Source organism: Furipterus horrens, unplaced genomic scaffold, assembly GCF_987537825.1.
Source record: "Furipterus horrens unplaced genomic scaffold, mFurHor1.1.pri manual_scaffold_9, whole genome shotgun sequence".
NCBI lineage: Eukaryota > Metazoa > Chordata > Mammalia > Chiroptera > Furipteridae > Furipterus > Furipterus horrens.
Genome location: NW_028327179.1, coordinates 101,300,885 through 101,867,305, shown reverse-complemented (window position 1 = coordinate 101,867,305; position 566,421 = coordinate 101,300,885). Strand labels below are relative to the sequence as shown.

Below are 566,421 nucleotides of genomic sequence, written 5' to 3'. Positions count from 1 at the left end.
AGGAGGAGAGAAATAATCAAGGGGGGGTCCTCGGGCTTCCCAAAGCCCACCCAAACTTTAAACCTTAAACCCGGAAAAGAGCACAGCTTGAGAGGCGGCACTGTCTGAACGGCCAGGATCTGGGCTCTGGGCTCCGGTTATTCTGGCCCATGCAGCACAAAGCGGGTTGCTCCGGGGTAGAGGGGCAATTCTGTCTTACGCCGAAATCTCAGGCTGTTTCCAGAAGCTTGTAAAATGTGCTAGAGGCCCACTGGCCTCTTGCAGGATGGAATCTGGTTCACCGCCCTGGCTGCGCTTTCTCGGGCGGCGGGGAAGCCTCCAAGTCTCTGCTCCTGGACCGGGGATGCAGCCCCAGTCTCCGAGGCCCTGCGCCCAGCCAGTCGCGCTGACCTGCCCTCCCACCCAGCCCGCCTCGGTCCGCCGGCAGGGTCGGTCTCTCTATGCGACCAAGCAAGCCACCCCCGGACATGTGTGTCTCCCCAACACCCAGCGAGGCCCTGGGTGGGGAAACCCATCCCTTCTCCTCTGGCGGGGTTCCGAGGTCGCGTGCTGAGAAAGGTCTTGTGTGCTCCCCGGGGTCTGTACCAACGAGGCCTCCCAGAGAGAGGCTTCTAGATGGGAGGGGGGCGTTTATAACACCCACGTGGGTGCCACAAGTAACGTCTCACAGCTGCGGGTGGCAGGGTGCTCCCGGAGACTGGGGGTGCCTGGCTGCGGATCCAGCCTCCCCGTTTTTCTTAAAACGAAGCTGGCGGAGGGTGACTTTTCCAGCTGCTCCGCTGTCCCCTCACTTCCCACACTCCTCTAGATGGGTGTGGGGACACCAAGAGAGAAAATGAACGCGATGACAGTGGCATTCACTTGCGGGGACATTGGCCTTGGGTTGGTAGAGACGCCCACCCTACCGGAGAGCGAGATCTCGGCCCCTACAGAAGCGCGGAGGGAGCCCCGTGGCGCTGGCTGGGCCCTGGGCTGGGAGCCGGCAGGGAATTTGGGGCTGAGCGGGAGAACCCCCTCAGGCCTGCGGAGAGCCACCTCAGTCCCTTGTGAAGCTTGTAGACAAGGGCCCGAATAAGGGGCACGGGGTGGGCGGCAAGCCAGCTTGGTCTGTGCTCTCCTGGGAGCCAGGCCAGGCCTGCAGCCTTGAGGGCCAGGGGCGGGACACTGCTTCCGAGGAGCTTGGGAAGGGAGGAAGGGGTTAAACGCAGCGGGGGCAGCCCGGAAAGCGGGGTGGGGGCGCTGGTCCTTGTGCTCCGGTCCTGGGCCTGTCTCCACCCCAGGGCGGCCCAGGGGGCCAGCTCCCCAGACGCAGGGGAAGCCTGGCTGAGGGGGTGGCGGGCATCAGCATGTCCATCTGGGCCCTGCCCCAAGGTCTGGAGCAGGACTGGCGCGTGCTCCACCAAAGCGCCCCGGGTGCTGGGGGCTCGGAGTGCGAGAGGCACCCACGGGACACTGGGGCCGCCTCCCGAGCAGGCCACAGGGAAAGGACCCACGTTAGCCGGCCTGGGCCAGGGACAGCCAGCAGCGCGGGAGCACACGTCTCGGGAGCCGCAGACCGCGACGCGGGCCCTCCTGCAAGCTGGTCTCTCCGGCAAACGGAGGCTTGTAAGGGGGGTTCCCAGAGCAGCTCCACCTGCACCTGTGCACCCCCAAATTCCCTCTTCTCTTTAGTGCCAGGGCCCACCCTCCCCAGATGCTTCTCCAAGGCTGGGGTCGCTTGCCTCGGCCATCCTGACTGTCCTGGGGAACCACCTGGTGTCCTGGGAACGCCTGTCTTGGACTCTCCCTCCCCCTGTTCTACGGCTGAGCTTAACCCCATGAAATGGGACCCCTCTGGGAGCCGGCCCGCTGCACTCGAGGTCCACCGCAGCGCCTTCCCTGGAGAGACCCCGGCTGTGGGGTCTGCTGGCTGGGGCCGTGCCTGACCGGCTTGTGGGGCGTCCTGGGTGGCAGTCCCACCATCTGACACCTCTGCTGGAAGGGAAATGTCCCCTCAGAATGGCAGGGGACATTGGCATTGGGTTGACAGGGACCCAAACAAACGCAGCACATTCTAAATAACGCAGAGGCGAAGGGTGACGCCGGTCTGGGGAAGGAGCCGGAAGAGCAATGTGTATGGACTGTGGGGGCCAAGAACAAAAACCTGTAACGGGGGGCGGGGTGAGTCTAGAGAAAGCTCCCCCCTCTCCCCACCTCACTGTCACGTACAAGCAAGGCCAGAAACCCTAGCATCTCCTCACTGGCTTCCTTTTGACCTTTGGAAGGAAAACAGGATCTTCCAACGAAGCGCCTGCAACACCTGCTTCCCCTCACAGGGCGTGAGTTCTCTTCTTTCTCTCCCTGGAAGGCCGAGCTCATCCCAGAGGCAAATGCACCAGAAACTCATATACGCCCACTTTCCAGTGTTGTTAGACATAGGGTGTCAGGGGCTGGGGTGTTCCAGAATGTCAGACAAGTTCAGGAAAGAGATACCTAACCCATGACACCACCCCCCCCTTAGCCACTGAGTACTGCTTCCCGGGGGGACTCCTGTGTTCAGTACTGGGTAGGTTGGGTGAGGGGGCATAGATCTTTTTTAAAAACAACCTACATTTAAGTTATTCACAGAATTGATTTACTTTTTCCTGTATCAGCTAGAAACATATTAAGCTGCACAGGGTACTCTAACGCATGACACCACGTTGTGAATTACATGTAGACACCCCTGTGCTGGATGAATGGATGGATCGATTCCACTGAAGCCGGTCCTTTCTTTAGCAGGAGAATCTAGGTTGTGGACGTTCTTAGAAGCACACTTTAGGGGAGCGGGCTATGTCCTAATGCGGCCATTCTGGGGCAAGTGTAGAAGGCTGGGGGACCCGGCTGGCCTTTCAGGAGCTTCAGGCTCAGCCAGAAACTCCTTGGGTGCACGCACCAGTATATCCACCCGCCTGGGGATGGGGGCTGCCCTATTTTCTGATCGAGGTCGCTTCCCAGGGCCCATATGGGGTCCGCTCTAGGAGGGCCTGGTTTCCCTCTCAGTACCTCCCCTCTGCAACTCCAGGTCCGCCACAGCCTCACCCACTTCAGGAAAAGCCCAGCAAAGCAGGATTTCAAAGTTAGGGCCCAGAGTAGAAAAGCTCTGTCTCCTTCGAGACCATCTCTCCCGTCCCAATCAGTCTGAAAAACAACCAAACAAAAAAACCCATTTCTCTGCAGACAGCCTCTCCCTGTTGTACGGCATGTGAGGGGTCTCAGATTTTCATGTGTCTCCTATCCATTTAGCTCCTAAGACACAACAGCCTCTGGGTGCCCGCAAAGTTCAGAAACTCGATACCGTCTGAGTCTTAGCGCCGGCCAGCCGGGAGGAACGGGATAGGCACGAGGATTTCCCACGTAGGTAGCTAATGCCTGAAATTCCTCGGGATTTACACCTCCGGGTCGACTGGGAGCCGGAAAGGCGAGCTGGGCTAATTAAGCGCCTACTGGAGCTCTCTGCTCCCACTGCCGGGCCAACTTTGGCGGAGGTGCAGCCTCGTGGAGGGTGGGGGGTTTACTGATGTTGGGGGAAGGGGTACCTCGCCTGGGAGGGGGCACTGAAGCCGCCGGATGGGGTCCGAAGTTTTGGTGCCAAGACTTGGCAGCGCCTAGAGGGCAAAGGGCAGGTTTCCCAAACAAATGACACACTTTGGCGACACTTAGGCTTTCTGTCTTATTTGCAGATAAAACTGCAACAGCTCCTCGTGCAAAAGCAGCCACGAAAAGCTCAGCCTTGAAACTCGGATGTGAAACCCAGTCTCGGTCGGTTGGAAACCTCGCTCCGCAGTCGGCGGCGGGAGGCCAGAATGGCTTTGGAATTAAGATCGCCAAAGAGGCAGCCTGTGCCCGGTCGAGACTGGGCCGAATGCAGGCCTCAGCCTTTCTGCCCGCGCGGGAACCTCCTTGCCGCCGTGGAAAACTCAAAAACACTAACTCGAGCGAAAAGAAGCCGGTGGCGCCCGCCTGCGCCGGGGCTCGAGGACAACTCCCTCCCCGGGAACCGAGGCGCCTGGCCCTCTCCGGCTCCTGGGCTGGAGGGGGCGGGGTGGGTCTTGTTCGGGGCTTGGGGGGAGGTAGGCACATTCGCGAGCACCCTCGGGTCCTGTCCGCCCTGCGGGGAGGGGACCCAGCTCTCCCCGCGTCAGCCAGGAGTGGCCTGGAGGTGCCTGTGGCCCGCGCTGGAGGCGATGGGGGAGCCCCACACTGGATTGAGCCTGGTGCGCGGGCCTGGCCGAGCGCGCGCGCGGGCGGGAGCGGGCTGCGTGCAGGTGGGGCGAGTGGGGGCACCGGCCTTTGCTCGCTGGGGTGTGACCTTCTCTTTCTTCCAGAACTGGCAGCCTCAGTCGGGGCGCGGCTCCTCTGTCCCTCCCCGAACTCTCCTCCCACGTGGTGGCCGCAGCGGGTCCGGTGAGGGCATCCCTCGGGGGAGCTTCGAGTGGGAGACCCCCAGGTGGCCCGCGGCAGGGTCTCTGTCTGCCCTGCACACACCCGAGTTGGCGTGGTTTTAGGGGGATGCCTCGTGACCTGCCGGGTGCCCCGCGGCGCCCCCAGAGAGTTAGGGGGAGCTGGGCAGGCGGGGAGGGTCTACACTCGCGCCCCCTCGCTGGGAGCAGGTCGCTGGGAGCAGGTCGCTGGGGCCGTGCCCAGGCTGCGCTGCCCTCTTCTATGGGGAGGGCACCTCGGCCCAGTCGGGACTCTTGCGTCAACAGCCAGGACCAGGGTAGCGCAGCCTGGATCCACAGAGATGACTTCTGGGGGGGCGGACTTTCCTTGCGGGGTGAGAGCCTGCGCCCCCACTCCTGAGCGCCCGCGGGAGGCGCAGCCCCGAGGAGCGCCGGCCCGCAGGGCGCGCTGTCAACGAGCCGCTGATCTCTTCGCGGCTCACAGATCAGAGGCCGCCCCGCCGGCCGCCGGGGTCCACTGAGCCGCGGCGGTGGGCGCTCAGCTACAAAGCGGGGGCACGGCCGGGGACGCGGGTCCGCGCGGCGCGGGCGGGAACCCCAGAGGGGGCCGATCCCAACAGTGACTTCAAAGCCGCTCCTCTGGGTTCAGTGAAAGGGTGGCCCTGCCTGGGCGAGGGGCACGATGTGAAACCGCGTTCCCGCCCCCTCCCCGCCGGCACGCCCCCCGGAGGGCCTCTCCTCGGTGACCCCGAGCTTCCGGCCGCCTCGACCCCAGCGCGCGTGCTTGGCGTCCCTGATAGCCCAGGGCGTCCCTGCGTGGGTTTCCAAGGCTAAGCAGCTGTGTTGGTCCCAAAGCTCTCCCTCTGCCCCTTTTAGAATCAAAGTCTTCCGTCACCCCCCTCCTGTTCCCGGAGTGTGGGGAGCAGGCCCCCACGTGCGCGCCAGGGGAAGAAGCACCTGCCCCAAGCCCCGGACAGAGCAGGTCCCGGAGGAATCGTCAGCAAGGCCCGCCCCCGACCCCCACAGGAAGTCCCCCACTGCGTTCCTGAAGCGCGCACCTTGAAGAGGTTTCCATGGGTCCCCTAAGCCTCCCCGTCCGCACTTTGAATGCCTGCGCTATTTTTCTGTTGAGCGGGGAAGGGGGTGGGGAGGCTGGGGGCGCTGTGGGGGTGGAGAACTCGCTTAAAGGGATGGAGAGAGAGGTCAGAGGTTAGGAGGGATTAGGCTGGGCTCGGTGACCCCTCTCATCCTCAGGGGCCCAGGGCGGGAATCACTGAAGCAAGGTGTGGGGCATCTTTAATGAAACCTGGATTTGGGGGGAGAGCGTGGGTCCGCTGTCCATGATGTCAAGGACTGAAATGGAAGAGGGAGCAGGGACAGGATCTGGGGGCTGGAGGCCAGGGGGGCGGAGGGGCCGAGTTCCATCTCCGATGACCGCCTCCCGCGGTGACAAGGCCACCCCCAGCTGTTGGCACCGTTGCCCAGGCCCCGCGGGGGCACCAGCCCTGCTACCCACCAGCATTTTCGCAGATGGGTGCCAATGTCTGGGCAGTGACCGAGGTCAGTAAGGACTCCTCGAAGCTACAAAAGCGGTAGCAAGTGGACCCTCTGAAAGGGTCTCAGGGACCCCCAGGATCTGCAGGCCCTGTTCAGAGAACAGCTGCAGTGAACAGCGTTTCACGAATAAGTGAACGGACGGATGGATGCACTTCCCCGCAGTCTCCTGAGGGGGACCCTGGGGGCTGCGTCCCTCAGCTCCTAATGTGTTCCAGAGCCTCCTTGACTTTGGAAAGGTGGCTCCGTGTGCCTACCGGGCACGACCCGGCCCAGTGGGTGCTGAGCGTGTGGAATCAGGCACATGAATGTTTCCACAGTGACAGCATGCGGACGTCACCTCCGTGCTTCAGATCAGGCTTTGCCAACACATGAGATTCGAAAGCCACTTTCAGTTTTGAAAGTATTTGGATTTTGGGATGCTCGCTCTCTAGCAGCGGGAGGCCACAGCCGGGGTCCGGGCACTGCCCCCAAGGCCTCTCCAGCTATGGGTGCCCCCCCCCCACATTCTGCCTGCAGGGCACAGGCCATCAGACTCCTGAATGCACCCGGCATTCTCCAGCCTCCAGACCCCCCCCCCCCCAGTATCACCCATGAGAACCCAAGTCCCACCGGGGCTTTGAAGAAAGGTCAATTCCGAGATTGAAAAGGAAATGTTGCCTTTTGGCAAATTGAGCTCTGGGCGTGTGATATTGCTTGGAAGATGGTTCTTCTCTTCAAAATGGTCAGAAGTATACATTTTTATCTAATCTAGTGCCAGGAAAAAACATTAAATAGGGAACATCATTGCGTGCATCTGGCCCCGAAGGTTTGATTTCATGTACTATTGAAATGAGGTTAATTTTGTTTATTATGAAAAAATAGAGAATGTATCATCTTGATCATTTTAAAGCAACAGTTCCGTGTCAGGAATTACAACCACCTTGTTGGGCAAACACCACCCCCTTCACCTCCAGGAACTTATGTTCCCAAACTAAAACCTTGTCCCCTCTCTCCACCCCCCACCCCACGCCCGCCGGCTCCTGGCACCACCAGCGTGCTCTGTCCTCATACAAACGTAAGCTCACGGTATTCATCCCTTTGCGCCCGGCTTATTTCACTCAGCACCACAGCCTCAAGGCCCATCCACTCTGCAGCCCGCGGCCGCGTTTCCTTCCATTTTAAGACCGAGTACTAGTCGGCGGTGAGCGCATCCTGCAGTTGGTTCACCCGCTCATCCATTAACGAGCGCCGGTGTTATTTCATCACCTCTTGTCTGTTGTGAGTAATGCCGCCATGAGCCTGGGCATGCAATTATTTCTCGGAGACCCTGTCCTCAGTTCTCCTGGATCTATGCCCAGAGGTGAGCTGGCTGGATCATTTTGTGATTCTATTGAAATTTTTCTGAAGAACTGCCACGCTCTTTTCCTCAGTACGCTGGGCCATTCTGCATTCCCACTGGCAGGGTATTGGGCGTCCAGCTTCTCTGCGTCCTTGACAACACTTACTGTTTTCTGTTCCTTTTTTTGATTTTCCTATAGTAGCCATCCTAGTGGGTACAAAGTGATACCAGCTTCCAGACTTGAAAAATGTTCCTTTCTGCCCTGGCCGGGTGGCTCAGCAGGTTGGAGCGCATCCCATACACCAAAAGGTTGCGTGTTCAATCCCAAGTCAGGGTGTGTTGCGAGGCAGCCGATAGATGCTTTCTCTCTCTCTCTCTCCCTCCCCCCTTCCTCGTTCTCTAAAAATCAATAAAAACATTCCTGGAGTGAGTTTAAAGGTAAAAAGTGTCCCTTCCATCTAGAACACCCCCCACGCCTACCTGCCTGAGGGACTCAGCACCCTCCTGGCCTGGCTCCAGGCCCCCCGTCGGTGTCTGTCCCACTGACCCCCTCACAGAGTTCCCTGCACCCCCTCCTGTGCTTCCGAAGCTCCTTGTACGGCATACTGTGTCCTCAGGGCGCCAGCTGGATCCTCGGGGTGCCCGCTGGGTGAGGCCAGAGCGGAGCGGGGCAGCCCACAGCCCTGCCTCTGCGCCCTCAGCCTGTCCCACTGGCTTCCTTCCAGGACGGGCTGGTGGGAGGAGGGGGTGGGGACAGCGTTGGGGACGGTGACACTTGAGGCACGTGTGGGACTGCACTCTCCCAGCCACGTGGCACCGAGCCCTTGGCATTTGGCGAGGATGACCAGAGCATCCCATTTTTAACTTTCGTGAACTGGAAGGTCAATTTAAAAACATGACATCCAGCTCAGCTCTTCAGACAGGCCCCCAGACGTCGGGAACAACGCGGGTACGTGAACACGTGCCACGTGCAAACACTATTCACGGGACCTGTACCGCGGGGGTTCCCTGCGAAAACTTAGACGCGCGTTCGCGTCAGCTGTGCGAGCGTGAGATTTGCTGTTGAGGTGACGTGTACGCCGGAAGTTAAAGACTCAGGCCCACCCCCCCACACACAAAAGGAAAAATATCCTCTTGGTGAGTATGCTGATCACACATTATAATAATATTTGGGTGTATCAGGCTAACCAATACAATATCATGATAAATTTTACCTTTCTTTTCCATTTTCTTCCTGTGACTATGAGTAAACTTGCAGTGAACACCCTGGGGCCAAGGAGAGCGTGCCTGAGTCCATCAGGGAAGGGAAAGACGGGGAGGAAAATATTAACACCAAACCCCAGGCAACAGCAGAGCGGGGAGGCCTGCAGGGAGACCCTAGGGTGACCGCTAAGTGGTCAGTGAGAGCTGGTTTGTTTACTTGCTTCTTGAGGTGCAGGGAGGTCACGTCAGTGTCCCATGGCTGCTGGCACAAGGTCCCTCAACCTGGGGACTTAAAACAACAGAAATTTATTCTCTCCAAGGGGATCCTTCCTGCCTCTTCCGGCTCCTGGTGTCCCCTGCAGGCCTCAGCATCCCTTGGCTTGTGGCCACATCTTTCGGTCTCTGCCTCTAGTGCCCATGCCATTTTCCTCATGTCTCTGTCTCTTCCTCTTCTTATAAGGACGGTCACATTGGAAGGTGTCAGTGTTCACATTTGGGGCTCATGGCCTCAGCCTGTCCAGTGCCTGCACCCCCAAACCCTGCCCCCAACCTCCATGCTCCCTGACCATGGCCCACCTGCCCTGTGACTGACTCAGCTCCCTTCTGATCTAAGAAGTAAGTCCGCACATGCTCAGGCCACAGCAGCGACACATTCGCAGGCGCCGGGCTCTGGAACGTGGAGATCTTCCTGACCGACAGGGCAGGCCTGCTGGTGTGAGAGCTGTGCGCTTCACCGCCGGGTACAGGGACCAGACCGCACCGGGAGCCAGTATCCACGTCTCCGCCGCTAGACGTCAGCCTGAGCTCTCTCTAGGCCGCGGTCCCTCACGTTGCAGGAATCGCTTGGGCAGTTGTCTAAAGAGCCCGACCTTGGCCGCACCAAGACCCAGCAAGGAGACGCCCCTCGGCCGGCCCCGGGAGTGACAGGCCGTCTGCACTTTTAACAAGCCCCACGGAGCATTTTCACGCACATGAAGTTGACCAGCAAACTAGGAACTGGCCAAGCTGAGGCTCCCGGGCACCCCGGATGTTGGCTCCCCGGGCGCCAGAGAGGACCCCGTTCTCCTCACCCCACCACGTGTGTGCGCTCTTTGTCTCCGGCCAGATTGTGTCTCCAGGAGCGGGGTTGGGGGGAGGTGTCTTTCCCACTCTGCCCGCGGTTGTGGCACCTGGCAGGTGCTTGGTGAGGCTCACGCTGCCCCTGGGCTCCACCCTGCCATGTTGGCCAGTCTGGGGCACTCACGACACCCCACTGGCGAGAGGAGATCCAGAGGCAAAACTGACCCTCGTTAGTATTCAGGACCTTCTCCTGATGGGACTGCAGAGGAGAAACCTGCCCGTGGTTTCAGGCTGGTGAGAAATGTTCTGTGTCGGAGCCCTTCACAGTCAGCCTCCTTGGGCACAGGAGGTGCGCGGGGCGGGGCCCGACGGGGCTCTCGTTCTGGCCGCGGCGAGTCCCTGCTCCTCTGGGGCTCCCAGGAAGCAGCTTTGGGAAGAGTCCCCTCTGCCACCGCCGGGAACGCTCCCTTCCACAGGTGGCAGTGGAGGGGGTATTTTCTAGGCTAATTGAGACTTGCCCCCAATTCTACCCTCTCCGAGAAAAGGCTCTTGATTATCCACGGATGAGAACAGGGCTTTAAATAGCACCTCAATTTGCTTCCTCACCCATCCAGCCGGGTCTCTGTGGAGAAGCCGGAGCCCCCCGGGGACCTTCCCCAGTCACATCCGAGAAGAGTCTGGCAGTGGGAGCTGTCCCCACCCCCAGCCCCACCAGGGAGGGGACCTGCTTCCATCTCATTTCCAGGTGGTGGTGAGTCTAATGCGATGACAATTAAAAAGACAGAAACCATTTGCATTTTTCCTGGGTGTTAATGACCTTCCAAACCAATGTTCAATTGTCTAGTTTAAAGCGGGGGAGCCACGTGGCATGAATAATTCAGCTGCCACGGAGCTCCCCCCGCGCAGGGCAGCCGCCTCCTGTCTGACCTAGTTCCTGAAGTTGGATCCGCACGTGTCCCCTCCGTACGCTGGCTTCCATTTGTGGGGTGTGTGTTCTGTTACTCGGAGATGCCGCGTGGCAAGTAAACTTCGGGTGGAGGTTTGGGGCGGTCACTGGGTGCACCCCGCCCCTGACTTGTGTCTCAGCACCTGCGGCTCTACGTTTAATTAACTCTCCGTCCGGCGCGCGGAGGCGCCTGCTGGCTGGCTGTGATGCGGCTCGGGGAGGCGTTGGAGGTACACAGACAAAAGGAGGCGCAGGGAGACGCGCTGCGCGTGTTCCAGACGCACTGGGGCGTCCCGCCCCGCCCCGCCCGGGGCAGCTGCCGGGGGACAGGCTTGTGGGTGGCAGGGGCGGGATCGGAACCGAGAGGGTTGTGGGCTAGAACGCTCATAACTACTCTCCTGTTGTTCTCAGTCTATAGACGAAGAAATTGTCAGTGACTTGACTTCGTTACCCAGCCAGGGCGTGAACGGCAACCGAGGTCCTTGCTCCTGGCTCACAGCTAAGGACCCCGGGGGCCGCGTTGTCCCTGTCACCTGACTCCAAGCTGCTTGAAGTTTCAGCACGAGCACTGATTTTCTCGTCCCCACGGGAAACTTTAGTCTGCAGCTCTCACTGTCCGCGTGGGACGCCCACCCCGGTCCTGGCAGAGGAGACCCTAGACTCCGCGTGTGCGCGGGGCAGGCGCGATGGAGAGCCAGGGTCGGGGAGCCTCATCGGGGGTATCTTCCTTTGTCCTTCAGGCTGCTCCCACAGAACCCCGCAAACTGGGGCTCAAAACCGACAGAGGTTTAGTTCTCAGAGGCTGGGGCTGGGGGTCCCAGAGGAGGGTCCCGCTGGGCCGCTTCCCATGGGGGCTGCAGATGGCCATCTTCGCCCATGTCCTCGCGCGGTGGAAGGGGCAGGGAGCGCTCTAGGGTCCCTGTATAAGGGCACAAGTTCCATTTGTGGGTACCCTATGCTCAGAGCCTTGTCACCTCATCAAGGCCCCCCCTCCTAACACCGTCACCTTGGGGTGAGGACTCAACATAGAACACTGCGGGGTGCAGGTGGGAGTGTATGGGCAGGTGGGATCTGGGGGTGTGGGCAAAGAGGTACCAAGAAAACCATGATTTCAACCTGAGAGGAGGGGCCGGCAGGGCCGCTGGCAGAGGCTGAGAGCTGGGGGACAGCGCGGTGGCCGCCCCTGGCCGAGGGCTGCAGGGACCCGGGGGGCCGGAGGGCAGACCTGCCGGGCGTGGTAATGAGGTGCACCCCGGGAAGCTCTGCGTGAGCCATGACATCACCGTTGTTGCTAAGAGGGGGTGGCAGCTGGAGATGGGGCAGTGGAGGGGTGCAGGGCCGGAGGCCACGGGGAAGCACGCCTCTCTCCACCTTCGAGGCCCCGACCCTCCGAGTTTGGGGTCCTGGAGTCAGGACACACGCTGGTCTCACCTGAGGCAGGGCGGAGGGGCGGGGCGCCCACGCGCACAGCTGTGTCTCCGAGGAGCGGGCCGGGCGGCAGGTGCATCAGAGAGCAAGCGTGGGCCTCGCGTGTCTGCGCTAACAAGAGGACTCTCCATCCCTCCCCGGGGATTCCTTTCTCAAGCCCCCCTCCGCCAGGCTTCCTGCCACGGGGCCGCAGCCTGGGCTGCTAATGCGCCCAAGCCTCTGCGCGTCTTCTCCCGGCTCCCAGGGCTCCCCGCCGGCCCGGGAGCTGAGCGGCGCAGCTTTGACGAGTCTATCAGCTCGGACTCAGGCCGCTGCCGGGTCAGTGACCGGTCCGTGCTCAAATCCTTACCACGGCCCGTGGATCTAAGGGGAAGCCCTGGTGTTTGTTAAACTGGAAGGCTTGCAGGGAAAAGGTAGCTTCTTTTAAATGCAATGAGTCCTTTCAGAGCATCCCCTGAGCTCATTTGCTGAGCTGCTGACCCAGGCAGGCGCCCCGGGCGGTAAGTCCCAGCTCCCCACGGCCTCCGGCCTCCCTGCGGCTGAACAGGTTTAACTGCTGCGAGAACTCGGGCGTCTAAATGTGCCTTCCGTTTTCTGTTGGGTCACTGCGCTTGTTTGGGGCTTGGAGCTTCATGATGTGTGTGCACGCGTGGGCATGTGTGTGTGAGTTGTTACATGTGTGTGCAGGGTGCATTGTGTATGTGCATGCATGTGCATGAAGGGTGCATTGTGTATGTGTGTGCACGTGTGGGCATGCGTGTGAAGGGTGCATTGTGTATATGTGTGCACATGTGGGTATGCATGTGCGACTTACATGTGTGTGTGAAGGGTGTATTGTGTATGTGCGTGCATGTGCGTGAAGGGTGCATATGTGCACGTGTGCGCATGGTTCATTGTGTATGTGTGTGCATGTGTGGGTGTGCATGTGTGAGTTGTTACGTTTGTGAAGGGTGTATTGTGCATATACATGCACATGTGGCATGTGTGCGTGAAGGGTGCATTATGTATATGTGTGCATGTGTGAGCATGTGTTGTGAGTTGTTGCATGTGTCTATGAAGGGTGCATTGTGTATGTGTGCGCACACATGGACATGCTTGTGAGTTGCATGCATGTGAAGGGTGCATAGTGTGTGTACAGCACACATGGGTGTGCAGTGTGAGTCACATGTGTGAAAGGTGCTTTGTGTATGTACGTGCACATGTGGACATGTGTGTGACAGGTGTATTGTGTGTGCATGCGGGTGTACTGTATGGGTTGTTACATGTGTGTACAGGGTGCATTGTGTATGTGGGTGCACATACGGGCACATATTGTGAGTTGTTACATGAGTGTATGTGGGTACATTGTGATTTGCATGTGTGTGTGACTTACTGTGTGTGTGTGCAGCATCAGCCCAAAGACTTGCTCTCTGGAGGGGGAGAGCATTCACAAAATGGCCTGGGGCCAGCAGAGGCCTCCTAGGTGAGCCGGGTAAGGAGATGTCCCACCAGCCTGTTCCCGGGAGGGCCTGCTGCCGGGATGCAGGAGGACAGCCAGCAGACACCTACACCTGCCACCTCTCCACCATCACCTCCTCCATGCTGACCTCAGCAGCACACCTTTCCCAAGGGGGCTGCGGCCAGTGACTGGTTGGGTCAGGGTCAAAGGCCCACCCCATTAGCACCTCTAGCAGGCAGCTCTGGCCCAGAGCCTGCTGGGGCAACCAGGTCTGGTCCGGCTGCGCCTCCGCTGGGCGCCTCCCCGCCATCCCTGCTCCCAGCCCTGTCCTCAGGCCCCTCAGTCTCTAGTAAGTGTTTTGTGCTGCAATGGCCACGGGCCAGGGCGCCGCTGTAATGCAGAGGCTGGACTGAGAAGGTCAAACTTGGGGGGAGGGCGCTTTGCAGAAAAGAGCAGAGAGAGGCGGGGAAAGCCCAGGAGTGGGGCCTGGGCTGCCAGGGAGCCGCTTCTAAGCAGAACCGTCCCCATGTGTGTGCACACGTTGCCACAAAGCTTCAGGCTCCAGACAAGCAGGGTGGGTGGGTGCGGGGAGGGGAGGGAGGGACCAGAGGCAGCAGGAACTGTGGTCGTTCTTGCTCCCTGGCTGCCTAGGCGGGGCCTGCTGCTGGGCAGGAACCTCTGACTCTTGCCTCTGGGACACCTGTCAATAGCGTTAACAGATGGGCACCACCTGTTGAGCCAACATTGATTCCTGGAAGAAGGCTAGGCCCCATCGGCAGAGAGCAGAGTCCTGAGCAGGGGCTGCAGGAAGGCCACCAGAGACCTTTTCTCTTCTGAGCAGGCACTTTAGTATATTAATGAGCCTTTACATATAAAGAGCACCTATAAATCAATAAAAGGAAAACCAGTAGGGAAATCTGAGGAAAGGATATGCACAGGTAATTTCACGAGAGGAACCTGGATCACAGCCAATACCTCCCGCCCAGCCCCCAAATAATCACAGACAAACAATGAGGAGATGCCATTTTCCACCTGATTGACTAATAATCGATAAGAAGAGCCATACTGCATTGCCGATATGGGGGAATTAATGTTACTTTACAGACAGTGGTTACGTTGCTAAAGTCTTTTTCTATTAGAAATGCACAAGGACATATGTGGGGGAAATGCCTGAATGTCTGAGATTTGTTCTAAATATATTCCAATGAAAAAATGGCAGATAGGTGGGATACCATTAATGCGATGTCAATGATGCCAGAAGCCAGCGGCTCACTGTTCTAGTCTTGGACTGTTGTGTGTGTTGGAGATTTCCCTTAAGAGTTTAAAAAGGACCCCTCACGTGGCTGGTGAGCATGCAGGATGGGGTTCTCCCCTATGCCGGGGCATGTGCCTCATGGTTTCAGGGAGGTGATTTTGCCCTTTTAACAAGACACATAAAAACGCATGTATCCCACTGTAGGTAAGTTACCCTGCAGAGGCAGAGGCGTGGGCACCTGGGGACATGCAGGAGGTCCGTGGGTGACAGACTGCTGCACACACAGGGGCCGGTCTGAAGGCCCACCCTCGGGAGGCCACGTCAGGAGGCCGTGACACGGTGGGTGGGTGTGGGTCTGGAGGGACATATGGTGTGCAGCTCCGTCACCTCTGACCTGGGGCTGGATCTGCGCTCCTCCTGGCCATGAAGCACTGAGTTTCCTTTCCCTCTGGCATGGATGCCACGGTGTGTTCCCAGCCCCGTCCCCCAGAGGCCCCAGGCAGAGGAGGGCTGAGCACCATGCCTGCCCAGGAAGAGTGAGGAGGCCAGGGGCAGACACGCACCTGTCGCTTCACGTGGTACCAGGCTTCCCTCCTCGTTCATGCACAGGAACGAGACACTGACTTTTCATGACAAAATCCGCCCAGCACAGAGCTTCTGAGATCATTTTATGAGACTAAAGACCCAGATGCAATACAGAGGCAGCACGTGCTGAACGCGGAAACCAGCATTTTGCAATGCAGGGTACGTCAGTGATTTGAAAAGCACAAACCTTCCAGGTGGGGGAGAAGGAGGGCGAGCATGTCACATGCGCATTCATTTCTGAGCGTTTACATCCAGTCTGAGACCCAGCGTCACCCATGATCGGCTGGGTATTCTCCGGAGTTAACGAGGCAGCTAATTTGGTGTCGTTTTTTAAAAATTTCTGCGTCCAGCATAGATTCCACCTGTGGCTGCTGTGCAAAGAAGCAAGAGCGCGCTGGTTATTGTCACCCACGTCATCACGGAGGTCAAGCCCCAGGCGGACTTTTTCTCTGTGCCCAGGATCGAGGAGGTTTTCAAGACACGTGTGTCGTAGGAACGAATGATTGGATCCCAGACACATGAGCAAGACTGAGGGGAGAGAATGCCGGGCTGTGTGTCAGGGCGCCATCCGGCCGGCGAGAGGAGACCGCGCCCCGGCACCGGGCACGGGGCTGCCAGGGGTCGTCACTCGCGCACATTTGCAGAGTGAACGCACGTCATAAATGGGTCACGATCCCTGACCTCAGCTGGCTCCTGCCTGCTGGGCACCCCCAGCACCCTGAAGAAGGTACAGTCACACCAGGGACCCCACTTGGGGTTTCCTCCCTAGGTGAGGGTGAGGCTGCTTGGGGAGGCAGACCGGCTCCCGGGCGTGTTTCCTCCCACCTCCTGGACTTGACTTCGCATGGGGACCAGACGCTGTCTCACTTGCCCCAACTTGACTCAAGTGCCCCCTTGGTGGCTCCCCTGTGCCCGCACTCCAGCGGCACGGGGGGCGGGGCGCACCTGCCACACCTTCTTTCCTGCGTTATGCATCCACACCAGGGTCTGTCTCGGGGTGTGAGGGTCCCCACACACCAGCCCTGCCTTCACCTTCCTCCTCTGCAGACGGGGAATGCTCCAGGGACAAGGTGCGACAGAGTGAAGCCGGGATTGGATCTGTCACGTGGAGACCTGGCTGGGGGGTCTCTGGGGTCTGCACGAGTGGAGGTAGTCAGCAGCACAGTGCCCCCCAAGATGTCCACAGCCAGATCCCCAGGCCCTGGGGCCATGTTGCCTGGGACTTTGCAGATATGATCAGGGACTGTGAATGGGAGTGTCTGGGGAGGCCCAGGGTCCCCCCTCTGGTCACCGGGGCCCCAGGAAGTGCATAACCTTTCCCAGCTATAGTCAGAGGGGACATGACCAAGGACTAAGGTCAAGGTCAGAGGAGGGGCCACCAGCCAAAGAGCGAGGGTGCCCCTGGAAGCTGGGAGAGGCCAGGGACTGATTCTTCCCTGGAGCCTCCTGAGGGTCTCAGCCTGGCCTGCACTTGACTTTGGTCCAATGAGCTCATGTTTGACTTCTGGTCTGCAGAACTGGAGATTAAAAAAAAAAAAATCGCAGTGTTTCAAGCCAGGAATGTGTTACAGCAGGAGCTAGAAACCAATATGATATAGAGCTGGTTCCTCTGCACCGCTCCAGAGAGGGAGGCTGCAGGAGACTTTCACCTCCCCCAAGGCTTGGTGGCTTAAACGGACCCCTGCTTTCCTCCGGAAGCGGGGCACTGGGGGGTGGGTCACCGGGTGCCAGGCTTGGGTTCAAGGGGAGATGTTATCTGAGCAATTTCCTCTGCCTGAGGCCCCACTGGGCTCAGTCACTCACCTGCCGGGCTGGGTCGGGGGCGGGGGGCTTAGCACCCTGGGACTGGCGTTCTCTCTGGGCCTCTAGGGGGGGAACCGCCCTCCACGTGCAGCCCTGGGGTCCCCAGTAGAGGGGAGTTTGCATGCCGGGGCCCTGGCTGTCTCTGGGGACACTTCTGCATCTAGACAGGACTGACAAGACGCAGGTGAGGGGTTTTTGAAAGTGTGGCCAAATCAATAAACCGCCTGTGCTTCTGTGCTTCATGCAGGCCCAGGGCTTAGAGAGATTTGGGCCGGAGCTCAGCAGAGCAGGGCCACGCTGCGCCCACGGAGCCGCCGGGAGCCGCGCTTGGGACTGCCCGGGGGACGGGGATCCTCATTAGAGGAGGCTGTTCCCGAGACAAGGACCCACCCCTCACATGCATACACACACATGCACACACACCTGTCACACCCACAGGCGTATGCGCGCGCACACACACTCTCGCCCGCCCATCCGAAACCATCTCAAACCATTGAGCCCCCAGGACCTTCACTCAGGAGCTGTGACCAAGGTCTTCACTGCAGAGGCCACTGCCTGGGACTTTTTCTTGGTCTTCTTTTTTTTTTAAGATTTTTTATTTATTTACTTTTAGAGAGAGGGGAAGGGAGGGAGAGAGAGGGAGAAATAGCAATGAGCGAGAGCTACAGGGATCAGTTGCCTCTTTCATGGCCCCTACTGGGGACCTGGCCCACAACCCAGGCCTGTGCCCCGACTGGGAACTGAACCGGCGACCTTTTGGTTCACAGGCTGGTGCTCAGTCCAGTGAGCCACGCCAGCCAGGGCTCATTCTTGATCTTTTCAAATGAAGCACCTGCATTTTTGGGAATCTGATTTCTCATTCAGCTCCTGGTGCCCTGGGGTGGGACGCTTGACCTCTGTTAGCGAGGAATGAGGTGACGCAGTGACCTGAGCGAAGGCTGAGCACGCTCCTTGGTGACTCCGGCACATGCGTCCGCTCCCTGCCGTGGTCACAGCGCGCTGCTTCCCGCCCTCAGCAGGTCTCCCTGCCTTTGCAGTCAGTGACCACCCAGTACCACCCAGACACTGGCTCTGGGCGTTCTGCAGGGGCCGAGAGCAGGCAGGTGGGGGACCCTCTCCTCCCAGGTGACGTCCTACCACGGGGCTCATTCCTTCGGGAAGAGCTTTCCTTCTCCTGAGAGGCTGAGCAGATCAAGACCGCCTGCCCAAAGGTGCCCGCAGGCGCCCCCAGCTCCGCGGCCCTGTGTCTGTGCGGGGGCGCTGGGTGGGGCTGAAGGGGCAGCGGGGTACGGAGACCCGGGGCAACCTCTCCCACTCTGGACCGACCCCCGCCCCTCCCCGCACAGCGCCCACCTGAGCTGTCCACATGGGAGACTGGGCGGGGTCTCTCCATAAAAGCCACGCCCTCTTCCTTGCTCCCAGTGCGAGGGGCGGTGAGGGGACTCGCTGGTCACCGGCCTGCCTGGATGCATCCAGAACTGTCTTCTCACCGGGCTCTGCTGTGAAGCGTCTTGGTGCCTCTCCTGGGCGCCCCAGGAATGATGGGGACACCCCTCCCCATTGGTCAGGACCAGCAGCCTGCAGGGCCCCCACCTTGCGTCCGGGCCCGTGGCCTCCCACCAGCCCCCCCACCCCCACCGGCCTGCCTTGCGGGACTCCTGCTCCGGGACCTCCGACGCCGTGTGAAGTTCTGTGCTTCCGGAGTGACAGCAGCCTCGGGCTCAGCCTGTGATCTGCCGTCTGCGGTGGCTTCAGAGCAGACCCGTTTCCCACCTTCCGCCCCCCACACGGTTCTGTCGCTCTCCTGCAGGCACCCGCTCTGGTGGCAGGCGTCCGGACAGAACCAGGGCGCAGACCCCCAGGGCCACCTTGGTCCCCACCTGCCCCTCCCTGGATCCTAGTGACACAGGCTCTGGAAGGCGGAGAGAGTGCATGAGCAGGCCAGGGGCTTTGGGGACCCACGTGGACAAGCCTTCAGGGGCAGCCTCTGGGGCGTGTGGTGGCCAAAGAGGGACGATCTGGCCTCTTCCGTGTCCCTGAGAGCAGAAGGAATGGCAAGGGCGGGCGTCTGCTGTCTGCCGTCTCCTGTAGAGCCGCAGGACCGTCTCTGCTGTGTGTGGGGGCGGTGATGAGGAGGACAGACGCGTGGGGACAGATGGGGGCGGCTGTCTTCTGTGTCCTCCTGTGGTCGTCCCTCTGTGTGTGTCTGAGTCCGAAACTCCGCCTCCTCTTGTGTTTTTTTGAAGATTTTATTTATTTATTTTTTAGAGAGAGGGGAAGGGAGGGAGAAAGAGAGGGAGGGGAACATCACTGTGTGGCTGCCTCTCATGTGCCCCCAACTAGGGACCTGGCTCGTGATGCAGGCCTGTGCCCTGACTGGGAATCGAACCGGTGACCCTTTGGTTCGCAGGCGGGTCACCAGCCAGGGCTTCTCTTCTTTTTTTAAGCCTCAGATGATGACATGTTTTATTGATCTGAGAGAGAGAGAGAGAGAGAGAGAGAGAGAGAGAGAGAGAGAGAGAGAGAGAGAGAACATCAATGTGTTGCCCCACTTACTGAGGCATCATTTGCTGCTTCTTGCATGTGCCCTGACCGGGGATCGAACCCACAACCTTGGCGTATCGGGACGGTGCTCTAACCAAGCTAACCTGGATTTTTATTACCTCTCTTAAATTCAGTTGCACCCACCTCTTCAATGAATTGTCTGCTTTGGTGTGAATCCTGTGCTAACCACACGCTGGAGGACCTTCGGGGTGGTCACTTCCAGCCAGGAGCAGCGACATGCTTGGCTGGTGGGCGGCGGCACGGGCAGTGAGGCCGCGCAGGGGTGGCCCAGCCCCACCGGGGCCCGTTGGTAGGTGAATCTGGTCCCCAGAGCGGCGCTGGCTCCTCCCGCAGTCGCGGGGCCCATGAGGCCGGCTGTGGCCTCCGCCGTGACGCGGAGGGTGCTGAACGCGGCGGCCGCTCCCAGCTGGATTACCGACCTGCCTTCTCGCCAGCCGGGCATCCGACGGAAACGCCACCAAGAGGCGCCGGGCGGCGATTCTGAGCCGCAGACGCGGAAAACTGATTTCTGCAGCTCCCGCAGGGGTGCCTCCGGCGCTGTCAGGGATGCGCGTGTGGCTTGCCGCTTTGCCACAGCAATGGTGTGGGAGGTCAGTCAGCGTCAGGCCCCGGGTGACCAGGGGCCGAGGGGCCACTACAGGGGCTGGGGTTTTGAGGAGAGTGTGACCAACTCCCGACAGCCTCCGCTCGTGTCCAGGGGGCCGGGATCTCTGCCGTCTCACCAGGAAATGGTGTTTGTGCTGGTTCTCAAGGTCAGTTTGAGGGGCCCCACGTGCCCTACTGTGGCCTCGGCCCAGGTTCAAATCCTGGCTCCAGGAGGAGCAGGTTGCGTGACCAGAACAGACAGATTGCTCCGCTGTAAGAATTATCTAGAAAATGGCCTGCTCTCGGGGCCTCCGTGGGGCGAGTGAGCACCCAGCAAAGGACGGGGAGACACCGGCATGGTGGCTGTCACCAGGGAGGTGATCGGTGAGCAGGAGCTGCTGGTGGGAGGGATTCTAATGAAGCAGGAGACGTGTCTCGGCAGCGTGGCGTCCCCGACAGGGGCCGGATGGTGCCCCACTCTGCCTTCAGCTCTGCACCCCCCCACGAGGCCGACCTCACCTTCCAGAGGGTGACATTTTGTGCCTCACAGTCTGTGGCTGGGTCTCATTGTCCCCCGGTATCCGTCCCCCCATCTTCCTTTGAGTAACAGAACCCCACCCACAACAACGGTGAGTAGGACCCTTGACCAGAGAGAAGCCATGGCTGGGGTGACCAGGGGCCAGTGGGGAGAGCAGATGCCTGTCACCCCCCAGTGCAGGTCCCCGGGGAGGTCCTCAGGTCCTGTTAACCCTGCCTCCCACGCCCCGTGTGCTGAGCCTCGCCCTCTGACATTGTAGAGACCCCAGCAGCCTCGGTCCCTCACGGAAGGCAGGACCCTGAGTGCTGGGCGGGGACTGCGGGGTGGCAGGCCACCCTCGCCCACAGGGGGTGTCATGCGCATATGTTAGTGAAATTGGAAGATCTAGGCTCTACGCCTTTTATTTGGCAATATTTTCCAGGAGATTCCATGCTGTGAGAGCTTATAGTTAATGATTTTCCACTCAGGCAAATGCAATCGGGGACGGTGCTCCCGCAGGTCTGGGGAAGTGGCTTAGTCCCTGTGCTCATTAGACACCCCTGACCCCCGACCCCCGACCCCCGTCCTGGGTGTGCCCGGCAGAGTCGAGATCTGACCTGGGCGCGCGGCTGAGCGGGGCCTCTCTGTCCACCCACCTTGGTACCTCTGTCTATGCCCCTGTCCCCACGCAGGTCACCTGCAGAGGGAGTATCGCAGGAAGCAGTAAAACGCGGCGGGGGGGGCCTGGGCAGCTGGGTTTCCCAGGCACAGTTCAGAGGGTGTGCCGCTCTGGGGGGCTGATGGGGTGAAAGGTGCCGAGGTCCTGCGTGCGCCCCTCTATTTGACATCTGTCACCTTCACTTTGACTGCCCCCCCCGCCCCCCCGCCGACCGATGAAGATGGAGGGAGCTGGGTGCCCCTGGGCTCTTCCAGGACAGGCAGAGGTGCTGTGTGGGTCGGCCCCCCGCACGCCTGCGTGAGCACCTCCTGTCAGAGCGGTGGCGGCGCCAATGGCAAAGACCACGCGGGAAGACGTGGGTGGACAGCCCCTCCGCAGGCCCCTGCTCCTGGGCCGTGGCTCTGAGCCAGTCACCGAGGACCCGTTTGGGGGGAAGTTCACTCTCACGGCCGGTAGGTGGCCCCCAGGACTCCCCTCTGTTTGCATGGTGGGGCCCAGGCCTGCTCAGGCAACAGGTGACAGGTGACCGGACTTCCCCTCACAGGGCTGGTCCCCCAGCCTTTGGGCTGAGTCAGCCCCGTGAGCCCCGCCCCCCGCCTGCCCTTGCCCACCTGCTCCCACCCACTGGGAGGAATTCCTCGGACTTGACCAATGGGCTCCCTTGACCTTGGGCTGCAGTGGGCTGGTCATTGGGAGGACCAGCAGGAGTCGGAGGGGAGGGCAGTGGGGGCACGTCCTTGCTCTGGCCTGTAGGGTCCCTAAGGACCCGGGTTCTTGTCCACATGACCCTCAGACCATGGGACGGTGAGCCTCCCTGATGTGACCAGCCCAGGAGTCCCCATTTCCCTGGGATTCCTGCACGGAGCCCACACCTGGGCAATGCCTCCCATTGCCAATGTCCGAGGCCCATCTCTCTGCCCTTGGGGACCGGCCCCCAGTCCCACTAGCCTCCCACCAGATGGATTTCCTTCAGGTGCCGCTTTCCGACCCGAGGAGGCTGAGGGGAGCTGCTGGGAGGAGGCCCAAGGAGAAGGTGGCAGGACCAGACAGACGCTGCAGCCACAAGCCGAGGGATGTCAGGGGTTGCCAAGGGTCCCTGGCTGCTGCGGAAGCTTGGGGGGTCGGGGCTGGGAAGGCCCTGCCCACCACTGCTCTCAGACCTCCAGCCCCCAGCACTGTGAGCAAACCAATCTGCTGCCTTAGGTCACCCAGTCGGGGGGCACTTTGGAATGGCAGCCCCAGGAAAGGGAGAGCAGTGGGTCGTGACCATTGCAGGGCTGGGTTTGGCTCAGGGAATCTGGGGACGACTGTCCACCTCCAGTAGCCCCACAGCTTGTGAGGAGGCCACCCAGGAAGACGGAGGAGGGGTCACTGAGAGCTGAGCTAGTTAGCCCGCACCCCGCTAGGCCAAGAGGCCACACAGCCCAGAGAGGGGACAGGACAGCTGGGGACCGGGCCAGAGCACACACTGGGGGTCCCTCCTGGGAGGCAGGGTGGGGTGCCTTGTGTCCCTGGGCGCCCCAGCCCTGATTGGTGACTGGGACACAGAAGACGGTCAGAACAATTCGGTGGCTGTTTGGGGTCCCTAGGCTGGATGCACCCGTGTAGTGCCCCACCCCGGCCCGAGAGACTGAGAACAGCGGGAGGCGCCTCCCCAGAGCGACCAGCTTCTCAGTGGGAGGGAGGGAGGCCCTGGCCCTGTGGGTGGGGAAGGGGGCAGAGGACACGTGTGTTATTTCCATGAGGCCTGACAGCGCACGTGCCCAGCTGGCCGGGGGGCACAGGGAGCCCCCACCGGGCCCGGCTGCCTCTGCAGGTCCAGCCTGAAGGGCCCTCGTGGATTGCACTTGCAGAAATAATGTTGTTTTAACTTCGCTTCACTTGGTCATTTCTTTCTTCACCCCCGCCCCCAGGTAAGGTCATTTTCTATGTGGCCCAGCTCCTGCACAGGCGAGCTCCCCAGGTCCCTGGGGACATGCAGGGACTTCACCAAGGTCAGTGGAGCTGGCCTGGCCTGAGCCCACCCTCAGGGTGTGGGTGGGCCTCGCTACAGTACACTTGTTCCCACTGAGGACCCAGCTTCTTTACAGATGAAGCCACCGAGGCCTGAAATGCTGAGGGGACTTGCTCAGGGTCACACTCAAGGTCACAGGGCAGTTATGACACTGTGGCATCAGTGGTGAGTCTGTGCCTCCCTCCTGCCCCTCCCGCTACTTCACAGCCCCCCGCCCCCTGCACCGTGTTCCATGGGCCACCCTCCCAGCAGCTGCCGGCTCCAGCTCTGGGGACCTCCACCCCTGGGGGCACCGTGGGAACTCCAGGGATGGAAAACAGGCCCCCGGCGCTGCCCCTGGCGCCGGACACCTGCGTGCCCCTCTCCTGCCCGCCCTGGCACTGCGGCTGCAGGGCGTGGGGGCTGCGTGCTCAGCCAGGGCCTCTTCCTCCCGCTCCCCACCACGGAAACGCAGTCCCAGGGCGGAGGATGGCTGAGGCCGTTCCTGCCTCCTTGCTGCCCAGAACTCTGTGCTCTGAGGCCTGCTGCCCCGCCCGGCCCTGCCTGCTGCCTGTGCTCCTGCTCCCCAAAGGCACGTGGCCCAGGCCTGGAAGGTGCTGGCTGTGGGTGCCCCCGCCCCCCCACTCCCGGTCCAGGCCAGCATGGCCGACTCAGAGCCCGTGGGAGTCACCTGCTGCCCCTCACACACACACACGCACACACACACGCACACACGCACACTCGCAAACACACACACGCACACACGCACACTCGCAAACACACACACACTGGCACACGCTCACGGGACCACAGGGGCTGAGCCCTGGGAGATGCAGAGGGAGGGTCTGCAGCCCCTTGGAGGCAGGGGTCGCCCAGAGCAGGGCCACAGCCATTTCCATTTACGCAAAGGAGCCCCAGGGACCGGCCCAGCTAAAGACCCTGATGAGGCAGCAGCCTGGGGCCTGGGGAGGGCGCAGAAATGGGGGTGTCCTGGGAGACGGGGGTGGTAGGAATGTCAGAATGAGGCCAGCAGGGAGGGGTGGGAGGGTGCTGGGGGGCAGGCTGGGACCCTTGCACCTCCCCCCAGCCCCCGTCCCATGGGGTATCCCAGCACTGTGTCCCCGGCTTTGCCCAGAGCCCCTCGGAGGCGGAAGATGGAGGTTGGCTTTTGTCTGACCCGGTCAGACGGAGCCGTTTGGTGGCATAAAGGCTTAACGCTGGGTGCACACACAGAAAAAGCTCTGCGCTGGCCCTCTGACAGTCCCATTGTCTGGGGCCTGAGCCCGGCGGTTGGGTTTGAAAGCGCCAAGTTCATGACATTTCAAAGAGAAATGATAGTGGGGGGGGGGGGGCGGAAGGGGAGGGGAGCGTGGGCAGGAGGAAGAAAACCCGAAAACACCGAGATAATATTTGACTCCTTCACCAGGGCGCCCCTCAGCTCCTCCTGCGCTCCCATTCAGACCGAGTTCCTCTCTGGGACAGATCTGGCTGCGGGAGTCAGGCTGGCAAAGTCAGGCACGCCAGGGGCTGCCATCTGCAAGGTGGAGGTGTGAAGAGGTGTCCCCACGAGCCACGGGGAGCTTCCAGGACTATCAGCGGAGCAGGAGCATCCAGGAGCACAAATGTCCTTTGTCTGCCCTGCCCTGCCCTGCAAGACGCGAATTTGCCAGAAGGGCTTTCGGTGCCAGAATGAGTTCCCTTACAGGGCTAGAGTGTCACTGTTGTGTTGCATCCGTGGTATTGTCATGCCCACATCCTTAAAACAAAACCCGGCTTCTGATCCGGGGAGCGAAGGGGATTCCATTTTTAGGGTTTAATGTGTTTCACGGCCTCTGCCAAAGCAAATAATTCCAGGAAAGAACGCAGAGGCGTCAGGAAATTGTGTTTTGTCTCCAGCCAAGTCTCCCTGAGGGGTTTCATCTGCTCTCTGTCTCCCGAGCAGGCTGTGAGCTGGGACCCCCGGCTCCCCACCCCAGACGCGGGCCTCTGCGCCCTCAGCCCAGTGGCCACAAGCGGGTCCTCCGGAGGAACAAAACGGGGCCTTGCAGAGTCGTTCTAATGCGAGGAGAAAATAGGATTAGGCCCGAGTATCAGCAAGGTAAGGCGGATTACCGGCAAGGTTCAGTACCTTTTGGCAGCCTGACGGGGCTTTTAATTGTACAAAGGTAGACGTTTCCCTTCCCTGGTTTTATGTAAAGACGCTGTTTGTTTGTGCCCGAGAGGTGAACGGTGAGCGGCAGGCTGTGTGTGGAACTGGATACAGATAACCTTGCAAAATGACATTTCGCCTTGTACCCTGGGACACGCACGGGCAGACACCCGCCGTGCGGCGCCGCTCTTTGTTAATGCCTCTTGCCCCCTGGCGTCGCTTTGATGGAAGGACACCCCACGCCGCTGCAGAGGGGGCTGGCGGCGGCTGCTGCCCCCGGCAACAGGGAGCTGGCTGCAAGTCGACTCATTTTTAAATACCCAGAGCCGGCGTTTAAAAACTTAAGAACGGGGCCCGTAGATCATTCAACAAAGGAGGGACATTTGCTGGCAAACACTGGTGGTTTACACCACGAGAAGATATGTATTGCGTTTTGCCACATGCAAATGTGGTCTAGATGGGTTCACTAGGCCGGTATGTGCCGTAACCCAGTTTCTTTGGGGGCGAGGCAAGGGAGAATATATCATTGTTTATAATCACTTGGCAATGAACTTGGGGGGGCAGAGCTGCAGCTCCCTGGGCGGCCCCGTCGGGAAATCACTGAATCTGATTGTCCACCGTGTTCATGACGGGCCTTTCCAGGACGAACTGCAGGCAGGAAGCCAGGCGGACAGACTCAGTTCCCAAGGGTTCTGAGGTTCACCTGAGAGGGAAGCATTTGCAGAAACTCGGGGCCAAAGGGGAGTTGCGCTGGATCCAAGGGCTCCTGTGGGGACGGCTGGGGGAGGCCGGAGGGGGCATTTCGGCTTCCCTGGCTTTGGAACCTCCTTTTGCGTAGATAGAGGCAGGTACCCACAGCAGAACAGTGCAGGGCAGGGCTCTGGGAAGGCTGGGGTGTGTCTGTCTGTCTGTCTGCCGGGGTCCTGTCAGCCCTCGGGGCCACGCTGCCTTCTGTCGCAGGAACAGAGAGAGAAGCTGGCTCCGCCCGCCCACCCTGCCGCCCGGCTGCAGGTGCCTTCCTAGAGCAGCCCCTGCGGAGGACTTAGGCTGGCTCCCGGCTGAAGGAGAGGCAGGGTTTGGTTTATTTTGAAATTCTCTCCCTGTCTTCCGGGTTTACGATAAATGGGGGTGTAGACCTCGCTGGTGCCACCTCTTCAGCGGCTTGGTTTGCAAATTCATGCCCCAGCGCTTCTTCACGGAATGATCAATAGCAGAGTCCACAGCTAAGGCTGCAGAGCCTGGAACCTGGGATTTTTCTCTTGGGGGGTGTGGGTGGGTCTCAACTGTTCTGGGTACTGGGCACAGTTCACCTCGTCCTACGGGCCTGGGGGATCTGACCTCTCTGCCTCTCTGCTCCCCATCTTTAGGGCTTTTCCTGGACTTCAGAGCATATCCATTCCTGGGGGTCTTCATTTTCCCAGGGGTCCCCCCATGCCTGAGACTGGGGCACAGATGTGTGTGGCAGCAGAGAGTGGACCCAGCACACCGCGTTCCGCCCCACCTGCACCCCAGGGCCTTCCTCCTCGGGCTCATTTTGCTGGAACCCCAAGCTTAATGTGTCCGCAGGCGTGGGCACAGTGACCGAAGCCCCCACGGAGGGCCGGCCTGGGGAAGGGGAATTCTAGAGCGGCTGAGAGTTGACCAAATGCGGAGAAAACAGCTACATGCGCGCTCGTTTGGGCCTGGGGAGTGTATCCCTCCGCGGTCCCCCGCCGGCGCGTCCTCGCCAGCAGATGTATTTATTAAACGGAGCCTGTCCTTATGCCTGTTAGTAGCATTGTTCGTATAGTTAGAACTTAAAAGTAGAGGAGAGCCATCCTCTGAGCGGAGAGAGGATCCATGGCAACTCTCTAAACGGAGGCGGAGGAGGCGCAACTCTCCCCTCACATGTATCCTGAACAGCACGCAGCGGGAGGAAGGGGTTTTCCTTAGGGACGCGGAGGAGAGACCCAGAGGCCAGGCCTTTTCCTAAGGCCCTCGGGTCTGCACCCCCGCCCCCACCGTCTCTAACCCGCGGACACCACCGATAATGATCACGGGCACCTCAGAGGCCCTGTGTCCGCACCTGCTGGTGTGGGCCCGTGCGCGCGCTCCGTTCCGAAGATCGGGCCGAGCCTGGACGCTGGGCCGCCGCCCGCCTCACCGCGGCGCCGGGGAAGCGCGAGGTGCTTCTGGGCGCTGGGCGCGCACTGATTACCGAGGGGTCTGGGGGTCCCAGGCGGTGGAGCAGCCCTTGTCTGCAAAGGCCCTCACCCTGCGTCAGGCCCTACGGTTAAGATTTAGTTTTTGTTGGGAGAGGGGGCTCGGGGATGGGGAAGTGCGCTGGCGAGTGTAGGGGAAATATTAGGGGACGCGTGGGAAGAATTCAGCCCCAGAGCCCAGGAGGCCGGCTAAGCTGGGTTGTAAGGAAGCCCAGCCAGGTGCGTCCCTGAGCGGGAACGGAAGTCATGCTGGGTCTGCGGGTGGACCCTTGAGGTGGCCCCACACGAGAGACCGCCTTCCTTTGCCAGCGCCGAGGATGGGCGCGAAGCACGGGCGAGGCTCAGGCACCTCCATGCCTGGTTCCCGCCACCAGCCTGGTTAGGGGACATGCGGAACATCCGTGACAGTCGCAAGCCCCTCTATCCAGGGGGGACCTCCCCAATGGAAGGGGGATGGGAGGCTTTGGAAACCCACCACATTGGTGAGCAGAGACAAGGAAGGGTGAGCCAGACCAGCAGACTTCTGTAGAAGTAGCTTTGAAGAAAACAGAGCAATACTGTTGAGGTTGTAAGTTTACCTATTTATTTAATATGTGTCTTCTCTAAATATCGCTTCATTCTAGGTCTCAACTGAGCAAAGTGCAAAAGTTGTCTTTGGCCAAATTCATGCCTGGCAACTCCTTCCTGGGCCCCCCTTCCCCCGGTTTGATTCAGAGGTACATTGGAATCCTGGAAAGGCAGCGAGGACCTGTGTGACTCATTGAGTATTCATTACAGAAGCCCCCGGCCCCCGTCCAATGCCAGCCCTTGTTCCAAATTGGGAGGTTAAATATTTGTTTTTAATTTTCTGGCTCAAAAATGTTAACTAGCAGACATAAATCTTTCTGCTCTAACGTGCTTCTCCAACTGGGGATGCGATTAGACCCTTTCTCTGGCCCAGCACTGCTTCCTGCCCAGACACAGCACTGGAAAACCCCATCCCTAGAAGAAATTGTAACTTGTATGAATAAAAAGCGGGTACGTGACCTCAGCACGGTTTGGTACAGAGAGGCTCGGAGGGGGCAGGGCAACGAGCTTGTGATTCTTCTTATTATCCGAGTGGCTTGGTTACAGACAGCTTTCAATAAAAGGATGTGTTTTGGCGACAAATCGCAAAAGAGGTTGCTTTATGGAAAATGCCGGCACCAAAGGCCCCGCAAACGGTTGTCCTTTTCCATGTAATAATCGAAGATTGAATAAATAACTTAAAATTCAGAATCGTGTAAAGAAGTTCAAGGCTCACTTTGCCCAATATTTCTCCCGTGGTGCATCATTTTGCTTTAGCCATTGATACAGCCACTTTCTTAAATTAAGCAAATTGTTTCACTGCCTTCACCGAATGCCGCTGAACGAGAGCACAGGAGGAGGCGGGGAAGGAACCTCGCGTTCACCCTGCACGCCTCGAGGAATGGAACCACAGAAAACCCTGCCTTTCCGGGTAAATCAAATTGCAAACAGTCTAGAACCCCATGCTCAAAGCAGGACTCGCGTAGGATGGTGAAAAGACATCCTCCAACTGTAAACCACGATGTGACCCATGATAAAGAACTGCTATTTCAACAGTCATCACGTGTGACTTTTTTGACAGGCATGTTTGGTGGAGGAGATACGCCTAAAACTTGGGCAGATAAGAATCGCCCAGCTACAGCAACCAAGGGCTCACGGCCCTCCCCAGAGACCGTCCCCAGCCTCTCCGCCTTGCCCTCTAATACGGACGGGAAGCCAAGCGGCCTCCTACCCGCGCTGGGGTCTCCGACAGTCACCAGCACAAGACCACAAGAAAGCTGTCTCGTGTGACGCCCCCCCAACAAGGACTCTCTCTTCCCCTGAACTTGGCCTTCGCTCCCCAAAGCCAATGTCCACTGTCCCTCCGCAAGTGACTAGAACTGCTTACATCACTTCTCAGACCAGCAGGGTGTGTGTGAAGTCTGCCCTTAGCGCAGCCACGGGTCTGCAGGGGACCAGTGTCTGGAAGGCGGTCACGTGTAGCCAGAGCCTCACAGGTGGTAGTGGGTCCCCTGGCAGCTGGACTCCAGGACGCCCCTCGGCCTCCTCCCCGTTGTGGGAACCCTGCGAAGGAAAGAACAGAGAGTCAAGGCTGTGCTTTCAGGCTCTGAGGTTGGCAGGGATGGAGGGGCTTCTCAAGGGCAGGTCACTTCCTGTCAGCGAGCTCAGGGACCAAGCAGGTCACCAGGTAATTCGTTCGACCGTGTCATCTATAGCCACCGCCTCTTGTAATTTACCAGGAGAAGTTTCCACCTCCTGGAAGCCCTGCCCGCCCACCACACAGCGGAGGCCGCGTCCCTCTCTGGGCAGCAGCTTGTAGGGCCGTTTTGAATCTCCTTCCCCTACCTCAGGCCTCTGTGCTGGAGACAGCAGGGCCTGCGCCCCCCACTCCTGTCCCTCCTTGTCCCGGCGGAGTTGGAGACAGACGCATGGGGCCGGGCCCGGCGGGAAGGGTTAAGGATATTTCCCTTTCATTTGTTCTTGATGCTTTTTCTTTAAAACAGTGGGGAGGGTAGGCAGCGAACTGAGGAAGAAGACCCCTGTGAGCCGCCCTCCGCGGTACTGTTTGAAACGCTGCCTTGAGATTTGGCTGAATGAGCTGCCTTTGCTGCCAGCACGTGGATCCCGGGCGTGGGTGTGTCCCCTGTCCGCAGGGGCGCGAGGTGCGTGTCTGAACCAGACCCGTCTCCCCATGGGGGAGCAGGGGAACCGGTCAAGGGACCCTAGAAGGACAGCTAGGACTTCCGCGCACCGGCACGTTCCCACCTTCCCTAAGTGACCTTTGCGCCCTCCGTGGCGAGGGCGTAAACAACATGATTAGGCTCCTCCTTGGGTTCCACGCGCCGCGCGCGGCTGTGCGGAATGAGGAACGCACCGTGTGGACGCTACTGCCTGAGCGCGCTGGCGGCCTCTCCCCAGTCACGGGTCCCCGCGTAATGAATTCGTCCGTTCGGAAACATTACAGGGAATATTGGAGATTGACTGCCGGAGGAAGTGACACTTGACCCTTGTATCCTGCACCCCGGAGGGGAGAGCCTCCCGGTTTCAAAATAGCAGTCCCGGAGCAGCGCCACGAGGCGGTGATCCGCCGCGCCCTCCCCAGCCTCCGGGCTCCCCTTCTCAAGCCGGTTCTTCTTCCCTCTCCCAGTCCCCTTCCCTCCGAGGCCCCTTCCTCGCCGCTCCCGCCCTGCACGCCGCGTTTCCTGCTCGACACCTTGTCGCAGTCGCGTTTCAATCAAACTCACTGGGATGGCACCGAGCAGGCGCCAGGGACAAGGAACACGGCGCGGGCGACAATGCGCGAACAAGCCCAGCCGCGCGCTCCAGCGCCCCCATCCACATGCGCCTTGCTCACGGGGACCCCTGCGGCCCGCGCTGATGGCAGAAGGAGCTGGGGCCCTCAGGGTCGCCCCGGGACACAGGGTCGCCCTGGCTCCTGCGCCCCTCGCTTCAGTCTGGGCGGCTCTGGAAAAACCCGTCTGGGAAGCTTCTCCTTGGGGCGCCGCGGTCTGGGAAGGGGGTCAGGAAAGGAGAAAAAGGGACGTCGCCCCCTAAGTGCCGCGCTCCCTAGTTTGCTCCCACGGGAACCCGCACGAATAAAGGACCGAGAGGCAGAGCGGTGGAGAGAGGGGAAAAGAGAGGAGAGGGAGGGAGGGGAGAAGGGCCTCAGCGAGCGTCCCAGGCGCGGACGGGGAGTCTCGGTGACAGCGGAGCGCGGATTTGGGGCACGAGGGACATTCACATCACAAGCGGGTGCCAAACTGGGCTTTTTAATTTCGAAGTCGGGGGGCCGGCGGGTGCGGCCGGGGCTCACCGAGCCCGAGACTCGGGTGGGTTCGCTCTGACCTCCCGCGCGCTGTGCGACCCTGCAGGGCCTCTAGGCCAGGATGTCCGGCTGTGCCCTTTGTTCTGGCCAGTGGCCGTAATTTAACATCAAATGCTTATTAGAGTTACTGCTGCTGTAACATGAGTTTCTCCTTGTTTTGCTACCAAGTAACAGGATTAGCCAACAAGGGCGAGATTTCAAATTAACCATAAAAATTACAAATTGCAATTCATTTAGCTGCCCATTTACTACATTAAAAAACGTAAATAAATGAGTCTGGGTGTTCCGAGGGCTGAAACGCCCGCGAGGAAGCGTGCGCAGTGGATCGCAGGCCTCAGACCCAGGGCCAGGGCCTGGCGCCGGGGGCGCGCGCCGCGGACGCGCAGCGTCCTCCGAGGGACCCCGAAGAGGCCCTTTGGGCCCGGGGGCAGTTCGGGGGCTCCACGAGGCAGGAGGCCGGTGAACTGGAGCATTTTTAGCACCCAAGGTCTTCCCTAGACGGGGGAAGGGGCTGTGTTGGGGGAGGAGGAAGGGGTCATCTAACCCAAACCAACCTCTTCAGAAGGAAAGTCAGGAAAACCCGCAAATGTGACCTAGAATTCCGGACTGGGGGCGGTTCTCGGGGGGAGGGTGCCTCCGCAGTAGGCGTGAGAGGCTGGCGCATTTTGAACGGCACCGGAAATGGACCTGCCCGGGCCGCATAGCACACGGTGACCCCAGGCCTTTCTTAGGGAGCAGCGCCCTGTGGCCCCGAGGGCGGACGTGTGCAGCCCAGGTGGCTTTTGCTGTTACCGAGCTATTATTGAGGGTTTTCCGCGGGTCACATGCCCAGAATGACAAAGTTCGGTCTGAGAAGTACTCAGGGGGAGGCCTGGTTATTAGGGCGCAAGATGGCTCGGCCTGCGGGCACAGAGGGCCCTCGCTTTGCTGGGAGAGGCGCCCGGGCAGGCCGAACTTTACTCAGAGGACCACTGACCGTGCTCCGCTCCCACCAGGCTGGTGTTTTGTTTACTCCGGGAGATTTCGTTCCCCAACCAGATGGTCTTTGGTAACGCACGCGCTTCCCTACTCTCTGCAGCGGGGACTAGGCCTCACCAGCGGAGGTTGCGTAGCCCCAGCCCCACCCCCACCCCCGTGCGATCGGCAGGGGGCGCGCTGGGGTGCCCTCGCCATGCCCACCCCCGCCCGCCCCAGGGTGCAATGGGTGGGGAGCCTTGAGCTTCTCTACCCACGGAGAAGGGACCCCGTAAGTCGGTCTGCACCCCGGTGGGGGCGGGGCTTTATTTAACCTCGAGGACCTGCTCCGCGCAGCAAATCCCCAGGTTGCCAGAGCGCGCCCCAGGAGGAGGGTGGGCCAGGGAGTTGCGGGCTGGACGGGGCCGGGGGCGGGGCTGGGCGTTGGGGCCCCAGCTGGCGGGGTGCGCAGTGTGGTCGCCGCTCTGGTGCCCGTGCTTTCTCAGGATCAGAAGAAAGACCGCTAGGTTCCCCTGGTCACCCCTAAGACGTGCACTCTAGTTCCTTCCTGGCGCACATTCTTGCCCACTCTCTCACCGTCGCCGCCACTCCTGCCCTAAACTCCAGGCCAAGTGCAGAGACGGACGTGCCTTCTCCCTGAAATGTTCTCGAATAAAATCGGAACAAGTAGTCAGCTGCTGCCCGCGCCCAGGCCTCCAAGGGTCGCGCGGGCGCTAGGGAGGCCGGGAGAGGAACAGAGGCCAGGCGCCCTCCCGAACCTGCTCCTGGGATGGATAGGCCCACAGGGAGGGGGCCGCCAGCTCGGCGAGGCCGGGACTCAGGGGTCTAGGCTTGCCCAGAAACACGGCGGAGACGTGGGGCAGTTGTTGGCATCAGGGCGGGCGGCGAGGCCTCGGCGCCTTTGATGGCTCCCTGGAAAAGGGTGGGCGGGCGCCGCAGGTCCCCAGCTGCACCCCGGCTCTCCCTACCCCGACCCCCGCCCCGCCCCGACCTCCAAGCCCCAGGGGAGAGGGCGCGCCCAGCGGATCCCCGCGCAGTGCTGCGCGCTGCCCTGGTAAAGCGGGCCAGCAAGCTGTTTTCCGTTCTCCTGGCTCGCGTCCTCGTCCCTGTACCCGGAGCCAGAAGACACAAAGGGGGTTGGTCCTTTAACTCCTCGCCAACAATCGTGGCTCCGATTGTTTCATTTCCTCTCCTTCGCCTGGCCCGCTGTGATCCAGGTCCCGGCGGGCGCGGGGAGCGGGGAGCCGCCTTTGTTCCGCTGACAAAGACCGGAAAGCTCGCCAGCCAGGGTCGTCGCAGCCTGGAGTGGGGTCCCCGCGTCCCTCTGCGGGTTTCGGGGCCGCTGGGCTGAACCCTCGCGGGTGGGATGGGGGCACCTCCTCCAGTCCTCATGCTGTTTCCCTGAGCCTGCCGCAATCCTCGGAGAATCCTAGCAAAACCACTTCGCCCGTGCAAAACGGGGCCTTCAGCTGGGGCCGAGGGGTCTGGGAAAAATTCCTGTGGCCTTGGGAGGAGTCCGCTTCCCAGCCCCCAGGCGGGGTGGGCAGTGCGGGAAAGATGGAACCCCGTCTGTCTGTGACAAGACCCGGGGAGTCCATCAGCAGGGGCAGCCCAGGAGGCTTTTCTGCGTCCTGGCCTAGCCCCTCAGTGAGGCAGGCCCCTTTATTATCCCCATTGTGGCCACGGGGAGACTGAGGCACAAAGAGGTCAAATAATTGTCCCAGGGATGCCCGGTCAGTAAGAGGCTAGAGATGGATCAAGATCTGACCTTAGCACTGCTACGGTCTGCGGCCCACCCTGCAGAGCCCCACACGGGGCCTCCTCTACACTCAGGTTCCCCAACATGATGCAGGTGACCAGCCTCTCCCTGGCCAGGTGGCTCCCCCAGATGGGGCGTCATCCCGGACCCAGAAAGGTTTTGGTTTCTATCTCCGGTTGGGGCGCGTACGGGAGGCAACCAGTCAGTGTCTCTCCCACATCCACGGTTCTCTCTCTCTCCTCTCTCAAATCAATAAACACATCCTGGGTGAGGAGGAAAATAAGAAATAAAACAGAAGGTGGCCGGCCTGCTTGGCCGTGGAGTGAAGCCCAGACCAAAGGGGCCTGATGAGAGAATGCTCTGGAACGTGTAAACATCTCAACGTACATGGTTTGCTCACGGTGAGATCAAACGGGATATGTTTTGCTTCCCGGCCGCTGCTCAGCCTGATGTCCAAGGGCGTGTTGGGCTCCTTCCCGCCTCGGCCCTGGCCCTGCCCCTCTGAGCAAGGGGGTGCTCTGCACTTTGATGAGCGTAAGCTGTTGGCATGATCAAAGAGTGTGGGCGGGACTCCATGCTTAGCCCCCACGTCAGGGGCTGAGATGGCTGGAATGTAGGTTCCTGGGGGTCCCCATGGCCAGTTTTGTTCAGCGCCTGCTATGGGCCGATGCTCCCTTAGGTCCCCTGGGGTGTGCACAGGTGTCGGCTCAGGTGCCGGCCCTGCAGCGCCCCCACCTAAGCTCGCTCCAGTGTCTGGATTTTGCTCGGAGAAGGTGCCCATGAGCACAGCCTCCAACTCACAGCTTAAGTAAATGGGGCTCCAACAGGCCTGTCTAGAACCTTCCACACCTCATCTCATTGCCCTCCTGACAAGCAGTACCCACCTGGGGAAAAGCGGGTGCTTGTGGGCAGGGCCACACCTGCTGGCGTCAGCGTTCTCCGCCTGGGTGAGGGAATGACGGGTGAGGGGGTGGCCTCCTGGGGGTGAATATGGATGTTAGCACACAGGGCATTCGGAACATTCCGAGGAAGACTGACCCTTTCCGTAACTCCAGGGGTCTGAGTGTGGCGCTGCCTGGTGCTGCCTCGCTGGGTCGCAGAGGGGACTTACCTGCACCCCCCCCATCTGCTCCACCTGACCCCTCGGGGCCACATGCATGGACCCACTGTCTCTGTTCCGGGGAAACGAAGACCTCCCCGCCGCCCGCCGCCCCAGGGGCAGCATCTATGGGCGGCGGTCGTGGAGAAATGAGTGATAGTAGCGGAGGCAGTGCTCTCCCGGGTCCTTGCTGGCGGTCAGAAGCTGCCTGTCCTCGTGCGTCCGCTTCACAGATCGGAAAACGAGCCCCGAGGAAGCCTGCATGGTGGACTATCCGCGCGGCCAACTGCGGGCCTGGGAGAGCGGAGCCCTGTCTGCTGGCCGTGGCGATGCCTCGCCTTGACCCGCGTGTCCTGTGCGCCCTTTGTGAACACAGCCCCCCACTGAGCCCAAGGACAGGTTCTTCAAGTCCACGCTTCCCAGTTTACGGGTGAGAAAACCGAGGCGCCATGAGGCCGGGTGACTTGCCCAAGGCCACGCTCGCTGCCTGGTAAGTGGTGGAGCCTTGAAAGGTCGCCAGCCGGGCTGGCCTTGCACGGGGCTCCTGTCACAGAGCTGTGGCCGGCCCAAGGAGGAGCCCTGCCCTCCGACCCGGAAAGACGAGGACAGACAGGGGGCCACGGAAGGTCCAGCCACCCCCTGGCCGCCGTGACCCGGCCTTAATCCCCGTCCCTGAGGCTGGACTTGATGAAGGACACCTCGGGTCTTCCCAGATGAAAGGCCGCAGCTGGCTCCACCTGCCGGGCCCCTCACCCCTGCAGGCAGACGCCCCAGGAGCTGACCCCGGCTCCACCCCCCCTGGCCCTCAGCTTTGATCTGAGGAGTCCTAATCCCCGCTGGCGACCTGGGCTGTGTCCATCTAGGTCCATCTGTTTCCGGCCGCTCCCCAGGCAACCCTACAGGCCTCTTTGGGATTCTTTGGCCTCAACACCTGTCCCCGACAGTGGCTCTTGTTCCTGAGATGCCCGTCTTCCCCCAGGGTGGCAGAGACACAGCTGGAGGGAGGCTCCCACTGACCCTAGGCCGTGGTCCCCCACCCATCAGGAAAGGCCGAGCATGGGCCAGCCTGCAGAGAAACGTCAGGTGCAGGTAAGAGCCCACGAGAGACTCCTCCTAAGTGGGTGAGCGACTCGCGGAGTAGAGATGCTTCCCTACCAGACGTCTAGAGAAACTCGCTCCCCAAGAAACAAAGGCTTTGCTATCGTTCACCCCGAGACTTTGCAACTCAGACGACCACCAGCAGAGACAGCCGCCGGGCGACGGTGGCTCTGAGCACGGCCTGCCCCCCGCCCGAGTCTGGTCTGCAGCCCAGTCCTCCCACGCGCTGGCTGGGCGGCCTCTCTAAGCTCTGTGCTCCTGCCTCTGAGCGGGGCCGTGGTGGCTGTGACGACCCGTGAGCCACCTGTGACTGCTGCTGTCCCCGGCCCCTCACACCCCAGTTGCCTATAAAATGAAACTGCATCACAAGACATCTTTTAAAAAGATTTTATTTATTTTTAGAGAGGGGAAGGGAGGGAGAAAGAGAGGGAGAAAAACATCGATTGGTTGCCTCTCGTGCGCCCCCAACTGGGGACCTGGCCTGCAACCCAGGCCTGTGCCCTGAATGGGAATTGAACATGAGACCCTTTGGTTCGCAGGTCGGTGCTCAGTCCATTGAGCCACACCAGCCAGGGCTAAAAATTTTTTTTAAATTTATTGATTTTAGAGAGAGAGGGAAAGAGAGAGAGAGAGAGAGAAACATTGGTTTGTTATTGCACTTACTCATGCATCATTGGTTGATTCCTGCACGTGCCCTGACTGGGGATCGAACCCACAACCTTGGTGCGTCTGGACGACGCTCTCACCCACTGAGCCACCTGCCAGGGTGAAACTACAGGTCAAGTTTCAGAGCTTCAGAGGCACAGGGAAATCACCTGCTTCCCCCGGCTCCTCCTTCACCCACAGCCGCGTGGGTGGCTGGGTTCTCCCTCTTTCTGCCTTTGGATCCTGTGGGCTTCACTATCATCTAAAGGCAATGAAAGCCCGTGGGTGTCTCCCGCCTTCCTGCTTCTGGGGTCACCTGCTGCACCCTCCCACGACCTTTCCTGGAGGCCGCCCTCTGCACATGGCCTCGACCCGGAGCAGGGAAATCCCGGTGAAGTGAAGAGGTCCGGGCTCTCCCTGGGAGGGCAAGGCTCTTGCAGGGTTGGTTTGGGTGCCACGCACCCCGTCACCGTGTACCCCATCACTGTGCAGGTGGCAGATGGGTTTTCATTCAGCAACAACGGAACCCCTGTGAGGGTGCCCCGTGGGGAGGAGCTGGAGCAGGGCCGGAATTGGGTGTGCTGCGTGGTGTCTGGCTGAGGCACTTAGGGGTGTTGGTCCACCCGCCAGCCTGAGCTCAGGAGGCGGCCCTCTCCTCCAGTCCCCCCTCCAGGAGCGCCCCACAACCGAAGGCCTGGGGGACATGTTGCTGCAGGGGCTTGCTGACCCCGCCCTGGGGCTGCTGAAGCCCACACGTGGTCCGTAAGTGCGGGCTGTTACTTGCAGTCCCCAGCGCTGCCGGAGGGGTCTCCAGGGCCGCCGGAGGACAGGCCCGCTGCATCCATGAGGCGTGGGTTGGAGAAGCAGCCGCGGCCCTGGGGGAAGTGCTGCTGATGTCTGTCACCTGTGCCATGCACGTGGGGACACCCCAGCTGGGCTCCATCGGGATGGGCACCCACAGTCTGACCTGGGGACTCAGCGTATCTGCACCTCGGGGTCTGGAGCGTCCAGAAGGGGTACAGGATGGCGGGGGTCTGCAGGGCCTCCGGGTTCACGTGTGTGCGTGTGCAGGCTTTGATTGACAGCCTCCAGCCGATGGACGTGAGGCGGCCCCGCCCAGGAACGTGGAGGGAAGCAGCAGGTGGAGCGAGTGAGCTGAGCAGAGACTAAGGAAGGGGGAGGGTGGGAAGGAGGGGTTGCTTCCTGCTTCCCCTCTTTCCTGATGCCCGCTGATTCTGTCCTGGTGTGCGGACGCCAGGCATCTCCACCCTGGTGTCCCGGGGCGAGTTCTAGCGCCTGGAGTTGGGGAGCGTGCCGGGGGGTCGGGGCCCCCGCCTCTCCTCACCTGTCCGCTCACTCGTGATCCAGCCACAGCTGCGTCCAGCAAACGCTCGCTGCTCACCGCCGCCTGCGTCCGGAGACGAGGAACACAGCGACGGTGAGTGGGCGCAGGGGAGCGGGCAGGCGCTCCGGCTGCAGGAGGGGACCGGCCCCAGTGGCTTGTGGGCGTCCGGCCACAGCGAGCCCCGGAGCGGGAAACCGTGGGCAGGGACCTGGGGGAACCCAGATCGTCACCGGCCTCGCCCCCCTCTTTCTGTTTTCCAGGCGAGGCCCACAGGAGCGCCCCCCAGACTCGTGCGCGTCGGCCGCTCTCTCTGGCTTGGAAGGACGCGGCCTTGCGCTGAGGCCCGCCTTCGGGTTTCTAACTTGTGCGTCGCCCAGGCGGGGCCGACGGGGCTGCTTGAGCAGACACGCTTACACAGGGGTGACTGACAGCCCCAATGACGTCCTTCCGGGGCCTCGGAGAGTGACCTTGTTCGGAAATGGGGTCTTTGCAGATGTCGTTAGTTGGGTTAAGAAGAGGTCATACTGGCTTAGGATGGGCTCAGAATACACCGACTGGTGTCCTTATCAGGAGAGGACACAGAGTCGCCCAGAGAAAAAGGTCCTGTGACAGCGAGGCGGAGACTGGGGGGCCATGCGTCCACCGGCCGAGGCCCCCGAGGACAGCCCGCCAGCCCCGGAGCCGGCAGAGGCCGGAGGAGCCTCTCACGCGGGGTCCAGCGGACGCGTGCCTGCCCGCCCTTGGCCTCCCTCGGCCTTCAGCCTCCAGACGGGAGGAGAATCCGTGTCCGCTGTCTGTGCCGCCCCGGTGTGAACCTCTGTCACGGCCACGAGGGAGCCACGCGCCGTGAGCTGCAGGAGGTGGCCGAGGTGCTGGCTAGCCAGGCCCGGTGCTCCTGCTCCTTCCCTGGCGTGACGTCCCTGTGGTCTCTGCGATGCTCATGTGTCCCCCCGATGAAGGTGAGTGCAAGGCTGCGGAGGCCGCGGGTGTGAGGACCCCGGACGCGCTCTCTGCCTTCTCCCTCCCGCAGCGCCCAGCCCCCACCCGAAGACCGACCTGCCGGTGCTCAGGTCCTCCTAGTGGGGCGTGGGGTGTGGGGTGGTGCTGCCCACGGGAGGAGCGGGAAGGAGGCATGGATGGAAGGCGTTCCTTATACCCACAGGGTGTGGGGGGGGGGTGTCACCGCACACCTCACTGGGGAGACACAGGGGCGTCGGGAGGAAGGCCGGGGCCCCAGGGAGACGGTGAGCGTTTAGGACTGGCCAGCTGAAAAATCCCAGTGGACTGGAAGCCACGTGGCCAGGGGCTTGGCGGGGGTTCATTCAGGCAGAGGACTGTCGCCTCCTGGGGTTCCCTGGCCAGATGAGGGGGGCCTGGCTCTGGAGTGTTGGTTCGCTGAGCCCAGGGCCCTTCGCTGTCTCTGAGAAGCGGCTCCCTGGCCAGGAAGGTTGTAACTTGTAAGCTGTCAAATGTCATCATTTCAGAACACACATACGCACACACACACATACACACAGTTCTTGAGCATCTGTGATGCCTGTGGCCAGGACCTGCGTGTGAACAACACTGAGTCGCCTGCCAGCATCCGTGTCCCCTGCGTGGCAGCCTGTGCCCCGCGGAGCCGTGTCTCCCACGGGGAGGGCTTGTGCGGCCCCCAGAGCTGGCCCCCAGGGGCTGCACGACCAGAATGAGGAGTGAGAGGCGGCGGGGAAGGTGCCGTGTGTTGGTGGCGTTTGCAGTGTTTGTAAAGCTCTGCCCGTGGACACATGCTACAGCTTCACGGGAGCACTCCGGTCCCATAGCTCAGTGACCATGGGGGTCCCCGTGTGTCACCCAGGCGCCCAAGGGCATGACATTGCCACCCAGCTGCCACTGCCTGCTGCCTGGCCCACTCCCAGCATTCCGCAGGAGGGTGCCCAGAGCCTGCGACCTTGAAAGGGGGTCACAGCCTTGCGGGGCACCTCCAGGCTCCTTTCTAGGGGACCTGCGGGGGCGGCTGCACGGCTGCCCTGAAGTAGGGGGGGCAGGGGCTGCTGCGTGTGCACCAGCAGCACAGCAGGCAGGGGGCCGTGCCTCCCGGGTCTCCAGGCCTGGTCCCTCTACAGCCGGACTGCTGCGGGGACAGGAGGCCACGGGGTGGGGAGCACAGTGGGGTGAGCTGGTGCCGGGGAGCACAGGGGTGCAGGATGGCCCCCTGCGCCCGCCTCTCCCACCCCTCCCCTCCTGCCCCTCTTGCCTCGCTTCCAGGCTGAGGCACATGTGACCAGGCGTGGTGCTTGCTCGTCTTTCGTGGGTCCCGGGGTCTGTGGCACCTTCGCAAAGGTGACTGAGCCTGTCATGCGGAGCCCTGTGTCCAACGACCGAGAAGGGAGGCCAGGGAATGTTCCGCTCGGCCCGAACCTTGGCACCGGTGTGTCCCCAACGCTGGTCCCCAGCACCGCAGTCTCTCTAGCCAAGAGCGTCGTATATTACACAGAAGAAAGGGCAGGTTCCGTGGAAGGAGGTGTCAGGGCCCCCAGCTGCGGCTCCTCCTGGAGGTCACGGTGCCCGTGTGATCAGGTTAAAGGCTCTGATAAGTCCTGCATCAATAAGCCCGTGTGGTTTATTTAACCAGGCGGTTTTCCTGGCATATTATTCCCATGTTGCCCCTGACGCTTCAGCAGCTGGGGGTCTGGGCTCTCTGGGAGAACCCTGTCTTACAGTGTTGAGAGGCAGTGGTCTGGGAGCAAACCCCCAGGGCCTGTGGCTTCCATTTTTGTGACCGCAGGTGGCCTCCTGGGGAAAAGGATGAAGGAGAGATGGTTTGTCTTCAGCGCCTGTGGCCCTGCCTTTTGCCCGCCTCTTCCCTTCCGTGTTCCCACCCCTCGACCCACCAGATACATGATGTCCTGGCCTGTCCCCCGCCTTTCCTCTCCTTGAAATGATCCTTTAGGACTAGAATGGGAAGCTTGTTTATACTAATGTGTAAATGACTAGCCAGCTGATATCACTTAAATTTGGTGTGGGCAGGACGTGCAGTGCACACTGCCCACCTGCCCTGGGATGCTTGCCTTTCTGTCCTGCCCCAGTGTCCTGGAAGGCAGCAGGATGCAAGGAGAAGCATCACGAGTGCGCACATGCATGTGTGCATGTGCACACACGTGTGTGAGCATGTGTGCCCTTCCCATGCCAAAAGAGAGACTCTGTTTAATTCAACAAGAGAACCACTCCACTTAGTGGCCTGTGTCACCTCGCAGGTGGGCCGGGGGTATCAGTTTACACAAACAGAGCTGGGGGTGGTGGCGGGGAGGGGCGGGGCCAGGCCAAGAGGGACAGGGGTCAGTGACCAGAAGCGGGGTAGTTGTGACCAGTCCTCCTTGCGCTGAGTGGTGGGATGATCTGAGAGATTCACGCTTCCCTGTGCTCGTTCTTCATTATGTGGCTCTTTAAGAGCACCGTCCTCCAAGGGCCATCTTCATATTTAACTGGATCATCTCAATTAAGCTCTAATAAAAGTGGGGATTGCCTTTCACATTAGATGCACGCCGCGTGGCCCGAGGGGAGGGATTTCCGGGGGGTTCTGAGTGCTCCCCTGTGGGGGTTGCCTCTGCCCGTCCCATCCCACTGCCCCACCCCATTTCTGTCCCACCAGCCCAGGTCACCTGGGCCGTGTCCCTGCCCTGGAGAGGTCTACACCCAATTCCAAGGGTGGGGGTCCTGCTTCCAGGGCTGCTGCCTTTACTGTGTCCCCTGTCGCTGCTGATGACATCACATTTACCAGATGGTTAGATCAGGACAAGGGTTGCATGCAGCTGTCCCCGTCCCTGGGTTTCACTGCCAGGTCAGCCAAGCAGGAGCATGGCAGGGATCCCCGCGGTGGGGGGCGGTGGGAGAGAGCCCCCATCCAGCTCCTGGTCATTCCAAAGGTGAGCGCTCAGGTGCACAGTGGACATCTTCCCAACATCTCTGGGCAAGACTACATTGCTCTGGGGAAAATCATTTTTGTTTTCTTCTTTCCTTTTGATATTTTTTATTGATTGATTTTACAGACAGAGAGAGAGAAACATCACTTTGTTGTTCCACTCGTGGATGCATCATTGGTTGAGTCTTGTAGGTGCCCTGGCCGGGAATCGAACCCACAACCGTGGTGTATGGGGATGATGCTCTAACCAGCGGAGCTAGCCAGCCAGGGCCGGGAGAAAGTCATTTCTGCAGCAGCATCTTTCAGAGACAGAGTCTGCATTTGAGTCTGAACGCAGCGCCTCCCGTTTCCTTCCAGCAGGCCGTGGGCCCGCGGGGTAACTGCGGCGGTGTTTTGGTGGCAGGGTCTTTCCATGTTGGTGCTTTGAAACTGTTAAAAGTGTTGAAATGATGGCTGAGACCAGCCCCCCAGGGCCCCGGGGAGCCCCAGCCTAAGGTCCGGAGGAGGGAGGACGGAGGCGGTGCGGCCGCGCCTGCTCTGCCTGCTGCCTGGACCCTGGATGGAGACGCAGCGGGGCCGGGGCCTTGCTGCCGTGTTGGAAGTCTCAGCACAGCTGTTCAGGTTAAAATAAAAAGCCGTGCTCCGCCGCCCCAAAGCAGAGTGACCCCTTCTTCTCCCAGGGTTAGCCCCCTTCCCCCCTCGGACAGTAGAGGGTCCCCTGTAAAAGGCGCTCCCCATGGTTCAGGGTGATGACACCCAGGGGCTCACTGGGAGTCTGCCTGTGCGGTCAGCTCACCCCATCGGGTCCCTGTCCCTGCAGCGGGCAGGGCACGCAGGCTGAAGCCACCGCCCTGGAAATGCCCATGCCACCCTGCCGGAACCACGGTATCCCAGGTGCAGCCCAGGTGTTCCAGAAAGTTCTAAAAGGAAGAAAGAAAGGTTTACGGGGCAAGGCAAGGTCTCCGCCCCAGCCACCGAGGTGCCCGGCCGGCACTTACACTGCGTGGAGCAGACACAGGGGGACATTTGTCCAGCAGTGGCCTCTGAAGGGACGTCTCTGCCGCCAGCCACGCTGCAGCATTGAGCTCTCAGGGACCACGAGTCCTGGAGTCTGGAGGACAGGTCCTCAGACAGGTCACCCCAGGTCTCCCTCCTCCATCTGGGGCACCGACTCCCTCATGCCTGGTCTTCCGGGGACCGGGGTCTCTCCCAGGGAGGGGTCTGACGGCCTCTCCTTACCCATCATGTTCCTCTGGAGGCCCCAGCTATGCCCTGGGTGATGTGGCGTTTGGAGACCTGAGGTGGCCTTGGTGCCCGCAGAGTCTGGGGGCAGTGTTTGGGGGCCCTGCCCTTTTTCTCTGAGAGCTCACGTCCTGTCCTCCGCCCCTTCTGCAGCCCCCAAATGGCTAAGCGTGTCAGGCTCAGCAGGCTCTGTGGCTGTCCCCAGACCCCGGACCTGTCCTTGGCTGCAGAGGGCAGATCTGCGGAGTGACAGTGTGGGGACAGAGAGGGATGCCAATGTGTCAGAGGGCTGGAACCAGCATCGCCACCCCCCACGCCCCAGCGCCAGGGCCCCTTCCCCGCCAGCCATACCTGCAGGAAGAATTCCCAGGCTTTCTCTGTTTTCCTCACTAATAGGATTTCCAGCTGCTCGTCCAATGAATTTTTTTAAAAAAAGTATTTTTCTTCATTAATGCGCCCGCTACCAAGTGACTCATTTGCAATGCACGTGGCCTGGGCGGCAGCATCTGTCCGCATTGTTACCTGGGCCCCACGGGCAGAGGCTCCTACCTGGCCGGTTTCAGGTGATTGCGCAGAAGCACGTCCTCTCCCTCCCAGGTCAGACAGGTTGGCAGCCGACACCCCTGAGGGCAGGTGTGCACCCCTGGGACCCCTGCCCCTGCACCGGAGCCCTGACAAGGCCCCCACATTGGCTCCTGCGGGCGGAGCCCTTCAACACAGCAAGAACCTGCTTTCCTCCTGCAGCCGGGGTCCCGAGCGGGAGGGAGTCCCAGGAAACCCACGGAAGGGGGCGCGGCTGCCTGTGACCACTCAGTCACAGGTGTGAGCGGCTCGTTCCAAAAACCCAACAGACGGGAAGGTGGCTGGGGACGGGGCTGGTGGCCGGGCGGCTATTTCCCGTGCGCTGTTCCCCTGACCTTCCATGGTTTACGTTTTGGCTACTCCTGGGTGATTTCTTAGACGCTCGTCTTCAGCAGTCCGGACTGTGAATACATGGCCCAAACCTCCGTCCCGTTTCCGCTCAGCCGAAGAGAGAGGCTGAATCGCATGTGTTTCCAGCGCGCAAACCCGCATTGAGATTGGCCTTAGAAAAATGCCCCTAGACCCCAGTTCACATTTCTCCAGCGAGGGGGGCCTGGGGGGGATGCAGGTGCGGCCGCGGCCACCAGGGGGTGCAGGCGCCATTCAGGGAAAAGCACAAACCACCTCGTGGGGACGGGCGCCGGGCAGGTGTCCCTGTAGATTGGGGGGCTGGCAGGGGCCGGAGGGACGGAGAGAGATTCCTGGACCCGAGCTCCCTTCTCCTCAAATACAGCCACGTTGTGTGCCAGGACACCCCCACCACGGGGACCCCTGATGGCCCTGGCGGCGTTTCAGAGACCAGTCCGGGTCCTTGTCTGATGGGAGAAGTGTTTTCAGGCATGTGCTGCCCAGTGGGGGGGTCCTGACTCATGAAGGACCCACCTTGCTTGTTCCCAGGCGACAGGAGGGCTCAGCCACGTTTTTCCCTGGGGGCGTCTTTGGGCCTTTTGGGTGGGGGGAGTGGGGGACAGGTACAGGGCCTGGGACAGGGATTTGGCTGCCACACCTGGGGTCCGGGAGGGAGGGCGGGCGGCTTGGCCTGAGGCGTCTGGGTTTTGTTTGTCTTCTTCTCTGCAGCCGTTGCCCTCAGGGTCAGCTACAGATTAACCGGAGATTAACTGCTGGGCAGTGTTGAAACCCTACCTGGTGAGAGCTGATTTTAACCTGAGCCCAGGACAATGACGCAAGGACCGGCAGGCTTTTCCGTGTTGACTTAGCGGCGTTGGGCTTAGTTCCCCGTGTGTGCAATGTGCAGGTGGCACTTTCCCACCCTCTCCTGGGATCCAGAGTGATACGCCGCCTTTTCTCCTGCCCAGACGCAGAGCAGGACCCCCCCCCCCCCATGAGAATGTTCCAAATAACAGAAGTCCAAAGCAATGAATTCCAGAGCAAACCCTGACTGACCTTGTCAGCTATCGGTAATCTGGCACGGCTGTCCTGCCTCAGGACACCCCAGAAAACTTGGGTTAGGTTTAAATGCCCTTGAGTAGGACAAGAAAGAAGCGTAGGCCCTGACTGGCGTGGCTCAGGGGGTTGGGCGTCGTTCCGCAAAGTGAAAGGTCACCAGCTCGATTCCCCGGCCGGGCATATGCCTGGCTTGCAGGTTCGGTTCCCGGCCAGGATGTGTAGAGGCTATCAACCAATGTTTCTCACATGGATGTTCCTCTCCTCTCTTATTCCCTCTCTTCCCCTCTCTCTAAAAATAAATGAATAAAATCTTTAAAAGAAAAAAGGAGAAGAAAGGAGTGTGGGCCCTGCTGGGAAAACTCCGGAAGTCCAGAGGGCAAGGGCCGGTACAGAGGGCTTCTGGAGCCACGACTATGCTCCCGGAGAAGCAGAATCGCCATCGTAGGAAACAGGTGTGTCCCAGGCCTGGCTCGTCCTCGGTCTTCACACTCCTCACTTCGCACGTCTGCATCCGTCCACAGTGCCTTCTGCAAGGACCCCAGTCCTGTTGAATCACGGCCACCCAGAGACCTCATCTTCACCCGGTTCCGTCTGCAAAGACCTGGTTTCCAAATAAGGTCACGTACAGAGGTGCTGGGGTGAGGGCTCCCACATACTGTCTTTGGGGGGGGAGCACAATTCGGCCCATGGCACTGAGGGTACAGAACAGCGAACCCCGGAGAAGCAGCTGCATGCGGAAGGAGCCTTCAGTTATGAATGACAGGCAACACTATTTGGGAAAAGGAGGCTTTTCCCTACTTTTCTTCCTTCAGGGTCCCTAGGTGGCGATTGCCTGAATGCTCTTCACTGACAACTAAGGGCCAAGTTCAGGTGCTAGATTTCAACCCCTGGGCCGTTCTAAGTTACAAATTGGTTTCATAATGCCTGACACCTGACTGCCTCCCTGCCTCCCTCCTTCCCTCCTTTCCTTCCTCCTGTCCTCTGAATAGCTATTATGGACAGGGATTGGGGCTACTCAGAGGACACAGACCGGTGGCCCCCAAAGGGCTATGTCTTCCAGGTAGCTCTGGTCGCTGACATCAGGGAAGGAGTTAGTTTGTCCCGGGGCACACGAGTCATTTCTGGCCCCCAGGGTCTTTGGTAACATTTTTTTCCTAATGTTTTTACATGACCAGTTGTACCAGGGTGCGTGCCTGACCGTCTACAGATCTCAGGAAACACAAGTTCACTGATGAGAAACCCCCAGGCAGGGCTGGGCGCCCCGATTTCTAAAACCCCTGGAGGCTTGCTTCTAACCCTGGGAGGTGTGACCCGGGCTGGGCGCTGCCCCCTCTGACACGAGAACCGTCTCGGAAACAATGTGTTGGCGCGCGGACCTTTCTCCGAGGCGGTGGTGGACGGGAGGTGTGAGTGGTGATGCTGGGGGGACAGGCAGGGACCCCCAGAGCCGGTCCGTGATTGGTCCCCTGGAGGGCTGTGGGCTAGACGCCTCTCTGGGGCACCGGGGCTCAGGAAGCCGTGAGTGCTCGTGCTGACTTGGGGGACCCTGTGGCATCTCTCCTCCCCTGGGAATGGTCTGTCCCCACTCGCCCGGCCTAGGTGGGTCTCTGTGACTGACATGATTGCCGTGAAAGTGGGGGAAGGCGATGCCGGCTTCCCTGACAGGCGTGTCGGAGGCCGGGCGTGAAAGGCTCACGTGGTCGGAAAGCAGTCAGCACGCGCCCAAGGTCAGAGAACGCAGCGGTCTGCCTCGGAAAGACGGCCCCTGGGGCGGAACTGCGCCCCTGAGGCCGGGCACACAGGCAGGGCTGCAGCGGGGCGCTAATGCCACACGCCGCTGGGCTGGCCGCTCTGGGGCACCAGGGCAGGGGCGTGTGGAAGGCCTGGTCAGCCCAGCCCACTCCTGGGAAGGTCACCCGAGTGCTGACCAGAGGCCTTGCACGAGACCGTGTAAGGGGCCTCTCGGTCACCCAGGCCAAGACCCTCCTCTTGGGTGGGATGTGACCTTGGGGTGCACACCAAGGTCAGGGAACCCCGCAGCACGGACCCACAGCTGCTGTGCTCCGAGGGGCCTCCCGGGGGCGCTGCTGGGGTGTTTCCTGGGCCCCTACAACCCGCCAGGGTCTCGTGCGCTGCAGACCAGGACAGCGCGTCGGGGGACTCAGAAGGTGGCCGATCCCATCTCTCTTACCACCGAGAGGGAGTGTTGGTAACTTAAGCAGGGGACACAGGCATCCTGTGGTGTGGTCATATCTGATTCACGTCTTTGCCAGAAATGGGCCCCACGTAACACGGCAGGTGACTTTGAAAACTGGCTAAACCAACACCACGCCCTGGGTCCCGAGTTCCTGCTTCCTGGGCCTTTACGCCCGGAGACGGGAGACCAGGAGCTCCTTTGTGAACGGCTCACTTTCCCTTCGGAGGGGGGAGGCCACTCGCTCACTCGCTTGGGGACCAGAGCAATTCCAGGCTGCATTCCACTCCCCGACGAGGGGGCGGACGAGCAATGGGCAGGCACTGCTGTTAAGAGGCGCACGCAGCAGGTCGACCCCAGGCCGTCCTCCCAGCCCCCCGTGACGAGGGGACGTGCCCTGCCCTTCCCCCAGCGGGGATCAGTTCGAGTTTTGGGTGAATCGCAGGAGGACCCCTTGGCTGTGAAATGTACTGGGTTGCTGAGAATAAGGGAAACCTCTCTGCTGCCATCGAAAAGGCCACGTCACAGCTTTACGTGTTTCACAGAACCTGTGGGACGCAGCTGAGGGTGGGGGGAGCCCTCACCACATTTTCGGTTCTGTGGGGCCACAGGGCCGCTTTCTGGGAAAACTGCTCCCCGGGAAGTATCCACAGATGAGCGGGCCCCAGCCCCACATGGGCCAGGTCCTGCTAAGCCTCCTGCCACCCTGCCCCAGACCCGGGTGGGGGATTCCTAAGTGTTTCCTGGAGCCATCCCAGGGGAGCCCCGTTCTGCGAGGGTGGGTCCGGCCCACCACCAGACCCCTGCACAGAAGTGAGGAGCTCTAGGTCCTGCAGCCGGGCCTCCAGGGCTGTGTGAGGCAGCACATTACAGTGACAGCTGTTACCGCCCTCTGTGCTGGCACCAGCAGGTGCCACGTGCCTGAGCCCCGGAGGAAGGGCTGCTGAGGCCAGCCTGGACTCTTGTCCAGGACCCTGGACCCGGCTTCCTGCAGAGCAGGCTCTAGCAGACCTGACTTAGGAGGGCTAGCCGACGCCTCTGGTCACCTGGGGCTACGGTCCGGCAGGCGAGCAGGTGAGCGCGCTGCGCTGGCCGACAGTGACCCATCTGGACGCTCGGCCCCTCTCCTGGACCCCAAAAGCCCCCGGACACCCACCTAGACCAGAGAAGAGGCCTCTCACTCTAAGCCGGAGGAAAGCACTCCTGGGCGAGGACAGTCAGTGGGAGGGGACAGGAGGGAAGGGACACATGGCCACACTTTCCCGGGGAACACATTTTCCCAAGAGGCCGCGTGGAGCCTGACTGAGGTGGGAGGAGTGGCCAGTGTGGCCACCCCCATCCACCCACACCCCGGCCTTTTAAAGAACAACTCATCAGCACAATGGGTGGTTTTGAACCTTTAATAGAAATTTAAAAAAAAAAAGAATGCAAAAAGAGCACGCTGAAGACCTAGAATGAACGTGACTCCCGGGAGCTCCCTCGGGGGCGGGGCAACGTGTGACCCCCCTTTCCATCCTCACCCTCCCATCACTTTGGTTCATCAACCTGCGGTCAAGTCTTGGCAAAGAAAGGGTTCGGATTCGCGTTTTTTTGGCTGCATTGTTTCGAACAGATTCACCTCCAGCTGAAGAGGAGAAAGTACTTGTCTGTGTGTCAGGTGCATTTGAGGACTTGTCAGACACTTCCAACTGATCGTTTCTGGTTCTTTGCTGGCGCTGCCATGGGAAATCTTTGCCCCTTCTAATCCCTCACTTTCTGAAAGTGTCTAGGGGTCACTGCCAAGTTCAGAACGACCCCATTTTCCCTTCAACAAAATTCCCCTAAAACAAACTGGCTGGGATACCGTAAAATTCCCGTAAGAGATTTCCCCCCAAACGACAAAACCTCTGCCCCCAGGAGTGGCCCGGGAGCCCAGGGTCACCCACGACCACAGATGGCCTGTCCAGTCCGGACCAGCCCGCCATCTGCCGGCTTCCGCCCAAGGAGTCTGCTCATCAAGCCGCTCTCACAGAATTTAAACCAAAACATTTCAAAATACAAAAAAGACCTTGTAAGTAAAAATGACACGTTTCCCGACACCCACAGAGCTGGAGCATCTCAGAGGGTGGGGGCACGGGGGGCGCGGCAAAGGGGCTTCACCCCGGAAGGAGTTATTGCTGCCTCTGCCTCCACGCAGGGCTGAAATGGATGGAGAAGCCTCTCGAACATCTCACGCGTTCTAACAATAAATATGGAAGCGGATACAAGGCTCAGATTGGTTTCCGTACACATTGCACTTGAAGTTAACGACCCGATACTTGCACCTCGGGTCCGACGTGGCTGCACCGTGTGGGGTGCCCCCCGGCAGCCGCGCCCCCTCATCTGCAGGGCGAGCACAGGTCGCAGTCCCGTTCGTCGGGCTGTGGGGAAGCAGTCACTCGCCGCTGGAGCGTGGACAGGCGGGCAGCCCGGCTCACGAAGGCTGACACACGGGCACGGCGCGTGGACGTGACCTCCGCGGGGTGCCGCGGCAGCGCAGCCGGCTCCGGGGTGCGTGTGCGGCTCTGTGTCCACCCCTGCTGCCCTTATTTTTTTAATACAACCCGATTAAAAGGTCTGGTATCACTTCTACCTTTTCACACTCACTCTGTCCAGCGCCGGCAGGCTCTCCTGTGGGCGTGACCGAGCTGGGACTTGGGCTTTTAGTTCAAGGCCTTGAAACATGGCAACTGGCATCTTATGACATCAATGGCACCGACACGCGGAAGCTCCCTCCGCCGCCCACGAGGGCCGCTGTGCGGCGGTCCCAGGGAGCCCTCCTGCTAGTCTGCGGGGCTTCCCGGAGTCACGTGTCGGTCAGGGAGGCCCGTCAGAGCAGGCCATGGAGGAGAGATGTGTCCATCACAGTCTGGAGCTTGGGTGGCCGTCCCACATCTGGCTGTCCCTTCAGAAGCGGCAGGCGCGAGCCTCAGTCGCTGTGTGGCTTTTCAGGGACACCCTGTGAGGGGAGGAAAAGGGCGAGAAATGAGCCCGCGGGGTACACACCGACTGCCAAGGGGCAGACCCTGGAAGGGGAAGGGGAGAGAAGTCCCCTGGCCCGGGCGAGGTGATGGAGGCCAGAGACGTGGGGACAGGAGCAGAGGACAGGCCCTGAGGACATGCAGCCGGCCCGGTTCCTGCGTCCACTGCGTCAGCGCAGCGGGTGTGGCGGGCGGCCCCCTCCTGAGACACGAACCCACTCCCTGGGTTGAAGGCAGGAAACGAGGGCTCACAGTGAGCAGAGCAGCCCGCTTCTCAGAGTAAGGCCGCAAGGAAGCTGTTCCTTGTCCCCTTGCTCTGAAGAAAGGACGTACTGGGGATGTGGACTCACGTAGCCTCCTTCCCTCAGGAGAAAACGTGTCCTTGCTCTTTCTAAAGAGGCTGCTGCCTGTGACAGATGACGGGAGCCAGGTGCCACTGCACGTCACCGCTGGGATGGCGAGAGGACGGCATGTCCGAGGCTGAGCGCCCTGGGGACACACGCGCATGCCCAGGGCAGAGGCACGGGCCCGATCTGCTGGGGGGAGGAGAGCGACCACCTCCTGCTGCGGTTTGTGGGGGGCGGGGGTGAAGCCCCCCAAACAAAAGTGCACGAGAAACTATGGCGAGGCAGGGACCTCCAAGGCTACAGGAGCCGCTGCGCTCTAAGACAACCCCCGTTATAAGGTGCTGGTAGTCCTTCCCCCCCGCGGGACCTGCAGCAGGGGTCGTTCCCTACACTGCACTTCCGTCCTGAACTCCAGAAAGGCTGTGGTTTGGAAAACAAGAGATAAGGCTCTCTGTGGACCCAGGAAATGGCAAGACTCTCAGCATAAGCACCCTTCCTTCAGGCTGAAGTGGATGGAGGACTTCCTGGAGGAGAAAGGCCACTGAGTGGGAGAGGGAGCTGGGGACTGCGACCGTCCCATGAGGCGTGGCTTTCAGGAGATGTTCACGGACATTTTGGGGATGAAAGAGAAATGAAAAGGCAGGAGCCCAGCCAGCACAGAAGATGCCGTTTTAGAAACACCGTGTGAGGAGCGAGAGCAGCTTTCTGAGAAAGCCCCAGTGGCCACCTGAGCGCAGTGGTCCTTCCAACATGAGCTGCCGCCGCTCTCAGCTCCTTTTACTTACGCTCTCAGGTCAAAACCAACTCAAACTGAAACATCTGCACTGAATTTCCTCTTTGTAACGTATTCAGATGCCTCTTTTAACTGCCAAGAACTGCTCCCGGGATGCAACTTCACTCCCTGCTGGCTCTCAGGGTGCGCTGGGCCGGGGCGGGGGGTGGGGTGGGGTGCGGCTTCTTTCTCTTTCTGGAAGGACGGGCTGTACCCGGCCTGGCCGTCTGCCCAGCGCTGACCCACGCCCGACCTGGCACCCTCAGGGTCAGCAGCCTGGGGCTCTGTGTGCCTCGGCCGCACTGCCCCCTGGTCACCTGCCCCCGTGGGAGGCAGGACACGCACAAGCACCCCCCGCCACAGCCCCGGTGTCCCCAGTGTGGCGACAGCAGGGGCTGAGGTATGAAGGGCGCCATGCGGGATGCCCCGCTTGGCAGCTCCTGTCTACAACTAACTGTGGGTCACTGTCTCGGCGTCTCTGTGACGAGGCAAAACAAGGTACGCTTTTCTCAGTACCCGTTGCTGCTCAGCCCTAACCAGACGTCTGTCAGCACGAAGGGAAACGTGGTTCGCAGACGTGGTCCTCCCAGGCTGAGGGGCCCCAGGGTCGGCAGGGAGGGCGGCGCGTCCCGTACCATGGCCAGCTGGCGTCCGATGTTCCCCACGGTCACGCCTCCTGAGAAGAAGATGCAGGGCAGCCAGGAGCGGATGTATAGGAAGTCTGGGGACGTGTACCTGCAGGGACAGAGGACAGGCGAGGGCTGAGCGGCCCCCGCGGGAGCCCTTCCCTGGGACATACGGTGCCCGCTCACCAGGAAACGTCACAGGACATGACACTGGAACGCGGTTTTCTCGTTCCCGCTCAGCTCCCCAACCTTTCTGGCACCAGGGACCAGTCTTGGGGAAGACAACTTTTCCCCGGATGGGGCTGGGGGTGCGGGGCAGGAGGTGGAGTTCCGGCGGCAATGCAGCTCGCTCATCCGCGCTCACCTCCTGCCGGGCGGCCTGGTTCCCAACAAGCTCCGGACTGGAACTGGTCTGTGGCCCGGGGGCTGGGGACCCGGCTTTACATGACATCATGGGGATGCGTTTCCATGGGAGTCAGCACTAAGCTGTGCCCCCCCGCCCCCAGGCTAGGCGGGTGCTCTGGGCCCCAGGGCAGCCCCAGGCCGGCCGCGGGCGCGGGCTTACTGGTAGACCCCGTTGTACACCAGCAGCTGCGTGATCAGGGTGGCAAGGAAGGCGATGGTGATCCCCAGCCCGAGGCCGCTTCTCGACCGGTCAAACGTCCACCAGAGGCCCAGGGACAGGGCCGCTAACGTCAAGGACAGCTGCACGTTATTGGCAAAATCCAGTTTCTGGTGGCGCAGAAGTTAAGGAAAAGTTGGCGATTCCTAACGAGGCTGAGACACAGAGAACCCCAGAACCCACATGTGCGCGTCAGTCTCTGCCCACAGAAGCCGCCCAGTGAGAGTCCGCGGTCCAGGCGCTGCTCTGGGGCCCCTGGGTAAGCCTCGGGCTAGCGAGCCGGCCTCTGAAGGGCGCCTGGGAAATCCTGCCGGCACCCCAACCACAGGCCCGCCTGCTTTGCTAGTGGGCTGTCCACAGCCTGCAGGTGGGGGCCCTCTCCCCACGCCCGCGTGAGACCCTCCTCGGTGGTGCGCACCGTCGCACCCCGAGTCTGTGCAGACTCCCCGCGGGCTCCCATCGCCGCGCAGCCTGGGCGCAGCCAGGACAGCCTGTGATGCCCTCCTGTGACGCCCTCGTTACTGAGGTGGGGGTCGGGCCAGCTACGAGTCAGTAACTCTGAGAATCTCTCTCTCTAGGGTTTGAGGGGACAATCTAATCGTGCTGACGGGGCTGCCCAGCTCCTTAGGCCTGGGATCCTGTGGCCCTTCCTCCACAAACGCACTTACGTTCCGTGTGATGCGCCCCCACCCGGGGACGTCGGAGGTCGGGGACCTGGTGCTAAGAACCTGTTCCAGAGACGGCGCCCGGGCCAGCCTGCCACCCTCAGGTCAAAACGTAAAGGGAATTTACAGAACAGACTCCGAGGAAGCAAGGCACTGCCTGACAGAGGCCAGAAAACAGCCACCCGGCCTCAGTAACGGAGCGCCAGGCCTAGAAATAAAACACCCGTAAGAGCGCCGTCCCCCCGCCCGGCAGACGGCAGCCACGCCTTCAGAGCACGCACTAAACCGCTCCCACTCGTAGCTCAGGAAACGCCCTGGGCGCGGGGCGCCCACGAAAGGATACAGCGCTGGCATGGTTGATGCCCACGAACACCGCCACGCAGCGCATCACGCTGGCCCACTCCCTCTTGAACTTGTGGGGCTCCCCCAGGTGGCTGTCGATGCAGGGGTACAGCAGGCCGACGACCGCTGTCAGATCAGAAGAGGCAACAGGGTCAGGACACCAGGAACAACGTGCCGCGAGGGTTAGTAACAGCTGAAGACGACACGCGTGCCGTGCGGTGACGGACACGGTCCGCAACCCAGTCCCCTCCCCGGGTGTGTCTGCGGCGCCCGAAGCCTGCGGTTCCGGCGGATCTGGGGTTTTGTGCTCCCGGGCTACAGCAAAACCACCAGCTCTGAGAAACGCAAAGCGAACCGCGCTCTGGTTCAGCTGGACACGGACTAACTGGGCAGAGGCTGAGCCCAGGGCCCGAGGGCGCCCCCGACGGCTCGCGGAAGCTCCGCTTCACCCCCAGACTTCCATGCTACAGCAGGGGGGCACTTCCTCGAGTCCCGGCACCGGACTCACGGGTGAGGGGTGACGGCACGGAGCCTAGGGGACCCCGCGTGCTGTGCTGCAACAGGACAGGCGTGTCCCTCTGTCCCCGGGAGCCTGGGCCCCGAGGGCGGGGCGCATGGGCCCGGCAGAGCACCAGCCCCTCTCCCCCGCCTGCTGACAGGCCTGCTCCCGCGCAGGGTCCTCCCATGTAAAGGGCGGGCTACGTGATGCAGAGAGACAGGAGCGCACTGTGATCTGAACAGCGGGGGATTCTCCGCGGACACCGAACTGGACGGCACGTGGGGGCAGCAAGGGACTCAGGCGGGGGAGGCCGACAGGAAGGGACCCCGTGGCCATGGGGTGCAGCGGGGGGCCCCACCGTGGGACGCAGGCTCAGACCACGATGCCTGAGAGCCAGGCGGAGGCTCCGCCGTCCGCCCTTGGGGGCGCGTAACCATTTTCGGTTCTGGAACAGAGAACCAAGAAACGCAGCTCCAGCCAAACACTCAAGTGAGAGGCCTTCAGTTTCAAGTTCACGCCGTCTTTCATCAAGTTCTGGTCCGGAGCTCCGAAGCACAGCCCCACGCTGGGACCCCTGCCCTGGAAGTGAGCCTCACCTCCGAAAGTTCCGGGCTGAGGGGCTGAGAAAGGGCCCTGGAATGTTGCCCTCAAGCTCTTGGCGGATGGTCAAAAAGAAAAGCTCGGTATGAGGAATTGTTTCAAGTATTCCTGGAATTTCCTCCTGTTTTCATTACAAAGAAACTTAAACTAACCCTCTTAAAGTCAAGTTTTTGATTCGAAGGGCGACTCCACTGCCCCGACTGTGCGCGGATGCAGAACCGGCACCTACGGCCCCGGCCCTCGGACAGCACCGCGGGCAGAGCGGCCTCCGTGGACGGGGCTTCGGAAAACGGAGCAGGACCCTCCCTGCCTTCGGGACCGAGAGGAAACCGCCGGCCTGCCGGGGACCGCAGCTGAGCGTGGGGCGCGCCCCCGCGGGGCAGGGACACGGGACGCAGAGCGCGGCCGAGGCTGGACTCAGTGGGCCCGTCTGCCAAGGCGCGCGGGGGCCGGGCCGGCTGTAAGGGGTCGGCCACGAGCCCCCGGGCCCCAGGGAAGCCGCTCAGGCGGCAGCCCCTCTGGGCCCCCCACTCCTCTGCGGCCTCGGGGCAGGGCTGGGCCCTCGGCGGGCGCCCTGAGTGGTCTGGACGGGAAGGGCTGCCCGCCCCGTCCACCAGCCACGAGCGGACCCCCGGCGCGCCGAGGGGGTGGCCCGGCAGCGGAGACCCGCGCTGTCCCGGCAGGTGCCCGACACCCGCGCCCTGGGCGCACGGGCACCCACCCCTAGTCCGGCCCGGCCACGCGGCCCGCCCCCGCCCCGCCCCCCGGCCGCGCCTCTGCCCACGTGACCGTTTGTTTTCGGTCGCCCAGCCGGTAGCGTGTTGGCGGCGACAGCCAATGGCGGCCCCGCGCCGCCGCTCACCAGTTCCGCGGGCGGCCAATGGGGGGCGGCGGCCCGGTGACAGCCTGGCTCCCGCGCCGGGTGCCCCTGCCGCCAGCGGATGGCCGCCCGCTCGGCCCGACCGGCCCCCTCGGCCCCCAGGCTCGGGGCGCGTGCCCCCCAACCCGCCCCAGCCGCCGCCCCGGTCGCTCCCGTTGCCAGGCCCGCCCTTTCCCGGGCCCGGAACACGCGGGCCCCGAGCAGACCTCTCCCCGTGTCTGTCCACGCCCCCCCCGGACCCCTACTCACCGGCCGCCGTGCCGCAGCAGGGGGGCACCCACCAGGCCGAGGAGAAGACGGTGGCCGCCACCTCGTCGGGGAACAGGGTGACGTTGCGCTGCACCTGCAGCAGGTTGAGCACCAGGGCGAGCACGACCCCCACGGAGAAGAGCACCAGGCCCCGCTGCAGCAGGTGGGGGTGCCCGCTGGCGGCGGGGCCCCCCGCGCCGGAGCCCCCCGGCCGGCGAGCGGGCGCGGGCCTCGGGTCCCCGCCGGCCGCCACGGAGGCGGCGACCATCTCCCCGACCTTGGCCGCCAGCGCGGCGGCGCGGGCTGTCGGACGGCCTCGCTGCCCGGCGCCTCGAGCACAGGGGCCACCCCAGCAGCGGTCGTCCAGCCTGGGCATCAGGCGGCGGCGCGGCAGGCTTCCCTGGAAGGAGCAGCGGGGCGGGAAGGCGCGGTCGGGCCCGGTCCTCTCCCACCCGCGGGCCCGGGGCAACGCCGCCCCTCCCCGGGGCCCCGGGGCCAGGGCGCACGGAGGACGGCCAGGGTTGCGGGCCCGGGCTGCGGACCCGGCTCCGTTCCCGCCCGCACGCGCCCCGTGCGGCCCCAAAGTTTCCCGGGCGCCCGGCACAGGGCGCTGGCGTCCTCCCGGGCGGGGGCGATCAGGGGCCGCGCCCACGGGGGTCAGGGCTGCAGCCCCCCGGGCCGGGGTCAGTGAGAGGCCGGCGGCCCGCTCCCGGGACCCCTCCGCGCCACGCCTACCTGGCCGGGGGGCGCGCGCCCGCGGGCTGGCCGACGGAGGAGCGCTCGGAGGAGGCGACGCGGGACGCAGGAGGGTCCCAGCCCGACCGCCTGGAGTTGGGCCCGCGGCGCCCGGCGCGCTGCACGGGACTTATAAGGAGGGCAGCGGGGCCCCGGGTCACGTGACCCCCGCGCGGCCGCCGTCCGCTCGCGTGCCTGGGGGCGTGGCCTCCACGCGCCCCGCCCGGCCCCGCGCGCCCGAGCGCTCGCGGTCTGGTGAGGGGGCCGCGGCCAATCGGAGGCGGGCGGCCCATCTGACGTCAGCACACGCCACCGCCGGCCGCCGGCTCGGGAGCGCGGACGGGCCGCACACGGGCTGGGGCGCCGCGCGCGCCGCTGGGGGGCGCAGACGGGCGCGGCGCGGGGCACCGAGGCTCCGGCGGAGCGCGGGCGCCGCGGGCCTCCCTCGTCCGGCCCCCGCGCAGCCGCGCCTCTCGCCCGCGGCGGGGGGCGGCGCCGCGCAGGTTCCAGGGCGGGCGGGAAAGCTGTTTGGGGCAGCGCGCCGACGCCGGGCCCCTGGGGTCGGCCCGGAACGCGGCCCGTGACCGTGACCCGCACTTGGCCCTTGGACAGGCCTCCTCTGACCGTGTGCCCTGCACTCTGTCGTAGGCGGGTCAGCGCCCCTGCGGGGTCGGCTGGTGCGGCCGCGCCCTGGTCTGCGCCCGCCCGGCTGCTGGAGGGCGGCGGCGGCCGTGCCGGGTGCGCGGGGCGTGCGAGCGCTCCGTTTGCCGGCCCCGCAGCCTTCGGGGCTCTCGGGTCCTTTATGAAAGTGCAGATGGGAAGCCCCTCAGTCCCGCGGTGATTTCCTCCGCTTTCCACGGGCCGCCCCCACGTTGGGAACGCGAGCCGTCAAAAGCGCCCAGGGAGGACCGAAAGGTGCCGCTGGATCTCGTCGGGGCGCCATGTGCCTGGAGCCCGTTTGCCACGTGGTCCCACCGGCTCCGTGGGAAGGCCGGCCCCTGCCCGTGGAAAACCCAGCTCCTGTCCAGCGAGGTTAAGGTGTCTCCCCGCAGCGAAGAGTGTGTGGCCGTCCGCGCTGTCCCGGGCGAGCAGACGTGGGGAGGTCGGCCTCGCCAAGACAGCCAGCTCTGTGGCTAAGGGTTAGAAAGCAAAAATAAAAGAGGGCGCCCTGGCCGGATGATTCCGTTGGTTGCAGCATCACCCCATGGGTAGGAAGGGCGCCGGTTGGATTCCAGGGCCAGGCACACACCCAGGTTGCAGGTTCGATCCCCAGTCAGGGTGCGCACGGGAGGCAACCAGTCGATATTTCTCCCTTACATCCATGTTTACCTCTCTCCCTCCCTTCTTCTCTAAAATCAATAAATATATCCTTGAGTGAGGCTTAAAAAACAAAACAAATACAAAGTGTCTTCCTGATACATGGAGTTTTCTCCAAGTTCATTTATGTGGGGCATGGGGTTCATGGGGATTTGTAACGATAATGCAGCGGACTTCAGGGAAAAGGAAAGCTCCCGGGGCTGGGTCCCCGGTCGTGACAGTCAGGAAGGGCAGGAGCGCTTGAGAAGCCCCGTGTAAAGACGTTTGCAACCCAGTATCTCATCACTGGGGCCCAGCATCAGCCCTGCTTTTTCTTCCCTGCCACCTCCAACTCCCAGGCCAGACACCGTCTGTCTGTGCTGTGTGTGTGTGTGTGTGTGTCTGACACCCCGTCCACGGTGCCACGCGGGTGTGAGCCTAACCTGATCTTTTCCACTTCTTAGAGAATATCGTTTTTGTTTTTGTTTTGTTTTTTTAATATTTTATTTCTCTGTTTTTTAGAGAGAGGGGAAAGGAAGGAGAAAGAGAGAGAAACCTCAGTGCGTGGTTGCCTCGTGTGTGCCCCCAACTGGAGACCCAGCCTGCAACCCAGGCCTGTGCCCTGACCGGGAATCGAACCGGCGACCCGTTGGTATGCAGGCCGGCGCTTGATCCGCTGAGCCACACCAGCCGGGGTTCGCATCGGTTTTAAATGCGTGGTCACTGTAGATGACAACTGAAAACTGCTCTTGAACCCTTACTGAGGGGAAGGCACTGTGTTTCTAAGAATTTCTTGAGCACAAGCCAGACTGCGGGAGTGGCTGGAACGGAGGGCTTCCACCCTCGCCTGCCCGGGAGGCTCAGGCAGAATCCGGCCTCTCCCTCTGTCCCTCTCTAGGCCCTGGTCACCCTTAGAGTCTCTGCTCCCAAAGTTCAGAGCAGTTCTGACTTCAGGGAACGTTGTGCCCCAGGCCTTGGTCAGTCTCTCTACCGCGCCCTGCCTAAGTGCGTGAGTACGTGTCGATAGGCCCATCTGTGTCTGTCTGTCTGTCTGCCTACCGTCACGGTCACATCGGAGCTTGAATGAACAGAGGCTGCCTGCCTGCCGACTGATGGGGAAATGGTTAGAGAAAGAATGGCAGGTCAATACAATGGAACACCTTGTACCCGAGAGTCGTTTCTTTTTTGACCCTCAGAAGGCTCTGCCGGGACTCCCCGTCCCCCGAACACACACACGGGTGGAGAAGCACTGATATAGGTCAAGCCGTGAACTTCACGGAGATGTGTCGGGGGACCAGGCCCTCAGAGATCCTGACCATCCTTTCAGGTCCATCAGTGTGGATGATGTCATCCCTTTGTACAGTTTCATGGAGATACCGTTCACCCACCATGCAGTTCACCCGCTGGAAGTGTGCAACTCAGTGGCCTTCTGTCTGTTCACAGAGTTGTCTCCATCGCCAGGCAGTTTCAGAACATTGTCGTCAACTCCACAAGACCCTCCCTGGGCTTTGGCTGTCCCCTCCTCTCCCAGCCCCAGCCTCCCAGCCCAGCCCCGGGCAACACCAGTCCACTTCCGATCTCCATGGGTCTCCGGTTCTGGAGTTTCATAGGAGCCGGCTTGTGTAACATGCGGGCTTTGCGTCCCCCTCCTTCCACTCGGCATAGTGTGTCAGAGGTCCCCCAGGGCACAGCCCATGTCTCCATCCAGCCTTTGTATGGACGAAGAATGTGCCGCCACAAGGAAATACCACGTTGTGTTTATCCCCTTGCCTTGGCGGAGCGCCTTGGCTTTGCAGCTGGGCTGATTGGTGATGTGAACCTTCATAGGAGTCTCTGCGCAGATGGATGTTTTCACTTCTTGGGGTGGGCTGCTAGGAGGACGCTTGCTGGCCACATGGTGGCTCAGCCCTTAACGTCGTCGTCTTCTCAAAAATTTTATTTATTTAATTTTTAAATTTTTATTTATTTATTTTTAGAGAGAGGGAAAGGGAGTGAGAAAGAGAGAAAGAGAAACATCCATGTGTGGCTGCCTTTCACATCCCCCTAACCAGGGACCTGGCCCGCGATCCAGGCACGTGCCCTGACTGGGACTCGAACTGGCGACGTTTTGGTTCACAGGCTGGCGCTCAACCCACTGAGCCACTCCAGCGACGGCTCAGTCCTTAACCTTCTGCAGGCGGCTGGCTGTCGTCCAGAGCAGCTGCCCTGTTTACGTTCCCACCGGCAGAGGAAGAGGTTCCGACTTCACCTCCTCACCTACACGTGCTGTTCTTTGACTGTTTATTCCAGCTGTGCTGGGGTGTGGAGAGGTGAGCTCATTGTTTTGCTGGCAGGATACGATTCCCATACGCTGGGGAGTGTCTTAGCTCACTCACTTATTGGTGCCACCCTACAAGGGCCAAGGGGAGCGGTGAGGAGGGAAAAGCTGACTCCAGGCCGAGCTTGGGGAGCTGCTGCGGCTGCCCACGGAGACGCCTCCAGGGGCCCAGTGACACGGACCGCCTCCCGGACAGGGAGCAAGGTGCCTGTCGCTCTCTGCCTCTGTTCCCAGCCTCCCGGCCCTCACTCCTCTGCTGTCCTGGCTCTGCAGAGGTCACCGGATGCAGAGGTCACAGGACGTCTGTGCAGCCGGCCAGCAGCGGGCCTACGTCAGAACCTGGAGCGGGAGGAGCCCGGGGCTGCTCTGCAGGTCCCGCTGGGTCACGCGGTCCATTGCTATGTCAGTCGGTCACGTGGAAAGGTGGAGGAGAGCCATGATGAGAGCTGACCCCCGTGCTGTGGGAGATTGTACCTGGGTGACTTTGTAGCTCAGTGACAGAGACCACTGCCAGTGGTGACCAGAGCCAAGGCAGGGACGGCCAAGGCAAGGTCGAGGGTGACTGGTCAGAGAGCCTCCGACAGCCTGGGGTGGGGGACACCACATGGAAGGTCCAAGGGACTGGAAGATGGTACAGGTCGCGCCACCTGGAGATATGAGTCCCCAAAGGGGAGGTGGCAGCAGCAAACAGGACCGTGAGGGCCGTGGGCCATGGTACCCTGGGGACTGGAAGCAGCAGGGCTTCCGCAGCCTATGAGACGTGGACGCCAAAAGGGGACAGAAACAGGACACGGGGGGAGAATGTGACGTGGAGGGAGTTTCCATTGTTCATACAATGGGAGGGACGGGGACAAGTTAAACGCTGAGAAGGGACAATCCAGGGCCGGCGTCTGGGACCCAAGGTGCTGTCTGACGCCCCGGGGGCGGTGTGGTGCCTCTGCCCAGGACAGGAGGGCGTGGGCTCAAAGCGTTGACCTCATCGAGTTTCAGTTTCCGCTGGAGGAGGGGGTGTGGCCACAGTTGAGAGGACGAGATGTGACTCAGTGTTGAGGGCCCAGGTGAGGTTGACGACGAGACTCCACAGGGTCTGCAGGGTGGGTGGCTGTCCATGATGCCCACGTTCGGGGGCCTCGAGAACCAGGTTTCCCAGGTGGACGGGGAGGGGAGCGGGGCAGTGATTGGGGCCCCAGGGCACCCTGCAGAGGGAGGGACTAAGGCCGTAGGAGGAGGGTCCCACCTCAGCCGGGCACGGCCCAGGGCCACTGGGAGCCAGGATTCACTGGGCAGGCGGTGCGGGGGCATGTGGGGAGGAGGGGGGACGCTGGGCCAATTGGCCATCAGCAGTGGCATTTCTAGGGGCGGGCAGTCGGGTGGGGAAGTGGGGAGGAGGCACAGACCGGGGCACCTCCCAGCCCTGTTTTCCTTGGTTATCCTGCAAAATGGAAACACCCAATGGCCCTGAGCGATAGCCGTCAGCTGCTCTCCAGCAAGCGCAGACGTTGCGTCCCGAGTCGAGAGGTCTCTCAACGCTGTTGCACAGGGCAGGCGGGGGCAGGAGTTCCCCGTGGGGTCTGGCTGGGCCTCGGGCCGCGGCCCGCCAGCCCTCCTGCCCGCCCACTGGCCCCTCGCTCTCATGCCACAAACGCCCCGGGAGCTTGGGTGGTGAACACACAATACGATATACAGGTGATGGGTCGGGGAGTTGCACACCTGACCCCTCTATCATTGTGTTAACCAATGTCACCCCCGTACATTTAGTAATAAAGTAAAAAGCAAACAAACAAAAAAGCACAAACACTCAGTGAGCGTCTGCTGGACACGCAGAGGCGGCGTCAGCTGGCAGAGAGGACGTTGTGCCCCAGCTGAGTGCACAGAGGAGTGTCCACCCACCTTGCTCACACCCACGGTCATTGCGATTCTCTGACGAGGCTGCTCCCAATGGGGAAGCCAGCCACCCTGCCGATTGCCCTGTGACCTCACCGAAAACGCAGATGACCTCTACTCTAAGGGACACTGGACTGTCTCCAGAGTGACCTGTGGCTGTGCCTGGGGTCAGTGTCCACTCACCTGCCCCACCCATTCAGCAGCTGAAAACAGGAAAACCTCGTGTGACCAAAATGACCGCCACTAGCCTACCTGCGAGTTTTCTCTCGACCCGAGGGCCCCGGGGCAGCCGCCCCCGTTGGCTGTGTCCCGTGTTGCCGCACGTATGTTGAAGCTCTGTTATTAGGTGCAAACACATGTAGTGCTGTTAGCACTTTGTGATAGGTGATCCTCATTGTTATGGACTGTCCCTCTCTATTTCTGGTAATATTCTTGGTCTTTGGGGTCCTTGCTCTCATGTAAACGTGGCGGCTCGGGCCTCCGTACCCTGGGCGTGAGTTTTCCACCCCTTTGTTTTCAGCTTCTCTGTGTATTTATGTCGAAAGTGCCTCTCCTGCCAACAGCATGTCACGGGGTCTTGCTTTTGAGAATCCACTCTGCCTCTTCTCTGGAGAGTCGAACCCTCGATATTCATGGTAACCATCTATCCACTTCCGCTCTTTGTCTCCTGTTTTTTTTTTTTTGTTTTCTTTCTTCGTCTCTTCTCTTCTTCTCTGCTCTTTGGAGCGGGTTGATGTTTAAAAATCCGTTTTCATGGATCCGTTGTCCTTTGAAGCGATAGCCTTTTTTGGTCTTTTGTTTTTAGTGGGCTCAATATAGACCCTTTCCTTGGCCCTGTCGTTAATATTGTATCGTTTTGCGGGAATGTGAAAATTTCGCAACTGTAACAAAATAAAGTCCACTTCACGCCCCTCCTCCTTATGCTAGTCACCGTATGTGTCACATGACACAGATATCAGCCCCCAACAGGTGGTCGCGATTTTTATCTTTATTTATTTATTTATTTATTCATTTCTTTATTTATTTTTGGAGAGGGGCGAAGGGTGGGAGGAAAAGAGGGAGAGAAACATCTGTTTGTTGCCTCTCACACGCCCCCAACTGGGGACCTGGCCCACAACCCAGGCCTGTGCCCTGACTGGGAATTGAATCGGCGACCTCTCCGTTCACAGGCCGGCGCTCAGTCCACTGAGCCTCACCCGCCAGGGCCAGGTTGCTGTGTTTTTAGTCACACAACCACGTGTGTCGTGGACAAGAGGCAGTGCACAGTCCTTCTCTGGGCTCTGCCGGTGCCTTGTGGGGTGGCTTCTCGCCCTGTCATCGTTAGGTGGCTCCCGCACTTTGTCACTGCTGTCCTGGAGACTGGTGCATCTTCCGGAACCCAGGGTGACTGCCTGCCACCCGCCCTCCCTCCCCCCACCTCAGGGAGCCTCTGGGAAGGCTCGTCTCTGAAAGTGACGTGGTTGATCCGACTGCTTCTGAAGCCATGCGCCCCGAGAAAAGCACCCAACATGGAATGTTATCTATGAGGCTGGGTACGGGTTTCCGATCCGCTCAGTCAATGCATTTTATTTTTAACCCAGAGACCTCGAGCCTTTGATTTGCCAGCCAGGTGCAGGGTGTGCGGCGCGTGCCCTCGGAGTAGTCACATCAAAAAACAAAACGCAGCCTCCTGCGAGCAAATGGAAAGATGAGACTCTTAGAGGCATCGGGGGCTCGGCCCGCCCCCAGGACAGCCATGAATAATAGAACAGACGGGCCGGGGCATTTTTCTCACTAAAGAGAATATTTCAGCTGCATTTACTGTGAAGTCGGTTATAGCCGGCCCGGCAGCGGAGGCCGGGCTCCTCAGCGGGGCTGCTCTGGGTGCTTCCGACAAAACCCGTGGGTGTGTATCCCTGCAAAGCTGCTTTCTCAGCTCTGCCGTCTGTAGGGGCCGCAGGGCGGAGAGGGACCCACAGGCACCTGCTCTCGGCCGGCCCAGCCCCCACTTCTGCGCGACACTCCACCCAGCCTACCCACCGCCGCCCCTCGGGGTCGGCTGATCTAACCACGGTACTCGCTTTCGTTTCCTGGGCGCGTCACCTCGCCCTGCACTTGACCAAATGGAGGCCCTGTGACCCACGGGGGTGGCCCCATGTCTACCACTTCCCTCCTTGGCTCGTCCCGGGTCCCTCCCACCTGTGTGCCGGGGCCTGGGAGCAGCCCTCACCTCTCCCAAGACGCCAGGATCTTCCTTCAGCTTCGTTCTTGAAGAGACTTTTTCAAATCTCCTTCCTGTGCGTGACCAGGGGGCCATTTGTTTTTTGTTGTTGTTTTTTAAATTTAATTGTTTGTTTGTTTTAGATTTTAGTTATTTATTTTTAGAGCGAGTGGAAGGGAGAGAGAAAGGGAGGGAGAGAAACATCATGTGTGGTTGCCTCTCGCACGCCCACAACTGGGGACCCGGCCCGCAGCCCAGGCCTGTGCCCTGATTGGGAATCGAACCAGCGAGGCCAGTCGTCGTTTTAATGTGCGTCAGTCTCTCTAAGAAGGACAGTGAATCCCTCCTTTCGCGAAGAAGCCCACTCCCACGCCACACAGGCAGCCCGAACAACTGCTCGGGACTGGGCCCGAGGGTGGCGGAGTGCCCCTCACAGCTGTCGGTTTTTCCTGTAAAAATGTAGATTCTGATGCCTCGGTGCCGGGGGAGGGGCCGGGGTGCTGCCCCTCTGGCAAGCCCCCAGGTGAGCGCGCCCCTGTGTGTGTGCCTGGACGTGTTTAACGGAGGGACGGTACCCCACGCTCCGGTTCCTGGCACCGCGAAACACTCCCCGTTTGCTTGGGACCCAAAAATCCAGTGTGTTGTTTTTTTGTTTGTTTCTGTTTTTTTCAATTTCTAGAGCCTGAATTTTTGCTCTTGGTGTGGAGGGAGGCCACATCCCATCACTCACTGTATCTGTTAAAGACATGATTGCTTTTTCACACGCTGCCGAGGATGAGCCATGTGGGCACAACATGATTTCAGCTTCATTTTGTTGCTAATGATTCAATCAGGGACATGCAAAACCATGATCTTAACCAGAGAGAAATGTGTGGATCTTTGGGGAGGAAAGGGTGGGGACAGACTCCCTGAACAGGGTGCCGTCAGACCGTGGATGGGGGACAGGTGTCCCGCAGGAGCGACATTTAGCTGAGGCGGGCCGCACACTCAGAGCAGAAACCTGGCTTCCCTCGGGCCACAGGTGTGCAGACTTGAGCTGCAGGGGAACTCCTGGGGAGGGGGTGGCTGCCCCTCTGCCCTACCGCTCACCTGGGGGCCCACTTTGAGAACCACAGGCCTGGGCATTCTCTCAGGTGTGCTGTCCCCTAGGCCACCTCCTGTCCTCTTCTACCCATCAGCTCTGTGTGGTGTCTTGGATAGTGAACACGGTACTATAGCTTGTCAGTTTCTTAAGTAGATTCCTATTTTCATAGCATTTCTCTGAAAGCTCTAAACATTTTTATTAATAAGTTTCAGACATGAACTTCCTGCAGAGAAAATAGAATCATAATTAATTTAGAAAACTCCTCCCTCCTCCCTCTTAACAGAGCAGAAAACAAGGAAATGAGACTTGTTCCTACTCAGGTGCTCCCTTGAGTGTGTCCAAGGGTCAGTGAGGGTGTTATTCTTTGTTTTTTCTTCTAATATGTTTTTTAGAACTTGTTTATTTATTTTTAGAGAGAGGGGGAGGGAGGAAGAAAGAGAGGGAGAGAAACATCAGTGTGTGGTTGCCTCTCATGTGCCCCCAACTGGGGACCTGACATGCAACCTAGTCATGTGACCTGACTGGGAATCGAACCGGCGACCCTTTGGTTCACAGGCCAGTGCTCAGTCCACTGAGCCACAGCAGCCAGGGCTGTTATTCTTTCTTGCTAGAACATTCTCCGTGTCCATAACTAAAGTGTGTGCGTGTCTGATCTTCAAAGCAGTGTGCTGTGGAGCGGAGCTGCCCGGGAGCCGTAGGCGCCGAGTTCCGGTTCTGACGCAGCAAGTCCTTTGGGTTTCTGTTCCTCAGACATCAGGAGGTCCCAAGAATCTCCTTCTCTTACTCCTCATTCTTGGCTTTGAGGGTTCTAAGCATTTTTACATAGATGTAGATATGGATCGATAGACTTATGTATTTAAATGAAAAAAAAAAACTTCAGTCAGAGCTACGTTCTGACCCTGTGCTTGAGCCGTCAACGTCCCGTCAGTCTGCACGTGCTGAACTTGACGACTAACAGCCGACTCCTCGGCCGCGTTACCTGCCCCCTACTCTGAGCGTGGGAGTGTTGACCCCGTATTATACGCACACGGTGCCAGCGCAGGTGCACACTCACCTGTGGGCCAGCAAGTGCATCGGGAGTCCTCAGGGAACTCGCGTGTGTCTCAGAGCGGTTTGGGCCCGGGAGGGGTTGTGCAGAATGGGGAGACAGCCCGGGGAGCCCTGGTGCAACAAGCTCGGTGCCCCCCAACGCCCCCACCTTCTCCCCCTCTGCAGCCCCACCCACGCTGCCTTCTCTCAAAGTGAGATGCGGCTGCAGAAGTAACGGCGCCGCTGACCCCGAGAGCAGCTGAGCTCCGCGACATGCTGTGGCTTCCCAGGCACCTGCCGGTTCCCAGGGAAGCTGGAGGGCGCGTGCGTGTGTGTGTCCGGCAGGTGTGACCTTTCCTGCCCTCTGTCTGGTCGTGACCTGCGGCCCCTGCGTCAGAGGGTTTGTTTGCTTTGGCATTACTGACTGAGCTGCGCTGCGTCTTCCCTGAGCTGGGAGAGAGAGCTTCGGGCAAAGACGCCTGCGAGGAACGTGGCCGAGGAACGTGGCCACGGAATCCTCTTCTCGGCGACGCCAGGCGCTGCTGGAAGGAGTCTGCACCATCGCCTTTTGACTGCTGGCGGCAGGTGTGGCGTTGGGGGTAGACGCGGATATCTGTCCTTCCCACAGCTTCTCAATCCTTTCTGTAGAGACCAGGCGGCAGATCTGGACGGTAAAGCTCTTTAAAGCAGTGCTGTTCGAACTTGCAAGTTCCTCCATGTCACCTTGTCACCCTGCAGGGTCTCCTCCAGCAGGTTGGGGGCCCAGGGTCTGCATTCCAGCAGGTTCCGAGGCTCCCAGAACCACACTTTGAGTTGAATGGACGCAAAGGGGCCAAGTGCTGAACCCTGACATACTCGGGGGAGCCTGCATGGTGACCTCACAAACTCAGAGGCCAGAGCGACCCCATGGGATGCTGAAGTGACCCTTTCTAACTGGAAGGTCATGGCGGGAATCTTCCCTGACAAAGGCCAACTTCACCTTCACTGGGCCTGCCTGCTGCCTTTTTGCATCTACAGTGACACCCCTTTGGGATGCAGGGTAACTTCCCCTTTGCCAGCCCCCTGGGGCACAGTCCCCCCCAGAGAGGGACCACAACTCCCCTCATTGCCGTGGCTGCAGTGACTGGTGGCTGTAACTGCCCCGGGCCCACCTGCCTAAGAGACGCATGTGTCGATCATTTGGCTTTTTATCCAATCCCAGGGCTTCCCAGCTGCGCTTCCTCCCGCCTCCTCCGTCCATCACCCACGGACTTCATGGCCCCCTTTGACCGTAATGTATAAAATAAGGTGCAAAACTGCCGTTTGAGGACATTTTCTCCGTCCATTGAGATTTTACTTCCTGGGAGTTGTCAGTCTGGCTCAAAGGAAGTCACACAAATCCTCGCAGGCGTGGGCATTGCTGACTCGTCAGCAGCAAAACTGCAGGAGGGGCCTCGGCGTCACCCTTTGCCTTCGCCCACGGTGCCGGTAAGCATGGACTCTCCCACGAAGACCCTCATCCCCGAGCCACACTGAGGCTGTCTTCCCTCCGCCTCGCGGCCCTTGGCCCGGCCTCTGTCCCCAGACCTTGGGAAACAGGCTGGGAGAGGATCGAAGGATCCTCACCGGTGATGTATCTCCCTGCGAACCAGGAACATCACGGCTTAGGCATTTCTTAATCAGCCACAGTGGGCAAGGGGTGCTTCCCTGTTAAACTCTAAGCCCTTTGACAGCAGGGCTCACGTGTTCGCCCACGGTACCTGGACAGAGCCGTGCTCAGGAGCCCCGGCGGATGCGGGCCGTATACTCGGGGGTGTGGAGCCTGCGTGGGTCTGAGACAAGGTTGGGGGGACCAGCTCGACTGCAGAAGGGGCGAGACTTTCCCACCACCTGCTCCCTGGGGTCTGCGGGCCCCGGGCGGAAGATCCAGGGAGTGTGAATAGACAGACACCCCAGAATTCAGTGCCTCCCGGGGGAGAGGCCTTTGACACAGGTGGCAGGTCACCAATGGGCAGGGCTGGCGTCTGGGGAGGGATGTGTGTGGGGCTGCTGGGCTGAGCTTTGACATAAGTGGCAGAGTTGCGACACTGATGTCACTGACATTCTACTCTTCCTTGTCTTAATTTAGAAAAACTCACCGTTGGGAGGGTGCCCGGAGCGTTGACTGTTTAACAGCACACAGGGTCCCCGGCTGGCTCAGGGTCACATCAACGTCAGGAACCTCAGTCCTATTGGGACGGCCACAGAGTTGAAAGCCAGTTTTCACTTAGAAGAGGGGAGAGGAAACCAGAGTGGGGAACCCCCGCTGTTACACTTGGAATGGTCTGCGTGGATGGTGCGGGGAAAGGCCTGGGATCAGCCCCAGGAACCAGGGAGGGCCGGGGGTCCCTGGGCGAGCGGAGGACATGTTGGGAGTGAGGCTCCAGGAAGAGACGAGGGCACAGGATGCCCTTCAGGCCCCCACCGGGTGGAGGTGGCCCAGCCCCACATTGCCAGCCAGGTGCTGGGCCCGTGAAGCTGAGCCTGTGCAGTCGGGAGGGTCGCGGCCGCGCCCATTTGGGGGAAGAGGGTGGGACTTGTCCGGGTGCCACAGCTGGATAATTCTGTGCGCACACAGCGGCTGGAGGCCTCAGCCCGTTCCGCCAGCAGTACCCCTGCCCCGTGGCCCGACGGTCCATCCACGGCTCACGGACTTGGCAGCCCTCCCGCTTGCCTTCAGATCAGAGTTTGTCCGTTCCCCGGGAGAGCTATTGCACAATTATAATATTTTCCTCTCCCAAGCTTACTTTTGTCTACTCTGCTCAAATCGGCTTATGCCTGCCTCCTCTAGAGTTTCAGAGGCGGTTTTAAATCTCGCTGGGGTGTTACGGGGAGCCTGGATCGACTCAATTGTACTCTTGTTGCAGAGCATCAGGGCTACGTTTTCCGACTCCGGTGCCAGTGAAAACAGGAGACTGCAGGTTAGGCCCACCCGACAGTGCGCTCCGATCAATCCCAGGCTCCTGCTCTCCACTCAGGGGCTTTTTCCTATTCTTTGACCTTGACAGCCATTTCTAATTATTTTGGTTAATCATTTCTTCTATTTCTGTGCACCGAGAGCGTGGGGGGTCCCTCAATGTGGCCTGCCCTGGTCGGTAGGAGCCGCTGGTATGATGGCCGAGGATGGTAATTGGAAGCGCTTTCTAAATTCTCCGGCTTTCCTTTCTACACGTCCCCACCCGGACCTTGAGGAAGTTGGGGACTTTTTTGTCACTAAGGTCAAAACTGAGCAATTAAGTTTTTAATGGTCTCAGGGCCAGGGCGTCTTTATTTTTTTTCCTTTAAGTCTGTTGTTTTTCTTATCAGTAGGAATGGGCAGCAGCCAAGGACGTGGAGAACGGATTGGGGTGTGGCCCAGGGCCAACTTGAAATAGTGGGTGAAGGTCAAGTCCCCTTAGATTGAGAATGAGCCTTGTCTGGGGACACAGTTCCCGCGTGTGTTGGTAGACAGCCTTTCAGCAGCAACATCGAACCTTCTCGGTTGTCAATAGGAGGGGGTTAGAGCAGTAGGCTCCTCCTGCCTGATCCCCAAATAATCCCACTTCCATCTGGATTCCTTAGTCCTTGTTTCCTTCTAGGCACTGGCAGGTCGGTGGCCGGTCCCGTGATCCCCAGCCACACATGGCTCTTCCCATTTCCATTCATTCCAATGGAATGAAATGGACGATTCAGTCCTGAGTCACCCAGACACGTTTCAGGGACCTGGTACAACACTCCCATCATGGCAGAAGGCTCCACTGGACAGGCTACCCCCCGGGGTCTCGGCCGCCGTCTGCACCCAGGACCCACGCACGAATCCTCCCCAGCACCCGACCCAGCGTCCAGCCAGCGTCCACGACGGGCCTGGCCTGCCCGCTGGAGGCTCTCCCAGGGCCATTTTGGTCCCCCTCTGCTCCCCATGGCCACTGGGCCCTTGGCCGGAACCACTGAGGCTGGCAGCCAGAGGACACATGGATCTAGGCTGATGGTGGCTGCGCTGTGGCCTGGGATGTCCTGCTCGCAGCCCATGGTTGGCCCAGGAAGCAGGGGGGTGAAGAGGGAGCCCGGAGCCGGCAGGAATCTGCCTCATCTGGGGTTTTTGGAACTGCCTGAGGGCAGCCCGCCAGAGTCTTGAATACCTGGAGCTCATCCTTCCCCTGAAACGCCTGTAGAGCTTGCTGTCCTCATTATTGTCCCAATAATGGTGCTATTTCAAGCGTTTTGAACATTGTTTTGGGGGAAATACAGAGTCTCCTGCTCATTTAGCTGAATCAAGTCATTTCTTTGTCTCTTTCCTTTGACTTCGCAGGTGGCATTTCCATTCAGTGACTTTATCCGTAGCTGCCTGTGTTTAGCAACTGTGACATATTAATCATGCAAATTAGGATATCCTTAACGGAGGGAAAATTAATTCCGCGACTGCTCTGGGTTCGCCGTGACAGCTACGTTCATGCCTGCTCCTCGTTCATGCCGCCTGGCCACGCAGATGACATTTGGGGTAAAGGTGGGGGCCCAAGCGCACAGCCGCTTCCCTCCACAGAGTGGGTGTCGCAAGCGTGCATTGCCACATCCCCTTTTCCTGTGACCTGGTTATCAGTTTGCGGTCGGAGGGAATCCGCCCCACCAATCAGGGTCTCCCCCTGAAGCCAGCCCCCACAGTGTGCCCTTCTAGGGTTTCTGAGTCCCTGCCTCCTGCTTCCCAGGGGCTGTTTGCAGAGCAAACACAGTCAGTCTTTTGTCCCCTGCAGGGCCCCCTCCCCTCCGGGCCCTGCTCCAGAAGCAGGAGCGGGGTGCAGCCGTTCCTGCAGCTGTGGGGGTTTGTCCCCCCCACGCTAGCGACCGCAGCTGCTCTTCCACGGGCCCATTTCCTGGCACGGCCCCCGCTGAGAGCCGCTGACCCTGGGTCCCTCTCGGCTTTTCCTTGTGTCAGGTCCATGCTCTGCAGAGGGTGGAAACAGGGTGTTTTGGGAAGTTGGCTCTCGCCCTGTGCCACGCAGGAGCGAACACCCCCTTGGAAGGTTGTGCCATTCTGGAAAGCCGACTGAGTCACCCACCGTCTGTCTGTCATGGGACTTGGCTGACCCTGTGTTCTCCCGGCCCCACGACCTCAGAGCGCTGGGGGCGGCGGCCCCAGGAGGCCCGTGGGTACCGCGCCCGCTGGCCAGGCCGTCCGGCGGGTGTTTGCCAGCGGGTGGGGTCTCTGCTCCTCTGAGCACTAACAGCCTCGCGTTTAAAGTTTCCGGAAGAGCGCCGCCCGAGGCCCTTTAAGCAGGATTCCGGTGGCCAAGACACCAAGTTTGCTTAATAAATTAATGCATTTTCTTGACACTCATGATCAAGATTGGCTTTTACGTTTTCCAAGCGCAGAAGGGCTCTGAGGCTGGCAGATTTCTTCTCCGTCGCGTGAGAAAGGTGTGCCTGCTGAGAAGCGCCCGGCGCCTCTGGGGCCGCCTGGGACCTCCCGAGTGAGAACAGGGCAGCCATGGAGCGCGGTCACCGGCCCTCACCCCGCCTCGCTCCGTGTGTCCGAGGCCGCTGCGGGCTTTCCGGGAGGCCCCCTGGGCACCTCCTGTGAGGCCTGGCCCTGCAGGGGGCAGTGATGAGTGTGTTTTGGGGAGCGAGACTGGGCGAGCTGGGGGCGGGAGCCCCTCAAGCTCTCGGGACCAGCGATGCTTTCAGAAGTTCAGGAGCTGACCTGACAGAGGAGGGCCCTGCAGGCGGGAGGCAGAGCAGGGCCAGGGCTGGCGGAGGGCAGCGGGGAGCAGGCTGGAGCCGCCGCACGGAGCGCAGGTGACCGTGTGACTCCTACACTGAAGACGGCGGGCAGGGCCGGCCGGGGACCAGCTGAGGGGCTCTCGTGCGGGCTGAGTGAGGAGGGATAGGAGCTATGCCGTGGATGGAGGGCACGCGGGGCAGCTCCCGGGTGGGGACCTGGGGGTGAGCGGGTGAGCCCGAGACAACTGGTCCCTGGCCTGGGCAAGCGGGAGCACGTGGGGCTGCCCAGTGAGGTCAGAAACATAGGCCAGAAGCAAGTCTGCAGCGGAGGAGATGAATTCAGATTTGTTTTTTAATTGTAGTAAAATACACACAATATGAAACGTACCCACATGACCCCTTTTAGGTGCACAGTTTAGTGGCATTGAGGACACTGACTTCACTGCGCCACGCCCACCACCACGGTGTCGCTGTCCCTGTTAAACACCGAGTCCCCTCCCCTGCACCCCAGCCTCTGGCTCCCACCTCCTGCTCTCCGTCTCACCGCGCTTGGCTTCCGTGCCCATGGGTACCTCACGGTCTACAGTGGCTGCCAGAGCACCGGCCGTTAGGTTTACGTCCCAGCTAGGAGGGAGACAGGGCAAGGAAGGTTTTAATGCGAAGAGCTTCCTGGAAGTTTTGCAAGCCGGTTCTACTTTCATCTCATCGTCCTGAACTTGGACGGAGCCAGTCACAGCTCCCTGCACGAGAGGCCAGGAGAGGGAGCTTTGTCCTGGGGGCTACCGAGACAGCGACCAGTCAGGTCCTTCTTGTGGAGGGAGCCCGGCAGAATGGATGGTAGAGGCAGTTGCCAAAGAGAGAGACTGGAGGAACGGAATGTCTGAGTGAGTGACAGAAGGTGACTAAAATTTGCTGCGGCCTCAAACGCTTTTTAAAAACAGGGTGATGATAAAAATGGCAGCAATGGACTTTGACGCATAAAAGAATTAGCCTGCCCGAGCCAACGCATGCCCCGGAAGACAGCTCCCGTGCAGGGGAAAGCGGGTGGCACTCTCAGGTCTGGTCTTTGCGATCTTGTCCGCAGCCGGCCGGGAACCCCCTCGGGGTGTTCATGACGGGCACAGTCCGGATTCTGATGCCCTTGCCAGCCCCATTCCTCGGGTGACGCTCTGAAGGATGTCTCCCGGGCTGGCCTGCCACAGCCAGCTCATGACAGGCCCTTGGAAGCTGTGGTCCCAGCTCAGATACGAGTCGTGTCCCTTTTGCTCTGCCAAGAGTCCTCTGTGAACAATGACCGGCTGCACCAGAAGGGTGGGGCGTGCCGCTGGCCACGTAGATTTCTGGCTTCCGTCACAGAGGTCACAGAGGCAGAGGTCAGGAATGCTGCCTTTTTTTTTTTTTTTAAATAATTTATTTATTTATTTGTTTGTTTATTTTTAGAGAGGGAGAAAGGAGAAAGAGAGGGAGAGAAACATCACTGTGTGGTTGCCTCTCACTCGGGCCCCCAACTGGGGACCTGACATGCAACCTAGTCATGTGCCCTGACTGGGAATCGAACCAGCGACCCTTGGCTCACAGGCCGACGCTCAATCCACTGAGCCACAGCAGCCAGGGTTAGGAATGCTGCCTTTTAAGCAGACAGGCACTGAAGTCTGAGAACCAGTGTGCCGCCGGTAGACAGACAAAACTAGAGGTCGTGCATATTTTTAAAGTGAAGTCTGAGTTAAGGGCCAGAACTCACGTCTCCTGCATTTTATTCTAGAGTTTTCTCCTTCCAGCTATGTGGCTGGAGAGATTTAGGCTTGAGCCAGTGGGAGCTGTGACCGGTGACCTCAGGTGGAGCTAAAGAGGCCCCCGCTCAGCGGCCTCGTGGGTCACGGTAAAGGGCAGATGAGGTACCAACTTCGAATGTACTCTGCCACGTGCAAGGCTGTGCGGGCAGGGTGCGTGCTCCGTGGTGATCCTTTCGGGCTTTTTGAGGGAGGCTGTGTTTTTGCACATTTAATAGTTTCTGAAACGATCTAATATCGACAAGGAAGGGACTTAGGCAGGCTGGTGGGTGTGTAGTGGTGTGGCCTTTGGTCTCCTGTGCATTTCTCTGATGAGTAAGAGGTGGAGCACCTGGGGCAGGTAGGGGCCCCTAACTGCAGGCTGAGTGACGGCCGGCCGAGAGGTCCCCGAGGCTGAGAAACCAGTCTGCCCAACACCTGCCTCTGCTGGCCTCCTGACTGGGTTGGGCCTCCCTCTAATTACCCGTGTAATTACATTTGTAACTCTGCCCTGTCCTTCCAGGAGCCCCTCCTGACCCATATCCCGCCTCTTGGAGGCTGCAGCGGGCTCTCGTTTGGTCCTGGGTTTGGGGCTCTGTCTGCGGGCCCGAAACCGGCCCTGAGTCCCGGCCAAGAGGACTCCTTGCTAACATCTCCCACGTTCCTTGGTTGTGGAAAGAGCATAAATATTATTGAGGATTCAGTCCCCAAGTGCGTAGTCAGCGGTGACGTTCCTGGGCAGTGTCCTTGGCGGAAGCCGACAAGCGCGGACGTGTCCAGCGGGAAGTCGGGAGCCACAGGAGGAAAGCTCTCTCTCCCCCGCTTGCTGAGTGGCCAGCGAAGCGTTTGCGTGGCCGGCTAGAAAACTCAGTCGGGAACCACTTGCCTCTGGGTTCCACATCTGGGCGGTTTCAATGACAGGGTCTCTTTGTGATAGTTGAGGACCCCGTGGATGGGAAACTGACTTGATCACTTTTGCGCACCTAACCGTTGCCAGGCACGCATCTGAATTATCCATGGACAAAGGGCATTCAAGTCCTTTAAAAGTGACAGAACCGAGTGTCGCTTGGTCCCTCGGGGCTGTTGGCTCACTTGCCAGCTGGGGGGCCAGTCACTTCGAAGGCGGCATTGTCACAGCTGAACTTAAGGCCTGTAATAAGTGTTTACAACCTCGGCTCCAGGCCCCGCCCCCTGCCCTTTGAAATTCCCCTTGTCAGCTCTGGGGATTCGCAGGAGGGCACTCATTACTCATGGCTGCCATCAGCAGCAGTGATGGCGTTATTGCGCCAAGTTAATATAAACCCTGTAGGAAACTAGTCGGTGGCCTCACTGGGCGGAGTTGGCAGGGCTGGTCCTCCTGGCCTTTTCCGGTGCCCAGAGGCCCCTGCATTCCTCGGCTTGGGGCCCCTTCCATCTTCAAAGCCAGCGGCGTCTGCTGGAGTCCTCTGTCATCACGTGTTTCTATGACTCCTGCCTCCCTCTTCCACTCCTCCGGCCCCTTGTGATTGGGCCCATGCAAGGTCATCCAACCGTCACCTTAATTCACTCTGTGTCATTAACTGCCTTTGCCCAGGAACCCCAAGATTCCATTTCTGGTGCCAGGACGTGGAGGCCATTGTTCTGCTGACTGCAGGGAGCGGCCTTTGGTGAGCTGATTGGGTTTCTGCTGCTCAGGACAGACATGCCAGGTAGCGAGGCTGACGCGCTGCGAAACGGAGGAACCCCGGAGCCCAGTCGGTGTGCGTCTGCGCTTATTGCGGCCTCTGCTTCTCCTGGCATGACGTCGACTCAGGGTGCGGTGACGGATCCCTGAACCTCGGGCTGAGGTTAACATGGAACCGGTTTAAGAAACAAGGGCGGCCCTGGCCGGGCAGTGCAGTGGGTTGGAGCATCGCCCTGCGCACCTAGAGGTTGTGGGTTCAATTCCCCGTCAGGGCGCACACGGGAGGCAACTGACCCCGTTTCTCTCTCCCGTCAGCGTCTCTCTCTCTCTTTAAAATCAACAAACTCGCCCTCGGGTGCGGGTTAAAAGAAGAAGAAGGAACAAGGGCGTGTGGTAATCCATGGTGCTGCAAACAAGGGACCCTCGTTGCAGTTTGGACAGTGAGGGTCTGGGGTGGAACGAGCTACTCGTGGACCCCCGAGGGGGGGACCCCACTCACGAAGTCCCTTCTCTTATGCAAATAGCTTTCCAGGGTCTACGTGGTTTCTTTGTTTGGAGACACTGTTTTTTTCTAACCTGTTTTGCTGAAGATTCATGGGTGTTCCCATGTCAAGAAAAGCCTGTCCTCAGCCCCAGTTCTAACGGCCACGTAGTTGACCCAAACCTCCTCCTCTGGTTGGGGCTTCGGGTAAAACCGACGCTCTTCCGACCCAGAGAGGCTCTACACACGCGAAGGGGCCGCTGAGCCGGCGCCACGTTCCGTCTGGCCCTGAGGAAATGTCTGAGACCGACGTTTAGGGTACAGTACAGAACAATGTCGGGGTGGCCGATGACGTGGACCCCACCAAGTCTCCCTCTACAAGTGCAGGACAGACGGACAGCGTGTGGGTGTGGGTGTGGGTGGGGTGCGGGGCTGCTGTTATTCTGACAGCTTTTGGTTGGCGGGCAAGCCCACGTCTGAATCCAGGTGGATCTGGTCGAACCGTGAACTCGGGGACACGCCCCCATGGCTCATGCTTTGGGGGCAGGATGGGAACACTTCTGCAAAGGGCCAGATGGCCAATAGTTTAGGCTTTTCTCTGCTTTTTCATGAAGGAGAAACTCAGGGACCCTCGGCCCTGCAGTCCAGGCCCGCTTCACCTCCCAGGGACAACCGGGAGCCCACCTGGTGGCTGATGGCCTCTGTGCCTTTATTATTACTATTCACTTAATTTTTAACTGGAGGTATCATCACATTGTATTCGTTTTAGCTGTTCAACTTAATGATTCGCTATTGGCCTAGTTTGTGGAAAGACCACCACAGTAAATCGACTTAACATCTGCCACCCACGTCGTTACAGGTTTTCTTGTGATGAGAGCTTGTAAGATCGACTCTCTTAACGGCTTTTGAATACAGTGACCCCTCCCTTATCACGGGTATTATGTTCTAGACCCCCCGCAATAGGTGAAAATCCACGACGTAGGAACCTTACATTTATTTTAGTGTTTATATATATTTTAAGGCTTTATAAGCCCTTCCCACGCACTTATAACTGTTCCCAGTCCCTTATTAACCTTTCCCACTCCCTTATTAACCTTTCCCACACTTCTATAAACACTACCTATGTTCTTAAACATATTCTATGCTCTTAAACCTACATAACTTTAACAACATACATACACAGGACTGCAACATCCCACGATATAGCAAAAAACCCGCAATAAATAATTAAATATAATATTTCTAAAATCCCGCGATACAGTGAGGCCGCGATCAGTGACCCGCGATGCAGAGAGGGACGGCTGTGAACCACTCAGCACGGGTATTAGGGCACTCTGTACACACATTCCAGGACTTCTTTGTCTTATAACTGGAAGTGTGTACCTTTGACCCCTTCCCTGTCCCCCACCCGTGTCCCCGAGGTCCCCACTTGCTGGCTGGGAGCCGCCGTGAACAGCGTGACCTGGTGGATGGTTCCAGAGCCCAGCGGGGGGCCTGTGTTAGGCCCCTGAAGGTGGAGGCGTGTGAGAGTGTTTTACAGTCGATTTCCAGAAAAAACCCCAACTCCCCCTCCCGAGAGCCCAGGCTCGTCTCTGAGCTTCCACTGCGCAGGGAGCCCGGCGACCGCGTCCCCACTCCCCTCACCTGTGCTCCGTCGCCGGCGCTGGTTCCTGTGCCCCAGGTGGTTGGTTCCGCAATTCCGGCTCCGGGTTGAATGCAGGACCTTGGGTCGGCAGGAGCTGACACTGCCCAGCCCCCTGAGCAGGCAGCATCGGGGATGAGGAAGGGACTGGAGGAGCTGGGGCGGGGGCATGTCTCACGTGCGGATGGGCCTGGGCCAGGGAAGCCCCAGAACGCACAGCGAACCCCCTCCCTGCCCCAGCCTCCCGCTCTGGCTGAGTTTTTCCTGCCTGTCTCTCTGTCTCTGTCTCTGTCTCCGACTCCCTGCCCTGACTCTCCCAGTCTCTGTCTGTCTGCCTCTCTGTCTGTCTGTCTCTGCTCCCTCCTGCACCTTTGTTTGGCTTCCTTGGTGCTCTGCAGACCTGCTCCCTCTGCTGGGCTGCCGCAGGCCACAGGGTGGCTTCCCGGGACCCGCCGTCAGAGCCTGCCCCTGTCCCCTCCCGCGGGACCTGGGCAGCGCCCCACCGGCACAAGTGCCCACGCCGGGCCGGGCCAGCCGGCCTGCCGGGCGCAGCTCCCAGCACCTACTCAGGGGCCAGCTAAGGGGCCTGTTTGTCACCCTCGACGACAGTCCAAGAGCCCCGTTCCCACGAAGCGTTCAGTGAGAAGCACCCCGCTCGGAGGCCCCGCACCTTCTTCCTCTGACAGCCTCAGGGCTTGAGGGGTGCTCAGCAGCTCCTGTGTCAGCCCGCGGGGTCCCCCCCAGGGTCCCTCCCAGCCCCTGCCCCCGCAGCCAGGACGGGTCCTCCTCCCCACTCAGAAGGTGGCTTCGAGGGGTGGGGGGTACACTCGCTCGAAACTCTCCGTGCCCCCCCACCCCGTGGAGGTTCAGTGGGGAGATTCTGTCAGCTCTGTGTCACGGCCTGTGAATACAATGGGTCCTTCTGCGCTGGGAACTCTTAAAGGGAGAAAGGAAATGCATAACATGTCTTTATTTTTTTAAAAAAGCCGCCACCAAATACAGGGTGGGGCTTGGCTTTCTTGCTGCAGGAAGCAGCAGGTTGGCGCGTCTCAGTGGTTCGGATGGAAGTGAGGGTTCACGGGACGCAGGAGGCATTTTCTGTGGGGAGACTGTGCACCCAGATGGCCTGCGAGGCCCCCAGCCAGCCGTCCTCCCCGCCCTCCCAGGGGCACTCGGCTCTGATTTCTGGAACATTCTTCCAGAGGTGGCACGAGGTCTTGCTAACATTTTTCAGGTGATGTTTACTCATGGGCATCTTCCAGGCTTATTTCCGCCAGCCTTCAAGGCTTGTTAGGAAGTCTGGAAGTCAGCGTGGCCCAGAGCCCGGGTCCCACTGCTTAATTACCTTCACTAATCTGCCGACACCAGGCGGGTAAAAATAGCCTCCAGGGCAGGAGCAAGCCAGGCCCCCAGCCGGGGTTGCAGGGAGCAGGGCTGATGTCTCCCGGCTCCTCACGGCAGCCTGAAATCATCGCTCTAATTAAATAAACCCACCTTGACTGCTGTTCCGCGCAAACATTTTGACACCAGCAGAAAGAAAATGGGAAGAAACTTCCTGAAAAAATTTCAAGTTACTTTCCTAAGAGCTCTGTTCCCACAATGGAAGGCCCCTTCTCGCCTGCCTCTCCCAATTCTCTCTCTGTCCCTCTGCCCTGTTTCTCTGTGTGTTCTCTTTAAACTAAACTTCTAAAGGAGACTTCTGATTTTGACTACAGGCTAGGGCCTTCTCCTCGCTTTGGAATGTTCTCCTGGTCACCAATCCATGTCCCTGTAAAACCTGGCTTGAGACTCACCGCCTACAGGAAGGCTTCCAGGACTACTCTCATATCCTTGCGCTGAATCTGTCATCCTTTCCTTCCGCCCCTGTGCAGTCAGACAGGAGCACGTTCTTCTGCACTCACAGGCAAATCCCTTTCTAACTCACGTTAGTCGCTTCATAGGCAAACATTTCAGCTTTCCCAAGAGATTGTGTTTTATCGGGTCTGAAACGATGTCTTTGGTTTCTTTCCTATTTCCCCAAATGGAGCTCAGGCCACCTGCCAAATGGGCGCCTTCCCCAGTAAGCTTGGTGCCAGGTCCATGATGCTGTTGTCTGCCAGCCCCCCAGGCTAGAAACACGCCCCTCTGGGAGCCCCGCTACCCCTCACTAGGCTAGCTGGTCTTCTCCGTCCCTGAGGTCGAGAGACTCCAGGTCAGCAGTCCCTGCTCCAGCACCTGGCCTTGCTCCAAGTTCCTGAGCACAGCAGCCTCTGCCCCGGGCCCTGGGCTGGCCCACGATGGTCATTGAGAAGTGCCACTCCAATGATGCCCTCCTCTTCACCGGGCATGGGGCCGCCCTCTGAGAACCTCAGCAGATGCTCCCCACCTCCGAGAGCCAGCGAGCTGAGCGTTTTCCCTGTTCCGAGGTGACTTGGGGGCTCTTCTCAGCCCACGGGGGTTTGCGAATATTTTTTACAGTTTTCACCTGAGGACTTTTTTTTTTCTGTTGTTTTTAGAGAGAGAGGAAGGGTTAAGGGAAGAGAGAGAACATATGTCAGTTGCCCCTCGTAGGCTCCCCAACAGGGGATCGAACCCACAACAGTTTGGTGCCCGGGACAAGGCTCCAATCAGCGGGGCCAGGGCAGTGACGCCTCTGAGCGCTCCACCATGCTCTGCCCGGGCCGCCCCACGGAGGCCCAGCAGATCCTTGCCCCCCATCCTGTGAGCTTCTCAGCTCCCAGTGTCCGAGGTCCTGGCAGGGTCTTGCGTGGGCAGCTGACTGAGCTATGGGCCTGAGCAGTCCCCAGGATGCAAGGGACACAGAAGCCCAGCAGATGGAGCAGCAACCCTTCCCAAGGACGTGAGGGAATGCCTCCACGTGTCCGAGCTACTGGGGAGAAGGACTTCGTCTGAGCAGGGACAGACTTGGTACCGCTGTCCCTCACAGCTTGTCGGAAACAGGGACGAACAGGACATGAGGAACAACGTGTCACACCAGAGGAGGCCGAGCCAGCAGGCCACCTCCCCCCCTCGCCCCATGACCAAGGGGTCTGAGCCACGCACCTGGACCACACACCTCTCCCTGCAGACGCAAAACAGCTCGCAGGCCTTGGACCTTGAACTTGACTTGTTGGCGTGTTTGCCCTGTGGTCGTTGGGCAGCGATGCCGAAGGATTTCCTGTGTGTCGCAGGGCCGGGCAAACCGGAACATGGATGGGAGCTGCTGGGAGCCGGGGCTCCCACCCTTGGGGAGAGGGGATACCCCGCTGGGATTTCCGTTCTTCTCATGGCAGCACACTAGCGGGTTGGTCTGGGGTCTGTCTGCGTGGGGCCTGCGGCCAGGCTCAGGCTGGGAGGCTCAGTAATCTGGAGAACTTGCTACAGGGGAGAGGAGCTCAAACCAAACTCATCTCGGCCGTGACCCTGAGGTGTCCAGAGGCATCTTTGGCTTTGGGCGTGGCTGTGCCCGTGGCCAGATCACCGGGCAGCCGGATGGGTGGCGTGTGCAGGGCCTCCTGAGGGCCACGCCAGACAGAACAGGGTCACGGCCACATTCTGTCGGCCGAGGCAAAGCGCGGGAGCAGCCCAGGTCCACGGTGCAGGGCAGGAGCCCCGGGATGGAGGAGCCGGGACGTCCACAGCACGGGCCGGGGCCGAGGGCAGGGCGGCGGGGCCTCCCAGGTGGGGCCCTGCGGGGACTCTGGAAAGCCTCGCCTCCTCCATAAAGCTCTCTCTCCTAACCGGTGGGGGCGCTGACACCCGACCGCCACCTTCACACCCAGGAGGGGTTCCTCGTTCTCAGGGGCTGCTCCCACTGACCAGCTCACCCTGAGAGTAAGCGGGTCATCTGCACAAAGGACAGGCGAGAGGACAGGATGCCGGAGAACAGATGGCCTCGTCCGCGAGGAGACCCGCCACTCTGACTGCTCCCTAAGCAAAATCGTGGGATTAGGCCGAGGGTCGAAACCGAGCGAGACCTCGCGGTATTTCTCACACCGAGGGCCTCAGAGGGTAACTGCATTTAAAGACGGGCCTTTACAGAGGTCACTGAGGTCAGATGGGGTCATACGGGTGCGTCCCGATCCAGTGGGACTGGTGTCCTTGTAAGAAGAGAGGACAAGGACAAAGAGACACACAGAGGGACGGCAGTGTGAGGACACAGGGAGAGGCCTAGGAGAGAGGCCCCGGGGGAGCCAGCCCCCAGAATCGTGAGGGAGCCGATGTCCTGTGAAGCTGCCCTCCCTGCGGTGTTTGCTGCAGCAGCCTGGGCTGACTGCACACACGCACATGCCCTGACACACTCACGCACACACCCCCGCTCCGTACACCCCGTCTGAGCGCCACCGAGCGGATCACCAGAGACCGCGGTGAAGACGCACGTGCAGCTGGAGAGAGCGTGGCGAGGGAGCGTCAGCACCCAGCGGCCTGGCCCGTGAGAGGGCTGCGGCCGGGACTCTGGAGCCAGACGGCCTGGACCGGACCCCGACTCTGCCCTTGCCCAGCTGTGTGACCACGGGCAAGTGTCTCAACCTCTCTGTGCACCCTCCAGCTACGGGGGTGGTGCCGTGTTGAACTCACGCATTAGAAAAGGACCCGGTGAGCTCGTGTTGCAAAGGCTTACAACGATGTCTGGCAGATGGGAAGCAAGGTGTTTGCTGTTCTCTCCCTCACCTGAGAGGCCCCGTGACGGGAAGACAGGACACTGGTCCGCTGGAGGGGCCGCAGAGCGAGGCTCCTGGGCCTGGGATGCAAACGCTCGGTCCTGGCACCCTTGCTACACCCCGACATTAGTGAGGACCGTAGAGCACTTGCCTGGACTGTAGTTACCGTAGGAGAAATTACTAATGAGAAATTTACTATATCAGAAAATAAAAACAAACGTATTTAAAGATATTTATTAAAAATAATGATAATCACTGTGGCCAGGTAGCTCAGTGGGTTAGAGCATCAGCCCGATGCACCAGGGTTGCGGGTTCAATCCCTGGTCAGGGCACATGCAAGAATCAACCAATGATGCATCAGTAAGTGGAACAACACATCAACGTTTCTCCCTCTCTCTCCCTTCTTCTCTCTCTAAAATCAATAGATTAAGACTTGATGTTTAAAAAATGACAAGAATGAACCATTTATATTTTAACATAAGTATTTTATGACAAACAGCCCCACTGACACGTTTTTGAATCTCTTCACTGTCAGGCGGCAGCAGGGATTTGACTGAGGTCAACCTCACTCCAAATGTGGGCCAGCGGGGTGGCCGGCGCAGCCCCTACCCGGGCCCCGAGCCCCTGACCCCGTGGTGCATGCGGGGCTGGTGCTGGGTGGGCCCCCTGTACCCTGCCCCTGTACACACACACGGTGACCGCGGCTGAAGGCCCAATGCTGTGCAAGCTGCCCGGCTACGTCAGTCCCCTGACAACTGTCCAGCCATCCGAGAACCGCGGCTCAGGCAGGCCAGTCCTTTGGTGGCCAGGAGATGTCACTGTCGTCTTCGGCAGAGGCAGGTCCAGGCTTCGCGCCACCTGCTGAGAGCTTAGGCCAGGGAGTGCAGACCGGCTCACCTGGGGCCGTGCGCTGTCCTGGCATCAGCCGGGCGCTACAAAGAAGCATAATGAGGGGAGGTACAGGTGTATTTCCGTGCCTTGTCAGGAGCAGGCTCACTAAGCCCCGTGACCTGCCTGCCGTCTGCGAGCTGAAGGCCTGGGGGAGCGGTGGGGCGGGGACCAAGGTCCAGTCCAGTGCAGGGCACGGTGGGGTCCCGCTCGCAGACAGCCAGGCCCGGAGCGGCTTCCCATCACCTGCTTCTGTTCCACTCAGACCCCCGGGCGTCTGATGAGGCCCATGTCCCTGGGGAGGGCACCTGCTTGGACCCTGTCTACAGATTCAAACGCTGATCTCATCCGGAAACACCCTCCCAGACACACCCTCATAAAGTCAGACCGACCATCGGGGTGCCCGCAGCCCAGCCCAGCCCAGCAGACACGGAAAACGAACCGCCAGCTGCTGGGAGGCTGCCCCGGCCGCCGCCTGCTGGGTTTGCAGTGCACTTGGCACGGCGCTGAGGGGTCGCTGCCCCGCGGGGGCCGGGCCTGGCCCTCAGGGTCTGTGGACAGAGGGCTTGGGCTGGCGGCCTTTCAGCCCTCCTGTTTCTGCCCCCGCCCACATTGGCCCCCCTCGAAGGCTCCTTCGGGCTGAGAGCGTTGCCAGAACCTCCCCGCTTCCTCCAGCAGCCCCCCTTCCACACAGGAACCTTGGTCCTCATCTCCTTGAGCCTATTTAAAGGTCATCTAACTATTTTCATAGCTTTCCCCAGAAATTTGCTTCTAAACAGTGCTGACTGAAGTCAGTGCAAACTTCACATTTTTTTAAAAAATTCTCATCCGAGGACATATTTATTGATTCTAGAGAGACAGAAGAGAAAGAGAGAGAGAGAGAGAGAGTGGCAATGGTCAGTTGCCTCCATTTGTGCCCTGACCAGGGACTGAATGAACCTGCAACCTTTTGGTGCAGGCGATGATGCTCCATCCAACCCATTGAGCCACCCAGCCAGGGCTAAACTTTTTTTGAGTCCATCCAAATGCCCAAACCTTCTTACTTTACAGGTCTTACCATTCACCAGTCTGAGGCAACCGGCCATGCTCTCCTTTTCACTGTGAACAATGGGACTGTCACATGTCGGGGATGAAGGGGCCTTGGAACCACATAGGACCGTAAGGCCCAGGACACTAAGCAATGGAGCTGTGAGGACACTGTCCCAGCCGGCGGGCCTGGGAATCTTCCCCCGCCCCACACCCAGCCCGTCTCTGCCAGGCCCTCGCTGCAACGTGAAGGAAGAACCAGCGCCAAGCAGTTGCCCAGGGGCGAGCTAAGCGGGAAGCTTTGTTGATGTAAAAGGTGAACATGGATGGAACTTAAAAACCAGCTCAGTATTGACCTCCAGGACAGTGCAGCCCCACACTGGCATGCGTGTGCTTAGCGACGGCACACATTCACCAGGTCTGCATGCGGCGGGCCTGGCGGTGCCAGTGACGTTCTTACTCTGGCAGACGTGTGACATTATATTTCTAGACGCACCCAAATCAAATCCTGGCCAGAAGGTCCATATCCCCAGGAGAGAGGGTGAGCGGAAACCGTAAGGGTCAGGATCTGAAAGCTGCGTCCCCGGCGCAGAATGAACCAGAAGACCCGCTGCGTTTCTTGGCCATGGGCTCACCTAGGAGAGCCTGGTATTCCAACCGGAAATGCACCAAGTACCTGCCTGTTGGCTTGGTCTTGGCAATGAGCACTGGCTGTGTGTGTGTGTGTGTGTGTGTGTGTGTGTTCAGTGCCTGGTCGCAGACGTCAGTGCGTGCTGTCCCAGCGCCCCGAAGACCAGGGCACGGCTGTGCTGGGCCACCCGCCCCCCAGCCTCCTCCGCCCGCCGGGCACCAGCCCCATGCAGGGGAAGCCATGGTGTTGTTGCTTAGGCAGAGGGGAGCAGGTCTCTGGAGGCTGAGGAAAGGGTCATCAGGGAGGAGAAGCCAGAATTAAAGCTGGGCTAGTAGATCCAGGGGTCAGGAAAAGGTTCACATGAGTCAGTGTTGAGGGGACGGCCCCTGCCCATTGCCCAGCCGCCCTGGGAGTCAGCTGCCGCCCTCTCCGTGCCTGCCCTGCGGGGGCAGGTGGACGCTGAGGCCCAGGGAGCTGCCCCCGGGTCACAGATGCTTCCCTGCTCTGAGCATATTGTAGCTCTACCAGAGCCATTCCCCTGGGTCAGCCGGAGACGATCAAAAACAGCTCAAATGTCAGCCGATTGACTCTTTTTTAAATGAACTTCTGATGGTAAGATGGCCAAGACTTGCTCACGGACCAGAGGACTGGACTCAGACAGATGTGGGGACAAGAGGGACGGTCCCCTGAACCCACCTTGCCCATCCCCCTTGTCCAGGGCTAAGCCCTCACTGCAAAGGGGGGCATGTGCAGGAGGGGCCTGCCCCACCCCCCGCCCCGAGGTGACGTCTAACTGCTCCAAGCGCAGCATCACCATAGCAACCTCGTCGCCATGGTAACTGGAGCTGGGTCTGATGAGTCCTGGTTGCGGTACTGCAGACCCCAGAGGCCACCAGGTGCCAGTTCAGGGGGCAGCAGAGGCCAGCAGTAATCCCCTCACTGGCCGTGGCCAGCAAAGCTCCGGGGTGCCCATGGGGCTGGCCCTGCCTGAGCCCTCAGAGCTGAGCAGGATTGGGGCCAGCGCTGGTCTTCACCCCTCTCCCAGCACCCGTGGGCCCCTCTCTCTCGACTCCCGAACAGAAGCCCAAGGAGGGGCTGAGGCTGGAAAACGATATAATTCGATTTACAGTTTTTAAAACCATTGTGCAGGGCTGGGGGCACCATGGGAAGCCGGGGACAAGAGTGGGGGCAGAGAGGGCACTTAGAAAGCTCCCGTGACAGACCAGGCTAGAGGTGTGGGCACCGGGGCGGGGGGCTGCCCGTGGGGGCGGGAGGATGCACTGGCTTGGAAATTTTGGAAATCAGCACCCGAGGACTCGCTCTGCACTAGGCGTGGGATGTCGCGGACCGAGGGGAGGCGAAATGCGGAGGTCTGAGGCCGGCCCGTTGGTTGGGCGGAGGCGCTTTCCTAACCAGGCCTGTGCATGCTTCTCGTTTCACGTGTGTGGTCTAGTGTGCAGGGGAGACACATGTGTATAGGACGGTCGTAGAACAAGGGCATGGGCATTTCAAATGGAAAGCTCTGGCTGAGCTGGGGTCCCGGGTTTAATAGCCCCTCCAAGTTCAAGTCTGCCCTGACCCTCTTTGCCGGGTCTTTGCAGATGTCAAGTTAAAATGAGGTCACTCTGGACTAGAGAGGGCCCTAACCCAGTGACTGGTGTCCTTATGAGGTGACAGAGACAGAGACAGACGCACAGGGGGCAGAGGCCACGGACCGGCAGGGATGGGAGCCATCAGAGCTGGCAGAGGTTGGAGGATCCCTTCCCGAACCCCACCACAGCACACCTTGGCCTTGGCCTCCTGGCCTCCAGAACAGGGAGAGGGTCCATGCGGGTGTCTTACAGCCCGGGGTTGCCACATGGACCTGCTTCACCAGCTCCCGGAGGCCGACACTGTTGCCTTGGCCGAAGCTGCTCCTAATCATCCCACTAACTTCCCTGCCAATACCCGTCTTCTCGAGGTCTGCTCATTTAATTTGCATTCACTGCTCATTCATGAGGCTGAGCGGCTTTATCCGTATTTACTGGGCGAAGGTTTTATTATTTATTATTATTATGTTTTAAATCCTCCCCCGAGGACACGTTCATTGGTTCCAGAAAGAGAGAAAAGGGAGAGAGAGACACCCACCCGTCGCCCCCCATACGCGCCCTGACAGGGGATTGAACCTGCAACCTCTCAGTGCCCAGGACGATTCTGCAGCCAGCAGGCCCGCCTGGCCAGGGCCAAAGGTTTCATCATCTTCTTCCGGTTACCCTTCTGCCCATTTTCCTTTTGGGTTGTTTCTGTATTAATTTGTAGGCACTTATACATTCATCCTCACTCCAAGATTATACTATACGTCCCTCTATAGGATTTGAGCCTTTGTAGTTTCTATTTTACGTTTTGCTTTCATCCATCTGGAAGCGACCTGGGGGCACAGTGGGAAGTCGTTATGTGTTTCCTTTTCCAAACGGAGACCAGCGTTTTCTACACTGTGGACGGACATGGTCTGTCGTCACCCCGTGGGGCGGCTGTCCGCAAAGAGCCGCGGCCACCCGCGCATCGAGTTCTTCTGGACCAGTCAACTCAGCGGAGAGCAGGCCGTGCCCTCCCTGGGGCCGCTCCGTGCCCCCCGCCGTCCGGTCTGGCGGGAGGAGGAAGCAGGGCTGACGTGGCAGCTGCTGTCTGTAAGCCCGTGCGTTGCCGGGGCCGCAGACCCAGAGAGTGGGGGATGCCACGGCGGTCTCGCCGAGAGGCAGGCCAGGTAAAACGGTCCCGCCCCCTCCCACGCCCAGGCCATCAGCTGGGAGGCCGGCGTGAGTCCAAGTCCTGCACCCGGCACCGGGGACATAAGGACAGAGCAGGAATGGCGCGGCAGCTGCGCTCCTGGGGTTGCCCGTTCTGCGCGTGTGGGCAGCACGCGCACGGCACCCGGGTCATTTGTTGTTTTGTGTCCTTCAACTGTCTCATTTCTTGGTTGATTAGGAACTAACCAGCTGTTTGAGTTGCTCATAATTCCAGTCGTATCCTATTTTAATACATTTTTCTTTTATCTTCATTGCTTTTTCCCTGCTTTACTTCAGTTTATTCTAATCCTGTTCCAACTTTCTGAGCAAGATAATCAAGTAATTTAATTTTTTACTGAGGGGAATATTTAAGTGTGTGAGCACGCTTTCTCCCGCGAGTCCTCGCGGGCATTTTCATTCTTACCGTTTCCCAGAAATGCTATCCTTTCATTCCAGACCTTGACCTTGCAGCTCCCTCTGACTCAAAAGTTCAGTAGTAGGGAAGGGTGGGATTTTCAGGTGAAGGCCTTTCTGCTTTTATTACACTGTGATTCGAAAGCATTTCCTACATTATTTCTCTTTTTGAAATTAGAGTTCTCCTGTGGTCTGTAGAGGGGCTGGATTTTGTAAATGAAGAGAGAGCAACAGAAATGGTAGGTCCCGGGTAAATAGAACAGACTCTTTTCCCCAAGTTTATTGTACAAAGGGCAGGGGCAAAGCGGGAGACGGTCAAATATAAACTCTAACAGACGGAAAGGTCAGGCAAGTATCCTGCAGGGCCCAGAGGAACTGCCGATGAAATAATACAAACAGCTGCAGCCCCAGAGGCAATAGCTCATTTATGAAATATTAAAAATTATATTCACCTCACTCAAAGAAGGCAAGCGAAGAGGAGCAGAGGAGCCAGACTAGAGAGACCAGCAAATCTCTTATGAATCACCGGTCTGTCTACTTTCCTAGTACCTCCAGTAATGTTTGCCTTTTGAAAGTTTCTCTTATACTTAGTGTGTAAATATTCCCAACAGTTATGCAGTTATTGTAAGTTCCAATGCAAATGGGTTCAAAGTGCCTTTCTTTTTCTTTTTGAAAAGCTTCCCCAGAGGATACGTGTATTGATTTTAGAGAGAGAGGGAGAGAGAGAAACATTGATCGGCTGCCTCCTGTATGCGCCCTGACGGGGGATCGAACCCGCAACCTTTTGGTGTACGGAACGACGCTCCAACCAACGGAGCCACCCAGCCAAGGCCAAAGGGCTTTTGATCTCATTTCATGTTTTTTTTTTGGCTGAAAAAGCACTGTGTCTCGTATTTAAGATGAGACCCCACCTTTTCTTGAATGCCTTTGTCTCTACTTGGATTTTTAAGCCGTTCAAACAACTTGTTGGGTGACCCTTAACCGGCACCAGAGGGACGGCCTTGCTTCCCGACCACTCAGCCCCCACCGCTGGCCCTGGGGTCCTCTCCTCTGTCTTCACCCCCACCCCGCGTGGGCCCCGCCCTCACCCACCGGAGCGGGTATGGGCACCAGATCACCCTCCATGTATGGGCGAGCCTGGTCTAAGCAGTTGAGGGAGTCAGGGGGGAAGACTGAGGTCCCTGACGAAGAAGGATTCCACCTGCAGAGGGCCTCCAGCCCGGAGCTGCAGGGCCAGCCAGCCCTTCCCTGGGCCCCCGCCTGCCGGCCGCCCCGCAGGTCACAGACGTGCAGTCCCCACGACCACAGGGGCCGGTTCCTTAAGATAAGCACACCCCCTCCCACGGTGGGCCCCCTCCTGCAGCAGCACAGCCTGGTGCCTTTTGTGGGCCTGCACTGAGGTTCATGCGTCACCCCAGGGTTTAACCCCCCGCCTGAGGATCAAGCCCCTCTGCCCCCTATTTTCTCCCGAAGCACCAAGAGAAGGCCCTTCGCATCCCTGGCTTCGTGGGCTTCCGGCTGCTGCAGCGTCTTCCAAATTGGGTGCGTGTTTCCTCGTTCCAGCATCTCAGGGCTGAGCTGAACCTCCAGCCCCTGAAGGGAAATGGAGCGCGCTGCCGCAGCCATGACGGTGCATTTCAGGGGAGATAACTGCGGGAGCAGCAGAGGGAAAATAGCGTGGGCTGCCTTCGTCAGTCACGCTGAGGAGAACGCTGTGAAGAATTCTCTGCAGCCTCGCCAGCTGGGGCGGGGGGCCGGGGGCTGGCTCCTGGGACCTCCGGGCTGCGTGGGGGCTTGCCCCCCAGAGGCTGCTCCTTGGAGGGCAGGGCCCTGCCTGGGACCGAATTCTTCTAGAAACCAGGACGAGCATGGTCATCGGTTGACTACCCATGAACATTTTGGGGTGACAGGGTAGGGACGTGTGGAGCAGGAGTGTGGGGAAAGTAGGGTTACTGTGTGTGTTCTCTTCGGTTCCGGTTCATAAATCACTGTCATGACCGTGGTCGATGTCATCAAGCATACCTTGACCCAGCCACCCGCTTCTAGTGATCTCCTGAGCACTTAAGCTCCCCAAAGGCAGAAAGGGGCCTTCTTACTGGTAAAGCCCCACCAAGTGTCCTGTGCAAAGGAGGCGAGAGGAAAAAAATCACCCCAAACTTGGGACAAAGCAATGGCTTAGTTTATCTACTTGCTTAACTTTGGCTGCCCGGGTAATGTTTTCTTAAGAAGCTCCTTGAACAAACACAGTACCTGCTGTTCCTTGATCAGCTGTCACCCCACCCCAGGGGAGTGTGGCTTTGTCACCGTGTCTATGTGATGAAACATCTGCCACCACGGAAGGACCGAGAGCGTATGGCCCTGTAAGGTCAGGTTAACGTTCAAGGTGACTTGTCATGGCTAGAAGTGGACCCCCAGGCGGTCTCCAGGCACTTCTTTCCCAGGCGACTAGGAACTGCTCTTCCTTACGGGCTAGTTCCTGCTAATTCTCTCTTTACAGAGTAAACAGTGGTTCCCTCTTTAAAAAATCGTTATTTGTTTATTGGTTTTACAGAGAGAGAGACAGAGAGGGAAAAAGAGAGAGACAGAAAGAGGAAGGCATCAATTTGTTGTTCCACTTATCAATACAGTCACTGGTTGATTCTTGGGATCGAACCTGACACCTTGGCTTATTAGATCAACACTCCAACCCACTGAGCACCCCGGCCAGGGCTCACTTTGTTCTCACCCAAACTTTTCAGTCTACTTGAGAATGCGGAATTCATAACATTCCCTCACTGCGTATTTGTCAGGTGGATGACTAAAGCTTGAACAAATATGCTATTTCTGGCCGGTGCAGCCGTCACTAGCCCCCCAGGGTCGAGGAAAGACTCAAACAGAGACATGAGCTTCTGCGTCCAGCTCGCGTCAGTATGAGTCACCATCACGGGGAACTCTCTGCTGCAGTCAAAGGAAAAAAGGAAAGAAAAGAAAGAAAACAAACTCTGGTGGTGGTCTCTTGGTGGGGTCCCTCAAGACAAGGTGCAGCTGCTACGGTCCTGGGGGCTCCAGGCCCCCGTGGGAGCCACGCCCCATGGTCAGCTGGGTCCCGGACACCCATCTCCCCTTGAGGGGCTGAGAGGGGAGGGCAGGTGTCACAAGGTGGAGACCCGTCACAAGGGGCCATGAGCCCAGAGAGTCCTCTCGACCCCTCGCTCCCCTGGCTCAGCCCTGAGGCCACACCTGTCTTCACGGAAAGGGGGGGCTTGGGCACCCCATGCTGTTTTCAGGATTTTAGTGTTTCCTGCAGGCGAGGCTTTGCCCACATGTGCCCAGGGCTGAGCCAGGCTCCCAGTGGGGCCTGAGGGTCCCGCGTCTGTGGCTCTTTCCTACTTGTGCCCCGCCTGCAGGTCTGGGTCAGAGAGGGAGCACCTGGCCCCCTTTGTCCGTCTCAGACACCAGGGTGCCATGCCGCTCACCCAGCCAGACCCAGACTCGGCCGGAGAGTCCTCTTCTAGCTTGGCAGCCCCGCCAGCTGAGGGGTGTCGTTCGGGGGCTGAAGTCTGGGGGTCTGCCCTGAGCCAATGACCACTGAGGTTCTGTTAGAGTGACCATGTCGTCCTGAGGCTGCTGTGGCGACGTCCTACAAACTAGGTGGCTTCGAACAGCAGACACTGACTCTCTCCCAGTTCTGGGGGCCGGGAGACCGAAACCCAGGCTCCTTTTGGAGGCTCTGCAGGGAGCCTGTCTGTTCCCGGCCTCTTTCCTGGTTCCGGGGGCGGCCCGCTGTCCTCGGGTCCGTGGGCCTGTAGACACATCACTCTGACCTCTGTCTGCGTTGTCACGGCGCTCTGCTATCTTCCTTCTGTCGTTTCCAAGGACACTTGTCATTGGACCCGGGCCCGCCCTCATCCAGGATGACCTCATGTCGAGATCCTTAACCTAATTGCAAAGCAAAGACCCCTTTTCCAAGTGAGGTCACGTGTGCAGATTCTGTGCAGACGTATCTTATGGGGACACGGTTCGCCTTACAAACTGGGTTCCCACAACGCTTTAGAGAGTGGTACGTCCCTGCCCCGCGACCAGCAATGGCCACCACCGTCCTTCACTGTGGAGCTGTGACCTGAGGCCGGGGACCTGCTTGGGGGACGGGGTGTGGGGGGGACCGGCGGGTGGGCCTGGCTCCCAGCTCTGCGTTGGCTCTTTCTGGGGCACGTTCTCTGGGGCCCATGGTTGGAGCACAAGAGGGGAAGACAAAAACCTCAAGGTCATCTGAGCATCTGATTTGCCGGGACCTTCACATTCCACAAGCCGAGGAAAGCCACCTGGCTGAACCCAGCCAGCCTCGGGGGCGGGTGCTGCGGGGAGGCCGGGCAGACCACAGGGAGCAGGGTGCAGACATGGGATCCGGCTGTGGAGGCGGCACAAGGGGCCAACCAGCCAGCCTACTGGACTGTCACTGCCGGCCGCAGTGGGAGCAGACCTGGCCTCACACAGTCACACCAGACGCGCCCCAGAGTGACGGCCCCGCCCCACCTCCACCCGCCGCGGGGGGGCCCTGTGTCCTCACGGGGATGCGGACACGTGCCGTTCCCCAGCCTCCAGAGGCGGCCCGTCGCGTGAGTGTGAACTGCTCCGCCACCTTTCTGCTTGGGGCTGCCTTCCAGTGTGCGTGTGCATGTGTGTGTGTGTGTGTGTGTGTGCGTGCGCGCCTTGTGGCTTTTGACTTGGGTGCTTTGTTTAAGAAGTCTCTCTCTCCCCTCGAGTTCACAGAGCTCTTCTCCTGAATCTTCAGCCTGAACCGTGTACTTCATGGTTCACAAACACGCCTCTCATTCACCGACGTCCGCCTTCCCCGGACCGGACTAGGTGGGGGCTCCGGGGTTAATTTTTTCGGAGAGACTCCATTTCAGGTCACGTTCATTTCTCAATTGGTTCCTGGGGAGACAGTTTTCTTCCCATCCACGCCGCCTCATTTTTCTCCGGGACGGTTTTTGCAGAAAGCCAGAGCACTCATCGCTGGTGGCTGCAATTTCCTCTGAAAACACAGTGTCTGGGAGTGACCCGGCTGTGGCACAATAAATGAGTTTTAAAAATTGATTTCTAGCTTAGCAGTTGGAGGGACCATTAGGCTTGACATTTTGTTCTGTTTGAAGCGAGAGCCGTGATAACAACTAAAAAAAGCGTCCCATTTACTCTCCGCGCTGTGTCCTAGAAGTGTGATTTCATCTCAATACAAAACATAATGAGAGCGAGGCTTTCCTGGGTCTGATCACAGAAACTTAATTTCATCACAAGAACCGCTGGGATGCAGACGCCCTCCTCTTTCCTTTTGTGTTGCAGCCCCTCTCAGCAAAGGTCCCGCTTTTCCTTTCTCCCTCTCTCTGTTTTTTTCTCGTGGCTTCACACTCCAGCCTCCCCCCTTCTCTCTCCTAATTTGTAGATAATGGGAGAAAATGGAGAAGTTTGAGTGAGCAGGTATCTGAGGGAGGACTTCTCCCCTTTCGTTCCGCCAAATTTAATGAAAGTCAGGACAGTGCTGACAGAAAAACGCCCACGTCCTAAGTTCCCGGCTCAGTGAATTTCCAGAGGGAGCCCAGCAGGTAACCGGCTCCCAAGTTAAGAAGCAGAAATGGCTGAGGGCTCAACAGCTGCCCCGGCCCCTTGCAGTAACTGCCCCGCCCCCAGGGGGCACCGTCCTGACTCTGAGCAGGTGGCTCAGGGTAGGCGGGTCTGGGGTTTTGTTTTTTAACAAGATGGGTTATTGAGTATGCACCTCAGTGGGCTGGGGTCTTGGAGTCAGAGGCCCGCTGGATGTTTTAACTTCGTTTAAGGAGAGCCAGAGAAGGTGCGTCTCTTTGCATTTGGGCCCTTTTGCTGACTACGTGTGTGGAACTCGCCCATGTTGCCTTGTAGGTCAGGGTTTCAGGGAGCATTCTTGGGTGTGCGTGCACATATGTGTGTGCATGCATGTGCGTGTGTGCACCTCTCCAGAAACAGGTAGATTTCACTACATTTGTAGGCAGATTTCATGAGGTTCTCACAAAGGTCTGAGACACCCCGTAGGTTAACAAACACCGGTGTATACAGACACCCTGAACCACCCTGCCTAAGTATTTGTAGGGCGACGTGCTGATGCTGTCAGGGCTCGAATGAGCTCTTCTCCTTCCTTTTGTTTTTTTCATTAAAAATGGTTTTCTCTGTCAGTTTCACTTGACATTTAATATTATTTTATATTAGTTGCTGTTGGCCAGCATGACGATTAGACATGTACAGAACATACAAAGTGACTCTCCTGAGAAGTCCCAGCCCCACCGGCCCCACCTGTCATCACGACAGTATTACTGACTGTATCCCCTGTGCTGGACTGCACAGCCCCGTGACTACTTTATACTTATTTACTCCTAATGTGAGGAAATGTTTACTGACTTCTAGAAAGAGAGGACAGGAGAGGGACAGGAAGGGAGGGAGAGAAGCGTCGCTCGGTTGCCTCCTGTACGTGCCTGGACCAGGGGTCGAACCCGCCACCCTTCGGTGCATGGGGCGATGCCCAACGAGCCGAGCCACCCAGCCAGGGCCCTGTGACCACCTGTAGTCACCGCTTTGTATGTCCCCTTCGGTACCCAGTCCATGAAAACAGAGATGGGTGCTATGGAGGTGGCTGGTGTTGGGACGGTCCTCGCTGTCCAGTGACACAGCCTGGACTGAGTGCTCCGTGTGCCCACACGCCTCCTACGGGAGCTCCTAACTGGAAAGACCCAGGACGCTTCGTCCCCACACACCCAGAGCAGCCAGCAGTGACAGCAGGTGAGCGGACCCTGCAGTGACCGGGGAGAGCGGCCCAAGCAGACCGCCAGCGCCTGCAGACTCCGAGGCCAGGGCTGGGGTGGCCGGACCGGCCAGGGTCAGGACGGAGCCGCCTGGACAGGCCAGGCTGCGTGAGCACGTACGGGGACGCGAGGCCAGAGGGCTTCCCCAGGCCTCTCCATCTGCTTCCTTCCCACGCAGCCGTGGTGACTGCATCTGAGGCCCCCGCAGCGTCCACTCCGAGGGCAGGGCCACCCGCGGCCGGTTCCCCCCGTTTATCCTCTTGGCCTCCGTCCGAGGTAGAGCTGCCGCGGCTGCTAATGCCGTACAGAGTCTTACGGGGAAGAAGTCACCGGCTCAAGGTGACCCAGAGGGCGCGGGCAAGCGCAGGGCTGGCGCGGGCCTGCCGGAGCCTTGCCAGGGAGGGCGGGAAGGCCCCGGGCCCCGGGGGGGCGCTCGTCGTCAGCCCGGAACCCCTGGGGTCTGCTTCTATTTTTCATTTTTCCATCTGTCGGCTCCAGCAGCTTTGGCCATATGGTGACGTCAAGTCCTGTGCAGGTTCATTTTCTTCTCAGGAAGGGGTGCTCCTACGCCGGGAGCGGCGGTCACAGAGGCAGGCGCCCGGGGCGGCTCGGGGAAAGGGCGCGTCACGGGGTTGCCCTGGACACGTGGTGAGTGGCAGGGAAGGAGAGGGGGCCTGGCCGGGTGGCTCCGTTGGTTGTGGCGTTGCCCCCGGACAGGCTGCGGGTTCGATTCCTCGTCAGGGCACATACCTAGGTGGAGGGTTCGATCCCCGGTCGGAGTGTATGTACAGCAGGCAACCAGCTGATATTTCTCTCTCTCTCTTCCTCTCCTTCTAAAAAATAAACAACCGTGAGAACATATCCTTGGGGGAGGATTTAAAAAAGAAGAAAAGAATTAGAGCAAGTCCCCGTCAGCGCAGAGACAACTAGGAGCGTGTGACTAAGGAGGGCGGTGGCAGAATTAGCGTTCCGGACCCCGACGCTCAGCTTGTCCACGTTCCTCCCACGGGACAGCGACGTGGTCGGCCACAGCGAGCCCAGGCGCCAGGCCTGCAGAGGCAGCGAGCGGCGCGCCAGCCCCACCCTTGACTGGGAAACCAGTCCAGCCTACAGCCTAGTGCACGTCCCCGCTCGGTGCCATTTGCCTTGGGGCCCTCAGGAGGCTCTTGCCACGGCCAGGCGGCAGCCGCAGAACAAGCAGCGTCACCTGGGGCTGACGGGGGGACAGGCCTGAGCGGGGAGGGGGCTGTCTAAGTGTCAGCCTGGGGGGCACTGCTCTGCCCATGTGGACAGTATCTACACCTGAGCGTCAGGGAGACACGCGGGTCCCCTGCCAAGGGATGTGGCTGAAGGTGGACGGTGCCTCTTTCCTGACCTTGCCTTCTCCGCTCCTGGGTGGGAGCAGGTCCATGTCCTCGCGGACAGCACGCGCCCCAGTTCAGAGAGACGCAGTCTAGGTGACATTGTCATTCCTTGGTCCTGCTCCTGCCTGAGTCCCCCTCACCCTCGGGTGGGCTTGCTGCACAGACGGGGACGTTGGCCACCGGAAGGAACAAGCCTACATCCTCTGCCTTGGAACCCGCAGGTGGTCAGCTGTGCCAAAACCCTGAGGAAGACAGGTGCTCACTGCCGCAGGGCTCCCCGGCGGGAGGGGGTCTCTCAGGCCCTTGGGCTGCTCACAGGGACAGAGGCCTGTGTCCCGCACGAGGAGAGTCTGCTCCGGAACCCACCGCAGGGCCACGGCAGCTCCCAGGTGTCGTGATTCTGTGCCACTTGCTTGTGTTGCCTGTAACTGGCAATTTCTTGTACTTTTTTTCTTCCTTTGAAAACCGTTCAATGGACCACCTAGTGACTTGAGACTAGCTGGCTGAATTAAGCCAGATGTACCCCAAGAGAGAAAAACAAATGTAGCCATAGCATCACATGGCCTGAGAGCTGAAGAAATGTTTGGGAGATTTTTGTAAAATGTACGATAACCAGGGAGCTGCTGTTTCACTGAGCACAAAGCCCTCGTGGCTCTGTGGTTCTGGGAAGGGACAATCTTGGGGACAGGCCTGCTGGACAGCTTGGTCTAAAACCACGGTGACTGCTATCCACAGACGGGTCCACGGGTCCAGTCTTCCCACCGAACGTGGGTAGGAATTCGGCCAACAGCCGTCATTTTCTGCAGAAGCGATCCTAGAAGAGAAACAGTGTGGAGTTTTAGGTCCGTATGCACTGAAGGAAACTGTATCTGCAGATCCCGAGCCGTTGTAAAAACCGCCATAAATCTAGATAAAACCTAATGAGACGTTCTGCTCTGTTACTGTCTCTCAAATTCATGTGGTTAACGGTGATGATTATCTTTGCAAACTCATCATCTCAGCCTTGGGAAAACAAGCTGGTAAGTCCTTGAATCATTTAAAGACTTAAAGCCCACGTCGTCTGAATAATCAAGAAGAATGGGTCAGGTGGGGACCATTTGGAAGGTGTGCTCAGCGTTCACCGGAGAGTAACTGGGTATTTCCCGCGTACGTTTCCTCGGTACCGCAGGCTGTGACCCCTCAGTTATGTGGGGCCCCCTGCCTCTCTTGGAGTCCTTGGTGTTAATCATTAGCACCATGAGCAGAGCAGATGCATCTTAAATCTCCTGAGTTTGACTTCTGAGTGAAGACGTGCGTGTGCGCGTGTGTGTGACCGTTGTAAGAAGTCAGGACAGGTAAGGGTCAGGGAGTGTTATTCTCACAGAAAATCTCTACATTCTTTCTGATGTTTCTGCTCTGAAGCGAGACGGCTCTCCGCTGAGCTGGAGCGTGTGAGACAGGAAGGAACATCTCGAGGCCCCGTGCCGGTCAAGTCAGCTCACGCGGGGGCTTCTGCTCCTCCGGCCGAGACCAAGGCGTGAGCCGCCAGGGACCTTGCCTCCCTCCGTGACTATAGAGCCTGCCTTCCCACCTGGGGACAAGCTGGGCGTGCAGCTTCTCAGCGAGGGATGTGTTTCGGGTCAGGGATGCGAGTCCAGGTGTCGTCATGGGTTGTAACAAGGAGACGAGGGGTGAACTGAGCAGCGTGGATGGAACGTGGAGCTGCGTTCCGGGTCGGCTCCCCCGATGTTCCCGGCTCTCTCTGGACCCCTGGGATGCATTCTGACCGATGGAGAGGAGTCTGTGCAGACTCAGCTTGTTCAGCCTTGGCCTGGGCAGCCCTGATGGGTCCCCCTCGAGTGCATTTACACAGAAACGCAGGTGTTCGCCCTGGCCACGTAGCTCAGTTGGTTAGAGTGTCGTTCTGATATCCCAAGGTTGTGGGTTCGATCCCTGGCCGGGGCACCTACAAGAATCAACCAATGAATGCGTAGGAAGATATGCAGGTGTTCATTCCAGCATCTTATGGGGTAGTAATTAGTTTTTCCCATGGAAAAGGGGCGTTTAAAACTCCAGACCAACAGGGACTACGATACATGAGCCGGTTTCTTGGGGAAAGCCCAACCCCTTTGTACCAGCGTCAGGTCTCAGGTGCGTGTGGATGGCCACATAAACTTCATCCTTGGCCAGGCTGCCGTGGCTCCGTCGGCTGGAGCATCGTCCTGCACCCCTAAAGGCTGTGGTGCAATTCCCGGTCAGGGCACGGGCCTGGGCTGTGGATCTGATCCCCAGCTGGGGCACATGTGGGAGGCAGCTGACCAATGGTTTTCTCTCTCTCTGTTTCTCCCTTCCCCTCTCTCTAAAAATCATTGAATGAATCTTGAAAGGAAAACCTTAAAAAATTCATTCTTGAAATCGAAACTGTTTGCCACCCAACAACTCTTTCCTCGTATTCTCTTTTCTCGGCTTTATCGAGATCTAATTAATGAAACTGTGATCGATTTAAAGTGTACAGTGTGAGCACGTGATACACGGACCCAACGGGAAGGGTTCCCTCCACCAAGCTAATCAGCAGCCTCTGCACCTCTCACACCCTCATGTGCCTGAGTGTTTAGCGTGACCACGGAGGTCCTACTCTCCTAGCACGTTTTAGTTTGACAGAACAGGGTTGCCAGCCTCCGTCACCTGTTCTGCATTCAAGCCTTAGACCCCGCCCACGTTACAACTGAAAGTTGGTTCCTCTGCCAGCCTCTCCCCCCTCCCCACCCCCAGCCTCTGGAAACTGCTGTTCTCCTCTGTGTTTCCCAGTTCAATTTTTTTTATATGTCCACATCTAAGCGATACCGTGTAGTATTCGTGTCCATACTGCCCAAAGCAGCTTACAGATTCAACGCAATCCTTATAAAAATTCCAAGGGCGTTTTTCATAGAAAAAGAAAAAGCAACCCTAAAATTGTGGGGACCCACAAAGTTATCTCAAGAAAGAGGAAAGCGGGGGCATCTCACTTCTTGCTTTCAAGCTGCACTACACGGCTGTAGTGACCAAACAGCCCGGTATCGGCCCGAAAGCCGACACGCATGTCAGTGGAACAGCATAGAGAGCCCGGAAATAAAACTACACGTACGTGGTCAATTAGTTTCCAACAAGGGCGCCTGCAGTGTAGAGTGGGCAAGACACCTTCTTCGGTACCGGGTGTCGGGGAACCCAGACGGGCACATGTGAGGAATAAGACTGGGCCCTATCTTACAGCGTACAAAAAAAAAAAAAATCAACTCAAAGTGGCTTAAAAGGTCTTCAGAAATCGCTCAGATAGCCGCTTCAGGTTGTAAAATCCTTTGAAATCCAGCGTCCTAAGGAGTCTGCAACATGCCTCGTCCTGCCCGGCGTGGGCGGCTCAGGAGCTCGGCGAGGGCTCGGCTGAATGCTGCTGACCGGGGGCCACTTGTGAGGTTCGCTCGGGCGCCCGGCCAGGTTGCAGTTGTCTGCAGAGCGGGGCTGGGGCCCGGCTTCCATGGTGCCCACTCCCGCGTGTGCGCAGTGGCTGGTGCGCGGGGGCGGGGGCCGCCGTTCCTCCCTGCGTGATGTCTCCATGGGGCACGTGACAGCGTGGCTCCTGGCGTCCCCCGGAGCCACAACCCAAGGCAGAGCCAGGCAGGGCTGCGCTCTCTTTTAGGACCTGGTCTCAGGAGTCCCCCCGTCACTGCTACCACACTCTGTCAGTTAGAAGGGAGCCACCCCGCCTGCCCTGCCGTCGGGGGAGGGCAGCTAGCGTCCGCCTTTCAGAGGGAGGCGTGTGAGGAGTTCACAGAGGTATTTCCAAGCACAGTGCGCACATGGGTGGGCAGCCACAAAGCAGTTCAGTGGGATTTGCCCCTCCCACCCTATTCCAGGATGGATTCCAGATGAATTCAAAGCCGAAATGCAAAGGTAAACCCTTAAACACTAAACAAATCAGTGGGAGAGTCCTTTTCGAGGCTGGGGCTGCCAAGGCCTTAGTGCATACAACTCAGAAGCCATCATGTTAAAGATTAATAAGTCCTACTGCGCAGGCGCTTTTGCCAGCAGACACCTGCTTCTTTATACAGAGTTAAGAGATAGAAGCGAAAACGCCCGCTGGTGACAACATCCCACGCAAGGGACTGGTTTTCCTATCGTATGAAAAGAGACCACAAGTTGACGGAGATAAAGACCCAGGACTCAACAGAAAAATGAGAAAAGGCACTTGAAATAGGAAAAGATAGAGGCCAGCAACACTTATGAAGTTCCATGCTATCGTCTTTGACCTGAGAATGCTACTTCTAGGGTTCACAGGTTATTGTTTTTGTACTATAAACACCCACCAACAGAATCAATAATCTTACAGAATAGAATACCACACACACACACACACACACACACACACGCACACGCACACGCACACACAACTGGAGTTTCTTAGGTGCTTATGTCGACAGAGCACCACAATATATAAAGAAAAAGGAGCCCTGGCTGCTGTGGCTCAGTGGATTGAGCGTCGGCCTGTGAACCAAAGGGTCGCCGGTTCGATTCCCAGTCAGGACACAGGCCTCAGTTGCAGGTCAGGTCCCCAGTGGGGGGCATGTGAGAGGCAACCACATATTAATATTTCTCTCCTGCTCTTTCTCCCTCCCTTCCCCTCTCTCTAAAACAATAAATATATATATATATATATTTTTAAATGCATTCATATTTATTTCTGAATTTCACTGGTGTATTTTTAAAAGAAAATAGAAAATGCCTACATCCCCAATACCCAAAGATAATCACTATTAACATTTTGCTCTATGTTCTTCTAATTATTTTTCTATGGTATGTACGTATGTTTCTTAAAACTTTAAAAATTTTTCCATTACAGTTGACTTTCAATATTACATCCATGGCAGGTGTGCAGCACAGCGGTTAGACGCTCATATACTTTACAAGGCGATCCCTGATATTCCCAGTACCCGCCGGGCACCCCCCACCCCCGTGTTACGGTGTCATTGACTGCGCTCCCCACACGACTCTACAGCCGCGTGTGTCTCTGGGTTTTAGCTGTGACCATGCTGCCAGGTGCCACGGGCTCCGGTGAAACCAGGTAGATGATGTTCACGAGGACCGGGACAGAGCAAGCCACACCCCTGCCCCGGTTCCCCTGGCAGGGCCGGCGGGCCCACCGTCACGGGACCCAGGTAACGCTCTCTCCGCCGAGGCTCTGGGCTCGCACTCAGACCTGCCGTTAACGGTGGGCAGGAGGCATGACATCTCCGGATCTGCCGCGGGAGTCTGATGCTGGCGAGGGCGTCAGACGTTGGCTTCGGGCCCTTCTTTCTGCTCTCCTGCTCTGATGGGCATGTCAATGCATAGGAAGACCCGCTAGTCAACAGAAAGTGGGCAAAAAAGAAGGAAGACCCACAGGCAGGCGAATCATCGGGGCCCTCACGCCGGCTCTGGCCCCGGGATCTAATCTGTGCTCACACGTGAGCTGCCACCAGGCACGGCCCGCAGCCCCGACGGCCCCCTTCCGTGCACGCCCCCGATAAGCAGGCTCCTCCCAGTATTTCCCCTTCCAGGTCGGCACGGCTGGTGGCTCTCCCAGCCCAGGCTGGTGGAGGCGCATGGCATGTAGGTCAGTGGCGCATGGGTGTGAGGACCCCGGGGGGGCCACCCACCATGGCCTGGACCGTGGCTTTTCTGCAGCCCGGCAGCCTCAGCCTGGTAGTCGCTTTTCGGTGGGTCTCTGCATGGAACCAGAGCCCCTGTGTGCCCCCCGCTCCCACCCGGCGCCCACCCCACCTGACGGCTGCCTGCCCCGCCTGTGCTCAGGAGGGCGGTCCACTCCTTGTCCACAGCTCAGACCAGACCACAGGCGGGGGTCCTCGGGTGACCGCACAGCCCCCAGGGGGTGTCCGGCTGGTGCACAGGCCCGGACAGAGGCGGGAGGCAGCCCAGATGCAGCCGACCCGTGGACGGACAGCAGAGCCGCCTCCCTGATGCTTTGGAGTTTCCGAAGATGCCTGGTGTTGAAACCAAGAAAATAATTGACAATAAACAAATGATATGAATAAAGTAGTAGCAGAACAAGCATCCCCACACAAGGGAGCCAGGCCTCTGAGGCCGGAGCCGTCTCAGCGAGGGCTGTGGAGCTGCACCTGCCCTGGCCGCCTGCGCAGAGCAGAGCTGGAGGCCCGCGGTCTCCTCCGAAGAGGGCGGCCCGTCTGTCACGTTGTCTCCCCAGCACCAGGCAGATGCCCCTCTGGAGTTGTAATTGCTCCCTCAGGAATGAGCAGCAGCTCCCAGAAATGTCACCGAGGCCTGAACGGCCAAGGGACTAACCGGTATTGTCAATCTACCTTCCAGCAGCGAATGACGCCCTTTGTTCTTCAGGGGAGAGCAAAAATAGCCTCTGGGTTCGCAGGGGAAGGGAGCCCGCGATGGGCTGTCCCTCAGCGCACCCGGCGCTGCGTTAGAGCTCGGGACGTGGGCCCCGCACACTAGCTTCTGCTTCAGTACGAGGCAGGCGGGGCAGGCGGGCCGGGCTGCACACCTGCTTCCTGGGGTCTGCCCTCCACCCATGGACATAAAGTAACCGCTACCTGAACAGAGGTTACAGTCTAAGGTAACTGGGGTGCAGGGGCACCTACCTGGCCGCCCGCCCCCGCTCCCTTTGCAGGGTGGAACCTGCTTTGCACAGATGGGGACCCTGCTCTCTGCCTGATCCTCGCGCCTCAGCCGAACTAGCCACCCTTGGATTAACAAACCCTGAGGCTTCACAGCCCTGTCCCAGGCTCCCTCCCAAAGCAGGGAGAGGGCGAGGCTGTGGGCCAGCGGCTGCCACGCCCGCCCCAGCAGGCCCGCGGGGACGGGCACCTGCGAGAGAACCGTGATGGGATTTGCAACTAGAAAACGTCACGGGAATACCCTCCCGTCCGCTTTGACATCAGTTGTCGCTCATTCAGACCAGGGGCTTGGAGTGCGGCCAGCAGCGAGAACTCGTTTGTAGGGAAGCCCGTCGGGAGGCTGGAACTCGCAGACCGTGACCAGAGAACGGAGCAGCTGACCCCAGCTGGTGGCCCAGGTCAGAAGTCACGGCTCAGGGTCCCGCAGAGTAGGCGCCCAGCAAACGGCAGCCTCAGAGCCAGTAGGAGCCCGAAGAGACAAGTGTGTTCAGCTGAAAGCAGAGAGTCCCGCCTGGAGTCTTCCTGCCTTATCTCCAAAAGTCTGAAGTTCACAGGCTTTGGGTGTGAGGACAGGTCATCTTGGCCAGAAGCTGAGTCCAGATCATCTGCACCCCAGACTAGAAAATTCTTCCACAGTAGTGAGAGAGACTCCACCACGTGCAGGTGGAAATGGGAAGGCTGCATCTCAGATTCCTGGTGGAGCCCCAGAGTGGGGATGGAGGATGGGGGGCAGCTGAGCGGGGTTAGTGAGACAGTAATACTTCCGTCTGGCTGCATTCTAGGATCACCTGGAAGGGGGTCTCTAAAAGCCAAGCTCAGTGGGTTCTGCACCAAGGTTGTGGGTTCAATCCCCGGTCAGGGCACGTACCAGAATCAACCAATAAGCGCATCAGGAATTGAACAACAAATAGATGTCTCTCTCCCTCAACCCCTCTCTCCCCCTTCCTCTATTTCTCTCTAAAATCAATAGAAATTAAAAAAAAAAAAAAAAGTTGGTGCCCAGGCTGCTGGGATAACGGGAAATGCACATGCAAAAATAAGCCAGACTCCCCACCGTACATCACACACAAGGATCGACCCAAAGCAGACCGATGGCCTAAACAGAAGAACGGAAACTAGGAAAGTCTCAGAAGCAAACACAGGAGTCCATCTTTATGACCTTGGCTTTGGGAGTCAATCTTTACGACCTTGGCTTTGGTAGCAGGTTCTCAGGCAGGGCACCAAAGGCACAGACGCTGGAAGGAAAAAATAGACATATTGGACTTCACCGCAATTAAAAACTTCCGTTTGTCCAAGGACATGGTCAAGAAAGCAAGAAGGCCACCTCCAGAACAGGAGAAAACGTCTGCTCCTCGTGTACCCGAATGGCACCTACTGTGCTGTCGTTGGGGGCCGGGCACAGATCTCTCCCCTCCTCTCTCTGAGCTGTCCCTCTACAGAGCTCCCTCCTTCCTCAGCGGCAATCACAAATTCCAGGCTGAGTTTAAAAAAATTTTTTTGAGGGCTTGGGGCATTGATTTATATGCGCTTGCGTTCCGCAACCGGTAACATCCGCTCAGGTGTCAGGTTTAACCGGAATTTGTTGCTATGCATCTTCCCAACGCTTCGAGGCTTGTGCCCTCATGCAAGTATCTGCAGGTGAACGTCAGCCAGAAGCGGGGAGCAGAGGCTGCCTCTTCCAGGAAGCTCGCCGTGCACTGAGACCTGGCTAGGAAACAGGCTTGCTGGGGTCGGAACCTGGGGGGGCATCCTCAAGGGCGCACCTCTGTTGAGATGCTGTGCTCCTTTCTGGGCAGGTGATGCCGCCCTGCAGTCCTGGGGGACGCAGACCTTTTCTGAGGCCTTGCATCCGGCCCGGCCCAGCACGTCCTCGTCACTCAAGAGCAGAGCTCACGGCAGCATGTCCCCACCCGGGGGCTCTGGTGGGGAGCGGAGTGGGGGGAGGTCAAGTGTCAGTACATTCAGGGCAGCGTCTCTGAACCCCAGCACTATGGCCTTCTGGGCCCATTATCTCCCCGAGGGAGGTTTACCAGCATCTCCGCACTCGACTTTCTAGACAGATGTCCACCGAGCGGCCGCCCTCCCTGCCGCCAGCCAGCCCCCCATTTTCAACAACTCTGTCTGCAGACATTGCGGTGTGCCCTGGGGCCTTCCGCCTTCCCTTAGGGAGCTGCCTGGGACGCGTGGCGAAGGTCCTCGCTCAGCAGCCCCTCAGCCTGCTCGGCTCTCGGACCCTCACGTGCGCGTAATGTCGGGTACCCCTCCTCGCAGTGGGGGTTGCAGGGGACAGCCCTGGGCGAAGGCTGCCTGAAGGGTCACGGTGAAGGTCGCGCGTCGGGGACCTGTGTCCGTCTGGGAACTCCCCTGATGCTCCCTTTCCTCCACAGCGGTTCTGCTAATCCACCCCTCTCCGCGGGCCCGAGCGGCTCACGGCAGAGACGTGCGCTGGGGACAGGAGGCGTTGGCCGCAGGGCGACGTCTGTCATCTCCTCGGGGTGGGAGCGTGGGACCCAGTGGCCTCGTGCGAGTCTGAGGGGGACCCCAGCGCCCCACCCTGTCCCCAGATGCAGCTCTCTAACTGCAGACCCCCCGGGGGGGCACTTCCTTCTCCTTTTCCCCTTCTCCAACTTCAACTGGCGGCTTAATTCGCCTGCGTAAAAAGGTCCCAGCCTCCACCCACGGCCTCCATCTGCTAAGGGGGTGGGGAAGCTGAACCTGTTTACTCGGCCTCCTCCGGGCACACGGGTCCCGCGGGTGCTCACGCCCCAGCGAGTCCCAGCCGGACTTCCGTGGGACGCGTCGAAAGACTCAGTTCTCCTTGTGGAGCGCGGGGCCGGGCTAGGAGAGGTCTGGGGTTAACAAATTGTTCTTTTCAGCGGACGTACTTCTTCTGCCCTCCACGGAGCATCTGGGAAAACAGATGTATCCCCTTGAATATTCATGGCCTCACAGCTTCTGCCATTAATAATTCATCACACATAGTAGCGACCCCCAGCTCAGGGGCTGTGGGGGGGGGGTGGCGGGCGAGCGGAAGGGACAGAAACCCCCACCCCCACCCCGCCCCCGCCGCCGCTGCCCCGGAGCGCACAGATGGGCAGCCACATGCCTCGTGCCGATCACCCTGTGAAAGGTAATGACACACACTCCGCTGGAATTTTCTACAACGGGCCTTTATTACTCTAATAAATCATGGGGGAGGGGGAGTAGTCACCAGCGGAGGGGCGTGGCTTCTCCAGGCAAGCTGCCAGGAGGCGCTCGGAGGTGCCTTTGCCACCACGGGGCGAGCGCGGGCGCTGAGCGCGTCTGCCTTCCGTGGGTACGGACGCTTTCCGCCTCCCACAGGCGGGCTCCGTCTCTGACTCCGGCTCCGGCTCCGAGAGCGCTCGCAAGTCCAACCGCTTCGCTTCTGATGTGAATTCGAGTCCCTGCTAGAGTGTCGGAAAACACTAAAAAGTTAAAAGAAAAAGCCACCCATAATCCTAATGCGTGAAGAAAAGCAACGTTCCTGTCTTGCTTTAGAACCTTCTAGGACTCACGCACCTCCTTATGCAGATAAGTACTCAACCACAGAAGTGGGCGGTGACCAGGTGGCTCAGTGGGGTGGGTGTCGTCCCACAAGCCAAAGGTTGCTGGTTCGATCCCCGGTCAGGGCACACGCCTGGGTTGCTGGCCAGGTCCCCACTTTGGGACAGGTGAGAGGCAACCACACGTTCATGTTTCTCTCCCTCTATTTCTCCCTCCCTTCCTCTCTCTCCAAAAATAAATAAAATCTTAAAAGAGAGAGCGCGTCAGAGCACTCACCAGTAGGAACGTGGGGGACAAGGTCATGCCCCCGTGCTGGCGTCTCCCCTCCTGCTCTGTGTCCACCTGCTGCCCCCCAGGGACCCTGGCCGCCTGGACTCTGCAGTCGCAGCTGACTCCGGGCTGTGGGGTCACCAACACCCCTTTGAAGGCTTTGCCGTCCTTCAGCGTAATTCTCTTAAACACGAGATCATAGCACCGCCTCCGCCGGCCCGTGGCTGGTACCTTCACACGTGGGGTCTCCTGCACAGACAAGCCCTGGCTGGTTTTCATATTTCAGGGGCATCCCAGCCAGCAAGTCCCCTCCGCCTCCTCCCCAGTCCTCACCATGGGGAGCCCCCGCAGTCAGCATGGGAACTGTGTGTGCACCTGTGTGGGACACACATAGTCAGCCCAGCACCCTGGCGCTTGCACCTAAGAAAAAAATTTGACGTCAGGATTGACTGAAAACCGACCCGGGGCTATAGACGCGGAGGAAAAGGTTTTCTTGGGTGCGCTCTGATTTCCGTCTCTCCCTGGAACCAGCCCCAACGGCGGCTGCCGAAAGTGGTTTTCAAAGTGTCTTTGAAAGATCAAAGACCAAGTTGTATGTGACTCTTAAAAAGACAACTTATCGTGTTTGAAAGACCCCTGCGCAGAAGTGACCAGTTCAAAACAGCAAAGCCATCATTGTGAAGACGACCTCACTGGCGCCGAAGTCTCGTTACTTCTGCAAATCTGTGAGCGAGGCCCCGGGGGAGCCCTGGGCTCAGACGATAGATCTGTGAGCCTGTCATGCTCGATAATTAGGGCTCAGTGAGCAGGCGCACCTGCCACCGTGGGAGAAAATTATCCAAGGTCTGATGCGTGGGGCGCCCACAGCACCCGCCGGAAGGTGCTCGGAGGACAGGAGCGAGTTGGCTCCGCAGAAGTAGGAGTTGCGCTCCCTGGATCCTCGCCAGGGCTGGACCCTGGCTTCCCAGCCTCACGAGGGACGCGCAATTAGAGTTCATGGAGACCCAGGTGAGTTTCCTGCGGCCGCTCCCACGGGCGTGGGCACAGCTGGGTGCCCACACTTGCGTTTCATTCACGGGCCATGACCATGGGGCTCTCCAATCGCCGGGGTCCGGCCTTGGGCTGCCCTGGGCTTTGGTCCTCGGTCTGTCCCCTTCCCCCTGTGCGTCACGGCTCAGCGGGCATTATCAGCCTTCTCAGACTCTGAGGGAAAGAACTGAGTGTCTGCACTTTCGGACGTTCTGAAAAGCAGTGATTCCTCCCAGGCTTTCTGCTTTCTGGGACATCTTCTGCCACGCATCCAAGATTTATTACGACAGTTATTTTATTGTCTGGTTTCCTTATGAGCTGCCTCACTACCTTCCAAGGACTGAGGAGGCAAATAATGATATATGTGTGTGTGTGTGTGTGTGTATTTTGCAAAGTTAATGGTTCAGTGGAAGCTCAGAGGTGTCACGAGGATGGCAAACTAAATCGGGTCATTATTTTTTTAAGTAGTTGGTTTACACCAGGGAGAAACGCCAGTTCGGGTAGCTCCCCCCTCCCCGAGACATTCATATTTGAAAGTGAATTTATTTCATACGCGAAGAGACGAGATACTCAGTTTTCAGAGCCTCCCCACCCAGACGTGTCCCCGCTGGGATGCTGTGTGGAGCAGAGAGGAGACCCAGCTGCGACGGGGAGGCGGGGACCGAGCCAGTGTGCGCTGTGGCTCCCTGGGGCCCAGGAACGGGCGAGGGGACACCTGCCCGCAGCGGGCAGCGCCCGGGGTCTGCCGCTCGCTCAGGGTCCAGAGGGAGCACACAGCTGGCACCAGACGCCAGTGCTCCTGCCGGGGCCACGAGAGCCTGCGTGTGGCTTCCTGTGCGTGGGCTTTGGAGGTTCAACGCAAACAGTCACGTGGCTGGGGGTCTGCTGTGAGCCAGGCCACACGAGTGGAACCATGTCTAGGCTCCGGTTGCACTGCGTTCGTTCACGTGACCCTCCGCCAGGGACAGTAGGGGTCTTTGCTGCATGGAGGACCGACCCCCTTTCACTGACCATCGACGGCATCGCTTCACTTGTACGGGAGAGTGCAACCCATCGCTTTCCCCCCATCAATCTACGTAGTCTGATTTTAAACTGGTCTGAAATGTCTCCAATACGGTTCGAGGGCAATAAATGCCATCTAATGACAGGGGCCCGTGCGTTCTCGTCGCTCCTCCTTGTGGGCCACAAAACTCTCTCTGACTGTAACGGCGTCTTCTAGAAAACCGTCCACCTGGCACGGAAAAAACAAGGGTTATTTTCTTGCTCCTTATAAGCAAAAACAAACTGGGGAAAAGATACAAAAGGGGTGCCTTTAGCGTCTGAGCATTCCTTTTTTTTTTTTTTTTTTTAAATCCTCACCTTAGGGCGTTCATTGCTTTTCGAGAGGCAGGAAGAGAGAGAGACATCCACGATCCGCGTGAGAGAGAAACACTATATCCTCCTGGACTGGGGCTTGAACGGACCACACTCCAACCCACTGAGCCACACCTGCCAGGGCTACCATCGGAGCATTCTTTAAAAGAAAAATTCTTTAAATTTATTGATTTTAGAGACAAAGAGAGAAAGAGAGAAGCATGGATGCGTTGTTCCACTCGTTTATGCACTCATTGGTTGTTTCTTGTGTGTGCTCTGACCGGGGATCGAACCTGCAAGCTTAGGGCATTGGGACGACGCTCTAACCCACTGAGCTACCCTGTCAGGGTGTGAGCCTTCTTTTTTAAGGTGACTGATACATGGGACCTCAAGTTAAAGAGGGAATATGGATGGATTCCCAGGCAGAAAACCATCTTTATTTCACCCGACAGACTTTGTGTCTCTGTTTTTTAGCACAGAAAGGGTGGTCTCTGCCGTGGGTGCTTGGAGCGGGAAGCCTTGCTGAAGGGTGGACATCCGCCCTGAGCTGCGGTCACTCGGGGCGCCAGCTGGCATTTATTCGATGCTCCTTAACGCGTCGGGGAAAATCACAGAGGCACGAAATCAATCAGGAAAGTGCTTGTTGTAGACTCTAAAGAAAACCCTTCCTGATTTCTAGTTCCTGTTCCAAGAGCGGCCTGCGGCCAGGGACCACTGGCCGTCTGCTCAGTCTTAGACTCTGCATCGATTCCTCTGCTTCCTCCAGGAAAGAGCCACCGGCATGGGGGTGGGGGGCTGAAAAGCAGGGTAGATTAAGGGGGCTCCGTCCAGGAGACCGGAGCTCACTGGAGGGTCCACACAGCGGCGGAGTCCGGGCTCCGGCCCCCCTGGCCCAGGACACCTCAGTCAGTGGCTGAATCACCTGGCGGGAGTTTAAAGGCCACCTGACTCATTCTGCAGCGGTGACTAGGCATCGAGCTAAGGAGGGACGGGGGTGGATGCATTAACATCTCACAAAAGACAGCTTTTGTTCCCAAACCGGGTGAGTCAGCGTCACCAAGGCGCACTGCTCATAAAGATGCCGTCAGGTGTTGTCTAGATCTAGACAGGCTGGTCGTGCCGTCGGTCAGAAAATGGCCTGGGACAGGCTTGCAGAACAATGATGGCGAGGGACCATGGGCGGGGGAGGAGGCGGCGAGTCACCAGGGGTCCTAACACACTCAAGGTCTCCGCAGGCGAGAGGGTGGGCGCTTGCGCAGGAAGAAAGGAGCAGCCCCGTGGACTGGGACCCCCGACTCCAGAGAGGGATGGGGCGCCGGGCACGAGTGAGCAGGACCTCAGTGTGCAGTGCTCCTGCTCCCCCGTGGGCGAAGCTCCCAGAGCCTCGGGCAGGGCCTGATTATAAAATTTTGCAGCCTCACTGCGTGGTGATCAGCAGAGGCAGGGGGGGGGGGAGGAAGAAGAGAGCAGGGTGAAGGGGGATGAGTGGTGATGGAGGGAGACAGGACTTGGGATGGTGAACACACAACACAGCATACAGGTGATGTGTTCTAGACGTGTCCCCCTGAACGCTGGGTGATTTTATAAACCAGTGTCACCCAGTACCTTCAATAAACATTTCAAACAGAAAAAAGAGAAGTGATACCATTAAGAGAAACTGCAGCCTTGCCCCGGCTGCTGTGGCTCAGTGGATTCAGCGCCGGCCTGTGAACCAAAGGGTCACTGGTTAGATTCCCAGTCAGGGCACAGGCCTGGGTCACAGGTCACGTCCCCAGTTGGGGGTGAGAGGCAACCACACAGTGACGTTTCTCTCCCTCTCTTTCTCCTTCCCTTCCCCTCTCTCTGAAAATAAATAAGTAAAATCTTTAAAAATAATTGCAGCCTTGTACATTCTCCTAAATCACACACACACATGCACACACGCATGCACACGCACACACATGCACATACAGGCAGCGCCATCTCCAGACTCCTGGTTTCTACCACATTTTCCGTGACACTGAGGACCTCCCTCAAATTCGCCCGTGGCACTTATTCAAAACCACAAGGAAACGGGCGGGACGCGGGGCTGCGGGCTCTGCTCCCTGACACGGGCGGCCACGTGGCGGGAGGATTTTTCCCTGGACCCTTCCCCTCTCTGACCTGCTTGGAACATGAGATTGTCCCAAAACACAGAAGGACGTGTAAGCTCACACAACACACTCTCCATTGTGAAAAAGAGGCTAGGAGACAGTATTTGGGGGCACTGGGAGGCAGCCCCTTCTGCTGTGAAATACGGGGCACGTATTATTCAGGCAGGGCCGGTGCTGCCTGGCTGATACCACCCACCTCAAGGGACAGGGGGTGAGGAGGGCTGGGAAGGGCCCTTCTCCCGGCCCTCTGCCTGGTGCTCTCAGACCCCTTCCCCAGTCGGGGGCCTTAGGGTGCCTGGTCAGGACGGAGGTGCCCCGGGGAGGGGAGAGGGAGCTGTCTGCAGCTGAGGGTGCAGCTCTGACTGGTCGCCCGTTGGGAAGGTCCCCTCCCTGCAGGGCTCTGACTGCCGTCCTCGCTAGCAGTGCTCCCCCCCCAGCCCGCCGCCCCCGGCCGGCCGTGTGCGTGTGTGACTGTATTAGCTGCTGCAATGACGCACTGCAGACAAGGCGGCTCACACAGCAGGCGTCACTCTCTCCCCGTCCTGGGGGCTGCAGGCTGAGACCCCGGGGTGGGCGGCACTGGCTCCCCCTCAGGCCTCTGTCCTGGGCACGTGAACGCTGTCCTCTCCCTGTGTCCTCACAGACTGTCCCTCTGTGTGGTCTGCATCCTTGTCCCCTCTTCTTACGAGGACACCATCCCACAGGATCAGGACCGCCCCCCCATAGGACCCCGTTTTACCTCTCTCACCTCCGTAAAGGCCCATATCCAAACACAGTCCCACCGTGAGATGCCAGGGGTTAGAATTTAACGTTGAATTCTGGGGGACAGGCTCGGTCTGTGGCACCCCTGAGTTCAGTTTCCAGGGAGCTGACCTGGGAAGATGGAGCTGGGGAGACTGAGGTCTGCCTCTCACTGTGCACCCACCTGCACCCCTGCGGCTCCGGCACAGAGGGGCTGGAGAAAATGGAGCCTCTGGTGTCAGTGGGCAGACCCACAGCAGCCCGCCTCGGGGCGCCCACGGAGGACATCGCCCTCGCAGGGCCGTGGCGCCTTGCGCTGTGGAGGGCGTGCCCGGGAACCGCGGGCCCAATCCCCGGGTGGCTCAGAGGCTAGTCGGGAAGGAGGGTCACCAGCCTGGTCACAGGGGGGACTTAACAGGAGGACTCCTTAGTCAGGAGGGCAAGCTGCAGAGACCCAGGGCTGGTGACGGCATCAGAGGTGGGAGCTGGGGGGAGGGCCCCCTCAGTGCTGGGGGCGACAGGACCCACGGGCGTTACTAAGCTCTCTAAGCTCAGAGGAGGAGCCTGAGAGCCGTCTGAGACCCAGAGAGGGGGTGCTGGCCGCCCGGGCCGCTACCCCAGGAGCTCGGGGGCCTCAGCAGATGCCCGAGCAGCCGGCTGGGGGGTGTTGGTGTCTTTAAGGGACTAGCAGGAACCAGCAAGGCTGGGAAAACCAGCACGTGGGACCCACTGCTCCACTGGGATCACCTGGTGTGCCCGGGGAGGATCCAGGCGTGGTGATGCGGGGAGGCTCGGGAAGCCCGCTCCCCCATCGGGACGCAGCCCCTCTGCCGTCCCCCAAGGGGTGGGCAGGCCTGGAGCAGAACCCTGTGACAGTGAGCAGAGCAGAGGGGACCGTGCTCCGCCAAGCGAGCCGGTCCCAAGGCGGTGGCGCACCACCAGCCCGAGGATCCCCGGAGGACAGGAAGGCCGCAGGGCCGCTTCGGCCAAGGTGAGCGGCTGTGCATTAGTGTTAGAGCCGGGGCTGAGCTGCAGCACAGACGTGCGTCTCTACCTTCCCCTCCGGCTCCGGTGGGCAGGTCCTCGCCCCGGTACTCCCTCCAGGCGTGAGCGGAAGGGTGGGAAGTTAGGGTAGGCCCCCCCTGCGGGGGCACTTGCTGCTGCTGCTTCTCTAGGCAAAGGGGGTCCTGCCGACACCGTGCAGGAAGAGAGGCCAGTGCTGGTGAGGGTCACCATCTGGGGACGAGTTGTGGGAACGGCTTACTTTACACTGGCAGCCCAGAGTGAACGTGATCCAGAACTATTTGAATTGCACCCTGGACACCCAGCGCCACCAAAATTTGCCTCTTATTCACAAACAACGCTGGGTATTGAAACGGAAGCCCAGGCACTCAGGAATGGCCGCCGCCGTCGCTGCCGCCGCCGCCGCCCGGCGCTTGGCAGACTGTCTACGCAATGTGTATTTTAAGTGACCCCCTGGGGAGTGCCAAGTACCTACTGAAGAATAACAGCACCGAGACTTCCTTGTCTTAGGGAAAATCTTAATCATAACCTCGGAGGGAGATTGGCATTCAGATTAGAATAGCGTCTTTCTCTGCTAAGGTGTCCAGAATCCTAGGGGTGGGGTGGTGGGAGAGGAGTCTTGGAAGCCCCCCAACAAATGAGGGACGTCCTCCCAAAGTGCCACCTGCCTGAAAACTTTGAAGGAGATACATCTTTTTGGAATAGTAAGACCAACACTGAAGTGAACAAGGAGAATAAGATGTCACGGGGACCGAGCTGGAAAACTCTTGAAACTTTTCCCTTGATTATGACGTCACCTCGGTGTGGTTGTTTTTGTTCTCTGCTGTGAAGTTTGGGGGGGGGGGCGCTCCCCTTGTTATAACACCGGAAAATAGCAGCATTCAGTGGTTTCACGGGTTCCAAGCCACTGCGGGGGAGGTGACGCACTAGTGAATGGTCTGCACTTGAAAACAAAACAAAGAACTGTGGGTGTAGCATTTCAAGTGACAGACGAGAGCATTATCCGAAGATGTTTCCAAAGAAACGTGTGACTGAACCTGCCTCCCGAGATAGGCTGCCCGCCCCCAGCACCCTGACACGGCCCCCGCAGCAGGGACCCGCCCTCACCCACTCCCATCCTCCCGGCCGCGATCATCTCTGATGGAGACGCAAGACTCCGCTCCAAGCCGCCAAGGGACACAGGTTTTCTGCTTTTGAAACTTTTATTGATTTAATTTATTACATACAAAAGAACACATGTATATGCATCATCATGATGAAAGCGTGAAATACCTAGTATTTAAGGTCATGCAGTCAGGAGGCCGGGGTGTAGCAGCGTACAGGCAGCGGGGTGGCCCAAGGTCTCTGTAAGGGTTGGTGCGATGACTGGGGTTCATGGGGTCATGTGAACACAGGGTCCTCGCCCAGCGGCCTCGCCTCAGCGCCGGTCCGGGCACCAGCCGTGCAGGACTCAGGCTGCGCTTGGCCATGCTCCCGCCCCTCACCTCAGGGACCAGTGTCGGCCTGAAGTAGGCACTCATCAATAAAAAATGGCACTTGGCAAAGTACTCTGCTACCCCCCGGAAGTGCACGCGGTCGGTGAAAATGCCGTCGCAGCCCTTGGTTACGAAGCCAACAACCGGGTGGCGGTTGTTCTCCTCTGAACTCGGGATTCCAGGAGGAAGGTCTCGGTCCTGCAGCGCCCGAACAGACTCCACACGAACGACAGCCACGGCGCGTGGGCGACAGGTGCTACCTAACCGGGGGGCGTCTCTCGGGTGTGTGAACTGTGGCTTCAGGATGGAAGGAGGTATCTGGTTTGACCTGTAGCTCTTGTGTCAAGGGGGTGGGTTGCCTTTTAGGGCCACCTAGCCAATGAGCACGTCAGCACTGGGCGCGGGGGTGTGTGTGGGGTGTCTGTGCGTGCGCACGGGCCACACACACGCCATGGTGTCAAATACTCACTGGCCTTACAGATGGACATCGACACGTTTACAGACGGCACTTTGTGGTCAAATACTGGGACACACACACTAAATACTAGGGGGCACAAGTCAGGAGGGCGGACAGGAGGGTGGGAGACGGGGCCCACTGAGTCACAATACAGGAACGGCGGTGTCCTGGCCCCAGACGTCCCTTCCTAACGTCTTAGTCACTTTCCAAACCCACTCTCTACCTGCCCCTGCTGTTCTGCTTCCTCCCTCCCGTCTGCCTCACTGGACTTCTTGGGGACCAGGATGGGAACCATGCAGGGCTGGGGAGAGGAAAAGGTGCTTCGGGGGCCAAGTCAGTGGTTGAGGGGTGCGGAGTGGGGAACAGCAGGCATTAAGGAGGGCTCCCCTGCGTTGCCGAGGGGGCCCGCCTTCCTAGCCGGCTGTGAGGGAGACAGGTCCTGCAGAGAGGAGTGCAGGACAGGGGCGGGGGTGGCGGGAGTAGCTCTTTGGCTCTCCGGGCCGCGGCCTCAGTGCCGCCTACGGAACCACCTCCGGAAGGCGCTGTTGAAGGTCTTGTTGAAGGCCGTGTAGATGAGGGGGTTGAAGAGGGAGTTGCAGTAGCCCAGCCACAGGAAGATGCTCTTCCACACGTCGGGCAACTCCCAGCCGCAGAGCGAGCTCATGAGCTCCATGGAGAAGAAGGGCAGCCAGCACAGGGTGAACACCCCGATCAGGATGCTCACCATCACGGCGGCCTTCTGCTCCTTCGGGTCCTTCCGAGTGTCCCCTTCTGGCTGGAAGGTGACGGTGCCCTGGCGGGCCGAGAACAGCGTCGCGGGTTCGTTCTGAAAAAGAGAAGCAGGAGCTTCGTGAGGAGCCGGCAATGCCCTGTCCCTCGAGACCTCCCGGGCGGGGGGACGGCCTGCCGTTTGGATGCGCACAGCGCGGCGTCCTGTGCGTGGGGGCGGCGCGGCGCCGGCCCTCACCCCGGCTGTTACGGGGCCACAGAGCCTCCAGCCTACAGTTTCAGTCTAAAGAGGAAACAAGCAAATCGACTTAAGTTAAAAAAAATTCAAAACAGAAAAGATTTCTTTTTTAAAAAGATTGATGCTACCAGGCAATGAAAGAAGGTAATGAAAGACAAATTTGTGGCTACAGATTACATTTTAAAAAGGCTCGAGGGAGCCCAGTGTGCAGCTGGAAAGGCTGCTGGTTCGATTCCCAGTCGGGGCACAGGCCTGAGGTGTGGGCCAGGTCCCCAGCTGGGGTGTGGGAGAGGCACCCACACATGGGAGTCTCTCTCCCTCTCTTCCTGTCTCTCTAAAAATAAATAAATAAAATCTTAACGGGCTCAAGGGACAGCAATTACGTTGAGCAGAAAAGTCCCAGGGGCGAGGACCTTGAACCACCCTGGACGCCAGCTTGCAGCCGACATTTTGTGGTCGTGACCAGGAGGACACCAGCTTGGTCGCGGTGACTCACCGATGAGCCCCATCGCTGGGGTCTGCTTCCACACAGAATGTACCAGCTCTGAGTCGTGATCACATTAGATCATGTGACCGGCCCAGGAGAATGCCTGTGCTGCGCATAATTCCAGACAACACCAGACACGCAGCCCTGGCCCTCGAGTCCTCAAGGGGAAAAGATGCCTCACACAGAGAGATGAAATGGAGCACAATGCCCAGGGCGCGGCTTTCCTCTCCCTGTGTGATCAACCCATCGGCCTTTCTGTCCAAGTGGGGACATTCCAGGCCCCGTTCCAGGGGATTAACTGGACTCCGTGATGCCTATCAAAAGGCATTGCCAGCTACAGCCACCCCTTAGCACCCAGCCCTGGGGCTCTGCCCCTCGCCTCTGAGAAATGGCAGGCATCTGTTAAATGAGCCAACACGCCCCCAGCACATATATGAAGCCTTTAGATTGCCTGTTGCCATCCGGGACGAATGCCTTGCGCTCACAAAGAGCCCCCAGCCTTTTCTGACTGGGGCGTTCATTGTGAAGTCCCATCACGTCCTCTGCCCTCTCTTCCTCCTGTTATTACTGCCAGTCCGACAGCCTATGACTCACTGGATAATCCTCAGCCCAAACAAAAAAAAAAAAAGAAGAACAAGTCGTGATCATATTTCTGTAATTGAAGAAGCGTCTTTGCCCCAAACCGAACTTGGATACCCTTGTACCAAACCCTAATTCCCAGTTTGTGGGTGGGTGTTCCATCAAAAGCAATGGGGACACGACCCAATCTGATACCCAAGGAGGCCAGTTCCTTTGATGAAAATACAATTCTTTTTAACAGGAAGCCCGATGGCTGAATGACTGAACATGTAAAACTGCTGAAATAGGAGACAAGTCTGTAAACTCAGGATTGGTATGTTTCAGGGTCATTCACGTCTTTACCTGGGGTTAGAAACATCCCCTGGCCCTGGCCGGGGGGCTCAGTGGGGTGGAGTGTCATCCCAGACACCGAAAGGCTGTGGGTGCGATTCCCTGTCAGGGCACGTACCTCGGTGGCAGGGTCGGCCCTCAGTCCAGGCAAGAACGAGAGGCAGCTGACCACGACATCTCTGTCACATCCACGTGTCTTGCGCTTTCCCTTCTTTCCCTAGAATCAACAGAAACATACCCCTGAGTGAGGACTGAAAGAAAAAAGGCATCTTCAGGTGCCCTTTTAAAAACAAACACTACACGTGTATTCTGGATGCTCTGCTGTGCTGCCTGAAACCAGCCCGAACCAGGTTCCTCGGGGGGCGTCCGGAAGCAGAAGCACGCTGCTCGCTGTGAAACCAGGAACCTGGGGACAAGCAGAGGACCCCACAGACGAGGCTGTGGCTCTGGACAAGGAGTCCAAAGAGATAAGATTCTTTCAGGGAAGAGCCCTGGGGATTGTGCTCATTCATGGGCGTTAGGTTTTTATTGCAAAGGAAGAAAGGTGACAGGAAAGTGTACACCTTGGGGTCGGGGCACCTGTGGAGCCCGGGCTAGATGTCCCTCTGACTGACCAGGACCGAGTCGACCCCGCCCTGACACGTCACGCCCCCTGGGTTAGCACTGAAGACGAGGCCAAAAGTCTCTAAGAGAAAAGACAGGACAGCCCAACTGCCTCCGGTGGACCCGGGGAATCCCGGGACTTGCTTTCTTGACCAGGACTGGAGAAGCCCCGGCTCACGCCCTGGGAGACCTTTCGGCCTCCTCTGGTAACACCTGTGGCTACCCTGGCCTGTGTGGCACCATGCTCACACGGGACTAAAGCCACGCTGCTCGCCATGGCACCTGAGCGGCAGACCCCCACCGACGAGACCTCCTCTTCAGGGCGAGCCGGCTGCCGAGACGGGGGTCTGCGCAGCGCCCGGGGGTCTTGTGTGGAGCTGAATGAGGCCACCTGAAACCGACTGTTGCTCTAGGACAAGCCACCTCCATGGACTTGCCCTGGCACGTACCCACCTGTCAGGGCCGGCCCCTCACTTGGCGAGGCCAGTTTCATCACCCTGGCACAAGGGCAAGGGCAAGGACAAGGCATGTCCCTCTCACGCTGCCAGGCGAGGACCTCAGTGTGTGTCTGTACGAAGCTCAGCAGGTAAATAACAGGGAAGCACTGCTGTGTTCCCCAGGTGACACAGGTGGCTTGTGCTGGAGCTGTATCTGGAAACTTTGGCACCTGCTACCACCCCATCATTAGGGGACCTGGTCTGTAATTAACCCTTCGCAGTGACATGAGGACAGAGGCAGCCCCATGGTCCATGCACAGCCCGGGCTCACCCAGGGGCCTTGCAAAGCCAAGGGGGGCATTTTCCAAAGCTATCTGGCAGAGGCAGAGAGGGGGGGGGGTGGAGAGAGAGAGAGAAAGAGGGAGAGAGAGAGAGGGAGAGAGAAAACAGTGCTAAAATATGTATTTAAAAGCTCGAGGATGTCACAATGTGTTGTTTGTTGTCTCCCAAGCAGAGGAGGGGAGCCCCCCTTCCCCTCACTGAGCCCCGAGACACGGCTGTAACTGCTTTCCCTTCCCCAGTGTGCCTGGCACTGCGTGTAAATGGCACCCTGCACGTTGGCAGAGGTGGGTCCATGTGAGCAGGGCCTGGAAGGTGGCTAGTCCTCTTGGGAACCTCCACATCTGAGCTCCAGGTGGCTTGGGGGCACGCCTGCCCATGAGCCCCCTTTGTTCTGTTTAGTTAATCTAATAGGTCAGGGTTCCCCAAATCTGGCATTGTTGATGTTTTGGTCTGAGTAATTCCTTGCTGGGGCTGTGGGGTCAGGGTGGAGCTGCCCTGCCTGTGGGATACGCAGTTGGTTACTCCTCCAGGTCAGGGACCCCGAAACACGAACCCCAGCAGAACTGCTCAGAGCATTTGTTTTTTCCCCAGTGAAGAGGCTTCATAGTTTGCATCTTGTTCTAGTGGGTTCCATGGTCCTGAGAAAGTGAGGTGCAGGAAATAAGCAGACGTGTTCCCCTTGGCGCAAGCCACCCTCTAGCCCTGTACCCTAGAGACCATTGGCTCCCTCTCCCCATGTCCTGGTCATCTGAAATGTGTCCCCCACATCCCCCAATGTTCCCTGGGAGAGGGGGGGAGCACCCCCCAACTGAGAACACTGCTCTAGATGAAAGGATGGGTAGCTTCGGACCCCTCTTCCCCCCTTCCTCCCCCACACCTGGCCCCTGCAGGCTTGCTTCAGTGGTTGGGGGGGGATCAGCTCTGACGGCCATTTCAGAGCTCCCAGGGGGTGGCGCTCCCCTTCCCTAGACAGAGCCCTTCAGACAAGATGGCGTCCTCACCCTCTTTGCACCAAGCGCAGACGTGCCCAGCATGCTAAGTGGGCACGTCTGCCTCGTCATCCTAGACCTGGGACCGCAAAGTGGGCGCTGCGTCAGAGCCAGGGCTGCTGGAGCACGTGGCTTAGGTGTGAGGGGCGTCCTGGGCCAGGAGGAGGGGCAGGGGAGGGGTGGGCGAGGACCCCAGCCTCAAGTTAGGAAGTGTTAACGCAGCAGAGAAGTGTGGGGGGAGAGAAGAGTGACAGGAGAGCCCTCACGGTGCTGTCGCAGTTGTCACCCATGAAAAGCCACTTGTGGAGGCAGGCTGGTGCACTGTCTGCCTCGGATCGCCCCCTGCAGGGGTCCTGAGCTGCCGCCCTGCCCGAGGGGCAGCAGGGTGGGGCCCGGGACCTGCACAGGCAGTGGGGACGGGTGACAAAGGCCAGCTCTGGGTCCCAGGCAGGAACATCTTCAGTCTTGCGTCAGGAGACACCAGAGTTGGCAGCATCAGGTGCTTTCATTGGCAAAGACGCACTCAGACCCGGGGAAAACACGTACCTGCGTTGCCGGGGGCACGGCCATGCTCCTGCCGCGTCGGCCGCCATCTGCCCCTTCCCTCTCGCTGCAGCCCCCTCCCCCGAGCCCCCCCGAGCCCCCCAGGCCCCCCCGAACACCAGGACGCTGCCAGTCCACCCCGCACAGCCCCAGACACCCATCCCTTCGGCTTTTCCACATCCCAGAGCCCAAAGGGGCCCCGCAGACGGTGGTGCAGACCCCCCCACCCCACTTTACGTGCAAAGCAGGAGTCCACCCCCGGGGACCCCCCACCACGACGGAGCCCGGGAAACCTGACGCTCCCTTTCGGCTTCCCAGCCACCCCCGAGCCTTCTCCCTCCCCCCGCCCCCCCAACCCCCGGGAAGTCCACTTTCTGCCAACTGCGGGGGGGGCGCCCTGGGCATGCAGCCTGCACAGGCGCCATCGGGGCGCGGGGGGGCCCCCCCGGACACCCACCTGCGCGGCGCGCGCCGCCCGGCCGCCGCTGCGGAGCTTCCGGGCGCGGCAGTGGCGCCGGGCCGCCCGGTAGATCCTCCAGTACACGTAGAGCACCACGCCGAGCGGCAGGAAGAAGGCGCTGGCGGTGGACAGCACGGCGTAGGCGGGCTCGCGGCTCACCTGGCACTGCCCGGTGGCCTCCGAGAAGGGCTGCCCCCAGCCGAAGGGCAGCGGCGCCACGGCGATGACGGCCGCCAGCGCCCACGTCAGCACGATCATGACGTTGGTGGCGCGCTTGCGTGTGCGCAGCGTGTAGCGCACGTGCCGCGTGATGAACCAATAGCGGTCCAGCGCAATGGCGGTCACGCTCCAGATGCTGGCGGTGCAGCAGAGCACGTCACAGGAGGTCCAGAGCTGGCAGAGGCGGCGGCCCAGGAGCCAGCGCCGGCCGGACAGCTCGTGGACCAGGCTCAGCGGCATGACCACCGCGGCCACCAGCATGTCGGAGACCGCCATGGACGCCAGCAGGTTGTGCGGCACACGGTGGAACGTGCGCACCCGGGCGATGGTGGCCAGCACCAGCGTGTTGCTGGAGAAGGTGGCGGCCACCAGGAACACCAGGACGGTGAGGACCATGATGCCCAGGATGGAGTGGGGGGACTGGCCTGAGTCCTCGCCCAGGCTGATGTTGGTCTCCGAAGGGCTGGGGCTGGGGAACGAGAACGTTACGTCCTCGGGAAGGTCCATCTCGGGGTCCGGAGCCCCGAGCTGCGTGCAGAGAGGGGCGCTCGGGGGGCTGCAGCTGGTCAGCGCGCGGAGCGCTCCGGCCGGCGGCAGGGGTTCCGGAGAGAGAGCCGTGGGCACCTGCGGAGAGGAGGCGCGGGCTGCCCGCAGAGTCTAGGCGCGCAGAGCCCCGCGGCTCCGCCGCAGCTGTCCCGTGCCCAGGGCTCTCTCCCTCGGCAGAGACGGCGGTCTGGCCACCCAGAGCCGCGCGCCTCCGAGTATATTAAGAGCTGGGCGCTGCGGAGCGTGCGTGTGGGCTCGGGGAGGGCGGTGCGTCAGAGCAGGACTTGAGGCGCGCAGCCCGCCCGCCCCCCTCTCTCTGCAGCCTCCTGCCTGTCCCCCGCCCGCGGCCCCCACCGCGCTGCCCCCCCGGCCCCGGGCTGCGGCTCGGGAGAGCGAACCCGGGTGCGTTTTCAAACTCGGGGTCCAGCCTACGTAAGACATCAGCCGATGAGGCCGCCCCTCCCCGCCTCTCCCCCAAGCGCGCGGCACTGCGCTATCCGAGGTGCTGGCGCCTCCGCCCCCCAGCGCGGGGGCGTGAGGCGCTGTCCATGGTCCTGCCGCAGCGCCCTGAAATGAGTTTCCCGCGGGGAACAAGTTTCTTTCCCAGTGAACTTTTCCTGAGACGTTCCTCCAGCCACCCCCGACCCACGTCCTGCTAGGGGTGGTCTGCGCGCCCTGAGCGCGTCCTCAGCTTCCCGGAGGTGCCAGTCTTTAGGGTTTAGGGGTGCTGGCTGTTCTTCTCCCGAAAATTTCCGTTCATTTTGCCTCCCTCTTATCCCCACCCCCCCAACCGCCCCAGTGCTTCCCTTAAAGGGTTGTTTTTCTTTGAGGAGAAAAGGCAACACACCAGTTACTGCCGTTCCTAGAGAGGCTGATGTATGGGAGCCAGAACGTTTAATCCACTTTCCAGCATCACACAGCAGCCGCACGGACTCCTCAGTGGGCCTGGCTCCGTGGGCTCCCAGGTGAGGGAAAGTTGGGGACAGGCTGTCCCAAAGGCACCATCTCACTCCCGGGGGAGCATCTCGATCCTTCCTGCACGTTCATACATGACCACACACGCACCCAGAGTCCAGAGAAAACGTCAGAAGCTCCTTCCCGGAAGCTGTGACTTAAAGTACTGCACAAAGAGATACGTGATTCAGCAAGAGAAAATGGATTGGAATAAAAAAATGAGGTGACAGGAAGAAAAGTAAGGGCCATTGAGTTTTTTTAAACTTTGTTTTAGCCTCATCTGAGGATTGGTCTTAGAGAGAGAGAAGTGGGTGCGGAGGGAGGTAGAAAGAGAGAGAGAGGAGCATCAACTGGGTGCCTCCTGTACACGCTCCAGCCTGGGAATCGAACCCATGGCCTCTTGGTGTATGGGACGGGGCTCCAAGCACTGAGCCACACCGGCTAGGGTGCATGAAACAGTTTTAAGTGCCTACAGTGGGTGTCGTGAGATCCTGCACATTCACAGTGGGTTGGCCACGGATTTGTCCAGAGGCCTTTCAGCTGCGTGAACAGGAGAAGCCGGTGTTACTGTAGGGTTTGGTGTAAGGAGAGCGCGCTGGGACCCAGGGCGAGGGTGCTGTGAGCGGGCAGTGAAGGGAGTGCTGTTCACGAGATGCCGGGTGACCAGCGGTGACGCCTCACCCAGTAGTCCTTAAACGCAGTGGGTGGTGGCCGCCCGTGCACGGGGCTGGGGTGTGTTTCTTGCCAAACCACCCCCTTCTTGGGGTCACAGAACCCCAAGATGTAAACTATGAAACCTCTTCTTTGGAACACATGGCTCTGAGCAATCCTGCAGGGGTCCCTGTTGCAGGGTCCCTGACCCGGAGGAGTAACCAGCTGTGTGCGGGGCAGGCAGGCCTGGACGACGGTGTCCCATGACGCGGATCTGCAGCCGCCATGTCGCCCTCCCGCGGCGGGCAGTGCCGCGGCTCATCGGCAGGTGAGCGAGCAGCTGTCTCGTCAGGGACCAAGCCAGGGACACCCGAGGCTGCTCTGTGAAGACTGGAGTGTCAGCAGGTCAGGACTGAGGGGGATGCTCTCACCAAGAACACGTTCACCCAGCACGGTGTTTCCGGGAGAACCCAAGTCTGCTGAGAAACTTGGCTTTCTCTCCTATAGACACAAAGGGAAAAAATCAGAGTGGTCCGGTTTTTTTATCTGAAAGCGTGGCCATAATTTTCGCTTAAAAAATGTAAACAGGTACAAAACCCCACCTGCCAGAAAGTGCCTCTGAAATGCCAGCTTCGAGGAACAAAAACTCTAGGTCTGCCACCTGGGAGCTGAATTGTGTCCCTTCCTCCGTCCCTCAAAATCCGTATTCTTATATCCTAACCCCATACTTCAGAATGTGGCTGTTTTTGGAAATACAGTTGTTATCATTATTATTATTATTGTTCCTCACCTGAAGATATGTTCACTGATTTTAGAGAATGAAGAGCAGAGAGAGAAAGAGTGAGAAGCCTCGATCGGTTGCCTCCCGCACACGCCCTGAGCAGGAATCGAATCCGAACCCGCAACCTTTATGGGATCCAGACAGTCCTCCAGCCTACTGACCCCCCACCCCAGCCAGGGCTGGAAATGGGGTCTTTTGGAAGAGACGATTACATGAAAATGAGGTGAGCTGAGCTAACGGCTTTTTTTTTTTTTAATGAAACACCGTTTTTATTTGAAAGAACTCCCGACAGATAAGCTGTCATGACTCAGTAGTCTTAGGTATCTGGCAGATACTTTCCTCAAGAGAAGTGAGGTAAACCGTCACTTCAAGGTAAATGACTGGCAGGATGGGCCACCCGTAATAAAATCAGAGCTGTGAAGTGAAGACCAGAATGTTGGGAGACTTTTCTCTGCCACTGGGAACTGGACAGCTTCCCACTCCTTAAAGACCTTTCTGATGAGATTGATGGTGTTGGGAGCAAATGTGGGGTTTGTTTTGTTTGTTTGTTTTTGGTAACACTGTATAATGACGTGTGTCCAGATCAGGAAGGTCTGGGTGATTCAGATATCCAAAATGACCAGCGCATGATGCTACAAAGAGGCAGAGAATAAAATATCCATTTCAGAGGGAAAAATAGGCCTGTGGGCTTTTAACTCAGCAGAGCACAAAAGCATGCGTAATTCCAGATTCCGCAGTGCCACAAACCTTGAAGAAACTGCCACTAATTGGCTTTTGAAATACCATCCATAATTACCCCAAAAGACGATTGAAATGCTCCTCCCCTTGGTGGGCTCTGTGGAGCCTGGGGGGTGCAGGCCAAGGTCAGCCCCCACCTGTGTTCTGCCTCAGCTGCACAGCAGTCTGTGTGGGCTCGGAGATCCCCAGGCGCAGCCAGGCTGTGGGGCTGGGCTGGCTGCTGCTGGTGCCGGGCCTGGGACCCCTTAGCAAGAGGCTCAGGGGCCGGGGGCTCACCGAGACCAGCTGCTGCTTAAGAGGATTTAGGAGGTTGTGAAGCCGGAGCCATGGCCGGCCCGCCGTCCAACTGTTACCAGGTTGGGTGGGCCCATACCTAAGTTGGTTGGGATGTAGTCAGGGGACCTCCAGGGCGGGGCAAACAGTGTGAGCCAGGTTGATGGAGACTCAGACATGGCACCTGCCCGGCAGCTCTGTCTCGGGGGGGGGGGGGGGGGTTCAGCAAAGGGTCCCTGGCCTTTCTGTGTGGGAGAAAGCTGTCCCCTAGCTTGTGCCTTGATGCCAGACCCTTCAGTCCCTCCCTGTGTGCGGCTGGGCCCTTCAAGCTGCTGCCCCGGTGCTGGGGCTCAGAGGGAGTGAGTGTGAGCAGGTGAGTCCCTGTGTGGGGTCCTGAAGAGGAACAGCCTGGGGCTCCGGCAATTTCTTCCACTGAGGCAGTCCCTGCTGGCTTTTGCAGCCAGTGGTTATGGGGGCTCATTTTCCTGGCCCTGGACCCCGGGCTGGGGGCCTCATATGGGACTGGGACTCTTCAATCCTGAGATACCCCTCCCTAATTTTTGTCCCCCACGCGTAGGTGAGGGACCAACCTGTTGTGCATCTGCGCCCCTCCTGCTGGCCTGGGCGGATGTGTTTTCTTTAATTACGTAGGTGTCAGACTTCCATTCAGCTCAATTTCTGATGCTTCTGGCTGATGGTTTTCTATAATTTAGCTGCAGTTCTGATGTGGTCGTGCGAGGAGGCGGGCTGTGTTTACCCACACTGCCGCCTCAACCTGTCAGCAGTTCTGTGCAAAGTAGTTATTTTCCAGAAGGATGTCATTTATGTAAGCATGGAATAGGTTTGTTCTTTTACTTTTAATGCACGGATACACAAATGTGTTTTAATTTTTTGGTTTAAATACACATAATTTTCGTTTAAATATGCACAGACAAAACCCACGTAAAGCAGACCTCTTTGAGACGCTCAGTCACGCGGCAGAACATAAAGGAGCCCTGAGACCTCGGGGTCAAACCCGGCTGCTGGAGGCTTCCTCAGCTCCGTGCCACGTCCCCGACGCAGGGAGCGCCCGGGCCGGGTGAGCAAAGGTGTTAGAGTCCTCCCACATGTGCTCGCAAAGGCGGGGGGCAAATCCAGGGAGATTCGGGCCCCTGCCACGTCAGTGAAGATGTTAGGGGTCCCGGGACACTCCTGACAACACGGGAGAGAAGTGACCGTGTCGGGGACTTCCGAGCACTCCATGCGGAGCCCGCGGCTCGGTGGTCACTTTGGGTGCTACGGGCAGCCTGTTCTGCATGTGAGCACCCTGCTGTGTGCACCTCCCCGGTGACGTGGGGGGACCGCCGGCTCGCGTGGGCATGAGAGCAGGAAAGGGCTCCCCGGGCGCCGGGTCGTGGGTAAGCGGCGCTTCTGCCTGGACCTGGAGGTGGGGTAGACCGCTGGTTCTGGGTGAGCCTGAAGCAGGGACACCCTCCAGGTGGCTCGTATGACGAACACCAGTAAGAGGGCCGTGCGGTACAGACTCCCGGTGCTGGCCCCACGTCACGCCGCCTGCACAGAAAACCCTGCCTCATTTGCAGAGCGGCGTGTAGTGTGCCAGCGTCCCGTGCAGACGGCACCTGCGCCTGAGACATTAGGTGGCTGGGCCCTTGAGGCCCACCCATGGGGGGGCGCCCCGGGGAGACGGAAGTAGTCACGGCAGAGCGGGGTAGGGGGCAGGGCAGCTCCTCAAGCAGGCAGCCTAGCCCACCTGGTCACCTGCCACTGTGTGGGCACCTGGCCCGCAGCTCAAAGTGCAGAGGATAATATTTCCTTTTTTTTTTTTTTGATGGCTGAGTAGTATTCCATTTCATCCACCCACCTCCTGACGGGGACTTGGGCTCTTTGCAGCGCTTGGCTATTGTAAACAGCGCTGCTGTGAGCACAGGGGCGCATGTCTTCTTTCTGATGGGTGTTCCAGGATTCTTAGGGTGTACGCCCAGAATACGGGAGGAGACAGATACTGTGTCACTCCCGAGTCGGACTGCACAGCCATTCTCGACGGTGCAGATAGACTCTTAAGAAGCTACACCATCGTCTCTCGAGACGGACGGCTGCCGACGACGCCCAGAAATCCCCACCCTGCTTCCCACAGCAGCTGCACCAGGCTGCATTCCCAGCAGCTGGGCACGAGGCTTCCCCTTTCTCCATGTCCTCGCCAGCACTTGTTGGTTGACATAGAAGACCTTGTTAAAGGAACCAGTCTTGATGTCCTCAGGGAGCATCCACAGGTGGCAGTCTGACGGCAGGATGGCTGGGCAGCCGGTGACAGCTGCCTGTCATTCACTGGCCACCCAAGAGCAGTACAGCCGCTGCAGTCGTGGACAGAGCAGCCCTGGCTCCTTCACGTTGTCGGAATTTTCCTAACCCAGTGGCTGAGAAACAGCATCACGTCCCTGCTGATGAGAGCGTGGGAAGGGAGCTGTCCTCTTCATTGCTGATGGGAGTGAAAACCGCTGGCAGAGATCGGAAGTAATTTTGAGGGAAAGAATCTAGCAGGATCTATTAAACTTAACAAGGGGCGTCTTCTGTGATTCAGCAATCCTTCTCAGGACTGAGATTTGATCTTACAGAAATAAAAGCCCCAGTTCTTATTTTCAAATCCTCACCGATGGGTATGGTGTTATTGATGAGAGAGAGAGAGAAGCATCAATTGATTAGTTGCCTGCTGTATACACCCCAACCAGGGATCGAACCCACAATCCAGGCATGCCCCCCGACTGGAAATTGAACCCACAGCCTTCTGCGTGGACTGACGCTCCCACCAGCAGAGCCGCCGGCCAGGGCAAAAGCACCAGTTCCTAACTGTAGACCAAAGCCATTTATTGGTGGTGTTTGCGGCGGCCACAACAAGAGCTCCCTCTGTAGGTGGGCACTCAGGTCTCGGTTCCGTGCATAATGGTAGAGCTATGGCTCGTTCCCTGACGTTACGTGCGTCCACGTGGACATGGAGGTGTGCCGTGAGCTCGCCGCCGGGAACGAGTCGTGCAGCCACGGTTATGAAGTAGAAGGGGACAGAAGTCTTCATGATTCAGTGTAAGCACGGAAGAGTGCAGAAGAGACGCTACCTTCTCCCTCCCGAGAGGCAGCCTCAGCTACGGACGGGCCTGTCCACTCGCCTGTCCACGCGTGGCTCTGCTCCGTCCGCGCTCGGCGTCTGGTGGCCGGGTCCATGGCAGCGCGCCGGGCGTCTCCGTGCTGCCCCCAGGAGGAGCTGCTCCCGGGGTCACGGGGGTTCTGGCGAAGGGGCTGTGGGGACTGACAAGGTGGGAGCACTGCAGAGCTCCTTGGGGGGCCCCCAGGGGAGGGTCCGCAGGGTGTAGGCGGGCAGGATGCGGCTGAAGGCCTTGCAGGGTCGGAGGCCGGGCTCCGTTGGAACCGGTCTGCGCCTGCAGGTGAGCTGGCGCGTCGCACACCCCGAGCCTGCGTTTAATCGGAGAAGCTGAGCAACTCGAAGACGTGGGAGGGGTCATGACAGCGCCTGAGCCTCCCCGTGTTGGGGAGCTGGTGCTTCCGCGTCTGCGTCTGGGGCCGGGAGTCGGCCGGGAGGGCGAAGCGGAGTGGGGGCCCGGGCAGTCTGGAACGTGCACTCGTCCCTCCCAGTGGGTGGCCTCCCGGAGCCACGGCACGACCTAAACGCAGCCCTGGCCCCGGAGGTGGAGACACCGCAGGAGGACCTGCCTTCTGGGCATAAAAACAAAATACCTCCCAAACCTGGAGCCCATGTCCCTTGCGTCCTGTGCTAATCCCACACTGTGCAGGGAGGAGGATTCTGGGAAATGTAGTTCCTATCGCACCACGGCCCACCCTCTGCCCACCTGGCACCCTAGCGACCGCTTTTAACCCTCCTGAACGCCCAGGTAAGGACAACAGCTGAACGTGATCCCACCGTCTAAACATAACGCGCCCACCCTTCAGGCCACTGAAACCTGCTCGCCCGCTCCCCGCTGGAACGAAGGCCCTTCATTCAACTTCAGATGGTTCCTGTTCTGAGTCCCATCTCACCTTTGACCTCCTGGAAACTAGATACTGACATAGGAGGTTAACTACACATCTTTAAAAAGAATAAAAAATATATATATTTAAACTTATTGATTATGTATATAGAGAGAAATATTGATGTGTTGTTCCACTTATTGATGCATCATTGGTTGATTCTTATATGTGCCCTGACCGGGAATCGAACCCACAACCTTGGTGCATCGGGCTGATGCTGTAACCAACGGCACTACCGGCCAGGACCAAGAACACCTCTTGGGGTGGATAGTAGGAAGATGGGGGTCGGGGAGATCAGACAAACATGTCAGCTGGTACACAAACATATTCTTGTCAAAGGAAGGAAGAAATGCTCATGACGAGGGCAGTCTTGCCCCGCAGCGGGTCCTGGGGTCCTAGCTGGAAATCACAACCACTTCCTCCAGCCCTCCGGCCCCTAATTCCTTTCCCTTCAGCAATCACTTTGGCTGTGCGTGCGTTGTCATGGTTACCGTTGGTTTTGATCACAGGGGGTGGGAGTACTGAGGGTCCCCTGCGTTCCAGATGGAAGCGTGGACGTGTGAGATGAGGAGCCTGCAGGTCAGCTCTGAGGCAGCAGTCGGTGACCCCAGATTATCACTGGGAGCAATGAAAGGAAAATAGGTCTGGGGACACGTGGCAGGGTAACAGAGCCTCATCCGGGAACATGACACAGCATGGCGTGAATAAGCAAGGATTTTTTGCCAATGAAAATTAATATCTTCGCAAAAAAAAAAAAAAGAGGGTCTTTGTAAATGTTTAATTATTACGAACCAAATTATGATTGTAAGATGCAAGGTGAAAACAGTCACGTGTCCGACATCAAATTCTCCTGAGTTAAACCTTCCTGTAGCATGTTTTTCTTGACCCACTTCAACTTCTTCACCCTCCCATCTTAGCACTAAAGAAAGAAAGATGGAGAATCGTACTGAGCCAAGCAAGAGGGAAGAATCGGGGAGAGAGCGAGCCAAGGGGAAAACCTGGGAAGGAAGTCTGGAGAAAGGGAGAGGAGGAGGTTCTTGGCATAGGCCCCCTCCAGACCCTGATAAAGTGTCTCCTTTTTATGTGCAGTGTTGGGTCTTCACGCAGCATTCAGAAAGCTGGAGTCGACCCATTCATAGCTGAAAATATTTGAGTCAGGATGTAAGCGTGTTCCCACGATGGGTTCCAAGAAATGTTTGCCCAGAATAATCTGCGGGAAATGGGCAAAATCGATGGATTGATTTTCAAGGATGCTCATATCGTATGAATCTGTAAGTACCACTCTTGAAGAAAGTAGAGAAAGCTCTCCTTTGACTCCAGTGAACATGGCAGGGGTAAACGGAACAAAACCCGCAAATTACGAAGCCCGAAGTTAAAATGTGAACATTCTGTTTTTATGGTGTTACTCTACACACCCGCTCTAAAACACCCATCATTTTCTGTAGAAATGGAACATGGAGCTGAGCACGCGCCACATAGTCCCAGTTTTTAAAAACAGTGCTATAAATTCTCCTGCTTAGAAACATATTAGAATTACCCAGAACCCCATTAAATCATTTCGGCACTAAAACGGGGGCCTGAGCAAAATGTTCTGAAAACACCCTGCTTTAATGGTCATGGATTGTTCCATGATTGTTCTCTGTTCTCAGGGCCTTGTTTTGCTTTCTCTCCACAGGTGGGAGGGCCGGCTCTTTGTGCTCCGGGAGCCTGTGAGTAACGCAGAGACCAGACGGACACCGGTGTCTGTCCCGGTCATCCCGACGCGCTTTTCTGACATTGCAACGGAGGTGGCCCCAAGTCACGCCACCCGGTCGACACGTGGCCACGGCTTCTCTCCCGCCAGCCTCTCTCCATGTGCCTGGTGGCCGCCCTGTTCCCAGCTACCCGGACTCTTTCACCGTCGTCTTTGTCTTTCTTAGGGGCAGTGTTCTCAAGTTAAACAAAGAAACAAACAGGCACTGACTTCTAACCAAGGAAGGAATTACTCGTGAACCCTACTCAGAAGAGTATTAGGACGTCCGTGCAGTTGGTATTTTAGTATCTCAAAAAAATGTGTCTTCAGGATGGAGGGACACTTTTTTAGCTTCACAGTCCCTAAATTTGTCCTGAAGTTAAAAATTCCTGGTCATGTAGAAGACAAAGAAAAAAAAAAGATATTTGACCTTACTTACGGAACCACGTACCTGATTGTGTGACCGTTTTCCGCTGTGAACAAAGGCTCACAGGAAAGGTGGCTGCACATTGAAACGTCTGTCTTATTTTGTAATAAAAAAGGTTTCTGTTACTGTCTCGGGAAAATGTCCCCAAAATCCCTATATTTGTCTTGATAGAGACTGGATTGTTTCAGCTTCTTTTAGATTAGTGCTAATCTTGTTATGTTTTCCCCCGCCACGGAATGTAAACAGACATTTACATTTGATATACTATGGAGAAATTTCACTAAGAGTTTATTCATTTTCACCTGTGCTGGGCTAATAAACCTCAAATTAAACAGCTCCATCAAGACTCAGCAGCTGGCCCTGGGCCCCACTGCGCCTCACAAACTGAAAAATGATTATTTGGGGAGGCCTCATAATTATACGCGATGAAAACGTTGGCAGCCAGGAGATACGTACTTTCCGAGGTTTGAGAGAAATTTTAATGAAAGTGCCACAAATATATTACTTAGGATGATTGTTTGCACTTCATATGAGGCCCTGTTCTCTCTGGATTTCAAAGTCTGGACTAATTAATTAGACAGAATTCCCCCGTTTCCTTGATGGTCAAGCATCCAGACAGGCCTCCCGGGATCCGAGCGCGCCCAGCCCAGCGGAGGCAGTGCCGGCTGGGGCAGGGCACCCGGGGGTCTGCACACCTGTTGGGTGTTAGTCTTGGTTCCTCTCACGGGTGAGCTGGTGACCCCAGAGGCCCCGAGCCAGCGGGCCCGCTGCCCGTTTGTGTAAATGAAGTTCTGCGGTCGGTACGCACGTGAGCTGCGGCTGTTTCCACGCTGCAGCGGTCCTTCAGAAGTCACAACAGAGGCTTTTAGGGACCGCAGTGCCTGAAATATTTTCTGTCTGGCCCTTTCCAGAAAACGTGTGCTGGTCCCTGACGAACCTTCCGGAACCCGTTTCCCCGCGGCCGCCACCGCGTGGCAACTTCGTTAGAAGAGGGACGTTTTAGATCTGCGCGGTGATCGCTGTCTTCACTGGCGACCGAGGCCTGGGGCGCCGGTTCCCTAGCAGAGCCGCTCAGCTGCGCCAAAGCGCACCCCGTCCTCCTTGGATATTGATCCATCACCCTCTTGGCATCAGGCACCGTACCAAACAGTGGGGTGGGGGCACACCCGCGAAGCGATCAGCGGGGTGCCGTGGAGAGCGGCCAACTAGGAAGGCTTTCTGCCGTTTTCAACGTCAGTACTGGAGTGAAGTCAAGCTCCCACAGTTTAGGCTCCCTCCAGCCCTGTGTGTTCCCCTTGCCCTGAAGACTGGTCACAGACGCCTTACGCAGCCGTGATGCTGGTTTGTGGACACTGTCACGCGTGGTTGGTTCCGTCATCCGCCCTGTGCCATACAGCCTCCGGTCATGTAATTTGTTTATAACCATAAATAGAATGGACCGGAGAAGTTCTGTCTCCAGGCAGAGATGTTTCCTGAAATGGGATATCGACCTCGGCTGGAAGAAGAGGAGGGAAGACCCGCACAAGCTGCTATGTGGAGAGGGTCGTTTCCGATGGACAGACGGACGGACGGTCTGTGCAAAGCCATGGAGGTGAGGTCGTTCTGGACGTGTCTGCAGAAAGTCGTCTGGTCTGAGGGGAAGCGCGTCGATGAAGGGAGGGACAGGGGCCCAGGCGCCGGACTCTGGACTGGGGGTCAGGCAGTGAGGGGCGTGAAAAGAGCAGCAGGCGACCATGGCGGTCACCGGTGGCTGGTTGGCTTGGACTGGCCCCTGCAGGCAGTGAGAAGCTTCTGGAAATTTAGAACGAGGGCAGTAAGCGCCGTCAGGCTTACACGTTTCTGAGCTCTGGGGCTACGGCTGCTTTGCCTGCTATGGACCGGACAGGGGCCACCCTTTCCCACAGGGATCAAATGGGAGACCAGCTTCTACCGTCTCGTCTCAGCCTATACGTTTGGTTTTGTTTTGTTCTGACTGGGTAAGGGGGTAATTCCTTTATTTTTTATTTTTCAGTTACAGTCGCCACCAGTGTTATTTGGCATCAGTTTCAGGTACAGAGCGCAGCAGCCAGCCCTTCACACCCGTGCGGCGACCCGGGCTCAGGCCGTGCCGCCTGCCTGCGTTTGGTGACTGCCGCACGAGGGCTCTGCTCCGGGCGCCGGACCTGCCCTCCGCGTGACGGTTCTGCAACCGCCGGTCCGCGCTGCTCCTTCCCGTCCGCTTCCCGCCAGCCCCGGGCGCCCCACCCTGCCGTCAGCCTAGCCGCTTTTTGATAGGAGTTTATCACGGACGGATTCTAATGGATGAGAAACATGGGTGGTATTGTTCCTTCACGCGTAGCTTTTCCCGGAAAATCTTCCACCGGTTTCTCTGCAGGTTTCCACGCCCCCCGCCCCCACCTCCACACCCAGAGGGCCCTCCTAGTCCCCCGCCACCACGTTCGCTCGGGGCCCAGGGAGGAGCTCGGGCTGCCGCTGCATGGCAGTGGGTGTCCCTCCCCCCGCCCGCGCCGCTGTCCTCAGGGCGCCCCTAATTCCCCAGTCCCCACGGTGTCTCCCTGCACTGAGGCCGTCGCCTAGACGGCTCGCGGTGGCGTTCAGGGCGCGCGGGTACCGGACTGCGCAGCCCCAGCACCGGGCACCGCGCGGTCAAGGTCCCCTGAAGCGGCCTCCCTGTGATCGGACCGCTTCTGCATTTCACCGCCCCGGGAGGCTCGCGTCCGACGTCGTGCCAAGGCCCAGCTTTCCTCCCGGGCGGCTCCGACACCCTGCGCCCCGGACCGCGGGTGCACGCGCGGCTGTGCGCAGTCCCTGCGCGCCGCTGCCCGCCGCGGGCCGACACGGGCCGACACGCGTGTCTCCTGTCCCGGGCGCTTCCAAAGCGGGGGCGAGGCAGATCCAGTGGCCTGGGGCCACAGCCCCGGTTTTGTTCTCGAAAAAGGGATAATTTGATCTTTTGTGGGTATCAGGATTACAGGTGATCCACAAATTGTTTACATTTATACGTAAATTAGACATGCAGGAATGAGACAAATTTAATTTGCACGAGCCATACAGATACTAGGTTTAGGGTTAGGATTACAGTATGTCTTCCCAAAATGTCCTCCGTCTGGCCGGTGGACAAGTCTGAGCAAAAAACCCAAATACTTGGTTGAGCCCTTTATACCCGGTTGAGCCCTTTATACCCATTGGTAATTTCAGAAAATTTCCTTGCATTATAATTATTTAGTATTTTTCAGTGCTTCATGGTTAGTTTTATTGTCCATACCTAAGATCGTTGGGTAGGGCTCCTTATTATAAAGTTCCGTGTCCTAGGATGTCTTTTAACCTTAAATAAAAGATATAGCCAATGCGTTCTAATTTGATAAAAATGATTGAATCCCACCCCAAGTTTTTACATGTCCCGTGTTTTAAAACAAGTGGGAAATAGCTTGCGTGTGTGTGTGTGTACCTGACCTCTGACCTACAGCTCCCTCAATCTGTCCTGTTCCTGACACTGATCACAAAGCGCGGGGAGAACAGGCAGGCAGCAGTCCCTCTTGTCGGAGCTTTCCAATTACTGAAAATTAAGTCGCTCCCGATAGAGGAGAAATCATTAAATATATAGCAAATAATGAGGTTAATTAATTTAACCCTTCTAATTAGGAAGCTAATTAAATCAGAAAATTAAAACTGACACAAGACACTGAAATCGGGAAGTTCTGAATTTAGATCTAAAAATCACCCCTTGGCCTGCAAGCAATTCCAAAAGAGAAATAGTAGCTACGAAAATATAAATCTGTGGACTGTTTTTCAGCCTATACAAAGTAACATTTTCCATACCATAAACATGATTTTCAGAGAGCTGACCTTTTAAAATTTTGGTTATGTATGAAATTAAACTTTGTTCCTTTTGATTTTGGGGGGAGGGTTGTCAGGTGTTTTTTTTTTTTATTTTACTTTTCAATTACAGTTTACATTCAACATTAAAAAAGATGTTTCAGGTGTACAGCATCGTGGTTAGACACCTTTTAATTAGAGTCAGCCCACAAAGACGGATGTAGCCCCCCTGGCTGCTGGTAACTGCGAGTTCTCTGCGCCTCAGTCTACCCTCTGGAAGAACTGAGGTGGACTCACCGAGTAGCGGAGAGAGCAGCAGTGCGCACGGGAGTAACGGGCCAGGGCGCTGGCGCCGGGAGGCTGTGAGAGCCTTCCTCTGTCTCACGCACGGGCCAGAACCAGGCCCTGGCTTAGGGTCTTCATTCATCAGTTGGTGACCCGTCTGAGATGAAATCAAGGACGCCTTTTGTGGAGAAGCCCAGCCCCCTGTGATGCCCGGCAGCATGACCTCTGGGGGTAAACCTCTGCCCTCTGGGGGGAATAAGGTTGTGGCGCTCAGGGCCAGTGGCAGGGGTGGCTCTGAGCTTACACATGCCTGAGCAGGTGTCCTGCTGGAAGTTGTCCGTGTGCCCCTCCTTTTTGCCTTGTTCTCACTCTGTATGACCGACAAAGGCTGGCACGGTGGCCAGGCCCTCCGGTGCCCCCTCTGCCAAAGAGCTCTCTGGCAGGCCCTTCACCTCCCCTGTGGGAAGGTGAGCACCCCACCGTGTGGGGACCTCCCAAATCTCGGGCTCTGCTCCAGGACGCACTTCCTGTACCTGGCAAGAGGCGAGCGTGACAGAAGGGAAGGGTAGCCAGTCTGACCGCGGTGGCACGCAGCACTCGCAGTGGCTGCTGGGGTATAATTTGACCCCCAAGTTTGAATGACTGACCCAAGAAACGAGTGGGCTCCGATTCCTTGAGGTACGAATGCTGCGGGGTGCTTGGTGTCAAGCGGTCAATACGATTCATAACGATGATTTTATTTTCACTGCCTTGAAGGCCGCCTGGGAAGCCATAATTAACCCCCGAGCCAGCCTGTCACGAAGCTCTTCGCTCTAAGTAGCTAAACTGTTTTCCTCCTGTTACGACAGCTTCGGGATTATTCTGCACTCCCGTCCAACGGCCCACTGCGGCCTGCCTCTCCGAGAGGCCTCCTCGCTGCATCTCGGCTGCGTTTAGTTAATTCCACAGGGGGGGGGGGGGGGGCTTGTGGATTCACATACTGGTTCGTATTTTGAGGGCAAACATGCCTTATTTTCTTTTTCATTAAAAAAAAATTCTCACTCAAGGACGTTATTGGAGAGACAGGCAGGGAGGGAGAGAGGGAGAGAAACGTCAACTGGTTGCCTCTCGAACACGCCTGCAACCAGGGACCGAACCTGCAACCTAGTCACATGCCGTGACCGGGAATCGAACCTGCAACCTTTTGGTTTATGGGTTGACGCTCCAACCAACTGAGACACACTGAGCAGGGTGTAATATCTTATTTCTGAGAAAACATTTCTCAAGGCCCCGATCAGGGTTTCATGGCCATTGGATCAGTTAGGGTCACAGCTGAGGCAGCACACTCAAGTTAGGATCTAAGGCTGACTTACAAAAGGGTGTGTGGACAGGTGTGAACCTCGGTCCGCAGGGAGAACAAGGAAAGGCGACCGGCACCTGGGGGGTAAACACTAACCCATTCCTCCCCCCCCTCCACTCTGCCGGGGCTCCCCGTGCACTAACTTCCATCCCAGCAGCTCCGGGGCCGCCCGTTCACGTGGTCCGTCTGCCCCGCGGCCTGGGCCTGCAGGTCTGAGGGCGGAAGACACCTGGCTGCTTTTTAAGGGCGCTGTCGATCCTGCCCACGGAAGGCCAGTGACCCCGAATTCCGGTTACCTAGGCGGTAGCGGTGCGCAGGTATGTTTTTTTGGAACTATCTTTAATAATTTTTTTATTGCATTCTCTAGTCTTAATTTGTAGGGTTTTTCGTTTGTTTTCTGGAAAACTTAGAAATGACAGAGATGAGCACGGCGCCCCCGTCCCACCTGCTGCTCGCGGACACACCGGGAGACTACATTTCCCAGCCGCCCTTGCGGGGCAGGCGCGGCCGGGGACCAGGGCCGGGCCGGCCGGGGCAGAGGCTGGGCTGGGACGTGCGCTGCCCTTCCCAGGCGGGGCTGCGGGCGCTCCCGCTTGCTTTCTCCCTCTGCCGCTGGAAGCGATGTCTCCCCCAGACCCTGAGCGCCCACCCCGAGGACAGCTGTCTGAGCAAGCCCCCAAGTCGTGTGCGAGAAACTTTCAATGCTTCATCCAGTGAAATGGGCAGTTTGTGCCACGGTTTCCCGACAGCAGCGCCAGTGACCCTTTGCACGGGGGAGGGGTGGGGCCGGCCCCCATGTTGTGGGGTGTCTAGGGCAGCTCAGGGTTACCAGCTTCCAGGCCTCCACCACTAGATGCCAGCAGCACCCTCTTCTGTCCAGTAAGGGCAACAAGAAAATGTCTCCAGATGTTGCCAGATCGGCAGGGACCCACTGCCCTGCACCTTCCTGGCCGTGTGCTAGGCTGAGTGGCGGGGGACAGGCAGGGACGCAGGTCACCTGAGCTCGGAGCAGCACAGTGCCCCAGCGCAGCGCTGTCACGGCAGCTGGAAGCGGCGACGGGGCGGCAGTGCAGACCTAAGGGCTATTACAAACGGAGTGGTGGGTACCCATTACATGATGCAGCGCTGTTCTCACCCACTGACTCGGAAGGGCGTTCTTGTTTTGCCTTTTAAGCAGCAACAGAAGAACGTGAGGGGTATGTTTTTAAAGGAAAAATATGTTCACGTAGGACAATGAAAGGATTTCGATGGTGCTGCCTCTGGGGCTCGGATTGAGGCAGTTTACTTATTTTTGCGTGTTTTTGTTTTTCTGCCTTGAAGAGCTAGATGGCCATTGGCGGTGACTGTGGCCTGTGAGTCAGCTGACCGCCTCTTTGCCATAAACAAGGCTCTCTGAACTCCCACGTCCTCCTGGGATAAAACTCTGGCCTGTTTATGCCTCTAGCTTCAGAGTTCTCCCCTTTCACACAGAGGTTAAACGTAGCCTACAAACTCAGACTAAAGGTTTACTCAACATCGATCAGGCCCGGCCTTTGGGGGCGTGTGGCGAGTGGAACGGAACTGAACAGAACAGGAGAACAAGACTGAGGGGGTTGTAGACAACACAAAGAGATGTGTTTTTTAAAAAACCATTTGGAAACACTTACCTAAGTAGCTGCCTCAAATTCCCACCAGTCGGTACAATTTGGGTTACATATTTCCAGCTCCACTACTGCTTTTTCTTATTTCACATTTTTTTTTCTGGCCTCGAATTACCTAATATTGCAAAACAGAAAATAAGGAATGTGTTACCCTGTTTATCAAATTAGCATGAAACAAGATGTATATCATCTGAAGGTTATCAGCAAAATGATCATGCTTTCAACTTCATTGGAAGAAGTATAAATATATTACTGCTCAGTTTGCCATATTTGGGTGGTACATACATCAAAGTTGAATAAGTGCAAAGCTCCCACTTAATGAACTCATACTGTCATGACTCTAAAGTGGGTCATCTTCTAAGCGCCACAAAAATCACTGGTAAATATTTATTCATGAATAATGTACAACGGTCTCACTGTGCTATTTTTCCCTATGAGTTTGCGAAAGGACAGTTTACAGAGATGGACCTTTGCTGGTGATTGTGAGTTTTGGTGCTGATTTTTAAACACCGAATGGCCATCTTCAGGTCTCGTGGCCAATGGGCCACTCTTCATGACGCCGGTTTTGCAGACTCCCTGCTTTTCCGTTGCTGGCCCAGGTGATATGCTCTGCGGAATGTCTCCTTGGTGGGCGTCTGCCGGAGGCCTTCCTGCTGCCGGCGTGGGAGGCCCACCACGCTCCACACTTACCTCGGCCAGTTCAACAGGCGCGTGACAACTGCTGACAGGGATGAGATTTCACATCGCAGGTTTCTTAGTTCCAGAATCTGCTTTATTGAATTATCAGAAGTCACAGCAGGGAAAACTTGTCCTGCAGAAAGTTACAAGTTCTTTTTTAACTTACAAAATAAAATAAACATTTGAGGTATGCTTTAAGTCTTTTAATATAAATTTATATGCTCAGTTCCTGTTTAATAAGGAAGAAAAGAGCTAAACAACATTCCTCACACAGGTCAACCAAAGGGCGTGATTTTGGTTCTGAGTTTAGAACGAACTTATCCCACTGTCGTTGTTCTGATCACAGAATGTCAGATGTCATCATGGTCAATACCAAGTGTGTTCCTGCATGTCTCAAGGAAGGGCGGTCCATTCTTATGCAGGCAAGCACCCAGCGTTTTTATGATCTGTAAAAGAAATGCATGAGCTTTCAAATAAGGCTGTTTCATATTTCGGACTGTTCAGAAGGCAAAAGCAGCCCTGACAGGTGCGGCTCGGTGCTTGGAGCACCGTCCTGTACACCAGAGCGTTGCAGGTTCGATTCCCAGCCGGGGCACATACCTAGGTTGTGGGCTGGATCGCCGGGTCCAAGCTGTACGGAGAATACGAATCAATGGTTCTCTTGAATCGATGTTTATCCCCCTCCCTCTCTAAAAGCAATGAAAAAAAAAGTCCCCGGACGAGCATGAGAACAGACGAAAGCAGGAGACAGAATCAGAAGACACTGGAACGAGCAGACGCGGGTGCCACGAGAAGGCTCACCTCCTGCCCCCAGAAAACCACTCGCTGCGCACCCACCTGCTTAACCGGCCGTGCGCGTCCGGGGGCGGCGCCCTGATCCGCCCGGACTTTCGGAGCGTCTCCGGGATCACCACACCCTGAAAACGATAACGAGTTCATGTCACATGAAGGCGTCACAGTCATTTTGAGAGTTGTTTTTCCTTTAAACGAACCTCACTAAGTTACGTACAAGCAGCCTTCTGCTCGGCAGGTACAGCAGCTCTCGGGGAAGACTTAGGGCGCCTGGGGGAGAAGGGGCTCGCACTCGCACCAACGCTCGGCGCTGTCGGGGCCCGTGTCCCCCGTCCTCGCAGCTCCAAGCGCCGGGCAGACGGGATGACGTCAGAGCGGCAACACGGCAACGAGGCGCGGGAGGGGCGACGTCAGAGCCGGACCACGCAATAATGCGTAGGGGATGACGTCAGAGCGGCAACACTGCAACAAGGCGCGGGAGGGATGACATCAGAGCGGGAACACGCAATGATGCGCAGGGGGATGACGTCAGAGCGGCAACACTGCAACGAGGCGCGGGAGGGATGACGTCAGAGCGCGAACACGCAATGATGCGCAGGGGGATGACGTCAGAGCGGGAACACGGCAACGAGGCGCGGGAGGTACGACGTCAGAACCAAGGACGGGATGACGTCGGAGCGGGAACACGTCACAGCCGTGAGGACGGGATGACATCGGAGCCGGAACACGCCAACGACGTGCGGGAGGGATGGCGTCAGAACTGAAGACGAGATGATGCCGAGCGGGACACGTCACGGCCGTGCAGGAAAGTGACATCAGAACGGGACTACGTCACGGCCATTCGGAAAAGTGACGTCAGGACGGGAACAGGTCACCTCCGTACCTGTCAGGGGCTCTGCAGGGAGACGAGCGGGGATCCCGCCCACAGCCCGGGCCCAGCAGGACTCGGGGTCAGGGCGGCGGAGGGACGCCCACCAGCCCGGCCAGAGAGGCGGGGCACCTTGGTCAGCCCGTGGCGCTCGGACCCCGACTCGCCCCCATGAGCCGCCCTCACCGGGCCTTCCGCGGCCGCAGGGGTGGAATGTTACCTCGGGTCCGGTCGGGCCGCAGCCGGCGCCATGCCGCCCCTCGGTGTCCCGGACCCGGCGCCCCGGCCGCCGGCGCCCCGCCCACTTCGCCGCGCGCAGGCGCCGTCAGGGCGGCCGCGCGTGCTGCCGGGAGGGGCTTCGCGTTCCCCGTTCCCCGGGACCGGCCCACTGCGGCCGCTCGGGGGGGGCGCGCGTGTCCCCGCGGCCCCGGCGCCCCCTCGTAAGCGAGCGGCGGCTCCTGGGCGCCTGCCCCCGGCGTGGGCTGCGCGGAGGCCGTGTCCCCGGGCCCGCGGGCCGCAGCGGAGGCGCCGGGCGGCGTCGGCTGCCCGCCCGCCCCTCGGCGCTCCCCCTGGCGGCCCGCGGATGGTGCGTCCCGCAGGGCGCGCGCGGCTCCCGCGCTCCGGCCGCTCGGCGCGGGCGGGGGCGCGGAGGGCGGGGGAAGCGGGCCCGACTCGCAGCACCGGGCTGGGGCCGCGCGGTTGGGGATCGGGCCCCGCGGGCCGGGGCGGGAGCCGTCGCGGAGCTTTCCGGCCGCCGTGACCATGGCGGACAAGGCGCCCCAAGTTCCCGAGGACATGTTCAGGGAGGTCAAGTACTACGTGGTGGGCGACATCGACCCGCAGGTACCGCGCCGCCCCCGCCGCCGCGTCCCCGGCCCGGCTCCGCTCCCACCGCGGGCGCGCGCCCGGGCGCAGAAAGTCGGGTTCGCGCCACCGGGTGCCTGCCGGCCTGGCCGCGCGGACGCAGGGCCGCCCGGCGCGGGGCAGACCGGGGGCCGGGGCCGGGGAGAGGGAGGGGACCCAGGGAGGGGGCACGTGGGGGTCCTGCGAGACGCTCGGGTGTGCCCGGACCCGAGAGGAGGAGGGACCACGTGGGTGGAGGTCAGCGCCCGAGTTCCTCTTGCTCGGGCCTAATGTCGCCGGCGTCCCGCCCCGTCCCTTGGCCGTAGTAAGCCTCCCGCCCCCCCGACCTCGCGGCCTCGCTGGAACCGCACTTGCCGCTTCTTTCCGGGGCGGGATTGGGGCTGGGGCGCACCTCCCCGCGGCCCCCCGCGCGCTGTCTGAGCTCCGGGAGCGCCAGTTCCGCGCGCCGCGGGGGTGTGGGCCGGCCCGGCTGTCATCCGCGCGCACCCGGGAAGCGCTCCGCTCCCCACCGGCGGGCCCGGACGCCCCATGCCCCTCCGTGGGGGGCTTGCACAGTAAATGCGGAGCGCCCCTCTCGGCATCTGAAACTTTGTCGTGCCGGCTCCGCCGGAGCTTTGGGGCTTTTCCTACGTTCTTTCTGGGCGACCCGTGAGTGCAAAGGCCAGACTCTCCCTCCTCTGCTGCCGTGGGCGCGACTCTTAGCTGAGTAACTTCCCGGGTTCATCCTCCGACGGTCCCTTCCTTAAAGTGTGTCTGTGCGGCCACGCTGCCTGGGCGGCGGAGCGGAGCCGGAGGAGGGCCACTGGGGGTCAGCAGGTGCGCTGAGCGATTAGAGGCCTGTGCCTGGTGCTTCCGTGCCAGACTCCCCGGGCGGGCCCCTGGCGGGCCCCCGCTGTACCTTTAGGGTGCAGGGGCTTCTAACTTCGCATTTAGACGTGACGGGGTTCTGAACGTTCCTCGCATTTTCCAGGACAGACACTGTCCCGTTCTTTCCACCGTCCCGCGCCTCCCTCCCCTCCCCCATCTCCCTGGAGGACCCGGTTCTTCCAAGGGACTGGCACCCAGTGCTACTTACAGGCTGGGACGAACTGACATTGAACCCCATTCGCTCAAGTGTAAATCAGGTCTAAGTGCTTCAAAGTGTCCTTCTCAGACCGGTGGGACCTGCAGCAGTTTTCTCAAAAGTTTCGATTCTCTGAATCGGTAAATCCGGACTCAGAGAGTTGACGCGTTGAATGTCTTGAGCATGGCAGGCATTGCCCCAGGGCCAGATGGAGTGGAAAGACGGGTCTCCTGGGTGGCAGTGGGCAGAGCCGGTCACTCCCCTGAGGGCACCGTAGTGGGGTGCTCGGGGCTGGGGGTACGTGGGGATACGGCTCAAAGCTTTCAGGGTGGGTGTCCTGGTGGGTCCTGAGATGTGCAGAAGGAAGAAGGAGGGAAAGCTGACTGCCTTCAGGTGCACGTGTACTGTGAGTAGCCTCTCGACTCACTTGGTCATTGAACCGAGAGTTGCTGCTCTTTATTGTCCCCAAATGTCACATTGACTGTGACTCAGAGTAAAAGGCGCGCTTGGGGGACATGGTGTGTTTTTAGTTCAGACTTTCATTGTTCATAATAACTTGCCTAAACTGAGAATGAAATGCAGTATTTCTCATTTTACCTTGTGTGTTTTTTTGAAGGTTATTCAGCTCCTAAAAGCAGGGAAGGCTAAGGAAGTGTCTTACAATGCCCTGGCCTCCCACATAATTTCGGAAGACGGGGACAATCCGGAGGTCGGAGAGGCTCGGGAAGTCTTTGATCTCCCTGTTGTGAAGGTTGGTAGCAAATCGAACTAATTCCGTGCGTTTCCCCACATATCTCGACAGCAGCGCGTTGAAGTTAGACTGTAATTTGGCAGCGTTTGCTGACCATGCGGATTGAAGGTGCTGCGGGGGGGCTAGAGCCCTTCACGCTTCAGTGACGGTCTCCGCAACGTCAGGTTCAGTCCCTGCTGCGAGGTCTCTGCATGATGCGCACCTGCTGGGTGACACCCCGTTTTTCAGCGCTGGGACGTCGCTCAGCCTGGGAGCGGTCTGTCCGGGGATGTGGGGGCGTCGTGGGGATCCCTGGGGCCCTGGCGAGTTCTCGTGAGGCAGCGCTGGATTTCCGAAGCCGGCGAGGGCCTGTCAGGAGGCAGTGCCGGGAGCAGGTCCCCTGCACCCTTCTGCAGCGTGGGGCCCTGACTTGCAGCACTTTGGAGGGTCCTGGCCCCCAAGGGTCCCAGTGACCACCTGTAATGCTGTCCGCCTGGTGGCCGTAGGTGCCCCCATCAACTTGACCTGGGGCGGCTTATTCTAGAAAGCGGGGCCGCGGCTGGCGGGGGGCGGTTCATGTGTTCGTTGGTCGGTCGCTGTCCTTCTGTGGCAAGTAGTCGGGCTGACCAATGCTGAGGGCACGATTTTAGGTTTTAATGTTGCGCTTTTGACACTTCAGTCTTTTTCGGGTCCTCTGTGTTATATATTGGATTTGAAAACGTTCTGTCTTACTGACACGTTTTTCCTTTTTTCTCGCTGTTAAACGCTTTGCCTTAAAAGTCATTAGTGTGAGCGTGGCCGTGGTTCACTGGCAGCGGAGGGGGTTCAGGGGGGTCGGGCTGGGTCGGGCAGGAGGGCAGGGAGGCTGCCCCACGGCTGTGGGGGCTGAGCCCGCCCGTGTCCAGCTCTGTGACGCTGCCTTGGTGTCTGAAAACAAACCGTGAAGCTGTTTCAGGAGAAGGTTCTCGAACCCGACTGTCACGGGGCGGCTGCCTACGTGAGGGTGACGGTGCACTGAGGGGTCCTGCTGCCGCCCTGCGCTGCAGGCTGGGCGCCTCCCGAGACCCTGCGTGTGCCCCTGGCTTGCTTCCGTGGGCCGCTGCTGCCGGGACGGCACTCCAGTCCCTCTCCGTCGGCCTGTCGTCCCATCAGCGTGGGGGCACGTGTGCGTGTGTCACGGGGCGGCTGGACACAGACCCCTCGAGCAGGGCCCTGTGACCTGCGGCCCCAAGCCCACTTCTACAGCGGGCGCTTTGTATGTGTCAGAGGTAAGGACCCCGGGCTGTGACGTGTGTGTGCCTGCACACGACTTCACGTGTGAGCGTGCCCGTCAGCGTGGAGGTGACGCGAGGGTCCTTTCCAGAGCGCCGCCTGCCTCCGGGGCCCCCCTGCAGCCCCAGAACTCGCTCTTCATAGCTGCCCTCCCGCCGTCCACCATCGCCCCCAAAACCTGGCACACGGCATCACCCGCCCTGGCCACGACCCCTCGGGGCACCGTCGGGGGGACCCCTGGAGCCCTGGCTCCTGCAAGGCCTGGTGCTGGGCTGCGCGCCCCGGGCCTCCGCGGCCTTGGGTGCTGGTGCTGAGAGAGCCCGGCCCGTGTTGGGGGGCCCTGGGCAGGGGTCCGCCCGCATGCCCGCCGCGGTCTGGGTCGGCTGCACGCTCGTTGCTCCCCACCCGGCGTCGGCGCAGTGTGGGCCGGAGCTGCCAGGTCCTCCCGGAGTAGCCGTCCCCCCGGCGCCCGTCTGTGTTTCGTGGGTGTTGGATGCTCCCACGCCGTGTGCAGGAGCTGAGCTGGGGCTGAGCAGTGGGGTGCTTGGGTGGCACCTGACACAAGGACGGGGGCCCCTGTTCCCTGAGGCCGGGGCGGAGGTGGAGTGGAGGTCGGCAGCCAGGAGCCCGGCCGCGTGAGAGCAAAGGCCGCGCTCTGTCCTTGTCCCCGCACCCCGCCCCCCGCACCCCCGCTGCAGGCAGGTCCCAGCCAGCGCCTGGCCCGCGGGCTGATGCGCACGTGGGTCTCAGCCCACTGCGTGCGCGGCCCAGGAGTTATGGAGTAGTTCCCTGACCCAGAACTGTCAGTAAGACGACTCGTGTGAGCTTTGGGGCTCGTAGAAAAGTAACGTTTGTGGTTTGCTGTTGTGGCATCAGCTTGGCGTCACTGAAGAAAGCCCTCAGGGGCAGAGTTCAGACCCGATCTGGGTCAGGGTCAGGAAGACCCCGGAGGGGCTGGTGCACGTGGGATGGGGGGGCGGCCGGGCAGGGGCGGCCACCGGGCCCGTTCCTCAGGCGGAGCACTGAGTTCCTGCCGGCCGAGGCCCGGGCGGCGACGTGGGCGTGAGCCTGGAGTTAAGTGTTACCCGGGGTTTGGGGTCTCCTCTGGGCGCTAACAGGCGTCTCGGGCCTGGCGTTTCGGGGTGCGTGGCGGCCAGTGACAGCCGAGCCTTTGGGCCCCAGGAGCCACGCTAGTGCAGAACGTCGCTGTGATCGCGGGCGGCAGACACCCCCTGACCTGAGCCCCGTTTTCTCTTGCAGCCTTCCTGGGTGACCCTGTCCGTGCAGTGCGGAGCCCTCCTGCCGTATCCTTTTCGGGCAAGGGGGAGGGAAGGAGAACTGAAGACTGAAGTGATGTGGGCTGAACGTGGGTTCTGTGGGGCACCCTGCTCTCTGGTCCCCGAGTGGGTGGGGGCGTGTCAGCGGGGCGACGCAGCTGCACCGATCTGCCGTGTGCGCCTCTTTAACGCCTGCGCTGCAGAGTGAACGGCTTTTCCCCGGAGTCCTGCCAGATCTTTTTTGGGATCACCGCCTGCCTGTCTCAGGTAAGCGTGCTCACAGTCGCGCTCGCGTGACCGCGGGGGGTCGGCTGTGGGGCCCGCGGTGACCCCGCTTCGGAGAAGCCGTTTGCCACACTGCGTGTTCAGGGCGACCCCGGGACACACACCATTGTTTGCATGTGTGTGCGTGGTTTTAATGGGCGAAAACGGTCTTTCTCATGTTAAGAGTTGCCAAGATCTAAAACTTGGAAGTGGAAACACAGTAAACGTGAAATTATAAGGTGGCAAGGAAGGTTCAGTCAGAAATAAAATATTTCCTTAAGAAGTAAAGGTCTTACGCAGCTCGAGGAAGAGAATTACGGCCTCGGTCGGTAAAACAGAAAATGTATTCACCGCTTTTTATGAGGAGGGGTCACAAACAATGACTGTAACGTAGGCACGTCATCATCAGATGGAAACATGTCACAAGCGCTGATGGGACGCGTCCGTGTGGCGGCCCCTGGGCCTCCCCCGGCGCCTCGGGCCGGCAGCCTGCAGCCCCCCCTGCCCCCTGCAGTTCTCTGCGGTCAGAGCTTGCCCAAGGGGGCAGGAGGCAGGCTGAGGGGGGCACAGAGGTGCTCCGGGCGCGTTACTTCTTGGGGGGTCAAGGTAGAGACGCCCGCTGTGTGGACACGGGCTGGAAACCTGTTCTGTGCGTTTACACTGCCATCTGGCTGTGTCACCTCTGAATTACGCCTCACGTGTGCGTGTCAAGACCTGGGAAGTGTTTACGTGCGAACCAGAAAGCGGGGTGTAACGTGGGCACGCACAGGATCACGTCATATAAAACACAGAACTACCCAAAAGGGGAAACCAGATGTTAGCAGGGGTTAACTCTGGGCAATGAGAGGAGGGGGTATTTAATATAGTTTGCTATTTTCCGCACTCTACCCCCCGCTAGAAAAGCCCTCACGCTATAAAAGATGACTGTAAAAGATCAGGTTGGTGTTATTCAGACTTTTTTTTTTTTTTGTCTTTTAATTGTTTATTTGTTTGTTTTACTTATTTTTAGAGAGAGGGGAAAGGAGAAAGAGAGGGAGAGAAACATCACTGTGTGGTTGCCTCTCACTCACGCCCCCAACTGGGGACCTGACGTGTAACCTACTCATGTGCCCTGACTGGGAATCGAACCAGCAACACAGACTTTTCTTAAAATTCCGTGGAGCGCTCCGTTTGCGCTTAGCGGTCACTGGAGGCGGGTCACAGTGCTGGCCTCCCAGTCCCGGCCCCGTTCTGTGCCTCGGTGCCCTTCCGATGACATGTGTGAGGGAGTCTTCAGACCCCTCTCCGAGGAAGCCGTGAGAAGGGGCACGTCAAGGGTAGTAGGTGTCGACTGTAGTCTTGCTTTTTTTAAAAAGGCCTTTCTGATAGCTGCTGGCACGCATTTTGAAACGGGCCGCTGTCGGCTGCAGCCCCCTTGCGTGCCCGTGGTCCCGGCCGCGGGGACGGCTTTCTCCCTGTCTGAGCGATGGGGACGCTTCGCTGTGGGGACTGTGTTCTCTTTGCGTCCCTTGTAAATTCTGGAAGTCCTTTAAGGTTAGGAAAGCCTCTCCTTTTGTTTCTGCTCCATCACCTTCGTGGAGATCCTTGGAAAACGGGCCTTTTTCTCTAAAGAACAGGAATTTTGTTGGCATTTGTATTTCTCGGTGGCTTCTGTGCGTGCTGTGTGTGTTTACTTGGTGATCTTTCAGGCTGGCCAAGGTGAAAGCTTTGATGCTGTTTGCAGAGGTCGCGGAGTTTTTTATTGTTTTCCTTGTACTGCTCTGCGTGGTCCAAGCTTGCAGGTGACAGCAGGCGGTTTAAACATGAGCACGTTGTGCGTAAACCCAGTGTGCTCGGGCTGGAACGGGGGCCTCACGCTCAGTTAATTTGTGTTGATTGGGTTTCTGGGTTCAGAGCTTCAGAGCCCAGTATCTGAGGGTTCGAACTGAGAGAGAGAGGAAGAGGAAGAGGACCAGGCAGGCGGCGCGGGGCCGTGGCGGTCAGCAGCGCTGCCTTGGGGACGTAGATAAGCAGAGCAAGAGTTCGTGGAAGGTTAACTGCTGGTCGAACGCCAGAGAGCACTTGCAGGCTTAGGAGAAGAAGCCGACAGTTACGTGGAACCACGTCACGTGCAGGCAGTCAGTCGTCACCCAGGGCGCGTGCCTGCGGGGTGGCGTGTGCAGACACCTGTCCTGGCGGGGGGCGGGGGTGCCTGCGGGCCGCTGGGGGGGCTCAGGCGGGCCCTCTGGGTGCGGGCGGGGGCCGCGGCCTGCGTCTGGCTGTGGACTGGACAGAGGAGTCAGCGGGGCCCCTTTCCTGGTGATGCCTTTGATGCCTCGTTTTGGGTTACAGGTGTTTGCTAGAGTAGGTGGAACACAGGAGAAGAAACCAGTGAAACCCCTGCGATCTTGGGGACCCTGGTCTGGGACGGAGGCTGATGGGGGACAGGGACAGGAGTCGAGGGCGGGGCGGTTTGGATTCAGCTCCGCCCGGCGGGGGCGAAGGAGCAGCTCAGGCCCCAGAGCAGGCGGGAGGCGCAGGTGTGGGTGTCCCGGGCGCTGGGTGCAGGGAGCGGGTGGTCTTCTGTCCGGGGAGGGGCTCTGGTCAGCGGCTGCGTCATTGCTGGGGGTGGTGAGGGCCGCTGTCCACGTGAAGACATGGAGGCAGGGCTGGGTGTCCCTGTCCCCGCGGAGGGGAGTCGAGGGGGCCTTGACCAGAGCCAGAAGCACAGGAGGCCTTGCAGGGGCGCAGAGGGCGTTCCGGACCCAAGCCGAGCCGGACGGGCGGCCTTGCTTTTATTGCTGGGGAACGGCAGCGCCCCAGGTCAAGGGCAGGAGCCTTTGTGTGTGGCAGATGGCTGTCCGTCACCCAGGACACGGATGGCAGACCGTGACACAGGCCTGTCGATGGGCTGGTGGCCGTTGTCCAGGCTTGGCGTCTAAGTCCATCTCGGGTTCTGAGCTGAGAAGATGAAGGTGTTGTCCCAGGGTGGGGGGTGGAGGTCCTGGGGAGAAAGTGGTGGGGGCCCAGGGAGAGCGTAGCTGCCCGTGTTCTCCCAGTTGCTCGCGGCCACTGCTCACGGTCACCGCTTGCGTGAGGTGGTCCGGCTGCTGTGGGCATGGAGGGGGGAGGCTCGTCCTGGGGAGTGGCTGGTACGTGATGGCCAGCAAGGTGACTGGGAGTACCTCGGATGGGAGCTCATATCCTTTGAGCAGATGCGCTCGGTAATAACCAGAATCCAGAATCAGGATGACCTGTGAGGGTTTCTTCCCGGACCCCCCAGGTCGTCACTTAGGCGACTGAAATTCCTGGAGGAGTGTGCGGTCGGGGTGAATAACGGGAGCCCCGTGTCTGAGTTCAGAAGGAGGCACAGCAGGGTGGGGAAGGCCTCACCTGCCGGGCGTCCTGTGGAGAAACCCTGGTTAGCAGAGTCCATGGGGACAGTTCGTGGTCTAAAAGTTAACTCAGTGTGAGGCTCTGTGAACGCACGCGTGCAGCGGGCAGGGAAGGGGCTTGGCCGGGCAGACCCCCGACGAGGGCGTGGTTTGCGACAGGGACGTCCCTCAGGGAGGGGTGCAGACCTGGGAACCCACAGCACTTGGGAGCACGCATGAAGGTCAAGCGGGGACAGGTGTGGGAGTGGCCCCGGGAGTGCGGAGGGGACCCTGCTATCTGCCCTGGTGGAGCCTGGGGCGCCCGCGTGCCCGCACACCAGGCGGGACTCAGCCTTGGCGAAAGGACCGTGCTGGGCGGCTCTCGGGGACCTTCTGTCTCTCTGGGCAGGGCTCTGATACCGCCAGAGCCGCCTGGGGCGGGGGTGTGAGTGTGGAAGCCAGCAGCTGACACCCCTCCATTCCGTGTCCACCAACAACTCTTCCTTGCCTGCCTGGCCGGGGCGGGGCCGGACGCCAGAGCCTCAGGACGCACTCGGCCCGTGGCTCGAGCCTTTGCTGGGAGGGACTGAAGTCGGGATCAGCGCTGAGCCGGAGGAAGCAGGGAGCGTCCTCGCGGTGCGAGGCCCGGGCTCGCAGGGGAAGGGCGCCCCGCGCTGCAGCTGTGATGGGTGGCCCGCCAGTGCCAGGGGCGGCGGCAGCGCGCGGGGTGGGTCCGGCGTGGGGACAGCGGGGCCGGGTGCGGCGGGTCCCTTGGGTCCAGGGGCCGGTGGGAGGGCTGCCGAGGGAGAGGCCGGCCGCAGCCAGACCCGGCCGGCAGGGCCCCGGGCACCAAGGTGAAGTTCTGGGGTTTTAGCCTCAAGGCGCCGAGGAGACATCAGGCCTTGTTCTGGAGGTGAGAGGAGTTTAGAAAGGTTGCCTTAAAAACAAGAAAAGCACTGCTCCCCAGTTACAGAATGCAAAAGATACAGAAAAGTGTGCAAAAATGAAAATAGAAGTGTCCCCATAACGCGGTCACCACTGGGTAACTGGTGTTAGCGTGTCGGTGAGGGAAGAGCGTTCGGAGTTGTTGATGGCGCCGATACAGGTGGATTAAACGAGCTGGCCGGGACGCTGGGAGTCCCGGAAGCCCAGCCCTGCGGAGGGAGCGCCGGGCTCACTCCGGTCGGCCCGGTGACGCGGCTGCCTTCCGGAGGCCCTGTGTCCGGCCCGGGTCTCCCTCCCCCGCCGGCTGTTCCTGCCACCGCCGGTCGCTGCCCCTGCTGAGACCCTCGCCTGGGGCGCCCGTGGGGGCCAGTTTGGAGCGACGTCATTGCCATCATTAAAACAGAAGCCACGCTTCACGGGCGTGGCCTTGCCTTGGTCACAGCGGCCCGTCTAGATCACGGTTTTAATTCCGTTTGAATAGATTGTGATGGACCTTTGGCGTCGCCTGTGTTATCGCAGAACTAATCTGACGCTCCAGGACGCTGCGGGACATGCGCGTGCTCGGGAAGCCTCTAATAAAAACAATCGTTTGATCTGGTTTTCCGAGATGCGACACTGACTTCCTAAATTAAAGAGATAAGAAATGATGATCCTTAAAGAGGATTTTAGAAAATTAACGTGTTCTCGTTTGTATTCACGGAGCAGCGTGGAGTGAGAAATGATTTCCAGTCATTTGTAAAACGGTGAGAGCAGACAGCGCTGGGTGGTCGGCCAGCCGAGTATGGCCATCGGAAGGAACAGCGATGCCGTTCCCGCCGCCCAAAAAGCGGACGAGAGACACACTTTGAAATTCTTCTCTAAGAAGATTTTTACTTATTTATTTTAGAGAGAAGGGAAGGAAGGAAGAAAGAGGGAAAAAACCATCAGTATGCAAGAGATACTTCCGTCAGGTGCCCCTCACACGCCCCCAACTGGGGGCCCGGCCCACAGCCCAGGCCTGTGTCCTGCCCGGGAACTGAACCGGTCGGTGACCCCTTGGTTCGCGGGCCGGTGCTCAGTCCACTGAGGCACACCGGCCAGGGAGGGGATTCTTAATCACAATCCTCAGTTTCTAATAAGTTACCCAGGAAAGAATGGACTTGGGTCAATGATATTTTAGAATGAACTTGGACACTTCTATCTTCCTCAAATGTTTGTCTCCCAGATGCTCACGTGTTCTGTTTTAGGGCTGTTTTGGCCGGGATGCCCCGAGAAAAGCAGGGTGCAACAGTGGGCAGGCCCGGGCGGAGACAGACCTGCTGTGAGCTCGTGTGCATCCGCTTCCTGGTCTGTGAAGCGGGGTCACCGCCTGCCCCCCACGGTGGTGAGGGTGAGGGGCAGCACACGGGGCGGCGCGTGGGGCCGTGCGGAAGCGTGTTCACAGCACGGATGCTGCGCCAGGAGTCCCTTCCTCACTGCTCGCCTTGTTTCTGTGTTTGTGCTGAATACGGTCTGCGTTCTTCCCTGGGCTTCTAGACCCCCGTGTTTTTATCTTTGTGTTTTATCTGTTTCATCGCTAGCACGGCCTTGTCACCCACTGGGGACCGAGGAGCTGCTCGAACAGGACCTGGGTGCTGCTCTTGCACTGAAACTTCGTTAAATCACGCGGCCGGGAAAGGGGATGTGGGGTCGTTCTTCCTGGATTTTTCCGCTCGTTTCTGTCGCAGACCCGTCCCCCGCCCAGTGTGCCGAGTGTGGGCGCAGTCTTTTTTTTTTTTTCATCCATTTGGTGACAAATCACGAAAAGTGCTGCCTGCCAAACCCTGATAGGAGTAAAGCTCTTTATCATCACAAGCAATTAGTTAAAAACGTGTCTGGTTTTGCCTCAAATACACCCTGGGGTTAATTTCATTTGCTGAGGGAGGGAAGCAGATAAGGCGGAACTGCTAAACTTCATCGTGCGTCTCCGCAGTGAGTAAGCAGACCGCCCGGTGTGACGCAGGCCTGTTTCTGACTTTGCCAGGTGTCCCCTGAGGACAGAAGCGCGCTGTGGGCCCTGCTGACCTTCCACGGGGGCGCCTGCCAGCTCAGCCTCAACAGGACGTGCACGCACCTCGTGGTTCCGGAGCCCAAGGGGGTGAGCTCCCCGCGCCCCCTTTCCTGTCTCCAGGGCCGCACCCCCCTCCCTCGGGCCCTGGACCCCCTGCGTGAGCGCTGAGCTCCCGCCCACGAAGGGTGTGCGGTGATAAGTTTTATTCTGAGCCAGACGGGCTGCCGTGCGCCGAGAAGTTCGGGTTTGTTTCAGGGAGAACATAGGAAGGTTTTTGAGTCTCTGGAGGTTCTTTTCAAGTCCAGTGAAGCTTACGTCCATTTTCATTTGTGAAAAGACGTATTTTTAGTCCTCTCCACGATTTTTAGAAGGCTGTGTTCTAGGTGTAATTATAAACATGCCTTTAGTGACTTTTCAGGTAATTTCCTTCTTAATCACCTAGAACCCATCAAACCACATTTATCTTGATCAGCCCAGGGCCCTGGGGTCTGCTTCCCCAGGTGGGGTCCCCAGGTCATCAGCGTCCCTCTGCCCCCGTCACTCCCCACACTGGTTAGAAATGCAGACTGTCCCTGGCCTGGCCCGTAAGGCAGTGCCTGGTGCAGACAGGCCAGAACCTGTGCGCCGCCCCGGGGAGTCTGGTGCTCTGACGTCACAGAATCCCCTGCCGTGGGAGCCACACCTGTCCCCGTGAGCGACGGCACGGGGCTGGGAGCCGGGGGTCCTCTGTAGAATATTGACACCTGACGGGCAGCCTCCCTGCAGCCCCGCTCCCTCCGCTGCTCTTGTCGCCGCCCCGCTGAGGAGCCTTGTCGTGCGTGCTCCGTCCGAGCGCCCTGCCACGGGGGCATAGCAGTGGGAGGGTCCCTGTTAGAGTCGGAAGCCAAGGGGGACCCCCAAAACACAGCTGCTTGTGTGCTTTCCCGACACGAAGGTGGATTGGAGCCAGTGAGTCCGGTTGTAACATAGTAAGTCACACAATCCAGGAAGGAACCTTTTCTGTGATAATTGAAGCTGTGAACCTGAAAAAGTATTTCAGTAAAAGCTTGTATTTTGCGTAAAAGTTGAAGAGGCAGCATGCTTCCGTTCAGTAGCAGGGGGTCCGTTCTGCGACGGGGCCGGTTCACGGCTCAGAATACGCCGCCTCCCGCCACGTCCTGCTTTGCCGAGAACTGCTGTCCTCCAGGCATTCAGTAGCTGGGGGGCTGCTGTTGACGGAGCATCGGTGCAAGCGGGCCACGCCGCGCTAGTCCCAAACCTCCCCTTCTCCCTTTGTCCTTGGGTGTTCCTCGCGTCTCCTGCGCTCCCACCCCTGCCCCATGCTCCGGGCGAGGGAGCCCTGGTGTCCTGCGGTTACGCGTGGGGCCACTGACCCTGGGTTAGATGCCAGTCACTCATCTCTTCTGTAAGAGGATGCTCCGTAGGAGTCACGGCTCAGCCCTCGTGTCTGAAACATCATTTATGCAAGTTAATTCTAAACAAAGTGTTCCGAGGAGGTGACGGTCGCAGGCAGGAGGTTGGGTTGGTTCGGGGGGCGCCCTCTGTCCGTGTGGGGGGAGTCCCCGCAGTGGCGCGGCCTGCGGTCTGACACAGGGCTCTGCTCTGTCCTAGGAGAAGTACGAGTGCGCTTTGAGGAGAGCCAGCGTTAAGATCGTCACCCCGGACTGGGTCCTGGATTGCGTGTCCGAGAAAACCAGAAAGGACGAAGCATTCTATCACCCTCGCCTAATTATTTATGAAGATGAGGAAGAGGAGGAGGAGGAGGAGGAGGAGGAGGCAGAGAACGAGGGGCGCGACACCCCGAACGAGGGCAGCACCGACGACAAGTCCAGCCCGGCCAGCTCGCGGGACGCGTCCCCGTTGGGGGACCGGCAGTTCTCGCCAAAGCCCGGCTCCGAGAAGCCGAAGGGGGAGCTGATGTTTGATGACTCCTCAGACTCGTCCCCCGAAAAGCAAGAGAGAAACCTGAACTGGACGCCCGCCGAGGTCCCGCAGGTGGCGGCGGCCAAGCGCAGGCTGCCTTCGGGCAAGGAGCCGGGCCTCATCAACCTGTGTGCCAGCGTGCCGCCGGTGCCCGGGGCCGTGAGCCTGCAGAGCCCCGGCAGGCCCGACGTGGCCGCCGCCTGGAGCCCCGCCGTGCGGACGCTGCGGAACATCACCAACAGCGCGGACGTGCCGCCGCTGGGCCGGCCGTCCAACGTGGCACACGTGAGTCGCCGCGCGCGGTGTTCCGTGCCCGCTCAGGGGTCCAGTCTGTGGTCGGCGGTCACGCACCCCCCCGGCCCCATGCGTGCTTATCACCGCGTCATTGACCGCGGTCCCCGGCTGGAACCCCCTGCCGTGACGGTTCTGTAACCGCCGCCTGGGCTGCTCACCCCTCGTTGTTCCCCTGCCGCTGCCCCACTTCGCGCTGGCGGCCCCGAGTCTGCCCTCCGTCTGGGAGTCTGCTCTGTCCTGTCTGCTTTGTTCTTTCGATTCCACAGGGAAGGGGGTCACAGGGCCTGTCCTCCTCGGTCTGACTTAGCCTGAGTCACTCCTCAGAAACGGGCGTGGGGGGGCCTGAGAATTGGACCCCAGCACCTGCTGCGGTGTCGGTGCCCTGCTGTGCACACGCGCGTCTTTGCGGGGTGAGAGCGTGTGTCTCCTGTGAGAGCGCTTGTGCACCTGAAAGCTCCGAGGATTTCTTTTTGTGGGGGACATTTACCATTTAAACAAGCCTGCTGTTGCTGTCTCTCTGTCCCTTGTTGGCTGCTGGATCCTCAGGGCCAGTATACGGACCTGGTGACCGCAGATGAGAGGAGGTGGCTCTGATGGGCGGCGGCTATCTGGGGAGGCCGCCTCGCTGCTCCCACGGGGCCGGGGTGACGGGCCTCATGTTTGAGTCTCATGGGACTGGTCTTCGTCACCGCTGTGCGGAAGGTGTGGGTGCCAGTGTGGCTGTGGGCAACCTCACTGCCCATGGTCCTGAGCACCCCTAGTTCGGGAAGGGTGGGGGGCGGGGGTGCCGGGCCAGGCGGCCTGGGGAGCAGGACGGGCGCGATGCCTCAGGCTGTGCTCTGAGCGGGCGGCCACGTGGGGTCTGTGTGTGTCAGCCCCAGTCCGGTGGCCGCTGCCGCCTCACTGCCTCAGCTCTGACTCCCGGCTTCTCCAAACTGGCCGCGCTCCGTTGCGTGTTGACCTTGGTGGCGCCTGTTTAATAACCTTGAAGGAGACGCAGCTCGCGACTGACGTAAAAGGACCGGGCAGGAGACCCCGCTGTCCCCGTTGTTACCGTTGGCGCATCGGGGCGCCGCGGCCGACTCTGCCGCGTTTCTGTTCCCCAGATTTTACAGACCCTCGCGGCACCCACCAAACACACAGAGCAGCAGGTGAGCCACGGCCAGCAGGGCCCCGCCGGCGCCATGCTCTTCGGCCAAGTGAAGGCGACCCCGGAGCCGCCCCCGCCGCCGCCGCCGCCCCCCGTCCTGCACCTGCCCGCGCAGCAGATCCAGCAGCTCCTGCAGCCGCCCCCGTTCCCGCAGCAGCCGCCCCCGTTCCCGCAGCAGCCGCCCCCGTTCCCGCAGCCGCGCCCGCAGCAGCTGCAGCCGCTGCAGCAGCAGCTGCACCAGCTGCAGCATCACCAGCTGGCCCAGCTGCAGCGCCTGCACCAGCCCCTGAGCCAGGCGCCGCCGCACCAGGCTGCGCCCCCACCCCCGCTGCCGCAGCCCCCGCAGCCCCCGCAGCCCCCGCAGCCGCTGTTCGGACACGACCCCGCAGTGGAGAGTGAGTAATGGCGGGCTTTCTCCTCCTTCCTCTCGAAAGCCGTGCACGGGCGCGCAAGTGCCCAGAGAGCGTGCGTGGGTGCGTGAGGACTCCCACCAGCACGGGTTACAGAGCGGGGCGGGCGCGCGGGCCCGGGGCGGCAGGCCCGTCTGTGAGCGCGGCGTCCTGTGCTCCTCCGGCTGCCCCAGGGCCTGGCCCAGGGCGTCCGCGCCCGGCGGGGGCTGCGCTGGGTCACGTTCCCCAGACAGGCACCGCGTGCGTTTGCAGCCGCGTCTGCGTGTGCCGGCCCGCCCGGCTGCAGGCTTTCGGAGCGGCTGACTCCCTAAGTTCACACGAACTGGCAAGACGGGTGTTTTCGTTTTTGTGCGCACACATTCATGGGGCTTTACTTTTTCTCCTCGTACGATTCTAGTTCCGGAAGAAGGCTTCCTGCTGGGCTGCGTGTTCGCCATTGCGGACTACCCGGAGCAGATGGCCGATAAACAGCTACTGGGCACCTGGAAAAGGGTGAGGCTTTGGCCCGGAGGGTCTCCGCCCCTTCCCGCCCACCGGGCTGCCGTCCTTGGGCTGCCTCCCCGAGACTCCTGCGCTGTGTGTGGGCGCGTTGTGGGCTTGGCCGTTAGTATTGTCTGTGGTCTCTGGCAGGTGACTCTTCTGGGCTTCAGTTTGCTTAGCGGTCGGGAAAATGCTGGAGTTGATCGCTGCTGGCTGGGGTCTCTCCAGCTCGGGCACGAATTATTTGTATGTGACTGGGGGGTGGGAGGAAGACCGGGTTTTGGGGTACATGGAGTAGGGCTGTCACGGCTCTGTGCCGTAGACCCTTCTGTCTGCAGAGGCCAGGGTTAGGAGTGCCCGCGTCCGGCTTGGAATGGGCAGCGAGTCCGCTAGCTCAGTTGTGGAGCGGCCGTCCGATCGTTTAGTGATTATTCGGCGTGGTGGCCTTTAGAGAAAAGAAAGGAAATGCTTTTCTTGCAATGTCGCAGGTCAGAACTGAGTCAAAAAGTGTTTGAAAATGAGTGGAAATGCGCTGCACACAGACATGTTGAATTTGCTTCCCCTGAGCCTCGTGGTGTGGGGACCCTACTGTGTCCCCCACAGGTGGCAGGGCCCAGGGGAGACTGAGGGAGGGGCCGCAGCTGCGTCCACAGGCAATGAGGAGGGGCCGTGGGGTGTGGGCAGGCACAGCACGGGGTCCCGGGAGGGCCCGAGGGGCCACCAGCCCACTGGGTGAAGAAAAGCCTCCTGGAGGAGGTGGCCCCGGACCTCAGTCTTCAAGGACAAGTCGGAGTTGGGGGCGGAGGTCCCGGAGAGCGAGCTGCGCAGGCGGGGTGGGCCCCACGGGGGAGGGGCGGGGGAAGGCGCGCACCTCTGACGTACAGTGAATTCCTTGTGGGCGCAGCTTCCTTGATGCTGACAGACGCTTGGTGCCATGTACCCACCCCGGCAGGGGCGGAGCAGCCCGCTCACCCCAAACCTGGCCCTGCTCTTAAAAATGCACACTTGGTGTCCACTGACTTCGTTCTGATTTGCTGGTGCCCCGGGAGACCGCCCTTCTGCGGGCATCCATCCGCTGGCCCCGCCGTGCGCAGGATGAGCTCGTTCGGAATGTCTCGGACGGGCAGACCGAGACTCCTGCTCAGCAAGAGCCTCTCCTTCCCCCCGGGAGTCCCGATTACGGGCATGTGGCGTCCTTTTCCTCTCACGGCGCGCGGGAAACGCCCATGGACGTGTGCGATGCGTGTCTTTACGCACTGGGGAGAGGCTGTGGAAACATGCGCGGGGCCCTTTGAAAAGCCACGCGGGTTGGAGCGCAGCTGGCACGCCGCTGACCTGCCGTGGGTCTTGTGCGCAGATCATCCAGGCTCACGGCGGCGCCGTGGACCCCGCGCTGTCCGGCCGCTGCACGCACCTGCTCTGTGAGAGCCAGGTCAGCGCCACCTTCGTGCAGGTGAGTGGTGCGCTGCGCCTTGGCCGCCGCGAAGGGTATTGCCGTGGGCCTTGGGGGACAGGTGACTTGGCGGACACCTGGCTTTTCTGTCTGCGCTGGGAGAGAGGGGGCTTCCGGGATCGTTAGGGTGGGCAGACCCCGCTCCTGAGGGCGTTTGTCTGCAGGGCCCGACGGGCACACACCTCCCTGGGCGCGCCTTCTCATACCTGAAAGGCGCCCTTGCCTGTAGCCGCATCCACGCTCTTAGGCGCGTGGTAGGTAAGTGGGCTCCGGGAAACCCACTTGCCGGCTCGCCGCTCAGCCGCGCACGTAGAAGCCCGTGTGAAGTGTGGTGACGCGCCCTTTCCTGCGTCGGTGCACGCGGACCTCCGGCACCCCTCCTCCTAGGAGGCCACCCGCAGGCTGACGAGGTTCCTGCTTGTGCCCCCATGGCCGGCTCTCAGCCCTGCTCCCTGGGGACAGTCAGCGTGACGCTTAGCGGACCTGCCGCCGTTACCAGCGCGGACCGAGGGTTTGAGCGCACGCGCTCTGGGACGGCTGGCATGGCCGGCCGCACGGCCGCGCACGGTTCTGTGGAGCCTGTGGCTACGCAGCGCAGGCCACCCGTGGTGTGTCCCCAGGCCGTCAGGGAGAGGAAGCGCTGTGTCACCGCGCACTGGCTCAACACTGTCCTCAAGAAGAAGAAGCTGCTGCCCCCACACCGGGCCCTGCACTTCCCGGTGGCATTCCCGCCCGGAGGCAAGCCGTGTTCCCAGCACGTAAGGCAGCGCCGGGCGGCTTTGTGGTCCTGCGGGGGCGGGGCGGGGTTCCTCTGCCGCTGTCTGAGATCCCGAGGAAAACGGGGGGTCCCGCCCTGGGCGCGGCACCGGTACCTTCTCTGCCCAGGTCGTCTCAGACAGCCCCCCCCTGCGGCGCTCGGGGCCACGACCTCGTCCACACGCCCACGCAGAGCAGCCCCGGGGGAGGGGCGGGGCCCTGGGGCGGACGGCGCTCTATCGCAGCCGCTCTCCCTCAGATCATTTCTGTCACGGGCTTTGTCGACGGCGACAGAGACGACCTGAAGCTGATGGCCTACCTGGCGGGCGCCAAGTACACGGGCTACCTGTGCCGCAGCAACACAGTCCTCATCTGTAAAGAGTAAGCGGGGCCAGGGCCCGCCCAGCCGCCGCAGGGTCGCGGGCGTCCCGGGAGCCCCAGACGGAGGTCGGGGGAAGGAAGGACACGGAAGTCCTGTCGTTGGGCCCCAGGAACGAGGTAGACGTAGGACCCGTAGGTGACGCCACGTGACCCAGTGCAGCCTTGGAGCGCCTCCTGCCCACCGGCCGGGGCTCACTCACCCCCCGCTGAGGTGTCCCTGCCGTTTCTGACGTGGGGAAACGTTTGTCCTGGCGTCTGTGGGAAGAGGGACGTACGTGAGCAGGGGCCACGCTGACGTGGTGCCGTCGATGTGTTCTCTCTGCCAAAAAAGACCGACCGGCCTGAAGTACGAGAAGGCCAAAGAGTGGCGGATCCCGTGCGTGAACGCGCAGTGGCTGGCGGACATCCTGCTGGGCCACTTCGAGGCGCTGCGGCAGGTGCAGTTCAGCCGCTACACAGCCTTCCACCTGCCCGAGCCGTTCGCGCCCGCGCCGCACCTGGTGCTCAGCCTGCTGGGTGAGTCGCTCCTGCCGCCGGCCTGGGGCTTCTTCGCAGACGCTGGGGGCGCAAGCCCCTGGAGCACCCCCACTTCGCTCCAGTTGAGTCGGAACCGGCACCCGCTGTGTCGCCAGCGTCCCTGGGTCAGGCGGGCCTGTGCGCGCCGCGTCTGTCTCAGTGCCCGGTTTCACGCGTTCGCCGAGCTGGCCGTGACTCGGACACACGCCGTCAGGCTCTGGGAAGAGGCCCGTGACGCTCCGTGTCCAGCGGCTTTGATCACGGGAGATCCTGCTGTTTCCAGCCCCATCTGCACCTGCGCCTCCCGCTCTGGGCGGCCGGTGCTCCCTGATGTGTCTGAGCGTGGCCCCACGTCCTGGCCCCCGGTGTCGGCCCCCTCTCGTCGTGGGTGGTCTCTCTGAGGCCACACTGGTTCCCAGAGTGGGACGCGGGTGCCGGCTCGCATGCACCGCTGCCGTGCTGTGTCCTCAGCGTGGCCTCGTGCGGGACACGTGGCAGGCGGCTGGCGTGCGCCTCCTGTCCCCAGACGGGGAGGCTCTTCACTCAGTGACAGGCCTTGTGTTCGTCCCCGTGACGCTGTCAGCTGGGCCACCTGGGCACGGTTGTAAAAGTAACGTGTTTCCTCTCCAGATGCGTGGAGGGTCCCGCTGAAGGTGTCCGCGGAGCTGCTGATGGTAGGTCACGGCAGTGGCTTCCTCAGGAGGGCTGCTCCTGGGTCACAGACGTGCCGCGGGGACCTTGGCCGCTGCTCGTCAGAGACTCGGTGTTTGTCAGCATCACCGCGCGTGGCTGGGCCTCCTCCCTTGTCACTAGTGTGCCGCTCCCCGGTCCCGGCTCCTCTGAACGGTGGCACCGGCTGTCACCCTGGGCCTCGGAGGGCGCTGCGAGGGGTCGCCGGACGGGACTGGGGCAGACGGGCGGGCGCCTCTCCATTCCGCTGGGTCCGTGGCCGCGCCGGGCGCAGGGGCTCAGCCCTGGACAGACCCACCGCTCACTCCAAGCGGGGTGGCAGGAGCTGCAGGGCCGGCCCAGGCCGGGGATGTCCCTTTCCCGTGCCCCTGGCGGGGTCCTTGCAATGGCGGAGGTCCCTGAGGCGGGGCCTTGGTGTGGGCTGCCCTTCCCATGCGGGCACCTGGCTCTCGCCATGAAGCGCAGGGCAGGGCGTCACTGATTTTTCTAGCGCCGTTTTCCCCACGTGGCCGTCGTAGTGACCTCGCTGGAGACTCGGCTATGGGTTGCTGCATCCCATGGCACCAAGGTGGCCAGGTCCTGCTGCTCTGGGACAAGTGCCATTTAAAGGCAGCGGCTTGCAGACGGGTTCCCACGTGTCCTGCTATGTGTGTGTGACGGACCCGTGTGTCCTGCCCGTGGCTACGCAATGGTTCGCTGGGTGGCTCAGTTGCACAGCGATGCGTCGGGAACGGAGATTGTGGTTAGGGGCGTCCGTGGGACTCGGGGGTGGTTGGGGCGTCCGTGGGACTCGGGGGTGGTCGTTTCAAAGACTAAAACATGAACAAAGGAAAGGTCTTTGGAAGAAGCCAGTGGCCGAGCTCAGAGGCCGGGTGTGGGGACGGCCCCTCTCCGTCCTTGAGCTCCACTCGGCGGCCGGCAGTGACGCTGCTGCTCTGAGCACCGTGTGCTGTCTGTGCGCCCGCAGAGGGAACCCTTAGGGTGTGATTGCATCGAGTGTGTTTCCTGACCGCGCAGTTCTGAGAGGTCATGGGAGGCCTCCGGACTCGGTGAATGGGGGGGCAGGCGGGGGGCCCCTCGTTTCTTGGGGCGTTGCCTGTGACTCCCAGCTTGCGACGTCCGTGCTGCACTTGGGGGCGGGCCCCGGCTGTGAGGGAGAGCACGTCCTGTCTCAGGGCTGCCGGGCCGACTGGGGGGGTCTCTCAGAGGCCCCTGGTTAGTGGGAGGCCGGCGAGCGTCAGTGACGGTCTCCTTCCAGGGCGTGAGGCTGCCCCCCAAGCTGAAGCAGAACGAAGGGACGACGACGACCCAGCCTTGTTCCAAGAGACCCAGGTACGCGGGGTCCCCTCCCCGGGGGGGGGCTCCCTTCCTGGGGCCCAGGGCTGGGGCGGTGAGGACCTTTCCACCACATCCGCGGTGAGGGGTTCACGAGGCGCTGCCCGCCGCTCACAGCGTCCGTGCGGGGCTGCCCGTTTCCTCGCGGGAGGTGAACGGTGGGTGGGCTGTTTTTCTCTCTTCCCTGCTAAAAGGAACCCCAGCTGAGTCTTTTTCTTCAAGCAGCACCTTACTGGCACCCCAGGATACGGTGGCCCCCAGCCCTGGGTACCCCAGAAAGCACCGGCCTGGGGCGCAGCCGGGGGGCCCACTCAGCCCAGGGTCGGCCGGTGCCCCTCGGTCAGGGGTGCGGCCACCGCTGTCGGCACAGGGAGCGCAGGGCCGGCCGGGGCGGTGTGTCCTCCGTCGTGAGTGGGGAGAGCCATCTCCTGGGCTGCTCTCGGGGACAGTTTCACTGCTCGGCTGGCGTTCGCTGTCACCAGCTTCTTGGTCTTTTCTCTTGCCTGCTGCTCAGCTTCCCCTCCTCCCCTCCCACGGCCACACAGCGTGTGAATCGTTGAGTTTTGTAGCAAAACCATCATTACACGATTGTACTTTTTAAAGACTTGTCACCAAAATGCCACAGGTGAACTAAGATTTGTCTTACGTGGGCTGCCTCAGGGAAGCCTGAGCTGAAAGTGGGGTTTCAAAATGTAAGGAAATGGAAAGGCAGGTCTGACTGTGCGCGTGTGCCTGGGTGACAGCCGGTCTGTGCGGTGGGGGCGGGGCAGGCGGGGACCCTCGCTGTCTCTGCCCCCGAAGGGAGGCTGGCGGGGCCGCAGCAAGCTGGGCGGGCCGGAGTGTGGGCCCCTCCTGAAAGCCGGCTTGTAGAAACTTGCAGTTGGGAGAGGGAGCAGACTCCTGCTAGGCTGCACCATGGGGCAGGGGCCCCTGCCGTGGGTGCCAGGCAGGCCTCACCGGGCGGGTCCCCGTGAACCGGGGCGGAAGGACAAGTAACTCACCGCGTGTCCCTCCCGGAAAGCCGCTCACGCTCAGGCCGGGAGTGCCCGTGAGCCCCGAGTCCCTCGTCTGCTGCGGCTCTCGTGTAGAGTAAGCAGCACAGTCCCCGTGTGTCCGTGTGTTTGTCTTACAGAATCGAGGACATCCCCCCGCCCACTAAGAAGCTGGCGCCGGAGCTGACGCCCTTGGTGCTCTTCACGGGGTTCGAGCCCGCGCAGGTCCAGCAGTACCTCAAGGTGCCCACGCCGCCCCGCCCGGGGCTGCCGCTGCTGCGCGGGGCTCCCGGCTGTGCCCGAGCTGGTGGCCGGGAGCGGTCCTAGCCCCTGTGCCCTGTCACGCCGACACCGGCTCCCTGGGCGGCGGGCGGTGGGCGCAGCGGAGCAGACCGACTGCTGCTTGTGCTGTCGCAGCGGCAACGGTCACGTCCACGCAGACGTCCTGGCCGGCGGGAGCCGTGCGCTCTGCTCCTGCGAAACGTCAGCTGTCCGCTGTGGACCAGCAGCGCAGGGCCGGGGCTTACCGGGTTTTTCGGGGGGTCGGGCCAGAGCGTAAGCTGACCTGTGTCACGTGTTCGTACATTTCACTTGTAAGAAAAAGAAACAGTTGCAGGTGCTGCTGTTACAGATTGAGCGTAATTTCATTTTTTTATCTTTAGAATTCGGTACAGCTGAGACCATTTTTCCTGTTTGTGTACAACTTCTTAGTTTTCATGCTTCCTTTTTAAAAATAGGGATGGCCCTGGCCAGTGCAGCTCAGTGGATTGAGCGCCGGCCTATGAACCGAAGGGTCATGGATTCAGTCCCCAGTCAGGGCACAGGCCGGGGCTGCGGGCCGGGTCCCCAGCTGGGGGCGAGAGAGGCAGCCACGCACGGATGTTTTTCTCCCTCTCTTTCTTCCTCCCTTCCGTCTCTCTAAAAGTAAATAAATAAAATCTTTAAGAAAAAAATAAAAATGAGGGCGGAAGGTTAAATGTGTCAGGAACACGTGTGTCAGCTCTGCTGTCTGGGTGCGTCCGCTCTCACCGTGGGAGGAGCCTGTCCTAGTTCCCCCACGGGTGCGTGCCCGGCGTCTGGTGGGGAGTTTGGGTGTGATCCCGATTCCCGTGAAGCCGGTCACAGGCGCGGGCCCTGGGATTCTGCCGCTTCCTCTCCTGCGAGCAGGGCTGCCCCCCACGGCCCGGAACCGTGTCCCTCGGTGTGGCCCCGGCCCCGCGGGGCGCAGGCTCAGCCCTCACCCGCGTCTCCCCTTGTCTGGCCTGCAGAAGCTCTACGTCCTCGGTGGCGACATTGCCGAGTCTGCGTCCAAGTGCACGCACCTGGTGGCCAGCAAGGTCACGCGCACCGTCAAGTTCCTGACCGCCGTCTCGGTGGTGAAGCACATCGTGACGCCCGAGTGGCTGGACGAGAGCTTCCGGTGCCAGAAGTTCATCGGTGAGCAGGGCGGGCGCCTGCTCGGCCTGCGGGCCTCTGCCCTGAGCGCGCCTCCGGGTCACCCCGGAACCAGGCCCGTGCTGGCTCCTCAGCCGCTCTCCCGCCGTGCCTCGGGGGCGTCCAGCCTCGCCTGTGCCCCGACACTCACTTTTCAGGCCATCACTTCCTGTGTGACAGGCCCTCTTGTTCCTTTTTAATCTGTCACTTTTTAAAAAATTTCTCCCGCATCCGGACACTCTGGGCCCCTTCCCCTCCCGTCCCTGTGTCTGGCTGACGGTTGAGTTTGTGCGTCTAGGGCCGTTCCACCTCCGCGCATCCGTGATAACTAATGGCTGCTCTCGCCCGGGGGGGAGCTCCTGGCCCCCGAGTGAGACATGGTTTTCACATTTTTAGAGCATTGTGTTAACAGGAGGGAGGGTATGTGACAGAAATGGGGGGGCCCACACGTGCTGAATTTGTCACCGGCTGTCCCCGGTGTGCTATCCCCGAGTCCAGAGCCTTCCCTTTTTGGAGCGTCTGATGGAGCATCACCAGGGTGGAGCTCTGTGCAATGCGGTGTGGTCACGTGTGCATGCGTGTACACGCGCGCGCGCGCACACACACACACAGGGCAGAGGCCGGGAGACAGTCCTAGGAAGATTTAGACACCTGGCAATCCTTAACGTGGCCACTTATTAAAGTGTTAACAGTCAAAACTGGAAACCAGTGAATTAACAATTCTCCAAAGTCTTTCAGATTTGGGAAACCTGTCCTCACAAACCTCCACGTACTTCCGTGGGCTTAGAAGGAATGTGTTTAGGTGAAGGGAGAGCGTTTCACTAGCTGACGATTGGCTAACAGCCCAGGGTCCCCCAGGTCCTGGTGGCTGTGTCCCTGACACGCAGGATGTGCTGGTAGTTGGAAGCCGGTCCCTCGGGGGCTGCGGTCGTCCGCTGGGCGAGGGCGTGCAGCAGGGGTCGTGGGGCGTTCCCCCAGGTTCTCAAAAGAGTTAGCTTAGTGTCTGCCTGTCCCTCGAGGGTGTGTGAGCAAAGCGCAGGGGGGCGTCCCCCACCCCGCGGGCGCGCGGCCTGCCCCTGCCCTGAGCGTGCGCCCTCTGTCCTTGCAGACGAGCAGAGCTACCTCCTCAGAGACGCAGAGGCCGAGGTGCTGTTCTCCTTCAGCCTGGAAGAGTCCTTGAAGAGGGCTCACGTCTCACCACTCTTCAAGGTAAGTGCGAGGGGGTGCCGGGCAGTTCCTCGGGCGCACACGGCCAGGGGTGGCTGGCCCCCCGCCTGCCCGGCCCTCTGTGTGCCCGGCCCTCCGCGTGCCTGGCCCTCCGCGTGCCCATCCCTCCGCGTGCCCGGCCCTCCGTGTGCCTGGCCCTCCGTGTGCCCATCCCTCCGCGTGCCCGGCCCTCCGTGTGCCCGGCCCTCCGTGTGCCCATCCCTCCGCGTGCCCATCCCTCCGCGTGTCCGGCCCTCCGAGTGCCCATCCTGGCTGCTGCTTGGACCGGAATCTTGAGCATCCACGCCTGGGGGTTGGAGTATGTTGGTGACTGACCTGCTTGGTGGGAGATGTTTACGTTGATTTACCTGCTTTGAATAGGTCTTAATTCTCATGCCTTGAAATGTGTCGTCAGCTGGAGAATGGAGAAGAGTCTTGTGAAAATACTAATTGAGCGTGTGCCTCATTAATTCAGACTAACGATTTTTAAGTATTTGTTGAATAGGATACTTAGAAGAGTTTGGAACTTTTTTGTGTCAGATGGTGGCTGAGTAAATTAACAAAGATCATCTGGTTCTCACGTTTCTTAAGGAGCCAGCTGAGAACCCGGAATGATAGGCAGTAAGGCGTGTCTTACCTGCAGTAGCCTGATTTTTCTAAATGCTTCGTTTTTTTCCCGTGGGTAGTTTAAAACAAGGTAGTGTTTTATGGTACACCTAGGAGCAGGGTGCTAGAAACAAATATATATATTTTAAAATATTTTATTATATTTATTACAGTTGTCCCAGTCCCACCCCCCTTTTGCTCCCCTCCACACGGTACCCCCTACCCTCCAGCACTCCCACCTCCTTTAGTTCATGCCCATGTGTCGTGCATATAAGTTCTTTGGCTTCACCCTTTCCTATGTTATTCTTACCTTCCCCCTGTCTGTTTTGTACCAACCGATTATGCTTCTTAGTCCCTGAACCATTTCCCCATTTCTCCCCCTTCCCCCTCCCAGCTGATAACCCTCCAGATGACCCCCATACCTATGATTCTGTTCCCGTTCTGGTTTGCTTAGTTGGATTTTGTTTTTATTTTTTAGATTCAGTTGTTGACAGTTGTGACTTTGTTGTCATTTTAGTGTTCATAGTTTTGATCTTCTTTCTCTTAAATAAGTCCCTTTGACATTTCATATAATAATGGCTTGGTGATGATGAACTCCTTTAGCTTCACCTTGTCTGGGAAGCACTTCATCTGCCCTTCCATTCCAAATGATAGCTTTGCTGGGTAGAATAATCCTGGTTGTAAGTCCTTGCTTTTCATCACCTTGAATACTTCTTGCCAGTCCCTTCTTGCCTGCAAAGTTTCTTTTGAGAAATCAGCTGACAGTCTTACAGGCACCCCTTTGTGGGTAACTGTCTGCTTTTCTCTTGCTGCTTTTAAGATTCTCTCTTTATCTTTAACCTTTGGCATTTTAATTACGGTGTGTCCTGGTGTGGTCCTCTTTGGGTCTAGCTTGGTTGGGACTCTGTGCTTCCTGGACTTATAGGTCTATTTTCTTCACCAAATTTGGGAAGTTTTCCTTCATTATTTTCTCACATAAGTTTTCAATTTCTTTCTCTTCCTCTTCTCCTTCTGGCACCCCTTTGGTTCGGATGTTGGCACATTGGAGATGTCCTGGAGTCTTTTTAGACCTTCCTCATTTTTTTTTGAATTCTTGTTTCTTGCTGTTTTTGTTGAATGTTTATTTCTTCCTTTTGTTCCAAATCAGTGTTTTGAATCTCGGCTTCATCCCCTCCACTGCTGGTGCCCTGTAGGTTTTTCTTTTTTTCACTTTGTATGATCTTCCTTTTTCTCTTAGGCTTTGGCCACAGTGAGTTCCTGGAGCATCCGGGTCACCAGCGTCTGAACTCTGCATCTGATAGGCTGCTTGTCTCCATTTCGTTTACTACTTTTTCTGGGGTTCTGCTCTCTTCTGCATTTGGGCCGGGTTTCCTTGCCTCCTTATTTTGGTAGCCCCCCTGTGTGTGTGTTCGGTGGAGCTGCTGTGACTCCCTGTCTTAGTAGCGTGGCCTGTGGTAGGAGAGGCCCCTGGAAACTATGGGGCGGAGCCCTACCCGACACCAGGGTGGGGCCCCGCTCTGTGGCTCTGTGTGGGCGCTTGGAGAGGGGACGGGGCGGCCGCCTGGCCTCTGGCGGTTTGCCCAGGAGGAAGCTGTGTCCCCACACGCACTTCGCCCTCTCCCTGGGGCCAGGAGTGCCCTTCCGGCTGCCGTCCTGGTGCCGGGCCCGGAGAAGCGGGTCCGTGGGAGTCCTGTGTCCACGCAGGCCCTTTAAGAGGCGTCTGCCGCCGCCCCAGCCCCCACTGGTTTGTACAGCCAGAAGTTTCGGGGGTTTGTCTTCCTGGTGCTGGGACCCTGGGCTGGGGGCCCTCCCTCCCGAGATGTACCTCCTGTTTTTATCCCCCTGCACGTGAACGTGGGCCCGCCCGGCCCCCGCGGCCGCCCCTGCCTGCCCGGCCCCCCCTGCCTGCCCGGCCCCCGCCCATCCCGCCTGTCGGGACAGTTGTGGCTTCTTTAAACCCCGGGGTGCCGGACTGCCCTGTGCCCCGCTTTCCCACGGTGCTGGCAGTTTGGGCGTGAGGTCTGGTTGTCCTTGTTTCTGTAGTTGGGCGAGGGGGCGAAGTGTGTTTACTGCGCTTCCATCTAGACCAGAAGTTCGGGAATTTGGTTTTCAGAAAAATAAAGCTTAACCGTCCGAGTCATTCCTGCTCCTTTGAGTCCAAATAAAATGGGCGACAGGCAGGCAGGGAGGCGCCCAGCAGCTCTGCGACGCGTCGTGGGCGGTGCGGCGCCGCTTAGGGTCTTACGGACCCGGACGCACATGTCTGCACAGCTGCCCCGTCACGGGACGTCGCGTGCGTGGGGCTGTGAGTTCCGTCCCTTCAGGTGATGACAGGGCGGCTGACGCTGTGCGGCGCGCGCCCCGTGGGCGGCGGGTCCCCGCAGCGGCCGGACAGTCTGAGGGCTGGTGTCCCGACGTCGCGGGGGCGCTGGGAGAACGTGCGCGCGTTTTTATTTTCAGGCGAAGTACTTTTACATCACCCCGGGGATCTGCCCGAGCCTGGCCACGATGAAGGCGATCGTGGAGTGCGCGGGCGGGAAGGTGCTGGCCAAGCCGCCGTCCTTCCGGAGGCTCCTGGAGCACAAGCAGAACAAGGTGGGCGCCGGCCCCGCGCCCCGGCCCCGCGCCCCGGGCCCGCGGCCGGCCGGCTGACGCGCCCCCTCCCCGCAGAGCCTGTCGGAGATCGTCCTCATCTCCTGCGAGAACGACCTGCACCTGTGCCGGGAGTACTTCGCCCGCGGCGTCGGTACGGCGGCCCTCGGACCGGGGGCTCGGGGGACCGCGGTGGGGGCGGGGCGTCCGGGGCCATGGCGGGGGGCCGGGGTGGTGCTCGGGGGCGGGGCGTGCACGGCGCACGGGCTCCCGGGGCTCACGGGCGCTGTCCCCGCCGCCCCCAGACGTGCACAACGCGGAGTTCGTTCTCACGGGGGTGCTCACGCAGACGCTGGACTACGAGTCATATCCTTTGGAGAGGGGGCCGGCCAGGGTCAGGGGGTGCCCGAGCCGGTGGGACCGGTGAGCAGAGGCCCGGGGGGTGCCCCGTGTTTACGCAGCACGGGCCGCCCCTCCCGCCGACACGGGTGTGGGGAGCGCGTTCTCGATGGCCCCCCCTTTGGGCAGCAAGGCTTGCTTCCAGCAGACGCGGGCGGGCGGTGGGGGTCCTCTGGGGGCTGGGGGTTCCCTGCCTGTGGCCTGAGCGCTGCCTTGGGCACCGCCCGGCGGGGGGTGCAGGGGCGGGGTCTCCGTCCCCATCGCCCCCACGGGCGGGCAGGCAGGCGGGTGGGGCGTTCAGGGCCCCGGGATGGGCGGTGCCGCGGGGCGGGGCGCAGGGCCGTGTCGCTGTCGCTCTTCCGCCCCGTTTGGGACGCTGTTTTCCTCAGCGGGGCCACGTATAAGTTCAACTGACGTCGCCGCGCGGCGCCTGGTGCCGCCTGGTCCCCAGCGCGGGCTGCGCCGGGCCGCCCCCGTTCTCCAGCTGCTCCCGGAGGGGCAGCGTTCCCAGCGGGAGGACACGTCTCACTAAACGTGCTGCATCTTTTTAGGGTGTGCGATTTTACCGAGGAACATAAATTATGTCTGTACCGACTGACTTTTAGGGGTCCACATCAGGTTTTACGGTTTCTTTGCCAGGTTTAGGTGTTTTGCACACCGTGGTGGACGGGCTCGCGGGAGGGTGTAAATAGGACTCGCTGTCTCTAAATTATGGACTGGAAGACGCGCGACGTTTTGTACTTTATTTGTATTTCTTATACGCTTCTTTTATATCGATATCCTGCCCACGTTTTAAATAAACGTACTTTTTAACTTTGCCCAGAACGGAGCGATCCTTCGTCCTCCTGTTTTTCTTGTGTAGTTTCTCTGTTGTCCATCAAGCTGGATCCACTTTCAGGAACCTTCAAGGAAAAATAGTTTCCAGTCCCCTTGTTCCAAAGGACCGGACTCCTGGACGGCGGCCCTTCTCTGTCAACGCAGTAAGTCAGCGCCCTGGTGGCCGTGCCTGCGAGTGCTCAGGTGTCACTGCTGCCCGGCCCGGCCCGCGGGGGCCTTCTGCCCACGGCCACCAGGCCCACCCTGCTTGGCTCCAGTCTCCTCCCGGCGCATGTGCTGCCGGGGCTTGGGTGCGAAGCCGGCGGGAGACCGAGACTTCCCGGGTGGGGTGCGGCCACGGGTGAGCGCCTGCCGAGTGCGCACAGGACCGAGCCCGTGGGACCGGCGTGGCTGGCAGGCCCCTGTGCCCGTCGGGTAGGTCTGAGTCTGCTTTGTGACCGTCCCTGAAATGTCTGCTCCGACATAGGAGTTTATTCTTGACCTGCACAGACCCCGCGGCTTTGTTCTCGAACACTTTGGGGGGCTCGTGTGTTAGAACTTAACAGAGCGAACCCCACGTTTGGGGGTTGTTGGTGTCCGGTGGGGCCCATGCGGCGGCGTGGGACCACGTGGGGTGAGTCATCGTACAAAGATTGAGGAGGCCGCCGCAGAGGGTCCGCTGGAAAAGGCAGGACCAGTGTCCTCACAGTTCTCTGTCCCCTGCCCGGCCTCTGTCCTGCGGCAAGTCTCCCGGAGACAGCCGTCAGCTCTTGTGAATCCGCCCTGACGGCGGTTTATTTCCGGTTCTCCCTGTGCTGGTGTGAAGGTGTCTGTGCAGACGAAGCCCACGCGGGTGGGGAGTCACCGCCTCCAGCTGAGCCACCTGTGTGCTCCTCACCGGGCCGCGAGGGCCGAGAGCAGGCCGGCTTCCCTGTCCCCTGCCTTCCCTGTCAGCCTCACCGGGCTGCGTTCTCGCCTCCGTCCCCTGCCACCCGCTCCCTTCTGTCCCTGGAAGCCTGAGCAAGGCCCTCCCACGGTCCCCTCCCTCCGGCTCCCCGCGTCCAGCGGCCGTCCCTCCTGTTGCACATGTTGCACACGCTCACCTCTGAGACATGATTGTGATCGTCACACTCCTGCTGGAAGGAGGCACCAAGGAGGGACGCTGTAGGTCCCAGTGTAACGTTCGCAGCCCCCAGGCCGCTTCCCTGCCGCTGAGACCCCTAGTGCCCGGCCTGGCCCCCCAGGCTGCTTCGTGGCTTCAACAACAGCAGCGAACAGCAGATAAGTTGGACCACACCGGAGCTGAGAATGTGTGTATCAAAGGACACAACCCACAGTGCGTGGAGGCCACCCGCAGGAGGGAACGTTGCAAATCGTACGATACGGGGCTAAGGTCCCCGATATGTAAAGAACTACAACTTAGCAACAACAAAAAACCCGCCTGGTAAAATGGGCAAAAGACATTTCTTCACAGACGACGTAGCCACCACATGGGAAGGTGTTCAGGGTCACTCGCTAGGAAAGTGCACATCAGCCCCAGTGAGGACCCTTCACCCCGTTACCATGGCTACCACCCCACGCCAACCAACCCGCAGTGACGGTGGGAACGTGGGGAGACAGAAACCCTTGTGCACTGCTGGTGGGGACGCCCAGTGGTTATCCTCTGTGGGGGACAGTGTTGAGGCGCCTCCACTTTTAATGGAGTTGTCTGAGAATCCAGCAACTTCCCTTCTGGGGGTACCCGAGAGAATGGAAAGCCCCGTCCCCCACGTTTATAGCAGCGTCGTTCACGGCAGCCAGAAGTCAGGAGCAAAGCAGGTGCCCAGCACCAGCTGACCAGAGAAGTGAAGTGTGGTCTGTCCCCTGGGCCGTCACTCGGCCTTAGGAGGGAAGGGCATCCTGACGCCCGCCACACAGGTCTGAACCTTGGGGGTGTCACGCTAAGTCTAGGAAGCCCGTTGCCACAGGACAGACGCCGTGTGGTCCCCCTTCTGTGAGGTCCCTGGAGGAACTGAATCCTCAGAGTAGGTGGTGGGGGCCAGGGGGTGGGCAGTGAGCGTCCAGTCGGGGAACAGCAGTTCAGTTTTCAAGATTAAAAACCCCGGAGATTTGGGGGTGCTGGTCGCACCGCAGTGTGGATGCACTTGGTGCCACTGAGCTACCCATGGAGCAACGGCCGACGTGGGACATTCTGGGGGCGCTTTGCCACAACTTTAGCTGGTGAAGGACACGACCGCTCCAGCAAGCTGGGCCATGGAGGCAGGGGCGGGGGACAAGCTCTGCTGTGGGTGCACCCTGCTTGCCCATGGGACTGCTCAGAGCCCCCTAGGCCGAGGGTCCAGGGGTGAATGGCAAAGCGTGTCTGGGGGGTGGGGCACGGACGGGAGGGTCTGCTTCCCCATGGAAGCCACAAGGACACAGACGGTCACCACCGACTCGTCCCGAGCTTGGGGACTGGGCCGTCCTGCCCATGGAGTGCAGCTTGGCCTTAGGCCTCAGCTCTGGGCTCCTGAGTCACGTCCTCCGCGTGGTTCTGGCCAGGGTGACAGGCCGAGGTCTCTGTGGCTGGAAAACCGGGGGCTGGGTGGGCCACAGGGGCACCTGGCAGAGTGGTGTCTTCCCCTGTGGCCGGTGAGGGCAGGCAGCGGGCCTGTGGTGGAGCGGCTAGGTCCCGGAGTGGGCAGGACAGGAGCCCGGGGTCAGGACTGGCAGGCGGCTCGCTGACCTCCAGCGTGGAGCCGGCAGCCGTGTGCGTTGTCTGCTCATGTTTGGGGTGCAGGGTCACTGTCTGGAGCTGGCCCAGGGGCCCCGGAAGGGGGAAAGACTGGCGGTGCCCCAGAGGTGGGCCCTGAGGTCTGGAAGCCAAGGTGAGGCGATAGGGTCTCAGCTGCTTGGGAAGCGAGAGAAAACTCTCCGGGGAGAATTTTACGTCCAGAGGAGGCCGTGGAAGATGGCGTGAGCTTACCGGCACGCACGCCGCAGGACCCTGGGCGCCCGGAGGGCCGCTGGGTTCACAGCCCGCCCCTTAGTGAGGCGTGTTGGTGTGACGCCGCCGCCTGGCGTTTCTTCTCTGCAGTGAGAAGCTGGTGGGGGTGGGGGTGGCGCAGGTGTCCTGGTGGGGCTGTCCTGGGCCTCACCCCTCTGAGGGCACACGGCCCAGGCCTGCCTGTGGTACTCCCCCCACCCCCCGGGTTCTCTGGGACCCTCAGCAGTCACCAGCCGGGCCTGGGGGTGGACTCAGGGCCCCTGTGGGAACAGGAATTCCCCTGAGCGGGATCGGAGACATTTCCCCAGTTCTGTGGGGCTCGGTCCCCTAAGCCTGCACGGGCCTGTGATGAGGCCTGGTCACTGACGACCGCTGCCCCGTGACATCCACCCTCGCCCGGGGTCTCTGAGCGCTTCCTGGCCAGCGCGGTCCTGCCACCTGCCGGCTGGTGAGCGTCCCCGCCTCGCCTCTGATGGGCTTCTTGCTGCAACGTACTGAGCCCTAAGAAACGCCCGCACTGAGCGTTTGTCTGAGCCCAGCGATGACCTGCTGCGGGAGCGAGGTCTCACCTGTCCTCCAGAGGAACAGGCGGTTAAAGGAGCCCCTGAGATCGAGGCGGGGCCGTAAGGAGGAGGCCCGGAGCGGGCAGGGAGCAAGGCAGGGGCCGGGCTCTGGGAGCGCCGAGGTCCCGCCCTCTCCCGAGGGCCCCCCGCACCTGAGAGGTGCGCGACCCTGCAGGCGGAGGGACAGTGGGCGGGGCTGGCGGAGGGCGCAGGAGGAGATGTGGGCCTGGTGCCACACGGCCACCGGGCGGCCAGGCGGGGGCGCGGCATCAGGCCGCCCGAGAGGAGGTCACTTCCTCCTTATTGTGCACCTGCTCGGCCCGGCCCCTGGGGCAGGTGCCCTGCTGGCGGGAGACCCAGCGCCGGGCGGCCGCAGCCTTCAGGGTGGCGCCACGCGTCCCAGGGGTGCGTCGGCCCACCCCGCCCTCTGCCCGCCCGTCGCTGGAGCGCTGTCCTCTGACGCCGTGCCGGTCCCTGTCCCCGAGCCCACCGGCCCCTCCCTGGGACCCGGCCCGGGCGGCCGGCGCCTGTCCTCTGCCGCCCTCTGCTGGCGGCGCCGAGGGCAGCGGGCGGCTCTGGGCCGAAGGGAGAGGCGCGGCCGGCGCACCTGCCCGCCTGCGCGGGGGCCTGGGACCCTGCGTGCGGAGCTGCTCCGGGTGCCACCGCCCTGCCCCTGCCCGGTCGCGGGGAAAGCTGAACGGAGCGGAGCAGGGTCGGAAGTGGCCCGGAGGGCGGGCGGTTTGCTCCCTGCGCACCTCCTGGGCCCCAGGGCCACGGGAGGCGTTGGCTTCCGCACCTGCCAGCATCTGCCAGCGGGTGCCGATCCCTCCCGGGCACTTTTCACCCCCAACGTGGCACCGTAGAGGGGCGCGTGGGGCCACGGGGCAGCCGCAGGAAAGGCCCCCGCCGCGAGCCGCGCTCAGGGGCCTCACAGTGGAATGGGGGGAGGCCGCTCCCCGGAGGTCCCGTGGGCGGTCGCGCCCGAGCACGTGGTTGCGCGCCCTTCCTGCTCATCGCGGCCGACGCCTCTGCGCGCCGCTGCCCTGGCGGACGCTCCTGGGACGCAGCCCGCCCTGCCGGCCCGCACCCGGTCCTGACCCCTCCGCCCCGTCCTCAGTCCCCGGCGCAGGGAAGGAACGGTGCGCTGCGCCTCTCCGGGGCTTCGTGCTCCCGGCAGGGCCGTCAGCTCGGCTCAAACAAACGCTGCTGCCGTTCTGCGCAGGTGCGGCCGTTCCTTAGTTGGACCGAGGCTCAGTCACTCGGAAGGGCTCTCCTGGCACAGCCACGTGTCACCAGCCGGGGGACACTGTCTCCTCGCCTGGCGCCTGAGGCTGGAGTGGGGGCACGCCTCACGGGGCTCAGGCCCTGGTGTGCGTCCCCTCACTGGGCGCAGAGGGCAGTGAGTGAGGGCAGCCGGCGGGCAAGGCCGTGGCCCGTCAGGGTCACCCCGCGGTGTGGCAGCGGGGCTGGTTCTGGCCACCGTCACCCTTCCTCCCTGTGAGGCTCCCTGTGCGGTGCAGTCATGAGTGGGAGATGGGGCGCTGGCTGCCGGCGAGGGTAGGGCCTTGCCATCCCATTTCCAGTCACTGGTCGGTGGCCGCCTGCTGGGGCTTGGGGGGGCCCTAATGGGACATGGGACATGGCAGGCAGCCATAGCGCCGCCCCTTTCCCTGGGAGACACGGGCTTTGGTGTCTAAGGAGGTTCTGGGCCAGTGAGAGACGTTCCACCGACTCAGGAGACACGTGCTGGGCAAGACGTCACTGCCGCTGAGTCTGCAGTCTGGGTGGGGACAGGGGCTGCGGGCCTCGGGAGTCTGGGCGTCGGCCTCGGGTCAGCCCTGGCCGGCAGCTCACACCCGATGATCTGATACTGAGCCGCCTCTCCTGGTGGCCATGAAGCTGCATTTTACGATTTGGCTAAAATTAACAGCCCTCAGCTGTGCGTGTGAACTCCTGGCAGGCAGGAGACACTGCCTGAGGCCGAGGGACAGCTGGGCCCTGCCCCTCATTGGCCTGGCCCTGCGCTGAGACCCCTCAGGGACCCCAGGTGTAGCTCCACTTTGGGGATGGGAGGAGTTTTTACTCTAGCAGGAGACCCCCCAGGTCTTAGCACCCGATCCAGGGATCCAGGGACGCACCCAGACAGCAGCTCAGGTGCTTCAGCTCCTGAGCTCAGCCACACCTGCCCTCCTCCTCCTCCTCCTCCTCCAGGCTGGCTCCTGGGGCAGAGGTTCCGCCTTCGGTGGGCGGGGCTCCTTGGCGGGAACCCCGCCTCCAGCCAAGGCTGCTAAGGGTTTCCTCTTGGACTCCGCCCAGATGCTCACGAAGTCCAGCTGGGAGGGTTGACTCCTCCCAGCGGGTGAGTGAGCCTCCGGACTTTGAGGGCAGGTGAGATTTCTGTCCAAATGGTTCTTTAGAAACTACAACCTGCTGACGTAATCCGAGCAGAGTTGGGGCATGGCTGGGCCCGCTTCTCTACCTGTCACTGACTCTGCCACGGCCCATGTGGGACTCCACCAGACATTTACTTCTAAATGGCCGTCTCACCCACAAGGAGACCTGGGTGATGGCCACGTGCTGCCACTACAGTGGGAAGCCCAGGTGTCTCTGCTCTGCCAAGGGTCTTGTGAAGGGAGATGCCCTTCATTGAGGACGTCCCTCTTCTGAGAACGTCCTCCCGTGGTGGCTGGGGATCAGGCCCGACATGGAGGCTGGGCACAGAGCTACCGTGGGCCTGGCCACCCCTCTCGTCTGCCACCCAGACACACAGGAGTCCCTTCCTCCCAAGCCCTGCACCACCAGCGTTCCAGCCATGCTTCCCAGCAGACTTGGGGGGCAGACCCCCTGGAGGGCCCATTGGACTGAGGCTGGGTGAGGACCCGGCCCCCTGATGCCCAGGCCCAGCCACACCTGCCTCTGCCTCCCGGGACACGGGACCCTGCTCTGGTTTTTTAAAAATAATTTATTTATTTGTTTATTTACTTATTTTTAGAGAGAGGAGAAAGGAGAGAGGGAGAGAACCATCACTGTGTGGTTGCCTTTCTCTCATGCCCCCAACTGGGGCCCTGATGTGCAACCTAGTCATGTGCCCTGACTGGGAATCGAACCAGCGACACTTGGCTCACCGGCCGACGCTCAATCCACTGAGCCACAGCAGCCGGGGCGGAGACCCTGCTCTGGTTTTGAGTTAGAGACCCTCCTTGCCTTCTCTCCAGGCACCCGGGCAGGATACCCCTCCTCGCCCCCTTCCACCCAGAACATATGAACCAGCAAAGCCAAAACCAACCTCAAACCTATTATGCCAACGCAGGGTGGTGACCCCAGGTCACCAGACACGGGTGAGCTCCGTGCGGGACCCCGTGAGAGCCCCTCTCAGGGCGCGGCCCCGTGGGGACCAGCTGCTACATCTTCCTGCCGTGGGCCGTTGTGTAACGGTGGCCTGTTAGCCCACCTGCGGCGCTGGGGGCAGGGCCCAGGCAGGCTCGCGGTGGACGGTAACAGTTATTATCACTAATAATGACAGCCGCCCAGCCTCTGCCTGTGCCCCACGCAGATGCCTGGTTGTCTTGAAGGACCGGCTCTTAGGAAGGCAGTTCGAGGAGCCGGCGAGGCGGGCGGGGCCCTGGGAGCGAGCTGCGGGCCTGCTATGGGCGTCTGGTAAAGGGAGGGTGGGTGCTGCCGGGCACCCTGCAATGTGTGGGGTAGCCCCCCGAAAAAGAACGGTCCAGCCCAGGTGTCAGAAAGAAACACTGTTGTAGATGAAGGGAAGGTAACGGTGTCCACACGTGAATGGGTCACTGAGCGCACATGTGTGTATCATGTGTTATGCATGCACACGAATGTGGCAATATGTGCTCATGCATGGGTGCATTGTGCAAAGTGTGCACACACGTGGATGTGTGCATGTGACGTGAGTGCATGCATGCATGAGTACATGTGAGTACATGTGAGCTTGTGTGTGAATGCGTGCGCGTGAGTGTGCAGCAGGCAGGTGTGGGGCACGTATGAGGAGGGGAGTGTGGTCTCACTTGGCAGGACGGTGTGTGTAGGGGGCACCCATGGGAGAAACATTGGCCAAAAGAAAGCGGGCCCGGGGGGTTGCGGGCGGTACAGTCACGTTCCATGGCTGGGACGCGGGTGCCCGGGGAGCAGGACGCCTCTGAGGGCCGTTGCTTCCGGCAGCGCCTTCGGTTCTGTGGAGAGTGAACGGGGCCGCGTTTGGAGGCTCGGGGGTGTGAGAGCGGAGCCGCTTGGGGGACGCGCTGAAGGCGCAGACCCTCTGCGTCTGCTCGGAAGTGCTGCTCCCCGGGGCCCGTCTTTACGGTCAGAAACGGTCTCCCAGGACTCTGCACGCGGGGGCCAAAGCGGTGCCTGAGGGTCCTCCGCGCAGGATCTGCGGGACCGAGGAGGGCTGAGTCCCGAGGGGGCCCGAGCTCAGCGCGGTGCTCCCTAGCGTGTGGGCCCCGCACGTGCGTGTCATCGTCCAGGCTCCGGGCCGACGCAGTGACACCGATTCGGGCCCCTCTGTGTGCGCGTTACCCCCAGCGCTCGCAGCCCTTCACGGTGACGGCCGGCCGAGCCATGAAGACACCGCCCACGACGGGGCCCGGGCCGCACCGGGACCGGAAACAGCTGCAGCTTGTTGCTGGTTCAGAATCTGGACCCGGCCTCCGTGCTGACCAGGCTGCGCTGGGGGCCCCAGTGCTGGCGATGGGGGGCACCCCACAGGGACACTCCTGGCCCCGGGGCCCAGGCTTCAGAGCTCAGCAGCAGACAAGCTCAGCAAGGCGCAAGGGGAGGGACAGCGGGCGGCAGGTGCCCGCCTGTGTGATTTCGGGGGACCCCCGACTCCTCTGGGCTTTGATGCCCTATGTGTGCAGTGGGGGGCGGGGTGGGGGACAGACTTCAGATTGTGAACGGCTGCTGGGAGCTCATGGTTTGCAGAAGGGAGCCCGGCCCCCAGGACCTGCGTGCAGGGGCCGCCCACCCAGCCCTGCTTACGGAGTCGGCGGAGACCCAGCCGGCCGAGGGGCGCGGGGAGCTGCCCTGGTCTCCAGCTTCTCTGCGGGTCTGGGTCAACTTCACCAGCCCCCTGCTTTCTGGCTGGGCTCCGTTTACACCTGAGTGACTGAGCTGACGAGACACGGAGGGACGAATGTCCAGCAGGAGCAGGTGTTTGTGAAGTCTTGTTGCGTGCGGTGCCGCGGCCGCCGTGGCGGGGATTTTCCTCCAGGGCAGGGACACCCGCCGCCCAGGGCTTCCCCAGCGACACGCGCATGCACTCGCTCTGACCTGGGCTTCCCTGGTCCGGTCCTGTGGGCGCCACAGAGGCGGGTTTGTCCGCTGCCCGTGGGCGCTGGGGCCACGCGCCTGCCCAGGCCCAGGCTCAGTGGCCACCTTAAGGACCTCCCAGTGCCCTGCACGCTCTCAGGGGGACAGGCGGAAAGAAAAGAGCTCTCCGAATGGCAAAATAACGTTTTATTCCGTGGATGCACGAGAGCGCCCCCCACACCTCCACGTCCCTCCCCCGGCGCTCATGGCCAGAGCTGGCGTCCCTAGCAGGCGTGAGGTCGGCCGAGCCCCTGACACGGCAACAGGGTGCCCACGTCCCGTTCCCGGTGGGCGTCCTGCAGGTCAGCACGTCGGCACGTTCCACAAACGCGTCACCTTCAAAATCTCATGGAACTACTCCGCTGGCCGTGACGGGACCCGAACCCCTAAGCCCCACAGCGACATGGACGTGTCCTCCCTGCTGGCAAGGTCTGAAGGAACCCCGTCCCCGTGGGCCGGAAGCCGGAGAAGTCAGGACTGACATTTGGGCAGGGAACAAGCTTCCGAGGGAACGGCGGTGAATGACGGGTTTCAAACGAGCAGGTGGAGAGAGTGCAGGCCAGCCAGCGTGGGCATGCAAGTGACATGGGATGACAGGGACCGCGGGAGGGGCCAGGGGCACAGTGTGACGCTGGCGCACATGCCTGTCTTTATATACAACAAAATGAAACGCACGCAGCCCCCACGGTACGTCCGGCCGAGGGTCCCTCGCAGCATCCACGGCCGCTCCGATGCGGCGGCAGGGGTCGGGGTGCACCAGGTGTCGCCAGGGTGCAGGCCCACACTCTCCACAAGGGCTCCCGTCCCCTGAGCACCCGTGACAGACCTGGGGTGGAGCCCACGCCTTTTTTTTTTTTTTTTAAACCAAATGTCATCTGAACAGGCTTGACAACTATCAAGGGGGAAAAGGACAGGCTTCAGGACACAGGCAGACGGGCAATGAGAATCTACGCAAACCCCGTGGCTGCGGGGTGGGAGAGGTTTTATTCGTGTAGTTTCTGGTTTTAGTAAGTGGGACGGGCTGTCTTTCTCCCGTGTTTGGGAACGCCTCAAGCCGCCCTGGAGGAGAGAGCAGTTAGTTACTTCTGATCTGTGTCTTCGTACGAACAATGCAAAGCTCACAGGCCGACGGAGGGAAGCAGAGCAAAACCAAGGAGAACAGACGGACGGACGGACAGACCCGGCACAGAAGAACGACCCCACGACCGCAGACAGTGTCAGGTAAAAACCATAGAAAAATACGAGTTAATTCCCTAAGGTTAACCGTTAGCGTAGCTGCAGTAAGACCGCGTACATCCCTTACAATGCTGCACGTCCTAGTGACAGAAAGGAGCAAGCCAACCTATGAAGTAGTGAAAATAATTGTGCTCTAGTTCATTCCATGGTGTGGCTGGGTCAGACGGGGTGCGGTGTGGCCGGCGGGACGCGCGCTCTGGCCGGGCGGGTGTCTGCACTGCGGCTGGACAGCTCCAGCCCAGGGCCGGCGTCCTCTGTTCCTGGCGGGGTCAGGGGACCCACCTGTCGCTCTGTGGCCAGCAGGAGCCCGTGACGGTCCCGGGCTCCCTGGAAGCCCGTGGAGCGATGAGGCCTCTCCACCGGGAAGGAGCTGGTTTCTGAAGCAAAACGGCCTTCGGGGCCTGAGACACACATGCTAGGGACCGGGGACGCTCCCTGCCCCCCACCCCAGCGCGGGCAGCAGGAGAGGGGGGCGGGGTGCCCAGCCCCACACGGGTCCAGGGAGAGCCCCGCTGTGGTCGGCGCGGCGGGCGGCGCTCAGTCCTCCTCCTCTTCCTTGACCGTGGCTGCCGGGAGCTTGTCCTGCTCCCTGAAGCACCCCACGAAGAAGTTGACGAGGGTGCGGTGCAGGTGCTGCCTGAGGGCGACGCTGTGGAAGTAGTGGCTCTCGTCCGGGTAGATCTGCAAGGAAGGTGAGACGTGAGGGTGGCCCACCCTCCCCGTGGGAGACCGGGGCGCAAGCCCCAAGCCCCACAGCGACATGGACATGTCCTCTCTGCTGACAAGGTATCAAGGACCCTGGCCCTGGTGGGCCGGAAGCTGGACAAGTCAGGACTGACGTCCGGGCAGAGAACAAGCTTCCGATGAAACAGCGGTGAGTGACAGGTTCCCTGCGAAGGGAGTTTCCGGCACGCTTTGCCTCCCGGAGGCTCAGCCGGGAGCAGGGGCATCGGCGCGGGCTGAGCAAGACGTGTTATTCGGTGGGCTCTGTGTGGGCTTGAATCTGCAACATGTACGCGTGCGCGGGGGCCCAAGCATGCAGGGGCCACGGCGCCCGTGGAAGCGGCCAGAACTTGGCACGCTCGCTCTAAGCACGCAGGACAAGGTCTGGAACGCAGGGCGCGCTGAAGGGCGGTAGCTGATCCTTCGGCGGCCGCGTGTAATGGCGCCGCCCGTGCACTAGGGGCGCTGCGCCACGTCCGCGGAAAGGGACCTGTCCCATCAGGTTCAAAGCCAAGTCTAAGGGACCGGGAAGTCCCGCTTCTGCGTTTCGAACTGTGTCTTCCTCTTACGCCTCTGGAGGAGGCTAGTCCCTTTAGCGTGTTTATTAGGGGCTGTGCCGCTATGTAACGTACAGTAAGATTTGCACCGCGCAGGAGCGATACATGAGAAACAGAAGGAAAACGGGGAAGCACAGCCTTCCTGCCCTGGGCCCCCGCTGCCGCACGCCCTCATCTGAGCGCAGTATCTGCTCAGGCGTTCACTGTGTGTGTGTGGGGGGCCCAGGGGTGCTGCTCAGCACTTGCTGACGGACAGCCTCCCCCTGGGGGTGTGGCCCACGCTAACCCACCCGCCACGGCAGCCCTCACGTGGGCCACGAGCTGAACGGAACGCGTCAGGAGAAGCACACGCGCGACGTTAACCAAGCCCCTCCTTCCCGGCCCCACCCGAGCGGGACGCCCGAGCACACGGCTCCCCCGACCGGCCCAGCCCACGCGTGGGCACAGGAGAGCGCTGCGGGCAGGGTGATGCCAGGGGCTGCGGCCGCGGGACAGGGTGTTAAGGGAATCCGGGGCTCAGGAAAGACACCGGGGTCACGCCTGTTTTACCAGAGGAACCGGGGGTCGGGAAGGGGTGGGGGACGCTTCCGGCAGCAGCAGTCAGAGCTCGGGGGCAGCGAGAAGGCTGAGGGGTTGGCTCTCGGGGGCTGGCGGGGGGGCTTCATCGACGGCTCAGCCACAGCAACTCTGCAGCGCCCGGCGGGTCCTGAGTGACTGTGTGCTCAGAGCGTGGCTTCTGGGAGAAGGCTCAGCACGCGCTGACGCCACTGTCACGCACGCTGGGACGGGAGCCCCATTGCACCCCGACCTCACGGTTGGGTGGGGTGGCTGCTGGCTGGCCTTGCTCAGCACACAGGTGCTGGGGGGCGGGCGGGGGCAGGGGAGGTCTGAAGGGGTTTACACAGCCTGCCGGCAGGACCGAACTACCCCAAGGCCGGGAAAGGCCAGCCTGTCTGGTCTCTCGGACGCGCCTGCCCGTCTGACCGCCACGCAGAGGGGCGCCAGCAGAGGGGCGAGCCGGACTGGCCACGGATCCGCGCCTTCTCGGGTGTGTGCGTGCCGTACCTGTAAGCTGTAGTTAGCCTTCCCCTTGATTAGCTGTGTAATGAGTTCTGCCGTGTGCTGGAAGTGGATTTTTTCTGTTGGGAAAGAAAGAGAGAGAGAAAAGAGGAAAGTTTGTCCAGACCCGGAACTCCCTTGGGGTGCGGCTCTCACGGGATTCGCGGCGATTGACTGTCTTCGGGGCTCACCATCAGCGGTGGCGTGAATGATCAGGAACTGCTGTCCTTCCAGCGCGGACACCCGATGGGCCACCTTGGTCATCTGCACACGCGGGGGCAAGAGGACAGAGTTAGTGGCCGCACGGTGGGGGCGGGGTGGTGTGGGTACGGAGACCCCTGAGAGTCAAGGGCAGAGTCTCGGGATCAGAGCTCCGGACAGTCGGGGCTTCCTGTCAGCAAGGACACTCACAGCAGACACAGAAGCCCGGGTTTCCTCCCGCCAACCCCTCTGCTGAGGAGGAAGGGGCGGAAGACAGGGATGGAGACGCGCTGGTATTGGGGGCTGCGACATCCGGCCAGGCAGTTCCGCTGTCCTTGCTAAAGTTTCAGCCTTGGGGCCCCTGTCCAGCTGCAGAGTGCAGTCCGCCTCCCCGCTGTGACACCCACTTCACGTCACTGAACGGCTGGGACTTAGCGGGACACATTGCAGGAGTTGTCTGTCCCCTGACCAATAGCCCTGGGTCCCGGGGAGCCCGGGGGCTCCTGCACCCAACACAGAAGGACCCTGGGACACCCAACGACTTTCCCACTTTCTTCCTTGTCCCCAAGTTCCAGAATGGGGAATGACACCGACCTGCGGGGGTCACAGTCACCTCTGTTAACAGAACGGTGGAAGGAGGGGGACAGGAGCGGTAGCCTTGGAGGAAGGAGGGCGGGTTCGGGCAGGGCCGGGGGTGGGTGGGGTGGGCTCAGAGGGCAGGAGACTGGCTTCACCAAGCTCCCCAATTCCCCGTTTGGCCACGTGGCCGCTGTGCCCAAACCTACCTCATAAGCTCTGTTGTCAATGCCGTGGAGTCCCAGGTACCTCTCAGAAAACGCCGATGCTGGGTACAAAGCAGAGGAAGAGAGGGTCACCCCATCTGTGCGGAGCCCAGACTCGGGAACTCCCCGGGACGGGGCTGGGGAGTTCCTCTTGCCCAGCAAACCTGTGTCTTTAAAACACCAGGCTGGACCTCTTGGGCGTTTCCACAGCGATCAGAGGATACCACGGTGACATTTAAACACGTGAGGGCTGGGGATGGAGTTTCGGGCAGGAAGGTGAAACCTTAATTCAGCCAAACCTACTCAGTCTGAATCCTAAAGACACAGGGCACCCATCCAGCTCACACAGGGCAGAGAGAATGAAGGGGGAGAGCAGATTCCCTTCAGGATCCGCCATGCGCTGAAGTCCCGGCACGTCCTGCCTGTCCCCACCCTGGCCCAGGTCCGGGCTCGCGTGAGGGGCTCGGGGTGGCCCCGTTCACAAAGGGTTCCCAACAGAGTCCACACATTTTGGGGACATTCAGGTGCAGGATGGCAATACGGATGTGCCTGCGAATCAGGCATGTTGGAAATGGCGTGATTAAAAAAATTAATAAAGACTCACCGAGTTTTAAAAATGGAAAATATGGGAAGACTCATTTACAGAGTGAAACTTCGGGACTGAGCGCTCTCGAGTGTCGGGAAGCTGACGTCTGCCTTAGGGCACTTGGTAGCGGTCAGCGTGGGGGCCTTCGGGCTGCTGGACGCCACAGTGGTCCCTGGGGCCCTCGGTGGGGCCCACAGGTGTGGAGACGGGGCACGGGGGAGGGTTACCGCCACAAAGCCATTCACATCCAGAGAGAAGGGGCTGGCTGATCAGAGGGAGGGGGAGGCAGGAGCCTCAATCCCCCAGACAGTGACGCAGAACCACGTCTGTGCCCAGGCTGAGGTCTGGTTCCCACAGCTGGGAGGTCCCTGGGACAAGTGCTCCGACCCCGTCCCTGGTCTCCAGCTCCTGCTGGTGAGAAAGCCACTCTCTCCCGCCAAGGACAGGTGCCTGCACTGCCCGGAGGGAAGGCAGGCAGAGGGCAGGGAGCTGAGCCCTGATACCCGCACCCACTTCCACACCGCGCAGCGGTCCCTGCTCCGCCCGTCCGCACACCAGAGCCCCTGCCTGCCTGGGACACGGCCCGTGCGGGGCCCCTGCCCGGGGCAGAGCCACTGGCTGAGTCTTTAGTTCCTGGTCACCTGCGCGGGGCGCGGTTCACAGGCCCTGGGACAAGGGGCGTGAAGCCCTCCCTCCTGTTCCCCAGTCCCTCTCTGAGCTTTGCCCGTGAGCCTTACACCCCACGTAGTTCATCACCGACTGGGAGCCGGAGGTGGGGGCGGGCGGAGGGCCACAGGGTGGGGGGCTTGGCTGTGTGCCCAGGCCATTACCGTAGAGCTTGAAGTCTGTTATCGGAGAGAGCGCAGCGCCGCAGGCGAAGACCGGCCCTTGATTTTCACCCTTCGCGGGGAGGATGTACGTGCTCAGGTACCCGCCGTAGTCCTGGGGGGAGAGCAGGAAGTGAGTGGGGGCCGGCGTTGTTCGTTCAGCCATGACACCGGCCTCAGGTGCGCCGGCCACTCAGGCAAGTGTCCGCACGGAGCTGCTTTAAAAAAGTTCAACTTCTGATTTTTTAAGGCAGGTAAAAACTCAAAACCAAATCCCTTCCTAACTAAGCAGTCCGCGATGCAAGTCCTGCCCTCTCCGGGGCCCCGTTCAGGTGACGGGAAGGGGCCAGGGGGGCATAAGGGGTTGGCGGGCACGACCCCCTTCGCTGTGGGCCTCCGAGAAAGCGCCAGATGGGACAGCGTTCTCTGCTGCGGTGCCTCCCACCTCTTGGTTGGCGTGTGCTCGGGCCTCCCTGCGACCCCAAGGGACCGGGACACAGGTGGCAGGTTTGACGAGCAAAGGTGGGCAGGGAGGGCAGAGGCCCGAGGGAGCCAGGCTGTGGGCAGCTCTGCTCAAGGTGCACGCACACGAGCGTGTGGCGTACGTGTGGGTATGTCAGGGCGTGTGAGCACATGAGTGCACGTGTGTATCAATGCGAGCCAGCATGCAATACGTGTATGAGCATGTGCACACGCACGGACACGTGAGCACACATGTGTGGGCGCGTGCATATGCCTGTGTGAGCGCATGTATGGGAGAGTGATGGGTGCCAGCATGCATGAGCAGTGCATGCATGCACGTGTGCAAACACAAAAGTGTGCACATCAGCCTCGGTAGGTATGTGTGTAAATGTGTGTGTGCATGCGAACATGTGAGCGTGCATACGTGTGCATGTACATGAGTTGAGCATTGTGTGCATGTACACATGTGAGCATGTGGGCAAGGGTAAGTGTATGTGTGTAAACGTGTGTCACGAGCATGTGTTAGTGTGAGCATGTGAGCTGTGAGTGTGTGAGAGCGTGTGTGTGTGAGCACATGGATGAGGGGGTGGGAGGGCGGGGTGTTGTGAACCCCGCTCCTGCCGGAGAGCCCCCAAAGGCCCCGCCCTGCCTAACTCGCCGCAGCGTTGGCGGCCCGTGTGCGTGGGGCCGTCAGCCCTGTCCTCACAGTGTCCTCCAACGGGACGGGAGTGTCTCAGGGACACCCGGGTCGTGCCGCTTTCTGCCGAGGACACCACGGCACACGCTCTCGCCCGCAGTCGCGCTCCGGCGCTGGCCCACAGGAGCCCGGGCTTCCGTCCGCAGGCGCCTGCGCGCAGGAGCTCCGGGGCGGCCTCACCACGGCCCAGGCCCGGGAGCAGCGGGGGCGCCCTTCAGCCGGTGACGGGCACGTCACGGGCCGTCCGTCCCGGCGGTGGGCCACTGCTCAGCACAAGGAAGGAGGGCGCTCTCGGGCCACGGGAAGGCAGGGGGAGCCTGACGTGCATCGCACCGCACCCCGCGCGGCGCAGAGGTGCCCCGGCGGCTCAGGGCTATGAAAGGTCACGCGGCATTTGCAGCATCTTGAGATCACAGTTCTAATACGCTGCGTTTCCCCAGATTATTGGCGGGAAGTCGGTGATTCTCGCATGTTTATTCTTCGCCCAGCTTACGTGTGCGACCCTTCCAGAGTCTAGCCGAGAGCAAGAAGTGGGTGCTGCTTGCTGTCCAGGAGGGGGCCCGACTGCGTGCCCTCCTGGAAATGGCACCAGTGTGCAGGCGAGACCGGGGACAGGTGGGGAGGGCGGGGTGGCCGTGACCCCGCTCTGGGTGACCCTGTGATGAGGGGCACACGTCCCCGCACATCCGTCCCGAGCCACACGCTGAACAGCTGTGGGCTGAGCCCTCATGAGAACTGTGGGCTCCGGGGCGCTGCGCTGGCTCCCTGTAGGCCCCCCGTTCTAACAGGTGCGCCATCCGTGGGGCTGCTGGCAGTGGGGGAGGCTGTGCGGGGGGTGGGGGCAGCGAGCAGGGGCGTCTTCTGTGCCTAATCTCAGTGTAGCTGGAACCTAGAACTGCCCCCAAACAAAGCCCAGCGAGTCACCTTTCCCGAGGGAACCCCATGGCCTGCTTGCATCACCCCCAGACCAGGCCTGGGGGAGCGGCCGTGCAGGTCACGCTCTGGAACGGGGGGTGGTCGGACGACACAGCACTCACCTTCCCGAACACGGCCACGCGCGTCTTGTCAATGTATGGCTCCTTCAGCATCATCCTGCGAAGCCCAGGGAGCGGGTTAGTGCCCAGCGCGGCTGCGGCTGTGTCCCTGGGGCCCCCTTACAATGGTGCTGAAGACCACCCAGGTACGTGAGGCTTCCCGACTGAGCTCCCCAAGTGCACAGCAGCTGGGGCTGTGCTGGGGTCCCTGCCCCCTGCTGCCGTTGGCCCTCGCTTGGGCCACGTGACTCCCAGCCCTCCCAGACGCCGTGAGGGCGCTCCGGTGTCGGCGGGGACAAAAAGCGCTTTGGTTATGTGCAGCAGGGCTTGGAGTCGGGGAGCTGGGCTCCCGCCCCACCCGAGGTGACCTTTGCCCTCGGCTCCTGGGAGGGGGTCCCTGCCTCATGCTTCCTTTATCCAATGCCCCTCGTGCACCCAGTCTGAGTGCCTCTCGTCTCCTTGTGCTCCTGCCCCCCGACCGCCCACCCACGCCGCGCCCTGCGCAACCCCCAGCCTTGGCCCACAGTGTTCGGCTTGGAATGGGCAGTTCCCGTTTCCCGCCGGCAAATCCTGCCCGTCCCTGGGGGCGAGGCCTTGGCCCCCAGGGTTCCTTCCAGGCAGCTCTTTGCTCCGAGCTTGTGTGGTTGCACCATCTGTTCACGGGACCATCCCTTTCCTTCCAGTGGCGTGGCCTGTGAGGGCACTTGGTGCATGTCACCAGTGATGGCAAGTGCCACCATGAGCTCCAGGACAAAAGCCAGAGGTGGGGGACGATGGGACCGTGAAGGGCCCGGGAGCTTCGGGGAGCTGGGGAGCTGGGCTGGCTGTTCCGCTCTGACGACAGAGGACAGACCGGACCCTGACCGCAGCTTGGGAGAGCGTCCCGGGGCTCGAACCACGAGGACCTCAGCCTCCTCGCAGAGTCCGCGTGCTCCCGGGGGCCGCGGGTGTGCGACGGGCTCCCCGTGCTCCCTTTTGTAACCGTTGGGGCTCAGCAGGTGACGCTATTCCCCGGTTCCCGGGAACAGGCTCTGCCTTGCGTTCCGACAGATGGCGGGCCGATCCCTCGTTTCTAGAAAACACTGCGCGTGTATAGCAGCCCGTTGCCCTCGCGCCCCCCCAGCTCAGAGGGCAGAGGCTCCACGCGGCCGGCAGCTGAAGGACGCCGTGCCCCTCAGTGACCGGGGAGGCCTGTGCGCTCCCGGGGCAGGGGTCCGACCAGGGTGAGCGTGGGCAGGAGGAAGCAGCGGGCAGGGGAGGCACGAGGAGGAGGGACAGCGAGGTCAGGACAGCGTTGTCAACCCTGCGTGCGGAGCAAGTCCCCCATGGCTGCTGACGCCAGTCCTGCGTTCCCGCCGAGCCCAGCCTGGGACGCCTCCCGTGGGGGACAGGGCTGGCTGCTGGGCCTGCCGGCCTCAGGGTGACTGCCCACACATCCTGGGGCAGAGATGTCAGGAAAGCCGGCTGGGTGCTTCTGGGCTGCTCCTCCCTCCCTTTCTGGAAGTTTCTGGAAGGAGTTCCCTTCTCATCCTGCTGGCGGTGAGTGGAGAAGTATGCGAGGACGTGCCCCTGGCAGCCACCCTGTGCCCATGAGGACCAGCGGCCCAGGCGGCGGCTGCTGTGGCCGGCTGAGCGGGGAGACGCCAAGGGCTTTGGGGGCACTTCCGGCTCCTTAACAAAAGCACATTGGCCCCTGGGCACCTGTGTGTTGTAACGTCCAGCAAAGGCACGTCACCGATGCAGCTTCCCAGGCGGCCCGGTCTGCAGACGTCTCTCCCTCCTCTCCGTCCTCTGCCTGTGACGCGCCCAGGGCTGCGGCCGTGCCCCAGTCTCTCCCACCGGCTCACAGCTCCCTGCAGGCGCCGGGCTTCCACCCCTCACTACCCATTAAAAGGTCACTGACTGGGCACAGGCCACGGGCCGCCGCTGCTTTACAACAGGGAGACACGTTTGGGAAGGCCGTGGGGTGAACCCGTTCGGAGCTGCCCAGCACGCAGGTGTGACGGCCGGGGAGGCGAGGCGTCCAGATTCTTGCCCTTCAGCCACCAAATGCTTGTCAGCCGGGCTCTGGGTGCCCCTCTGCACGTGCCCAGGGCCTGGCACCGTGCTGCACAGTCCACAGGAAGGTCACTGTTTGGGTCCTTCTTGTCACTCTGAGCACGCGAGTCTGCAGACTCGGCGGGGTGGGTCTCTGTCTGTGAGCGCGTCCACCACGAAAACCCCTGCCCAGCGGGCCGGCGGCCAGGTGCTGCCTGGCCCGGGGGCTCGACGCCTTTTCTCCTGGGCCGTGAAGCTCAGTGAGCAGTGTGAGCTCCTGTCCCGGTGCTCAGCCCGTTCTGGCCTCTGTGGCTCTCCGCTGGGCTCGCTGACTCCGAGACAGGCGTGTGGCGGAACCACGGGCCGGATGCAGCCACTGTCGGGCCGTGCGGGCCTCCTGACGGGCCACCCGGGTGTGCGCAGGCCCTTTGCTCGGTCACGGCATGACCTGTCTTGTGCGCCCACCCTCAGCCACATCCTCTCTCTCTCTCCTCCTTGTGAAGAGGGATGCTGCGTGAGCACTGGCCGAGGTCTCTTGGTCTCTGTGCCGCGATGATCCATGACGCACATGTGACCCAGCCACGCGACACACACGCGACCCCCCAAGCGAAAACCGCCGGCGTTTGGAGGACTGGCCCAGTGGAAATACTCACGCCGGAGTCTTTTGCCACAAAATGTGTGCCCTGCCCAGGAAGACGTCAGAGAGGCCGCGGAGGGGCCAAGGGGACCGCGGCCTGCCCTGCCCGCCCCCCTCCGCCAGGACGTGCCCGGGGGGCTCACCGCACGGCCTCCAGCTGGTCGCGCTCCTCCAGGACGCCCAGCCGCCGCCGCACCTCCTGCAGGAGCCTCGTGCCCTGGAAGCCGCTGCCCCTGCCGTCGCACCGCAGCACCACGGCCCCGTGGCTGCTCACCAGCGCCGCCGGCCAGCTCACCTCGAACTTCTCGGCCACGCTCTGGCTGCCCGGGCTGCCGTCCCTGGGGAAGGCGGAGCCGGGGCGGAGGGCCCCCTGAGCGGCCGTGCCAGCCCCGCACGGGCGCCACCCCCGGCCGCCACGCCCGGCCGGCTCCGAGTCTCAGTCCGGACCGTCCCCAGCCCCGGGGGTGATGGGGCCCATGAGAACCCAGGGCTGCTCGAAGCACATGGCACCGGCCAGGACAGCCACCGACGGGCTCCGCTGGGGAGGGAAACTGGGAAGGAGCCTCCCACCCCCCCTGCGGCTGCCGACCCTGGGCGGCTCTTTCCCCCGTTCCTGCGCTGGCTTCCTCAGAGCGCCCCCTGCCCCCAGCCCCCGTCACCCGCGTGACCAGGACGCGGCCGCTTCTCTAGCAGAACCCGCGGCTTGAAGACAATCTCTCTTTCATGAACTCAGACGAAAGAGCGCACGGCTCGATTGGGGGCCCGTCTCGTTTGCGGCCCCTCGAAAGCCAGGCGGCCTGCCCTCTGTGAGGTGGACTGCCACCCGAGCCCGGGGCTGGGCCCTGTCCCCTGCCCCCGGTGGGGACGCCACCCTGCAGGCCGACACCACAGCAATCAGCACTCCCCGTCCTCCGCACTGTGGGGGCGCCAGCAGCAGGGCGGGCCCAGCATCACCGCCCAGGAGGCGACGCCAGCCCTGTGTGTGTCAGCCGTGGGCCTGTCTGTGTGACTGCGGGAGCTCGGGGGGCCGCGCCTGAGCCCCGAACGTGCAGGGGCCCCTCGTGCTGTGTGCTCTGTACCCGAAGGGCGCGGGGTTTATTTGGGGGACTTTTTGTTTGACACGTGTGCTGCCTGGTCCAGTTCCTCAGGCGCCTCGAGGTCCCCAGCCTGTGTGGCTGCCACAGTGGACGTCACAGCAAAAGCCTCACAGGCAGGTGCACAGGCCACCGCCAGCAGCCTGCGGCCCCCGGGCTCCCTTGTGGCAGGTCCTGCCGCAGCTCAGGGCGGTGGCTCGTGTGTCAGCGCAGCGCCTGCGGGGTCTCCCTAGGCGGCTGAGGAAACCAGCATGGGGGTCGGGAAGGGCGCTGATGATCGCATCCTTGAGGCGGGGGTGGGGCCTGTGTAATCAGGGAGAAGGGGCGTGCGTGTCTGCGTGTGTGCGGTGCGTGTGACGGTGTGTGGTGTGCATCGGGGTGACGGTGTGGGGGGTGTGTGTGTGGTGTATGAAGGTGTGTGTTGGTGTGATGTGTGATGGTGTATGTGATGTGTGTTGGTGTGATGGTGTGTGTTGTGTGTGTGTGTGATGTGTGTGGTGTGTGGTATGTGTTGGTACGATGGTATGTGTTGTGTGTGTGATGTGTGGTATGTGTTGTGTGTGATGTGTGTTGGTGTAATTGTGTGTGTGTGTGCTGTGTGTTGTGTGTGTGATGTGTGGTATGTGATGGTGTGTATTGGTGTGATGGTGTGTGTTGTGTGTGATGTGTATTGGTATGTGTGGTGTGTTGGTGTATGAAGGTATGTGTTGGTGTGTGGTGTTTCTGTGATAGTGTGTAGTGTGATGGTGTGTGGTGTTTCTGTGATAGTGTGTAGTGTGATGGTGTGTTGGTGTGTGTTGGTGTGATGTGTGATGGTGTATGTGATGTGTGTTGGTGTGATGGTGTGTGTTGTGTGTGTGATGTGTGGTATGTGTTGTGTGTGATGTGTGTTGGTGTGATGGTGTGTGTGTGCTGTGTGTTGTGTGTGTGATGTGTGTGGTGTGTGGTATGTGATGGTGTGTATTGGTGTGATGGTGTGTGTTGTGTGTGATGTGTATTGGTATGTGTGGTGTGTTGGTGTATGAAGGTATGTGTTGGTGTGTGGTGTTTCTGTGATAGTGTGTAGTGTGATGGTGTGTTGGTGTGTGTTGGTGTGATGTGTGATGGTGTATGTGATGTGTGTTGGTGTGATGGTGTGTGTTGTGTGTGTGTGTGATGTGTGTGGTGTGTGGTATGTGATGGTGTGTATTGGTGTGATGGTGTGTGTTGTGTGTGATGTGTATTGGTATGTGTGGTGTGTTGGTGTATGAAGGTATGTGTTGGTGTGTGGTGTTTCTGTGATAGTGTGTAGTGTGATGGTGTGTTGGTGTGTGTTGGTGTGATGTGTGATGGTGTATGTGATGTGTGTTGGTGTGATGGTGTGTGTTGTGTGTGTGTGTGATGTGTGTGGTGTGTGGTATGTGTTGGTACGATGATGTGTGTTGTGTGTGTGTGTGATGTGTGGTATGTGTTGTGTGTGATGTGTGGTGTGATGGTGTGTGTGTGCTGTGTGTTGTGTGTGTGATGTGTGGTATGTGATGGTGTGTATTGGTGTGATGGTGTGTGTTGTGTGTGATGTGTATTGATATGTGTGGTGTGTTGGTGTGTGGTGTTTCTGTGATAGTGTGTAGTGTGATGGTGTGTGTTGGTGTGATGTGTGATGGTGTATGTGATGTGTGTTGGTGTGATGGTATGTGTTGTGTGTGTGTGTGTGTGATATGTGTGGTGTGTGGTATGTGTTGGTACGATGGTGTGTGTTGTGTGTGTGATGTGTGGTATGTGTTGTGTGTGATGTGTGTTGGTGTGATGGTGTGTGTGTGCTGTGTGTTGTGTGTGTGATGTGTGTGGTGTGTGGTATGTGATGGTGTGTATTGGTGTGATGGTGTGTGTTGTGTGTGATGTGTATTGGTATGTGTGGTGTGTTGGTGTATGAAGGTATGTGTTGGTGTGTGGTGTTTCTGTGATAGTGTGTAGTGTGATGGTGTGTTGGTGTGTGTTGGTGTGATGTGTGATGGTGTATGTGATGTGTGTTGGTGTGATGGTGTGTGTTGTGTGTGTGTGTGATGTGTGTGGTGTGTGGTATGTGATGGTGTGTATTGGTGTGATGGTGTGTGTTGTGTGTGATGTGTATTGGTATATGTGGTGTGTTGGTATATGAAGGTATGTGTTGGTGTGTGGTGTTTCTGTGATAGTGTGTAGTGTGATGGTGTGTTGGTGTGTGTTGGTGTGATGTGTGATGGTGTATGTGATGTGTGTTGGTGTGATGGTGTGTGTTGTGTGTGTGTGTGATGTGTGTGGTGTGTGGTATGTGTTGGTACGATGATGTGTGTTGGTGTGATGGTGTGTGTTGTGTGTGTGTGTGATGTGTGTGGTGTGTGGTATGTGTTGGTACGATGATGTGTGTTGTGTGTGTGTGTGATGTGTGGTATGTGTTGTGTGTGATGTGTGGTGTGATGGTGTGTGTGTGCTGTGTGTTGTGTGTGTGATGTGTGTGATGTGTGGTATGTGATGGTGTGTATTGGTGTGATGGTGTGTGTTGTGTGTGATGTGTATTGATATGTGTGGTGTGTTGGTGTGTGGTGTTTCTGTGATAGTGTGTAGTGTGATGGTGTGTTGGTATGTCGGTGTGATGTGTGATGGTGTGATGGTGTGTGCTGTGTGTGTGTGTGATGTGTGTGGTGTGTGGTATGTGTTGGTACGATGGTGTGTGTTGTGTGTGTGTGTGATGTGTGGTATGTGTTGTGTGTGATGTGTGTTGGTGTGATGGTGTGTGCTGTGTGTGTGTGTGATGTGTGTGGTGTGTGGTATGTGTTGGTATGATGGTGTGTGTTGTGTGTGTGTGTGATGTGTAGTATGTGTTGTGTGTGATGTGTGTTGGTGTGATGGTGTGTGCTGTGTGTGTGTGTGATGTGTGTGGTGTGTGGTATGTGTTGGTACGATGGTGTGTGTTGTGTGTGTGTGTGATGTGTGGTATGTGTTGTGTGTGATGTGTGTTGGTATGATGGTGTGTGTGCGCTGTGTGTGTGATGTGGTGTGTGGTATGTGATGGTGTGTATTGGTGTGATGATGTGTGTTGTGTGTGATGTGTATTGGTATGTGTGGTGTGTTGGTGTATGAAGGTGTATGTTGGTGTGTGGTGTTTCTGTGATAGTGTGTAGTGTGATGGTGTGTCGGTGTGATGTGTGATGGTGTATGTGATGTGTGTTGGTGTGATGGTGTGTGTTCTGTGTGTGTGTGATGTGTGTGGTGTGTGGTATGTGTTGGTACAATGTGTGTTGTGTGTGTGTGTGATGTGTGTGGTGTGTGGTATGTGATGGTGTGTATTGGTGTGATGGTGTGTGTTGTGTGTGATGTGTATTGGTATGTGTGGTGTGTTGGTGTATGAAGGTGTGTGGGGTTTCTGTGATAGTGTGTAGTGTGATGGTGTTTTGGTGTGTGTTGGTGTGATGTGTGATGGTGTATGATGTGTGTTGGTGTGATGGTGTGTGTTGTGTGTGTGTGGTATGTGGTATGTGTTGGTATGATGGTGTGTGTTGTGTGTGTGTGTGATGTGTGGTATGTGTTGTGTGTGATGTGTGTTGGTGTGATGGTGTGTGTGTGCTGTGTGTGTGATGTGTGTGGTGTGTGGTATGTGATGGTGTGCATTGGTGTGATGGTGTGTGTTGTGTGTGATGTGTATTGGTATGTGTGGTGTGTTGGTGTATGAAGGTGTGTGTTGGTGTGTGGTGTTTCTGTGATAGTGTGTAGTGTGATGGTGTGTTGTTGGTGTGATGTGTGATGGTGTATGTGGTGTGTGTTGGTGTGATGGTGTGTGTTGTGTGTGTGTGTGTGTGATGTGTGCTGTGTGGTATGTGTTGGTACGATGGTGTGTGTTGTGTGTGTGTGTGATGTGTGGTATGTGTTGTGTGTGATGTGTGGTATGTGTTGTGTGTTGGTGTGATGGTGTGTGTGTGCTGTGTGTGTGCTGTGTGTGGTGTGTGGTATGTGATGGTGTGTATTGGTGTGATGGTGTGTGTTGTGTGTGATGTGTATTGGTATGTGTGGTGTGTTGGTGTATGAAGGTGTGTGTTGGTGTGTGGTGTTTCTGTGATAGTGTGTAGTGTGATGGTGTGTTGGTGTGTGTTGGTGTGATGTGTGATGGTGTATGTGATGTGTGTTGTGTGTGATGTGTGTTGGTGTGATGGTGTGTGTGTGTGATGTGTGTTGGTGTGATGGTGTGTGTGTGCTATGTGTTGTGTGTGATGTGTGTGGTGTGTGGTATGTGTTGGTGTGTGTGGTGTGTGTATGTGCTTCTTGGCAAAGTGCTAGCCTGTCCAGACAGTGAGGGAAGTGGGCCATGGCAAGTGGAGGCGGAGTCTGGGCTCTGGGTCCTGGACGAGCTGGGCCAGCTGAGCTGGTCCATCGGGCTCTGAGATCCACGAGTGGGTGACTTCCCTGTGGCCCTGATACACTCCAGGCTGGCCTCTGCCCTTCCCTGACCCTTTCCAAGCCCTCAGGGGGCGGGCTCCCGCCAGGCAGTGTCCTCACGGGCTCACGTCCTGCGGCCGGAAATACCGGACAGGGAAGTGAAGAGATACGCTACCCCTTCCACGTGGTGGGGGGCAGGTGAGCCCCAGTAACCTTGGCATCCACTGAGGTCCTGGTTGGCTCCACACTGGGTGGGTGGGGGGTCCCTAATCAGACTCTGCACCTTTGGAGGAGGGTAGAGAGCCCTTAAAAAGCTGTTCTAGCCCTGGCTGCTGTGGCTCAGTGGATTGAGTGCAGGGCTGCAAACTGAAAGGTCACAGGTTCGAGTCCCAGTCAGGGCACAGGCCTGGGTTGAAGGCCAGGTCCCCAGTTGGGGGATGCGCAAGAGGCAGCCACACAGTGATGGTTCTCTCCCTCTCTCTTTCTTGCTCTCTTTTCCTTTCTCTAAAAATAATAAAATATTTTTTTAAAAAAGCTGTTCTAAACTGGGGGGCCTATTCATCAACACAGGGAATATCTGAAACAATTCTTTGTTGGCAAATGCACAGGTTCAAGGCAGTTTCATAGCTGAAAATGCCGCTCAGGCCAGTGGGGTAGGCAGTGGGCAGGGCTAGCTGCTTCTCAGCCACCAGGGGGAGCCTCAGAACACACCTGTCCTGCCAGGTGTGGCCCGACTTCGCCACCAGCTTTCTGACTGTGTCTGAGCCTGAGGACCCGCCGTGACAGCGTGACCTACATGGAATCTGCAGACCTGCTCGCGCCGTGACCAGCTGCCCCGGGAGGGTACAGTGCCCTCTGTTCTCTGACGTGTGGCATCACCGACAGTTACAGAAACTGCCCTGACGCTGGCTGATGGATAACTTAAGTTTTTACTTTGCAACATCATGTCCCTTCTTGTCACTGGCCTAAGAGTTCAATGTTTGTTTCTCCTGGAGTCCGCAGCCAGCACCCCGAAAAGGAAGAGGTGGGGTACTCACACCACCAGGAGCAGCGGGTAGTGGCTGGTCTCCGTGAAGGTGGCTGGCTTCAGGATCTGGATGGGCAGACCTGGCGGACACAGAACACAGGCAGCTGGTCAGGGCCGTGTGGCCGGGGGTGGGGAGGGTCAGAATGGCTCGGGGGGCCCGGGGTTCCTGTGTGGCCTTAGGCAAGTCCCCCAATATCCCTGGGCCTTTGTTTCCCCAGTGGTCGCTTACATTTCATCTTGCAAACACAGGGAGTTGGAAAGCAGGCTTCTCTGAGAGCTGGCTGAAGGGCGGGGGTGGGGGGGGGTCTGGGCAGGGAGGGGTAAACCCAGAGGGTGGCTGCATGGGCCGTTTAGTGGGGGACGGATCCTGGGGTAGAGGTGGAGGGGCTGGTGGCGAGGCTGAGGTGGCAGCCCAGAGGGGGAGACTGGGAGCCACGGGGACCCTCTGTGGAAAGCCAGGGGCTCTGCCAGCCTTATTGCTTGTAGGCTGGTGCCGGGCAGGGTGCCTGCCTCGGACTCAGACCCTCGGTCTCTCTCTCACACACACACACACACACACGCACACACACGGGGAGGGAGCTGGTGTAGGTCTGGTGCTCGGCACTGTGGCATCTGGTGGCGGGTGGGGGTGCGTGCGTGGAATTTTCCTCGCCCTTTTCTCGATCCTCCCTCAAGCCAACCTTCCCACCCAAGACTGAAATTGTTTGTCTGCATTAAATACGACACAGATTAGCAGAGAAATAGAAACCAGTGGCCTTCCCAGTGGGGTTACTGCGGAGCCGCCCCAGGCTGGGGGACCCCCTGACCAGGCTCTCGTGGGACTGTTACTGGTTTGCAAATTGGATCGATGGCCCAGGGCCCGCAGTGAGGCAGGCTCGGACTTTACCACGGAACATCCATAAAACGTGGCCTGCGCTCCCCGCTGCTGATAAGCCCACAGCAGCCTCGGCCAGCATTGCGGGCAGGCTGTGCCCCCTGGGAGCCTTCCCGGATAGGCGTGTCGCTCCACGGGGCGCCGTGGTCTCAGGTGAGGAGAACACAACGCCCCGCAGCAAAGGCGGGTCTGCAGAGAGACCCCTTTCAGGTGTTCTGCGGTGTCTCCCCTTCCATCTGCTGTAGCTGGAGACCTCAGCTGGAAAGAGGCCCCATGCAGTGGGGGTGGGGGTTAGGGTTGATCACTGTTTTCTGAAGGTTCTTTACTGCACCTCTGGAGGAGGGGGTGGCACTGCCTTTTAGTGCTCTGGATTTGGGAAATGCCACCCTGAGAGCAGGGTGCAGACAGGACGGGAGGAGGAATCCCACAAAGGAAGGCCATATGTCCCCAAAGGCTGTGGCAGGAGCAGCAGATGTGAGAAAGCTGTGAGGAAAGGTTCTAGAACGCTCTCTGACCAGTGGCCAGGGGGCAGTCAGGGCTGTGAAGTTGGGTCGTGGAGGGCCACCCGGCTAGCTTCCCAGCATGTGACCTGGGCAGACACGCATGACCCCATGTAAGGGCCTTCTGTGGGCTTAATGCTCTGCTGTCATGATAAATGGGGAAGGAAGCACCCCGACTTTTATTCTGCACTGGGCCCTGCAAACTATGGGGCCTGGCCTGAGGTCTGTATCCACCCATCCATCATCCATCCATCCACCCATCATCCATCCATCCATCCATCCATCATCCATCCATCCACCCATTATCTATCCATCCATCCGTTCACCCATTATCCATTCATCCATCCATCCACCCATCCATCCATCATCCATCCATTATCCATCCATCCATTTACCCATTATTCATCCATCTACCCATCACCCACTAGCAATCTAAAACTGTCTTGCTTTCTTGCTTTTTGGCTCTCCCTTACAAAAGAACAGCACAAAAATACAAATCCAGTTAAGCTGAGCGTTCTCGTGAACTTGGGTCTGAACGCCAGGACTCCAGCTTCTGCGTGGAACTCTGAACCAATCAAGGCGTCCTCCCTGCGGGCGGGCCAGTTGTTCCTTTGACGTATTTCCTTGGAACATGAAGTCTTACCACCTGGGTTCCCCATGCCGGGACACACCCACCGCTGGGCTCTCCAGAGGAGCCCACTCTGGAGGGGAAGGGAGGCGGAGGCCGGGGGGGCCGTTTCGGGGCGCAGGCCCGCTGTCCCTCGCACAGAGGCACGCGCGGCACTCACTGTAGTCGTCGACCTTGATGTGCCTGTACTCCACCCGGGGCATCTGCCGGTCGCCGACGGCCTTCTGCACGCGCTCGTTTGTCTCCAGGTCAAACATTTCTGAAAGAGGGAGAATCCAGTCCCGCCTTCGGGCCCGCCACCGTTCCCGGGTGCCGCAGGCTGGCACATGCGCCCCTGCGCTCATTCCTGTGCCCTCCTGGAGGTGAGCAGCGTGACTTCTGTCACACGGACCAGGCAACGGAGACGTCAGGGACCTTGCTGGGGCTGCGCCTGGGAGCCTGGGCGATTTCCCGCTGGATGGGGCAGCCCCCCGCCCCCGAGATTTCTGTAGCCAATGGCTTTTCTCATGACCTCAGTTTTCTCCCAAGATTCCCGGTTTGGGGAAGCCACTCCGCGTGTCAGGACAGATGGTTCTCCAAAGAGAGTGGAGAACAATGACCCAGGGAGCACGGGCGGATGGGAGCGGGACCTTTATGGGAGTTTCCAGGGACACGTGAGATAACGAGTCCTGACCTTCATCCGGAGGTTACCTGGCCGTGGAGACCCCCGTGCGCGTGAGCACCGGCTGTCAGCTCCCCATCGGCCTCCGCCGCAGGTCAGACACGGCAACACGGCGCTTCCCCTCCCACGTGCCGACCTGGTCCTGCCAGTGTCCCCAGAGCTACCAATGCCCCTCCCCTGCCCCCTCATCCGTCTCCTGAAACTGCCGGGGGCTCCGCGAAGGCACCCAGAGGCCTCGACCTCCCAAGACCTGTGGCCTTGACCTCCGCCTACGAGATAAGCCCAGGTGTGGCAGCCCAGGGACCTGGGGGTGTAGGATGTGGGTCAAGCGAGAGAAACGGAGACCCCCAAAGGGGCGTGGGACGAGCAGGGAGGCAGGTACAATGTCTTCCCCAGCGAGGACGGCGACGGGTCCGTCCCTGTCAGAGACGCAGCCCCTCGCTCCGGGAAGGTTGTGGTGGCCGGCTCGCCCTGGGCGGCCACGTGGTCCCATGACAGAGGGCCGGACAGAGCCCTCACAGTTGTGGAGCGCACCCCTCGCTCTGGCGGACGGCAGTGGTGCCTGCGGTCCTGACCTCACCCGCCCGTGCCCAACGCTGGCCCCAAAGGAGCCATGTCACCCTCAGGCGGCACGTTGTCCTGCCGCCTGCTGCGCTGCGCTGGCCTGGAGGTAACCGGACACAGACCGGTCCCTGAAACACACGTTTGCAGCTCCCGCGCCTCGGAGCTGCGGCGCTGCGGGGGGCGCATCCCGCCCGGGCCATCGCGCCTGATCCATCCCCTGAATATAAATAGGTCATCCCACACCCCAAGTTTCCCACCCTTTTTCGTTGTTAAATGTCACACAGAGAGGACAGGAACGCGGCCGTGAAGTGCCGACCCATCCGCGCACCCACCGCTTTTCATTTCTTATCCCGCCGCGTCCCCTCTGCCTCTGGGCATCGGCCCCGAGAGGGACACGTTGAGGCAAACAGCAGAGTGCGTCTTACAAACACCCCTTTACGCAGGGAGCCCCCAGCAGTGCACGGAGGACCCCCTCCAGGCTCCGCCCGTCCCACCAGGGGGCTGGGGGGTTCCTGCCGCTAACCAACCAATCAGGGACAGGAGGGGTTCTCTGGTCTCCCGGTAGAATTACGCTGCACTCGCTCAAGGGCGCTCGTCCGTTGTCTGAACTCCCTTTAAAGCACGGCACCCCGACCGTTCCCGGGGACTTTCAGAAATGGTGCCTGGCGGGCCGGGAGCCTGGCCCCCCGCTGTCCCCCTGCGGTGACATCTCATCTCACGAACGCAAAACCCAGACCAGGAAGGTGGCTGGACCCCACATCGCCCTCGGTTTCCATCAGACCACAGAGTTCTCAGAGGGAAAACCTTCATCGGGAAATGAGCTACGTGCCTCTGAGTTTTAACAAAATTCAAAATGGAAAAGATGCCTTTTCTTAAGAAAATGAAAAGATGTCCCACGTCAACCTGAGTGGGGGCTCTTCAAGGAAAAAAGAGCTATGGGTTCCTCGGGGGTCCCCGGAAAGCGTGCCCCTGCAGCGGCCCAGACGGGGAGCCCCTCCCGCCATGAAGGCGCCCTGGACCCATGGGGACAGGTGAGCCTCGAGGTGCCGTGGAACCCTGTCCCGTGGGAGGCCGTAAGAGGGGACAGGCTGAGCGGGGCTGCATGTCCGGCGATGGCCCTGGTGGGAGGTGGGACCTAAGGCTGGAGGACTCGGACTTGTCCTCCCGTCACATTGACGCGACGCCGGCGAGGGGCGGGGAGTCTTTGGAACTTCAGGGACCCACCCACCTCTGTCCCCGAACGGAGAACGCGCCAAGTGATCTCAGCCCCGGCTCTGCTCCCCACCCCCCACCCCCGGTCACGGGAAGACGGAGGAACAACCATGAGGCACTTACTTTTCCTGTCCGTGGTGTTGTGCACGGTCACCCTGGGGACGCCAGGACCTGCGCGGGGCAGCGGACACACGGGAAGGAAACAGAGAGAGGCCGTTAGTGGGCCTGAGCACAAAGGCGGATCCACGCGCTGGTCACGGCTCGCACGTCGGCGACCCCTGGCCCGCGGAGGGGTCGACACGGTCGGGCGGCAGGGGCCAGGCCTGCGGGGCGTTAAAGGCTTTGTGCCTGTGGCAGTGATAAGGACCCCAATAACTGTACACCTATTTTATTTACTTTAATCTTCACCAAGGTTATGCTTATTGTTTTGAGAGGTGGGGGGGGGGAGGAACACCAGTCAGTTGCCTCCTGTACACGCCCCCGACTGGGGACGAAACCCGCAACCCAGGCCTGTGCCCTGACTGGGAATCAATCCCGCGCCCTTTGGGTTCACAGGCCGGCGCTCCGACCCGCCCGCGCCCGGCCAGGCGGTGTGTCTGTTTTAGTGACTGAAATGCCGCACGGCGCCGCTTTCCAAAGCCTCGTCGGCTTTACATCCTGTGACTTCGCTCTGCCGCCCGGACACCAGCCCGGGGCCGTGTCACTGAGTCCCGGGAGGCACGCAGGTCTCCGGGCCGCCTCGTCCTGTCCGCTCCGCCGGCCCCTTGGGACGCGTGGGGAGAATGGATCAATGTGACGGGTAATTCTGCAAATGCTACACTTTGTCCCAGGTCCCCTCCAGTCACTTTGCTGCCACTAAGTTCAGAGCCCCGGGGGGCGCGAGGGAGGGGGCAGCCTGGGAAGAAGTGGCCTCGTCGCTTTAGGCTGCCGGTCACGTCTTCAGCCACTTAGCCAGACGGGGTCTCGGAAAGGAGGCGGGCGCCTGAGTGGTTTCCGAGCCGCCTGGAAGCACTTTAGGGGTCGGCCCGAGGCTGCCCCGCCGCTGCCCTCCTCTGCTCCCGTTCCGTCCCGTTAGGCTGGCCTTTCTGAGCGTCCTGAAGGACGCCCAGCTTGTCCCCTCAGCCTGTCCCCTCTGCCTGAAATCTGTCCCCAGATAACAGCAAGGCTTGTCTTTCTCTTCAAAGGTGTCTGCCCAGACGCCTTCTCCAAATGCCCACCCGGAAGAGTGCCCGCAGGAGCGCACGGCCCGCCTCTCCCCCGCCCTGCGTCCCTCTCCGCTGCAGGGGACACTGGCAGGCACTGTCACGTCAGGACCCTTGCTCACTGTCCTTTCCAACTTCACCGAGCGCCAGCTCTGAGGGCACAGGACAGACTCTGAGACTGCCTCACCGCTGTTGCCTCCAGCATCCGGCACGTTCCTGGGCGCAGCGCTGTGGGGTGGCCAAGGCGAGCACGGGGGGCAGGGGAGGGCTGCCCACGGGGTCCTGGTGGACTTGGGAGAACGGCCAGAGAGAGAGGAAGTGGCAGGTGGGGGGCAGGTGGGTGGCAGGTGGGTGGCAGGTGGGAGGCAGGTAAGTGGCAGGTGGGGGACAAGAGGGTGGCAGGTGGGTGGCAGGTGGAAAGCAGGTAAGTGGCAGTTTGGGGGGCAGGTGGGGGGCAGGTGGGAGGCAGGTAAGTGGCAGTTTGGGGGGCAGGTGGGAGGCAGGTGGGGCAGGAGGGGGGCAGGAGGGAGGCAGGTGGGGGGCAGGTGGGAGATGGGGAGACACAGGAAGACAGAGTTGTTGGGGACACTGGTCAGGTGTGCCGCTTATTCTCTACCTCAGGCTGTGGACTCAGGAGCTGGGAATGCACACGGGGAGGCCACATCTGAGCTGGAGGACACGTACTATTTGGGTGGAGGGACAGCTGGAGCCTAGCTTCCTGGGGCCACCGTCAGACCTTCTGGCTCTCCTCCAAGGGGCCGTATGACAAGGGACTGAGTGGAGGGCTGGGGACCCTGCTGTGGATCCCACCACAGTGAGGGCTTTAGGACCCCTGCGCAGAGGCTGCAGATGCTACATCCCAGTCCAAGGCCCTAAGAGGACGTGGCCCAGAGCATCACCAGGAAGTGGGGAGGGGGGGCGGTGCAGCCAGAGCCCCCACCCCAGGCCCTGGCTGAGCTGAGGGACAGACCTCACAGCCTGTGCTGCGGGGACTGGACCCAGACACCATCTGGCGCAGCCAGCACCCGGGGGTCCCTGGACTCCTTCCCCCACCACGCACCCTCCCCGTCTGCCCGTGGGAAGGACTGCAGGGCACCAGCGGCACTTGAATTTCAGACCAGCAACAGATCTTTTACAGTATAAACATGTTTCATGCAGCATCTGGCACAGACTGCTAGAATGACCTGTTGCTTCCCCGGAATCAGACAGAACTGGGTGTCCGGCCCACCGGTCGCTGACCCTGGGAGCTGCCACCGAGGTGTCTGAGAGTCTTGGATTTGACCCGAAACAGAGCCTTCACTGGAGGGACGGAAACACTGGCCACAGGTCAATGAGTGCATCCAACCGCGTCTCCTGGCTCGGAGACCCCCTTCCCCACACGGGGAGCTCACGCGGAGAACAGAGAAGTCGCTGAGAAATCGAGAGCCACCACGCACTCTCTCGGCGCCACGCAAGGTGCGCAAACCCGCACACAGCGCCTCCTCCGTTCCGATGAATGACATTAGCGGGGACCACTCAGGCCGTGCATGCTGCGGAGACGCGCCCTGCCAGCTGGCTCTCGGAGCCCTTCCTAACGCGCGCGGCGGCTCCGCGGAGGAGAGGCCTCCCCCGTCTTACGGTTGAGAAAGCGCAGGGCTCCCGCGGTGGAAGACATCTGTCTCGTCCGCACCACACACACGGGTGGCACCTGCATCAGTCCCTACTCACTTTGAAACTCACGAACTTGATACAAGTTTCTAGAAAAACCCACACTCAAGGAAGGAACAGAGTGTCGATAAAAGAGGCTTTTACCTCCACCACCCAGAAGCAGCCTAAATGTTTCTAAAACGTCCTAAAAATGTCTCCCTGCACCTCTGTGCTCATATTTACATGTGAGCTAATATTTGAAACATACAGAGAAAAACAACATACTTGTATGTAAACCTGAAGCTTTAGCAGATCTCAATGTTACACCGTAACACTTCAGCTTGCTTTAATATTAATACACAGATTCAGGGAGACCCGTTTCCCTTCCCAGTTCTCAGCCGGCGCGCTTCCCGGAGGTCACTGTTATCTTGGAGTTAGTACAGTATTTATCACTTCTCTGCATATTTAGGTTTTTTCTAATCCTCACCCGAGGATATGTTTTTATTAATTTTAGAGAGAGAGGAAGGGAGGGAGAGACACATCGATGTGAGAGGGAAGCATTGATCGGGTGCCTCCCGTACGCGCCCTGACTGGGGACTGATCTGTAACCCAGGCGTGTGCCCTGACCGGGGATTGAACCTGTGGCCTCTTGGCGCACGGGACGATGCTCCAGTCACCTGAGCCACCTGGCCAGGACCTCTGCGTAGTGAAGATACCTTTGCCACGTGGTATGTATGCATCACAACATACATGTCACCCACAGCGTGATTGTGTGTGATGCACTGAGTTGGCTCCGACTCCTGGCCGCCCTGTGAATGAGTGACGTCTGCACGTCCCGTCCCTGACAGCCCTGCCCAGCTCCTGCAGACCTGCGCCCGAGGCTCCAACGTATCAGCGCAACGTACTTGGTCCCTTCGTCTGGTCGGACACGCCCAGAGCAGGGGCGGGCGCGGCCACTTTGGAGGCCAGTTTCGCAGCAGCGGGACAGTCCCCGTCCTGGGTGACATCTCAGAGATGCTGCTGCTGACGCAGACAAGGAGGCACGCGGCGTGCTCAGCGGCCACAGTGCCAGAGGGGCCGGTCACCCAGCCAGCCATCAGCAGGGGCGAGGGCGCAGACACGTACCCAGCGGCACCGACAAAGGAAGGCGCTCACGCTGCCTGAGCACGAGCGGCGGAGTGGTGGCCACTGTCCTGTTCGGAGCTGTCCCGAGACACGGATGCCAGAGCCCGCCGGCACCTGCACACTCAGTAGGGGTGCCTGCGCTCGTCACGTCGCCACCCTTCTCCCCTCGCCAGTAACCCACGCCCTTTGCCCAGGCTCTCTGTGCGCCTCAGGGTCAGGGGAAGACCCCCAACCGGAACTCCCACACAAGAGAATTCTTTGGCAGAAATTCCACCCACGACACCACACTTACTCCTCGTCAGTGAGCTGCCTGCCCCACGGCAGCGCTGGTACACCTGTCCTTGTCCCCAGAGCACCTGGCCAAGCGGGCTCCCCAGGGAGATGTTTAATATCCGCGCAGGCAGGTCACAAACAAGATGGAGCCTCCGTTCCCCAGATGCACACGGGGCCCCTCTGCCATCCCTGACTTCCCTCTGAAGGCCCTGAGCTTGTTGGCCTGGTCTCATCCCTGAGGCCGGAAGATTGAGTCTCTGAGGCAGGACGCTGCTGTGAGTGTCGGGCATAGTAACCACTCCCCTGCCCCCCAAATGTCTACTTAATACGCCAAATGCGATTCCCGTGCCCCTACACCTGGCTCCTGGCACCAATGAGTTATATTTTCTTCAAGTAGACTTTTTAAATAACCTGTTCGCTCTCACGTTCAGAGCTTTCTAGAGGGGGCTCCTGGGACCCTCCCGAGGGCGGCTATTTCCATTTGGGGGAGACCTGGTGAGCTTCCTTTTGAAGAGAGGGCTCCGTGGCTTAAGGCATGCTGGGGAGTGTCCCTCCGCCCTGATGGTGTGTGAACCTAAACACATTCCAGACACCCCCCAGCTAGAAGGAAGTCCTTACTTCTCTGAATTATTTAACAATTGTTTTATTGCTTTTATTATACTTCCTGCTTTCTCCCTGAATCACTGTCCTCTTGAAAGTGTATTATCTCAGCCAACTAAACCCCAAGACCCCAGAGGACGAGCATGGCCCACGGGGACCCAGAGGCCCCCACACATGGGGGACCCTGACTACACATTTAAAAAATAAATGAACAAATTCAAAAAGTGTGAGAGCTCTTGGGGGATGGGAAGATACAAGTCTTACTTTCTTTGCTTTGGGCTGGAAGTGTTGGAAAAAAGAAGGAAGAATAAATAAACCAACAGAGATCTGGAGAGTTGGGTAATCATTGTTCTGGAAAACTTCAGCGTTAGGGAGAGAAAAGAAAAAAAGATGAGCGGTAATAGTCACAAATAAGCAGGAAAATTTCCATGCACATACACACGTGCATGTGAATGCACACATGCACATGCAAACGCACATACAAACATGCACAAATGTGCACAGCGCATGCAAATATGCACACATGAGCTCGCACATGTGTGGACACAACTGCACACATGCACAGGCACGTGCACATGTGAATAGCACACACGAGCATGCACGTGTGCGTGTGAAGGTGTGCGCTTGTTGTGTGCAGGCACATGTGTGCACATGAGGGTGCACACACACATGTGAATGCAACCCACTCAGATGCGTACTGCTCAAGGACCTGCACATGTGCACGTGTGGCAAAGCACATGCATGCACATGCAGGTATACATACGTGCACACATGTATGGGCATAAACGTGCGTGTGTACATGTGTGTTGCATTTAGATATGCTCGCACAATTCCAGGGCTCATTACTCAAACTCATCCATGAAAATATTTCTGTGGTTAAAACAAAAATAAACCCAGAGACACAGCACCTGGTGGTTACCCGCGGGGACAGGGGCACAGGGATGGAGATGCAGACACTCACTTTGGTGGTGCGCACACGGCACGATACACAGGTATTGGGAGACAACGCGCCCCTGAGAAACCACTGCTGCTCACAGTTGTCCCCCCACGTCCTCCCCCCCGCCGTGTCAGGGAGCAGGGAAGGGGACCGTAAGCAAACAGTGAGCACCACCGCAACGCGACCCTGTGACGTGACGCTAGTGCTCTGGGGACAGGGAGCGGCGGTACCACTGAGGCAGCCCCACGCGTGACGTTTCAGGGCACTTCCCCCTGCCTCACTGGCCCCGCCGTCCGGTGCGGAGGCGCAGGTGTTCCCCTCGACGCCGGCCTCCCGGCTGTCCGCCCCCCACCCGGCGGCTCGGCCATGTGGCCTGGGGCCGGGCGCCTTGGCCTGCCCCCTTCTGGGCGCTGCGCCGAGAGAAGGAAACAGCCCGGGACATGCATGGCGCTGCCCTCACTGGGGGCTCCTCCCTGAGGGGGGGCACATCTCAGAAGAAAAGATCCGAGACCCAGGACCCTTTCGAGGGTCGGAGCAGCTCAGAGTAAGTAAACGGACGTGGGCCCAGAGGCTCGGTCCCCGGTGAAGGCTTCGTGGCACCTGGAGAAGCGGACCTGAGGGTCACAGTGTCCCCACGGCCGGACACATTCTCCCTGAAAGTCCCGGGGCGCTGGGAGCCCCCTTACCTTCCACCAGAGCGTTCCTAGACAAGACGGGGTTAGCGGGCATATGGCATGATGCCCTGCTTACTGCTTCTCTTCGATTTGAAGACGCGATCGATTGTAAGGTGAGCCACTGACTTAAAACGGCTTTGTAGGGACTGTAAGATCCATTCTGATTTCAGAAACATCAAGGACACATGGAGTGTATCTCGGGAGCAAGGAAGCCGGATTTTACGGACTCAGAAGGCGGCGGTTCTCAGGCTCCAGCTGCCCGACCCCCGCATCGGGCCTGGGAAAGCAGCCAGGCGTGACGTCCGCCCGGCGTGTCTGATTCTGTAGTCTCAGACGGGCCCGAGACCACGCGTGTCTGACCGAATCTGCACACCGCACCCTGAGAACCACAGCCCCCGGTAACAATTTACGGCGAGCGCCTTCTGGGCTGGCATGGTACTGGGACTTCCAATGAGACCCGTGTATTTGGCCTTGGACCACAGCTCCTGGCCCAGAGCTCCCGATGTCCTCGTCATTCCGACACCAGAGCACAAGAGACGAGATTTGTGATCAAGGTTTGGTGTTGGTTCCGGCTCTCGCATGAGCTGTGGAGCCGGCCCAGGTGAGACGGGTCTTCTGTTATCCATGACGGGCCCCTTTCTGCCACGCCGGGGCTTACGTTACCAGGGGTGCTGTGGGCCAGGCCCAAAGGATGGGGTGCTGGCTGCCAGGGGAACAGCCCTGATCAGGGCACTGGAACTTTCTGTCTCCCAGTCACCCCCACCTCTGGAAAGGGGAGGAGGGCCGGGTTTGAGTCAGCGGCTAATGGTTAATGAGTTAATCCATCATGCCTGTGTCATGAAACCTCCATCGAACCGGAAAGGGGGGTTTGGAGCGCTTCCAGGTTGCTGAGTGTGTGACGGTGAGGGGAGGGGTGTGCTCAGACCGGGCGAGCCAGGGGCTGCCCGCCACTGAGCGCCCACCTTGGCTATCACGTCTCCTGTCACGGCATCACGGTCCTCGTGTCTGAGTCACGCTTATTTTACTAACAGCCCCGATGCACAGGGTCAGCGGCGCTGGCACCCGGCCGTGCCGGAGGGCCGCCGTAAGGTGTGTCCTTTAAGTGAGACAGTCTGACCTACAGAAGAAACCGGCACGCGTTACGGCCCAGTCCTGCCTGTAGCTTCAGGCATCCTCTGGGGCCTGGGAACGTGTCCCGGATGGACAAGGAGAGGCTACTGTCTATCTGCCTTAGTGAAGTTCAAGACCCCCCCGCCCGGTGACATGTGGCACGGAAATGATCCCTCTCACAACAGACCCCCCCGGGGCCCTGACACACTCCCTTCAGAGTCTCGTTTCGACTGTAGGCAACGGCTCCAAGTCACACAGCAGAGGAGGGGCCGGCCCGCCCCCAGGCTGATGAGTGACCGTTTCCGCAGTGGACATAATGAGCCGGACCTGTTAGCCCTGAGCGTCGCGGTGCCGGGGGAGCAGGAGAGGCAGGAGGGACTTGGGAGTGAATGTCAGTCTCGTCTGAAATCGCCCATTTATAGTCACGTGACCCTTGTTTCTGAGCTGTGGTCTCCTCGCGTGTCCAGTGTGACAGCTGTGTCATTTCTAAGAACCAAAGGAAGTCGATGTTCTTCGCAGTTCTTGGCCATTGCAAGAGCAAATTAGATGGGTGCTGTTATTCATAATAATCAACCATGTAAATGTTCCACGTAGCAGCTGGGGGTTCTAGGGAGATAGACATTGGGTGCTACACTTAAGACCTGGGTGAGGGGGGGGGACTTCTAGCCAAGATGGAGGCCCAGACTGACACGCTCTGTCTCCCTCCACAACTAAGAAGGAACACAACTATCGCAAAACCAAAGATAACCAGAAGTTCCAGAAAATAAGACTACAGGGAAGTCCAATGTATGAAGTTACAAAGAAGTGGTGCTCGTCCAGACGGGTAGGAGGGGCGAAGCCGGGGCGGAGAGGTCAGGCTGTGCTGGCGGCAGCTGCGGTGATGGCGGCAGGATGGCAGTAGCACAGATGCCCGTATTTAAGGGGAGGCAAGAAGCGCCTGGGGAGCACCGCTGGCTGCAGACCAAACCCGTCAGCTCGCGATTCCAAAGCCGGGGAAGGCAGACCCCCATTGCCTCGGAAGGTGAGGCCCGGAGGGTGTGGGGATGGAGGAGACAGCTCCTGGTCTCTCAGCGGAGAGTAACGGCAGGAATCCATCTTGGACCCTCGCCCCCATGGAAAACACCACAGCATGGTGAGAAGGGTCACCTGGTAGTGACAAATGCACGGGGCTCTGCCCCCTATAGCATAGCAGGTGTGACAGCCCCACCCAGGAAGCAAAGGTAAACACAAAACGGTCAGGATGGCACAGATCATGATAGAGATCCCGGTGACGCAGCTGACCAGACAGCAAATATCTAATCTAACAAAGCAGAAGATAGAAAATCTTTCTGAGGCACAGTACAGAGCTTTGGTTATAAAAATGCTTACAGACTTAAGAGCCGATCTTAAACAAGACAGGGAAGGAATGAAGGCTAGTCCTGCTGAAATGAACAAAAACACATACGAAACTGGTGGTGAGGGAAGGAAAACCAGGGATCAAATCAACGAATCAGAACATAAGGAAGGAACAGTCAACCCATGCAGAAAGTGGAAAGGAAAAGTGAGGAAAATGAGGAGAGGCTCAGACACCTCTGGGACAGCTATAAGCGGGCCAACAGCCAAATCCTAGGGTTGCCAGAAGGTGAAGAAGAACTAGAAATTGAAAAATTATGTGAAAAAATAATGAAGCAGAACTTTCCTAACTTGGGGAAGGAAATAATAGACTTACAGGTCCAGGAAGCACAGAGAGGTCCAAATAAACTGGACCCAGGGAGAACCACACCAAGACACATTATCATCAGAATGTCAAAAATTAAGGATAAAGAGAGAATCTTAAAAGCAGAAAGAGAGAAGAGAAGAATTACGCACAAAGGGGTCCCAATAAGACTATCAGCTGATTTCTCAAAAGAAACTCTGCAGGCAAGAAGGGACTGGCAAGAAATATTCAAAGTGATGAAAAGCAAAAACCTACAACCACGATTACTCTATCCAGCGAAGCTGTCATTCAGAATAGAAGGACAGAGAAAGTGCTTCCAGGACAAAGTAAAACTGAAGGAGTTCATCAGATCCAAACCACTGTCATATGAGATGTTAAAGGGACTTGTTTAGGAGAAAGAGGATCAAAACTATGAACATTAAAATGAAAACTATCACAACCAACAACAGAAGCTAGGGAATCGAAACAAAGGCAGAATAAGTAGGCAACGAGAGTGGGAAAAGAATTATAGGTATGGGGAACATTTTGGGGGGAGGTCAGCGGGGAGAGGGAAGGGGGAAAGGGAGGGAGATGGTACAGGAATTAGGAAGCATAGTAGGAGGGAGTGGAGTGGGCAGGAAGATGCTTAGAAGAACTATATGCACAACCAATGGGCATGGACTAAGGGGGGAACATTTGGAGGGAGAGGGATCACTGGGTGGAGGGGAACAAAGGGAAAAAATTGGGACAACTGTAACAGCATAATCAATAAAGCATATTAAAAAAAAAAAAAAGACCTAGGGGGGAAGAGGGTCCCGGGCAAGCAGGAGCCACCCCTCGTTGTTGCTGCTGGACACGGCCGTGGGGTCTCTCTCAGCAGAGTCAGGACAGACCCCCTCTCGCCCTCTGCATCAGGTGTGCTCCGCCCCAGCAAGCCTTCCACACCGCCCAGGACGGTCCGGATCCCGGCCCACGAGTTTGACATCTACGCCCGCCAGCCATGAAGGCCGCCTCTTCCCTGTGCCCGGAAGTACGTAATAACCTTTCATCTACAGACGTGCTCTGTGCTGACCTGTGGCTGTTTCCGCCTAAGCTCTGGGAAGAATGGCAACTCAATGGCCAGTAACTGATCCCTGTGTAAATTTATTTTTCTAGTCCTCAGAAACAAGAGGGGACATTTCTCCCACTAGAGAACAGGCAAGAATAACCGAAAGCCCTGTCTCTGAGATAGTCAGACCTGGGGGAACAGCAGCAGCAGCACCACCACCATCATCATCATCGCCATCATTATCAACACCAACACTATCACCACCAACAATAACATCATCATCATCAATATAATTACCATCACTGACAACATAATGATCACTATCAACATCCCCACCACCACCATCATCATCAACAATAACACCATTATCTTTATCATCACCACGGCCACCATCGCTATCAACATTATCATTCTTATCAACAGTAACACCATGACCTTCATCATCAATAACATCATCGTCATCACCATCAACATAATCATCATTGACAACATAATTATCATTATCAACATTAACACTACCACCACTACCAGCATCATCATCATCATCGTCATCATCATCATCATCATAGCAATAACAACATCACCAAGAAAATATGATCTTCAACATCAACACCATCACCATGATCATAACAAAAACATTATCAAGAAAACACGGTGATGACCATGATCACCATCACCGCCACCATCATCATCTGGGACATCACCATGAACAACAATGGCCACATCACCATTAACAACATCACCACCAGCACCAAGCCCTGTCGTGACTGCTTCATAAATAATGAATAGTTGAATCTTGATCATAGCTCTTCCCGGCAGGTCCTGCTGTCACGTGAGTTTATAGCTGTGGCATCTGCCATTTTTCTCCCCCTTGGACCAGCGACCAAACACTCAATTTTCCGCCACCTGCAGGACTAATAATCTGTCCCAAGCCCTATGCCACATCCTGCCGTTTATTGTCCCCAGTGGTGGTCTGTCTGTTTCCTTGACAGTAAGCTGCTGGGGTGAGGGGACCCATAGCCTTCACTCCCCCAAGGTTGGCACCTGCCACACGGGTGGGGAAGGCTCCCTCTGGCAGAGGCTCTCGCCAAGCCAGCGTGGGCTCCCTGCTCATGTGTCTCCTGGGCTGGTGTCATGACGCTGTTGACTTGACCAGACTTCGGCTCCTGGAGGGCAGGGCCTCTTCCCTGGTGCTCATCCCTCCCCAGCGCTCAGCCCATGCCTGGCAACCACTGCGCACCCAAGACAGACTTCTGGTTGTGTGCTCCAGTCCCCTGTGGCCCCGGGGTGGTGGGACAGGCAGTGGAGGCGCTGTGGTGCGGACGTGGGAGGGGACACTCCTGACCCCACAGCAGCTCTGGGCAGAGGGGCGAATCTGTGGGGGGCAGTGCCCTCTGGATCCTCGGGCTCCGCCAGCGCCCAATTCGTGCTGTAGAGGGGACATTTAATGGACGGTGACCCACAAATCACTGGTCTTGCCCTCTGCGCAGAGAGAGCAGAAGTGGTGGCAGAAGCACCAATGCCAGTCCTGGCCTTCCCCGGCCCAGCTGTGAGCTTTGGGGCACAGCCAGCGTCTCAATGTTCTCATCCATCCCCGAGAGGGCTCTGCTGGTGGGGACGCAGGAGGGGACGAGGGGCTCCCAGGGCGGCGTGCAGACGCCACACCTGCGAGCTTGTGTTCCACAAAGGCTCCCTGCGTGTCTGTCACTTCCCTGAAGGACGATGTCTTCTTCCAAGTGTGTCACTGGCTCCAGCTAAGTTCCTGGCACAAAGCTGGAGGAGTTCTCTGGGTTCCCCCAGCACCCCTCCTCAAGTCTTCCTGGGGGCTCTGAGCCCACAAAATGCCACTTCTGTGAAGGGTCCTCCCTGTGCCCCGAACAGGAGTCCCTGAACACAGTAACTGTACTTGATTTTAAAAAATTCTTGCCTAAGGGTATGTTCACTGATTTGAGAGAGAGAAGGAGTGGGGAGAGGAAGAGAGAAGTGGCCGGGGTGCGGGGGGAGACAGAGACAGACAGGATGACGCTCCAACCAAGTGAGACCCACCGGCCAGGGCTGAGGCCTCTCTTCTATACCCTCACTCCTTAAACAAGCTCCAGAAGTTAATCCTTGAAATCGTTTTGCTACCTTTAGAGATGGTGTAGCTCCATCAGCGTGCGAGATCCTCGCCCCAGCGAGCTCACAGGACATTTTTTTTCATGGAAAATGCAGACTAATTTGGGATGAACGGACAGAGCCCAGATACGATCCTCTGCAAACCTTATACAATGTAGACTCTCCCAACCAGACCGGACTGTCAGCTCCCGTCGGCTGTGGGTGTGGTGGGACCCTTCCCGGTGTGGAAGCAGCTCCCCGGGCCGCCCCTCCCCTCCCCTTCCTGCGGGCGTGCGTGTCCCTGGCAGTGGGGACCTACCTTCACACTTGAGCAGGAAGAAGTCCGCGTTGTGGCTGAAGGACGCGCTGAAGTAGGTGCAGTTGCCCACCAGGTCGCAGGACAGGCACTGTCGGTTGAAGGTGCCCACCGTGTTGGCACTGGGGGTGCAAAGGCAGGGGTGTGAACCCAGGGGGGAGGCAGCTGGCAGAGGTCAAGGTCCAAATCCCCTCCACGGTGTCCTGGAGTCCCTGCCCTCACCACGGGCAGGGCGCCTCTCACCCCGCCTTCCTGCTGGAACCCCCGGGCACGGCCAGCCCCCTTCCTGCAGGAGAGCTCTGCACGGTCCCTCTGTGGACCGGTCTCCTCGGTCACCTAGCCTGTTACGCCGGCCTGAGCAGGTCGCTGGTGAGGGGACAGTCATGCTCGGTGTTACTACCTAGTGCCGGTGACTACGTCTGTCTCTCTGAGCACATCTGGCTCTTGAGGACAGATGTGGCCGTATCTTTGATTCCTCCCAGCACCTGGCCCTGGCAGGTAACAGGCAGGAAGTCCAACTGGTCCCCCGGCTGTCTCCCAACCAGCTCTCCCAACAGGGATGTGGTGGGCCCTCGCTCCTCACTCAACGGACCCGGAAGGGCAGGGCCCTCAGGACCACGCTGATCAGTGACTTCGTGTCAAAAAGGCCAGGAGTGTGTTTCCAGAATGTAAAAGCAACCCAGGCATCTGCACATCCCTGGAGGAAGCTCCTATCTGAGCACTCGGGGTGGGGAGGGTCCAGCAGGACACCCGGCTGCTGGGAGTGGCAGCCTGCCTGGGTCACCTCTGACGGGCTTGGTGATGGATGGATCTGAGCTATCCTGACACTCATGCCGGATGACAGTCCGCAGTGGGGAGCAAGGCTGTCACCCCAGGACCTGCCAGTTCTCTCCCGCCCACAAGCACCCTCCTTCTGGCCCAGCGAACGGCAGGGGACACAGTCACCGCCAGGGGCGCAGGAGACCGGGCCGGGCTCAGCCAGGCTGGGAGTCCCCACCTCAAGCCCTTAGGTCTGCATGGAATGACGTCCTTCTCGGGGGCGGGTGAGCGTGCCGGGGGGGGGGGGGCCCCGCTGCCGCCTGTGAGCCTGGAAAGCCCGCGGGGGGTCAGGTTCACAGATCGCCCCACTGCCACCTCTGCGGATCTCCCGTCAGAGCCACAAACTGGGTTACAGCAGCGGCTGAGAGGATGTGAGTGGGACAGGGACCGGCTCTGAGGTTACGGGACCTGGCCGGTCACACAGCAAGTCGGCCGCGAGGTGGGGACGGCGGAGCCGGCCTGCTGCCCCCAGACCGTGAGTGTCTGTCGGCCCAAAGCCGGCGGTCCCTCCAGCAACACCCGGGAGCGAACGCTCCCTCAGCCCCTGTGCGAACCCCGGGGAAAAGGAGAGACTGCTAGCCCCCCCGTGCCCCCAGTTATCGCCAGGAGAAACTGACCCCAGACACACACAGGAAGCTTCAGGCTGGGGGCCCGGGCGCTTGTCATTACTTCTCCCCAGACTGTAGCTACTCGTCTGGGGGAGCTTTCTTCACTGCCCCCCACATGGATGGCTGAAAGGTGCAGGTCTGCCCAGCGGGACCCGCCCCACCCCCAGGCAGGCAGCCAGGGGCGCGGGAGGAGGGGTGCACGTACCTGTAGAGGTGTCGCCTCCTGGGCAGGTCCTCGGTGCTGAGGAAGTAGCTGCAAAGGAGGCAGGTGCGCAGGAGTCAGAGGGCCCCCTGCGCAGACGCTCCTTGGGGGGTCCCCCCCCCGCTCTGTGCTGCTGCTCGGGCTGGGCCTCTGCGGGCCGGGTGCCCACACCTGCCCCCGGGCCCCCTCGTAGGGTGAGGATGGTGGTCACGTGCCCCGGGGTTCGGGGCCGCGAGTCTCTTGACAGGATGGGAGCCCTCTGGAGGGGAAGGACCCCAGGCAGGAACCCTGGCCGAGGAACCCTCAGCGGCGGCTCTCCGCTTCGCAGCCCGAACGAGGCGGCCCGGGCTCCGGGCACGTGAGCAGGGAGGGCGAACGGCACGCGGGCTGCGCTTGTCGTGACCGAGGAGAACCCCGGCGGCACCTGTCACCGACCGGACACCTGGGCGCAACCCCCTCTGTCCCTCTCAGCGGATTTGTGTTTGAAACGGGGACGGCATCGGGGCCACCTGGCCGGGCGCCGCGTGGCGGGGCAGGTGCTGCGTGTCAGGCTCTCAGCGCGGCGCCCGCCCCCCAAGCCTCAGCGCCCCCCCGGGTCCCGCTCCGGTCCCCGCACGGGCTCGCCCGCAGGCCTGGCTGGAAGCTCAGCGTCACCTCAGTCTCCCAGCTGGGGACACGGCTGTCAGGCGGGAATCTGTGGGGAGCCTGGGACCTCGGGGCGTCTAAGCAGGACAGACGGGGCCCTGGGCCGTGTTCTGTGCCCCGAGACCGGGACCCGTCTGAGAAGTGGGGCGCGCGCGACAGACGCAGGACGGCCCGTCCCGGCCGCGGGGCCCACGCTCACTCACATCTTATTCCGCTTCTCGTCGTAGGACAGGATTTGGGTCACGTCCCAGTCCCCGGAGGTGATGGACTGGATGTTGTCACTGCTGCTGTTGGGCTGGAACAGGGGGGCCGGCCGTGGGCCGTGAGCGCGTGAGGCCCAGCTGAGTGTCGCGGCCTCACCGCAGAGCCCCCAGGGGCCCGGCGGGCGGTGCCGGTCTCTCCCGGGGCGCCGACCCCGGCCCCCAGCCCCCCGCCCCCCGAGGGCCAGCACCGCCGCCCCACGGCTCCCGAGTCTCAGGAGCCCGAGCAAAGCTTCCCGGCTGCTGACACTGTTCCTTTAAGATTTGTAACCGCAGTTAGCAGTCGTTACTGTGGGGGATGGGGAGGGAGGGGGAGGGGAGAGAGAGGCGGTTTGTGGGTGAGGAGACCGGGAAGGAGGGAAGGAAGGGGGAGGGGGAAGGTGGGGGAAGGGGGGACAGAGGGAGGGAGGGGGGAAGGTGGGGGAAGGCGGAGGCGGGGGCAGCAGACACTTCGCCGCCCCGTGGTGGACGCGGCGCCTGAGGCTGATCCCTGAGCGCTGCTCCCACGCGCACACCGACTCAGACTCTCCCGAGCAAAGCGACCACGGGCGCCACCCTAACGGGACAGGATGCGCCCGTGTCTTCAGGGCCCGTGTGGTCTGAAGCGGGGTGCGCGGGTCCCCGGGGGCCAGCCACGGGCCGGCACTCCAGGCGGCAGGTGCCCGTTGGGCGGTGATGGAGCCAGGCAGCGTGTCCAAGGCCAACACCGTGGGACCCCAGAGAGGGCAGGTGTGGGCGAAGGGGGGGCCCGTGGGAGCGGGTGGGTGTGGGAAACCCTGGGATTGTGAGGCTGCTGTGCAGCAGAGGGGACCTGCCTCATGCTGGGACGTCCCAGGGGTCCCAGCACGGGCTGACCCTGTGGACGAGCCGAGCCCGGGACGGAACGGAGACCTCTAGATGCGGCTGAATCTTGGTGGAAGCAACGCAAGCTGAGGCTTCAGAGCGAAGCCCCGCAGGAAGAGCCGGATGGGCGTCAGCCAGTCTGCGGACGACCTACGACCTGCACCTCACCGCAGCCTTTGAGAAAACCGGCCCCTGTCACGAAGTCACGGCCTGGCCCCCTGCTCTGTGCACGCTGTCCTGACGGGGACGCCCTGGGAGGTCTGCTTCCCACACCGCCTACGGGGCCATGTCACCGACATGAGCCCACTTACCCCTGACTCTGCGCCCACAGCTTATTTCCGGTAACATTGCCTGCTTTGTAAAAATCCCCACCTGAGGGTATGCTTAGGGGCCTGAGAAAGAACGGCAGAGACACGTGAGCGAGGACCATCGCCTGGCCGTCTCCCGCACACGCCCGGCCTGGGGATCGAACCCGCAGCGTGTTCTGGCGCACGGGACGGTGCTCCCACCAGCGGAGCCGCCCGGCCGGGGCTCTGCCAACCTCGTTTCCAATCAGGTGTCACTCACCTGCCCTGGGCCCAGACTGACCCACCGATGGAAAACACACACCGAGGTGAGGGTGGTGCTCCTGAACATGCCTCCCCGAACCCCAACCCCGTCCTGAGGACAATGTTCAGCGCCAGGCAGCCGCCTTGGGCAGGGGGCGGGCTCTGGGTGGCAGCTCTGTGGGGACCCAGTCCCCAGGCTGTCCGCACTGGTCCTAACCACGTGCATTAGCCTCGGACGTAGCTGCCCTTCTCTGAGCCATACCCTGGATTCAGGACAGTGACCGCGGCCAGCAGCCGTGGGACAGACGGATACCCGCACTTGGCTGAAGATGGAGGTGGGACACCTCAGGAGGCTGGGCTTGGGGGGCCATTGTGCACGGGCCCCCCAGCCTCCAGGAGAGGGTGTGGGGGACACCCCTCAGGTGGAGAGGACAGGCTGGCAGCGGCAGGGTAGTCATACCCTATAGTGGACACATGTCCTCAGGCTCACGCCCAGCAACGGACGCCAGTCTCCTCGGATGCTGTCGGAAGCGTCACTGGCATTTTGGTGACAACAGAAAGGGCACCATGTGACCCCCTGCCCCGCTGGAACCTCTCGCGAGTAGCGGTGTCCATCCTGACCCACCTTTGGGAACACCCAGGGGACTTGGAAGCGGGCACAAGAGCGCTCAGAGCCATTGGCCGCCGGAGGCTGTCACCGGCCCGGCACGCCAGCTCCGGAAACTCGGGCCCTTACCTGGGAGGACGACGCGGTGATGTGGTAGAACTTGCCCTGTCCGCCCTGCGGGACCGCCCTGACGAAGAAGAACTTGCGTCCGTCCCGGGAGAACACCGGCTCTTCATTCTGTGGGCGACAGCCGTCGGTGAGCCCCGGCAGAGACTTTGTGCGCTTTCGAGGGGCTGAAGAGGGCCCGCGCGTCTGGAGGGGCGTTTGCTACGGCGGTGCTACTCAGTGGCAGCCGAACAGATCCAGGCTGTGTGGGGTCTCTCCTCCTCGGAATCGGGAGTCCACCTTCCCTTTCGTCAGGCAAGGGGGACGGTGGAGAATTTACAGGGGACACACTAAGCTCCGCCACAGAGCGGACCTGGGCGTCACCAGGCTCACTAGGCAGGACCGGAGCCCGGAGCTCAGGCAGCCGAGAGCAGTGTGTGCCCTTGGAACTGTGGCCTGCAGACGCCGGGCCGTTGTGCAGAATTCCCCCGGGGACATTAACGGTCTCTCATCAAGAACAGAATTCTTCCCAGTCAGGGCACATGACTAGGCTGCATGTCAGGTCCCCAGTTGGGGGCGCGAGTGAGAGGCAACCACACAGTGATGTTTCTCTCCCTCTCTCCTTTCCCCTCTCTCTAAAAATAAATAAATAAACAAACAAATAAATTAATTAATTAAAAAAAAAAAGAACAGAATTCTGAACCACGCCAGACCTGATTCTGCCTGAAAATACATTCTATCCTCTCATTGCTGTCTTTGCTTTTTTAATTCCATCAAACCCAGTTTACAGGGAATAGCCCACGCAGGAGAGGAGAACAAGGAGCCGCAAACAAGGACACACTATATCCATCCTAGGACGTCAGGGGAGGAAACTTCCTCCCGGAGAGAAAAGTTGATGAGAAACAAAACCAACACCCCAGTTTTCCTTGCCGGAGGGAATTCCAGGTGGGATTCAAAGTTGCCACCTGGTCTCCCCCAAACCTGAGCAGTCACTGCTCAGTCCCCCGCCAGCCCCCTGTGGATGACTGTCATCTTGACGGGCAAAGAGAGACTTTGGTGTAGCAACGTCTCAGCCTCTCCAAAGCTCCAGCTTGCGAGCGTCTGCCCATGAACACCCATGAGTGGCTACGGTACACACGTCCTGATCCAAGAAGCCACACTCTCGCTGGGAGGCGTGCGGGTGGCAAGTGAGCCCCAGCTGGTGCGCGGAGCTTCATCTCCCTGCCGCGAACGCCCACATGCAAATAGGACGCGCCCAGAGAAATAATTGAACGTGATTAAAATGACATTTAATCTCCAGGAACATTTGTGATGAAATGAAACCTTTAATCGGCAAATATTTATTTTCCTATTTGGAGCGGGAGGCGCGGCACTTCCAAGTGGGGAAATGAGAAAGTGGCCGGGAACTGGGCTTTCCACCCGTAGCTCCATTAGCCACACGCGGGACGGACGCCCCGACAGTGCCCCCGCTTTCTGGAGCCACCCTGTTTATGCATCTACTTGGGGGTCCCGTAGGGAGTAACGTGAGATGCTGTTCTCTGTGGCAAGGGCCCCCAATGCCACCACCCAGTGGGCCTGGTGGCCGCAGAGCGCAGCAGGGGGACTCGCTGGGGGGACAGTTACCTGTCTGTGGAGCCAGGCCTCACTTTCGTCCTCGTGTTTCTGAAATGAAATGAGAGCATTAGAGAGGGGACCCGCGGCCAGTAGCGTGTCTGTGACCCACGGCAGCTGCGTCGGCACAGACAGCTCTGTGGCCGCTCAGGAGGAGGGGTCCCGGCTCTCTGCCTTGTCTCACAGTGCTGCTCACAGCCGAGCCCAGCGTCCCGGAGCAAGAAAAATGCCCCTCTCCCCGGCGACGAGGACAATCCGCGGCAGGTAGGAATCCTTTAGGAGATGGGGCACTTTTACCATCCGAGGCTCATCCCTGACCAGGCCGGTGCCCACTTAAAGGCAAACCACAGGGGCGACTTTGTGTTAGGAATTTATGTGTGTGCACATGCACATGTGTGCATATGTGCACATATGTCAATGTTCCAGTTCACAACTCTAACAGTTTTATAGACCAAAACATTAAGAACCATTTAAAAATATATACAAAGATCTCACAAAGCTGCATGGAACGATGCATAATAGGAGATCAAACAAAACAACCCCCCAAACGCCAGGGCGCAGCTGCTCCGCCCAGTGAGGACACCGCAAGGTGCCGGGACCGTCCCTGGTGTGACCTTGGCAATGGCAATTCTGTTGCTGACGTCAGGGGCACAGGTAAGGGGGTATGAGCAATTCCCAGCTTCCTGGCTGTGTGCCCATCTCTCCTCCCCTGCCCCGCTCAAGCGAGCCTATCAGAACCACCTGGATCGGCTCTCAATTATGCGCAACAGCCAGGTAAACTGCAGAGCTGAACAAGGAGATCCGTCTCAGGAACGGATCCCTGCGACTCACTTAGGCAGCGCAGTGACTGCTGCTGATTTGGGGCCCCCATCTCACAACAGAGCTGCCTGGCAAGCCTTCCCCGCGCCCCCACCCCCTTCAGCTGGGCCAGAAAGGAGGGCGCGCAGCCGGGGCGCACGGAACGCACGAGCCCTGGCTCCGCGGCAGTACTGCCGTCGTCCACCGGGCGGCAGCAGAGCGGAGCCCCGGCCGCGGGCGCCGCCGGAGCAGCAGGTGCACGGCCGAGCGACCCGCCTGCCGGGCCCAGCCCTCTCCTTACCTTGGTGCAGACCCCCGTGGTGGCGTCGCACAGCGTGAGGATGGACACGTTCTGCGCCCGGCTCAGCCAGTTCACGGCGACCTTGGTGCTGGTGGCCCACTTCACCATGGTGATGTAGTATTCCCTGAAAACGCGCGCACACACACACACACACACACACACACACACACACACACACACGGTGAGCGGGTGTGCAGGGACCTGGGGACCAGACGTGGGCGCATCCCAGCCCTGGACGCTGGGGCCGCGGCTGGAACACGTCTCCGGTGGTCCCAGACTCCGACGGGGAGCCCCGCCCGTGCTGAGCAGGGCTCCGCTCTCCTTGGCCCTCTTCTGTGAAGACGATACACCCAGACACGACCTCCAGCTGACGCGGGGACCCTGGTGTAATAGCCTAGAGGCCACGACCCTGATCCTACCCAAACCCCGAAGCCCCACAGAGTCCCGGGACCTGTCCTGTCTGAGGCAGAGGGCGCACGGGGAGGAGGGAGGAAGGCACACCAAAACCACACACGCAGGGGCCACGAAGAAGCTAAAATGAAAAATGAGGGAAATTGGATTCCAGGAAATCGAGGGGCACTGGGGAAGCCATCCCAGAAGCCAGGGCAGGTGTCACCTTAGAGAATGGAAGTGCTTCTTAGGGAGAAGCCAGGGTGAGTGACAGAGGAAGCCATGGGTAAGAAGGACCCAGATGTGCAGACTAAGAGCATTTTCCACGTTCCCGGCAAATGAATAACATGACTAAATATGTTCCGACAGGACCCTTCAGTTCTAAGTAAAACAATCCAGCAAGAAGTGCCAGCAAAGGATAAACATTTCGGCTTCTTCCACGTTTCCCCCCGGCCCAGGTCTAAGGGTATTTAACATCCCCACGTGGTTTCACAGCCCGTCCTTCCTGCTGGGAGCGCGTCTGCTCACTATGCCCTGTGCCGACGGCACCGAGTTCTCAGCTAACGTGTGAAGAGCCTCCCAAGTCACCGCCCCCCGTCCATCCTAAGCTATTATCCATTTGGTTACAAATGTGAGTGCAAGTATTAAGTCATTATTAAGTGATAAAAATAATATAAAATAAAAGAAAGACCGGGTGAATATGCTGTAGAATTGTAAACACTGAGTACCTCTCTCAAAGAAGACTAATAACAAAAACAAATGGTGAAGCAAAAAGGAACCATTTAAGGAAAAAGAAACACAAACACACCCTGTTCTAGAATCAGAAGCTCACGTCGTCAGTTTTCGAAATAATAATCAGTTTGGGAGAACGGAACCGATCACATTTAAGCTCCAAGGGGGCAGAAAGCGCATCTGACTTACTCCCTTCTTTATCTTCCCGCCTTGCCAGGCTTTACGTGTGATGCGCCCTACGAATTTGTTAAAGAAAGCAGTTTCACGCTAAGAGGACGAGCAAGGGGCTTCTTTTCTGAGAACGGGCAGCTGACAAAGTAATTCTGAAGTTCAAGGAAAAGAAGAAATGAACAGTCACAGCCAAGGTGGCTTTTAAAGGAGTCTAACCCCACTGAGAGGAATTTACACAAAAAGGCGCAAATGCCATAGTTTGGCTCAAGACTTTTCCTGCCGTGAGAATCAGTAGGTCCGCAAGTGGGTGAGCAGCCTGAAGTCACAACAGTTTACGTGGGAACAGAACAGTTTCTATAATAATTTAGTGTTTTATAAAAGCGTCGTCCCAAATGAGCAGGGCAAGGGGGGTGCACACAGTCAATGGTGCCAGGAAAATGGGTTAATCATTAAAAAGCAGATGAGCAAACACAGAACACGTAGGCATTTCTAGAGAAAGAATAAAGGAAAATGGTCAGAGTGCTCACAATAGTTAGAGGGATGACAGGGACTAGCAGTTTCGGTGACGTGGAGATCGCTTCCTAAATAAGAAGGCCATTAGGGACAAACGGGAGGCTTCCAGCTGACGTTGGGAGGGCTCTCACGTTCGTTGACCTCTTCTCTCTCCTCGCTGGGATGACGATAAAGGAATAAAATAGGTATACTTTCACACTGACAAAGGTAACAGGACAGGGGCGAGGTTTCACCACATTTCTGGGTGACAGGGAGCAGAGAGAAGAGAAGAGAAGGGCTGAGGCTGGGTGACAGATGCAGCGACCTAGGACGCCTGCGGGGGGGGGGGGGACCCCAGAGGGTGGTGCCGTGTGGTGCGCAGAAGAGAACTGTGGCTGAACAGGCGTTTCACTGGGGAGTCTCGGAATGTGACAGATGACAAATGAAAACACATTTAGATACGTGATTTCAAAATCCAGAAAGCTCTCAGGAACAAGGACCAGGGGTCAGAGTAACATCAGAGTTGCCATCAGCAACACTGAGTCCAGAAGCAGTGGAAGGACATCCCCCACCTTTGAGGGACCGTGGTTTTCAAATGACAGTTCTGCACACAGCTAAAATTTTCAGCAAATGTGAGAAAAAGACCTTTTTTTTTTTTTTTTTTTTTTTTTTTTTGTTATAGATATTCAGGAATTCAGAACGTTTACTTCTCACAGTCCTGTCCTAGGAAAGCCCCTTGAGGACATCCTCCAGACGAAAGTGGGCGTAAGTCACGGGAGAAGAGGACGCGCTGGCTCCCGTGCGGGGCGCCGGGAGGGACGTGCCGGGAGGGCGTCGGTGCCGCTGTGGTAATGAGTGACTCGCCCGGACTGGAGCAGAGCAGGGGAGGCTGGTCTGGGGGGAAGGGCATCGTGATGGAGTGCCGGAGCGCGTCCTCCAAATAGTCCAAGCAAAACAGGAAAGCAATTTAAAACTCCAGGAAAACAAAAGCCTGAACAGAAAGGATTCAGTCACAGAATACTGCTTGGCTCTACCGTGAAAGGTAATGACTTACAATAAAGTCAACGCTACTTATCAACTTTAATGTTTTAGAATCAGCCTATAGATAGGTAGGATTTAATTCCGGTCACAAGAAAGAAAGCAGAGGCCATCAATCTCAATGATAGAAAATAAAATAAAAAGGCAGAAGTTTCTAAGGGGCAGGGACAGGGAAGGGCCCTGTAGCAAAAGGTAGGACTAACATCTTCATTTTACAAACTGGGAGCTATGATTTCTTGTCATAATGCAATATGAAGGAAACCCGTGGGAGTATTACTTAAGTTTATAAAGGTAACCCACAGAGAAAATAAAATGCACCTATAAGGAGAAGGTAGAGGGGTACAGAGGTAAGTGGGCCAATTTCTTCTCTATCATTAAAAAAAGACAATAATGGCCCTGGCCAGGTAGCTCAGCTGGTTAGAGCATCGTCCCGATGCACCAAGGTTGTGGGTTTGATCCCCGGTCAGGGCACATGCAAGAAGCAACCAATGATGCATCAGTAAGTGGAACAACACATTGATGTCTCTCTCTCTCTCTCACCCTCAAATCAATTTTTAAAAAGACAACAAAATGAATAAATCGATTAGAAGTAAGTGAATAAGCATTTTTTTCTTTTCTTTTTTTAGTGAGATGATGTTAGTATCAGGAGAAATGGTATAAAAGAGTCAGGGTCGTCTCCGTTGAGGGGCTGGGACAGCTGAGAGGCGGGGGAAAGGGACTGTCATTTTTTACCATAACCCTTCTGTGGGATTCTACGTTAGCGTGACTCTGCAGTACTTCGGTGAAAAGGAAAGACAAAGTTAAACACAAATGAAAACTGACAAGGAGAGAGCGGGGTGGCATTCTGGGGCAACGTCTCAGTGATCCTGGATGAATCCAGGCCTGTTGTTCGGCACAGGGGACTCAGGGACAGGTGTCCGCCCTCGGGGTGCCCGTGACCGCCGTGGCTGCTCTGGGCACTTCTGGCCAGACTGAGTGAGTAAGAGCAACGTAATTGTCCCGAAGGCCCCCAAGAAGGGAAGCGTTGAAAGCAGAGCAAACGGCAGGGGCAGACCGTCCGTGGCGCCCACCAACTACTTTGATAAAACCAGTGAAGGAAGTATCCACGAGGCGACAAGATCAGACTAGGTGGGCAGCAGGCGGCGCGTGTCGGCTGCGTCAGGGGGAAGGAGACGAAAAGTCTGACCTTGGACTTTAACTCCTGCTCTTTAGTTCAGAAAGCGGGTCGCAGAGACAAGGGCTCCCTGCGTGACACGGGGCAGGGCTGACGTGTGTTCTCAACGCTGCCCCGGGTGGAGTGGGATTTTCACCACATTGGACAGGAGCAGCTTCCACACAGAACGCGCCTAAGCCAAGCGAGCGCACGTGCCGTTGTCTGTCCCGAACAAAGGGCAGCGGAGCCAGCGCGCCTGCCTGGGCCTCGCGACGCGTCCCTTCTTGTTACAGCCGCTCGGCCGTGAGCGGCTCCGACGGGCTCAGACGTCTGCGGGCTCTGCTCAGGGAAGCGTCTGTGGCTTCTGACCTCCACAGAACGGGGTCTCTGTGGTCTTCTCTGCCCTGGTGGGCGCTCCTCTGCCGTGCTGGGGGGCCGTGTCCTGGGTCTGGGCCCTCACAGGCCTCCTGCCCAGCACAGTTCCGGCTGAATCCCCCCTGCAGAGGTGCGGGGGGGCTGGGTGTGCGCTGTGCCGGGGGCGGCAGCTCACAGGCCCTGAAGCCTGAGGACCCCACGCGCCCGCCCCCTCCCGCTGAGCCGTCGGGGTGAGCAACAGCTGGCTGTTCCGTGCGGGGCTCTCAGCGTCTCTGACCCGCCCAGAAAAGGTGAAGACGGGTGGGGGAGACCCCCCAGGCCCTGCGCCCTCCACGGCCACGCTCACCTACTCCCGCGCCTGTGGCCTGTGCTGCCAGGCCCTCTCACCCCCCCCGTACACCCCTGTTCCTGACAAGCCCCTTCCTGCGGGGCGGGGAGCTCCTTGGGGCAAAGAGCAAAGGGCGTGCCTCACACTGTCCCGACCCAGTGCCGAGGCTGGGGACCCCCAGAGGAATCTATAAAGCTCTCAGGACTGGAGTGACCTCGTCTCTCGAGGTGCCAGGGGGCAGCCCCAACCAGACCAGGCAGAGCAGAGGGACGTCGGGGCGAGAAAGAGTGCAATGCACAGAATGTGACCAGCAGGTGCAGGGGTCACTCTGCAGGGAGGTGCTGATGTCGCCAACAGAGAGGGGAAGGACAGTGTCTCCTGGGACGAGACGTGGGGACAGCGTCCCGCTGCCCTGCGGCTACTCCCGTGAAGCCTGTGGTCTCAGGGCAGCTGACAAACCAGGGTCACACATGATGTCACCGTGACTATTCTATGTTAACCCCCCTGCCTAGGATGAGGCAGGGACAGGCATGGGGGCCTTTCACGGTTCCATAGTCCCTAGCCCGGGTGTGTGAAAAACTGTCGTCACTCTTACTCAGAGAGGTAGAGGCTGCCTGAAAGAGCAGCAATCAGCAGTGACAAGCTGAGAGTCTGTGGCACTGTCAGCCAAAGCCATGTCATCCGGGGACAAACGTAGCAATAAAAGGGCATTTAATTAACTGTAAACCAGACCCGAAACCCTAACCCTAACCCTAACCCTATCCCTAACCCTAAATCCTAGCCTAAACACTAACCCTAACACTAAAACATAACCCTTATTCTTACCCTAACCCATAGCTCCAACCCTAACCCTAACCCTAAACTCTAACTCTAAACTTTAACCCTAACCCCCAACCCTAACCCGAAACCTCAAGTGTGGCCCCCAGACCTGCAGCCCCTGGCAAGTGTTGGGACTGCAGAGTCTCGGGCCTCGCCCCAGGCCTGCTGAACCTCAAGCTCTGGGGGTGGGGCGAACGACCCGAGTTGGCCAAGACCCTGGGTGGCACGGCGATGCCCTGGGCCGCGACCCACTGACCTCAGTGACGCGTGGCACGCAGGCAGCAGACCACCGCAGAACCAGTCCAGCTGCCAGTTAAGGACAGGCCCTGCTCTCTGACCCCGTCCCTCTCTGCCCTTACAGAACGCGTCCTGAGAGAACCACGGCACCGACGCGCAGATAAGGTGCTTTAGCATGAAGGGAATTCGGTCTCCGCTAAAGCAGAGGAGAAGGTAGGATTTGAGGCGGAATAATTTAGGAAGGTGAAGGAAGCTGAACTGGTCTAGGGTCAAGGCACAGTGAGTTACTGAAGCTCTTTAATCGTCACAGAAAATAAGGAATCATATTTTGAGAAACGTAGAAACTGCATTTTAGAAAGGACACAATGCCAAAATGCTAGCAGGAAGCAAAGATTGCTGAAGGAAACGATACTGATTTTCTCTTTATTCTAAAGCCCTTTAGCTGCCCGCAAATACACATGCTCACGGCAGGCGCACGGAGTCAGAGCTCAGTGTGCAGAAGACAGGGCACCAGATGCTGGCCATCCACGGGGCCACACCCCCGCCACGGAGGGCTCACGCGGGTGGGGGACAGACTCACACGCCCCGAGCGTCAGCCCAGCTGCGCACCGCTCTCCTGGGATGAGGAACGCGCAGGAGTGCATTTGGAAACGCGCCGCTTGGCCGGGAGGCTCGGACGACCTTCCCAAGAATCTGTAGCCAGAGGGGTCCTCAGATGAGCAGGCGGGGGCTCCTCCCAGTGAGCATCACATGGATTTTTTATTAGCCATTTGTTGGCCATAAAATATTGACGAGCATCGGCTCTCTCTCAGCAAACGATGCGCCCATCCCTTCCTGCGGTTCCAAAGTCTGGTGAAGCTTCCCGCCGTCACGTGGTGATAAAGGGTCTGGCACAAAAGGCCAGAAACAAAAAGCCTGCTGTTACCTCTGGCACTTTTGAGTGTTGGTAACTCCATGGGTCAAGAGCAAGAAATACTCGGGGTGAGAAATTTAAAAAAAAAGTTATTTAATGAAAGGTATCGTCGAGCAAAATGAAGCCACACGGAGTCCCCAGAGCTTCACGGTGAGCAGGGGCCCCGCCTCTGAGTGTGGCCTCGGGCCGTCCCACGATCCTGTGCGGCCACCTGCAGGCACGCAGCGCTTTGCAAGACGCAGAAGATGCAGACGGAACGGTCTCTGAGGCAGACTGGACTTGATGTGCATTCCCACCTCTCCCTTTCAGAGGAGGAACAGAGCACGTGTGGCCTTCCCTTTGGTCTTAGGTGCCGGCGATGACGCAGGGCCCGCTGTCAGCAGGAGGGGGAGGAAGGGAGAGGTGTGTCATCTTCGGGACGGTGGTGTCCTTATTCAACAGCTTATGTGCTTGGAACGTGAAGGGACCCATTGAACAGGAGAGGTGGAGGCTTGGAGGTCATTCTGGGGCGTTCCGTTGGGGACGCCATTTAGAGATGGTCAGAAAATGTGTCCTCAGCCCGCAAGGAGGCGAAGAGGTCACTGGCTGCTCACACGGCGGGCTTTCCACCAACGGGCGTCTCTGCTGGGCTGCGTCCGGCATCTTCCCCGCTCACAGGTGAGGGCCCCGCTGAACCCATGACCCAGCAAGCGTCCCCATTTCTGTGTCCCACTGTCCCTGCACACTGAGCTTCTCAAGCGCCCTTTGGACTGGTTCCAACACCTCACTGGTTCCCGTATTCATTGATGTGCATTATGCAGTCTCTGATGCGCACTCACCTGGGACTCAGTGTGACCTGTGGAAGTGGACATGGTGGCTGGGCAGGGAGTTCTGAGGACCCATCCTGTGGGGAGACGTGCCGGCCCACAGGGGGCCCCCACAGCCACGAGCCAGCCCGGCGCTGAGCACATCATCGCCTGTAGTTTCACAGTCACCCACGCAAGGAGCCATGTTTATTACCACGACTCATCGCCCTTGTACAGGTGAGGAAACGGAAGCCGGACCGAGGCCGGGCCAGGATCTGAACCCAGACTGTTGACCCGAGAACCTTCATTGTCAGCCAGCAGTCCTCCATCTGGGGACACGGGGCAATGACTGGGGACATCGGTGGGGTCACAGCTCAGGGAAGGGCGCTGCTGACGTCCAGTGGGTGGAGGCCAGGGATGCTGCTAAGCCCTCCACAATGCGCAGGACGCCCCCGCGGGAGTCCCCAGGCCCACAATGCCGAGCGTGCGACCGTGACTGCACCATGACGCCGGCCCCTCTCCCGCGCCCACGCTTCCCACGGCGCTGCTCCCTCGGGCGAGGACTCACCGGCCCGGAGCGCCTTCTTCCCCGGCGTTGGCCCTCTGCACTGCACCTGCTCTGCTCGCTGCCCCACCGCGTCCTCAGCCCGACGGTCGGCCAATAAGAAATGCTCAGCACCAGCCCCTCCCAGGCGGCGTGCGACTTCTGACACGTCTGTGCTCACCGTGACGAAGCCCTCAGGGTGTGTGACCGAGAAGGGGGTGACCACGTGGGACTGTCGCCTACTGCAGCCTTCGATGGCAGAGAAAAGGCGTCGCTGCCATTGGCCTGGGACGGGAGAGCGGGCGGGCCGAGCCGCGAGCTCCGAGGGAGGCTCGTTTTTCACGGCCGTCGGAGCTCGTCACGCCTGCAGGACCGGTGCTGCCACAGCGACTAAACGGGCTTTTCAATGAACTCCCACAGATGGCCTTAGTTTTCCAGGTGACCTTCCTTAGTAATTCAGAGAGCCTGCTGGACGGGCCCCAGGCGGCGGAGCGGAAGGGACGGCCCCGATGGGTCGTCCGGAGAGAAGACACAGCGACGCGCTGGGTGTTTCTCCTGCCGCAGCACAAACGGTACCAGCCGGGGCGACCCGTGTCCCCCTCACCAGTGCACACAGGAGGCCCCACCCCAAGGAGGCCCCACCAGGCCTGGGGAGCGGTTGGGCGAGGGGGGGCGGGTCCGGGGCGGGGCCCCCTTCAGAGCACTGGTCTGTCCGCCCACCAGAGGCCTGCCACGAGACATCTTGCTAAGGAAGGGGGGCTGGAAACACCCCGTGGAACGCTGCAGAGACCTCAGGCGTCTGGGATGCGGGCGGATGGTCCCACGGCAGACGTCACCACCAGAGATGGCGACCCCGTTCACCAAAGCCCAGCAGAGCCCAGTGCTCACTCGGCCCGCCCTGAGCCGGGCCCGGGCAGTGGCCTGAGTGCGGGGCTAGGCCGCGGCTCCTGCCCTTCCAGAAGCTGCCGGCAGCCACTAATAATGCGGGGTGTTGGTAATTGGGCAGTAAAGAGCCAGGCTAGAGTCGTGGCAAAACGTGGGTTGGGTGTTTGCTGGGTCTCAGAAGGCATCTTTGGCTCCACGGGCCCGTGACAGACTTGCGGGGTCTGGGACAGCGTGCACCCTGGCACCAGCCCAATGCTCCCCATTTCCCGCCTCCCCATCAATATTCCCTCCAGACAGGTTAGCGATGACGTAAGTGGGCCCCTGAAGCTACGAGGTCCCCAGGCTGCTTGGGCCTTGGGACAACATGGAAGTGGTATTCAGATCCTTCACTTCGGTAGATGCTGCTCCGTTGTTTTGATTCCAAAATAATCTAAATGGGACAGTAATAACTGGATAGTCATCTGGGTCACAATGTTCCCCCAGCTCCCGGCTGCCACCTCGCCATCTGGGAGGTTTGGCTCACGGACCCGGAGCCGCAGCTCGGCGCCTGGAGCCTGCAGGGGGCCGCGATGCTCTGAAATCCTGCTCCAAACACGGGGCGTCACAGACAGCGGGCGACGACAGATTTCCTGGGAAAGACCGCGTCGTGCGCCCCGGCTCGGGATGTGCGCTCGGCCTGAGCCCCTTCCCGGGGGGCGGAGAACGGACCCCCGACGTTGGTGAGAAAGGGCAGGATTGGCCTGTCTGACAGGCGTCCCGTCTCCAGTGAACCCACTCGTGAAGCGTTCGGGAAACTACAGACAACGACCTTTGTCTCGGATGTTTAGCGGTAAAATACACCAGAGACCGTGCAAATGCGGCGCCAAGAATTCATCTAATCCCTACAGTTTGCTGACAAAACCGAGTCAGGAGCGCACCTCATGCGTGGGTCGTCGGGCGGCATCAGCTCCAGGTCGTGGGTGGGTCCGTTCAAGCCGATGACGTGCAGGGAGATGGTGGGGTTTTCACATCCAGCCTGGGAAGGACGAGAGGACAGGAGCGTGAGGAAGCCACCTGCCGCCGGGACGGGGCCTGAGCCTGGCGAGGCCGTCCCAGGACGGGCGCAGGCGCGGGGACCCTGGAGCTCAGCGCCAAGGAGCGGGGCCCACGTGGACGTGAGGACGAGAGGGGACGGAGCCGACAGGGCCCTCCTGTGTGGGGGAAGCCGCCCCGTCCTCGCTGCTCCCTGCCACCCCCCGTCTGTCAGTACCAGGCATGCATGACCACTCCCTGGACCACGGGAGCGGGAAGGAAACTGCACAAGGACAGGAGATTCTGGGAGGGGAGTGCGTTACTGATGGCGGCCGGGGCCCAGCGGCAGGGCAGACAAGGCCCTCGGAAAGGAACCGAACCTCCTCCCTGCTCAGGCCCTGCCCCCTCTGCCCTGGGACGGGGGCTCCAGCCTGCTGCGGGGAGGGGACGCCGTGACATCGCCAGGCCAGCGGGATGGGGGATCGGACTGGCGCCCTCGCTTCCTTGGCCCCCGGAGAGGAAGGAGCTCAGTCTGCAGGAGGAGACAGGCCCCCGGCAGGGCAGTCGGAGGGCCACCAGCTCGCGGTTCTCACGTGGGAGAGGGTGTCATGGGGCCAAGAGCATCTGAACTCTGCGGGCTGGAACATGTGGCCACCAGCCCTGAGCAGCCTGGGGCTTTGTGACTCTGGTCTCCACGCTCCTGTCCCAGTGCTGACGGTGAGGGCAGGGGGCCGGCCCTGGACTGAAGGGACCTTCCCACAGGGGTCTCCCCGGGAAGCCCTCCCACCTGGGGGTGGCTGGTGGCGGTCAGCGGGCACGGCTGTGGCGTGTGGCGTGTGTGAGTGTCCATGAGTGTGTGTTTGGATGAATGTGATGTGTGTTTGTATGAATGCATGTGATGTGTGTGTATGTGAATATGTGTGGTGTGTGAACATGTGTATGTGTGTGAGTGTGTATCTGAGTGTGTGTGTGAATATGGGTGAGTGTGTGTAGGTTGATGCATGTGAATGTGCATAGCGTGTGAATGTGTATTGAGTATAAGTGTGAGGTGCATGCATACATGTATGTTAGTGTGTGTGCAGGTGTGGGCACACATGCACCACACGCCAACATGTTAGCACACACGTGTAGCATGTGCACACGAGTGCCAGCACATGTTAACAGCAGACATGCATGTGTGCACGTGTGAGTGTGCAGCCTGTGAATGTGTATATGAGTGTATATAGTTGTGAATATGTATGTTAGTGCATGTGTGTGTGTGGTGTGTGAATATGTGTTAGTGTGTGTGAGTGTGTGCAGCGTGCGAATATGCGTATGTTAGTGTATGTGAGTGTGTGCAGCGTGCGAATATGCATATGTTAGTGTATGTGAGTGTGCAGCGTGCGAATATGCGTATGTTAGTGTATGTGAGTGTGTGCAGCGTGCGAATATGCGTATGTTAGTGTATGTGAGTGTGTGCAGCGTGTGAATATGCGTATGTTAGTGTATGTGAGTGTGTGCAGCGTGCGAATATGCGTATGTTAGTGTATGTGAGTGTGTGCAGCGTGCGAATATGCGTATGTTAGTGTATGTGAGTGTGTGCAGCGTGCGAATATGCGTATGTTAGTGTATGTGAGAGTGTGCAGTGTGTGAATATGTGTATGTTAGTGTATATGTGTGTGTGTGTGGCGTACATGCAGGTGGGCTGAGAGCCTGGCGCTGTCTGCCCAGCACACTGCCCCTAACCGTGTGTCTGGCTGGAGCCCCGGGCCCGTCTGCAGGGCTTCCGTTAGCGATGTGCTGGGCGGCAGTGGAGGAATTCCGTCCAAAGGCAAACCTGTGACCTGGCTTGCCATCTGGTGCTGCTAGAACAGAGAGGGGCAGAGGTGAAGGCTTCTCCACCTGGGCCTCCCTGGACACTGGCCGCTGGACCAGCGGTTAGGGACCGGGGTCTGTGTCCCACCCCAGTCAGCATGGGAGGCCCCAATGCCCAACGGGCAGGTCGCCGGGCTTTGATGGGGTCATGGGGGCCGGCCCATGATGGGGTCCATGTCCCTGTCAGAGGCAGGGACTAGAGCTGGCTCCGCCCTGCAGGACGCAGAGGCAGTGGCTGTGTGGGGCCCGGAGGAGGGTTCTCAGTAGCACCAACTGCCCTGGCGCCCTGGCTGTGACCTCCTGGCCTCCGGACCCGCCAGAAATAAATGGTTGCCGTTCAAGCCGCCACGTATGTTGTCATGTTTGTTAGAGCCGCCCGAGCTGGAGGCACCAGGTGTCCCTTCTCTGCACCCGGCCGGCCTCCCCTGCCCGTTGCTGTCCCTCCTGCCCCTGACTCCCGGCCGGCATGCCTGGGGTGCCATCTGACGCATGGGTAGCGGGAGCGCGGTGCTGCCTGCGGAGGGGGTGTGGGTGCTTCAGGGGCGGCCCCAGGCGCGAAGCGAGTGCTGTCACTCGGGGGGCGCAGGGCCAGGGCGCTCACTGCAGCCGCGTGTGCCCACGGGAGCTGCGCCCCGCCCTTGGACGTCGGCTCTCTCCAGGTGAGCGGGCAGTAGCGGTTTGGGTGTCAGGCCCTGCCCTGGGACACTGTTGCTCTAAGTGGCTCAGAACGAGGTCGGGTGCTGCTCCCTGTCCTCTGCAGGCTCCTGGCCAGCATCATGGTCTGGGAAGCCGTTAGACACACTACGGGCCACACGCAACCGAGCACAAACCAGCCCAGCACAGACCCAGGGGCCAGGGGAGGACAGGGCCCTGCGACCTCCCAGGAGCCAAACCCTGAAGAGGGAAAGAGGAGAGAGTGTCCCAGGCGTGGGCAGTGTGACAGTTTGTCACCCAGAATCCCATGTGGAGGAACTGTGTTTGTTTGGATTCAGATAAAGCTTAGACAAAAAATTAATGGCAGTCCAATAATTTAAAACAAAGTAAACGTGTCCACAAGTTAAACTCAGCCGACGGGGACTGAACGCGACGTGACGTGAAACAAGCACCCGCCTCTGCTGGTGGCACAGCTCCTGACAGGTCTGGGGACGCAGCCCCCCCAATTCCAGACGGCAGGCGGGGCGGCTCGTCCTGCGGTGTCTGCCTACCTTGGGGTAGTGGTAGGACTTCACGGTGGGGTACACGGCACCCGTGTAGGCAGGCAGCTCCATGACAGGCACGCGGGAGTCGTTGATGGTGGCGTAGGCGAGCCTTGTGCCATCCGGAGACCACCAGTGGGCGACGTGGGTTTTCAAAATCTCCTCTAAGAGAAAGCAAAGCAGAGAGACGTGAAGAGTCAGCGCAGGAGCGGACCCCGCAAAGCGCAGGTGCAGCGGCGAGCTGCCAGGGAAGCCCAACCCCGGGACGCTGCGCTTCTGTGGCCCTGAGAGGCCGGTGCCCCATGCCCTGCGTCTGCCCTCCTTCCAGGGGGGCTCAGGAAAGGCCCGGTGCTGACACCAAGCTCAGCACCCTTATACCCAGTCGCTCAGGACCCAGCTGAACAGAGGCTGATTTTCTGAAAAACATTTCTTTTTGGACACAAATTTGAGCAGTAGGAACCTAACAAGGGCTTTCTGAATTGAATCAATATTGTACTGTTGAGGTTATTATTTGAAGATGATCTGAACAACAAATCAATTCACGCTGAAGCAGGGCGCAGCCGGGCCGAGCCACGGGAGCAAGCACGCTGTGCTGGAGGCAGGGTCCAGGAAACTCCAGCTCGGCGTGCAGGAGACACCTGGGGGTTCATGCCTACTGTGTGCCTACGGCGTGTACCCTGTGTGCCTACTGTATGCATACTGTGTGTATTCTGTGTGCCTACTGTGTGCATACTGTGTGTATTCTGTCTCCTGTGTGTATACCATGTGCATACTGTGTGTATCCTATGTGCCTACTGTGTGTATACTGTGTGCGTACTGCATGTATCCCATGTGCCTACTGTGTGCATACTGTGTGTATTCTGTGTGCCTACTGTGTGCGTACTGCATGTATCCCATGTGCCTACTGTGTGTATACTGTGTGCGTACTGCATGTACCCCGTGTGCCTACTGTGTGCATACTGTGTGTATTCTGTGTGCCTACTGTGTGCATACTGTGTGTATTCTGTCTCCTGTGTGTATACCATGTGCATACTGCGTGTATCCTATGTGCCTACTGTGTGTATACTGTGTGCGTATTGCATGTATCCCATGTGCCTACTGTGTGCATACTGCATGTACCTTGTGTGCCTACTGTGTGCATACTGCATGTATCCCATGTGCCTATTGTGTGTATACCATGTGTATACTGTGTGTATCCTGTGTGCCTACTGTGTGCCTCCTTTGTGTATACCATGTGCATACTGCATGTATCCTGTGTGCCTACTGTGTGCATACTGCATGTATCCCGTGTGCCTACTGTGTGTATACCATGTGTATACTGTATGTGTGATGCATATATCCTGTGTCTACTGTGTGTATGCTGTATGCATCCTGTGTATATATCATGTGTATCCTATGTGTATACTACCTGTATCTGGTGCATACATCATGTGTATACTGTGTGCCTACTGCATGTATACTGTGTGCCTACCATGTGTGTCCTGTGTGCCTATGTGCATACTGCATGTATTTTGTGCTTACTGTGTGTATACCACATGTATACTATACATTGACCTTTTATCCATAAGTGAACATAGATCTTCTGGGTACTTAACCAAGGAAACCAAACTGTTCTTTCAGATTACGCTAGATTTGTTGCTTTCGAGAGTTTTACCAGAGATGTCACATTCTGTGTGAGCCGTAAAAATCAATTTGGAACAGTTTGTTGGATTGGCCAAAACACACCTAGAGCCAGCTGTGGCCCACAGCAGCTGACACTGAGGAGCTTCATCTCAGTAAGAACACAACAAGGATGCCAGCCTGCTAAACCAAGCACGCCGTTGTCCGGGGACAGCCAACTGACCTGGAGTCTGCACGATCCTTCCCCACGTGGGAAGGCCACCCTCCCCTCCACACCCCCACTCTTACTAGGGATTTCTGGACCCAAGGTGCCGTGCTGCCGGAGACAGTGGTGAGGCCTAGCTGGGACTGTGCACAGAAGATGAGAGGCTACACATTCCCCAAGTTTCATTTGGAATTTAAGTCCATAATCTGACTCATACTCTACACATTTCTAAGCTTAGTTGCTACTCCCCTATATAATTTTAAGTGGGTCTCAAATCCATTATTTGTTAAACATCTTTAGTAAGTTTAGTTTTGTGTTTAAATAGCAAGTGATTTCTAGTTTCCTAGGAAACTGCGTGGAAATTGGGAGTATAAATAAATAGAGAACATGTCAGAATCTCATACATTTTTTAAACCAAAGATACCATTAATTAACAGTTTGTATATGTAAGTATGACAACATAGCAGATTAAAATAAAATGAGGAAAACACACAAGTGAATGCATTCTGCTAATGACTGAATAGAACTAAACAAACACAAAGTAACTATTTATTTTTTAAACTCTAACTTGCCCAACATTTTGCTATAATTTTATTTGTCTATGAAAGGATTACATGCTAGTAACAGCCTACAAGTATAATAAAATATGTCAAATGTTGACTGTCACTCTTAGCAGAAGTACAAATGCCATACAATAAATTCTATTTTTACTGAGGCATTTATTTGTACAAAGAATGAGTAAATTAATCTACTTTAAAATCGCTAGTTTTTGTAATCAGATTGTATTATTTTTAGCATCTGTTAGTAATGTAGTTATATATAAAGGGTATTATAAACAGTAAAAATATATCATATATTAATCATGTTTATTATATTGAAAGGTTATCAAATGCACGTATGAGAGATGTTTTTCCAGATTACTCAAGCGTTTTTCAGTTTCTTACTTTCTCAAGTTCCCGTTGTTCCTTTCCTCTCTCCTTTCTCGCTTAGCAAGAACCTTGCTAGTTTGTGTTATTTTACCCTTGTGAATTCTGATTCCAAAAAACCTCCGCTGCCTTGCGGCATACCTCTTCAGGGGAAAGGCTAAGGGAGTAAACCCCGACAGAAAATCCGGAGCCGGAGTCCCTAAGGCGGTTTGACGTTGTAGTCGACACCGGCAACTCCTGCGGTGCACCTGAAGCCAAGCTGTATTGACTCCGTCTTTCCCTTGGACCCTTCAGCTGCGAAGAGAGGGGGGGTCTGCTGCATGGGCAACAGCAGACCCTCCATATCACCCCTGCCCAGGCTCTGTAGCTTCAGCTTCACTGGAGAGGACACTCCAGCGTCATCACAAGATGTCGATTCAGCACGGGAGGAGACAGATACCGTGTCACTCCCGAGTCGGACTGCACAGCCATTCTCGGCGGTGCAGATAGACTCTTAAGAAGCTACACCATCGTCTCTCGAGACAGACGGCTGCCGACAACCCGACGACTATATGTGTACTGCATATATCCTATGTGCCTACTGTGCGTATGCTGCACGTGTATATATCACGTGTATCATGTATGCATACTACATGTACCCAGTGTGTATATAATGGGTATCCTGTGTGTCTACTGTGTACATACTGCATGCATTCTGTACGTACTATGTGTATACTCTGTGCCTACTGTGAGTATATTGTATGTATCCTGTGTGTAGCCTACGTGTATATTATGTGTATATCATGCATATACCTTGCCCTGGCTGGTTTAGCTCAGTGGATTGAGCGTCGGCCTGCGAGCTAAGTGTCGCTGGTTCGATCTTCCAGTCAGGGTACATCAGAGAAGGAAAACTCTGACTCCAAAAAACCTCTGCTGCCTTGCGGCATACCTCTTCAGGGGAAAGGCTAAGGGAGTAAACCCCGACAGAAAAGCCGGAGCCGGAGTCCCTAAGGCGGTTTGACGTCGTAGTCAACACCGGCAACTCCTGTGGCGCACCTGAACCCAAGCTGTATCGACTCCGTCTTTCCCTTGGACCCTTCAGCTGCGAAGAGAGGGGGGGTCTGCTGCATGGGCAACAGCAGACCCTCCATATTACCCTGCCCAGGCTCTGTAGCTTCAGCGTCATCACAAGATGTCGATTCAACACGGGAGGAGACAGATACCATGTCACTCCCGAGTCGGACTGCACAGCCATTCTCGGCGGTGCAGATAGACTCTTAAGAAGCTACACCATCGTCTCTCGAGACGGACGGCTGCCGACGACATGCATATACCATGTGTCTACTGTGTGCCTACTGTGTGTATATTGTATACAAACTGTGTGTATCCTTTGTGTATGCCATGTGTCTACTATGTGCATGCTATGTGTATCCTGTGTGTATGCTGTGTATATACTGTGCATAGTGCATGCATCCTATGTGTATCTTGTATATATCCTGTGTATACTGTGTGCCCACTGTGTGTATACCATGTGTATACTGCCATGTATCCTGTGTGTCTACTGTATGTATCCCATGTGTGTATCGTGTATAAACTGTGTGCATCCTGTGTGCATGCCATGTGTATATGGTGTGTCCTCCTATTCATGCCCACACACGGGCTTCCTTGTGCGCAGCTGTGTGGAAAGAGAAGATGCCCAAGGCCCACAGCACTCTTGTTCTTGAAGGAAGGTCACAATTTCATCCATGTGACAGAAAATGAAGCGGCCCCGTTTTCACCAGGACAGAAACAGAAACTGTGATTCCCTTAGGTTTCCACCAGAAACACCCATTACCCGGTTTCTCCGGCGAGTGTCTTGGCCGACTGGAGTTTTAACTACGGCTGGGTTTTCTGGGCTCTGACATCTGTCCCAGGAAGAGCAATTCTACTGTCTTTTCAAAAACAACTCAAGAGAAGGCGCGTCCTAAGCAGAGCAGGTCAGGGAACTGGGGACCAGAGGCCCCCCGTGGTGCCACCCGCCCTGAGTCAAGGGGCCCTGTCTTGTACACGGTCTATACAAGTGTCAACTGATTTCCTCCAGGTTTGTTTCTGTGACAGTGATCGATACAACTCCACAGTCACGCAGCACGAGTCCCATCCTGCTGGTCGTCAGCAGGTGTTTATCACCGTAAACCGGCTCCGCGCACCTGGACACACACGCCAAGTAGGGGACAGAAGTCTGCCTGCAAGGGAACCCCAGGCAGGTCAGGGACGTGGGGGTGCGCGGACACGGGCCTGTGCTCCCTGCACCCTTCCAGCCCCTGCGATCCTGCAGAGCGGGCCCTGGAGGCGGCGTGGCCTCACTGCCCTCGGCGAGGCAAGGTGTGGCTCCTTCCACCCGGGGCCTGCAGGCCAAATCCGCGTGTCTGTGTCCCACCACACACGCCCACCGCTGCTAGCTGTGTCTGCTAGGGGCTGTGGGGGCTGTGGAGACACACGAGCTTGATCTCAGCAACTCTGAGTGGCCAGACGTCACAGACGTGATGATGGCAGCCGACAGGAGGCCGGGTTCTTGTTCGCCCATCGCCTGCTACCCTCCACTTTCTTCCTTTCTGAGGGAGTGCCTGAAAACGAACCTAAGTCACCGACTAGAAGCAGGCAGCCTTCAAAGTTCGTCATCCCTTTCTTAGAGAAGGAACCCAGACTCCCCAGGGCTCCCGAGCGCCGGAGCCCAGAACCTCCCGGGGAAACGGCATTGAGCTGATCAGCCGCCCGTCGGCTGTGACTGATGTAAACCACGCGGGGCGCTGCTATCACTCCCGCACGGTTTCGCGTATGTGCCTCGAAGAGAAATGTCCTTCCCGTGGATTTTTGCTAAAGCGAAAGCTTTACTTGAATTGCAAAGCAACCAGCTTTGTATTTTATTAGGGTGATACCAGAAAGATATTTTAAATCTCCTGCCGACACATTTTGAAAAGAGATTAGTCCCAACGCGTGCTAGGATCTTGCAGCTGGGACTCCGGGGCCCTTTCTCTGTGGGCGTTCGGGGTCTCTGGCACTTGGGGTTGCCACTCACAGGACAGTGTGGCCACGGTGGACGTCGGGCAGTGTCCCCTTCATTCCACGGATCCAGTGACACCTTCACGAGGGGCCAAGGGCTATGTGACAATGCATTCCCAAGGTCGCGTCTCCCGGAGACCAGAAGGCAGCTCTGGAACCAGCACCCTGGGCATGCTGAGCCGCAGCGGCCACGTCCGGATAAACCCGGGGCTCCTGGGGGCCACCCCCAGAGGACAGCCCCAGAGGGGCCAGCATGTCTGCGGGGGGACACGCCCCGCAGAAGTCAGGACAGGCGGCCTCAGGAAGGGGACTGACGTGGGGTGAGCCGATGGGAAAGGGGCTTGGGGAACTTTCTGGGGTGACGGCTGTCCTGTGCCTGATGGGCTCTGCAGCGCCCACGTTCGCCGCTGTCCTGTGATTGTGTCCTTGCAGCTGTGCCATCTGTCACATGCCACTCGCCTCCCGACGATTAAAAAATTCGGGGCCTCGTCAGAGGACTTCCTGCCTGAGCGTCTGGCGGCATTCCGATGGGAAGCCGTGCCCAGCGCCACAGGAAGTGCCCGCGGGACGCACAGCGCAGGGAGGACGGGCTTTGTCTGGGTTTGCCGACGCCAGAGTGTCGCCCCTGGCCGCCCGTGGCCCTGGCTGGCTGGGTGACCCTATGACCTCAGGGGGGGCCGGCTGAGGGTGTGTGAGCCGTGCCCCAGCCTGGTGCCAGGGAGCTCACATCGGGGTCTCTGGAAAGGGAAAAGTCCTGGACTTGGGCAATGCTGGTCCCTGAGACACGTCCCTTAACCTCACGTGGGCGCGGGCAGACGGCCTGACCTCACTGCCACCACGTGTCGGCGACGGTAGTCTCGCAGAACGTTGTCACGAGGCGGGATGGACCGAAGGCCGGCCTCCCCCCAGAACCCGCGCTGAAGCCTAAAGCCCCGTGGGGACGGTGTCTGGAGGGGGGACGGGGGCGCCTGGCGGGGGCACCGCCACCAGGACGTCTCTCTCCACCGTGGGAGGACACAGACTGCGGGCCGGGAGGAGGGCGCTCCCCAGACACCTGCTCTCGGACCAGCGGCCGGCCTGCGATGCTGCGTTACCAACACCCTGGGGCGGGGGTTAGATGAGGGACGAGCCACACCGTGCTCGGCCGGGTGTGACGGTGACCGTCCCGCCAGCGCGGAGGCGGAGTGGAAACGTTAACAGAGAGCCTCGCTTGGGTGTCCGGCTATTTAACGATGCCCCCAGCCGGGCCACCTGGTGCTGAGGATGGGAATGCCCAGCAAGGCCAGGACCAGGGACAGCGACTCGCTGACCGGGCTTCGCTTTAACCTGCCATTTCTTTTCCAATCCTCCCACCTCAAGGCAGAACAAGGCACTCTGCCTACTGGCGTGGGAGTCCCCAAGCTCTGCGCACGCTGGTGTCCCCAGGAGTCCCCTCCTGCCCCGGAGCCGACGGCCTGGCCCTGCACAGCTCCGCACACCCGGCTCCCGGTGCGGCTCCGCGCTCCTGACGGCCTGATGCTGCCGAAGCGCCAACGGCATCTTTTTAATGTCGCAGAACCTCGGGAGGCTGGCGTTCCGTTTACACTCAGAGTGAAAGGAGAAGACAACCACCGCCATCAGAAACCCAGCAGGAGCAGCGGCGACCCCACGACCCCGCCCCCCGGCCCCTGGCGCCCTCACCTTCGTACAGCCAGTCGCTGAGCCCGTTGTGAACGACGCCCTCCTTCCCGGTGGAGACCACGCGGATGGCCTGCTTCCCGACGTGGGCGCAGTAGTAGATGTTGTTTTCAAAGATGAATATCTAATTGGGGGAGAGAAGACACGCGGTGTTAGCCGGGAAAGCGGCCACCCGCAGGGCGCTCTTAGAGGTCCCAAGCCAGCGACGTGGTTTGCGTCTCCCTGGGGCACGTATTTGACAGGACAGAGGTCGTCTCAGGGCCTGGTGGGCTCCCCCTCAGTAGGCAGGACCTATGGGTCAGGTTGTCGCAGCCTCGAACGCCACATGAAGTTCAACATCGTTCACCCCACGTCACCACTGACCACGTCCAGACGATTCTGAGACCTCCGACATCAAAGCGCATTGACTATTTCAGCAATCCTATTTAGTCTTAGTGATGAAGGTTGGTGGGCTGGGAAACCGGAAATCTGAGATTTACTCCTTTAATATCACGAACATTTACTTAGTGGCACCTACTCTGGGCTCCATGACAAATGAGGTGAGACGTGTAACATGCCTTCATTCCACTTACAGAAAAGACACACGGACAGAACACGTTCCCACGGGGACGGGTGGGGCTCTGGGAACACGCAGCGGGTCTCCCCGACTTAGGCCAAGGGGTTCCCCAGAGAGAGACTGAGAAAGAACGGACTTATTGTGCAAAAACAGACGTGACCCAAAATGTATCACCTGCACCATTTCAGAGCACACGGTTCCCCTCGGCCACCACCACTTCCATCTCCAGACCTTGTCCCCATCCCCAAAGGCACCCCTGTCCCCGGGAAACACTCCCTCCCCTCCCCACCTCTGTGCCTCCCCGGCTCCTGGCAACCTGCTGCCACTCTGCCACCCCTACGAATGTGACAACCCCAGGGACGTCCTGTGAGTGGAATCACACAGCTCTCCCCTTCCGGGGTGGGCTTCTTTCATTTCACATCCTCAAGGCGCCCCCAAGTTGCTGTGGGCGTCAGGGTTCCGAGAAAGTGATTTTTATGCTGGGAGCTGAGTGAGGGGCGGAGGGGAGAGGGGCTGGGAAGCTAGATCCCACGGAAGAGACCGCTGGACGGCGGGGCAGGGGCAGGGCTCTCCGGGTGGGACAGTAGGAAGCCCGCGCCAGAGGCTTGGGAAGGGGCGCAGTCGCGTGAGACGTGAGTCTTCAGAAAGAAGACCGTGGAGGGGGGCTGGCAGGAGTCAGTCCCCGTCATCCGACGTCAGAGCTCAACCACCGGCCAGGAGAGCAGGCAGCTCACTGCCCGTGGTGAGTGAGAGCCTATGGCATTTGTCTTTCACCACCCGCCCCATTTCACTGAGCATAACAGTCTCTGCTCCGTCCACGGTGTCGCCGAAGGGAAGAGGTCCTTCCTTTTCATGGCTGCGTAGTACTCCATTGCGCGAGTGTCCCATGGCTGTTTTATCTGCTGACCCACTGATGGGCACTTGGGCCACTTCCAAATCCTGGCGATTGTAAATAACGTGGCAGTGAACGTAGATGTGCATGTATCCTCTCGAATTAGTGTTTTGGCTTTCTTCAGAGAGGTTCCCGGAAGTGGAATCTCTGGGTCATAAGGCAGATCCGTTTTTAATTTATTGAGGACACTCCATCCTGGTTCCCACGGCCGCTGCCCCTGTCTGCATTCCCACCCAGTGCACGAGGGGTCCCTTTTCTCCACATCCTGAGCGGGGGGTGGTTTTGCACAGCCCAGGAAAGGGTGGGGATATTGACATTTTTTAATTGAAGATGCAGAGAAGGCAGGGTCCCCAGATCATTCTGTCGGCAGGATGGCTCGGAAAGGACTTCCAGGTACCAGTTTCTGCGCGGGCCTCCGGGAGTGGGAAGTGTTTCCTTCAGCCAGGGACGAGCTGGAAACCTTCCGGACGCGAGGACGCCTCCTGATTTAATTTCAGCAGCTGTCCTTCCGCGTTTGCCTCAGGGCGAGACGGATTATAGAACTTGAACTTCTGTTACGCGTCCTAAGCCTATAATAAATTTTTTATTCCAATGAGGTGGCCGCAATTAATAAAACGAGCAAGTGAAGCTCACTAGGACAGACGTGAGACCCTTGGCTTTATCTTCAGTGGACGGAGACGCAAAGCAGAGCGTCGTAAGGACTGTGTTTGCTCTGAAGCTGCCCTACGTTTCCCTTCACGTTCAGTGGAGAGAGCTGAACAGAAGATGCTGGAAGCTACTGAGTGTCTCCTGTAGTTGCACGCACCAAGCACTGGAGGGCGGAAATCCCGGGGAGCGGGGCCCTGGCCAGGCCCGGCATGGGGCGAGCGGCTGGTTGCTGCGCTTTTTATCCGGTCCCTGCAGGAGCCCTCCGCCTGCCCAGGTGTGGCAGGTGCCCTCTGGGTCACTCCAGACACCGCCCCGTCCCTTGTCCCCGCAGCCTAGAGTTGTGAGGACAGCGGCTCCTCCCCTGCCCTGAACTTCGTGTTACTGAGTGTATTGGGGTGACATGGGTTAATAACATTATACAGGCTTCAGGGGTACAATTCTACAACACATCACCTGTATGTGGTATTGTGTGTTCCCCGTCCCACGTCAGGTCTCCTTCCATCACCACGTACCCCTCCTGCCTGCTCCCACCCCCTTTCCCCCCGATAATCACCACACTGTTGTCTGTGTCTGAGTTTTGTTTCTTTCTTTGCTTGATCCCTTCACCTTTGTCACGTGGTCCCCCCCCCCTTGACAGCTGCCTGCCACACCTGCTTTGACACTGCAGCGAACCGAGCCTCAGGGACTCCGAAGAAGGCTCTTCCTGAGGCGGCGGGAAAGTCTGGCTCTCCTCTGACCCCCAGCAGCAGTTTTGGGGCATCTTGTATGTGGTCCAAGCAGGAAGGGCATGGCCGCCCCTGCAAGGCAGACTTGTTGCCAGCACACAGGGGCTCCTGCGTGGATCCCCTGAGCCAGGCCAGGTGTCTGAGGGGTCACAGAGGCTCCTGCGTGGATCCCCTGAGTCACACCAGGTATTGAGGGGTCATAGTATTCTATCTGAGGGTTTATTAAAGCCAGAAACACCCTTCCCGGACAAGGCCAGCTCGTCCCTCCCTGACGCTTTGCCTGTGATGTTCAGGGTGACGGGTCTTAGACTCTGTCCGTCTCCAAGGTGACAGGATAAACAGTCACCTTTTCTCTGGCCACCAGGGGCTCATTAGTGGTCTGTGAATTATTCCGGGTCTTTGAAGCTTCCATTTCCTCTGGCTTTTTATCTCCGGAGCTGCTCATTAGCACCTCCCCAGGGGGTGAACGGGGACTTACAGAGAGTCCAGCTCAGAGGTCTGTGACCTTTGGCATTTGTGTCCTGGGACCTTGGCTGGCTGCAGGCCAGACGGTGAAGCTCCCAGGTTATTCCCACTCCCCTCTCAGTGGTCTGTCCTTCTCTATTATTTACAAGACAGTACAAGATGAGAGGATCCAGAATAAAACCAGGTAATTCACCAGAAAGATACCAAGGGTATTAACTCATGGAGAATAATAGATGTCCTATTAAATACATGTTAATTTAATCAACCAGGGGATGTAATTACATTTATGCTGATTTAAGTAACTATGCAATTGAATTATATCAGCAAAAAAATTTTTTAATCATACCATTAGAAATATATTTTTTTCACTGACTAGGCCTGGTGCCGGGGAGGAAGCCATAAGAATGGGTGGTTAAGGACGGACAACTATTTGTACACGTGTATCGAGAACCTTGAAGAAGGGTTCAAATTTTTTGACTCAGTAATTCCACATCAGGAACACGTTAGGGCCACAGGTGCAGCAGTGTAGTCTGGAGGTCCAACGGGAAAATGGTTAGATTTTTGTAAATCCAGCCAACAAAATACTACGTAACCATTAAAAAAGTGTGCGTGACCAGACTTTAACTGCACACAATGCTAATTGTGCCCTAGGAAGCCAGCAGGGGGCCACGAGACTAATCATTGTGACTATGAAGAAGGGCATCCTAGAACGTTGGTAGGAATTGTCTGTACGTACTGGGTTTTCCCTTCCTATTTTCTGTATGTTTTTACTTTCTATGTTCTGTATTATTTTTACAATAGAAAAATCAATAAAAAAATAAAAATAAATTGAGCATTTAAATATCTGGCACCTGAATTGGGAATTGGGGGTAAAATACGGAACGTGCCACCGTCCCACCTGGAGGGACACCGTGGGTCACGGGAGGGGGCCTGGAAGCCAGTGTGCACCACACAGGACAGGTGCCCTCGAGCCACGGGCGCCTCTGCAGAAGGTGAGGGTCCTACCCTGGGAGTCACAGAGGGGCGTCCTACTTGGACATGTCCCCTTCCACAGTGACTTTGTCATCTCGTCATTATTGCCTCTGTCTGAAAATGCGTCCCTAGGTCAGGGGATAACTCCTCTTCAAAGCAACAACCCATAGTTCCCAGACGTGGAGAAGACGCGGGAGCACCCAGCCCTGGGGCGCTGAGGGGTGCTCAACAGTGAAGGCCCCCCTGAGTCCAGGTCGCCTCTGCCAGAGCAGCCCCCGGCTCCCCACCACCCCCAGTGGGAGGAAGTCTGGGGACGCGGATCCCGTCCTCTGCCCCAGGGCTGGGAGTGGGGGACCAGACTGGAAGTGAGGGTGCCTCCGTGGGCAGCCGTTCCCTCCACGTGGCACTGGGGTGTGGAGTCAGCTGGGGACACGGTGTGGCCCTGCCCTCAGGGACAGCCTTGGCTGAGGGCAGGGGGAAAACATCAGCCACTTCTGGTCGCCTGTCCTGATGTGCTGGGTCACTTCCACCTCCCGAGGGAGGCGGCTTTGGGCTCAGCAGCCTTGGGCAGCCTGCAGGGCGCCCCCAGACCGACTCCCTCGTCCATCAGAGGACCGAGGGCGGCCTGCGCGACGCACCTGGGAAGAGCCCCGGTTCCCGGCGGACGAGCATTGCCCAGTCACTTCCCTTCTGTCCCTGAATCTTGTACCCGGAGCCGTCCGGGAGCCACCAACTCCAGCGCCCACTCCGTGAGACTCAGTCATGAAGAGCACCCGGAACCTTCTAGAACGCGGTAGCCCGCTTTCTCTGCAGGCCCGAGGGTGGCACCCTGCTGTGTCTGAGGTGCAACCAGAGCCGCTCTGCCTGGCCCCATGGCACACAATACAGACACCCCCATGCGCGCCTCGCGCCTGTGTACACGTGCACCTGCCACAGAGTGGGGTCCCCAGAGTTCCCCAGAGCCTGTGGTTTGGGAATGGGGGAGGGGACTCAGTAAAGCACAACTTTCAAGATGCCTTTGCGTATCTACGGCTGGTGGCAAGGGTCTTAGTTGTGCAAATGGCTTTGGTTCTTCCAAGGCCCCAAGGAGACAGGAGGGGCTCTGACCCTAGAACGGTGAGGAAAGAGCACACGGGGCCTGCGCAGGGTTCTGTGCATGGTCAGAACCTGTCCCCCTGCCCACTGCACCGCAGGCCGTGGTCAGGGGTTTAAAAATAAGGTGGCGGCCATTTGCAGGGGGAGAACCATGCAGCGTTGAAAGGGCAGAGGGAGAACTATGCGTGATCCATGCAACACGGCACACGGTCTCCGGGACCGTTACACGGAGGCTGAGGACATCGTGCCCCAGACCCTGAAGCGACAGCTGGCAGACAAGGTGTGGGGAACTCCGGGCTTGGTTTTGACTTACGGCCTTTTGGGGAGCCGGGGAAGTGCTGGGTCCCGTGGGAGAGCGGGGCCCCGAGCAGGAGCTGGAATGGTGTAAAGAAAGACCCGTTTTCCTCACCAGAGCTTGCCGGGTCTTCTGCCGAAGCGCCACGCGGACAAGCCCCCTTTTGCTTGGTGACACACCTGTGAGGATGACCCCTGGGAGGGCGTCCTAGAGGGGCCCCTCTGTCTTTTCGGCTCAGGATGAGCCAGAACCTTCCAGAACCTTCTTCATCCATAGGGATCACATGCCAGGGAGCTCTGTACCTGGAGCTGAGGGAGCAGGCGTGGCCAGGAGGCGCCTAGTTACCCGATGTCACAGGTCAGGTTTTTGCATGGAGGGACAGACATCTCTTAAAGACAGGAGTGGCGGTCCCTGCTTTGGGAGCGTGGCTTGTTGGCCCCAGCGGCCCGGCTGTACTCTGTGAGCCGCAGGGGCCAGGGACCCCCGCCCCCATCTGGCCGCTGGCTGGGCTCAGTGAGGACGCCTTTCAGTTCCTCAGGGAGCCGGTGATGAAGCAGTTTAATATGCAGCCAGACCTTCTGCTGCGCTTGGTAATTAGCGCTTCTGAAAGATCAGTGCCCTCCAAAATGTTAGCAAAATAAAAATGTTAATTAAGAAGGCAAAATCTCAAACTCCTTATCAGGAGACTCTCAGCTGCCCAAGGTCTCCCAGGGCCACGGAAATGTGACCTGGAGAGACAGGAGGACCCACTTCAGGGAGGGTGGTCCTTGGGGGCCGCTGGGCACTCCCTGCTGTCCTGGAAACCAGCAGGGGTCCCAAAGAGCTCTACCACAATTCGCATTCAGTTTAGGAGCTGTGGCCTTACAAAAGTCCTCTTCGGAGCCAAATTGCCACCCCGAATCCTTAAAGGAGACCCCCTGAGAGGCAGAAGGTGACCCTGAGTAGAAAAACAAAGGAGAGAGTTCTTGAATGAAAGTACCGCCCACCGGAGAAAAGGAGAAAAGGAGGTGAGCTTTCAGCGCCCCAAACCCTGAATCCACAAGGCAAGTGGGTCTCCTTAGAATCTGCACCTTCTCCTGAAATCCCGGGAATCACAGTCGGAAAACCCACATTCTCAAAGCCCCAAAGCACCCTGGCGCTTCTCCACCCCCGACTGTTACTCGGTGTTTTCTGCACAGGGGACAAAACCCACAGGACAGGGGAGGCAGACGGAGGAGGGGGGACAGCGCGGGGGTCCCCAAACCTGGGCGTGACGGAGCAGCCATTATTTCTCAAGCAGTCCCTACCACATGATGTAGTTCTGTCTATTTCCCCGGATTCTCCCCATAACCATGCAGAACAGGCCTCCTAGTCACCCCGTGTTATGGATGGGGGTACTGACTCAGAGGGTCCAAGGTCAGAACAGCTAACAGGGCTGTCTGGCTCCAAGGTCTGTGTTTTCCCCTTTTGTAATTTTTCTCCCCATGTGAGCAAAACGTATGATCTCTTGGCCCGGACTCAAGATATTATTAGATTTCTGCTCCCGCACCCGTGGCCGAGGACGGGAACCAACACTTACGCAGCAGGAAGGCGGCCGCCTCAGGGCTGCTTCAGAGTCCTTCGCAGTGACCCTGAGGCCTCCCGGCCACTTGCAGAGGGGAAACTGAGGCTCAGGCCTCATTGAAGTGTGCAGTCCACCCACAACCACCTGCAGGACGGGCCGCAGGACTGGAGAACCACTGCTCCTTTAACTTACTTTATTAAAACAACAACCCCAAACAGCTCCCTTTGGCCCTGGCTGGTGGCTCAGGTGGTTGGAGCGCCGTCCCGTGCACCTAAAGGTTACGGGTTCATTTCCCTGTCAGTGTGCATGCGAGGCAACCGCTCGATGTTTCTCTCTCTCTCCCCCTCCCTCCCCGCTCTTCCTCTGTCTCTAAAATCAATAAAGAGATCCTTGGGTTAAGGATACTTTTTAAAAAAAGATTCGCCTTTTATGTAAACAAGTGTGACGTATAAGAGAAATTTTCGTTGCTAGTACAAACGGAACCCCAGCGGTCTCAGCGCAGAAAGGGGGGAAGGCACCCCGTGAGCAACACCCCAACAAACAGGATCAGGAACCCCGCCCAGGTCTGCTGAGCTTCCTGGCCCCAGCCTCCTGGCCCCAGCCTGTCCCTCTCTCTCTTTGTTAAGGAGGGACCGGAGCAGGGTTGGGGGCTGTCAGACTTCCTTCTGGTCTGTGAGCCAGCGTTTGCAGGACGAGTGAACACGGAGCCAATTCCCCACTGTGAACTTCAGCCCCTCTCCGGACGCAGCACCTACCCGCGCGCAGACCACCCACTGTCTCTCTCACTACTTTCGCGTCGCTCTAGTACATCGATAGGCTTTGGAAACACGCGCCACCGTTCCATTTGCAGCATTCTGTGTTTAGTGGCGGCAGCCAGCTGCACTCTTTGTCCTGCACGGGAAGCGGGTTACGTGAGGCAGGCGGCCGGCATACAGAGGGTGTTCAAATACCGCTGAGTGAGTCGGGCTGATGACCGTCCTTGTGACGGGGGAGGGATCCGAGGGAACGGAGCCAGGGTTTTCCTCGGTCCTCAAGACTTGCACGTTTTGCAAGTCAGGTTAAAAGGAGTCTCCAGGCAGACACCAGGAAGAAATGACCGCAGGGCTTTCTGTAGGGTGACAGGGAAGGAAGACCAGCAGGCCCTCCGGAGGGGCAGGGTCCCAGCTGCAGGTGACTAGTCCCAGCTGGAAGGACCATTTCCCCTTCCCAGCAGTTGGGGTGACTCTTTGTGGAGGTCACAATAATGCTCTGATCCCGGGGACACCCTTCACCCTTTTTTTTCTAGTCATGGTGGGAAACAGCTCCTGAGAGTCAGGGTGAGAAGCTGTGGTGTCTACGCGCCAAGTTGCATGCGTTTCCCCGAGGGGAGGTGGCGCGTGTCTGTTTATGGATTTATTATCGGTGCCCTTCCTGGTGGAAGGCTGTCTAAAGGCAGCCCAACAAACCTACGGAGGGCTCCTTCTGGAGAAAAAGTCTAGGTGCATGAGACAAAAACATCAATGTGTTGCTTCCCATATGCACCTAGACCGGGGGTTGAGCCTGCAACCTAGGTACGTGCCCTGACCAGGAATCGAACCCACAACCTTTTGATGCACACAGGATGATGCTCCAACCCACAGAGCCACCCGGCCAGGGCTCAGATGTTTGTTTTGATGCAGATCTGAATACAATGACTATGGCAGATTCTAGACTGCCTGGATGACTATCTAATAACTGAGCCTGGTCACCTAATTTTAGCTCCTGAGTTGATGCTGACAAGCGCCTTGGTGCCCCGTGGACCCACACAGGTGTCTGAGGGCCAGTGAGACAAGAAAGTGAGTTTGATAACGGAAATAACGCTCTCCTGCCAGGCACAGTGACAACCATATCAGGCTGCGCTATCGCAAAGGCGGTTTCTGCGCAGGTCCAAGAACGAGGCATCATGGGAAACGGAGTCAGTGCCACAGCCCAGGTGACAGCATCATCAGCGCCCTTGTCAAGATTCGAGGGCCATAGCCGTGGTGCAGCCCAGCACCGCAAGGGCGTGACTGCTTTCAAACTGGTGGGTTTCGTAGAATCGTTGAAGTTAATTATATTTGGCTTAATGAATCACATTACACCGAGCTCTGAGTTTGTTGTTATTTAGGTGCCATTTTAATAAAGTGACTTAAGTCAAATTCAATAATGTAATTTGCCACATTAGTAGATCAATCTTACTCATGCACAGAGATGCAAAAGTCCTCGAAAACATTAGTTTTTTAAATGTAGCCACATGTACGCAGATAAAGCGAATACTGCATCAAAACCAACCAGCTGGCCGTGGTGGTGCCACGGTGTCCTACGGATCGATGTCGGATGCCGCCCAGACACATCAGAGGAGAGAAGCTCCCTGATCGTGTCCATAGAGGCAGAAAACCCCCGGGAGCTGGAACCCGTTCAATCTAAAAGGAACGGGAACAGAAACCATGAGAGCAGCGGCCGAGCAAACCCGAGGGACAAACTAGAGCTGGGGAGGGCGTCCAGCCTTCCCTAACGGGCGGGACTTGAGGACGGGACTCCGCCAGGACCCGCCTGCTCAGCTCAGCAAGCACTGGGTGCCTGCGACGGGGACAAAGCAGCAGAGGGCACACAGCAAAGAAGGGAGAAACCACGTTGTCATCATTTGGGGAGGGTACAACTGTCCAAATGCAACTCTATTTCCCAGCAAATATATATTAGAAAAATCACCTCTTAAAAAATAAAACAGATAAGACAGTCCCCAAATTACCCAATGCTAGGGATAAATTTAAATGAAACGTTTGTAAGAAATTTATAGAGAAAATTATAAAACTTTAGCGAAATACCTTTTGTTTAAAAAAAGTAGATAATTTACATATTGAAAATGTCAGTAGCTGACACTTATAAATTTTCACTCAACTGCTGTATAAATTTGATGCAATTACAACTACTCCTCCAAAAGGGCTTTTAAAAGAATGGAACAAAGGGGAAAAGAAATTGGGACAACTGTAACAGCATAATCAATAAAGTATATTAAAAAAATAAAAATAAAAGGACGGAACAAATCTGTTCTAAACTCTATGCATGTGTGTCTGCACGTTCATGCATGTGTGTGCAAAGTCCCAAAGACAGCCACGACATTCCTTAAGGACATGGCTGGAGATGAGCTGTACCCACGTACACACCTAGAACAAGACAGGATACTATCTGTCACGCCTATTATGAAGCTCTTGTCATTAAGAATGTGTGTTTCTGTTTCACCGACAAAGGACCTATAACACAGGGCCCGAAACCAGACCCACCCACGCAGGAAAGTTCAGTGACAAAGCCGGCCCTGGAGACCCATCGGGAAGAAAAGGGGACTTCCCCATAAATGCTCTGGGGCAATGGGTCAGTCCTATGAGAAAATATTGCAAGTACGCACCACGCCGTACCCATGAGCCAGCTTCAGGTGGGTGAAAGACACAAGCGTGAAGCGTGAAATCACAAGTGGTAGAGGGGAGTGTAAGAGAGTAATATCTTCATGTTCTCAGGGCAGGGAGGGATTTCCGTAAGAAGCCATACACAGTGCAGACCAGAGATGCAGCCACTTGATTTCACTGAAATGACCACCTTCTCCTACCCGAGCATGTCACGGTGACGGGGAAAAGACAAGCTATGAAGTCAGACAGCACAGTGGCAATAACGGAACGCACAAACAGTTACTCAAACTATACGGGAAAACGGCATACGTCGAAAAGAGACCACCCTAAAGAAAAGCGGGTACAAGGCGTGAAGGGGCGTTTTGCAGAAGATGGAACAGCAATGGGAACTATATTTGCGAGAGAGACACTTCCGATTCATGCGCATTAAAGCCCCCGCAAGGGCGGCCGAGCGGCACCAGGGGCGTGAGCAGGACGGCGCGGAGCCGCACCCTCGGCGGAGCTCACAGCTACCCGCAGCCCTGGCCGGGTGGCTCCGTGGGCTGGAGGGGGCGTCGTCCGGTGCGCCAGAAGGTGGGGGCCTCGATCCCCGGCTGGGGCGCGTCCGGGCACCAACCGATCAACGTTTCTCGCATCGCTATTTCTCTGCATCTGTCTCTAAAATCAGTAAATATGTCCCCGGGTGAGGACGGGAAAAAATAACTCAGTACAGCCCAGGAGCACGTCCGCACACAGGACGCGGCACGGACGGTGTCACAGCCGCAGCCGCGTGATCGGCTGCCACCCAGTCACGGCTACGGCGCAGCCATATCCGCAATCGTCACAGTCGGGGCTGGGGGTGAGGCCCAGCGACAGGAGGTGCGCGACCCACGGTCACAGTCACGTCCAGTTATAAACAAGGACCACGTGTTATTTGGGGATTCGCAGACGCGCGGAATGGCTGGGTTTGAGGAGCAGAGCAGACCAGACGGGGGAGGAAAGCTCAGAACAGCCGTGGAGGTGCCACGCGTGCTGGGGGCGGGCATGGTGTGCTGGGGGCGTGGCCTGGGGGCGGGCGTGTTGTGCTGGGGGCGTGGCTTGGGGGCGGGCGTGGTGTGCTGGGGCGTGGCCTCAGTGGGCACGGCGTTAGTGGGTGGGCTGTGGGGGCGTGGCCTCGGTGGGCGTGACCAGGTTGCTGTGGGCGGGGCCCAGGTGGGCGGGGCTAGGAGGGCGGGGCTAGGCAGCACCTTGGCTGCGTTCTATGGCGCATGCACACCTCACAGAGGTTCTTCAGTCTTCGTAAAGCATTTCCTTAGTGATAAGATTAGGGTGTTACAAAATCCGTACACGTTATCCCAGGAGTTCAGATCCTACCATGTCCGTCGGAAACAAAGGACAGTTAAATGGAGGAAACCGAAAGAAATGTTCAGATGCTTAGGCCTCGCCCTGGGGAAGCGGGGGAGGGGCCGCTCGGAATCTCCTTCGTTCAGTCCTTCCCTGAAGGGGCGCAGCTGCTCACCGAACGGGCGTCAGCCATGCGGGACTCCTGCCCCGTCTGCCCTGGGCGGAGCATGTTAATCCGATCGGGGTTTACGGACGGTTCCCTTAGGGAACCTGCGGAGAATTCGGACGGAGATGTCACCGTTCGGCCAGCGTTTCCGCTCCTTTTAGGAGCTCGGAGGGAGAAAGGCGAGGGAGTCAGACCGATCACACCAGGGCTGCTTCCTGATACAGTTCCTAAATATCGCAAGAATAAAAAAAAAGAAGGTTCTTACGGGTGGCCTTGGTTACGCACGCCATTATTCAAAGTACTAACGGCACGTTACATGCGCAGGGCATCTTTCCGCAGACATGAGCTCATCCGGTTTTGAGATACGTCCTCCCGCGTTTCCGCGGCGGGCGCTGCGCCCAGGCCCACAGCGCGGCAGGGAGGCGGCCGTGGGCTCTGACTGCCGCGCTAGCACCCGCTCTCGGGTGAATCGCTTCCATCTTCCGAACTCTCGGCTTCTCACGGCTGAATGGAGACGCGGAGAACAGAGAGGGGGGAACGCGGAATGCCTGGCGCGCGGATTGGCGCGGGGCGAGCGCCCAGAATAAAGGGCTGGTTTGTTGTGAGTTAGGACGTCCCAACTGACGGCCACCCAGGGCCGTCTCGCGGTCTGAACTCCAGCGCCTGGCAGTTCAGGCTGTCTTTTCATTTTTTATAGGTTCGATGGGAGAAACTCACGCAAGAATGATTAATATTGCATACGATATGTATCAGTGTGGGCAGTGTGCCCTCACCCGGGGCTGCAAGAGAGAGAAGATAAACAACTTCGTAACATGTTAATATATATTTTTAAATCCTCCCCCAAGGATATGTCGGTTGATTTGAGAGACAGAGACATCAGTGTGAGAGAGAAACACTGATCGGTTGCCTCCTGTACATGCCTGGACCAGGTATTGAACCCACAACTCAGGCATGTGCCCTGACCAGGAATAGAACCCACAACCTTTTGGCGTACAGGACGACGCTCCAACTGAGCCACTGGGCACAACCTGGCCTTGACTTTGTCTCCAACTGCCGGCCAGGACCAGTGTAAACCGGAGCACTCCGGTACCAGCCCAGTCGCGCCCATGGACCTAACAGGGTGCATCTGCCTTTGGGAAGCAACAGTTCCACCGGAGATGTTCCAGCGACCAGCGATTTTGCATGTCACACAGTCCTTCGGTACAGGCCTGGCGATGAAAATCACAATGTCACAGCCTCTTTGTTGTGCGGAGTGGCATTGTGAGCACGAGGCTTTGAAGTTAATTAAAGAGGCCGCCTGACCCTGTCCTGCCGGCTCCACTCTGGCTGCACCTGCAGGTTTACAACCCACGGTCACCAGGAGCCAGTGCGGCTGAGTCGGGCGCCTTGTTAGTGTGAACGCGCACCTGCAGCCCTGGACCCCTTCTCTCTAGACACGCCCCTGCCTGTGGAACCCTCGGCCGGTGTGGTTCTTGCAGGAAGGGATGTACAGGCTTTGCCTCCTCATGGGAAGTCCAAGGACACCGCTGGCACCTTGTTCTTTGTGACACAGGACGCGAAGGGCAGGCGGCCGGCTGTGTCACAGGCCAGCTTCGTCTGACACTGATTTTCTGTCCTGATTCGACTGGACAGGGACGTGGGCGGTGGTTACAGCTGTGGGGCTGTGGGCGTGCTGCGGCGGAGGGTCCGCTGTGCGTCTGCCCGGAACGGCCACTTGACTCTCCCGTGGGAGGGCTGCTTTGTGCCCTTATCATGCTGTGCCTTTCGGTAGGGACATTGTGAGCCAACGAATCGGGGCAGTGACCCAGGACATTTGAAGGCCGGGGTTTGCTAAGCAGGCCCACCACACACGCGCCTGCTCCTGGGTGATTAGATTTGTAGGCAATAGCAGTGACTTCAGAGGGCACGTGAATGACTCGCGGGCCATTAATTGTTCACATCTCGCAGCGAACTTGAAGGAAGGAGTGCTGTTGGCTCTGGGGAAAATTAGGTTAATCAAACAAATGCACATACATGCGATAGTAATTTTTTAAAGTCTGGACGTTTACTGGAATTTCACGGAGCCTGAGCTTGAACATGATATGACGGGTGGTCATGACTCACTCGGGGTCTGGAAAAGGTAAGATTTGAGGAGGGGTCTGGAGCCAAGGCTGAAAGGGGCCCGTCAGCTGGCTTCTGCCACAGGTGAAAACACCGGAAGATGTGGGAGTCTGGGGCTTATGCTTCTGTTCAAAGAGGAAACTGACTGTCCCCGCGGGTCAGTGACGTGCCGTCAATGGGTTCCCTGCTCAGCCTCTGCGCCCGCTGGGTGCTCTGTCATCTGGCCTGCACTGGGGGCTGAGAGCGCATCAGCGACCAGGAGGCTCTTCGGAGCTTCCAGTCTGCTGGGGGCGACGAGAGAGTGCACGGGATGTAACCATTCGCTGTGACCACAGCGGCGAGGATGGTGACGGCACAGCGGTGGACACGCGGGGGTCCCCAGCCCAGCCCTGGCTGTCGGGCGAGGATCTGGGGGCACTTCTCAAAGGCGAGGGGGACTAAGCGGAAATCTGAAAGGCAGGGGCCTTCAACCTGGCAAAGGAGGTTGGGGCTGGGGGTAGGGGTGGAACCGAGTGTGTTTTGGACGAAGGGACAGAAAGTACAAAGTCATGGCAGTGACAGAGGGCCTGGGGCATTTGGATCCTTAGCCGGGGAGGGGGCAATGGCTGGAGATGGCGGGGAGCGCCCCCCGGAAGGATTAAGGAGCTCGGGCTCTGAGTCTCTGCCGGGCAGCCAGAGGAAGATTTTACAGAGGAAAGTGGATAAGACCCCCCAGCTGCAGAATGGAGACCATTCTGGAACAGGGGTAGATTCAGGGAGGGAGACGAAGCAGGAATTCAGGTGTGAGGGGCTGGGGGGCTTAGAGAGGACATGATGAGTCTTCATGATTTCAACACCCTAGATTCAAGTCGGGGCAAGGAAGGTCAAGGAGTCAAGGACACAGCTTTGTGGCTGGGGCAACGGAGGAGGTGGGGGCCCTCCACAGGGTGGCGCGCCTTGCAGGCAGAGCCACAGCAGGTGTGCTGTGAGTCAGTGGTGCCGGGTTCTGGTTAGGGACAGGCTGAGGCAGGTGCTGCTGAGGAGCTGGGTGGAGGCCCCAGCAGGTTCGGCACCTATGGGGACAGACGCAGGACACACGTGGGCCGGAGGATCCGGGGGGCACCTCAGTGGGCAGCACTGACCCGGACATGTGTGACTTACATGCTCCATCGGGCCCGACTGAGGACGTTACGAAACATTAAGTCCAGCCATGAATGGCCACTGAAGCCGTTATGCTACAATCGAAAACCATTCAGATAAGCGATTAGGTTTCCAAGCTAAGGAACAAACAGAAAAATCAATTCACTAATTTGCTGATTGCTTGTTATAAATGGAAATAGCTGAACTAGAATTTAGCCAGGACATACATAAGAATAAACTCAGTCTAAAATAAATAAAACTGGGTCTTTTTTTTTTTTTTTTAAACTCCTTCCTTGATTTCCTAACTCCCATGTAACACTGTGCAGACCCCATGGTCTCCGGGAGCCACACAAGTATAAAGAAATTTCCTAGACCGTGGGAATCACGGTGTAGAGGGCAGACAGACGTCCTGATCAGGAAAGGTTGTTTAAAAAAGGGAAGTATTCTATCTTTCCAGTATTGATAACCCTAACCCTAACCCTACCCTAACCCTAACCCTAAACCCTGACCCCTAACCCTAACCCCTAACCCCCAACCCTAACCCTAACACTAACCCTACTAAGGGCTGACATAATGCCACAAAGGAGAAGTTCTGGGAAAGGCATTTAAAAGAAAAGGCAGGAGGAATCATTTGCAAGTAACTGATTTAGATGTTGCTACAATGTTTCCAAAAGTTCTTGGGTGCATCTTGTTTCAAGGGAGCTAAATAGTTCCTGTGGTGGTCTCCCCCCTCCCTCGCCTCCGTGATGTTTACCAGTCAGACACAATAAGGTGGGGGAGAGTGGGGGACACACAGCGGTGAGGTCTGGGTGGGACATGAACGGGGGGCCTCTGTCCTCTGAAATTCCCAGGGAAAGGCCAGGAGGCTCAGTGCACTTCTGGAAAACACGGTGGACTCAGAAATTCAGAACTCCTCCCACAGCGGGGCTCGCAATCTGAACCGCCAGGTTAATGGTGCCTCAGAGACGGCGGCAAGGCCCGTCAACCTGACATAGAACTTTGCTTCCCCTCCTGGATAGCACCCATCGAACGACTCTTGGTCGCGGGCCTGTGCTGTGCCTGATACAGAGCCACGGGCCGTGAGGGCCACGTGTGATGAGAACCACTCCCTTTCTGTGAACTGCTCACACGCGGTCTGGAAAGTGAAGTTATTTGGGGGTGAAATAGCGGAGGAACAAAGCGGAGGCCTGAGATGAACCGTCACTATCACTGGGACTGACGTGGTTACAGCAGTCCTGCGGGAGAAAAGTCACGGTTCTTCCACGCAGACGAGGACACGGGACCTTTGCTGTGACGGGTTCCAGTTGTGGCGCGTTTTTGGAATCACGACAAAGAGGTGTTCCGTCTGCCCACACGGGACAGGTGCATAGAGTCCCTGAAAGCCCCCTGCGGGCACTACGGAGAATTCTGAGCCCCCCACCCCGAGGGGACCGGAAAAACCTGCCAAGTCAGAACCTGCTCTGGCCGCCCGGTGGGAGGGACGGGTTTGCCCAGGGCTGCAATGTAACTGTGGCCTCCACCCTCCACCCGAGTGTCTGAAAAGGTTACTTTAATTTATAACTGCCTTGTTACATTACCTAAGAGATCTATCATGACAGGCGCTGCTCCTGAATGTGGAGCTCTGGTCCTGCCTTGAAACCGCATGTGATGGATTACCCTGAAATCCTCTAACCTAATATCACCCGGGCTGATGGAAGCACCCTTCTAAATTTGACTCTTTATAAGAAGTAATACACTGCTCCCATTGCAATTGGATTAGGGGCGCCGGGAGGGGCAGAGCGCAGCTGATCGTCCTCAGACCAGCGTCCACCACGAGGCCAGGCCCCGCTTTTGATCCTAAGTCCGCCTGCTTCTCAGTGCCGCTCTGGCTGCCAAGGGGGTTCTGGGAAATCACTCTTACAGGCACAGCCCAGACGGGGAGAAAGGTCACACTGGCAAGGTGACCTGACACCAACAGAATGAATGACCCTGTGGCCCCTGAGGGCTGCCGGTGCTCAGACCCCCGCAAGCCTGCCTCCTCCCGCTCGCAGCCAGAGCGCGTGTCTGCTGAGCGGAATCCCTAAAACTCACTGCTGGCACCCAGTTTCCTTTCCTTTTTAATTTTTACCGAATACCTACTGTGTCTGTATTCAAGCAACGTTTAGAAGTGGGTAAAACGCCCACGGCCGGGCCAGGCCAAAATAACGATCTCTCCCCACAGGCCCACACACAGCCAGACAGCTCATTTTCAGTCCTACTGTGCCTGACTGATTTATTCCGCCGGTGCTTACACAGCCTACCTACTGTTTCTTTAAACCCTCACATGAGGATATGTTTTTATTGATTTTAGAGAGAGAGGAAGGGGTGGGGGAGAAACATCGATGTGACAAAGACACATCCATCCGTGGCCCCAACCAGGGATCCAACCCACGACCTTTTCCTGATGCTCCAACCCACTGAGCCGCCCGGCCGGGGCAGCCTGGCTACTGCCTTGGACGGCTGTGCCCTGGGGATGCACAAGGCTTTACCGCCCCGCTTGCGAGACGCACTGAGGGTGTGTCCACGCTTCAGAATCATTACAGTAACGTTATTCCTGTCTTAGTTGACAGTTCTGTGGTTCCAGTGTAGGCATGCCTTTATGACGCTTCCACCTATGTTCGCGTGTCCTAAGAATGCATTTTCTTTCCTGCCTCTGCCCTGTGGTCATAGAACATGACACATTTATTTTTAATTTCTACTGAAAAGTATCCACCTGTAATTACAAAATTTTAAAAATAATTTAAAAACATGACAAAAATCCCCGCGGAATCCCCACGTGCGACTTCCGTGGGCTCCCTCGCGCCTTCTCGGCTCCCACAGCGACAGGGCTGCTTTTGTGGTTCGACTTCCCTGCCGTCGTCCTTCCTGAGCCTCCTCGTCCCGCACCGCGAGCGGCCGGTGGTTCTGCTACGCGGGCCCGGCCGTCCAGGTTCATGACCGAGCGCCGCGCTCACTGACTTGTGTGCGCGGGAACACTAAAGGCACCGGTTCCCGCGGAGCCTCGGAGTGGCACCACATTGCGTTCAAACCGAAGGGCGCCCCGGCAGAGCCAGCGACTCCCTCGCCGCCCAGCTCCGTCAGTCCTTGCGGAAACAGAAGGCGGGTTCCCTCCCTGGGAGTTAATTTCGTGGCTGCCGTCATGGGTTTCAGTGCCTGTGATGAATGTTTTTACAATGAATAGCAAATTAACCCAAACTGATTAGAGGCTTTTATAAGTTATTAATGGGGTGCCGCTTCATCTGGTCCTCTCTGTGGATGCGACATTTCACGAGATCATCTCTTCTGGCTGGAAAAATCCATCTTTCTCCCCTCGCTGGATCTGTCAGTGCTGACAAGATGCTCCCTGCCCCCTTCATACCTAGAACAGGCTGAGCGGCCGTGCCCTTGGGGACAGCTGTGACCGAGGGAAGCTCGCCTGTCCCATTTCGGCTCTGTTCCCTGGTAGCTTTCTGGTGGGGGAAGATGACCACTGACCCGCTGGGGCTTGGGCCCGGGTGATCTGCTTTACAGAAGGGCCCCCCTCACCCCGGCTTTCAGGCGGTGTCACTGACACACAGCGATGTGTAACTTTAAGGTGTTACAAAATGATGATCAGCTAACACTTCCATCCGTTACGCAATTCCCATTTGCTAAGTCAGACGGAGGACAAATTCTGCATGATCTCACTTGCACGTGGAATCTAAAAAGCCGAACTCGTAGAAACTGAGGGTAGAACGGCGGTCACTGGGGATAGAGGGAGGAGGGGAGGAAGGGAAATGGGGAGATATGGGGCTGCGCACACAGCTTCCAGTTACAGATCAGTAACTTCTGGGGTCCAACGCCCAGGCAGTTTACGAGAAACTTCTCTCGGGGCTGCAGCAGAGCAGGGGACATTGCTGTCTCCCGGAGACAGACACGCGCAGACCTACGTGAAGCCGAAGACCTAGAAGGACAGGCCTGGGCGGTTGTTTCTGGAACGGCACCCCTCTGTGGTACCCCGCGTCCCGGCTTCAGGTCAGACTCTCACCGGATACAATTCTTCCTTTGTTTCTCGTTCTCCACATTTTGGTTCAGCCAAGTGTGGCCCTCACAGAAACAATGACAAAAGCCAGCCTTTAGCAAGGATTTTCTTCACTCGAGGCTCCACACCACGGACTCTAAAGAGCTGACTTCGGTCCAGACGGCGGCCCCTGTACGGTTGGCATCATCGTCATCCTCTCTGCTTAGTGACAGTGCACCTCCCGTGCGTGCTGCCCCGAGGTCTGGGTGTGGCCTCTGACCCCAAACCTTTTCTTATTAACAGCCCTTGAAAAACAGAATAAACTCAATGAAACGTTCTTCTCCTTCTGAGGTCCCACTTCAGGACCTTGGCCTCTGAGACAGAGGACGTGGCCGTGGGGCTACACGGTGTTTCTGGACCTGGGCTTCTAGGTTCAAAGTTCGGTTGGTTCCCGGGTTTCTCTGTCCCACTCGCACGCGGTGGCAGGAGACCCGGCTGCACCTGTGTCCCCCGCCCCTCCCACCTCGGGCTGGCTCGGTGCTGCAGGGTGCACGGCACCCACTCGGCCCCTCTGCCTGCCCCTTGCTGTCACCTGGGAGCTGACGGTCCCCGCAGGGCTGCCGACCTTTTCAGAGAGGCCACCCCTGGGAGGTGCCGGAGACAAAGGCCCCTCCCAGATCCCTTTGTTCCACCGAACGAAGCATCTGGGTGTTTCCAGAACAATCTTTTCATCTAATATCTCATGTGGAGTTACTGACATTTTGACAGCATGAATTTTTACAACATGAATGGACTAGTAAAAAAATGTTTTTCTTCAAAGTGGAAACCCAAACACTTTAAAGAAAAAGCATTTTTTTTCCTTTAAGTGACCCAGTGTGAGCACAAAAAAGCTTCAGCTCAGAGTTTTCTGAATCCTTCGTGACTCCTATAAAACGTGTCAAAGCGCTGTCCTGGGGGGTGGGGCGATGCTGGGGACAGGCTGACGTCACCCTCACCCCGATGTGCTGCTGACATGTTAGAAAGGAAAATAACCGCCTTCGATAGAGGGGGGCCGTGAGGCGGCAGAACTCGGCGCGGCGGCAAAAGGACGCGTAAGGACTCGATTTCCCGAGTGTAGTTGCCCTGGGTGGACTCAGAGTGAGACGCCCCAGGCCTGAGACGATGCACAGTGACCAGGCACACACGGGGCGGGGCTCCGCGACAGGTGAGTCAGCGCGCAGGTGCGGGCGGTGCCGGGGAGCAGGGGCCGCTGGAGCCCGGGGAGTGGCTGCTGCATGTTCAGGGCTGGGGGCGTCAGAGAAGCCGGGCCGGAGGGCGCAGTTGAGACCTTTGCTGAGAGCTGAGCGGGTCTGATGGGGACATCGGGCACCAGGGGTGACCAAGGACAGGCCTTCACATTGCCGAGACTGGAGGACGCACGCGTCCTGGCGACAAACAAGGGAGCCCTGGCCGGGGCTCAGGGTGTCGAGGCGCGGGCGGGAGGGGGCTCAGGGTGTCGAGGCGCGGGCGGGAGGCAACCGATCAATGTTTCTGTCTCACATCGATCTCTCTCTCTCTTTCCAATCAATAAACCTATCATCAGGTGAGGATTTAAAATAAAAAACAAGGTGACCACACATGTGGACCGACACCCCCTTCCTGGACCCCATCTGCGGACGGACATGGAGTGTGGGCAGGATGGACAGAGCACAACAGGAAGGGCCGGGGACTTTCCTGAGGTGACCGTGCGCGAGGGCAGGGCCCCCCGAAGCAGGGGCAGCCACAGAGCGGTAGCAGCTTCCTTTAGAAGCCGGAGTCGGTAGGTGGGGACCGCGCCCGCCTTCTGTACATCAGGAAGCCGGTGAAGGCTGTGGGCCAGGGACGGAAATGCAACGGGAAAGAGGGTCCCTTGACTCTCCCTGCCAGGCCGCCCGCCCATGACTTTCCCCGGGAAAGAATCCTTGGACCCCACACGCCGCAGTCCCGTCACACCGTCTGGCTGAAACTGCCCCGTTTTGGTAAACAGACGATTTTATTCTGTCACCAGGGAGACCCAGAATGGTCGTGGGCTTCCGGCCGCACCCCGGCCCTCGTGCCTGGGAGGTGACAGGTAGGCCAGGCTGGCTTCCTTTTCTGAGCAGGGACCAAATAGGAGGAAATACAAGGCTGTTTCTGAACAGACAAGCAGACCTCGTTCTAGGTTAGCGGAGACCAAGCCTTCCGCAGACAGAGCTTCCGGGAAAGGCCCCCGAGCAGGGCTCCGACTGCGCAGTCCGCCCGCAGAGGGCACACGGGGGAGGGCACCGCGCGGCAACGAGGTGGGCACCGCGTGTTTTCTCTGCGCGCTGCTCCACGCTCCGGTGCCGTGCAGACGGGGAGGGCGGGGACGCGGGAGGGCACTCGGTCACCGGTTTGCATGCATCTATTTCCTCATTTAATCCCATCAGATCCAGCCAGGCCCCCTCCCTGTTTCCAGGCTGCCACGGTAACGGGAGCGGGGCACGCAGGGGGCGTTAATGGTCCAGGAGGCGGTGGTGGGTGGTGGCGGAGGTGGGGGCGGGGCTGGCCGAGGGCGCCCGCGTCGGGACAGTGAGTGAGCAGGGTCGCACCTGCTTCCCTGCTCCGGACAGAATCCTAAGGCGAGTGCCAGGTGCGCGCACACACACACGCACACACGCACACAGACTCCTTTGGCAGCGGTGGGTTCATTTCTCTTCCAATTGCAAGCCCCGTCCAGGACGCAGGCCTTGGCCGGGGACCGGTCCCAGGGTCCAGCCTCGCCCAGGGGCCGATGGTGAGGTGTGAGCCCATGAGCTGAGTGAGGATAGTGGTGGGAGGAGACCTTGACCAGAGGTCAGGTCACAATGCCCCTCTTCTGATGACTCTGAAGAGGACGAACAGCGACCACTCAGTGAGGTGGCTCTTCCCCGAGTGCTTGGCTGAGGCCCAGGTGCAAAGCTGAGGTGCGGTGGTCCCCGCAGGATCCGTGGGCAGATACGGGAAAGATGCGCTTCTCGGAATCACCTTCCGTTGCCGCCTCTCAGAGGTTTGGCCACCTGAGTCTCAAACCCTCCGGGTGTCTACCGCCTCCTGTGAAACGGCACTTTTTTCTTGGGCGAGTTAGAGCTTTGGGGGAAAGGTGACATTTGTCTCCTTGCTGTGACCGAGCTGATGGATTCGTGTCAGCTGGGATGTCCACCTGACCTCCTGGGATGCTCTGATTTCCATCAGCTAAACGTGCTTTTCGAAATTGGATTCTTGAGCCTTTAGCACTAGGAACAGTGTCATGACAGCTGGAATAGTTTTGTGGCCTGTATTCCCCTCTTTCTCTCAACCAGTTTGAACCAATGGGATTCATGGGCCCCCAAGAAAACAGAGTCGTCCTGTTGGGGAAAACAGGACTAGTTCACTTTGCGGGACAGGGGCACCGTCAGCCGTACACTCTCACGCCGAGATTATACGAACGGTCACTTCTGTGCTATTTTAGGAAAAGGAGTTTTTAAAATGCAGGTTTGGTTGGTCGGCTTAAAGATGCGGAAGGAGATGGTGGGTTAGCTGTGGGGACTTTCTGCGGGGGGGGTGGCAGGTGGCAGCAATATAATCTGGTGGAATAAAGGGGAGCGGAGCGGCCAGTACCATCGGGTCTCAGACGATGCCAGACTGGGGTTGGAGCAAACGTGAGAGGGCCTCTTCCCCAAACCTCACTCCTGCTCAGCTGTGGGGCAGTGGAGGGCAGCCTCACTGTGGCACAAGCCAACCCTGCCGGGAACTCAGTCCACATACGCCGGGGTCAGAACCCGCGTCCCCTGACGCCTTGCTTGGAGCCCCTCCTCCGCTGGACCATCCCGCCACCCAGCGCCCCCAAACAGCTTCCTTTCGCCAGTCTGAGCAGGACTCGCGGAGACGTGGACATTGCACCCAGAAGTCACACCGTCTGCATGCTGGCCGATGCCGCGTCAGGGGGCCGAGCGCCACAAGGACCACACACCTACCTTCTTCACCAAACCCTCCAGAGGAAAGCACCAGAGTCCCAGAAGCACCCGCAAAGAAACTTTCGGGGACCCCCGAGTCTGACCATGCCCACCTGCAGCGCTTCCCAGGCTGGCTCTGGCCTCCCGGGAAATCTGTGCACCGGGCAGCAGCCACAGCCGGGCCCGTGCGCAGAGAGCACGCGTGGACACCGAGCAAGGGCGGTTCCCACGTTAAGCGTTCTCGCCACCGAAAAGGACACAGCCGTTCACATCTGCAGATGCCCTGGTGCGCTCATCCACACGCCATTCACACGCACAGGCCGCGTGGAGAGACAGAGTCAGGCTACACAACGTCAGCTTCCTCCCACGCAAAACGCGGTCGCCGCGCGCGGCCCGCTTACCAGCTGCTGCCCCTTCGGTCCCCAGCCGGCGTACTGGAGCTTCGCATTGCTGACCTCCGGGGGGTCTAGGCTTTGAGGATCCCTGAAAAAAAAAAACGAAGGAAAACAGTGGGAAACGAGAATTTAAGGAGCTATCGTTTTCACCCCCGGCCGAGCGTCACTCCCGTCCCCTCCCGGGGCGTCAGATTCAGGAGCTGTGATGTTAAATAACTGGTCACGTTCCGACGTCGCCCCGTCCTCCAGATGCATGTAGTCCACGCGCAGAAACGTCAGCTCCATCGTGCTGAACCCGAAGAGTGAATATTCATGAGCGCACAACAGGGGAGTCTATAGATCAAGCTTTAAAATACTCGGAACAGTCAAAATTAAGAACAGAAAGGCATAACAATGTAGCAATAAATCCTCAGAATTTATGTCTCCATTTCTGCCTTTCCTGGAAGTTAGGTTTTTATTTTTTTCCCAAGCATAATGCCAGGCTACGGTGACTTTCCAAAACCAGTGGCTTCAAGGACAGATTCCATCTTTTGATTTGTGTTGATAGGTAATGACACACGCACATGCACACACACACACACAGAATTAAGAGAAATATTTTTTTCCTTTTAAACAACATCACTGACATTTTTTATTCTTAATTTATTACATGCAAAATATCACACCAAGAAATCCTTCCCATGTTCTTTTAAGGCCAAAATGGATAAAAGCCACAATGAAAAGATAAAAAGAAACACAATTAACCCTTTCATCCATGTTCACTGTTTCCGTACACGTTGTAGTGACCACCGTCCACAACGTGCGGAGAAGACAACACCCCTATTCCTGCCAAAGATGCGCTCCCCACGGAGGACTCTGTCTGTGTTCTGCAGAACAGAACCCTCAGTCCGGGGAGCCCCCCACCACGTGATGGGCTCAGCAGAAGACGCCACCAGGGATGCACTCATTCATGCGCAGACTGGATGGTGGGAAAGGAAGACGCTGAGCAGAAGAGAGCAGGGGAGACGGGAAGGCAGGTGAGGGGCGAGGGCGTGCTGGTGGACGGCTCGGGTCAGGAAAATTCTACAGTACGTGCTTGACCATCCTACCCGGACACGGGGGAGCCCCCTCAGCGTCGAAAGCACCGGGGAGGAGACAGTTTGCAATGCCCGGCAGTTCTGCGTGATGCTGCCCTGGGTCGGCCGTCACCAGGGAAACCGGATGATGGGGGAGAAAGCCCCAAGTGGGGGTGACAATGACAGGGGTCAGCTGAGAGCCCCGCAGTCAGGCGAGTAATGGGGAGTCTTAACATTCCAGGTTCCTAATGGGCTGCAGCAAACTCCCCATGTGTGTGATCTGACTGTGTCAGAGCATTTCCATAAGCAAGGGTGACGACCCCTGGATTCTGAGGAGGGAAAGGCTTTCTAAGGGTGACTCAAAGCCCTGAAGTGACCACGTAAAAGACTGATCCTTTCGACTACAGAAGAATTTTAAAAAATCGCATGCAAAACACCACAAACAGAAGGCAACTAAGAAACAGAAATTTCATAGCACCTCCTACGGACAAATGGCTACTATCTCTATCAGATCAAGAACTCTAAACGTAATGTTGCGAAAGATGAAAAAATGGGAGAAACACGAGTCTCTAAAAAGATATGAAAGTAGCCCTTGACCATGAGAGAGAGTACGAGAGAAATGCAAACTGAAACTGCACTGACTTATTTCTTCCCTGCGGAACTTGCCAAAAACAAACAAACTAAAGCATGAAAAGTATGACGCAGGTCACGGCCGGGTGGCTCAGCTGGTTAGAGCGTCGTCCCGATGCACCAAGGTTGTGGGTTCAGTCCCTGGTCTGGGCACACGCAACAATCAACCAGGGAGTGCATGAACGAGTGGGATGGCAAATCGATGTGTCTCTCTGTCTCTTTCTCTCTCTCAAATCAATAAAAAATAGTAGGACGCATTGTGTGGGTGAGGCTGGGAGGAGGGTCCGGCATTCTCATGCTTTGCTGGTGTGGATGCTAATCAGTACAATGGTTTCAGAGGGAAATTTGGCAATATCCGATAAAACACACACTTAACTTTTGACCCAGACCACTTCCTAGAAGATTCCCCTCTAAAGATACAAAAACACATATGCAGAAAGTTGTATTCATTGCAGCTTTGTAACTACAAGATCTCAGGAACGATGTGTGTTGAGTAAACTATGGTATGTCCATACAATGGAATATTATACAGCTGTAAAAAAGAACAAAGGCCTCTATAAACTGATGTGCGGTGATTCCCACGACGGAGCTATGCAAAGCCCAGTGGAGTACCTCTAGTGTGAGATCCTCATTTGTGAATAAAAGAATTCCAGAAATTGTCACTGGGAAACCAGAGACTGGCTAAGAACAAGGGTGAGTGGAGAGAGGCAGGATGGGGACTGAGGTCCCTGGGAAGATGAAGGGGTCACATTTCTCTGGGTGGATTTTTTGGTATGATGCCTGGTCTTTGCATACTCTTCACAGACACCTGCCCGCCACCCCCCCCAATAAGAGAAACAATGAAAGACAACCAGGATGTGGGGGAACTCAAAATGGACTTGAAACTCTTAACGACGGGGCAGAATGCTATTGCAAAGCATAGCACTACTACAGAGGAGGGGCGGGGAAGAGAAGAACCAACGTAAAAACTTCCGGAAACAGCCTCTTGATGGGATCCCGCAAAACGCAGACAGAGGAAGTGCTGTAGTCTGGTGGCCATGAGTTTCTCCCGGGGGGAGGTGGGCAATTCTGGGCCAGCTTCAGGTGTGCACTGGAGTGAACTGAGAGCGGACATACACACGTCCTGGAGATATGGGGCCAGGTTTCTCGCTGCTGGAGAACCAAGTCAGGATGAAAAGGAGAGCAAGTGAGCCTGAGAGGGCTCTATCTGCTGCCTCTAGCTGGGTTTCCGTAGTGTTTCCTGTGGAGCATGTGCTTCCGTCAGAGAAGAAATCCCAGGCGCTGCCTCCACCAGGAGGACCACCAGGACTGCTCTAGGCCTTGAGCCCAGCACTTTGTTCACTGTCATCAAAGGGGCTGAAATTCACAGGGATGTGTGTGTGTGTGTGTGTGTGTGTGTGTGTGTGTGAGAGAGAGAGAGAGAGAGAGAGAGAGAGAGAGAGAGAGAGAGAGAGAGAGAGACGGAGGATAAGAGAGTGCCTGAACATATGGGTTTAGTTATTTTGGTGTTGGCTTGTGCTCTCTCCCCATTTTTCTGCTGATCTCTTTATTTATTCATTTATTTTAAAGAATCCATGCCAGAGCCCGTGGGAATCATCTCAGGGTAGAAATTAATTGGTAAAAAAATGATTAAGGACCAATACAATAATCTGGGCTTAACTCTATTTCAAAATAATTACGCAATCCATTCTGATTTTGCTTATTTGAGCAATAAACAAACGGCATAAATCATGCTGAATTTTGAGGAGTAAATTAATGTAGTAAAGTTTACTCATTTATCTTCCTGAGCTAGGTTATGGGGTGGAAAAGATCCCCAACAATAACAGCCTTTGGAAAAGAAAAGCTAAACATTACTTTTCTGGCGTCTGACCTTTTGTAGCTAAAGACATCAAAAATAGGATTTTTAATGTCAAATAGTATGTGCTTTCTGAATCTTCCTATAGGCTTAGCATGGTGGATAAAATCAAAATATAAGACCCTGCCAGTCCTAGCAGAGTATCTGACACATTTTAGATGTTCATACATATTAATTGAATAATGGATAGAAGATAGATGGGTGGGTGGATGGATGATGGATGGATGAGGGATGAAGGGATGGATGATAGATGATGGGTGGATGGATGGTGGATGGAGGGATGGATGACGGATTGAGGGATGGATAGATAAGATAGACGGATGGATGATGGATGATGGATGGATAAACGGATGGATGATGGACAGAGGGATGGATGGTGGACGGATGGATGGATGATGGGTGGATATATAGGATCCAGTCTAATCACCAATGGATAGTTAGTTAGGGTCAATAAAACCTTAAACTAGTATGGCATTTAAGATTTCGTATGATCATTTTTTAAAAAGAATACCTCAGTATTTTATTTATTTACTTTTAGAGAGAGGGGAAAGGAGGGAGAAAGAGAGGGAGAGAAACATCAATGTGTGGTTGCCTCTTGCACACCCCCAACTGGGGACCTGGCCTACAACCCAGGAATGTGCCCTGACTGGAATTCGAACCTGCAACCTTTCAGTTTGCAGGCCAGTGCTCAGTCCAGTGAGCTACCCAGCCAGGCTGATCATCTTTAATGTATATCTTAAACTGCATAGTTACATTCTTGCGGGCAGGGGTCCTCACTCCTCACTGGCATAAATCCTCTGCACAGCCAACATTTGTGTTCCTTCAAGACGTCTCTGTGTCTATGGGTGTCAGAAGCCCCTTTCCATGTGAGGGATTTGGATATAAAAGTTCTGCCTCAGAGACTGATTTGGGGGGGGGGGTGACTCATTCTGAATTATTTGTGACCTAACCCTCATCTGAACTACAGGGACACTTTAACATATATGGTCATGGATGTAAGTACTAAATAAAGTAACAGAGAGATTTTTAAAATAAAGGGGGACCTGCTCTTCTGTCATTGTGCACCCACTGTCTAGGCCGGACTAGTGCTGAAGGGGGATGGGAGAGAAGAGGGGAGGGGTCCCGAGTGTGAGCCGAAGGACGAGCGTATTTTAGGGATGATGAAAAGTTCTAATGTCAAATGAGGTGACGGTTGCCCAGCTCTGGGAATACACTGAAAACCACTAAATTATACAGTTTACATGGGTGAATTCCATGGTATGGGAATTATGTCCTAATAAAGTTGGGACAGAGAGGAGGGCAGAGGACGGAGAGGAGGAGAAGGCCCCCCACCCCGGGGTGCCACCTAAGCCTGCTCACTCCCCACATAGCTTTGCATGACCCCGCACTTCATTTTTACACCCTGGCACACCTCTGCTTGGTCCCCTTCCTCCAGGCCCTGCTGAGAGCAGACATCTGGTCGAGAGGATGGACACCTATCACAGGCTCTCAGGTGACATCACACAGGCACTGTTCCAAGGACGAGAGCGTGTGGCCTTTGGACATAGATGGGGGCTGGAATCCTGGTGATCTCCGCTCACAAGCTGTGTGGCCTCGGGGAGATCACCTAACCTCTCTGAGCTTCTGTTTCCTTCTCTGTGAGACGGGTCAGGCCTCCTGGGCTCTTGGGAGGGCTCACCGAGGAGCTGAGCAGAGCAGGTTGCCAGGGACAACCACGTGGTGGAGGAGGGGCCCAGTGGAATATTTTGGGGAGATGGAAATGGCCTCTATCTTGGTTGGAGAAGGGCTTCTGGGATGGCCCCCCTTACTGGGAACTCACTGAGCACTTATTGAAAAAGCACGGGTTTCATTATAAGGAAGCGCTGCTCAGTGGCCCTGCAATTGCACGCGTGTGCAGTCCGTGTGTGCCGGTCCCTCCGTCAGCCCTCCACCCCCGTGTCTGAGTCCTGAGCGCTGCTTCTTAGCCAAGTCAAGGCCGCCCTTGATGTCCAGTCTAAGCCAATGTCACCAGGGTCAGTAAGGCCGGGGGTTTTCACTCGGGCTTTCTGTACGGACTGTCCGGAGCACAGAGGAGAGAGAGAGGCGACGTAAACACAGAACAGAGAAGGGGAGGAGGCGAGTGGCCTTCCCTGTCCACCCTGTGGCCGGCAGAGTCCTGGCACTGTGGCTGCTCAGTGACCTCAGAGCAGGAACAGAGTCGCAGCAGGTGACAGCTGGCCTCAGGGGTGCAGACAGGTCCTTGTCAGGGGACTGACCCTCCAGGCCCCGTTGAAATGGTTCGGCATCCATGTGTCTAATTTTGTGACTTACAGGTGGCCCTGTGACTCTTCAGCAGAAGAGGGGGCGGTGCAGAGCCCCCAGATGCATGGATGTGGGGACTTCACGGCTGAGGCCACCAGGTGGAGCCCAAGTCAAACTGCGGTCTGTGCGGACCCAGACCAGGGAGAGCCGGGCGCTGCTGTCTGTCCCCTGGGAGCATTCGGATGCAAAGGAGCAGGCTCTCCCTGGGGACCCTGCCGCAGCCGGCCATACCAGGACGTTCCCTGAAGACCGAAATTAGTCTGCCAGGTCCCTGTTAGGCTGACGCCCGCCTCTGCTTCTCTGAGTCTGTTGACAGGATGACGTTTCAGGAGAAGCTGCCGTCACCTGTTTCCAGAGACAGAAGGGTTATTCCTCAGCTCCAATGACAATGCTGCTGTCACTTAATGATGACAAGCAAATGAAGGAGGGGCAAGGCCAGTCGACCCCAGGGGCAATAACATCACCGGACTCTCTTTTTTTTATCCTCACTGGAGGACTTTTTTTCCCCATTGCCTTCAGACAGAGAAGAAGGGAGAGAGAGACACCAGTCAGCTGCCTCCCGTGTGCGCCTGAACTGGGAACCAAACCCGCAGCCTTCCGGCTACAGGACGATGCTCCAGGCCACCGGGCCACCCGGCCAGTGCTGCCTGAGCAACCCAGGAGCTCTCCGGAACCCCATCCTCCCACTCTCCTGGGGCGGATCTGGGGCAAGGCCCAGGCGAGAGCATCCTCACGGTCAGCATGGCTTCAGGACATAATTCACTTCCTCCGACCGCCACCCAGCCCCCGCCGGAGTCCCGTGTGCTGCGGACAGTCCCAGGGGCGTGCGCGGGCCCCAGCGGATCATGGTGCGGGCGGTGCTTTCATCTCACGTTGAAATGGGTCCGTCCGTGTGCAGTTCCTCCTCACGGGCCAGGAGTCCTCGGGGACGGCCAGGGATGCAGGGGGGCGAACGGCGGAACCAGCTGCCGCGTGCGTGGCTGCTGGCGTCTCTCCCGCTGACGGACGGGCCCCGGTGTGTGGGACTGTCCCGTGGGAGGCGGAGCAGGACCCGAGGGACGGTCTCCTCCGCGGTTCTGTGCGGTCACACTGCCCGCCGCCCTGGCCAAGCCCCTCCCAGCCAGCCGCCTGGCCCTGCCACCCTGAACGAGGGACAGGAACGGGTCTCCAGCAAACGCACATTGAAAACACTTCTAAACACTCCATTCGGGAAAACGGGGCGTCGGCAGCGAGGTCACTAGCAATTCAGCGTGCGAATGAAGGACAGCGTGACATGGGACGTGTGCCCCCCGGGGGTCAGGCCAAGGGACGAGGGCTCTCAGAGGGGGGGCTTCGACACTGGGAGTGGGGGGCTCAGGAGGGTTTGGATACACGATGAGGGCGCAGGGAGTTTCTGGGGGTGCATGCGGGGGTGCGGAGGAGAAGGCGGCCAGCGAGCGAAGGTGTGGCTGCCCAGGAGCCCGTTCTGCGTGGGGGCAGCGGCCTGAGAGCTGGTGGGTGTGGCTTCCGCACGCACAGGGGCCTCTTCCTCTGCCCTGGCAGCAGATGCGGGCTGCGGCCTCTCCCACACGGCTCAGGACCCCTTTAATCTCAGAGCTCCGGGAAGCCATCCCCATCGATCCGAGCTCACACTGAGCTTGAAGCGCACGTTCTGCCCAGAGGCAAGGAGAGCGTGGGGAGGGGTGATGAAGGCGACGTGGCCACACTCTGCACGGTCTCTGCTCCACCGTGGGCTAGCCAGGACTGCACCCCGCACGCCACAGTGGGGGCTCCATGGTGCTTCCTAGGACCTCCGCGTGAACCCCGCGAGCCAGACCCTGCGTTTCCGCGACACACACAAAGCAGCTCTGTCCAGGAAGCAGAGGGACTTCTTCACGACGGCGCAGGCAGAGAGGCCGACCGGGAACTCACCCCGGACCTGCCTGATGCTGAAGGCTGTGTGCCCTCGGCAAAGCTTGATAAGAGCCCCCTCCGCTGCCCCAGAGGGAGAAGGGAGGGAGGAGAGGGAGAAGCAGGGGAGCCTCCCACCCGCAGACCCAGCAGCTGTCCAGGGTGTGGAAATCACGGGCAGGCCGGTCACCGCAGGAGACACACCACGTGCCACATTAAGAACATCTCCTCCTTCTACGCTGTGGCTTTACGTCAGTGCTTCCCCGGGGCACACGCAGCGTCCTATCCACGCAGCCTCCGGCGGGCTGCGCGCTCCGCGGAGCGCAAGCGCGTCTGTCTGTGCGCGCGGCCCGGAGGCAGCGTCCCGGGAACTCACGCGGCAGGAAAGGGCAGGGAAGGACCTGCACTCAGTCACGGAGGTGCTGTCCCCGGGCCTGAGAATTCTCACTGCGACCCCCCCGACCATGACCTTGCTGCCTTGCATCTTCTCACGCACCAGGCTCAACTCACAGCGGGGCACAGGCTGCCTGAGATTTAATTACAGAGTCGTGGAATGGAGGCACTCGAGATCTGTCCTCGTCTTCCAATACAACACCAGCCACCCATGATCACAGTGAGCACGGCTTCCATGCGGACTGAGCACCCCATTTGCACGTGTCCACGACCCCCCGCCAGGCTCCTAATTGCGTCCGTACCCCTAAGCTCCGCTTCCTTTCTGGCTGCTCTCTACCGAGCATAACACCAACCGGAGCCTGCTGTCTTCTCTGCCTCCAGCGCTCAGCATGTGCCCGCTGCAAAGACCCATCACGCCGGGGTGGTCTCTAGGTCCTCGGTCCTCAGGGTCGCCCAACCTTATCTCCACCCAGGTGGACAGCCCTGCTCTTGCCTGGCACCCCAGGAATCCCTGAAAGGCGCTGGCTCATTGCAAAGGCCAAGCTTATTTAATTACTTCCTCAACCTGGACTATCTCCTCTCTGTTTCCTTCTATTTGAAAAACAAACCAACCAACCAACAAACCAACAGGAAAGCGTCTAAGGCTCAGCTCATGCCAGACTGCCTTTGTGGGACCTCTGGTGCCCACAGCTCCCTCTTCTTCCGTGTTCAGGGTTTTAAAACACTCATTTGAGGCACTGACTTGTATGTACACATTCGTATCTTTTCTCTTCAACAAGATTTTGAAGTTCTGGAGGGTAGCAACCTCTGCTTTTGTTACTGAATACAGCATTTCAGTAATATTGGCTGACTTGTGCTGTCTTTTCTGCTTTCACTGGAGGCTAGACAAGAATGCCTTAAAATTAACTGCAGCAGGTCAGATGGAGACGACAAGAAATAGTGAATATTGAGAGCCGTGGGTGGTGGAGGCCGCAGACATCTCTCTTAAGAGAGAAATGAAAAATCACGTGTAATTACCCGAGTGTTGTGGAACAACTCTTAGCTTTGAAAAATTATGAAAGGGGATTTTATTATATAGTACATCATGCCTTTCCTTGTGACAGAAAGGATTTGAGCTGCCTGGAAACTAAAGTCAGATCATGCTTAATTATGTGACCGCAAATATGCATTGGGTACATACCACAATATTAAAAATTAACTTCCCCATTTGTTCACTAGACGCAAAATTCTCTGCTGTGTCTTTGGCTTATATCACGCCACTCAATATTTATAATGTGCCTATAAGGTGGACATTGTTGTCATCTTTGTAAAAAATATGGAGCCCTGGCCGGGTGGCTCAACGGTTTGGAGCGTCGTCCCAATACACCAGAAGGTTGCAAGTTCGATCCCCGGTCAGGACGCACACCAGAGGCCACGGATTGATCTCTCTCTCTCTTCCTCTCTCTCAAATCAACAAACATATCCTTAGGTGAGGATTTAAAAAATAATATGAAAATTAAGATTTGTAGAAGTACAGAGACTGCCAAGAGCACACAGCCAGAAGTCTGGCCGGCTGGGGACCCGAATTCAGGTCTTTCCGACTCCAGGACTTAAATTCTTCACCCCTGCATCTTGGCGTCAGACGAGCTGCTGGGCGCTGTGGGTGTCTATTATTTCCACGAATGCAGGCTGTCGCTTCATAAGTTTTACACAATTGTAGTAACTGCCTGAAAAATACTGGCAAATAAGCAAAGTTGGGGCGACAACGCCCACAGAAGATGGCCTGGTACGTAAGCAAAATGCCTTCCAACCCCCTCTGTTTCTGTGACGTTTTTACCGCTTGCCAAAGCCTGGAGTGCCACCCAACTAGGGGTAGGCCAACGTTTTCTAAAAATGGGTTTCTGCCATGAAGGAGCTATTTCTCCAGTCCCTGTGCTTTTCAGAATGATCCTAAGAGACCCAGGATTCAAAATATAACCTCTTTTTAGAAAAGAACTGAACCCAAAGAGGAAAGTAATTCAAGGAAAAAGTCATGTCAGGAAAATATCAAGAAGCAGCCAAGTGTACAAAAAACCTTTTCTATGAATAAACGTGACGGACTCATCATAGAGGACATTTAGCTGGCTATAACCTTCATATTGCGGAAGATTGCTTTACTATGTTGAAATTCTGATATAAGAACTTCGTGGAACACTTTACGTTAAAAATCACTAGCTTTAATTCCGGTTTGAGAAACAAATTTGCGTAAAAGTTGTAAGTCGTATAAGAATATCCTTTTGGACAAATTCGTACGTGAAAATCAAACAAACATATCTCTAGGGACTAAACTGTCGAGCAGGTGAAAATGCAGCTGTCTCGGGAATGCCATGAGCCATTCCTTGTGAAATGGGTTTTACCAGAGCTCAGATCTAGAAGAGGACGTTCACCCCTGGGCCAGAGAGTGCCCCCTGCTGGTTGGGGAAAGACACAGGGAATACGGAGGGGGGCAAAAGTAGGTGTACCGTTGAGAATACGCAAAATACAGTTTCTCCTTGTATCACTTATTAATTACCGTATTACCCCCCACATGAACACCTGTACGCCCACGTTTGCCCCACTCTGTGTGAGTATAACGCCCCCACCCCCAACTCCTCGTGCCACTGGCAAAGAGGAAGGGAACCACAGTGCACAGGGCAGTGACCCCATCGGCCCTTCTCTGTGACGGGCTGGAAAGCCTGAGGCTGAGAAATAAAACTGCATCATAAATGACAAGTCATCTCATCCTGCAGATCAAATGGCCTCTGGAGTGAAGTGGAAGTTTCGGGGAAAGACACATGAAATCGGTGGAAAGGTACAGAGCGGGTCTTCAGAAGCATCAAGACATGTGCTCAGGACTCCTGGTGCAATGAGAAATGGACATTTAAACATCTTAATAGGCTTCCTTTCACCTTCAAAGGCAACGGTGATTCCCTTTGCACCCCACGCCTGCCTCTGGTGTGAACCCTGCACGCGGGCTGTGCCCCGGTACGTCACCAGCTGGAGCACCTGCCTACCGATGTTTGGGGCGTCGGCAGGCTCCCCGACGTGGCTCCTCGGCGCACAAACCCCCTGTCTCGTTAGGAGAAGGCAGACTTTGCCACTCTTTGGAATCATTAAATGGCTCATTTTCCCAAAGCGACCTTATGACAAAGAGGGAGAGCGGGGTGCTGAGCAGGGCCCTTTTGGGGGATGGGGTGTTGGTTCCCATGGTGACAGGCAGGGCCCCAGCCTTCCTCACCCACCGGACATCGTTCCCATTCAAGGCAGCAAGGCATCTGCTACCTCTTTCCGTCACCTGAGTCCTCAGAAAGGACGCAAACCAGTGCCACGGGACAGCTGATGGTCACGGTGACAGTGCAGCCCGGCGGTTCCCCACCGTTCTCACCCCACGGCACACACGCACGGATCACGGAAACTCGGCCGCACACCCCAAAACACTGACGAAACATAGGTGTCGTTCTGATTCATTCACCCCGGACGGCTACTGCTGTGCTGGCGACTGTCATTTAAAAAAAATCTGACAGTAACGGAAAAGGGGCCAGTGCCCCTGACGAAATAGTCTGGCGTTTCATGGCTTAAAAATTCCTGTGGTGCAGCAGGTGACAGTCACTGCCATAACCCGAGGGGTCGCACAGGAGCACGGGGCTCCGAGCCAGCCGGGCACGGGCCGGGGGGCAGCCCAGCGGGGAGGTGTCATGGCCAGGTCACCGCGCGGGGCCTTCGCTGACGCTGGCGATGAGGATGCTGTGCGGGGATGAAGGCGCATGAACATCGGCCAATAAAGGGGGTCACTGATCACCCCTGGGATTATTTTAGAAACACCCAACACGGCTTCCCGTCCGGGGGACTGTCACCGTGAGACTGAAACCAAGTCACCCACACGACCACACTGTCGTCGGGTGCGTCCCTGGGCTGGCAAACTCCTGCGCCGAGTTCCTGGAATCTGTCCCTCCTAAATTCTGACGGGCGCAGTGACACACGACACCCTATGGGAAGCCTAGCATGTCTGTGGAGTGTTGAGTTTTACAAATTTCTCTACGACGGCACGAAGAGCCATCGTCTACCATAAATTCTATGGTTCCCAGAAGGGGAGATAAATCTCGAGGCGTAATTACACCCTGCCTGTCGTGACCTTTTGAGATGCGTATCTGCTTGAAAAATAACAGGACGGTGGCTCCTTAGCGGAGATCGTGGGCGTTGCGACTTGAAATATGCTTTAAATGAAAAACGCCCGGGGACCCTTGATTTTTACTGTCGTGAGGCATCTTCCGTTCCTGCGGGCTTGCTGGTGCTCACAGCCCGACAGGAATGAGGAGCCGGGCTTTGCTGCCTAGCGACGTGGACCTGTCATCGGAAGTCCGGAGGGGACGATTTCCTCCGTGTGTGTTCCCCACGGCGGTGCCCAGGTTCTGCCCGACCCTCGCGGAGCACGAGGAGCAGACGGCAGAGGCGGGACCATTCGTGCCAGATGCACGCGCTCCTGCGGAGCCCTGCTTGTTAGAGCCACAGCTGCCTGCGCGACGTTTGTGGGGGGAACGCGAGCGGGCCTCCCCCTGATGCTTTGAATGTTTCTGGAGCACCCCACCTTTCCAAAACGCAGGAAAGGAACCATGGAGGGTCTGAGGGAGAAAGACGGGGTGAGGACCAAGAGGTGGGGGCAGGGTTTTCGGAGGATGGTCGGGGGAGAAGGGGGAAGGAGGAGGGGGAGTGGGGAGAGAAAGAGGGTAAATGAAAACTAAAGCCATCGCTGCCCCCCGACCGTGGTTCGGAGACTGTCCCGCCACGTGTCCTGCTCAGCAAACGGCGTCACCAGACTTGGGCCGGGTCTTATCGCCTTTGGGCTCCAGAGAGGACCCGTCCCCGATCGTGCCTTTCTGAGAGGCCGCCTGAGATCAGGGTGCCCCCCGCTCTGTCAGGTCGGGACGTGCCCCGACCCTTCCCACCCGCACCCCTGTGGCTGGTGACAAAGCCCAGCAAACCAGAGTGGGGCTGGGAGGGGCCGGTCTAGGACGGGGGACTCCCGAGGGGGCACCGCCTTGGCCCCGGTGCAGTCTCCTGGGAGCCATCGCAGAGGACCCCAGCGTCTGTCGGCCCAGGGGCCCACGTCCCGCCCTTACTCCCCGGGCACGAAGCAGCCAGCCGGGGCTCCGCCTTCGGAGCTGTTCTGCAGGCGGCTCATGAAAAGGAAACGGAGAAGCAGTCTTACCCGTGCGGAATTTTGCTCAGGACGTAGTAGCCGGTGTAGGAGTGCTGATGTATCTGAAACAGACAGAAGCGAGGCACAGTGAGGAAGGCGTGAGGCAGGCTGGGGGCCTTCCCGGCCGCCGTGACCGCGAACGGGCAGGTGGGCCGCGGCCGGCAGCCCAGGGCTCTGGCGGCAGAACCTTGTTGTTTCCTTGGGAAGTCAGTGTGCTCGTCCTGTTTATATTCTGCCTTTGCACACGGTTTATGGGGCCGCTGGAGGCTTGGTGATGTCTCCATAGCCACCTGGTCGGGGACTAAACCCGGGGCCCAGGTTTCCAGCTGCGCTCGCTCCACGGAGCTCAGAACTCGCGAGGACCCAGGGCCATCCGAGGCTGTCAGAGACCCGTGCCCTCGGGGAGTTTCCTGCCAATTTGGCAAATCCCGTGGTGTGTGCTTGGGGAGTGGCAATAGGGGCCTGAGATGGGCTTCACTGCGCCAGCTCCTGTCCCTCTGTGTGGTCAGATGTGCACGTTTTAGGTAAACTGAGAGCTCATTGCGGGGGTGGGGGTGTAGTTTCAAAACTAAGGTTACAAAAAAACAAAGGAGTGTTCCCCAAATCCTGTCACCCCCCAATCTCGGTTGCCCCTCTGAACCTCTCAGAGACCATATTTCACCTCCCTTCCCCAGGTATCTGCTGAGAGTTGGCAGCCTGTGTAGGTGAGCAAGTGAAGTCACCTCTCTAAGGACAGTAGGTGACAGACAGGACGCCAAAGAGGAGAGATAACATGTGACACACGTGTCACGGGAGGGGGGTGCATTTGGGTACCAGGGCAATGGAATCTTAAGGAATTCAAGTCCAACCCAAGAGAGGTTTGATCTGACATCCGTCCTGTCTAAACACATTGGACGTTGCCCGACCAAAGAGTGTACCTCTTAACTTCCAAGCTGCAAGTCCAAGTTGGTGTCTGGGGACAGAAAAATCCGGGACAACAACAGATATAACAAGTATACAAAGTGAGGGGCATATGCCATCTTTCTTGGCTGGAGGCCTATTTCTTTAATTCACCCAGAAATAGGGGTTTCCGTTTATTCTCTGGTCATGCCATGCCCAAGCTAACCCTTCCACTTTCCCCTTTGGGTCCCTCTTTAAGTACACGAAGTGACCCTAAAATTCAGCTCTGTGAATATCTTCCAAGTGCAGCCAATAAGAAAAAGGGAGAGAAATTCAAATGACCTTGTAAGGACGATGGGGCGGAGAGGGAGGGCAAACTGTCCCTCTTCAGTGCTCTGTCTGTGTGGTCAGGCAGAGAGGAAGAAAGGGTCCCAATGGATGGGACGTGTAATAAAGCCTCTGGAGCGCTGAACTAACTCTAAGGATCCAGAGAAAGACGGGAAAGAGTCAAGAAGCAGAGAGAGAGGACCCCTGAGGTGCCGGGTATGGAAACACACAGGACCTTCCAGAAAAAACTCCGTGTGAACGGAAAACCTTAAAAATGAACATGCAGTCAAGACTCATGAGCTCCTCTTAAAACAATGGGGTAACGGAAGGAGGATGAACCGATTTTCTCATTTCCAAGATGAAACCATCTAACTGACGTTGTCTCCCACAAAACAGCCCCTCCCCCGGAATGAAAAGGTCCAGAGGTGCAGAGGGGGGGAGCTCTTGTGTGAGCACCATTTCAAGAGTTTCACTGGTGCGAAGCCTCACCCCAAAAGTCACAGGAAAAGCTGCCCCTCACAGACCGATTTGCTCCTTAGAAAGCCTTTCTTTCCCTTCTGGTCTCTGTTTATCTATTTTAGTTACGTGTCTTTCTGTAAAATAGATCCCAAACACCTCCGATCACGGGAGAAAAGGCAAGCGTGGGAAGGTGTCAGACTGGCTGTTTCTCTGAGAGTGCACTTGGGCGAGTTCACGAGTGTGATTACTTTGGTTTCTTCCGACGCCCCCGGATTCCCCTTGGGAAGCGCATACGTGAGAACTGGTTTCCCCAGCACCATTCACAGGGGAAACTTGGTGCGTCCGGACCCACGCGAACACCCACGATCCCATCACTGCAGTCCAGATTACAGACATGCCCCTCCCGTGCTGATAACCTTTTAAGAACGCCATGAAGTACAAACAAAGGCTGAGCCCCACCTCTCCCACCTTCCAGGGGGTGTGGGGAGCACGGGGGTAAAGGAACAAAGGTCTTGTTTGGGTCAGAATGCTTCCCGGATGGCCACCTTGACCCAGCATGCTCCTTCCAAACCTCGGCCTGGACGCACGCTTCTAAAACCCCTGCCCTCTGGTCCTAGCAGCGACTCCCATCCATTCTCACGCTCCCCCTCCACCTGGCGGCCGCCCTGCTTCCGAGAAGATGGTGCGCTCCGTGGGCGGCTGGCACCCGGTGTGGCTTCGGGGCAGGTGGGGCAGAGGAGGGGCCTCTCCTGCCGACCAGGCCCTCCTTTGCATAATTAAAAATAAGTGAGTGCGTCTTGCATCCAGCGGCAGGGACAGAAGCTACCCTGTTCATAATGTCTCTCTGGGAAGGGACGACCAGGATCTGGCCCTAGAAACTCTTTCCCTGAACATTTGGAGACAGAGACCCAGTGGAGGGGGTACCTTCTTCCTAGGAGGAGGAAGACCGATGAGCCAGCTACTCCTGAGAAAGTGGCCAGGTTGGCGGGAGCCTGGACAGAAAGCCACCGGAGACCCCAGAGCAATGGCAGGTGGGCTGCTGGGGAGGGGAGACTGGGGGGCAGGGAGAGTTCTCTCGGGGGTTTAAAGTGCTTCATGAGAAAGTGTGAGTCGAGCTACCCAAAACTGAAAAGGCTTAGCAGCCCCACGGGCGTCAAGGAGAATGTGGGGCGTGGTGGCATTGACCCTGGTGGCCATTGCAATTCCTTCCCTTTCAGAGGAGTCCTCGCGTCCCCACTGATGACTGCCCTGTGCGCTCAGCTCTCTGCTCGGGCGGCTACGTGCGTCTCCGTGTCGGGCACAGGTGCCTGATCCTGGATCCATGAGCTCCCGCCACCTGAGGTACAACGTGCAAAGCTCCTGCTGTTACAGAAATTATTCACGCCCCTCGACACCCCTTCCTCCCCAAGATGCTGCAGAAATCCCATCGCATGGTAGAGCCAGCCCCTGCTTGATCTTTAACCTGTTCCACTGCTCTCTTTCCCTGGGCACGCCCCCAGAGACCCAGCGTCTTGTCAAAATACTCCAACTTCCTGCCTCGTCTCTGTCCTCACTCGTAAGGCGGGTGGTCCGGGGAATGCCAAGTCCTGCTGTGGACACTGAGGGATGGCGGGAAAGCTCCTGAGCGAGTCGGCCCTTCCTGGACACGTGTCCTCTGCTCTCGAGCAGAAGGTCACGATCAGCCTCACGTTCAGTCACTCCACTTGGCACAAGACCCACCTGGCCCTGCCAGCTTCTTGTACGTCCTTGCCGTGAAGTCAAGCCCCTTGCTGTGACGACTTTCACAGAGATGTTTCCAGAGGCCCCTGAATAACCGGGGGCAGACTGAAATATTCAGTAAAAAGCAAAGGTTTTTTTAGCTCCTGGGATAGAAGACACTGCCTGGGACCTACAGTCTCATGGAACAATCTAGGCCAGGGCTGAAACAGAGGAGGCAGAGCTGTCCGTTTCAAAGCACGAAAGGAACTTCAAGTCCTTGGGATGCAGGATTGGAATCTCAACTCCTTTCCTCCTAGAATAACTGGCCTTCCCCAAAACTTACTACCTTTAAGGGACTTGTGGATGGAGGGTGATTTCCTCTTGGACCTGCAGCCTCTTCAAGCGTCTCTCCGTTCTCCACGCCACCCCCAGCCCCAAACCGCTTTCCCGCATTCAGTTGTGACCAACTCCCATTTGTCCAGCGTGTGCCCAAGAACGTGCCTTCCACCCGGTGTGTCCTTCACAGAATTGCTTTCCAGCGGCGAGTTACTAGGAAAACATCGGAGGATAAAAACGTGACTAAAGATGAGGCTCCACCCGAGTCAAGAACACACCTCACGTTTCAGAGGTGAATGGTAAGAATGTCAGCTGTGGGTCTAATGATGTTTCCAAACGCCCATTTCAGGTGCATCATCTCCAATGCCCAGAAAGAGCGGAGTCATTTCTCTTCTTTTGCTCTTTTCAATCATTTTCTCTGGACCCCACGGGGACACTCCAATTCCGGCAGCCTGTCCGCGCGTCTCAGGGTCACCAGGGCGAAAAGATGCTGTCAGTCACGCGCTGCGAGGAGGACGTTTGAAGGAAACAATCCCCGAGAATTTCCTTCCTGGCTTGTTCTCAAAGCCACACACCGGTGCGCTCGGACGCCTTCCGTGGCCCGTCACACGCCTGTCCTCTACGTGGCCGGCCACTTGGCACAGGTACTAGGTGTCCACATTAGGGGACCCATTTTCTGGTCTGCTGCTCCGCCAGGACTCGCTGCAGGCTCCTTCCTCGCGTTGCTTCAGGACACAGCAGTTTCCTCTTCGTGCTCAGCCGTGTGGAGGGGGCGAGACAAAAATCAATAAACGTCCTGACCTGGGAGCCGCCTTTCGAATTTGCAGAGCATGTTTCAGTGTCCTGACGAGACCCTCACGCTCTCGCTCTGTGGCTGGGCCCGCCAGGTGCCTCTGTGATGTCACAATTGGTAAGATTTCATTTAAAAACATTTTTATGGCTGAGTCAGATTCACTGCCCCTTCCTTAACCACTCACCCACTGACGGGCACCCGGGCCGCTCCCACGCCTCGGTGATGGTAAATAATGCTGCCGTGAACGCAGGGGAGCAGGGATCTTTTCAAACCGGTGTGCTGGGTTTCTTTGGATAGATACCCAGAGATGGAATGGCTGAGTCCTAAGGCGGTTTCATTTCTGTTTTTTTAAAGCCCCTAGATTCTTGAGGCCACCATCTTTGCACACATGACCTCCTTACAGGACACAGCACAGGCACTTTCCTGAGCTTTGAAGTGGCCGTCACAGCCAGGGGTGGGCAGGAGCCCCGCGTCCACCTGCAGACGATGGGCGCGCCTCTCAACAGTGGGCCGGCGGCTGGTGCGTGTGCTGAGGGCACGGGCCACGGGGAGAAAACCCGGTGACAAGGGGCTGCTGGGAAGGCCACTGCCTGTCAAGGTCAAAGACATCAAATTAAGAGCCCTTTGGGGTGGAACCTGATGTTTCAGAAAAAATTTTGAAAGCACATATCGAAACTGCTGTTCAAACCCTGTGGTAGCTGGATGTGCAGAAAGTTGTGTTAACTTGTGACAGCCTGGGAGGGTCCCCAGAAGCCCTGCAAGCGGACGTGTCACAGAGACACTCTCCCCGTCTCCGAGCCGCGCCAGGCCCGTGGAGGAGCTAGAAAGAGCTAACAGACAGCCTCCCAGGGGCCGAGAAGAAGCAGATGCAAACAGCGGGTGCTTTAAAAAAATCCAGGTCCAGAGTTGACCCTGCCTGAGGGAAAATAACAGAATAAACCGGAACCTCCTGCCAGAGGGGAGGAAGGTGGGGGACGGGGGAGGAAGCGGGGGGGCTGAGCGGCACAGACTGGCAGGTACAGGACAGTCACAGGGATGTGCAGTCTGGCCGGGCCGGGAGCCAGCACCGTTGTAAGGACCACGGGCGGGGCCAAGTGGGTCCTGGAGGTATGGGGGGCATCGCTTTGCAAGCCATGTAATTTCCAATCGCTATGCTGTACCCCTGAAACTAACCTAGAACTGCATGTCACCTGTCCCTGGAGAATAAATGCATTTTAAAAACTCTTGAAAAAGGGTAGTAGGGGGGGTGGGTTTGGTTCTAAAAATAGATTTTTGGGGTTTGTCTGTGAATGGCTCTGCATGTCTCCTCGTCTCAGGAGGTTTCCACATTACAACACGAGTTGTCCGTGTGTGGGGATGTACATGTGGGGGGGTCCCCACGATGGAACGGGGCAGTGCTGCCTGGTGCCCAGGCAGAGGAGGGTGTGGGGCTGAGTGCCGTGTGCACAGGTGTCAGGGGGCTGCCCCGCGGAGAAGTCTTCAGCGGTGGTGCCAGGAAAGGGACAGACCCTGCAGAGTGAGCGCAGCCTTCCAGTGGCCGTGGGCGCAGAGAGGCGCATGCAGCCTTTGCCTCCTTAAGGTTGCGTCCGGGGTCTGCCATCCGATGGGCGCCTCAGCCGCAGGGAAATTCTGTTCTGCACCAAAGGGCTCTAGATACGTCTGCTGCCGACAGTCCCAGCAGGGATTGCAGAATCGCAGCCTATTTTGCCTCAGAGATGAATTTTCCAGCAGGGTTAGAAGGGAGGGGTGCTTTCAGGCACCCCAAGATGGTGCTGAGTCCGATCCGTCGGTGCTGACGGTGCAGGCGCCATGTGCCGGCGGCTCTCCAGTGAGCACGCACGGGGGCCCCGCCCTCCTTGGAGTGGATGGCCGCCTCCTGCCCCCCTTCCCTCTGAGCCGCCCAGCCGGGCTCCGCCAGGTGTGGCCCGCAGAGAATGTCCCACCCCTTCCCCCGCTCTCCTCACAGCCCCCAGGGCCGTGTATCGTCTGATCATGACTTAGACTTCAACTCTTCCCGTAACAGGAAAATCACAGACGGGCAGGAGGAAACCAGTGGAAGAGGCTGAGCGATGCACGTGGGCCGTCCGTCAGCCTGTTTGATCGAAGGGAGGAGGGGGTGGGGGAGAGAAGGACCAGAGGCCATGGGGATGCGCAGGGTGGAAAGGGGCCGCGGACGCAGCGACCACAGGAAAAGGAGCGGGAGGGGCAATGAGGCTGCAGAGGTGCCTGGGCGCGCAAGGTGGACGGAGGGACGGAAGAGAGGGTGTCTGCAGCTGCAGGGGACCGGAGAGGCCACCTGGAAAGGCCCTGCAGCCTGGACGCGGGCAGGCCCGGGAATCCACAGCACAGGACAGCACTCAGCCGCACAGAGGAGTACTGTTGTCCTGTGCGGCGACTTGGACGGATCGCAAGGGAATTTTTCTAAGTGGAAAACGCCACACATACCCTGTGACTCTCTTTACATGACACCCTTGAAATGGCCACAGGATAGGGGAGTGACAATAGACTAATGGCGGCCAGGAGCTGGCAGGGGGAGAGCGGGGAGGTGGCGGTGCCACTGTGCCAATGGCACACGGATCCACCCCTTTGCTGAGAAGGCACAGGCCTAAGACACGCACGTGCCCATGGCGGTCCTAAAGGCAATGTGTTCGTGTGTGACATCACGCTGTAGCTTTACAGGCATCCCTGTCCGATGAAACTGGACGACGTATATAAGGGTTTCTCTGTGTGATTTCTTACAACCACACGAGAATCTACACTGATCTCAGTACAAAAAGTTTAATTAAAAAACGCAATAGCGCCCTGACTGGGTGGCTCAGTAGGTGGGAGCGTCATCCCATACATCAGAAGGTTGTCGGTTTGATTCCCCGTCAGGGCGCATGCCTGGGTTACAGGTTCGATCCCTGGTTGGCGTGTGTGTGGGAGGCGATGGTTTGATGTCTGTCTGTCTGTCTCTCTCTCCCAAATCAATAATACTTATCCTCAGGTGAGGGTTTAAAAATTTCTACTAAAAAGTACTATCATATGCAGAGTGAAACGCTGGCGGTCTAAGCAGAAGCAAGGGCGCCTTCTCTCGGTGAGGACGGGCTGCTGCGTGGTAGTTAAAGTGAGCTTCTTTGGGGTGTTCGTGAAAGATAAGGAAGCCAAAAATGTCCAGAACCAAGAGACAGCATCTCTCACGGATGACCCCAGAGGTCCAGGTGGTAATTTGTGTGTGGGGGGGGCGGTGGTGGGGCTGCTACAGACATTTACTGAGCCTGTATTTTGTGTAAAGGGCGCCTCTCAGCGTCGGATGTCAAAACGAGACTCCCTCTGCCCCTCCGCCAGCTCACGTGGCCGTGAGCAAAGAGATGGGTGCATGGAAAAGCGCCTCCCATCAGGAAGACCGGGCCTTACGCAGCCGGGGGAAGCGGGGCTGTGCACTGGGACACTGACAAGGCACCCGTGAGCCAGAAGTCAGGGGGTGACAAAGCATGTCGGCCACCACAGCTACCCGCGCAGTTAACTGCAAGCAGCGACGCAGAACGTGCTGATGGGCACAAAGTCACCTCCAGCAAGCCACCAGGTGCGTTAACGGGCAGCTAGCAGGGGAGGGGAAGTACCTTTAGAGCCAGAGTTTGAAGGAACCGAAGGAAAGACGGTTCAGCATCCATTTCTCAAGAGGCGAGAGGCTGGGAACTGAGAATTGCTGTCCAATAAGAAAAAGCCCAGCGTCTGTGGCTGCTGGGATTTGCGCTAAGACAGGACATGTCAGATGGTGGGAAAGAGTGAACAGCACCGTGGGCTCTGGGGCAAAAAGAACCTGATAGGACCGACCTGAGAACAGGAAATAAAAGCGCACACACACATACATAATATTAAAAAAAAAGAATAGATTTTACTTGGGTTTCAATATGAAACGTGTTGTAATGCAAATGCACAATCTTAACTTCAAAGGTCAAATGTTGGCCGGAGAAGCAGTGTGTCACGGCAGACCTGACAGAAGAGATTTTCAGTGGCACACAGACACCTGCTACGAGAAATGGCAAACTCGCTGCCAACGGCGGCTGCTCCCAGCATCAGCGGCCCCCTCAGCGGCCCAGCTTCTGCCCCACCCCTCGCCCCTGACGCTGCCCGCCCTCCGCGTCCCACACACCACAGGGTGTGCTACCGCCTCAGGTCCCCATTCATTCCGTCTGTGTGCTGAAATGCCTGCCCATCTATGTCCAGACCGGAGGAAGCCCCCTGTTTTGTCAAGATTCAATTTCGAGTCTCCGCAGGGTGAGGCCCTCGGGTGTCACACGAACCCACAGCACCTTTGGTGGCCTCTAAACTGCAGCGGCCAATGTTGGTGCCACTGCTCCCACGCCCGGATCTGCGGGTTTACACTTGTTATAGAAATCTCTTCAGTTGGACCATGCGCCCTAAAAGTAGGGACAGGACCTTCTCTCTCCCAGGGGGCGGAGATGCCCATTTTGTCCCCTAGGGCGTACTGGGCGTGCGCAGCACCGCCTGCAACGTGGCAGCCGCTCGGTGAACGCCTGCTGAGCAGAGAAGGCAGGAGCGTGAGGCGCCTGGGGTCTCGCCCGGCTGCGCCTGGTGTTGGGGACATCAGGAGAGGCGATTTTGTTTCTGAAGGCGGGCGGGAAAAGCAGTAATCATTCCCGAAACATGCCGGAGGAGAAACCCACCAACTGATCTATTAAAAGCAGACTGATTCCAGAAAAGCAACACGTAACGTACAGCATACACGGAGGTAACAAAAGCGGGCCGCGGAGGTGGAGGAGGACGGCCTTGGGGCGGCGGAGGCGGGAGGTGAGGCCGGCAGGGGCGGGGCGCGGGTGTCCAGGGGACAGGGACGTGCTGGGACGGATGGCGGACAGAATGCCATGTGGCACGCTAATCGTGTGTAAGTGTGCATGCATGTGCGAGCATGAGTGTCAGCGAGAGCATGTTGCACATGTGTGCACACGTGTGCACATGTGGTGTGCGCACGTGAACACACACGTGTACACGCAGGTATGCACACATGTATGCGCCGCGCGATTGTACATGCCCATGTTGTTTGTAGGCATGTGCACGCGAACTGTGTACATATGTGTGCATGTGTGAGCGCATGCATCTGCATGCGTGGGAGTGCATAAGTGCATGTGAGTGTGTGCATGTGTGAGTGTCCATGTGCATGTGCATCTATGAATGTGCCTCTCTATGTGTGTATGTGCATGAGCGGATGGGTGCATATGTGCATGTGCAAGCACACCATGTACATGTGCATGCATGAGTACATGTTTGCACATCTGTATACATGCTGTGCATGTGCATGCGTGCAATCTGCCAGTGCATGCCTGCATGCACATATATGTGTGGTCATGCCAGTGCACGCATGCATGTTCGGTAGTGTGTATGCATGTGGCGGGGAATGTGTGAGAGTACATGTTCATGTGTGTGTGCATGTGTGTGATTATGTGTGTTTATGCGCACGTATACATTTGAGTATAAGCGCATGTGTTCCATGCAAGCCCACACATGCACCTGTGCGTGTACGGGTGCACATACATGCAAGACACGTGGGGCGCATGCTCACACATGTGGGTATACGTGCACAAGCACACACTTACATGGCTTTAAACAGTTTATATGTGTGCTTGAGCATGTGTGCATGTGCACACAAGGTGTTGAGTGTGTGCATATACATGCGATTGTGTGTGTACCCATGTGTGTGTGCGCACACACGTGTGTGGTGGCGGAAACACTAGAAAGGCATCTCTGCCCCTCTCCTTGAAAGCACAGGAGGCCATGTTCCACCACAAGTACCAACAGTAAACAAACACACGTGCAACACCGACACGGCACAGGATTCCGGTCAGGACCCGCGTGGCTGCAGGCCGGCGCCTTAGGGAACAGCCTTGCAGGCCCGCTCCGCAGACGTGGCGTCGCTCTCGAGGACGCTCTGTGTGCGGCGTCAGAGCACCAGCAGCAGGCCCAGTCCCGTGGGGTTCACGGACAGGGACGGTCCCTGGAGTCACGCTCGCTGGGTCCCTGCGACGCGCTGGGTGAGGCTCACAGGGGACACCCCCGCCCCCCCGTCACGTACACACAGAGGCAACGTCGTCACACTTCTGAGAGCCCCAAAGCTTGAAATAAGGGACATCTCCAGGTGCCAGAGTGAGGATGAGATTCGTGATGAGAACACTGAGCTGCAGCTTCAGCCTGGGCAGCCCAGGGGGGCACCGGGCCGGGACACAGGCTCAGGTGAAGTCTGAGCAGGGGGTGGGGGCACGGGCCCTCGCGGGGTCATGAGCTGAAACGTGGGCCCCTTGAGAAAGCCAGCACCACGCTGGATTCCGTTTCCTTCGAGAGGGACTAGACACCTCCACCCACCTGCCCCGAGCAGGGGAGCATGGTTCCCACGAAGCCAGGGCTCGGGCTGGGTGGGTGGGACGGAGGGTCCCCCTCGGAGAACTCCAGCCTGAGCCGTGGCCCTATTTGTCTACGGAATCATGTTAGTACCACCCAGTCGCCGGCGAATCTCCACAGAGCAATGAACACACACGTAGCCCCGGGAACTTAGAGCTCCTGCGGCCCCAGCAAAGCCCCACGCAAACCGCTTCCTAGGATCGCCTTGACAATGAAGACCACACGAAGCACTCTCACGTGAGACGAGATCGCCACAAAAAGTTATAAATCATAGAAAATACACCGTCTGGAAGGTGAGCAGAGAAAATGGAAAAAAAAACCAACTCTCCACTCAAAAACTTTTAAAAGAACCCAATAGTAGTTGCAGATAGTACAAAACTTATATCCACTGAAATAAAGACATTAATGGACCCATTATGGAACAAATTAAACATAATTGAAATGAAATTAATAAACTGGAATATGGATTAGAGCAAAATGTACACCATCTAGCACCGAGAGATAATGAGATAGGAACAACCACTAAAAGACACATAAAATAGAAGGCATTCTAGCAGGAAAGACAACAAAAATGTGTTTTTTCTTTTTCATACAGAGAACGTGGCATGAATTTGCTAAGACTTAAAACGTGGCTCCTCAGAGTCAAGAGGTAGAGCCAGTCGGGAGCAGGATAACTAAAAATAAATCCACACAATGGATTTGTAAGTAAATTTATATATAAATTGCATTTATATATAAATGCAAGCCGTGCGTAAAAGCATTCAGGGAAAAAGGATTTCCTGCGGGAGGAGGGTTAGAGCGTGTGCAGAATCACTACCAGCAATAACAGAGGATCAGGAGGAAAATGGATTATCGTCCCCAACGATGAAGGAGAAAACCCTCATGTTGTAGCTGAGCTGCTGTCTCTGTGAGGAGGGCGAGACCAGAAACCCAAGCGGTCTGTCCCCGTGGGTGGTCGCGGGCATGCCCGGCGGTGGAGACCGCGCCCAGAGAGGAAGGAACGAGACGCACCTGCCCACACGAGCGAAGAAGTGACGGAAGACGGAGGCCAAGCCCAACGGCTCATGCAAAGCAGCGGCCGTGGCTGTGACTTCCTGGAGGAGGTTCAGGAAGATGGGATGGCCGCGCCGGCCAGCAGGAGCGCGGCAGACGGGGCCAGGGAGGACGGAGAGACAGGAGCGGCCGAGAACACGGGCTCGACCCCAGAGAAAAAGGCGACAAAGGGAAACGGGAGCAGCCCAGAGCGGGCGTGGCACGCAGAAGAAACAAAATGAATTTTGGGAAGAGTCAACAGCTGCCGGAGATCACGGTACTAAGCTGGTGGGTGATTTAAAAGCACCCTCTTCAAGGAGAAATTCTGAGGGGCGGACCCGCCAAGTCTCCAGGGCCCCCCTCCAGCTGACCTCAGACAGAGCCCCTCCCCAGAGCAGCGGCCCCTCCGCGCGTGGTTAGCCCGGGGTCCTCGGTAATCTGCCCCTCGGCACCGTGGTGGTCTGATCCGGCAAACTGCCCTTGGCACCCTGGACCGTGCCCAGAGGCAGCTCACTGTCCACCTGGGCGCAGTCCCCTCCGCTAGGCACCTCAGCGGCTGTTGGTGATGACAGAATACCTCGGGTTTTTTTTTTATTGAATGTATTGGGGTGTCATGGGTTAATAAAATCATACAGCTTTCAGGGGTACGATTCTACAACACATCACCTGTACGTTGTATTGTGTCTTCACCACCCCAAGTCACGTCTCTTTCCACCACCATTTATCCCCCCATTACCTTCTTCCACCCCCTCTTTCCTTCTGCCAATCACCGTGCCGTTGTCTGTGGCGTGAGTTTTTATGTTTTGGCTTAATCCCTTCACCCTCCTCGCCCAGACCCCCTCCCCTCTGACAGCTGTCAGGCTGTTCTCTGTCTCTAGGAGTCCGTTTCTGTTCTGTTAGTTCAGTTTGGTCATCAGATGCCACATGTAAGTGACATCAGATGGTACGTGTCTTCCTCTGACCGGCTTCCTTCATTCAGCATAATGACGCCCAGGTCCCCCCCTGCTGTCGCAGGGTAAGATCTCCTTCTTTCTCACAATGGTGTTCTGTCGTGTGAGCACTTCCTGGCTGTTTCATCCGCTCGTCTGCTGACGGGCACCGGGGCTGCCCCCGACCCTGGCGACTGTAAGGAACGCTGCCGTGAGCGTAGGGAGGCTTCCGTGTTCCGTCCGGCCATCCTCTGATAGATAACAGTTTCGCTACAATATTAGGTTTCTTTTGCTTCCCTTTTGATGATAACCCATTTTTCTTCTAAGCCTCTATTGCTGCTGATAGGAATCCTGCCAATGATCCAACTTCTGTTCTCAGATCAATGACATGCAGCCCTACAAAAAACAAAGACCCCCTAGAGTTCCCCAAGCACCCTTGTTTGCTTAAAGAGGCACACAGACCATGCCGGGCGGTTCTCAGTGACCGCATGGCGGAGAGTCCAGGGCCCGGACAGACCCAAGGAAGCAGGCACCTGACCTGTCGGCTGACTCCTGAGGAACAAAGAAGGACCTGACCAGGCTTGACTGGAACTGCGTCCCACTGTTTCCCAGGGGCAACTGCAGCCTTTGTCTGTCGGTCACCTATTTACAATGTTGCTAATTTCACGCACTGGTGTTTTGCTCTTAGAAGCGGTGACAGTGGCAATGCACTTGGGTGGCCGGCTGGAACGCGGGGGACAGTTTGGGTGCCTGGGTCACCGTGTCCAGGATGTGAGCCAGGACTCAAGGGAGGGTGCACTGAATAACCCCAGCTGGGAAAATGTTCGCTCTGCGCCGTTCGCATCTACAAGTTCGGTGTTACGTTGTTCTTCAGTCAGTGTGCCTCCTTTTCCCTATAGAGTGGGTTTGACCTCGCGATGAAGTGCTGAGTGAGCTTGGCTTCTTGGTATAAAATTTAGGACTGAAATGCAAACACCATCGCGTGGGTCAGCAGACAGTGTTGGTCTATAGTTCGGTCTGGGTTTCCAAAGAATCTAAACAAAAACCAGTGACCAGATTGGCTGTTTCTTCTTAACTGTTGGCTAAGGGTTGAACTGCGGTGTCCCCCCTAATATATATCGGAGTCCTAACCTCTGGGACCTCACTGGGTGACTGTTTGCAGCCAAGGGCTGTACAGAGGTCATCAAGTTAAAACGATGTCACTGGGGTGCGTCCTCGTACAATAGGACAGGCGTCCTCATGAGAACGGGAACTTCAGGCCCAGAGGTCGGGAACAGGGCGATGCTCCGTGAAGACGAAGGCTGACGCCCGGAACCCGCTGTCCCTCCCAGTCGGGTGGGAGACGCCCACCAGCCTGGGGCGCCCTGTGGCAGCAGCCCCAGCAGAGAAGTGAACAGGTGGGGTCGTGACTCACAGGGCGGCGAGCCCCGAGACCGGCACCCGCTCCATTCACCCGTGTCTCCCACGCGTGTTCGCCTCCCACCAGCTGCCGTGCCGTGGACGCCCGCCCCTCTGCCTCCACATCCCGGGCTGCTCCCTCTCCACTCGGACGATTTAAGAACAGTCAGATGCTCACAAGAGCATTGCCTTCCAGCCAACGGAGCTCAAAACGTCCCAAATACTTTCTTCACATCTGCTTTTACCCCATACTTTAAATTATCCCTAAAAGAAAACAAACGGACCATGAAGATAATTTCTCGCGCTGTCAAAAATCCGAAGAGATGCATTTGATCTTCAGTAAAGCCGGATTCTATTCCTTCCCCGCGTGGCTCCAGTTTGCCTCGTGTGTCCGTGGAGACTCACAGGCTGGTGCCTCCTCTCCGGCCGCACACCCCGGATCCCCTCACACCCCGCCCTGCCGGGCCGCCTCCTGCCGCAGGACTCGGCCAGCGTCCAGCTGAGGCTTCAGGCTCACGGAAGCCTGCCTGTCCCATCTGCCCAGGCCAAGGCCATGCCCATGAGACGCATCTTGGCAGACACCGTCTGCACGCTCAGCGCGGGAAGGCGGCGTAGGTCTGGGGCACAGACTGAATAAAAGCGTAAGTGGAAATACCCTGTGGACCAGCGTGCGCTCAGCCTCTCCCTGGGGTGAGCCCTGCGTCTGAGCCTTGCGGAGGAGGGAAGAGATGCGCCAAGGTTACGGGAGCGCTCGCGGGTGGCCAGGTACCCGGTCAGACACGCGGCACGGTCACATTCCGTCGCCGCGGCAGCGCGGCCCGACACGCGCGGACCCAGTGCAGACCAGCGGCCGGGCTCAGGGGCGCCCACTGACTGCTCAGGCCAGAGACGCTGGGTGGCACCTGGGCCGGGTTATCCGACCTCCACGTCTGGCCGGCAGCAGGGGACCGGCAGTGGGGGGTGTGGCCATTTTCCTGATGCGATATTTAGATTTCTTCCCTGGCACCCTAACCTAACACACTGAAGTTTTATCGTCCATGAAACCTTCCTTCCATTGAATGAGAGGTGTTTAGTAATTGGATTGGTACTTAATACAAAAATATTTTTTATGCTTGTCTTTTTAATGAAAAGTGGAGTTAGTTTATATGAACAAGGTATCCTAGCTCCTTCTAAATACACGAATAAGGTTGTGATAAGCAAGGGTCCAAGGGGAAAATTCTAGCTTTTTTTTTTTAACAATTAGATAGAAATCGTCTGTTGTAACACCCATTTGGAAGTCCTGTGTAACCCTCATGAGAATATAAAAAACTTAAAAAAATCCTGCAGTTAAAAAAAAACATTTCCCTTTGTTTGATTAGAGGTCTCAAGTTTATGCAACTATACAACTTTTGGGGGGATACCCAGGGATAATTATCCTGACACTCAAGACAGATCCGGGTGTCTGGGCTCATCTCCTTCCTGCAGAATCACAGACCGCAGCAGCTTCCCCGGAGACCCACCTCTTTTTTCTGAAAATACCCACGTTTGAGTTTACCCAGTTAGAAGCTTTGTCCTAACCTTACCCCCAAGTTTTCCTGCAGAACCTCAAGACCTTTCAGCTCCGTTTGCTCTGCAGAAGGACAGAACGCTTTCTTGGGTGGTCATTTCCACGGTAACCGCTCAGGACTCGAAAACTATTGAGTTTCTTCTTGATTCAGGGTCCAAGGATCTATTGCTATAGCTTTTTTACACAGCACACTTTTTTTTTTGTAGTTGGCTCAATCCACTCCCAATTTCTTACATTTTCCCTGAGGTGAGACAAAACTGAACCCAGTCTTACAGCAAAAGCCGACAAGCTCTGTGCAGTGGAAAGGCTCCTATTTCCAGCCAGTGTTCCAGAGGTGAAGACATCTATCTAGCAGAATGTCCTTTCACCAAATCGTGATCAGCTGCAGTGAGGTCCCAGGGGACTCTCTCTAAGACAGGCTGGGAAGGAAGGCCGGCCTGGGAGAACGCTACCGTGCACAGCAATGCAGGGTCCCAGGTGAGAGCCCTCTGCAGGACTTGGCGGAACAAATAGAAAACGTGGTCTTGAAGGCTTCTAGGAGCAGGATGCTCAGTGCCAACCAAGGTGATCCATCCCACAGCAGGGAGGCTCCGTGATGAGAAGGTGCCCTACTGAGGTGACGTGGAGTCTGTCTTTCCCTGCTTTGCCCACTCAGGCGGCCCCTGGGTCCCCGGAGCCCCCGCAAACAAGCCTCTTGTCCCATCCCTGTCCTCGCCCTACAGAAAGCTGCTCAGTGATGTTACGCTTCTGGTAGCTTCCAAGGGCGATGAAGGAGTGGAAACACTCTCTCCTCCATGCACGCAGGCCCGTGGGCGTGAAGCGCCAAGCAGTGAATATAGGGGCTGGGGTCGGATGTGGGGGGCCCGAGGCTACACGTCTCCCTTCAGCCAATCAAGTTTGTTAACGTCCCCCAATCAGGCAGACAGGACTTACTGTTCTGAAGAACTCGGACAGAAGAGATGAAAACTGCTATGCAATGGGTATTTAAAAACAAAACCCAAACCAGAAAATGGAGAACTAAAGACAGAGAAACGACCTACATTGAGAAGAATGAACTTGAAATCTCCCACCAAGAATCCAGGTGTCAAAGACTTTCCAGAGAAGTTCTAACAACTCTAGCATTGGACTTGCAACTCCGTGCCAGACAGTCCTCCGGGTTCCTGAAGGGGATGTTGTCACTCCAGAGACTGGCCTGTCTGGGGCCCGGGACGGTGCTCCCAGACTCCGCCAAGGGCTGTTCAGACCTGGGCCCCAGGGCGGGCACCTGCCTGCCTCCCAGACGCTGTGGAAACTCGAATGAGAATGACCTCAGAGGACCGACCAAGGCAGGGCAAGTCCACGTTTCGCTGGCCAGGAAAGAAAGCTCCAGAGATGCCCATTTCTGAAGTCACTAGTCTCTTACAAGTGGAACATCGGCATCACGGATACAAATAAGCTTCACCTTCTGGCTCATTTAAAATGAAAGAGCCAAAGTTCATTTTCAAATATGAGCACCTTGCAAGAAGAAAAGGAGGCAGAAAGACTCGGGTGTTGGCTGCCACAGAAGCCCAGGATGAGATTCTTATGGAAAATTTTGGTGACATTTTATGGGAGACTCACAGAGGAAGTGCTGAAAACAGGGATTTCTGTAAGGGAAGCGGTGGCCCACCTGTTCGCTAGAAGCTGGTGATGGCCAGGGGACAGTGAGCACTGATTCTAGGCTAGGGGGGCACTGCCAGTGACTCGTCTGTCCTTGGGACATTTATGTCGGGACTCGGAAAACGCAAAACAGAAAACAAAACCGAAAGCCTCGCACAACAAGCTAAGATAAATCTCTATAAAAAATACAACTTCTCACCATTTATCCAAGAAAATCCCATAAAAAGACCCTAAAAGGAATATTGTTTTTCTGTCAGAGGAATTTGTATACCTTTCCTCTCTCCTAGGTGGCAGTGTGGCATAGAAAGAGATTATCCCAGGACCCGCTATGTCAGGATGCAAAGATTACTGAGAATGAAGATCCGAGGAAAAATACTTCATAATGTTTCGGAATAGAGCAACAATTCTTTTAAGGACAGAAAGACGTAGTACTCACGGGTTCCACGTTATAGGAGAAAAGTGCATATTCTTTATCTGGAGAAATGTCGTATCTGATGGCTCTTAATGATTCCTGAAAGAAAGAAGAACAAAGGACCTTGAAGGATCGCATACGACGTGACTCAGAATCTTGCAGGGACACTCGGCTGGCTGGCACCGTTTTCAGAATTTGTGGACGAAATCAGTACGCAGCCAACTTCCTAAGGTCCGTGAAAAATGGCTGTAACCCTTTGTTAACTGCGTAATTTTCAGCTGATACTTTTCCCATTATATCTGTATCTTTTTTTCAAACTGCAACAAAACAATACGGACAGTATCTACTGAAACAAATCAATTAGAAATAAACATAAAACAAATAATTTCTTTCCACAAGACTCTATCTGTACACACACTTTCCTTTGCTTGCTCTCATTCTTCGAAGTTCTAAGTAAGCAAATTGGTCCCCAAAAGAGAATCACATTCTACCCATCATCTGGAAACTCGCTGCTCCACCATCACAGACACTGACCCACAAGTCAGGGCAGACGGGACTATCCTCTGGTTTTCCACAGCGCACAGGTAATTTTACACATATCAATTGATCAAAAATGTTGTTTCCCTTCCACTGCCCCCCGCCCCCTTATCTGGTCTGCCAACACCATCGCACAGATCTCCACGGCCGGTCCAAAGAGCTCTCGGCTGACAGTCTAGTGCGTATCGCTCAGTAAACGACCGTACGGCCACCAGCAGACCTGGAGATGTGTAACCACAGCTGAAAATGACACCCATTCCACGTCTTACTGCAGTTTTACTTCTCATGCCACAGTGACTTTAAGGAATAGCTTGAAAGCAGCTGCTTCAGCTTGAACCAGTGACCTTTAAACCCTACATAACGTTCTGTGGTGTGTCTGTATCTTAATTTATTCACTCAGTCTGGACTACCGGGGAGTTACGGAAGATTCTCGTTATTCATCGCAGTTATGATCTACAAAGTCTCCAAAACACTGAAGTAGTGAGTACTGTTCCTAAGGGACACCCAGGGCCAGGCTCCTAGGAGCCTCCGGTCACCATCGTGTGGCGAACCAGTCCACACAGAACTTTGTCTTCTGTGTAAACACATCTCATTGACTCTATATAGCCGATTCATGACCATGAACGCATGGTGAGCAGCACTGTGACTTGTGCCTAAACGAGGCTCAGCTGACACACGTGTTTGCTCTGTCAGGCCCAGCCCAGCCTTCATCCACTTTGGAACACAAGACAACACTACGCGTTATTCATCGGGCCGTCCTGAACAGTAGAACTACATACAGAACACAGAAATGTGGACAACGCAGCACTGTGTACACCGCAGAAAGAAGACGCGCTTGCAGTACGAGAACCGAAACCAGAAAGCAGCGGACAACTCCCATTCTTTGTCACTCTGCACACGTCCGAGAAGGACTGTCCAAGTGCCACGCGTGCTCATGTGCGGTCACAGATAAATCCTAGTGCACGGGCGAAGCAGCAACCGCAGAAGCTGTCAGTCACGAGGGCGACGGTGACGTGTTTCCTGTACACCATGCCGCCATAAAGATCCTCGCCCACGTAGCTTTACTGTGTGTGTGTGTGCGCACTTCGTTTTTTATAGGATAGCTAGCTAAGCGTGGGATTGCCGATGTTTTGAGTGGCCACTGAATGCTCTATGATTTTAAAGTTCCTTAATTTATCTTTATTTTTTGTGGCTCAGTGGGTTGGGCATCATCCCGCAAAGCAAAAGGTTGCCAGTTTGACTCCCAGTCAGGGCACAGGCCTGAGTTGTGGGCCTGGGTCCCAGCTGGGGCACGCGAGAGGCCACCAAGTGATGTTTCTCTCCCTCTTTCTCCCTATCTTTCCTTCTCTCTAAAATAAATTCATAAAATACTTTTTAAAAAAGATATTTTTGATGCATATAGAATCTTAGATTGACCGTTTTATTTGTGTCCTAGGATCTGAAAGATGTCGCTCCACTGTCTGCTGGGTTGCAGTGTCTGGCGAAGAGTCTGCTGTCATTCTTATGTGTGCTCTTCTGATAACACCGCTCCCTCCTATGGCGGCAAGTCAGGGCTGTGTTTCTCAAAACTGGATTGTAATGGGCTTTGGGGTGGTTTTTGTCTGTTTTCGTGGCTGGGGTTTCAGTTCTTGTATCAAAGTTGGTAAAAAATCCAGTCATTATTTCTTCAGATGTTTGTTTTGTTTTTTCTCTCTTCTCTTTCAGGGGCTCTAACAAGAGTATACTTTATAATGTCCACCAAGTCATTGAGGCTTGATTCCCATTTCTTTTTAAGTATTTTTTTCCCTCTGTTTTTTATTTTGGATAGTTTGTATTGCTATTAAAGTTTTTTTTTTTTTTTTTTCTTATGTGGTATCTAATTTGCTGTTAATCTTGATTTAAATTTTTTATTTTATTTTTCATCTCTAGAACTTTTACTTGGGTGCTTTACAATCTTCGATTTCTTTTTTCATCGGGCTCATGATTTTGTTTATACTATTGCGCATTTGGGACATACAGTATGTATATTAGAAGTTTTAATGCATTTTTGCTAATTCCATTATTTCAGTTATGCATGGGTTTGCTTCTCTTGACTGATTTTTATCCTCATTCTGGGTCACATTTCCCTGCTTCTTTGTATATGTAGAAATTAAAAAAAAAACAACTAACATTAGATATTTTGAATTTTCTCTTGTTGAATCTTGAATTCCTTTTGTGTTCTTTGGAAGAATGTTGGACTTCATGACAGGCACTCAATTACTTGTGCATTAGTTAGATTCTTTCAAGGTTGGTTTTTAAAGATCCTTTACAGGCTGCTCGTCAACAGCCACGCTTTTAGAACTAATTGAAGTCTCCACGTAACGCCTTGTGGCTTGAAGAAACTTAAATGATCCCCGGCCATTCATGAACCCTGGAAGTTCTTCCTCACATGAGATCCCATCATTGCTCTTTGCTTGGAACTTTGTTTCTTTCTGCCTCATGGTGCTTACACTGTATGTATATACAGGCCCACAATCAACGCGTCTCAAAGGAACCCCATGCGATTTCTCAGGTGTTACCCAGTGAGCTTCCTCCCCTTGTTTATTTCGTCTTATGAACTGCAGCCATACATCTTCCTTAAAACCGGATGTCGTCTGAACTTGGCCAGACGGAGAGACTTGCGTTCTCCTCCTGGTGCTGAAGCGCGGCCATAGCCTTCACGCAGACAGCCCAGGGGACGGCTGGGCTCGTTTATCCTCCTTGTCCCAGGGATCCCAAGCACGCAGCACCTGCTTCCCGACATACGGACACTGTTTCCCCCTCACGGTGCCCTTCTTTACAGCTGCGGATGCTCGGGGGGCGGTTCTGAGCATCTGACACTCTCCGGGCTGGGCCCAAATGTCAGAAAGAGAAGGCTGGTTTGTCCTGCCTCGTCTGTGTTCCGAGGGCCCGCCCGTGCCCGGCACATGGCAGGGGCTTCAGGCCTGTGTGCTGAATGAATGACCGACCACACCCTCGGCTGTTGCAGGAGTGGCAGTCATGGTTCTGGTCTAGAGGCACTGCCAAGGGACACCAGCAAAGGGAGCCACTTCCTACATTTAGAAACCATCGTCCCCGAGGGAGGGTCAACGGTGGCTGAGGGCAGCTGGGACTGCGGGAAGGCCTCCAGGCGCCGTGAGGCTCTGTGGCTGCCCTTGCTAGGCCCAGGTCCCTGAACGGCTGGTCACCCCAGTCCCACGGCCCCTGTGGCTGTGGAAATCACGGGCTGTAGGTCCACACGGCCACCAGGCGCAAACAATGGATGCAAAACCCACCCAGACCGTTTCTAAACGTTTTCTCCAAGACTCTTGGCATGAACGATGCACTTCCTAAGCCAAGCAGACAGACATAAAATTTTAAACATGTTTCTGGTGAGATACAAATCTAAAGAGTTGGTGTCTTATTTTCAGGTCGCCGATAAACCTGTACATGACTAAAATGCAGAGGAGGAAAAGCAGAGATGCAAAGCGATAGAATGTCCCAGATTATCAAGGAAGAGAAGTAAAACGAAGAGGAGAAAGCATCCATAGAGCCATACACTGCTTTGTGAAAACCGCATCCTTGTAAAGAAGGAAAAAACTAAATGTACGAGGTTAGTAGTGATAAAACGGAAGCCACTGGGAAGGCTGAGTTACAGGAGGAGCAGCTCTATGGGGAGCCCATCAAACTGAAAATAAAGGGGCGTTTGAATGCTCCCCCTTCCTGGTCCGCAAGGAAGAGGGCAGGCAGGGGACTGGCAGGGCTGTGGGGGCCGCGGCCACAGCCTGCATCGGACCTTAATGCACTGACGGTCATCACCCTTGTGGTCACCCGGACGTGGTGCCGTGCCCAGCACTTGCTGTGACAGCCGGAGACAAACAGAAAATGCAGCTGTGTCAGCATGGGTGCGTGTGCGTGTGTGCGTGCGTGTGTGTGTGTTGTGTTGGGCTGACCTGCCTCAGTACCCCACACCCCCAATCTTTTCTGTGGGGCCACAGTCAGGGCGCAGTGGTGTCCAGGGGAGGGGTGGGAGTCCCAGGCGTGACCGCGCCCTGCCAGCTGCGGCGTCCTTCCCGGGCACGGCACGCTGGCCTCGGCCCTGTCTGGGCCCCTTACGCAGATCTCGACATGATTTTGTTTGGAATTAGACAAAGCTGAGTTTGGCCCTCAGGACTCTCGGCTCCCAGGCAGGTTCCGTGGGCACGGAAAGAGGCATTTAACCTCCACACGCTTTTCTCGTTTGTAAGATAAGAGCAACAGGGGGCTGTTTATCTTAAATGCCCTGTGGGAGCAGAGGTTTGGGGGTGCTGGGCTCACTGCAGGCCCCCGGCTTCCGGCCCCCCGTCCTTCACGCTGCCAGCACAGTGCAGCGGGCTCGTCCCCTCCGCAGCCTTGCGGCCCCCATCCTCCTCTCCCCGCCACTTCGGGCCTCGAAGGCCACCCCTCTCCCGCTAACAAGGCTCAGCACCCCAGCCACGCAGCGCCTTGCTTCACTGTCCCTGGCCCGCACACGGGACGCGCTGGAGGTCTCCCTCCTGCGTCCGCCTGTGACTTACCCCCGTTCCCCTCCTGCCTCCCTGTCACCGCCTGCACTCGGGGGTCCTCGCTCATCCTCACCGGGCCTGCAGCAGCCCCCGGGCTCCTTCCTACAACCTCGCCCCCGAATTGTGGGCTTTCAGAGATATTTCCTTAAACCACACAGACCCGTCCTCCTAGTCCCACCCCCTCTGGTTTCCTCCAGAGCAAACAGCAGGCCAGCAGGTGACGTTCCTGACCACGGTACTTTTTCCAGGGCCTTTGAGCCACAGCCTCCCAACCCCTCCCGACAGCCCGTGCCCCGTGGGACCAACCGGCTCGCCACGGTGTCCACCTGTGGCACGCCCACGCTGCAGCTCGGTCACTCTGCCGGGGGCACCGCGTCCCACCCGACTCTGGATGACAGTCACCTTCAGGCACCTCTCGGAGTCTCGTCTACGCTGGGCATCCACGCTCTTCCCTCTCCCTCACCTTGTTCTCGTCACACGTGGCCCCTTTGCTGCAGAGTTTCACTCAAACGGTGACTAATTTTAGATCGAGGCTCACAGCCAGCCGAGGGCAAAGCTGCGTTCCACCTGCCCCGCACCCACCCAGGGCCTTGCTCGGGGACGACACTCGCTGAATGTCAAATGGCAGAGTCCAGGCGGACGGACACACGGCCGGGCCTCCTGTAACCCGCAGAGAACCTCCGGCTCAGGGCCTGGGCGGGGAAGCGGCTGCTTTACACCTTGCAGGCCTTTAAATACATGGGGGCACAAGACTCCACTCCCCTCCTTACAAATGAAAAGCAGACGGGCCTGCAAAGTAAGAACTAGAATAAAGACGGGGACAAATACTTTCTTTTCTGAGGTTTTCCTAAGAGAAGTAGGAGAAGAAAAGGAAGACAGAGAAGAAGGAAAAGAGAGAAAAAAGTGACCAAAAGAAGATCGCCAGAGCCACCAGGGAAAAAGGCAATGAAAAAGGAGGCTGAGGCTGGACAGGACGATACAGAGAGAGAAGCAGATACAGGGGTGCGGGGCACGCATAACAGGTTTTTACAACATTTCTGCAAAGGAGGCGCGCTGTTTGTGCCCCCCTGTCTGGGACTGCGGGCCGGGGGCCTCAGAAGCCCCGCTGTGGTCGGTCACTGTGGGGACCACGCAGCTGATGTTTGCGCCACCGGCCCGTGCCGCCACCTGCGAGAAAATGAGGTCCTGCTGCCACCAGGTCTTCCTGTTCGTTTTTTTCTCCCCAAGAGAAGCTGGAAATCTGGATCTGAGCTGTAAAAACCCCCTCGGTGGGCCACACAAAACCCCTCGTGGGCATCATGGCTCCGGTCTGCCTTCTTGACCACGGACTGAAACAAGGCGACGCCCTTTCGTGGCCAGTTGCTGCACATCACGCGTGCCGTCGGCCCGGGCTGGGTGTGCGTGCTGGCCACGCTGCCTGCCGCTGTCCCCGACGCGGTCCCAGCGGCAGGCCTGGCGCGCGGGAGAGTCAGCGCGTGGGAACGGAGGCAGGGGCCCTGAGGTGGGAGGCTGGACTGGTTCCCGTCGCCAAAGTGGGAGGACCGTGTGGGACCCCGGTCCTGAGCCACGGATCGCTCATGAACTCTGAGAACAGAGGTGTCCGGGAAGGTGGGCTTCCTCCTCCTCCTCCCCCGGGATCCGCGGAGCACGTGACGGCAATGAAATGAAGGGCAGGGAAGGGAGGTGAAAATCCCCGGGGAAAGTCCCAGGCGCTGGGTGCAGTGGGGGAGAGACAGCCATCTCTGGTTTCCGTCGCGGCCACGTCCCGGGGCTCCTTCGCGGCACGTCGGCCCGCTGTTCCTCCCGTGAGTCTGAATGGGTCTAATAATACTTGTAATTGCAGCCTTCCCTGCGAGCAGGCAGAGTTCATTAACTCTGAGCGACTGAGATAAAAATTCAAATTCTGCAGTCTAACGATTATATAAAATCGGACAGGGACATACACCAGAGAAACAAAAACACTTTATTTAAATGTTAATTTAGTCATTTCTCTAAGTAATTAAAACAAGCAGATTAGTAATTAAAACAAGGACAGACATAAAAAGTGAGAAAAACTCACATCAGCGTAACAACAAGAGGCTTTTAAAGAAAAATTTACTAGTTTCCCCTTCTAAGTGTTCTAGAAGCTGCTTACCGCTCTGACCCACTCATCACGGGAGGAAGTCCAATCTCTTTGAAACACGGGCTGGATTTTCACAGACGTGACTGAAACGACGGAAGCAGTGGCACCGGGACAGCCGTCACGGAAACCAGCGCAGTGGCGGGCAGGACACGCGTTCACTCTGTGGCCTGTTCATTAAACCGGAGGTGTAACCGTGTATTCTTCTGCGTTCATTTCGTGTAACATCGTGAGTATATTTTCCACATTACTAGGGAGCCTTCGTAACTTATTTTAATGGCTGCATCATAGTTCATGTACTTTTATTTATCTTATGTTTCTAGATTCAGGTTTTGTTTTTGTGTGTTTGTTTTTTGCTTTTCAGATTATGTACTTATGAAAAATTCTCTGGGATGAGCCGACACGTGGGAATATTCTCATTCACTCCGAATGAATGGCCCAGGCGCCTTCCGGACACCTGGAACAATGTAAGTGACTCGGTAAGCGAGGGCATCAGTCTCCTCACTTCCTGCCTCCGCTGCCATTATCGGGATAGAGTGTGCAGGGCACACACGGTCAACCCGGGGGTTATTCTGCACCGGTCGGTTAGGTCAGGCCCACGACGTGGTGGTCAGGCGGAAGTTCGGTTTGTGGACGTCTCGGCTTCCTCCTCTGGGAGGGGGGGGGATTGGAGGGGCATCGTCTTCAGAGACGGCCCCGGCTCCACGCTCCTACCCCTCCAGCCGGAGCTCCTCACCCCGCCCTGCAGAGAATCTCCGCTCTGTCACTCCCTAGAATAATGAGAGGGACGTTGCCTGGTTTCCGTCACAATCACACCCCCCGGGAAACACAGTGAGGCTCAGGAAGGTGCAGGAAGTCTGTGTGAAATGCCCTTCTGCTGGGAATGGGGCCGGCGGGTCAGACATGGGGACAGCCCTGCCAAGCGGAAAGGGGGGACGGATTCAGACTGGCCCCCCCCAGCAGCCCGGCTCCCCTGCCCACTCCTCCCTCAGGCACGAAGCCTTCGGGACAACGAGGTTCTGACCCACATCTGGGCCCCTCAGGGACAAAGCCTCAGGTCTGCGGACCACGGAGACGGAGTTTGGGTCAAACTAGAGGTGACATCTAGGCCTCAGTGGCGTTTCAGCTCTAGGCCCAGAAAAGCAGCAAAACCAGACGAAGTGGCGCCAGGGCTGCCTTCGGACCAGCCACAGTGACGAGGGACCCCCGGCTCCAGCAGCGGCCGATCAGCAGAGACCAGGGGCCTGAAAGGGCACACCGGGCGTGATGACGAATATTCTGTTCAGGTCCTCCCCTGGGAAGCTCTGCTAAAACGCCTGCTTTGGGGAAACGGACGAAAGCCCTTCAGGCACGGGACCCAGTGTGTGCTCGCTCCCTTTCCTGCCCTTTTCGCCAAGGTGCATGTCTTTGCTTTCTTTTCCCAAGGCCCTTCCTCTGCCTCGGGCACCGGTTTCCTGAGTCCTCACGGCCCAGCTGATTCCTTTCTTCTGTTTCTGGGACTCTCCTTCTGGAGGGCCAAGGCCCACTCCTGCTGTGACGGCCTAGCCTTCTGTACCTTAAGCCCCTCACTGTCCCCAGCTTTAATAAACACACTCTCAACATCACCTGGACTCGAGCTGCGAAGTCTGTCCTGCACGAGGTCAAGAGCTGAGAGCCCACACTGCTGCTAGCAGAAGGAAGAGAAAGACAAAGGACAGAAAGACAGACAAAAAAAGAAGGAAGGAAGGACAGAAAGAAAGCAAGAAAGACAGAAAGAAAGGAAGGAAGAAAGAAAGGAAGAAAGGAAGAAAGAAAGAAAAAGGAAGGAAGGGAGGGAGGGAGGGAGTCAGGGTCAGTAGAGAGAAGTTTCGTGAGACTTTTGAGGAACCAGGTAGCCAACGTCCCAATATCCAAAGACCCAGTCTGGGCAGGAGACGCATTGACAGTGTTTCCTTTCACTGGGAAAATAAACAGGATGCATAATATAAGGAAGACCTTTTTCTAACTCCTTAATTTGTTGACAAAAGAGTCTCACAGGAGCATAAAATGAAATACATTGTTTGGCATTTAAATTACTTAAAAAATGAAAGTAAACTAGAATGTCCTGGAATGCCCAGGGTATCCAGTATGGAATTCCAATGAATGTTCATTTAAGTTTGATGCTCCCCTGGTTTGTAGAGACCTTAGATTGCCCCTGGCTGTAACCACCTGCTTTGAAGACCCCACTTGGCTCTGGAGACAGTAGGGGGGCGGTGACTTCCGCTGGGGTGCACTGATCCGTCCTCCTTGGGGTCTTCCTGCTGTGGACGCAAAGGGGCCCCGTGCTAACCTGGCACGCTCAGGGGAGCCTGCGTGGTGGCCTCACAAACTCAGAGGCCAGAGCGACCCCATGGGATGGTGAAGTGACCCTTTCTAACTGGAAGGTCACGGCGGGAATCTTCCCTGACAAAGGCCAACTTCACCTTCACTGGGCCTGCCTGCTGCCTTTTTGCATCTACAGTGACACCCCTTTGGGATGCAGGGTAACTTCCCCCTTTCCAGCCCCCTGGGGCACAGTCCCCCCCAGAGAGGGACCACAACTCCCCGCATTGCCGTGGCTGCAGTGACTGGTGGCTGTAACTGCCCCGGGCCCACCTGCCTAAGAGACGCATGTGTCGATCATTTGGCTTTTTATCCAATCCCAGGGCTTCCCTGCTGCACTTCCTCCCGCCTCCTCCGTCCATTCACCAGTGGATTTCTGCCTATGCTGCCTGAGTCTTCCGAGTGGTCCTGGGTGTGGGACACAGGTGTGCCTGGCTCCAGGTCCTGTCCCCAGTGAGCACAGTGCACTCCCTCGGAGGGGAGGTCGGTCCCCAGGTTCCACCCTAGTGCTGACCCGCCCATCTGTCGCCACCAATGATCTTAAAAGCTTTCCAGCTGGCCTGCCTGGTGTTTGTATCCATTTGTATCCCATCCACGGATCCAGCCGAGCAAAGAGCATCATGGGAGCGGAGGGCCAGAGCCTTGGCTATGCTAACATGACCCTGACCTTGAGTAGAAAGCGTCTGTTCTCAGTGGCCTGTGAGAGAGAATGAGGCTAGAGGCCCAGGTGGGAGGGGCTGTTCCAACATCTTGCCGATCACCAACGTGACCGCTCTGCTTCAAGTTCAGTTTCAGGTGTGCGGCAGAGCCCCCTGAGCAGGACAGGAGGGCTCCCATTGTTCAGGCTGCTTTGATCATGTGAACAGTCTCAGAGTCTCCGGAGGTCACATAAGGAGAGATCACCCGGGGAGTCCTCAGCAAGAAGAGCCACGCTCCCCTTCTGCTCCCTGCAGCCCACGGGCACCGTCAGGGACATACCCGCCCCCACCCCCCCAGGGTGGAGGATCCTACGGTGGCCGGGGACCTGGCACTACCCTGCGCTCCGCTTTCTCAGCGCCTGCTCAGGGAATCACAGAGGAGCCAGACCCTCTGGGTCGGATCGCACAGGAGGCCTGTGCTCCAGGCCCGAGGGGGCAACTGCCAAGGGGCTGGGGGGGTTCCCTGGCTCAGCGGAACTCCCACCTGGAGGATCTAGGGTCTCCCCAGGGCACCAGCCCCCCACGCCTCCCCGCGTCCCTTCTGCCGCGGTCTGTCCCCAGGAGCGGGGCGTGAACGTGCCTAGGACAGCTGCGGCACACGGGACGCGCAGTGAGCACCGGTCCTGCGGGTGACGGGGTGACATTTTGGGGAGAGAGAGAGAGACCGCCTCCTATGGGGTGGGCCTGCCGTCTGCCGGAGGAACTCCCCGCTTCCTCTCTCCCGAAAGCGCTTTCTGAAGGCGCCTCCTTTCTTGACTGAGGCAGCCTCAGGGAGAGGAACGAGGTGCGCCCTCTCCGCCGCCCTGGGAGGGAGCAGGCGAGCGCTCCCGGGCGCGCGGGGCTCCGGCTCCCCCGTGCTCCTGTCGGGGACCCCCTTCTGCAGCAGCCGGGCTTTGAAGCGGGTTGAGTGGGAGTTCCGCGGGGCAAGACCGTGACAGAGGATGGTTTTTAAATGCAAAACCACAGGCGGGCACATGCTCCCCGGCCCGCCCTGCGGAGCGCAGTTTAACCCCAAGGGGCCCTTGTTTGGGATCCTCGCCTCCCTAGACCTCAGCGCGAGCTTCATTTTTAAAGAGAAAACCACCCTTGCCCTCACAAGAAACGAGAGGTACTTAACCAGCAAGCGAAACGTTCTTCAGGAGGAAAAAGAAGGCTGAGCAGTGTGTGAGCGAGTCCGGGGATGGGGTGGCACCAGGGCGGACCCATCCTTTCCGGTCCCTGGTGCAGAGGCCCCGGAGACCTGCCTGATCCCCGCCCAGCCACCCCGGAGCTCCATCCTAACTCTGGGCTCAGGACTCTTATCTGCGAGCCCAGGGCTCCCTCCAACCCCCCAATTAGGGAGTCCTAGGCCTTCTCGTTGTCTCGTTCACACCGGACGCCTGCTCCGATCATTCTGATTTGGAACTTCGTGAGTTTCTTCCTTCACTTCCCCCCCTTGCCTGGGCCATGCATAGAGTCCCCCCCTTAACTTGGAGATGCAGCCCTTCCCATAGGGAGAAGGTATGTAGTGTGGGAAAGATGAATTCTCTTCAGATTGATTTTGGGTACATGGAGTCAGTCAGCGTGTTTGTAAAACAGCTTTAACGTAGAGAAACCCCCTGTTGTAATGCCATTTAGGTCTCTGGGAAGACGTGTTCTCAGATTACAAAGCAGTGACACTCACAGGGGCTGAGCACTTGTTTTTAAAGTGCCAACATCGTTTGCTGCCATTAGAGTGAGGATAGTATCTGCATGGATAGTGTCTGCGTGGGCAGAGCTTCTTCTTTTTTTTTTTTTTAAATTGATTTGAGAGAGAGAGAGAGAGAGAGAGAGAGAGAGAGAGAGAGAGAGAGAGAGAATGAACTTGTTGTTCTACCGATTCATGCATTCATTGGTTGCTTCTTGTATGTGCCCTGACTGGGGATCGAACCTGCAACCTTGGTGTATCAGGGTGATGGCTCGGATCCACTGCGCTACCTGGCCAGGGCGAGGTAGGTTTGTTTTTAAAGACGAGATTAAGCAAGTCCTCCAGAATTATTTTCTATGCATGACCACAATTGTCCTGTACATGTGTGGAGTCTTGGGATTTTATCTCTCAATTATATACGATCTGCAACACTTTTTTCAAAACCTCAGAGAAATTTCCCAAACACTGGCAGAAACCGGGCTTTTATCTTACTAAATTAGCGTGCCTTCGATTTCACAGTATCTGTCGTGGCCCAGCCCGGAGGATTCCGAGTTCATCGCTTCTGCCTGGCTACACGGCACGTTCGAACCGAAAGTCGCTCTCCGCTCTCCTGACGTGCAGGAGCGGCTGAGGAAATTACCCTGGTCGTCGGAGCGAGTACTTACGATTTTTTTGCCTTCTATTAGCACTGTTGACGTATTTGCTTCCACGTCCCGCAGTATCACACTTCCCTGCTGTTCTCTGTAGATGAATTCTTTATCTACAAGAGAGGAGATTTAACAAGAACCATGAGCCATCGAGCCTTTGACGGGCACATAGTAACACATCCGCGTTTCGCCAAAGGGTCCTTGCGATGTGCGGAAATGTATTTAGTTCCTCTTAACAGAACCTCACGGGAAGCGTTTCTTTGACTCTCGCCTCCTGGGCCTGTTCTACATACTGACATCATATACAAAACACAAGCGCCTGCACTCACAAAACTCTTAGAACATTCTAGATCGTTTGGGGGTAGGATACACAGAATGGACGCAGGCAGCAGATTAAGAAACCTGCTATCCTAAGGGATGGAAGATAACTGATGCTAACGGGACTAATTCCTTCTTTTTTTTCTTTTTAAATCCTCACCCAAGGACATGGTTATTGCTTTGGGAGAGACAGGAAGGGGAAGAGAGAGAGAGAGAGAGAAACATCAGTTTCCTCCTATACGTGAACCCACAACCTAGGTATACGCCTTGACTGGGAATCGAACTTGCAACCCTTTGGTGTACGAGATGATGCTCCAACCCACGGGGCCACCCGGCCGGACTGATTACTCATATCTGAAACGTGGGGGGGAATCTGTACATGTGCACACGCATGTCCCGACAGCCGGAGCCTGTGAAGCTGCTTCCACTGTGCCCGCAAAGTTCCTTTGCCCCTCCTGCGGGAACTGGCTGTTTCTTGGAAACCTTCGGGTATCTACGCCGTATCGTTAGTGACCCCGATCCTTTGTATAATCAGACCTCCTCTAGAAAACTAACGAAGCAGGTAGCAGACGAGTATGCACGTGGAGGCGTACTGAAGGCACGTAGGGGCGCGTGCCTGCGGGTTCTCACGCTATCGGTAAAAGGGGGACTTCCTGAAGGCAGGGCCGTTGGTGAGAGGCGGGACGCGAGGCGGGAGGGAGGAAGATTACAGGGATCCGTCCCTTATCGCGGGTGTGACGTGCCAGACCCCCGGGAAGTAGGGACCTTACATTCATTCTATGCTCTCAAACCTACGTGACTTTAACGACATACGTACACAGGACCGCAACATCCCGCGACAGAGCGACAAATCCGCGATGGATAATTAAATATAATATTTAAAAAACCCCGCAATACAGTGAGGCTGCGATAAGTGACCCGCGATATAGAGAGGGGCTCCCGTGCCACCTTTCTGGACGAAGGCGGCCACATGGAGCCAGTGGGATGGTGAAGGCGTCGCGCCCAGTTCTGGTGCGTTGAGGTGGACACTTAGATCATTGGTTTCATTTCCCATCTTTTCTAATAAAACTACCAAGGCGAGACTTCCTCTGCGGCTGTTGCTAGCTCCAGCTCGTGAACTCTGATGTGCTGAGTTATATTCCTATTCAGTTTGAGTCGGTTCTCATTTTCCCTGTAACGGCAGCTTGGCCCGATGATTATTCAGAAGTGTGTTGTTTAATTGCTAAATATGTAGTTACTCTGGCCCTCTTATTTTTATAGATTTTTAATTTAAATTTCATTGGATCAAAGCTTACCTTGTACATGATTTCAGTCTTTTATAATTCATTAACACACTTTTGCAGCTCATAATATGGTCTGTCCTGGTATGTGTAGCTTACGCACAGTGAATGAAATATTGATATTGCTGGGTTTGGTCTGTCTTTTTTTTTTTTTTTTTTTTTTTGGCTTGTTTTCTGCTTTTCTCCTCAACCTCTTTCCCGCTTTTTTGTCTCCTGGCTTCCATTTTGCTGTTGACTATTTTTAGAATTTTAACGTCCTCATTTTTAGCTGTATTTCTTTGCATGAATTTTAGTGACCGTCCTAGGGATTATAATATATACTCTTCTTCTGTCATGCCGTCTACAAAGAAGTAACAACGCGCTGCTGCTCCTGACATACAGAAATCGGTCAGGGCTGCAGGGCCACGGCCAGCCCCGTGGTATTATAATTCGGGGCATTACCGTAACATGGTTAACATATTCCACAAGGTGACACTGTCATGATCACTCATGACAAAATAGGGCTTCTAAAGGAATTAAGAAGGTCAAACATGCCTTTGTGTTTCCCCACTATTTACCGTTCTGATGCTTTTTATTCTTTATCGAGATCTGAGTTTCCATCAGATATCACGTTCCTACTTCATGAAGAAGCCCTGGCTGGTTTGGCTCAGTGGATTGAGCGTCGGCCTGCGAGCTAAGTGTCGCTGGTTCGATCTTCCAGTCAGGGCACATCAGAGAAGGAAAACTCTGATTCCAAAAAACCTCCGCTGCCTTGCGGCATACCTCTTCAGGGGAAAGGCTAAGGGAGTAAACCCCGACAGAAAATCCGGAGCCGGAGTCCCTAAGGCGGTTTGACGTTGTAGTCAACACCGGCAACTCCTGCGGCGCACCTGAAGCCAAGCTGTATTGACTCCGTCTTTCCCTTGGACCCTTCAGCTGCGAAGAGAGGGGGGGTCTGCTGCATGGGCAACAGCAGACCCTCCATATCACCCTGCCCAGGCTCTGTAGCTTCAGCTTCACTGGAGAGGACACTCCAGCGTCATCGCAAGATGTCGATTCAACACAAGAGGAGACAGATACCGTGTCACTCCCGAGTCGGACTGCACAGCCATTCTCGGCGGTGCAGATGGACTCTTAAGAAGCTACACCATCGTCTCTCGAGACGGACGGCTGCTGCCGACGACGACGACTTCATGAAGACCTTTCTTTAGGATTCCTGGTTGTGTGGATCCACTGGTAACCCATCCCTTTACACTGGTTTTATCTGAAAGTGTGTTCAATTAATCTTCACCCTTGAAGGACGTTATCTCTTAGAGATTTCTAGGCTGATAGGTCCTTTTTCTTGTTCTTTGAGCATTTTGAAACTTTGTTCTAGTCTCTGCTGGCCACCATGGTTTCCGATGGAAAGTCCGCCGTTAGTTCATTCGGTGGCTGTTTCCTGCATGCTTTTTCCATGTTTTTCTTTCGCTGCTTCTCAGGGTTATGTGCTGTCTCAGTTTACAGCAGCTTGACCACGGCGCCTTTAGACAGGGGGCTGTGTGTCCAGCTCGTCTGATGTGCGCTGAGCACCTTGTGTCTGCAAAGTCACACCTGCATCAAACCTTCAGCCATTAAGTTCCCGACTGTCTTTTACCCCTTTATCTGCATCTTCCCCTCTGGTGTTCCATGTGCACATCTGTCCAGTCACTGGCATTATTGATTCGCCTTTTTCGCAGCTAAGTTTGGCCTATCGACCTTTCCTTCAATAAGAACATGACGCTGAAATTTTGAAATCAAAGACAAATCAAGAACTTTGTGCTGAAATCTGCCGCGAGGGATCAATTCTCTCCTGTCAGGCCTCGAGATTTTGCTTCACGTGTTTTGCGACGGCTCAATTAGATGGGCGATTCTCTCCCATGCGCCTCAGGAATTTTTAAAACATGCAACCCCTGACTACTTGGTCAGGGGCACGGACCTCTTTTCCATTCGCTTGTCATATGACAACGTGGCAACAGCCAGCACAACGGGAGTCGTCCAGAGGGAACAAATCAAAAGCACCCCCCCTTTTTCCGTCAGATTGGCTTCTGCAGGTTTGCCACGGGAGCCTCTCCACCCCTGCCGCTGTGGGGGCAGCGCTGGCTGCCCTTGAAGGCTTTCGGGTCTGGGGACGAACTGAAAAGCCACACTCGGCACAGACTCCAAGAAGCACAGTGTGTGAGCTTCTTACCATCGGAGGTTTCCTGCGGAGACTCTCGCCCATCACCGCCCACTGGCAGTTGGTTTCCCAGGCCAAGTTCGCGGGGCTCCGGACGTAAACCCATCACCAGCGTCACTGTGCTGTGGGCCTGAGTAATTCCTCAAACCGAAGATAAGTTGCCGGTTTCTCAGCAACCCAAACTGATTACTTTTCATTTTATGTTGTAATATAAAAATATACAGCCAAACAACGCATTCTTTTCTTGCCCTTCCCACAATAAGAGAAAATCCTAGGCATTCGCTCTGAGTTTCATATATCAGTTGAGTGTATGTATGGCTTATTTTTGCTGGGCAATAATGTATTTTTTAGAAAGCTTTTTTCAAAGGTCTCACCCATGATAAACCTTTTAAAAACATGGTGGCATTTCATGGTCCCATAGATTTCTCAACAATCGCGATCATTTGGTTCTCACTGGCAAGTGTCTTTTGTGTGTGCTGTTGGCTTTGAAGAGCATAATGATCCTTCATTATACAAATATCACAAAGAACTCTCACATGTGAAGAGAGGTTTTAATTTCTGAAGCAGAGAGTGCTCATAAAACACGGAGTAAATTGGATTGCTTTCATGATGATCTCCTTTTAATTTTAACTATTGCTAATAGGAATTATGTCCTCTTGTTGCTTATTATATTTTCTCCTCGGTTATAACTTAATTGTATGTTTTTTTTTAAGCTATTAACTGGTACCTTTTATTTCTTTTCAGAACGAGAGGGAAAAAGCAAAAGTGTTAATAAATAGGGGCAGCTATGATACCACCTTCGATACTTTTGCCTACATCTGAAATATTTCAAAATTTAATTTTTTTTATATTTCTTTTTTTATTGTTGTCCTACTACAGTTGTCTCAATTTCCGCCCCTTGCTCTCCCCTCTCTCGCTCCTCCTGTATGTTCCGATAACACACAACCTACAACAATATATTTCCCAAGATCATCATCATCCGTATGTCGGTCATAAATGAGAAAACTTGATCTGGCGTCTGTGCCCTGCGACCCCCACCTGCTACAGTGTAGCCTAGAAATACCACTTCCCTGCAGGGGAACTCAGCATCCCTTCCGTAAATGGCTGCCTCCAGGTCTGGGCCCGGAACTGGGTCGGACACCGAGGAAGGTAGCCACGTCCATCAAGCCATGTCAGAGTGACTCAAAACCCACGTGGAAGAGGCTCTCGCTGGCCAAGCACGGGACAGTCAGAGCCTCAGCAGGAATGACGGCAACAGATTAAAGCTCATTAACTATGTATCAGCTCAGGAGTTTAAAACACTTACAAAGGAAACAGCTAATGAGGCTCACGGTTGTTGGAGGGTACTCGTGGGTCAGCCTGTGGTGTAAAAACTGGCGCAGAAAAGGGAAAACATCAAGAAAATCTCCCTTCGTTCCCATTCAGACTGTACCAGATAAGGGGAGTCTCACGTTAAGAAGCAGTCACCCCACGGAAAGGTATTAACGCAGCTCCCACAGGGGAGGACGTCCGTCAGCAAAGCCTGCGTGCCAGGACCAGGGACAGCTACCAGAACAAGGAAGAAAAGAGAAAGAAGCTCCAATCTAAGCCACCTATTAGCAGTTACAGGGAAGACAGATAGTACCATTCCAGCCAGTGCCCTAGGTAGGAACCTCTGAGAAACTGTACGGAAAATGAGCTGTTTTTTTTTTTTTTTTTTTTTTTTTTAGTGTAATACAATAGTCACGTTCTTTTCTACTCAACAAGGTAATTCCTTATCTTTTAGAGAAATACGTCGCGAAACATATGAGGATAAAATGATAGGCTGTCTGGGCTGTGCTCTCAAATCACGGGGGAGACCCAGGAAAGGTCAGCATATAAATAAAATAACACGGCCCACAGGTGGTACGTGCCCAAGTTGAATTATAAATACATGTAAGTTATTTATTACTTTCCCTACTTTGGTTCAGGCTTAAAGTTTTCTGTCCTAAAAAGTTACAAATTGATTTTAAAGCTCAAGTGGTTTACGGAAATGAGGCAGCTGCACTCAAAACACAGCTCCGTCGGCTGCTTGCGGCGTCTTACCTCCGATCCAGCCTCGCTTTGATGGGGGCTTCCAGAACGCGTCTCGTATTTGGCTTGTGGGCAGACAGTGTTGTGTTTTAAACATGTTTCTCCAATGACCGCTGGCCCATAAATTAAGATTCTGACACCTTTCCCTCCAACATCAGCAGCCAGGGGTGTGAATTTGCAGCGGCCGATGTCAGGTTTTCAATCCAGGTGCAGACACGCTGCTTCTGGGCAAGAGGAGTTCTTCTTTGGCTCCCAGAGGCAACGCTCATTAGCTGATGCCAGAAACGAGACTTACTTTGGGAAATAGAAGCCAAATGCAAGTGTTTTTCATCGGATCCTATTTATAATCTAGGACTGTGTCATTAATAGGTAGCTGGCTACCAGCCACATATCTCTGTGGATATTGAAAATTAATTAAAATGACATAAAATACATATTCTTATTTGCACAAGACACATCTCAAGCACGCACGGCCGTGGGCACCGGGTGGGACACAGAAGGTACAGAGAGTGTCCGTTGTCACAGAAAGCGCTTTGGACAGGCCGTCTAGGAGGCCAGAGTGGTGTGATGTGACCCCAAAGACGCCTTAGCTTACACTGCCCTGTACTTTTAATCTGAAAATCCATCCCCACAGGCCACCACGATCACAGAGAAAACCAAAGGGTGTCCTCAAAACGTGGCCGGCACACCTGTGCTCCCTCGTGACAGAGTATCTCCGTTCTTACGGACGATGACAGGTGTGGGGAAAAAAGACCTTGGAATGGTTAAAAAGTATTTCCAGACCATCCCAAGTGGCAGGCAGCCTTAAGAAAGAAAAGCAGATGGTCTGATCCGCAGGGGTCTGGCAGCCGTCACCAGAACCGACGCGTTGAGAAGGGGGAAGGACGCGCCCAGGGGGCTTCTGTTTTTCAGGTTGTGTTGACACCCATGATATTTTGGGTCTCCCTCCCTCCCAAAGCACCCAACGTGACGACTATGTCTTCTTGAACTTACACAACAGGGAAACATCAGTGCTGCCAGAGACGGCGAGGGAACAGAGTAAATGATGCACATTTTACCAAAAGCAGGCAAGTAATCGATCGTCATGAGGATGTGCTTAGAAAAGGTGGGAGTTTCCGAAAAGAGAAATGATGGGCTTAAGGAGCCAAGTTCAAAAGAAAAGAAAAACAACCCAGAGACATTTTATTCGTTTAAAAAATATTTCCAGTATTTTCCTCCTCTGTCAGACCTTTGGACATATGTATCCTGAATTAGCCACATTCCCTGAATTGACAAGAGTTACAATTACAGTTGCCAACCAGACGGCAATGACGGCCCGCGGGCTGCAGCCAGGTTCCACGTGCCTCGGCACTGCCTGTAAGACACGACTTCAGGCTGCACGGACCGCGATTCCGTTAACGCCCGTGGGAAGTCAGGCTCTGTGTAAGAGGAGCAGGCCCACACTGAGAATCCCGACATGAAGTTAAAGTTAAAAACCTGACAATGTTACATTTGTATAAGACGCATCAAGAGGAAAGGAGGTTTATTTCCTAATAAAGTACACATTCGCCAGTCTTGTCCACAGAAAGGGACTGGGTGTACGGTTATCCTAGACACCCAGAGTTTGGTTTCTAAGGACATTCCATCCCCACGTAAACAATGTGGGATCTTTGAAGATACGGGTGATTCTAGACCTGAGGCACAGGATGAACCTGGAATATCTTTTTTTTTTATTTGCTGATTTTAGGCAGAGAGAGGAAGGGGGAGGGAGGGGGGAAACCTATATTGTCGTTACACTTACTTCTGCATCACTGGTTGCTTCTTGCATGTGTCCTGGGGGGTATCAAACCTGCAACCGCGGTGCATCGGATGACGCTGTAACCAATTATGGTACCCGGCCGAGGCTGAATCTGGAATATCTCATTAGCCACAAAGCAAGGATGTGTGTTCAGTGAGAGATGGGCTGTATCCCTAAGACCCCGGTAGACTGCAAGAACACCCCAGTTCTTCTCCCCACAGTGTCAAACTTTGCCAGGCCCTCCTCTTGACCTTGGGCTCAGGCACGTGACTTGACTCGGTCCATGGAATACGGGCAATCAGACCCTTGAAAAGCACTGAAAGTCTGCCCTGGCCTCTGCCGTTGCCAGGGGACAGGCACACCCAGCCCCCGGGGGAGGAGCAAATGTGGAACACGGCTGAGGTGTCATTGTGACCCGAGACAGAGCCAGGCCAGATCAGCCGACACCCAGCAGGTCGGCCCGTCCTGTGGGCCATTAAGCCAGCAGGTAAGCGGAGTCAGAACCAAGCTCCTGCTGACCACCAGGTCGTGAAAGACAAACACTCCGTGTGTCCCTGTGGGCGTGTGGTGGCTTCACACTCCTGTGGCCCCAGGGAGGAGCTACAGGCGCAGAGGAGCCAGCTGGGCGGGCCCCAGGGGCAAAGCTGGGAAAGTCTGAGCATCAGAAGCAAGTCACCATTGATTAAAATGCGTCACACGGAGAACGCGACTCAGGAATCAGTAACGGCCGTCACAGAAGAAGAAAAGGAAACCTCCACTGACAACCAGTGAAGAAGGCAGCTGTCACACCAACTCTCTTCCATGAATCTGGTCATTAAAAATAAGTGACTGTGTTTCCTGGGTGGTTCTGGCAGTTGAGGGGGACTTCGGATGAGGGAGAGAGCGTTCCCTCTGAAGACAGCCAACTCACAAACGTCAACGGGAGGGTGAAGTGAGGGAATCATCGTTTCACAGGCCCTCCTGCAGGGCTTGATTCAGGTAAATCTCCTCAATCAATGCGAACCTCACCTGGCAAAACGCTGACAGGATGTTCTCCTGGTACCAAGATAGTGCCCCAGGGAAACCCTGCCAGTCTCCATGGGCCAAACATGTTTATAATGGAGGGGTTGGGTGGTCGTGACAACCGCCCATGGATCAGCGTTGGAATCTCGGACGGTGGGACCGCCGGGCATCACAGACGAATGTGTGAAGTCACACCACGAGGGAGCAGTAAGACTAATCCAGGATGTGTAAAGTCCCACGACACAACCGGCCCACAGTAGGGCAATACCTTCTATCGCAGGAAAAAGACGAGGCGCTCTCCATGGCCAGAAACTTCAGAGACAGAATGACCTGCTCCAATCATGATCCTGCACTTGACCAAGCTGGGAGGAAAAGGCCGTCGAGGAAAGGCTGAGAGCGAGTAGAGAATCCCACTGTTCCCTGGAAATCAAAGCTATTGGGGAATTATAGTTATTTTTGTAGACACGCTCATGCTGTGGCTATATGGGAGAACACGCCTTTGCAGACACGTGTTCATGTTCCGGCATGAGAGAACATGGGATAACTTAGGTTTAAATGTTTTCAGCAAAAAACTGCTGGAGCACACAGACGTGATGGAGACGTTGGAATCAACTGGTGGGTATTCAGTTGTTCACGGCGCTGCCCTTCTGAATAAAGAAACTGCCGCAGCCCCTGACTGCCAGGCGGGCGCGTGGGGGTGGGCGGGCAGAGGCGCTGTGGCCGGAGAACAGGAGTGGAGGGGTCCCGTCAGGGCCGAAAGCTGGCCGTGAGCAGAGGCTCTGAGCGAGCGGCCCCGGGGGCAGGAACACAGCGCAGGAAACGGGAGACCCACGGGAGACCCCGTGTGCACCCACTCAGTTCACAACGCCGATTCTGAGATTTTGAGCAGATGTCTGCAAACTTGGGAACTGGGCTGCAAATGTCTTTTAAATAAGGGGGGGGGGGGTCACCGAACTTGAATGGTCAGGATGGTCAACCATGCATGCCACCGATAAAGATCTAATGTAAGAGGCAGCCGATCAGCTCTCTCGAGAGGGAGGTGATCTGCCCTGGAATCTAACAAACAGGGGGCTCCGCGACTCTTGAGGCTTCGTCCTCGGAGGCACCCGCTGGATTGACGAACAGTATTTCAGGTCTCTGCGCGCAGGACACTGTTCTCTCTCGAGCGAGGCAGCGTCCCTGTCACAGGTGGCAAGACGATCGCTGCCCCGTACTGAGCCGTGTCCTCGCAGCGGATGGACCTGTCGGCTCAGTGCAGCCAGTGAAGGTCACGGATGCATCTCACGTGTTAAAGCTGCCTCTCCGAGGAGCGGAAATGTGAGTGGAAATTGTAACTTCCAGAAAAATATGTTTAGTTATCAGGGAATGAATTAAAAAATTTTTTTTTCAATGTCAGCTGACAGTCAATATTATTTTACATTAGCTTGAGGTGTGCGGCACGGTGGTTAGACATTTATATAATTTACAACACGGCCCCCCCAATAATTCTAGTACCCACCTGGCACCACACACCGTTATTACAACAGAAAGATGGATGAAGAAGAGGCAGTATGTGTACACAGTGGAATATTACTCAGCCGTAAAAAAAGAACAAAACCTCACCATTTGTGACACAGATGGACCTACAGGATATTATGCTGAGTGACCTCAGTCAGTCAGAGAAGGACAAATACCATGTGATATCACGTATACGGGGACCCTAAAGAACAAAATAATCACACAAAACAGAAACAGACTCATAGATACAGGGAACAGACTGAAGGTCACCAGAGGGGAGGGCCATTGGGGGGCTGAGTGGAAAAGACGAGGGGACTGAGAAGTACAGACTGGAAGTCACAGAACAGTCACGGGAATGAATTTTTAATTTTTTAAATCCTCACCAGTGGATATGTTTATTGATTTGAGAGAGAGAGAAAGAGAGAGGAAGTAAAAGCCTCAAGACAAAGGACTCAGCATGAGCCTTCCCTCTGGGGAGCACACCCTCGCCTTTTCCTCTCCCCTCCCCGTCTTCCCCACAGGCAGGTGTCCCCTAAACTCTAAGGGACCCAAGACACTTGCAACCAGGGGAGCAGCGGGCAGCGGCAGCTTGTCCCAGGCTCACCCCCTGACCGTGTCCCCACGGCCCCCTTTCCTCTGACTTCCCCGTGGGCTAAGGCAGCCCCGCCTCGGCTCTCCTGTTGCTGCTTCTGTCCTGGCCCCTTCCTTGTGTGTCCCCAGCTTGAATACACGTCCCCTCATAGTCACCTGGACTTGTGTCATGAGATTTTCCCTGCTCAAAGTCAGGAATCCACACACGACCAGCCCGCCCTGCGCAGACCCGCTCCAGGCCAGGCCCCCGTCCGGTGACACCAGGACGTCAACCCTTTCCTGTCCTGCCTCTGCTTGCTCTGCCCCCACATGACTATCTAGCATCGACTGCCGAGTCCGGGTTCAGATGCCCCAAAGCCCTGCTGACGTGCACTCCCGAACTCCCTGAAGGGCCCACTGAAGCCCCTGCCTCTACAAAGTCTTTGAGGCTGACGAGTCTCCGCAGGCAACGTCTTCACTCTCAGTGTAAATGGTCACGTTTCTTGAAGCTCTTCAGTTCATTCTGCTTCTAAATATCCTCCAGGTGGACCAAGTTCATGTTTAATGCCTCCCCATCAGATCGCAAGTACCAAGGGCCTTCAATCACGCCACCTAGAGTGCTCTTTGTGTGACGAAGCACGTACCGTTGGCACTTAATACGCTGAGTGGTCATCAGAGAAGAAAGTGCCCTAAGAGATGAAATAATAAGTGTTGTCACTTGAAAGCCAATTTCCAAATCTGCTGGAGATGTTGGAAAACCCCAAGGGCTGCCGGCCTGGAAAAACCGGGTCTCCCATTCCCTGGCTGCCAGCAACCTGTCCCCATCCCTGCTCATCAACGACTATTAGAAACGGGAAAATACATGAGACACATTAATTATCTTCCCAACAGAAGGTGCAGAAAGAACTGTCTGGTGACACTTCTCCACGATGCCCCAAGCCACATCTCGGTGGGTGTGGAGGGGACACCGCGCTTCTTTTCTAAACATAGATCTGAAGGTCAAGAGAAAAAAGAAAACCCCGTTTCTCTTTGAGGAGTTGTGGGTAATCAGGTGTTACACGTTTTTAGCATCCCACACAGAAATGAATAAAGAGAAATTGCCTTTAAGTGGGCGATTTGGAAGAATTTCGCTACCTACTGATATGCCATTAGCCCGATGCCGTCAGTAACAAAGCAAGACAGCCTGCACCTTGTTAGGCAAAGCATGTTCCCTCTCAAAGCGTTCGCCACTGGGGCTCTGCAGAGCGAGTATGTCAGCGGGATTCTTTCACCCTGGTCATTGTATTTTCATAAAATATGTTATTCAACATGAAACGTGTCGGAAAAACGGGTATCCATAGACTCCACCCTCAGCCCCACAGAAACACCTGCTCCCAGGCGCATAGGAAATTGGACACGTCCTGAATCTTCCCTGGAAATTCTTGGAAGTGTTCTTGGGCCACAAACACCCCTCTGAGTCTCCCGAGTCAGGGCTGAGAAGCAGGCCATTCCGAGCACCAAGGAAGGAACCACACACACGATGCCGTGGAAGGAGAGGGGCCGCCTGCGGACCGGCGGGAACCCTGCTGCTCTTTCAAAGCAAGGGGCTGGCGCAAATGGGCAGAAGCAACTTTTTCTCATCTTTGGCAGTGCGCCAGTCTGAGGCGCATTGATTGAAAAAATAGAAAAAGGCTGAATCTTGGTCAGGACAGCGATTCGTGCGGCCTTGGACCCAGCGCATCTGTGCGTAGCTCCCAGCCGCCGTGAGAGCCACAGCTTGGCAGTCATGGGAGTCACCACATCCATCAGCATCGAAGCCACCTGCCTGAGGGGAAAGGGCAGCGCAGGTCCCCAAAAGCCCCGTTTCTGGAGGACCCACCCCCCCTTTCAGCTCTCTGGCCGTTTCCTGCCTGTGTTGTCATTGTTCCTGGAACTCTGAGTTTGCTCCTCACAAAAGCCCTTTCCCGGGGGCATTTGTCAGAAACAATCCCTGACAATGGTTTTAAGCTGGAGGGGGTGCTAACGGTTACAGCCAAGGACACTTAACAGAAACCCAGGGGACGAGATGTCCCTCAGGGCTGGGAAAACCTGGAAGGCTGTTTGACAGCGTCCCTGTCTGGCACGTGGCTGTCCGGAGAGTCGCGCGGGAGAGAAGACCACAGCGGGCCGGGCCCCGCCTGCTGAGCGCCGGGCTGCACCCTACCGCGCACACGGAGCTCACCGGCCACCGCCGGGAGACGGGCCGGTTCTCGGAATCTGGGGACATCTCTGTCTGATCATTGCACAGCCGCCAGCCTAGGCCCGCAGGGGCTTCAGGGCCTGCCCGCGAAAAGAACAGGGACCTGACTAAGTGAGTTCAGGAGGCCGGGAACCGTGCACACGGCACGGAACGACGAAAAGCAGTGACAGGACCGGAGGGGAAGGATGGCCTGATTTCCAGAGCAGCCACACGAGGGTCTTCCCAGTATCCGGGGTCCAACGCACACAAATAGGACAGCAGGCTCCGCATACAGGAAAAAACAGCACTTGATAAAAACTGTTGCCGAGGAAGTCCAGACATTAGACGTATTAGGAAGGAAAAAAACCTCTTTAATTGGGTATTACGTAAGTGAGAGAAGCCAGTCAGAGGAAGACGGGTACCGTACGATTTCACTTACACGGGGAATCTAACGGACAAAATAACCTGACAGACTGGAAACAGACTCACGGATACAGAGGGCAGAGTGGCAGCTGTCAGCGGGGGGAGGGGCGGTGTTGGGGGGCTGGGTGAAAAAGATGAAGGGACTAAGCAGAAAGCGACCCCAGCAGACATGACAACAGTGTGGTGACCACCAGAGGGAAAGGGGACGGGGTGGGGGGGTACGTGGGGCTGGAAGGAGACCTGACTTGGGGTGGGGAACACACAACACAATACACAGAGGATGTGTCATAGGTTTGTACCCCTGACACCTGTGTAATTTTATTAACCAATGTCACCCCCATAGATTCAAGAAAAAAAAAAAGGAAAAGAAAATTCGCTATTATAAATATGTTCAAAGCACTAAAAAGCACCATGTCTAAAGAACTAAAATGAGTGGTATCTCCGGATAGGAAATATCAACTGAGAAATAGACGCGATCTAAAATGAGCCAAACAGAAATTGGGGAGAGGGGGGCACAACCGCTGAACTGGCAAAGCCACTGGAGGGGGCGAAGATAATATCTGACCAGACAGGAGGGAGAAGCAGCCAACCTGGGGATAACTAAGGTTATCTAGTCCCGGGAGCAGAAGGGAAAGGGAATGAAGAAAAACCAGTTTCAGAGACCTGCCTCGTGGCAGGCTGAAAAAGGACTCAGAGAGAAAAGAGCAGACATTATACCTGAAGAATAATGAGAAAAATGGAAGAGAAGGAAGCCCTTTTCAGCTCATTCTATGAGGCCAGTATTACCTTGATACAAAAAAAAAAAAAGAAAGAAACCACCAAAGACATCACAAGAAAACTACAGACGAATCTGTCTTACGAATTTTGATGCAAAAATTCTCAACGAAATATCAGCAAACCAAATCCAGCAAGTTAAAGAGAACCAGACACCATGACAAAGAGGAATTTATCCCCAAACTACAAGGCCGGGTGGCTCCGTGGTTTGGAGCGCCGTCCCCAACACCAAAAGGTTGCAGGTTCAATCCTCGGTCAGGGCACGTAACTACGTTGCAGGTTCAAATCCTGGTGGGGGCGCATATAGGAGGTGACCAATGGGTGTTTCTCTCTCACATGGATGTGTTTCTCTCTCTCTTGCGCGCTGATTCCTTTCCTCTCGAAACAACAACAAAAACTTCCACGTTCCTGGTCAGCAGGGGACAGTCCTCTGGTTCTAACTCTGCGATGACAAAGTCCAACGGTTTTCTCAATTCCCCAAACATTTACGGCCCTTGTTTCCCGAACTACGAAGCCTCTTTCAATACGTTAACTTTCCACGTCCCAGAGACGCACACCCCACACCCAGGCCACGCGTGATGGAGCGTGGAAACCCACAAACGACAAGTTTCAGAAATTCATCAAATTTTAATAGAGTTCCGCAGCAAACAAAAAAATTAATATTGCGTCTCTCCCATTTACTGCTTTGCCTTTTTCACCTAAAGCGTCCTGACGGTTTAAAGAAAAACGTAGGTATTTTTGGCTAAGGCAGGCTATTTTTAGAGGCAGAACTTAATTTCCACTTTCGGAAATCCGATGTTGAGGTTTGGGGCTGTAATGATCTGTTGGACGGAAAAGAGACGGATGAGGCTAGAGTCATATTTCATAAAAATTAGGCCCCGTACGTTGCGCCTTGGACTCATCTATTCCTGGACTGATATCTCTCCCACATCACACCTCATCACATTAAGAAAATAATTCCCGAGGCTCGTGGCTTTGGCAGAAAGCAGTGTTCTTGCTCAGATGAGCACACGCCCCGTTGCTAATGCTATGATAAATGAGAGGCAGCTAAATTTACATTCAAGGCAACGTGGTATATTAATAAGCGCAGGACAGGTCAGTGATCAAGAAATCATGCGCCCAGTGAGCCAGCCAGATTGAAGCTGTGGGCCCGCTCCTCCGCTGCACACATGCGGTGCACACGTCGGCGGCCGGAGCATACGTGTATCTGCTGTTTGCCTTACCACTAATTCTGCAGCGGGCGGAGCAGAGCTGTCACCGAGACCGTCATGTGCCCCCTTGGACACCGGGGGGTACTGGGTCCTACAAGCCTCCAGGCGCCAGAGAGGCTTTTAAAACGAATTTGAAATGACAGCGTCCTAGGACGGGGCTGGTAAGCAGCGATGATTCATAAAAACTAAGTTTATTGTTCATATGATTGGTCCACCCATCAGGAGCATTGGGCGTTGACCCCAGTGCCCCGGGGGACTGACGGGTTGACTCAGTAAGTGTATATAACCACCTGAAAGCCTCCTATTCCTACCAGGAAAGCACCCATTTGTGGAACTTTGTCATAATACATCTGGGATATTAAAAAAAAAAGATTCTGATCGTACGTGGCATGGCTATCAGTAGGACAGGTTTCTTGAAAAGTTCCTTCACGGGATGTTTTCGTTGCTGGAGTTGATCAGAAGCTTTTGCCAGAAGTTGATCAGTCCCAACAGATTCCAAAGCAGAGCTGCACTGTTTCATGAAGGGGCGGGGGGTGGGGGGCCGGGTGAGACGGGAAGGGACTGAGAAGCGGCAGCTGGCAGGTACAGAACAGTCGCTGGATGTCGAGTCCCGCGCAGGGGATACAGTCACTCATGTTGTAATAACTGGGACGGTGCCAGGGGGGTCCTGGACTTACTGAGGGGGAGTGGGGGGGGGAGTCACTAGGATTGTCCAGCCACTAGGCTGTGTGCCTGACACTGATGTAATAGTGAATATCAAGTGGAATTGAAAAATAAATAAAAATTAAAAAAAGATTGGGCAGTCTTGTGGTCCAGTCCAGGGCCGGGAGAGAGGTGGGCACAGAAAGCTGTCACTGGAGGCTGTCTCTCCAACGGACAGAATTGCCTGCCTCTCCCTTGAAAGCAGAGTGTGAGGCCCCTGGTGGCACTGAATACTATTCACCACATGACTGCAAGGTGCTCCCAGGATGCTGTTTTCTGGGGCGGGCCCAGAGAGACGTGGTCTTATTTGGGGCTGCGATGGAACCCTGGGGCTACCGAGGCTGGAGACACATCTCTTAAAGGCTCTACGTCACGACCCCAGAAGGAAAGTCTGAAGAGACACTTCCGCGGGAGATTTGCTAAGGTCATGAGTGAGCGGAGAGAGGGAGCTTCCCAAATCCTGCGTGGGACCCCCAGATGGTCCCCACTTCTGCCCAGGACATTTTCACGGTTCCTGGAATACCATCAAACAATCGTATCAACAGCACTAGTTTAAAATTCGAGCTCCCAAACAGAACGACAGACAGGCCTTGCTTCCCAGTCCGATTCCTGGCCCCGGCCCTCAGGTCCGTGTGCGCGGCGGACGCACGAGACAAGGTGGGGGTGCTGTCCTAAACACCAGCGGGACCCCCTCCAAAGAGGAGGGAGCCAGAGGCTCTGGGCAATGCCAGGTTCTAAAGGTGAAGAAGCTGAGGGGGGCGGGGAGAGGGGCAACTGGGTCTACTGGAGTCAGTGAGACAAAAACCTCTTTGTGGCCGTCAGTCCCTGCGCCTTAGGCATTTCAGTGGCTTCTTCAAGGCCGGTCCCTATCAGGGAGAATCCGGTAGCTTCTGAGAACGGCAGGGACTACTGATGTGGTCCTTGTGCACAGAGCCTAATGCTATTTGTGATTCCCTTGTTTGTTTAGCCTTCCTTTCGTGCGGGTCTTACCACAGCATTACTTTAAACAACACACCAAGTGCATCTGCCTTTAACCTGCAGGAGTCACAGGGAGTGAAGAGGCCGGCTGTCCCGACGGCCGGAAACTCGTGGCCACACTCAGTCTGCCTGTCACTGAGTCACCCCTTCAAACCGCCACTATTCACGGCGACTGTGTGACAGCCAGACCCTCGCTCGGGCCTGTGACCGCACAGAGAGGACGCACGACGGCCCCGGGAAGCCAGCTGTCTGTCAAGGGCGAGGCAGAGACGTAAACCGGCACCGGACGTAAGATTAGACGCCCGTGGGCACAGGCTTGCTGGTCGTCGGGGATTAGACTCAGTTGTGGAAGAGACCAAGCGATTCATTTTTTATTAATTAAGAAGGCGATCGGTGTTTGAAAAGATGTCAATGGTAATTAATTGGCCTCTCAGAAGCCGATGTGGTTAAGGACGCTGTGGGCAGCAGAGTTTAATGGGAAGAGTGGCTGCTGATGTCAGCGCTTACGGCAGGGTCACAGCACCCAAGGAGGCGGAGCCTAGGGAAGGGGACTTCCCGGTCTGCGTGGAAGAGAGCATTCTAGTGACAAGGGTGCACAGAGGTAGCGCGCCCTCGGGCTTGGCAGCCTCAGTACGCGGTGACCCACGTATTGTACCTTCGCGGGCCCTCTTAATTTGGAGGAAGGTAAAATAAAACAGGGCTGTGGGTCCCAGGTGGGAGGTGCCGGGGTGACAGTGTTCTGGACGGTCCGGGCAGCGCTGGCGGGTCATCCGCTGCCCGCGCTTCCACGGAGCCTAGAAGCAAGACCCATGTAGGCAGGTGTCCTGCCTGGAGGCACACCTCGCTGCGCTGTCTGCCTCACAGGGTGGGAGAGCAGAGGGGCCGAGCGTTGTGGGGGATCCTCAGGAAAAGTCCCGGAAACCCGTGGAGGCCGGGAACAACCCCACGGCATTCTGGAAAATGTTGACCTCACCGAGGAGGAAAAATAGCATATAAGTCTCACTCGAGATCCCTTCGTCAAGGAGACAAGGTATGTGCCCATGTGGACACAAAGGGGCCACGTGCTAGCCTGGCACATGCAGGGGACCCTGCGTGGTGGCCTCTCAGGCTCAGAGGCCAAAGCGGCCCCATGGGATGGTCTGAAGTGGAAACTGTCTGACTGGGAGCAGGTCGTGGCGGGCAGTCCTGTCCCCGACAAAGGTCAGCCTTCACCTTAATCGAGCCCGTCTGCTGCCTTTTTGCATCTACGACAATACGCGCTCAGAATGTAGGGAAACTTCCTTTTTCCGCCCCAGGGGGAGACCACGAATCCCCTCACTGTCACTGTGATCGCATTGGCTGGTGGCTGCTCTCGCTCCCGGGCCCACCTGTACAGAAGAATCATGTGTCAATCATCCTACTTTTTATCCAATCCCAGAGCTCCCCTGCTCTGCTTCGTCCCGCCTCCCTAATCTACCACGAGTGGGTTTCCTGGAACCCCCTCACGCCTCCTCCGTTGACTGTAACATACAAATCAACGTGCAAAACTGCCATTTTCCGGAGCATCTTCTCCATCTGTTAGGATTTGCTTCCTGGCAACTGCCGTCAGTTTGGCGCAAAGAAACTCACAAAAATTCTCCCAGGCGGGGATGTGGCTTAGTTGACACATATGTGCGCACAGACATATCCATAGGTTCCTCCAGATGCAAAGGGAGAGAGCGGAGCCCGTCCCCTGGGGACGCACACAAACAGGCAGACACAGGATTTCACTCCGGGGCGTTGCAGGGACCCAATAAGGAGCAGCTGAATAATGAGCGTTCTGACCATTTCGAAAGCTCATCTCAGCTCCACGTCATTCCATACTCTTGTTACCGGAACCTTCTCCTGGATCTTAACGTGTCCATTGTGGCATAAAAAATGAATGAATTCTTGGTGGTATTTGTAAAAAATCAATTCTGAAGGTTGTTACTCATTGCAAAGTCACTGCATTCACGTAAAGCTATTTCCTCTTCAGGACAGGAAGGAAGGGAATGATCAGGAAGAGAAATGAGAGAGAGAAAAGGAGGAGGCAGCTGGAAGCATCACGGAGAGAAAGGTCCCCACATGGTGCCTCCTCCGTGGTGGGTTCTGACCGCCTGGCGACCTGCAGCCACTGCTGCCACTCGGTGTGCACCTTTGCAAGGGAAGACCCTGCTACGAAAGGTCCTGGACACCAGAGGCAGGTTTATTTAACCGCAGGAGGCCTTTATGAATATATGTAACCTGCCAATAGAGGTGGGCGGGGCTTCTCTGCTGGGCGGGGCTTCTCTAGTGGGCGGGGCTTCTCTAGTGGGCGGGGCTTCTCTGCTGGGCACAAGGCCCCCCTCAATTGCTTGTATTAATTCCCACCGCTGTGGAGACAGAGATGCGGCCTTGCTTTCTGGGCCGGGAGCCAGCAGGCCCCTGGACAGCTTCACTCGCAGGAGCAAGAATGAGCCCGTGAGAGGCAAATGCGTGTGCTTGTGCCTCCATCTTTCTACTTACGGTCTTTTTTCTTTTTCTCCCTATGGAATGCTGGCTTAGGCCAGGCCTGCAGCTACAGCACCCTAGTAAAAACATATCGCTGCATTATTTGTGTCTACCTAGGGTCTCCTCTGACCTGCTTTGAACCCCATAGCTCTGTTTCGGGGCTCTTCATCTCTGGTCCTTTTTTTTTTAATCCTCACCCGAGGACATTTTCTTATTGCTTTTAGAGACAGAGGAAGGGAGACAGGAAAAGAGAGAGAAATACAGACGTGAGAGAGAAACATTGATCGGTTACCTCCACATGTGCCTGGACCAGGGATCGAACCTGTGACCCTTTGGTTACAGGACGATGCTCCAACCAACCGAGCCACAGCAGCCGGGGCTCTGGTACCTCGTTTTATTGCTAGATCCTGACTCTTCACCAGTTCCCTTCCCCACTCCATCTCTCTCCTCCCTTCCTCCCTCTCCTCCTTCATTCTTTCCTTCCTTCCACTTCCTCTGCCCCCTCTCTTATCTTTCTTCTTCTTTTTTCTTTCTTTTCTTTTCTATCCCTATCATCTCTCAATGAACCCTTGGCTCTCCCCAGGGTTCAGCGCAGACTAACACGTGTCTCAGCTGTCTTCTGGGGTCTAGGCCCCACCTTCTGCTTAGCAAACATCCCTTATGTCTTGGCAACGCCTCCTCAGGAGGGATGAGATGATTCCCCTACGCGTGTTCTGGTGCTAGGTTCCCGCTGGTGGCTCACTATTTCATCTCCAAAGCTAACTCTGCCCTCCTTACGAAGATGGTCATGATCTTTCACTGCCAAGACCGGGCCCAGATTGCGTGACGGGGCCACCTCTAGCCCATGTGGGAGTAACAGAGTGCGATGCTCAGTCTCCCCCCAAATCAAAGGCACCATCCTTTCCAGTCACACCCAGGAGACCCTGGCTGTCTCTGTGGTTTGGATTTCTGGGTGCCACCAACCCCCAGAATTTACAACATACTGCTCTCTTTTGCCCCCAAGTCCCTTGATAAAATCTGTTCTCTCCGAGAACCATCTATTTCTTTCATTTTTAAATAAGCTAACCTCGGGATCAGAAATTAATTCGGAAGCCAGAGGGCAGAGCCATGGGGCAGGCAGCTCACTGGTCTGTGATAGCCTGTGAAGCGTCAGAAGCATTTCGGGAGCAGCGTGACTTCGCGAAGACACAGGGCGGCGTGTCCCTGAGCAGGACTGTCGCAGGAGGAGAACTCAACAGGGAGCCAGGAGACAGGCTGGCAGCCACAGCCGTGCCTCTTCCTAGCCGCGTGACCTCCGAAAAGCACAGCCTCTCTGGGCTTCGCTACCGCACAAGCCAGGATTCGAACTAGGTCTCTAGCATTTCACCACAAAGCTTCTCTGCCCCGAGAAGCAGTCTCAAGTGCACCCCACTGAGGCCACGACGGAATGCAAACTGCATTCTGGAGAGAGGACGTCAGAGGGGGCCACCCTGCCCGCTGGGCTGGCTGGGCCCCAGCGGCGTCTCTGCCCGACCCCCACACCGACAGCCAGCCCAGACCAACGAGAGAGGACATGGGCTACATCCTGCAAACAAGAAAGGGAGACCTGGCCCAGGCTGCAAGAGATGAACGTGTCTGTCTCTGTGCACAGAGCGCACTGTCTTGTTGATGCGGCCACCTTCTAGAAGCATCTTCCAGCTCCTTGGCCCCTCTAGCCAGCAGGGCGGTCGGGGGTGGGGGACAATGGGGAAGGAAGGAGAGCTCAGCTGTGTCTCTTCCAGGGCTGGTTGCTTAGCAACACCTCCCATCTCCGTGGGAGAAATGATGATTCCGGGAGGCGGCACGGAGGACTCATTTCTCACGAAGGGGCCGCCCCATTTTCCCAGACACACATTTTCTCAGACTGATAATAAGATCATCGCTGCAAGAGCTCGGGGGATCTATTTCTGTGGCCAGAAGGAGGCTGCGTGGAGCAGCCAGGGAGGCCACACCACATTGTCCGAAATGGCCAGGCACGGCTCTCCTGGCCCCCCAACCCCAGCTCCTGGGACTCACCACTGATCCACTTAGCCTCAGGGTCGTGAACTTTGAACTCGTCACTGAAGATGTCCTCCACCGTGATCTTCTTCTTCTGGGACAGACTGTTATCTTCCGCTGGGGGGAAAAAAAGGTACATTGTTACACTTTTTATTTCTGGCTGAACGAGGACTATAAACATTCAACTGCCATTCAGACACAGGATCGATGGTACAATGTAACTCCCACAAACACACGCTGAACAACGAAGCCAGCCATGCTTCCCGTTTTTGTTCTTAACCCATCTGCACGGACGGTAAGGGGACCGTGCGCTGCCACTCCCTGGGCTGTTCTGCTTGTTTGAATTTTTTATTTCAAAATCTGTGGCAGGTTGATGGGGAACAGTGCAACCATCTGTGAGATTCCGTAACAGCACGAGAAGAAATAATCCCTGATGAAATCCCCGAAGCTGCCGTGGGACCGGAGCGCCGAGGTTGACTGGCTAAGGACACTGGTTTGTTTGAGAACGTCATGGTCCCAATAACGATAAACCCCCAGAGACACTGACGGATATGAAGACATGAGAGTTGGCTGGGCCTGCATCCCCTCCACAATTGTTTGGGGACACAGTTTCACAGTTGTCTCTCTGGTTCGGTCCAGCGTCACGCTCTACGACTGAAATGCACGTTTGTGTATAAAACTGTGACTGTTTTCAAGGAATTTCCCATTTAAAAATTGTATTTATTCTTTTTAGAGATAGGCAAAGGGAGGGAGAGAAACATTGATCGGCTGCCTCTCACATGCCCCCAACTGGGGACGGAACCCGCAACCCAGGCCTGTGCCCTGACCGGGAATCGAACCGGCGACCTTTCGCTTTGCAGGATGACGCCCAACCACACGGTCAGGGCCCAGGAGACTTTATAAAAGCAGAAACCATCACGGGTCCCCTCTGCTGGCTGTCACTCAACCTTCTAACATGGTCAGTTCATAAACCATTGGGCAGGTAGCCCTGGGAACATGGGTATATGAGCATCATATAAGGAACTGCAGGGTACACACCAGAAAAACTAAAACTGCTATTATGTGACTTGGGTTGTTAATTTAATATCCTTCCCTACTGTTTATTTCTCTGTATGTATGTGTGTGTATATATATTACTTGGGCAATGAATATTAACAAAGTCATACCTTGATCATAAGCACACAGTCACACCAGAAGTTAGTGCCTGAACTAGGCTGTGTGTCTTCACGATGCCCCAGCGCCCTGGAAAGCTGCCTTCATCTTCCCCAACGACGCCCTTTGCTGTCTGAACAAGGGTGTGCGGCACCCCCACAGAGACAGGAGGGGAGACAACTCTCTCCCAGCACACGCCCCGGTGGGCGCGTGAAACCCCGCGTCTGCATCACAAGAGCCAACGCCACTCAGACACGCCTCATGGGGTGACTGACCTTCCGAAATGTTCGGGGTCTGCTGCACAGCACGCACACTCTTCATCTGGGTGTCATGGCTTTGGGGGCGGCTCTGCATTTCATTTGGTTCCTTTTGCTAACTTCCTAAGACCTGGAAGTGGGGCTTTATCCATCATATGCATGGACGCAAAACAGCAGAGAGAATTTGCTCCGTGAGGGAGGCGGGTGCTGTCTTTCCCTCTCGACTGTGGCAGACCACACACACACACCTTCGTGGGGTGCGCTTCCGCTCCCCCTTCGGCGATGGTGATGATGATAAAGAGCCACACTGTGGGGACGACAGGGGTCCCCAGAGTGGCAAGAGAGAAGTCCGGACGGGACCCCCACGGTGAGTCGGGGCGGAGACGCAGACAGCCGAGGCCCAGGCACGGTCACGGTCTCATTCTGCGTCCCCGTGGGTCAGCCCCCTGCCAGCTCTGACCTTCCCACGCGTCCACGGTTATGCTTCCTGGGAGCCTCAGTCACCCCAGGGCTGGCGAGGGTGCTCACTTCCCCTCGTTTGCTCGGATTCCTGTGGCTACTGTCACCGATTAGTGCAAACCTGGTGGCTTACTACGGTGGAAAGGTATCCTCTCCTGGTTCTGGAAGCTGGACGCCCAGCATCAGTGTCACCGGGCAAAATCTAAGTGTCCCGAGGGCTGAGCTCTCTCGGAAGTTCTGGGGACAAGCTCTCCCGTGTCTCCCCTAGGCACATCGCCTTTCCCCCTCTGTCTGTCTCAAATCCCCCGCTGCCTGTGTCTCATAAAGACACATGTGTTTGCATGGAGGACTCTGGAAAATCCAGGGGAATCCCGCGTCTTAGAGCGCCCCTGATGACCACGTCGGTGATGACCCCTTTCTCGCCACATAAGGTGACATTCCCAGCTTCCCGGCAGTGGGACGTCGCTCTCTTCAAGGAGACAGTTTTTCACCAACCACACCCCTCGAGACGTTTCCTCCCACTTCCAACTAAGCCACCACTTTGGAAGATATTCTCGGAAAATGCAATAACCATATATTTACCAAGTTAAAAACAAAAGACATAAAGAATCTGTATGAAGGAAAACCACGGGGGAGAACAGACGGATTAAACTGGAGGCTCCGCGAATCATCGCATGACCTCCTTGCTGGTCATGTTAACACTTGACATAAAAGCATGGAGTCAATTTAGAAACACCCTGGGGTTTGGCGACCATGAAATCAGAATCTGAGAAAGTACACCTGTATGAGGGGGAATCGCCCCCCTAAAAGCCTGGAATATCTTCTGGAGGGCCGGCCCCTTGCAGTGCAGGCTTCCACAACTAGGGGCATGTCCTAGGAACCCGTCTGTATCTGTGCACCAGCTGGTGTCGTTGTGAGAGGCTGCATTTGGCTGCAGTGAAATTTTTTGAAGATTCTTTCAAAGTGTTTGCCTGTCTCATGCTGGGTGATTTACAAGCACACCTACCCACACCGTGCTGAGCGCTCAGCAGTTTTTGAGCAAAAGCAGCATGACCCCCATGTCCCACCCTGCCTGTCCACCTGATCTTGTCCCAAGCGACTTTTTTTTGTTTCCCCAGATGAGAAAAGTCCTCAAAGGGAAACGTTTTGCCAACGTGGAAGAGTAGAAGCACCAAAAGGCATCAAAATCGACATGTTCATAAACTGTTTTGAGCAGAGGAAAAAACATCTCAATAGATGTATTGCATCAAGCATAGAGCATTCTGAAGATGACGGACATTTAAACATGTGAGAATAAATACACAACGTTTTATAAATAAATTCAGGGTTTGGGGGGGGGCTCCCCCTTGTATGTTTCTGCATCACAAAGTGATCAGGGTCGTTGAACAAGGGTGTCAAGAGCAGTTCTGCCTACAAGAGGCAAAGGACAGTCCCTTCCCCTCCTCCCACCTGCCCAGTTCATTCTGTACCATTTTATCGTATCACTGATTTCTTTGTTCCTGCCTCTGACCCGGTAACTCGACCTAGACCCCTGAATGGATGCCTTTGGCTCCCGACTGCTCAGAGTCCCCTAAAGTAAGAACAACTAGACCAGCCAGCCCCCTGTAACCCAGGGTCCCAAAATTCACTTAGAATTTACCAAGAGGCCCCAGTGAAGCCAGGGGACAGACTCCAGGAAAACCAGGGTGCCGGGATGCGATTTACCGCTTTTCATGGTTCACAGGCAACGATGCCTTTGGAATCGGGAGCACGATGCAGTGATGCTTTGAAAACTGCCCTTTTATGGATACATTCGTAGGTGCACGTGCCTACCTGACAGCCTCAATGCAGGCGTGAATCATAAGCACCCACTGCTGTTCTTGAGGCAAACGGCTCTTTAGGGTGAGATTCAATAAATAATCAGGGGGTACCTAGCTCCCCTTCTGGAACGAATGAAGAAGCATCGGAAGGGAGACCGTTATGACTCTCCAGGGGCCCCGCTGCTCGGTGTTTTGGAAGTTCACTACTAAACCAGAAGGTGAGCAGTGGCGCAAATTAATTCTTTCTTTGAGGAGACTCTGTCCGAGCTCCCCCGTAGACCTGTTTTCAGTTTAAAGAACGGCGTGGGCTCTCTGCCCCAGTCCAAGGAATGGGACGGTGCTGCGGACGGAGTCTGTAAGTCCAGGGCTCTTGCGTGTCGGGGCAGACGGGGGCTCTTCCATGGACCCAGAGGAACACTTGCTGCTCCCACCCCCTACGGCGAAGGGGGGCTCTGCCATATCATCTGTTACAGCAAATAAGCAGCTGTTTTGGGGTCGACAGGGGTCCGTGAGGAGAGTCCTGGGAGGTTCCCTTCCTTCCTGTGACGGTACAAGACGGAAGGTGTGACGTCATGGCTGACCTTGACCACCAGAACGGTGATGATGGGAGAAAGGATAACACTGGGGAACACGATTTTTGTTGAGTTAGATCTGACACTTGTTTTTGACTAACTTTTGGCATCTGAATCCAAAATGACCCCAGTTTTTCTCTACCAGGTCAACTTTTTAAAGGACAGGATACCCTTCTTTTGTCCCAAAAATCATATAAAATGTAATACAAGGGAAAATAAAGAAAAAATTACCTGAATATACTGTTTATTTAGTTATTTTGTTCATATAAAGGCTATATATTGTTACTGTTAAGTCAAATTGTGTACAAGTAGTAAAGTTCTGCTACCAAACATACATATTAAGGTATTTTATCTTTTCAAATGACAGGCTAGGAAATGCCAAAATGAGACACTTGAAACAGTCTCCTTCAGTTGGCAAAGCTTTAACAAATGGCTTCATGAGACCCAGTTTTATGTGCAGAGGTGGGAATAGAATGTTCTTTCAGTCAACAAGTGGCTCATGTAGAATGTTTGGATCACTGGGTTTGAGGTCAGACCTTGGAGGTCAGTTTGACTCCCCCCAACGCTTCTCACGAGCTCTGCTGTCCCACATACACAGAAAACAGGGATACCTGGTGTATCTGCGTTGCTGACCAAGAAGGAAGCAGACCATTTAAGGTCAACACAGATGATCCAGTTGTGCTTGTGATATTGCAACAGACCAATGACTCTCTTTATGTCTCATATTCTTCACAAAAACAAACTGAATGGCCAATTGGGACGACACCGAATAAATTGCCATTGTGGAGGAGGACACACTTCAGGCTCTGCTTTGAGCTATTGATGAACAGTCACCATTCAGTTGCGTTATAGATTGGAACTCCCAATTCCTCCATTAAGCCATGTATGTTATAGCAATACACAAAGCCACTGTCACTTCGAAAGTTCTGCAGAAATGCACTTCCTCTTGACCAAAAGTAGGGTGCCTTCGCTCCTTTTTCAAGCAAGTTTTTCTTGTGCAGTCTTGATGCTGGGAGTTCTGAAGCCTTTTTGGATAATCCCAAATCTCATGCCAAACCATTCAACTCATGCTGATCAAATCCCTTATAAACTGAGACATCTTCAATTTCAAATTCTTCATGGTGGCTGTCACTTAGTTCTTCACCATACTCCTGTTTTTCGAAAGAGGGTAGTTCAGTGAAAACTGGCACTGGGATTTCAGCTGAATGAGGCACTGGGCGTATAGCTGATGGCAGACTAGGATACTCTATTTTACATTTATTTTTCTTGTTATATCCCGACGTTTCCACTATACAAAAGTAACAGTCATTTGAATGATCTCTGGGCTCTCGCCAAACCGTAGGTATACCAAATGGCAATTTATCACATGTTCCCTTCGTCTACATCAGTAAACTCTCGACACACTGCTTGCACACCTTGTGAGGGGCCCAGGACTTATCCTGATCACCAAGTTTTACTTTAAAATATGCAGAATAGGCTTGCCTGACAAATGCGCTGATGTTTGTCCTTTGGGAATGGCGAAACTGCCACAGATATAACTAAATGAATCAGGGTTGTTTAGGCACTTAGGACAAGAAATAGCAGAGGCAGACGTGACCTGAAGGGAAGGAAATAAGTACGTATGTAAATAAAAAAATAAATTCTGCTAACGCCTTGTATACAGACAGGAACTCGGACTACACTTTGGGATACGATTCACTATATAGAGCGGCCCACAACCTCTCACCACACTGTCTCCTGTGTAACTGAGTAGCCTAGACCAGTATGGACCTGTCGCTGGTCTCCAAGGTCATCCCCCACCCCACCCCCCACTCGAGGGAGGTTTGCTCTCAGCCAATAGGAGAGCACCAGTGCTTCCCTCGATCCAGGCTCGATCCAGCTTAGAGTGGGCTCATTAAGATAAACTGTAGAGAAAAACTTGACGTGATAGAAGAAAACTAACTGCAGTTTTGAAATCAGCATGCCTATTTAAGTCTAAAACAGCTGAAAAATGGAACTCAACAGGAATTATGTTAAAAATGATTCCCCTGTATTATATGATTAATTTATACTGTAAATGTAAAAAGTATAAAAGCAAGCCAAACTATCCTACTATGTTAGAAAGTAGGTTCCTCTCAACTACCTTCTGTGTTCTGATAAGGGTGCTGGCTGTAGGAGCCTGTTCACTTTGAAAATTCATCAAGTAATATAAGTATTTATATATGTATTAATTATACAGACATCTATAGTCCACACACTATATATTAATAAATGTTTCAAAAATCGTGTGTTCCGGAATTAAAAAGAAAAAAAGCTTAAAACAATGAGATACCATCGCACACCTATTGCAATGGCCAAAAACCCAGACCCGACAACACCAAGTGCACACAAGGACACGGAGCAAAAGGAACACGCCTCACAGTGGGTGGGGATGCAGACGGGCTGCTACCCCGGAAGACGGTTCTGCCGTTTCTTACAAAACTACGCACACTCTCACCACCACCGGATCCAGCAGTCCCGCTCCTTGGTATTTAACCAAAGGGGCTGCAAACTTCAGTCCACGCCCAAACCTACACACAGATGGTTATCACCCTCTTATTGGTAATGGCCACGACTTCGGAGCAAACAAGGTGGCCTTCAGCAGGTGATAGATAAACAAACTATGGTTTATCCATCAGTGGAATATCATTCCGCTAAAAAGAAACGAGCTGTCTATCACCTGACTAAGAGAAGAAGCCAATCTGGAAAGGCCACGTACTGTGTGATTGCGGCCACAGGTCCTACGCCGTCCGAGAAAAGGCAGAACTAGGGACACAGCATAAAGACCCGTGGCGGGCAGGGGTTAGAGGCATGAACAGAGAAGAGAGGAGTTTTAGGCGGTGAAACTACTCCGTAGTGAGGGATCCATGCCATTACACATCAGTCCAAACACCCAGAAGGCGCAACAGCAAGAGGGACGGGCCCTCAGGGAAATTGGGGACTCTGGTGACAATGAGACATCAGTGCTCCCTCCATTGTAGCGAAAGGACCACTTTGGTGAGGGGGCCGTGCACGTCTGGGAGCAAAGTCTATCGGGGAAATATCCATCTTCCCTTCCATTTTGTGTGAACCTAAAATTGCTCTAAAAAATAATGTCCATTTAAAAAAAATCTATGGAAATGTTATTACAGAACATGCTCTATTAACCGGCAGTTACAATTCTGGGATGGGGGGATTCTCGTCAATGTAATTATTATGTAGCCCCCCCCAACACATTCCGTCAGGTCTGGGCTCTCGTATAAACTCAGAACGCCCGGCTGCGTTTCTGACGCGTCTGTAAGAATCTGACTTACGAGCTGTAACTGCCGATTCTGTAGGTTTCTCTTCTCCGTTAAGCTATTGAGTCCAATTGAATTCATTTCCTTTTTTTAAAAAGATAAGCCGAGAGCCAGCAACGCTGTTGCAGACATTAGACCTAAATCAAACAGTGATGAAATTTCAACCCCATAAAAATAATCTCCCTGCGGCGCTCCTCCCCGGGAGACCGCCGAGTCATATATTCTGAGAACTTCCGTTGGCCTTCACCCCAAGTCTCCCTTCCGCGCGACTTTCAAATAGCCAAGGCTTTTTGTTTATGTGCCACCTGAGGGGGTTCTGGTGTTTTGTCAGGAACCCCGATCCATCTTCTCTAATGTGAAAACCCATGGAAGTCAAACGTCAGGGCTGTGTGAACGCCAGCGCGACCGGGCGGGTTTCCCAGTTTGCACCCCAGGAGCGGGGGCCCCGGAGCAGGAGGAGGGTGCTCCTTCATCAGCACGCACCAGCCGGTGCCGTCCCCAGCAGGCCCGTGCTGCCTGTGACCCGGCGCAGCCTCGCTTTTAATATCCGCAAATAAAAAAGGTAGCTCTGAGTCTATTATTCCAAAGAGAGATTTAGAAAAGAGCACCGGCTCGCCGGGGAGAAATGAATGACAGAATTGAAAAGGACACAGTCTCATCTGGCGGCTCCGTTTGGAGCAAGGATTGCCTTAAGCACTTTTAATTTGATCTTCAAGACATAAATTGTGTGTAATTGGTGATAATCAAGCTGAACGACGGAACAAGGCAGTTGGTATGCGTAACGGTCCCCGCGAGGCCCTTCGCGGTCCCAAGGCCACCACGGAGCGGCCTGTCACGGCGCTGAGCACCCGCGTGCCAAGGGCCCCGTCGGGGGCCTGAGACATTTTCACCAAAAGACAGAAGCTGGGGCATTCAGAACATATTTGGGGGACAAGGTGAAAAAGCAAGTCACTATCATCTGAATTTCAGTAAACTGGAACACAAGACCGGAAACAGGTAACGCTGGAGAGAGGATTATTTTTTTAAAAAGTACAGTAGGCTTTTTAAGTCGTTCTAACAAAACTGGAGGCGAGGCTGGGTGGGGAGCCCGGTGCTGGGGGAAGGCACCCAAGATTCTGCAGAGGCACCCAGGTGTTATTGCTTCGGGGGCTCTCCATCTTTCAGGCAAAACTCGCGTCGGAAAGTCAAGGATTCAATTACTGGCACAACCCGGCGTCCAACCCAGCCCTGCCCACGAGGCTCTGTCACTTCTGCTCCGTGATCACACGCCCCTGACGTGCTCCTGTGGGAGGGGACGCGCAGCCCTCCCGGGCACCGGGCAGCCGGTTTCTTCTTTCCGCGCATTTCGCCAGCACGGAGCTCCACGCGCTCGGGCCCTCGCGGGGGGTCATTAATATCTGACCAGGAGCGGGCACCCCTGGTCCCTGTGCGGTGGTTCCGCAGCTCAGGGCAGGAGGAGCATTTGACCCTCTCCTCTGCCTCCTGGTGTTTGAGTCCAGAGCCAGAGCCGCTGCTCTGTCCAGGAAGGAGGGAGGATGCAGAAGACCCGCGAGGGGCGGGAGCCGACGTGGGACGCACAGTTCCCGAGCAGAGCCACCCGGACAAAGAAACAGTCGCTGCGAAAACCCGACAGGACCACCGGGTCAGTGTGGCAAGGCACCGCCACCTTGATTTTTACCAGAAGCACAGAAGAAGCTGCGCCCTTCCCGGCCTTTTCTGGAACTGAGGGAGTCCACCGGAGCCCCGCTGCCCGGATGCTCTGGCTCATCGTTGCCCTGACAACGGGGCCATCAGCATTCCGTGATAATGGGGTACCTTGGCTGCATTTTCTCTCTACTGCAGACAGAAGGCTGCTTCTCCGGCCTCGGGGACGCATGTCAAATCCTGCGGGGATTAGAGGCTGCGTCTGGGAGGTGGCAGCTGACATGGGTCGCCTGACCGTTGAGGAGACGGAGGGACAGCTCTGGGTGGCGCAGAGCGGGGCACAAGGAGAGAAGGGGCCCAGACGTGGTTCTCAGCCCTGCCCCTGGGTCCAGACGCTTCCCATGCATCCCTGCGGCTCTGGGCCACGGTGACAGGAGCTGCAGGCGCGTAATTATTCTCCCTTACCAGGATGACAGCAAGAGATGGCGAACGTTCTCGGGTGACTTTGGAGGAGGGGGTCATCCGCACGCCCTAGAACGTCCTGCCTCTCTCAGCCCCAGCACGAGCCCTGGACGACCAGAGAATCCAATCTCCAATCATCCCTTGCTCACCCAGAGCCAGCCCTGTGCCCAGGAAGGAAAGGGAGCGCAGGTGCACTCCCCACGCGCCCAGGGACGCCGGCCCCCTTTGCATTCACGGAAGACAGGAGCTGCTCAGGCCCCCAGCTGACCTCAGCCCGCAGGAGCTCCGTGGCAACCAGAGCAAGCACAGGGCGGGGCCCAGGAGGGTTCCCCTGCGAGGACGCAACTCGGTTTATTCTTGTGTTATGACTCATTAGCCACTGCGGTGCCTTCCACGCGGACAACTGCAGGCCTGCCTGGCCCCAGCCCGCATCTGCGCCCCCGGGTCCTTCCGCGGCTCCTCTGAACTCCGCCCCTTACCTTCCGCAGGTGAGCCCGTGTTTTCCCGGTCAGTCCGGCGGATTCAACACGGGTCTGAGTCCTGAGTCCCAGTGTCCCAGGCAACCTCGGCTCCTTCACAAACCGCCGCCCAAGGGGGGGCCACACGCTCTTTTCAGAATTGCTGCTGGGATGCCTCCCGCACCTCTGGCAACTTTTTAGGGCACTTTAGTACATAAGTGGCCAGAGCACACTTTGCTTTTTTTTACAACGTTCTCAACATTGTTGAAACATGTGAATGGAAATAAAATTCACTTTTCATAAAGACGTGCGTGTCTATCCCCCACTATCAAATGCCAGGAGAGTTTTGTCACCCCCGAAAGCAATCTCATTCTGACATGTCCATGTGGGTTCAGACATGGTCACAGAATGTCCCAGCTGGTGTGAATGTTGCGAATAGGGGCGGCTGTGTGTACTTGGGAAATCTCTGTCTCTTCCTCTCAACTTTGCTGTGACCCTAAAACTTCCCTAAATGTATGATGTCTCAAAGAAAAAAAAAAAAAAAGAAAGCTCATACCTACTGTGTCCCCTCCATCCAGCCTCTGTTAACCACGGATCGACGCTCTGTCTCTATGGATTCGCCTGTGGCAGAACCCCAGGGGCATCTTCCACTAGCATAAGGCTTCCAAGTCTCACCCACACGCTAGTACCTATCGGCATCTTGTTCCTTTTCATGGCTGAATAATATTCCACAACAGACCACATTTGCTCATCTGCGCCCCGGGTGAAGGGCATCTGGGTCGTTTTCCTTTCCTGGCTGTCGTGAATGCTGATGCCCCAGACAACGGTGGACAAGCTGGGGAACAGCACATATTTCCAGTTTCCCTGGGTGCACACCTGAAGCGGAATTACTAGGTCACATGTTTCCATTAATTACTGGGTAGCTTTACGCTGACCTTTTTGAGGGACCACCAAAACATCCTCCACAGACATCACATCATTTTACCTTCCTACTAATAATGGGGGAAGGCTCCAGTTTCTCCACATCCTCGCCAACAATGGATTTTCTCCCTCCTTTTTGTTTTGTTATTGTTTTTTTTTTAATGTGGCCATCCTGGTGGGAGCCCAGTGGCTTCTTGCTGTGGGGCTGGGTTTGCCCGTTCCCGATGACTCCTGACGTTACGGTTCTTGGCCTTTTGCACTTTTGTTGGACAAACGTTATCCAATTTTCTGCCCATTTTTAAATTAATTGTCTTTTTGTGCGTCGCGAGAGTTCTCTGCATAGACACTAGACTCAGACTAAATATGTGGTTGGTCCATAGCTTCTCCCCGTAGGAGGCTGTCTTTTCGCTTTCTCCACAGAGTCCTCTGAGGCTCAGAAGTTTTTCAGTTGGGTGAGCGCAATGTATCTGTTTTTCTCTGGTTGCTGTGCTTTTGCTGGGCTGTGTAAGGAAGAGTTGCCTAATACCAGGTCCCAATGACTTAGTTGCATGTTTTCTTCTAAGAGTTCTACCCTTTTAGCTCTTATATTTAAGCTCTTAAGCTTAGGGTGTTGATTCGCACGGGTAAGACTCCAGGCTGGTCCTCCTGGCTGCGGACACCCAGTTGTTGAAAGACTGTACTTTCCCCCATTGAGTGGCCATAGCACCCTTGCCAAAAATGAACAGTGTCGTGATAGGGGTGAGTGGAGGTGAGCAAAGGGGAGAAAACGGGGGTGGGAAGAGACTTTGCTTGGGGCCGTGGGTGCACTGTGCTGTGGGCAGATGATGTGTTATTGATTGTACACTTGAAACCTGCATGGTTTTGCGAACCAATACATTCCATTGGAAAAAGAATGACCCTCTAGTTTCTTGCTATTGTGATAACTTGATCTAGTTGGGCTTAAGGATAAAGACTACTATCTTTTCATTATAGTTTTGTGATGATGGTTTAAACATACACCATAATTGGCACTTCTTGTACCTATTGAAGATTTTTTTACGCTGCATTTTTTTTCATCTTAAGGGCTAATACTGTGCGTGCAGTCTGTTTATTGGGGCTCAAAACCTGATTTTGTCCACACAGACAGGCACCTGCTGAAGTGGGGGCTATTTATTCTTGGCCATGTTTTCAGATCATAACTCCCATGTGCTTATCTTCCAGACAAAGGCTGTCTTGTCCCCCTGTCTTGCCCCTCTGCTAACGCTCCCGTCACTCCTCACCTTCACCGTGAACCTTCTCCCCAGGGATGTCTCTCTCCTCGAAGCTTCCAGACCCCTCACTTTCGGAACAGCCAATACCTGTGTCTACATAGGATTTTGCTGCAGGTTCTTTTCTGTTTCTGTGTGTATTTTCTTCCCTGAGAGATTTCTGATTCTATTTATACTTTTTTTATTTCATCGGGAGTATCTAATAGGCCCTTCATTCCTAGCCCACTCTCAATGCCTGTTGTTTTAATAATTTCTGTAATGCATCCTTGATATAATACTCGGGATGCTGCACGATACCTAAACTTATTAGATCTATCACGACGCTGTCTCTAAGCTCATCCAATGTGAATAAGTAATTGTGGATTTTAACAGAAGCGTTTCCCTGGCCAACAATTATGCAAACGCATCCGAAGAACGTCAGGTGCATCTGACTCAATGACAGATACGAGTATGATACCAGTGACCCCGGGGCACACTGGGGACTGGAACTGGGAAGCTTCTCAACTGTGTACCACGCAGGGACTGCAACGACAAGCGAGGGGAAGGTCGTGCTCCCTCCCTTCCGGGGACACGCCGCCCCAAGAACAAACGGGAGTACCTGGCGTCAGCAGGATGACGGAGGTGACGATGAGGGAGCAGATGACCAGGATCACCAGCAGCGCGATGGCGATGCCCTTCCAGTTCCGCTGCGGAGGGTTACTCCCCACCAGCTCCTGAAAGCGACACAGGAAGGAGAAGCGGTGTCAGCCAAACCCACGTGCCCGTTTAAGTCAGGACCCTGCACGTGGCACCGTGGAGTGCGGTGCGCGCTCATCCTTCAAGCGACGGTCCGCTCTCTTCTCAGCCCCTGCCCTCCCTGCGCTGTGGCCAAACCTCAGCACAGAGTCTGATACCTCGTTAGGTTCGCAGCTTTGGGGGGACACTCCTGCTCTGCCCCCCAATAACCGAGGTTCTCCAGCGCAGGGGAACCATGGCAGGGTTTCCTCTTCATTACAACCACCCTATTAGTGCCCAGAGCATCAGCCCCAAGGGTGCGCCATTTTCCAGCCCCAAGTCCGCTCCCATCTCTCCATGTTTACATCACACCGTCCACCTGAGCCTGTCTTCCTGCCACAGGCCCTCCTACAAAGCTTCCTGAACGGTCTTCACAAGTAACTCACCCGCCCGTATGCGAGGATTTAGCCCCTGGGGTCGGGGGTGGGCGGGGACGTCTGGAGACATTGCTAAAGGGACGTAAAGGTCGAATAAACCCAGGGATGTGATCGACCACACTGGCTGCTGACCCAGCATTTCAGTGCCTTTCCAATGATGGGGATTATATAATTCACAGTTCGAACTGGGATCCTCTGAGAGACAAAGGAAGTCATATTGGTAATTAATAGTAAGTTAGAAATAGAAGAGTGATGAGTTAATAATTATAATTATTAATTATACAGGGGCAACTGGGACTCTCCAGGGTAAATAAAGACCGATGATCATGCTGCAAACGGGGTACTTACCTCTACCCCTGACCACACACCGACCCCCAAGCATTCTGTTGCGGCCCCCAGCCCCAACGCGTCCGGACTCCCAGTCAAGGCTAAATGGGATGGAGACGCCCTCAGAAAGGAGACAATGCGCTGCATAAACACTTCTTTAGCTAAGGTGGCAAGTTCTTAGAACATGCCAACTTGTTGCAAATCAAAATAAAGATGATCCTCACCTATGGGGTGGCCGATAATTAATACCTGGCATCTAAATATTTGATACTGACCCTCTCTCTAGGTTATCCAGTTCAGGAAAACTAGACCCCAAAGAATCTAGGCGTATCTGGGTTCTGGAATTATGAAAAATTCAACTCTGAACAACGGGCATCTGTTGTCTACGTTGTCAGATAACAAACTTCCGAGCGCCACTGCGGTCTCAAGCGGAAATAGTGCTGTGGCTGTTTAGAAACTTCTAGCAGTAGTTTTATCTGCCACCCAGAAATTAATTTATCTATTACAAAGTGACTCGTTAGCACTTAAAAATAAGACTAGCCCTGTCTGATGTGGTCACCGGGTTGGGCATCGTCCCACAAAGCAGAGGGGCACCAGCTCGGTTGCCAGTCAGGGCACAGGCCTGGGTGGTGCGCCAGGTCCCCGGTTGGGGGTGTGTGAGAGGCAACCCATCAGTGTTTCTCTCCCTCTCTTTCTTCCTCCCTTCCCCTCGCTCTGAAAATCAATAAATGAAATGTTTAAAAAATAAGACTAAGCACCGGCGTGAAATCTTGACAGAATGTGATACCGAGACGCTGTCTTTGCCAGGGGCACTGGGTCCTCTCTGTGAGAACGGCATACCCGGAAGTGACAGGATCCTGCTGGTTTAGCAGCTTCTCGCTTTATCCATGATTACCAAGAAAACAAGCCCTGTTCATCAAATTTGTGAAGAGCATAGATCTGGACGCAGTTCTGTCCCTACCACCAACATCGTATGGACGACCTCTAGCAGACATTTCTCCAACACTGATCAGATGGAATCCCAGGGTCCCCATCCAAATCGAACGCATCAATACTGATCAATACCATCCAAAACCAAACGTATCAATACTCAATACCATCCAAAGCTGAACGGGTCAATACGCAATACCAAATCTTATTCTAGATCTGGAAGGATACGATTCATGCCATTGTTCCATCAGCTCAAACAAAGGATACATTTTGAGTTTTGTGTCTACTAGGAAGAACCTGGAATTCTAAATCCTATTTTAGACGTGTCTATGAGATGCTCCTACGCAAAACAAAAGCCGGGGCTTCTGCTCTCTGTCACGGGCCAGGAGTGCTGGTGACGAGAGCCCCTTGGGGTGTGAACAGCCCCGGTGCTTTCGGCAGCGGGAAGTAATTTAATTCTTAATTAGGATCTAGGCATGGCCTTTAACTAAATGTTTCTGTTGCTTTGTGTCACGTGGTTTCTACTCAAAGCCCAAGGCAGCGTGACATGTGCTCCGCGCGCCCGTACCGCAGGTTCCGGGGGCGACGCGCCCACACGCGCTGGGCTTGAGAGAAGGGAAAAGTGGGGCCTGTCAGGCACAAAGCAAGACCAGCAGGAGCAAGGGTCGCCGGAGGCCCCCTCCTGCTCTCTGCGGCGGGGATAACGCCACGGGGGCACCGCGGTGGGGGTGGTGCAGAGTCTCGGTTCCTCCATCCGCCCCTTGTTCTCACCATAGAATTCCGGGAGAACAGAACTGTAGAATCCCACCCAGGAGGCGGTCGGGCCCGGGCCACGGGCTTCTCTCTCACCCCGCCCTCACTCCTTGGCTGGGCCAAAGCGCCCTCTTTTTGCTTTTAGGGGGCTGGGGTTGAGAGGTCTTTCTCTCCTCCTGCCCTCTCCCCTCGGCTGAATCGAAGGAACCGTCCTCCATTCCCAAACGCCGCGCCCCGTGTCTGGGTTTCGCCTGCGCACGGGGCACAGGCGCCTGAACTTTGGGAGCCGAGTCTGCCACAGCGTCACCGACTGACTTTGTCAAAACCGCTCGTGAGCAAACGCCGCCGTGAGCCAGCCCCTGCCACGCCAGCGCGCCTCTCCCCGCCCACGCGCGCCCAGGGCCGATGAGAGAGGGCGAGCCTGCAGACACGGGGCGGGGCCGGGGCGGGCTCCCAGCTGTCCCTACGGAAAACCACACAACAATGAATAAATAACAGTAACACACGCATACACTCCGTGCTCTGCCTACTCACGACTGTCAGCCCACGTCTGCCCCACCCTGGGTGACCAGAACACGGAGACGCCCACAAAACGCGCCCTGTGGAGCAAGGGTAAGGGCGTGTCCGTCTCAACACCCAAACACTGAGCTCCTGTCCATTTGAAAGATCACGTGGAAGAGAGAGAGAGAGGATCTAAGGCGACTGGCTCCCGGGGGCAGAGCGAGGACCGGAGATGCAACTGTGTAGCCACAGAGCTTCCTTCTTTCTAATCGTTAGGACCGTACTGCCCGGGCGGGGGAGGGTCAGCCCTCCGGGGAGGGAGCACCAGGCGGGGACCCCGAGGGTCAGCCCTCTGGGGAGGAATGATCTTAACGATGCGCAGCACCTTTACCTTCCGTGGACACGTGTGGGATGGGAAGGAAGCTGGGGGACTGAAGCTGCCACCGTGGGGGGGACACTGACTGGACAAGGTGACAAAGACGGTTTCTCCAGGCCCCCTGGACGAAGCCAAGATGGTGCATAAAAAACCAGTTATGTACGAGTGAATGGGAGGGCGCGCCGTGAGGCCACCGAGACCCACGCGGCTGGCAGCGCCCCCTCAGGGACGCATTTCTACGCCCGGCCTCTCAGGGATCCCTCCGCGCCCCTGGGCGCCCAGGCACGCGGGTCCCCTTTATCAGCCTGTGTCTCCACTTGCCAAATCTCCCCTTTCAGAGTGCGGGTCCTGTTCTTTCTACACAAGCAATATTGCAGCAATAAGAACAGGAAATCAGTTTAAAAAGAAAAACGTCACAAACGAGCGTGCTAATCCAAGAAAACACACACTTCTCGTTTTTCTCTAACTCTCTCCAGTCCTGGTCCTGACGCACATGTGATTTTCGGTGGGCGTGACTGGCGCCCAGGTGGGGCTCTGGGGTCTGAATGCAGGTCAGGATCTGTGCCTTTGAACGTCTAACTCAGCTCCGCACATTCAGGCTTCCTCCTCTTAACCTGCAGGAGTTGAATTATTAAAATTTTGAGAAAAAAAAAAAAAAAGAAAGAAATGACCCTGCTTCCCATGAAGGGCAAAGGGAGTTAATAAATTATCCCCTGAAACGCTGAGCCTCAGTAATGCATCTCTCAGTAGAATTATAGATTTTTTGCCTCGAGTGGTAAAAATGGGGTTATAACATATTCCCTGTTCTGTCTGGTACCATACACATAACTTAGAGATCCAATAAAACGGAAGACTGTTCATAATTAACCATGTGCTCCAAGATAAACAAATCTCCCATCCATCCGTCCATCTGTCCACCTATCCCTTCATCATCTCTCCATTCATTGATCCGTCCATCCATCCTTCATCTGTCCTTCCTCTATCCATTCATCCCTCCCTCCCTTCCTCCTTCCTCCCTCCCTCCCCCTCCCCTCCCCCATCCCTCCCTCCCCCCTCCCCTCCCCCATCCCTCTCTCCGTCCCTCCCTCCCTTCCTCCTTCCTCCCTCCCTCCCTTCTTTCCCATAGTTATCTCACTCTGCCAGACCCTGTTCCGAGACCCTTGGTGCCACAGTAAAAAGCAAAAAGGCAGTGACACTGTGATCCACACAACACGTTGAGTGGCATTTATTCTGGTGCAGGGGGGAGGGGACAAATAATAAACAGACAAATCCATTAAGAGAAGAAGGGGAGATCAAGACGAGGGGCTGTCCTGTGAGCTGTGCGTGTAAAAGCAGGTCAGAGTTCTCCTGTAAAGGGACTTTTGAACAGAAACGGGAAGGCATCCGGGAGGAGGCTCATCGGGACTGAGCTGCGGTCCCCTGAATTCATACACTGAAGCTCTGACCCCCAGTGGGATGGCATTTGGAGATTGTGCTTGGGGAGGCGACGGGGGTGAGATGAGGTCAGAGGGTGGGGCCCCTGGGATGCCATCAGTGCCCTAATAAGACAGGATAGCGAGAGCGTGCGTCTTCCCTCTCTGCCCCTGCCCTCCCCCCCCATCCACGTGCGTCACAGCGAGGCTGTGTCAGGAGGCACATCTCCAACCCAAGGAGGGCACCGCCAGACCCCACAGCCTGCGCGTGCGTCCCGGACGTCCAGGCTCCAGGACAGCGAGATGTTCGTCTCCATTCTTCGGCCGCCTGCCCGTGGCATTTGGCCGTCACAGCCTGAACACAGGAAGGCCCAGGCTGCTGGCGGGGCCGGAGCAGAGACGGGGGCGTCCGTGACATGACCCAGCTGAGCAGGAGGCAGGGGCGGGGCGGAGCGGGAGCGGGAGCCGGAGAGGAGGCCCCCGCGCTGGCCGCGGCTCTCCCTCCCCACACAGGGTGGTCAGCTCAGCGGCGCGTTGACGGCACTCCCGTCAGCAGGACCGCGTCGTGGGCGCTGCTATGGGAGAACACCTACCAGGGTGGGCAGAGGAGGGGCCCCCGAGGAGGCAGGGGGACAGGGGTCTGTCCCAGGTGGAGGTGGTGAGACGTGGCTGATTCTGGGCACATTATAGAAAAAGAGGGACAGATCACACACACCCAGGGGCCACGACGCATGCGGCTCCCTTTTGCATTCAGGGCCCTCTCTGGGGCGCTCAGCTTCCGTCCTCAAGGAGAAAGCCCTTTACACATCACTGCCCCGAAGTCCCTGCCCCAACCCCTACCGCTGAGCCCCGGGCAGTCCCCCCCCCCCCCCGGCTCCCAGCCCCCCCCCCCACTTGGAATGCACCGCCTCTGTCTCCTGATCCTCCTCTTCCGCCTTCACTCCAGCAGGCAAATGCGTTCACTGTCTGTAGTTACCAACCAGGACATCTCGGGGAGCCCATCATTCTCCCACCGGGACACACCGCGATACTTCGGGCATGCTTTTCGGTAACATTCCGGTGCTACTAAAGTGCGTATCCAATGCCCGTGTCGTCACCAGAGTGCCAGCTACTTAATGACAGTCGCCGGGATGTGCCTGTTCCCACCGCGTGGCGCCAGCCTGGGGTCACCGCCGCGCTCAGGGGCTGTGCGCTGAGTGAATGCATCCGTGAGCACCTTCCCAGGGAGGAGAGGGTGCTTCCCGGCACGTCGGGCAGAGCAGCAGTCGTCTGACTGGGGCAGAACGCGAGGCACTACGGTGCGCCCAGCTGCAGCAACGCCGCCACCAAGAGCAGCCGGTCCCGAGGGAGGTCACGCCAGCTGACGTGCAGAGCTTGGTCCCTGGCGACACAGGGGATGCGCATCCTTATTTTTAACTCGGCCCGAAAGAGAGCAAACAATGAGCTAAAAACAGACTCAACCTTTGCTGAGGTGGTGGACGTTTGGAAGAGAAAGCTCACCTTTGCCGAAGGCTGTTCTCTTAGTGGTTCGTGGTCCTCTCGCAGAAGCGAGAGGAGACCACTTTCCCGGGAAGGGGGGCCCGCTCCCCAGGCAGCTGCAGAGCCGGGCGTGACTAGGGTGGCGCGGGGGGGGGGGGGGGGGCCCAGGCTGCAGTGACAGCGAAGGCCCAGCCCTTGCCAGCCACGATGGGGACAGCTGGCAATCTGGCATTTTATTTCCCGTTGCTAATGGCAGGGGGGTCAACCAGATGGCCCTCTCACTCAGGAAGGAGGAAGCGAATTCAATTATTTTCTCCCAACAATCCTTCATTCGGCCGATGGAGCTCGTCTATGCGGCGAGCTTTCAGGGGACAGGGGGACGGGAAGGCTAAGTCTGGCTCCTCAGACAGAAAGGGGCCTTTTCCAGGCTGTGAGGAGCCCCGACGCTGGGTAACTGCTGGCTGACAAAGGTCTAGAAGGTGTGTGTGGACCAGCGGCGCGCCGGGCTGCGTGGATCAGCTGGTGCGAGGTCACGGCCGGCGCTGCTGGGAAGGCCGCAGAGCCGGGCGTCAGCGCTGGGAGCCCTTCCCTGCCCCCTGAATGGCCCCTCCTCTCTGAACGCTCTTTGGGTCTCCTAAGGACTTTGGGGTGCGCTGGCTGGTTGTGGGCGCAAGGAGGAGGTGAGAGCCGTACCCACAAGGCACCGTTCCGTGTGGCCGCAGGCCAGGGGCTGCAGGTGCCTGCAGGGCTGGGCCGAGCAGCCGGCATTGGGTGCGCGGTAGGTGGTGCTGGCGGCGGGGGATGGGACCTGCCCTCTGAAACCTTCTGCTGATGTCACTAATTAGAAATTAAATTTGGCTGACAGGCTCTCCTTCGGTGGCCTGGTGATTAATTAGGAGTCACCGCTATCTCGGTGACAGAGAGGAGCTGACGTTCCCAGTCATTACAGGCAGATCTCGGGGTCCCTGCCTCCTGTTTCTGATGGCTGCCCCCACTCAGCTTCCCCCGGGCTCCCCACCACCCCATCTATTATCACCTAAGGGACCGACCGGGATCCAAGCTCCTTTTCTGTGAATTTGGCCACTTCCGAAGTGGCCTGTTTTACATAACAGGACTCTATTCCTGCCGAGGGCAACAGCCTTTAAAATCACACCCTCCTCCGGTGACTAAGGCACCTGTCAACCTCCTGCCTGCGTTTGCCCAGGCAGCACCTGCCCTATCCGTCCTTCTAGAAAAAAAAAAAAAGGCAAATTACCAACTGTGATTCTATATATTTAAAAATTTCTTCTTCCTTATGTTTTACCTACAAGTTCAGCACCAGGCCTGAAATTATCTTAGGGCCTTCAGTTTAACGGAGGGTGTCTGATTGCTTCTTTATGACATTAATTCAAAATCAAAGCTATTCATACCTTCCGAGCTCAGCTGAACCTGGATCTATTTTAATGTAATCTTTTAAAGCTACCACGCTGTGCCGTAAATCACAAAAGCAGCAACGCTGGTGACCGGGTCAAAGTCAGGAGGAATTTCATGAGCTCTCGTGCCAGGAGAAGCCCGTGCAGGGGGCAGAGGCACGTCCGTGGCGGAATTTAAAACGGAGCATTAGCATCTCCCGCACAGCACTGCTATTTATGACGGCCACGTTCAAAAATCATCTCTACATAATGGGTGTCTTTGCATAAACTCGCGGAGACCCAGAGGCGATTTTGAGACACGCTGGAGCCTGGGCAGCTTTTTGGCAAGCCCCCCACGTCACTTGTCAACATCAGAAATGCCCGTCGGCTCTCAATAAATATTAAGTGGCCCCCAAAGGCGAGAACCACCAACGATTTCACGGCGGAGCCCAGAATAATTTGAGCTTGCTGAGGGCTCCCTGGGCGGCTTGCTGCCCAGCTACAGCCCTCCGGCAGGGTGCAGACCGTGAGCTCCCCCACCCACGGGTGCCGGCAGCCACACTTCTCTTCTGCCAGCCCACTCCGCTCCCTCTCTGCCATGGGTAATCAGACCAGCCTGGGTCAGAAGACGGCTCCAGGCCTTCAGGGATGGGTGAAACTATTCCAGCTTACTCCTCCTGGCCATTGACACCTGGGAAAGGGAGGGAGGATGGCTGGGGGCGTGCCTGCCTCCCACGGCGAGCGTCGGGGTTTGGGAGAAAATAGAGCAGGTCTGCCGGCCGAGGAGAAAGAAGGAGCCAGACAGGGGCCAAGAGACAAGGAGCAAAGGCAGAGAGAGACTCAGTCCTCCTCCTGGACCCAAGGGAACTTTACCCTTAGATCTAACACGACGCGCCTGTCCCTTTATGAAGTATTGTATGTCGCATGTCATTTAAACTAGTTGAAGCTGGTTTCTGCAACGTGAGGACAAAGACGCTGCATCTGGAGCGTGTAAAGCTACCGGTCCCTCAGCCCGGTGTCCGGCTGGGGCCCCCTCTCTAAGGGGGTGTCCGTGTCCATCAGAGAGGAGCACACGGCCCACTTACTGCGTGGTTCTCAGGCCACAGCTACACTCGAGAAGCAGGTGAAAGCTTTGACCACCAGCTTGGTCTACAGTTTCAAGCATTGCCAATTGGACGTATAATTTTCTCTGGAAAGACTGGTTTTTCCACCAGTATGTATAGCCTTTTTTTTTTTCAGAGAACCACTGAGCGAAATTTAGCAATTACCTTCATAAACCCTCAAGAACCCCCACTTGTTATCATCTATCAGCACTGGAGGGGAGCCCCCGGGTGACAGGAGGGTCACGTCAGGCTGAAGCACATGCTGCCAAGACAGCTGGCACCATGGAATGTGCAGGGGAGCCCTGGGGGTTGTTCCTGAGATCGGCACTGTTTCAGGTACAAAGTGACGCAGAAAGAAAGCTCTGGTATGTTTGCCCTCGCCGGGGTGGAGCGTCGTCCTGTGCACCAAAAGGTTGCAGGTTCGATCCCTGGTCGGGGCGCATACCCAGGTTGCAGGTTCGATCCCTGGTCGGGGTGCGTAGGAGAAGGCAATCGACCGATGTCTCTCTCACATTGACATTCCCTGTCTCTCCTTCTCCCTCCTTCTCTCTTTAAAATCAATACACAGCTCTGACCTGGGGGGTCAGTTGGTTGGAGCATCGTCCCTTATACCAAAGGGTGGCGGGTTCGATTCCCGATCAGGGTTGCAGGTTCAGCCCCTAGTCAGGGCATGTATAGGAGGCAACAAATCAATGTTTCTCTCTCTCTCTCAAATCAATAAACATATCCAGGTGTGATGATTTTTAAAAATTAAAATAAAAGGTTGTAACATCAATAAACATATCGTTGGGTGAAGGTTTTAAAAAGTAAAGAAAGCGCTGGTACATTTAAATTCTAGCTGGCCTAGAATAAATCAACCTTTTTTTTTTTTTTGGAATCGGCTACTCTTGTCATAGAGAAGCGTCAAACACTGGCATTTTCCTGTCACCCAGTCTCAGCAAGACAAGCAGCATCAGAGCCCTTGTGAGCCACAGGTGACAGAGGAATTAGGGGCGCAGGAATCAGCACTGTTCACTGCACCTGATGGCTCTTATCACGCAGCCTCACACTCACGGGCTCTGAAGCTGGGATGTGGACATCTCGTTGCAGGGCGGGGGAGGGGAGTCGTCACGTGGCCTACCACAGGGAGGGGCACAGCCCATAGGATAACACGTTATATGCCAACGGGGGTATCAGCCTCCCGCAGCACGCACGGCCTGGGTGGGCATCACAAGCACAATTCTGAGGGACGTGGGTCAGACCCTAGTCCTACACGCGGAATGAGTCCTCTTCTACACAGCTCGCCACTGGGCAAACCACACCATAGGTTCATACTTCAGTCTATAAAGACAAGCAAAAAAAAAAAAGAAATTTTCATACAACGCAGGATGTCGTGTCCCTTGGTGGGGAGAGAGGAGTCCCCATTGGAAAGGGAGCAGCAAGACGCATGAGTGTGGGGTGCAGGCCGCCGGGGCGGACCAGGAGGCTCTTTCAGGGGATGTGGATCTCCTGAGCTACAGGCTGGCGCGCAATGTAGCGTTCACAGCGGCCAAGGTTAGGCGTGGGTCATGCATAACGGCCCGCGACATCGCTGGCCAGGAGTGGGAAGGGAAGGGATACTTCTCCTGCCCTCACACCCAGGAGGAGAGAGAGAGACCAGGCCAAAGATGACACCATGAGGTATGTGAGGGGTGGACAGCAAGCCAGGTGCTGGGAGGGAGTGTATGGTGGGGGCGGGGGGTGCCAGCTTTGTTGAGGGGCCATGGAGGCAGGCCAGGGCTCTCTGAGGGAGTGGAATTTAATTTGCTTGTTGAAGGCTATGTCGGAAACAGGCAGATGACCACCTGGGCAGGTTCTCCGCTCATCGGAAGCTCAATACAGTGTGAACCTGGTGCCCACATGCTTTAGACACACTGGGGCCGTGTCTTACGATGAGATGGCTGGGGAGGCCCAGGCAAAACCAGGCCACCTTTTCAGGCAACGTCACATGTCCTATATGTAATCCAAAACGATGGGCAGCCATTGGAGGCATCTGTAGGCCACCTGGATACCTTCTAGAAGAAGGCACTGATTTGTGACTCAACTCCTTTACTGACATCAGAAAAAGCGCTCTGAGAAAGACCAGGGTTGCTTACTCTCCCCCACTGTGCCTTAAAATGTGTCTAATATCGGGCCAAGGTAGCATCAAGTCCCCTAAAAAGGAAAATATTTGCATAGCAACTATTAAAATTATTGGGAGAAAATAAACTACGCCAACCCGACCCCAGGATCTGCCATGACATTGCTTCAGCCTCTGGTCTAAATGTATTTTCTTTCTAATATTTATTCGCCATGAGAAGCTCTGACATAAATTTACTTTATGTATCATGGACCATTTACGATAAGTAGAAGATCACAGCAAATTACAAAATCAATGGTGCCTCTCTCTCAGGGTGGTGAAACAGCTTCCTAATCATTGCACGTCCATATTCAGGACAACCAACGGCTTTAAGACGGGAAGAACACGTGTTCAATAACATTTCAAGCGACTGACACATGTTCATTAGCCTTCACCATGTCAGCCTGCTTGACACGCGTCCTGATTCTGTGTTACTGGCCCATTTAATTCATCTTTGTTAGTGGTGGCTCAATCTTTTCATAAAGGTGTTTGAAACACACCGAAGGTAATATTTGGCAAGAGGAGTCTAAGAGGAGGCCCCAGCAGAAAGCAGAACTCTGCATGGTCCTCACCTCAGAAGACCATGGTAACATGCCAGTGAGGCCAGTCCCCACCAGTGACATTAACGGGGAGGTGTCAGCCCTAGCACAGCCTTGGGAGGGATTCCTAGACACGCTCAGTGGGTTTGGTTCCTCTCTCACCCTCTCTGTGTCTCCCTCAATGCCCTCTACCTCTGTCTCCCAAACTTAATATCCTAAAATTCTCTCCCTTCTGACACAGCCCTGAGCACAAAATCAACACAAACAGAAAAGAAGTTGCAGAGTCCACACGCACTGATCACAAATGCTGAAGAGATGCCCATATCCAGAAGGGAACGCAGTCACTTCTGCCACAAGTTACTTTGCAGACCAGAAGGTGAAAGCGCTGGGATAGAAGACGCCAATGACCTAACTAACATCCTAGCTCAGCACAGGTGAGGAGCTCAGAGCTCGGGGCAGGATAAAAAAGGAACACGAGGAAAAGAATTTAGAAGGCACCGAGAGGAAAACAGCAGGGAACATCCAACTCAGGGAGAGTGAGAATCCACGTGACACCCAACTCAAGAGGAAGACTCACCTGAAGGGGCCACAGCCTGGGTCTCTGGGATGGAGCAAAGAGCTGAACACATCAAGGCACCTGCAGGTACCACATGCATGTGTAGAATGATGGCCTAGCACATTCTCAGGTAATTCCTACTGGAAACTGTTGGGTTGGCCAAAAAGTCCGTTTTGGTCTTTTTTTTCTGTAAGATGGCTCTGGAAGCACTTAGCTGTTGTTAACTTCATTCAAAACAATTTTGTTAGGTTGTTTTGTGACAGCTGTCATGTCAGCGGCAATTTAAACAACATCAAACTTGGTAAATTTTTGTGCAGCCATTTTAATATCGAAGATGGAAGACTATATGTAACATTTCCAGCATATTATGCTTTATGATTTCAAGAAAGGTAAAAATGCAACTGGAACGCACACACACACAGATCTGCAGTGTGCGGAGAAGGTGCTCTGACTAATGGACTCTGTCAGAAGTACTTTTCGAGGTTCTGTGCTGGAAAGTTCTCATTGGACCACACTCCATGCTCAGGTAGACCCACTGACGCTGATAGAGATCAAATTGAGACACGAATTGAGAACAATCAACGTTCTACCGTGTGGGAGAGAGCCGACATACTCAAGGTTTCCAAATCCATAAAGCTATGGGTGAAAATGAAAAAATGTGCCTTTTATTTTATGGAAAAAACCGTACAGACTTTTTGGCCAACCCAATATTACAACACATTCTGCACTTTGAGTGGCCAATTTTTAGTCCTGTGGAGGTGGTCCAGACCAGGGACAAGCCAGGTAAGTTTCTCTCGTGCACTGAATGAAGATTAATTGGCCGCTTTGATTTTATCAGGCCATTTTACGTTATTATTTTATGATCCAACGTCTATAAAGATTACCATGACAAAAGGAAACACTTAAGGACACTTTTGTTGTTGTTACAGGTAAAACTGACTTTTAAAAACATAACCGATGTTTATAATAACACCGAGGGGACCCGAGGCATGTGTCTGAATGGCAACACGCGCAGCCTGAAAGGGTGTGACGGAGCAGATGAAGAAAACCTGCAGGGAGCCCAAAGGAAAAAGAACACAGTAAATATTTTACTGGGAAATTGGCCCTACAAGGAAATGTCAAGGTAATTAGTCTACTTATCCGAAGAAAAATGACTCGGGCCAGGACTTAATTACTGCCTGCATGCAGAGTAAGCCAAAGATTTTGGACAAAAGAAAGAATTATCTCATCTGTAGGACGGAAGGGAAGAGCCCATCGACAAGACAAGAAAGATGATGGGAAGCGACTTGGTGTGTTTCTCAAAATGGTGTCACGGATGCCGGGTTAGACGCCCCTGGGGCCAGCAGGTCAACACGCAGATTCCCGGTCCCTCTGAAACTTACCGACCTGCCGTCTCCGGGGAGAGGGACAGGGGTTGCTCATGCTGTGGCATCTGTCCAGCGATGTGTAGAGCCTGAAGTGTGACAGCCCCCGTCTACAGGGAGGGACGGCCCCCCGCTCGCCCCTCTCCCCGGTAACCAGCTTAGCAAGTGCCCTGGAAGCCGGCTGACGGACGGAACGCGCAGGCTGCCTGAAGGAGCCCGCTGCTCTGGGACGGGGCTAGTTCCACTGTTCAGCATGGGGCCTCCCATCCCACCGCACTGGGTCTTGTGCGGACACCGGGGTCTTCACCGGACCATCCCCTTCTCTCCGCCTTCTCCTCTTCCCAAAGGAAAGCGCAGCGGGGCCCGTGCAAGGGGCTTTCTCTCTGGTCCTTTCCAAACGTCACTCTGCCCGGTCCTCGGCCCTGCTTGGTGTCCTGGGAGCCTGACCCCGGCCCCTGGGAGCTGCATCCCCTGCCTGTCGTTGCTGGTGGCATCAGCTTGGCCAACAGGAGGCCTGGGCAGCAGAAGGGCGGCGAGGAGGAGAGCGCTCCAGGGGTTTCTTTGTTGGGGTCTCCCGGCTCTGCCCAGCTTGCCTGGCAGGGGTGACTTCCTTCAGTGACCACCCCCTTGGGGGCCCCCTCACTGCTTCAGGTTTAGTTTAGGGCAAATACCATCTCTTCGAGGCCACACTGCTCTGATGGCTCTTTTAACCGTGTCCATGCCTCTGCCAACAGTCCTGCCTGCCCGATGCTAGATCCACCGGAGCTGGATTTGGTGTGTCTTTGACACGGGTCCCTAACGAGGGCCCGGTTTTCTATGATCACGCTGATGACGACCCTTCAGTGTTGGGATGTGATGGTCCCCAGGCTACCGTGGGTGGCAGCGACCCTGCAGCCGGAGAGCCTTCTCTGCACATCTGTGGAGACAGACCCTGCACTGGCCAGCACCCCAGGGGGCTGTGTGCAGACGGCACCTGGAGGACTATTATCACCGCAAGGACAGGAACATGCTAAGGAAGGAATTCCAGGTGTCACAGAGCCGCGCTGGGAGACACTCGCTGATCTTCCTCTAACCAAGGAGCCTGGGCACCTTGCCCTTGCTTCACTCTTAGCTGTGACAGCAGGCTGCGTATTCTGAGGATGCTCAGGGAAGATGGTGACCCCGGTCAGCCACAGGGTGGTGGGGGTGGGGGAGGGTGACGCACTGCAACTTGACCTGGATCATGACTGATGCTGACCCCATGACTGAAAAGGCAGGTGAACAAGCTGATCAGTAGACATGATTTGAAAGAGCCTGTTTAACCCGCTCGAGAAATCGGTTGCTTAGGAGGTTTTGTGTATTCACTGTTTGCAAGAATATAGCAAAGTGAAGGGGGGTCCCCACTTTCCAGAAGCTGTATCTGAATGAGACAGAGTTCCTGAGGTTCACTGCGCGTACTGTGGGCAGGTGAAAGCTGGAGTTTGGCTCTTAGCTATTCAAATTAGTGACGGCTAGCTCTACTGACCGGCTAGAATTTGGCAATAGAATAACCATGGGCATGTTTCTCCCCAAAGAGTTATAAAACCCCAGTGTCAGGCCCGAGGGGCTCAGAGAGAAGCAGTGGGTCCCCTGGCAGGCCCGTCCAGTACAGGCCTTGGCCTGGCTCCATCCCAAAATCACTGTGGTTTTGGGACACCGGAGAGGAGACGTCAAATTCGATTTAAAAGATAAAGCTCTCTAACGGGGAAGATGGCTCAGTGTGGCCAATACTGGGAATGTGTTTCTCCGGCCTCACCAGGGAGCTAGCTGAATGTTCTAGATGGCAGAGGCTTGCCCAATACCACAGCTCATGGATTTATAACAAGTTCAACTACCGGGTCAAACTTAACCATCGAATCATACTGAGTTTAATCTTAATCTTTTACTGGTTCAGATGGGAACCGAAATGACGCAGGGACCTTCCTGCTGAGGTACTCTCCCGTTGGCATTCTGCCCCCGCTCTCAGGCCTGGAGAACGGGCAACATCACACCAGCTCTCCCAGCGCTCGGCCACGGTGCAGCGCGCTTACCGGGCACACCAAAGGGAAGCATGTCGGAATAACGCAAATCAGCTTTGGCCAGAGACAAACAGCACTGAAGGGTTGACGATATTAGGCCCAGCAGAGTTTCCTTCTTAATTCTGAGTCACGATCATTAAGACATCTTTATTAATACCGAACACGTGAAGGGCATTCTGAGGTTAGAACTTGCCCTGCGTGGTTCGTCTGGACTGTAACTCAACTCGAGAGAGAAATCTTCTGCCTCCAAAGGCGGCAGAGGTGCCTGACGTGGGCAGCTAGCACCCGCCCGCGGGTTTCGTTGCCTTGTGGGCGGTCAGGAGGCACAGAGGAAGAGGGCTTCTCTGGGAGGGGGTGAAGGATGGAGAAAGGGGGGCCAGGTGGGGTCTGCAGGTCTGAGAAGGGCTCCAGGGCCGCCCGCTCCAAGACGGGCCTGGGAGGTCACCTCTCGTTCACCCCGTGCGGCTCCTTCCAAATTAAATCAGCGCCTCGACACATGGCCGGCTCCTAGGTGGGGGCGGAAGGGACAAAATGTGGCTTCTGAGGCTGGGTGATATGAGTGTCAGCCTTGGCCCCAAGTCAGGCAGTTTCCTTTGGCAGAAGGCAGCCCCCTGCCAGGAGGGTGCCCAAGTGGCCCCGTGGAGAGGGGCCGAGGTTCCCAGCCAAACGCCAGCCTCACACGTGGGCCGCGGGGGTGAGCAGACAGCGGGTCCTCCAGCCCCCCGCTGGCCCCAGATGACCCTGCAGCCCTGACCGCAGCATCCTGGGGGCGGGGCGGGGGGGGGTCATGTCAGAACCAAGGGGCCAGGCTACCCCCGATTTCCTGGCCCACGGAAACTAGGAGAGACCGTTAAGGACTAATGCTGTTTTAATCCACCCCGTTGGGGGGCGGCTGGTTTTGCACCAATAGAGATAACTGAGGAATGACTAAGACTTGTTCTACGGGGTGCAGGTCGTTTGAAAGAATATTTGTGAAGGGGAGAAGGGGAGACAGAAGTATTAGGGAAGCGGGGTTCACCCTAAGACACTTTAGATGTCAAGACAGAGAACTTTTATTTTATCTTAGAGGAAATTGAGAACCACTCAAGGGTTTATACAGGCGATTCAGTGACGGAAGACTTTTGGAAGATTGACTCAAACTACATAAAAAGGAGGAAAGTCCTTTTTATTTTAATTATTATTTTTTAAATCACATAGCAGGTATGGGAGAGGAAACTCAGAAGTTGAAAATTTTTTCTGATAGAAAAGCTCTTTCTTCTATGCCTTTCAAGGGCCCCTGAGTTTTGCTCGTCTGGGTTGGCACAGTCCTGAGCGAAGCTCCTAGTGGCTTCCACTGTTCTTCTTTATAAAACCTGGAGGCCAACGTCCTGCTGACGGCACCTCTGAAGGCCAAGGTCTGAATGCCCCTCTGGAACCTCGCGGGGTGCTTTGTGGAGTCTGACCCTGTCACGTGGGGCCATCGGAACACTGTTCTCTCTGTGAAACAGACGTCAGGGCACCAGAAACCAAGGACATGTACAGACTGCACGCCCCATTTATCCTCACTGGTAGCTTCCCTTTAGGGTCTGCCTGCGAGCAGCGCTGAAACACACGCCCGGCGCGGCGTTTTGTGGTTGTTAGCAGAGCCTCGTGTCAGTTTTCATGGGAAAGCAGGTGATGTTCAGTCGGCTCACTGGCGTGCGTTATCGGTGAAAAAAACTCGGTGTATACTCATTTGGGCTTTCACTTAATTCTCAATTATTTTAAATAAGTGGTTATTGAATTTCTCAAGCAGCCGCCAAGGATGCACGTGACTCCCATAACCGCAGGCCAGTTCTCAGAGTCCAACGAGAGACGAGAAAGAAAATTAACCTGAAGAGGGAATCCTCTTTGAGGCCCTTATGTAGCAAACGTTTTGTGTATTTAATACAAAACAAATATCTAAAACCAGAATTCATTACAATGCGGCCTCAGGTAAACAGACGCCCATCACACCCCCACGCGTTCTCCGGGAAACCCCACGGGCGCAGGAACGCGGGGCGCTGCGGGGGAAGAAACGCGGCCGCGGACCCCTGGCGAGACGCAGCCTTCCTTCCTCCCTGCACTTCAGCCTGGCACTGGGTCCCAGAGACCCTCACCGCTGGACAGGCTCCCGCCACGCGCGCGTCACGGGCCATGCCAGCAGAGCTGTGACCTCCAGGTAACGGAGTGAGAAGCCAGCAGCCCCGGGAGCGTGCGGTACACCGTCGGGGGAAATGGGCCGCTTGAGGAGCCGCTGGGGCAGCTTAGGGTTGTTTAAACTCCGCAGCGGAGACGGGACGGGGATTTAATGACAGCCCGTGTGCCAGGGTGACAGGCTGGGCCACGACTGCTCACTCTGTCACAGGACTCGGTGAGGCTCTGGTTCCAGGGGCCTGGGGCAGGGCCAGAGTCTGCATTTCTTCCAAACTCCAGGGGACACCAATGTGTCCCAGACTCCGCTCTGAACGTTCCGAGTGGCAACCCGTGCAATTCCAATTCGGAAGGGTCTGTAACGAGGAGGAGGGTCTGGGAGACAGGGAACCACAGTCCGTGAGGTTTCAGGGCAGGTGGCATGGGTGGGGCACCCATCTGCTTGGATGGGCACCCTTGGTGCTCAGACACCAGCCAGAAAAGAGGCAGGAGAAGCCGTGAAGGCGTTCTGATAAGTTAGTGCAGAGGAGGTGGCCAAGCTTGCAAAGGGTTGATGCAAAGAGAAAAGATGCTGCGCTTGGATTATGGGAACTGCAGGCAATTGGGAGAGGAAGCTCACACTGAGGTACCCGGACGCCCGTTGTCAGGACGTGAATTGGGCTCCCACCCCCAGTCCATATGTCGGAGCTCTAACCCCGCCTTGGACTATAACTGGAGGCAGCCAGGGCCTTTAAGGAGGGAATGATGAAGGTTACGTGAGGGCACGTGATGCAGAAAAGGCCACGCGAGGACACAGAGAAGATGGCCTCTTGGGGCCATCCCCAAAACCGCCGCCCCATGGCCTTGGACGCCCAGCCCTCAGAGCCCTACAGCACCACTGGCCGGTGGCCTCCTGTGATGGCAGCCTGAGCGCTCCTCGCCTGCTTTGCTGAGAGCGGGAAGGATGGGCTGGGTGGGTCCTGAGCCCGGCTCACGTCGGTGGGCTCTCACGCCAAGGCTCTACGCTCCAAGTATCACTGGCCCCAGAGCCACAGTTACAACTATTCAGACGCAGGTGACGGACACAGCGTTGGTGCCCAGCAAAGCCGTGGAGGCGGGGGCTTCAAAATTAAGAACGGCCTGTACACAGGTGTGAAAAAGCAGCCGAGAAGTATCAGTGGGCCTAGGGGAGAAAACGGGGTTCACGAGTGCCTCTGATGGGCTGCTTGCTTTGCCTGAGCGGCTGAACTTCTGGAGGGCTGGTTCGCCTACAGATCCAGAGCTCCAACCTGCATTTAGGGAGAATCACTACAAATTTCCTGGGGAGATGGAAACCCACTGCAGCTCTGAACGGCAGAAGAGGGCAGATGCAGGGTGAGCTACGCAGAACCAGAGGAGGCACCTAAGGGTGCTGCTGAGGATCCACACCTGGGACGTTTCTGCTGCACATCAAGGTCATTCGGGAATGGGTTTAACCAAAGACAGAGAGCCGTGTCCTCAGAGACATATCCAGTCCTAGAAATATCTGAGCTGATGGGAATTCTTACCAGGGCGGATGCAGGAGAGCCGCTCAGGCCGATACTGTGTCTGGTAAGGCTTGTCGGTGTCTACGTCTCAGTCCCTAAGACCCCACTGCAAAAGTTCCTGCTTCCTCAGGGAACCAGGGAGCACCGGTGTCTTTAGAAAAAGGAGGAATTGCAATGACCAATTTGTTTGTTTTTCCCATGCGTTCAACAATGATTTTAAATACTTTGTAACCCAGCAAATCATTCAGGCTCAAAGGGAAAACACTAACTTTAGTCTTTTTAAAGCAAAGAAACACAATATCTCCCATGATGGGATTTTGGTGCCTATGATAAGTAAAATTAAAATTCTTAGCATCCGTTGATCAGCGACTGTGAAGGGAAAAATCGTATTTGCTTATTTAATGACGGTCAGGGCTGGCTCTTCACGGCCTCTCCAGAGATGAACGTACTCGGGAGATACAGGAAAAAGGAGGGCACCCAAAGGTGGGGAGGCCCCATCAGCGTGTGCGCAGAACCAGAAGCCTGCCATCATTTCACACGCTTCCACGATGGGAAAGAACCCCAAACTTCAAACCCAGCGACACACGGAACCTGGAATAGTTCAGTCCAAGTGGACATCTGAGGCCGTTTGTACCTGTGTGTTAGCAGAGCCAGGAGAAAAAACTGCAGACCTCATCGCTGCTCTCTCCAAAACCCACGGACGTCGCCTGTCAGAAAACGCACATATCAAACAAAATCGTTCCGGCCACAGCGTGCACAGATTCCTCAGCTGTCACCCCTCTGACACGGAGTCAGGAAACCCTGAGGTTGGGTGGTCTTTGGTCTCGTGTGACATTGTGGGCAGCGTCTTGTATAAAGTCTCTTTGAAGAGGCTCAATTGCCCTTTTCAAGGGATGGATTTACAGAGACAGGAGCTCCTCATTAAAAGCTCAGAGTCCTGAATCTATTTCACCCAAGCGATATATTTTCCTTTATTAGCATCTCAACTGTGAACACAGAACGACTGGCGCGCTGCTGAAATGTGACATCGTTACATGTTTCTCTTCTATTTTTTCCTCTCTCTTCCCCAGCACAAAAGTAGTTCCCGGTCAGCACCTTGGAGAGCAAGGAGGCTTCTGCCGGGAGACAGTGGGCAGATCGGGCAGAGCCAAGTCTCCCAGCAGGTTCTGTTTCTCGAGAGTGTGACCCACACTCTTCACAGATTCGAGAGCCAGGGTAAGAGGACTCCACGGTGAGCCTGGGAGAGCGAGTCCTACCAGAAAAGACACGCTCGAAAACCGGCCGCATGGGCCACGCCGAAGGAATCCAGAGACCGGCCGGAAGGAGCTCCCAGCGGCCGAAGCTGGGTCAGTCTGCGCAATGATATAAATAGCATAGGTGTTAATGGAAAGGATAAAACAAACATGTGGGAGGCCATGCTTGGACTGGTTTGCAAAGGCTCCAGCGCGAATCTGCCACAGGCTGGGGTGGCTTGATTAGCAGACGTTTCTTTACAGTTCTGGAGACTAGAAGTCTGGAGACTAGAAGACCGAGACCCAGGGCTGGGCAGGGCTGGCTCCCCCGGGACCTCTCTCCTGGGTGCGTGGACACTGTCCTCTCCCTGTGTGGTCACACGGTCACCCCTCTGTGTGTGTCTGCGTCCCTGTCCCCTCTTCTTATAAAGACCCAAACCCGACTGGATTAAGGCCCCCCATCCCATATGACCTCATGTTAATTTAATTACTTCATTAAAGACCCTCACTCCGAATACGGTCACGTGCTGAGGAGGCCGCCATCTGCATTTGAGGGGCTTCGGTTCAGCCTCTGATAACACTGATCCCGAGAAATGACTCAAGGTCCCGAAAAGCAAGGGAAGACTGAGAAACAGCTGCAGACCACGGACGCTGGCCAGACATGACAGCCCGATGCGATGGGACGCTCAGGACTGCATTCTGGGACAGAAAGAGACCGTCCATGCAGAAAGCGGGCAGCCCCCCAGCCGAGCCTGGGGTGCAGTGAACAGCAGTGTACCCATCTCGGTTTCTCAGTATTGACTGAGGCGCCTTGGCAAGGCGAGCTCTGAACAGCGGGGACATCGGGTAACGGGCACAGAAGGGCTCTACTATCTTCACCACTTTTAAAAAAAATCTAAAATTATCCCAAAATTTTAAAAAAGATTATATTTTAAAATATCAAACAAACAAAACCCCCAAAGCATTCAGCCTGAGTACCAGACGTGGCTCAAGAACTATCTGCTTCTCCAGCCTCGAGGGGACACACACGCGGGCAGGTCACCGATGAAACCCGACTGCGGCCCCCGTGACACGGAACCACGGTGTCTCCCCATGAAACAGTGGGGGAAAGCCTTTGCTCTAAAACAGAAGTCTGCTGTGTCCCATTTTTCACGAAACACAGGACTTCTTAATCCACCTTTTGCCTTTCTACTTTGAGAAGAAACATCGGGAAGAACCACGACTATTACCACTGCCCTGACTGGCCCTGAGGACAAAAATATCAAAAACAACACACACTCCTGAGCTCCCAACATGTGTTAGCTGCGCGAGCTGCCTCACACACACGGTCTGTCCAGAAGACACCCAGCCGTGTCACAGGGAAGATGGAGACATTTGCTGAAGAAGAAACAAGGTACAGAAACACCGTACACGGGACCATGACACCTCAGTCCCCTTCAGAGCAGGCCCCTTGGGACCTCACACAGGTCTCCCCGTCGCCATCAGCTGCCCCGTCGTATTTTCCTGAATCTCATCGGTGGCCTGAAATCTCTTCCCTCAGGAATCGGGGGGGGGGGCACAATCCACTTGTCCTGTCAGGGCGCTCAGCCTTGGGGTGATCTGCTGGGCAGCAATACATAACAAACACATGGGGCAAATGTTTTCAGAATCGGAGCAAGTAGAGCCTTTCCTAGCAAAACGGGACACTTAGGGTTTCAAGTCACCAGCCAAGGACAGAGACCAGGCGCCTCGTGAAGACCTCTGGGCTCACCTGGCTACTCCGATCACCCCGATGCACCACGTGCAGTGGTGACAGCCTTGTTGTGTGCAGACGGGAATTTCCGGGTGCTAGTTACTGGCTAACGACACTGGGGCTAACCGGAGGAACACTGGGGAACTTCCTCGGCGTGCTGGTTAACCTGCCTCCTCGTCTGTGAACACTGACCAGAGACAGCGACAACCAGGCGGCTTATACAGTGTCCCGGGGGCTGGCGGGCGATTATTACTCAACATAAATGAAGACTCACTGACCGTGCTAACAGCTGTGGGGGCCAGGCCGAGGGGCGCTCATTCCTGGCCCCCACGGAGCAGGGGTACCTCGTGGATGCCCGGGCTGCCCTCACAGCCCCCTCTGAGCTCACTTCCTGATCCTGACGTGGGAGGAGGGACCCAGACACCGTCTGAAATCCTCTCTGGCTCCACCCGCCCGCCAGGGGACGAAACCTGTTTTCTGCAGACCCGTGTAATTAAGCATCCTCACCCTCCTCTGGCACTTGGTTACGGGAAAGAAATCTCTTAGCAGGGTCTCTTCCCAGACTCCCAGACGAGCCAGCAGAGTGAGACCCCCCAGAGAAGCTTCCCTTTCCACTTTGATTTCTGTAAATCAAAGGCCACGGGAGGCAGCATGACCGGTCGCTGAGCCGCGCAGAGAAAGCGGTAAGTGCAGAGTATCAAACCCCGTTTCCTCAGCCACTTACCCAGCCTGGGCGGGCCTCCCGGGGGCCGGCTGCCCCGTGCCAGCCCCGCTGCACCTCAGCAGGGCCACTGGGACCCCCGGTTCTCTGTCGCTGTGCCCCTGCCCTCAAGCACAACACGCCGGGCGCCTGCCTGCTCTCGGGAGGCACCTGTGTTCAGGAGCGCTCCCTCTGCACACCTGTCCCCCGTCTCGAGGGCCACACGTTCTGGGACCCCGGGGGACCCCTGACACCCAGATCCTACGTGTGCTTTGTTTCCTACACATACACACCTGGGGTAAAGTTTAACCTATCAATGAGGTGCAGGAAGAGATGAACAACACCACATAATAAAAGAGCAATGATAACCATGTGCCGTAATAAAAGTCGTGTGAATGTGGTCTCTCTCTGCCTCCAAATACCCTCTTGCCCTGGGACCACAGAGGATGAAGGACTGCCCCGTTATGCTGAGAACCCCCACTTTCCACATCACGGGGGCCACTCCACCATGTATTGAGACAGGATTTCAATGCATAAGCAAGTCTTACCCCTTCTCTGCTTGACCCTCTCCAGTGGCTCCCAGCAAAGGGCAACCCAAAGCCTCCCCTTGTCCAGCAGGTGCGCCCAGAGGGCCGGGCGCAGGGCCGCCTCCTCAGAGGTGACAGGCCTCCTCTGGCCTCCCTGTGGAGCACTGGCCTCCACGACACGTCAGCACCCCCAACCCTCCTTTTCTTTGTGCCTCAGCTTAGTCTATTTTACATTCATTTGTTTGCTGCTACCCTCCTGCCTTGGAGCTGAGCGCCTGTAGGGGACCGGGCACCAGGTAAACGCGCAGCAGAGTATGTGCTGAATTAACAGATCGATGAATAAATGAACGAGAGGCTCCAGCTTCCTTCCCCAGCACCATCCCTCGACGACCCATAAAAGCCGCCAGGGAGGGCCCGCGTTCGAATGTCTCCCTTCTGACGTGCAGGAAAACGTGAGACTTACACCGTCATGCGTGGTAAACAAACACACTGGCAATAATAGCTATTCTTACAGGGCTCCTTGTGAAGCCACGCTCTGGAAATTAGGGCAAATCGTATTAATTTGCTTTGGTGATAATCACCCATCTGACTTCAAAGCTTTGCTTTTTAATCCTTTTAGAAAAAAATCCAATTGCTACATAGGAAGGTTACTGAGGGGGATGCGATTAAATTAATGTTGTCTAAGAATAAACTTGCCAATTATAGCTGGAGGACTGTCAGAACCCAAGGAAGATCGGCCGTGTCTCACGGTGTCAGGGGATCATCTCACTCAAAAATTTGAAAATAAAACCTCGCTCCCCTTCTCTTCATTTTCTCCATATTTAGGCACAAAAATAAATCGTCACGCCTGTACTATGAGGTATGTTATTGTTTGACACTAATTCCAAATGAAGAACGTTAATTTTCAAGGGCAGCAAGACAGTGAGGTCGTAAAAGGCTATTTCGATACTGATGTCTGTGCTGAAGGAGGTCGAAGTGAAATTTTCTGGAACTCACATGGTGACCAAGGCTTTCCTGACCAACTGTTCCCCCCCGAAATGGAAACACCAAAACTTCAAGGCAGAGCATCGTTTAACTTCCTTATTATCTTATCCTCACTGTGCGCGAGTCCGCGGCTCTGGGGTGGCCGCCATCAGCAAGATGCCCTCCTGAATAATGACCCGCCTTCCTGCTCACACTGGGGACCGAGGCGAGGGAGCTGCGACCTTTGCGTAGCTCAGCACTCACTGTGGGGACGTCACCCACCGGCAGGAACGACTGTTTCCCGAACCGGCCTTCACACGGGCAGCAGGGTTTGTGCCCGGAAGGAAGTCAAGCCCTCCGGGGGCTGGAATGGGAGGTCACACTCGGCAGAGACTCCGCTTTGGAGGGAAACGGATCCCCAGCAAATAAGGGCTAAGCCTTTGACAAAGGGAAAACTGTTAAATTATCAGGTCCTGTGATCTCTAACACGTGGCAACAGGTATATGTTTGCTCCAGCTGGAATCAACGTCCCAGCACCGTTACTCCTCATCAGCCCTTGGGTGGAGGGGGGAGCATTCAGTGGGATACGTGGACAGGGTCCCGAGTGGGGCGTGTGGTGCAGATCAGCCACTCAAGGCTCACTGGTCAAGAATGACTGAAGGCCCCGTGTCCCGCACGCGGGCTGGGCCCAGGCGCGCACCAGGATGTCTAAGAGTCCTTTCCTGTATCCAATGGCCAGGTGTTATTTTAAATGACTCATCAACACGTGTGTTTAAACTGCTGAGCCACAGATTGGGGAGACAAAAAGCTTCTCTGTGTTTTTGCGTTTAATTATGGACGGTGCGCATAACTTCCGTAGATTAAACGGGAGCAGAAGTCTATGTTTTGCACGTAAGCATAATCAGCATGCCCAGAAGGCGGCCCACAGAAAACATTTTCATATCAAATAACAGGTTAAAAAGAGACGCAAACTGAAATGGGTTTCCATTCCCTGTAGGACCCAGAAGCAAATCGAAGCGGGTTGGGGACTTAGGGGGGGTTTCGTGCCCTTCAGAATCCAGTTCCCAAAGGCGAGGGAAGACGCCGTTCAAGGAAATAACCCAGGGAGCTCAAGTGCTGGCCCATTTACCTTTTCAACCGCAGCCGGAGCGCAGATTGATGGCGCGGACGGCTCACCCGGGGCCTCGCCAGAAATAGCCGCGCGTTCCCAACAGCCGCGGCCTGTGAGTGATGGCCCGCTCCGTCACCCAGTCCATTCCGAGGGACTGAACCTGATGAGCTAATAATTCTCCCTTCTGCGTGCTCTGGCAGGTTTGAGGTTTGCAAGACGAATATGGACATGCGTGCCAGCAGCCACCGGCGGGGACAGGCCGGGAAGGCGGGGCAGGAGCAGGCCCCTCTGAGTTCGCTCTCGACGAGGACAGGACAGAAAGGCCCTCGGGGCGGCCGGCACGGAGGTTCGCTCACGGCGAGAGCGTCGTGGCTGCTTTTGTGGCTGCCAAGGCTGCTGGTACCGTGCGGGACAAACCCTCGGACTTGGGAGAATAAAAACTCCCGCAAAGGAAGCATCTTGCTAGGCGGCCTCAGCAGCAGATTAAGTTGAACTGAGGTCACCTTGAACTGGGCCCCGTCAGTCAGTGACCTTCATTCTGTCAACGAGGGACCTGAGACGCGGGGAGGCGGCGTTTGCCCGAGGACATTCCCCGCACCGGACGCAGACACCGCAGACTCGGCGCGTGGGGGCCTCGGGCTCCGGTGGCAGATCCTCCGCGTGACTTCCGGCAACGGGAGTCACCGGCGAGCCAGACCATAGTCCTGGTGCACCTAATTATTTTTAATTCTCACTTGAGAATTTGTGTTTTTATTAATTTTTTTTTTTTTTTTAGAAAGAGAGACAGGAAGAAGAAGAGAGAAAGAGAGAAAAACACCGATTGGTTGCCTGCCATCGCACCCTGACTGAACCCGTGACCTGCTGGGCATGGGACGACGCTCCGACCAGCTGAGCCCCCGGGCCAGGGCCTGATGCCCTTTAAATACGTCGTGGGTACGTTCTGCTGCTAATCCAGCCAAGATTGGTGCAGGAAAGCGTGAGCTCCTCATGCGACACCAAGCCTGGTTTGCTTGTGATATCAGACGTGCAAGCTGCCCCCCGGACTCGCTCCTGGCTGGTCACCGTGCCCTGCCTGGGGCGAAGCAGGGCCTCCGGGCCATCACAGGGCCGCAGCCCGCGACAAGGTCCACCTCTGGTGCACTCGTTCAGGTGGACGACGAGTCTGAATCCAGCGAAGGATTGTCACGGCGCTTCTCGCCTGCCCCAGAGGAACCGCCGGCCGCTCTGCGCTGTCCCGCCACCTGACCCGGCCCAAGACTGGGCCGACGGAGTGATTAGCCGCCTGGGCTGAAGGGACGAGCAGGAGACCATCTGCACTCCGATGCGGCTCCATCCCGAAAGGAGAAAAGGAAAGAACAGGCTCCCCACAGCCCTGCCTGCAGGCGGACAGGGGCCGGCACGTGTCTCTGGGCACGAGGTTCTGAGACGGCCCGTCTGCTCCCCCATCACCACGGTACTGCGAGGGCACGTGTCGGCTGGTGACAGGCAGGCACAGGGGTCAGAGAAGCTCAGGGGCCCTGGCTGGGAAATTAGCCACACGATCCCGGCAGAGAGCGGCGTCTCCGAGAGGCAGGGCTTGGGGGGCCTCTGCGCAGAGAGGCTGGGCGCGGACAGGAGGCCAGGGCCCGCCCCCGTTCCAAACTCCCTGACGGGGTGGAGGGCTGGTATGCATCGCGGCTGCCACAAGGTCAATGACACGCTTTAGGGACCAACGTGGAAAGAAAGAAAACAGAGAGGCTCCCCCCATCGGTTAATCTGTACCATCCGGGCCTGCGGAGTTCACTGAGAGGGTGTCACTGAGGGTCCTCTCTAAGGGGGAATGGGGTGTCCGCCCGACAACGCACGCCTGGATGGCTTGTTAGACGTAGTTTTCTGAGCCCCACACCCAGAGTCTGCGAGTAGCAGATGTGGGAAAGGACCCCTGAGAATTCACTTTTCCAACAGAGTCTCAAGTGACACGGAGGCTGCCGGTCCGGGGCCCACGCTTGGAGAACCGCTGGTCTGGCCACTCAACCCGGAGCGAGGGGGCCCAGCTCCCTGTCTCTCCTGATTCCCGAACCCATCGGAAAACACGAGAGCCCTGGCCGGGTGGCTCCGGTGGCTGGAGCATCGTCTTGTGCACCAAAAGGTGGCAGGTGCGGTCCCAGGTCAGGGCACACGCCTGGGTTGTGGGTTCGGTCCCAGGACGGGGTGCGTATGGGAGACAGCTGATTGATGTCTCTCTCTCTCTCTCAACTCGATAAAAATATCCTTGGGCAAGGCTTATATATCTATGTGTATAATATATACATTATACATATATGAGTCTGCTGCCTCGATGCTGATGACTGTTCTCCAACGGCTTCCGAAGGTTTGCTTACGCCACACCACGGAAAGTACACTTGGCAAGACAACCCAGTGCCATCCGCATGCAGCGGGGGAAAGGCTTTAGGAGACAAGGTTTGCCTACTCGGGTCCCGGGGGTCATATTTCATACGGATTTCCTTTCGCCTTCTACTCAATTTCACGAAGGGCAGGGGTTCTCTTAGATGAGGTTCTAGCCGTCGGTCTGGGGAGAAGTAAAGGAAACAAGACGTAGCCTAAGGAACAGACTCGCGTGGCCCTGAGATTCACCAGGAAGGTGGAGGTTCAGAAGCGTGTGAGTCTGTGACAGCGGCCGGTCTAGGTTTTTACAGGTTCCTGCCTTCCACATGGTCAGAGGAGTCACGGCAGAAGTGCAGAAGCTTGTCAGCCGCTGGGGAAATCCTGACCAGTGGACTTTCCATAGGAAACAAATGAGCAAACAAACACAGTTTTCTAACTGGGTAAACTGGGGATGCGACTGTCACACTAACTACGGACCCAGCACGCTTTTTCTTTCCATCGCGCCGGGACTTGACATCCCAGTCCAGAAGGCCGAGCAGGAGTGGAGCCTGGGGCCAGTGCCGGGACCCCCATCCTGGTCCCTGTCCCCAGCTGTGACTGCCTGCCACCTTGGCAGTGACCCGGGAGACACAATGGGCTCCGCTGTGTGAAGCAAGCGCGGGTTATGTCAGCTCTCATCTGTCAGTTACTCCGCGGCCCTCGGGGGCCCTCGTCCGCCCCCAGGAAAGGCAGCGTCCACCCCGGAAGCAGGACAAACGTACTGATAGCACCGGCCCTTCAGGTACGTCAGAGTGTCTCGCCGGGAGATCGATCGCACCTGAGTGCTTTCCACGCACGTCCAGACTCCCTGCAAATTAACCTGACAATCCCACTGTGCATCTCTGTTACGACAGACAACTCTGAGAAATGACGGGGCTTCATGAGGAGTCAATCACCCGAAGACGTCGACGGAACTGACTGTCTGGATCGGGGAGGAAACCTGCCTTGCGTCCTTCCGTTCTGGTTTTTGCAGCCCCTTCCACTAAACTCACGGTGTCCCTCCCGCTCAGGAAGGCTGTCGATGTAAAAAATCCCAGCAAGGTCAGGCATGCTGAGGCAGGGGCCCGGTTATGGCGTCATGTTCGAATTGTCTGGAAGAGCTTTTATTTTGTTATTATTATTTTTAAATCCTCACCTGAGGATATGTTTATTGATTTAAGAGAGAGAGAGAGAGAGAGAGAGAGAGAGAGAGAGAGACATTGATCAGCTGCCCTCTGCACATGCCCCACCTGGGGACCGAACCTGCAAGCCAGGCACGTGTCTGACTGGGAATCAAACCCATGACCTTCTGATCTACAGGAAGATGCTCCTACCAACAGAGCCACCCAGCCAGGGCTGGGAGAGCCTGGAAGTGACCCGGGGACCGATCACATCGGCATCTCTGCAGGAGCACCGCGGCACCTGCGCCTTTAAGAGCTCTTTCCCTGGTCCGCCTGGGCATCCGTGGTTGACCAGCGCTGCTCAGCAGATGAGGTGACCCCAACATTGGATGGAGCAGATTTCAACAAAAAAGCTAAGTCACGGCATCCACCGCACACTGTGGAAAGGCTTTGCCCGTCAGGCCCGAGGTGGCTGAGGCATTAGGCAGGAGGGCAGAGTCCCTTTGCGGGGGTTCCCAATTCCTGGTCCATGTGCCATCATGGTTTCCCTGGCCCATCACGACAGTGCTTGGGGTCCTTGTACTTTCTCCTTCTCTTCCTAATTTGGGGTCGGGCCAGGAGGAGGGTCCAGCCACCACTAAGAACACACTCAGACCCTGAGTTGTAGGAGCATCTCCACGCAGTGAAAGTGACGTCGCTCAGGGACAGGCTTCTGGGCGTGACCAGATGGCTGCCCCGGTGCCAGGACGGGCGTCTACAAAACGCGCCAGGAGCACGGCAGGTCCCCGGAGGAGGAGGGAAGGCTCATTCTCACCCCTAAGCGAGGCCAGGAGGAGCAATCGGGGGACCTGAGCTGTGAATTCCATGCGAGTCCGTAGACTCCAAGTCCACATGGGCCACGCCTGGCTCCCAACTGATGTGATGTTCTCATTCTACGAGATCTGGTTACACACGGAGCGGCTTCCCGTCTCCCCAGGGAAGAGGTGACTGCACTGGGGTCCCCCTGGGCTCCTTTGTCTCTTAGCTTTGACCACATTCACACACAGATCACGCCTGGCCCCGTGAGTCTGATGCTCTCTGCTACTCCTCGGTGTCTGATTCTGCCCATGAAAACCGGTCCCGGCACGATCAAGTTTATTTTCATTTTGTTCTCCATTCCTGAGTGAATCTATTTCTGGAAATCACGATGAATTGAGTTGATTTCTCTCACCCTGACACCGTGCCAAATGAACAGGCCACCCACTGAGTCCCGTCAAACCCAGGATAAGTCACGGGCAGGACATCCCTGCATCCATCCTCCTGTGTAAGGACACACGCTGGGGTCAAAACTTAACAGAATAGCCCTGGCCCAGTGACTTGGTTGGTTGGAGCATCATCCCACACCCCCAAAGGCTGTAGGTTCGATTCCTGGTCAGGGCACATACCTAGGCAGGGGGTTCAATCCCCAGTCGGGGAGTGTACAGGAAGCAGCCGATTGATGTCTCTCTCTCTCTCTCTCCCCGCCCACCCTCCCTCTTCCCCTCTCTCTAAACTCAATACACATATCCTCAGGTGAGGATTGAAAAGTAGTAAGAATAGTGCCTGGGGCAGAGATGAATGACCGGGCATTAATGGAAGGTACTTGATCACACCTGTTTCTTAAAGTTTCTGCAGTGGGGCCCCACGACTGGCCCTCACGCAGCCTGCGGTCAGCTAGGACTCAAGCCGTCAGTCATCTTGCTTTGCCCGGGAGTGCGTGTGAGACCGCCCTCTGTCCCCAGGTGCTTTGTAAATTGCTTTCCCTTTTTAACCTCCATGAGAGATGGCACTTCTCCCCTGGACCTGTCTTGCAGGGTTGACTTGGATTTCCATGCCATTTGCATGTGTTTGTGTATGCAGTCAGGGCAGCCAGGCTTCCCAATACACACCCACACAAAGACTTCAGGGGGAGCCCCGCCGGAGCCAATAAGGATCACACACGCTGCGACTCAGCCGGGTGTTGGTGTTAGAAGTAAACCCCCGCGCCTGCAAGGGCAGCCTGCATCCCGGGTAACTTGGTGTAAGACGCGCTAACCCGGCCGCCCCTGAAGCCACCAACCTGCGGCGCTCCGCTCCGTGGGAAAGGCAGACCCAGCAGGCGGCGGCCCTGCCCGGCCCCCCACTGTGGACCCCTGGTGGGAGAGGCCTGGGGTGAGATTGTTTCCCACTATGGGGAAGCTCCGTAGGCACTTGGCTTACGTATGTCTCACCATCTAATTTTCTGTCATACGGTCACAAATCGCACCTGTGGTCACTTAGCAACAGCGCGTCGCTGTGCCTGGCTAACGTCAAACAGGCGACTGTCTCCTACAGGGGCTTTGCCTCGTTATACGGAGCTGAACCGGCCGGCATGGTGCGTAGACTTTGCTGCAAAGCACCCAGTCAAGGCATTTCCAGAGCTACCAATACATGGTGTGCACTCTTCTATTTGGGCCCATTCTAGGTGACTTTTAATACTTATGTATTGATGAGAGAGAGAGAGAGAGAGAATGAGAATTGTTGTTCCATTTACTGATGCATCATTGGTTGATTCTTGTAGGTGCCCTGACTGGGGATTGAACCCGCAACCTTGGTGTATCGGGACGATGTTCTAACAACTGAGCTCATTCTAGGTTATTTCTGAGTCCTGTGAGTCTGTGTCTTTAAAAGATCAGCTTGTACTATGTTTGGGGGGCAGGTTGAACCCAGATAGACCCTGGGCCTGAAATTGGATCTGTGAAAAGAAGAAATTAAGGGAAGTCACTTAAGATTTTGGATTAAAGCTTAGAAACTTGACAAATGGGGGTTGGAATCAGGGGACATCATGTCCCCAAGAACCCCACCGATCCCCTCAGAAGCTCCCTATTCAGAGAGCGACCCAGGGCACCCAGATAATATTTCAGGAATAAGTGGGTTAGCACACGACACTGGCCCAACAGCTAAGTGACAGCTTCAGCCGAGGGTCACTGCTACGCCCCAGGCTCTCGCCCTCGCTCCCCTCCCACCGGCACCTCGGACTTCGGTCCTTGCCGTTCTCTGCCTTTCTCTGTGGTACACCTCACATACCACGCATCTGCTCTTTCAGAGACACACACACACACACGGCATTACGTTTACACACCGATGCTGTCAGAAAACGAGGCTCATTAAAGCATAACACAGGCTGCAGGTTTGGCCAAGTCCTCAGGCCTGAGTCAGGTCCGCTGAATTCACGAGGCGCCTGCAGGACTCCGACATCCCAGGGGTCCAGGCACCTTCCCCTCACTGCCCTGGCCCGGCTGCCCGCTCAGCACGCCCGTCTGCTTGTCCACCGCCCGCTCTAAGCGGAGTCCAACTGCCCTGTCAGCACTTACTGTCTGGAGCAAGGGCAGCCAGGGGGAAGGGCGAGGACGTGGTCCAGCCTGGGGACAGAAAAAGGCCAAGCCCACTGTCCTTCTGGGGCTGTTCAGTGGGAGCCTGTCTCTGTGTGAAGGACGCCGCCGCCACCACAAGGTCACAAAAGAGGCCCTGTGGTCAGTGCGTCTTCTGAAGCTGCTTTGGGAACACAGATCCCTCCTTCTGTTCTTCAGAAACGAAACGTGTGCAAACCAGGTAATGAAAACCTAATTGCGTACCTGTGATGAGCCCACATGCGTTACTGAGAAAGGAGCTTATTTTTGCCACTTTCAAGAGAGGATATAAAAAGGCATCATTTGTCGACCTTATCAAAGCCTTTGATGCAATTAACAGCAATTTGGCTAGACTAAAACGTCATGCGTTTGACCTCCCTTCATTAGTCTGAAGATTATTTTACAAATGGGGAGCAAAGTGCTGTAATTTAACAGATGAACTATGATAGTTTATTAAATGAATCTTATTTTAATTCCAACGACTTTCCAAAGATAATGCATTAACAAAAGAGGCCCTTTACATGTTTGGTAGAAGATCAAAGAGAGCTAATGTGATTTTTGAAAAATTTTAGCTGTAGATGAATTCCTTTTTACTTTAACCTCTTGCTTTACATAGTAAGGTCAGATATGTGTTGTTCACGGGTCACGTAAAACAGACCAGCAGGAGGATCAAACGCAGCACTAGAGTCCTTTCCTTTTTAACAATGATCTTCCTGTTAAGTAAGAGAGGTTTGCGTGAAACTTTTGTCCCATAGACTGTTATTTATCTCTTAAACAAAACAGAAACAAAGCCATAGACACAGAGAACAAACGGACGCTTATCAGAGGGCAAGAGGTGAGGAATGGACGGAAAAGATGAAGGGACTGAGAAGTCCAAACCGCTAGTTATAAAGTAGCCACAGGGAGGTAGAGACCAGGGCAGGGAGGACGGTCAGTAATATTGTCGTCACCATGCACGGGGGCAGGTGGGGACTAGACTTGTTGGGGGAATCACTCTGTAAGGTATATAAATGTCTAACTGCTATGTTGTACACCTGAAACTAACATAACAGTGTCCGTTACGTATAATTTAAAAATATTTAAAAAGATAATAAAAGCATCTATATTAGCATCAATAACCCCCACACACTGACAAAACAACCTCATAAAAATGTGCACCATCTCTACCCAGAAAACGTTAAAATGTCCTCAGAGAAATGAAAGCTCTAAATGAGCGGAGGGCCACAGCACACTCATGGATCCAGAACTTTTATGTTGTAAATAATATGGAGGGTCTCACCGGTTTCATCTTCTACAGACGGAATGCGATCTCCACCAAAACCTGCAGCTACTCTGTGTGTGTGTGTGTGTGTGTGTGTGTGCGTGCGCACACAAGTGTGTAATTTCACAAGCCGATTCTAAAATTTTTTAGAAAACGTAAAGAGCAAAGAACAGCAAATACAATCTGGAAGCTGATCTCTGAAGCACTCAGACTCCCCATCAACAGAAGTTATTTTTTAAAGCTGCGATGATTTCCACAGTGTGATTTCAGTTGAAGAATGAGCACACCAGGGGGACAGAGCGCCCAGAAGGAGACCCGCATGGCTCCCCACTTTTCAGTAAGCACCACTGCGGGGAGTGAGGGTGTCTTCACCACGGGGCGCTGCCCTGAAGCAATACCCACACGAAAATAAGTAAAGCGTGACCCCCACCTCACGCCATACAATCACAGACCCACACGGTAAAGTCATAAAGCTCCCTGATGATCACAAAGGAACATACTGCCGTATCCTTGACGAAGGGATTTCATTCCATGGTAACAAAAATAAAACATGAAATAAAAGGAATGACCAATTTCCTTCATCGAAATTTTAACATTCTTTCCTCGGACGGCATTAGCGTGACAACCGCTGCGAAGAAGGGAAGCACTTGAGGAAAGACGCCAGACAAAACGGAAAACCAGCCCATGGAAAGTTCTAGTCCTTTGGACGGCAGAGACATGGAAATGAATATGGCAGTGAGATTCTGTCCCCTCCCGGAGCGTCAACACCAGCCTCAACCCCAACACAGCCTGCCCGCTCCTGGCAAGTGCGGGCGCAGAGAGGGCACCCCGGAGGACAGGGGCTCCCTGCCCCGCTGCTGACGGAGGCAAACCCTGGAATAACCGCTTCGGGAATCTCTGGCAGACCCAGGCTCGGAGCCTGCGATCCTCAGTGGGGATGCATCTGTCTGTGCACCGAAATGCCACGCCGCAGACGGGCCAAACCTGGCAGCACGCGCCCACGGGGGGCGGGGCTGTGTCCCTACAGGAAGCACCTGGCAGAACGCAAAAGGGGGGCACCTGCGGCGTGGGGCGGGAGGGGCCGGCGGGCTCTCGGACGCCATTGCAGGCAAATAAAATCCGACACAAAAATATGCCCTCCCGATCCCATTTATACCAAGTGTCAAAGCAAGCAACAGCAGGTGGACGGTGAGGGGTGTGACCTTGACACGGTTGGCGTCCTCCCGTTGCACTGATTTCATGGAGCCAGGCTGGTGCACAGACATACAGGGACCGTGGCTGCCTTACTGCTTTTTAAAAAATCCTCACTGGAGGACGGCTTCTTGATTTTAGAGAGAGGGGAAGGGAGGGAGAGAGAGAGGGGGAAAGAGAGAGAGAGAGAGAGAGGGAGAGGGAGAGAGGGAGAGAGAGAGAGAGAGAGAGACATTGATGGGAGAAACAAACATCAATCAGCTGCCTCTCTCTTGCACGCGCCCAACTGGAGACTTGAACCTGCAACCCAGGCGGATGCCCTGACCGGGAATAGAACCCACAACCTTTGGTTCATGGGACGACACTCTCCAACTGAGCCACTCCGGCCAGGGCTGCCTTATTGCTTTTCATCCCCTGTGCCTCTCTCCATACTGGGTGAATGGCCAAGGCTCAATAAATAACTCCCTTCCCCGTGGCCTTCGGTGGAAACTCCCCGTGGATACTGAACGGCAGGGTAGAATGTGAAAGAAAATCGCAGGATGGAATTTATTTTCTCAGAAAGGATCTACCTTCTCTGGAAAAGGCCTTGCAACAACAATAGGACAGCGTGTGTCCTGTGGACCGCGGGGACTGGCCTGTCACTTCCGTACACAGCCAGAAGTCCTCCAGACGAACTTGACCGCGCTTCCTGCCCCTAAATCAGCATTACTGTCAGAGTCTCCCTCGTTCGCAGGAGGTCTGCTGTCGGTTCACAGCAGACGATCATCTCTTATTTGGATGGAGTTCAGCTGTAATGGGTCGGATGTCTGGCGTGTTTTTGTCTGTTACGTGAAAGACCTCGGTCATCAGAGCTAGGGGTCACCAAAAGGCCTGTCCTCCTGCCGGAAGGAACGCACAGGGACAAAGGAGGGTTCCTCCCCGCTTCACGCAGTGGTCACAGAGCGTCCGTGTACTCGGACAGAACAATGGTCCGCCCAGCGTGGGTGCCCTCTCCAAACAGCCTCCTGCCTTCCAGAGGATCATTATTCTGGCTCTCGACCCCCTGGCCTTTCCTCCACATCAATTCAAAAATTCAGAACAAGTCTAGTCTCAATTCTTGTTAAAAAAATTAAATGCAGTCCAGACAGAAAGAAAAAAAAAAAGAAACCTCACTAAGAAGTCCCCTAAACAGACTACACAGTCCCCCCTTCTCTGAGGGGTAACCCCCCCATACACTGTGGGTGCCTGAAACCACAGATGCTCCTGAACTGCACACACTGTGTTTCTCCTTATACGTGTGTGTACTAATGTTTAGTGTGTACATTAGGCACAGTAAAAGCTGAGCAGCAAGAACTGCCATGAAAACAGAACAAGGAAAGCAGTCACTGTGTTAAAAGGGGTGTGGGCGTGGTCTCCCTCTCACTGCACACACCCGAGCGTTCTGGGGCTCCCCCACACTTGTGACATTCAGAACCCCCACTTTCCACTTCACGGAGGCCCTTCTTGGCTTCTCTCTGGCGGATCTGAATTGCCAACGTCACTACTCTTGTGCTCTGGGGCCGTTCCTAAGCACAACGAGAGAGACCCGAACCCCAACGCCGTGACATCGCGAAAATCCGCCCGAGAACCCGGGCGGTGACCGGGCAGGACAGAGGGGAGGCAGGGAACCCTCCCAGCATGCGCAATGAGAAAACGGGGGCAGCCGATGCGTGACTGGGGGTCCTCCCCAGAGCCCCCACCTCCACGCGGGACCAGAGTTTCCTGCTTACGGCAGGAAAGCCCTGCAGGGGTCAGCAAGGACTGGCTGAAACCAGAGGAACCCAAGATGAAGGGAAAACTGACCAGGACGACCCCAAAGCTCATCAAACCATCCTTGTCGTGAAACCAGACACTACAGGTAAGGGGGGCCCAGGGAAAGGACCATATCGGGAGCAAGAAGCCCTCCCAACCAGAAGGCGGAGTCAGAATTTGGGGCCACAAAGTTCAGAAACAACCCACACTAGGAAACTCATACAATCCCGAGAACTGACTGACAGCGGGGCACGCGCCACGCGTGAGTTTGCCTGCGCCCACTCGGACGCTCCTTTCCCAGCGACGCCCGGTGAGAACTCTGACCAGGGGGACAGCGGGTGGCAGTCTGTCCCGGGCTCAGCCCTGATCCTGTCTCCAGGGACCCGCGTACTAGCTTCTTTCTCCCCACCTGAACAAAACTGGCGTTTGCTCTCCCTTGGGCTTGTCCTTGAATTCTTCCCGGCACGCGTCAGGAGCCTGGAGGTCCGGGCAGCGGGGGCTCACCGCCGGTCTGGGGACCAGCCGCGTTACTAACCAGCTTCCCTCTTAGCCTTCCCTTCCTTGAAGCGGCCCCCAGCTGCGGCTGCCTCGGAGGCCGCCCCACTCCCGGCCCAGGTGGGTCCTGTCTGTGGCTGTGAGCGGGCGGGCGGGCGGGCAGGTTTCCTCCGGGTGCAGAGCAGGCCTGGCTGGGGATTATAACTCTGTCTTCCTGCTGTGAGCAGGGATCTGTGAATGAAAATTCACACCCAGGTGTGAATCCACAGGGCTGTTCTGGGCGGGGGGGCACCTAGCCACCGCCCCAGTCTCTGTCCTGGGAGATGGCGGGGAGGTGGGGTGCAGGCGCAGGTGTGGGAAGGGGTGTGAGTCCCCGCCCCCGCAGGGCCTCAGCTGCTGCACCCCACTCTGCAGCCAAATGCTCACTAGGGAGCCCCTGCCGAGGCCCAGTCCCCTGAACCGCAGAGGGATCCCCGCTGGGTATCATTTGGGGAAGCCTGGCTCCAACCCCCCCAGGGGATGCCGTGGGGGCCTCTTGTGTGTACGCCTGGAGCCCTGGCTGGTAGTTTCTTCGTGGGGTTCAACTATCAGACTCACGTTTTACCACGAGCTCGCCTCCTAGGTGAGCCTGTGCCCCTCCGCAGGGCAGAGACGCAGCGGCTCCCCTCGGCCTCCTGGGAAGGGCCCTTTGCTCACCGTCAGCACCGTCAGGCGGGGCCGCAGGCTGCGCTCGCCAGCTTCCCGCCTCAAGGGGTGTCCACATAAAAAATCCACACCAATCCCAAAAGTTGCGTTCTGTTCTACTTCCAGACTAAAGGGCTGAGATTCTCATGCTGACCTTTAGGGGTACACACGTGTTTTCAGCCCTGAAGCTTTGAGAGGGAGAGACCGAGCGAGACCCTCCGAGTCCTAGAGCCACAGAAGGCCTAATTAGCCCGGGTCACACCTGCCTCACGCATGAGAAGTTCATTACTCCCTAAACAATCCCGTCTTGCACGACAGGGTCCCAGAGACAAGCAACCACCCCGGTCCCACTTCTGCGATATCACGGACCAGTCACAGCGCAGCACGCCAGCCCGACCGACTCAGCAGCGTCTGCGGGTCACGTGTCTGTGGGCTTAACTGGGAACGTCAACATCTGCTCCCCTGGCATCAAAAAGGAGCCAAAACCCACAGTCTTCTCCTTCCACGGGGCCCCCATTTCCTGGGGGCGCCCAAGTGTTCTTGGCCCCGCTGCCCTCCTGTCCTGTGCCCACTAGAAGATGGTATGAAGGACGTGGAGTCTCTTGTACTGAACTGGATACTTGATCAAACCCATTAACATTTAAAAAAAAATCCTGATCTGAAGATATGTTTATTGATGTTAGAGAGTAAGAGACAGACAAACAGAGAGAGAGAGAGAGAGAGAGAGAGAAACATCAATGTGAGAGGGAAGCTTTGGTCGGCTGCCTCCTGTATGCACCCCGACCAGGGACTGAACCCACAACCCAGGCACGTGCCTCGACCAGGAGGCAAACCAGTGAGCCTTCGCTTTATGGGACGATGTCCAACCGTCTGAGCCACGCCGGTCAGATCACGGCCCTACCGAGCAACGACATTTTCCCAGAATTCTAAGCAAGTGTGGCAGGGCTCCCCGGTATCGCCGGTGGCACTGCAGGTTCCCTTGGTTGGAATCCCGTTACCCCCTGTGGCCTCAGGCCCAACCCGTGCAGCTGCGGTCGGATGAAAGGCGAGAGGCCTCCCGGCGGTGACCTGAGTGGAACGCTAGCGGCGAGGGACCGGAGGCGGCCGGGCGGGCCGAGGGCCACGCGTCCAGAGCCCCGGGCGCAGTCTCTCACAAGGCACTAAGAATACCTGCCGCTGCTTAACCTCCACTCTGCGCTTTTTCAGAAGCCCTGTCCGAGGCCATTGCTCCGGAGACCCGCCAATTCCGCCCGACGGCTCGGCGACGGGGAAGAACGAGGGGGAAGAAAGGGCAGCCTGGCACCCACACCCCCTGGGACGAGGACGCCGCCCACAGCCCTTTCATGTGCTCCGTGCCACGCGTGCCCTGCCATCTCCCTGGGCTGCGGGTTCATTTCAATGACATTATCTGTTAAGTAATTGGCTCTTCCGCCACTTACATTCTGCTTTAATCAGCGAGGATGTGTGGGGAGGATGAAAAGAAATGCTGGCAACCTCAGGCCTGGGAAGAATAGTTTCAGATTTAATTAAGACTTTCATTTCTTCGGGGATTTTCATTAAAACCCGAAATGCTTTTCAAAAGTAATATTTTCATCCAATTATTTATCGACGCATGTCCCTGGACGACGGGTAGGTCTGCCGCGTGAATCAGGAAGCGCTCCCTCTCTCAGGAACAGCCCCCTGTGACTTCCAGGTGGCTTTGGACAGTTAAGGGGTTCCTCTCACTTCCAGCTGCTCACAGAGGAAGAGGATTTCACCCCACGGACACCTCCTGCTTAAACGGCGTCTCCCTGGGGACTCCTGGGAGCAAGAACGGGGACAGCGGCTCAGGAAGCCTCCTCTGCTTCTGGCTGCACCTGCGTCCCCCTGTATCCACGGAGGACACCCTCCAAGGCCCCAGGGGACACCTGGAACCACGGATGATGCTGAGCCCTATTTTTCCTCGACATACACGCCTATGATAGTTTAATTTATAAACTAGGCACAGGAGGAATTGAACGATGACTCATAATAAAGTAGGATGATTCCAGCGATATGCTGTAATAAAAGTCATGTGAATGGGGTCCCACCCTCTGATCAGTGAGGTGGCCCGAGGGGACGGACGAGTGGGAGAGCGTACCTGGGGAGGAGCTGGGCGAAGGGACGGCTCCCGTTTTGGGTGGGGGAGGGGAGGCCGAAGTGGGCAAGACATTCGCTTCGAAGAGAACTCAGCTCAAAAGTTAGGAATTGTTTATTTTGGGAATTTTGTTACGTGCTCTTTCGGGGCCCGTCTGGACCGTAGGTCACTGAGGCCCTGGAACTGGAAGCCACAGCTGAGGGGATAATAGTAGTTGCTGCCCGGCTCTTGAAACCCTAGGAAGGCGACACCCCGAAACGCACGCCTCACAGGCAGCACGTCCTGGAGAAGCTTGCGGAGCAGCCGGAGTCCATCAAAGGCCGGCGGCCCGGAGGCGGACGGCTCTCCTCTGTCTGAGCCTCCGAAACGGGAAAGCACTTCCTCATCGACGCTGTGTTCCGCACTGATGGGCCCTTCTCCGCCGACCGGCTGGCTCGACCGACACCTGTCCCATTGTGCGTGAAGTCCCCCCGCTTCCAATGCTGTCCTCGGCTTGGCAACATCTGAATGGACCAAGTAAAGCTGGTGATTTATTTCCAGCGACGCTCGTGTAGAAGGGGAGATGGGCATGTTTATGTGTGTACAGACGAAACGCCAAAACCCTAATTAAGTAAATTTCGTTTTCCCTTTAATCAGACTTCCAGGTAATTAGCTGTCAGTGAATATAAATTACAGTTTATTCCGTTTTTATATCAAGCTTTGGTCAAATAAAGATTACGCGTCCACGGCCAGATTGGGTTGGTAATTTCTCATGCATATGAAAGGATTTGCAAATATTAGCACTGGAATCTTTTAATGTTCTGAAAACGAATTTCTGCCTACGGCATCGCTCTTTACAACAGCCTGTGCCAACGACAATCTGTCGGGTCTTCTTCATTTAACACACAGCCGTTCAGATGTTCAAAGCCCTGCTCGCGATACAGGTCTGCCGATGCGTGTCCAGCCCCAGCACAGACGGGAAGCTCAGCGTGGGCCCCGCCCTCTGCACGTGAAGATGGGAACAGGCGCGGCCGTTCAGGTGTGAAGGCCCGGGGGGTCTTCCTTCATCCTGGGAACCGGAGCCCTGGTCTGGGAAGGGGTGCGATGCACAGGCCTTGCAAATGACTTCCCCATCAGGGAACCCAGAGAGACCTGTGGGCGAGAAGTGCGTGGAACTCTGACCGTCTCCTGGGGCGCACGGTCCAAGGTGACGGAAAGTGGGTGGGCGGCTGCCCCCTGTCTGAGAAGACCCGCGTGGGGAGAAGCCACGGGAAGAAGTAGCCGTTCCCACTCCTCCATCCACATGTTTCTCCTGCAATTAACAGATCCGTCTTCTTTCACTCCCAGGATTGCCTTGTGGCCTCGAGAAAGGGTTTGGCGAGAAGAGAAGGGACGGAGGAGAGGGAGCGGGCGGCAGGGCCGGCTCTGGCCCCCGGGGCTCCGTCCCTCGCTCAGCAGGGAGGCGGGCAGGACCCGCAGACGCACCGTGGCAGGAACCGGAAGCAGGGGCCCGCTGATGAGCTTGGCGGGGGAGCATGTCTCCGCGGAACCCCCAGGGGACAGAGGGCAGCCAGGGGCAAGGAACCCCCAGGGGGCAGAAGAAGAAACAGCACAGCCCAGCAGGGTGGCCATAGGGTGACAGTTCCCAGGACATGCTGGGGACACCCGCCTCTATCGGCACAGCCCACCTGACCAGCGGGTCCTTCACAGGCCTCCCCTGTGTGTCTGTGTCGGTACCCGGGACGAAGCGCCTGGAACGCCGCCTCTGGCTTAGCCCCTCGTCAGCCCGTTGAGGTCTCACGGGGGACACGGAGGCCCCAGGTGATCCCTGAGAGGGTGGGCGGCACCGGAGGCGCGGAGCTGGGCGCTGACCTCCCCGGCTCCCACGCGCCACCGAGCCCTGGCCGCACGCACGCCCGTACAGCGGGAGCAGCGCTCATTTTAAAACCCGTCACTCACAGGAAATTAACCCAAGGCAGTGGCACACCCCATGCGTTACTGAGAGAAGGCAGATGAAAGGTGGGCGGAGGGTGGCGATGTGGGGGCGCGCTTGAGAACAGACCAGCCCGGAGGGGGTTCTGCAGCAAAGTCGCTTTCGTAGCGATCAGTGGGGCTCCGGGGAGAAGACAGGGGACCCAGGGCAGAGTGACGTCCCTGCCACCTACCTCCCAGCCTGCCCTCCTCCTGTGTCAGGGAGGACATGCAGAGCTGGCCCCAAGCCCCTGAGGGGGACAGGCCCCCTGATATGGGAGATACCTGGCACCCACGCTGGTGTGGCCTCAGACTCGAGGCTGGTGGCCGAGGTGGTTGATACTCACACCGTCTCAAAATCAGACAGGACGGCATCCATCTCGGCGTCACGGAACAAAGCCCCCCAGCACCTTGGATGAACACCCCGAGAGGCAGGTGCTGGAGGCAGATGGCCTTCGTCTGCACGCGGCCCCCCATCCCCGAGCTGTGGGGCTGTTGGCGGCGCGCACACTGGGAGGGAGCCCTGGCTTCTCACCCCGAAACTGAACGTGCCCAGGGCAGGTGCGGCAGCGACCGCAGGAAGCAACGGCCCAGGCCTTGCACTCAGGCCGCATGGAGGCGGGCGCCGCTTCCCCTCCTCAGCCCTGGTTCATTCCCGCCGTCACGTCCCCTGTGCCCCGTGCGGATACGCCCCAGTCCTGCTCGCAAAGCTCAGTGCTTCACGGTGTCACCGTGGGGAGCAGGTGAGGTTTCTATTTTTAATCCTCACCTGAGGATGTGTTTACCAATTCTAGAGAGAGAGGAAGAGAGGGAGGGAGGAGTGGGGGTGAGGAGAGAAAGAGAAGCGGGGAGAGAGACCATGGGTGTGAGAGAGAAACATCGATCGGCTGCCTCCCGTACGTGCCCCGACTGAGGATCGAACCTGCAACCCAGGCGTGTGCCCTGGCCAGGGATCACACCTGCGACCTTCTGGGGCACAGGACGATGCCCCGAGCAATGGAGCCGCCTGGCCAGGACGCAGGGGAGGTCTGAGCAGCTCGTCCCAAGGAGAAACCCTCGACGGGTCCACGTGAAGACCTCTGCCCCATCTTGGATCCTTTGCCTGGTGCTGGCTCTCCTTCCCCAGCTCATCGATCACTTTATACGCCCGGCGCACCCTCAGCTCCAACAGAGGCTGATTTGCTGTCCCGGCAGCGGCCACACCAGTCAAGTCCAGTGCCCCCAACTTCTCAGAAGTGGGTGGTCTTTCCGGCCACTCGTTCCTGTGCGGTTCCCTGCCACCCAAACACCGTGCGGCCCCCGGAGCCGCAGCCGTGGGGGGACCACGTTGGTTTCCGGACGAGAAGCGTCGACTGCGCCAGGCCTACTGCTCTGCCTCCAAGATCAGAGTCCTCAGCAGGACACACCCTCCAGCCCTCCCCGGGGCCCACTGCGTCCCCTCAGCGGTGCAGACAGGCGGGGCTTCCGGGGGATGCTCTCCTGCCCTCGGCCAAGTGCGCAGCATTGAGAACTAGAGGGTGAGGCCGGCTCCACCGACCCCTCGTCTTCCTCCCTCCCCTGTGGGGCGAAGGCCTCTCCCCACAGCCAGGCCCAGCCCCCGCTCCGACCCTGGCGCTGTCCCTTTGGCGCCATCAGAGCGCCTGCGTGCTGGCGGAATCCCAGTGCCTTCCTCTCCAGGACCCAGGTCTTTCCAGAGCACCTGGCTGGCTGAACTTGACCTGCCTCCCCCGCCTCGTCCTTGTGCAGACAGCCTTGACCATCGGAACCCAGAAAATCCCCCTTCCGGTCATGGCAGTGAAATGCCTCTGGGTCAGCTCTAATGATCAGCTGAACAGTAACTGCATGTTTCCAGACGGGACACACACCAACATGTTCTCCCTTTGCAAACAAGAGCCCCGAGGATTCAGGTTCAGAGAAGATTCCAGCCCGAAGGACCCAAGTGCTGCCTTCGGGTCCCACTCAGGGTGGAGCGGGGCAGCGACCCCTCCCTCCCCACCCCCACCAGCGCCACCTGCTCCGGGACCACTCTGCGCGGACACGTCCCTTTCACTGGCTCTGATGTGACTGTTTCTTTCATTCAAAAATCATCATCTATTTATAGCAAAGGAGAAGGCACCTGAGGAACAAGCTGCCACAGTGGTAAGATCTGTTACCGCCGGGAACACGGAAGGGAAGGCAATCACGTGTCACACGGGAGAAGCTGGACACGCACCTCAAGACCAAGCCTCGGGGACGAGAACCTGGCGCCGAAGCAGGAGGCTGGGCCCCTGCAGAGACGCAGCGCGGCTCTAAGGGAAGAAGGAGAAGCGCGCCTCTGTCCTGTGGGGCAGGAGGCGAGAAAACGGGGGTGAATCCAGGCCCTGGGACGAGGGGTTTCTCCCTGCGACCTGCTTCTGCCTTTGTTCATGAGGTCACGGAGGGCGGAGGAAGGCATCGAATGAAATACTGACAGATTCACTTCCCAGAGTCCTGAGTAAACCCCCTCCTCCAGGGGACCTCAGTCACCACACAAGGGAAGAAGGACAGCGCCGGGGACACCCCCCGACTGCTGTGCCCTCCTGCAAAGGGAAGGTGGGTACCCAGACTCCTCGCTGCCTTCTCGCGCCCGAACCCTTCAATCCCGTTACCAGAAACCTACCTGACGTAGCTTATACACGTGATTTTCCTGCCTTTTCCAAACCCCGGAAGGAGAATAATTTATTAGAATTTGGATGAAAGAATATTCAAGGGTAATTTATTACCTGCAATAAAAGCTTAGAAAATGCACGCGGACGCTACCAGCTGTGAACGCACCCCCGAGAGGATGCAGGCGATCCGTGTGCCTCACGAGGAATTGAGGGAAGTCCGACATCACAAGGAAAGGAAGCCTCTGGGGGCGCGTTCTGTGACAAACTGCAAACCCGCGCCTGCAGCCGCGGAGAGCAGTGACCCCCCCCCCGCGGCGGACGTGGCTTTGCGGTCCGATGCCGGGCTCACGTCGGCCGCGTGGGAGACCTCAGGCAGAGAACGTCACGGCCTGGGAGCCACCTCCCCCGACGGCCCAGCGGGAATAGTAACGGGAACGAAGAGGAGGGTGGTATCAGCTGAGGTTCGTAGGGAAAGCACCGTGGGAACCAGCGGCCCCCGTGCCGTGACACACGCAGCTCTCCTGTTGCCTCTGTCCCTCACACTTCCCGACGCCTGGGGAATTAAAGGAGCTATTTTTTTAGACGTATTTTTACGCAGCGCGGTCTCAGGACCAGCCGTCTGGGTTTTCCGTTTTGAGAACACGAGGCAGCAGAGGGATACATTGTTCTCTGCGGCTGGCGAGCCGGGAAGTTGGAAGGAGGGTCAGGGGAACCGCAGGCGTCTCTGCGAGGGTCTCCGGGACGGTCTGTCCCAACCAGGGAAGGAACAGGACTGCGGAGACCCACGCAGGCACCTGCGGGCTGGGCCGACGACGCGACGTTTGGGGATTCCTGATTTATTTCCATGTGAAATCGCTCACTCATCGCCACCGTTCGCAGAATATAAATGACGTTGGCATGACAGCGCATCCATTTCTGTCCCGTTAAGGCGTGAAGACTTCCCGCGGCTCGGATTCTGCAACAGGTTCGTGAAGACCCGGCGTACGTCACTCACCAGGGCCAAACCTAGCGTCCCGTCTTCGCGCGTCAGTGCCAACCGGCCACGACGGCTCCCACGGGGCCACGGGGAGGGCCGGGGCCGGGGGGTGAGGGTGGGAAGGAGGGGAAGGGACCGGACAAACAACATGTGTGAAGGACCCACGGGCGTGGACCCTGGGGTGGGGGTGCTCTGTGGGAGCGGGGTGCTGGGCTGGGTGGGGGCGCACAAAGGGGGGGATGGGGACAGCTGCAACAGGATAACGGCAAGGAAAAGAACTTGGGGGTTGTGCTTATAATGGTGGGGCTGCTGACCCCATCCCCAGGGGGCGACGGTCACAGGAGCCGCAGGGAGACCAGCGCATCCGCTCCCACTGACCAGGGGCAAAGTCCCTCCTCTAGTTGCAGCAAAGAGAATGAAGAACCGAGCGTCAGAGCCTCTGCTCCTCGGGTGGGGACAGGAGCCTCACCTATTTATAGTAACTGCTGGAGAAGCTGCTGCCGAATTCAAATGGGTTTGTATGCAGAACGTGGCCGTGGACGGCAAGGCGCGTCCCAGGGCCTATGGGAAGTGAGGTTTGCCTGGCCTGGGGGCTCCGTGCGGAGGGCCGCTGAGGGGACACCGGTGCCACAGAGACGGCTCGGAGCCCTCTCGGGGGCAGCCAGCCCGGGCCCCCAGCCCCCGTAGTCCCACCGACCAAACGGGTGTGTCCAAATACATCGGCCTGCACCCCTGCTCGCCTGCCCGGGGGTCCCCTGCTCACCCCCGCTCCCCGACAAATTCTGAACGAGCAGCGTTTTCCACGCACGCCACGCGCTGGCGGATACACCTCCGAGGAGAGAAGGCGGCGGAATGCCCCACTAAAGCCCACTTCCACGGTGGCCTCTGCGTGCGGACGATGGCGGCGGTGACCACCGAGGACCTGGCCCGCGCAGCGCCACCATGGAGCACTTGGTTTAAAAGGAAACAAACCACGGGGCCTGTCCGCATCCGGTCGGGGGCACGTCTGGAAATTGGGGGTCTCCACGGCAACTTCGGTCGGGGAGACCCGCAGGCACCACTCCCTGCAGGCAGGGCGGCAGCTCCGGAAGACGGGCGGGCCCTGGACGCTGCGGCGCAGGGGGCAGGGCTGTGTCCCTGCAGCAGAGACGCCTGGGGCATCGGCTTTCGAACCCAGGCAGCCGCGCGGGAGGGAGCGGCGGTGGCTGTTCCCTGAGTCCGGGGCTGCTGCTCCCTCAGGGCCCCGGCGTCTGTGAGCGGCTGGTGGGGCAGAAGCCGCGGTGCCACCCGCTGCTGCTGCGGAGGAAACGGCGCCCTGCGGAAGGCGCCCCGACACAGGAGCAGACAGGCGCCGCCGCCCCGGGTTAAGGACCCCGACTCTCGCCGGCCCGTTGTACGCTCTGTCCTTTCCTCTCACGCGGTCGGTGCTGCGTCTGCCACTTCTGCTTTGTCGCGTGCACTCAGAGCGCAGATAAACCGCCAAACAAAACAGAAGCAGACTCACGGACACGGAGCAGACTGGCAGCGTCGGGGGGAAGGGGGCTGGGGGGCTGGGGGGAACAGGCGAAGGGATTCAGCAAAGAAAACAAACTTGTAGGCACAGACGATAGCATGGCGGTCACCGGAGGGAGAGCCGGGAGAGGGGGTACAAGAGGGGACGGGGGTATCCGTGGTGATGGACGGAGGCCTGACTTGGTGTGATGAACACACAGTACGATACACAGAGGATGTGCTGTGGAATCGTACCCCTTTCACCCACATAATTGTGTTGGCCAATGTCACCCCATACATCGGATACAAACGATAAATAAATAAATGTCTGCCTCCCGAGTCCCATCCCGGTCTGCCTGGGTTTCTTTTGCCTTGGTGCTCCATCCAGCTTCATTACCATCCAGACATTTGCCTTCGTCACGGAGACGCGGCCTCCCAGGCGGCAGACTTCCTCGCGTGTTCGTTGGGCATTTCAGATAACGCACCCGAGGGGCTCGGGCCATGAACGTTCTCAGGAAAAGGCCGCGCGGCCCCGGGAGAGTCACGGTCAGGACGGCAGGTCCATCCGTTGGGATAACTGTGCTCTTCAGCCCTTTGGAAAAATTGAAGTGACTTCTAGCTTTGTCACCCAGCTTCCCCTGTGACATCTTGGCAGAGAATCTCATCTTCTGCAGGAAATCACCTGAATTCCAGATAAAAATAAGCAGGACGCCATATGGAAGGCACCGCCAGGAGGCAAGTCAGCATGCTCTTACTAAGAAAGGCTGTCAGCGAAACTGTCACCCAGCTCACCCGCTCCGGCCACGCTCCCCTAGCGTTGGGGGCAGGGCGGTCCATGTTCTGCGTGGCACAAGCTTAGGTGCCAGACGAGAGACCCCAAACCACAAATCCTTCGCAGTCACCAAAACAAGCCACTCGGAGCAGCTGCTTGAAGTTCTGCCCGATCTGCCCCCTCCCCGGATGATGGCTCGTCCCCACAAAAATGCCAGAAGGATGACTTCCTCCACCTTCCCCTCTGTGGGGAGCGGTTTCCCGGGGTCCCTCCTGAGCTCAGGGCTTGATGAGACCTGCCTGGGAAGAAACGTGGAGGGTCTGGGGTGTCGGCCTGGGTGAGGAAGTACAGAGACTCAGGAATACTGGGGTGCATTGCTGGAAGAGGAGACAAGGTCCCCAGCATTCAGGAAAAGCTGGAACTCAAAAGAGAATCTTACATAAAGTTTTTCTCCCCACCTTTAAAAAAAATAAAATAAAACAAGTAACAAAATATAAACTCAGTCAGCATATGTTTAAAATGCTGAAGGTGAGGTGTTGATAATATGCCCAGGACCAGAGTAATTTAAACTAGCACGCAACCGAACGGCAGAGATGAGCGCCCTCCTCCTCACTGGCGTTCTTTTGTCTTTATTCTGTTACGTTATAAAAATGATTTAGGATCCTATTATGGAAACCGTCTTACTAAGCTCTGGTTTCTGACTCCAGCAGATGATACCAGGGAATGCAAATTCAGTTACCTCCTCTTCCACTCCGTTCGGATTTTGTCCCCGGGAGTGAGCGTTCTTAAAAGCCTCAAAAGAAATCAGCACAAAATGCAGCGGAACGCTAACAACGGGCCTGAACCATTAAAATGATGTCAGATCAGGTGTTGGACAGACGCCCACATCTCAAGCCAAGTGTCACTGTGGATCCTGCGTCCCCGACGGAAGGCGGGAGTTTCGTTTTCCTGATCCCAAGCCTCGCCACGACGTGAAGCGCCCGTGACGTCCCTGGCGTGTCTTCTCACAAAGAAAAGCTGTTTCCCCAGCCCTCCCTGCAGCAGAGACTACCCAGCCAGTCCCCATGTAGGGGCAGCTGCCACCTAACGCGTTGTCAGGGAGAGAAACCCAACGCTTTCCAGCCTCGGAGCGCAGCGCGGGGGATCCGCGGGGGAGCGACGCGTTCCCACGGCTGCTCCCGACGTGCGCACGGGAGTTACAGCCCAGATTCTCTCACCGTGTTCCTTCCCCGGCAAGGCCAGCCTGGAGCTTTTAGAACGGGGAACATTTCCTAGGAATTCACAGAAAAGGAAAGCGTGTCTTTCACATTCAAGGCATCACAGTTCAATAGGCTCCATTGGGGAAAACCACGGAGAAACGGGTCTCCGCCTTCCCGGGCGCAAACGTGTCGTCTCTCTGCACGCTGGGTTGTACAGCCTAAGATAGATGCTCTTCAAAGACACCGGGAAACGAGGAAAAACAAACAGGCTCGAAGCAGAGCTTTTAAAACAGCCAAAAGGGAACATGAGCCGCCGTTCCGAGGCGGCACCGAGCGCGCCTGTCTAATGAGCTGGGTTGGCGGCAGCGGCTTCCATCCCACGCGTGCCAATGCCAGGCGTTCCTCCCGCGGGCACCAGCCAGCCACCCCCATGCCCCGGAGTGACACCTCGCTGCCCAGGCCAGAGTGCGCGCCTGTCTCCAATGACGATGGAGCGAGCGGGAAAGGGCCGGGGACACCTTCCCCACGATGCTGTTGACACAAAGCGGATTATTCAAAGAAGTTGACAAAGCAAGTCTTCCTGTTGCTTCTCGTCAGGAAAAAAGCCCAGAACCCCCCGCTGTCTGCACATTTTCTAAACCCGGGTCTTGGAACAAACACCCCGAGCGCTTAATTTCTCAGATTCTGCGGGTCCTCGTCCCTGAAACTCTGAGAGGTTCCCGCCCAAGCTCGGACAGTGGCTTCGCAGAGGACACGCAGTCCGTGTGAGGAAAGACCGCAAGCTCCGCTCCCCACACGCTGACCCGGGGGCCCGCCGCGGCCTCCTGGCGAGAGCGCTGGTTAGACAGGCGGACGCCGAGGCCCCACGCCCAGCCCGCGGGATCAGGGCCTGCAGTGTTTTCAGATCCTACCCAGGGATGTATTTATTGATTTGGGAGAGCAAGGAAAGGTTGGGGGGGCGGGGGGAGACATTCATCCCATACATGCACCAAGTGGGGAGCCAACCCCACAACTGTCTGGTGCATGAGACGGCACCCCAACCCCCTGACCACCCAGCCAGGCCCAGAACCTGCCTTTCGGCAGCATCTCCCGGCGATCTCTGGGCCACACGCACAGGAACAGCTTCGATGAAGACGTTACGAAGAACACTTTTGTGGTCTCTTCATTATTAATTTTGGGGAGGCTTGGCCCCCTCGCACCAACGGCTGACAATGCGGAAACTGCAGGCCGAGCCCGTTCCCAAAGAAACACGCACCAAGGTGGGCGTCCTGACACGCGCGCCTCGTAGCAGCTCCCGGGTGGTGCCGGGCGCGTGGCTAGTCGCCGCATTTCGGGAGCGTGAAGGGGCGCTTTCTCTGGGCCCCAAGAATGTGGCTCTGGGCTTCAGTCGGGCTGTTAACTTCCCGCTAGAGCTCTGCATCCAACCACACCTGCTGAGTTCACAGGCCCGTTGCGTGTGATGCTGGGCCCACCCCGAGACGTGGCAGGGTCACAGCGCACCGTGAACGGATAGAGAGCGAAAATGGCCCTGTGACAGCTCTTCTCCCCCACGAAGATCCTCCAAAGCTGGATTCTCCTCGCCCGGCGGCAGCCCCCTCCTGTTCCATTTCCTGTCAAACGAGCTTCCCTGCGGATGAGCATGACTATCTGCAGAGAGAGGGAATTGGAGGACCACATAATCAAAAGGCTGAGGGGCTCACTGACAGAAGGAAGCCCTCGCTTCCCATCGGTGGTCCCCCGGTCTTCCAGTGATCCCTCCGCCTGTCAGCAGGGAGGTCACGGGAAAACAGTCTGTTCATCTCATAGAAAAAGCCACACAGACGGACGGCCCCCGTGTACTGGGGACCGCCGAGTGAGGAGATGGTAGAGGAAGGGGTCTCCAACATCATCCCGTGGCGTGCCGGCCCCAACACCGCCCCATCTGCGCAGGCTCTAGAGAAAGCCTTTTATCTCTGGGGTCTGAGACCCCGGAAAGAGGAAGAAATAACGTCCGTGCGCTCCGAGCCTGAGGCTGCCGGGTTAGCTGGAGCCGGCCCAGCCCCATCAACAATGGGGCCACGACACAGCTTCTCAGGGCTCTATCGCCATGACAACACCGGTCCTGAAGGAAGGCCACCCCAGGGGTGACGACTGAAGGAACAGCTACAGGGTCTAGAGGCTCTCTGGGGAGTTGGGGTTGACGCCAGGGACCCGGGGGGTGCACGTGAGCCTGGCTCCTGACCCCGATGAGCAGGTCGCCGCGGGAGTCAGGCAAAGCCTGTATTTCTGGAGCTTCGCTTCTCTTCATTCTGGAGTGAGCAGGGACCACACAGGCTCCTTTCTGCTGTGAGCGCTCCTGGCTCCTCGATTCAAACTGGACGTCAGCTGGACCCCCGTCCCTCTCAGACCATACCGGGCAGACCGGCTAAGGGCACTGCCGGGGCCACGTCCACGCCTAAGGAACGAGCTCCCCACCCCCGCTTCCCCCTGCGTTCCATCGCACGCTGCGGATACACGCATCACCCGCGAGATTCACAAAAACAAGCAAAACGGAACGCGAGGGTGGCGCTTCTGCTGACCGAAGAGGACTCTCATCCAGCGCCTTCCCTGCCCAGAGTCTCCTCCTCTCACTGCGGGTACGGCATTGGGGTGCCCCGAGGCCCCAGCGCTCACGAGCCCTTATCGCTGTGCTCCCTCACCTTCAGCACCTCCTGACGCGACCCCCATCGGCGGCCGTGGACTGATCCCTGAGGGGCTCACCTGCACCAAACATAGTGCCTGTTCCCACAGGTGGCTCTCTGACCCTGGCCACATGCCACGCTCCAAGGGGGGACAAAGGGGAATGGAGACCTGAGGAAGGAACTGGTCCCTTCTCTTTCCGTCCGACCACAGGCGCTCTCGGGCGCTGGGCCCGTGACTGCCCTGAGATCGGGGCCCTCCCGAAGGTTGCTCCAGCAAACGAGACGAATAACCACCGCCATCAAAGGGAAAAGAAGCGCAAATGGGACTCCTTTTTAAGAGCCTCGGCGTGCAGGCATTACTCACCGTAATGCGCGTTTTCATTGAAGGCAGAACAGAAACGTAATTGCCCAGGCAAATGAGATTTCTTCTGCGAGTTATCACAAGGCCCATAATCTCTGTATTTTTCTTTGCTGTCCCCACAAAAGTAAATCATGTACCCAGTGCAAACGGTGATGGTTAAGGAGCAAACTCAACAAGGAGAAAGGGGACACCTAGGTTTCATAGCCCAGGACGTCTCTGGCTCCTCCTCGCTCCCCCTCGCTCCCCCACTCTGTCGGGCGGATGGGAGCGCAGTGACATTGCCGAGTTCTGAGTTCCAGGGCGACTGCAGAGAGAAGATGTCACAACAGCGTGGGCCAAGGTGGGTCATGTTTCCTACTTGTCTTTTCTTCTAACAGATGCAGGCAAATAAAAAGAGAAATGGGCATCGATACCAGATGGAAGGGTAGTAAAAGGGGATCTCAAAATTACTGTCACTGAAATCTTCATTTCAATCCGCTGCTGTTCTAGATGTTAACGCTTCCTCCGTACCGATGCTGCCATGTGACTTGCTGCCCAAACCAAGCACAGTGGGAAGGAAAGAGGATGCTATTAAACTCAAGCCAGACAATCGGCAGAAGCCAGGATTGTCCTAAGAAAATTGGGAAATATGGTCGTCCTACCTATAAAACACTTGTTATAAACCTATAAGCTCCTTGGCCGGGAAGAGCAGTTGGTTAGGGCGTCATCCCAATGTGCCGAGATTGCAGGTTCGATACCCCATCAGGGCACCTACAAGAATCAACCAATGAATGTCAACAAATTGATGTTTCTCTCCCCCTCAATCAATGAATTAAAAAAACAAAACTATAACCTGCTTTTCATCCTCATAATGCTAATAAGCATTGATTATTCTATTTTGTCATAATACCCATCATTCCAAGGTTTTGCTCTAAATTCTCAAAATCACCGAGAAGCCTAAAACTTTTTCCTGTAGCTGTATCCATCTTCATCCGGACCCCAACAGTGAGCTGTGGCTACCAGACATCAAGCAGCACATTAAGGTTGAACCCAAGAGACCTAGATCCATGCATTTCTTATCTCTCTGAAACTACCGTGAATTTCCTGGGAACAGGACGCTGACCCGGGCGCTTTCCTGCATCATTAGCTAAGCCCACCTTCCAGGGACCCTCCGGATGCCCTCTGCCCGGGAAAGGTGATAACTCCGTGCAGAGCAGCTAATTCTCCAGAGCAGATCAGGAGGGGGGAATGAAGGGACACTATTTCTCTGCAACAGCGACACGTATTCTGTACTGATGACGGGGGCAGCCTGCAAGTGCTCTGAGTGTTGCTACGTGCGCAGGCCGACAGCAGGATCCTACCGTTCTCCATAAACACGGGGCACGGAGCAGGCACGCACGAGTCTTTCTGGATCTGGACAGGAGATACCAACGTGCGCCCTGGTACCAGGCTGAGTCCTCCCACCTTCTAAGCTGTGCTTCTGGGCCATCGGCTTCATTTTGTCTTAATTATACCTGCAGCCTTGTTTCAGCAACATACAGATTTTGAGCTCTGCCTTTTATGGGCCAGAGATGACGGAAGAATGGGAAAAATGAATCTCCTGTGAATTAGGAACCTTGTCACCTTTCCAGTAGGGACTAAAGTCACACGGGTGTGACATTACCGCACACAGGACCCTGGGCTCGGACGCCGCACACATCTTTGGCACATGCCTACTTTCGTGACTGGAATGGGACACCATACATTCATTTTATTATAGGTCGTTAGACAGTTGATGGATCAATTTTTGCCAAACCTCAAGGATAGGAGAGAGTGAATCTATTTTTTCCTTGAAAGATGGACGGAAGGTCACCCCCATCTGAGGTACCTTTCACCAGGGAAGAGTAGGCTTAGCAGTGTTTATGTATGAAAAATAACGTGAAATCTATTTTTTTCAATAAAAGTGTCAGGCTTAAGACTCAATTAAAATGATGCATGCCTGTTATTTGGCAGTTCCTGACAATAAAACCTCCAAACAGGTAAGCCATTCAGGTAACAGAGAGGCAACATTTATTTATATTTGCTATCTGAACTCATTAAAAATGAGCCCTTGGTCTCAATATGGAGGGACACGTGGGTGAGGGAAATATCAGTGTCTTCACTCCGGTCGTTAATAATATTTATTGAATCCCAACGGTCTTGGTGCAGTCCTCAATAAATCACGAAAGCACCATCCAAATCTTCAGCTTCTAATGAAAATAAAGCAAACAGGACCAAGTGACTCTCTCTCTGAATCATTAGAGTAAATACCTAATTCAAAAATGTCACTCCAGTTCCCTGGGGGGAGGGAATTTCCATCCCAGTGGAGAGTCCAGCAAAAGTCTTGTGGATTTTTTTCAAACAATTTTAATGTTTATTGACTTGGGAGAGAGGAGGGAGGTAGAGAGAAAGGAGGCGAGGGGGAGAGAGAGAGAGAGAGGAGAGACAGAGACAGAGACAGAGAGAGGGAGATCAGTTGCCTCTCATACGAACCTCAACCCCCAACCAGGGACCGACCACACGCACGGCCCAGGCATGTGCCCTGACTGGGACCAACCCGCCACCGTTTGGTTTACAGGACGACGCTCCAACCCACGGAGCCCCCGGCCAGGGCTCGTCCCGTGGCCCTGCAGCGTGTCTGTGAGGCCAGCACGCAGAGAGAGCGGTTCTGACGAGAAACATCGGGAACCCCGTCTGTGCGTGAAACGTGCTGTGAGTCAGTCCTGGGGGCCACGGTGGGCCGTGGGGGCTCCACACAGCCAAGGCCCGGCACGGGTATCCCGGAGAGGAAAATGGTTTTTGTGGTAAAGGGTTTCCCTGAAAAATATCACTTGCTATCCAGGCCCTAAGTCTCTGCTAAGTGGAGAGCCGGGGGCAGGGCATGGAGTGAGGGGACCCAGGCCGGGCCCCGAGCTTGGGAGGCTCCAGCCACCAGGGTCCCAGCACGCGCTGTCACTGAGCTTCCAACTCCGCAGGTGGCCAGTCCCGCCCCCGGGAGGCCGAGCACCCGCAGAGCTCCCTGCGATGTCCGTTAACAACACGGTTTCTAAATCGTGTTCAAACTCAGAACATTCGTGAGAGGGGACAACCTCCCGCCCACACGGAACCAGTGCTCCACGGGCCAGGGATCCTCGGAAAGTGGCGTGGAGGCGGTGACAGGATGTGGGCGCAACGAAGTGGGGTGGAGGGGACAGGGCCGGACAGGAAGACCGCCCCCGTGACGTGCGGGGTCCGAGGAGAAAGGCAAAGAGGGCGCGTGTGTGCACAGAATGCACATGTGTGCCCCCAGAACGTTTGTAACGTCTCCCCCTGCATCTGCCTCCCGGCCCCTCTGGTCAGCGTCACGCCCCCCGACGCCCCTCAGATCTGAGGTCTTATGAAAGCAGGCCATCGGGTTTCATCGATGACTAACTTCAACCCCCTCCAGCCCACTGAAAGGAGACCCCCAGCTGTTCACGGGCAGCACGCCTATCCCTCCCCCCGTGCCCCGAGGCCCCCGGCCCTGGAGGGAGCCCACACCAGGGGCTGAGAGGGGGACCAGGGAAGGCCACGCCTGGAGTCCCTGTCGACAAGGATCCCTCCACCCCTGGTGTGAGAGACGGCAGGTGAGCCGATCTAGCCGCGTGGGTAGGGGGCCCAAGGCAGCAACCGCCGGACAGACAGCGGCTGATGATGAAAACAGACATGCAGCTTCTGTGAGCTCAGCACACCACCCGCCACGGGGCGGAGCCTGCCCCGGGCCGGGCCCGACCAGCGTCTGTCTCCCCGACATCACTGCTGTTCTCCCCTCCCCCTCCCTCCTCCGGTCTCTGAAATCCATACACAGATCCTCAGGTGAGGATTACAAAATTTTAAAACCATTTTGGATATACTGGGTTAACTAAAATGTTATACAACGAATTCCACCTATTTCTCTTTAACTTTTTTTAATGTGGCTATTAAACTTTTTAAATTGTGTGTGCCCCTTGTGTTCCACTTTTATTAGCACTGATGGCAAATGTTATACAAGTATAAAATAACATTATTACCCTATTCTAGGTATTGAAATTATACAGAGAACGATGAAGAGGTTTTATCCTAGTCGTTGGAAATAAATGTTTGACCTGCACTGGAACAAAAACTATATGAGGGCAAAAAAAAAAAAAAAAAAAAAAAGATTGCTTTATTTCAATCCTGACACCAAAACTGTCCTCGTGTTTTTACATGAAATAGATACTTATCAAAAATCGGTATGGCTGCTGGAGGAGCTCAGGACGGGGCGTCACTTAGGCAACCCCTGGGTGCCACTCCTTGATTACCTCCCTCTGGTGTGATGGTCACATGCCCACGCTGCACCCTGAGGGAACCAAGCACAGACCAGCACACGGCACACGCTGACAGCTGTTCAGACCAGCGGGGTGGGGGCGGGATGGACGGAAGGACAGAAATGCAGGGGGGCATGCACACCTCTCAGTCAGCGATCCCCACAGCCAGCCAAGAACCCGTCTCTCAAATGTCCAATGACAGGAAAGCCATTTCTTTCTTCTCTCGCAAATATGCTCATTCCCACGGCCGGGGACGCATGACAGTGGGCTGTTACCACGCTCTCCGTACAAGAAGACATAAAATAAGGCATCCTGATGGGCAAGGGGCCCATCCCCCCCTTGCAGACATAACATACCGTCTGCCAGTGGTTTCTGGGGTGCTGCACTCAGTCCAAATCGAGAAATTTTCACGCTGCTCTACAGATAGAAATCAAGGGAGTTACCTTACAAAAAAGTTGTATCAGGATACAGGTCGTGTGCAAGGACATGCAGGGATGCGACTCTTAGCTTTCTGGTATTTTCACCTGGGATGTCCAGGAGGCGGGAAGAGAGGTAGGGTGTCCAGAAGGAGGTGTGGTTGATGGGGGTGTGATTGACTTATTGGCCAGTTGCTTCCCCCCGAGATCTCTCTCCTCGCCTTGAAATTCATTCAACTTCTATACAGGATAACGTCACAAAATAACCGCCCTTCCTAAGCCCAGGAAGAGTGAGCGGAGGAAGGAATGAGTCTGACGATATTAAAAACTCTCAAGCGCATTCTAAATAAAACGATGTCACCTACAACCTCTGCATGTTTTCAACGCCCACACACGGGTGAACGGGAGTGAGACATGAAGGGTCTCCCACAAACGTTTTCTTTTTGAAAACTTAAAAATCTGATGCTTTTCTGTAGTCTTTAAATTCAAAACATTAACTCAGCTCTGAAACTACTCTAGAATTAAGTTTCTTGAGTTTCTTTCATGAAGTTAAGATCGAAGTGAAAAACTCAGTGTTTCTTTCTCTTCGTATGGATTTGGTGACATTTTCTGAGCCACCCTGGGCCCCACAAGAGGCTGAGGCCAACCCTCGGGGCCCAGTGGTCTCCATTTTCTTTAGTACTTTTCTTGGATTCAACTACTGACTGTTTTTTTAAAAAGTATAATTTCCTTGTACAAGCAATGACAGACAACACAGTACATAAATCTGGAAATTTCCACGGAGATATGACGGCGCAGAAGGAAGCTAACCAAACACTTCCAGTCATATCGGCACCCGTTCTAAAACCGTCATTCTTCAGAACCAAAACTCGGTCACCCGAAAGCCCGTGTACCTTGTAAGAGCGTAACACTCAATATATTTAAAACAGAACGCGGCCTTTGCAGGCAGCGCGACCACGACTTGCGGGACAGCCCCAGGCCCACGGCAGCACCACCCCGAGCCACGTGAGCGCAGGATCGAAGCTACAAACACGCGCTTTTCTGAGCACGAACAAACCACAATGAAGCTCCAGGCGCCTCAGCGTAACTAGTCGGCCACCCGCCTAAGTGAATTTAATCGAGTCAAAAACTGCAGACTAATGGCTTCAAACGCGGGGTATTATCTGCGCCATTTCCAGCGAAGCGGCAGGGAAGCGGAAATGAGCTGCTCCGTTCCACGCGGCAAACACGCTTCCTTTGAAATACACGCTGGCGCCTCTCTGTTGTGTTCCCTCCTCCAGCCGGGCGGCCGGGGGCCGTGGGGCCGGGAAGCACCTTAAGGTGCCCCAACTCATGCCAGGTCATCGCATCTCCGCTCCTTCACGTGTGATGCCGCGCTGGTCACATGCGCCGTTATGACAGCAGCGCTGGCTTGAGGCGGAAACCGGGCCACTGCGGGTGTCAGATGCCGCCTCCCTGCCGAGTGCTGGAGCGGGCGCACACGCTCAGACCTCCCCGAGCCCAACGCCGGGGCTCCTCCTCCTCCTTCGGGCAGTGCAGGCGCGCGGGGCGGGCAGGGCTCCGGGCAGCGTGGGCGCACGGGGCGCGCAGGGCTTCGGGCAGGGCGGGCGCGCGGGGCGGACAGGGCTCCGTGCAGGGCGGGCGCGCGGGGCGGACAGGGCTCCGGGCAGGGCGGGTGCACGGGGCGGACAGGGCAGGCGCGCGGGGCGGGCAGGGCTCCGTGCAGGGTGGGCGCACGGGGCGCGCAGGGCGCGCAGGGCTTCGGGCAGGGCGGGCGCGCGGGGCGCACAGGGCTCCGGGCAGGGCAGGAAGGTGCGGGGCGGACAGGGCTCCGGGCAGAGCAGGACAGGCAGGTGTGGTCAGAGCTCTGGGAAGGGGACCTGGAGGGGCAGCAAGGGCGCTGCTTATGCTGGGGCTCACAGTTTAGTCTCCTCCGGGCCCCGAAGAGCTGACCCATGGGTTGAATGGAAAAACACACAGAACCCCTGACGCCTGAACTCTGCGGGCCGTGCCCTGGGGGCGGCTCAGGGAGGAGACCCCTCACCGGCTCACCGCTCCACTTTCCACGCGGATGGCCGTGTGCTCCGGGTTGGAGATACGCGAGGAACAGACACGTCTTTGTCCCTCAGAGGCTCACAGCTGTGTGCGTGGAGGGTAAACCGGGCACCACGGTACAGTCTCGAGGTGCTCTAGCAGAGGCACCCTCTGTGCACCCGCCCCTTTCGCAGGGAGACACAGGTGAGCTCCACGGTGACGGCCCCCGTGCTCGTCCGCAGGGGGTCCTCTCGGGGAGAGGCTGCCTGCCAAGTCCACCCGGACGTGAGCCTCTGTGCTGACGCCCAGCCATGCGGCCGTCTCGGGCCCTGAAGCCACAAATCCCTAGTTCACCTTCTAGAGCAACCCCGAAAATAAATTTAAAAAACCCCCAAAACCAAAGTGCCATTTCTTCTCATGTTAAACAGCTCCCTACACAGCAACTAAAAATATCGCCGCCCACTCTACCTCCCCCTCGCCCGACAGGTGCTTCCTTTGGACTTCCGCACCCTCGTGGCTCACGGGTCGTCCACCCGCCGCCTTCGGGGCATGGTGACCGCCAGCAGCCGTCATCGCCTCCCCACGCCCCCCCAGAGCACCAGGGGCGGCCGCGGCTTAGTACTTCCCTGCGGTTTGAGGGCTTTCAATGGATGCTCTCGAAGGCTGTGCTGGCTGCCGGGGCGGCCACAGTAAGGGAGCAGAGACACTGAGCCTGGAGTCTACAGACAGACAGACGGCGTGTGGCTGTTTCCGGTAGCCGCGGGGAAGGAGCCGCCTGCTCACTGAGCCAGAGCGAGCCTGGGAGGGATCAAATGTCCGGGTTTTCAACGCCTGACCTCCCGCTGCCACTGCGCACAGGTGACGGGCCAGGAGGGGTCTCTCTCAGCCCCCCGCCCACCCTGCCGCATAACGGCTGCCTGCGAAGTTGCCCGCGCGCCGGGCGAGATGGGAAACGACCGCCCGCGCACGCCAGGCACGCAGAATTCACTCGCTGCTGCTTTTTAAAAACCGGGGAGAAAAGCATTCATGATGCCCTCGTTTTTTTTCTTGCTTCAGAAGCAACTCATTAAAGAACTAATTACTGCAACAGGAAACGTTGCTACGAAACCCCGCCCGTCTCCAGGGAAGGCAAACAGCTGTGAGCGCACGAGGCCAGCAGCTGCAGGGAGCCCCAGCCCGGCCGGAGTGTGCCCCTTCCCCTAACTGATCTCGGACAGCGACCCCTCGGTGCACCCACCAGGCCCCACTCCTGGATTTCCTTTGCAGTTTCCGGTTCATACCAGCTTTGGCGTGAATCTGCGTAGCACAGTGTCCCCCGGCCGCCCCGCCTGGGACCGCGTGACGCAGCGCCAAGGCAGGACCGCGCGCTGTGCCGGCCCCGGGCGCGTCCCGGGGCCCCAGACCTGCGCTCTGCCTCTTCCGCGGTCAGACTCGCCCCATCCCCTGGGCGGAAAAGGTTTCTGTCAGGAACCCAGAAGTCCAGGTGTCCCTGAGCGAGGCGGGCTACAGAATGCCTTCCCGTCAAACACGTCGTGGTTTTCCCCAAAAGCCCCTCCTAGAACGGGCCAAGTCCTGCCACAGACTGAGCAGAAGAAGACCCGTTCGGGTTCCCTTGTGACGCCAGCCCACGGCGTCGGCGCTCTGCCAAGCAGCGGTCTGTGCTTAACTCAAGGGTTCTTCAGGGCAACAGAGGGACGGGTGTGACCTCCAGCTGTGCACGGGGTCCCTAGGCTAGCGGGGGCGGAGCTGGGACCCTAAAGGAGGGACATCCAGGCGGAGGCAAGTCTCGTCCCAATGCCGGGGGACGCGGGGCCCCGGCCAGGTGAAGGCTGAGGTGCCCGCCCCCCGCCCTGCCAGCGGAAGCGCCAATAAAACGAATAAAATGCATGCCGGCAGCTCTGGGGCACTGGGACCCGATGCTATTCAATGATAAAGCAGTTTTCATCTCCTTCAGCTGTGCCCCATATGACTTGGCATTGGAGGCAGAGATTCTAACTGTCTTGAGACTTCTTCAAAAAATTTCAGGCTATTTCAAGAAATAACTACACACACACACGCCCCATAATGCCTTAAATACCCTGTTGCGTCAAGTGGAATTTTATTTGGGATTTCACAAACCCGTGAGGTCTTAAGCTTCCAGATCTTTCTAGTGGATGAAGACACACCCAGATTAAAGAAACCCCCTCAAAAAGTGTGATTTTGGCGGGCCAGGCCTTCTCCCCGTTTCCTATAAGCCCTGACTTCCTGTTCTTCCCTCCGGAATTTGACTAACCCTTGGCCATCTTCGTTCTAACTAATGGTCTCCGTGGCATCGCGGTGTTGAAACCCTCTCAGGCCAGAGCTTTCCCATTTCCCCAGGGCCGCTCCGCGCCCACAGGTGCACCCCACCCCCACATCCGCCACCACAGCCGGCCTGAGCCCCACACCCGGACGGGACCCTCACTGCTCCCCCGGCCAAGTGCTGGCCCAGCGAGCTCTGCTCTTCCCTGATCTGCTTCTCGTCGGGCCGTGCCTGCTATTCATCAAAGCCAAAGCCTTCCTCTGGTCCCCGTCTGTGTAGTAAGGAAATGGGGTACCAGGCAGCTGCCTCCCCGCACCGGGGGCCCCATTTAAGGAAGCCACGCAGAGAGCGCTGTAGCTTTGGAATTCCCCCAGTGAATGCTAGAACAGCCTCAGATAGTCTAACGAGGAAAATAAAATGGCCTCTTCAAAAGAGATGTGAAACTCTTTCATTAGTTTTAAAACGTCCGTGACCACCATGCCAGGGGGCCTCAGGGGGCATATGCGTCTCCACAGGAGGAAACATGGGGACATGTTCCGAGTTCTTTGGCTGGGCCGTTCATCTTGCTGGGGCTGGATCTATTCTTCCCCGAGCGTGACTCCCGAGGACTCGTGGGAGCCTGTCAGGAGGCAGGAGGCAGACCCTGACCTTGGGAAATGTCCTGAAGTAGCCCCTCAGTCGAGCCCGGTCTCCCCATTTAACCAGCAGACCCCGCTGGTGATGCCCTGCACACATGTGGGCACGCACACACACATCTCCCGGACGCCCACGCGCCCAATGAGCAACGTGGCAGCTGCGCGTGACACTCGGGGTTGCGGGTGGTGTTTCTTGAGATCTGGCAGGCGAAGTGAAATCTCTTACAAAACCGATCAGATGCTGGTAAAGGGAATAATATATAAATTGCCATGAAAAATTCTGTTATCAAGACTTGGTTATATCCCTGCCATGTGGTGTGGGGCCGCGGGTGAGCGCCGTGTTCCGGGTCCTGCGGTCTCCTGGCTGCCGCCGCTGACGCGCACAGACGCCACCGTGGAAGTGTGCCCACGGCTCTGAGCCAGCGGCTGCTCCTGGCAGTTTCTCCTAAGGGGGGGTTCTGCAAGTTTCAGCTCCTCCACCACAAAATCCTCCCGGAACTGGGAGCTGAGAGAGGCCAGCAGTACCTCGGCTTACGTTACTGTTAATGATTACGACGAAACCCCCCATTTGTTCTTCCATCCACTCTGCCTTAACTTGGTACTGAAAGTTGCACTCTTTAGTCATTTTGTGGGGTTTCCGTTGATCAGGAGGAGAGCTGCGAATGCTCTCGGGAACCGTGAGGCACCGCACTGACATGTCAGAGACTGGATTTGTCTCCGTTGATCAGCAAGGACAGGTGGAACTAACCGCACACGGAGAGGTGCTGGTAGAGCCAACTATGAGCAAATCATGGCCTGTCACAGGTGCTGGTGGCGATTAAAGGCCCCCGTGGGGCAGGGCAGCCAAGTTCTGAAAAGTACGTGACAGGTGGAGGAGGGCTGACACTGAACTTCCTGACTGAATCACGTTACCAGAGCAGTGTTTCCGGAACCTTCTCTACCGCTCCTGCCCCCACCTTCATTTATTTACTTCCTCACTTTGAGGAGCACGGGTTGCCCGAGACAGACCCGAGAATGCCAGGCAGAACCACAACACGGAGGAGTTAGGCTTCCGCCCCACGCAGGCCGCCAGGGCTAACCACTCCCCCGCTTAGCGCTACAATGTGGCCCAAACCCACACTTGAAATAACAACGCTGTCGCCCCTTGGCGCTTTCCAGACAACAAACAACACATCAGACCCAAGAACTCGCAGGCTCCACGTGCCTGATCTTTTTCAAGCAAGGGCTTCAAACAGCCGCTGACCTTCAAAGGCTTCTACAGAACCAGTGCCTGCTCCGCTTACGTTCCTGTCCTCGCTCCGTGGAAGTCCGCACCCGCAGGCTCCTTCAGCTCCCCCCTCTCTCCCGGGGAGAGGCGGCGAGCAGCGTCCGCTGCAGACCCAAGTCCATGCACGTCACACACAGGCCTGGCTCCTTTCCACAGACGATAACAAAGCAGCAGATCCCAGCGAGGCAGAAACATGGCGGCTGCCCATTACGAGCCGCGATTAGCATCCTGACCTTCTCCGTGGGCACGCTGGGGCGGGAGCGGCGGTGGGGAAGGTTAACGGAAAGCACTCGCCAGCCCCTGCGAGTCCCCTGGGTTTCTCTGGAGCGTCTGAAGGCCTTGGTTAAGTTTTCCGTGGTAACTCCAGTATTGAAGGGAAGTTCGAAAGAATGTCAGCCTAGCCCGGGCAGTGTCTGGGGTAGAGGGAGCACTTTTCAGAAATAAAGCCTGCCGCCTTCCGTGGGTGCTGAGTTTGGGGTCCGCCTGCAGCCCACCTGGGATTGTCTGGGTTCTCAGTTAGCCTATTACATGGCACCTGCTTATTAGCTTCTTTTAATTTAGCGAGTGCCCTGCATCTCGGGAGACTGGGAACTACCTGTAGGTGCCTGTGCTCCGCAATCATGGCTCCGAGGGAGCTGCTTGCTCTGTTACCCTGTTGTTGGCTCTGGTCACGACATTCTGTGTCCCTCCTCTAAGGAGGGCATCTTCCCGGCCACCCTCTGTGCTCCCCTCACCCTGCTGCCCTGCCCAGTCTTCTCCCGGTCAGGCCCCCTCTGCCATGCGCTCCAGGAGCCCCCCGGAGTTGCCCGGCGCAGATTGCTTTCTTGTTCTGCACAGGCACTGTCTGGGGTACCCACGACTTCCGTCCTCCCCTCGGAGCCTCCTCCCCGCACCCCCTTCTGCAGCCCCAGGGCCTTCTCCCCGCTCTGGAGTTCATGAGCACTGGAAGTATTTCTGCCCGGTCGGAAGGACCCGCCGTCCCTTTTCTCACCCAGTTCCTTCAGGTTTCCTTCTCCCCGACACGGTCTCAGACACCTGAGCTCCTGGACAGGCGAGGAGTCCATCTGTCCTCGCATGAGGACGGGCTCCACGGCCACTTGCTGAACACAGCAGGCCCACCTCGCCCTTGGGAGACTCATTAAAAACAGTCGTAATAGTGACTCATGCTTTCCAAGGTCTTCCACTTACAGAAAACGTCTTTTATCCTCACCTGCGGACGTTTTTCATAGATTGTAGAGCGAGAGGAGATGGGGGGAGGAGGGAGGGAGGAAGAAAGAGGGGGAGACGTTAAGGTGAGAGGGAGACATCGATTGGGTGCCGCCTGTATCTGCCCTGACCAGGGATTGAACCTGTAACCTGGGGAGACCAGGAATCGACCCCACAACCTTGCTGTCTAGCAGATGACAGACCGCAGCCCACTGAGCCACACCAGCCAGGACCTTCGACTTCTTGATTTTATCCAACCCCACCTTTGTCTTCACTGCAGAGGCCTCTGTGCCCTTTCCTTTAAAGCAGTTACATAAAATATCCAACTGTTACGATGGCCCAAGCCGGGTCCTCTGTTTCAGCATCTACTGTCTCTACCGCAGGCACAGAACACTGGGCAGGGACTGTCCAAAGTCCTGCTCTGGGAAGTCCCCAGGGAAGGCCTGTCCCGGCTCAGAATTCCCACCTCCACGCATCTGAATGCGCACTTTGCAGAACGTGCTGTTTAGAACGTTGCATTCACTTCCAGAAGCTCTTTGCAACGGCATCATTGTTACAGTGGTTCAGATAACTAGTGTCACCTGTCTGTCAACGCTGGGTCCTGGGGCCCATCATTCAACAGAGCAGACGCGGCAGCGCTGTGTGCTGGCAGCTCTGAGGACACTGAGAAACAACACGCGTCACTCACACACGGAATACTGTCAGACCAGCTGGCTTTCGGGTCTGAAGAAGCGACAGAGGCGCGCGCACTTGACATAGAGCCAAAGGTCCAAGTCGGCCAACAGAACACAGAGCACCTCCAATACATCAAGAGGCTCTTTGAGGACCGTATGAAGGGCACAGTCTCACTTCTCTGTGAGGCTCCTGAGCCCACGAGGTGGAGCAGGTCACAGGCGCATGGGGAGCGAGGGGGATGCTTCTCCGTCTCTGTGACTCCTGGCACACACGCATGCACAGAAACCGCCACCCGAAACAGACCCGAGCGCAGGGCGGAGCAAAGCTGCCCCGGGCTCGCCGGACGCAGGAGAACGAATCTTCACGGAGTTTCTGGTCCCTGCTCCAACTGTACATCCCTCAAAACGAGGACAGCGAATGGTAAAACACATCTGTCCTTTAGTTGATTTAAGGGGGGGGGGTGTCCCTTAATTTGGTTCTCTGAGGAGGGATTCAGGTTGGTTCTGAGGATGCTCTATAAACTTCAATCAGATTAGCCTCAGCCTTTTCTTCCTCACCTACTGGCTCAATTCCAGGCAGGAGGTGAAACTCAGGGCCAGTGAGGACTCAGGCTTCACGAGAAACCTGCCATCCAATTCGTGGTTCATTCAGCTTAACACACATACTTTCTCCCACCTCTCCGGGCTGCTACAGCCCTGAAAAGTCGCTTTTAGCATCTCCAAAAAGAAAGCGCATACAGTACCAGACTCCTGGAAGTCTGCTCTCTCTTTGGTTTATCCATTGTGTTCCCACAGCATTAAAAGACAAAAACAAACAAACAAACACCTCCACACAGTCACCTATTTTTAGTACGTATTTTAGCAAGGAAAGTGGAAGAAACCCAGCAGTCTGTAATGAATAGGTCATTTGCTTTTATACCTTTTCCTTGATGTTCTTCATGAATGTCCCATAATTGTGATCTGCCACCCACTTAACTGGCTCCCGACGGTCAAGGCGGGGGGGACGCAGCGGCACTGCCCCGTCCACCTGCTAACGACCAACTGGCAGGCAGTCCAGTGCAAGAACCACAGACTCTTCAGGCACGTTGGACATCAGAATCACGACCCGTTAAACCCAAACCCTCGGACGGATGCCTCATATATGAGACTGAGGAGGCCACTGCCGTGGGGTTTCTATTAAGAGCTAAGGCCTGGCCCTGGCCGAGTGGCTCAGTTGGAGCATCGTCCTATAAACTGAAAGGTCGCAGGTTCGATCCCCAGTAGGGGCGCATGTGGGAAGCAACCGATGGCTATTTCTCTCACATATTGGTGTCTCTGTCCCTCCCCCCTCCCCTTCCTCTCTCTCTCAAATAAATAACCATATTCTTGAGTGAGGATTAAGGAAGGAAAGAAGGGAGGGAGGGAGGGAGGGAGGGAAGAAAGAGACAAGCTTTGGAGATTGGAAGAAAGCTATGAAGTTAGGCCACTTAATTCCATTTAATTCCTACTTAAAAACCAAGCCAAACCACAAACCAGCATCTCTCTCTCTTCCTCGCTCCTAAAACACACTGGACATTTCCCTCTGTCCTGGTCTCCCCCATACACCCTCACCGGCCTGGGTATGGGGCTCCCCCCAGAACTTCAGGGAAAACAGGAAGAATGGGAGAACTTGGTCGGGGCTCCGCCACCTCAGCACGCAGAACAAGCGATGTGAACGCCTTGTAGAGACTGACCCCGGGAGAAGAGGAGAGGGTCTTCTAAGGGGGTGGGCTAAGTGCCCTGTGCACCTGTCTGTGCCGAGCGGTTTGGTGGGCTTTTAACCACGGTCCCCTGAGGGTGCCTTTGCTCGAGTTGGGGGATCTCTGCACTCCGTGCTGTCTGCCCTCTCCTGCCCTAGTTCTGCTGTCGACCCCCCAGTTTCTTCCACTTCACGGGGGGGGGGGGGGCTCCGTGCATTTCTAGGGGTCAAATAGATGCCACTGAGAGTGGAAGGACAGGGCCACAGCCACCCCGGCCGTCACTGTGGCACCTGCTTAAGTCTTCCCGGACGGGAGCAGGCGTGTGTGTGGGGGGCTTCCGATTATCCAAAGGTATGAGTCCAACAGGAGCTTAGGCGTTCTCGCAAACCAACACCCTGAGGACCCCCTCTCCCGGCGCGTGGGGTATCAGAGAGCCAAACTGGACAGCGCCCACGGAGCCTCTTTCATGTAACATAGACGGACCCCCGGGCTGGCACCCATGGTCAGAAACGCCCGAGTCCTCGGTGCAGCCTGCAAGCTCAGGGCGCATTCAGGTCGTAGCCAGTGAAGGAGGCCGGGGTGCCAGCTTAGGGTGGACATGGCTCCCCACTGAATAAACCCTCGGTGGACGGTCTGGAAAGGCGGAGGCTCGGCGTGCCTGCGGGAGGCTGCTCGGTCTTCCTGCCCCAGCGAGCATGAGCCCTCCCACTGCTCAGCCCCCCCCCGGTTTCTGTATGTCCCAGCCCCCCGCCCCCGAGGAAATCAGGCTGTGTCTGCGTTCCTTAGCTCATGGGGGGGGGGGGACGCTGATAGTAGTGATAAGGTGGTCTTTTTTTTTTTTTTAATTAAAAACGGGCTTTGAGGAAATGACCAAAAAAATGCAGCTCACACTAAACACAGATCCGAAGTTCCCTTCAGACAGTCTCTGAATAGTTGATGGTGGGATTGTCATGCAGTGTCTCCCCAAAGGCTCTGAGGTTTCCTGAGCCCTAGAGGGGGTCTCCTTTCTGGGCCCCAGTCCTAGCAAGCACCGCCCTAAAATAACAAGAGGAAGTCAGCCTGTGCTGTTGGTTCCCCAGCCCCAGCCCCAGCCCCAGCCCATGGCTCCTGAAATCCCCTGGGGGTTCCCAGGAGCACCTCACTGATAAGGCCCCTCCAGGGCTCACGAGAAGGAATCACGTCCACGCAAGTGGACAGCCCAGCTGCTGGCCGCGTGATTCCCATGATCCCGCCTATGGGGGCACCTCTCAGTGCAGGGGGAGTGCTGCCTGCCTGCCTGCTGCCACCTGGGGACCCCAGTGTAGTCCTGGCCTTGGGCAGCCAGCCCTGGGAGACCTGCCCCTGTGAGAAGCAGGGATCCCACTCGGCGGACTCCACATTCTTCAGCTTTTCTAATGGACGGTGGGGGGGGGGGGTGTCCTGGACTCTCTAACAGCCCAGGGTGGGCAGCCGCTATGTGTTAACTCCTTCAGAAGCCCTGGAGGAAGAAGGAGGAAGGGACCCAGTTATGCAAGGAAAAGGTCTTTAACATGTCTTCTTTGGACTGACGTTGGAACCCAAGCAAGTCTTACTGGATCAGAGTGCACAAAACTTTAAGGGGGGCTACCCACCTCTGCCACCCCCCCAAAAAAAATTATAAGTAGTTGGAAACCTTCAAAACTGACACATGCCCCGTTAGGCAGCTCTGCCCAGACAGGCCTCTGTCCCAAGTCCCTTCCCATCAAGTTGACCTCAGCAGATGCTCCTGTGCCACGTGATGGGGAGACCAGGGGACCTTTTGAAAATGCAAAGGGCGAGCGGGGGCAGCGGAAGGCAGACCCCGCAGCGCTCCCTCTCACCTGCCTCTGCTGAGGCTCAGGTGGCGACCACCATCACAGGCACGGAACCACCCTGCGTGTCGCGGGCACACACGCGCGCACACGCACACAGGCACGGTCCCCGCGGCGTTACCTGCTCCTGCTGCTGCGCCGATTTCGCGGAGGCGCCGGGGTCCTTGGCGGTGGTCATGACTCCCGGGCGCTCGCGGGCTCCGGGGCAGGGGCAATCCGACGGCGACCCTGGAGCCGGCAGGGAGCGATCGGCGGGGAGGACCGGGGCTCAGTCCATACTTCCCAAGCCGCACGGCTCTCCGCGGGGAGGGCGGGCAGACCAGCCTGTTTTCCCCTCTCGATGCCGCGCCGGAGAGCGGATCCAGGAGGGGAGACGCCGCGGCTTCAGCGGGGCTTCTCCGATTAGCGACGGCCTCCGCGGTCGCCCAGAAGCAAAGGTAACTGCTTAGCAACCGGCCACGGGCGGCGCGGTGCACGAAGGGGACCCGAGTGTGCGCGCCGCGGCCGCCCGCCTCCCGCGCACGGCGCATGCTCGGCTGCGGCTCCGAGGGCTGGGGAGGGGGCGCGGGAGCGGGGCGGGGGGCGCGCCGTGGGAAAGGAGGCTGGAGAGGCGGAGTCGGGGAGGGGACACGAGGGAGGAGGGGGCGCCGGGGACCGAGGCACGAGGCGAGGGGAAGGGACGGTGGGGAAGGAGAGGGCGCGCCCTGGGACTGGAGGCTGAAGAGGGGGTGCCGTGGGCCGCCAGGGGCCTGGGGAGGATGCGCCTGGGACGGCCGAGGAACCCAGACCGGGAACCCGGGCGAGTGCGCCAGAGCGCAGCCCCCAGGACGGGTGCCCGCCCCCTCGGCCCGGCCCGGAGGTCACACCTGCGCGGGGCGCTGATGAGCCACAGGGGTCGCTGCTCTGTTTGCCCTTCAGCCAGGCAGGTGCCGGCGTGGGGAGGCAGGTGGTCTGTGAGCGTGAAAGAATAACATTTGGGGGTTTTTGCGTGCCGGAAGCCAGTCGCAGAAACCTTGGCCTCTATTTTTCCTTAAATTTCGGAAAATTTGGGTCTCATCTTCTAACTCAAGGACTCTCCTCCGTGCCTTTGAAAATCATCCAGGACCTTCAGGGTTAAACGGAAAGAGCCTTCGGGGTGACCTGCTGGGACCGAGGTGGGAGGGGGCAGCCCTGCTCTCCCTGCTCTGGGCCTGGCTGCTCCGTGCTGACCCCGAGGCCCTGGGGCTGAGAGAGGAGGGAGCCTCGAGGGGAGCTCTCAGCACGGTCCTCTGCAAGAGTTTGCAGGTGGGGCCGCCTGGGGCCAGGGCTCTGGCGGGGGCCCCCCTGTGTCCGAAGGGCCCTCTGTTAACACTTCTCTGTCTTCTCCTAGCCTGGACCCCTGCCTTCACCCAAAAGGCTGCAGGTGCGGCGCATGGTGGCCTGGGAGAGCGATGCCACCCTCCAGGCAGCGCAAGCAAGTGGCCTCAGCCAGGAAGTCCCTCCGCATGCATTGCAGCCTCTCGCCTTGCTCCTCTGTAAGACCCCGGGGCCAGGGCGGTCCTCGCAGAGACAGACAAAGAGGATCAAGGAAGACTCCCCTCGTGCAGCCCCTCCCCCGAGCCCCCTGATCCCCCCAGCATTTTACGAAACACACTCTGGCAGAATCCAGGGCAGCCTCTGGGGTTGACAGGTGGGTCTGGAGAGTGGCAGAGTTGCCCGGCCACCCTGCCACAGCCTAAAGGACCCCTGGCCCGAGCCTCTCCTTGGCACAGCTGGCAGACGCGTGGTGCGGCCAGGAGCACAAGCCAGGAGCACCCCACCGAGGGCTGAGCTCGGTGCCCCTCCGCCCAGACGCCCTGCAGGGCGGGCAGTGTCCGGGCTGGGACCCTCAGTGCTGAGGAGCCTGTGGGACCCCCTGGGCGGGCTCCACACTCTCAGAGTATGTGAAACAGGCGATTCACAGCAGCATCGGATGCAGGGACGTACCAGCCAAGCAGGCTCCCAGGGGAGTCCGTCCGCCCACAGCCACGGACAGGCTCGCAGTGAGAAGCGGAGCCACGGAAGTGCCCTCGCAGCCCTGCCCTGCAGGCTCCAGCCGCAGACTCGGAAAGGCGGCCTGGGCCTCCTGCGCAGTGAAGTGAGCGGCCCCTGTCCCCTCATGCACCTGCACCACAGTGGCCCCGGGAGGGCCTTGGGTACAGACGAGATCGCCATCCCTCTGCAAACTCCACAGCAGCAGTTCAGGCTCAGTCCTCAGCATCTCAGAACTGCTCCTCGCTCCTCCGGCTTCCTCCTCCATGCAGACCTCCGGGGTGGGTCCCACCTCAAGCCACCATCTGTTAACACCCTCCGCTACCACCCAGGACTGATGAGGCCCAAGGGCAGCGACAAACGCAGGGGGAGGGGCAGGGGCCCTGGGGCTCAGCTGAGCTGGTGGCACACAGGTGTGCTCCGGGTTGTGTGCGGGGGACAACACAGGACCCCTTCCTGCGGGCACTGCTGTTTCCCTTCTCAGTGAAGACCTGCAGGGTTGTTTTACATCTAAAATGAACGCGGACACAATGCAGCGTTTGCACACATTTGCCAGATGCTACCTGGTGCTTCAGAGGGGCCTCCTGCCGGCACCAGACCATCAGAGCCCCTGGGTGCTTACCTGGCCACACCCCGCCAAGCCCCCACCCGTCATCGGTCTACTCTGCTCTTCAAGAGCCACCAGGTGGGAACACGCAAGGTGGCCCAGTCCACGGACGGGCAGGCTGTGCCCCTCAGACCCTTCCCTGGAATTGTCTGGCCCCGGGTCCCCGTGGCCAACTCTTCTGCGTCCTTGACTCTTGACAGCTGTTAAAGGAGAGAGGGGGAGGCTCCCTGTGAAACATGGTGACAGGGTGAACAGGAGGACATGGGCCCAGGGTGATGTAACCAGTCACAGGAGGACAAATGCCACTGCTACGAGGCAATTATCAAAGTCCCAGACGCAGAGAGTAGAATGGCGGCTGCTGGGGGCTGGGGTCGGGGGAGGGGCGGGGGGGGAGATGCTTAACGTCAAATTCCCATCATGCAAATTTCCACAAAGCAATCCGAGGCCTGCCCTCAACAACGCGGCGCCCTCGTGTAAGAACCCTGTGTCTGTGCACTTCAACATCTGTCCACAGGGCAGGTCTGGTCAGAGACAAATGGACTGCCTTTCAGCCATCCTTTAGAATGAATCGGTATGCCCCCAGAGGACAAACACACTCCGCTTGAGTCTACCCTTCACGTTAAAGACCCGTGACTATTACTATGGATACAGAGAGCCCCGCCTCCGGGGAGCAGCTAGAATTCAAGGCTCCCGAGTGTTGTCCTCTGCGTTGGCATCTAAAACGCGTCAGGCAGAGGAGAGAGGAACAACAGCAAATACAGGGCGCGGTGCCCCCTACGGCTGTGCAGACGGAGAAAAAGTGGATACATTTCTGGAAAATAGCATCCAGCAGCAGTGTGGTCCTCAATACCTGTAGACCGCGGGAATGGGATACCTAGAAGATTTGGGGCGAGGCTCGCAGGGACAGGAGCGTAGCAACGAGCGCCTCTGCGCCCCTTTCCGCCCCGTCCTCCATGGGGACTTAATACTAGACGCGCTTAGCAGAGGAAGCTCGGCAATGCGTTCTTGCCCCGTAATGACGGCATGACGACGTCTTTGCGCCAGGAACAGAGCGGGCATGTTAGACATAGTATCACACCGGCATTAATCCCGAAATCTCTCCGATGCAGATCGCGCTAGTTTGCTGAGGCTGCGGCAAGAAAGTAGCACAGACTTGGGGGGTCACATAGCAGAGACTTACCTTCTCCTCTTCCAGGGGCTACACGTCCAAGATCACAGCGCGGGTTCCTTCTGAGGCCTCTGGCCACGGTCATCCTCTCCCTGTGTCCTCAAGTGGCCATCTCTCTGCCCTTCTCTGAGTCCTCATCTCCTCTTTTTTAAGGACATCAGTCAGACTGGGTGAGGGCCCTCCCATATGGCCTCATTTTGTCTTCATCACCGCTTCGTTCTATTTATTTTTTATTCTACCTGTAGTCACTCACTTTTAAAGAAAACGGAAGGGTGCCACTGCCAGGTTCTACACGTATTTCTCAGCAGACTATCTCCTGTTCAAAACAACTCGGCTGCTCTCTTTTCTTTTCCTATTTTTGGCAGGCTCTCCTTGTTTATGTAGATGAACTAACTTACTTTTACCCAGCACCCCACTCTCTCCCCTCGGCAACCGTCAGCTCACTCTCTAGATCCGTGGGTCTGTTTCTGTCTATTTCAGTTGGTTTATTTGTTTTGGATTTTGTTTAGACTCCACATGTAAATACCTTACTTCACTTAGCATAATACCTTCGAGGGCTGTCCATGTCATCACAAATGCCATGGCTCTATCCTTTTCGTGGCTGCGTAAAATTCCATCGTCTATTGCATCGCATCTTCTTCATCTCATCAGTTACCCACGGACACATAGGTTGTTTCCATGTGAGGCCTACTGTGAATAACGCTGCGGTGAGCGTGGGGGTGCAGGTATCTTTTCAGATTCACGTTTTTGTTTTCTTTGGATATCTTCCCAGGAGTGGATCATAAAGCATTTCTGGCTTTAATGTTTTGCGGTGTCTCCATATCGCTTCCCACAGCGGCTGCCTCAGTCTGCAGTCCCACTGACAGCACACGAGGGGCCCCTCTTCCACATCCTCACCAGCACTCGTTGGTTGATTTATTGGTAATAGTCATTCTGACAGGTGTGAGGTGGCCTCTCGCTGTGGTTTTCGTTTGCATTTCCCCGATGGGTAGTGATGTTGAGCACCTTTTCACATGTCTGTTGGCCGTCTGTCTGTCCTCTTTGGAGAAGTGTCTGTTATGAATCACCTTTTCAAAGGCCCCCTTTCTCCGAAGACAGTCCGGACCTTCGCGCTGCAGCTGAGCGCGTTTGGAGCAGCCATGGCCCTGAGCGAGGCCTGCTCTGGTGGCCGGCTCTGCGCCAGGCCAACTCCTCCCCGCACCGGCCGGCCGGGCACAGGCAACCGGCCTGCCCTCGGGGACGGGGCTGGGGGCTTATTTCGCCACATCACCCACCTCCTGCTGTCACTGGCGCCACGGCCCGGTTTCACTGCCGACCTCTGAGACCTGCAGGCTCCCCTGAGCAGGCCGAGGCACGGTCCTCGGCAGGTGCTCCCGGCAGGAGGCGAGCTTGGGTGGGCCTGCTGGCTTAGCCCAGCGCCTCTCCCTCCCCTCTAGGCACGCCCAACGAGGGTGGTGGGCGCAGCCTCAGCGGGGGAGGTGGGTCTGCGGACACCCGGGCCGGGGTCCCCTGCCGCTCGAGGTGTCTCTCTGCCCTCGGTCCCCAGGCCCCTTGCCTTGAGTAGCCAGCCAATCAGCTTCCCTGCAAGAGTCACCCCACCAGCAAGTCTCTATGGAGCACCTACTAGGTGCAGACCGCAGGAGCACCTACTAGGTGCAGACCGCAAGAGCACCTACAGGACACAGTCACGCTGGCTGCCTAGTGGCTATGAGGTAGCAGCCAAAACGTCTTTAGAGTAGGGCCAGGGAGACTTTGAATTTTTTACCATTAGCCATCTGCAAGAAAATGTGCTTCCAACATAGAATTCCCTAAAAATAAAAAGGAGAGTGGGCAGCCAAGGAAGAAGAGTCCATGGAGAAGGAAAAACAGAGAGAGACAGAGAGAGAGGGAAAGAGAGGGAGGGAGAGAGGCTTATAGTAAAGATTGGCTCACTTGATTTTGGGAACTTGCAGGAATTTGCAGGGTAGGACAGCCGGCTGGAAACCTGGGAACAGCTTTCTGCAGGTAGGATTCCCAGAGTTTCCCCTTCTGGGTGGAGGTCTATCTTTTCACTCCTATGGCCTTCAGCGGATGAGGCCAGGCCCACCCACATTTTGGAGGGTAATCTGCTTTATTCAAAGTCTACTGATTTCAGCGTTAATTCCCCCCACACAGAGATACCCACGAAACCTCCTACAATATCTAGTTTGACCAAAAACTTGGCCCAGCCAAGCTGACCCCCAAAATTGACCATGACAGGCTATACGTAGAAGTGGCCGGGAGCAGGGTCTGCCTGTGAACAGCTTCCACTTCCTCTCCTTCTCCCCTCTCCCTGCCCCATCTTCCTGCCTGGGAGCTCGCTACGGTCTTGAGCCACGAGACCAAGGTCATCCCAGGCAGATGCAGAAGGAGCCCCGGTACCAGAGGACCTGGTGATGAGTTGCCACAGCAACCCTGGACCGCTTACTGCCAAGTTCAAGCACGGGACAGGGAAACGCACTCCTCTTTCACACGGAACTTGTGTGGTCAGGGCACCGGCAGGGGCCACCAGGCTGACCTCCTTGAACACGGCGCCTCACTCCTACCAGCCATGCTAAGAGCGCGCTCCTAGCCCTGCCGCCGATGACGTCCGGGAGGACAGCAGCTGATCCGTCTCATTAGCCCTATTGACGTTCTGTTCATTTCTCGATGCAGCAAACGAGCGAGCATCTCAGTCAGGGCCGCGGACCACTGCCCGTGGGCCAAGCCTGACCCGCCGCCTGCCTTGTACGTAAATGTGGGTTGGGACACGGTTGCGCCATGCACTCAGGTCCTGCTCAGTGGCTGCTTCTGCACCAAAGTGGCAGAGTGGACCCTTGGGACGAAGACCACGTGGACTATAAAACACAAAGGCTTTACTGCCTGGTTTGTGTGTGTTTGTTTTTGTTTTGCAGAAAGTTTGCAGGACCCTGGTCTAGAGGGACTGTTATGTGCCGCCGCGCGTATGTTGCGTTATTCAGAAGCACAAATTCAATAGAAAAAATTCCTCAGTGCCCAAGGAGACCCTCTGCCCTGCCCCCCAAAAGGGAGGCTAATCAGAAAAAACACTAACCCAGTATGAATACTCGTATTTCGGTACTAAGTGAAATACTCAGTAGCCCGGCAGACACACCTGCCAGGACTGACAGTGTCCTCGTCTCGTCCGTCCACGTGCCACACTTGGTCAGGGTCGATGTCATCTCCTGGACGGTGGACCGAGGCAGGCCCTGCGCCAGCACCCCACATTCTAATGTGCACCTTTCGCGGGAAGCCACACGGCTCCATGGAACACGGGTCGGCGCCTGGGAGCAGGAGTCGCCCACAGACCTGGGGACTCCTGGGGGCTTCCTAACATTGGCTAAACCCATCCTCCGTCACTCTGTGCCCCAAAGGTGTGTGTGGCTAAGGGAGCGACGGGCTGCGTTGGAGGGAACCCAGCGTCTCTGTCTGCAAGAGGCGCAGGGATGGGGTGTCAGAACCAGATCACTCCTTTCCGGCCGCTCAGGGTCAGCAAAGACACACAGACAGAATCGCAGTGTGCAGAGCCTTCCGGGTGCACTAGGGGGTCACAGGGGACTCGGGGCTGAGAGGGGGAACCCTGAAACAGCAACGAGGCACAGGGGCTCCCCGGGAACACAGGACAAGACCGGAGGGGACCACGCAGTTTGGAATGCAGGGAAGACACAAGCCAGGCGGTCCCCTGTCATCTAGAGGACCCTCCTGCGTGGCACCAGGATAATGAGGTTCGGGGCTTCCCTAGACCCTGGGGACCCCCTCGGACCCCCACTTCAGCCTCCAGCCAGGGCACCTGCACTGTGTCTCCCCGAGGAGAGCGCGTCATTGGAACGGAGGGCTCCGCAGCTAAAACTCCCGGGAACCTCCGTGTCCCCCAGCACAGACACCCCCCGGCAAAGGAAGGCGTGACGAAGAAAAAGCTATGAGCACGAGCGAGAGAGCCACCTCTTCCATGGGTGACGCCACTGCTGAGGCACCAGGCAGTCACCCCCCTTAGGGCCACCGCTCAGGAGGACGCACGGCTGAACCCTACAGAACGACGGCTGATTTCCCAAAGCCCAGCCTCAGCCGAACGACAGGAAGACACTGTCCGTATGGTCCCTTTCACAGGGGACCAGAAAGGCACCGATGTGACAACATTTTCCTCGTGGAGACTTCAAAATCACAATTGTGTTTTTACCCTTCGCAGTACCGACTTCACCATTTGCAAAACTATTGATTAGAGAAGCACTTGGCAGAGACGTAGGATGTTTCCCGCCCCTGAGAATAGGAGCAGCGAGGTCCCCGAGTCAGAGGAGACGGCATGGCCACAGACCGCGAGCTGAGGGAGGCATGTGGCCCGGAGGCGGACCAGCGGACCCACGGGCGCGGTGGCCGGGCACGCCGCCACAGGCCTGCTGGGCTCCCGGAGCGCGCCCTTCCCCCCGGTTCACCAGACGCTGCGTGGGAGAGCGTGTCTGCCGCGGTGGCCCAGCACACACCTTCCAGGAGGACTGCAGCCTGCGTCACCTGGGGCCGGAATGCAGGCGCCTCTCCGCACAGCTTCCCCACGGAAGGCGGGGCTGCCCCACCCCACCCCACCCCGCGGCGGGTCTCCCTGCCCAGCCAGACGTGCTGGTTAATGAGGAGAGGGGGGACGTGACAAGAGCCCCTTCTGCCGGCCCATCGGGGAGTCCTGTTCTCACGAGTGCGGCGCTCGCGGCCACCAAGCAGATGGGCCCTGTGGGAAGCAGACGGTGTGCCCTGTCCCCCGCCCCCGCCCGCTCCCTGTCTCCCACCTGCTTCCGTCTCTCCATTCCCTTCTCCTCGGGACAGAGTTACCCTGGGATAACGGACGGCAGCCGCCGAGGGCTGGCTCACCGGTCCGTCCGCCACACCACACGGCAGGTCCCTACGCCGGGTGACGGAGCTGTGAACTTGGGGGACTTCTGCCTGCGAGCAGACCTTCTCCAGACCTGAGGCACGAAACCCCGCCGGAGGAGTGATAGCACCCCGTCCTCACAAATGCGAGGTCACCTGCTCCGAACCCGAACACCCTCGGGGTCAGCAGAGTTGGGTCTTCCGCCTTCTGCCACTGTAGACATTGTCACAGCCTGACCCACCCACGAGACTGGGCCCGCCCCAGACACGCAGCTCTCTTCCCGCTCCCGCTCCCGCGCCTCCGGCCCCGAGACATGCCTCTCCAGCGGTTTGCTGTCCCCAAGTTAGGAAATGCCTGGAACAGAGCTGGGGGTGCCGGGGGCAGCAGGGTCATGGCTGGGAGGCCAGGGAAGGTCCGGAGACAGGAGGTGCTCCCCCGACACTGTGGCAGGACAGACCCCACGGCCACAGTGAAGTCTGGGCTGAAAGGTCAACTGTCTGCAAACCCTGAGCTACCCGGGGTGCCTCGCTGTGACTCTCAGTAATTCCTCTGTCTGCAGGGGAATGTGCTTTGAACGGTCACTCGCAGACAAGGCGAGCTAAGGACCTGCCTGCGGCGCGCCCCCGGGCTCCCTGCCATCCTTGAAGCGCAGCTGGGATTAGGGGTACACACAGGTGAGGACAGGGCCCGAGGCTGCTGATGAGGCTGCGGCCCACTGGGGACGAGGACCCGGGGTCACTTCCTCTCTCCGCTTTCCTAGGTAAAACCATCCCATCTCAGGGAAATCCCTGACCGTTCCGTCCGACGTGAGTGCTCTTTCTGGTTCCGTGGTTTGGGAAACATCGATCTATTCTTTTCCAAACCATGAACTACCCAGCGCACCAAACGAGAGCATATTAATAGAAAAATATATGTGGAGAAATGAGGCATGTGTTCTTAGAGGCGTACCGCAGTGTGATGGGAAAAGCAGGTGGCGGGCGGTCTGGGGAGGGGACGCCAGGTTACAAAGGCCGTGCCCGCGGCTCTCCTCGCGCCGGCTCATCTGTCCAGATGCAAAGCGTGCCGGGCCGCCTGCAGACAGCTAAACGCTGTCTCTGCACTGACTCTCTCTCGTCTGTATTCCGAACGCATCGGGATTCCGCATTTAGTTCATCAACGCACAGCGCTAACGGCCGGTTCTCAAATTAAACTAAGGCGCCGCTGCTTTGGCAGAAAAATGCTTCCTCTCACGGAAAATGTAAGGACCTATCACCCTTCTCGTGATTTTTAATGTTCCTTAGGCTGCCTCCGCCTCCCTTTTTAAAGCCGCTTCCTCACCGGAAGTCACGGTGGCTGTGGGTTTCAGAGTCTGTCACAGACTCTGCCGCAGCGTCCGGGACGCCAGTACCTTCTCACGCTGCGCCCCCGTGTCCACTGAGCGGAGGGGACCCTGCTTTCTGCCCTGCAGCTCCTGGTACGCTCGCCCTCCTTCCTCTGTGAATTTGCGCATTCTAGCTATTTCGTCGAAGTGGGCTCTTACACTGTTTGTCCCTTCTGTCTGGCTTATTTCACGTAGTATAACTTTTTTGACGTACGTCCGGGTGCCGCCCCTGAGACCAGAAGGGGACATCCTGGGTGTCGTGGTCCACGCCGAAGCAGGTGGTCCAGGGAGGTTGGGTGTGGCTCCCGAGCCCCCCACCCCAAACCATGGGGCCTCCTGTCCCCAATCAAGCATTTATGGCAGCTTCTGACCCCTTGCAAACTGCCCTGTACTCACCTGCCAAACGCATGCTAGTGCTTTTGATACGCGTGTTTTGTTCTCTCAGGAAAGGCTGGGAGGATGCATTCGCTTGGATACCTAATGTCCACAGGTAAAGCACTATGTGTGGGTTCTTTCAAATAAAATGCCGCCTGATAGCAACTCCCACACTGCGTGCCTTTGGTCAAGTGACTTAACCTGCCCAGTTTCCTCGTCTGCAGAAAGGGCACAATGGCTGTCCTCACCTCGTAGGGCAGCTGTGAGGACGCCCTGCATCAACATCCTGAAGTGCGCAGAACGACCAGTAGCAGCGGAACAGGGAGGCGTGAGGAAACAGAAAATCATCCACGTGGTGATTTTCCTCCGAATCATTATTAGCCGGCAAATACGTTCTTGGAGTGGCGATGAGCCCCCCACTACCATATTAATTAAATTCAGATGCAAGTTGAGTGCGTGACTAATTAATTATTAATAGGCATAATCCTGGCCATCATTTATTGAACAGCTACGATACATGAGCTGAGTACCAGCCTCAGACCTGGATTTCAGCTCCGGAGGTGAGTGGACTTCAGAGAAGTTTCCTGAAGAGTTGCACATCTTTTTCCTCCTTTAAATTGTCACCCACATGGATGTGTCCAGGGAGAAAGGGAGCAAGGGGGGGGGCATTGATGTGAGAGAGAAACATTGATCGGTTGCCTCCTATACGTGCCCCAACAGGGGATCGAACCCACAGCCTGGGCACGTGTCCTGACTGGTAATTGAACCCGCAACCTTTGGTGCATGGGACGACATTCCGACCAACTGAGCCACCCGGCCGGGCCAAGCTGTACATCTCGAGTCCTCAGCGTGAGTCTCTGCAAAGCCCGAAGGCAACAGCCGAGATTCCCCTCGGCACGCGTCTGAGGTGGCGGCCCCGAACACACGCGGGGGAAGTGGAGGAGGGCTGCCTACGGGCCCGTTACACTGTCGCAGATCACAGAGCGCTGTCTCCCGCTGTCGGTCCATCTGAGTGAGGTCATGGGGGCAAACAATCATTTTACTTCTGTCTGTGCTACATGTAACTCTTCTTCCAAAGCACCCTGCTGACTGTTAACAGTTATCAAGCATTATAAAATATTCTGAGCTTTGAATAATGTAAGCGCTGCTACTCAAAACAGTGGCCAACACGCTTATTATCTCCAGAGGGAAAGCCGGGGTCTATTCCCAGGTTTTTAGACATGTGTTTGCAAAGGCTCAGCCCCCGCAGCTGCTGACCTGGGTTCTTCCTGGAGCGCTGACTCCGTCCGAGGACCGCGGGTCTAAGAGTTACACCGAAGTGCGGGACCTGGAACACGCTCGTCAGCAAGGAAGTCCTTGCCACATGCGGTGCGTCCGCCCCCGACGCAGTGAGAAGCTCCATTTCCATACCTTCGTGGCACTCGGGGGACACATCGGTCGCCTTTCCTGAGAGTTTACCATGGACTCAGAAACCACGCTACTGAGACAGTGATGTAAACACAGCCCCATCAGCATCCCAGTAAGACGGGCCCCCATTCGCATGGCACTTTTTACCCCAGTCCACGCTCATGGCACCTATTCTGAATGTTGCTGTATTTATGACGGCTGTCATCTCAAAGCCAGGTGCTTGTCCCTGGGACACCCCGACCGGGGTCAGTTTGGGGACCTCAAGAATATCAACCACAGGATTTTATAACCTCGCACCTGATTTGTTGAACCTTGCACAGAACTATCTGGATTGACGAACCACGGTGCTCACCACACTTGCCTCCGAATGATGAGGGAGACACACACACAGCATATACAGACCACACGGATGCACAACACACATACAGTGTATAACACACAAACATACACACACCATGTGCAAACCACATAGACCACACAAACATACACATACCACATATGAACCACACAGGGGCACAACACACATACAGTATACAACACACGAACATACGCACACCACATGCAAACCACATACAACACACACTATACAACACCCAAACATATACACACATGCCAGTCACATAGACACAAATACAGTATACAACACACAACATATGCAATTATACAGACATACAACACACAACAGACATAACAATCCAAATCACATAGACATACAACACATATCCACATATACACACACCCCCAAAATCAGACATCCAACTCACATACAGTACACAGCAGACACACAAACCACATACAACTCACAGAGACACAGAACACCCACTACCCTTACACACATACCAGATGCACACACCATAGCACACACAGAACACACACAAACCACACACATACAGCACACCACACAAAACACGCACACAACAGACAAAATGCACATATACAGCACACACCCCAAACACAAGAACAACCACACTTGTACAAACACATGCACACTACATATACATACATGTACATACACACAGACACATGTCTGTTTTTACAGGACTGTGATCTAATGGCATTAAGCACTTTCAGGAAATGCAGTGACGATGTTCGATGTCCCCATAACGTCTGGGACAACCGTGTCCTCAGAGGATCAGGCGCCTGCCCCGTGGCCGCCCCGGCGCAGGTAAAGGCGCACCCGGACGGTGAGTTCGGCGACACCTGCTGCCGGTCCCAGCACCTGGCAGGCCGGGGCTCTCCCCTGCCCGTCCCTCAGGTGGGAAAGGGAGTGAGTGTCGTGTGTGTGACGACCAGGACCCCGCAGGACACACCCGAGGACGGCAGCCACCACGTGTGCCACCAGCCCCCGTGCCACCGGCCCTGCCTGGGGTCCTCTGTGCTGCTCAGGAACGAGCCCCGGAGCCAACTGGTCGCAGAGGGCGGGCTCTGTCCCCACAGCAGGTCTGAGCCACCGGGAACTGTCTGAAGTGCAGAAGCTGTTTCTCAAGGTGCCCTGAGCGCAACCGTTTTCTACTTAGTCAGCAAGCGGGGGCGGCCGTGACAGTTCGGAGCTCGTGTTTCACGCCGCGGGGCGTGTTTGACGCGCATGGACACCGCTCCGTCCGCGCCTGGAGCACAGACAGTCCGCGTATCTCCGCCGCATGGACTGCGCGGTCACTGAACTCCCTGCCACGGAGGGTCGGGCTCCGTCTCTGGGTTCCGAGCCACACCCACCCCTGCGCAGTGGGCAGAGCTGCCCACCCTCCTCGCTGCCCACTCAGCAGGCGGGTGAGCCAGTCCTAGCGTGGCCCTCCGCCACACGACGCATGGCAGCCTCGGCTCCCGTTTGCCCGGAACAGCCGGACACGCCAGGACGATCGGGGCCCCAGACAAGGACAGCGGTGACGTCCTGGCTCTTTCTACCTTTTTAATTTTACTTTATAAGCGAAGGAAGACGTGATCTTCCCGAGCCGCTCACTCCTCCTGTTTGCCTGTGGGTATTCCATATGGTCTAACTGCTTTTATTATTATTATTTTTAACAGTTCCAATGAATTCTGAGAATTGGCAGGATGAACACATTCAGTACCATGTTTTTCAAATTATTTTGCTTTTTGATGATGGTTATGCTGTTTAAAATGACTCCTGAAGCCCCGGCTGGGTGTCAGTGGGTTGGAACATCGTCCCACAGACCAAAAGGCACGCGTGGGAGGCCACCAATCTCAGTCCCTCTCTCTCGCTCCATTACCTTTCTCTAAAGTCGGTAAACAGATCCTGGGGTGAAGATTAAAAAATAAAACAAAAAGGCCCCTGAAGCTTAGCACGGAGGTGCCGCCCAGGACTTCTGAGCACAAGGGGGCCATGCCGTGGCTTAGGGGGAAGATTGTGGCGTTAGGGGAGCTTCGTTCAGGAATAAACTACAGTGCTGTTGGCCATGAGTTCAAGGTCAGTGACTCCAACGTGGTGTCTTTCAACAGAATCACACAGAAAAGGACGTTTCGTGGTGACTGGTTGATGAAAATGCCGTGACCGGAGGTCACAGGAGCCCAGTCCTGTATTTCTGCTGGGAACACTGGTTCCGTATTTGCTAATTCAGAGTTTGGGATGATTTTATAGGACATACTGAGCACAAACAGTGAGAACCAATAGTGTCTATGGGGCTTGGTCACAGTTCTGCGTCCCTGGTCACCTAACAATGAGTGGAGGTTCATTAGACCCCAGCATCTTTACCCCAGATGACAGAACAATATTCTCACGACCTCATCAATGCTACATCCTAATCAATACCCTCTGGCCATTGAAAAGGAAATGGCCTCCTTCCCTCAGCCATTCCTACGCTACCCCCACTGTGGCTCTGAGTGACATGTGGCTACTGACAGCCATAAGGGACATGCCTGTCCTGGGGACCCGAATTTGAATTCAGAAGTTGCCATGTTTATCTGGGGAAAACCAGTCAGCGATTCTGAGTCACAGCTGCCTGGATTCTAAAATGGGACTAATAACTGCTCGCTGCGTTTTCACATCTGTCTCTAAGAGTACGTGCACAGTGGGAAACCACATGGGAATACCATCAACACACGTGTTTACCGTTTCAGCAAGACCGTCACCACCATCACCATCGTCACCATCCTCATCACAGCTCAGCCTAGCTGCCCCCCCACCGTGCATCCATTTACCCGAGAATTGACATCCATTTCCAGCCAACCAGCTACCTCCTAGACACGAGGAAGGGCTTGCAAATCTCAAATGCCAGAGTCACAGGAGAAGAGAAGAGTCCAGCGTCCTGAGTTTCCTAACGGCACAGTGAACTCAGGGCTGGGAGGCGGGGGGGCAGGGGGACAGGCAACAGGGCTGTGGGCTGGGGGAAAGCAGGGCCACAATCAGGCCAAATCACACACGAGGAACGTACGGGTCACCTGACCGGCTTCACCGTTTTTAGAAACTTTAACACGGACTAGGAAGGAGCCATTGATTTAGTTACATTTGTGACAAATTCCAAAGCAAATGGCTCAGAGCCGAACGGTCCCAATCAATATGCCTTCTAGAAAAAAATCAGGACATTCACTTGTAGAGTCTGTCCTTTGAGGTGTCTGGAGACGTCGCTGCTGGCCTTGGACGTGAGCATGCAGCAGGGCAGGTGAGCCTGGGGACGGCCAGGGGGTCGGAAGTCATGCCAGCAAAACGTGTGGGCCTCTACCCCTGACCTTCACCCCGGCTCTAGGACGACCACGTCGCTGTGGCTGTGCTCCATGGTCCTGGGGTCGTCCGAAGCAAGGTGAGGTGGTTGGAGAGGAAGCATTGTAGAGATACTTTTAAAGGTTCGGTTTCAATTTTTTTTAAAATTGTTTCTGACATTTTGCAATGAAATATAAGAGAAGCAGCGACTTCAGAGCTCACTGGGGTTAGAACCGTACTCATGGTCTCCTAGAGCCGCGCTGGGAAGCGAATGTTCGTGGAGGCGGTGGAATGCTTTAAAAAGAAGGGAAGTTAAAAATGGAGACAGGTTTGCCGATTTTGGTAACGAGTGTTGGAGGACCTGAAAGAAACCTTATTTTGCATATCTGAATTTAACTTCCTGAAGAACCCAATCTTCTGACGGGCATGGAAGAATCCCATTTAGTACACGCCAGCATTTAGAATGTAACACCTCAGAGTGCCAGCAGGCAAAGGAAGGGCAGCCGTGGCCATGCAGAGGGTCAAGGGGCGATGAGCAGACCTCACCGCCCAGAAGCAGCTGCCCTGTACACAGACCAGGTCTAGTTTGAAGTGGCTCCTACGTACCCTGCTGTGGGGAGGTTGGCTGCCATGTTTGCGTGTGTAATAATTTCGTTGGTATCGCTTATGAGCTGAGAACAGTGTTCGGACAGAGAGACCATGCAATGCCATGAATATGCTGGTCAGAACGTATGTTTCTGTTTTACAAGGAGGAGCTGTGGACAGAGAAAGGGACTGAGAAGACAGGACTGTAGAATAATAGCGAGAAAGGTCCTGGCAGAGTAATACAACCTGTGCATGTTCTGCCGAGGACCCTGAGACCTTCCCTAAATCAGCGAGAGGGCAAACTCCCCTCCCTCCTGATGCGGTGGCCCTTATTCCCATGCAGCACAGCCAACCCTTTACAAGACACCTTATTACCTGGCTTCCTGGGTTTCCGGAAAGAGCAGGAAGGCAGAGAGGAACGTTTACGGTGCAACACCTAGAATCGTTTCATACGGAGCGTAGGCTTTCTCCTGATTGTCGGTGCAGCTGTGACGACATCTTTCTACCTGCGCCAAACCAACTAGAATGTCCTGGCCACCTCTCAGAAAAAAAGTAATCATTCTAAGGATCCAGCTATTGCTTACTCAATCTCATACATAAAAACAGCCGAAGTGTATATGCTGCTTTAAAATTGTAGTTTAAAATTTGCTGCTTCTTCATAAAAGTAAACGGAGTCAAACAATCTACAGAATGGGGGCACTGTTATCTGCCCCCTTTCCTCCTGCAGTCTTACAGGATGCAGGTGTCCGTACACCGACCATTTCCACCAATAAGACTGTGTGATTCAGCAAAAAGAGTGCACTGCCCCAACTAGGGGTCATTGCCACCTGACGATTTTAAAGCTAATGGTCATCACGGTGGGGAGAGAGACACACATCTTGTTGCCCAGCAGGGACAGTGCTCTGGCAGAGCTGGCGGGGATGCAAGTTGTGTGATGAAGCTGTCTGTGGAGGGACAGGTCCTCTGGCCCTGACCCTCTGCCCAAAGCTCTTCCCTGCACACCCAGAGCGCCCCTCTCTCTGATCTGCCTCCTTCGCGCTTCTGTGGGACATCAGTCAGCCCGAGGCAGAGAGGCTGAGCCGAAGAGAGGGGGCGGACCCCCTGGTATTGGGAACTCCGAGTCGTTTAGACTCAAACCCGCACAGATCGGAAGATCCTGGGGACAAAGCGGTGTGACAGACCAGCAGCAGCACATTTGTCGTGCGGCCCCAGATCAACGAAAGTCTTCCGTGTTCCAGATGAGTGATGATGTGAGGGGCGTGGAAAAGGAACCGAATGGAATGGCACGTGTGCTTAAGAGGGTGTGGACCCCACTGGGCATCTAGTTTGCAGAGAACCGTCTTGCAAAGAAGAATTTCTGAGAGTTCCAGGCACAGACATGTCGAAGGACCTTGGGACCAGATGGGACTCAGGGTTGGGCGTGGGCAGAGCACAGGCCGGGGATGAGTCTTGGTTGGATGCAGCACAAGGACCATCATCAGGTATATTCTGTTAAAGAACTGGGGAGAGTATTTCACGCCCTCAAGCATCAGCCTGCCCTTTTCTAAACACACGTGACCTCCCTAAAGAGAAGCTGAGACAGGAGTACGGTGGCCCTTCCAAGCTGCAACGCTCCTGCAGCCTCCCTGGAACTGGGGCTGTGTCTGACGTGCACAGAACCATGCTGCGTGGCGGGACTGATTCGGGGTCCGCCAGAGCTCCCCGGGAACAGCCTACCGGGAACGTAGGTTCTAATCTTCTCCTCTTTCCCCAGAGATGCCTTGACTGGGAACGAGCCACAGGATGATACCCTCATGATTTCTTTCTGTTGTTTGGTTCTGGCCTGAGCAGATAGAAAAAATAAAACAGAACACGAGCCAGCAAAGCCTCAGGGGCCAGACCCAAGATCGGCCAGGGCGCCCCCGGGGACCGGAGGATACAGCCACGCGGCTGAGCTCTTTTTCAAAAATCTTTCACGATCTTTGTAGGAAACGTGTTTTCCAAGGTCATGCTTCATTTCCCGGCACCCCTGAGGCAGAATGATCGCTTTCCGTGACAACACCTGGCTCTTGTTTGTCCCAGGACCGTGACAGAACACGCCCCGCTGGTCCGCCGCCCTCGCTGGCATGCGGCATTTCGCTGGTGCAGAAAAGCCAGCCCCGCACACTCACGGAGCAGATCAATGTTATGCATACCCTCGCTATGAAGCCTTTCTACTAATCAAGATAAATTATAACCGCTATTGGACTTCTAAAACATGAGTCCAATAATTTATTCCACAATTCATCAGGAAGAGATTTCTCCTCTTGTAGGCAGAGTTTAATTATACTATGTTAGCGTCTACAGCAGAATAGATCCTTCCCTTATCAATTCTTTGATTTCAGACACAATGACAGTTTTGCCTGCTCCTTACCCATCGGTTATAAAACATTTCAGGCTTTCCCCAGTGTGGGCCTACATTTCTCTCCTGCCGTCGCAGGAAAATGGGCAGAGGCAGCAGATGACACTGTTTCGATTTCACAGGTGGTAAACCCAACGCAGGGGTGTTAAGAGGAGCAAATGAAATAATAAATACTGCAGGCCTTTGTCAGATATGGAAACCCAGTGTTCTCATTCTCCAAACAACTGTTTTTCATAGTATTACAAAGGTTCGGTGTATCGTATTGCCTCTTCAAAGCATCATGAAACCAAAGACGTTTTAAGTCCTGTGCCATGGAGATTCTGCCAACATCTGGTGTCTGTTCTATGATGGGGTAGAACAGCCATGCCTGCATCAGGGAGGACAGAGGAAAAAAAGAGAAAAAAAGGAAGAGGGGGGCACTGTTCTTCCCAGGAGGCAGGAGAAAGTGAGGGGCGAGGGGCCTTGGCCTGCCCCCAGGCCCACCTGAGAGGCAAAGCCCGCCCCAGAGCCCAGAAGGCTGCCGCATCTGCGCCTCCTTCACCATTCTGGGCAGCGGCCTCGCCTCTCCAAATTTCACATCCCGCTGGCTTTTTCTCCCCCCAATGTTGGGATATAAGTCACCGAAGCCTGCTGCCTTGTCAACCTTTAAATACTTCCAATTGTTGGCCCATGTGCTCGCGGGTCATGAAACCTTTTAGCATTTCCCACCGCCCCCAGGAAATGGATTTCCGTTTCCAGACGGTGACCCTGAGCTCCCCTTGTCCAGCGCGAAGGCAGGAGCTCACTCAGGTTCCACTGCACCATCTGGGCTGTCACCTCCTGTCCCTGACACCCCAATAGTCCTCTTGCTCTTCCACCTGAACAGACTAGCTGCCCTAAACAAACCGTGCATGTGAATCTTTACTCGAGAGTTGATATTACCAGGAATTGTCACACATACTGATTTTCGGTCCCCACGGTTCTTCTAATCACCCTGCCTTTCTTCAGATTCACAATGACCCGATCCCTACTCCGTGATAATGCTTCCTCCCAGCCACATCCCCCTCTCATTAGCGTCCAACCCCCTCCTGCTCCTACCTGCGAATCTTCCTGCAAACCCAGCCTGAGATACATACACTCCAGCCCTCAGGTTTCAAAGAACGAGTGATTTATGTTCCTCCCCACATTGGGATGTTTATTTCTGTTTTAACTCCTGACCCGTTGAATATGTGTGTCTACACTTCCCCTCCCCTGCCTCCTCTGTCTTCGGATCCAACCCTCAGTGCTGACACACACCAAGGCCAGCCCTGCTTGGAGTCACCCATGAGACTAAGACTCTGCCCCCACCTGCCCTGCTTGCACACAAAATGGCCAAAGGAAGAAGCATCTTAAGTGACTTAATCACGACGGTGCGCTCAAGTCTACAGAACTCACACTTCCCTGCTTTGTTTTTCCGAGGAACTCAGTTAAGAACAAGCTAACTCTTGTTTTACAGAAATTCATTACTCTATAGATTGTAAACTGTAAGCCAGACCTGTAAATAAATAAACAGAGCAAACCCGCTTCTCATTACACTGGCCACGCACAGAGCGGCAGTACGGTTCTGCAGATTTAAGAGCGAGATAATAAAAAGCAAACGAGTTAAAACAAATCTCCCACTTCAGGAGGGGTCGGGGCACAGATGCAGCCTCCATGGGCAGGACGGTTAGACTGGGCATCGCCGAGGGACACACTGTCATCTCTGGCAATCCCCTCAGCCTCTCCAAACTCTGCCTCTTCAACTGCAGAAAGGGGGTAACTATGACTGCTGGGAAGGACTGTCATAATGAATAAACTAAATAATACATCGAGATACCTGAAACACGGTTCCTCTTCACGAAGAGCAAATGATCATCATCATCCTTAGCATCATTACCATCATCATCATCATCAACATCATCACCATCATCATCATGATCATGGTTTGTATTATCAGCAGGGTAAGAGCATATAATTATAGTCATATATATATATATATATGTATATATATATATATATACATATATATATATATATACATACACACCAGAGAAGGAAAACTCTGACTCCAAAAAACCTCCGCTGCCTTGCGGCATACCTCTTCAGGGGAAAGGCTAAGGGAGTAAACCCCGACAGAAAATCCGGAGCCGGAGTCCCTAAGGCGGTTTGACGTTGTAGTCAACACCGGCAACTCCTGCGGCGCACCTGAAGCCAAGCTGTATTGACTCCGTCTTTCCCTTGGACCCTTCAGCTGCGAAGAGAGGGGGGTCTGCTGCATGGGCAACAGCAGACCCTCCATATCACCCTGCCCAGGCTCTGTAGCTTCAGCTCCACTGGAGAGGACACTCCAGCGTCATCACAAGATGTCGATTCAACACGGGAGGAGACAGATACCGTGTCACTCCCGAGTCGGACTGCACAACCGTTCTCGGCGGTGCAGATAGACTCTTAAGAAGCTACACCATCGTCTCTCGAGACGGACGGCTGCCGACAACAACAACGACAACGACATATACACACACACAGTCTTGTAAAATTGGAAATATTTTTCTAAATGATAAACTTCAACTCATTTCTAACTTAAAAAATTTTAAATATATTTATAGATTTTAGAGAGGAAGGAAGAGAGAGAGAGAGACACACACGACTGGTTGCCCCTGTCCACACGCCGACTGGGCATCGAACCTGCAAACCAGGCACGTGCCCTGACCTGGAATCAAACGCCCAGCCTGACACTGTACCGGCTGACGCCCCAACTAACCGAGCCACGGGCCGGGGTGCTCATTTCCAACTTCGAATCAGCATGCGAAGGCAAAGTTTAAAGAAACCTAAACACTCAAGGTTACGTGGAGGCAGACCACATGGAACGTTATTTAAATCATTTGTGTTATCTCCCTGCTTTCTTTACTTGCCCCCCACCTGCACGTGGGGGGGTGGGTACCGCGGCTTATCTCTACCACCTGCGCCCACTTTTGCTTACTCACACGAAGGTGCGGAGCGCCCCGTCCCCGCTCCCTCTCAGAACAAGCCCTCCGAGGGGGCCTCACCTGCTGCTCCCGCCCTTTTCCATCAACAAGGAAAACGAGGCCACTCCCAGCTTTTTCCGTAGCAGAGAGCGGTCGCTGTGGAAATGGTGCTGGGGCCTCCCTGCCCCCCCTCCCCCCTCCCCGGGGTCTGCCACTCGGGCCTGGTTTACGCTGCACAGAACGCCGCAGACGGCTGCCCAGACAGCCCCGGACGCCCCTCGCCAGGGCTCCTGCACCGCCCTGCCCCCCGCCTTCTTCCTCGACACACTCCGCGTTTTTATTCTGTTCCCGTCGTATTTTGACTGTGGCAGCGCAGCGTCCTCTGAGGCAGAAGGGAACAACCTTGAGCCATCAGGGAGCCTTCTCCTGGGTGCTGAGGGTTTCGCGTCTGGGGGTGACGGGTCTCAGGAACGGCTCTGACCATCGTGTCAGCAGACGCTGCCCCAGGGTCGGGGATCAGGAAAATCACTCGCGCCCGTTTTGGATGGTGCCCCTCCCCGACTAGCACGGGCGTTCTCAGCGCACGCACTGACGTCTTCCCTCCATGATCTGGGGTAACCTTCGACACTGAAGTCTCCTTAGTAACCAACTGGGAGCATGTTCAGGGAAGTGTGTTCATAAGCCACTGGCAGGAGCAGCGCTGTGGGTGGGGGCGGGGGAGGGGGCCGCTGCGGGGCTTGTCGGGGAGAACTCTGTCCGGGTACGGAAAATAAGAAAGCACGCGTGGGCCGAGGAACTTAAAGCAGGGCAGGGCTGACGGAGTATGGGCAGGCTTTGTGGGACCACAGGCCACAGTCCCGAACCCCGTGGGCAATGACTGCCCCGCCCTCGGCCCTGCCCCACTGCAGCCCCTGCATGGGAGGAGTTTGATCACCAAAGATGAGCTTCCCCTCACACGTGCCCCCTCCGTTTCCACCCTGCCGCTGCGCCCACACGCACGGGACACGGTGAGCGACAAGGCCTTGGCAGCAGGTACGTCTGCTCGCCCCACACTGGACTACAACCGGCCGGCCCGTCAGCTGGCCGTTTCCGTCCCAACCCGAGAGCGCGCCCCTGTGCCGGGCAGGCCACTGTCAGGCTGTGTGGGGGGAGCCTCGGCTCGGACACGCTGTCCCGCCGCAGCCACGCTGCGTCCTCCGGATCCCCAGGGGTCCTGCCCAGCTGTCCAGCCGACCCCCGTCAGCCTGGCCAGCAGCGTTCTGGCCTCGTGCCTTCGCTCTGTCCTTCCTTCCCTGCGCCCGGAGCAGCCCCGACTCCGAAGCTCAGCGCCCTCCGCAGCGGCCGCAGACTTTCCTGTGAGACCAGGGGCCCCTGGGAACACCCGTCTGGTCCCCACACACCCGCCGGACGCCGCGCTCTGGGGCCTTCTGCAGGGGCCCTGTGTGCCGCGGGACGGAGGCACCAGCACGAAGCCTCGTTTCTGCAGGAATGCGCCCCCTGCCCCACGGACGCGTCCGCATTCACTCTGACGGACACACAGGGTGGGATTCCCGTCCGCAGACGGAGAGACTGAGGCTCATGCTGGTGACGTAATGCCCGTGAGTGAAGCCAGCTGTGACCCCGGCTGTGAGCAGTGGCCCCCCGGGGCCGCCAGGCCTGTGCCCTGCACGTCCACGCTTGCGTGTTCGGGAACTGCCGTGCGGTCGGGCATTCCTGCAGGTGGTCCTGCCCGCCCCCAGCACTGCCGGCCACCGCGCCGCCTCTCCGTGTCTTTCTTCCCCTTTGCCCCCCTCCCGCGCCTTCATCTCCCTCTGACTCAGACTCCTTTCAGCCAGGAGGCGGATTTTCCCGCTGCCAGGCGGAGCCCACCGGGGAAGGCGGCAGTTAGCGACAGAGGGGCCGCTCTTCCATTCAATGAAGCTGTCTGAATTCATCTCCGGGGAAGGCCCGTCTTTCTAACGAGGTAGCAACAGTCATCTTTCTGTCGTTCCCAGGCAGGATCAGAAAGAGGGAGGAAATCCATTTGCCTCCCACTTGAACTCGCAGGCAGAGGAGGAAGCCCACGGCGAGTGGCGTCCTCCACACGCACGTGAGACCGAGCCCCTGGCAGCCCCGCCAGCCGCCTGGCGACATCCTGGCAGCCAGACCCACACGGCACACGTCGCCGCGGACAGACGGCTCTGTGCTGTTTTTAGAGGACACTGGCTGAGAAATGAGACTTCTGTGCTCTCCACGCAGACTTCAGTAACCTCTCTAGAGAATACAAGACAATATTCGAGGGGTCTGCGCACGTTCAAAGCCGTGTGGAAAGGCTGTGCGCGCGGATAGTCCCAGGGGGTAGGTGGCACTTGTCAGCGTCCCAGGGAGCCCCGCCCCACGGCCAGCTCTGAGGCAGGGCCCCCGTGCGTGGAGCTGTATAGAAGCCCCCCACCCCCCACTCCAAACACAGAAACAAAGTCCTTGAAACACAGGCGGAGGATCTCCACACGCTGAAGGCATTTGTCAGGATAAAACGAGCGCTCTCTGGTACCCCAATTTCTCAAATGGCTCCGAGAGAAAGGAGGAACACCAGGGGCCTGCAGAAGGCGCCGTCCGTGCAGGTTCTCGGGGGGCGGGTAATCTTCTAAAAAGGAATCCCACGAACCACACAAACTAACAAACATCACAGAAGCAGACTCCTGGAGGCAGAGGACAGACGGACAGCTGTCCCTGTCCAGAGGGAGGGGGTGGAGACGGGGCGAGAAGGTGAAGGGATTAAGAAAAAAACACACAACAATCCCACAGGCAGAGACACAGACAACAGGATGGGGATGAGCAGAAGGGAGGGGGCGGGGCAGGTAGGAGGGGGTACAGGGGGATCAGAGGTGGTGGACAGACCTGACTTGGGGTGGGGAACACACAGTACAATAAATACCCAGATGAGGCATTATCGAACTGTACCCCTGAAATCTATATAATTTTCTTAACCAAAGTCACCCCAACACAGTCAATAAAAGTAAAAAAAATTAAATAAATATAAATAAATAAATGCATAGGAGGCATTGAGAAGTTTATCAGATCACGTGTCCACTCTGTCGATTGGAAACGGCAGAGCCTTAAAGAACTGGGGGGGCGGGGGGGGGGCGGGGAGCGGGCGGAGAGAAAACCCCAAGGACGCAAACTGTATCAGGATATTTAATGCTTCCAAACATCTGCCTGACTTCTGGTTTCCTTTCTCTCCCCAGACACCTTGGGGTGTTATCACAGTGTAACAAACAATACAAAACTAATTCCCACTGAGAAAAACAATCCTAACGGGATCAGAAATGTTTGTATCCCCCCTTCAGGCTCCAATAAGCCCGTTTTCCAGGCGCGACCATCGTTCCGTGAAGGGCAAAGAAAAGAAGAAACAAGCAGTGTGATGACCTCCCGGGCTGAGAGGTTCCGGGGTTAATGAACAGGTTAATTGATGTGTTTTTTTGTTCTCTAGCAAATGGAAGCTGCTCCCCCACAGCCTGATCTGGTCTCCAGGAATGAACAGGGCGCCTGTCCTGAATGCACAAAAGGAGAACCAGCCGCTTGCTCACGTGTTCAAAGAGAGGAAGCCCCGCTCCTCGTTCAGCTACGCACTCCGTGCTCAAGTCAGCAGCGGGGGCCGGGGTTGGAGGTGAAGGCCACGGCGCGTCCCCAACACCCTGGGACCCCGCAGCCGGGTCTGTGCCCCTCAGGCCACCCTGTTCCAAGCTCTCCTCCAGGGTCCGACGGACCCAGCGTCGTTTTTGAGAGGCTTAAAGAACGGAAGCTCGTATCAATACATGTCCCTGCTCTCCCGCTGACGTGAAGTTCACGGGAACAAGCTCGGATCTTCAGGGCACAAGTCACTGAATTCTGACAAGTGTATACACTTAGTAAGATCAGGACACTGCCATCTGCCCCCAAATCTCCCTGTTTCCCCTTCCACGTGAGTTCCGTCCCCGCTCTCCCGCAGGCAACCGCTGCCCCGTCTCTCCCAGGGTTCTTCAAGTTCATCCACACTGAGTTACGGGCGTGTCCGTGGCGGTAGAACTTCATCCGCCCCGGGTATGAGATTCACGTGAGATTCACGCTCGCCGCAGTAGGTGTGGAAGTGCAGGCCTCTTCGTTGCTCACAACTGGCTCCTTATTCGCATCTACCACCACTTACTTCCTCATTATCTTAGTTCCCTCCATCGGGGGGTATGATTAATAGAACCGCCGTAAACATCCCGTCCAAGCCTCCTTGTGGACTTCCCCATCCGCCGCTGTCGGCTGTGCAGCAGAAGGAAGCTACAGACTTGGCTTTACAAGAAACTTCCGAACGGCGATCCCAAGTGGTCCTGCCTCCTGCCCGCTCCCAACCAGCCATGTACTGAGGCCACATTCCTGCCAACACTTCACTCCGTGACTCCTTCTGTGAAACTGTTCTAACATCCTAAGGAAATACGATGCCAACCACCATTTCACGCGCACACTGACCTTTCGTAGACCTTCTTCTGTCGAGTGCCCGTTTAAATCTCATGTCCCTCTTTAATTATTAATTTGTAGGCGTTTTCATATAGTGTGGGTGCAAGTCCTCTGTCAGATAGATGGAATTCAATACAATGTTTCCAGCCTTTTACTGGGTGATTCATTTCCTTAACGTTGTTTTTTGATGAGCAGACATTTTTATTTTGATAAAGTCCAAGTGATCGATTTTTACGATACATGAGATTTAATTCCTACATACAAAGTCTTTACCAACTTCAAAGTTACAGAAGTTCCCATTATTTTCTTCTAGGTGCTTTATCATTGTAGCTTTGACAGGTAGGCATTTGGTCCATCTAAAATTGATTATTGTTTCTGATGAGAGATAGGGGTTAAAGTTCATCTTTCCCCCAAATCTTATTCATGCCTGCCTGCTTTATCACAAATCAGTTGGTGGTGTGTGTGTGTGCGTTTACTTCTGAACACTCCACAGGTATGTTCCATGGGTTATTTGTCTTTTGATTCCCATGTAATTTTTAGAATCAGCTTGTCAATTTCTACCGCTGGGTTGAAATTTTCCTTCAGCTTGTATTAAACCTATAACTTAACCAGGGGAGAACAGATATTTTAACATTATTCATTTTCATTTATGTAAGTTGTCTCTTATTTGTGATTTTTCCATTTTATTATGTTTCTGTATAATTTCCATGTTTCCACTGAATTGGGGTCCATTTTGAATTTCTTTCTTCCTTCCTTCCTTCCTTCCTTCCTTCCTTCCTTCCTTCCTTCCTTCCTTCCTTTCTTTTCCTTTTCATTACTTGAAGGAGTTTTAGATCATTGATTTTTATCCTCCTTTTTTCTATATAAACCCCCAGAGCTATAAATTTCCCAAGAACTACTTAGCTAGATACCAAAAGCTTCGATGTATGTTGTTCTTACTTTTGTTCAGCTTAAGATATTTATCAACTTACCCCCGTTCTTTCTTTGACCCGCGGTCTATGGAACTATTGTGGATTTTCCAAACATTTTGCATTTTTACAAAATCGCTTACTGTTTTTGATTTCTAACTTAATTGTCTTATGGACAAAGAAGATACTGTGTGAGATTTAATCTTTTAGGTTTTTTTAGACATATTATAGCTCCACATCATGTGAGTTCTACTTGTCCTTTAAAAGAATGTATATTCTGCGGCTGTTGGGCTGTCTTCTGTAAATACTAATTAGATTGATACTGTACTTTAAATGTACATATTTACTGAAATTATGCCTAACTGTTCTATCAGTTACTGAGAAAAGGAAGTTAAACTCTCAACCACTTATGAACTTATCCACGATCCCTTCAGTTCCATCAGTTTTTTGCTTTGTGCATTTCAGAGCTTTGTTCCTAGATATATATATATATATATATATATATATATATATATATATATATCTTTATTATTTTTATGACTTTCTGATAAGTTAACTATTTTATTATTATCAAACAACTGTCTTGGTTTCAACCATATTTCTCATCTCGAAGTCTGCCTCGTCTGATATTAAGATAACCACAGCCACTTCTTTTTGATGTTACTGTCTTCCTGGTGTATCTTTTACTGTTCTTTCCTGTTTAACCGACTGGTATCTTTGCATTTAAAGTGAACTCAATATAATACTTGCTGGTGTTTAATTGTGGTGTTTAATCCATTTGCACTTAATGTAATTATGAATAAGTTTCATTTTAAGTGCCCCGTATTGGTGTATTTCTGTGTCCTATTTACGTTCTGTTTTTCTATCCCTTCTTTTCTACTTTCTTTGGGGTTGCTCAAACAGGTTTAGTATCCCATAGTTAATGCCTTTCGTTAGCTTTTTAGGGTCACCTCTTGGTGTTATGTTTGCGTTTGCTCCTTTAGGTATTACAGTTTGCACCCTGATCTTCCCATAGACTATATAAAGTCAATATTAAAACAATTCACGTAAACTCGAGAAATTTATAACAATTTAACTCCGCTTAACTCCATATTTTTTATGTTATTGCTGTCATACATTTTACAGCCTCCCCTGAAAGGGGGAAGGGGCAGCAGATTCTAATGGATGAAAGACCAGGGTCTGAAAGGCAAGAGTGACTTTTGAGCCTCCTATTTGCTTATCCTTTGTTCTATGACGCTGCCTTCCACTCTCCGAGTTAAAAGAGACAGAGTCATCAAACACAAAGGCTTTCATGAACATCTGTCAGGAACTCGGCCCTCTGTCAATTCCAGGAGATAAAAACAACAGGAGGGCCCCCCGCGATGTCAGACCAAAGGCGCAGGTGGGGCCTTCATTAGCTTTGACATAGACTCTTTCTGTCAGCAGGGCCTTTTTAAACTGGAAGATTAACCAGAGAAGCAGATGGAACAGACGTGTTTCCTTTTGGCCAAGAGTAATAGACTAACAATGATCAAGTGCCAGGTAGTATGTGATATTGAGTCAAAAGTAATGAAATGTTGAGGAGGGATGAATGAACAGGCTCAGGGGTAACTGAGGAAGGCTTTGTTGAGGAGATGGGAGAGGGGCTGCATCCATAAGCATGTTGATGGTTCGCATACAAGAGAGAGAGGAAGTCACACTTACTAACCGCACTTTACAGGAAAACATGGTTAGGAACACGTTTTTCTCCGCCGCACGGAAGGACGGCTTGTATGCACACAAGCCCATTGAATGACCTGCTGTTTTGCAATAAGTGCTCTTTATGCTTCTCCAAGTGTAAAGCGCCACGTGCTTAAACAATACAGGAGGGGGTTTTAACCCGTATTTTATCAGCGACACTGCAAGGGGGTCGTGACCTGCGGATGAGCTAGCTTGTCACCATCACTTTGAATTCCATAAAGTCAGAGCCGATTACCCCCACGGTGTATTGACCCAGGACCAGGGCATCGTGGAAATGCCCACCACGTGGCTGCCCTGCAAGGTGGAAATACTGCCCACCTCACTGGCTGAACCTCGCTGTCCGCCCTAAGACACACGGGCAGCAGTGAAACAACCGTCATGGCTGATTGGCTGGTGAGGAAATGTGGGAATGAGCGTGGGACCAATCAGCAGGGTTTAAACAAATCAGGTGGGACCGTGAATGACAGTGGCCGGCCAGATCCTTGCCTGAACTGCTGTGTCACGTGGAGGGAACACTCATTGGGAACAGAGACCAGCAACCATTCGGGATGCAGGGTCTGGACCTCTCTAACCTCTGCTTCCACGTTTACAAAGCTTCACAGCGACGGCTGTGTCTAACACGTTACAATCCCTTCACTCCCTGCCATCTTGCCTTGGGTGGGCCACAGGATGGAGGATGAGGAGCTTCGTGGTCACTTTCTGCCCCCGTTCTTCACATGGAAGAAACAAATACTCATCCAAAGACAAAGCCTGCAGATCGTATTGAGATGAAATCAGCATGCCCCATTGGGCAGGGCTGGCCGAACAGAACAACAGTGGGTTATTCCAGCCCCCCGACTTGCTGTATGGACTGCTGTCTTCTAAAGACTGGCATTCAGGGATAAAGAGAATCTATGCGGGGAGTGCCTTACAATGCACTAGGATGACATCATGGGGCACACACTTAGCTAAATACAGAGATGAAAACATCAGAGTGGATCCTTTTCCTTTTAAAATCCGCAAGCGGAGGGAACACGAAGTGGAGTTCGGGAATATTTTTGCACCACAGAAAAATGCACATTTAAAGAAGAACCTAAGGGCTAGAAAGCCGAAGGTTTTGGGGGTGGTCGTGGGCAGCTTTGCCATTTTGCTTGAAAATACAGAGCTTCGATTACCTATGGGAAGTCAGATGTGCTTGAGGGGACACAACTGGTCTGTGGGGACACAGCTCAAGCTCAACCCCATGAGAGGATGATGAGTTCAAGCGTCCTTCTTAGGAATAGGCAGAGAAAGAGTCTCCCACCGCCCCTCCACCCCAGTGAAAATAAATCCATTTAACTTAACACATTCTTTCAGAGCCTGTTAGCAAAGGACTGGCTGGACCTCCCGCACAAACCCTCTCCAGAGACATGCACGGCTTACTTCATCTTTCAAAGGCAACCACAGCAGCTGGCAACGGCGACAGTCACGGTGACGATTTTGTGGGGCTCCAATCAAAGACGCGCCTGAATTTGAGAGAGGTGCCCCACATTTGAGTCCTCATCCGCCGTTGGCTACAGTAGGGCCCTGGGGAAACCCTTTCCTAGCTCTGGCCTCAGGTTTTAACTTGCTAGATGGGGGATGGATGGGGACAGTAACAATTGTCCACTGAGTGTCAAAGATTTTTGTGAGGATCAAGAGAGAGGGGGAAAAAATGTAAAATGAAATACTGAAGACATTGAAGGCATGATAATAAGAGAATCAATACACATATAGATTGTGTGTAAATATACTCATGTGTAATATATTACTATATATTAACAGACCATCTATTAATACATATACAAGTAAAATGTACAATATCATAACAAGTCATGGTAATATATAGCGGCATTTTCTTTTGAGGCTGTGTAAGGACTAAATCGGATCTTTTGTCCTGACTCCGAGCTTCAGAGTCACGGCATTAGTGAGTTCCTGCTATTAGCAACTCATACTATCTGTTTAATTTTAAAAATTTATTGATTGATTTAGAGAGAGAGAGGAAGGAGGAGGGAGAGAGGGAGAGAGACATGGCTGTATTGTTCCACTTACTGATGCATCACTGGCTGACCCTTGTATGTGCCCTGAGTGGGGATTGAACCCACAACCTTGGCGCATCAGGAGGGTGCTCTAACCTAGTGAGCTACCCAGCCAGGGCTCATCAGTTTAATTTTAAAGGAGAAAAAGTGTCCTGCTTCCTTTGTGTTCTTACAGTGTTCAAGCAAATCTTACTCTTCAATACACGTCCCTAGGACCTCCGATGTCGGACTACAGACCTCAAGAAAAGCCCCCCTCCTCCTCCTTGGCAAGAAATGCCAGGCGCGGGCTCGGCCGTCAGACACTACCTGAGCCCATCACATGGCAAATGAGAACGTTATTTATAAACCCAACATCAAAGCCGTTCCCCGACGCGAGCAGATCAATATTTCAGCTCAGATCTTTCCCCCGGCTGACAGACGACGCTATTAAAAATCCCCAATAACACCTCTCCCCGGAGGAGCAGGCTCCCCCAGACGGCTCCCATGTCTGCATGAAGCCTGGCCACCCCTGAGGGGACAGGCCATCGGAAGGTCCCGGGATTCTCCCAGACACGAGTGTCTAATGGAGGGTCAGTCATTATTTACTCCCCAACCAGCTAGCCCCTCAGAGCAGCCCCCTCCCGCTCCCCCACTCACTCTGGGTTCACGCCTGCCTCTGAGCAGCTGCCAGCCCTTCGGCGAGGCTGGGCTCCCAGGCCCACGTGGCACTGGGATGAAACGGGACATTTCGTTCCTACAGTGTCATCTCAGTGTGTGTTGAGGGATCCCCTACGGTGGCCCAAGGCTTTTCCTTGTCACGCAAGCCCTTTAACAGGCGTGTGAACACCTGAGCATTCGGGAGCGACACCTGCCAAGCCCACACCACTGGCAGGGCAGACCTGTCCCCGGCCACCGAGGGGAGCGCACAGAGAAAAGGAGAACGAAGCGGAGACTTTCCCGATGAAAATGACCCCCCGGCTCCGTGGTGACTACTGAGCAGACGGGGAACAGCTGTTCCCCAGAGCAGGGCAGTGGCCCAGGTCCCTGATGAGGACAGAGGAGACCGGGCAACTGAGTGCAGAGCTGCCCGTCATGACATGTGACTGTTCTGAGCCCCGCGGGACCCAGGTGACCTGCCTGTGGTGAGATGCAAGTGTGGCTGCGCGTGAAGCAGGCCCGTGGGAGTGGGGCACCCGCTCCTGGGCTCGACTTTTAGGCTTTTTCTAGCAGGAGTTGGACTCGCCACCAAGACCCGCCAGCAGTGGCCGCCCGCACGTGGTTCGGTCATTTCCCCGCGTCGGCTTGCCCATGACCTTGCTTGGTTACGTGGTGCACACACTGTGATGGAAGGGGCATCTTCAAGACGCCCTAGGACAACCTCCGGCTGGGACACAGAGAGCCCGCCGCCCCAGGCAGTGCCTGCCCCCACCAGCCGCAGGGGTGGGCGCGCGGGCCAGGCGTACACCCCGGTGCCCCCTCCCTCCCAGCCCTAATCTTCTGGGTCCTCGTGGGTCCCTCAAATCTCCCAGGGACGGATGTAGCGCTTCCAGACGCGGGGCTGGAAGGCCTGGGCAGCGAATGGGACTGGGGCTGGGCCAGGAGACAGTGTGCATGGCTGTGTCCCTCCTTCCTCACTGGCCCGAGGTCTTCCCAGCGTCCCTGCATTAGGGCCATCATGTGAATATGCAAGAAGATGACAACAGAGTAGGGGACAAGGAAGCAGTGAGGCCGGCCACCGGGGTCGTCCACCAGGTGGACACGGGGGGATGGACACGTGCGTGTGCGCCTCTCCCCCTCGGTGAGGACACGGAGGCTTCATGAGTCCATAACGAGGGTGGCCTGGGGCAGGGCAGCTGGCCCGTGGGGACCTCAGACTTCTCTCTAAAGTGTTATATGATTACGAATTACTGCTTTGTCTAGGCTTGCGTGTCATTTTGACCTGAGTGGACTTCAGAAGCGATGCTTTCCACCCATGATCTACAATTTCATCACCTGGGAGTCGGGAGAGTAAAGGGGTCCCTTGGGGAGGTAATTCTCCAGGCTCTTCTTTGTGTGTGCAGGGGTGGGGTACAGTTGGCTGGTTTGTCCATTTAAAGGACCATATGGAAGCCCCCCGAGGACAAGCCCAGAGGTGGGGGCCAGGACCCAGAGACAGAGGCTTGGAGGGCAATACACCGAGGGGCAGCCTGGCTGCCGGGGTCTGGAAGGAGGTGTGGTCCTGGCCGCTCTTGAAGGAGAGCGTAGGAAGTTCACACTCTAGTTACCTACAAAGGGGTGCCTATAAGACTCTCAGCTGATTTCTCAAAAGAAACTTCGCAGGCAAGAAGGGACTGGCAAGAAGTATTCAAGGTGACAAAAAGCAAAGACTTACAACCAAGACTACTCTATCCAGCAAAGCTATCATTTGGAATAGAAGGGCAGATGAAGTGCTTCCCAGACAAGGTGAAGCTAACAGAGTTCATCATCACCAAGCCATTATTATATGAAATGTCAAAGGGACTTATTTAAGAAAAAGAAGGTCAAAACTATGAACACTAAAATGACAACGAACTCACAACTATCAACAACTGAATCTAAAAAATAAAAACAAAATCCAACCAAGCAAACCAGAATAGGAACAGAATCACAGGTATGGGGATTATTTGGAGGGTTATCAGCTGGGAGGGGGATGAGGGAGAAATGGGGAAATGGTGCAGGGACTGAGAAGCATAATCAGTTGGTACAAAATAGACAGAGGAAAGTTGAGAATAATATAAGAAATGGTGAAGCCAAAGAACTTGTATGCATGACCCATGGGCATGAACTAAGCGGGGTGGGATTGCTGGAGGGAAGGGGGGTACTGGGCAGAGGGGAGCAAAGGGGAAAGAAATTTCCAGGCCAAACCTCTATCCGTGGAGTTTCCTGGGAGGCAGCCGGCCCAGAGCCGATTTTATTTTGCACGGTGCCAGAGATGCACCGTTACCGAAACCTAACATCCTCCACGTCCCAGACAGCCAACCCACCCAAGGGAGTTGCCCAGGGGGACCCGTGTAACTGGGGGCCTGAGTGCCAAGATTGCATCCTTCCCCCAAATCACCTTCAGACAGGGCTCTTTTCCAAATCCCGCCTTCTGTCCCTGCTCTTCCCTGAGAGGTCCTTTCTGTGGAAAGACCATGTCACTGCATTGTCCCGACTTAGCCCACTGTCCCGTCACCTGGCAGGACACCCGACAGCCCCCAGACACCCAGGATAGGCTTTGATGGCTGACAAAGGACTAAATGCTGAAGAACATCTCATCTCTTTTTCTTCCCTTCCTTTCCCTCATCCAACCCCACACTCCCTTCAAAATTCAACTTGATTTTCCCAGGAGGGTATCCCCCCATGGTCCCCAACCCACCCTCTCCCTCTCTCCCCTGAAGACGATCCTGACACCTGCCCGTATACAAGCTCCTCTTTGCACAGCATTCAGCTTTTCCTCGGGTGTTGGATGAGTTTGCTAGAGCCTCCGGGTGACAAACGGGGAGCTTTCCACACAGAAGGCTGTGTCCTTAGTCCCGGAGGTGGGAAGTCTACAATGAAGGTGCTGGCAGGGTTGGCTGGGAGGGAGGGGGACCCCGTCCCAGGTGTGTCTCCCAGCCCCTGGCCATCTTTGGCTTATAGGTTGGTCACCCCCATTTCTGTCTTCATCCTCACAGTGACTTTCTGCCTGTGCATCTCTGTCCAAACGTCCCCTTTCTATAAGGACACAGTCACATTGGGTTAAGTGCCACCCAGCTCCAGGGCGGCCCCGTCTTAACTAATCACATTGTTAAGGACACTATTTCCGAGCAAGGCCACATTTGCGCCTACTGGGGGTTGGGAGTCCAAACATACATTTTGGGTGAACACAATTCAACCAACCTCAACAGGCTTAACGCTTCCTTAGGACGGAAGCCCGTCCGTCACGGGGTGGGCGGTGCTGGCTGGAGATTTGCGGTCTCTGCCCCGATGAAGCTGCTGCTTCTGAACCAGCCAACGAAGGGCGTTGGCAGAAGCCTCCTCGCTCCACACGGCTACGTTTGCAAAAGGCGACAGCGTGTCCTGAGTTCAGCTCTCGGAGACGGCTTTCACGCACCCGCGCACGCACGATCTACCCAGACGGACTCGCTCCCGCCACTCGGCAGGGTTCTCACGGGGCTTCTGCGCGCAATCTTTTCCGCCACGTGTGCGTCTGCCCAGCGGACTTACTGCCATGGACTTGCTTTTGCCCCCGCAGGGAGCAGAGGCCTCCGTAGCAGAAATAGCAAGAAGGGCCACGGGAGCCCCTCGCGGGTCCCTGCCGCCTCTGACCCTATGCCGCCCGCGTCCCTTCTACGTCGTTGTGCGCAATTTGTCCCGGCTGCCTTTCCCCTGTGCCTGGCCACTGGAGGGACAGAGATGGAGACCTGATCGGAGCCGTGACTCGGATCACGAGAGTAAGCATGTCACAGACCAGGTCTGACGCACGAGGCCACGGAGGCACGGGACGAAAGGAACTTATGAAATTGGAAAGGACACCCGCAGGGATGATGACCACTGCCCTTCTGAAGGGCTCATCTTCCCTCCAGGGTTCATGAGCCTGATCCCGAATCCCCGCTCGGTGCCTGAGACTCCGCTCTTAGAGCAGCATGCGTCCAGCCCAGAGGCGACCTGCCTGAACTTCCCGGTTCCCCACCTCCACCCCCGGCTCTGTTTCTGGGCTCTATACTGGCTGCCAGCTCCCCAGCACGGTTGGGTCTCTTTCTGCACTTGTTCCGCGAACCCCCGGCCCATCAGAGAGCACACTTGTTGGGGAGCAGGGTTTTTCCAGCACTGGCCCCCTCTACACCCCGTCCTTCTGCCCAGCCCTCTAGGGCCCTCCCAGCTCCTAACTTCCTCCCACGGGTCCTGAGGAAAGCCTTTGCCCTGCAGTGGCCCGTCACGAAAAGCCAGGTGATTTTCATCACACAGTGAACCCACAGCTTCATCCATCTCTGCGAGAAAGATGGGAGGGACGCCGCGTGCGCCCCGGCGGGTGGATTAGGCCGACGGCTTCCTGCAATGATTCCCATCGACTCCAGAGTCCGTGGATATACTCAGAGATTTGATGCGTGAATGAGCTATTGACCGCCTCTCAGAGGTTGACAGATGGCAGCCCTCGCCGGGGGAGGGTCTCCCCGGACGCGTCCCGGGCTGTGGCACCTCACTGATGTGCTGTCCTGCATCAGTGGTTGGAATGTGATCTAGAGGAACGGAAACCGGGGGTCCTGGGCGGAGGTGAGAGAAGCAGAGAGGCGCAGAGGAGACCAGGGGCAGGGGGTGATGAGAGAGGACCGGGATGCAGCGGAAGTTGGGGGGCAGGGTGACTATGTCACAGACCGGAGCCAAGAAGCGCACTGCATTCAGACGGGTTCGTGTTTGAACATCGTGGGCGACACACCAGCATCTGCCTGGGTTCCTGGTCTCACCTCCCCTCACGCGTCCACGTGCCTCCTGCCCCCCCTCTCCCAGCCCGTCTCACACGGGGCACCTGCTTCCCCGAGGGGGCCCTCGCATCGTGATGGAGGCCAAGGTCCCGAAGGGCCCCTTTGTTGCTTCGTTACGCGGCCTGACCTTCCAGCGCCGTAAAGTCAAACGCTGTGAAAGCTGAGGCGGGGTCATCAGTGTATGAAACGTTCAGGGAACGAGCCATAAACTGTGTTGTCTGTACACGTAAGACGGAAACATGGACTTTTCATCAGGCCACTTATCTGGCAAGGGCAACGATCCTATCTCCAGAGCGCAGACAGCAAACCGCCAGCCCTGCCCCGGGGTTGCAGCCATGGGGTCCGGTCCCTGTCAATATAACTGCAGTGACGGGGATGCAGCCCTGTTCTGCGTGTGCCCCGTCCCCGTTCCCCGCGGCGGCCAGGTGCGCGCTGCCGGCCGGATTCCAGTGCAGCCGGCTCCCGGCTTTCCGCTTAGGAGCGACGCCTGTTCCCGGAGCCAGCGTGGCCATCCCACGTGGCCATCCCATGTGGTCACTCATGCGGTCAGCCTACGTGGCATCTCATGTGTTATCCCATGAGGTCACTCATGCGGTCAGCCCACGTGGCCATCCCACATGGCATCTCTCATGTCATCCTACGCGCTCATCTAAAGCGGTCCCCCCATGCTCCTGTTTGCTGATGCCACCTCCTGTCCTGCGCTGTCAGACCCTGCGAGGGTCCTTCTCCTGACCCCCAGCGCCCCTTTCTCCCAACCCTTGCATCTTGGCTCTAACCATCTGGACCCCCGATCCCAGGGGTGCCCCTGACGTGCTCGGCCACAGCGCCGACTGAGGGCCCAGCACCCTGGGTCTCAGCACGTCCTGAGTCCCGTCCTGGGATGACCCTGCCCTCTGCGCTCAGGGAAGGCCAGTGTTTCTCGGCGGTGTCTTGTGCCCCGTGGAAGGGCAAAGGCAGCGGACAAGGCCAGGCTGGCTGTCTCTCCCCGTGTTAGAGATGCCGTTTCCAAGCTGTGATTGGGTGCGACCACACGGGACCCCCAATGCTAACCGACATCCTGAGCACAGGAGACCCTGCCAAGAGCCTACAGTCACGTTTACAGCCACGTGGAAGATAATGAAATGACCCAGAACAATCCATCGCCAGAATCAGTGTTCAAATTCTGGTTCAGGATGTCTTCAGAATGTCGAGAGTAACTAATTGCCAGTCATCGTGTCCTGAAGAGCATGGGTGGGATAAGCTATTCTCTTTACAGTATCATTTTATGTGCTCACGGGCAGAATAACCCGGCTTGGTCCCGATGTTACCATCGGCTTCGTTTTACTTTGGTTCTGCTGTTCATAAAATAGCCTCTGGATTAGTATGTGCCTGGCACCGAGTACTCGTTCATCAGATACTACCGAGAGGCCAAAAGTTGATGCGGGCCAGAAAGCCCACAAGGCCCTCTTACCAAGTGTTTGAAAAACCCCCAGTCCTGGGTCTTTGCTGTTCAGTGAGGGGTCGGAGGGGCCCGGGGACAGGGAGAGAGAGGAGGCGGAGCGTCCGGTGGCTTCTGCGACATCCCCAGTCATGTCCCTGACTCGGGGAGGGGAGCTGGCCACGCTTCTTCACCAGTTTGAGCCTTAAGCCTCTCCATCATAGAACAAGAGGGTTGGACCAGACATGTTCAAGGTCAGACAGGCTGCGGCCCAAGGTCACACTTTCAGCTGAGATGCAAAAGACCGGGACCCAGGTGGGAATCAGCGGCATGAACCCCTTTGTGATGAGGAAGCCGCAGCCGTGGGGGAGGGGAGGCAGGGACAGCCACGGCCAAGGCCGCCGTCCACGTTTGCGTCCACGTTCGCGTCCACGCCCGACGGCGGCCTATTTCCCGTCCCGCCTTCGTTCGTAGGCGGCGAGAATTGCTTCCTGATTGGCCTGGTTTGTGGAACAGACCTTCACCAGCTACTCACTAAGGGTGGGGAGCACCCCTTGTTTTCCTGCTTCCCCACAGAGCCGAGCGCAGAGCGCGACATCAGCTCAGTAGTTGGCGGGGCAGCAGGCAGACGGGGGGCGGGGGGGGGGGGTGAGGGAAGAGGAGGGAGAGGAACGGGGAGGGGAGGGGTAATGTTAATGGTGGGACGACTTCTCAGGGTGCCAGTTCCGATCTTGTCACTTTAACTTCCCTTCGTGACCTTCAGTTCCTAACCCAGAAATAGCTCCTCTGCAACCTCCGTGTGGGGCCGTGACATATTTTTAAAGCTATACAGCGCTCTTCAAGGCTAATATATGTTATTTTTAAAAATCATCTTGAATGTTAATTCTAATTCTTCTTCTGTCCCCAGGGGCCCTAGAAGGGTACCTTAAGGGTCTCAAAGAGAAGAGGAACGGGTCCTTCCGCAGCCTACCTTTTCCCCTCCCTTTCAGCCCCCCCGCTGGCCCTATGGAAACCAGCGCAGCCTCTCCGTATTTAACCCCAAAACAAAACGACAGCTTTTTTGAAACAGAAGCTGCATCCGCCACCTTTATTCCTCCGTCAAGATGAAGGACCCAGGGCCTTTTTCCATGTCTCTTCTGCAGTGGACGTGGAATAAAGAAGCAGTCCCAGGGGGCTGGAGGGGTCGAGGACGCCTGCCACGTGCAGGGACGGAACCGACCTGATGGGTTATACACGGCCTCTTCAGTGCCGCATCTGAAACGCCATTTTTTAAACTATCAATTTGGCATCTTTAAGAGGAACCAAAATCACTCCAAACTGTTTTAAAAACAGAGTGTCAGATGCAGTTTGACATATTCACTGGGACTCACTGGACGAGAGAACACGATGTGTGGATTATTGATCGGAAGGTCCCCATTAGATTATTAATTCTATTAAGCTTGGGCTATCAAGTTTATAATGATACGAGCTTTTAAATGTGCCGTGACCAGTGGGATGAAGAGAAATAATCCCGGGCGATATTTCTGAATGGGAGGCTGTTCATGACTATTGATTTCTCACCCATTTATTTTCCTCCTGGAATTTCTAAGCAGGTTAAATAAACCATAACTGCAGTGAATGAGCCGGCGGGAAACCCGGGTAAAAGGCAGGCGTCAAACAGCGCACGGTACGCCCGAGTCCTCTCTGATAAGTGCCTGGGCTTCCGCCGCCTGAGCTAAGAATGACGTACCCGGCTTCTGCCCCCCGAAACCCCTCCGTGCGCGGCGAGAAACAGTTGGGGGGACCCTGAACCACACAGGGTGAAGGACTGGGGGGAACGAACCTTTTGGGTACCTCTGGAGATGTGCTTTAAACTTTTCTCCTTCCATCGCGGTAAGGTCAGCTGAAACGCGGTGCCCACGCCTGGCGTGGCTTTAAGTGCCCGGCACAGCCCCGTGGGCCGCAGCCACCGCGCCCTGCAGAGGGACTGAGACTTCAGACCCGGTCCCCCTGTGCTTCCCGCCGGGCCCGGCAACCCCTTTTCTCGGTTCTGATTTTGTAGCGGGACGATGTCGGAGTCCTCATCCCCGGGGAAGGGTGCCGATCTGTCCCTCCGAGACTGGCTGGCTTGCTCAGCACCATGTCCTCCGGCGTCACCCACCACGTGGCCTGTGTTGGAACGCCCTTCATTCCGAAGGCTGAGTCCTATGCCGCTGCGTGGCTGGACCGCGCTTTTCTTTCCCCATCTTCCGGTGGGGGGGGGGGGGGGGCAGTGGGTGGCGGTCCCTTCTTGGCTATTACCAATGTTATCACCGCGGTCATGGCCGTGAAAGTACCTCTTGGAGGTTCTGTTTTAATTCTTTTTGGCTAGATGCTCAGAAGGAGGATGGCGGAATCATGTGGTTGTTCTAATTTTAATTAATTTAGGGACACCCCTCCATGCTGTTTTCTGTACCGGCTGTCCCCCTTTGCACCCTAACAACAGCGGACGCGGGTTATCTCCCCAGATCCTTGAAACTGGTCAAAGGGCATGCTTAACTCATCCTTCAGGAGCGAAGGAGAGATTCGGGGGGATTAAGTGACTTCCTAAATGCTGGCGGCAAAACAGTGATAGTCGGCCCCGAACCCCAGCCTCCCCGTTCTCTGACCCTGAAAATCACATGCCACCAAGAGTCAATGAAGACGCTCAGCTGTGACTCCTCTAGCAGGGACCACGCACACTTTGGTCCGTGTTGGAACAGCGTTGATGACGGGTCTCCGTCGGCAGAGACAACTGAGGAAGCCCGCAGGGTCCCATCCTGCAACTTGGGAATAAGCCCCTTTATCGATGGTCCATGCATTCCAGGGTTTGGCTGCCCCTCCCCCTCGGGGCATGCCACATCAGGAAAGATGCCTAAATATCTCTGCTTTCCATGGGACTCTGCAATCCTGACGGTTGAAGCTTGAGTGATCCCTCTGTGTCCATCACTTCATGTCCCACATAGGACAGTATTTCTCTGGCTTCAATGCTTCCTGTGCCTTCTAGTGTCATTGACAAGATACTTCTGCGTCTCATTAGTTTCTTGAAGAGCCTTGTAATACATATGCGATGTGGCAAAAGGTTCCTTATCTTCCCTCCTGCTCTCCTCCAACCCCCAAGCGCATCCAGCCTAAGCGTCCCCTCTCCCCGCCTCCCCGATTCCTCTCCTTCCCCCTGTTCTGGAGGAGAGGGCTCTCCTGAGAGTCTCAAGGTGGAACATTGAGCAATCTGGAAGCGCACGAACCAGAAAGAGGAGTCCTGCCCTCACACCCTGCGGGTGGGAATGCCGCTGGCAGAGCCCCTGGGAAACAGTATGGAGGGTCCTCAGAACAGGAAGACTAGAGCTACCGTAGGACCCCACAATTCCTCTTCCAGGCGTCTACCCCAAAGTTTTGAAACAGTCGTTCGTAAAGCTACGTGCACCCCTATGCTCACTGCAGCGGTATTCACGGCGGCCGGGACGCGGAAGCAACCTAAGTGCGCTCTGATGGAGAAACACACAAAGGAGGAACAGTGCGTGTGTGCGATGCAATACACTCAGCCACGAGAAAGGATGAAACACTGTCCTTGGCGACAACACGGGTGGCTTCAGAGTCTCGTGCTGAGTGCAGTAAGTCAGGTGGGAAAAGTCAAGAACCGCGGGATCTCCCTTGTGTGTGGGATGTAAAACAGAAAGCAGCAAATGACAGACACGACAAACAATCAACCCTCACAGACGCAGACACCAGTGTTGGTGACCGGCAGGAAGGGGGGTGGGGGAGGAAGAACAGGGCCAAGGGGGTCCACTATGTGACAACAAAGCAGACGTGACCCTGGGCTGTGCGCACCTAACGCGACATGCAGATGCGGTGTCACAGCAAAGCACGCTCAGCGCTGTAGTTTTATTAACCGATGTCGCCCAATAAATTCAATATGATTTAAAGAAGAAAGACAGGGTTCTCGTTGCTTCTCTGTCACTGGGAAGAACAAGTGCCTTCCAGATTTAAGGGCTGCTGGGACAGAAGCGGTGAGCTTGTTCTAAACCGTTACAATCAAAGCGAACGTGTCACTGTCTCCATGGAGAGAGGGTGGGCGCAAGTCTGCGAGGAGATGAGAGAGTCGGGGGGACCGGGGGAGAACTCCGGCTTTGAGCCAGACGATTCTGCTTTTGTGGCCTGCTTTGAGTCACTTGAAAGGCATTAATAAATTTCTCTGTTCTTTACTTATTCATACATTGGATAAAATAAATGAAAATGTTCCCTAAGCAGGTGTTACAGATGCTGTGATTCCTACTGAGACTTTACCCACATGCGCGCACATGCGCACACACACAGAGCCAGTCACATAGCAGATTCTGAAGCCCAGAAGACCCCCTCCAATTTTTTATAATAACAGGGAAAACATCAATCAGCATTCTTTGACTGCTGGGTAGAAGCAGTAACATTAAGATAGTTGAGTTTAAAAATCTGGGACGCTAAAGGAATTCAGACAACGTGTAATCCCAGAACCCCATTCTGGAAGCAGGTGGGGTCAAGAGAAGGGTTGTGATTTGCTCAGAATTGTGCACCTATCATACATGCACATATAAAAATACACACATATATGCATATATGTATAGAGGTACATGATATACATATACATGTATAATGCACATAATATGTGTATACTGTATATTCTCTCTAAGCAAACTCTTACTTTCTTAATTTCCTGAAGACTAGTCTCAGAAAACTGAGTACATGAAAACATGGATCATGATACACTTGATGGCCGAACCGTTTTAAACATGCCAGAGCTGAAGGCACTAATCACAATTGCGAGAGACCTCGTATGTCCCAGCCTGTGTTCCTGGGGTGCGTGTCTGGATATCACTGGAGTCTTTTCTGTAGCTGATTATCGGTAGGTTGTGAAATCTAACTGCACACTTTGGGGACCATTAAGATTTCCACTTGGAAAACAAACATGGTTCAAGCTGTCAGAGTCACGCGAGGAATCTGAACATGTTCGTTTTCAGATGATTAATGACAGCGTTCAAGGCTCGCGGCAGATCTAACGTGAGCTGGGTCTTCATTGAATGCCACGTCTTACGAGACGGAGCTTTGCAGCTGAGTGGAGTGGCCTGCGGACCAACTCAGACACATTTAAAGCTGATGGTTTCCCCCAAGCTCGGTGACATTGCTTCCATGGGGCACAGAACTCAACAGTCATCCTGGACACGCGCCTCCGCCTAACCCCCAGGACCTCGCCCTGGGGATTTTACACATGGGACCCCAGCACGGTTAGTCTCTCTGCACCTCAGCCATGGCTATCACGGTCCAAGCGGTCTGCATTCCTGGCCGGGGCCCTGAGGTCACTGTCACCTCTGAGCTGCTCTACCGCGGCACGCTGAGTCCCGGCCACCTGTTCTCCACTCCGAAGAGGAAGGGACATTTTTCTGCATCCAGATGGGATGCCATCCCATCCAAATCTGATACTCACACCCTGCTGGTCATGGGTTCCCTGGCTCCTAGGACAGTGTGAACCCTGACACCGTGGCCTGCAGGACATGGCAGGGCCACACACAACTTCCCACTCTCTCTCCGCCCTGCAGCCCTCACCCTGACCCTACCCACACAGGGCTGGGCCACTCCTGCCTGTCTGCAGTATTCTCCCGGCCCTGCCACTGTCACCCCGGCTCATCCCCAGGCCCCAGTTTCAGCGTGGCTCCTCAGCAGAGTTGGCCCCAAATCCGCCACCCGAGGCCCTCACCAGCCCTGGCACCCGCCCCCCAGGTTCCGGCTGCTGGAGAGTTGCCACGTGGCATTTGGCTGCGTGGCTCCGTGCGGTTTGGTCTGTCTCTCTCATCACAGACTGTCACTGCTGTTTGCTCACCACGGAGCTGCCGGTCCCGAGCCTGCAGCCGATGCCCGAGAAACGTTTGCAGAAGGTACTCACGGAGGAACGGCGACCGAACGAGTCAGGGAGGGAGAGCACCTGGCTCGCTTGCCCTTGGCCTCCGGAAGCACCTGTTCAGTGGTTTGTTGGCGCCGGGGCTCTGCCTGGGGTCTAGAGCAGGCTTTGTTTACGCAAACAGTCTAAGGCCTTGGAAACCACGATCCTTCTCATTAGTGCTCCGTCTGCCCAAATGTCTCCTTGGGCGGCGCAAGCTCCCTGGGTGGCTCCCCGTCTTCTCGCGGGTTGTCACGGGAGAAATAATGATACGGTATCATAAAAATAACACAAATGCAGCTGCTTTTAAATGGGCTGGAGCTGCCGTCCCTGAGAAACCGCCCTGACCGTCTGACGCCTCAAACCCTGGATGTTCACACAGGACGCAGGGACCTTTGCCCGGACCCAGAGCAGCACGCGCCCCAAAGAGCTGTTGGCGGGATACAAAAGCAGCTCGATGTTACGAATACCCGGCTGACGGCGCCACACGGAAAGTGAAAGCCGCGTGTGACGGGAACGTCACCCTGTCACGTCACCGGCACGGAGAGCAGCGCCTTCCTGCGGTGGGTGCCACTGTCCCCTCCCTGTGTCCTGAACACCCCCCGCCCTTGTCTCCCCATCGGAACACCATCCGGGCATCCGTCTGAATCACGGAGACCCCGAGAGTAGCTCTTTTTGGTCTCAGGTACGCGCTGGCGGCCTCTGCCGCTGGCCTTTTACTTTTAGGCCGAGAGCGCAGTGTTTGTGGACGGGGTGGTCAGTCGTGGGTGATGAACAAACAACAGACAAGCAACCCCTCCCCATGACCTGGCCCGCAAGATGAGGCTGTCCCCACTCCCGCCCCGCCCCCCCAAAGGCAGGTGAGGCCGGTGTGCTCACGAGGTGGAGTAAAAGGCGGGCAGTGACCTCCCCAAACGGGGACACGCACTGAAGGGTTTCCCTCTGGGGCGCGGCACTGGGGGGAGCTTGGAAGCCATGGGATTTGGACTGTGCTTTGCAGGGTGAGCACAATTTAGTTTGTGGGAGGAAGGGAGGGTCCGAGGGGTCTGAAGCAAAGGCGGGGCGAGGAACATGGATGCAGAAGGGGCACAGGTCCGAGAAAAGGCCGGGTCCATGGAGAAGGGTGGTCACGTGACATGCGGCTGCAGCTCCCCTGCAAAGGCTTCCCGTTGCTGTGGCCGCCAGACTAAGTGTAGTCAACGTTCCTCGCTTTCTCCTAACTCATTTGGTTCACCAGGAATTAATACGTCTTTTGTAAAAAGGATGCGAGACGCTGGCGTTGAACTGGGGAGGCCCTGGGACCCTTCTCTCCGGAAAGGGCTCACAGCAACTCTGTCACCTGCCGGCTCCCCCGCCACGTGGGGACGCTCTGGACACCTCAGAGAGGAATGAAGTCTTGCTTGTCCCCATTTTAATAATACGTTCAATAGCGAAGTCCCCTGTGTGAGATTCAGTGTTAACACTAATCAGAGTCATAGGCCTGAAAAGGTCATCGAATTGGCCACTTGACGGAAGTAGGAAAGGAGGAACAAGGCTGGGAGGGAAAGAAGGGGCCCAGTGATGGGCGGGGACCCTCCCCCGTCTCTGAGCCGGGCACCTGGCCGAAGCTCCCCAGGCTTGAGTCTCTGCTCAGAAGTGTGCGTGCTGCCCACACAGATGGTCACAACCCTGCTAGTCCGGAGACCAGCCCCAACACAGGGACTGAAGTACCTCCCACCCCACTGAGACGAAGGGCCTCTGGGTGTCGAAAGAAGCTAAGGGAAGACTTGTTCGCAAAGCCTTTACGCTTGCTGGGTGCCTCGGTTGGTTGGAGCGTCATCCCTTGCACCAAAAGGTTCCTGGTTCGATCCCCAGTCAGGGCACATGACTAGGTTTTGAGTTTGATCTCTGGTTGGGGTGTGTACGGGAGGCAACTGATCACATTTCTCTTTCCCATCGACGTTTCTCTCTCTCCTGTCCTCTCTCCCGAAAATCAATAAACATATCCCAGGGTGGGGATTTTTTAAAATTTTTAAGAAGAAAGAAAGAAAAAGCCTTCCCACGTGACTCCATAGGAAGGGGACTCTGTCACTGCCTGAGGGCTTACCCATTCCTAATTCACGTACACATCCAGCGAGCTCATTCTTGGGGCGTGCCGGACAGAAGACACAGGGGAAAGGAAGGCCAGGGAAGCGCAGAGGCAGGCGCCCAGTGGTCACGGCAATGACCCGCAGCATCCCAGAAGGAATCAAAACTGTGCTCAGGACCCTTTGCTTAAGAAAGTAGGTAAAGACGCTCTATGCTTTAGGCAGATTTCAATGAAACAGGCGCAACATCCCACAAAAAAAACTTTCAAACGGGTTCACGCGGAATGAACGGCAGATCAAGGCCATGTTAGCATGCATGTGCACATGTGTGAGCAAGGGAGCATCTCACCTACGGCCTCAGTGAAGTCGGGCAATCCCCGTCCCTGATGGGGCAGAGCGCTGCGGCTGGGTTTGCGGGCCGCCCAGGGAAACAGCTGCCGCGAGCAGTAACATCTGAACCCCACTCTGTAGTCGTAAGCGGGTTGGAAAATGGAATTTTATCTTTGTTTGGAGGTGGACGGTTTCCCGAGTCTGCCATCATTCTCAACGATGACGGTCAGGGTCATGGAGGATGATGCTCTTAGGACGCACGAAGCCCAGAACCTATGCAGATCCTTGCCCCTGCCATTCACCCATCTTATAACACTGGGGGGGCGGGGGGACTCTTACAGAGTAAAAGTTCAGAATAATCTAGATGTAATGTCCCGAGAATTCTGCAAAACACAAGTCCCCAAATATAGACCCATCTGGCAAGTCGATACGTGTGTGTCTCTTCAATACGTGTGTGGAGGCGCAAATTTCGGATGCCCGGAAGTCAAAGAATTCATTCATTAAATCCTAGCACTTGCTTTTTTGGGACAATCCTCTAAGTTCGACACTCCTGCTGGGAACTGGAGATGGCTCCATACAGTTAAAGCACGTATGTTTGCATTCTCAGCCCCGCTGTTTAACAGAAAAGTGATTTATCCCGGCACATTGGCAGGGACAGGTTCCGTGGCGAAGCAGTTGGGAGCTTGCGGGAGAGCTGAAGGGAGTTCCTGAGCAAGAATCATGCGCCCGCCTGTAAACAGGGAGATGTGGACGGTGATGAATCATCTCCCGCCGTCTCTCCGTGCAGAACTGCAGACTCTATGATTTCAAATTTACTGCCAGCAGGGCCCGTGTGACGGGATCCCACACGAAGAGCCTATCAACTGCCTTGGGCAACAAACGCTCTATTAAGCGTGCCTGCAGCCCAAAGGGGGCTTGGAACGAGTCCCACCTCCGCGCACTGGGCCGCCGGAAAGAGGGCGCGGGCGCTGAGCTCTGAAGACGGCTGGTGAACCAGTGGGATGACTTCATTCGACGTCGCTATGATATTTCAGTTACCTGGAAAGATCAAGGGGACCTCTCCCTCCTCTTTGAAGGGAACCTAGGCATCTGAGCTGTTTGACTTGGGCAGGGTGGGTGGGGCACCCAACGTGTGCGTCAGGAAACCAGGAGCTTGGCGGTAAGGGTGATAATGGTGACGGTGGCGCTTTCTGCAGCCCCTCTGCTCCCTCGGTCGGCAGGGGCTGGCTTCCCTGGGGTCCCAGGTGACTACCTGTTTCCGCAGGAGGGGCCCAAGATCATCTGTCCTCTGTGGATAGAAGGGGAAAACCGGTGTTGGGTGGATTTCAAATGGGAAGCGCTTCTCTCTTCCTTGATGCTTTTGCTTCTTTTTTATGTCAATTACTGGGTCGACCAAAAAGTGCGTTTGGTTTTCTCTATAGGACGGCTCCAGCAGCACGCGGCCATCTTTAACTCCCTTCAGAACGATTTTGTCCGAGTGGATTGTGATGGCTGCCCGATCGGTGTGCGTTTAAAAATAAAACATCAGAATTGATCAACTCTCGTGCAGCCATTTTAATACTGAAGACGGAAGAAAATACGCAACATGTTCAGCACATTGTGTTTGATTATTTCAAGAAAAGTAAAAACACAACTGAAATGCGACAAAGATTCGTGCCGTGTGCGGAGAAGGTGCCGTGAGTGATCAAACCTGTCAGAAGTGCTCTGCGAGGTTTCTTGGTGCCACGGACACTTGGCCAAATGACTCTCGGCTGTGGGGCTGCCTTATGCACTGGAAGGTGCTTAGCGGCCCCTGGCCTCCCCCCCACGGGAAGCCACTAGCGGGGGACAGCCGACACACCCAAAATATCCAAATCAATAGTTATTGCTGAAAATGAGAGAAAAAATATATTGTATTTTACAAAAAAAAAACCACCCAAACTTCTGGGCCAGCCCCTCGGGGTGCCCAGGACACATTACTGCCCAGTAGGCGACAGGTGGGGTTGGGGGAGACGAAGCGGGTCCAGGGGCTCAAACATCCGGCACCAGAAGGAGACGGGGCTCCGGGCAGTGAGCCCGCAATGCGCTGGACACAGGATGTTATAAAACTGCACACTTGAGCGTCGGCCGGCGAGCCAAGGGTCGCTGGTTCGATTCCCAGTCAGGACACTTGACGAGGTTGAATGTCAGGTCCCCAGTTGGGGGCGCGAGTAAGAGGCAACCACACAGTGATGTTTCTCTCCCTCTCTTTCTCCTTTCCCCTCTCTCTAAAATTAAAAATACAAATAAGTAAATAAATACATTAAAAAAAAAAAGACCTGTACGCTTGAAACCCATGCCATGTTATTAACCAACGTCGCCCCAATAAATTTAATTTCAAAAAGAACCATATGCCTGTGCACAGCTTATAGGCTTTTATTTTGTTTGAGAAAAGTGTAATTTCCAAAGTGCTGAGTCTGGCTCCAATCAGTCTCCTTCCCTAACGGCCCGTCAACGGGGTCTCATCGTCCCACGGACGCATCGGCGCGGCAGACCCGTGGTGCTCGGTTGGCAGACGCTCTCCCTCCCTGACATTTGAGTTTCTGTCCCTTCCCGTTTCACCCTGTGGGTGTGCGCTAGGAGGTCAGGTGACGCGACGTTCCACACAGAAGTCCCAGGGCCCAGGGTCACGCAGCCCCTGCTGCACGGAGCTTCAGGGCCCGTGTTTGCGGGAGGAAACCCTCCCTCCATCTGTTCACACGGGGCGACCGTCCTCCCCGTCGCTGTTTCGTCTGGGCTTTGGCCAAGAGTTACCTAAGCAGGGTGTTGACCCAAGGGTGACTTGAGGGTGATTTAATAAATTCTATCTTCTGGCGTAGAAAACTGGACAAGGGCAGCGATGGGGGCTGAGGCCGCCCTTCCCCATCAAAACCACGGCCTGAGTCAGTGTCTTCATTCCCGTTTCGTGGGACGTGGCATGACCTAAAGATGAATTACCGGTCGGAGTGAGCACAGACCATCGGTTAGCTTCCTTGAACTTCCCCTTCTCCTGCCCACGGAGGGCCTGTGCTTCCGTGGCGAGCTCTCGGCGTCCGAGCGCGTGAAGACCAAGTGTGAGGCCTGAGCGCATGTGTGAACTCTGCAATTTGGCAAAAGAACGCTAACAGCACCCTAACGCAGGCTGTGCGGAAACCACGAAGGTGGTGCCAAAGTCCACGTGAGCCAGGGACCCAACCGGCTCCCGGGCAGGCGCTTCTCCTGGTGTCAGGGCTGCGGGGAGCCTGGTGCGACGGGAACGAGGGGCCCACAGCTGGTCTACACTTTGAAAAAGACCACCCCCATTTCGAAAGGGTTACTATAAGCCCTTCCCTCTTGGGGGGATGCCAGTGGATCAGTAGGGGTCCCTGTGCCCTTTGCAAAGTCTCCTGTTTGTCTCTCCCCAGCCCCTGCCCTGGCCCTCAGACCCGGCGGAGCCCCTGTCCCTGGGATCTGGCCCCCTGCACCCCTCAGTCCCTACCTATGACCTTTATATAATGACATGAGTGGCTCTGCACCCCCAGCTGAAGGACCCGTGGTGGCAGCGCTGTGGGCAGGGCGGGCACGGTGGCGTGGGAGGAGGTACGGTCCCAGCAGCGCCCCCTTCCCTTCTCCCAGGGCCCCCATTTTTGTGTTTCCCTCCACAGGGAGCGAGCGGGGCCCCGGATGGCCCCGTGGGGTCCCCGTGCCCAGCGGCACTGTCCTCTCCTGCCACTCAGAAACTCAGGAACACACAGGTTGCCGGCCGGGCGCGTCTTCACAGGACCTCAAAACTCTCCGTTTCAGGCAAAGGGAGGAAAAGGGGTCCCAGGAAACGTATCTGCTTATGGGGCCCCTGACCGGTCCCTTTGTTGCTCCTTGAAAAACCAGTACGTACCGCCCTGGCTGAGTGGCTCAGCTGGTTGAAGAGTCACCGTGTGCACCAAAGGGCTGTGGGTTCCATCCCCGGTCAAGGCACATACCTGGGTTTTGGGTTCGATCCCCGGTCAGGGCACATATGGGAGGCAATCAATGGATGTTTCTCTCACATATCAATGTTCTCTCTCTCCCCCTCTCTCTCCCGCTCTCTCCCCCCGCACTCCCCCCAAGTCAACAAGCATATCCTCAGGTGAGGATTAAAAAGACGGAGCATAAAATCTGCAGAGCTGACATGCTCTGAATCCTGAGCCGGAGTAAGGGCAGGAGGAGGAAAATTCCCTTCTGGTGCGAGAGTCGCGCAGACTGAGGCAGCCCCATGCCCTGCCCCCAGTGCCTGGGCCCGCTATGTTTTTAATGGCCCGACAATGAACCCTCATTTCCCTGCCTGGGCTCTGCGCAGGGCTCCCTCCCACCGCGGGCGTTTGGCGGTAGGTTCCTTCCTAGTGCACCGTCGGCAATTCCGTGGGCATTTAACCTCTGCACCAAGATGTCCATTTTCTTCTGCTGGGGAGCCAGGCTTTTAAGTCAGCCGGTCGATTCTGCAAATTACGCAGGTCCATCCACTCGGTTCATATTTATGAGGCAGGGCAGAGCGCGAGGCGGCTGGAGACGTGGTGAGGAGCAGATCGAACGCTCCGGACGGCAGGAACCGGCCACTTATCTTTGGCTTCCGAGCGCTCGTCAGATACTGGGACGAGTGACACAACGCAGCGTGATGTTGGTGACCCTAACGAGCAGAGTTCAGCTCTATTTTTATCCCAGGAAATTTAAAAAAAAAAAAACTAATACTTTTATTTATTTATTTACTTTGCCTCCATGTCTGGACCCACATAAAAGCCATGTGGCATTCCAGAAGTAAAAGTTTTTTTTCATATTCTGAGGCCATAAGTAGCGGGGCCTCTTTCTCCTCTTTTTTTTCAGAGATGGAGCCTGGCTCTGATGTGCTGGCGAATGCTAATGGAGACGGATGATTTCCTTTTCATTTCCTTCTTAAATAATGAGGAACTATTCATCAGTGCCTGTTGTCTGTGGCATGCCACTGGAATAATAAATAAATGAAAATAATTTGTAAGGAAAAGAATTCAAGTCCAAGTAAAAATCAGAATACGAATGTTCTTTAAAGATGGGTGCTCCTTTTTAAAAAGTATTTTTTTCCTCCATATTCTTATTTTAAAGAAAGATTCTCTGTGCTGCGTTTCTGCGCTGGTAAAATGAGAGGATGCTTGGGAAGGCCTGTTAAGGGTCTTCCTCTGCAGCCGGCCCTAGGTTTGCTTAAACACAAGCTGGCTTTGCGGTCGGGGTGGGAAGCCCTTTGCCCCGGCCGCACCTGATTACCTGCAGACTCCACGTGGCTGTGCTCCACGGTCTTGGGATTCTGGTCTCTGGAGGATAAATACAGCCCTGTGGCCTTCGTAGATAGTGACTTTCAAGAATTTTTTAAAAATCCGCACCCAAAGATACGTTTTTATTCATTTTAGGGAGAGAGGAAGGGGCAGGGAGAGGGAGAGAGAGACAGAGATTAGTCGCCTGCTGTATGCTCCCCAGTAGGGGATTGAACCCGCAACCTACGCATGTGCCCTGACTGGGAATCGAACCTGCAACTTTTGGTTCCCAGGACAACTCTGCAACTCACCGAGCCACCCGGCCAGGGCGATAGTGACTTGGTATCCTCATGTGTCCAATTTAATCATGAAACGGTTGTGGAGCGCCGACTAGGGAAACGGGCCTGATTTAGCGGCACCAACCTTATATGAAACGCTCATACATACAATACATGTTTATGTGGTGTTCACGTTGCCTATTGCTTTCTTCAGAATCATGCGAAATGATACTGCGCTGCATGACGTCGGAGGGGACACGGACAGCCCCCCGCCTGCTGCGGAGACACAGCCGAGCCCGCAGCCGCGGCGCCTGCGGGTCAGGAGGCACCGTGAGCTTCCCTGTGGCCACCGAGGCAGAGGCGCTGGGCCGGGCAGATCGGGTCCCGCCCTGGGATTTAAAGGAGCCGAGATCATCGGGAACATCACGGGCGCTGTGGGCGTGCGGTACCCACACCACATTCTATCCACGTCCAACACATTTCTATTTCTAGAACGTTCTCGGGATTAAACAATTACAGCCACGGAGAGCAGACGGATGGTGCCAGGGCAAAGGAGGGGAGGCTGTGGCCATAAAAGGGCGGCATGAGCTTCCTTGTGGAGGCAGAAGTGTCCTGCATCCTGACGGCCTCCTGTCAGCATCCAGGTGTGACATTGTGTGACCCACCTGCAAGGTGGTGCCTTTGGGTGAAACAGGGGAAAGAGTCCCCGGGATCTTTCCTTAGTATTTCAGACAAGTGCATGCGAGTCTACAATGATCTCAAATAAAAAACTCCGTTAAGAACAAGGACAAAACCACAGGGAGGGTGTCCTTAGCCGGGGGGTGGGGATGGTAAACCCTTGGAAAACCTTCTATCAGGGATGATGAATGGAGGACCGCAGGCTGGCTCCCGCTGGCCCTGGCAGGGGGCGCTTATTAATGAATCAATATCCCGATGAGCACAGGATCGAAGCCGTAATCAAATGCCTGGGGCAGACAGAGTGGGGGGTTCAGCACAGAAAAGTTGCTCGGACATATTTAGTCTGTGACTAAATAAGGTTCTATCTCTACATCTCTCTGTGGATCGGTCTATCTATGTAGAATTCCAGGCAGTGACTAGACACACCTGTATGGTACAAACACGCACGCACGCAAGGTCACTGAGCCAGAAATAAAACTGGAACCCTGGCTTATGGTCGCTTCCAGACAAAGTCTGAGCTCTCCTCCAAAATCAGTCCCGCCACGGGAAGGAGACACCCTCTCCCCCACTTCGCCTTGGCGATGAGCTGCCCAAGGGCGTCAACCACCGTGTGGTTTCTGTCCGCCCGAGCGCTGTCCTCTCAGTAAAACTCCTTCCTCGAGTCTGTCATGTGCTCACATCAGGAGGGGGAGGCGCGTGATAATTAACCGTCCTCATGGCAAAAGCGTCCGCAGGCCATTAAGTGATCAATCCTCCTCCCTGTCCCTGTGGCAAGCCTGAACGCTCCCTGTTCTGTCCCAGGTGGGACAGATAAGCCAGGATCTCCAGGGACGCAGGACCCTTCTCACGTGTCCCGTCGAGGGGACAAAGAATCCCCGTTTAACTTCCCGGGGGGCACTTTCTCCAGGGGTTGGACTTGGCACAGCGATGGCGCCCAGACTCCCCACGAAGGGCACGGACCGTATATACCATGGCTGTCCTGGATGCCACACAAGGAGCCATGAGGGGGACCAGACAGGTGAATAGACAAAAGGGGACCAACGCTGCGCCGCTGAAGAGGGCATGCTGGTTCAGCGACACACACACACCCCTTTGGGGCCTCCTGGCTTCCCAAGGGCAGGGACCGCGGCCCTCGAATGTATTAACAAGCTCCTCCCACACCAGTGGACTCATAATAATTCTTTTTTAAGCACCAGGATTTCACAGGCTCTTTCCTTATAAGGCGGCCCTTTCTCAAGAACACACCTGGGGAGCCACAAGGAGGACCTCTGTTTCCTTGCAATATAATGCAGGCGCGTGCGCAGGGCAGACGGAGGAGGTGACTCAGGAGGCCGCGTGGCCCCCGGCGCGGACCGTAGCGTGAGCAGAGCCGGGCCCACCTGCGTCTGAAGCCTGAGCTGCCTGCGCTGCCCCTGGGCGACCTTCATGCATCACAAAGGGGTGTCCTTTGTCGGGGAAAGAGAAGGTCACGCGATTTTTCTTTTTAAAGGCAGCCACGTCTAAAAAGATTGCTTAAGTGACTTCTATCAAGGGCCAAGGAGATGGGGAAGCGTTGTTTCCTCGGACACACGTGTTCGGTTAGCACGAGGCTTGGCAGTTGGTGGCGAGGAGGGCCAAACACTTCAAGTGGCAGACATTTTGCAGCGTGGCTTTCTCCGGGTACAAAGGTAATGGCAGCGCTGTGCCGGGCTTCCTTCACCTGCCACGGCTCTCCCAAGGAAAGCTCCGGAGAAAACAATAGCAATAGAATGGGATACCTGCGACCTAATTCAGGAGAGATCGTGACTGTCTCTCAAGAGCTCTCACGTGAGACAGACGTCGCCAGGTCCCGCCTCGTTTGACATCAGAGCTGAAAATGCCCAGCACGGCCTCAGCAGTTCCGGGCGCTGCAGACCTTCTCCTCTGAGGCTCTCTGCTCCCTAAAGACCCCCAAAGCCCGGGCCACCCCTCGGGGTAGGACATCAGCAGCTCCGGCGGGCAGCCTGCCTTCGGGTCGGTATCTGAAAAGCCCACGGTGACCCTGCTGCCCTGCCCAGGCAGGAGAGACCGCTCTGTGCCACCACCAGCCTGCAGAGCGTCCGGCATCATCCACGGGCTCCGCGCGCCTGGGAGAGGCTCTCAGAGGAGGCTGCGGAGGGCACAGATGCCATCGGGTTCTTCGTCGCCACCATGACACAGCGCCAGGTCCGCGCACAAATCCTTCCTCAGTCACTAGCAGATGCGTGACATGCACGCTGTGCGTCATACCAACACAGCTACCGACCGGCTCTGCCCCAAATCAGCCGCTCCTCAGGGAGGCGGGTCCTGCCGAGCTCCGGGGGCCGCGTGGGGGCGAAGGCGGTCATGGACGAGGGGGAGGAAAGCCAATGCGATCCCACAGATGGGCGTGGCGAGTTTACCCACAGCTCTTCCCGAAGACCAGGCGTGACGCGGCACAAGCTGTCACAGAGACGCAGGGGCGTAATCCCAGGACCGTCTAGGGGCTGAAAAGGCTACACGTGACCCACATGCTCTCTCCAGACGCTCCTGATCCTGGAAGCAGCTGAGGCATTGGCAGGTGAGGAAGAGGAGGGGGGCCTGCCCCAGGTCCCGACTCAGGAGGCAGCGGCGGGAACCAGTTTCCGACGGACCCCAGCGGGTGCTTCCGCCTGAGCTCCCACATGTGGGCAAATGCTACCAGATACCCTGGAAAGCCAGTGGCCCGGGTGAGTCCATGGCACAGTGACGACCGATAGGAAGCGGAGGTGTGTTCATGGGGGCTTTACCGGGGAAAGTCCGGCAAGGGGGCTTCGGCTTCCGAAAGACAGGACCGTAACACAGACGCCAGGCAGAACCAGCTCCTCCCGTCCTCAGCAGGTCCCCCTCCAATGCCGAGCTTAGGGCTGAAGGTCACGTCACTCTCGGACGTCCACGCGCACCGTGATGGTTCATTTAACGTATCAACTTGATTGGACCAGGGGTGCGAGTCACACACATTCTGGGTGTTTCCAGATGAGGTTAACATTTCAATCCAAACCGAATGAAGCAGATTGCACTTTCTTATGTGGGCGGGCCTCACCTAAGCAGCTGCAGGCCTGGATAGGACGAGAAAAGCTGGCCTTCACGTACGTTGGAGGGAAGTCCTCCTGCCGGCCATTGTTCGTTTGTTTGTTTGTTTGTTTTTGCTGAGACAGTGGACTTTTGCGGCCTTTGATCGTGACTCAAGTGTCAGTTCACCCTGGGTCTCCAGCCTGCCAGCCCAGTCTCCGTAAGTGGGTGAGCCACGCCCTTCCAATGGATCTCTTTGGTAACTATAAATATAACTATATCAGTGTATGTGCGTTTGGAGCCCCGACTAACACATGCAGTCACGTGCCATTGGGTGACGTTTGCATAACCACAGATGACCTCATTCAGACCTGCGGCCGTTTGGAAGTGGGGTTGTCTTTGTTCAACAATCAGAGTTGGGCAATGCTGCACCTGCTGGGGGGATTTTAGAACACAGGAGGTGGGAATTACCCCGAGGACCCTTTAGTTCAGTCTCCCCCCCTCCCCAACGAGTGAGAGAGAACAGGCAAAATGGGACAGTAAGCGGCAAACCAATCCTGTCACCCTGGCTGGTGTGGCTCAGTGGACTGAGCACCAGGCTGGGAACCAAAGGGTCGCAGGTTCAATTCCCAGTCAGGGCACAGGCCTGGGCTGCAAGCCAGGTCCCCAGTTAGGGGCGTGTGAGAGGCAGCCACACATTCATGTTTCTCTCCCTCCCTTTCTCCCTCCCTCCTCCTCTCTCTAAAAATAAATAAGATTTTTAAAAAATCCTGCCTATGCACAAAGAAAAGGCAGGCGCTCGGAAGGAAAGACTCTGGGACGCGGCCACACAGAGCCTGACCCCATGACATCAGGAGTCTGTTGACTGCACACGGGAACGCTGGCTTTCCTGGTCCTTGGTCACCCCTGAGAGTCCGGCGCACAGCCGCACGCACCGGTGATGCCCGGCTACACCCCCACAGAGGATCCACCAGCAGACTGTCCTTTGTATTTACAGCAAAATCACCCCAACATGCCCCACCTGGTTTTAAAATTTGTAAGTGAAAAGCCTCAAAGAAAGATTGCTGCAAGCCATGTGCGGTTTGTTAGCCCCTCAAGGACAACAGACGGTAACAAAATTCCTGAGACCCTCTGGTGTCACTCACCTTAATACACACACACACACACACACACACACACACACGCACGTATAGGAAGAATTATCCCCATTCTTTACTGTGCGCTCCGAACAGAGAATGCAGTGGTTTTTACAATTCCTATTTGAAATGATTCACCAGCTGGCCTCATGGTGTCTCAGGCCCCCCCCCCCCCCACGGCTCCAAATCCCCCCTCAGACACTTGCCTGACACCTCTGCACCCCCTGCCTTGCTAGCTGGCATGGAATAGCCTTGTTTGTATTGGATCCCACACACTTTCATGTTTCAATGCCTTGTACCTGCATCCTCTGCTTGGGACCCATCTGGTCCGTGCGGGGATACCCGGACTTGTTTTTAAGCCTGTAACTGAAACATCCCCTCTTGGTGGCCCTCCTCCGAGCTCCCTGCCTTCCGGGGGAAGCTAACGGCACTGCGGGAGATTTTGGGGAGCATGTCATCCCTGTCCCTACCTGGCACCGCACACACTATACGGCGCCTCCTTACGCTGACTCCTTGTACCAGGAGGCAAGTTCCATCGGAGCCTCTGTCTCGACGCGTCCTGCAGTGCCTGGTCCTAGAGACGGTCAGGAACGTGACATGGCTGTTAGGTGGGCCAGGACCCAGGGGCGAGCTGACTTTTGGGCATGGGGTAGACGTGGGAGAAGCATGTTATTTGTAGATGCACTCATCGTATAGAAAGGAAGACTTTTCAACGTGTTCTACAGCTGAGGGAAAAATGGAAATTTCAGTCCACACAGCTGGAGACTTTATCTTCCCTTTTGGATCTCCGCAAAGAGAAAGCATCGGGATCCAAAAGTCTCCTTCAAACTCACTCTCTGTGCTCCTGGGGCCAAAGATGCTCTGCATGCAGAATCCACAGCCCCGTCCCCTACGGGGCTCAGCCTACGAGATGTTTATTTTCCCGCCTTCTTTTCCTCACGGCTAAACTGTAGAGCAGACGTCTCCTTCCTGCATCAAAGGGCCATCTTACACTCAAAGCTGAGTAACAAACAATGCATGTATAACGATTATTTATATAACAGCTAATAGCCAAACTACTTAATAGTGTTCATATTCCTATGCGGGCCGGGCAAGAAAAAAAAACAACAGCAGCAGAAGGAAGGAATCTCCTTTGATGTTCTCAGGTGATGTGGTAACGCTCCTACCAGCAGTGCGGCAGAAACACCTGCAAACTGGTTAAACCCAGGATGGATGTCTTCCTAAGAGAGTCACAGTCAATCATAAATTAATGTAGACATGAACCAGATTTGAGTTCATTCCATCCATCATCCAACCATCCCCCCATCCATCCACCTATCCATCCCCCCATCCATCCACACCCATCCATCTGTCCATCCACCATCCACCCATCCACCCATCCATCCACCCATCCATCTGTCCATCCACCATCCATCCATCCACCCATCCATCCACCCATCCATCTGTCCATCCACCATTCATCCACCCATCCATCCCTCCATCCACCACCCATCCATCCATCCATCTGTCCATCCACCATCCAGCCACCCACCCATCCATCCACCCATCCATCTGTCCACCCACGCATCCATCCACCCATCCATCCCTCCATCCACCACCCATCCATCCCTCCATCCATCCACCCATCCATCATCCCTCCATCCATCCGTCCATCCACCACCCATCCATCCATCATCCATCTATCCACCACCCATCCACCCATCCAGCCCTCCATCCATCCATCATCCCTCCATCCATCCATCTATCCACCACCCATCCATCCATCTGTCCATCTACCACCTACGCATCCACCCATCCATCCATTATCCATCCATCCATCCATCCACCTATCCATCCCCCCATCCATCCACACCCATCCATCTGTCCATCCACCATCCACCCATCCATCCATCCACCCAACCATCCATCTGTCCATCCACCCATCCATCTGTCCATCCACCATCCATCCATCCACCCATCCATCCACCCATCCATCTGTCCATCCACCATTCATCCACCCATCCATCCCTCCATCCACCACCCATCCATCCATCCATCTGTCCATCCACCATCCAGCCACCCACCCATCCATCCACCCATCCATCTGTCCACCCACGCATCCATCCACCCATCCATCCCTCCATCCACCACCCATCCATCCCTCCATCCATCCACCCATCCATCATCCCTCCATCCATCCGTCCATCCACCACCCATCCATCCATCATCCATCTATCCACCACCCATCCACCCATCCAGCCCTCCATCCATCCATCATCCCTCCATCCATCCATCTATCCACCACCCATCCATCCATCTGTCCATCTACCACCTACGCATCCACCCATCCATCCATTATCCATCCATCCATCCATCCACCTATCCATCCCCCCATCCATCCACACCCATCCATCTGTCCATCCACCATCCACCCATCCATCCATCCACCCAACCATCCATCTGTCCATCCACCCATCCATCTGTCCATCCACCATCCATCCATCCACCCATCCATCCACCCATCCATCTGTCCATCCACCATTCATCCACCCATCCATCCCTCCATCCACCACCCATCCATCCATCCATCTGTCCATCCACCATCCAGCCACCCACCCATCCATCCACCCATCCATCTGTCCACCCACGCATCCATCCACCCATCCATCCCTCCATCCACCACCTATCCATCCCTCCATCCATCCACCCAGCCATCATCCCTCCATCCATCCGTCCATCCACCACCCATCCATCCATCATCCATCTATCCACCACCCATCCACCCATCCAGCCCTCCATCCATCCATCATCCCTCCATCCATCCGTCCATCCACCACCCATCCATCCATCATCCATCCATCCATCTGTCCATCTACCACCTATGCATCCACCCATCCATCCATTATCCATCCATCCATCCATCCACCTATCCATCCACCACCCATTCATCCATCCATCCATCCATCTGTCCGTCCACCCACCCTTCTATCCACCCACCACTGATGCATCCAGCAGAGACTCACTTAGTACACATCCTTCAGTCCGCACGCTGTAGCTAAACACTACAAGCCAGTGTCCGTAGAAGGATAAAACAGAAAAAACCATTGGTTAGAAGTGACAGACTCTGCTTACATGTCACGTCTGGGACCTCATTCACTGCCCACAAAACCGCACAGGGTTGGTAGCCTTCCCCTCCATCACAAATGAGGCGACTCAGAAGGACGGTTACAGAAGCACCCCAGTTACGGTGACGAGTCCCATTTGTACCGAAGAGGCTTCTCTGCACATTCATGGCCTTTGCTTCACTGAGAGGCCAGGGCGTGTTCACGCTGCAATGTTTTAAAAATCTTACGAGTATGTTTGTATTTCACATGCTCGTCTTTCCGGTCCGTGACTCAGTCCAGGCAACAGCGGCAGAACAAAAGCCCAGAATCTCAATCTAGCAAATTTCCCCCCAATTGTGAAATATCAACAGACCCCCTGCACCCCACCCACTGAGCTCGCGTGTCTGCTCATTGGGCTTCCCAGGGATCAATACCAGTTGCTCCTGGGTTATTAGCCATCAACCGAATCTGAGAACGCACATCTCACCTACGAACGTTTCCCCTTATAAAATACCAGCGCGCTTTCTTTTAACACGTCTGGTAAGAGAAACGCTTCAGGTTCCTACAGGAGCACACAGCAACGGAGCCTTAAAGATTCTGTGGCCTAGAATACTTCCTTGAAAGACCGCCCCATGCAAAAGCTGCTCAACGCTCTTCTTTCTGCTGTGGGATGTAACAGCTCTCGCCAGCACACAGGTGCATTCATGCCCTTTTTAGACCTTTGGGTCTATTTTATCCTGGCTTCGTGCCTTTCAGCCATCAGAAAGGTTCCTCCATTGGTTTAATCAATAGCAAACCCAAAGACTCTCTTCTGGCTCGGTAGGAGTAGGGAAAAATCTTTAAAGAAAACCAACATGTTTGCAGGAAAAAAATAACACAATATGAACAAATGTGTGCTGTGGCCCTTCTTAGACCAGCCATCGCTGCGAGAAGGGACGCCTGGCCGGCTTATTATTCCAAGACTGACAACTGATTTTCAAAGACACGTTCTCACCCAGTAACGTCCGCCTTTCGAGAAGGAAGAGCTGCTACCGATTTCTTTGAAGCTGTGACGTTTCTCGTGAACGGTGGTGTGACTATCAACTCTATTTTCCTCCCCTGGCAATTCCAGCCAAGTTCACCTGGAAGAGGAGGAAGAGGAGGAGGAAGAGGAGGGGACACGATGCTCTAAGTAACCTGGAGACCCCCGGGGCAACACCAAAGTTTCCAGGCGGCACCATCCCGTCGAGATCGGCTGCTCTGGCCGATGCAAGTCACACCCTGGATGGGCTAAGGTGGCCCTTCGACATTGGTCCCTTAAATTCTGGAAAGAGGAGGCCTCTTCCCTGCCCTCGGTTCCCCAACCCTCAATATCAATCAGTCGTGCATTTGAGCTTAAGGATCATAAAATATTTATTAACTTCCAGCTTTTAATGTTCATGAATAAAGAGCCAAATTAATAATTTTTCAGCGTTGGTTAAAAAGTCAGTCAGACCGTTCTCCAAAGGGACAGAGCTCAGGCCAAATGAGCGCCGTGGCCGCTTCCCCCCAGCGGGCCGGCCCACAGGCTGCCCTCGTTTGCTGGACTCACACAGACTCTGAGGAATAAAACCGCGTGAAGGCATGCCGCGTGGCCTCTCCGCGTTTCCTCTTTGATCTGGCGTGTGTGGACAAATGCGCACGTGCACACACACACACACACGCGCGCGCGCGCGCACAGAAGACAGACCCCAGGGAGGCTCCAGCACAAAGGCAGCCTCATGGGTCCCGACTCAGAGAGACACGGGAGGAGCTTGGGAACCACCTGCGATAGAAACCTCGGTACCGACGTCACCTGCTCTGCGACCTTGGAGGGCTGAGATGCAGTGTTTTTCTTCTTCAAAGCGCACTCCTGCCCCGTCAGGACCCTCCCACATCCCAGAGCCACTCAGCAGAGACTGGAGGTGGTGGGGTTGACGTGTCACGGCGGGGGGCTCAGCCACCCGCCCCCGCGCACCCACAAAGCGCTGGCATTGCCCAGCGCCACAGACAGAGCGGCTTCAGCTCCTCCCTAGAGCACCACAGGGCGGCACACAGCGTCCCCACGCGTGGGCTCGCAAGGTCGAGACCTGCCTGCCGGGGCTCAGACGGGCCACTGCCGAACCCGCATGCACACCCCGGTGTGTGTGCCCCGTCAAAGCCGTTCTCCGAACCCCGCAGACAGCTTGCTCCCTGGGGGAGAAGGAGCCACTCCCCGTCTTACTTCCCCCCGCTTTCTAACGACACGAAAACAGGGGCTCGGGGAGCCTCGGGCTATCCCAACGGCCCCCAGGGAGTCCAGCCCAACCTCACCACCTCTCAGAGGAGAGACAAAGGTCTGCAGAGGGCAGGACCGATCTGTCCCACGCAGCCCGCGAGGCAGAGCCGGAACTGGGAGCCAAGTGCCCAGGCCCCCCTTTCTCTCTGAGATCCAAGGAAATCCCACTGCGGGGCAGACAATGAGGCAAACCCGGGGCACGGAAACTGGGCACCATGTCCCGGGGGGAGCAGGGGGCCTCTCAGGCACGAGTCCAGAGTGAGCCCGAGGCTTAAACTGGTTTTCCCGCTTGTATCGTCCCTCAGGAACTACCCACCGTTCCTTCCTTCATTGAAATGCGCCCCCCAGGCCCGTGTCCTCCAATGCGCAAGCGTGTGTGCTGAGCACCAGCGTGAACACTGTGCTGTCTGCATCCGTGGGGACAAAGGTCTGGGGGTCTCTGTGCCTAGTAGACATCTTGTGTCTCAAATACACGTGGACCGCGGAGTGAAACCTTCACCCCCACCACTCAGTTACCTTTAAATGGGCAAAGGACAGGGGCGGGGCCCGCCTCTCAGTTCCGAATGCGTGAGAAACGGTCCTGCGACGAGAAGATGGCCCGGTCGGCCCCATCAGGTTTAGACCCCCCCAAACGCATTGCCACACTTATCTTCCCACTAGATTGGAAGTTAATTAAAGCCGGGACTGTGTCTCAGTGACCTTTCTCCACCTGACATCCGACCAGGCCTCCGTGGTCCCGAAGCTAAGCTTATGTCTGAGGGAAAGAGCTATTTTCATTCGCCCTTGAACCCAGAGTCCATTGCTCCGAGGGACCAAGAATGTCCCATTTGGGAATTAAAGATGCCGATGGCCACTGGAGACGCCAAGCCGAATGGTGAAAAAAGCCACTTTGGGGGGGTTCAAGGCCTTTGTATCTTCTCAGCAGCTTTCGGCTCATCGTCTCTGGGAGAGCCCAGGACAGGAGGGAGCACCCCCATCAGCACCGCGATACAATCCGTGCAGCACTTTGCCGGGGAGACGCAAACGTTAGCCTCTTGGTCTACAGAACGCCGGAGCCAGACAGCACCTTCAGGCGGCCTAGCGTTCCCCATCCGCCGCCCTTGAGAATGACCTCGGAACCCCACGTGTATCGTCTAGGTGCTGTGGCCCCGCCCACTGTGAGAGACGGCCAGGGCCAGCTCTGGAAGGCTACGCTACCTGGATCAACCATCACACTGAGGGACCTACACCCGCCTCCTTGGGGTCACAGGCGAGAAAGCCGAGGCTCTGTGAGGCCGAGTGACCGCCTGGGCCAAGCCGCAGGAAAGGTGGGATTTCTCGCGTCCTGCTCCTCGCTCTGCGGAATGCCACGTGGCTGGGCTTCAGCGGCCACGTCTGGGTTGGCTCACGTCATTGCATCAGCAACAGAAGGTCCATGGGGGGAAACAAACCCATTTTGCCTCCTCTGGGGAGGTTGGACCAGCTTTTCATCTCATCCGAGGGAGATGTCTAGCATTGTCGGGCTACAACACGCGGACTCCCTACATCACAACGCCGTTCGAAGCACCGATCCCAAAACTTTCCTGTTTCTGCCTCGTGCAGGTGGACTAGGATGGATTTGCTTACACCTCACCTCTTGTTTCTGCTTGCTATCAGTAAAACATATATATAATTATAGAGAAGCGACCAAACCCACAGGGTCATTGCCGTTACGTTTAAGGAGCCTAAATGAGGAGCATCAGAGTTTCAGTTCAGAGGTTGAAACCCTACCCCCAGGTCCTGAAAGGGGTGCTGGCTTCCGACCAGCACGGACGGGCTTCCCTCGCACTGTCCTGACCGTGAGCAGGACTCTCCCCTAAATCGGGTGCCCGCCCCGGGGTCAGGAAGCCAGGCAGACAGCCCGGAGGACGGCGAGCCGGGGCTCCGACTCTGGTTATTTCAAGGGAAGCTACACAATCACGCCTCCGCTCAGAGGCTTTTAAGTCCTTTCTCTGAAGTTGTTTTCTCATCTATCTCTGATTTTTAAAAATTGTATTAACAACGGTCTGGAGCAACCAGCATTAAAGCACTGCGAGGGACAGGATGAATAATTTAGAACCGAGACTCCGGAGTAATTACATCACCCATTTAAATGTCTCATCCCTAAATAATTAAGGAATTCTTTAGATGATCTGGAATGCCCGGCCCTATCTGGACGGTGTTGCTGGTTAGAGAGACCCTGGGTGTCTATTTCCAGCGAGCGCAGTCTTCCTTCCGGGGGCCGGGAGTTCGGGAGCTGTGCGCGCGGCCTCTTTCACAGGGTGTCACGGGGCCCTGGATGGGGGAGTTCATCGGAAATGCTGGGGTGTTGGACGCCATACATTTTTAGACCGTTGGAGGTGTTAAGGGCTCACAGGAACTCCAGGCTGTGAAAGAGACCATACCAATTATCTGGCCGTTCATCAGCCCCTCTCCACGTGACCTTGACCCATTCCACCGGGCGTCACAGGGAGGGCGCTTCCCAGACCTGAGTACGATTTCCGCAGAACGTTCTAACAACTAGAGACCAAATGTCATCCGACCTTTTCAGACCCCACGAGACAGGCTCAGTGAACACAGGGCAGGGAGTCCCCTGCTTCCCACCCGCTCCGAGGAAAGCTCGGTGCCGGGAGAAAACACTCCTTTTTCAGATGGGGAAGGAAGGCCAAGGTCAGGAGGCTGATTCCAGAAAGCACCCCACTGGTGGGTGGCGGTGGGACGAGCCTGCCGCCAGGGCTGGGAGAGCCCCGCTGGGCTGCCACAGAGCATCGGCCCACACAGGCTCTGCCCCTGTTTAAGCAGATGAGGCCCCCACCTCCCCCGCACACGTGTGCTTCACCGGGCGAAGAAGCCGTTCCGGGTCTCCTCCACTGAATGCAGATCTTTGCTTAAGAAGTAATCCCACCATCACCGGCGCACCCACTGAGGAGCATTATGCGTCCAAGCAAAGGGAGATTATGATTCCCTGAGTAATGGACAGAGCGCATCTAAACCCCAGGCCCTCCTAAGTGACGGAGCGAGCCACTTACCTAGACCCAGACACACATCTGATAACACCGTCCGCCTGTTATTTATTCATCCGGCAAAGTCTAATGCCCTGGGTGCCAATATCAGCATATAAAAAGATCACAGAGTCAAATGCCATGAGAGCAAGATGGAAATTTACCCATGACTTTATTCCAGTTCTGCCTTAGATACTGGGGGCGCGGGGGGGGGGTCACTAAAATCGGGGCTGTTCATTCCTTCCTCGGTCCTAAACACTCTAGGGCCTTCACGCCGCTATGGACGCAGGGCCCAAACACCCATCTCCCCGAATCCCACGTGACTACCCGGGAGCGAATTCTTTACTTGTTGCTCTGAACCAAGATTCTGACACCTGAAAATCAGCCCCACTTCCCGTCAGAGTTGGAGCGGGCACAGGGAAGGGGCCGGCTCGCTGACGGCTGGAGGGGGGCTGGGCTCACCTGCCCGTGCCGAGGATTAACGCTCTCCCTGCCGGGCGTCCCGCCTGCGAAAGGTGTGACCTGCCTGAATGATCTCTCATGCCTTCACGGGGCCACGCACAGCCTGCGATTTTCTAAGCTTTCCCCTTTCTTCCTACCCGGGGCTCCTGCTGGACCTCCGAGGCCGAGAGAAAACACAGGCCTGTCTGCAGGGTTCTCCCAGCTACGGCTTGCAGCCGGCTTGCAGAGGCAGAGAGGCACAGAGGGGGTGAATACGGCGGGCTCCTGTGCTCGCCTGCCTTTTAAGGAAAAAAGCAAACAAACAAACAAACTTTGTCTCTGAGTCAATACCTGATGCCGGCCTGGCTGCTAATGGCATCTGCTGCAGATGAGTCAAAATTAAATTCTAACCCTCTGGCAAGGCGCCAGAAACGCACAGCTGAGTCTCCCCGGGGGAGTCTTGTAAGATAATGCAAGTATCACACAGAACATCAACAGCAAGTCAGATTTTTCAGTGTTTTTGCCCCCAAATTAAACTTTTTTCCCCCCAGGAAGTTGATTTGTCTCCTTTTACTCACCCTCCAAAATCGTTTGAATCTGTTCACCCCGGGCAGCCTAGACGTGTTCATCCCCGCCGGTCGCAGGTCGGAGGGGGCTCCCACAGCTGAGCTGAGCGGCAGACGCCCGGGATTCTCCCGACCAGAGACACTCCCGGCTGTTAATGCAGCTTCTTGGTGACCACAGCGTTTGCTGCTCAGCCCGGGCAGCCAATGGCTGCACATGACACTCTCTGCCTCAGGGGACCCGGGGGCAGGGAGCACCCGCCCTGCAGTGGCTGGCTGTGGGCACAGGGGAGACCCGGGTGTTTGCAAATGCCCCCTCCCCAGCCTCCAGGTGCCGGGAAAGCATCTTTTTCTAAACAGCTCTGTCTTCCACTTCCTGCTTCCCGCGGGCCACAGAGAAAATCACGTCCTGCTCCGGGAAAGACAGACCTGCACGTTTGCCTCTGCTCCCCATGATCAGCCTGCCTCCCGCTGTGCCCCCCAGTCCTTGCTTCTTGTTTGGGGCTCTCACCATAGGTGGGTGTGCATCTGGGATATTGGAGGATGGGGCTTTCTGCCCATGATTCCTGACAGAGGGTAAATGCTGACTACCCACAGAGACAGAGGTTTGACTATTGTCCACGCAAGCCTGCGCTCAGGGGACAGATAGGCGTTTCCGAGTGGTGTCAACCCAATACCGAGGACGGCGGGAGTAAACCCAGAGACACTGGGAGGCGGCAACGCCTGGTGGTACAGACCCCAGTTCGTCATACTGACAGCCATGATGTCCCCTGATTCATTCAGCACACGTTTTCCGCGTACGGACCCTACACCAGGCACCGTGAGCAATTCTAGGTGAGCCAGACAGGCGCCAACTCTGGGCTCGTGACATCTGCAGCCCGGAGCTGCTGGGATTTAATTCTCTGTCATTGTCCCCACGAACAGACCAGCTCACCACTGAGACCCAGAGCTTCTCAAGGGCAGAGACCTGCACCCGGCGCTGCCGGGGGACCTCGCGGGTCCTGGTGAGTGAGCACATGAACAGCACCCGGGATGTCTGTGTGGGGCTCAGATGTCCCCGTCATGGCCTCAGAAGGTGATCCTACCTTGACAGTCATTTCAAGATAAAGAAATGATAGTCATCTCCTGCTGAGCTTAAAAGCTTTATGGGAACTCAGACCACACCCGAGCCATTTTCCCGGGGCAGCTCCCTGTACTGGGGAGTGGAAGTGCATCACCAGGTCTGCATGCCACAACGGATCCCGTTGTTAGGGGAACCGGGCGTGGGCGCGCTCGGCCAGCTGGGCCCCTGTCCACTTAAGAGAAATCACGAGGGAAGCAGCAGGGATTGCCACAGGCACTGGGACTGCGGACAAAATGGCCCCGAGCTGGCGGCGTGTCTAGTGTCCCCCGTGAGGAGTTTCCTAAATAAGATCCGGGGCTAAGGACCAAGAAGAGCTGGTGACCATCTACTGGAGAGCTGATAAAAAGGATGGGGACTTGCGTTGATACGGCTTTGGAAGGGAAGGCGAGATGACTCTGTGGTCCTGGACAGAGACCTTGGAGAACCCTCGCCCCGGGGAAGATGAAATCACTGAAAAGGAAGGGCAGGGAGATGTAGGTCGCTGGCCTCGCTTCATCACGAGGCTTTTAAAAAATTAGAGTCTGCCGTGCTTATCATATTTGTTCCAAGCCACGTGGAGTTCTGCCTTCCGAGTGAGTCACTTTGTAAAAACCAGGGTGTTCGTGGACCTTAGTATTTGGGGCAAAAGGGACGGTTGTTGAAGTTTTACACATATTGACGTTAGCTCGGGGATTCTGTGAAGAAGCCGCATCTATAATGTGCCTCGCACCTCCTGCTTCTGTACAACGAGGTTCTCATCAGCGTCGGAAGCCACGGAGGGACTCCAAGTCGCTAGGCTGTTGCTGGCCAAGCGAGAACCTCCACGCCATTTTGGCTTAAATCGCACCAGTAGTGACATGAACAACGCACTGGTTTTTAAGCAAACGGGCGGGTGTGGCCCTGCTTCATTTCGGCTTTCCCGGAACGGCGTGAAGCGGACACGTGCGCAGCGGTCCCGACGCAGAGTGACGGCCGGGGACGGGGCGACGGCACGGAAAGTCGGCAACCGCGAGGGTCGTTTTTATCCTTTAAGAGGACGAGAGTGGCCGCAACCCTGGCCAGCTTCCCGGAGCGCGTGAGCGAGCCCCGCGCGAGCAGGACCGGCTCTGGTTTGGGGGCCCGGACAGCGACGGGCGTGGCCTGTGCGGACGCGGCGGCCGGGAAGCGGGGAGGCCACAGAAACAAGCTTCTGCGGCCGCCCTGGGTGACAGATAATGACACACAATCGATGGCTGGGTTTTCAGGGACGGCATTCACAGAACAACGGTCACTTCTACGCATAAATAAGGGCCGAGTTTTAGGCGACGGGGAGTTTCGCTTCTGAGTCCCCAGAGCCCGGTCCGTGGCTTCTACTATAAACGTCCATCTCGAGAGTCACACTGCCTGGTCTGAGCCCAGAGGCCGCCCCGCACCCTTCATGCCCGTTCCCGGAAACTTTCCGTCAACACACATCCCGCGCCTGCAGTCTGTTCTGCGTGACATCTACAAATCCGGGGGGACAGGCCACATTCCCTTCCCGGCCACCTTTATAGCGACTAGAATCTGCACCCAGGGTTTTGTGGGACATGCTGCGCACCCCCACCCCAGGCCCCCCCGAAGTCCCGGGGGGTTACGCCGTGACAGGGCAGAGGGGAGGGCCTTCGGATCCTCCACCACAGGCTCCAGGGCGCGATTGCATTCTGCGTTACTCCTGCGCGTGTGGCCGTCCTGCCACTTCTGTGGAGGCTGGCGTGGAACACGGGGCGCAGCGCTTTCTGGAAGGGGGGGGCTCACCCAGCCTTCCCCTGGGGTCGAGGGCTCCGGGAGGTTCTCTAGCCTCCTCTTCCCAGGCCGGGACCCCCGATGTATATGGAAAAGAGGGGCCACAGAACGAGACGGGAAACCCTACAAGAAAGGCTCTCTGCAAGCTCTGAAGTTCTCCGTGACTATCAGCCGTGCCCTTGAGGGTGAAGCCATTCACGGCCGCTCCCCTCCAACACACGGACGGCCCTGTCTGCGGCCTTCACTACGTCTGGACGCCTCTTTACTCTTCTCACGGAGCGCTCAGACAGAGGCCCCGGAACGGGCGCTTCGCGGATGGCGCTCTTCTTTCAAGTGCCCATGGCTTGTCCGCTAGGGAGGGCAGAGGAAGTTTTGGAGATGCTGGAGTCCAGCACTGGGGTCCAGATGTTGGGAGCAGACCCGCCAGACGGCGGTCAGGACGGCCCGGCCGCGCGCACCCGGAGCCCCGGCCCAGTCTGCGGACGCCGGCGCTCACACCGCTCCGGACTTCAGAATGACTTCCCGGCGCGGCTCGCGCTTCGGTCAAAGCTCCAAACCAGACCCTGCGATTCCACTCAGTCGCCTGCTTGGTCCGTATTTCTAAGAAGAAACCTGCACCCTGTTTCTGAACTGTCATCTAGCAGCAGCCTGGTCCCCCGCCACGGAACGCACACTCAGCTCAGCGAGGGATGCTGTCCGGGGACCACGTGGCTCAGACAGGGGCAGAGGCGCAACGATGGGGAGACTCAGCACAGGTCTCCCCCGTAAGAGAGGCAACAGCCGCAGCTAGACGTCAGTGTCACCCCGCGGAAGGTGGCGTGTTAGTTTTCCTCTGCTGATGCCACAGAGGGCCGCCGGCCTGGTGGCTGTAGCGGCCCCTCGCCCAGATAGTCCACGGGAGGCTCCCTCGCTTCAGGTCCAGCCAGTAAACTCGGTTCCATCGGCCAGGTCCCTTCTGCCATGTACCTTAACCCGTCCCTGGGGACAGCTCACAGGAGCCCAAATTCTGCCTCGTCAGTGGGTCAGGAGCATCCTTTTTGGGTACGAGGCAGTATTAAACGTTAAGAATAATTCAAGCATAAGACATTTTAATGGGGGAATAACTCCACGTTAGGGGATATTAAAAGTAAGTTAAAATTAAGTTAATGAGGGTGTGCCCTACTGAGCACGGATTCATCTGGAAGTCTTTCCACAGACAAATGAATGACTCACGCCCAGTGTCTGGTTACAGCTTCGGAGGTCGGGGCCAGGCAGAAGCCTCTGAAACCGTCCTGAATAATTTATTTCCACCGCGGGTTTGGCCGAAAGGAAGCTGAGGGGCGCGGTGACGTGGCCCTAAGTGCTCCTCAGCCACGAAGGTCGTCTGCCTCCCTCCATCCCGCGCGGGGCAGTCCCCCGGTTCTGCCACGGCTCAGGGCTGCTGTTACTGGAGAGTTAAACCCGAAGCATGTCCGACGGCCCAGCTCGCCCTCCACGTCCACCCCGACGCATTAAACAAGGAGCGGCGGCTGAAGATGGGGTCTGGACGCAGCGCGAGGGGAGGGGAGCCACACCCGGGAGGAACTGGGGAGAGGGTGTGATGAGGTAACAAGGAAAACGAAAATGCAGGTGGAGGAGGAGGGCGCAGAGGGGAAGGACGGGAGGGAAGGCTGAGCTGCAGAAGCAGAAGCTGGCAGGGGTCACACTCTCCGGTGAAACACGCACAGACAACTTATCTGCCCTTGGGGGTATTGATTTATCTGCAAAGCACCAGGCTCACAGGAAGGCAGAAATGGTGGTAAAAGAAAATTCTAAACAAAAGCACAGAGGAGCTCCCCGCAGGTCTGTGAACAGCCGCAGGGCGGGGGCGGGGGCGGGGTCACGCTAAGGCGCTACATGTACGGTCTTTGTTTCATAATTAGTGGTGAGACTCCCTTTCCTGACAGGCATACATGCCAGCCCGGGTCCTCCCACCGTGAAGGCTACCTGCCCCGAAGATCTGCTTCTCATCAATGTGATGACATGCGACCCTTCTGAACGGGGTATGCTGTGTGACTTCTACCGCAATGGAAAACACAGAAACAGAACACGTGCAGCACACGTGGATGAGCTCAGCAAACCCTCCCCAACCCCGTCAGGCAGGTGTTCTCACTGCCGCCTCCTTCTCGGGCAGGGACGTGGAAACTTCAGGAAAGTCAGACGTTGTCCGAACTCATGTGGCCGTGGTCGGTGCGGCCGGAGCGTCGAAGACAATGGTGTGACTCAAGCCCCTTGGTGCGACCATTCCATCCTTCCCTCCCCCAGAGAAGACTGCAGCTAAAAAAGGAAATCTGTATTTTTGAAATCATCTGTCGCCAGAAGAACGCGAGGGAGGCAGGTGTGGCGAGCGGCGTCGAGAACACCACACCCAGGTCCCTAAGAAAACCAGCGGCAGTTACCGTAGAAAAGGACTCGCGCCTGGAGCCTCGGAGGTGAGCGAGTCACAGGGACCGTGAAGCCACTGTGTGCGGCTAAGGGTGGGGTGGCAGAGGCCTGAGGCGCTGAGGCAGCCCCCCGGCACTTGGGGGGGGGGACGGGCGTTCCTCCGTGAGTCCAGGGAAGGGGTAAGCCTGCGTTCACCAGAACGCAAATTCTGCTCCCATCAATGGCGTAGAGAAGCCGGTTATTGTCCCAGAGCCGCAGGGCTGGTCGGGGCAGGAAGAGAAGGGTGGTGGGGGGTGGAGGAGGGGGCGTGAGGGAGGAAGCAGAGAGGGCCAGAAGGCAGGCTGATGATGACGGAGGAGGGAGAGCAATCAGAGAGGAAAGCCGAAGAAAGAGCCGGAGCATCAGGGAGTTGGGGGTGGGGGGGGGCAGAGATGGGGGCAGGAGAGAAAGGCCTTGATATGTAAAAAAGAGCCTGCCCAGGGTCTGGGGCACCCACCTCACCCACACACCCGTGTGGAGAAGCTGCGACTTAGCCTCACCTGGGCCCTTCATTTGACTTTTAAAAACCCACAAAGAACCAAAGTCCTGTCCATTGGCCTCAGTCGGGACCTTCTCAGCCACCTGCACTCCACTCCCCGAAACCAGCGGCGGTGGCTTTCACGTCCCCCCACGGGCGCAGTCAGAAACGGTGTCTGTCCTGCAAACGCCGGCAACGTGATCGTTACTGGGGAACGTGGGCCGGACGGCGCTCAGGCCAAGACGCACGCTCGGGGCCAAGATCCCTCAGACGGAAGTTTGAGTAGTTCGGGTTTGAGGCTCATTCTCCCGTCACTCACTAGGAAACCCTTTCACTCCGATCACTGGTTTTAAACACAAAAGCAGCCCGTGCTTCGTTACAGTTTCTTCCCCGCAACGGATGTTTAACAAACGAAATAGATCTCCTGGTGAAGACTCGCTCGGAATACCGTCTCCCATTAAAGTCTCCGAGCGCCGTGGTCTCCAAACTTCAGGAGAGCCACTCCCACCTGCCTGCCTGATTTCCTGCTGCGGTCCGGGACTTAGAAATGCACTTTCTCCAAGGCCAGGAGGCCAAGGGTGAAAGTCATGGTTAAATATTATAATGGGCGTGATTGGGAAGCAGACAACATGCGGAGACTCCCACAGCACCGTTATCTCCACCAGAATGTTCTTTATCCACTTCTCCACGTGGTCAGCCGCTCAAGAGACACTTGCTTACTCATTCCTGCCGTCCTCTGTCATTTGCAATGTCACCATTAAGATATTTTTTTCATCTGGGTTCTTACCACTGCCAGACACTTTCTGCTTATACGAGGCCTGTCTGGAAAAAGTCCAGCCATTGTTAATGTAACGAGAAGGATTTGCATGACATGATGTAACCTGGCAGCCAAGGAGAGGGGACTGGAATGTGCACCTGTGAACAATGGCAACTTCTGGCTTCTCCCAAAACTAAAATCACCTTTGACAGGGAAGTGATTTCAGACCCTCAGTGAGATTCAGGAAAATACGACGGGGCAGCTGATGGCGATGGGGAGACCTGTGTGAGGTCCCAAGGGGCCTGCTCTGAAGGGGACTGAGGCGCCATGGTCCCGTGTACAGTGTTTCTTGTGTCTTGTGTCTTCTTCTTCAATAGATGTCTATTTTTCATGTTACGTGGCTGGATACCTTCTGGACAGACCTCATATATCCATTTCTTTACTGCTTGTTTGCACTGTTGCCAATATACTCCACAGCCCCTGGCCCAGAGTGGGTGCTCATTAAATATCTGTGGCATGGAAGGAAGGAAGGAGGAAAGGAAGGAAGGAAGGAGGAAAGGAAGGAGGGAAGAAAGGAGGGAGGGATGGAAGGAAGGAGGGAAGGAAGGAGGGAAGAAGGGAAGGAAGGAAAGAGGGATGGGAGGAAGGAAGGAAGGATGGAAGGAGAGAAGGAAGGAAGAAAGGAAGAAGGGAATGAAGGAAGGAGGGAGGGAAGGAGGGAGGAACAAACAAAGGAAGCATCATGGTGTCATTGCAATTTTGGAACATACCTCAGTTAGACGAAGGCACGTTCTTTCTTAGGGGCGACAGAAGCCAAAGGAGACTTGACCTTGGGCCCTTTGGGATCACATAGCCTCTCTGGATCCCACTGTGTGTCTTTGAAAAATAAGAATAATGATGTTTGCCCTGTTGCAGTTATTATGTGAGTGGGACTCAGACGCAATGCGTCCCCTACACACCAAGCAGGAAGCAGCTGGAGACAGGCTGGGGACAAGAGCAAACTCCCTCAGGGTTTGACTAGACCAGGACCATACACCCCTCCGCGGTCTCCGCTCAAGGAGTGACAGGGCAGGGCTCTGTGGTCATGTGAAGCACATGGATTAAGTTCCCGCCCGGTGCTAGGCACTGGGACGGGCAGGTCCCAAGGAGGGACCATCTCTGTCCTTGGAGCTTCCAGGAGTAAAAAATATGCAAATAGCAGCTTGGCTGGGCTGTCTTAGAGCAGTTCAGCTGTGCAGAGTCTTAAAATGTCGTCTGGCCCAACCCTTTCTTTGGCAGAGGAGAAAGGGAAGCCCCACGCAGTGAGGCAGCCAGCCCAAGGTCAAAGAACCCAAGCCCTGAGAACAAAGGCTCCGTTAGAAGTTCACCTACAGCCCAGGGAACGTGGTCTGGCTTTCTTCCAGTAAACTGACCGGCTTGGTTTTCTGAGCACACGCCTACCCACGGCAGGAGAAGCAGCAGAAGGTGACGGCACCAGAGAGCTGATCTTGCAGTGACAAGGGCGTTGTTACAGAAACACACCCACCAGACATGCCCTGCCTCAACTTTGATGTCCTCCTCTGGAAATGGGGACGACGACATTTATTCCGTTGGGCAGGGATGATATTTTATAGCGAATACTTAGGAGTGCTTCGTACAGTGTCTGGTTCATGGAGAACAACTCAGGGAAGCTTCCCCATTGCTACCATCATCATCATTAGAGAAACACATTTCATAGCCTTCTGACAAACGATATAGATCCTTCCCCTCTGACCCATCCTATGGCAATGCACCGTGAGTCAAGTTAGATTCCGCGATTCAGATTATTGACTTGAGTCCTGGCTGGGTGGCTCCTCTGGTTGGAGCACGGTTGCATACACCAAAAGGTTGCAGGTTCGATTCCCAGTCAGGGCTTATACCTAGGTTGTGTGTTTGGTCCCTGGTGGGAACACGCACAGGAGGCAACCAACTGATAGTTCTGTCTCACATTGATGCCTCTCTGTCGCTGTCTCTCTCCCTACCTCTCTGTCTAAAATCAAAAAACAAATTCTCAAGTGAGGATTTAAAAAAGGAGAGAGAGAGAGAGAGAGAGAGAGAGAGAGACTATTGACTTTAAAGACCTGCATCAAACCTTTGACCAGCCCCTCAGCCTTAGCCTCTAACACATCAGCCTGCGGGACCGCCACACCCTCTCCTCTGCCTGTTGCGAAGGACAGACATTCTGTACTGCCCTTCCTCAGAGCAAAGCGCGGGACCCCGGTCAGATCTGTGGCCCCAACTTCCTTTACCTCTTCCCACCAGCAGTTGTCTAGACGGGTAGACCAGCAGGCTCTAGCGGGGCGGTCAGCGTGTGCACATGTCTGTCTGGCTCAGTGTCCCGGGGTTAGAATGGCCAGCCCGGATCAACAGCTCGTTTATTCTATCGAACTCACAGAGCTGCCTAGAGATGGAATAATAAGGCCTCCTGGGCTTTCCTTTCTGCCCTCCACCTGCGCTGCCAGCCTCTGAGTCTCGGGACCCCGAGCGGCTTTGCTGTGACTCCACAACCTCTGGGTAGAGCAACAGTGTTTGCGGCGGGCCCCGCTCCTGGCAGGGAAGGCGGCGTCCTGCCGTGGTCCGCAGCTGCCCCTCTGCTTCCACCGTCTCTCTGCCTCCGCTGAACAGACAGAAAGAAACAGATTTGCTCCCTGACAACAGCTCCAAATAAGATTGGAAGGGCGCCCAGAAAGCGCTGTCAGGAGAAAAGGTTGCCTGACAGGTGCGAGACAGGCTGGTCTGTCCTGGGTGAGAACAGGAAAGCATTTGGTCCAAGCAGACGCCCGGGAGACGGACAGGCGTCCCGGGACGTGACAGCCAGCGCGGACTCGACGCTACGCTGTCCCGGCTGCAGGCCCTCTGACTTCGGGCCATTGAGCCTCACGTTTCTCTTACATTAGGGATAATCGTAACTATCGCACCAGGGTTTTGTAGAAATGAAAGAAAATCATTTGTGCCGGGCCAGGTGTGAACAGGAAGTGCTATTTCACAGAATGTCAAAGACACTAAATTAATCGAAAAATCAGGACCCTTCCTGCTAAGTCAACGCAGAGCTCAGGCTGCAAGGGTCACAGCCCCTGGAAGGCTCTGCATTTACTGGGCTGTGGTGGTCTCACCCCATGAAGAAAGCTGTCCTGGGAAGCACCAGGCAGGACTAGCTGCTTCTGTTTAAATTTTTAAAAATATGTTTACATTGATTTTAGAAAGAGAGAAGGTGGGGGGGAGAGAGAGAGAGAAACACTGATGTGAGAGAGAAACATTTATCAGCTGCCTCCCACACGCACCCTAACTGAGGATCAAACCCATAACCCAGGCATGTGTCCTGACTGGGAATCGAACCCCCAACCCCGAACCCTTCGGTGTACAGGATGATGCTCCAGCCAGCTGAAACCAGCTGAGAAACACCACCAGTCAGGGCATGATGACGGCTACTTTTGGAAGCTGCAAAATGCTGAGGCAGAGACTTCAGCTCCTCCAATCTCCAGATCTGGCTTAAACTATGAAAGCATTTCCAAGTGATCATTAGCCTTGGGCAAAATACATTACTTCAGCTGGGGAGCTCCCACGCAGAAATGGAAACGTCAGCCAAAAAGACACAGCACGCGACTTTGCTCACCTGGCGCCCGGGGCCCTGGACTCGTGCAGAAGCTCGGGACTCACAAGTGCCGCTTGCTGAGAATTCATTTTCCCGTGCAGCTGAGCTCTGAAGTCTCATGGGACCTGTCGCGTCCTCTCTCTCTGCTCACAGACCAACTAACACACCAATACTCTCTTCAGCTTTTCAGAAGTGACCGGGGGAACCAAGTCCCCGTCGCACGGCTCCTTGGGAAAGTTTATGACCCTCCGTCTCTTTGGCCTTTGGCCGAGAAAGTGCAGAAAAAGGCCCCTCTCCTGGGAAAGAAACGAAGGAGCCTGTCGTGTGAAGATGAGGCGTCTATTTCTACCCGTCCCAACAGCAAAAGTAGGGACTTCCGAGCCTCCTCCGTCTCCCTGTGTGTCCCATGGCGGAGGAGGGGCGCCCCCTTCCACACGCGGAGAGCGGGGCCCACGCCTGTGCTCGGAACAGGTGCCCTCGCTCGGCACGTGTGTTGTGCTCACAGCCTCGGTGACGGGGCCCCGCCCGGGGCAGCCAACGCCAAGGCCGGGAACAAGAGCACGGAGAGCCTCCTGTCCTCTTGTATCAGGAGAGTAATTTCATTGCCAAAATGATCAAGAGAAGTTGGTCTAGGATTGATTAACCCTCTGCCTTGAAGCGATTGTCCAGGTCACCTTTCTGCATCCTGAAAGCAAGTCACATCTGTGTTAGATGCGCCTGGTGTGCTCCGGGCTGGGGCGACGGCCTCTGCACACTTCCCCCAACTCTCCACCCTCCAGCAGTGACAGCCAACCGGGGGGTGGATGGGGCGTCTGGGGGACTTCCGTCCCGGCTCCTCGCGCTTCAGAGACCCAGGTGCCTCGGGGCCGACGTGTCCCGGACAGCGTGCGCACACCGACGAGAGGGCGCTCCTCGCTCCCTTCAGACCATCTGTCGGAGAAAGCAAGGACTTCCACGCCGAGTTTAGGAAGCCTGAGCTACGGAAGCTCCCGTGGAAACAGATGACCATTTTTTCAGCCCAACGAAGCAACGCGCTACACAACCCGCCAGGCACTGAGTCACTAAACGACGCGCCGGAAGAGGTCGCAGCCATCCTGGAAGGTGGCGGCGGCGTTTAGCGGTGACCACTGGATGACCGACTCAGGATGGAGGAGCTCAAAGAAGACCTAACACAGAGGGGAGTCCTGGGTTCAAGTCCGATTTCTGGTCCTGAGTGCTCTGGACTGGGCGATCGCTTGCCCTGTCCACACGTGTTTGTGATGTGACACGGCCGGCTGATGCGTGTTGGTGAGGGGGGTGGGGACAATGGGGATGAAGTGCTCAGCACCTGCAGGATGTGGCCTGTTCTTTGCACCATGTCAAGTGCAGTGTGTCACGTGCCCCTGAGAGACGTCAGGCGTGGGGACCAGTCAGCCAGGGAAGAAGGATCTGGCACCACACAGAATGCTCCTCTCGGCTGCCTGGTGACTTCTGGGTAGAGCAGACGCTTCTCCTGTGTCTGCTGCCCCGGTGCCCAGCAGGGAGCCCCACGCCTGGGAGCGGTCGTGGAAACGCCCCGGGGACACTGACAGCTGACAGACCCCACACCACCGGTGACCACTGAGTCCCAGGCAACTTCACGCTTCCTCCCTCCTTAGGTCCCTACTGCTGCCGGACACAGACTGCCGGGGAAGAAGATGCTCTGAAGGACCCATGCGACCCTGGAGCCACCCCCTGTGAGCCATCTGGTTGGGTCCCATTCGGAGCTGTGTCCACAGCTGGTATATAAAGTATGTGTGTGATGCTGTTTGCCTGGCTGGTTTCGGCAACATCTATGTTTCCGCAATCCTACGTAAGTGTTTCTTTTTTCTTTTAAATCCTCACTTGAGGATGTTTTTATTAATTTGTGAGACAGAGATTAATTTGACAAAGAAATATTGATCCATTGCCTCTCCTGCATGCCCCAACCAGGGATTAAACCCGCAGCCATGGTGAGCACCCTGACGAGGAATCAAACCTGCAGCCATTTTGTGGACAGGAAGACGTTCCAGCCAACTAGCCAACCTGGCCAGGCGCATAGCTTTTCGGTGGTTTTTGTTTGTACGTTTTGCTCACTTTGTAAAAGTGAGTAGAAAAGTGGAGAAATCTAAGGCGTGATTCCAAAGATAAGGGTCATAGATCACCCACTTGTTTTCTGTAGGATCATCGATTCCGGGATTAGACTCGGCCAAAGTGACAAATGACAAGGAAGGCCCACCCTAAGCCAGCCAACTGCATATTCATTGGAGTAGAAAAAGGAACAAGACTACGTAATATGTGCAGCCACTACCAACACACTGAATAGTGAATCCTAAAGACGAGACGGCGTGAGGCACTTTTAATCCTTTGTGTCACAGCTGTTAGAGCCTTCTTGCCCGACTCATAACAGGGCACATTACAATTTACTGTTGCCAAGTTCTGCTTCCGGACCTCCTTTGAAGAACAGACCAGAAACAATCTTTAGCTACATTTGCGCCCACTGTGCGTCTGCCCCCAGTTTTAGACATTGGGTTTGGAAACCAAATGTCAAACCAAGTAAATTATCTACTGGGAACCAAATACTGGTCTCTTCCCCATGATTCAGCACATTGAGTTACTGTCACTCAAATGCAAACAGTCTTCTAATAATATACTTGGCAATGACAACCTGTATCACTTCTCTCAACCACCTAATTAAGTCCATGTGGAATGCATTAAAGATGAGGTCATTGTGTGCTGATGGTGTGGGGGGACAGGAGCATTAAGGGGATAAATAGTAATGGAAACATTCCAATAAAAAAAGATGAGGTCATTGTTATTGGTCCCGTGGCAATCTCTGCGCCTTTCTGTGGGGTACGGTATCTTTCAAGTCTAAGCCCCGAGTAAGAATGCGCTCTGAATGCATGACGCTTAATTGACTGCAGAAACTCAGCTGGTGTCCTTCGACATCTCTTCCTGGGCTTTCTGTTCCGCTCTTTCTTATGTGCTGTGCTTCAGGCAAACAGCGGGCGTTACTGCAGGCCAGAGAGTGACACCCAAATCCACTTCTCACATAAGCCCGTCGCTGCGTAAAATTCATAGGAACTCATCTCTCTGGTCCCTTGATCACCCTGAGCTGCTCCTCTTACAAGACCGCCTGGAACGGGGGTCCTCTCGCTGAGACCACGGAGACGTGGTCCATGGAGGGTGTCTTTTCATGACACCAAGGGTGAGCCGTGTGCTTTAAAGGGTCTAGGACAGAAACCCTAAGCTGGTGCAAGTGTGACTCTTTGTCCAACGAGGACCGCGGCGAACACGGGCTGCGCAGGGAACGCTGGCTGTCAAGCTTATAACGGTTCATGCCAACAGAAGCAGAAGCAGGGAAGCATTACAGACCACCTGCAGGGCCCCAAGGACCTGAGAAACGGACCTCATTCACTCACTCACTCAGTCAAATAATATCCACTGAGCACCTGCTGAGCACCGGGCACAGTGCTGGGTCGCAGGGTCGCAGCAGTAAACACCACAGCTGTCAACCCACCGTGTGTCTGGAAGCTCAGGGAAGGCCACGCAGAGCCCTCCATGTTGCCGTCACCAGAATGAGGGGTTTTCACGAGGGCGGGACGAGAGGAGAAAGAGTCAGGAGACACATTGGGTGCTTTTATGACAAACCGCACTTTCTCAGCTGAAATGTTTGGTGAAATCCTAATTTGCCGAGAGCAACAAGCTGAGCTCTTCAATAGGGAAGGCAAAGAGACTGTTAATTACGCTTCCTGACACTGAACGTCACCATCAGCGCCGGTGTTGCAGCCAGAAATAGCCACGCGGTCCCCAGATGGGAGGGTTTGTCTGGGACTGGCTCTGGAGTCCTTCCACGCCCGGGCAGAACGCACTCACCCCCACTCAGGGACCTCCGCGGGAGAGGGGGCTCTGCTTCTCCAAAAGGCTGTCCGCAAACACAGCAGCCATCTGGCTCCCACGTGACCTACGCTCACAGGAAACTCACAGACTTCTCCATCAAAGAGGCTTTAGCGATAACTTGGATCGATCTCTAATTGGACTATAGAAACCCGAGAACCCAGAGATCACAAAGCTTCGAGCATTTTATTTAAGCATGAACTGATTAATTTATGTCCTCTCTACGGACAAAAAGGATCGGAGGCAGCTCTCCAATCGCTGCGGCTAACCGTGGCGTTATTATTAGAAAGGAGCCTTTAGAAAAGGGTTTCTAACCCTCTGTGGATGCAGATCACGCTGGGTGAGTAATTCAAGGGGCTGTGTACCTGCTGGCATTTTGAAAGAAACACTAACAGTTGAGTCCTCCTGACTTTTCAAAGGATTCCTACAACCAGCTCCTCGGGTCCACATTGGGCACATGGTGTGGACGATGCGTCGGTGGAGGGCTACCTGCAGTTGTGTGATTATCTTACACAATCCCCCAGAGCAAACCTGATGGGAATAAAATAAACGACTAAGATAGCTGGGCTCCCTTTTCTAATACGTGGGTTGATGTGTGTTAACAGGATCATGATTGGTTCATCAGATCTGGCCTTTTCCTTAAAAATGCACATAAATGATAGCCCTGTCCGGATAGCTCAGTCAGTTAGAGCATCATCCCGATTCGCCAAGGTTATGGGCTCAATCCCCGCTCAGGGCACATACAAGGATCAACCAATGATGCATAAACAAGTCGAAAAACACATCTCTCTCTCTCTCTCTCTCAAATCAATAAAAAATGCATATACTTGGAGAGCCCTGTGGTTGGGGAAGAAGCCTAAATGTGGGCTTCGAAGTCTGAGTGGGCCCCTTGGGGGCACGTCTAGGATCAAGTCAGCAGAGAAGTGTAGAGGGCGGAGGGAGAAGCGCCCGTTGCAGACCCCAGGCAGGTGCCGGCCGCTCCCAGCGGACCTCCCCCGTGTGTCGGATGAATCTGACAGCTCCCGTCCCGTCGGCCGCTCCATGACACTCACCATCCTGGGGCTTCCAGTCGCTGCCCACGCCTAGAGCTCAGCCGGCTCAAGGCATCTGAGCTGGAAGCCAGGGCAGCGGCTTCACGGGGAGGTGGTCGCTGCAGGGAGGCCAGAGGGCGGTCAGGACCATGAGACGGGACAGGAGGGACTCTGTATCTCAGGCAGAGTGGAAAGCAAAGGAGCATCCTCATCTGCCCCCTCTGCCCGAGGCCGGTGCCATCATCTCTCTGTCTCTCTCTCGGGCCAGCTGGCCGGGGGGGCCACACGGAAGGCCCTGCGTTGTTGGGGGAAGGAGGGGGTGCGAAGGGGACCTCCTCGTGGTTGTGGTGCAGAATGAAGCGCGGGTGGGATGAGGGGTGTCGGGTGGGTGCCACTGACAGCGGCCGGGTCAGACGCCTTTCACTGGGCTCCGTGGGGTGGACTCACTCGTGGGGGGTCGTGCCCTGCACCCAGCCCACTGCCTGAGAGTCTCATCCGAGGCTGGCCACACCCACCCCCCTCCTCGTAGGAGCGAGGAAGGGCTCCCTTGGCCACATAGGAAGTGGAGTTCCCAGGACTCCGGGCTGCCACTGCTGGGACAGACAGCAGGTGTTTCCCAGGCCACCGACGCGTTTCCTCGTCCGGCTTGAGTGCACCAGGCATTCACTAGGTGACATCTGCTCCCTTCTGTCACCTGATCAGCCTGAATGTTACAGTGCTGACCTGGCTTCACCTCCATGGCTGCCTTTGTTTCGTGCAGATTAAAAACACCCAGTTTAGGAAAGTAACTGCTGCCACTCCTTGTTTAGCAGCAAACGTCCCCCCCAGAATGCATGGTTACACGTCCCCATTTCCAGCCTGTGTGAGGTCACCTGCGCAGCCTCAGGTCCGGGCTGGGGCCGTGTGCACAGCTGATCCTACATGCTCGTCCCCACAGGGATCCGCATCTGTCCTCACAGCCAGACAGCTCGAGTGACCACCACGGTCCCCTGTCAACAGCCTGAAAGGGCTGCGCTGGCCCGTGGATCCGAGCCTTGCAGGGGGGCCCGGCGGGCACACAGCCAGCATCTCTAACCGGGGCTGGGACAGGGAGCCCCCTGCCCGACCCGGCTCTTCTCCAGCTGTGGGCACCGGGAGGCGGTCCAAAGGGCATCTCCATCCCCGAGCGCGCCTCCCACGCCACAGCGGAGCCTTCCCCCCTCGCTCTTTGCCTTCACTTGGATCAGGTGCCTTCCTTACGTAAGTAACCCCGGCCCCTTGCAGAGGGGTGTTTACTGGCTCCGGACGCATGAAGTGTCCTGGCTGAGACTCATGGGAAGCCTCGACTGGAGCGCATGCAAGTTTTGATGAACTTACAAGAGTGGAAGAACAGCAGCCAGATCCCCACAGTCACAGTTCATGAAGACACCCATGCAGACTGGTCTGTTTCCCTCCCCTGAGAGGGGCGTGGGCTCAGGGAGCGGGGTCCCCGACCCCAGAATCACATCAGCTAAGGCCTCTTGGATAATGCCAGGATGGCAGCGGTACCTCGAACCGGCGACACGGAGCGGAAGGCGGCCCAGGACTTTTATAGAAAGAAGCCACATTGATCACCCAACCTCAGACCACAGTCATTTTCAATGTGAGTCACGCCGCCGCCCCCGTAGCGTGTGCTGGCCCCGTGCCCCGGGACAGGAGCAGTGAAGGCCGGGGCAGCCGCGGCCTCGGCCCCCGTCCCTTGAGCCCCTGAGCACTTTCCTCAGCGGGGAAGGCGTGTGCACCCCTGGGTCCGGGGCCCTTCCCAAATGCAGCCTCATCTCCCAGCCACTGCCCTCAGCACCGGCCTCCCTGCCACCGAAGCCACAGCCCCAGGCTCGGCGGGGAACCCGCCTCCCCAGCCTTAGGACAGTCCTCTTCCTGCTTTACCTGCTCTCTGAGGGGCTGGCTCTAACCCGTACAGAAACTGTGGAATTAGGGAGTCAGAGGAGGGAAATCATTGTCCTGGCTTCTCCCGGTGGACTACGCCTGTGTCCCCTTTGGAAAACGTGCTCACTCCGCTCCCCTCTCGGGCGTGTGAGCCCCGTCGGAGCAGCATCCCCTCTTCTCTCCCCTTGGAGGGTCTTCCTGTGCCCTGACAGAGGACTTCGCTCCTGCTACAAGCCTTCGGCTCTCCTCGAAGCCCTCCTGTGGGCACAGAGTTCGTGGGCTGAGCTCTGGGAGACACACCTGCCTGGGCAGGTGACCCCGCAGGAAGGGGTGCGCCCCAGAGCTCCAGCTGACTCACCGCGTCAGCTTGGGGACAGGCGTCACCTCCTTGAACCTATTTCTTCACCCGGGAGGTGCGACAAAAGGACGTATTTTAAGGAGGAACTAAGACACCATTTCTGAGGAACGTGATCCTCCTGCAGAGAGCTCCTCTCTGGGGCACATTTATGTCCGTTATAACGAGGACGGTTCCCGCTACGATTATATGCTCTGTGTCTGTCTCTCTCTGTCTCTCTGTCTGTCTGTCTGTCTTTCTCTGTGTCCAGGGTCCATAACCCAGGACACACAGAAGAGGCGTGAGTCAGCACACAGTGCTGCCCGCGACACGGAAAGGGACCGGGAGGAGGGAGTCATTGTTCCCCACAGAGAAGGCGCTTCGCTCAGCAGCTCGCAGGGGCCGAGACGGGAAGGTGAGCGATGCTCCCGCCTGCAGGGGAGTGTGGGAAATTCATCCCGGGAACGGAGGACGACGTGGAACTAAAGGCAAAGACACGCGCACGCGGGGCACAGACCAGGAGCAGCGGGCGGTGTCACGCGGTTGGCGTGTGGCATGTGTTCGCCGCGTGGTGAGGGACGGGTGAGGCCGGCCGGCTGAGCCACAGCCCGGGAGGCTCCGTGTTGCTGGCTGAGGAGGGAGACGTCACTGTGGAGACCCGGGAAACCCACCGAAGACGTGACTTTTCCTCTTTTTGACGAGACTGTGCAAAGCGCTGGAAGGGCGCCTTGGAAATGGGTCTTCCCTGACACCGGCTCCCATCTTTCATTCTGGAATCACCACGTGCACCCGGGAAGCTATGAGGGAGCAGGGGGCCACTCCTGAGACCCCTGAGACGAGGGGCGGCCACGGGGATGGGGGAGCGGGGGTCCGGATTTCTGTCCCGATACACGTGGTGACCAGGCAGCACGTCTAGAATCCCACGGGTAAAAACTGAAACAATTTCTTCCCCCCAAGGTCAAACTTAGGGGAACGGGAACGAGGCCTGATCCCAATCTGCAAAACCCTCCAGTGGGCCTTCTTTTTCCCTTCAGGGCGATGGTGTTTTACCTGTTGGAAGGGACAGGAAGATGCGTGTGTAGATAAAAATGAGAGATCCGGTGCATTTTTCTATTTTCAGGCTAATGCTTCACTTTTCTGGAGTGTATAATTTATGAACTGAATTCACTTCTCATGATCAGAATTCATAGGACGTTTCGGGAGGCTGTTTATCCCTTTCTCCTTGCTGTCTCCCCACAGATGTATCGGAGCCAGGGTCCTGAGTCACCTTTTCCAAACACGTTTTTCCTTGACTTCCCCTCATTTCCATAATGAGCAAAGCTCCCATTCTACCCCCGCAGCGCACATTAGTTCTCCTAGAGGTAATCAGTGCGAGCCAAGTCCCTCTCCACTCCATGTATTGATTTAATCAAACACCCTGCTAATCCAATATTCTCCAGATAGGGTCTGGCTACCTTTCCCAACGCACATGGTAAGCGCAGAACAAGAGCCAGGAGGAGAGGAAGGAGGGGACCTATTTCCAGATGGGCCCGCGAGGAACGCGCAGCCCCGCCCCGATGGAGCCGGCGGACCTCTGGCCGGAACGCTGCCCTCTGCTCCTCTGCAGTCGCAGCCAGAGGCCAGAAGAGAAAAGGCCGGTGACATCATCCCTTCAGTTTCCGGACACCGTCTAGGGATGTGAATCACAGCAGGTACTCCCTGAAAACAAGATGGTGGGGCCATGCCGGCAGGGGCTGTGCTGCATGCCACGGCCCCTTCTGGAAACTTCTTATTTCGCGTCAGCTTAAAACAGGTTCTGAGTCAGGATAAGCAGGTAGAATCCACGATGGCTCCTTTGTGTGGATCATCTTTTCCCCACGTCACACCAGGGACCACACTGTGAACCAGATGTAGAGATCTAACCCACCCTTATTTTATTATCACTTTTTAATCCCCACCCGAGGACATGCTCATTGACTTGAAAGAGTGAGAAAAGGAGGGAGAGAAACATCCATGTGAGAGAGAAACACTGATTGGTTAACTCCCATATGCACCCCTGCTGAGGATCAAACCCACAGCCCAGGCACGTGCCCTGACCGGGGATTGAACCTGTGACCCTTCTGTTGACGGGACGATGCTCCAACCAACAGAGCCACCCCGGCCAAGGCTAACCCACCCCCATTTTAAAGATAAGACCCAGGAAGGAGTCCAGTCTTCTGCCCAATTTAGAATCATAACATGGGGCCTCACTTATGTCCACGCTGGCAAAAAGGATTATTTCCTGTATGGGCAGTGTGCTCCAGAAAGGCCTGAACACGTCTGTCATGGACATTTTCATCGGTGATTTGCTCAGCAGCTGCCTTTGGACATCTTGAGTAGCCTGTTCTTGCTCTGGCATCGGCACTGTTAGGTGTACTGATACTTATATTCATATTTACACTTATATTTACATTGGAAGCCTATGAGTAGGGACTCAAAACTAGGGAATTATTTTCTGGAGGGCGGGCCCCTCGTAGGACCGGCTTCCCCCACTAGGTGAGTGTTCTAGGAGCCCGTCTGCATCAGGGAACCAGCTGGTGTTGTTGTGAGAGGCTGTGTTTGGCTTCAGTGAATTTTTTTGAAGATTCTTTCAGTGCATTTGCCCGTTTCATGGTGGGTGATTTACAAGCACACCTGCCTGCACTGCACTGAGTGTTCAGCAGTTTTTGACCAAAAACAGCATGGGCCCCATGCCCCACCCTCCCCATTCACCCAATCTCGCCCCGAGCAGCTTTTTTGTTTCCCCAGATTGAAAAAATCCTCAAAGAGGAATACTTTGCCGATGTAGAAGAGGCGAAACAGAAAACAGCAGAAGCACTAAAAGGCATCAAAATTGACAAGTTCAAACACTGTTCTGAGCGTAGGAGAAACATCTCGATCGGCGGACGGCATCAGACGGACAGCGCTTTGAGGGTGACTGAGGCTTAGACATATAAGAATAAATACACAGTTTCTTATAAATAAATTCCAGTGTTTTGGGGGTCCCCCCTTGTAGATGATGTCTTCTTGGAACACACCTCTGTTTGGACACCTGCCATTCCACTGGGCAGCTCTATCTTCACATCAAAACACACAGAACCACCAGAACTCCAGCCCGCAATTTCCACGCTAACCCTCCGGGTTCCAAGGGAGCAGCCACCGTTCCAGAGCAGCCCAGGAGAACAGCAGGCATGGCTCTCACACCGGGGTGCCCTCCTGGCTGTGGCGAACCGGGGGCCTTCTGGGTGAAGCCACCTTCCTGCTGAGCAGCATCTCAGCTGCTCCAGCTCCGGTGGACAGGTGTCAGCCCAAGTTCATTAGGTCCCTTTGGCTTCCACAAAATCGCTCTCTCTGAGACACGTCCAGCGCCGGCTGATGACCACCCACCCAGCTGGAAGAAGTCTAAAGTCAGCCCGTGGGAAGACAGGACTCTGCCCCTTTAGTGGGGGGCAGGGGTAACGAGAATATGGGTTTTTAAGGATCCATGAGGAAGATGCGAGGTCCTCAACAAGGCAGAGAAGAAGCAAAATTCACCTGCCACTTCCGACCCCTCTCTGTCCAGCCCAGAGGGGACGTGCTAGGCCCTGGGGGGTGCGGGGAAGACCAGACCCTCTGGGGGACCGTCTGTCCTCGCAGAGGCTCAGCAGTTACGCGTCCCAGGACCAGGGGCCCTTCGGCGAGGTGTCCGGAGCAGGGCAGGGCTGCTGGAGATGTCCCAGCTCACTTTCAACAGCCACAGCCTGCAGGACGCACGGGTGACGGCCACTCCGGGCCACTGCGGAGCCTCTTCCGGGACTAAAAGGTCATGCGTTTAAATCAAGGTCAGGGATGGGCACCCCTGAGTGGGCGTCGGTCCACGCCCGCTGGGCAGCGGGCAGGGAGGGCAATCGCAGTGGTCCCGTCTGACCTGCCGCGTCCCTCTGCGGAGTGCTTGCACTCCCTGGCCCCACTGTGCGCTCTCCCTTCGTCGTCCCCACACACATCTGAGCCCCAGCCTCTACGGGAACAGGAACGAGGACTTCAGTGTCCCCTTACGAAGTGGAACTGGCCCGCAGCCCTTCTGGGGGACAGGTGTGGCCCGGCCCGCTGCCCAGAAAGCACAGAGGACAGAGCCTGGAACATCTTGTAAAATGAGGGCCGACAAGGAACAGCCCGGAGAGGAAAGCCTGCCTTTGTTCTCGGACAGAAATAGATCCCAACCCAGCCCACGTCACACGCCCGTGGCACGGGAGGGAACGGCCTGGCCTCTTCCCACCCTTGGAAAGAGCGTTTCTGGGGACGCTGCCCGTGTCCCTCCTCCCCGCTCTGCCTCCCACTAGCACAGCAGGGGGTCAGGAGCCAGGACAGACTCAGTCCTTGAAACAGAGGTGCACTGCTCGGGGTCACCTGAGCCCCCTCCTCAGGCACGGCCCACGGCTCCGAGGTGACATGCTGGGTATTTCCTTCCGTGTGCATACAGCCCTTTTATGATGTGATTTCCTCATCAAAGACTGTAATTACATTTTCAATCTGTACCTCAAACAAACGGCCTGTATTCCTGGCACGGGAAGGACACGTGTCCTGTTCGCTATCCCTTCTCCCTTGGCAGGTGTTGCCTCAAATGTCCACAGCAATCGGGGAATTAGCCTTTCTCCCTGCTTTTGGCTCTGAGATATTCACTTAATTGCTCTCAAACAACATGAACTGGGACCTGCCAACGTCCCGCCCACAGCAATGACCGTTGATGTGGCTGGGAAATCAGCATCACGTGTAATTTCTGCAGCAGAGACAGATCAGAAACCAAGTCGTAGCTTCCTTCCCCAAGAACACAAGAAGGGGCCAATTATTTTCAATCTGACGGCACAGTCTTAGCCCTGAGGCTGGGAGCCGCAGGGTTTCTTCTGGGCTTACAAATCCTGCTTTAGAAAATAGATCTTCCCGTTGTGTGCCCAGGTTTGAAATATCACAGCTCTGCACCAAGTGCGTTCGGATCCCACGCGGGTCACACGCTGGTGCAGTCTGACCACAGGCAACGACGGGAGCGTGGAACAAGACGACCAATTGAAAGGGAAGAAAAAGCAGAACCTCTAACACGTGTGCGTCAAAGTGCCTTGCAAGCTGCTGAGACCACCCTCGTGCGGCTCTCGGTAAGGAGGCCCCAGGGATGGGTCAGCTGACCTTCCAAGAGGACAGCCTCCTGGCCTCGCCACGTTCTCGTCCAGAAGACTATCACCAAGGGTCCCAGCACATGAGACAGCACCACGGGTGACCCTGCGGCCCCCAGGGCTGACCCGGTGTCTCTCGTCTTGACAGGAATAACCACAGCTCCGCTCCCCTCTCCAAGGGCCCCATTCGGATGATGAACGACACGGTCCCCTCACCAGGTCCATTGCCCTTTGTATCACTTCAGCTTGGCTTTATGTCACTGTTTTATGTTTCCTCACCTAAAATGTCACTTCGCTTTACATAAATGTTTACCAGGTGACAATTTCTAGAGGCTTCTGCCACCTCCCTTGGGGTCAAAAAGCACTTCACAGAAGCCGCACATTTCCAGCAGATAGACTGAAGGGCGCACCTTCAAGTTAAGCAACCCTGACCGGGTGCTTACCGTCGTAACAAAGGACCCCTGGGTGTGTTTTCCACGGCGGTCCAGCTACTGACGGGGAACTCTTCACGGATTCCAGCCTTGGAAAGCCTGGGTTCTCACCACGTAAAAACCACACACACCCCAAAAACTTGCCCTGACCTCCAGGAGCAGCGCATCACGTCCCATGATGGCAGTGGATTTGGAATCTACGACGCGGCTTTGCAGACAGGACACAGAGTTGTGTGAGGTGGCCAGCGGGGGGGACATGGCACCGGTACACGCCGGCCGGAGTGCCTGACGCAGGCCGGGCCCCCTCACCAGGGTTCAGACTCTGCGGCGCTCCGCCCCGGGCAGCAGAGGAAGGCACGCGCCTCCCAGACACACACGACAGAGCGACATTCGCCCGCACGGGAAGTCCTGCCACGTTTTAAAAGATTAACATCGTACACCGTACCTTCCCTGATCAGAATGGCACGTGTCTGGAAAACTGCAGACTTCACACAGCTCCGTGCAGATGAAACAATGCTCAGCAATAGCCGACGGGCTGACGACGCGACCCCAGGGAAGTTCAAATACACCTTGAGCCGAACGAAAATGAAAACGCACCGTGGCAACATGCATGGGATGCAGAGAAAGCCGTGCCGGGGGCGGGGAGAATTATATTTAATTATAGCTGTCAACACCTATTAAAAAAAAGATCTCGGACCGATGAGCTAACACTCGAGCGGAAGAAGCACACAGAACAGGCGCTGACCCGGGGCCAGCAGCAGAAAGGGCGTGACCGGAGAAGGAAGAAATGAAGTAGATGAGAAAAGCAGTAAAGGGAAGCAGTCAGACGTCGGTGCTTGGAAAAGCAACGGAGGTGACGCGCCCTGAGCCGGAGAGACCCGGGTGAATTCTTCAGGGACCCGCCCCTGTCTGGTTTGGTTGGCAGGGACATGGCCGGAGGGGACCGGGTTGTGATCCACCGCCCCGGTGACCACAGCTGGTCCGGGTGGCTACCGACGGTCTGTACACCCTCCCCCGGGGCAGGGGCTCACGGTGCCCTGGGGACCGCCCTGTGCGTCCCCCACCCCCCAAAACATGCTCATTACTCCACGGGCCGTTGCCCTGTCCTCTTATCTGGGACCACTGACCTTCAGGGACGGAGTCACGTCCGATAAAAACGCCACTGGGGTTGCCTGGGAACAACGCCACCACAAGTCACCGAGTAGCCTCAGGCTTCCCATTCTCTGTGCAAACTCAGCGCGAGGCCGGCAGCCCTGCTGCCTCAGACCCGCGTGGAGGACATTTCCGATGACACGCCCCGTCCGACAGGAAGAAGGACACGATTGATTGTTCTGAACAAACAGCTCATGGATCCCCGTCCCTTCCTCTGAACTTGCCAAATCTCTAAACAGAGCCACGCACCTGCGCAAGCGCGGCTACGCTCGCTCGTCCTGCCCGCCCCCCAGGTTTTGTGCGTCCGCCCTCGCTCTCAGCCTCCCTACGACGCCCTGACATTTAGGGGCCAGCGTCTCCTGTTTAGTCCCATCACCCACTCCAAGTTCAAGCTCCTCCAGGCCGCCGTTCTCCCAGTAGGCGCCCTCAGCAGGCGGCGCCCTCAGGAGGACCCGCAGCGGTATCAGTGCCACCCCAAGGCGCAGGCCCAGAGCCCAGCGAGGGCCACTCCAGGCCACAGTGCCTTTCGCGCTCAGAAACGCCGCCCGCGGCTCCGGTGCCCGTCTGCGCGCCTGGGCCGCCCGCCCCCCTGCAGCGATCTCCCGTCCACCCGCTGGGCGGGTCAGAGGCAGCCAAGGGCAAGTTCACTCACGCTCCTCCGACGCGCTCCTGAGCCCAAGGCATTTTTCATTCACTTTTCCAGAATCATTACGTTTCTTAGCAGTGGGCAGGCAGGTCACAAGTCACACCGAGCAACGGAAAGATAAACAAATAAATAAGCATCGGTCTGCCGGAGGAGCGGGAGGAGGGGGAGGAAGGGACCCACCCCAACTTCAGAACTGAGCCGGCTTCAGCAGCACAAGCATGGGGGCCAGAATCGCTCTGCCCTGTTCTGGTCTAAACCCTGGATTCCTTTCAAGACACAAGGGGCCGAGAATGTCACTATCAAAATGAGGAGAAAAGGCAAGGGCTACCGTATTTAGTTCTTTGAAAAAACCCTGATTGATAAGAGGGAGGAAGGGCCCTGGCCAGGTGGCTCGGTTGGTTGGATGTCACTTTGAACCCCAAAAGGCTGTCGGTTCGATTCCCGGTCAGGACACGCACCTAGGCTGTAGTTTAACGTCTGGTTGGGCATGTACAAGAGGCAACAGATCAATGTCTCTCTCTCTCTCTCTCTCTCTCTCTCTCTCTCTCTCTCTCGCCTTCCTCACTTCTAAAAATCAATAAACACATCCTTGGGTGAGGGTTTTAAAAGGGGGGCAGCTATTTCCTCAAATGTAACACATATTCCTGAAGGGTGCCTGGTGCCGTGTCCAGTGTCCTGCCTCTGGTCCTGACAAGCCCCTGGCCTTGCTCACACGCTGTCAAGGGGAGGGTCCCGGACCCCCACGTCCACCTGCAGCTGCGTCCAGTCCAGGGCCGCCTGCTCCTGGGTGCCGTGTCCGTGAGCCGCCCCCAGACTCGCCGGCCTGGGACCCGACCATCAGGCACAGCCTCCCGGCACCCCCTCTGCCCTGCCCCACAGCCTCCTGCCCTGTCACCAGCGCTCCTGGTCTCCTTCCCCTGCGGGGACTCTGCAGGCCCCTGTCCCCAGTGACAGCAGTTCTGTGTCACCCTTTGGTTTCAGCCCAGGTGAACCCTTCCAGGTGCCCCCACGGTCACTCTCCACGCGCCTCCTCCAAGTCACGGGCACGTCATCGTTAATGGTTTCTCAATTACTGGTGCCCTCTGACCTCCCCGAGGACACTACCTGAGTGACAGTCCAATCGCCGGCACCCAGACGTCCGGGGACGCAGCCAGAGACACCCGTATCTGTCGCACAAAAAGCTACAAAGAAAAGGATTCACAAAGTGGGAATCCAGCTGGAGCTTGACCCGTACAAGGGGCAGTAAGAGGTGCCCAGGGCAAACACTCACGATTCTGGGGTTTTCTTTGGGCGGGGGGGTGTTTTCCTTTTTGTGACGATGATTACAGTTTGTTTTATACATTTAATTGCATTTGACTCTTTCCAGATAAAATAGTCACGGCTGTTCTGCTCATGCCTGGAATGTCCACGTCTGCCCGCAAGTTCAGTCATTCCACACCCCAGAAATCACGCCTGGGGAGAGGCTGAGAAAGAGGGAGAGCAGGCCACTCTCTCTGCTCCCCCTGTGAAGGGACTGAGCCCCCGGCAGGGGACATGGGACAGGCCTCCACATGCAGACCACAGTCTTCACGGGATGAGGATGTGGGGAACCACGGTGTTTTCTGGGAGCAGCTCACCCTAAGTCTCAGGAGGTGGCACACAGCAAGGAAGCCTCGGGTCCCTTCTTTGTGGGGTGGCCGAGACGGAGTATGCAGAAGCGGAGTCTGTGGGAGCTCCCGTGGGTTACAGCTGGACCGTAAGGTGCCCAAGTGGAAGGGCGAAGTCCCACCTGGAAGGGTGTCAGCCACCCCTAAGAGCCATGGAGCGGCGAGGAGCCCTGAAGATGGAGCTCAGCCTGGGGCAGGGTGGGGTGTTCACTGGAGACCCGTGGGGGGGCAGGGGTGCTCAGCGCTCCCCCACCCACGCCTCCAGTCACACAGGGTCTGCAGTAGCCCGGCCCCGGACGGACTGGTCGGGACCCGCCGGGAGCCCAGAGTGAGACGCTCCTTTGATTAGTTCTTTGATTCGATCGCTTTCCAGCTTAGATGTTTTTTTTGGCCGGCGCTCCCTGTTAATGACGCCACCAGACAAGGAAGGGGCCACGGGCCAGCGCCGGGGCCTCATGCCTCCCCCGCCTCCTTTCATACAGGCGGTTCTGACAGGCCAGGCGATCAGAGAGAAGCCGGGTGCGGAATCTGATGTCGCTGGGAGTGTTTATTCCTATTTGTGCGGATGAATAATTCATGGGTTAAGAGCTACAACGTGGAGAAGCAGAGGAACGATAGACCCCAAGGTGCCGGGAGCAGCGGAGCCCCGAGGAGGCCCAGATGAGTCCCGCGCCCTGGCCGCAAATGAGTCCAAGGTGGCACGCTGTTCGGGAAGCCGCCGGGGCTCTGAGCTGGGGACCCTGCGCCTCCTGCATCACCAGGACACGCCGCAGGGGTTTCTAAGGCGAGTTCTAAGCCGGGCGCCGCCCCGATTTGACAGAGCGCTGAAGGAAGGGCTCATTTGTCTCCCCAGCCATGGGTCACGCGCATCCAATTTTCCAGCCGCTGACAAATGACCTTCATAAAATATGACTCAAGTGCCCAGGAAGCAAAACGTCTCAAGGTCTAGCCAGAAAAACACTGGGAAAGCACAACCCCCAGCTTCCATTCAGCTGCCCTTCCTAGAGGCCACTCCATGCACCCCCGCTCCGTGGCCAGGGGTGCCTCCAGGCTGAGGGGTGCACCCCCCTGGGGGGGGACGTGATTCCAGGAGCACAGGGCAACATGGGACCCTCCAGGCCACACGGGTGTGGAGGTGCCAACGGAGGGACAAGTGTCAACACGCCGGGCGAGCCACTGGGCAGAAACCCGTGAGTCGGGGGCCTGGGCCCTGGGGCCTCGCAAACCCAAGGGAAGTCCTCGGGTACGAGATGGACCCTAAAGAAGACACTGAAGCATTTGACACGTCCTTACATTCCAGCTGAGGGGACAATGTCAGATTCAGGAAAATGTGCCTCTGGAAAAAGTGAGTGACCGGCCAACAGGCGAGGCTGGGGCCGCGTGTGTGGCCCCCCAGAAACCCAGGGGCTGAGGAGAGGGGCCGACCCCTCATGCCCTGTGTCCGAGCCAAGGAGCCTCAAGTCCCTGTCACCTGGGATTGCGAGAAGGGCTTCGTCTCTGAGCCCTGGAGCCCAGAGAAGGCTGGAGGGGGCGGGCCACGTGGCGCCCCTGCACGGAGGGAGTGGATGGCGAGGGTGTGGATGAGTGAGGGGTCTCAGGTGGGGAGTGGGACGTGCCCCGATTGTACAGGCTCAGCTCCTGGGCCCCGTCCTGACTCCAGCGCTGAAGGAGTCTTCTGACCGCGCAGTTCCCATCTGTTCCAACACCAGACCTTGCCAGTCCCTCTCCTCTCTGATGGGTCTGCTCCCCTTTCCTCTTACACTCTGCTGTCCAAGGGCCCGGCTTTGGCTAGCCCTCCTCTTTCCGCTGTTCGGGGTTACACGTACGCACGCTGGAAGAGGAAAGGAAGGAAGGAAAGAAGCAAGCAGGGAAGAGAGAAGAAGAGAGGGGAGGGCTCAGCGGGGGACCGATACAGCAGCAGTCAGTCCCTTCTCTCTGCGCTCTTCCCGGGTGACGCAGAAGTCTGCACAGACGCGTCCGAGGGCAGGGTCACGTGCGGCGGGAGCAGGAAGCGGAGAATGCTATCGGAGCCCGTGGGATGAAAGTTCGCCTGAACTCAAAATGCCAGAGGAAGCTGCCCCAGAGAAGGATGGGCACGGTGGGCCTGGGGTGGGGGACCGGGCGCGGAGCTAAGTCAAGGGCGCAAAGACCCCAGAGACCAGAGGCGGCTGGCGGCGGGCGTGCAAGGCAGGCGTGGAGGCACACTGGCGACCGGAGCCCAAGGAGACCTGGGACCCGAAGGGCGCGCACGGAGCTGCCACATCACAGAAGGCAGCCCCTCTTGGGTCAGGGTGGAGCGGAGCGCATGGGGGGGTTGGCGATAACAGGGCAGGAGGGCAGGGCAGGTTCCCCAGGGGAAGGGACCAGAGGTACATCTTCAAGGCTCAGCCGGCTTCTTCCCATCGGTGCATGGATGCGGGGAAAACCCATTTCAGAGAAAGCAGGTGCCCATCAGCAAAGACCAAGGCGTTGGCATGAATTCTGAGCTGGCCCTGGGTTACCTGCCGGGTGTGGTGACTGCCGAGGCTGTTGAGGGACCTCGGGACCAGACAGAGACCAACTGTGAAACCACACTCGGGAACGTGACCTTGATTCTGTCACCAAAGAACCATGACAGGTGTTGAAGAAGAGTCAGGCTCTTTGTGCAGCCCCACAGCAAGGCTGGTCTGGAAGTGGATTTTCTCTGTCCTGGACGAGTTTTGTTTAACCCTCTCGCCCGAATCCAGATGTGTCCGGCCACGTGAACATTCAACAGCAGCTCAGACGCTACAGCCCCACGCCGACCCCCAGCCCTGACCCTCCCGCAGTGACCCCCATCTCCGAAAATGGCAACTCCTTACTCCCAGGGACCCCGCCCAGGAGCCGGCGCTGGCCCTACCTTACCAGGCTACGTGCAGAATAGATGCTCAGCACGTCCACTGCCAAAGCCCCGGCAAGGCCACCACTCTGTCTCCTCACCAGTCCCCTCACCAGTCCCCTCACCAGTCGGGGAACGCGTGTCAGAGTGGACACCTGCTCCTGCCCACCCTCCATGGCTGCCCCGTTCACGTGAGTTCGCGCCAAAACCTGTGGGAGACAGGCAGGCGCGGTTCAGAGGACTCTGACCAGGGTGTGGGGCCCGCCCGGGGTCTTGACCTGCTGGGTTTTTGTCTTCCACGCTTGCCGTGAATCCCACCCTCCGGGGTGAAAGCATGGCTGCCCCGTCCACTTGAGTTCGCGCCAAAATCCTTAGCCAACGGCCCACGACACGAGGCCCCCCCAGGCTCCTGCTCAGGCCCCTGACCCCTCCCAGGCCACGGAGCCCGCTGGGCGCCCCTGACCCGCCGCGCCCGCCGGCCTCCAGGCCTGCACACTTGGCCTCCCTGCCCCTGCCGTGCGCCTGTGGCCTGCGGTCCGCTTCTTGCTTCCTGGGGCGCTTTGGACAAACGTCAGCTTCTCAGGGTGACTTTCTTCACCCCACTTGTCATAGTTTTAAACTATTCCCCTCAAGCGGTCTGTATTCGTGCCTCGCTGCTTTTTCACGTTAGAGTCCTCTCCCCTGCCCCCTCCCCCCTTTTCCCTCAATAAGCCCGTGGCCTGCGCCCACCGCGGTGCCCGGGTGACTTCCCAGAGCCGGGCTGCCCTGACACCACACACCATCTGGAATCATCCCGTCGCGCCCATGCCTCGTCTCCGCAGAGTTAGAAGTCATTTAGGAGGAGCTCATCTGATGCCCAGAGGGATTCCAGGATGTGCCCCTGCCAGAACGGGAAGGGCCCTTGAATGGGAAACACCGTGAAAGGGGGACACGTGGTCTCGGAGTTAGGAGGGTCTCTCACTACCCGGCCGTGCGACCTCCGGCAAACCGGATAATCAACCTGGGCTACGGTTCCCTCATCTCTACAATGAAGAGATGGAACGCTAGTCTGAGCCTCGGCGTGGCCATCTGTAGAGTGGGGATCCTTGCATCTGCCTTGTGGGACTGTTGTGAAAGTCTAACGGGGCTGATCACCCAGGGGCCACCCAGAACAACCCGGGGAACACGGAAGCTGTAAATAACCAGGACATCGAGGGGGACGAAGACCCAGCTATCGCAGCGGCTGTTCAGGGAGGGAGCAAAACGGCCCTGCCGGGTGTGAAGAGAAAGACCCATTTGGGGCACAATTGCGAGGCCAACACCCAGCTCCCCTTCACACGCTGCCGCACCCTTTGCCCGGGAGTCCCCGAAACAGCATCAGAAGAGGGGCGCAAGTGTCTTCTGAACTCACTCCCATCCAAAAATGAACAGAGGTCCGGGGACCGGCTTCCCAGCAGGTCTGGGCTTTCGGTGACGCCCACGGGGTTCCCCGCCCACGCTGAGTACATCCCACAGGCTCAGCGGGAGCAGGAGGTCCCTGTTCCCAGGTGACAGCGCCAATCCAGTCACGCTGTGTGCGTGCATGTCTGTGTGTGCACCCAGTAACCCCGGCATGGGGCATCTTTGGGTCATAGACGCCGCTGAGCTTTGGGGACCACCCCGTTTATGCTTGGCCACTGAGCCCCAAAACTCCCTGACTGCCTGCCCTGGATGTTCAGCGAACCAAGACCCAGTAAGAAAAGCACAGACGGGCATCAGAAGGACAGAGAGACGCTCAGACCAAGTGCCGCTGTCCTCTCCTGGTCTGGCTTAGGGAAGGGCAGGGGACAAAGTAGGGGACAATGGCCCCCCACGGGAGAGAAGGCTGCCCCGCACACCTGAGCGCTTGCCCCTCGGGCGGAGACCCTCCACGCCCGCCACACGGCGTGTCCCCTCGCCCAAGTCCCTCTGTGGACGCCCAGGGACCCCGGCTCAGGGCCGTTGCTGTTCTCCGTGCTGTAGGCAGGAGACAAATTAATCCCTTTAAAAGCACATTTCAGATCTTGTCACTTTCCTGTTTAAACTCTTCAGTTCCGTCATGGCTAATGGTAGGTGTCAGCCTGGCTGGGCACAGGGCGCCCGGATTCAGCGTGACTCCTGGGGTGTCTGCGAGAGGAGGCTAGCCTTTGAATGGGGGGACCCGGGTAGCTAGGTGGCCCTTCCCCCAAAAGCCCGCCCCCGTGCGGGCCCCGTCCAATCAGCTGGTGGCCTCAAGAGGGCGAAACGCAAGGGAAGAACTGCCCCGGTCGGTGTGGCTCAGGCGGCGTGAGCGGCATCCCGTAGCGGAAGGGTTGTGGGTTCGGTCCCCGGTCCTGGCGCGTGTGGGAGGCTGCCAGTCGGCACGTAATGTCTCTCTCTCTCCCTTCCTCTTTCTCTAAAGAGCAGCACTAGGCTTCCTCTGCCGACTCCAGGGCTCCCAAGACTTGTTTTTATTCGGCCTCTGGCACAGGGGCTGCCCGAGAGCCAAGGCCATGGGACGCTTCTCCGTCCCCGGCAGCTCCCAGGTGCTCGGGGGGACGTGGCGCCTGGCCCCGAAGGCCCGCTGCCCCCCCACAAGCAGCAGGGGCAAGTTCCCGGACGCGTCGGGGCACAGAGGGCAGGACACGCCCATACGGGAAAAAAATACCCAAAACCTAAAAACAAGAACCTACGTTCATTTCCTGTGGGATTCCCATCTGTCTTTGGGATTTTATAATGGAAAGAAAAAATTTTTTTCTATAATAATTTTGAAAGAAAAATAATAGAGTTTGTTTTATAAATCATTTTGGGTTGAATTTCTTTCCGCAAAATTAAAGTCTAAACCTAGGTGTTTTTCCAACCCTCTTCACGCTCTTCCGTGTGTCCTGTGAAGGCGCCGTTGCTATGGCAACCACTCATTATTGCTCAGGAGTCGGCTGGATGTTTTAACAACAAAATGCCCAGATCTCTCTCACCTACACTGGTTTCTAATTTCTCCAGTCCTTTCATTAAACGTTTGGCTGCAGCGTTAACAAGGCCGCGCCAGCCCACGACTTTGTCGCTAAATGAGCTGTGGGGAATAATCCAGCCACTTGACTTCTTCCTCCCGATTGCTCATAATCTAAGAGAATTTTTAAATTTTCTGACATCCCGAAATCTCTCTCTGTCTTCGGGGCGGACGACACACATCGGTTTAATGAGGCCTAAAAAGAGATGTGTGCTCAGGTGCTTGGAAGTTCCCGCCGGCTGCACATAAATCCGCGGAGAAAGGCCCTGCTCCTTAACCAGCTTATTTACATGCTCCTTTCCCAGAGCATCTACCGTGTTCTCAGCAGGGTGCCAGAACTTCTGGGAGATTCCAGAGAAGCGGGTGGCACCCTCTTCCCGCTCGGGCACACCGAACACCTGGCCGGAAAACATCAGTGAAAACCCCAGGGCCCACCGGACAGACGAGCTGCACCAGAGAGTCGGGAGCTCGCGTGTCTGGAAACTACAGGAAGGCCTGAGGCGGGGGAGGGTGGACGGGTCAGGGTCGGGGTTTGTAGAAGAAAAGCTGAAGCATTGCGGGGGGGCGCTCTGTTCAGGGCTCATGGGGGCAGGGGGGGGGCTTCCCACCATAGCCCCTGTCTTCTGAGCAACTGTCACTGGCTCAGCGTGGCTTTTAGTTTATTTCTTTATTTTCTCAATTACGGCTGACATTCAATATGATTTGGTGTTACTTTCCAGTGTCCAGAATAGCGGTTCGATTATCATATAATTCGCAAAGCGGCACCCCCTGGCCCCACCCACTGCAGCGGACCACAGCGCTGCAGACCGCGGCGCCTCGGGACAGGGGAACGCTGAGTGTCTCCACAGGAGGACGGAGGACCTGATGGAAAGGAAAGTGGGCTGCGTCTTTCTTTCTTTTTAGCAAGCCTCCCCTGAGGATACGCTTATTGTTTTAGAGAGAGAGAAAGGGGGGTAGACGGGGGGGGGGGGGCAGAGAGTGAGAAACAGCAACCAGCTGCCTCCCGCACACACCCCAACTGGGACCGAACCCACAACCCAGGCGTGCGCCCTGACTGGGGATCGAACCTGCAACTCTCGGGGGTACAGATGACACTCAAGCCAACGGAGGCACCCGGCCAGGGCAAGGAAACTAATTTTATATCTTTTCAATATTGAAAAACAACTTATATTCATCAAAAAAAAAGTTTCCCACCACTTTGTGGTAGATGCCTCTCGTTCACACCAATGACACACACATAACTTGGCTTTCAGTTATTTAAGCTTTCTGTCCCCAGCTCTCCTGAGGCATAAACGGGAGCTGGGAACTCTGCTTCATGGGTGGCCGTGCGGAGGAGGCAGACTTGTGTCTGAGACGGTGCCCGACACAGAGCAAGGCTACCGGCCCCGTCCGTTCTCCGGTCCGCATGGTCCGTCCCGGCGTCTCGTCAGACCGAACGCCCGTCATGGCTCTTAGTTAGAGTTCTCTGCCCCTGATGCTGCTGCAGCGTTTGTTCCGACCTGATTTTATTCACTAACACATGGAAAAACTCCCCATTCAGAGAGTCCAGATTAGATCGTAATATAAAATGTAGCCTCCCGCCTTCCTGTCCTAAATCCTCCGGGATGACCACCAACAGCTGTTGGGTGTAACACCCCCTCCAGGGCTGCTGACGTGCGTTTTTATCACAGTCTAGGCACAGGGAGACCTTTTTTTACCCAGATAATCCTTCTGTTTTTTCTGGGACGTGCTACCTCGATTCAGGATCTGCTTATGTTCTGTGGGGAAAAAAAACAATCTATTGAAATTTCTTTTGAGAATACTTAACTTTATCAAATAATTGGAATGGAACTGAGGTTTTTAAAATAACATATTTTGCCTGGCTGGGTGGCTCAGCTGGTTGGAGCATCACCCCATACACCAAAATTTGCGGGCTCGATCCCCTGTTGGGGTGCAAATGGGTTTGATGTTTCTGCTTCAATCAATGTCTGTCTGTCTGTCTCTCTCTCTCTCTATCACTTGCTCTTCTTTCTGCTCTCTCTAAAATCAATAAAAACATATCCTTGGGTGAGGATTTTTAAAAAACTTAAGTACCATAATCTTAGTAAGTTAAATTAATAGCAAGGTTTGCCCTGAAGGGCAGGTTCTCCTCAGGAGCCTGAACACCAGGAACCCAGACATACGGGTGTCAGAGGATCTGCAGCCGGAGCCGAGGACCTGCTCCCAGCTCTGGCCTTTGCGTGGGAGAACCTTCCCTGGGTTCCTCGTTCATTCCTCACTGTGTGGACTGGGCATCAGTTTCGTACAAAGAGAACTACGGACTCACCCTCAGCCTCGCGATTCTCAAGGGCTCCCAGGCATGGCCTCTCATTAAGCAAATGCTGAGCGCCATCGTGGGATAACCAGAGACGCGGGACCACAGCAGGAAGCAGAGGCCCCGGACATACTATCTACTGGGTGCAGGTTTAGGGGAGAAGGAGGCAGACCCCCAAGAGTTCACCGAAGAAAGGGCCTTCTGGGCAGGAGACCACGGAAGGTACTGGAATGGCAGTGAGCCCAGCAGCCTGAAGGGCGGCGCCGTGAGCTAAACCAGGCCAGGCAGGGGAGCTGGTGCCTGTCAAGCATCAGCTCTGAACCCCTCCTTTAGGGTAACTCAGGGACAGCAGAGGGTGGGGAGCGGAAGGGTGGCCATGTCAACATCTCTCTGTGGACACGGGCCAGAGGCCAGAGATCCTCAGGCCATGAGGCCTCCCTGTCACAGTGGGGCCTGACTGGGAGGGTCCACACCTCTCCCCTTCCACCCCAGGGTCCACATGAGGATGGCACCTGCTCGCAGCCAGGCCTGTGTGGCCTCTGACGGACGTGTCCCTTGGTGCCACCTGCTCAGCCCACACCTTTTGAGCTCAGCAGCCGACCCAGGGACAACCCACCCAGGTAGTGAGTGCAGGTGATGATTGATTCTCACCTCCCTCCGACGCAGCACAGCCTAACACATCTCGGTGCACCATGAACACTGGCCAGCAGGAGCCGATCAATAACCAATAACATCAGTAACCACGGTGCCCTCTTCCAGCGCTCACAGCTGTGCTGGAGAAATACCGGGATGCACAGCCCAGCTCTGCCCACGGGCCTGGGAGCCCGGGAGACCCGGGAGTTACAGACGCACAGCCCGGGAGCTGTCCTGCCTGTTGTCCGTAATCATTCCTTCAGGCGGGCAGTGGGTTCCAGAAGGTTCTCAAACCACCTGGTTCAGCTCCGTCGAGCTGTGAGCAAGGTCTGGAGCAGCTGTTTGAACATGTTCATCTCGTGGTGCACAGGGACTAAGGACAAAACTCTGCGGCGCACCAAGGGAATAATGATCATCGTAGTAATTACCTGCCCTTTTTGCTCCAAAGTGGCTTTTAAAATGATCAGACGTCTGTACTGGTACATAAGGACTTCCGGTACCGAGAATTGACCCATCAGGCACAAACGAGGTGACCGATAAGGCGTACGTCTGCGTATGACCTGCGTGTTCCTGGCCCGGCACCGGGCACTCACACCGGCGGCTGTGGCTGGGTGGGCTGCTGTCACGTTTTTAGTGGACACTCTAAGGGGAAGGGGTCAGTGCCCCTGACTAAACAAATAGTCAGGCATGGCCTGTTTTAAAACTTCTCCCTGCACATCAGTTGAAAACCACTGGTCTGGAATGCCCGGCCGCCGGCCGTGTTTTCTGTTCATCGGGAAATAAACACACACCACCGAGAAGCAGTTAATCTCCGAAGAAGACCCCCGCCCCTCGCGAAACTCCTAACGCCAAGCCCAGATTTTAAGGGGGACCCACCAGAATGCAGGCTGGCGCCCGTCCCCCTCCCCTGAGCGCCCTCACACGGCAGGACTTTCTCTCCTTTGGCCTGAGGAACAACGTTTCATCGGCCACCGCGTCCAGGAAACCATGTTGCCCCGGCCGCTCCCTGGCCGCGCGGCTCCGGGCGCGGTGGCTCATCGGACGCCGGATCTCCCCAGTCAGCCGCGCCCTCTGCTGTCCCCCTGCGAGAAGTGCAGGACCCCAGGCCCCCGGCGCAGCCCGCGTGGCAGGCTGGTGCAGGGCACCCGCAAGCTACCCCGGAACGCCCTTCGTCTGCTTTCCAGTACTCATCTTTCTGTTTTCAGGGGATGGAGTTTTAGGGGCTCATTTCACTGGCCGGGGTTTCCCTTGCAATACCTGGGGACGTTGAAGAAAAACGGAAGACCCATCCCCTCACTCCTATAACCTGTTTTTCGTCAACAAAAGAGGTACCTGCTTAGACTCTCATTCAAAGACGTCCCAGAACAGACTTTGTGTGAGGGGTTAGCATAAAATGGGGACACAGACGGGACCCAGGGCCGGCCACGTAGTGAAATATTTTCAGTGCAAACGGCAGGGTCTCTGGGATTTGCTTCCAGAGAACAGTAGTGGTGATGGATGGAGCCAGATGGGCCGCGTGGGGTTGCTACAAAGCCGGGCAAAGGATGGAAAGAGCCTGTCGTACAATCCCCTCTGCTTTTGCCCTGGAAATGCCCGTGACCTTGGCTCCCTCCCCGCGTTGGCCTCAGGGAGACGTAGCAGTGGAGCTGGAGAGTAGGGAGGAGAGATTCTGAGGGAGGAACCAGGGGACCGGAGAGAGTTCCAGGTTGTCATCACGCTTCTGCTCCTTGCCTCCGGGATGCCTTGGGCAGGTCGCCTGACCTCCCTCAGACTCAGGGTCTGTGTTTGCGAAGTGAGTGTAACGGAGCCTCCCGCACGGCACTGTTAGGGCGTGAAGTAAGAGAACGCATCTGCAGGCCCAGCACAGAGCGGCAAACGAAGGTCTTTCCTTTCTCCGTTTTCCGGCGAAACTCCGGATAACTCTCAGCGATCAGCAAACACGACCACTACAAACAGCTCACTTGTCGGGGACTGCCCTCGCGAAACCTGACCGAGGCCTCCGGTGTGCTCTGCATCAGCCTCTCAAACTGAAACTTATCCTAAGATCATTGAACCTGTATCAGAAAAGTCACGTTGTGCACATGCATGAAAAGCTCCTATGTACACGGAATGCTATTCTTGACTGTTTTAATGCCAAGGTGTTCCTATTTGACATCACGTGTATCTCCCCAGCCTCCAATGCGTCCGAGAGGATGGCGTAAAGGCACGAGGAAGAACTCACTCCCATTCACAGCCCACACCCAGAGGTCGGTCCGTGGGTAACCCACTTCACTGGAAGTGGTTAAGTAGGCCCTTCAGACACTCTCTCCCACACCCGCGACTCACCCAAATATTGGCAGAGGGCACACTGCCGCTCATTTTAACTTGCTGTTAAACAGAGGGCCAGCCTTGTTTCAAGTGGACTTTAATAAAGAAAACCGACTTGGCTCTTCCCTGTAAGAATCGTGCAGGAGCGCCGTAACTCAACGTCACCCGGGCAGAACGGACCCCGCAGAAGCGAATGTGGGGGCTGGGGGTGCAGAGGCCAGCACCTCCACCGGGACCCCGGTCGCGGGGAACCCCTGGCCGCCAACAAGCAGACGCTTCGTGAATGAACGCGCGCCTCACTCTGTCCTCTGAGGGGTGAGGGTGTTCATTTGCTCCATTAAAGGAGAGAAGCGCGCTGAGCTTAGAGCTGGGCTTCGTGACGCGTGTGCGGCAGAGCCAGGACGCGAGCCCAGGCTCTGAGCTGCGTGCGGGGTTCTCCTCCCGCCCCCCACCCTGCCGGCCTGCACCGGGGAGGGGCCGCCCTTCCACGGCGGACGGCGCAGCAGGACCGCCTGCCCCCAGCGTGGGGTTCTGGGCTGACTCTTCTTCTTCTTTCTTTTCTGCTTTACCTTAAGTCCTGAAATCGGCTTAGCAGAACTGCTCTTTGCATCGACAGACGCACCGCATTTGAGAAAACCACACTTCTTTAAAGTCCTCCAGGTAATTGGTCATTTTGCAACACCACCTTGCCTTAAAGAAGAAACTGCCTCTCTAAGGAAAGATAAAGTAGACACGGAATGGATTAATTCATCTGACTCTAACAGAGCAACAATTTGGTTTTAATTAAGTGAAGTATTATTTTAAAAAATGACCAATGGTCTGACAACTTTGATTCCAAATAGGTAAAAAGGAAAAAAAAATTATATATATGTAATAGGCCAAATACTTTCATAAATATCATTTGAAAATTTCCAAAAAGTGTATTTTTTTTCTCAAACTCTGAGGTCCATATATTAACCTGTAAAAAGTGTCATAATACAGGGACACCCTCGTAAGTTAGTCCTTGTCACTGAGTTTTTTATTTGTATAGTTGTATTTCATTCCAGATAGATACAAAAATCCCGATGAAGTATTTTTCAGCACAGAACATGGAATGATCTAGAATCTGATTGCAGGAAGCTTTGCACTCTCCCTCCTGCCGAGCACAAAGACGGGGCAGAGGCTGTACCCAGAAGATGGGACTCTGAGATGCGGAGGGTTGGCTGATTTTATTTGTTTTTTTAACCCTCACCTGAGGACATGTTTTATTGATTTTAGGGAGACAGGAACAGAGAGAGAGGGAGAGAAATGTTGATGTGAGAAAGAAATATCGATCAGTTGCCTCTTGTGCACACCCCAATAGGGAATCAAACCTGCAACCCAGGCACGTGCCCTGACTGGGAATCGAACCTGTGACCCTCTGGTGCACAGGGCGACGCTCCAACCAACTGAGCCATCTGTTTATTTCTGTTCCTTAGAAGCATGTGTGTGTTTGTGTGTGCACACATTTGTATAAGTGCAGGAAAGAGCAAAAATCCTTTTTGACAATGCTCAATTTCTTATCAGAAGAGTGCAAAGCAGGGAATTCAGTCCCCAGTGGCTTTAAATTTACTGATTCCCTATGGTCAACAGTCTAGTCTCAGAGAGCCCCCTTGGACCAAGGCCCTCCTGGGAACCCCAGGGTCAAATTTGTCCTCATTCCCTTCGTTTATAGAGTGACACCTCCCACCTTGCCCTCAGGCCCCCCCACACCGGAGGCGCTAACCAGGAGGTCCCTTACCGCCCATTTCAGGGGACTCCCCTATCTTCTCCTATCCCTTTCGGCTTTGACTCGGCCCGAGTCCCGGGTTTCAATGCGTCCCCTTTGTTTTTGTTAGAGATGTCCCCTCCTTGTTCAGTCCGGGTGGCCCGGCCAGCACAGTCTCCTGCTTCTCCTCTTTGGGTGGCTTTGCACGGCCTGAGGACTCTCAGCTGCCTGGGTCTGTCCACCAGCCCCCTCCTCCTATTTCCTGGGTCACCTCCTCGGGGCCCACGGCTCTGGCCAGCACAGCACTGACATCAACACATCACATTGGCCCCCCACATCACACCTTTACGCCCCAAACCCTGTCTCTCCGAGTGGGCTCCTCCCTCCGACCCTCCTCAGCACACACGTCCACACCCCTGAAGGCATCTGGGAGTCCCCACTTTCTTCCCTGACGGTATGAGTCGCGTAAGCTGCTGTAACAAAACACCACAGGCCGGGCGGCTTAAACAGCAGAGCGTTATGTTCTCCCAGGTCTGAGAGTGAGAGTCCAAGGTCACACGGCTTGCAGCTGGCCAGCCTCCTCACCCTGTCCTCATGTGGCCGAGAGAGAGACAGACAGACAGACAGACAGACAGCGACAGAGAACACAAGCTCTTGGATGTCTCTCCTTATAAGGGCACTAATCCCTTCCCACGCTATGACCACACCTCACCCTAATTATCCCCGAATCACCCCACCTCCAAATACCACCACAGTGGGGGCAGGGCTTCAGCATATGGACTTTGGGGGGCGCATCCGGTCCCCGACACTGACCAACCTCACCTTTCGCTCCTACTCTACCACCAAATGCTGTCAGCTCCCCCGGCCACGTAAAAGTGTCCCGCACTCCTGCCCCTTCTTCCCAGCGCTCCTCGCTGGAAAAGACTGGAGAGGAAGTGGACCACGGGTCCCCAGGCTGGGTCCCGAGCAGAGGTGGCCTGCTTGTTCTGGGCGTCCTTGTCCTGTCCACGGCAGAAGCTCGTGCAGCCTGGATGTGACCGGCCCGCTGTGCTGGGGCCTGGGGCCTTTACGGAACCCCAGAAACCCGCAGTGGTGTCGCGTGGGGATGTGGGGACCAGTGTGCCTCTGCCTTCCTCTCTCGGTATAAACTGTGACGGCCACACGCGCCCGGATGCAGCAGCAGCCCTGCCATCGGCCCGAGACCACGCTGACGCGGCGGAGAGCCGGGGGACAGCCCTGGAAGCATCTGGTTCCAGATTCAGCAGCAGCCGTGACTCCCCGGGTCCTCAGTTCCAGAAAAGGACAGGTGGCCTTTGTGACAGCCATGCTGGTGGCTTGTGATGGTCTGTCACAGCTTCGTGTTACTCACTTTGGAAGGTGTCTGCCTCCAACAACAGAAAGATAAAGAACTGCCACAGGGTGACAGGAGAGCACACGTCCCCAGGCAGGAAGCTATGGCGTGTGTTCTGAGTGTCACCTGCTCGTGGGCAAGGCCACTGTGGAGAGGCCAGTGGAGAGGCCACCGTGGAGAGTGGCAGGAGATATAGTGGGGCAGTGGAGACACAGACCCGCACAGCAGGGAGGCCAGATGGATGGGGGAGACCACAAATGGCCACCACGGGAAGGGCACGTTGTGACTCTGAACTGGGGGGTGGCCACAGCAGTCACCGAGGGGACCGGGGCTGGGTTACTGTCCCCAGAAGACGGCGCTCTACCAGTTGCAATGTAACACGACTCAGAGAGTGTGTCCGGCCGAGGCCTGAGAGAGTCCAAGGGAGCTGGGGTCGCAGGTGCAATGGTGCCGGTGAGGAACCAGGACCTGTGGGTGACAACGCTCCCAACGTGCCTGTCACAGGGAAGGTCAGATGAAGCCCACGCAGGGCCCCAGACGGCGGACACTGTGAGGCAGAGAGACACAGCCTGCTCCTTGAACGGTCAGGGGATTCGAGCAGAGATGATGGGAAATGGCCCTGGTTAACGACATGGGGGACACCCAGCCAGAGCCAGTGATGTCCAGCAAAGGTTCTGCTCATCGATCTTCATCAAGCATTTAAATGAGGCCAAGAGGGAGCATTTGGGGTTCATTATGTGAACAAGCTTTGCAACTGCCTTATTAGCACGGCATTAATATGTCCTTGGAATAAATAATGCCCGAAATGACAAATCTTCCCCCGTCTGTCAGTGACAGAACAGAAGAAACATCTGATTTTCCCCGAACTGAATTCAGGGTACAGTCTGCAGTCTGCGTTTATTCCCAGGGTCCCTGCCCCCCACCCGGCCTGGCTGCCACTGGGTGACAGCCACGCACGGACCCTTTGCTCAGCTGAACTCTGCGTTCTGCGGCTTCCTTTCCTTCCGGCTCTTTCCGTGGCTCCGGGGTGCTTGGCTCTCCCATCGGACCGGACCCTTCCCTGCACGCCTCTCCCACGTCCTGCCCCTCGGGGGCTTCTCTGCTGCTGATTCTCACCGAGTCCCTTCCCACGTGACCCGGGGCGCCCAGGTCCGTGTGCCTCTGGCTGCTCCACCCCCGCTGGGAGAGTCTGTTCTCTCTGGGTCACCAGTGTGACCCAAGGGTGCCTCCAAAAGCACCCCAGTCTGTGGATAACGGTCCCCCCACACCTACGTCCACGCTCCATTTCCCAGTTCTCAGCCGACCCACCCAGGGGCCTGCAAACTGCCTCTCAGGGCTACAGCCTGCCCGCTGCCCGTTTCTGTAAATAAAGTTTCGTTGGAACATGGCCACGTCTCCGTGTTCACGCGTGACCTGGGGCTGCTCTCCACCGTGCGGGTCAGAACAGCGAGGACAGACACTGCCCGGCCCTCCTGGGAAACGCGCCACTGATCTGAATGTCAGCTTCATCTGTGTCTCTACTAGTTCGGTGGGTGACAGCCGACTTCCAAAGGTGCAGACGTTTAGAAATGACGCACAGAAACGTCCGTCTGTCAACAGGTGTCACTGCTCTGCCTGCACCCCGAACGTGTATCTGACCCGTGCCCAGCCTCCAAGCGCATCGGGCGCGCCCCGGCTGAGCTGGCCGCGGGAGAAAACTGTCACAGGGGACACACACAGGGTCCCACGGGGCACAGGGAGCAGAAGGGAGGGAGCCGCTTCCGGAGCATGGCTCACAGGGCCCGGGACGCGGTGCTGAGCGTGGGGTGTGACTGGGATTTGCAGACACGGAGGGGACCTGAGGGACGGCGGGCGACCCTGTGCCCAAGGCGCGGTGGTCAGAGCGCGCGCAGGAGCTCGGAGGGAAGACTGAAGCGCCGGGCTGCTGAGGGACAGGGCCCGGGAAGGGGCCGTGGGACCGGGCTGCCACGCAAAGGCCACCAGGGCAACACCTGAGTGCCACCGAGGGTGTAAAGCAGTCACCACCGAACGCAAACTGGCCGCAAAGTGCCCGCTGAGGTTTGCACTCCGGCGACTGACACAGGAACGAGAAGCCCGGCGGAGGCGAAGTCGGGTTCGTGGCTCGTGGGGGTTCACGATTTTCCTTCCCAGCAACCCGCTCTCTTTTCGCTGTTCGCCCCAACCACGGACTCCACCCACCTCCTGGGCAGGCGCTGGGGTCCCCGAGAGACACCGCAGCTGCTGTGTGAGAGGACACGTCTTCAAGGGACCCCGTGTCCCTCACATGGCACGCAGCGTGGAGGGGGGTCCGGCAGGAAACGATGGACAATGGAGACACATCAGCCGCCCTGGGGCGGAGGCAGCGGCTGCAGCAGCTGCAGGAACTTACTACCTCTGCCCCCTCTCCCGCCCGGGACTGTGGGCGGGGGGACGCGTGAGTACCAGCAGGACAAGTGAGGTGTCACAGACGCAACACAGACCCGGGGCTGGGCCCCGATTCCAGCAGGAAGGAAAGACGAACGGACCATGGTCTCTGACATGTGCACACGGGCATCCCAGGGGTCTGTCACAGGGATTGGGGGCCAGGGTGGCTCTCGAGAGCAGGGGCCCACCCCCTAACAGCTTCCGCCCCGTCCGCAGAGTCCGAACTGTGACAAAGACGCAGGGAAGCGGGCACCGAGCGAGCAGTGGGCCCCAGCAGCGGCCCTGCCTATAGGCAGCGCTAATGTCTCCGGCCAGGGCGCCGGCAGTCGCTGGCCGAGGGGCCATGACAGGGGTCAGAGCCAAGGACAGAGGCAGGGGCGGTGCTGGTGGGAGGGACAGGTCGTTCAAAGCAGGAATGGGAGGTGGGAAGAAGGGGAAGGGACGAGTCAAAGAACACGTATGACTGACCCGCAGACATGGGCCGTGGGGAGGGGAGGGGTGGTCTGGATGGGGGCGAAGGGGGGAGACGGGGGACAACTGTAACAGAAGCAATAGGAGTAAAAAATTTTTTTTAATTCTAAAAATGTTTTTAAAAAGGATGATGTAAAAGTGACCTTTCATGAGACACAGAGACGCGGGCTCAGCATTTCTGTGTTGAAACCACCGCAGCCAAACCCACACCCGGACATGTTTGCACGGGTTCCCACCCCCCACCCCCGATGCCGCACGTTTCCTTCCCGCTCTGCGCCTGCCACGCCGCGCCTGCTCCCGGGGACCTTTTACAACAAGCTCCCGGGTGGCGTCGCCCGCCCGCGCCCGCCTATCGCCCGCAGCCCGCTCCTCGGTGACACCGTCCCCACGTCCACTCGGGCCTGTTCTGACCCGGCAGGGGAAGCGCCTCCGGAGCTCCTGCCGCGGCAAACGTGCCCAGTCCCCCACCCCGCCGCGGAGCCCGGGGAGTGTTTCCCCACAACCATTTTCTTGCTTAATTTCCAGGCGCCGAGGCTCCCAGGCTCCCCGAGAACATGCGCCCTGTGCTCTCCGCTGACGTGACGCAGCCCTGGGCGGCCGTGGGGGGCCCTGCTCCCTCCGCTCCCTCAGGAGGGGAGCCTGACCCCAGCCTGTGGCTTCAATGCCCTGCGTCTCCTCCAAGAACAATCCAGTCTTGTAAAAAGGGCTTTGGGGTAAGACTGCATTTGCGTATGGAACGCCAGGCGCTGCTGCTCTCGAGTGTTTAAATCCATATTGACTCCACACTCCCCATAAACTGACCAGCCAGACACCCTGATCCCCAGTCCGTAACTTCGTAAACGAGGAAACTAAAGTCCCCAAACTATCCGGGAACTTGAAGGCTAAGTGCTGAGTAAGTGGTAGGTAGGGTCAGGACGGGAGCTCGGGGGGTCTGAGTCTGGGGGCCACCACCCACCCCTGGCATAGCCCTGCCCACGACGGGCGGTGCTCTGGAGGGCCCGAGTCAGCCGGCCAGCGGTCACCCAGCCCTGGCTACTGTCACCGTGGTATCGGGCGCGCCCTTGATTAAACTCAGTGCGGGGCACTTCAATAAACCATAACAAGGAAGCCCATGACGGCCCCCTGCTGGCACCTGGGAGCTTGCTGGGCGATTGGGCCGGGACTCCAGAGGGGAGCATGAATGCTAAGTCCTTCTCCCCGTGAGACTGCACACACAGCGCGACATTTAAAAAGGGCAGCGCTGCCGGGGGAGGCCGGGCCCAGCTGCTGCAGCTCCCCCCTGCCTCCACGTGGGGCTCCGCCACAAGCCCCAGGACTCCGAGAGGCACAGTTTGAAACTCATGACTGCAAAGCAAAGCCCAAAGCCAGACTCAAAGCCACGTCACGTGGGCGTGACCAGCAGACACGGCGCGGAATGGAGGCTGTCACACGTGAGACTCGTGACCTTCCTGCTCAATGCCATCTGCTCCCCACGCCATCTGGACCTCAATTGCTGCTCTCTGGGCTGAGCTCTGCTGTCCTCTCCAAGGTCATCCTCTCTAGACCTCGGCCCCGGATGCCCGCTGGCCTCCTCCAGCCATTTATGTCTCCAGTGACCCTAACATGACTTCCAGGGTCACCCCATGGCCCCTGAAATTATATGCCCTTTGAGACATACGGGTGTCTGGGGCTCATTGGATCCTCCCACAGCAGAGAGCCAGGTGGGGGGGGGGGGTGTCCACTCTGCACCCCTCTCTGTCCCTGGACTTGAGCGGGTGCTGAGCTCCGAAGCTTTGACACATGAACATGCATTCCTATTCTTTTTGTTTTAAACTCTTTTTACTTTATGTACTTATTTATTTTAATCCTCACCTGAGGGTATGTTGATTATCAATTGGAGAGAGAGAGAAAGGAGAGGGAGAGAAAAAAGAAAACATTGAGAGGAGAGAAAAACATCATCAGTTGCCTCCTGTACACGCCCTGACTGGGGATCGAACCTGGGACCTTTTGGGGCAGAGGATGATGCTCCAGCCCACAGAGCCACCCAGCCAGGACTCCTGTTCCTATTCTTTATGTGATCACTGCAGAAAATGTGCTCTTGTGAGTGCTTTTTCCTTAAGCGGTTCTGAGGCACGTTGTCACTTCTTAAATCCTGTGGTCCGAAGGCTACGCACCACGGCTCTGCAGGTCCCCGATTCCCAGGCCTGCGTGGGAGGCCGGAGTGATCCTCGGGTTGTTAAACACCCGGTGCCCTTGGGTGGAGGAGAAGAGCACTCACAATGCACATTTGCAGTCCTAGCCTGTCTGGCAGCAGAACATGAACACCACAAACCGGTACTTGGCCCAAGTGTCTGGCATCAAAGGCTCACGGCAGCCCCGTGCCAGCAGGGCATTCCGTAGATGGACGGAGCCTAAGTAAGTCAGGCTCCAACCTAAAGGTGTCAGGCTCCAGCCCCCACCCCTCCCCGTGGGCCGCAGCCCTGACTGCACCGTGGAGACAAGGCGTGGGAGGTACAGGCAGTGTCCCGCAGGTTACAGACGCCGGCAACTGTGTCTGGTAGAAACTCTGCAGCACTTTAATCTGGAAACTTGAGCTTTCCTCTAATGACATCCAGTTCAAAAATACTTGAATTTGACTTCCTACCTGTCAGATAAAAAGATGATCAGAGTATCACAGAAAAAAAGAAGAAGAAGAAGAAGCTGTGATCTTGTCCTTCCACTCAAATTGAAAATTAGGTAACTCAAATTTGTCATCAAAAGCAACTTAGGTCTTCCCTGTGTTTATAGAAGCCTCTCATGAAGACTTGCATTTTCTCTAATGAGGCCGTCTTTCCTACTGCGTTCTCCGAAAAACCACACACAAAAAAAAAAGCCAGCAAAAAGTTATACATAATATATACATTTAACTCTGACTTGTTTTTACAGTCATACAAAATATTACAAATGCTAAATCTCACGCTTCTGACACAGGGCCTCCCAAAGCCAAGTCTGTGGTTGCCCTAGCAACGGACTGGTCACGGCAACCGTAGTTTTCAGCTGGACCATCAGGAGGAGCTGGTTCATAATCAAACGAGAAAGGCAATTCTGAAAAGGAAAGGGTCCATTTGGGGACACGCATAAGCAGCCACATCAAAGGCTCAGCGTTCCAATTCCAGGAGTCTTTCAAGTTCAAAAAGTTTGGAGGACGGGGTTCAAGGAACTGGGATTCTTCAGAGAGAAGCAACCGGAGACGTTTCGGGGAGGGTCCCACCTTTTCATTCACCCGATCGTGCAGCAGGTATTTCCCAAGCACCTGGGAGGTGCCGGGCCCTCCCCTGGGCACCTGGGAGCGTCAGAGGACAAGCTGGCCAAAGATCCTTGCACGATTCCAGTTAATGCGCATACAGAGGAGACACGGATAGAAGAATCTTGGGAGAAAAGCACCTGCTGGGCAGCGTAAATTGCAGCGGAAGAGAGAAGCAAGCAGGGCAGGGTGACTTTACTGAGAAATGGCACTGGGCAGAGACCCGAGGCACGAAGGAGCCAGACAAGGGAATCCCCAGGGAACAGTGTGCGGGCAGATGGAACAGCCAATGCAAAGCCCCTGCACCGAGGGTCAGGAGGGCCCACCTGTCTCCACAGCAGCCCTGAAGAGCCCTGGTCTACAGTGCGGGACGTGAACTTGCCCTGGAGCCTGAAGAACCGCACTGGAGCAAGAGGGAGCACGTTGTGGGCCGTCGTGGGAAGATGCTTCCCAGGCATCAGCGGGAGCAGAAAACGGTCCTCAGGGTCTCAGAGGGAGTTTAGTCGCCGAGGCCTGCAAGGCCCCCCACGGCCGCGGGACGCGGACTAACCCCAGGAGCAGCTCAGGCGGGAGAAGGGCGAGAAGGGCCACAGCTGCAGGGAGAGGAGAGGCCGGTTCCAGCAGAGGCGGCGGGGTCCCGGTGGGGACAGTAGGGGACAGCTCGAGAGCTCCCTGTGCACCTGCGGGACCAAAACCTGGCTGAGGGTTAGGGCTGTGCTGAAGCCGCAGGGCAGCGGGGACCGGAGCTGCTGAGACGGTGGCCGGCCGGGCGCTGCGGCCGAGAGCACCCCGCGGTGCCGGGTCCTCAGAGGGACATGTCACCGCCTCGTGGCTCAGGGAGGGTAAAGGGCTCGCAGGCTGAGTTGGGTGCTTTGTCCTGTCCTGATTTTTAGTTTCATTTCTTTATGTTCACTTTTCAATGACAGGTGACGTACAATATAGTGTCACTTTCAGGTGCGCGGCGTAACGGTCAGACATCTACACAGCTTACAGAGGGATCTCCCCAATGAGTCCAGTGTCCCTGCGTCCTGCACGGCTGTCACAGCATCGGCGACGGCAGCCCCGTGACTGTCCTGTAACTACCGCCCTGTTCACCTTCCTCCTCCACCTTCTCCTGCCAGCCCCCCAAGGCCCCTCCCATCTGGGAAGCAGCCACGCGTTGTCTGTGCCTATCAGTCTGTTTCTGTCTGGTTTCTCGGTTTGCTTTGTTTTTAGATTCCACATAAAAGGAAAATCACGTGATATCTGCCTTTCTCGGCCTGACTGACTTCACTTAGCATGACACCCTCCAGGTCCGTCTGCGTCGTTGCAAACGGTACGATTCCATTTTTTTATGACCACGCAGTACTCCACTGTATATGGGCACCCCAGCTTCTTCATCCACGCATCTGTCTGTGGGAACTGGGGTCACTTCCAGATCCTGGTGATTGTAAATAATGTTGCAATGAAGACAGGATGCGTATAGTTGGCATGAGGCCCATGAAGGGTCTGAAAAGAGTTTAGAAAACTGAGCATTTTGGAGGAAACGGGGGACCGGAGGCCAGTGATTCTCTCTGAGGCTTTCCACCTTCACTTTCTGCTCCCCCCGATTGCAACTTCCTGTATTCCCGGCTCCTCCTGAGCGCCCTCACTGCATCTCTGCCTCCCTTCCTGCTGGCGCACCTGACACGCACAACGTGTGTGATGCACAAAATAGCCTGGACATGCACAGCGATACAGCTGTAACATGGGTAGCACAACAAGGAGCCCAGGACTACATGCTTCCCACACTCTTGCACACACACCGGTCCTACTCTTTAAACTCAGCCCTATAATGACGTCCACCACAGAATGGCAAAGCCTCCGGAGGACGCAGGAGGCCGGGTCTCTCTGAGCCCCAGGGAACACAGCGATCTGCCCAACGGTATCACAGACTTACCACTGATCACCTTCTCGTTGGTGAAATCGGATGTTACCAAACTTTACAATGCTCTTTTCCACAGCGCCTGATCATTATAAATAGTCCAAACGTCATTAACCGGGAGGGCTGAGGGTTCTTGTTTTGTTTCTTTGCACATACCATGAAATCGAAGCAACGTGTGTAGAAATGGAAGCAACCCATAAAAACCACACACGGGCACTCAGTCCCTTTAACACGAAGTCGGGCAGAATTTAACTGTAAGAGGGTCATCGTGCACATGGTGCAGAAAGGCAGCAGCCCTCTATGCTGGGGATCAATAAGGCATATTGCAGAGATAAATGCATTGATAGGCGCGCTGTTAGCATCAGAGTAATTACAGAAGCCGGTTATACGCAATCAGCATGGCACCCTGCTCGGCAAATTCTGCCAGTTGCTTGCAAAATTTAAACTCATTAATCATTCTGACTTTAAAGGAGAAAAAGCCTTGGGTACAAAATTGTAAAAAGTGCTACTTTATGAAGAAAAAAAATATCCAAAGCCAACATCTAGGGAAATTCCTGTGTACACAGTCATACTAGCATATTAATCTCAAGCAGGAAAAGGGGGTGATTCCTTTGTTAGAAATATAAGTAAATACTCCGTTATCCTAATGCTTCAGACCCGCTTGGATCTACAGGTAACACACACAAATAAGTTACTTTCAAAGTCTACCGTGGCAGCACTAAGGACGGCATGCCACGTTGCGTGGGCTTCCACACCCACCTCCGATGTCCTCCTGTGCCACTGAGCTCAGATCCACGGGGACAGCGGGATTCTCATTTCCCATAAGCCAGCTGGACCTAAGCAAACACGGACTTGTCTTCGGCTGGCTCTAGAGAGCAAAGGCTTTTGCTCTCGGTGAAATCTGTTTCCTGTAATTCTCAGTAGACAGGTGACTCACCCAGCGGCAAGGGCATAAGGCTGTCCCTTTTCAATTGTTCAAGCCCACAGGTCAGCTCCTGTCCAGGTGGTGCCCCCAGCCAAGGTCACGGGGAAGGTGGAATGAGGCACACACGCAGCCCTGCTTGACCAGGCAGAGTGTGTGGCTGCCACCGCTGGCTGCGCCCGTCTCCTCTGTGTCCCACTGCCTGGGGACACAAGCACCCTCCTCACTGGGCCGGCACAAGCCCGTTCTGTGCAGGTACTGAATTATACTCTTTAAAGGTAAGGGCAGTGTTCTGCATGTGCACTTTACAACCCCGTGACTCCTTTTCTACTGAACGTACGGGCTGACATTTGTTCACGAGACCACACAGGTGTCAAGTGTGCCACTCAACCAGACACCATCCGCACCTGCATCGTGCGCCCACCGCCCCAAGCAAAGTCCCCGTGTCCCTATTGATGCCACTTCGCCCTCTTCCACCCCCCCACGCCCGCGTTCCCACGGGCCATCACCACACTCCTGCTCGTGTCTATGAGGTTTTTAATCCCTCCGCCTTCTTTCTCCCAGCCCCCAGCCCCTCCCCTCCAACAGCTGTCTGTTCTGTGTTTCCGTGCCTCTGGGTCTATTTCATTTGTTAGTTTATCTTGTTCATTAGATTCCACGCAGGAGAGAGATCATATGCTCCTTGTCTTTCGCCGCTTGGCTTATTTCACTTGGCATGATACTCTCCAGGCCCATCCACGCTGTCGCAAAGGTCAAATCTCCTTCTTTCTTACGGCCACATGGCATTCCATTGTGTGAACGCCCCACAGCTGTTCTATCCACTCACCTCCGGATGGGCACCTGGGCGGCTTCCAAATCTCGGCGATTGTAAATAACGCTGCGGTGAGCCTAGGGATGCATGTATTCTTTTGAATCAGTGTTTTGAGATTATTTGGATATATTTTCAGAAGGGAGATCTCTGGGGCAAAGGGCAGCCCATGACTATTTTGTCACTGTCATCTAGACAATGATATTGCAAGAACTAGGTACAATACCGGGGAACACTGTGTGATGTGCAGGTATGATTGTCTACTGTGCCCCGCACTGAAACCAATACAAACTAATATTGAAAATAAAGTGTAATTGAAAAAGAGTGAAAGAAAGAAAGAGAGAGGAAGGAAGGAAGGGAGGGAGGGAAGGAGGGAAAGAGGGAGGGGGAGAGGGAGGAAGGAAAAGATATCAAAAAGAGAAAAAGCTAAGGGATTATTCACTTCACCGAAACTTCCACAGAGAGGCTGTCTTAGGTAAGAAACACTTACCATGTGTTTAACATATGTCCTCAATGCAAAAACAAAGCTTTCCAGGAGGACAGCGATTGTACCCAGCAGGGTGCTATGGCAGGGTTATGGGACACAGAACTCATTAGGGGACCGCAAAGCTTACCTAGTAGCATCCTTAATGTCACAGGAAAGCAACCAAACCATGGGGAGATGGTAATTTGTCCACATGGACAGACACGGAAGGCGGTGCCGGGAAGGGCAAGGATTGGCAAGATGGGTGGCAGAAGGGGAAATCAGGCAGAACGGCATTGCGACTGAGCACACGTAAGGGGGGCTGACAGAAGTTAGCGGTGCAGTCCCTGTGGATGTCTTGTCACCAGCACGAGAACAATCCAGTGTCTCGCTGCTTCCCGTGAGGAGGAAAAGCCTGGAAGAAACCTGAATGCAGGGATCGCCAAGGCCCTCCCAGGTCTCCGGTTGTCCAGATGGCCCTCAGAAGAAATGTGCATCTATGCAACAAAGCTCCCTGAGCGATCTTCTAATGCAGAAGCTGCTGAACAGACTCAGCTCCTTCTAACTGAACTCCAATTTATCGCACATCTCATTTATCTTAAGAGGAAAGCCTGAAAGGGGAGACCAGAATAACAGGGACCCAAACCTTGCAGGTTCCCTTAATCTCCTTCATGAAGGGCGGGAGAAGGAAATATTAACCAAAACACTGCAAGGCCAGCTTCAGAGAAACAGACAAGATGTGAATTTATCACATGAAAGACATGTGATACAAAAAAAAAAAAAAAAAAAGGCACAAAGTTTGAGGTATAGGCTGATGATTGCCAAGAGCAAAGACTGTAACAGCGAAGACTAAGGAGGAATTAGACAGGTCACTACATGGGGTCATTAAGAAGACATTCATGACATTGTGTGTGCAGCTTCTGTAGTGAGGGCAGTTCCTACTATAAGTCTGCCACCAAGCTAAATAAGGAAAGGAGGAGTGTTGATAATAAAATATGGAGTCGGTTGTAGAGAAGCTGGCTAGTGAAAGAAGAAAGAAAACTAGGACAGTCACCAGAGCTGGCAGTCGGGACCGACGGTGATCTTTGTTTCTGTGTGTGAGAGAAGAAGAAAGAACTGGTAGAGAAGGAAAAGTTAAGGGTGAAGGTATCAGTAAGAGCAGCAACACATTCACTGAGGATGCCCAGCACACAGTAGGGCCGCTGGTAGGTACTGCGATGAGGAGGAGTCGGGGCTGCACTGCTCTGTGCCTTCTCCGCGAGAGCCCCCGACCGTCCGTGCTACGTCGTCGCTGTCAGCGGGGAATGCGGGCACGCAGACACTTGAACACACTGGCCCTTTTCTCATATATCAGAATCATGTGAAATTAAATACGTAGAAACATGGAAAACAAAAATGAATAGGGCCTACGAGCATACGTGTGGAGTCAAGCCAACTTAAAAAAAATTAACGTGCATAAATCCCAAGAGAAACGGTCAGGGTGTTGACGTCGAGCCAAGGAGAAATCAGGATGGAGAGGAAGACGGCTGGTGGCTGGAGTGCCGCGCGACTGACCCATCGGGCCGGCGGACGTCACCAGCAGTGGCGCCTGGCTTGGCCCCGCTTTGGCCAGTCTCGCTGTTTTAAAATCCTGCTGCCTTCACAGTTGTGTTGTTAGGGAACCCTGTGCCCCCAAAAGTGGAGGCTGTGGGAACATGCTGATGTGACTTTAAAAATCCTGTCCCTGATAGAATCCAAGGCCTCCAAAGTCCTTAAAAATATTAAAAATCATACACCTGAAACTCACATAATATTGTAGGCCAACTATATTTTAGTTAACATTAAAAAAAAAAGAAAGAAAGAAACACTCAAGCTATTTTAACATTGCAGAGTTCATTCCTCTTGAAGTGACCAAGTTCCATGAAAAAGTCACATCCAGCAAGATGTCCTTTAAGAGCCAACTTAGTTTTAAAGCTACGAAAAGAAGTTTAAGTCAAAATAGGTATTGATTACTCGGAAGGGTTGCTCAAGTACTTGCCTTTACATCCAAGTGCCCCTGAGACCGCGGGGGAAGCTCTGAAGGAGAAGGTGCTTCGGCCTGACTTCCAGGCCGGGTCAGCCTTCACGTCTACGGCCTTCCCACCCAACCGAGGCGTCTGGGAGGCGTCACGGCGTGGCTTGCGCAGACATGACCTGGGAGCAACCCCAGCACTGGCCTTCTGCGCTTTGACCTTATGCAGTAAAGGCAGTAAAGCCACCAGCCGGAGGGCTGGGACTTGGCGGACGATCTACTGGGGGTTTCCGGGCGCTAATGCAGGCGGCGCTTCAGCACCTCGGACAGCTCCTACCCGAGCCCAGGTCCTCCCAAACCGAGGAAGTCGGGGTTACAAGTAGACGCGCCCGGATACTTAGAATAAAAGCACTGTGTTTCCCTGGCTGGTGCGGCTCAGTGGGGTGAGCGCCGGCCTGTGAACCAAAGGGTTGCGGGTTCGATTCCCAGTCAGGGCACAGGCCTGGGTTGCGGGCCAGGTCCCCAGTTAGGGGCGTGTGAGAGGCAACCACACACTGATGTTTCTCTCCCTCTCTTTCTTCCTCACGTCCCCTCTCTCTAAAAATAAATAAATACATATGTTTAAAAATAAAGGCATTGTGCTCCAATCAGTTGTCTACCTTCGGGTTTCCGTGCGGGTAGCAAAATGACCGCTCGGGATTCTGTAATCCTGACGAGGGCGGGGGCCAGGGAAGCTGTTTCTTTAACCAGAACCTCTTACCTTCAGCTAATGACGCCCTGTCCCTGCAGGAGAAGCGACGGCCTTACTCTGTGCACCTATCTCTGGAGCACGTTCTTAAATGTAACTCTTCCCATTTTGAATAACTTTTCTGAGAAAAGCACACCCAAGTTTTAAGACGTTGATGCTACATTTATGCCCCTGACATCACCCATTTTTACTATGCCTGCATATATTTCACAAAGATGCTATATACACATGTACTATATTTAAAGCTCCACCACACACACACACATGCGCGCGCGCACACACACACACACACACACACCCCTCTGTAATTTCCAAGAAAAACACACGGATGTCAGGACCTAATAAAATCAAGTGCGTTACGCTGCCCAGAGCGCCCATCAGCAGCAGTAATTTGCACATGTTCCAGGGCCACTTTGCTCCTCTGTCTGACCCTTCTGCTTCTCTGGGAATCAGACCCAGACGCCTGTCAGACTGAAAAGAAGGGAATGTGCGCTCCGGGCCGGGGCGCCAAGGAAAATAAATGGGTGGGGCTCCTGTGAAGTGGGATTCAGAGCCTGTCACCTCGCCTCTCCCCTAGCGACACCTAGAGCCACTCCAGGAGAACTCGCATGTCCCTCTCACTCCCAGCACAACACCACCCCACCGTTCTGAGTCAGGCTGAAGGCAAAAAGGGCACCGTTTCGGCCTGCATTGCAGCTCAGTGGTCTCTCCCGAGATCCTCAGTACTTTCAGCCTCCAGAATCTTCCCCAAATCCCAGGGAAGCCCCTCCTCAAAGGCGGCCAGTTCCTGGACCCTGTGCTTGAAGAAGCCCCGCATTTCCCTCGAGACCTGACCCCCGGAAGGGAGGGACATGTCTCTGATAGCGACCCTGTAAGGAGGGGTGTCGGCAAGAGATACAAAAAGTAAGTAAATGATGAACCCTCACGCAAGATCTCTACAGGGTGTGTGTGTGTGTGTGTGTGTGTGTGTGCATCTCCCGCAAACTTTGGCCACCTCCGTTACAGCTTCCACACCCTCCATTCATAATGAAACACAAAACGAGCAGTAGCGACGAAAACCTCAGTGTCTTTCCCAGAATTGTCCCAGCAGAAGTGACCCCCCCCCCCACACACCTTGTATTGTGCTATAAAGAAACACCAAAGAGTGAGGCAGGGTGACCCACGCAGGGCGAGTTTAAGGACCACAACCTCCTGCTCAGCGCAGGGACGTGTGTGGCCCTGTGTGCATCAGGGGAGACTGAGGCACAGCTGAGGACCTGTGCCCAGGTGCACCCCAGGAAGGAGCTCCCCCGAGGGGCCCCCGCCCGGCACACCCTGTCTGCCTCCCAGGGCGCAGCTGCCCGCTGAGAGCTTGCTGGGGACTTTTTCTCCTTCCCCTGGGAACAGAAGGTCTCAGAAAAGAGCAGTTTCCTCCCACCGTGGTCCACCCTGACTGCGGCCTCTGGAAGCAGGAGGGATCAACGGAAGTGGTGGACCGCCGCCTTCTCTGCAGCCCCCTGGGGTCCTGCCTGAGTCACGGGTTACTAAGGAGATATGCAAATCCAGCCTTCGAAACCCAGGCTTCCGGTCCTAAGGAGAGCGGCAGACCTGCCCGGGGAGAAAGAAGTTTGCAGGCAACACGGCCTACGGTGGAGCTGCGGGCCCGAGGCCAGGCAGGACCCCAGGACCCCCCGCTGCAGACAGTGTGCTGGGCCCCGGGACGCGTGGCTGGGCCTGCGGTGCCACGGCTTCCATTTGATTTTTATGTTTTTCATTAAAGGGAATCGCCAGGACCAGCAGTGAGGGGAAGGCACCTTGGAAAAGTGGGAAGCGAGGCTCCTGAGTGGAGGGACAGTGCAGGGGAGGGAAGGGGCGCTGTGGATAGATTCCCCGGGCAGGTGGCAGGGGGGCAAATGAGCTTGGGACATGGTCTCCCGGAGTCTTTGAGCAGAAACAGAAAGAAAAAGCAACTTGTCAGCACAGCCAGACCGAATTCTCTGCGTGGGATCCGGAGCCCCAGCGGCGCACAACAGACATCCGCCCCTGCGCGACCCTCCAGCCAATTCCACCTCCGGGGGGGCGCGGGGGCGCGCGCGCTGCTCCCTCAAGCCCCCAACTCCTGCCCGCCGCCGCGGCAGACGGAGACTCGCTCCAGGACAGCAGTGACCGAGATCGTGGCTCAGGAGTGTTATTTGGGGGCGCTCCTAGGAGCGGTGGGGGAGGGGAGTGGGAAGAGGGCGGCCAAAGACCATCGGAGATACACGCGAACTCATCCGTGTCCCCCCCACCCCCACCCCGTGCGCTCGGTCCCAAGCCTGCGCCACCTCCCACCCACCAAGATGCTCTTACGTCCTCGTCATCACAGTCGCTCCGTGCCTGGTACTGGAACCGGGGTCGGCCCCCCGCGCCCCCGCCGCCGCCGCCGCCGCCGCCACCGCCGCGCTCCCGGGATGCCACTGTGGGCGCCTGGGCTCCCAGGGGCTTGGGCCCCGCGCCTTCGTCCTCGGGCCCCTGGCCGCCCAGGAGGCGGCTGGCCTCGGGGGGCGCCGGGAAGGACCGCGAGGTGTTGATCTTGCCTGTGAACCTCTGGTACAGCGAAGCCATGGGCCCCGCGCGCTCTCGCCGGCCAGCTGGCTGCGGGGCCGTTCGCTCTCCGGCGCTCGTTCTCCCTCCCGGTTCCGCTCCCCGCCCGCTCCGGGGGAAAAGCACAGAAGCCGAGCGGGGAGGAAGGCCGGCAGCTGCGGGCCACGGCTCCTCCGGGCGCCGCTCTCAAGTCCCAGCCAAGCGACCGCCAGGCGCAGCCTCCTCCGCCCCCTCCCTGGCGCGCGGCGAGGCCGGGTCTGGGGGCGTGTTCTCTTTCTCTTTCCTTTTCTGTTTTTTCAACTCCTCGCCACGGCCACGAAGGGCCTAATCAAAGCCACCGAAGGGAGAAAAATACAAAACAAGAGAAAGGGAGGGCAGTGCCTAGGCCCCAGCACCGGCACCACCGAGAGAGCGGCGAACCTCCAGAGCGCATCTCAGCGCTCCAGCCGGCCGGGCCCCCCCACCCCACCCCGCGCGGCTCCTCCTCCCCACAGGGCCCGCCACCCGCCTGGTAATGGCGCCTGGGTGGCGGGGTCTGGCGACGAAGACAGCGGGCTCCCTCCCCCCGGGGACGGGGTATGTGGGACGCGATGGGGGTGGGCACGGGGTCTCACAGGTCATGGGTGCCAGCCGGGAGGAGGGACAGGAGGTGGGTGTGCGCTGCGGGGTCGGGGCTCTGCGGCCCCGCCAGAGGTGGCACCCCACGGCGCGGGGACGGGGCGCGTGAGAAGAGGTCCATGGTGGGGAGAGGGTGAGGGGGCTCGGGGTGGGGAGTAGCACCCCAGGGCGCCTTCTTCCGAGTGGAGCTGCGCTCCGCGTCCACACGCTTGCACCCGGGCTCCCTCCGGCGCGCTCCCCTGTGGTGCTTTTCTCCAGCTTTTCTTCCGAACTTGAAACACAACAGCCAGGACCCCCGGGATGCGCAGGGGTGAGGGTGGACACACTGTAGGGCTGGGAAGGAGGGTCTCGGGAAGCCCCTTTCTAGGCGCCCTCCTTCCTTCCTTCCCGAGCCAGGCTCCATTCTGACAACATCCATTTCCCTTCGTCCCGCCTCACAAAGAAGGGAAGGGAAGCTCAGGGAGGCCTGGCGCGGGGGGGGGGGGGGGGGGGTGCTGCAGGAGGCTTCAGGGCCACCGACTCAACGCCCCTCCCCACACACCCCAATTTGTGTACAGCGCCGGCCCATCTTCCTCTTCCATAAATACAGGCAGAGGCTGACGCGTAGGGGTACCCACAACTTTTCCAAAGCTTGCTCCGCCCCCGCCGCCGCCCCGGCAGAGAGAGGGGGGAAAGGACACCTAGCGGGTGGGGTGCCGGGGTCAGGTGCGCAGTCCTGTCCTCTCGCTGCATTACAACGTGCTCCAGCGCCCCTGTGTGGAAGGACGGGGCCTGGCCTTGTGCTCGGCTTCCACTTCAGGACGCAGGCGCTGGGCTTCCTCCCTCCCGCCCGCCTTTCCTTCCAGAGGCTCTGCGCGCTCTTGCTTCTCCCCCTCCCACCCCACCCTCCTCCCAGTGCGGCTCCCTCCCTGCTGTCTGCACCCCTTCCCAATGGGAGGGTCTGTGCCACCCTGAGCCGCAGCCAGGATGAGCACCCCAAACTCCAGAGGAGGGGCAGGTGCGAAACTGCCCCCAGCGGAGCCTGTACTGCGCACACTGGGCAAGGCGGCATCGATGCTCCGCGGAGGCCCCAGGACTACTTCTGCTTAGGCTTTCAGAAAAGCGGGACGGCCGCCCCTCCGCAGGTCGTGCTGCGGGCTCCGGCATCGGCTGCGTCCAAGTCCAAGGCCATCCTGCCCAGAGACCTGCCTGGCCCTGACCTCCCCTCTGCCCTGTCTCCTCAGCCTGGAGTGAGAAAGTGGATGCGCGGAACGGTCTCCTGGGACAGGACGCCTTCCAGGCCCTTCCACGGGCTCCCCAAGTTCTGGGCAGTTTTCTGTGTCCATCAAACTTTATGCCTCGCCTTCCTGTTGGGCCCTGTGCGGCTTCCCTCCGCTGGGCACCCAGTGTCACCGTCAGGGCGGTTTAAAACCACGTGTCCTCTGCAGCCACTTAAAAACCGGGAGACTGGTGCCCCCACACCTAAGAGGCTCCCTGGGTGGCCCAGGCTTAGGCGGCCCAGCGCAGGGCCAGAGGGGAAAGCTGGCCACCCCTCTCCCCTTTGAACAGAGGAATGAAAGGAGCCTTGAAAAGCCATCACATTTAGATGAACGGAAACCCTGCGCTCACCCCCCAGGCCCCGCCCCGCGGCGCTTCTGATCCCGGGAGGCAGCCTCTCTCCACAGGGCCTTGAAAGGGCCACCCCTGCTGTTGGCTGGGGCTCCTGACCCTGGCATTTCAGGACACAGAGACACAGTTAGGGTCCCACTTCTGTAACAGGTGCACGAAATGGGCAAGCATGCATTACACAGACGAAGAATAAGAAGCATTATACCCTGGCTGCTGTGGCTCAGTGGATTGAGTGCCGGCTTGCGAGCCAAGTGTCGCTGGTTCGATTCCCAGTCAGGGCACATGACTCGGTTGCACATCAGGTCCCCAGTTGGGGGCGCAAGTGACAAGCAACCACACAGTGATGGTTCTCTCCCTCTCTTTCTTCCCTCTCTCTCTAGAAATAAACAAATAAATAAAGAAATTTTTTTTTAAAAAGAAGCATTATAGCTACTTTGTGTGCTAACATATTTTATACAACATAGAGGACGTCTTTGGAAATAGTTCTGATGGCACCATCCTTTCCGGACCTACGGATGATAGCAACATCAATAAATTAAACGGGAGGAAAAGGCACATGTGTCCCTAACATTAAAAAATTATATTCTCAAGGGAGCTTGTAAATATTCAAATGACAGGTTAAAATTAAAATCCTCTCTCCAAACCCCCGCCGGAGTTTTACACACATTGCTGTTATTTTTAGTGGGTGCTGGTGTCCTGTTTTGGCTAAATTCAAGCCTGGAATTATAGGGCAACTAGAGGTCTTAACCCACCTCCAGGGAGGCTGGGGAGAAAAGCTAGATTTTCTATTCAGTTTGTGTGGGGGGGGAGGTAAATTGATTTTTGGAGGGACTTATGCTCAACCCATGTTCTGTTTCAGTGACAATAAAATTTAGGAAGACTTCAAATCAAACAAAACATATATCCAGACATAAGATGAGCAATTTCTATTTAAAAGTATTGAGGAAATGAAAAACCTGTAACACTCAAACAGTGGAGGGAGGGCACAGGTACAGATTTGTGTGGAGAGAAGCAAATCTTGAAATTAAACAGGAGAAATTGGGGGGGGGGGCAGTCCGGACAAGCAAGAGCCCCTCCAAGGCTAGTGTGAAGAACACAAGTTACCAGCGGAAGACCAAGCCCAAGACCGCGCCCCGAGAGGGTCTGCAGGTGCGGTCTAGGGGGAGGGCCCGGGAACTAAACTGAAAACAGTGGGGCTCCTCTCCTCCCCGCGCACGTGGCACGCGGCTCCTGGGGAAGGACCGTTCAGACCCGGTGCGCACGCCTGCGCGCGCGTGTTTGCAAGCCCTCGCGCGCTCAGCCCCGAATGTACCCTGAACCTCGGTACACGGATTACAGTACATCTTGTTAATACACTCAGGACTCCGAAGCCCCAAATGCAAAAGAATAAACCCATTAACATTTTAGGAAGAGTGGCGCAAAGCAGTTGCAGGGAATCCCAAGCTAGGGCGTTGAAGGTGTATGACAGACGCATCATTAACTTGCCCGATGGTCTCCAACGACCCTTCAGAACCGCATCCCCCAGGTAAGGGAAGAGCTACTGGGAAGAGCAGCAGAACCTCGCAATGGGCATCCGGTATAGCTGTAGCATTGCAGAAGAGAACCTCACAATAACCACCCCCACTCAGCCTGTCTCTGAACAAGTCCAAGACGCTCAGCGGACGTGGATGTCTGCTCTGTTTATTGGGCACGCACGCAAAAGTATTTCCGAAAATACTTTACGGATTATTTCATATCCAGGTTTTAATCCCTTAACACTAAAAATCACGCCCACTGCCCCTTATGCCTACCTAGTTTCATAGGATTATGGTCTCCGTGCAAGCGAGGCCTTGTAAACACACCAAAAGCACATTGCATTCATCAGCCTAAGCAGTTTTTATTAGCTAAGAGGATTTCTTATTTCTAGAGAGGAAGGACGAGGGCAGAACCCTGTTTCGGGTTTTTATTTGTTCCCAGGCAGTGACATACGGCGAAGTGAAGTGGCCAGCTTAGGAAGGGATTCCCAAAACACACGGCATCAATATATCTTGTAGATATAACCTCCTCGAACTCATACAAATGGGAGGAATGGAACTGTTGGCAGCCTGAGGAAATACAGCGCTAAATACGTGAATTCAAAGCGCATTCTCAACGCAACTCCCTCTCCCCACCTTTATCAATCTCTAAATTTTTCTTTTATTTTTGCAAGATGACTACCAATTAGGGTCTGGGCAGCGTGACTTCTTTCCAAACTTTACAGACAGGCAATGTCCAACCCGGGAAAAAAAAAGAATGGCTGTCCTTGGCTTTTCAAAACCACATCGTTCACGCATGAGTGGGGTTCACTCGGCGCTCCCCAAATAGATACTGCAAGATCAATGTGTTTTCAAGAAAAACATTTGTTTTAATCCAACCAAAGGGTTTTACTGTAAAATTGGTGAGGTTCCATTTCAGTCCCCCAACAGCCCTTTGCTCTGCATTTCAGTACCGTCGCTGCGCAAGTGCCGGGGCTTTTTACGCGCAATTCGGGACATACGGGCAGCTAAGTGGGCCAGCAGGGGGGCACACACGGGTGATCAACGCAAGTCAGTTCAACCACCATTGATCCAGCCACATGGCTGCTGTGCGCCTAGTGGAGACACTATTACTAGGCTGGTGGGGGGCATGGAACCTCCCCTCCGTCCCCGTCCTCCCTCCCTCCCCACTCCCCTCCCTCCCCCCCCCCCCCCCGTTGTTTCCTTCTTTCTTTCCTTCCTTCTCTGCCTCCCCTGTTGGACACAGGACCGTAGCCCCTTCCTCTTTCCTCCCATTTTTATCTTCCTTCCTTCCCCTTTTCTTCCCCGCCTCTCATTCTTGTTTTTGCTCTGGATCGAAAGCGGTATGTAGTGTATTTTTTTTCCTCTAAAAATCCCTTGCCATTCCCCGAATACTTACAAAACCTTGCGTTTTAGTACCAGTGTGGTGTCAGAAACGACCCAGATAATCATTCTACCTCCCAGACGAGCCCCCAGCACCTGGCAGCATCTGCCACGCTTACCAAGGGCTCCTGAGGTTTGGGGGGCGTCTGTTGTTTCCTGTTTGTCCCCGTCATCATCTGAACGTAGCCAAGGCGTTCTCCAGAACGTCTCAATTCACCCACAAGCACAGTCGCTGAAAAGGGGAGGGCGTCCGCTCTGCAAAGGCCCTGGTGGCGCTCCCTGCCCTCTTGACCGGCTCTCTTCTCAGAGTCCAGTGAGTGAAGTGAACTTAATTCAGCATCTTGAAGGCCCTGCTTCTGCCCACCCTCTTCTGCTGTTGCTTCGAAGCAACACCCTGAGAATCGCTTTAGAAGACACGATGCAAACATTTTAAAACACCCAAGTCAGGGTCCACCCTAGATGGGGCCAGAAGCCCTCACTGCAGCAGGCCAGGGCGGGAGAAGGACCCCCTGCCTCCTGGACGTTTCGGTCCAAAGAAACATGGCCCTCGGAACGAACAGCTGCTGGGTAAGCCACCGAGCGTGGGTGCTTTGTTATAGAATACGCGTGTGTCGTTAGGTGACTAAAACAAAATCCACACCCACACGTGAGAAGCGGGCGGGTCCGTTGGTTGGCGCGTCATCGTGAACACCAAAGGGCTGTGGGTTCGGTCCCCGGTGGGGGTGCGTACAGGAGGCAGCCGTTCGCTGTTTCTCTCGCACATCGGTGTTTCTTTATCTCCCTCTCTTGTTCTCTACCCCTCCCCCCAAAGTCAAAAAGCATGTCGTGGGGGAGGATTCTTTTAAAAACGGTACAGCTAATGTCAGAGCTGACCATCAGCATTTCACGCACTTATTCAGGAACTACCTGAAGGCCTACTATGTGCCAGTCAGAGCTACGTTCTAGGGACGAAATGACGAATAGAATGAACACAGTCCTCACGTCCATAGGCTGCAGTCCGCGCACCTCACAGCGAATCAGGACGGACCCTGCCAAGGGCACGGCCAGATGGGCGGTGCCTTCCTTTCGTGAACAGACACTTTTCTCAGTTCCGTGTTCATGTGGGCGCACAGGCAGCCGTGGGAGCTTCACCAGAAAAAGGCGGTTAGAAACCACGAGATCACATCACAATGCCCCGCTTTCTTACTGTAGGAACGCTAAGGCGCATTTTCAACCGCTCCCCACGCCCAGGGGCCCCCAAAGGGCCGTCTCTGGACCAGCGGGGTACAGCTCACGTAGGAACTTGTCGGAGATGAAACTTCAGGGCCCTGTCCCAAACCTACAGCATCAGTGCTCGGGGACAGAGGTGAGCAAGTGGGGGTTCTCAGAGGCCCGCCAGGTAGTTTCGATGGGCGCCCCAGTGTGAGGCCCCCCCGTCCAGAATAACGCATGAGGGTGCTTTTCTGAACGGCAGCCTGGTCACCCCCGAGATCCGGGGAGTGTCAGCTCCTGGTCGGGCAATGGTTGAGCCATGGGAAGCATTTAGCAAGGAGTCCCCAGTGGGCTCGCATTTTCTGAGCAGTGCCGAGGCCCGGCTTCTGCGTTGACACAGAGGTCCTCTTCATAGTTCACGCAAAGCCAGAACCAGACGCAAACAGACTGCAGCGGGTCTGTGTGGGGCCTCTTCGGATGCTGTTCTGCCCCTGAACTGAGAGGTTTAAGGCTCACCTCCGGAAGGAGGCAGCAGCTGAAGGGAAGTGACCAAGCTGACACCAAAGGCAAGATCGAAGCTAAGATGCCGTCCCTAGGGGGCTCATCCCAGAGGGGCTTTGATTCTGCCCCTTAGCAAAGCCTGCCCCTTCCTGCTAGGATACACACAGCCTCTGGGCAGACCAGCTCTGCGGAACTGCAAGGGGAAAAAAAAAAAAGACCTCACTTTCAAAATGGATTTCATTTAAAAATCCTCATTGCTTTCTTAATGCAATAAAAAAAAAAGTCCTTCTCGTGAATTAAAAATCAATGAGGTTAATAAACACACTTAATTTGAGAACTTTTATGAACTTAATTTCCCCGAGTCTATGCCTTTAAGGCACATTAAAACGTTCATTATAAAATCCATTTCTTTTTTTTTTTTTTTTTCACCATCACTTAAGATTTCCTCCAAATTTCCATGGGCCATCCTGACATGTATAAAAGCGGGCCGGTGTGACTGGAGAGGCCCAGCAGCTTTTGCTGAGTCTCAAACACACCCTGTGGACCACCAGCACCCCTTCACCGTTGGTGAGCAGCTATCGATACGCACACAGTAGGTCCTGAATACGGAAGCACAAGACCCGACTGTGGGAGAGAAGAAGAAACATTGGGCCTGATGTTTCGTGACCTCCCATTGTCTCAGGCAAACACAGGGGATACCGCCGCAACCCCCCGATTCACACACACGGGGGTCGAGCCACCCTGAGAGGCGGCGGGGTCTCATTACCGGAAACACCACATTAGTAGCAATAAAGCTGGTGCGGAGGCGCCCGCTTGATCCAGCGGGTAAGTCAACGCACCGGGCATGGCCGCTGCCCCCTCCCTGCCCCCCGCCCCCGCCCCACTTCTGAACAATTTTCTCAGAAAGGGAAAGATATATTTTTCTATACAACTAATTGCATTTGAAATCATTGTAATTTGGAACTCGAAGAACTAACACCCCGAACAATTACTTATGTTTCTGTTTTGCTTGACAGGTACACAGAAATCGCCCGACGGCTAAATAAGTCCATTAGTCACAGAAGCTTGCAATCCGAACAGGTCTTTTTCCTCGCTCACAACAAACAGAAAACTGACCCTCTGCTACAGGGGGCTGAGGTGGGCCCCCCCGCCCCCGTCCCGCTCCGGGGGTTGCACTTTGAGTCCCTGATGGGTCCCACCACCTCGACCCTCTGTATTGTGCCCAGAGACACCATCGTTTCATTTCTTTATACCCAACAATACCCAAAATGCATCGTTTATACAGAATCTTTTCAATCTTCATGAAAATGGATGGGTGGATCAATGTTTTCAAGGACTCAGGAGGGTTTCTTAGCCGGCCTGCTGTGCAAGAGGCTGTATTTACACCTGTCTTGCAGGGGTCCTTGATTTCTCTCTCTCTCAGAGTTCTGGGACCATGCTCAGCCTTAAGTTCAAGTCCAAATGAGATGTAAGTGGCTGACGGTGATCAGAATAAATTCTGAGCTTCCAAGTTGAGAGAGTCAAAACCATAAGATAAATATCTTTCTTGAGCACTTAATTCACTCAGAGAAAGACAACACATAAGTATCCAGCCGAACTAGACTGTGAGACGGGATACAGAACTCGTGAGCGCACCAAGAGAAAGCATCAGACTTCATATAAGGGGCCCCTGACACCGCAGACCCTCGGAGGCTCTCCGCGTCTACGGTCGGCGCCGGCATTGAAAACTTGAAATAGGTCCCAGCCCAGTGCTGATCCACTGCTTACACCGCATCATGTTGCCTCCCAGCCAGGCACTGTGAACATCAGGCCCTGAACTTGGCCGAGTCCCAGGATGGCAGCCTGCTCGGATTTATCCACATGATGAAAAATAGCCTCTTGAATGGATGGCATCACAGCCAGCACTGCAGTGGTGACGTCACCCCCAGCGGCATGGCAGCGACGTCACCCCAGCGGCATGGCGGTGACATCATCCCCGGCATCGCGGCAGTGACGTCACCCCCAGCACTCGGTTTCTGTTTCTGACTAAAGCACATGGATAGCTGTCTATGACACAGAGCTGAAGGAAGAGACGCAAAGCGAGTGCTCCCTAGACTCTTCCTTGTCCCCTCTGTCACTGATCTTTGAAAAAGAAAAATCGCTGTCACTAGGGGGCCTGCAATTGTGGTTCTTTTAATAGTCTTATGGGGCACGAGGCCTGAGCAGCTCAGGTTGACGGGCCCTCTGCTGTCCCCAGAGTCCGTGACTTTGACCTTCTCCCTGCTTCCCTAGCCAAGGTAGGTCGGATATGACCGCTCAGAGCAGGAGGGCAGGCGTCCGCAGACACCCCCTTACTGATCGCCGACCTCTGAAACAGCTCTCGGTTTGTGCGGCCTGTGGAGAAAGAACCCAGCGAGGCCCTGAATCAGGGCTGCGCAGAAAGCCGGGGTGCCTTGTTCTTGTTGGTGTTTCCCAGAGGAAGTTGCGTGAAGTTTATCTGTGTGTCCATCCTTCCGCGTGTCCTGCACGCCCACACGGAGAGCCCTGGCTGCCTGGCCTTGGCGACACGAAGCTACCCTCCCCCACCCTTCTCACTTCTTGCCACTAACATAGCATTTCTGTCTTCAAGCGAAGGGGTCCTACTTGCTGAAACATGTAAAATGTTTTCCAGGTGGTGGCTGGAGCCTCCTTTTCTTCCCTGACAGCAGAGAGTGTTAAGAGGAGGGACCCTCATCTCCCCCCTTAGTAAGGCCCCCACCCTGACTCTCTGTCTCCAAGTACAGGTGTGAGGGGACTTGATGACTCAGAGATGCTGCGGCCACTGTGGACACAAGAGAAAAATCAGGGCTGCTGTCGATGTGACCCAGAGCGCTAGCGGCATGGACGGAGCCGCTGAAGGGACCCCTGGACCCCTCCCCAACCCCACCCCAAGACAGAAACCCAGAACGGGTACAAAGCCACACCTGGTCCCCAGCAGTCACCATGGGCCCCAGCTCTGCCACTGATGGGTCCTTGCAAGAGGGGAACGCACACCGCACCCGTTTTCCACCTGACAAGGTGGGGTGTCCCAAGAGCTCACCCACGACACAGTGCTCCGGAGGGGTTCCAGGAATGTGCTCTTTGGGGGAAACGGGACTTCTTACTCATCCCTAACCTTCGTGAGGGCGGCGGCTCCCTCCAGGGGATAATCCACAAAACACACCCATCAGTGCCCCTCCCCCATTCCGTTTGCTGTGGCCGATGGTATGGGGGCCACACCTCTGTCTTGGGGTTCTCGGTGACTTTCCCACCTGCTCCTCCTCCTGCAAAGCCTGGAGGTGACCACCGCAGCCTCAGAGGCCTCCCAGGTTCACGAAGGAGGCAACCTGTCCTGGGAGATGATGTTCTGTAGGCAGGGACACAGGAACCATGGAGAAGGAGCACATGTCCCAAACGGCAGGGGGCCAGCAGCAGAGAATCCCCGTTTCACCAAATTACAAAAACCAAACTGGCAGGCTCAGCAGCACCTTCAACTCCAAGGGCTTTCAGATATGCAACCACACCGCCCTTGTCGCCCTCCGCAGGCCCCTGGGAAGCACACCCTGACCTGGGGTCGCAAGAGCCGGGCTGGGGTCCATCCACGGGTGCTGCTGTGAGCCAGGAGCGGACAGGACCCAAAGCCTTGAGCGCCCAGGGGGAGCAGCTCCAGGCTGCACGGCAGGCGGGCCCAGTACGTGTTGGGGGCTCCAGGAATCAGTGAGGATGAAAGACAGAGACTGGCAGACCAGCTCTGATGAGCACATGGGGCCTGACACTCAGAATAGCTGAGCGAAGAGGCCCCAGCAGGTAGCTCAGCTGGTTAGAGCATCTTTCGGATATGCCAAGGTTGTGGGTTCGAGCCCCAGTCAGGGCACATGCAAGAATCAACCGATGAAGGCGTGGTAAGTGGAACAACAAATCGCTGTTCCTCTCTCTAAAATCAATTAAAAATTTTTTTTATTTGGTATCTGGGAAGAAACTTATTTTCAGCACAGGTATATGTTTCCACTCCTTCACAAACTAAAGTGTCGTTTTGAACTTGCATGTTGGGGGAGGGGCGGGGGGTCAAGACCTTGGCGCCCTGGCCCCGCCGGCAGCGGGGGCCTCCCTAGAAGTTGTCTGCATGGGAGCTTCACCCCCTGCTCATCAACGGCAGGGCCAGCAGAGCGTCACAGGATTTGGAGACCTTGGAGAAGAGCCAGAAACTACAGGCTTCGGCGGGGGCGGGGCGGGGGCGGGGCTTCCCTCCGTCTCGCTGCCCGTTTTGCCGTTTGGACCCTGCGGGTTTCGGGCCTTGGCCTTGATGGAGAGAAGAAAACGACACAGGAACACGGGCAGAGACGCTCCTCCTCGTCTGGCTGCTCAGTGTCATTGCGCGCCCGTCCCCCGCGCCCCCCCCAACTCCGTCGCACCCCAGCATTTCCAACAGCCCGGCAAATCCTGTTCCTTGGCAGCTTCGTCGATGAGCTCACCCGCCCCCGAACAGAAGAGCCACGAAACAGAGGAAACGGCAAACCGGAGCCGGAGCCCCGGAGCAAGGGCGGCTCGGAGCGCGCTGGCCACTGCGGGGCGCTGCCGGCGTTCGGAGACCAGGCTCGCCCGCCCTCGGCTGGGGCCGCGCCCTCGCTGCGCGCGGGGCTCAGGGCGACGCGAGGCGGCCCTTTAGAAGGTGTCCGTGGCCGATGACAAGGAAGATCGCTCTGTCATACACGTCTTAGGTGGTCTTGGAAATAGCAACGTCAAATCAGTAAATGCCCCGTCACTCTGTCTTTCCGTTTACTCAGGACGATACTCCTGATGGAGTAGGGGGTCGGGCGGGGGGTCACAAGCCCAATGTTCATTCACCTTGGGGGTCGGGCGTATCAGACAGATGGTTCCTGTGCCGAGAAGTCAGGGGCTCAGCGGGGATCCTGGGTCACCTTTGGGTCCTCGGGGGATGGGACACTGAAGTGGCATTGATGACAGCGGGGCCCAGCCAGGGAGCTGTCGCCCAGAGTGACGGCTGGATGATGCACAAGCTGCACTGGGCCTGGGCTGGCTTATTCCGCCGAAGCTCCCTCCTCTTCCTCCTTCTCTTACAATAAAACACTCAGAGACCAGAGGCTACGCCCCCTTAGCGGACACCCTTTCCCAGGAAGCAGGGAACAAATTTGCAGCCTTGGAGACCAGCCTGTTGAGGCTACGTCTACAACGTCCTCTCAGAGAATGTGAGTTGTAGGCCCTTTGAAAAGTTACTCATGAATCTGGAGAAAGAAGCCTTACAATTCACTTCCAGCCGTATTTTAAAACGAGCACGTGTTTCTATAAACAGGCAATGGACCTGGGGAGCTACGACCCCCAATGGGCCCCCTGGACACCCCCAAATGGACCATGAACTGACACACACACTTGGGATCCAGGAGGGGTTTGTTATGAAGTATAACTGTGTCTTTTTCCTGCACCCTGTTATTTAATAATTTTGCAAGTCCCGTGGTGCAGGCCTTCCAGCCTGGGTCTGCCTGAGGGCTACAGGACCCAGAACGTCCCCGCGAGCCCCTGTGCCCTTGCTGCTGTCATTGTCAGGAGTCGCGCACTCAAGGCGCGTGAAATGGAACTGCCTTTCTTCAGAGCCCAGCTCCAAAGCCACTCCCTCCCTGAGACCGTCCCCGATGTTGGAGGACTTACTACCGGCCTTGCTAAAACCTCACAGCACCCATTCGTGCCCGCTTTATAAAACTCACAACTCTCTCCTTGAGCTCTTCATTCATTGATTCACGCACCGCGTGCTACTGAGCATCCATGACGGCCAGTCACAGGCTATAAGCTCCTGCATAAAAAGGAGTGTGTCTGAGTCAAGTTCATACAGGGTTACTGGTGGGTGTGCCAAATAGGTGTTCGAATGGGAAGAAAACTCGTTCCAGCTACTCTTACCTGTCGTCGTCCTCCCAGGGCGTCTCCGAGAAGACACCACGTGAGGGTCTGTTGGGAGGTGCCCTGGCAGGGAGCACAGAGATGCGGGACTGCCCACAACCGTGCCTTTCAGACCGCGGCCCGTTGGCAGGTCCCGTTAAAGAAAAGCTTGAAAAACCTGCCACCCTGTGTGCGTTTTCCCCCTGCAGGCCCCTGTCCTCCCAGACAGACAGGCTGTCTGAGTGACGCCACCCCGGGCCGCCTCCCTGAGCAGGCGGACAGCTCCCCTCTCCCCACGGTGTGTGACCAGGGTCCAGCCCTGTCCCTGGCTGGCACACTCACTGTGACACGTCCTTAAATTGATTTATCACGTTTTCTCTTTTCACCCAGGGAGGCATTTTTAATGCCTAAGTGTTGTTTTCATGGCGGCATCAGTGATTCTTCAAAAGCAGCTCCGTGACAGTTTGCTTGAAGGGCCACTTGTGATGCTGGGGAAAATGCCCGTGGCTGCAGGCAGCGCCTTTGAAAGAGCCTGCCCGTGGTCCCGGGAGACAATCGCTGTGGGTTTCAAACCCTGGCTCTGTGCCCGCGGACGCTGGAGGAGACCGCCGGGGAAAACGGATTTGGGAACACGGACAGACTGAGACCTCGGCTCCATGGGACCTGGCGGCATCGAAGGGGCCAGAGTCGGCTACCTCTGCCCACCCTGGCTCCTGGGAAGGCTGTCTTCCTCCCAAGTCCACGCGGCCCCACGCGCGCGCTCCCTGGCTCTGCAAGGGCTGTGACTGGCCATGGGGCCTCGGGGTTTCCGAAGGTCTGCGTCTGCCTCACCGGCCTCCGTCTGTGTCCAACTGGAAAGACTAAGGAAGACGCGAGACCATGGCACCATAGTGCTGAATACGAAAATAAATTGCTTCCTGATTCCTCTGGCCTTCGGATTCGGATACAATTCCTCCTGAGTTTGCCGGTGACCAGGCATGCTCCCCAAAGACACGCCTGCTGGGTCCCCAGATTCCAAGGACTATCAGCTCCTCATCGGAATCTGACGTCAGATTATCAGTGCAACGCTGAGGTTGGGAGCACTGGCGCCCCTCCCCCACTGCCATGCCATCGAAAACCCACCTATAACCTTTGACCCCTGCCAGAACTCACGGACTAGCAGCCTACTGTTGAGCAGAAGCCTGACCAACAACATACACACGCCATTCACACCTCTTTTGTATGTTACATGTATGACGCACTGCACTCTTACAGAAAGAGGGAGAAAAGAACACGTTCTTAAGAAAATCATAAGAGAAAATCCTTTCCAGTATTTACTTTAAAAATAATCTACCTATTAGTGAACTTGAGAAGTTCAAAGCCATGTTGTTCAAGGGTTCCCTGTCTGGAGAATGAACATGGACCCCAAGAGCCAGATGCCGTGGCCCCAGGATTGCTACCATCACCCCACAGAATTCCTGTGAGGGAAATGCAGGGTGAAATGGCACCGAATGCCACCAAGAAGTGTCACCCACAGTCACGTGAAAAGAGGGGCCCGGTTCACTCTCTGAACGAGAGGCGGAGAAGAACAGGAAAGAGGCGTCGTGTGTGGGTCAAGGTCACGCGTCAGAGAGGAAACTGCCCACGTGGGTGGCGCTTCTGCTTAGTAAATGAAACGAGAAGTGAGTGGTCCTCAGGTGGAAAGGCCTGGGGCTGGGCTGGTGGAAGACTGTGTATAAAGCCTTTGTACTCTGAGGACGTGATAAAAACCTAATTGTTTGAAAGCACAGCCTTTCCAGTAAGAAGAGGGGTGTGGGGAAAAGAGCTCCAACTTGGGTTCAGTGACAGAGGAACCGTTGAGGATACATAAAAAGAGACCTAAGAGACCAAATATTTAGATTTCGGCCTCTAAGAACAGAGGGAGGGAGATGCTGATTTAGATTAAAAGCAACATGTGCCGGATGAAGACTTAAAGGCGGGACACGGGCCAGCAGAGCCGACGAGATTTACGGTCAGTTAACTCTGGGGCGTGTGGATGGTTAGACGGAGGGGCTGTCTGTCCGCACACGCGATGCTGACCGCCAGACCGAATGGCTCCGACCCCGAGGAATGCAGCCCGGCAGGCAGAAGGGGAGGGGACTCCCGCTGACATGGAAGGACGGTGGAAGGCCCGGTGCGGAGGACCAGAGCCGGTGCCTGTTAAGAGCAGGAGGGTCCCACTAAGACTGAAGGGGGCTGGGCATCTGTCTTGGGACTCTCTCCTCCATGCAAAGGGTGTCACAGATTTATTTAATGCGAATGGATTTTATTTTTTATGGCGACTTAATTTTAAGGACAAACAATGTCGTTTTTTTTCATCTTCAATTTTTATTTATTTATTCATGCATTCATTAATTCTTTATTTTTATTGCTGGCACTATTACAGATGTCTCCATGGCCCCCTCCTTTGCCTGCCTCCACCCAGCCCCCGCCCCCTCTTCCCTCTGACAGCTGTCAGTCAGTCAGTCTGTTCCATGTGTCCGCACCTGTTTCTTCTTTTTTTAAGATCTTACTTATTTATGTTTAGAGAGAGGGGAAGGGAGGGAGAAAGAGAGGGAGAGAAACATCCATGTGTGGTTGCCTCTCACGCGCCCCCAACTGGGGACCTGGCCTGCAACCCAGGCTTGTGACCTGACTGGGAATCGAACCGGGGACCCTTTGGTTTGCAGGCCGGTGCTCAACCCACTGAGCCACACCAGCCAGGGCCCTCTGTTTCTGTTTTTCATCAGTTTATTTTGTTTATTAGATTCCACATATGAGTGAGATCACGTGGTACCTGTCTTTCTCGGACTGGCTTACTTCAAACTTCTGGTGACTCCAGGTGACACAGAAGGGGAGGGTGAGCATCTCGGCTCCTCCCTGCCTCTTCTTCCTCTCTTCCCCCGATCCCTCTCCGCTGGGACCTTCCACATTAGGCCCGAGGCTGTCAGAACATGGACGACGGGGTCCCAGGTTTGGTCCCCAAAGACGCCTTGTTTCAGGCTGGTTGCAATGACTCATAAAGCCTGGGACAACCAAGTAACTAAAGCTACACGAAAATGTGTAGACAGTGAACGTGTCTGCAACACCCAGGCACCATCGTTGGGTAGTAAGAGGTCTCCAAAGTCCATCCCTCCCTCCTGAGGGGAAGCGAGTGAGCAGTGCGGGAAAGATTATTATGAGGAAGCTGCTGCATGACATTCATATTTCTCCAAAGTACTGGTGCTTTTTAATTCCTTTGGGATGCCCTCACCATAATTACGTTTCAAAGCTTTCAGCACTAAGCTCTTGTATTATTTCCCCAACTGGAACCAGAAACGAGAACAGCCAGCACCTTGTAGACTTTCTTTTCATGCCTTGAACGCAAATTTTATACTGATTTTAACGCACGAGGGCATGGAAGAGACAGCTCATTTGTTCGCAACATACGATAATGAAAAATAACTTTTAAAATTAAGTATTACTGAGGTCTTTACTCAACAGACAGAACAGGCCCCACTGAAAGATCTCAGCAACGCTAGAACCACCCCGGAGATAAAGTTCATAACGAGCCCTATTATTTTGTGCCGGGTTCCTGCCCTCCACGTCCTCAATAGAGACTGGGATGGGGTGACAGCCACTCTGTGACATTTGAAGAGGCAGGTCACATCCAGGAATCACAGCTGCCACAAATGGAGAAAGAGTGGCACCTTCCCACCACGCCACCGAAAGCACAGGTCAAGTGTCAGTGAACGGCAACACCTTCTCTGCCCCCTCCCTCCGCAAACTCTCCCTCTCAGTACCCACCCCCCAGCTCCCTGCTACCTGGCTTCTCCCCCACTCTCCTGTCCCCTGTCCCACAGACAGACACGCCCACCACAGCCTTTTCTTGTCCCCTGAGATACAGTCTCTCTGCACCCCGAGATTTCCACTTGCTCGTACTCCTCCTCCGATAGAAACCGGGAAGGTAGAGAAGCACCACGTGACCTGACCGGCATGGAGTGTTTGCTACAGACAGGTCAATAGTCACCGCCCACGGGGACTGCCATTTTTAAGTAGGTCTCCTAGAAGTATCACTGTTTTAATGACTTCCCCAAAATATGGCCATGACTTTGGGACTCTGGCCAGCCCGTGGGTGAGAGAGTTTTGACGCTGTGGGAAGGCCACGGAGCCCCACGGGGGTTTCTGATCCATGAAGAGCTCTTGTGTGAAGATCTGACCCCGGCGGACTCCTGTTCACGTGCACAGAACTAACAGTCTGAAGCCTGCAGCGTCTCCTACAAACTTATAAGGGAAGCGGAGAGCCAAGGCAGCAGCGGCCCGACGTCACGCTCGTGGGGACGGAAGCCTGTCTGCCGGCGCTGCATTTACAAGGCAGGCGGTGATGCAGTAAGAGCCCACCAGCAAACCTCTAAAATAAGAACCGCACAGTAGTGTCATTACGCGTACGAGCGAAAAGGGACGTCTGAAGTGACGGGAGTCAGGGACCGCCATCCAGGGACCTGGCGGCATCACCGCCTGGGCCATCCCTCAGCACCGCAGCCCGTCTTCTCGTTTCCGGGGCTCGGAGAGCGGCATTCGGACGAGCACTGGCGCAGATGGGAAAGTGGGACTGGCCACCCAATAAATCCCTCCTGTCTCCGCCAAGCCCAGGCTTTAAGGACGCAGGGCAATTTACTCAATTACCATCCATCTTTTTGCAGCGTGATTAGTGAGTGACGAGAAAAGTCATACCCACGGAAGGGGCTTGCGTGCGTCTAATGCTCACATATAAACATATCAGCTCCCCCAACCCTCTGAGCCGGGCCCTAACGACAGACCTGACTGGTGGATTGATAGGGGGACTCCCGGGTGGGGTCTTCTCACTCAGATAGTAAATACTGTGTCTGTGCTCACAGCTCCCTGTCTCCCGCACTTTGTTTTAAAGGAGGACCTCGCAGCTGGGAAGGAGACGATGCCGCCTGGCAGTTGGACCTCCTATCCTGGCAGAGGGCGGGAACTGACGCCCCAGAAGCTCCCAGGATCATCAGGACAACAGAGACAGACACATCCCTTCTCATCATTTTCTCCGATTTGGAGCAATTAAAAAAATCAATCTAAAACACTGTTGGAAGGGAGGTCTTTGTGACACCACCATCTGTTATTTAAAAAAATGAAAAGTGATGCACTTCCCACGGACCCGACCGTGGGCCCACGTGGCAAAGACCCCCCAGCTCTGGGGTGCCGATGACTGTGAACATACATGATCCTTTCCAGGAGCTGGGGAATACAGACTGAGGAAGTGTGCACGTGGGTTCATGTGTGTGCACGTGTATGCACATGTGTGTGCACACGTGTGCAGCACCACCTCCAGGACCTGCTCTGGGAAGCATTGCCGCTCCTCGTGTTGGGTCACACAACTAGTGAGCTCCGGAGCAGGGGGCCACAGCGTCACGTGGACACTGGATACAGGTGCTGGTTCAGATGTGTCTTGGCCACGCCACAGGCAGGGCCCGTGTGGCCCACACCAGACATTCTGGACCCATGTGAGGTCCGCTCCTGGCATTCTGGGCACTATGGGAAATGCAGAGATTAGACCATCGCGTTTTGGGGCCAGAGGACATCCTCCCGGGAGCCCTCTCTTGATGGCACCCGATCCACGGAGCAAAGGGGTCAGCAGGGAGGCAGGAGGGAGGCGCACCGTCCCACGGGGCCCTCTGTCTGGGCACGGTGGGGCTCCGGAGTGGCAGGGCTGGCCTCACGGATCAGCTCCGGCCACCGGCCCCCTGCCCAGCGCCTTCCCTCCCGCCCCCATCCTCTGTGACCTCAGCTCCTTGTTGAGGGCACACGCAGCCCTCTCTGCCCCTCGCCCCTTGTCTTCCACCTCCCGCTACATGCCCCCAACACGCTGGGCCTTGTGCGCCCCTGCACGCACCTCTGCCCTTGCTCCCGTGCGGTGAGCGAGGCCGCGGTCCCTCGTGGCCCGGAAACGAGGTCCGCAGCGAGAGCTCGAGCTGTCAACGGACTGAGACCAGGGAGCCCCCTTTTCAGAGGCTCAACCACCAACCAGGCTGGAGAGCCGTCAGCGCTAGACAGACACTCACTGAAATGCTTCATCAGAAAACGGAGGCCGCGGAGGAGGAGCTCCAGATCAGAGCTGCAGAGACCTGGTCCCCTCCGGCTCCCCGACGGCCCGAGCAGGCCCAGGCTCCCCTCTGATGCTCCAGAAAACCGCCCGCAGGAAGGCAGGGTCGGACTCCGTGAGCCACAAGGGTTCAAAGTGCTCGGTCAGCGTCTCCGTGTGCTTACTCTCTCTCCTTCCTACCTCTCCTCGCTGTGTCCCTCGTGCCCCCCTTACCTGTACCATCGCCTGTGCCTCCTTCAGCCCTGGGAGCGCTTACACTCGTCTCTAAGGAGGGCGCCCTGCTGTACTTTCATCGAAAGAAAAAGAGTAAAAGCCTAGGCACTCAGAATTCAGAACATAAACTAAACAAATCCCACGTCACGACATCTCAGACCGCAGAGAGAGTGCCCAAGAGTGCAGGGGCATGTGTGGCTGTAAAACATCATGAGATTCCATTTACAGTCTGTGGGCGCCATTCCAGATGCATGCCAGGCTGTGGCAGCAGGAGAGGCGGAGACCAGCAACGCATGCATCCTGCGGACAGAGTGGCGGGGGACCCCGCATGGTCACCCAGATGCCACAGTGATGCTGGTTCCTGCAGAAACCAGAACAGGTGCGCTCCTGGGAGAGGCTATATGCAACCTCTAGGACGCCTGGATTTCACTGAGCATCACCTATTACTATTGGCAACGGTGGCTCGATAAAGGTTTCAGGACCAAGGCAAAGCCGTCACTCCGAAGAATTAATTTCGGGTCATTATTTATAAGCTAGTAGCTAAATCAATAGGCACGCCATCCCCAGAATTTGGAGAAAGCCCACCTTGCCAAGGTGTTTCCTCTGGACACAGCTCTTAAATGGCGATGTTCCCAGCAGCAGGAGTTTGCAAAGCAATGCAACTTCTTGGTATGTGCTGTCTGCCTTGTAATAAAACATCTCTAAAGAAAAATGACGGGCCATTGAAGCTAGTTACACGGAGTGGATTAAATATGACGCTGGTGATGAAACTTAAGCTAAAAAACTAAAACAAAGGAACATGGCGAGGCGGATAAATACCTGACGGAGGCGGGAGGGGAAAGAGAAAGTCTGACTTCAGACAGGATATTTGTTTCCCTCTTCGACACGTTACATTATTCACAAAATTAAATTTAAAAAGATAAATTCTTCATCAGACATCACGCACGTCAGGAACAGCAGCTCCTCCGAGCGCTGCAGCCGGAATGCACGCGCGTGGTTAACCGCCGGGCACGGCCGTTTTTCTTCGCGAATTATGAATATTAAATGTGTGCCTCCTGCAGAACACACGTGAGGGGGGCTGGCATTCATCATCCGTGTTCGAATCTCCTGAAACTGTTTCCTCTAGTTCTTGGATTTGTCTTGCGCTTTGTGACCTGGCCCCTTTCCAGCTCGCTGCCAGGGACACACGTGGGGCTCTGTAGGTGGGGGAGGAGGTAGGACAGAGGCTGAGAGACGAACAGCCCCGAACTCTTTCTTACCCCCGAAGGACCCTCCTAGCGAAGACCAGACAGGCGCCAGAGGGGCTGTCTGCCTCTCCTGCAGGAGAGAAGCCAACGGGCCGGAAGTCACCTGCATCACACCCAGCGCTGCTTTGGACGCACCTAAGGTCACCTTGATTTCCTCCGAGTATCCAGAGCGACAAACGCTCCTTTTACTCCCACCACCACCGTGCGCCCGGAGCACAGAACTGCCTGGGAGGGTCTCCCCAGCGTGAGTCTGCAATGTCATGGCAACCGTGCTATTGAGAAGCCAGACACGCCGGGTGTGTTTACAGAGCGGGTGAACTTGATCTTTCTTCCCCAAGCACAGCGGATCCATTGCCTGGTCTGAGGTGCCCCAAAGGGTGGGCTGCCCCTCATTAGCGTGAAAAGTAAGGCTGGCTGGAGAGTGGATGAAATCCTGCCAATTGGGGTCCTCCTCCCATTTCCGGTCCACCACCTGTCCCCGCTCCCTTCCTAAACTTAGAGCCACCGAGCAGCTCCCGCGTGCCGGGCACGGGTGGGTCCTGCACTGGGCAACGCGGGGGGCCGCCGTAAGTGCCAAAAGCGGCCAGGGAAGGTCCCGGTGGTGGCAGCTGGATGGGGACGGGCGTGGGTGCGCATCGCCCTCCCCCGGCCATCACCGGCAGCCCTGTGCGCCCGCCGGTGCAGTGGCTGTGCCCGGAAAGGCCCGCGCCGGAAAGGCCAGGCGCTTCGCATCCACGCGACTTCCACCCGCTCCACGCTCTGCCGAAGAAAAGTTTCCCGGGGCTACTTCAATGTACAACACACAAAACGGCTAGCATTTGTGTGGTGCTCTCTCTCTCTCTTTGTATTGGCGTTTATATTTTTAGAGGAAGAGAGGAAGACAGACAGAGAGAGAAAGGGAGAGAGAGATGTTGTCGCCCTTAGGCTGGCGTCCTTGGTTGTGTCCCACGTGTCCCCTCATGGGTGATCACACCGGTAACCTTGGGGAATTGGGACAACGCTCCAACCCACTGGACTGCCTGGCCAGGGCCCTTTTCCACTCTCTTGTATGTGGTGATGCCTCGTCTCCTCTGGTCGCCTCACAGGGCCCAAGAAGAGGACAAGAAAGGCGTCCGGAGCACGCCCAGGGTCACCCTCGGCAGCGGCAGCGTCTTGGCCAAGCTTCAAGCCTTCAGAGTCTTAATTCAGATGTTTTATTACCATGCACGCCAGCGACTTGCCAACGCCGAGACAAACAAACCCACTTTTCAAGCTGAATCTTTCCATTTAAAAATGTAAATGCACTTCATAAATATGCATTGATCCCGGCTTTCAGAGCATGAAAAAGCAGAGGCCAGAGGTGAGCTCCTTCCCTGCTCTGACAGGGATGCCGGGGTAGCAACGCACGGTTGTTTCCTTGTTTCATGTCTCGTAGCCGTGCGTGCTTAGGAGGAAGTGAGACAGGGGGGGAAACAGTGCGACTCGGGGGTGGGGGCGAGGTCTGAACTGGTGGTCGCAACAGCCTCCCCGAGGAGGTGACACTCGGGTGCCTGAGTGATGGGAGGGACACCACAGGAAGTCCTGTGACAGGACATTCCAGGCCAGGCCGAGGGAACAGCAGAGAGAGGGCTGCAGTGCAGAAGCGAACTTGGCCCGTTTGGGAACGAGGGGGAGGAGCCCTGTGGCTGGAGAAGGGAGGAAGCAGAGAGCAGGACAGGCAGGCAGGACGTGTGCACCTGCAGAGACCGTGGCGGGGCAGGCAGGGCACCTGCAGCACCTGCAGAGACTTTAGTGGGGCAGAGAGGGCATGTGCAACACCTGCAGGGACCCTGGCAGGGCAGATGGGGCGTGTGCGACACCTGCAGGGACCCTGGCAGGACGGATGGGGCGTGTGCACCACCTGCAGGGACCCTGGCAGGACAGATGGGGCATGTGCAACACCTGCAGGGACCCTGGCAGGACAGATGGGGTGTGTGCAACACCTGCAGGGACCCTGGCAGGACAGATGGGGTGTGTGCAACACCTGCAGGGACCCTGGCAGGACAGATGGGGTGTGTGCAACACCTGCAGGGACCCTGGCAGGACAGATGGGGCGTGTGCAACACCTGCAGGGACCCTGGCAGGGCAGACAGGGCACATGCGCCTGCAGAGACCTTGGCCAGGAGCTTCAGTGCAGGTGTGCGAATAGGAGCCAAATAAAGCCCCGGAGTGATCTGATCTGATTTGCATTTTGCTGGCTCACTCTGGCTTCTTCATGGTGAGAACGGATCATAGGAGGAAAGCGTGAAAGCGGGGGGACCTTCTGGGAGCGACTTCAGTGGCCTAGGAGGGAGATGACAGTGGCCTGGACGCGTAGGGTGACAGAGGGGAGCGCAAGGGCGGCGCAGTGAGCCAACTGGCGTGCAGACTGAAGAGATCACAGGACCTGTCCAAGGAGACAGGTGTGGCAGAGAAGACGGGTGAGTGACAGCTCCCGAGGGGGGAGACGGGCGAGCTGCGGGGACTCGGGGACGCATTCGGGCTGACTGAGGATCGCAAACAGCGTGTCAGATGACAGGCCGAGCCTGGAGACACGAGCTCAGCCGTCCTCACTGCAGAGATGGTGGGTAAGCCCGTGGACTCGGCAGAGAGCCTCCAGAAGGGGACGCATCAGGAGACAGAAGGCACCTCCGGCTGGAGCTCTGAGGTGTGTCAGCACTAAGAGGTCAAGTACAGGCGCAGCAACCAGTGAAGGAATTTGAGATGTGCCCAGTAACAAGGAAATCACAGGGCCGATTTCAAGACAGAGGTCAGGAATGTCCACGTGGTTGAGAAGAAAAATAGGAGGGAGACAGAGGAGACGCCAAGGACACAGAAATTGCGGTCTCCCCAAGCCCCTGACCGCGGGGGGCTTGAGAAGAAAGACCCATCTCTGCAGGCCCTCGTCTTCTCACCCCACTGAGGTCATGTTTCAGCAGGGAACCAGCTTCTCCCAAATCCCACAGAGCAAAGTTCGAGGGGCGGCCTGCAAAATGGGATCGTTGCCAAGGCCCACTTGGAGCCCCGAAAGGACGGAGTTTCGCAAACAGCCTCCGAGATCACACAGGCAGGTGTCACGAGGGGACGAATCGGGCGGACCGACTTCTGATGGGACCACAGCAGACCACGTCCTCCCGGTTCCTTCGAACCCGGAACCGTTGCCTGGTTACCCTTCGGGGACCTGGGAGATGCTGGAGGTAGCTTTCCTGCTTAGTTACCGAGGGGCGTACGAGAAGGGGCATGAGAACTGAAATGGTAGCAGAGCTTGTGTAACACCGACAGAAACAACGAGCCACTGAAACAGTGTGTATGGATGTAGCCCTTAGACAAGAGCGGCCTTAAGTCACCGTAAATCGGACGCACTGCGGACGTGGCAGGGGCAGACACTTCCTGGAAAAAGATGTGCTCCTGCCTCTCCCACCTCCTGTGCTAGCTCAGAAATTCCCGCAGGTCTCGGGGCTCGGAGGCAGAGAGCTCCAGGCCCCTGCTGTTTTAGGGTCTCCTCATTTTCGCTACGCTTCCCCTAACACGTCACGGGCCCTGGTCGTTAGCACATGCCTGAGCACGTCAGTTCGTTCTGGAACCTGAGGAAGAGACGCACAGCTCAGCGTGTGCCTGGCGGTGGGGTGGGAGGGGGAGCTGGAATGTTGGCGGCAGAGGGGCGTGCACAGAAAGGGGGGTGAGGGGTCGGCCCTAAATCTCTTCTCCTTCCCAGCTGGGCCTGGGTCAGATCAGGACCCAGGCTTCCCCTATTTACGCCCAGAAGGTGACAGCGCCCTTTGAATGGGGCTTGGAAAAGGGCGGACATCCTGTCCCTTCGACGGCCCCAGGGAATTCTCCCGAGAAAGCGGCGCGTCCCATGCCCGTCAGGACAGGAAACTGAGGTCGGTATACCCGGAGCCGACTGCTGCATGTTTGCACCTGCAAAGTAAGAACTGGACAGTATGCTTCAGAACGTTACCATCGGATCTAGGAAGATGGTGTGAGGTCCCCATTTGGTTTTACTGGATTTTTCACTTCTAAAAAAGTATAAATACCTCCATGTGTTTAAGTAAACATGAGGTTTCTCTAAGAAACACACACCGTACTGAACAGTCTCATTAATTTTATTATTTATCTTAAACTTCTCCCTATAAAGGAATATAAGCCTTGCAAAGCACCAAACCCTACCTGTGGTTCCAATCACGACAATGAGTAATCAGACTTACGCTCCCGTTTAAGGAATTAAAAAGCTGGACAAAATACATAAAACAACAGTTTTTAGGAAGTGTTAGGCCGTGACCCTGGAGGGGAGGAGGGGAAACCGGGGTAAGCCGGGCGTCCCACCGCTGTCTGCAGGGGGTCACCGTCCAGCCTGCAGCGCAGAGAAGGGGACACCGCCCAGCCCAGCAGCCTCGCCGGGGGAAGGAGGGGCATCAGGGAGTCAGCGGAAGCTCGCGGAATGTGTGGCGTGGTGACGGCCCCCGATCCACACCTGCTCTGACAACTCTCCAAAGAGCATCGCCAGGACGGAGCCGACCAGCCGCTCCATCACCCACCTCCCTGAACGAAACTCAGGCTCTTGAAAGACATTCGAAAATTCAGGTTCCCACAACAGAGAACCCACAGCGTGCTCCACCCCACGAAAAGTCACTCGACACACAGACGGCCGGGAGCCAGACCCCAGACCCGGAGAACACAAATCCACGGGAATAAGCTGGGAGACAAGCAGGTCGCCACGGCTATTACACACAGTCCAAGGCCTTAAATAAAGGGGTGTACGTTGTCCGTGCCCCGGACTCATTAGCCTGTTTGCCTTTTTATTACTGAATCATCGTCCCCTTTGTACGTCTGGATACGAGTCTCTCATCAGAGGCAGGACAAGTGGAAGTTTGCGGCCATTTTGTCTTTTCCCTCCCGGATACACGCACGTTTTTAAACTTTTGACGGAGTCCAATTTGTTTTTTCCCCCTTTGTGGTTTGTACTTTAGGTTTCACACCAAAGAAACCGCTGCCTGGTCCCAGGTCCCAGTCACGATTATTTTCTTTTCAGATATTATAGTTTTCCGTTGCAGAATTTCCATGTGGGTCTCTCTAAAAGTCGACAGGTACCTAGGTTTTGTTCCAGAGTTGAATCATTTCAGCCCTCACAGTGAGGTTTGTGAGCACTGGCTTTTGGAGAGGAAGGCTTCTGCTCAAGCAAACAAAACGCGGTAAAACGGTGGTCTCATGTCCTGGGAAGCCAGCGGCAGCACTTGGCTCACAGGCGAGACTGGTCCGCGTGCCCGACCTCCCAACACCCTTTCCTTGGCGGCGCAGGACGGCGAGGTTCCGGAGCCCGAGTCTTACCGCCTGCGCACGGGGCGAGGGCGCTACCTGCTCGGCGGGTGTTTCTGCCCCCTGCGTGCTGCTCCCATCCCTCTGTGTCCCGGGAGCACCGTCATGAGCCCCGCTGAGCAGGGCCCCACGTGAGGAGAGCTGGTGTCCCCGAACCCCGGTTCCCGCATCCGTGGAACGAAGGCTGCATCTGCTCGTCACCCGCATCCTCACCAGCAGAAACTGTTACCCCCCCAAGACTGCCTCTGGCAAACTGTCTGGGTTCACCCACAGGGAATAACCTTTTGTTTAAAAACCTGCTTTTTTTGTTTGATGGGCTTGGCGAACTGGCACCAACCGAGCTTCCAAAGATAATATTTGCTGGGGTGAGAGAGAGTACACCGGGCAGGAGTGCTCATACAAGTCGTCGGCCTCCCTTGCCTGGGACGGGATTTTCTTAGTGAAAAGACAAATACAATTTGTATCATTTCTGTGTTTTTAAAGTTCACGGGTGGAGGCTTATATTTTAGGTCTCGCAGCCCCCCTTAAAAACAATCTATTTGGGGGCTCCCTGCTGTGATGAGCTAAGCTTTTCAGCTGCTTCTGTGCTATGGGAGCGTCCAGGGTCAGGGTCAGGGTCAAGGATCAAGGGTCAGGGTCAGGGTCACTGCTCAGAGTGTGAGTCCAACACACTGCGAAGTGAGCACAGGCTCTCCTGATGGGCACCAGCTGATGGTGTGAGGCCCCCGCAGCCACTTTTCACAGCAGAAACTGGGACGTCCTCGGTCACCTCTCGCTCCGCCTCCCAAGTGGACACTGTGATGAAGCCGCAGGCCAGCAGGGCACAGAGCAGGGAAGCGGGAACCGGGAGCGGCAGGGACCACCGCGTTCTGTCCCAGCCGAGCACAGAGCCATGGCCAGGGGCCCCAGTGCCTCTCCCGGAGGACCCTCCTGCAGCCTCGCTGTCCCCGGGTCAGCGGCCCAGGGGCGCCTGTCCAGCCCATTTGCCTTCCAGGGTTGGGGGAGCGCCCTGTGGGAAGCCCTGGGCTGGCTGGTCCGGCCGGAGCCATCGGGGCCGCAGACCATATGCTCTGACAGTGGGAGGCTCCCCGCCGGTGCGGGGGCGCCGGGCTCCAGGGCTCTGCCTTCTGCTGGACCTGAACAAGCCTGCCCGTTAGGGACGGGCAGCTCCAGGGAGGAGAGGCCCACGCCCGTCAGGTGACAGCAGGGTGAGCCCCTGGGGAAGTGTTCCCGGAGCGTGTGGACAAGCAAACGGGAGCGGAGGACGGACAGAGGCCCCCTGTGTGTTACCCACCCCCTAACGGCCGCACTGCCCTCCCAGAGCTGCCCATCCCTGGACAACGGAGTCTGCTCCAGGCTTTTCCAGAGAAGGCCCCCAGGAGAGGAACAAGCCGCTTTCAGGAAGCAGAAAAAAAACCTGTATTTCTACTTGGCAACAGGAAAGCCTTCCGGCAACTTCTACTGAAGTTTTGGGTTGTTTTTTTTCCCCCCTCCAGCCAATGAAGACTTTTTCAAACCTAAGTCCGCAGAGCAGCTGGTCATACGGCACGTTCAGAGCGCGGAGCGGAGAAACTCGCAGGACAGCAGTGCAGCCCCACGGCTGTGGGCCGCGCCTGCTCCCGCCCACGGGCTCCCGCGGCAGGTGGGGTCGGGCCCAATCGCCGGGACTCAGAGTGGGGAGAAGGAATCCTGTCTCCTGGCTCCCTGCTTTCTTGGGGCTGCGGCCTCGGGCCACAGGTTTTTCTGAATCTGTTTGTCCCTAAAAATGGTCGAGAGAAAAAACGACCCCGTTGGACTACTGTGAGAGAAAATAAAACGTCAGGGCGAGCACAGTTCTCAGGCACGGAAGAGCCTCAGGACGCAGATTTCGGTAAGCGGGGCAGCACTCGGCTACCTGGGGTGTTTCTTCGGGACACAGAGACACTCCATTTCCCAGCCCGCCTTGCAGCCACGGGACTGAGGGAGGCCCCCCAGCCAGGCCACCCCTGCTCTACCTCCTGCCCCCACACCTGCACGCGAAGGACCCTGAGGTGTGGTTACAGAGGACGGGACAGGGACGTGGACGGGAGGAGAGAAAGGCCCTGAGACCCCAGCGAGGCTGGGTCTGGAGGCCGGGCCCGTGGCTGCAGAGCCGGACCGGAGGCTGGGTTACGTAACCTTTGGCTTGGCTGTTGGGAGGGACCGTCACCGGCTGAGCCCTTCTGTGACTTCAAAGGCAGCTGAATTTAGCACCGGCGCGCACTGTGGACGTCTGGAACCTGGAAAGGACCGTGGTGACAGAACCTTTCTGCCTCCAGCCACGGAACTGCATCTCTTGCTACAACCAAGGATGTCCTCAGCTCTATAGGTGGGGCCGAATCTGATTAGACATAGTAAACACCATGAACCCCCACATCATGGGGGCCACCCAACATGGAAGGAAACCACGGGATGGGTCCAGCCCCTGCTAGCTATCGGGTTGGCACCAAAGATCCATGTGTTGTTACCCCAGGACCAAAGGTGGTGTAAACATCCCTGCCCCTGTGAGCTGGGTTCCCTGTCACTGTGCCTCACCCACCCGCGGGGACCCCTGGCACTAACCCCCCAGACAGGACTTCAGTGGGCTCTCCCCAAGGTCTGGCTTCCCCTAGCCCACTCAGGCCCACCCACCGGGCCCCAGCGGGCCTCCAGACCTGCCCACCCACGACATGAGGTGGCAGGAATCGGTCTTTCCATCCAGCCCAGTGCTGACACAGTGCTGGGTGGGCACATGAGGTCACGGCCAGGTGCCTGCCGTGAGGCCGTGGGGGTCAGCCCCCACGATGCACAGAGGAAATGTGGCTTCTCTTAAATGCACCCACACTTCCTGGGCCACAGGAAGGGGACATGGGCCTCCAAGGAAAACCTCACCTGTCTCACTCGTCCGTCGTCCCCCGGCCCCCACTATGTGCAGGCCAACCTCGCGCCCCGAAAGTGTCCCTTCCTGCAGGACAGCTATCCTCCAGGTCTCGCCTCCCCGGCAACAGCTGCTCTGCCTGGGACCCCTGCTGCGGGGAAGCTACCCCGACATTTGCAGCACAGGAAGGCACAGGGACACAGGCCAAGCAGCCGTGACGTTCCTCGTGGTCTGATGTGTCCCTTTGAGAATTTGCTACCCAACCCACAGCCAACGCGCCTCCTGGTGCTCTTTCCTTTGGGCTTCCCGTCTGCCTGCTGCTGCCTGCTGCCTGCTGCCTGCAGGCGCCCTGGCTCCCTCCGCAGGCGGGACAGTTTGAGACGCGTGTGGTGACCCACCTCAGTCCCCGCCCCCGCTCCTGCCCCGCCAGCACCGAGGCACAGAGCCTCAGGATCCTTCCTGTGGCTGCTCCCGCCAAGTGACAGTTTTCACCACGTGAACCAAGCCTGCTCATCGAGACGCATCTGCAGCCCGTCTCCGGTGTGAGCTCACCCCACGGCACCGCTCCCCACTCTCCGGGGTCACCCAGGAGCATGTGCCGGGGCTGGCCATGCAATGACCAAGGAGACAGCCACACGCTCACAGAACTTGCAGGCTTTTCAAAGCTTCCGCCTTGAGGTGTGGGGCTGAGCAATGCAGACCTTTGTGACAGCACTGCAGGTCTACAAGAGACGTTTGGGGGCCACCCTTGCTTTTAGTGACCCACAGGTTCCACTGCACAGCGTTCTGTGCCTGGCCGCCTCGCTGTGTGGCCGGGGACCTGTCCCTCGGGGTCCCACCTCTGAGCGGGAACTGGCAGTGGTGTCTTGTCACGGGGCGGTGGCCCTGCCTGAGTGAAGGCATGCAGGGGAGGACCTGGTGCGCTCTGCAAGTGCCCAGGACGGGCACGTGCTCTCCGTGCTGGTCCTCAGCCCAGGCTCTTCTGTTCAAAGTGAAAACACCGGGACCAAACGAGCTTCGCAAGGTCAAGAGCACAGCCCTGCTGCTGTGACGACTGGAGCCTGGGCCCTGAGCCCGAAGCCTACCTCGGGCAAGGTCACAGCCCTGGTCCCAGGCTCCGGGCGTGCAGGGCGGGGGGCCGCCCCATACAAAGAGCACTTGGGACCTGGGCAGGGACAGTCCCCCAGGACGTCCTGGGTCAGCAGGGACACAAGAGGCATCGGTCAGCTGTGGATTGCTCCCATCGGTGGACAAGGAACGACAGCCTTTCCAGAGGAAGCAAAGGAGGAAGCAAAATCCCACGTCTTTGCAGGTTTCTGCTCCAAGGTGCATGGCTCCCCGGAGGAACCACATACCTGCATCTTGACTTGAAATGAAAATGTCAAAATATTTTGTGCCAGTGAATCAGTGTCAAGAGGTTTTAGTACTTTTCCTCGTGGGTTCTGACAGGCATAAAATACATCTGTGCTGCAGGAAAACCCCACGCCCCCCTCCACGCGGGTTGCGGACGCTAAACGCTCACCGCCTTTGTAAACAGTGCCCAGCCGAGTCACTGAGGCTGCGTTTCCTATTTGAATATAAATTTTCCACCTCTGAGGAGTGGTTTTTTGTTGTTGTTTTTTTTTTTATGTTTTTTCATGTTTTTTTTTGTTTTTTTTTCCCCAGCCAAACTGAATTTCAAGAACAGTATTAAGCAGGGTAGAATGCCACTATGTAAAAGGCCCCTTTTACAGAGTTGATGGCCCTTCATTAGGACTCCGCCTCCGTGACATGGGACGCACTGGGGAAAGTCACTGAAGGGATAAGCAGGCAGGGACAGAAACGCCACGTGGGTTTAAGGAAGCAGAGGTCCGTGGGTGCCCAGAGCCCAGCAAGCTTCGTGGACTTGCTGGGAAAAGGCAGAGGAAACCAGCAAGACGCCAGGAAGAGCCCACGCAGGGACGCTGATGACTTCCTATCCCGGGCGTGCACTGACCGCAGGGCGAACCCTGTTTGCCCGGTGCAGGTGGTCCCCGGAGAGAAGGGCACCGAAGAGCTGTGCGAACGCTTTCTAGGCCCACGTGCTGCGCTCAGGTGAGTGTGGGTCAAGGTGACCACCTCCCTCAGGTCCCTCGTCTCCCCAAAGCGTTGACACTGTTTGCAAAGGTGACTGTACCCGCGCAGACCGGGCAGCCAGGCTCCCGGTGCCCGGCTCTCCTTCTGGAGGGGCGTGGGGCTTCTCAAGCTGCGTCTGGAGGAGCCTGAGGAGTCCCGCCGTCGCTCAGCACGGGCGCAACGGGACTCGGTGCTTCAGGACCATGGCAACGGCTCCAGAGTCTCCCGACAGCTCCTCGGCTCCCACTCCACCTGCGCCCTCTGGCTTCTACGTTCATGGACAAAAGAGAACTGGGAATGCAAAGGCGAACTGACTCTGTGGATGGGATTCCACTTGTCAGAAAAAAAAACACATATTTACTCTGCATTTGACAAAGGTTGGGGTAGAACGAAAAGCGATGTCTTCGGGGAGCTGACAGTCCGAGAGAACAGACAGGTCTACAAACACCGAGTGGCAGTTGCTGGGAACTGTGAACTTGTAGGAAACTGGGCAGAGAAAATCTTTAAAATTATAAATACTACCAGGAGGATACCAGAACCACTTCCTGTCTCCCTACCAGTGAGTTATTAGCTGGTTTGAGGCAACGCTCTTTCTCAGACCCGTGACCATAGCTCCTCGGTCATTCCGCCCGGATGCTCAGGTCCAGAATCAGCTGTGGAAGCAGACGTCCCAAAAGGTTCCCAGTCTTGGGACAATGGCCTCAATTGCATTTAAGGGTTTGGGGTGACAATTCCTCTAACAGTTGTCTCCTGTGCGACTGATCAATGTCTCTCTCTCTCTCTCTCATTAAGGTAGATAGACATAGATATAGATACAGATATAGATATAGATATTAACTAAGAATATAAAATGGATCGATACATTATCTAACCTTTTAAACATAATGACTCTGGTGGCTGAGCGCTAGAGCAAATGTGTATTATATATCACGGCATTCTTACAGAAGGAAATCAAGCATAAAATATCCGGAAACTCATCTTTCAGTGAGTTCATTATGCATCTTGTTAACTGTTTTGGCGGGTGGTCGGCACAATGTTTGACATTTTCTTTCTCCTGTTCTCCCCTCCTAACTAGAAAGAAACATCAGCGTGAGCACGGAACATGGATCGGTCACCTCCCGTACACGCCCCAACTGGGGATCAAATCTGCAACCTAGGCGTGTGCCCTGACCGGGGATCAAACCTGCAACTTTTTTGTGTATGGGACGATGCTCCAACCAGCTGAGCCACCCGGCCAGGGCCGCAGGACATTGTTTGTGGGGTGATACAAAGCACGTTGCCCACGACATCCCTGAACCCCACTGCACCTGCCTCGAGTCCTTCCCAAAAGAGCTCCGGGTGGAAATGGGAATCAGCCTTGGTTTCCACCAGCGCAGCATGTGACAAACTCGCTCAGTGAAGAGCTGCTAGGTTTGCCCCCGGGGACTTCTGTGACCAGCTTCACTGGCGGCCGCCCCCCCTTGGGCCACAAGGAAGCTCAGAGCCCACCCTGTGGTCTCCACTGAGTCTCTGCACTGCCTGCGCTGCCCCCAGCCTGCCGTCCTCTGATACCTGCCGGGCCCCTCCAGGCCGAGTCCGGCCCCAGATGAAGCCTCGGAAAAGCGCCCGCGGAAAACGGACCGAGTGAGCAGAGAGCGGCCCTTGGAACAGAGCAGGGCCCCTGGGTGCCGGCTCAGGGCCGCGGAAGCCTCTGAGCATCGCCAGAAACAGGTCACCGGACCACGTCCGCGGGCAGGTTCAGGAACGGGGCGATTTTCACGGCCAGAGGCACGACCTCATGAAGTCCACACAACGTCTGACTTGTACTTCAATTTTAAAAACTGCTGCTCCACAGGTCGGAATTCCCACAAAATAAGAATTTTAGGGGAGAGCTTTTAATAAAAAGAAACGGAACACCGTAAACATGAGTTGAAATCACTGACTTACAGGCAACCTCCAGGGGATGTCGGGGATCGTTACGGAAACAGCCAGGCTGTGGGCGCTCTGGGGTCACTCCGAGTCTACACCTGGGGCTCCTCACTCACTGGGTGATGGTTCTCGCCAGACTCCCCCCGCCGGGGTACATGCTGTATCTCAGATACCCCTGAAATAGCTAACCATCGGCTCAGCGCTGGACACAGAAAGGATTTAAAATGAGCCCCCAGGAAACCTCCTCCCAATCAGTATCTCACCCTCTGGCTCTTACAGCTGACACGTCACTGAAAATGGGGGTGGGGGGTGGGGGTGGCGCCCCAGGGGGCAGGTAGGCTCCCGCTACGCCAGTGGTTCTCAACCTTCCTAACGCCCCGACCCTTTAACACAGCTCCTCATGCTGTGGGGACCCCCAACCATAAAATTATTTCCGTTGCTACTTCATAACTGTAACTTTGCTACTGTTACGAATCGTAATGTAAATATCTGATATGCAGGATGTATTTTCATTGTTACAAATGGAACGTAATTAAAGCATAGCGATTAATCACAAAAACAATATGTAATTATATGTGTGTTTTCCGATGGTCTTAGGCGACCCCTGTGAAAGGGTCATTCAACCCCCAAAGGGGTCGCGACCCACAGGTTGAGAACCGCTGCCCTACAGGGTCTGACTGGAGGAAAGGACCTCCTTCCCAGAAAGGGCAGCCTCCTGACTTTACTCCCTCCCCAACGTCGCTCTTTGGGGTCTCCCAGGGAAGGGGTGGTCCGCTGTCCCCACGCTGAACTGGGCGAGAGTGACGCAGTCGGACCAGACTTCACTGTCCCTCCCGCACAGAGGCCAGCCCCTCGCCTGCAGACAGAGCAGCCGCGTCTCCCAGGCTCCGCCACATCCAAGGCTGCACAGCCCACGGCCCACACGCTCCATCGGACCCAGCAGCTCGGGCCCGGTTCCTTCAAGACTCCGATGGAGAGGAGCCGAGGCCCAGCGCCGGGCGGGCAGCTGCTGGGGGGGCCTCCAACGGCCCCTGGCAGAGCAGCTGCAGGTGGGCACAGAGGCGCACGGGCAGGGCCGTGCTCACATGCACACACACACACACACTCACAGCCACGCACGCTCTCACAGTCACATACACTCACACACACACACTCACAGCCACGCACACTCTCACACACACACACACTCACAGCCATGCACGCTCTCACACACACACTCACTCACAGCCACGCACACACACTCTCACACACACACACTCACAGCCATGCACACACACACTCACACACACACACACACAGCCATGCACGCTCTCACACACACACTCACTCACAGCCATGCACACTCACACACAGCCACGCACACTCACACACACACACACACAAACCCACCCTCTAGCTCACAAGGCGGGGACCGCCCCGCTGGGTCCTCACCCCCGGCTCGGCACGCGCCCGCCCCCTCGGCTCGCCCCCACGGTGGTGTCTGTGCAGCAGGAAGGGCTTCTCT

The 566,421-nt window shown here is 56.8% G+C and overlaps 4 protein-coding genes and 1 long non-coding RNA gene across 8 annotated transcripts; 1 reads left to right on the top strand and 4 right to left on the bottom strand.

Annotated features, from left to right (window-relative positions):
* Positions 1 to 50,615: 50,615 nt before the first annotated feature.
* On the bottom strand, positions 50,616 to 57,310 carry INSIG1 (insulin induced gene 1). 2 transcript variants are annotated; one of them, XM_090287728.1, is made up of 6 exons: positions 57,157 to 57,310; positions 56,422 to 56,821; positions 54,195 to 54,319; positions 53,130 to 53,296; positions 52,574 to 52,673; positions 50,616 to 50,797 (listed from the first exon to the last, which is right to left on the bottom strand). In XM_090287728.1, exons 2-6 carry the CDS (start codon positions 56,795 to 56,797, stop codon positions 50,768 to 50,770), a joined length of 798 nt encoding a protein of 265 aa, XP_090143854.1. In that variant the 5' UTR covers positions 56,798 to 56,821; positions 57,157 to 57,310; the 3' UTR covers positions 50,616 to 50,767. The 2 variants fall into 2 exon arrangements, with proteins under 2 accessions (XP_090143854.1, XP_090143855.1); XM_090287729.1 differs by lacking the exons at positions 56,422 to 56,821; positions 57,157 to 57,310 and adding an exon at positions 55,051 to 55,434.
* Positions 57,311 to 115,898: 58,588 nt separating this feature from the next.
* On the bottom strand, positions 115,899 to 122,141 carry HTR5A (5-hydroxytryptamine receptor 5A). Its single transcript, XM_090287727.1, has 3 exons — positions 121,163 to 122,141; positions 116,696 to 116,707; positions 115,899 to 116,254 (listed from the first exon to the last, which is right to left on the bottom strand). Exons 1-3 carry the CDS (start codon positions 121,889 to 121,891, stop codon positions 115,937 to 115,939), a joined length of 1,059 nt encoding a protein of 352 aa, XP_090143853.1. The 5' UTR covers positions 121,892 to 122,141; the 3' UTR covers positions 115,899 to 115,936.
* A 15,600-nt stretch (positions 122,142 to 137,741) lies between these two features.
* LOC150002385 (uncharacterized) lies at positions 137,742 to 139,202 on the bottom strand. Its single transcript, XR_016512982.1, has 3 exons — positions 139,070 to 139,202; positions 138,608 to 138,716; positions 137,742 to 138,521 (listed from the first exon to the last, which is right to left on the bottom strand). It is a non-coding gene; the product is annotated as an uncharacterized LOC150002385 (long non-coding RNA).
* A 2,393-nt stretch (positions 139,203 to 141,595) lies between these two features.
* Positions 141,596 to 170,178, top strand: PAXIP1 (PAX interacting protein 1). 3 transcript variants are annotated; one of them, XM_090287726.1, is made up of 21 exons: positions 141,596 to 141,782; positions 143,483 to 143,617; positions 146,129 to 146,172; positions 146,349 to 146,412; positions 152,710 to 152,823; positions 154,348 to 154,944; positions 156,060 to 156,498; positions 156,911 to 157,005; positions 158,351 to 158,446; positions 159,067 to 159,204; positions 159,462 to 159,583; positions 159,915 to 160,099; positions 160,730 to 160,773; positions 162,048 to 162,121; positions 163,257 to 163,359; positions 164,385 to 164,553; positions 165,659 to 165,759; positions 168,823 to 168,957; positions 169,033 to 169,108; positions 169,260 to 169,324; positions 169,756 to 170,178. In XM_090287726.1, exons 1-21 carry the CDS (start codon positions 141,702 to 141,704, stop codon positions 169,765 to 169,767), a joined length of 2,889 nt encoding a protein of 962 aa, XP_090143852.1. In that variant the 5' UTR covers positions 141,596 to 141,701; the 3' UTR covers positions 169,768 to 170,178. The 3 variants fall into 3 exon arrangements, with proteins under 3 accessions (XP_090143852.1, XP_090143850.1, XP_090143851.1); XM_090287724.1 differs by lacking the exons at positions 156,060 to 156,498; positions 156,911 to 157,005; XM_090287725.1 differs by lacking the exons at positions 156,060 to 156,498; positions 156,911 to 157,005; positions 168,823 to 168,957.
* A 9,836-nt stretch (positions 170,179 to 180,014) lies between these two features.
* On the bottom strand, positions 180,015 to 532,868 carry DPP6 (dipeptidyl peptidase like 6). The gene is made up of 26 exons (XM_090287723.1): positions 532,233 to 532,868; positions 342,879 to 342,993; positions 330,032 to 330,130; positions 308,575 to 308,669; positions 296,054 to 296,128; positions 278,196 to 278,248; positions 264,875 to 264,956; positions 241,233 to 241,353; positions 233,793 to 233,947; positions 230,640 to 230,737; positions 220,861 to 220,984; positions 219,774 to 219,812; positions 218,175 to 218,282; positions 215,991 to 216,082; positions 215,146 to 215,193; positions 213,517 to 213,635; positions 200,957 to 201,004; positions 198,557 to 198,655; positions 196,405 to 196,474; positions 190,031 to 190,225; positions 187,217 to 187,271; positions 185,024 to 185,135; positions 183,611 to 183,669; positions 182,816 to 182,888; positions 182,631 to 182,704; positions 180,015 to 180,966 (listed from the first exon to the last, which is right to left on the bottom strand). The coding sequence occupies exons 1-26, from the start codon at positions 532,485 to 532,487 to the stop codon at positions 180,823 to 180,825; spliced, it is 2,607 nt and encodes an 868-aa protein (XP_090143849.1). The 5' UTR covers positions 532,488 to 532,868; the 3' UTR covers positions 180,015 to 180,822.
* Between the last annotated feature and the right edge of the window lie 33,553 nt (positions 532,869 to 566,421).

Coding starts and splice junctions, on each gene's coding strand:
- INSIG1 (XM_090287728.1), bottom strand. CDS start 56,797: ATGCCCAGGCTGGACGACCGCTGCTGGGGTGGCCCCTGTGCTCGAGGC. Junction 54,320..56,421: donor CTGCTGCGGCACGGCGGCCG/GTGAGTAGGGGT, acceptor CTGATCTGACAG/CGGTCGTCGGCCTGCTGTAC. Junction 53,297..54,194: donor GCATCAACCATGCCAGCGCT/GTATCCTTTCGT, acceptor CTGCGCCACCAG/AAACTGGATTTTGCCAATAA.
- HTR5A (XM_090287727.1), bottom strand. CDS start 121,891: ATGGACCTTCCCGAGGACGTAACGTTCTCGTTCCCCAGCCCCAGCCCT.
- PAXIP1 (XM_090287726.1), top strand. CDS start 141,702: ATGGCGGACAAGGCGCCCCAAGTTCCCGAGGACATGTTCAGGGAGGTC. Junction 157,006..158,350: donor TACTGGGCACCTGGAAAAGG/GTGAGGCTTTGG, acceptor TCTTGTGCGCAG/ATCATCCAGGCTCACGGCGG. Junction 164,554..165,658: donor CCGGTGCCAGAAGTTCATCG/GTGAGCAGGGCG, acceptor CTGTCCTTGCAG/ACGAGCAGAGCTACCTCCTC.
- DPP6 (XM_090287723.1), bottom strand. CDS start 532,487: ATGGCTTCGCTGTACCAGAGGTTCACAGGCAAGATCAACACCTCGCGG. Junction 342,994..532,232: donor GCGACTGTGATGACGAGGAC/GTAAGAGCATCT, acceptor TGTCGCTTTCAG/GAGCTGGTGGGGAGTAACCC. Junction 216,083..218,174: donor TCACCGCGTCGTCCTCCCAG/GTAAGGGCCCGA, acceptor CCCCTGTTCCAG/CCCAACAGCAGCAGTGACAA.